The 576,716-nt window shown below is 45.9% G+C and overlaps 8 protein-coding genes, 2 long non-coding RNA genes and 2 pseudogenes across 32 annotated transcripts in view; 5 read left to right on the forward strand and 7 right to left on the reverse strand.

Annotated features, from left to right (window-relative positions):
• RASA4B (RAS p21 protein activator 4B) overlaps positions 1–23,152 on the forward strand; it is a 24,469-nt gene extending 1,317 nt beyond the window's left edge. The window contains exons 2-21 of one of the 2 annotated variants that reach the window (XM_016146520.2): positions 3,659–3,715; positions 5,271–5,384; positions 5,869–5,930; positions 7,117–7,246; positions 9,026–9,107; positions 9,699–9,830; positions 10,076–10,167; positions 11,481–11,598; positions 11,854–12,004; positions 12,277–12,341; positions 12,709–12,821; positions 13,065–13,257; positions 13,501–13,638; positions 14,225–14,369; positions 14,602–14,771; positions 16,504–16,641; positions 17,799–17,934; positions 19,160–19,280; positions 22,274–22,338; positions 22,500–23,152. In XM_016146520.2, the coding sequence (XP_016002006.1) occupies positions 3,659–3,715; positions 5,271–5,384; positions 5,869–5,930; positions 7,117–7,246; positions 9,026–9,107; positions 9,699–9,830; positions 10,076–10,167; positions 11,481–11,598; positions 11,854–12,004; positions 12,277–12,341; positions 12,709–12,821; positions 13,065–13,257; positions 13,501–13,638; positions 14,225–14,369; positions 14,602–14,771; positions 16,504–16,641; positions 17,799–17,934; positions 19,160–19,280; positions 22,274–22,338; positions 22,500–22,621 (2,344 nt within the window). In that variant the 3' untranslated portion in view covers positions 22,622–23,152. Of the gene's footprint in view, positions 1–224; positions 3,716–5,270; positions 5,385–5,868; positions 5,931–7,116; positions 7,247–9,025; positions 9,108–9,698; positions 9,831–10,075; positions 10,168–11,480; positions 11,599–11,853; positions 12,005–12,276; positions 12,342–12,708; positions 12,822–13,064; positions 13,258–13,500; positions 13,639–14,224; positions 14,370–14,601; positions 14,772–16,503; positions 16,642–17,798; positions 17,935–19,159; positions 19,281–22,273; positions 22,339–22,499 lie in introns of those variants that run through there. The other variant, XM_016146519.2, reaches the window with a different exon arrangement.
• A 3,456-nt stretch (positions 23,153–26,608) lies between these two features.
• Positions 26,609–30,527, forward strand: POLR2J (RNA polymerase II subunit J). 2 transcript variants are annotated; one of them, XM_016146533.2, is made up of 4 exons: positions 26,609–26,736; positions 27,892–27,981; positions 29,320–29,494; positions 30,294–30,527. In XM_016146533.2, the coding sequence occupies exons 1-4, from the start codon at positions 26,684–26,686 to the stop codon at positions 30,327–30,329; spliced, it is 354 nt and encodes a 117-aa protein (XP_016002019.1). In that variant the 5' UTR covers positions 26,609–26,683; the 3' UTR covers positions 30,330–30,527. The 2 variants fall into 2 exon arrangements, with proteins under 2 accessions (XP_016002019.1, XP_036081239.1); XM_036225346.1 differs by lacking the exon at positions 27,892–27,981 and having other exon boundaries at positions 26,625–26,736.
• Positions 30,528–30,815: 288 nt separating this feature from the next.
• Positions 30,816–37,739, reverse strand: LRWD1 (leucine rich repeats and WD repeat domain containing 1). Its single transcript, XM_016146522.2, has 15 exons — positions 37,515–37,739; positions 36,804–37,038; positions 36,597–36,713; positions 36,006–36,146; positions 35,638–35,742; positions 35,258–35,380; positions 35,065–35,179; positions 34,732–34,841; positions 34,337–34,544; positions 33,724–33,796; positions 33,486–33,626; positions 31,715–31,806; positions 31,373–31,528; positions 31,181–31,293; positions 30,816–31,087 (listed from the first exon to the last, which is right to left on the reverse strand). Exons 1-15 carry the CDS (start codon positions 37,592–37,594, stop codon positions 30,947–30,949), a joined length of 1,950 nt encoding a protein of 649 aa, XP_016002008.2. The 5' UTR covers positions 37,595–37,739; the 3' UTR covers positions 30,816–30,946.
• Positions 37,740–37,807: 68 nt separating this feature from the next.
• On the forward strand, positions 37,808–44,266 carry ALKBH4 (alkB homolog 4, lysine demethylase). Of its 2 annotated transcripts, XM_016146525.2 has the most exons (4): positions 37,850–37,960; positions 39,927–40,108; positions 40,285–40,482; positions 43,369–44,266. In XM_016146525.2, the coding sequence occupies exons 2-4, from the start codon at positions 40,055–40,057 to the stop codon at positions 43,954–43,956; spliced, it is 840 nt and encodes a 279-aa protein (XP_016002011.1). In that variant the 5' UTR covers positions 37,850–37,960; positions 39,927–40,054; the 3' UTR covers positions 43,957–44,266. The 2 variants fall into 2 exon arrangements, with proteins under 2 accessions (XP_016002010.1, XP_016002011.1); XM_016146524.2 differs by lacking the exon at positions 39,927–40,108 and having other exon boundaries at positions 37,808–37,960.
• Positions 44,267–45,642: 1,376 nt separating this feature from the next.
• Positions 45,643–63,721, reverse strand: ORAI2 (ORAI calcium release-activated calcium modulator 2). Of its 4 annotated transcripts, XM_016146530.2 has the most exons (4): positions 56,407–56,560; positions 55,716–55,881; positions 52,930–53,167; positions 45,643–49,007 (listed from the first exon to the last, which is right to left on the reverse strand). In XM_016146530.2, exons 3-4 carry the CDS (start codon positions 53,152–53,154, stop codon positions 48,468–48,470), a joined length of 765 nt encoding a protein of 254 aa, XP_016002016.1. In that variant the 5' UTR covers positions 53,155–53,167; positions 55,716–55,881; positions 56,407–56,560; the 3' UTR covers positions 45,643–48,467. The 4 variants fall into 4 exon arrangements, with proteins under 4 accessions (XP_016002016.1, XP_036081238.1, XP_016002014.1 ...); XM_036225345.1 differs by lacking the exons at positions 55,716–55,881; positions 56,407–56,560 and adding an exon at positions 56,926–63,721; XM_016146528.2 differs by lacking the exon at positions 55,716–55,881.
• Positions 63,722–63,848: 127 nt separating this feature from the next.
• On the reverse strand, positions 63,849–84,840 carry PRKRIP1 (PRKR interacting protein 1). Its single transcript, XM_016146531.2, has 6 exons — positions 84,696–84,840; positions 83,888–83,966; positions 83,013–83,113; positions 78,470–78,555; positions 76,735–76,802; positions 63,849–65,128 (listed from the first exon to the last, which is right to left on the reverse strand). Exons 1-6 carry the CDS (start codon positions 84,819–84,821, stop codon positions 65,025–65,027), a joined length of 564 nt encoding a protein of 187 aa, XP_016002017.1. The 5' UTR covers positions 84,822–84,840; the 3' UTR covers positions 63,849–65,024.
• LOC118607422 lies at positions 72,817–72,935 on the forward strand (annotated as a pseudogene).
• A 6,593-nt stretch (positions 84,841–91,433) lies between the features above and the next one.
• LOC118607037 lies at positions 91,434–91,552 on the reverse strand (annotated as a pseudogene).
• Positions 91,553–108,434: 16,882 nt separating this feature from the next.
• Positions 108,435–132,416, reverse strand: SH2B2 (SH2B adaptor protein 2). 6 transcript variants are annotated; one of them, XM_016146512.2, is made up of 10 exons: positions 130,373–130,491; positions 121,242–121,394; positions 119,501–120,228; positions 116,352–116,453; positions 114,507–114,598; positions 113,146–113,237; positions 112,882–113,043; positions 112,176–112,384; positions 109,466–109,637; positions 108,435–108,949 (listed from the first exon to the last, which is right to left on the reverse strand). In XM_016146512.2, exons 2-10 carry the CDS (start codon positions 121,252–121,254, stop codon positions 108,606–108,608), a joined length of 1,914 nt encoding a protein of 637 aa, XP_016001998.2. In that variant the 5' UTR covers positions 121,255–121,394; positions 130,373–130,491; the 3' UTR covers positions 108,435–108,605. The 6 variants fall into 6 exon arrangements, with proteins under 6 accessions (XP_016001998.2, XP_016001996.2, XP_016002000.2 ...); XM_016146510.2 differs by having other exon boundaries at positions 124,090–130,476; XM_016146514.2 differs by lacking the exons at positions 121,242–121,394; positions 130,373–130,491 and adding an exon at positions 132,273–132,416.
• Positions 132,417–133,334: 918 nt separating this feature from the next.
• Positions 133,335–475,846, reverse strand: CUX1 (cut like homeobox 1). 9 transcript variants are annotated; one of them, XM_036226211.1, is made up of 24 exons: positions 475,659–475,845; positions 403,464–403,574; positions 315,951–315,998; positions 286,960–287,038; positions 269,480–269,617; positions 265,332–265,455; positions 263,087–263,163; positions 261,257–261,323; positions 232,907–232,955; positions 225,044–225,148; positions 218,822–219,004; positions 210,238–210,296; positions 206,971–207,019; positions 206,093–206,189; positions 204,411–205,082; positions 203,201–203,266; positions 201,810–201,911; positions 198,705–199,531; positions 196,620–196,785; positions 196,060–196,116; positions 175,825–176,127; positions 171,856–172,044; positions 165,747–166,011; positions 151,323–160,900 (listed from the first exon to the last, which is right to left on the reverse strand). In XM_036226211.1, the coding sequence occupies exons 1-24, from the start codon at positions 475,719–475,721 to the stop codon at positions 160,210–160,212; spliced, it is 4,587 nt and encodes a 1,528-aa protein (XP_036082104.1). In that variant the 5' UTR covers positions 475,722–475,845; the 3' UTR covers positions 151,323–160,209. The 9 variants fall into 9 exon arrangements, with proteins under 9 accessions (XP_036082107.1, XP_036082106.1, XP_036082105.1 ...); XM_036226209.1 differs by having other exon boundaries at positions 206,024–206,189; positions 218,822–219,010; XM_036226210.1 differs by having other exon boundaries at positions 218,822–219,010; positions 475,659–475,844.
• On the reverse strand, positions 280,723–286,953 carry LOC118606862. The gene is made up of 2 exons (XR_004952668.1): positions 282,014–286,953; positions 280,723–281,077 (listed from the first exon to the last, which is right to left on the reverse strand). It is a non-coding gene; the product is annotated as an uncharacterized LOC118606862 (long non-coding RNA).
• Positions 475,847–522,965: 47,119 nt separating the features above from the next.
• LOC118606802 lies at positions 522,966–562,198 on the forward strand. 4 transcript variants are annotated; one of them, XR_004952634.1, is made up of 5 exons: positions 522,966–523,114; positions 544,090–544,225; positions 555,570–555,751; positions 556,542–556,659; positions 557,586–557,750. It is a non-coding gene; the product is annotated as an uncharacterized LOC118606802 (long non-coding RNA). The 4 variants fall into 4 exon arrangements; XR_004952632.1 differs by lacking the exon at positions 557,586–557,750 and adding an exon at positions 561,907–562,198 and having other exon boundaries at positions 522,967–523,114; XR_004952633.1 differs by having other exon boundaries at positions 522,967–523,114; positions 557,607–557,750.
• Positions 562,199–576,716: the final 14,518 nt, after the last annotated feature.

Here is a 576,716-nt window from a genome sequence, read left to right on the forward strand (position 1 = left end):
TAGATGGAGTGGGGTGCGGTGCAGGAGGAGGGGGGCGGTGACAGCATCTCTCTCACAGGGACAGTGGCCCTTCTGAGTTTCCCAGCAAGCTTAGTGCCAGGAGCAGTTCCAGTTAAGGCCCCTTGGGCCTCATGAGCCCAGGCTCAGCAGTTGCCATGGCAATGGTGGAGGGAGGGGTGGGGACCCTCTTAAGGTATGTTAGTGCGGCTGGTGGGGGGGAGGAGGGGGCGGGCAGAAGATGGTGCAGGAGCTAGGTTTGTGGTTTCTAGAATGGGAAGGCAGATAGGTCCTGAGAAGGGTCTCAGCCTCCAGGCCTAGCCTCTTAGCACCCCCACACTGGCATCGTAACTAGGTCAGCTTGGCCTCCTTTGGCTGGTGGCAGCTGGGAGGGGCAGCCCCTCCGTCTGTCTCCTCCCTCCCTGTCCCCGCAGCGCTTGCCCTAGTGCCTGGCTCGAGGCTGCCATCAGCCCAGGGAGGTAAAGCTGTAGGCTGTGCCTACCTGGGAGCCAAGGCTCCTGGTTTCCAGTCCAGCCCTGTCTCTGTACAGCTGAGGGACTGTGGGCAAGGTGCCATCAAGTCCTGTGGATTCTGCCTTCCAATCTCTTTCTTTCCCCTGCCCCCTGCCTGCCCCACTCACCTCCCCTCACCTCCTTTCCTCTGCCTTTCCCATAGTGGCTCCTGTACGCTGTTCTAACCTGTCAACTATCTTTTAAATCCAGATGTGATACATTTGGGATACTGACCTTTCCAGCCCTGCTTCTTCTTGTATTTTGGGGGCTCCTGCTTTCAACTACTCCCCTATAGAGTTCTCCAGAAAACTCTTATTCATCCTTCAGGACCCCTCTCAAACACCTCCTCTTAGGGCTTTTCCTGGTGTCCTCGTGCACTTGCGAGGGCACCCCCTTGTTCTATACCCTTCAGCACTTTGGGTCAGCTGGAGTTAGAACAGAGCCCGTGGTAGCAATTGTTCCTTCTAGTGCAATTGGGCTGCTTATGCCTCATGACCGTGGGGGTAGGAACCATGACTCATTTGTCCTGATATTCCAGGTGCCCTGAGGTACACCTGGTTCATAGTAGGGGAGAATAAGAGGTGTTGAGGACCTTCCCATTTAATCTTCTTATTAGTCCTATAAAGTAGATATGCTTAGTTTGCAGGTGGGGAAATAGGCTCAGGATGTGGAAGTCATCTGCCAAGGCCACACAGGTAGGGAGAGAAGCCAGGATTCAAACCCACTCTGCTGCTAACAGGCCAGGAATTCTAGCAGGATCGAAGTTGCATACTTGCTGTGGGACTCAGTGGAGAGAGCCTCAAAATTGCCACATAAAGCATTTGGCTTCAGGATGGCAAGGGTTTGGAGATCACAGGAAGCCCTCACTAAGTGCCAGAGGCAGAGGTGGTGGTAAGCCTGCTTCACTGTTCCTCATCAACCTCCAGCCTGTCTCCTGAGTGGCATCCCTTCCAGCCGGGGCTTGCACACCTCTGAAAACAGGGAGCTCACCACCTCCCATAGTGGCCCACCTGCTTCCCTGCCACTTCTACTCATAGGGTTTTAGTTTTCTTAAGGGCACAGAGCACAGCCATGGTCCCTGTCACTGACAGCTCTCAGAGCCTGCTGGTTTTTATCATGCTCCCTCTCACTGTCTCCCATCCTTGGGTGCTTGGGTCAGCCAGACAGGAGCTGAGTCTCATGGTGACCAGTGACCCACTGGCTCCTATGCCCACTGGCCCTGGGGACGGGCCCGGGGCTATTTCAGGGTTTGCCCTGATCCTTCCCCTTCTACAACCTGGAAACTGCCAAGGCCCTAAATATAGAGGCCTTGCAAGTAGCCAGGCTGGGCCAGTGCTGGCAAGTGGCTTGAGGAAGGAGAAGTGAGTGAGGGGACCAGCCCAGGGGCCTCATTAGGGCAGAGGGCATAGGGCAGGGCACAGGTTTCAATAGCTGGCCAGAGACCATGATTGGGCCCAGGTCCTTAAATCTGGCTTTAGCCCACTTTTGACATAGTCCCCTTCACATCCCTCGATCTAGCCATCTAGCACATTGCTACTCCTGCACATAAGTTTAGTTCCTGCCTCCGGGCCTTTGTCTATGTTTGTGATCCTGCCTGCAGCAGAAGCCCCAGACGTCACTGTTCATTCATGATTTGTCCATTGAGTGAGAGCTGTGCAGTGGGCAGTGCTGGATTCACAGGGATACACAAGAGGTTCCCTGCCCCAAGGAAGCCCCAGGGGTCTTCAGGGCAGGAGGCAGAAGCAGAACAGAGCAGAGGTCCCTGTGGTGGGGGAATGGCTCACAGAGGTCTCAGCCCTTTGTTCCTACAAGTTCCTCGTTTAAATACACATGCATGTCCTGGGCTTTGCTGCCCAGCCCAGCACCTGGGGTGCACAAAGACCTATTACTTGAAGCCTGAGGTCCCCTGGCCTTAGGGAGGTGGGATGCAAGCTGTGGCATTCCCAATGGGCTCTCTGGAAGAGGGGGATCTTCAGTGATGGGAGAATGTTGCAGGCAGAAGAGCAGGGCGGCTCAGGCAGGCTAACATTGACTTAATAATACTTGGCATAGACTGGCCCTCATCTGTATCAAAGACCCAGGGCAGCTGTCTCGGGAGCTTTACAGAGGGGAAGCTGAGTCTTGGCAGCCATTTTTGACTAAAGGAGAGCCTTTAAAGACGTTTGTCTGAGTGGCTTCCTCTTCCAGAAGAGCTGCTTTTAAGAAAGGAAGCTGGGCTTGTAATTCCCCAATCTCTACCACGCAAATACACTTCCTTTCTATGGACGCTGAGCTTGATGGGAACTTGTGGAGACAGTCCTCACCCCCCTTCTTGCCCAGTACCAGCCCTGGGCCTGGCTGGGGCTGCCCTCAACCCCAGTCTCCCACCAATCCAAGACAGGTGGGACTGGGCAGTGCTGGGTTTGCCTTTCCCTTCCTTCATTCCTAGATAGCCGGAAGCTTGAGGGCAGACTTTTGCATTTGTTCATTTGTTCGTCCATTCCTTCAGCACTCAGGAGACCTTGTCCTGTGCCAATCCGTCCTAGGTCCTAAGAACACAGAAGTGGTCTCCACCCTCAGGTTGTTTGTAGTCAGGTCAGAGAGGCAGCTGACAGGATATCACTAGCTGTACTGGGATGGTGGGAAACATACTGGGAAGGGGGCAGGTGGTGCGGTCATAGGGGAGACTTTATTCTTTGCCTCTGGGACATGGAAGGCTCTTAGAGGAGAGGCTGAGGCCAGGAGTAGTGGGAGGGCAGTCCAGGCAGGAGGAACAGCAGGAGCAAAGGCTCAGAGGAGAGAGCAAAAGGCTGTCTGGGTGTCAAGAGTATGGGTATTGGGAGCTGGCCTGGGGCTGTTGTAATTGTTTTTGTCCTCCCTGAAGCCAGGAAGGGGTGGGCGGGAGTTTTTATGCAGCTTCCTGCCTTTCCCTCACCTCCTCTATCCCAGACAGAAAGTGAGGGCACACGTTTTGGCCTGGGGAGCCTTTAGGCCCCAGCCCAGGACTGGATGCCTCAGCTTTGTCTTTTTCCTGGGGTCACTGGACGCCTCAACTTTGGCTGTCTTTTTCCTGGGGTCACTGAGGACCCTGGAAGAGGGCCAGAGCTGCCTGGGAGGCCCCGCCCTTGGTCCCCACCTGTCAGCCCTCCCCTCGCCTGTTTGTCTTGCAGCACTGGCAGCAGTGATCCCTACTGCATTGTGAAGGTGGACAATGAACCCATTATCAGGTACCACTCCACCCCCAGGACAGAGGGCGGGTGAGGTGGGCTCCCTCCCTGAGCATACTATGCCCCCCCCATACACACAAACACCTCAGAGAGGTGTGAAATTTGTATGGAGATGGGCGTCTAATCCCCTGGGCCCCTACCTGGCTCTGACACACTTGGTAGGAAGCGAGAAAGAGAGACCTGTAACTCATTCTGCTAATTGACATTATCGTCATCTAGGGATTATCTGCTGTGGGACTAGCACTTGGCCAAGAGCCTCTCATTGGGCCGCTCATCAACTCTTCAGTCTTTACAGCCCCAAGAGGGACAAATGATGATAAGTGCTGTCTCCACCAGGCCCTATACTAAATGAGTCCAGCGCATTTAATACTTGCAGTGAGCTATGTTATTAAATCCTACTTATGGATGAAGAAACAGGCTCTGAGAGACTAAGTAACTTGCCCAAAGTCACATACTTAGTAAGTGGCAAAGCCAGACTGGAACCCAAGTCTGGCTCATCCTGGAGCCTGAGCTCCTTCTCCCCTCCCTCGTCCTTGCCCCGACTTGGGCCTCTTTTTCCTGAGAGTTTCACAGTGGTTATTCCCCAGAAAAACTGTCCCTCTCCAGTCTAGGGATCCCCAGCTTGCACCCAGAAGGCCTACTTCCCTTGACCCTCTCTGTCTCCATGAGCTCCACAATTCTGGGCAGGATCTTTGCTGTCCTATCCCCTCCTTCACCTAAGCCTCTGCCCCAGAGTTCATGGCCAGAGTTGCTCCCCTGTTCGTATCGGTGGGCTGAGTGCTCACTGCTGGGCAGTAGCCAGTGCTGCCCAACTCATAGTTTTTCCAACCTGTAAGCAGGATCCTAGCCCTTTTTTAGATTCTCTAAACTTCTGACACCAAGGGGAAAGGGGGCCATGATGGCTGTGATTGTCTCAATGACCCCAGAGTTCCTCAGCAATCCCAGAGTTCAAGTGACATATCCAAGAAGTGATTGGGGTGAAGGTGATTCTCTGAGCTTTCATTTGGGTCCTTGGAGGGACTTCAACTTTCCTCTATCCACATCCCTGCCGAGTCCCTTGACTTGAAGGCTCTGATCTGCGGGGGTTTGGCCAGAGCTGGGCAAGGGCCTGCCCAGACAAGACATCTCAAGGTCAAGCCCTGGACCCTGGCTCCCAGGCCCCCAAGAAGGACTGTCTGATTCCAGAGTCAGCTTGGCCATAACCCTGCTTCTACCCTCAGTGAGTCCTTTTAGCCTCAGGAGCTAGGGAGTCCTGCTCTGTGACTTGAGCTGCTGCCAACTGTGGTCTCAATTTCCTCAAATGCAAGATGGCCTGGTAGATGCAGTCCTGTGCCCCATCCAGGGCAGAGAGGAAAATCAGTAGGGAGTGACTAGTGGTGCATGGGGTTGGAGCGGGCAGTGTCTGGGACAAGGAAAATCATCAAATGGCAGAGCAGTTGTTCTTGTGAGGGGAGGAGGATGTGGGGAAAGGCGAGCTGAAGTCACATAACCCCATTTTGTCCCAGCCTGGAGCCTGTGGGTGGCCTGGGCAGGTGCTGAGGGTCTTCTCCTGTAGGACAGCCACTGTGTGGAAGACCCTGTGCCCCTTCTGGGGCGAGGAGTATCAGGTGCACCTGCCACCCACCTTCCACATGGTGGCCTTCTACGTCATGGATGAGGATGCACTCAGGTGGGTGGCCCAAACTCTTGAATGGGGGCCTAGACCCTGCCATCTGCCCCTCTCTGGCCCATTTCATTGCTGAGGCTGCTGGTCACTCTGTATCCTCTATAGCCTAGAGGGAGGGGGATCTCAGGAGGGTCTGGAAGGGTACAAGGTGTGAGTGAGTGCGTGTCCACGTGTGTGGATTCATCATGCTTGTACCACAACCTACGTGTGTATGTGTGGGAATGCAGGCACAGGTACTCTATGTGAGCATGGGATGTGAGCTTGGAAATGAGCATGTGGAGAACGTGAGCTTGGCATGAATGTGGGCACATGAATCAGTCTGTGTAGAAACATCATGTGCAGAAGGGTCATGGGTCTTGCTCTAAGAGATCCCTGTGACTTGCACGTCAACTTCCCTGCTCCCCACAGGGACCCTAAACTGGGGGGGAGGGTGTTGCTGGGCTCCCTGCAGAGCCCTGCCAGCTCTGGTTCCCTCTCTACCCTCCAGCCGGGATGATGTCATCGGGAAGGTCTGCCTTACCAGGGACACTCTGGTCACTCACCCTAAGGGTAAGATATCTGGGAGGGAGCCCACAGCCCACTCCTGCTTCCCTTGCCCTGGCCTCCCTTTTCTCCCCGCTCACTGGTCTGCCCAATCCCTAGCCTTCCCTCTGCTCAAAGGCCCTTTCTCTAGGCTCCTTCAAGACCCATGCTCAGGGAAAGCCATTTCTACCCTCCTCAGAAGGGCCTGTGCCCATCTCCTGCACACCCTCCTCCGTGCCCTGGGCCTTGTGCCCCTAGGTTGGGACCTCATCGCCCCAGAGCAAAGGGGCTGGCTGCTAGTGGTGGGATCTGAGGCCTCTGCAGGCATGGAAAGGGGCCTCCTTATGCCCTATTGCTGAGATGTAAGGACCCCTCCTCCCAATTTGACTGGCTCCTCCATACCCCTTGGGATCCCCTTAGCCTGGGCCCCAGTACCACTCTATGCTAAGTTCAAGGGGTTGACCTGGAGCTGGTCTAGACTGGAGGGCCCCTTGGTTGGTTCCTGGGATGCTGACATTTCTTTGAAGGGGGAGCCCTGCCCCATCCTTACCACGTGAACTGAGGCATACACTGCCTTCTCTGCTATGGGTCCCCATCTGCCCATGAGTTTTGAGACTGGGAACTCTTAGATGCTTCAGGCTCTGCCGGCCCCAGCCCCTCTGACTCTCATGGGGCCTCCCTGGCACGCACCTGCTCCTGTCTGTGAGGCTGGGGCAGGCATGCAGGGGTGGGGAGGACTTTGCTGATTCATGGGGCCTTTTGGCCCCTGCCAGACCAGAGGCCTCTCCTGCCTGAGGCCCTAGCCAGCCCCTTAGAGTCCGATGGCTTCATCGATGCTATTCTCTTATCACTTCTCTATCAAAGCTTAGGCTCTCCTTCTAGTAGCCTTAGGTGAGAGTCATTCTCCCCATTTTAAGATGGGGAAACCGAGGAGAGAGGACATGATGAGCTAGGTTCAGGGCCACCAAATGCAGCATGACATAATAATGAGGACACAGGAGTCACCAGACTTTAATTCTAATCTAGGCTCTTCAAACTGCTGTTTCTCAGCTCAGTTTGCCTATCTGTCACTAGGACCAACAGCCCCCGCCCCATAGGAGCTTGAAAGAATTATAAGGGGATTAAGGAGGGGCCACGTGGTACCTGGCAGGGCTGAGGGTGAAGGGTGTGGGAAGGAAAGAGCCAGGCCTCTAGCTCAACCACAGTCTCACAGGTTTCAGTGGGTGGGCCCACCTGACGGAGGTCGACCCTGATGAGGAGGTACAGGGAGAGATCCACCTTCGGCTGGAGGTGGTGCCAGGGACCCGGGCCTGCCGGCTGCGCTGCTCCGTGCTGGAGGCCAGGTGAGATGTGGGGGTCTGGGGAGCAGGGCAGTGGGTTTCACAAAACTAGAGAAACCCACTGTGGATGCTTGGCCTCCTCTCCCCGCTTTCACTCCTTGGCCGTGTGCCTCCTTCCATCAAAGCCTACTCTTGGGCAGATCGGCGAGTTTTCCCTGACTTGAACATATTTCTTGGATGACCCCTCTCAGGAGGGTATGACCCTTCGAGGAAGGGGTGATGTTCTAATGGCAGCACATCAGGCATCACAGAGCAATGGGGGTGGTGGGTGAGGCGGGACCCTGAACTCTGATCATACAGCCCCAATGCAAAGATGGCTTCTCCTGGGTTTAACATCAATATGAACTTGGCCTGATATGAGGTGGTGGCGGGGAGGGGTCCGTGGTGTGCTGGAGGTGAAAGGAGTTCCTGAGAATCTCCAATGGGAAGGTTGGGGTTCTCCTCATGAGGGACAGTGACTTGGATGAGAAGGTGGGCCTGAGTCACCTGTGATAGGATATTTTTAGCAGCAGGCTCCACTCCTGTCTGTGCCTGAGTGTGAGTCACACACACTCCATGAGAAGCTCCTTTCTTTCTGGCTCCAACCCACCTCCACAGGGTCCCTGCCTGCTATTGGGGCAGAAAGGTGGCTCCCAGCCTCTGCCTCCTGTCCATGGAGGAACACTAGCCAGCCAGCACCCATTGTGGAGTGGGAGTGGTTGGCCTTTCTGGAAGGAAGATCACTCTCCTGAAAATGAGGACGGTGGCACCCTTGGCTTTTTGTCCTGGGGCTGGAATGTGGAAGAGTCACAGTCACGCCCCTCATGCTCAGTCATTCTCTCTCACACCATTCATCCCCCTGCTCACCCACTTCCTTCTTCCTCAGCCTCGCTGACACCAGGTGCTCTGTGGCATGAGTGCACACATGCCCACACACACTGCTGAGAGTGTTGGGGGCACAGTGGCTGGGCACGTCCCTGGTTGGGGGAATGGTCTGTCCAAATATCTCTAGAGGGTGGGTGATCTCATACCCCCTTGCCCTCAGCTCAGACCCCTGCTGGAATTCCGAGGCAACCCAAGAAGCTGCCTCGCTGTAGAGGCAGAAAACATTTTTTCATCTTTCTGGGCAGATCCTCAAGGCCCAGCTCTGGAATTCTATTAGATGGTTCTGAGGAAGAAAGAAAAGCAGGCATGAGAGACTTAAAATTTTAAATATGAAAGGGAGCCGAAAGTAGCAGAACTGAAAGGAGAGGGCAGGCTTCCTTGTTCTTCCACAAAGCCTCTAAGCTGGGGTGCTGTGACCAGATTTGGGCTTCGTAAGGGACCATCTATGGGGAGAGGACAATTGATTGATACAGCTCACCAAGACCCCCCCTCTAGTAGGGAGGTATGGCTTGTCAGGCCTTTGAGAAGCTCATTACCTCAGTTATGGGGATTATTTTCTCTGTTTTACTGACAAAAGCAAGGCTCAGAGACGGCCCCTGCTGAAGGCTGCCCTGGGAACCAGTGGAAGGCCCATGACCCAGGCTGCTCTACAGCTGCATTTGCCTCCGCCTCTGCCGGAGCAGGTGTGGCAGCTAGTCTGCTGTGGCCTAGTTGGAAGGAGCTGTGGCCTCCACCTTGGGAGATCCTGAGCCTGGTGTAGGGGCCACATGGGGGTCCATGTGGTGATCGCTGTGGGAATTAGGGTCCAGAAAAGGGAGGGATGCTGTTCACAGTCACCCAGCTCACCAGGGGCAGGATGAGCTCAGGCCTTCCAACCTGGCGTGGTTACCCCACGGTGGATGTTTTACTCCACCCCAGGGACCTAGCCCCCAAGGACCGGAATGGCGCGTCTGACCCCTTTGTTCGTGTGCGCTACAATGGCCGGACGCAGGAGACCTCGGTAAGGGAGCCAGTGGTCTGGGGAGTGGGCAGCTTGGCTCAGGGGCCCATCCGGGCCCCTCACTGCCTCACCGCAGTCTCACCATCACCTGGGAGGTCAGGCTGGGAATGCCATCTTACAGTAAATGCTGAGAAAAGCGGGGTGACCTCCGAAGGTGCATAGCAGGTCCCAGCCCTTTTGGTGCCAACCTCTTTGGCCTCAGCCAAGTTTCACTCCTGGCCAGGCTGGGCCCAGACAGCTGACAAAGCCCAACAGCTGTTCCCCTGCTTTCCTCACTTCACTGGGCTCAGTCCTGTGGGGGAGGCCGTAGAGACCTGGGTTCTTAGTGCAATCTGGTATCTTTTTGCTGTGTTGCCTTGAACCAGTGCCTTACTTACCCTGGGCTTCAATTTCCCCACTTGAGAAATGGGTAGAGGCTTGGACAGGAAGATTGTACCTCTGCTATTGCAGGGCCTCTGCTTGGATCCAGGAGAGGGGGCTGCTTCAGAGTCCCTGCAGGGAACTGAAGGGAGCTGTCTGACTGAGGTGGCTCTGCCCTTGGCTGGGTCTGGAGAGTCTGTGGAATCAGCACCCTCTCCCCTTTCTGGGCAGATCGTGAAGAAATCATGCTACCCACGCTGGAACGAGACATTTGAGTTTGAGCTGGAGGAGGGGGCCACAGAGGCACTGTGCGTGGAAGCCTGGGACTGGGACCTTGTCAGCCGCAATGACTTCCTGGGCAAAGTGAGCACCCTGCCCCTTCAGGTTGCACCTATCACCTTCAGCACCTGGCCTCCCTTCCAGCCATCCCATTCTTCCAGCTCCCCAAAAAGGGGCACTCAGGAGACCTGGGACTCCCCAGAACTAGCAACTATCTCCCATCCCCCAGCCGCCGCTGGGGTCTGGGACCCTTTGAAGGTACGGTAGTGGGCAAGGAAGAGACCCGAGTGGCCCCAGCATAGTCCCCCTTGTCTCTGCCCTGCCTCCAGGTGGTGTTCAATGTCCAGAGACTGTGGGTAGCCCAGCAGGAGGAGGGCTGGTTCCGACTGCAGCCTGACCAGTCCAAGAGTCAACAGAAGGAGTGAGCGCTTGGGACTTGGTGGTTGGGCTGGCGGGCTCTGGGCCCAGGGCAGGCTGAGAGTTGGCTCCAGCAGGCAGGTGGACTGGTCAGGGGTGGGTGATGCAGCCCTAGGTTTCTTGTAGTCCTTGCCCACCAGGCCAGGATCCTTCTCTATCCAGGCTGGATCCTGCCTCCTCTTCCTTCCCATAGTCCTGAACTCAGCTCTGTCCTCTGAGCTCCAAGGCCAGACAGGTCTTCTGCTTTTTGTCTGCTGGAAGTTTCTGGAACAAGCCTTTAGACCCATTCCCTTTAAGAGTTTCTCTGCAGACCTCAGACTAAAGTTCATGTCCTTAGAGCTCTGAGTCAGTGTCCCTGAACCGTAGCTATGACTTGCCCCAAAATTCTCCAGGAATAGAGTTGCCAGATAAAATATACAAGATCTAGTTAAAACTGAACTTCAGATAAACAATGAAACACTTTTTAGTATAATTATGTCTGTGAAATATTTGAGACAAACTTACACTAAAAAAAATCAAATTTGACTGGGTGTCTTATATTTTTATTTTGCTAAACCTGGCAGCCCTATCTAGGAAGCCCTCTGGCCTCCTTGCCCATCCCTCATCCCAGAAATGGAGGCTCAGCAATGCCACCCACCTCAGATGGTTCAGCTGTCTTCCTGCAGAAGGCCCCAGACCCCTGTCCCCATTCTTAACAGGGAGGATGGCTGTATCCAGCAACAAGGCATTTTCATCTTGATGGTTTCTATGGCATGTGAGGCTATGTACTGAGCAGCATCACTCAGTGAACTGTGCTGTTGTGTGGGCAGCAGGGCCTTAGAGACTGTTAAGGCCTGGTTAGTGCTCTCACCAGGAGGAGTCAGAGCAGGGGTGCTTAGATCTAATGTGGCAGGATGCTTAACCTGCTTGAGCCTTAATTTCCCGTGGTAGGTTATTATGAGGTTTAGGGATTTGCTTCCAGTGTAAAGTGTATACATGAAGGAGCTATTCTCTGAGAATTTACAAACTTGAGGCTGGAGAGCTCAACATGTCCACATGGGTCAAACTCAGAGTCCACAGGAATTTAGAGGTGGCAGGTAGCCACGCCTTGAAGACAGATGGAGTTTCCACGAGTATGGGGGCAAGAAGGGCTTTCCAAACAGACAACAGTTTGGGCAAAGAATGGAAGGTGGGGCACTTTAGGGAACCAAGGTGGAGGACTTCAGTGGCGAGACTGTGAGGCTGGCCTCAAGCAGGGAAGGTGGAGGCAGTGGGGAGGGGGCATGGCCCAGGGTGGCCTGGGTCCCTGGTGGAGAGGTCATAGGCTGCCCGTTCCAGGGGCAACCTGGGCTCCTTGCAGCTGGAGGTGCGGCTGCGGGACGAGATGGTGCTGCCCTCTGGCTGCTACCAGGCCCTGGTGCAGCTGCTGTGCCGTGAGGTGAAGCTGGGCACTCAGGTGAGGGGTCCCCTGGGGGAAGGTGGGAAGGTCCAAGGACAGTAGTAGGCTTGTCCTCTCTTTCCATCCAAACCCACTTTGAAGAGCAAAAAACAGTTTTCAGGATGGTAAGAAACTAGCTAGTGCCCAGGGACCCTCACCATCCCTTGGGAAAGTGTGCCCACCCTCCCCATGCTCCTCTGAGGTCCTCAGAGGGAAGGGTTTGGGTTCCCTTATGTGTCCTGGAGCTCTGCTTCTCCTCGCTGCCTCCTGCAGGGCCCAGGACAGCTGATCCCACTCATCGAGGAGATGACCAGCACCGAGTGCCGCCAGGAAGTGGCCACCAACCTGCTCAAGCTCTTCCTGGGGCAGGGACTGGCCAAAGACTTTTTGGACCTGCTCTTCCAGCTGGAGCTTGGTCGCACCAGTGAGGCCTGGGAGAGAGTGGCTTGTCTGAGGGTGTGGTGGAGAGGGGATCAGGAGGTCCTCCTGCAAGAGGCAGATAGGTCCAATTAGGAGGAGGAGGGTCAGGTTAGAAGGCAAGGTAAAAAGCAAAAGGCAGAGGCGGGGCAGTGGGTTGGGAGGTGGCAGCGAGGCTCTTTACTGAGGGGCCAGCTTAGAACCCCAGGGTCCCCTGTCTTCCACCCCAGAGCCTTGGTCTTCTCTCAGCTCCCTACCCACTGGAACCTCTGATTGTAGGTGAGGCCAACACCCTGTTCCGGAGCAACTCTCTGGCTTCGAAGTCCATGGAGTCTTTTCTGAAGGTGAGGTTTCAGGGCATATTTTATAGATGAGGAGACAGGTTCAGAGAGGCCAAGACACAGTTGGAACTTAAATCCAAACCTTCTGTCTCCGTGTCCAGGGCCCTTTAAAGCTAAGAATTTCTTCCCTTTGTTGGTTCGTCTGTCCCTCCATCCTTCCATCCATCCACCCACCCATCCACTCCCTCCCTTCCTCCCTTCCACGTAGCAGCAGTTTGTTGAGCTGCATTGCTTGCGTGCCTGGCCCAGTCCTGAGTAGATACAGCAGGCAGGTGGTGCCCAGGGTGTCTGGGTGGCCAGCCAGCTGCCGGGAGGTGGCAGGCAGCTGGAGGTGGGAGACGGGACCAATGCGGCTCGCGGTGGCCCCCAGGTGGCTGGGATGCGGTATCTGCACGGCGTCCTGGGCCCCATCATCGACAGGATATTTGAGGAGAAAAAGTATGTGGAGCTGGACCCCAGCAAAGTGGAGGTCAAGGATGTAGGGTGAGACCGGGATGATCCCTGGAGACACAGTGGGGTGGGAGGTAGAAGGTGGGTGGGGGGTGGTGTAGCCATGTCTTTATACGTTTATGGCTCTGCCTGGATCTCCTTTCGTCAACCTGCCCATCTGTGTCCTTATCTTGGCTGATGCCTTTCTGTGCCTGTATTCCGGGAGCCCCTGTCCAAGTCTTTTGTGCGGGCGCTGATTTACGTCCCTCTCTGGGGGCCCGCCCCCCGCCTACGCAGGTGCTCCGGGCTGCACCGCCCACAGACCGAAGCGGAGGTGCTGGAGCAGAGCGCACAGACGCTGCGCGCCCATCTGGGGGAGCTGCTGAGCGCTCTGTGTCGCTCGGTTCGCGCATGCCCAGCCGTGGTCCGCGCCACCTTCCGCCAACTCTTCCAGCGCGTGCGCGAGCGCTTCCCCAGCGCAGAGCACGAGGTGCACCTTTTGCAGGCGGGATTGGGCGAGGGAAGAAAGCAGTGGGGAGAGGGGAGCTGTGGGGCTCCAGGGCACCAGTAAGAGGGGCGACAGTAATGGTGGTGGCGGTGGCGGTGTTGGTGGCCCAGGGCGGGAAGAGGGGCAGGGTCATGGGGAGAGACAGGGATGGCGCCAAAGGAGAGGGGGCTGCCAGGAGCTCAGGCCTGCGGGAGTCCAGCCTGCTGTTCTCCTGTACCCTTCCAGAACGTGCCATTCATCGCTGTCACCAGTTTCCTATGTCTGCGCTTCTTCTCGCCTGCTATCATGGCGCCCAAGCTTTTCCACCTGCGGGAGCGGCACGCGGACGCCCGCACCAGCCGCACTCTGCTCCTGCTGGCCAAGGTAGGGCGGCAGACACTAGCGGGGATGCCTGGCTGGTGCTTAACAGAGGTTCTTGCCTGGACTGCAGTGTTCCCAACTGGCTCCAGGAAGGCATCGTGACTAGGCCACTGATAATCTCATGTGGCATTGCACTTCAGTTACAGAGCTTTATTACCTGTCACCGAATCTTTTGGAGAAGGCAACAGGTCTGGGAGGGGAAGGAGGTTGCCCAAAGCTGCACAGCCTGTTGGTGGTGAATCCCGGGCCTTTCAACCCCAGATCTACTCATTCTCAGGCTGTGCCAATCTGACTGGCACTGGACTGGGGCCACCGTACCCTGAGGGGCAGAGTCCGACATCAGGCCTGCAGACGAAGGTCAATAGGTTGGGTCCAGGTCGTGTCAACTGTCAGGTTCCAGAATGCCTCAAACTCTGTGATCTGTTCACCCCAATCCCTGGTGGAGATGACTAGGCCTGTGAGCAGGCCTGTGTGGCCCCTGCCACCGTTTCTGCAGTGGGAGTAGCACAGACTGGGGGTGGGGGGGAGCGGGTTTCAGTGGCTGGGCCACTGACCCTGCAGAACCTGCTCTTCCCGCTGTCATCTCCAGGCAGTCCAGAATGTGGGCAACATGGACACGCCGGCATCCAGGGCCAAGGAAGCTTGGATGGAGCCGCTGCAGCCCTCCGTGTACCAGGGCGTGACCCAGATGAAGGACTTCATCACTAAGCTAGTGGACATTGAGGAGAAGGAGGGTGAGCACTCCCATTTGTGTTTGCCCCACCCCCTGTCCTATAGCCCCATCTACCTTTGTGTCTCTTTGGCAACACCCAGTCTCCTTTCTAATCACATTTGCCCCACTGCCCCGCCCACTCTTGTCTGTGACTTTGGAAGCCTCGCCCACAGCTTGCTGTCAATGTTTGCTTCCCCCCAGACCCCACCCTCGCCCCCGCGCTCACGTTTGGCTCTACCTCCCTGGCTTGGCAGAGCTGGACCTGCAGAGGGCGCTGAGTTTGCAGGCACCGCCAGTGAAGGAGGGGCCACTCTTCATCCACAGGACCAAGGGCAAGAGCCCCCTGTTGTCCTCCTCTTTTAAGAAACTTTACTTTTCTCTCACCACCGAGGCCCTCAGCTTCGCCAAGACACCCAGTTCCAAGGTGGGCAAGGAGGGGGGTGGGACAGTGGAGTTCTGAGGGGGTTTTAATACCCTGGAGGCATCTGTCCTTTACGCAGCCCATTCCAGGGTCCACTGGGGTCAGAGAAGAAATCCAGGCAGGACTAACCTTCTGGTGTTAGCCACAGAGTCACTTAAGACCCATGAGGAAGAGGCTCCTCTGAGAAGGGGGACATGGGGCAGGCAACAGCTGCAGTGTCCAGTCCTGGCTTCTTGGTTAGGTGCATGAGAAGGGTAGGGGGCTGAGGGGTGCTTCTGGGAGAATGGAGTAGAGAGGGGCTGAGAGGAAACCTGGGTTCTAGCCCTGTGTACCTAGGGGAGGTATCTCATTTTTTCTGAGCCTTAGTGTCTTGGCCTGTAAATTTGCGATAATCTTCCTTACTGAACCAGGTTGAAGATTAGATGAGATGATCTCTTTCTGGATCCAGAGCCAGGGACCAGCACAGAGTAGGACCTAGACCAATTATTAAAGACCTTGTCCCCTGGGCTGGTGGCCTCCTGTGAGTGCTTTTCTCCCAAGAAGGGCTTCGCACTTTCTGGATGGACTCATCGACCCCTAGCTCGGCCAACCTGATCCCCAGTCAGCCAGGCTTCAGGGATGGTCTGCCAAGGGTGCCTAACCTAGCTCTGAGGAGCTGGGTGTTACTAAGGGGGTGAAGGCGCTCCCTGGGGTGACCCCTAAACTCAGGCCTCCCACTTCCCAACTTCTTTTGCTCTGGATAGCTGCTGACTCTTGGGTCCCTTTTTCTGCAGCCTCAGCAAAGTGCGGCTACCTGGCAGGGCTCTTCCTCATCCTTCTGTGGGCCCCTTTCTGTCCCTGGGCACTGAGCTTGTCCTTCTTTGGGCACATCCTGTGGACCTCCCAGTGCAGCACCACCCCTCCACCCTGCCACTGCCTCCTTTCTGCCTCCTCCTTAGCGAGCACACCCCAGTATGGGCAGCACAATCTCTGGGCTATCCCTTTTGTCCTTTGGGAGTCTCCACCCTGAGACGGGTCAGACATATATCCCCTGGGCTCCTTCCAGGTTTCCCCACTCCCCCAAGGGATGGCACTGCCAACTCTTTGCCTGTCTCTGAGGCCAGCAGGGGTAGTGGGCTTATATGCCAGGCTGGGGAATGTGGGTGTTATTCCAAGGGCCATGGATACTGGTCATTTGGATGATGAGGGGCACTGGTGAGTTCTGATGGGAGAATATTCATGAATCAAGGAGAACAGGGGCTGGGGGCAAGTAGATTGAGCAGATTGGGGGGCCTTCAGGGATATGAATCTGTTAAATCCAGAGCTTCTCTCTGTCTCATTTGTACCTCATTGGAGTCGATGATAGTGGGAGTGGGGGGCAGTCATGAGGTGGGATGTGACTTTTAGAGCCTGGGAAAATAAAGATGAGTTGGGAAATTAATAACCGCAAAAGCACAGGGCCTGGCCCATGGTGGACATTGCCTTCCAGCCCAGTGGAATACTAAGTGACCAGAGACTTTTCCAAAACTCAGACCTCCCTGGGCTGCTGGGAGCACCCAAGAGGCTAGGTGCTTGGTCACTGTCTTTCTTCATTCTGCCTTGGCTAGGTCACTCACAGAGCAGGTTCCTGGAGGGATAGGCACTGAGTTCCCCACAGCAACCCCTGGTGCTGTAGAATGGGAGACTGAGGCCCAGAGATAGGAAGCAGAGTGTCCTCAATTGTGACCCTAAGCCTCCCTTCCTGTGCCCACCCCAGAAAAGTGCCCTCATCAAGTTAGCCAATATCCGGGCAGCAGAAAAGGTGGAGGAGAAGAGCTTCGGCAGCTCCCACGTCATGCAGGTCATCTACACGGACGACGCAGGCAGGCCCCAGACCGCCTACCTGCAGTGCAAGGTGTGGCTATGCACAGGGGACACACTCTTTGGAAGGGGGGTGCTGTGGGAGTCCCCTGGGTGGGCTAGAATGAGGAATGAGTGAGTCTCTCACCCCTTTGTCACCCACATCAGGCACAGCAGGGTGTGTGAGATCTGATGTGAGTGCTGTGTGTGTGTGTGTGTGTGTGTGTGTACACACACATCTCTGTCTGGGCTTGCCTAGACGTCGCCGTGCAGGTCTGTGTGTGGTCTGGTGCATAGACGGTGTATCCTTGTGATTTGGAGCTTCACATGGAACACATTTTTGGGAAATTATTCTTAAGTATGTGAGTTGCTGTCTGTATGTTTCTGTGTGTCAACAAATAACAGTCACGTTTACACATGTGTGTATGCTCTCACATCCCCTTCTCATCTGTTTATGTGCTAACTCATTCATTCATTCACTTCAGAAATACTTATTGAGCACCTGCTGGGTTCCAGGCACTGTTCCAGGTTGTGAGGGTACAGCAGCAGACAAACCAGGGTCTCTTCCCTGATGGACCTTATATCCCAGGAGAGAAGATGAATAATAAATACTTACAATGCCAAATAGTGAATAGTGCCTTGGAGGGAACCAAGGGAGACTGAGATAGGGAGGGGCGCTGCTTTATAAATGGTGGTCAGCGAGGGCCTCTGATAAGTGGCATTTGAGCGGGGACAAGGCGAGGGATAGAGCAGCTAGGGGCAGAACACATGGAGGAAGAACACAAGTAGGAAGGCTGGAGGGGGCTCGGCTTGTCCCTGGAGGTGTCTGTCCTGGACAGGTGGTAGGAGGGCACAGGCCCATCCCATGGGGCCCTGCCCTTTAGGGACTCCCTGTTGGGTCAGACTCCAGAGTCACAGGGAAAAAGTGGTGACAGCAGGACAATCGAATATAGTTGGCAGGTTACGAACTACCCGAGGACATGGCCAAGAGAGTCTTTAGCAGCTGAAATCCAGCGCACACTCTGCTTACCACGCCAGGTGCCCAGGCATGGGCTGCATCCATCAGTAGAAAAGGCAGTCTTTCCTCATTCACTGAAAGCTGCTGAGTGGGCTAGCGGAGACTGTGTCGTCCTGAGTGGCATAGGAGTTCCAGGGAGGGACGGCTTCCTGGAGGGGGTAACCTCTGATCAGCTCTACCTCCGGCCCCTGCAGTGTGTGAATGAGCTGAACCAGTGGCTGTCTGCACTGCGGAAGGTGAGCATCAACAACACTGGCCTGCTGGGCTCCTACCATCCTGGCGTCTTCCGTGGGGACAAGTGGAGCTGCTGCCACCAGAAGGACAAGACAGGTGGGGATGGAGGCTCGGGCCCTGCTGTGTTGCATCTGTTCTCAGTAGGCAGCCTTGTGCTGGAGCTGGTAGCAGGGGACCCTGGGCCTTGAGCATTAAAGGGATGACGCAGGAGCTTCTACTCGAATTTTTAGTGATGACCGAAATGGTGTGTATCTGTACCCTAGCCATGAGCACAAGGGGCTGTTGAATACTTGAAATGTGGGTAGTGCAAAAATAAGTCAGACAGGAAAAGTTGAGAATCATATGATTTCACTCATGTGGGATATAAAACTGAAAGCAACAAACAAGACAAACAAAACCTTATAGACACAGACGTATAGTGGTTACCAGAGGGAAAAGGTGGGGGAGGAAAGGGGGTCAAATATATGGCGATGGAAGGAGATTTGACTCGGGGTGGTGAAAATACAATGCAATATACTGACGATGTGTTTTAGAACTGTGCGCTTGAAAACTATGTAATTTTATTTTATTTTAAAAAAGGAATGGGCTAATGGAGCCAAGGAACTGAGTTTAAACATTTTAAAATTTTATTTAATTTTAATTAAATTTAAATAGTATCATTTAAATGTGGCTAGAGCCATCAGAACCTCACCCACTTGCTCTAGCCCAGTCCTGGATTTGAGGTCGAGCAAGTGGGTAGGGACTGGCAGCTCTTTACAAGGCTGTCCCTGGCTGGTAGGCCTTGCTTGCCTCCTCTGGCTATACCCTTCACAGTGATAGCCCTTGTCGTTGGTGAAGTGGGGCTCCCCAGGGCACTATGAGGCAGAGTCCAGTAGCCCTATTTTATGGAGGAAGAAACCAAGGCTTAGTGAGGGTGTATGCCTCTGCCAAGGTCATAAAGCCAGTAAGTGGCAGGGCCAGCTCATTCCAAGGCACAAACCCCTTATTGGTCCTCTCACCATGATCTTACGTTCCAGGCTGCTCCCTGCTTCCTTCTTGGCAGGCACTTCCAGAAAGTGGTCCAGCTCCCTAAGCTTTATCCTGTGATCCTGTGTAACTCCCACGCTCTGCAGTCATGTACCCTATGGCTCAGGAGTGAACCTGAGAGAGGAACCTTTGGGCCAGACTTTCCAGGCTGTGCTACCAGCCTAGTCTCACATTGGGGACCCCTGAGTCCATCCCTTTTCCTCTCTAGGCCTTGGTTTTCCTATCTATACTACCAGAAGGTTGGACGCGAGGGCTCATTGTGCCTCTCAGAATTCTGCCTTCTCTCTGTCCCCAGATCTGGGCTGTGATAAGACCCGGTCACGGGTGACCCTGCAGGAGTGGAATGACCCTCTTGACCATGACCTGGAGGCCCAGCTCATCTACCGGCACCTGCTGGGCATGGAGGCTGCACTTCGGTGAGGAGGCCTGTGCAGGGGCATTGAGTCTTACATGGGAGGGCTCATGCAGCTGGGGAAATGTGCCAGGTGGGGTCCAGAGCTGGGATTAGGGCCCAGGACTGCTCCTTGGTGGCTGGTCTCCTCTCTTCTAATCAGGCCTAGCCCAGTGCCTTTTGGCCTTTAGCAGCTACACCTGGGGAGGGGCACCTGGATCTCTGCAACATGAGGCCAGCTAATGTTAGGATGAAGGGCCCAAAGGCTGTGGAAGCTCAGGGGCATGGCCATGGCTGCTTCCTGCCCCAGGCTGACTCAGCCTCCCCATCTGTCAAACCTTCTCATAGTGCCCTCAGAGCATAGGGATTGTCCTCAGCCAAGTCCCTGAGTTCTTCAGCTAGCTTGCTTAATTCAGCGGTTCTTAGCCCTGGCACCAGCATAAGAAAAACAGGATGATTTTCAGAAACAACTTTAAAATACAGGATGCCCAAGCCCTACCCCATTGACTCAGAATCTCTGAGGGTGGGGCCCAGCATGGAGATATTTTAAAATGACCCAATGCTTCCTAAGAGCACTGCCTCCCTGGGCAGTTTTCTCTCCTGCACCCCTACACCTGGGCCTGGAGGGGTGATGGCTCACCTCCTTGTTCCTCAACTCTCCAGGGTTAAATTTCTTTAAAACCCTGCAAAGCTCATGCTGTCAGATTAGAACCACCCACTTCCCTCTGAGCTGTGGTCACCAGTTACTTCCTCCAGGTCACTTTGCAGCCACCTCCCTTCTGACAGTGTGGCCTTGTTACCAGCTTCCTCTCCATCCCTACCCCAGGACCCTTGCTTGGTGACTTCATCCTCCACCTAGAGGATGCAGCCACCATCCTGTCAACTTTGAGTCCTACACCTCCAGAGACTTACTCTTCTCCCCATCTGGGCCCTCACTCTTGTAGCCACACCTTAGAACCTCTTATCCCTCCATCTTATCATTTCTAGGCTTCACTTGAATTTCACTTAATGTATAAGCTCATTCAATATTCATAGCCACTGAACCAAGTAGGTGTTCTTACTACCCCCATTAAGCCAGGAAGCAGTGGAGCCAAGATTTAAACCCAAGTCGCCTTGGAGTTGGGTGAATCCCACCATAGGACCAGTGCCCATGGTTCTAACCACCATACCCTGCCTTAAGATCCTCTCCACCTCCGTGACCACTTAGCCACCCCTCCTCTCATTCCAACTCACTTCGTCTGGTGTCCAGTGCCAGTAGACCTTCCATCTACCAGGGCTCTGATGCACTGATCCAACTATCTATTGTATTAGTTTTGTGTCGCTGCTTTAACAAATTACCACACATTTGGTGGCTTAAAACAACATATTTATTCTCTTACAGTTCTAGAGGTCAGAAGTCAGAAATCAGTCTCAGTGGGCTAAAAGCCAAAAGGGCCCATGGCCCCTTCCTGCATCATCAAAGCGCATCTCTGTCTCTCCTTCTGTCATCACATTGCTGCCTTCCTCCTTTGACCTTCCAGCCTCCCTCTTATAAAGACCCTGTGATTACAAGGCCCACTTTCCTCACTCTCCCTCACTTCTATCAGCCCCACATCCAGTCCCTCAGCTTTACTTTCAGAATGAGGCCAGTTCTGACTCCTCACGTCTACGCTGTGAACTGTCCCTGTCTGAGCTACTCACATCTTCCATTTGGGGATGACACAGGAGCCTCTTAACTGGCTGTCCTGCCTCTACACCTGCCTTCCTAGGATCAGCTGTATACATGGTACCCAGAGTGATCTTCTCAAACATAAAACAGATCACATCACTTCTCTGCTTAATACCCCTAAGAGCTTCCCACACATTTGAAATCCAAAGTGGCTACACTGCCCAAATTCCCCGGCTGATCTGTTTCTCAGCCTCATTTCCTCCCACTGGGCCGTCTCCATGCTGAGCTTGCTGAAGCTGTCCTTGCTTCTTGCTGTCTCTGGGCCTGTCCACCCCAGGGCCTTCACACTTGCCATGTCCTTTACCTGAAGCTTCTTCCCCAGGTGTTCACATGGCTTGTTCCGTCACCTGATTCATGCCTTTGCTCAAAAACCACCTTGTCTGAGAGGCCTTCCCTGATCACTGTTACTCTGGAACATAGTGGAACGCATCAATATGTACTATCTATTCATTTCTTGCCTCTCAACTACACTGAGCTCCCTGAGGGCAGGCCTGTGGTATTTGCTGCTCTAATCCTGGTACTAAGAAAAGTGCCTAGCACATTCTAGCCCCTCAACAAAGTTTGAATAAGCACATGAGCGTAAGGGAGTGATGTTTGAGCTGGTGTATGAGGTTTGACAGGATCTCCCAGAGTGCGAAACAGGGAAAGGAATTTTGGGAGAGGAAGCAACAAGGAGAAAAGGTCAAGGTGACAGCACTGAGAGAAGCAGGCCAGCAGGCCAGGCAACCCCACAGGGGCCAGTAAGGCGTCTGAGGAAGAGGAGCTTGTTAGACCCTAGCAGAGGGACACATCTCCTTATCAGAGAGGCAGCTAAAAGGGCCGGGCCAGAAGAATTCCTAAATAAGGAGCTTCAAGTATGGATGGGGTCCATGTGGCTGCTCACCCTCTCTCCATGTAGGCACACAGAGGATTGGACCTGAGAGGACCCAGGGACCTTTGGTGATCCCCAGTTAGGAACTGTGCTTAAAATGTCATTGTCTCCTATTCCCATAGGAAGGAAACACATTTCAACACCAGTTAATTTTAGGCCCTAATTCACTCTTTTTCCAAGGCCCCTCCAAAACAGGAATAACATAGTTTGAGTTTGGTTTCCAAAGTGCCTTCCGTAACCCACAGTTGGGAGGATAAGAAGGAGGGAGGAGCGCAGGAGATGACCAGGGATCAAGACCTGGGCCCATGTTTGTTCCCCATAGATTGAAATAGTGAGCCCCCAGCCCCCAGGAGTGCCCTCCAGCTTAGGAGGCCCACACTGGGTCAGCCAGCCTTCCCAGCAAGGGCACCAGGAGCCCTCATTTTGTCCTTGCCTACAGGGAGAAGCACCGAGAACTGAGTGCAGGCACAGAGACAGCCTCTGTGCTCACAGGCTGTGGCGAAGGTAGGTCCCTCCCATCTGGATTCTGGGGGTGGCTTGAGTCCCCTTCAGGGATGCTGTGGGTAGGGCTTCTCAGGCGTACTCCCAGGGACCCTTTGGCCTTCGGGACAGGCATGGCAGGCGAGGCCCTGCCTGCTCTGCCTTCACCCTGTGTCTGCCTCCAGCCTCTGAGGACCGACTGGCCCAGCTGCTGCAGGTGCTGCAGGACCTCCAGGAGGCCCATAACTGCAGCCCCGTCAGCTCCCTGCCCTTGGAGCCGAACTACCTCCTGGAGCTGCAGACGTGAGGTCTGCCCCAATTCCCTCAGCAAGCCCCCTGCCAGGTGCTTGGAGATCCCTGGTGCACTCTAAGCCTTCCACCTCAGTCCCTCTCATTAAGGGTCTCTCCTGAGCTGGGTGAGTTGGGGGGCTAGGGACCAGAGGGTCCAGAAGTCCATAACTGACAAGGCTTTGGCCTGTCATTACCTGTGCAAAGTCTCTAGGGGACTCTGGGGGCTCCTGCTCCTCTAGGAGACCTGGTCGCTCCCTGCAGCCCCTGCAGCCATCACCGCCACTAGCCCAGACTCTGAGGACCCTCATCTCCTGCCCAGGGCAGACCTAGCTGGAAACTATCCCTAGAATGGTCTACATCAGGTGGACTGACACTACTTTGGACCCAGAGATGGGTGGGAACATAGGGCCTAGGAGACCAGGGCCTGACCTCAGTACCCACTATGCTCTTGGCCACCACCCCACCGGCTCCCCTCACAGCCACTGGCTGTGTCCCTGGGAGAGTGTCACGGTGCTCTATTGCTCACAATAAACCTGCTATAACTGTGGCTCTAGACCCTCATGATGGTGGTCAGGGAGGGAGTGGACCTGGGGACCCCAGTGACTGTTGGTTGGGGTGGCCATGGATAGGGCTGCCAACATAGCCTATGTGCATCCCATCCCTTCTTTGCTTCCCCCCATTCCCAGAGGGGTTCTTTCTCCCAACTTTTGTCCCTACCACACCCTCTGGGTCCCACTCCTCCATCCCCCACAGGCTAGAGAACCTGATCTGGCTCACCAGCTTTCTCTCTGCAGCAGCTCTCGAACAGTCCCTACCTCCAAGTGGCTTGAAGACTATACAGCACGGGTGGGTTCAGAACCTTGAATCACATGGCCTGGCGCTGGCAGTGTCCCTTATGCCAACCCCCTTGGCCGAAGCGAGGCTTCCTCTGGTCATCACCTCCCACCCTCATCCCAGTCCATCTCTGGGTACATAGTAACCTTCAACATAATTAACAAGACAGGGGAGGGGCAGGAGCTTCCAGCATGTTCTTTAAGTGTCATCCAACCAAGCTCAGAGCCTTGTCTGAATCCTAGGCCTAGGACAATCCCCAAGGGCCCAGGTCACAAGCAGGACACTTGAGCCAGCTGATCAGCCAGGTCCTGGGGCAGGGCTACCTGGGCAGGCTGCATAGTGGGTTCTTTGAGGGATGGTAGAGAAAGCACAGGCGGGGGTGAAGGAACAAGGGGCTGTCCCCTTCCCTCTACCCTATGGCTTTTGGGACCATGTTGACCTTTTTCTCTTGGCCACACTTGGCAATGGCCTCCAACAAGCAGCACACCTGCCCATCCCCTTGGTTGGTAATCATCTCATGGTGATGCTACCATCCTATAAGCCTCTTTGCGGGGCTAGGCGCCCCACCTCCCTTCCTGACTCAGAGTTGAGTCCAGGCGTGGCTGAGCCCCCTCCACTCCTCCCCCATCACCAACACAACACCTGGTTGTCTGGCTCATTCCTTAGAACCTCACACATTGTCAGATCTTCTCGGGTTTCAAGGACATCATGGTCAGGAATGATGCCCCGGGGTCTCCTGAGTCCTAGTGCAGAATGAAGGGGAAAAAGGTGTGCACTTATTGAGACTGCAACAAGTAGAATTCCAGATTTTAACTGCACACACAACCATCCACTGGCGACACCCACCACCTCCACCCACTAGTAGATCCTGGTGTGGATGTGGCTACTGCAGCCAGAGGGGAGTTGGAATGAATAAATAAATGCTCCACCGCTCATGTACCCCCCTCCCCAAATTCTGTCAGGCTCTGAGTAGAACTGCCTACAGCCTCAGATGGCCACATTCTTTTTGGAAGCCACCTGGGGAAAGAAAGGACAGAAGAGACTTCTGCCTTCCCATGGCACAGGACGGTGCCGGAGGTCACACTTTACCAACGCCCCCCACTCCCCACCCTGGGATTGCCTGTTATTCACCCAGAACCTAGGGAATATCTCCCAGAAATCTTGAGTGTCTGACTGGACCCTCAGAGGCCTGCAGCCCAAAACCCTGGGAAGCATTGAGTGGGTCCAGATCACATGGTACGTGCATCTTTTATCCTCTGTGCCTGTCTTGTAGAAAATCCAGGCAAATTCCCAACTTCCTTTTGGAAATTTCTATCAAAATATAATTTTCAGATATGTAAAAAAAATGGCATACAAATATAGAATAAACATGAATTAAAGATTTATTACACATCCAGGAAGAAATGAGTGGCAAAACTGGTTTGTAGAGCATTTTAAGAAAATAGGTATTTGTAAGCATTCTGAGAAAAGAATGCTAGAATAAGATTGTGATGTTAGATACAAAACTGGGAAACAGTTTTCTTCTCTATGACAGAAACATACAAGTTCATAAGTAACTTCAATATCTAGGTTCTGACTGAATAATAAATATCCAAGTCAAACAGAGGTTCACTCTCCAGATTAAGGATTGGCAAACTTTTTCTGTAAAGGTCCAGGCATGCAAGTTTTGGTCACAGTTAATCTCTCAGGGCACAAAAATAGCCACAATTAGTAAACAAATGGGTTTGGTTTATTCCAATATAACTACAAAACAGATGGCAGGCTTGATTTGGTCCACCAGCCCTTTTAGTTTGACAGTCTCTGCCCTAGATAATTAAATAAGCTTTGGTCAGGCCTGTTCAACAGCACACCAGTATGACACTGAGAACATGGCATACTCCCCTTCACCTGTTGCCAAGGTCACATATTTCTTCACGCCCATGTCCCAGGAGCCCCTTTAACAGTTGTTCCAGGTAGCCTATTTTATCCGAAGATGGGAATGGTCACTTGGCCTCTTCTTGGGGTACACTAAAATCAAGGTTCTGAATACTTTTTGGGGCTGACAACTTCTGGAACGCAGAATATTGTGTTGGTCTGTAAATCAAAGGGTGAGTGTGACTGTGGTCTCCAAGAGAGGACAGATTTCCACAGTGGCAAGGAAAGTGAAGCCCGGGCTGGGTAAAAATTTTCTCCCGCCCTTTCCCTATCCCAGCTAAGGGTGGCCAGCCTTAGCTTCTCTAGGCCCCTGCAATCCTGGCAATGGTGGTATCCTTGGCCCAAAGTTTTCCAGAATGACCCAGGAGGGTGGGGCATCATTATTCCTCACTAGTTGAAGAGGCTCCCACCGCTTGGCTTAGAGTGTCAAGGTTGGTGTGTGTCTCCAGTGAAACAATTCCTCACCTCCAGGCGCAAGTAGGAAGTGGCCCTTCCCAGGAAATGGTAGTGGAAGCTGCAGATCTCCTTGGGGGCTCATCTGCTGCCCAGACCTAGAGAAACAGCTGGGAAGCTGTTGGGGCTCCAGTAGCTAATCTGAGCCCCCAGTCCTTGCTGCTTTATATAGCTCAGGTAGGGCCTTTATACTATGCTGTAGTCTGCAGAATATCAACCAAAACAGGGAGTGATACACTTATCCTTCCCAGCTCTTCTCACACCTGTATACACCTGCCTCCTTCCCCAATTGCCCCCCCCCCCCCCAACAAGCTCAGTAGGCCATAGACCCACTTGGCAAAACAGTGACAACATGAGTCTTGTATGTAGCAATCCACCCAGGCAGCCTTGGCAGGGCGTTATCTATACATGGCCGTCTGACTCAAGGGGTGGACGTCCAGGATCCCATGAGGCTTCTTCCGGCCCCGCCAGTCACACCTATCCGTACCAGAGCTCCATTCTCCAGGGGCCCGTCGTGTACACCAACGGCACATTTCCAAAGAGGGATCAAGGGGCATGGGGAACGGATAGCGGCAGAACTCAGGGTTGCCTCTTGGCTTGGACGAGGATATCTCTCAGTATGCACAGAGTAGCTCTCACCTCTCTGAGCATAGGCCAAAGCGCACCCACAGGTGAACCCACGAAGGGACCTTCCAGCACGCGCAGAGCTATCAGCCTCCTGCTCCTACTGCGGGTTCTCTCGTCTGCATGAGATCCTCCTGTCCGGTAGGGGGCAATGAACCGGTCCTCGCGGGTTTGGCACCTCTGGCTAACCCGGAAGCAGTTCGGAAGCTGTAGTAGCTGCAGCTGCGACTTTGCAGGCGGCTGAGGCGCCAAGATGAATGCTCCTCCCGCTTTCGAGTCGTTTTTGCTGTTCGAAGGCGAGAAGAAGTAAGTGGAGCTAGCCGAAGTGGCGGAGGGTCGGGCCGAGTGTCGCGGGTCGTCAGCCCCTGCAGCTTTTGGGGCTCTGCCCTCCTCTACCGGGAAGACCGAATTAGTTTTTGCTTGAGCATCCGCTCGCAAAACCCTTCGCGCCTGTGTCTGCCAAACTTAATCTAGTCTGGCCAAGCGGTGGTGACTGTCCCCTTTGCAGATGAGGAAACTGAGGCTCAGAGAGGTTAAGTAATTCCCCAGGCATAAAGCAAGTCGTGGGTCTGTACTGGAATCCAGAATGTCTGGCTCCAAAGTCCTTTTCTTCTGGGATCTAGCAGCCTCCTCGCTCATCTCCTGGCCTGCCACCTGTGTCCCTCTTGCTGAAGCCAGAGCGATGACTATTAGACTCATATTTGCCTGGGTAAAACCTTCAGTGACTCCTCATTGCATGCAGGGTGAAGCAAAATGTAGTCTAGTGGTCAGACAGCCTGTTGGGCTTGGCTCCTACACCCCCCACTTAAAGGCTGTATATTTGGGCAGGTAAATCTGCCTGAGGCCCATTTTTCTCATCTGGAAAATGGGCATCTTACTAAAGGGGAGATTAAATAAGTTATGTAAAATGATTAGTCCAGGGCTCAGCACCTAGAAGACCCTCTTAAACATTGGCATTTCTTTGTCATAACAGCTTTATATGCAAGGCTCTATAGTCTAGCCCTTGTCAGCCACTTCAGCCTCCCTTGAGAGCAGTGGTTTTCATCTGGGGACCATTTTGCCTTCTGGGGACTTGCAAGGTCTGCAAACTTTTCATTGTTATAAAGGGGGTGCTACTGGCATCTAGTGGATAGAAGCAAGGAATGCTGCTAGTATCCTACAATGTAGATAGTTCCCTTCCAAAAATTATTCAGCCTAGAATGTCAATGGTGGCAAGGTTGAGAAACTGCTTTAGGAAAAAGGAGCCATCCAGAGTAAGTCAGTCTCCCATAGAATCAGGGCGTATTTGGGGTCTGGGACTAGACACACTGCTGCTGATTCAGAGAGGTCTTTATGGGATGAAGAGACTGAAAAAGGCTTCCGGGAGGGGATGGGACTTGAGCCTCCCTTGAAGGGCAACGTTTAGACTTGGGGGAGGAAGGGATCCCCTATCCCCCATCTCTTGTCTCTGCCTCTTCCTAGGATCACTATTAACAAGGACACAAAGGTACCCAATGCTTGTTTGTTCACCATCAACAAAGAAGATCATACGCTAGGAAACATTATTAAATCGTAAGTTCCAAGTCAAAGGCTCCCAGGGGCTATGTTTAATGGGGCTCTTTGAGGTAAAGCACAAGTTCCAGATTTTAAGTTTCTCTGAGCTACAAGAAGTCCTGGTTGCTTGCTTGAGCAGTTTACACATTCCAGTGCCTTTTCTTCAAAATGACACTGACCCGTATCTGTTCACATAGCCACATTTCTGTACTGGCTTATTTATCACATTAAGTGAATGTGCAGGAAGCCACAGAAAAGTAGGCCTACTTGTTTTTATGCTAAGGAGCATGAAGAGTTAGCTCCCACCCACTCCACCCCTATTTGTAACAACGACCTCATTGACTCCTGGCATTCTAAGATGTATGTGCCAGAGATTGTAACAGTAGAATAAAGAGAAGGTGAGAGAGGGCCTCAGTGGTTATCTGGTATCCCTTGTGGGTAGTCGATATTGGTTGGAGGGTGTTTGTTTATACTGTTGAAGTCCTGGTTAGTAGTGTGACTGATGCTCTGGCCCAGGGACTTATTTCACTGCTGAGAAGTGCTCTGAGTGAAGCCTTTCCCAAGTTTGTGTTTCAGACTGTGAGCAGAAGCCTGTCTGGTCTCTTGGTGAAAGAAGGGGATGGGATTGCCCACCTTTTGTCTGGATGATTCCCTCCCTGTGCCAAGCCTGTAGTACATTCAGGCTTTTTGGGGCCCTGCTGCCCCACTGCTGTGTGAGCCCATTGTCCCCACCTATGCAAGGGATCTCCCTCTTGGTGCTCACACTTGACAGAGCTGCTCTGGAGAAAACCCTTGTGTGCCCAGTGAACAATGCAGGCTTCGTTTCACCACAGCCTCATAGAACAGGACCAAATGGGTGTGGACAGCAGCCCTCAGCCCATGCCCAAAGGACTTCCATTTCTTTTTGGTAACTGCCGAGAGCCTAGGGCCTTCTGCCCCTGCAGCATTTGCTGTGCCAGTTGCTCTTTTGGGGCTGGGAATGGGGCTTTTGTGTTCTGGTTTACCAAACATTGGCTGAATTTTCACTACCTAGGGAGGTCTCTTTGGGGGTCACTTCAGGGTCCCTCACATCCCCTGACGGAAGAGGTTACTGGAAACCGTGTTTACCACCTCATGGATGCAGGGGTGTGTATGGGAGGAGTCCCCATATGGTATATCTTCTCCAAACTGTTTTACTTGATTTTTCTGGAGGGGGGAACAAATAAAAATCAAGAGCAGGGAACCATCTGGCATCAGCCCCTAGCTGCATGTGCTTACAGGCCTCAACACAATGGGAAGATCCCTTGGCTAAAAGGCTTGGTAAGCATCAAGGCATGAGTTTTAGCCTCCCTCACACTGCTTATTCCTGTATCTCAGACAGCTGTTGAAGGATCCACAGGTGCTGTTTGCTGGCTACAAAGTTCCTCACCCTCTGGAGCACAAGATCATCATCCGTGTGCAGACCACACCAGACTACAGTCCCCAGGAGGCCTTCACCAATGCCATCACAGACCTCATCAGTGAGCTCTCCCTGCTGGAAGAGCGATTCCGGGTGAGGAGCTGGACATACAGGGGAAGAGGGATGGTCTGGACACCAGCTTGTTTGCTCAGAGCTGCGGTGTTCTCATGCCCATACCTAAGACAACCCCTGGTTGTTTCCTCTGATTTACTTGGGGTACAGGGGCAGAGGTGATGACAGGCAGGAACGTCTTCCTTCCAGGAAGCATGGGTAAGGGGTTATGGAATTGAGGCCTGGGGCCTGATGTCTGCATCCATGGGTGGGAACCTTACCTACTGCTCCAGTATCTCTCTGTGCACTCTTGTGGTCCCCATGGAAGCAGGGGGCCTACTGCCCCCTTGGTGCTGCTCCTCCAAGTTTCTTCTCTGATGCTGGCTGCTTTGTGGTTTGGAAGGCCTGGCTGCTTCTAGGGCATTTGTCTAGGGCAGCTCATCCTGAGGTGGGGTCACACCTGTCCAGATAGGGGGCCTCAAAGTCTCGATAATTTAGAGTGGGAAAGATTTACAGCCTTTCAGATTTCAACATTTGTCATATACTCACCAGAAAGCACCTCTGCTCCACCTGACTCCTGCTCCAGGCAGCAGGATGTGTGCCGCAGAGAAATGATGAAGTGGGTGGGGCTGGCTCAGAGGGTCCCTTAGGTTGCTGGCTGCCCAGTTCCTTAGAGAGCCGTTCAGGGCCTGGTTCGCTGTTTCTGTTTAGTTCATGGCTATGCTTTAGAGCATGGCAGCAATTTCCTGGCAAACCTTGGTCAGGGATATTGGGGCTGAGTTTCCAACAGTCTCACCTGTCCATTCCAGCTAAGTGTGCTTCCATTCTTCCTCTCTCTCAGGTGGCCATCAAGGACAAACAAGAAGGAATTGAATAGTGGGCTGGAAGGAGTCTTGTTTAGCCAGCTCCTACCCTGCACTGGACCCTTCTCCAAGTACCAGATGGAGGAGAGCAGCTTCTCCCAGCTAAAGGCCTCCTTGGAAATATCCCAGGGAGCTCCTCTCCCCTGACATCTGGTCCTGTATATATAGATTCTTTCATCTTCCTAATAAAGTATGGAAGGAAAAGACCTGGATATGAGCTGAAGCAGAGATAACTTCACAGCAAATGGATTGTCAGGCTCAGTGGAGGTAGATGATCTGTCTTGGGGCCACATTTCAGAGTGGAATGTCCCAGAGACCCAGATTTCTGTCTGAGAGGATGGCAGGAACAAACTCTTCTGGGGAGGCAGGCTTGAGCAGAGAAAAACTGAAAACCCATGAGTCTTCCATGAGTCTCTGCTTTGGAAGTCTCAGCTGCCAGGTCAGCTTGTCTTATTCACAGTTGAAACACCAGATGGGGCCCACAAACAGCTCTCCCAGGCTTCTCATAAATAGTAGAGACTTTAATAAAAATATTTACTGATAGAAAGATCCCCATCATTAGCCCCAAAGTTGAATAAGTTAAGTCGAGTCCCTGGTACTTTGCAATAGAGGCAGAAGCTCCTGCTGGAGGCTAGTGTCTCTTCCAGATTGCTACAATGTTGGAATCTGTCAGAGCAGTGAGGTAGGTAAAGGTGGGGTTGGTTACCACCGTGTTCACCATAGTCTTGGTCACTGTCTGGCTGAGGGCTCGAGGCTGGGGCCATTTAAGGATCTGGTGGGAAGAGAGAGGAGGGCTGGGCTCCTTCCTGGGTTCCTCACACTGCACCAGTCCCCAGCAGCGGAGAGAGGAATGAGCTGTGCCTACCTGCGTGGGGGCCTGCGGGGCTGCTGGCAGTGGAGGCTGCTGCATCAAGATGTGCCTGACATCGTAGATCCACACGTTGCCCTCCTCGTCCCCACAGAGCACAATCCCCTTATCTGCCAGGACACAGACTGGAATCAGGTGGGGCAGAGCTTTAGGAGGTGGAGAGTAGGATAGGGTGTGAGGTGGGCTCACCAGGACAGGTGCTGAGTGAGAAGTAGGCCAACTCGGTGGGTGACCACTGGAGCCGAGCCAGGACCACCACTGCCACCGTGGACTGGCTGCCTCGGCCTACCCATGTCTGGCTCCAGCTCCACAGGCAGATGGTACCGAGGCTATTCCCCTTGGAGGCTATGGGGAAAAAGAGAGAACTGTGCCTGCGGGGAACCCTGTTAAGGCATTTCTTGTTCCACAATGGGGACCCCTCAGAAGCTCTCAGACCTAAACCACAGCCCAGGGAGAAGCAACCCATGAAAGCCTTACCAGGGCCCATCTGGGTCCCAGGAGGCCAGAGTGTCCAGAGCTGGGCTCACTCACCCACGACATCCTCATTCACAAACGCCAGCCCATCCACTCTCCGGCCGGATACCTCAGAGCCTTCGGAGAAGACAAACTCCACCTCACACACCCTGTGGAGCCACAGAAGATGCTGGTTGGCCATTCCTTGCATATACAAAGAGCTTCTCATTCATTTAATGGGGACCATTCACTGGGGACCTATTGTGGGCCCTGCCCTATGTAGAGATCAGAAGCTGCAACCAAAAACATCTGTTCTGGGCCCTGGAGGGGTTTGAGCTAGGCCCTAGAAGAGGAAGCCAGCACCTGTGTACTAATTCACAGGTGGTGGGAACTCAGAAGCATGAGGGGTTGGTTATTCCAGAATGGGGGATGGTGTACCCAGGAAGCAGAGCCTCTAGGACTACAAGGAGCAGGAAGTGACCAGCCATCTAAGCGGGGCAAATGTTCTGGCTGAATACTGGGGGCCTGAGAAGGGAGAGACTAGAGAGGGTTCTACTGTGACCCTGAAGACAATGGGGAGTGACTGCTGAATGTTTACAAGTTGAGGGTGTGTGTAGGGTCACACGGAGCTTGGAAAGGCTGCCCATCAGCTGCCCAGAGTCCTGGAGAGGCTGCTTAGAGCAAGAAAGCCAGTCAAGTACCAACTGCAAGGAGAAGCAAACGCATCTGAGATGTCAGGAAGATGCCACACAACTTGGGGAGATGTGAGTGGGAGGGCCGGGGAGGAGGCAGGCCCAGGGCTTGACTCCCAGATGTGGCACAGGGCCACCAACACCACTTGGCTGGACAACTACCACAGTCTGCTGAGGCTTCTGCTACTTCCCTCCACATAACAGCTGCTTCACTCCTGCCACCCACCTTAAAAATCTTCCCAGGCTACTCATTGCACTTAAGAGTAAAATTCAAAATCTTAACTGTGGGCAACAAAGACAGCCTACCTTGGCCCAAGCAACCTCATCCTGTACCATTTCCCTGTTTTCCAAGCCATGATCAGACCTCCCTAGACAGCTCTCCCCATCTCCGGCCCTTTGAACATGCTGTTCCTGTGTGTGTAGCCCTTCCCTGCCTCTGCCTGCCTAAATCCCTTATAGGAGAGCACGAGCCTATCCATCTGTCACTGGTCACCTCCCCGGAGTCCTCTTGACCTTCCTGTTCCCCTCTCAAAGTACCTTATTCTCTTTCCTTTGTAGCTGACATCACGCTTCGTGGGGTTTTAAACAGGTCACCTTTGTTTAATGCCTATCTCTCTCACTAGGCTTGTGGGCCCCAAGAGGGCAGGAACTCCATGCTGAGCACTGTCTCAGGCCTTCCAGGTAGCATGGATGAGCCACAAGCCTCAACCTGGCCTTCCAGGGTCTCATCCCTGCCCAGACATCATCCTCCTTGCCCTCTATTAGCACTGGTATGCAAGTCACTGTCCCAACTTTACAGATGAAGAAATTATGCTATGATAGGAAGTGCTGGTGAGTGGCAAGAGCTGGGTGGTAGTGAAGCCCCAGGTTGAAGGTGAGGTGATCAGAGCCCATAGGGGGGAAATGACCCAGTCCAAGTTCCACATACAAATACCAGCAAAAGAACAGGTCAAATGGGCCTTTTCTTGAGAGACTAACAGAAGGTGGGCACAGGCCAGCTCTGTGAGGAAGCCCCTGAAAATACCCTTTGTGGCTGTTGAGAGCAGTGTGTGTGGTCTGGGCACCACCCCCTGTGGGTGTGCCTGAGGCCAGACATCTAGACTGACAGCTGCCTAGCTTCAAGGCTTGGCTTTCAAGGCATACCCATCTGGCCTTACCTCCTTTTCTGAGGCTGGTCCAGCCGCACATCCCAGCAGCAGCAGCCACCCTCACAGCCAGCCAGCAGATAGGCATCTGGGCAAGAGGCAACTGGGCAGACACGCAGCGGGGTAGAGGTGGTATCGAGTGTGAGGAGCTGGCTGCCATATGAGAGGGAGAACATGAGGCTATGGGCCCAGGTGTCTGCCCACCCTGGTAGTCAGCCCTACCTACCCCAGCCCGGCCCCAAAGCATCACCTGGCCTGGAATTCATAATCATGGTTAGGCACTCCAATGTCCCAGAGGATGATCCGCTTGTCATAGGAGGCCGCTGAGGAAGGAACGGGAAGGGGAGAAGTGGCTCTGAGGAGGCCCTGCTCCCTCCTGCAATCTGCAACCCAGGCTGAGACCATGGTCTCAAGGCCAGGCCCTCTAAAGCAGGGAGGAAGGGCTATTGGTGGGAGACTTCAGGGTTTATAATCTTCAGGGCTTACAGTCTTACTCTAACCTTATAATCTTACTCTACCTAATGTGCCACACCAGGTAGTCATCTTTTGCAGGCCTCTGCTCCATATCGCCCCTGTTATGCTCACTACACCTGGAGGGCCATGGGTATCCACCCAGGTCACAGAGTGGCCCAAGTTGTCAAAAGCCCCAAGGCCACAGAGCAGGTTAGGGGAAAAGCCATGATCTGAAGCTTGGTCAGTTGTCTACAAAGCCACATTGCTTCTACCATGGCCAGAGCTAACATCGGCTGCTTAGAGTGAGGTGGCCAGCTATAAGACCCCCACTACCATCCCAGGGAGGGAGCACTGAGGCACTGGGCTGCAGGAAAGGGGAGAGCCCTGGGAGTGTGGGGAGAGAGTCTTACTGAAAAGGTGGGTCTCGTGGGTGGGACTAAAGCAGAGGGTGGCAATGGCCCTCTTGTGGGCACGGATGACCCCACAGCAGAAGCCAGCACGCACGTGTAGTAGCCGGACCTGGCCTCGCAGGCCTGCAGCTGCCAGCACACTCCAGCGCTTCTTGTGGCCTGCCTGTGTGACCACTGTCAGGGATGTCCAGGCCACTGAGAAGAATTCCTGGGGGGAGGGGGGGAGCAGTCACCGAGGGGCAGAACTATATTTGTGCATATGCATGCATGATCAAGCCTGGGAAACTGAGGCCCAGCATCAAAGAAAAAGGTTACCTGGTGAGTAGGTGGCACTCCTGCCCCCATTAGCCAAGGCTCTGCCCACTGCCCTGCATGAGCAGGGCCCTGGCACTCACCTCGCCAGGTGTCTTGTACTTGTGCAGTACGATGCCAGTCTGGCAGTCTATCACACACACGGCCTCCCCACCACATGTGGCCACAGTCTGAGACGTGGCCCCTGCATGCCCTGTTTTGAGAGATTGGCCTAGTAAAAACATTTTCTGTAAAGTTTCCCACTGCAGTTCTCCTCCTCCCGGCCTTGATGACATTTTAAAGCTCTCTGTCCCTCCCAAATTCTGCATCCATCCACACAGCCCCCAACCAGTGGCATCCCCGACCCCACCAGAAAGTTTGTTCTGCTGGTTCCTTGTGACTTCTGCCCTAGTCCTGCTGGCCCACCAAGGATATACCCTCCTCCCAGGCTGGCTCGAAGGCGCAGGCCCAGAGCTGGGTCTCCAAGTCCTGAGGGCTGTTGTTCTTGCTGTGGCACTGCAGGAAGTGCAGAGGCTCCAGCTTCAGGGCAGGCTGTGGGGGAAAAAAGGGGTCACAGCTGCCCTAACCCTTACTCCCAGCCGCACGCTCCCTGCCACCTTGCTGGCTTACCTGGCCGCCATCAGAGGCCACAGGACTGCCCTCCACATGGGCCAACGGGGAGGTGCATACCCGCTTCTTGGGAGAGAGGTTGAGTGGGACGTCATCTGGCCGTTTCAAGGCCACTGGGCTGGCCTGTGAGGGGGAGTGGGGAGAACAGGCTGAGGGCCTGGTGACCACGGGCCCATCTACCTAAGGCCTCTTTCTTTCCCATCACAGGCTGGACTAAACCCTCCCATGGGTATAGGAGGCAAGGACTAACCCTGGGTCAGAGGGAACTAGCTTGGGCATCAGAGGCTGTCTCCTCAGCTCATTTCCAGGAACTGCTGCTGCCCTGCAACCTCCCTAAGCAGGCCCTTGGAGTCTAGGAAGCTGCACAGAACCACACTCACCCTGGACTCCTGGGTAACTGTGGCTTTTGGGAGCCTCTCCAGGATGTTTGCTTCATGCACCTGGGTCCCACCAGAGGCCACCAGCTCCTCAGAGATCATCTGCACCTGGGTGGGGCCAGGTCATCAGGAAGCTGGGCACAGTCTTGGGGATCCCCAGCCCCTTCTCAGACACCCAATCAGAGGGAACTTGTGCTTTCCAAGTTGGGAAAGGGCCTTTCTAGCCAACAGGACTGCCTTTCCACCTCCCTTCCCTGTCCCCCCCTCCGCCCACAGCCCTTCATGGCCAGAGATCTCCAGGGCAGCTTGGGCCATGGGAGTCGGCAAGGACCTGGAAGAACAGACTCCCAGCACAATGGGTGAGGACATACCCGCCACTGGGTGAACTCGCTGAGGGACTCGGGGCCGTAGCGGACATCCCTGACAGCAGACCTCACAAAGTCTGACTGAGCCTTCTCAGCCTTCTCCTCAGGGCTCAGCGAGGCCATGAACTTCTCCCAGTGAGCTGTCACCTGGCACGAGAGGGACCAAATCCAAGCCCAGCCCACACCAGCTCTTCTGGACCCTCTATGCTCCTCCCAATCTCATGGCCATAGGTGTCTCAACCTCCCTGAACCACAGCCTTCCTAGCTGTAGGTTGCAAAAATCTAAGCAACACAGACGAGCAACAATCCCAGAGGGATGAAGCTGGTCCAGAGTAAAGTTACTACGAAAGTGTCTCGGCCTGCCCTTCTGGGCCCTGCCTGCACACGTGGAGGGCAGGTGCCCCAAAGGACAAGAGGCCAAACACCACAACCAGGCTCAGAGCAACATGTCAGGCTAGAGGCCAAGGACCACTCGGTGTCAGGACAGAGACCCCCTGTAACCTCCCCTCAGTGTCCTTAAAATGTCCAAGTCTGTCATTTTCTCTTCAAGGTCCCTGACTGCTCCCAAGCCCCAGAGACACCTTCCAGCCCCCTTACCCTGCTGGTCAGCTCTCGGTTCAGGTTCTCAACCTGAGAGGAAGTGGAGGAAGCATCCTTGCCATTGACCTTACGCAGCTTGGGCAGGAGAAAGGAGACTTTCAAGTTGTCATTGACCTGGGGGACAAGGGAAGAACAAAGGCTGCTGACCTTGAGCGTAACAGAATGCTAGCCCTGGGCATGGGGCCACTGGGTGCCCCCACTTACTGTCAGGAAGGGGTTGCCCTCCAGGCTGAGCTCCTCAAGCTGTGGGAACTGACAGAAAGTAGTGACATCCCCCAGCTGGTTATTGGCGCAGCGGAGAATGCGCAGGTGGGACAGGCCCAGGTTGGCAGGCAGCGACTCCAGTTGGTTGTTGGAGAGGTCCAGCTCCTGCAGCTGCTTCAGGCGGCTCAGGAGCTTGGGGTCCAAGTGCTCTGAGTGCAGCTTCAGCCCTGACAGACTGGAGTGGGGTGAGGGCAGACAAGGAGGGCTCAGGGAACCGGAAGACCTTCCTCACACTAGTATGGCAGCCCAGGGTTCCTCCAAAGGCTTTTCCACCTGGCAATTCTTCTGCATGCACAGCCTCCTCAGCACCCTCCTTTTTAAAAATCTTAACTACTTTAGAACTCGGGGTAGCTAGCCCCTTCCACGATGCTTTTTAGGATCCTCTGGGGGGGGGGGCTCCTCTGTGCTCCCCAGGCCCTCTGTAATTATCAACAGGTTGCTCAACTTTATTTCTGCACGACTGTCCCTAGCAGCCCTGGTCTGCTTCAGGGATAAGGCCACTCAGGGCCCAACGGCCCACCTCCTAAAGAGGAGACGGCGCTTGGCTCGAGTGATTAGAGATTCTGCCCCAACGACAGGGAGATAACGGGGCTGGGCAAGAATCCTCGCCTCTCTTCCCAGCTGCCGGTCGCCCCCCGGCCCGCCTCTTACTCCAGGCTCCGGATCTTCCCCAGCCGGTCGCTCTTGGGTCGCCCCCGCTGAATGAGTAGCCGAGCCGAGAGAGGGCCCATGGCGAGAAAGTGAAGCCTGCGCGGACTGTACTGGCGACACCAGAGTCCCGCTGAGCCCGAGACTCCCGCAGTCCTGTGCTGGTGCCCGCGGCCGGCAGAGCCCAGGAGGTGGCGCCGCGCTAGCCCCTCGGTGGCGACGACCGGAAGGAAGCGGCCTGGCGGACCTCGTGCCCAGCGTGTGGACTGCAACTCCCAAAGAGCCCCGCGGCCCTGCGCCTGCGCACTGGCTTCCAGGACGCAGCAATGGCGGCTGCGGTGGTGGCGGCCCCCGAGGTCCTTCGAGAGTGCGGCTGTAAGGGCGTTCGGACCTGTCTGATCTGCGAGCGGCAGCGCGGAGGTGACCCACCCTGGCAGCATCCCCCACAGGTAAGGGTTGGGAGAGGGGGCGCGCCCACAACTCCATTCTTCATATAGGGAAGCTAAAGCCCAGATAGGCCATGAATAGGGGCCCTTGCGGTGGCGACGTTGCGGGATGAGGAGATGCGGGCTTTGAGGAGTGAGTTCGGAATGGGGAAGGGGCCGAGACGTGGCTACAGCCCTACCACAGCTCACCTCTGGGACCTGGGGGGAGTCCGACAGCAAACCTCCACGTAGGCCTCCCGAGTCTGGGCCTGGGAGCTTTACTGGCCTGTGGGGAGACGAAGTGGAAAGAGTAGAGGGTGCCGAAGACCAGGGCAAAGGTGCCCAGAAGGCCTAGGACGGAAATGAACGAGGAGGAAATTAATTCCAATTAACGAAAAAAGGACTCAGCCTTTGAACTGGGTCTGGACGTCTTTTCGTTGGTTGCAAGGTCGTTACATCTAGGGAAACTCCTTAGGTAAACCCGCGGGGTAGAGGCTTGTGCTTGGAAGGTAGGTGATACTTCTTCAGGTGAGGGAATTGAGGTCGGGAATTGACTACAGAGAACCTTGTGTGTGGGGCCACTGTGTAGGCTGAGCTTGTCCTGAGTGCCATAGACAGCTCCTGAAGGGTTTTAAAAGAAGTTACGTGTGATTTTTAGAATGATCCTGGGAGCTGGTAGCAAGGCATGAAGGCTGGGAAGCCAGTGAAGAAACTGTTGCAGTGTCTCTGGTAAAGTGCAAAGATCCTGTGGAAAACAGTATGATGGTTCCTTAGAAAATAAGAAGTAGAATTACCACATGATCTAGCAGTTCTGGGGACATACACAAAAAGTTTGCAAGCTGGGTCTTGAGATATGTGCACACCCGTGTTCATAGCAGCATTATTTACAAAAGCTAAAAGGTAGAAGCAACCCAGGTGTCTATTATAAGCAAAAATTGATAATCAGTACATATATACAGCAGAATATTATTTAGCCTTAAAGAGAAAGGAAATTTTGACACATGTTACAACCTGGATGACCTTTGAGGACATTATGCTAAGTGAAATAAGCCAGTCACAAAAGGACAAATGATGTATGATTGCACTTACATGAGATACCTAGAACAGTCAAAGTCATAGAGATAGAAAGTAGAACAGTGTTTGCCAGAGACCGAGGAAAGGAAAAGGGGGAGTTTTAATTTTGCAGGGTGAAAAAGTTCTGGAGATTGATTGCACAACAGGGTGAATATATATAACACACTGAACTGTATACTTAAAAGATTATTAAGATGATAAATTTTATGTTATTTAATTTACCATAATTAAAAAGATTTTTTTAAAGTGCCAAAGGTCTGAACTGTGGGGGTGGCACCTTCCCAGCCTGATGGCTGAGGGAGAAGCAAAATGTCTAGGATGACTCCCCATTTTTAATATGTCCCATGTGAGGTGTGAGAGACAAGAGGACACGGTGGTTCAAAGATGGGGTGGAAGCATGCCTATGGAACATAAAGAGAGAGGAAGCAGAATTAATTGGTCAGGAAGAACCTCAGACTGCCAAGTGGCCCTGACAAAGTCATGGACAACCCAGCTGGAAGCTCCAGGGCAAAACTACCCGTTAGTGGAGTCCCATGTTGTGCAGAAATGGCCGGGCCTATGCTGGGTCAGTGGCTGAGAGCGGTCCAAGATGAGGATGGGGTCCTTTAAAAACTAAGGCAGATCCAGAGGCACTGCAGCAGGAAGTCGTTAGCCCGGCACTCCTTGTGGATGACTTGCAAATTCTGCTCTTTTATGAAAGGAAATTCAGGCAGCACCTCTGGCTGCTACAAAAGAGGGAAGGGTGCAGAGACATCCCCACCTGGGCTGAAGAGGGTGTCTCCCTTTTGGCCTCCTAGCATGTGCTGCTCACCCTCTGGACAGCTCTGGGGCCTCAGCTCTAGGGGTAGCATATTTCTTAAACTCCTGGTCTAAGCTGGATGCTTTTATACCTGTCCTCTCTTTTAATCCTCACAAGGCTGGGGAGGACAGAAGATACCCTGCAGCGATACAGGAACAGTGTGGACTCCCAGGCTATTCCCCAGTTGTGCAGCCTCAAGCTGGTTCTGGCTAACTTTGCTGAGCCTTGGTCACCTCATCTATGAAATGGAAAATGAAAAATGGTTATGCGGATGCTCTTCCTTTTTACAGATGAGGAAGGTGAGAGAACCTTTCTCAGGAGGCAGCCCCAGGCAGGCATTCGACCTCCTTCTAGACTCCAGCTGTCTTCCAAAGTGGCTTCAGGGGAGAACAAAGCATTGGGCAGGGGCTGCTCCCAAGAAGGCTTCTGGAGGGCAGGCTCCAAGGGCTCCAGGACCGCCATCTTTCTTTTTCAGAAAACACACCGTTTTATTTACTACTCGGACACTGGCTGGGCCGTTGGGGCTGAAGAGTCTGACTTTGAAGGCTGGGCCTTCCCTTTCCCTGGTGTGACACTGTTAGAGGACTTCGTGACCCGAGAGGAAGAAACTGAGATGGTGCAGCTGATGGACCGTGAGCCCTGGAAGCTCTCACAGTCTGGACGGAGGAAGCAGGTAGGCTGGCCCAGAACTAAGGATGGAGGTCAGCCTATCAGAGAGGACAGCCACTCTGCAAAGCCCCTTCACTCACCTCCCACTCAGCACCCGCCTTGGCAGCCATACCAGGGGCATGCCCAGCCTGCTTGGCCTGCTCACCTTCCCAACAGGATGCTGATGATCTAGGGCCCTTAAGGCAGATGGCACTTCAGCTCTTTCTGCCCTCGCTCCAGCTGGGCTAGTGCTAGTGACTGTCAGGAAAGGTTTCTTGAAGGCTACCAGATGCCTTCTGTGCCGAAGTTTCATGTATCCTCAGGCCTCCAAGTCCTAGACCTCCCCTTTGTCAGGGATCATAGCCCCCTCTCCCTGAATCCTGGTCCTCTCTGTCAGTTCACTCCATCTATTCCTCATCCCTAGCAATCCTTGCCCCTACCAGGACCCATGAGCCATCTATTTGGCCACCTTTTTATTTTTGCTCCCCCTCTCATCGTCTTTCCTTACCTGTACAATGGCCAGTTATTACAGTTACTTCCTTAGGTGCCCCCTTGCTTATTCTCCTTCATGTCATACTCTTTCTGCTTTACCACAGCCCTGGTCAGTTACAGCTCCCCTCCCTTGGACTCACGCACAGCCTGCTGGCGGATTTCCCTGGCTCTGGGCCCTTCCTGCTCCAACGGTCATACTGACCTTGTCTGCTTTACTGCCTTCTAACCTCTTTTCCCCTCCTCATTCTCCACTCATGATCTTGCCTCTCTGAGAAAACAGGCGCATCTGCACACCTGCCTGCCCTAGGTAGGTACTGTTCCCTTCTTGCCTGTTTCCAGGGTTTCTCTCCATGTCCCCTCTGGCTGTTTGCTGGATACATCCATTTTACTCAGGAGACCTTGTTCAGCACTTCCCTCTCTCCCAAAAGTGAATTTTGTCTCGATTGGATCTTTTCCACCAGCCTACTGGTAAACTCTCTCTCTTTCTCGTCTCTGCAGCAGAATTCCTTAAAAGAGTTGTTGATTCTCACCGTCTTCAATTCCTCTCCTCCTGTTCCCCCTTAACCTACTCAAAAACCACTTCCATCACTGACTTCCATGTCCTAAACCCAATGGTGGGTTCTCAGGCTCAGTCTTTGGGCCTCTTCTCTTCCTGCTCCAGACACCCATTTGCCAGTTCTGCACACTGTCTCTGTGTTTGGGACTCCCATATTTGTATCTCCAGCCCAGACCTCTATTTCTCAGACCCTAAACTGAGCTTTGGCTCTTTGCCCACACCAGCGCCCCCTGCAGTGTCCATGTGTTAGTAAATTCCATCTTCCACCTGTGCAGGCTGCAAACCTTGGATCTCTCTAGATTTCTCTGTCTCTTGTTGGTAATTACTGTCAGCTCTTTCTTCTTTCAAAACCTGTCCTGAATCTGAGAACATACCTTTCCAGCCCTCACCCCTCTTCAGTTTTTAGTAGGCAAGTGACTCTAGTGACGCCTCACCAGATCATGTCACTGTTCTATTAGATCCTGTCACTGCTGTTACAGACTCTCCAGGCCTCCCATCTCAACATAAACACGGAGTCCTTACAATGCCCTGGAAGGCCTTGTACTTGCTACCAGCCAAACCCTTGTTTCCACTGCTGTTCTCCGGTATCCCCCACAGCAGTCACACCAGCTTCCTCACTGTTCCTTAAAGGCTCCAGCTTCTCATCCTTTGGCACTCCCATCTCAGGCTTTCTGCCTGCCACTGCCTAGGGTTGGCCTGCAGGAGCCAGCTTTCCCAAGCACTCCGAGATATGCAGAACCTGGAAGGAGAAAAACAGTTCCACCTGATGGCGCTCCCTTCCACTAAGGGCAGGGGGGACCAGTGAAGGCAAAGGTTGGCAGAGAAACACCCCCCTCTTTCATTCCTCAGACCACAAATCTGAGGCATATTCTCGAAGGCACCTCCCTAAAATTTTGTTGTTGTTGTTTGGTTTATAGATAGAAGTTGCATACCATAAAATTCTCCCATTTAAAATGTACAATTCAGTGATTTGATTTTTAGTATATTTACATTGTAGTGTCTAATTCTGGAATATTTTCATTACCTCAAAGGAAACCCGTACTCATTAGCAGTCACTCTATTCCCCCATCCCCTGGCAACCATTAATCTCCTTTCTCTGTGGATTAGCCTATTCTGGACATTTCGTGTAAATGGGATTATATGATAATATGATCTTTTGTGTCTGGTGTCTTTCACTTAGCATAATGTTTCAGGGTTCATCACTTTGCAGCATGTGTCAGTGCTTCATTGCTTTTTATGACAGTTACATTCCATCGTATGGATATGCCACCATTTGTTTTATCCATTTATCTGTTGGTGACTGCTTGGGTTGTTAACACTTTTTGGCCATTGTGAATAATGTTGCCATGAATATTCATGTGTAGCTTTCTGTATAGACACGTGTTGTCATTTCTCTTGGGTATGCATTAGGAGTGGAACTGCTGGGTTATCTGGTAACTGTTCTTCCTTGTTCTGAACCCCAGTGGTGCCCATCTCGATAATGCTGCCTCTGATTGGCCTTCCTTCCCTCTCTGCTCATTCTTCCAAGATCCCGACTTCTTGGCATCATGTTGTGGATACTCTACCTGCACATGAGCCTTTTGTCTCTAGTTCTGCTTTCTGGGGCACCTGGGCTAATACAGCCCCTGAAACTTTGTATGCACCCTTTTCACTTTATTTCTTTTTCAGCATTTACTGTGATCTGATATGTGCTGTTCATTTATACCTCTGTGGTGTTGGCCTCTTATGCTGGAATGTCAGACCCATGATATCAGAAATTTTCGCTTTTCTCAGTCACTGTGATTGAATTCTTCAGACCTACTCTGTGGTACCATCTCTATAAACTCAGACACTTCTCCACTTCCTTTTTGTCCTCATCTTCAGGATTATGGCCCTAAAGTCAACTTTCGGAAACAGAAGCTCAAGACTACTGGCTTCCAAGGCCTCCCCAGCTACAGCCGGGAAGTGGTGCGGAGAATGGGCCTTTACCCCATCCTGGAGGACTTCCGGCCCGTGGAGCAGTGTAACCTGGACTACTGCCCAGAACGGGGCTCAGCCATCGACCCCCACCTAGACGACACCTGGCTGTGGGGGGAACGGCTGGTGAGCCTCAACCTTCTGTCCCCCACCGTGCTGTCCATGTCCCGGGAGGCACCTGGCAGCCTACTGCTCTGCCTGGCCCCATCTGGCTTCCCAGAGGCCTTGGTAGAAGGTGTGATGGCTCCTAGCAGGTCTGTCCTGTGCCAGGAGGTGGAGGTGGCCATTCCTTTACCCCGTCGCTCTCTACTGGTGCTCAGTGGAGCTGCGCGGCACCAGTGGAAGCATGCTATCCACCGAAGACATATTGAGGCTCGCCGTGTGTGCGCCACCTTCAGGGAGCTGTCGGCTGAATTCTGTCCTGGTGGGAAGCAGCAAGAACTGGGGCAGGAGCTCCTGCAAATCTCTCTCTCCTTTCAGGGAAGACCCATGTGAGCCGCCTCCCTGGAGACAGGAGCTGGCACTGGGCCTAGCCAGAGGCACTAGCTCCATAGTTGACCCTTTGCCAGGAGTGAAGCAGGGAGCCCAGTACAGGGTCTTGCTTCTCAACTCATTAGTTTTTCAGAGAAGACTGCTGACACACTGATGCCATGGAACTGGTTTTGATGGGGATGTGCCTCCAGTCAGTCCCCTTTGACCTGCATCGTGGCTACTTGTTTGGGTTATTTAATTTGTCACAATTTGAGGGCAGTGGCATTTGAGTGTAAAAAAATATTGGCACCACTTACAACCATTTTCTCCTTTATCTATCTCTCTCAGTGAGGTTTCTCTGTCCCCGTATTTTAGGTGGCTGTGCCTGCACACAGCATGCTTAAGCACCAGACATTCGTTGTACAGTTTCATTTGTGCTAATGCTTGGTGGTCTCAGACTAGGAGAAGGCAGGAGCCTGTGAGAACACATTAATACGGAAGCATCTTCTTCCAGAATAAGTTGGGGAGTCTGCTGACATTCCTCAGCCTGTCCTGTTTTGGAACGATGTCGAGGAAACTTGGGGGTTGGTTGGTTGTTTGCAAGGTAGGGTGGTGAGGCCCAGGCTGGTCCTGACAATGGGGGCAGGAAGGGGCTGAGCTCAGTCCAGGGAGCACCCTTTGGGTTATTTCTGCCGAGACTTGCGCAGAACTTACCTGTAGTGTCCCCAGCACCCTGTGGGGACAGCGGAGACTGGGGAGGATTTAGTACGTTCTAAATGGGCCTGCCTCAGGGTCTCTGCTCAGTCCTGTCCCACCTTGCCCTGCCAGGCCCCACCCAGGGCTCTGAACCCTAACCCTCTACCTTTTAGAAGCTCCAAATCAGGACAGCCTTCTCGGCAGGTCAGCTGGTCAGCAAGTGGGCCCAGCTACAGCAGGCTTGCTAGGCTCACTGGGAAAATAGGTCAGAGCCAGTTTGCTGGAATGGAGCTCTGCACTGAGCCCAGGCCTTTCGGGTCCCCAAGACCTGGGGAGTCCTCCCTCTGGGCTGCAGTGGCAGTCTAGCCCCCTATATTGGCAGAACTTTTCCATATAGTAGTGCCAGCAGCTTTGCAACCTAATTCCTAAGAGACTGGGTTGAAGTGCCAGAAAATTAACAAAGGACAAATATTCTTTCCTAGAAGGGGCCCTCTACTTCAGTAGGGAACTAGGCAACTGTTACAAAACGGAATATATGGGAGCTGCTTCACGAGTTTCACCAGACAGGGAGGGATCTGCATTCCTGCCGCCTACCCAGATTCCTGGCTTCAGCCCGGAACCACAAGTTCCTGGGATTGAAGGAAGTCCATTGGGACCAAGGTGCAGGGACTCTCCTGGAGGATGTACAGGCCTTCAAGCCACCCCTGTCCAGATGGCTCTGTTGGAATGCAGCTCCCTGTGGGCCTGCCCCTTGCTGTTTCTGGGAAAGGAAGCAACAGACAGAGATGCGCCATTCTCTCAGGGCACCACTTGGCAGGAGCCCCGTGTTGTGCCTGGCTCTGAGTGCCCTGTCTGTCCATTCCAGAGAAATCCACCTGCCTTACCTGGGAAACCTGCTAAGGCACTGGCTGGTGACCAGCAATTAGAAGGCAGGAGAGGAGCTTTAGGGTCCAGGATGCAGCAGACACCAGGGAAGGACCAGGGGCTACCCGCAGCATTCCAGAGCAGAAAGAGTGACTCATAGCTTGTTTATTCAGTTTAATCCAGGGCAACTATTTAAAAATCCATTCACAGGATAGGGGTTTTGCACACTATACATGATCTACACAGTGTCATGCATAATGAATGAATTAGCACAAGGCAGGCAAAGACCGCAGATGAGCCTCCGATACACACAGGCTTATGTGGTTTTATCCTCCACAGACCTTCCTAGAAGACACTAAAATAACCTTCTACCCTGGCAGTTTCTAAAATAGAAACACTTTTGAGTTTTGAAACTTCTAGTCAGGTACTAAATGGAGACTGTGTTCCACTTTGGAATGGCCCTCAATATCTGTGGGTGTTAGTTTTATGAGCACCAGGAAGGCTCTGCTCGGAGGGAAATAGGGCAAGCCCATGCTGGCCCCAGGGCAGCCCATGGCGCTTCAGCACAGAGGCCACTGTACTGGAATGCTCCACAATCAGGTTAAACCTCCAGGATCCAAATTTCTAGCCTATAATTTTCCAGCCCCTCCCCCAAACTGCCCTGCTGAGTTGTTCCTGCAGCTTATCTAGCAGCTTATCTTCCATATAGCAAGTTCCGGGGTTACACCGAGCTTGTCGTCCTCTCCACCTATCAACCCCAAGACACATGGTCCTCTATGTTCCCACGGAAACTGCCTCATGCCTCTAGAAAGGTCAGAACTGGAAAAGTGCGCTGGATGAGAGAACAAAGAATTACAAGAATGTTATTTTCCCAGTCTGTTTAAACATGGTATGTGGCATCTTTACTACCCCTGTGGCACTGTCATTGGGCACCTAGTGTCTGACTTTTGATGTGGCCACGCCAAAAGCGCTGCCCAACAGATCAGGCATAACAGCTGGCCCCTATTGGCAATGGGGTGTACTTTCCAGTCTGGGAAGCGTGGCACTCCCTGGGGCGGGCACACTTAGGGCCGGGGCACCAGATGGCCCAGGAAAGTGGTTGGCAAGAGTGAACCCAGCATGGCCACTCTCAAAAGACTCAGGCCAGAGATAGGGCTTGCTGCCTGCTCCCAGCATTGGGGAAGAGTGAGCTTATCTTGTCACTGTCAAGACACAAAATGACTGTCTTGCAGTGACGCTGACATTCTTTTGCAAAGCAAACAGTAAACCAGATAAGCCTTTTCGACAAGGCTCTGGGAAAGAGGAAACATGCACTAGAGAGCAAGCAAGTCGTGACAAATTTCTGCAGAAGATGCAAGGGACATGCCCTTTGGAAGACGCCAGGACTCCTCTGGCCTGCTGGGGCACCATGGCCAGGCTTCCCATAAGTGTCACCACTGACAATGGTGATTCTCAGTACAGTTCCCAGAATGCCCCTCAGCATTTCAGAGTTACATGTTAAGGTTTATGTTCTCACCAGTAGGTCACATTTCCAGAAACTTAAGCTGGGCCAGCCAGGATTTCTTGACACAAGTAACCTAGGCCCCATGGAGATATTAGGCTGTTGATAGAAAAGCATCAGAGCATGAAGTCCAATGATGATTTGTGAAAACAAATGAAAAGGCCTCCTCCAGGTGGCTGCTGGCCAACATGGTCAATGTAGTTTTTAAAAGCAGCTCAGGGCGCAGCATGCTCACAGGAAAGCTGAGCTGCAGCCTGTATGTGAACAGCCCAAGAACACAGGCTACCAAATGCCCTTAGTGAAAACACCAGAATCCAGCCTGCACATGGCAGTAAACGTGTGAGCTGGGCCCCGGTGTGTGGCTGAGACCTGGAGGGCCCAGGAAGGAGCACTATGTAGGGTTGTGACTTCCTGCAGTTCCATATCACAAGCAGGGCCCACATTTGGCCAGGAGTGGCCTCTGGTGCCACCACCCACAGACCAGACCAGGTCAGCCCTGTCTAGAAAGTAAGTCCCCCAGGCTGTCCCTCCTGCTGCCGGGCACTGTGGGCAACAGGGAGATGGGTAGGCTCTGCTGCCTGAGCGAGTACTCCTGGCTTTCTGTGGCCACAACCCAGATGAGCAGCTGACTCAGCCTCAGGGGGCATTCCATGGCCAAGAGATGGAAGCCTCTGGACTGTGGGCCCTTTTCAACCTGGTGGTCTTGCTGGGTCAATGTGGCCAGGGTTCCAGCCTGGCTGGGAAGAAAGCATTTGGGTCCAGTGTGCCTGGGAGCACCCCTCAGTTAATAGCGTCCTCAAGTGGGCATCTCACACAGGATGCCCACAGACACGCCTCCCTGACCCTGCCAGGCCTCCACCCTTAGAAGCCTCCCCTCAGCCCTACACGTGTGCCGCCTCCTGGAGCACGCACCACACCTGCTGGGCTGACGTGCCCCAGACTCCTGCCTTCCCTACAAGCCAGGCCACCTAACTCCCTTCAGAACAGGGGAGGGAAGCACCAGGCCCAGCTATAATCCTGTGCCCCATCTAATGGCCACAGTCCCCCCCTAATCACAGAAAGTTGGCAGTATCAGACATGCCACCCAGCTACCATGCAGCCCACTGCAGGTGTCACAGGGCAAATATCTAAACTCACAACTCTACCCTGACTCTCAGGGCCTTCACCAGGCTTCCTGCATCCCAGGCCACTAATTTCACATCTTTGAGATGACCACAGGGTGGGAGCCCTGCCTCCTGTCTGAGGAAGTCCCCAGGGCCAAGGACTCAGCCTTTCTTTGCCCTAAGCTCTTGGCAACAGAGTCTCTTGTTTAAAGATTCCCATATTCTGAGGGAAAATCATTCAGGTTTTACAGCATTAAGACGAGTAAAACTTTGGTCTTGAACTGTCTGGCAGTGTCTAGGCAGCCTTGTGAGTAATTTTCATTTTTGAAATTGCCCCAAACACAGGCTCCCCCAGCCTGCGGGGAAGTGATTCACACGACCTGTAGGCTGCGCTCGTGCCCGTCCAGCTGCACCTTGAGCTTGTGCAGCTCCTCGATCTCACGGTTGTGCCGCTCAGTTTTGTGGCGCACCAGCGAGCGGTAGAAGTGGATGGTGAAGACCACAAAGATGAGGCCCACAGGTACCATAATGATGGTGGACACGAGAGCAGCCTGCCAGCCCGTGTGGCCACTGGGGCCAGGTGCAGGGCCGGGCTGGTGGCGTGCGTCCACAGGCAGGAACTTGATCCAGCAGAGCAGCACGACCTCGGCCAGGAAGAGCAGGATGCCAAGAACAGTGGAGAAGCCCCAGGCCAGCTCGATGTAGGGGTGCATGCGCTCGTGCGGTGACTCGCTAATGGAGTTGAGGTTGTGGATGTTGCTCACAGCCTCCACATTGGGCAAGATGCACGTGCTGATGAGCAGGGCGAAGAGGTGCACGGCCACCAGCACCGTCGTGCAGGCACTGAAGGCGATAAGCAGCGGCCGTGGGTACTGGTACTGCGTCTCCAGCTGCACCTCCACCATGGCCACCTGCAAGGCAGAGAAGGCACTGCTGGGCCCGGCACCCATGTTCCAGGCCCTTGAAGAGCACAGGGCACCCTCCATGCTGTTCAACTATTTTGAACTTTCCCTTTTTTCTGATTAGTTAGAAAAGATCTCACTGAGAAAAAGTCTAAAAGTATAGAAGAAACTAAAGAAGCACAGGGTGGGGTCACCCTCTGGGTGCCTTCCCAGACACGGAATGTAGGCTGTATCTGGGGTGCTGAGCCCATGCCAGGGCAGAGTCCACATTTCCCTGTGAACGTGAACATGAGGCTTTGCTGTTGATATAAGAGCCAGGCTACAGTGGCTTAGCTGCAAAACAACTGTTGTTTTCAAAAAATAAAAACTGAACTTTCAAAAGGTAAAAAAGCAAAAACAGAGGCTCCTGATAGAGTCTAGACTCAGAGCTGCACACGTGGATAGCATCACACAGACCGCTGGGTGCATATCTCAGCTGAGACCAAAAGGCAGAGGGAGAAGTCGGCATCTTGGAAGGCCAGGAATGGAAATGGACATGAGAAGCACAGCGAGGAGGGGCAGCTGTGGGAAGAGGGCTGGGCCAGGAACAATGAGCTGAATCATCAACCACAGTCACAGGATGCCAACAGGTGGATAAATCAAGAAACAGCAATCTCTGAATGTTACTTAGAAATGCAGAAACTGAGAGGGCTGCAAGTGGGGGCCTCCGGGGTGTGTGTTATAAGCCTTTTAGCAGTAAAATTGATCCTTGAACAGCACTGGGTGTTAGGGGCACTGACACCCTGAGTAGTTGAAAATCCATGTGTAAGTGGACCCATACAGTTCAAACCTATGTTGTTCAAGGATCAATTGTACTTAATTTTTAAACTATGTGCATGTAATGACTGATAAGTGAAAGGGGGGCGGGGCGGAGACCCACAGAGAGAACCAGAAGCCCCAACTATCTCTATCGCAGTGAATACCTATAGCCGTTTAAGTGGGACCTGCTCACCCCAGGCCCTAAGGGGCTTTCAAACGACAGACTAAGCAACACGCCCCTGCCCCTGCCCTGCCCAGCTTCCCCAAGGTGAGACCTAGTCCATTCAGAATAGCTCCCTCCATAGTCCATTCAGAATAGCTCCCTCCACAGCCCAGCACCATGCCACCCCACCATCCCAGCACTGTGGACCTCCCCAGTGGAGGGTTTAATCCAGGCCCAGCAAGGACTCTGGTGCTCACCAAGGGCCTTATCCCAGGCACCCAAAGGTAAGAAACCAGACAAGTCAAGGAAGCAGGCAGAGAGGCAGAAAGAGAGAAGCCAGAAGAAGGCTTTCCCATCCACTGATGGCTCCTAGATCTGAGCCATCCCTGCTTTTAAATATTAACAAGAAAGTTTCCACAACTTCTAACAACTATCACCTCTTAGAGTGAGAACCTCATCCTCTCAGTAGAGACAGAACATTTGGTAAGTTAAAAAAAAAGCGCGGTCCTAGTGGACACTTGCTGAACAGAAGCTCAGCAGTGATTACTGCTCCAAAATGACAGTAGCCATATTACAGGAGTTGAGGGGTGGTTTTTTCTCCGTGCCTGTGGCCTGGGTATGTTGTAGGCTCTTGTTACCACAAAGGATATGGCCCAACAAAAAGATGCTGTAAACTGCAGAGGCCACCGAGCTAAGAAACAAAGATGATTAAAAAGCCTACAAGGAAGCAGTCTGTTTTACCTCAAGAGGAGAAAATGCCAAAAGGCCATCTTTTATTGTTTATGCAAAGATTTTAAGAGGGAGTCTCAGATCACTGGTTTCTGTGTTAGGAGAAGGATAAAAATGAAGAGATAAGTTTAAGGTTAGGTATAACTGCTTGTTGTTGGACAAAGGAACAGTATTGTAATTCTGGGAATACATAATATAAAGAGGGGACTCTACCTAGCAAACTGCCTGTTTTCATTTTTCCTTGTCTCTGCCCTTATTGAGCTATGGTTTCCATGGCCAAAATGCTATCTGACATCTGTATTGGTCATTTCTTTCTCCCAAGTTGCACCACAGTCTGAATAGTTATCTGATTCACTGGTGGTAATTAATCTGATCAAGTGGACACACTGCTGTGTTCCCCATCCTGGACTTGGCTCCATGGTGTTTCCTCGCTTCCCAGTTTTCAGTTATGGTGGAATCTCTGGTACATGTTAGGCTGGGGCAGACTCCCGGGGAGGGACCTTCCAGAAGAGAAGGCAAGGGCACTGAAATGTATCCCCAGCTGCTTCAGGAAGCACTTGTTGGTACACAAGAAACACTCCATAAATGCTGAAGAAATGAATTACTCCTGGGAAGTGTGACTGCCTTTACCAAGCTAAGGGCAGATAGCGCTCTGGGGCCCACAACCAGGGATCCCATCTCGGGAAGGCCACCATCCTCATTCTAAGACCACTTCATACCCATGAAGGCTGCCCATAAGTCCTGAACTACTCCTTTAGAATTCACTCTTTGTTTTATAACTTTATTCACAGGGCTTGTTTTCACATTTTAAATGAGTGGTTTTGAAGCCTTTAACTTGGGTGAGCATTTGTTGGCTGGAAAAACAGGGTAGTTGCCCTAAGTTGGGAAATCCAAGTGTTTGGAAGGCCACAGTCTAAAATGACATCTACAGACAGGAAGCCATTTCTGAGACTCGGGCCCCACACAGAAAGGAAACTCACTGCATTACATCATGCAATACTTTTCAGAGTTTTCCAAGTTAAAAAAATAGTAAGTACAGACCAGCAAAGTGTAATGCAATACTATACTTCTTCTGTGATATAGAAATCAAGCTCAAATTTTAATAGCAATGGTTGAACTTCTCATACATATTCCTTAAAATTAAGCTTTGGGGAAATATTCTGTCTTTTTAAGGTGAAAGAAACCACAAGAATAAAATCACTATGAGCCAAAGTTATATACCATATAATTGTAAACTTTTATAATTATGTTTTAAAAACAAAAACTTTGCTTTAAAAAAAATAAGACTTTGCTTTAAACTACAGACCGAAACTCAAATTTATTGCCTCTCAGTTTGGTGACCTCTGCCCTGCCCTGTATGAAGTCATGCCCTGACTCTGCTGGGTGTCATTTTTCCAATGGTGGCTCTATAGATGACTGAGCAGACCCTGTCAGAGGAGTGGGCACAGTAGCTCGCTCTGACAGCTTTTTATTTTCTGCACTACCAATCTGACAACTGAAGCTCTGAATTGTGGAAAAACAACAATTATTTTTACATTAAAAAAAAAAAAACAAAAATACTTGCTTCCAGCCCAATAGAACCTCTGGGAATACAACAGGGAGAGGGGGTGGCCACAGTGCCTAGAGCTCTGACTACTGACATCTGTGCCCTCTGGGATAATTCCCTGAAGGGATGTGGGTTGGGGATTTTGGAGTTAAGAGGCAACACGTCCCTTCTCAGCGGGTTGGTTTTTCCCAGGACTGACTCTTGTTTGGGAGGATGAATCAGAAGAAAAGCCGCAGCTGGGCAGCCGGGAGCGAGGCCAGAGGCTCTGCTTCGTCACCCCAGAGGCCACATTTGGGGGCATCTACACCCCGGGCACTATAATGAGTAAACCCCAATCAGTCTCACAGTTTCTGCTCAAGTCCCTGAGATTTCCAAGATGGGCAGATGCAAGTACTTTTCTCCAGGAAACCCTGTACCCTGAAGCTATTTTAATTACTACCCTAACCTCCTTGCCAGGCAAATTCTTTATGTGAACATGAGACTGGGGCTTTCTGTGGGCTCTGAGGCTTGGAGACTCCTCTGGATCCCCTAGCAAACCCTCTGGTTGACAGAGTCTCCTTGAAGGAGATGGAATGTGGACAGACTTCCTAATGGTTCATCCTGGCTGCCTGTGGGGCCCTGAGGCAGTGCTCTGCTTCCAGAAGCATCTAGAGCCCATATTGTAGGCTGTGTTCCCACCAAGTGTTTGCACTCACCATGGCAAAGCCTGAGAGGAGGGCGGAGGTGCGGCTGGAGGCCTTCAGCTTGGCCCTGCTCAGGTAGAGCTTCCTCCAGGAGAGGGCCTGCACGGAGTGATGGTTGGAGGTGACCAGTTCCAGGTAGCTGCGGCGGACCCAGTCCCGGTAATCCATACCCTTGTGGCCAGGATCAGAGCAGGCAGGAGTGGCGGGGTCCATAGGCACGTTGAGCTCAGCACTCATGATGGGAGCCAGGCTGGGGGTGGGAGAGAAACACACTCAGGCATCCCAGAGGGTTCCTGGGCCTGCAAAAGCCAGAATCCAAGCTCAGTTAACCTCTTCTGGGGCCTGTTGTATACACCCTACACTAGAGCCATGGAGGCCAGGGGACTGTGGGTCTCTGTTTCTGATGCAGTCCCCACAAGGGAACATGGGGACCATCTGCAGGAGAGGAGGGTCAGGAGTGCATTTCCAGGAACCGCCAGTGTCCAACGTTGTTCCTCTGCAAAGCTGGAGTCCGGCTTCCCATCCTGAGCTCAGAAGGGCTCCAGTTGAGTATGGCTCTTGGTGAACAGAATTCAAGGTTGGCCAAGAACATGTAAGCAATCCTCCAATTTGTACCTACCTTCAGAGAGTGGGAGCTGTAACATTTAGAAAGATCCTAGAACCTTAAGTTACCAAGCCTTAATGTGACTCGACTATGTGATCCTGAGCCTGACACCTGGCTTTGCTGACCTCACTCATTCTCACATGGGGATATCCCCACCCTACAGGGATCTTAAACAAGATGACTGACCTGTATGTAAACTTAGAACTGCTTTTTCAATGTCCAGGTGTCAACCATGAAATACTTATATCCAAACAGCCTCTAGTTTCTCAAATCCAACTTAACTCTTAATCAGCACAGTTTACCCTAAAAAATACTCGGCTTATATACATAAAGTAAAGCCACATCCAGGCCGCAATGAAAGCCTTTAGCAAAATGAAAAACTAAATCCACTAACATGAGCATGTTTCATGGAGAAATGGAGACTGGAAACCCTTGGAGTCATCCCAGGTAGGCATCTAGTGTGACAATAACACGAAATGAAGATCTTGTTGAGATTTGTGAACCTAAACCCAAATCTCCACTAATCCAATAGGGATTGGCAGTCTCGTGTGGCCCAAGGGGCCAACCCATGTGGCAACACGCCCGAATCAGCTCTAATGAACCTGCAGGGCAGGCTTTAAGGGCACAGGCACCTCACAGATCAGTTGGCATCAGATATTAACTTGTGTGTTCAGGCTGGAATAGGTCCCATGAAAAGCCTACTTAAGGCTATTACAAACAGATCAGGGTTTCTGGATACCAGGGAGCAAAGCTGGGGGTGGGTAGGCGGGGTCAGGGGTGTTTACCAAGGTCAGCAACAGAGGAAGTACCCCAAACCTGATCCATCAATGCTATCCTCTAAAAGGATTCTATGGGAAGGTCCTGGAATTGGGAAGAGCTCTCTGTTTTGTGGTACATTCCTCTTTGTTCACTGCCAGGCTGTGGAGGTACAGCTTTTACTGGCCAACAGGACACTAGGGAACAGTTTTGTGCTCTTCTGTTTCTGCCAGGGATGCCGATTACTAGATCATTATAGGAATACCAACTTGGAAGCCTTGGTCACTGCCCTCTTGCCCATGTCTGCAGCCAGAAGCATCGCTTTCAAGCACTACAATCACTGGAAGGTCCCCTCCCTGGGGGAGAATTCAGGGGAATGTTGTTCACTAGCCAATCCATTGGCTAGCTCCAAATAACTTAGAGTGGCATCATTTGGAAATGCACTCTTTTTCTTTCACATGTAACAGAAGTGGGCCTATAGGTGAGATGAAAACAGTGTACTGCATATGGAGGAATGAAAAAGCATAACCTTTTCTCCCTCAGAGTATCCATTCTCCATCCTAAGGTAAGACTACATCTGGTACTTAGGCATCAAAGATGAAAGAAGTGAGGATCCTGTGAGTTCCCATGCAAGTGATATAAGGGAGTGATTCTCATCCAATGAGCTAATGCTGTTTTAGTGGAGGGGGTGTGAGGGCCAAGGGAGCAGAGGAGAAACTGGCTGCCTCATCTTTGGGCAGGCAGAAGGTACCTGCTAGGGAGCAAGGACAAGGAATAAGAAGGACAAGGTAGTGAAGGCAATACTGGCAAAGAGGGACCCTCCCTCAAAGACAAGATGCTGCCCACCTGGGAGGGTTCTGAGAGGCAGGGAGACATGGCAGGAAGGCTGGCTACAGAGGGAGTCACGGAAATGGTGGTGTGGTGAGGGTTGGGGAGAGAAGGCAGGATGCAGGGAGTAATGGAACCCTGGCCGACCAGGCAGTATGACTGTGCTGGACTTTCTCTTATGGTGCCCTGCCATGGGGCATGGAAGGAGCTGGTGAGGGGAACAACCAGGGGTCAGCCTGGTCTATGTGCCCACTGACATGACTGGCTAACTGGAAGGGTCAGGAGAGCTTAGTAGCCTCCAAAAGGACAAAGGCATGTATGGGGTGAAGAAGAAGGAAGCACTGGGGCCACCAATGAGCAAGGGCTGGGCTCAAGTTCGAGAATGGCCATGGAGAGCTTCAGCGGCTCTGAGGTCTGAACTTGTCCTTCGGAGGATGGCCAGGGCAGTCACAGCAGCCTTGCAAACATCCTCAGAGTGGCGGGGGTGGGAAGGAAGGGCTGTCTGTCAGGTTGGAGCCTGGGTCCTGAAGATAGAAAGCCATTTCCTGCAGAGGGAGCAGCCCAGACCTAATTCGAGTCCATCCTAACCCTGCCAGCGCCAGCGTCCTACCTTGTGCTAAGTCTCCTTCCCTGCTTGGGGAGGGGCAAAGTCTGGTCCTCACACTCAGCTGTGACAGGGGGTTGGGTGCAACAAGATGGAGTCCGATATTTCTGTCAGGTGGCAGAGGCTCCAAAGATGCTCCCCTGGGCAAATCTTGTGGGGTTTTCCTTTGTTTCTATATAAGGGGCAGTCAGAGAAAGGAGATCTGGTACATTAACGGGAACTCTCTTTTGGCAGGCGTGTTTGAAACTCGTCCAGAGAATGGGTTTGGGGTTTGTCTATCTTAACTTCCTTTAAGCATCTGGGGCGCAAGTAATGGCGAATGCTACGAAGAAATGTCTGTTTCTGATTCTCTCTGTTACACCCGCACGGGGCGGGGCCTCAGGAACCCCCATAGGGGTCTCCCAGAGGCGTCCATCTGCATCTCCATCCTTTCTCCTGGAAAGCCCCAGCGGCCGCAGGACCCAGACTCAGCCCCGCGCCTCGACCTCCCAGTCCTCTTGGCACCGCACCCCGCCCGGGGATCCTGTGGGGTTGGGGTCACCTGGCTTCCCCTCAAGCCCGCAGCCATCTCATCTTGAGCCTGCCTTGGAGAAAGCCTGTTTCTTCCCCTGTCGAGTCTCCTGGTGCAACTCCGGTCTCGCAGACGGGGCGGGACCCACCTACCCCCCACCAGACCTCCCCAGCGACGCGCACTCACCGAGCTGCTCTGCCAGCCCAACCCGGCCCGGCTCGGCTCCAGCTCAAGCGCGCTGCCGGAGGCGCTGGCGTGGCCGTGTGGACCTGTGGCCCTGTGGCCCTGTGGCCGGGCTGGGGCGCCAAGCGCGGCCCCTCCTTCCGCGAGTCCCGCCAGGTCCCCCTCAGCCCCGCCTCCGCCAGTTACTCCGCCCCCGCCCGCCAGTCCGCCGCAGCCGCTGCCAAGGCAACCGCCGCAGTCACGTGACCTGCTTGCGGGGGCGCTGCAGGCCACGTGACCAGCGAGCCTGGAGGGGCGGGGTGCCCCGGTGTGTGGACTCACATGGCGTTCCGGTGCAAAAACCCTCGAAGGGTGCACATCTCTGTCCCCAGGCGCCCCGCGGATAGCAGTAGACAGAGGGATTGGCGCGGCGGCGGCCACCAGGGGAGCTGGAAGCCCGGGCATCCCTCGCTCTCCCATCCCCACGACGGCTGCTTGGTCACCCTGGGCCCCAGCGACAGGACGATGAGGCTGTGCTCTCACCCTGGGTCTGTCCAGCAAGTCCAGGGCAGGATAGGCTCTATTGGACCCGCGCGGGGTTCTTAGGGTGAGCCCCGAAGGAAGCCCGGAATCGGTCATTGGTTGTGTGGAGGAGAAAAAGCCAAAAGGGCGCACCCTGAAAGAAAAGGGAAAAGGGATTCTTTTATCAGACTGCAGGATGGGCGGGAGTGAGGTGGGTAGCGTGAGACAAAGAGGTAGAGGGGCAGGCTGTTTGGGAACGGCCAGTTGGCTACGCCCGAGTTTGCCTGGTTGAACAGTGGCACTACGCAGAGCGCAAGCCAAATCTGTCAGCTGGTCACCCATAAACATACCCTACACTCTCAGACCCCGCGAGACCCTCGAGGACCTAACCCAGAAGCTACAACCTCGGGATCCTAACCCTGGTGGACGCGCGCTGAGCTGTTCTGGTGTTCTCAGACCGCAGGGTGCCTGGGGTGAAGGTGTTTCTGCGGTGACCTGGCCCCTTTCATTCGCTGCTGCAAGGAATCTCTCACGAGTAATGGTGAACTCCCCGGTTTTATTACAGGAAGGTACTTTTCAGGAAGTGCACATGGATGATTCACACAAGGCGAGATGGGTTCATATCAACCCTCCGTGCCAGACCGCCAGTCCTTCCTGTATGCCCTACATAGGATATTTTCATCTGTCAAACAGCAATGAACGGTGACACATTTATCCAAAAATGATACTTTTTGATCAAGGAGGACACAAAACAGGCTAAGCTTGTTCCCCCTTTGGTTACTGCCCTAATAAAGGTTATAGGAAAATCCTGGGGTCTGATTACTGTCCCACCCTCATGACTACACAAAAGGGGTCGTTTGAATTTCAGGGGGCAAAATCCTTTAAAAATAATCATACTGTGGCTTTCAAACCTCAAGCTCTTCCTAAAATGACCTGGAAAACAGGAAGAAAAACACTGTAAACTACAGTAGTTGCGTCATACATAAGAATTCTTTCAGCAACGGTGTCATTTGCTTGTTGAGCTCTGAGCCTTGAAGCCTGAGTGCACATCCTTTACAAAGTTTCCAATTCCAGTCAGCGATGCCCCCACCCCAAGCATTTATCAAGCAGGCCTGGACAGAAGCAAAATATGTCATAATTACCAGTGCTTGTCAGAGCTAGTTTCCTATGAAACACAGAAAATGGCTTTTCTTACCGCTAGAAGATTGAGGAAGGTGACGGCACCATTTTGAAAGGAGAGAGATTGAATAATCACAGTACTAATGGTTGGAGGGCCCCCTCAGGTGCCCAGGTAGTTGAGTGGGTGTTACACAGAGGGGAAGGAGGTTCAGGTAAAGGTCTACAAGTACTAGCCACCCAGCAGATGCCCAGGCTAGTTTAGGCAGTTATTTCCCTAGTTGGTTGGCCTTGGCAAGTTGCTTCTGCTCCCAAGGCCTCAGCTACCTCACATTTGAAAAAGATCAATTCTTTGAGGCATATCCCAGTGGTGAACCACCTGCTAGTCTTCCTCATTAATGCATGCCCCTCATTTAAGGAAGACCGTGGCCTCTGCTTTCCTTTCCATCACAGGTCTTATCATCTGGAATAGCCACATAGCTGACAGGACAATGTATCCAGTCCCCTGACACACCAGTTGTCCCCTTAGCCATTCAATCCTATGGCCTAGCCCTTGTCATCACTTTCTGTGGAATCTTAAATTCAAGTATCTCCCTTTCTGATGCTTTCTCACTCAGTTCTCAACCTTCCTCATTCAATTCACCACCTCTCTTCCTTGACCCTGCTGAGACCCACCTTTCCTCCTCAGTCTCCTTTCTTCTCCAGCCTGACTCCTTCCAACCTCTCCTGCTACCATCTTTCCCCACTTCATAAAATAGCTGTCATCACTTCCTTAATTTCCTCCTCAGTCCTCTGCAGTCCACAAACATTGTATTATTACATCCAGAAGATATTTCAGCCATTGCCTCATCTGTTATTGGGTACCTCTCCTTCCATCTAGAAATGATTTTTGCTTTGATGACTCCACCTCTTTTTTCCACCTGTGCAGGTTCCTCCTCTACTGTCTGTCTCCTAGATGTTTCTCAGGGTTCTGTCTGGGTCCTCTGCTCTTCATTTCTTCCTAACTGGCCTCATTTTGTTTCAGAAGCCTAATGACTCCTAGCCCAGATCTCCTCCCAGCCTGGCAGGGCATATCCCAAACTTCACCATGCCCACAGCTGAATTCATCATCTTTCCCTCACATACTTGCTCCACTTCCTGAATCACCCACTTCAGAGGCTGTTCTATCATCCACCTGGCTGGTGACACTATAGGTCTGCTGTCATTCCTGACTCCACCTTCCCCCATCAAGTCCTGTGAATTCTCCTAAATGTCTCTGGAATCATCCCCATTTCTCCCTTTCCCCACTGGCCTCTATGCTAATTCAGGCCATCATTGCCTCCAATCTGCATTACTGCAAGAACTTCCCACTTGTCCCCTTCCTATCTATTTTTCACACTGCAAAGTAAAAATTCCCCTCAAGTCTCCACATTCCACCCCTAGCCCTTCAGTTTCCCTGGAATCAACTCCAGTTCCCTTAACATGATTTAGAGACCATGGCAGGGCATCTGCTCTCTCTTCAGCTTGCTTTTTTAGTAGTTCTGCGTGACCAAACTACTCATGAGCTCAGCTCAGCCCTCCCTCATGTCAGAGGCCTGGATCACATGCCCACACAGCACCCTGTTCTACACTGCATTGGCCCGTCTGTCTGTGATCAGAAGGCAAGGGCTATATTGCTTACCATCATCCCCACTGCCTAACAAAGTGCCCTTAGGAATCCTTTGGATTTAGTTGGTGTTCAATAAACATTTGCTGTATTCTATGGAATAAGAAAACTGAGTACTGCCTCATAGGACTTGCCCCAGGTTAATTTCTAAGGGTATTCTCTTTGAGACAAGTTAATATATGGCAATTGCAGCCCACTTCAGTCCAGTATGCCTAATAGTAAACATTTAACTTAACTTCCAAAGGGGAAGAGAAAACATGCCTTTTTCCAATGATGATTCCAAAGGAAACATTTCCACACAGCTCTTTCCATGTAGCCTGGAAACCAGATTTATATTCCTGTTTCCAAAAGTCAACAACATCACTTCTCTAACTCGATTTTTTAATTTTCCAAAAGATAAATGTTAGAAACAGAGAAGTGAATTTAAAATAGTAATGACACTTAATATGCTCCAAACCGTGTTTCTCAAGGTATGGGGCAGGGAGATCCACAGTGGAATCTATTCAACTACTTGGGGCCTGAACTATGGTGAACCAGTCTCTGGGGATGTGTGCTGGTGGTCTGGGGTTTCTAGGCAGCTTCTCGACTGGCAATGCTGCACTGTGGGGATCACTTTAGCAGTCTCTGACAAATATATATAACCACATACATCTACTCTTACGTTCTTCCTGTCATAGAAGCAGTTTTTTTTCAGGCATGAACAACTTACCCATTCGCTTTCAATCACTGGGATTTGCATTGTCACCTAACTGACATTTATTGAGCATTTATTCCATCCCAAGCACTGTGCTGGCACTAGGGGTACAGCAAAGAACAATTTGGGGGTGAGGAGGGTGCTGGTGTGGCAGGGTGTAGATAAGTAAACAAATGATGGGTACTGTTAGAAAATGAAACAGAACAGTGGTGGTGGATGGGTAGAAAGCTGAGGACCAACAGAACAAAACAGGCAGATCAAGTGCAGAGTTCCTGAGGCAGGAACAGCTTCGAGATGGGGCTTTTGGGAGCAAGAGTGAGCAGAGCAGGGCACAAGAGGAGGCAGGTCTGGATAACTGGGCCTTGCAGCTCCTACTTAAAGTGTAAGGGAAACCATCAGGGTCTTAAAACAGAGGGGTGACAGGATCTAATTTCTGCTTTTAAAAGATCACTCAGGCTGCTGTGTGACACAGTTTTTGGGGGAGGGGATGTGCTTAAATAGAAAGAGGTCACAACATCCATCCCAGCTAGAGATGCTGGTGGTGTGGACTGGGGTGAACGAGGCAGAGATGAGAGTGAACAGGCCCAGGACATGCTGATGAATAGGTGTGGGGAGAAAGTGTGAAAAACAAGAACCAAGGATGACCCTGACTCCTAGGTTAGGGGCTCAAGCAACTGTCTGAATGGTGGTGCAATTTACCAAGGTGGAAAGATGAAAGGATGTGCTTAGGGGGCAAAAAACTTGTTATTCTTACATTAAGTTCTAGGTGCCATGAGACATTCAAGGAGAGGTATCAGGTAGGCAAGGTGGACATGGGTCTGAGGCTCCAAAGGGAAGTGGAAGCCACAAACCCAGAAGGCATTGGTGATGACAGTATGTAAAGCCATGGGCTAGATGAGATCCTGGGGCCTGAGTGTCGACAGATGACACTAAGATAGCGTCCCGAGCCACCCCAACATGCAGTATGAGCAGAGAAGCAGGCAAGGGAAAGACACAAAGACGGGAGGCAGTACTGTCAGGAAGGCTGAGTGGTTTGGAAAATTGTATAGAAGGGCACCAAGGGGCTGGAGTTGGCAAGCCTAGAAGGATTTCAGTGGAGTGATGGGGATGAAAACTTGGACAGGGATGAGGGCAAAGAGGTGGAAGTGAACACAGAGAGCTCTTGGGGCATGTGGCTGAGAAGGGAGTGAAATGGGTGATAGAGAACCTGGAGACAAGGGCTTCTGTTTTGTTGTTTCACCATGGGAGACCCCATAGGTGCTTGCTGATGGCGGGGCTGGCAGGTCCAGAAGAATGGGGAGAAGTGCTCTACATTGTACCAGGAGGGACAGCAGGGCACACTGGCTCTGATGTTCATGTCCATGCCCTGGGCTGGTGGATGAAGCAGGGAGGGGGCATGAGGGGTTGGCCTGAAGCTTCTGCTTTCTCCATGCTCTAGGACACAGTAACCTGCTGGGTGGGGGCTAGAGATGGGGATCTAAGGAGAGTGGACATTTAGAAGTACCTTTTAGAAAGTGGGACAGTGAAGGGAAAACCTAAGGCTAGGTGGGGAGTGCTGGGTTCCTGTGTGATATCTGTGGGCCTATATTTAAAATGGGACTGATCAGTCTAGCTGCTTGATTCTCCAGGTGCAAGCATCAGGGAACACAGCCACAAAGTACAATTTCCTGCTTTAGGAAACACATCTCTAAGGTTAGGCTTGCTCATGCATATTCACTCACTCTCCATATACATACAACTGATTCTCATTCACAGTAGACATGTTCTAGAGTCACCAAGAACACTTTAAGTAGCAAATGCTGAACCATAACTGATCAAGCAAATTTAAGGTTGAGTTCCTGTGAGACTGGTCAGAAAATCAGTTGATCAATACATAACTTTGTGTCATGTATTTTTGTTTAAAGACACCTTTGTTAATAAATATATATTACTGATTCATTAATGTTGAATCACAGCCAAGAGCGCTACAACTCATGCCTGAACGAAGCTTATCTAAGGCTCAGTGCAGCATTCTTGAACTTAGGAACACTAGACAGCACTTCAGCACTACACTTGGGGGCCATTTTAAACAGAGAAATAACCAAAAAGCAAAAATTGCAAAAAAAAAAAACAAAAAACAAAACAAAAACCCCAAACGCCCTGCCATTAAATAGATAAGTTTGAACTGAAACAAGAAGGTAGAGCGTTACCATGTTTGACCTCAGCTTGGCATGTGTGCATTAGGCAACTCAAATTTTTGCCACCCTGCACATATCTGCAAAAGTACGAGTATTAACTTTGGTGTTACAAATAAATGTTAGTTAATCCACAAACATAGAACTCATGAAAAATGAGGATCAATTATATTTAAAACTATGACATATTATGATATACTATTACACACACACACAAATGTACCAGGGAGCTTATTAAAGGAGGGGCCTACATTCTACAGCCCGGAACCAAAACAGCAGCCCTGGGGAACTCCTCCCTACCAGATTTGGGCTACACACAGCTTCTTCCTCAGAGCAGCACAGCAGGGGCTCTGATGATGGATTCTGGAGTCATACTACTTGCATTCAAAGGCCACGTCTACCACTTATTGCTAGGTGGCTTGGACAAGTTTCCAGACCTATGTGTTTATAAATCTCGTTTGGTAAATCTATATGGGACACCTAGTTAAAGAGCAAAGAGTATTCTAATACAAATAACTAGGCCTGGCATAGGGCTGTCACTTAGTGCTCAATAAATGTCTGATGAATAAGTGAACAAACTCCTAACTTGCCTGGTAAATCAGAATTCTTATACATGAATTTTCCTGAGACAACCAAGTTATATATACCTTTTCAATTTAGATTTCTTCCCGCCCATGAGCTAATCGATAAGGTCATTACTTAATGATTCTCTCCTTGCCATGGCTTTTTTGAGGGGAGGGGGTCCTCTCAGTTATCACCTGCTCCCTTCTCACTGATGACATCTAATTGTTCCCTTTTCTCAAACAATATCCTGAAGAAGACTGAGTTATTCAACCGAGGTATTGATAACCCCTTACAAACTGTCAGAAACTGCTACAGGACGTTTCCTACCTAAATGTCATCTTCTAAAATGTAGTAAAGGTGTAAAACATAAACATGCCGCCTGGTATCCTATTTGTTCAGTCTTCGCCCACACACACCTGCCTCACTAAGCTCTTGGTCAGGTGCATCAGGCAGAGGCAGGAAGTGACTCGCCCAAAGTTTCCTGTTTCATCAGAGGCAGAATCAAGGCTTGAACCCAAGTTGTTGGGCTTGGAGCTCTGGCATCCTCCAGTTTTCAGTGCAAGACAATACCATGAGATTCAAGATGCAGACTCAAAGCAAGAGCTGTGACACATATTGGGGGGTGGGGGAAGGGCAGGCGGAGATAAGGAAACCAACCTTTGACCTCTGTCAAAGACAGAGAAACAAAAACCAAAACACAAACTGATCAACCAGTCCCTGACCAAAAAGAAACACAGGTTTCAAAACGTACTGCCAGGGTGTATGCTCATTTATTAGGGCTGACTTTCCATTTCAGCTTCCTGGGAAAGAAAAATTCCTGTGATGTGAACTGTGGAAAGAACAGATGTTACCACAGATGTTGCCTGGCTTGGGGCAGAGCCAGGGAAATCAATACTAGAAAAGTGAAAGAACAGTAAAATATTTCTTGGTTTTCCTTCACTCAAAATCAATTTCCTTAATTCTACCAAACTCCTTAAAAAGCACAAAATAGCCTTAGAAACTTGGAATTGGAGATAAATAATCCAAAAAGTGAGCAAAAGCTCTAATTAGAAACCATCTCTTTCCCTCCTGTTGTCTAGAGGGCAACCTTCTATTTTCTGTTTAGATTCCTTTCGACCCCATGGTGAAAACCCAGCTTTTGGGGAATGGGTACCCCTCCCTCCCCTCCCTCCCTGTTCAGTTAGGATTTCCCATGCCCACTCAGCCCAGCCTAGATTCTCTACCTGCTTCTTTTTCTAGTCTCCAATTATTTTCCCCAAAGCTCTTCCACACATCGAATTCCCTTTGTATGGGCCATCCCCCACTAGTTACGTCCTACATCTCCCTTTGCACATGCCCAAGGCTTCCTAAAACACACCTGTGTACTGGAAGCTGCTGGGCAGGTGCATGTGTTCTGAGGTGCGGTCTGCACTACCAGCTCAAGGAAATGAAGGTCAGGAGCCCTGTGATGCGAGGCAGCCCCAGAACCAAAGCCACTTCCCTCAATGAGTCTGGGAACAGACCCGTGTAACAGGCCCCATCCTGACCGCCTCATTTCACAGCCTTCCCTCTAGCTTTAACATTGTACAAGTCCGAACAAAAGCTAAAGTTTTTCTGTTTTTTACTAAATATTCCTTTCATAGAAACTAGCCCCAAACTCATCACCAATCCAACTGTGTGAGAATAGGCATCAAGACTAGAAGTTTATACATTTCCCCCATTTTAGTAGGAATATTAATGAACTCTGCTTGGCAGTGCCCTCCAGTGTCCGGGAGATGGTCCTGTCTCACAGGCTCCAAGTCCTGACGACAGGCAGGACTCTGAGCAGTTAGGATGGCTTCCCACTTGCTTCTATCCAGTGAGGCCTTGAGAAAGAAAGTGAATTGAAACAGCACCCTTTCCCCTCGGGTTATGTTGAGGATTTTCTGAGGCCTTGGGGCCAACCCTGTCATCGTCCCATGATGAAGCTGGGCTCCTCCTCCTCCTCCTCCTCCTCTGTTCCGGACGTCTCCTCAGAGCTACTGGATGGCTGCTCCTGGGACTGACTGGATCCTGTAAGCACACACCATTCAGATTAGAGACAAACGAGTTCACTCAGAGAATCAACGGGTGCTTTAGAAAAGGTGGAGCACTGAGGAAACGTTAGAAACTGGTTGTTCCTGGATGGACAGTGAGGAGCCAGAGGAGGTCCTCACATACATTGGTTCCCAATGACACTCCTCGGTATAAAGGATATGTCACAGAAGTGATCTACCATTGATAGTGGGTGGATCTCATCCTTATGAAAAGGTCCAGCAGCAGGCACGAGACCCTGACACCCCATAAATCAAGCCACTGTTTTCATACGGTCTTCACCACCACCCTGGCAGGGCAACGTCCCCGGGCAGCTTTTTAACATTTGACACTGACAACAATGCTGCTGATGTACTGAGCTCTCACACCACAGTCTGCAAAAGGATTTTTAAAAACTGTGTAGCAGAGAGCTCTGCCTACAACAAATATGCCAACTTCCTAGCTCTTCCCACAGACCTAGAAACCTTCTCCCGTCACTCCACGTGCAGCTCTGAATTCCAGTGTTTTCCCTGGCATGACTGCCAGTACCCACAGTGCCTCTGAGCTGGCCAAAAGCAGAACACAAAGACAACTTGTTCCTAACTCCTCCTCCTCCCTCTTCTTGGGAGCAGGGCAGTGGGTGAGAGCTAGAACAAGGTAGAGCCAGAGCCCACAGAGGCAGCACCAGTCCTCCAGCTCACAGTCCACCCCAGGAGGCCACTTGCAGGCTAAGTGGGCTCACTTGGGCCCTTCAAAAGGCCTCCTCCCCACAGATGTGCAGGAACTCCAGCAGCCCCAGAGCCCACAGGCACCCAGAGCGTTGCTCCTGCTATCATCGCAAGGTCAGACAAATAGCTTCGAGGCAGGAGGCCTTGGGGTGCTCAAGGCACAATATAGAGTAAAATTACCTTCACACGCTAGAATGGGACGCTAAAGAACACGATGCCAATGGGTTGAAATCACCTCTAAGACTTAAGTTAATAAATTTAGGATAGTCTTCCTTCTTCTCAACCTCATGCTAAAAAGAATGAGTTTCAAAAGTACGAATGGTGAGCATATTTTAATAGCTAATATTTGTTATACCTAGTATGTGCCAGGCACTGTGCTAAGTCTTTACTGTACTGTTTAACTCTAACATAGTCTATAAGTACTACTACCGCATATCCATTTTGCAGATGAGGAATAAAGCTCAGAGAGGATAAGTAATTTGCTGGTAAGATTAGGACTGAGGATTCAAACCTGGACTATTGGACACTCTATGCCTCTGCATTAAGTCTGACACATACAAAATAAATCTACAATATCTTGTAGTAAGGAAGTGCTAAAAACAAACTAATAAACTAATATTAAAAACCCAAATAAGCAACCCCCCAAACAACGCAACACGCACACACCCCCCACAATGATAGGAGCATGTAAAAGGGACACAAGAGCTAATGAAAGCATTCTCAATGACCAAGCTGGAACAATTTGAGCAACAAAATAAAGTAGGACTGGATTAAACCTAAAGTATAGATATCTGTGAGTCCATACTCATATAAAAAAATAAATAGGGGAGAAGAAATAAATTTCTTGTGCAGAAGAATTTAAAACAATTTACATAGTTACTCCACCCTCATGGAGGGCCTGCATAACCCCCTACTCCTTAAATGTGGCTGCACACAGTGAGTTCTTTCCAAAGAGTACAAGTGTGAGCTGGGGCAGAGTGGGCAGGGGCACGAGAGAGTAAATTTATAGTACAGAATCCTGATAAGCACTGTCTTAGGAAAGCGATCAAGGTCAACATCTATAGTGACAAGTCATCTTGAAGTATACAGCCTTGATGTGATAAGAATGGTATTTTATTTCTGTAATCTTCCTCTCAAAAATAAATAGTTCCAGCCTACTCATGAGAAAAACATCTGATAAATCTCAGTTGCTGGACATTCTATAGAACATCTTACCCTCAAAACTCTCAAGATCATCAAAAACAAGCAAAGTCTGAAAACTGTCACAGATAACAAGAGCCTAAGGGGAAATGATGATTAAACGTAATGTGATATCCTGTATGGGATTCTGGAACAAGAAAAAAGCATTAGGTAAAAACTAAAGAAATGTGAATAAAGTATGGAGTTTAGCTAATACATGTATCAATATTGGCTTATTATTGTGACAAATGAACCATATTAACTTTAGACGTTAATAGGGGAAAGTGGGTATATGGGAATTCTTTACTCTATACCATCTTTGCAATTTTTCTGTAAATCTAAAATCATTCCAAAAGTTTTTATTAAAAAAAAAAAGACACTGTCCTACCCTCATAGAACTGAGATTATGGCTGAAGAGATAAGCATGTTATGAGATTTAGCAGATTCTGTAACCAAACCCTCTGGGTACAAGGTGGATGAAAAAGCTGGATCAGCTAGGTTGGGGTGGGGAGGGAGGTTAGGAAAGGCTTTACAAAGAGAAAATATTCGAAGAGGAAGGTACAGGATGAGCAAATGTTCTCTATCAGATGAAGGTTCAGGTAGCATGAAAAAGAAAAGAGCAGAGAGGCCTGGACATGCCCAGCAAGATGAAAGGGCAGAGGACTTATGACAGGGAGTGGCTAGACCAAACTGGTGGAAAGAAGAGATCAGAAAGGGCCAGACAGGGAGCACCAGGAATGCAGGGGCTGCTGACTAGGTTTTAAGCAGATGATTCTCCTTAAGCCCACAGCCAATGGTGAACAAATCCTGACCTATTACTCATTCCATTTAGCTCTATGGGTGCTGTCACTGCTTGGTGCCTAAGGTCCCTCAACTGTAAAATGGGGATAACACAACTGCCTTTCACAGGGCTGCTGTGATTATGTTACTTAATATCTGTAAAACATGTAGAACTGAGGGAACGTACATAATAAATGTTCAATAAATGGTAGCTATTGTTATTATAAAAATGGAAGAACAAATGACAATCCAGCCTATGTTTTAAAATGAGCTTTGGAGGCTACACATGAGTGGTGGGAATGCAAAGGGATTGAAAGCTGCTACTGCGGTCCTGCCATTTCTGGATCTATATTTTTCTAAGGTTTTTACTAAAGCTTTAGTTTTTACTAAAACCTTAACTTCCTCTGAAGTCATATTCTTATCCATGTGGAGGAATAATTTTTAGAAGCCAGTTCTGGCAAGAATATGGTAAAAGTATACATCATTTATATTTTATTGATGGCAGTAAAAGTTGGTACTACTTCTTTGGAAAGAAACTGGCAATAGATTTCAAGAACCATGAAATTTTTTTATACTCTGTGATCTAATCATTCCCACTACTGTAAATTTATCTTAAGTAAACACTCAGAAAGAAGGGAGACAGGTGCATAATATTCACTAAAGTGAATATTAAGGAGACAAAAACTGGAACCAATCTAATATATAATGAAAAGGAAAGGGTTAAGTATATCACAGCACATCAACTGCTAAATATTATTAGTCACTGGAAAAATTATAAAGGACTGGAAATGTTTATAATGTTAAATAAACAAAATGGAAAACTTCATACAGTAAGATTATAACTACATACAAATGACATGTGCATACAGAGAAAGACTAAAGGAAAATGGCTAGAAAGGTGATCTATTTGAATGATATTTGAGTTTTCCCCATCGCTCTTATATACTACTGTTTCCCCATCGCTCTTATATACTATGTAACATTTTAAAATCCAAGAATCTGAGATTTCATTCACAGATTATAGGAATACTAGGTAAAATGCCATTGAGTGAAGTTGAAAATGATATTAACTTTTATAACCAGATGAATGACCAAACTAGGAAATCCCTTCTTGTACTATGGAATTGCAAGGGCATGGGAAAATATTTGTCATACAGTATTATGTGATAAAATTAGGATAACTATAAATGTGGCATTTATATAAATAGATTTATATAAGGTATATTTAAAACTTGAAATGTCATTAAAATGTTAGTGATTATTTTTAGCAAAGATTATAAATTTATTTTTGACTTAATTTTCTGTATATTCCAAAAATTTCTAAAATAATCATTATTTTCTTTATTCTCAAGATACGAAGGATATGGATAGTTTTCTAACAACATATACAAGAATTTTGGCATTGAAACAAACAGTTCACTCCAAAACATACTGAGTGCCTTCTGAACACCAGATAATCAGTTGAGATTAAGTTTTAATTGGGGGCAATTTTGTCTCCCTTCTCCACTAGGGAACATTTGGCGATGTCTGAAGACATTTTTGCATGTCAGTGACTGAGGGGAGGACAGGCGCTGCTGGTATCCAGTGGGTAGAGGGCAGGATGCTGGTAAACATCCAACAATAAACAGGACATAGCCCCTCACAGGAAAGAATTACTTGGCCCAAAATTCAATAGTGCTGAGGTTGAGAAACTGCTCTCAATGTACCTCGTGACAAATCGTCTTAAGGTCACCCTGTCTTTCTTTGGTAGGCAAGCCTATGTTAGGATAAGTAACACTGGTGTCAGAATACATCATTTTGGGAGTTCAAGGCTTCATAATAATTCAATCTGACTTAATACCATTCCATGGTGTCATTCAGACACAAGTCCCACATTGCATGGCTTCTTCACTGAATATTGGACAAGCATAGGCAGCAAGCTGGGATATTTCCTCTCCGACAAATAGAACGGAACTCCTAGCTGGCTGCTCCTTAGCGCTTTTCATTTTTTTTACTATTTTATTTTTTTATTAGTTTCAAGTAAACAGTACATTGGTTAGACATTTATATAGTTTATATCCTTAGTGCTTTTTAGAAGGGCCAAAAAGTTTGGGTGATATCTCCAGGTCCATCAAGAACCCAGCAGTGCACAGAAGCCACCTTGTGGCACAAAGGAATATCACATTAAATTTTCATTTGTTTCAAGTAAACAGCTAGAAAATCTATTTTCTTTCACAAAATGAAAAATAAGAAAGGAAACTGAGAAGGTGAGGTAAAAGACACAAACCATTTTTATGACAATTATCCCTATATCATTCTTTACCTTGCTCATTTGGTAAGGAGGATATACAACCATGTATAATTATTAATCATTTTTTAATACACACAAGTACTAACTTCATAAGTAAGTGTAAGAGCAGGGCCCATGTACTAAACAATCATTTTCAAATTCGTTTGACTGAGGCCCATAGCCCAGCAGCCCACACAGAAACTATGAGAAAATTTCACAAAATGTTTATTCAGAGTCTGATGCACTGTTATCTTCTAGTCTATTTTACTCGTGTTTGAAAAAACAATGACTGCAACCTCTAAAATGATTTCATGATCCAATGAGTATAAGATCACAACCCTTAGTTTGAAAAAAAGCACTGCACTACTATGGTGTGACTCTATGATGTGACATGACCACAGACATATATCTTTTCGATAGAATTGAAGCTCAGAACAAGGGGAAACCCACTGAGAGGGCACATGGCTGTTTTAAACAAGTTGAAGAATCTGGATGAAATCTACTTGCAAATACTAAAACTTGTTGCATCATCTCAATATTCTTTATAGCCTTAGGCAAATTAACAGGAGGTGATTGAAAACTGAATGATCATACACACCTAATGTCTAAAAGTGGTTAAAAGAGGAAGATTTAAGAAATATCAGTTCTGTGATGCTGTCACTTGTCTCTTTCAATTCTAGAACCAATTACTAAAAAGTTATATATGGTTGCAAAGACCCAATACAAGTTCATTAAGTACAAACTCAGAGCAAACTAACCCCAGATTCTTATTCTGAAAGGATTCCTAGATTTACTGGTGAGGGTCCCTCCCTGAGCCCTGCAAATATGGTATATCCTAATTATAGCTAGGGATTTAGCAGAGTTATCAAATTATAGAATTTTAGATCCAGAAAGAGCTTATCATTTTACAAGCTAAAAAAAAAAAATCTGCTCAAACACAAGAAGCCAGATGCTTGATGTTAGGGTGAGCCAGAATGAGAGCTAAGCCTAGAACTTATACCTACTGTACTTACTCTATGACCTCAAATTACCTCTTAGTTTTATAGGACACCTCTGTGGGCAAGATCAAATGAGAGTGAGTCTGGCTGACTCTTAACTGGAGAATAACTCCACTCAAAGAGTTTTAGTGAACGGGTGAAGAGGTCTGTGTCAGCCTAGATGGAGCTCTCTAGTAGATGATTAAGGGATCTGGCTCTGGCCCGGTATGGCTCAACATTTTTACCTATGACAAAGGACATATGTTTATCAAACCTGTCCATGACAACATCAGAAAGACAGGGTAATATGCTGAATTACAGAATTCAAAAAGATTTTGGAAATCTGAATCAACAGAGCCACTAATACCAAGTTAAAAATGCAAAAAGAGTTAAATGCAAGGTTGTGTTTGGAATTCAGAAGAGCGAATAGAGCTGGGGTCCCCAACCCCTGGGCTGTGGACCGGTACCATTCTGTGGCCTGTTAGGAACTGGGCCACACAGCAGGAGGTGAGTGGCGGGTGAGTGAGTGAAGCTTCATCTGTATTTGCAGCCGCTCCCCAGCACTAGCATCACCACCTCAGCTCCACCTCAGATCAGGCTGCTGAATGCAGCTGAAAAAGAGCATTCAAGGAAAGATAGAGGAAGCACATTTAACCTTGTCTCCCTCCTGAACACAACTATAGAACCTGGATAGAATGCAGGATTCTGAAAAGTAAGCAGATTGGGGGAAAAGATCAGAATTCGAAGTGCCACAGGAACAGGATTGAGTTTCCTGGTTTTTTTCCCTCCACTATCCCCAATGGATTCAGGGTGATCGAATATCCAGAAGGAGAGACTGGGCACAGATGGGCAAAGCAGAGCTCCAAGAGAAACCCTTTGGTCCTGAAAGGGGACTCCTAATGCTCACAGTGAGGGAAGTTCTTGTGTTTCTTCTCTTTTCTCCATTTTCTCAAACCCTAGCTCTCAGGCAATCCCACTTGGGTTATGGTAACAATAGTGACTACAGTAGCAAAAGGAGTCTGCAGGCACAAAATCTTTCTCTCTGATCAAAAGAGCTACAGTTTTAAGATGGGTGCACAAGCCCTTGTTGCTCTGTCTCTGGCCTCCCACTGCTCGGCCCTGGATGCAGATGCAGTCGCATCAGTATGTGGCAGAGTGAGTGAGTAAAGTCCCAGCTTTCTGGCTGGAGGTCTGAAAAGGGAAGACCAGAAACTATAGGGGAGATCAAGGAATGGGAAGCAATTAGAAGAGACACCACAGAGTTGTTTATAAACTCCTGGGCTCACCCTGACAGTACATGCATGGATCTGGCCCTAATCATCATACCAAACACTCTGAGGACCAAACTCATAGAACTACACCCTGACTGGCCACTGGTTGTCACAGGCAAGACACTTCTGGAAAGCATAGCAAAAGCTTTGAAAACTGAACTGACATCGGAGCCATAACTCACAGAAGGCTGGTTAGAACCTGTGTTCTGAACACAGCCAGGTTGACTACCTGCTAAAACAAATATCAACAAGACTGGAGCCTCATGATATAATATTCAAAATGTCTATGAAGAATCAGGAAAATCTCAACTTGCATGGGGAAAGACAATCAAAAAACACCAATGCTGAGATGACCCAGATGTTGGAATTATCAAATACTTTAAAGCAGCTATTTAAAAATTTTCCAGGGAGTAAGAGTGAACACTCTTGAAACAAGTGGATAGAAAACTGAGGCAAAGAAACAAAGTATAAAGAATCAAATGGAGTCTATGGCCATGCCACCCTGAACATGCCCAATCTCATTTGATCTTGGAAGCTAAGCAGGGTTAGGCCTGCTTAGTACTTGGATGGGAGACCACCTCGGAATACCAGGTGCCGTAGGCATAAGAAAAATAAATAAATAAAAATAAAGAATCAAATGGAAATTTTAGAACTTTCCTGAAAAACACAATAATTGAGATAAAAAAATTCACTGGATAAGATCAATAGCAGAATGGAGATGACATAGGAAAGACAGTTTGAAGTAGATCAAAAGAAATCAGCCAATACAAACAAGATACAAAAAACAAAACAAAACAAAACCAAAAAGCAACAAAAACCGTCTCAAATTTGACAAAAGACATATGCCTACAGATTTTAGTAGCTCAGTGAACTCCAAACAGGATAACCCAAGGAAATCATGTGCAGACATATTATAATCAAATTGCTGACATCTAAAGAGAAATCTTGAAAGCAGCCAGAGAAAAACAATGATAGAACAATTTGAACGACTATAGATTTTTCATCAGAAACCATGGGGGCCGGAGGAAGTGAACAGAATTTCTAAAGTGTTTACAGGAAAAAAATAAAATGCCAACTCAGAATTCTGTATCTAGTGAGAATATCCTTCAGGAAAAAAGGTGAAATAAAGATAGCTTCATATGAAGAAAAGCTAAGAAAATTCATAGCCAGCAGACCTGTTCTAACTGAATGACTAAAGGAAGTTCTTCAGACATAAGAAAAATGATACCAGAGGGAAGCCTGGAATATTAGGAACAATGGAAGAGCAACAGAAACAGTAACTATTCCAGACTATTCTCCTCTTGAGAGTTTTAAAACATATTTGATGATTTGAAACAAAAATAACAGCATTATATGATAGGGTTTTCAATGTATGTAGATGCAATACAGAAGGCAACTACAATAGGAATGGTAAAGGAAGCTATGTGGTGACAAGTTTCTATATTTCAAGTGAAATGATGATTCTAACTAGACTATGAAAGTATGTGTGTACCTAGTAATCTCTAGAGAAGCGATTAAAAAGCTACAAAAAAGGGATATATAGTTGACCTTTAAACAACATGGGTTTGAACTGCACAGGTCCACTTATATATGGATTTTTTTTTCCAGTAAGTATACCTGGGTTTCCACATCTGCGGATTCAATTAACTGTGAATCAGAAACAGTACTTCTGATACATGGTTGGGAATCCACACATGTGGAGGGCTAACTTAAGTTATATATTCTCAGATTTTTGACTGCAGAAGCGGTGCCAGTGCTCCTAACCTCCATGTTGTTGAAGGGTCAACTGTACTTAAAAACAAAATGGATAAATTAAAATGGAATAAAAATGTTCAAATAATCCAAAAGAAGATAGGAAAGGGGAAACAGAAACAAACAAACAAACAAAAAACAGAACAAAACTCCAAATAAAATGGTAGTCCTAAACTCCAAACATGTCAGTAAAAACAAAGAGATTCTCAGAATGGATAAAAAACATGACCTAAATATTTGATGCCAACAGAAAACATACTTCAAATATAGGTAGACTGAAAGGGCTAGAAGCACTTTCAGAATAGGAGAGTAAAGACCTCTAAAAATCTGCTCCTGAATGAAAAGCATCAAGAACACTGACAATAATAATCAAAATCAACTTTTCCAGAATTCTGGAAATGTTCCCTGGATTGTTCAAGAAAAATGGCTGAATCTTGGTAAGAACAGCAAGCTTTGTGGTGTTTTAACTTACTTTATTCCCTACCCTCTCTCTCTAGATCTAAGCTAGCCTCCAAAACCAACAACCTCATAATCACATAGCTGTGAAAACTAGCAGCCTAGCAGCCACTAGAGGAGCTCCTCAGAAGTTTCATACACAGAGCTGTGTCTTTATTTGACCTGTCTGGCAGCTTAGAAAGTTCCACTCACAGGGCTTGTCTTTATTCAACTGGACTCAGTACAAAGTCTTTTCCCCAGGGTGCTTCTCAGAACCAAACAGTGGCAACTGTTTAACATCACAGAAGCCATTCATGAAATTGACCAAAAGCTTAAGAGGAAAAGGTGGGAATCTAGAAGCAGAGCTGTGCACATGTCTAAGGCAGACCAGTGATGGCCCTAAATCTCACCTATGGCTGACCTTGAGGTTCTGTGCAAAGAAGAAATGAAGGCTAAAGCAAAATTGTAAACTGCCTGCCAGAATGTTGAAACCGTGCTCTAAGGCACATAGAGAAACTAACTCCTTTGGCAAAGACTGGAAGACTTACTGGCATTTAAGGATATCTCTATTCATCAAGTGGACACTAAGCTAACCAAGCAGAGACTTTGGTGGTCACACAATAAATACAGGCTTTACAGAATTAGTTCAGAAGAGTCACTAAACACATAAATAGTAACGATGACAGCAAGCAACAGAGTCTGGGGAAGGAGAGGGAAGGAGATCTATTTCCCAATACAATGGTATATTGGGTCTAAGTTACAGTATCTTCTTCAGCAAAACATAAGACTAACTCCAAGCCTCCAGCCATTGGACCAAGTAGTTCCATGTTCTTCTATGTGAACGTGCTTATGGAGGGTAGAGCAGGGAAAGTAATGAGGCAGTTTATTTGAGGGATAAGATCCTAGCAATCACATTTGGCACTGTAATTTCTTCTAGGAAATGATGGGAAATAATAAAAAATCATACCATATATAGAGTCTTGCACAGCACATTTACAACTCATAAGGAAATCGGTCCTCAGTATGTCAGTCAAAGTCAGATTTTCTCTTAAAACCAAACATTACAACTGTCCAACCAGGAATCATGCCTAGTCAATCAGGGAACAGCCACGGATTTAGTAATGTAATGGAGAGTTGCCAATTTTTGGTCTCTTAGTACCCTTGGTCCTTCCTATCTGGGGCCCGTCTCCCTGATTCTCAGACCGAGGGCTTCCAGGGTAGTGGCTAGTACCTTTGGCCTTGTGATAGGTTCAGAGGCGGTCAACACTGGGGGATGCTGACACATTACTCACCCCTTATTCTTCCTTGTTAACGCAATCCCAACTCTGTCTAGGTGGCAATGTGCCAAGCTCCCAGGGATGAATCACAATAGGTTAAAGATAGTCATGACAATTTTGTTTTCTATTCATCTAGCATGACAGCAAAGGATGGCAGTGTCCTAGTATTGACCAGTGGAACATAAGGTAACATCTGCGAATTTCTGGGGGATGTTTGACTCTTCAGTTACAAAAAGACCAGACAAGTACCACTTCTTTCCCCTCTTCTTCCTGCTTTAACATAGGTATGATACCAGGAGCTGCAGAAACCATATCATGCCCACAGGATAAAAGCCATGAGAACTGTACGTAAAAAGGCCTTACAGAACTGACACTACTGAACTGCTTAACATAACAGGCTGCCACCTATCACCAGATTTTTTGTTATGTGAGAAGATTAAACTCCTCTTTGTTTAAGTACTGCTAGCTGAGTTTTCTGTTTCTTATAGCCAAAAGCATTTTTAACTGGCTTGCCAAGTGACTCAACCAAACACTTTTGCTAGGGACATTCTCCCAGTCTTTCCTACTGGATAAGAATGAGGAAGGGTACAGCCCCAAGAACCTTACAACCACAGGGAGGGCATAAGCCTGCCTGAGGACAGGGAGCTAGGGAACAGAAGAAGACAATGAAGTCAACAACAACATTAAGCTCCTTTACTGGCCATGCCCGAAGGAAGGTCTGCCCTGAACTTAAGGTGAGCCAGTATCTTTCTTTCTTGCTTGCCCCAGTTTGGCTTTCTGACATCTGCAAGTAAATGAGTCCTAACTAATAGAAAGAAGCCCTCATTTCTTCACTGGCTGGCCAACCATCTCCAAACTCTAAATCTCATTCTTGACAGGTCAGCTTCTGTGATCGGCACTGAAAAAGATCACAACCAAGAAAAGTGGGTACCACTTACCTTCTTTTTGTTTCTTCTGTTCAAGTTTCATCTTCTTTGCCAATAATTTCTTCTCTTTTAACTTCTGGCTACAAATGTAATATATTAACTTTTTAGCTACCTTATTGTATATTTTAGAAAATAAATATCTATGTGTAAGATCTTTAAAGACTTTATAATTACAAACACTACAATAATAAAATGAGATTCTTACAATTCTGCTACTGCAACATCATTATCAAGCTGCTTTATGAATCAAAATAAAATCCTGAAGTGATTAAAGCAACCTAAGAAATACTGGAGATGCTTTTTCATTCCAAGATATTTAGGGACTATTTTTAGAATTCTGCTCAGCTCTCTAAAAGCTGGGAGTATAAATGAGAAAAGGATTCTATGGAAAGTAACCTCATAGAGTGGTCTGATCACAAATTCTTAACTGGGAGTTTATCATGGTGGGTAGTCACACCCAGGCATATAACTTCTTCAGTTAAAGGTTTACTTTTGCTTTAGACAAGCCCTGTCTATTGTTTCTGTGCATCTAGGTTAACATACCTTTGAAGTGCCTCTTTTCAGAAGTAACCATCCTCAAGAGAGCACATAATTTTAACTATCCTATAATCCAGCTGCCTTGCTTTCTCCCACCTTCATGTAATCAAGGTTCTTTACTTCCCTCCTTAATTTCAAATCCAGAAAAAAAGAAGCTGCAAATTGCCATTCTGGGGGAGTATTTAGAATCTTGCTTCCTGGCAATTGCCATCAGTTTGGCTCAAATAAATTCTTATATAAAAATTCTCTACAGGTCTGGCTGTTTTTTTACACCAAAAGAGCATCTATTAAAACACACACACACACACACACACGCAGCCTGTATACTTGTGTATTCATTTAGGTAAGTCGCAGACCCTAATTTAAGGAAGAAGCTAAACAAAAAATTTGCTTGCAGTACCTAGTTAAACTGAGGCAGGATAGTTAGCCTAGGGAAGTTATTCCTCCCCTCCAGGATGTGGTTCTGGAATTTTTCCTCAGTACTGTACTCAATCCTCTCCCTGTGGCTCTGGAACGTCTCCCTTGTCCCTTACTCAGCGCTCTCGTTTTGATTTCAGGCATGAGACTCTAGCATGAGAAACAAGCCAAGGCCAGGAGACTGATGGCCTTGGGTATCTTTTCTCCTCCAGGTGGTATGAGAGACAAACCAATTAAATAAGACAGATGGATAGTCTTGGGACAACCCCACCCCTAAGAAAACAGAAGCCTGTAATTCCAGGGCAGACTTCCTCTCTGAGCTTCCTGCATTTTACTTGTGTGTACTTTTGCCTTAAGAAAACTTGTGCTTTCCAGTTTGCTGTTTGTCATGTCCTTGAATTCTTTCTCACAGCATAAAACAAGAACCTAATCACCAGAGCTCCAGAGTTAGGGTCCCTCTTTGGACTCCCACCCTGTCAAGCTGTCTGGCGTCAAAAGCAGATCTTAAAATACAGATGTGAAGAAGACACAGAAATCCATGCAATCACCACAAAGTGCTGACTTCCAAGCTCTAGAGAATTTGTATTGAGCAATGGGAAAGGAACAATAAATGACTTGATCTCTCCCCAGGTATTGGAAGTAAAACTAGGTACTGGATTGCTCCACAGTGGGTTGTAACACCCAAGACCTCAACAGGTTATACAGGTGAACTTATGACTACAGGGACTCATTTACCAACCATCTACTTTCCCATTTCCTGCCCTTAAGTTATGGGATGCCACAAAGCCCTTACCGCTTTTTTCGACGCTTTGCAGTCTGCTCCTCTGCAGCAATTTTATTCCTTTCCAGTCTTTTCTGAAACTCTACATCCAATTTTTGCTGCAAAAAACCACACATCATTTAGACACACTCTGGGCTGGGTATGACAGCTCTAGAATTCACACCAGTTGGGAGTGCTACAGGCACATCTGCATCACACCTGTGATTGCCCCACAGGTGGGGCAGGAATCAGTATATGGCTCTCTGAAGGCAAAGTAAGTCTTCCAGTTCATTAAGATACCAAAAAAAATGTTAAGAGAAAGTATGAGAGGGAGCACACTGTATTCCTGGAGGGCAGGGGCAGCAGTATCAGCTGTTTAGCCAGGGCCTTAGTATGATATTGTGACTTAATAATAAAAAAAATTTGATCTTCACCTACTGTTCCTGGCACATAGCTTCTAAAACTCATAAATTTCCTATATCAGAGCCACTGGGATACCCTTTATTGTATTTTGTTCCTAGAGCTTGAGATAAAAGTGCAGTAGGTGTCTTTTGTTATCCTTAACAAGCCCCTTTTAACCATAAGAGCTTATGTTAATGGTAGCTTTTAGAAAGCTCTAAGGGAGAACTGATTGCCAGGGGACTTTCAGCCCCACCTCCTGACTTCCAGGGAGGAGAGGGGCTGGTGGTTGATTCAATCACCAAAGAGCAATGATTTAATCAATCATGCCCACATAACGAAGCCTCCAAAATTCTGAAACGATGGAGTTTGGAAAGCCACTAGGTTGGTGAACATGTGAAGGTGCAGGGAGAGGGCATGGAAGCTCCTCACCCGTTCTTCCATCTTGTTGTGAGAGACCCCTGCAGTCCTAGCAGGATGCCTGGTGCTTGAAGCAACAAGGTCATCGGAAGTGGGTGGGGACTTGCACACAAGGACACATTGCAGGGAGGGCGCACATGTCTTACCTATTCTGAGACTTCTTGCTCTAGGGACAAGGGTAAGAAAAGAGAGGAAATAGCTGATAACACGGTGGTGGCCTTGAGGCTGAGTTTGGGAGTTGGCTGTGGTTTGTAATTACTAACCTTATAGTAACTAATAATAATAGCTTTGTGAGAGAGAGAATAAAAGCCATGGAGACGGAGGTGGGGATGCCAGCATTGCCATTCATCCCCTCTCCCTTATCCATGTTAGTTAATGCATTTCCAGACTCCTACTCTTCTTCCTGACCGTCTCTGCAACACATCTGGCTGTTCTGAGTTATATCCTTTTGTAACATACTGGAAACCTAGTAAATAAGATGTTTTCCTGAGTTCTGTGAGCTTCTCTAAGCAAATTAAAACTCAAGGAAGAGGTCGTGGGAAACCTCTAATTTACAGCCAGTTGGTCAGAAGCACAGATGACAATTTGGACTCATGACTGGCCTTTTAATGGAGGAAGGAGGCAGTCTTGTGGGACTAAGCCCTTAATCAGCAGGACCTGAGGCTAATTCCAGATAGTAGCAGAATTAAGTTAAACTGTAGGACACTTAGCTGGTGTCATAAAATTTCTTGGTGTGGGAAAATCCCCACATATTTGGTGATCAGACATGTCAGAAGTGTAGTAGAGTATTGAGAGGAGACAGGAGTGTTCTTGGTTTACAGTGACAGGAACTCATCAGATAGAATGGCTTCTGACTGGAACTGTGGAATTTTCAAGTCCAAACTTAATATAGTTTATCATGACTGATTCTAAAGCGGCTTAACACATACTGCCATTGCCTGCTGCTACACACATACATGCGTGTGCACGCGCGCAAGCGTATACAGGTATATGCGAGTGTACACATCCATACCTACCCACCCATCTCTTGTATTCTTCCTAGCAGCTCCCAGTTTCTAAACCTGTTTCATCTTTGAAATGGGCAAAATAACAATTCCTCTCTCCCAGAGTCTTTAGGAAGAATAACGAAATTGATAACCTACAGGGAAGCATTTATAAACTACAAAGACATCTACTGATAAAAAGAGTCATCTCTATTTCTTTTCATCAGAGCCATAAAGGTCAATGGGGAAAAAAACGAGCCAAGCAGAGAAGAGGTGGCAACACCTTTGCTGGTCTGTACTGCCATGTTTGTGTGGATCTGCTTCGAGTGATGAAGGAACTCCCTGAGAGAAGAAATTATGAAATAAAACAGAAGGGTCTCCTTCCAAAAAGAAAATCAGCTTTAATTAGAGGACAACTGAAAGCAAATGACTTAAAAAACTAAAAGCACTGGGTTTGATCAGAAGTTGAGCTATAAATGTCTTTTTCTGTGCTACTGAAGCAGCTGCATTTATCAAGTGAACTAAACAGAGCCCTCACTGGCTGCTGCAAGGATGCAAGTCAGGTTTGCTGTCAGGTCACTGTGAAAGGTGAGGATTCTCTTGTCTCTCTTTTCTTTTAACCTCAGAGCCTGTCTTTCACAATATGAAATAACAACTTTTGTGTCTGCATGGTTTCAAGGCTCATAAAAAATTTCCTGTATTTTTCTCCAGGTCTTTAATCAATACATAAAAACTTCATACTAACTGATGGTATTTGAGACAACAGCCTGCTCTACTTCTTTCCTCCCCTCCAAAGTAATTTGAAAATAGTGTTTCCAATAGTTTCTATATACAGAGTTTGTTTATTCCTGATAATGGCAACCTCATCACAGTGACTTGGTATAGCTGTGTGACAAACCATCTAAACCTTCCCACTAGAATTAAGAATGTTCCAACCAGGGGATGGCAGTAGCTGGAGAACCACCAACATCTGGGGGCAAAGAAAGGCTGCAGGACAAGCAAAACCAGATGAAAACCACCACAACGATGATTCCAAAATTATAAAGCTATTTGGTGTATATACCCACCACTTAGATACTACAATTGACATTTTGTTACTTGCTTTATCACGTATCTACCTGCCTATTTTTCTATCCATCAATCTATCTTATTTTTTGATGCATTTCAAAGTAAGCTGCAGTCAAGACATTTTACTTCTAAAGATTTAAGCATACATATCATTAACTAAATTTTAACATTTGTTTAGTTTTTTTTTTTTCATTTAAGGTAATATTTGCATTCAACAATATGCCCAAATCTTGAGTGTACAATTTGATCATTCCAGGAAGTTCCCTTATACCACTTCCCAGTCAACCCCTTATCCAACTCTCAAAGGCAACCACTGTTCTGATTGTTCTTCCGCACAGACTGGTTTTTTCCCCACGTAGTTTCCATATAAATGGAATTATACAATATGGGCTCTTTTTGCAAGACTTCTTTCACTCAGCATAATGTTTTTAAGAATCATTCATGTTGCATGTACCAGTAGTCTGTTTCTTTTTATTGCTAAGTATTATTCTATATTTATGAATGTTGTTTAATTTTTAAAAGTATTTTATTTCCTTTACGTAGGAAGAATTCCACAGAGTTTGATTTTTTAGAATCAAATTATTGGAAAATCAATAAATTCTTTCATGAAAAGCAGACAAATATCATTTTAAAGTATCTGACTCTCAAAAATTACAAATGTAGTCCATGAAACAATAGGAAATATGGTCAGACTGAGGAAAATACCTTTCCAGTGGACACTGCAAGATTAAGAACAAAGGCACTCTCTCATACACAGGGTTAGGAGAAATCAGATTTGGAAAAGCCCAAAGAACTAGCCAAATAATAATCGATTTTTATTAATAGTAAGGTGAGCAAATATAGGAGCACTATACAAAAGTCAGTATTTTTTTTCTGCTTCTCATTAATAGCAAAAAATAAAAAGGACCACCTAGCACCACTGTAATCAAAAGTTAAAATATCTTAGAACAAATGTGGTGAGATACATGCAAAATCTCCACAAATCATCATTGAAAGGTATGAAAAGATTCAAACAAATTAAAAAAAGAAAGTTTCTAAGAAGGATTGACTAAATACTAAAATGTCCATTCTTATTTGAGTTACAGGTTTGACTCAATTCTGGTAAAAAAATCCAACAAGATTTTGGTGTGGATTAAATAAATCAAAAATTTAATTTAAAAAATAAAACAAGTGATATGTCCAAAAGGGTATTTTTAAATAGGAGAGAGATTTCTGGCTCTTCCAGTCAAGTAACAGTTCTTACAGTATAATTTCTAAAGCAATTCTCAATTCTTAAAAAATATTGGCTAATAACAACGCCAGCCTTCAAGCTAGAAAACTCAAAGACACAGACACATGAAAACAATTAAACAAAACAAACACAAAGATAACTAGAATTATAGGCATTTGGCCAAAAAAGAATGAATAGAGAAATAATAAGTGGTGTGAGAAATCCATTTCATGGCAAATGGCCTGGAGGGGACAGGAGACTGCTGTGCCCTTCTACAGACATGAAGTCTCCCTACCCTCATTCATCTCCTAGTATAATTATCTTGCTGTGCTGAGTCTGACCTAGGAGTAACCTGGACTCTACTTGATATGTTTCCAGTGCTAACTTTAAAAGCAACAACGAGGTATATCTACTCTTCTTAACATGCTTTTTTCTAAAAGTTGTAAATGCACACTGCCTGAACCCAAGGGCTCAGCCAGCCTCCTTGCTCACTGACCTTCTCAGCCATGGCATCCATGTAGTCCTGTCGTTGGTACTCTCTGCGGCGCAGATGCCTGTATACATGGAACTCTCCACTTCCAGCCCCTGCGCTTGAACCTATAGCCAGGACAGTTCAGAATTCTTGATGAACTCCAGTTGTTAACACAGGCTATCCTTAATCAAAAATGACCAAAGAAAGAAACTGAGGTAATGGAAGGGACCATACCTTTCCTATTACCCACTATACCCCAGAATCTAGCATAGTGCCTAGCACAATGTAGGCACTATTAAATATTTGTTGCATGAATGTTGGATGTGAAGTCACTAAAAATTCTACTCAGTGACTGGAACCTAGAAGAAAGCCTATGACCCTTCCCTCTTAAAAGATGATTTCATATCTGATATGCTAAATTTCTACTGAGCTGAAAAGATGCCCATGATATGTTAAGTGGAAAAAGTTGATTACCAAATAGTATATGTAGAACGATCATATTTTTGTAAAAACATTTTTGCTTGTGCATGACTTGTTTTGACTATAAAGAGGTTTGGAGGCTATATCACAATGTTACAAGTGAAATGATGAAATTATAGGTGGTCCAAACATTTTTATACCTGTATTATTTATTTTTCTTTATAATTAATATATGTTAATTTACAACCCAAAATAATAAAACTATTTCCATTTAGAAAAAAATGTGAGGCATTATTAAAAACACAGAAGAAAATTCTCTAAAGCCAAACCACAAGCTCTTCGTTGTGAGAGAATATTGGACAAGTGAACAATTTTTTTCCTACTGGAGATCTAATTAATATATACTAACTGCAGGGTCTTTATATCTACGCTTCAAAAATTATAGTTACATACACACACACTTTCCCAAAAGACATTACCCATTACATCTCGGACAAATTCTGGGGGAGGTCGAGGTGCCCATTCATTCATTTTTTCTGGAATTGGAACTGCTTTGTCCTGAAATGTTTAAACAGGAAAGCATTTGTAAGTGTAAATCTGGTGACAAAATCCTTTATCTTATAAAGAAAGAACTTTAACTAGACTAGTGAAGTAAAGCTGCTTTGCTCCTTAGAGTCAAAGCTGATTTTATCTTCTTTCCTCTGTCTTAGCTTTACTTCATCCTGTATACTTTGGGGTCTACCACAGCTTACGGCTTTGCCAAGGCTACACCTAACTTTCAAGAGAAGAACTCAGAAACCTAAGTCGTCATCACGGCTGGAAACTCCAACTTTAACGCTACTACACGAGGAGAATCACTCCCTTTCTTGTCAAAGTATGAGACCCTCATATTCAATAGTTTTTATCACCAAGGGGACCGAGGCCTGGACGGGGGAGTGACTTGCCCCAGTGCTTCTCTAACAATAGTGCAGTTTAGAAGAAAATCACCCGTGTGCTAATCCGCGGGTCCTATCTTTCCAGTCTAACGCTTCTGTTCACAAAAAGTTAGACTGGAAAAACTCTTAGAGAACGGAAGCCGCTCCACAGCGCGCTCATCCTGGCTAGGCTCTAAGTGAAGAGCAAAAGGAAGCTGACTCCAGGACAGCCTACTTCTTCCTAAGGACTGGCGCTGGGGTTCGGGTACTGAGTTCCTGAGTTTGCAGGAAGAGGAGGTGGGCCCGCGGGCTCGCAGAGGCACCAGAACAGAAGGGAATAAGGAGGGACGGTCGAGCCCGCGCCTTGTCTCACCGGGTTCTTCATGAGCCGCTCCAGCTTGAGCTTCTGCTCCTCTGCTGCATTCTTGGGAATGACGAGCGCCTGTGGCTCTTTCTTGGGCCTTGGCGGTCGCACGGAGGAGGCAGCTGAGCTCGCCATGACAGCTCTCTGCTTCCTCGGCGCGCACGTATGACGACAGAGCTATGCGCCCGCGACGCAAGCGCAGTCTCCTGGCTGGGCGGGGCTGGGACGGAGTAGCAGCTGGTAGTAGGCTGTTGAACATTAAGGAGGTCGAGGCCGGATCGGTTATTTTGATCAGAGCTGTTGATTCCATTTCCTGTTTCTGGGCAAATCCCGGTCCACGGCCCTGGGTGAGGGGTGCCACTGCATCGCCGAGGGTCCAGCCCTGGCCGACCTCCAGTCAAGTGCGCTTCGTGGCTCCACCTGCAGCCCTGCTTAAGGCTCTCAGCCTCCCTTCCCCGCCTCTGGGCCTTTGTCTTGACAGTTACTTGGGTCTGGTCAATTCTCCTTCCCATTTCTGACAATACATTTAAGACAGCTCAAATAGTCGTGAGCTCCCTGAGGGCTGGGGCCATATCTCTTTTGTTCACCTCGAATTACTCTGCACCTGGCACCCAGCAAATATACCTTAGCTTAGTCAGCTGAGTGAATGAGCCTTTCTTACGGGAAAGAGAAAAGCTGCTTGTCACATCTTGGAGCTGGTCTGGTGCTCAGCTAGGCCTCGATGTTCTCCTGTTGGACATAAACAATTTCCCAGAACACCAACATCACATGAGGTCATTCTGTGACTGTGATGAAGCTAAATATAAGACTACACTGTAATCATGTTTTAACTCATGAGAACAAGAATATCTTTGGAATCAGAAAAAGACTAAACATGTTCCCTGTTCTGGCTAATATGAGTAACTGCTGCTTATTAACAGCATTGGCCTCGATTCATTTCTCCTACTTTAAATATTTAAGACAGCCAATCATAGAATTGTCTCTGCTTCCTGACAGCATCTAATCCAGAGTAGAAGCCCACATACTTACACTCTCTCCCAAATCACTTAACCCAAGCCTAAATCCTATAATATGTCCTCTTTAACACTATCTTGCTGAAGTTAAGTACAGTTTTCCGCCTAGAAAGAGATAATAAATCCAAATTGTTCAGGTGCTGGTATGCTCTTGGTAGACTTCATAATTATTTCTTGTTTATCATTTGTGCCCTCCAGGAGTAGGAGTTCTGTCTTGTTCACTGCTGCATTTCCAGTGTGGGGGGCAAGGCCTGGCTCACAGCAAGGCACTCAAACTTTCGCTGGATGACCGTGGGATCTTGAAATCAGCTACCTCAGAAACTACTGCTGCTGCTGCCTTTTTAGCCTATTCTGCCCAGGACAGCTCTCCCACTGAGTGTCGAGAGGTTGGACAGGTGACCCCTGTGACAGGGTGCTGTGTTAGCACTCTCGGGCCATTCTTGCCACCTGATAGCAGGTGGTTTTCCAGGGGCCAAGAGTGATGAATTAGAGAAAGTCCTTGCGTGGCCCAGGTCTGTGACGGGAACCTAGGAAGGGCTTGGCCTGGGTGTGGTCAGGGACACTAGACCCTACATCACACACTCCAACCACCCAGGCACTTTAATTTTCCCCAAACATGCCACAAGTAAAAGACTTTACCTGGAGAGTTGTTTCCTCCCTGGAGAACTCCCACATACCCTTCTTAGCTTGGCTTATGTGCTACCAGCTCCATGAAACCTTCTCTGACTGCCGCCAGCCCTCTCTTCCAGACAGACAGTTGCTTCCTTCTTGGTGCTCCCTGTGCTCTGGGTCCCAATGGCTGGTGTGTGGTAGTTACCACAGCATGTCCTCACCATTCTGTCTACCCACAAATCTGGGAGGAGGACTGAGCCAGAATACCGCTTCTAATCCTGGCCTAGAGTAGAGCGGTACTTCCAGAATGCTTGTGGAACAGAGGAATGCAGGAGAGAAGGAGGAAGGGAGGGAGTCAACAACTGCCTGAAAAAATAATGAATGAATGAATGAATGTGTAAATGAGGACCAAGAGATGGATGAATGAATGGATAAGGAAGTTAAATGAGTGAAGATATGAGAAAAAAATGAACAGCCAATAAATAAATAGATACACCATGAGTGAGTGAGTGATTGAGTGAAAGAATGAATGAATGAATAAACACAAGACAGTGGGTTAGCAGAGAATTACAGAGCCAAGAGGACAACCATCTCCCTGGCACTTCCAGCTCAGGGTCTGGCACAGAGCTGGGTGTGAAGGAGTTGGTAATAACAACCTCAGTCTAAGCTTAGTAGTCCAAATGTGTTTATCATCCTGATTTACAGAAAAGGAACTGAAGCCCAGAGGGGTAAGTGACTGGCTCAGGGTTACACGGACTCAAACCCAGCAGTCTGGCCCTGGTTCTGTGAGGCTCTGAGTGATCACATGATGCACAGATGGCTGGACCAAGGCCCTCAGCAGACAGACCCTGGTAGGGGCTACCCCTGTGGCACCCTTCTAGGGCTGAGGCCAGATTTGAGATCCTGCTCCCCAGAAGTAAAGGGCATTTTCCCGGACTTGCAGCTCAAGTGAACTCATACCAGGAGTGTCACCATATCTGTCAGCAGAGGGCAGCAAAACTCCACCCAGACCCATCTTCAAGTCCCATGCCCTTGAGGCCCAGAGCTTGGCACCTAGGGAATATCTCCTCTGAAAGATACCAGTGCTTTGGAGTCTAGCAGGCCTGTTGCCAATGTCAGATTCCACCTGGAGTGTGGACTGGGGAAGAATTTAAGCTTTTGAAGGCTATTTCATTACACTTAAGGTGAGGACAAGCAAACCTACTCTTGACACAGGCCTGTGGATAAAATGATGTGACTAGTATACAGTGCCGGCCCGGCACCTGACATTCATTCTGTTACTTGACATTCTGGGAAAGACAAAATGATAGGGACAGAACATAGATCAGCAGTGCCAAAGGCCAAGGGCAAAGTGACCACTTGTCTCCATTTGGCCCCAAGACCGAGGGGTTTCCTAGGACATAAAACTTTCAGAGCTAAAACCAGGAGAGTCTCAGGCAAAGTGGGACAGTTGGTCATCCAAGAGGAGTTGGTACTCCTACCTCAATCCTTTGAGTTGTGATTGGTACTTAAGAAGTTAAAACAGCAAAAATGTTTACAACTAGTCCATAATTCGAGTTTCTCACTGAATTAGGGAGTCCGTGGTCTTTCCACAGTGGTCCTGCTATTGATGACAGGAGAACCAATGAAAGTAGAAACAAAGATGGAATATACTCACCTTGGAAAAGGTTTGTTAGTCTCCTATAAATACATATGTACCATACAACCGAGCAATCTCAGCCCTGGGTATTTACCCCAGAGAAATGAAAATATGTGTCTACTGAAAGACCCATATGAACACATAGAGCAGCTTGATTCATAATTGCCCAAACTGGAAGCAACCCAAGTGTCCACCTAATTGTGATATATCCATACAGTGATACACTACTCAGCAATAAAAAGGAAGGAACTATCGATACTTGCAACCGCATGGATGATTCTCAAAAGCATCGTGCTTAGTGAATGAAGCCAGATTCGAAAGGCTACAAACTGAATGATTCTGTTTCTTGACATTCTGGGAAAGACAAAATGATAGGGACAGAGAACAGATCAGCAGTTGCCAAGGGCCAAGGGAACTTTTTCGGGCGACAGACATCTATGTCTGGATTGTAGTGGTAGTTAACATGAACATACACTTTAGTCGAACTCGTTGAACTATATGCTTAAATAGGGTGAATTTAATTGTATACAAATTGGACCTCAATACACTTGACATAATAAACAAAGGTCCCCTTGCCATTGCAGGGAAGCCAACTCCCCATTGCTTGGTGACTTTGGGGAGCACTGCTAGTCTTTAGCCCATTGTGCCTGCCTGAGGTACCTCAAACCCTGTAAATCTGCACTGCCCTGCCCTGTCCAGCAATGGGCCAAGGGGCGGGGGGCAGTGTTAGGCTTTCTGAAGTTCAGAGGCCAATGCAGATGAAGCCCTCACACTTCTGCCTCTGGGCCCCACATACCCACAGGACAGGGTGTTGGCTGCTCTGGCAAGGCTGATCAGCACTCGCGTGCCAGAGCTCTAAACCATACCTCATGGAGCAATGGTAGAAGGTACTTAGAGCTGCAACTGGCATGACCCCCATCTTGAACTTGGACTCCCGTGGTTGGGGGACTCTGTGTCTGCTGGTTGAAAGATGCAGTAGGAGAGATGCATTACTCTGTCCAGGCTGGCCTATGATCTCTCATCCTCCAACATTGTCCACCCCACCGGTACCTGGCATACCTTCCCAGGATGACCTCCCATGAATATGTGGACCACCCACAAATCCTCTGCTGAATTCCACATGCATGAGCAGGTCACACTCAAAATGCACCCAATCAATGATAATCAGAGTCACTAATCTTGATGGGTACTTTTGATATGCCAGGCTTCTATGCATGATCTCATTTAAGTCTTGCAAGAACCTTATGAGATAGATACTCTTTTAAACTTTTATATCATGAAATAAAACATATATACAGAAAATATACATAAATAAACACTATATAACACCATTTTGGCCAAGAATCAAGAAATGGAACATGGCCAGCCCCCACAGCCCACTCCTGACCCTCCAAATCACTACTCTGTGCCTTTCCTTCAGAGGTGACCACTCTCTTGGCTCGAATGGTCATTTCTTCCTTGATTTTCTTTCGTCTAGCCATGCATCTCTAAAGCTCGTTTAGTTTATTCTGTTTTTGAAACTCTACATACTTGGACTGAATCAGAATGCATTTTAAATAGCTTCCTTCTACTTTGTGACTCATCTGTTTAATCTTTTACTAGTATCTGTTGTCATAAAGAAGATCTTCATTTGAATGTAGTCAAATTTATCACCATTTCCTTTGTTTAGGGCTTTTTGTGTCCTATTTTTAAATTTTTTGTCTTACTCCAAGGTTATAAAGAAACTCTCCCATATTATCTTTTAGATGCTCTATTGTCTTGCCTTTCACATTTAGATGTACACTTCACCTCCAATTGTTTTGGGGCTTTGGTGTAAAGTAGGGCCTAATTTTATTTTTTTCCATATTGATATCTAATTTCCCCAGAACCGTTTATTGAAAAAATTGCCTTTCCTCACTGTTTTTGTGCTGCATTTCAAGTCTTCTCAATCCAACTTTTATTCTGGGCATTTCTAACAGCATCTTGCTTCAGGTGCACTGCATATCTTTTGCTTTTTACCCTGGGGTCCCGTGGTACTGACACATATCCAGAGCTGCACATACAAAAGAGTGAACATTACGTGTGGAGTGCTTAACCAATGGGAACAGGAATTGGTGGATAAGTGCTCCTCTCTCCCACTTCTTGGGTAGAAAATTCTGAAACATATTCTACATGGCATCTCAGAAGGTCTCAGTTGGCTCAAGCCCTGGAATGCCTGTAGCAGTGACCAGCTCTATAATTCCTTCTCTTATTGGCTTTTTTCCCCTCTGTTTCAATTTTCCTAGTCCCCGACTTTCTGTCTCCTTGAAATGACTTCTCCAAATAAACTACTCATGTTTCTGGAGAGAACCCAGGCTAAGATAGTTGCTACTGGAAGTGACCCAAGAAAGTAGACCCTGAGGATGCAATTATGGGATTAGATCATGCACTGATCAGGCTGCAATAAGGATCCCTCTACTGGGAGTAAGTGGGATGGTGATAACCCTTGGTATACAATAGCAACATGATTACTAATACCTATGATTGACTGAGTTGAGAATCATGTAGAAGGTGATGCCTTGGCCTACGTACATTGATGACACATGAAAGGCATGGGGGTATGGGAAGTGTAAGAATTGTGCAGTTGGCTGCTTTAACTGCTTTAGAAAGGAGAAAATGCAGGCTCGGTTTAGCCAACCATCAGCTCAAAGCAGGCTATGAAAGTTAAATGGCATTCAAGGTAGTAATTACCACAGAGGAGGCATGCAATACCAGACAGACAAGATGGCTTGTCTAATGGAGGTTATCCAGCCTCTGTCCTAAGCCACTGCTGTGATTGCGTAGATGGTCCATGAACAGAGTAGCCATATGCAGGGCTGAGGCACAATCTTTGTCTTTTAATTGGAGATTAAATTTACTTAATATAAATTTATAGATTTTAAAAAAATAATTATTTTACAATGTATGTACTTTTAATTTACACTTGTAGTTTTTTTTTTTTAATTTAACCTCTTTTCTTGCCTACTTTTTGATTGTTTAGGTATTTTTACTTAATTTTTCCTCCTCGGTTAGTCTGAAATTTATATACACTTTATTGTTCTTTAAGTGATTGTCCTAGAGATTGTAATATATAACAGACTTAGCAAAGTCTAAACTTAAATTGTAGTAGTTTTACCCTCTCTAGGACAATACAATGACCTTAGAACACCTTAAATTTTTGTGAATTTTGCAAACAATTTCATATATGTTAGAGGGTGAATTATGGTTTATGATATACCTCTATATATTATATTCTCCATATATTGTACCTTCACTTTTATATTTTCTGTACTTTTGTTTCTCTATGTTTCATTCTGTACATTGTCTTCTGATGTTTTTTAGTTGATCAATACTCTCTTCATATATACATATAATTTGTTATGAAACCCATCCATGGAATTCTTAATTTAAGTTATTGTCTTTTTTAGTTCTAAGTTTTCTATTGATTCTTTTTCAGATTTTCTATGTCCTTTTTTTTTTTTTTAATGTCTACTCCACCTGGTATTCCTAGGTGGTCTCCCATCCAAGTACTAACCAGGCCCGATTCTGCTTAGCTTTCAAGATGAGATGAGATTGGGCACGTTCAGGAGTGCATGGCCATAGACTGCTATGTCCTTCTTATGAAGTCCAGTTCTCTGCTGAAGCTCTTGATTTCATCTTACAATGCATATTAAAAAAATATTTTTTGTGCCGATAATTCTAATATCTGAAGTCCATAAGAATCTATTTCTATTATATGTTGTTTCTTCTGGATATCCTCCATGATATCTTGTCTCCTAGTATGCCTGGTTATTTTTAAATGGATATTTAAGCTTATGTTAACTACCTCCAGACAGGATTTAAATTTGCTTCTGTCAGGATACATATTGCTAGTGCTTGAGAGTTCTAGTAGTTCATGATTATTATAATTCAATTTCAGAAATTAAGATCATTGGAAGCTAGACTTCAGTCTGTGTGAGAGCATTTATTTTTGGTTTACTCTGACTCTTAGGATGCAGCCTTTTGTGGTTTTCACTTCAAAGCACAGAGACTTTAATAGCAACTCTGGCAGTTCCTGATTCAAATAATTGTTCCCTAGCCCAACAGGGAGCTGTCAAAAATCTCCTCAGATTCTCAGACATTCATCCTTCTCTTCCAAATTGGCAGACAACTCTAGGAAAATGTGGCCTGAAATGCTAGGCTCACTCTGGATTTCTGATGTCTTCCAGACCTTTGCCTCATAATTCTTCACTATTTCTTTAATACTCCAATGCTTCGAGCAGATTTTAAATATATACATTTTGGTCAGCTGCTTCACTGGGTAGGTTGGTTGGAGGTAATGTATCATTACCAGGGATAAAATCTTAGTAGTAGATACTATTTTTTTTATCCCCATTTTTCAGGTAAAGAAACCAGGCCAAAAGAAGTTAAGCAACTTGCCCAAGGACAAGTTGGGGCTGGGGTCAGATAGAGTCTGACCCTAAAGCCCATGTTTTTAGTTATTATGCTATAATGCCACTAGGCAGCCCAACTCCTTGGTTAAACTTCTTGATGCATTGGGTTCTGCTTCTTCCCTGCAGCTTGCCTCACCTCTTCCTTCTCTATTACTCAGGGCCCCCATAGAACCCAGCCATGCCTCTCTGGCTAGTCCATTGGCCTCATTTCATTCATGCAGGCCTCCACCCTGGGGCAGGGCAGAACTGTGCACGGAAAAGACGTTCGGTTACAATTAGAGTATGATGAGTTGAGGGCAGGCTTAGATATTGCCTCCCCTTACTGGGGCTCTGCATAGCAGCTGAGTTTGCATGAGCTTTCTTTATTTGGAAGTCTTCCACCCTTTGCTGACTCATATGCAGCTTGGGTCAACTCACACTCTGTAATTGCTTCTATGTCTCTTGAAGCTGCTGCAGAGTGGAGGGGGCCATGTGTGGGACCTGATAATTCTCCTTGTTGAATTTCTTTGTTGGGACACCTCTGTTGCACTGGCTGGCCCAGACAAGCTTGGACCAGGAATGTGACTCACTCCTCTTTGGCTCCCTGGCAGCCCCAGTGTGATTATCAGGGCCTACATCGTTGTCTTTAAGGGCCTTCCATCCAAATTCATAAGGAAAAGAAGCCATCAGTCATGAGGTTTCTTATTCTTCTTCATCTTTCCCATCCAATAGTTGACATTTCACCCCCCACTTCCACACTGTCTCACAGCTATAAAGACCATAAACTTTGAAATACAGCAACTTTGGTTTAAATCTTGGATCTGCCAGGTTGACAGGTTATTTGACCCTAAGTGAGTGATCAATCATTTTAGGCCTTATTTCTGTATCTCCAAAATGTGGATAATCATACTTATCTCATGGAATGGTTGTAAGGGCCAATTAAGATCAAATGTGTGAATAAGACACAAGCTAGAGTTCATCAAATGAAGACTGGTATGTCACCGTCACCCTTGCATGGCCAATCCTGCTACCTGGACTCTGCATCCTATTTCCCAAGACCCTCTAGAACAGGCTCTGCCAGTGATTTTTCTGGTATTCTCAATCTCTTCTTTAACATATAACAACGCTCCATCTTCCTAGACTCTACATCCTTCTCTAGATACTCTCTTTCCTTTCACCATCAAATTTCTGCTTTAAAAAGTTTTAAACTATAGATATAAAAATAATCTTGAAAGACCACAAAGTAATTTCCATGTTCCCATCACTGAGTTTCAACAAGTATCAACTTTTTTTTTTTGTTCTGCCCTCCCACCCCTGCCCCTCTGAAGTACTGTGAAGCAAATTTCAGATATTATATTGTTTCATCTGTAAACACTTGTGGATGCATTCCTAACAAATAAGAACCTTAAGAATACATAATACTACCTAACACAATTAACAGTTCCTTAGTGTCAATCAACTAATACCCAATGTTTTAATTTTCCCAATTGTCTCAAAAAATTATTTTACAGATGGATTATTACATTTTAGTGTTAAAGTCTTATCTATATGAGTTCTCCTTCTTTCTTTTTTATGACAATTATTTATTAAAGAAATAGAATATTTTTTTCCTATAGAATTTCTCAGTTCTGGATTTGGCCAAATGCAATTTTTAATATCTTTGATGAATTCATCTTTCCCCTTATTATTATTAACTTTTTTGTAAACTCATAGTTGATCTAGATACTTGATTAAATTCAGGTTCAATTTGTGTGTGTGTGTGTGTGTGTGTGTGTGTGTGATAAGAGGTGCTGTCTTCTTTCCATTATCTCACCTGAGCATTCCCATTGTGACTGGTTGTCCTGCTTTTAGGCATGTTAGAATTGAAGGGTTAGAAGTTGGCAGTTGAATCCATCAATTATAAAGCTCCAAAGACTTTACCTAATGGTTTTTGTAGCCTGTACTGGTTGTTCCTGGATCCATTAGTTCATTGAATGTTACAAAATGTTGAATTTCTAATTTTATTATTCCTTATACATTTATTGGCTGGTATTTTTCTCTAAAATTGCCCATTTGGTTATCTTGTATAGAAGATGTTATTGATGCCATAATCCATAACTTTTGGCAAACTTTTGCATTCACCATATACACTGGGAGTTGCTCACAAGTGCCCATGTCTTTCTGATTGCCTGGATGTAGCAACTCGGTTGCTGAGAATCTCATTTATGTTATAGCTTTAGATCTTAAAAGATATGGGTGTAATGGCAATTATATGAATTGTAGGGTTGGCCAACTTAGAAAACTTGAAGAAAGAGAATAACAAGCTCAGAGTAGTCCATGAACTCCAACACCATAAGAATGCCTGCATTGCAACACCTAAAAAAACTCTCATCTTCAGTAGCCAAAGAAAAGTCTATGCTGAAAATCAAATCCAGTAGAAGCGAAAGAAGTCACCAAAGTAATATTTGAAGAGATAATGGCTGTAAAATTTCTAAAATTTATGAAATACATGAATCTACATATTGGAAAAGCTCAGTAAACCCTAAACAGAATACATACAAAGAAAACCATACCTAAGCATACCAGAGTCAAACTTCTGAAAACCAAACAAATAAAGAGGAAAATCTAAAACAGCTAGAAGGGGAAAAGTACATATTAAATTCAGGGGAACAATGCAATAATGGTTTACTTCTTTAAAGTAATTATAGAAATCAGAAAACATGAAACGACATGTTTAAAGAGATAAAAGGAGAAAACTCTGCTAATCTAGCCCAGTGAAAATCTTCAAAAATTAAGGCCAAAATTATTAGACTAAGAAAAGCTGAGAGACCTTGTCTCCAGCAGACCTGCACTATGAGATCCCCAGGCCAAAGAAAAATAATCGCAAATACTCGCTTGGACCTTCAGGAAGAAAGGAAGAAACCTGAAATGGGTAAATAAATGGAAAAATTAAAAAGAAGTGGAAAGCAGCATGGTTGTTTCTCAGAAAAACTAAACATAGAATTATTGCATGATTCAGTAATTCAACTTCTGGGTGTAAACCTAAAATAATAGAAAGCAGGGACTTGGACAGATATTTGAACACCAATGTTCATAGCAGTAATTATTCATGAGTCAAAAGGTGAAAACGACTCAAATGTTCATCAACAGATAAGTGGATAAACAAATGTGTTATATACATATAGTGAAATATTATTCAGCTTTAAACAGGAAGGTTTACAACAAAATGGATAAATCTTAAAGACACTATGCTAAATGAAATAAAGCAGAAATGAAAGACAAATATGGCACAATTCCACTTACGTAAGGTATCGAGTGCAGTCAAATACATAGAGACAGACAGCAGACTGGTGGTTGCCAGGAGCTGAGGGAATTGGGGGTATGTGTGAATAGGGAGTAGAGAATTAATGTTAAATGGGTATAGAATTCCAGTTTGGGAAGATGAAAAAGTTCTGGAAGTTGATGGTGGTGATGGTTGCACAACAATGTCAACGTACTTAATGCCACTAAACTATACACTTAAAATGGTTAACATGGTAAATCTTATATTTTGTATATTTTGCCACAATAGAAATATTAAAATGACTGTTAGTTATTTAAGGAGATAATGATAACAGTGTATACTGAGGTTTCTAATGTGTTGAAATAAACCATATGATGACACAAAGGGTCAGGGGGAAAAGGTGTAAATGAAATTATTCTAAAGTTCTTATATCTTTCCTGAAGTGGTAAAATACTAATTCAAAGTAGATTGTAAGGCGTATTATCATCTCCAGATTAACCAAAAGAAAAAATATAAAAAAATTATAATCAGAATGCCACGGAGGAAAGAAGTAGGATGATAAAAATAATACTTGATTCATTCGAAAGATTAAAGGAAAGGAAGAACAAAAAACAAATGGAACGAATGGGAAACAGATAGCAAAGTGATAGACAATCACATTAAATTTAGTGTCCTAAACACTCCAATCTCGAAGAGACAGAAATTGTCTGATTGGATTTAAAAATACAATAGAAATATAGTCAACAATGTTATAATAATTATGTATGGTGTCAGATGGGTACTAGACTTATTGGGGTGATCACTTTGTAAGGTATATAAATATCTAATCACTATATTGTACACCTGAAACTAATATAATATTGTCTTTCAACTGTAACTGAAAAACAAAAAAAAAAATTACTAAGCAAAGTAATACAATAAAAGTCATAAAAAAGAATGAAAATTGAGAACAGAAACCAGCAACAAACTAATTATATGCTTTTTAAAGTGACACACTTTAGGTATAAAGACAGAGATTGAAAATATAAAGATATAAAAATATACACCCTACGAATACCAAGTCTAAGAAAGCTAGAGTGGCTATATTAATAACGTAGTTATTAATACGGGCCTGTTCTACCCAGTGCTCTAGAGTGTCCCCAGAAGGATTAAACTCCAGTTACCCATGACAACAATCTGGTCTCTAATGCACTCCTTATTGGCTTTTCTCCCTCCTCTGTCTCACTTTTCCCATCTATTCACTTGTGCTTCCTGGGATTACCTCCCAAATAAACTACCTGTCACTCAAGCTCTTATTAAAAGATCTGCTTTTGGAACCCAAACTAAGACTCTCTGAAAGAGAGTTTGAACGCAGAAGGCAACACAAATGCATTATTCTTTCCCTTTATTTACCCACTTTCGAATAATGAGTTGGTACTCCAAAGGTGACCAGTGAATTCTTTTTCTTTAGTGTCCTTATTAATTAACGAACTTGAATACATTTTATATTTTTAAATAAACTTGATTTATCAGAATTGTTTCAGTTTTACAAAAAATTGCAAAGATAGTAGACTTGCCATCCACCATGCATGCAATTTCCCCTATTATTTATGTCTTACATTAGCGTGGTATATTGTTCTAATGAATCAACCAATATTGAGATATCTTTATTAACTAAAATCCATACTTTATTCGGCTTTCCTTAGTTTTTACCTAATGTCCTTTTTCTGTTCCAGGAGCCTATCCAGGGTGCCACACTACATTTCACTGTCATGTCTCCTTAGGCTCCTCTTGGCTGTGACAGTTTCTCAGACTTTCCTTGTTTTTGATGACCTTGACAGTTTTGAGTCCTGGTCAGATACTTTGTAGAATGTCCCCTATTGTAATTTGTGTCTGGTGTTTCTCTCCTGATTAGACCGGAGTGATATTTGAAGTGTTATAATTTATTGCAGCCGTTTTTCAGGTTGTGGCAGTTTTGGTTGGTAGAAGCCTCTGTATGCTGGCTCCTGTGTCCTTTAGAAAAGACCCTACTAGTCTTTAATTCCATCTTTGCTTTATGACATAAGATTTTTCTAGGCTAATCTTCTATGTTATCTCCCACAAACTTGGAATCAGCCATTTCTCCCCAAGTCCCTAGTTCTTTTTAGCGGGAAATAGTATTTAGAGATCATAGACAGCAGAATGCTCTTGTTATTTAGTTGTTGTTATAGGTTTTGAAACTTTTCAGGGGGCAGAACTAGGAAACGAGTATTTTAGAAAGTGAAAAATTATGGGCACTTACTGATATTTCCCATTTAAATTTAAAATCATAAAATTTTAATGTAACTATGTAACCTTTTAATTTAATATTTGTATCTCTTTTCCCTTATCTTGGTTCCTAGTAATGTTAACACAATTACTTATTTGTTCTCTACACTATATGTAAAATAAATTCCAGGTAGTTATATCAATATTATTATTAAACAAAATGATTACTGAGTGCTGCTCAAGATTTCCTTGTAGTTCCTTTATCTTTAGAATATAGTCTCCTAGGAATGTGCTAGCAAATTACTGTGCTTAATTGTGTCACTGACTTGACATACAGTTAGGGTGTTTGTTTCATTTTTTGGTCCACTTTTAGGAATTGCTTTGTGGTATTTTCCTTTTTTATGGTTTGTCAGGGAAATGGAAAACAGACTCAAACTAGGAGCCCGAGGTGCTTGCTGAAGGAGCCTTGTTACTCTCAGTTCATAAAGGAAGCACTCTTAAATCAATGTTGATCAAACTTCCGCTGTGCCCTAACTCAAGCCACCTCTAGAGACAAGCTTCCTCTGACGTTGGCAATGAGTGTGATTGATGGAGTTCCAGAGAATCTAGCCTCGGATGAAACAATTCTGAATCAAAATTACTGTGCACAACAGAACAGAACAAAACAAAACTTCTGTGCTTTGTCTGAGAAAACACACTTTTGAAACATTCAACATCATTTTTGTATCTCAAGAAGGTACTCTAGTAGATCTGATAGCAAAGAGCTGAATGATAAAAACTTACCCGGTGGGCAATCTTTGTCCTGCCTCGGAATGAAAACTTATTTTTTTAATTTTTTTATTTTTTAGGCAAGGCAACCCTTAGTTGACCCCACAAATTGCAAGGACCTTGTCAACTTACAATCCTTTATTTTTTATTTTTTACTCTTATAGCACCTGGTCTTCCTAGGTGGTCTTGGGAAGAAAGCAGGCAGGTGCCATTTTCCTTCTGTTTGCCCCTGAAGGGTCCTCTTGTCGCTGTAAGTCATTAAATGCAGTTTCAATTCAGACAGAGTTGAGACTCAACCTCAAACTCACTGAGGGGTATCAAACGAGGCTGACAGATTTGGCTGGTAAAGCAAAACAAGACCTTTTTAGATTCAGACAGTTTATCATTTACATAGAGAGAAAAAGCAAGGTCAGCAGCGGAATCAGCTCCCAGTGTCCCTTGCTCAACATGATGACATCAAAACAAAAGATGACAATGCAATAGGAGGGGTGGGGCAGCCTTCTGCTGAGAAGGCAATTTCATGCTACAGCCCAGCAGTTCGATTGCCTGCAGCTGCACACTAAGACAGGTGAGGCAGAAAACCTTACACCATATTAAAACCCAGGAAGAGATGAGAAATGCCTCAGGACAGCTTTCGTGGAAGACAGGAACGCAGCTCCTCACAATCTTCCTATGTGCTCATGTCCTGGGAGCGCCACAGGGCATTTTGCCAAGGTTTAGGTCAGCTGTGGTTAAGCCTTGCCTACATGGCCCATGTAGAGACGTGCATGGTTGCCAGGGCACTATGACGGAGCTATCTCCTTCCAAGTGTTAAGACTTTTCTTCCGACCCCAGCACAGGCTGGTGGCAGGAGAGAACCTTCAGTCCAGGAAGGAGTCTGTGGATGGGTTCTGCCCCATCTCCTTGCTTATATCCTTCCCCACCTATCAGCTACTCTTTTGACCCCAAAAAGATAGGAGGTAAGAGACATAAGGCAAGGAGATGGTTCTTACATGGCTGGATGCCTTGGCATTTCGTGAGCTTGGTTAAAGTCTAGAGTGACTCCTTCTCCTGTATGCGCTTTCTTGATTCTTTCAGAGTATTCAGTACTGGGTCTCTCTGAGGCACTTCCTGTGATGTGATCCACAGGAAGTACTCATGTCTGTCTTCTCTCTGAGATTCCAGAAGAGCAGCCTCCTCAATCCTGAAGCCACAGACTGCTTTAGCTATTTCAGACATGAGAAGAACAGTCTACTCTTCCTCAACTTCAGGAAGCATGTGGAGAGCACCACTGTCAACCCTGCCTCCTCCAGAGGAGCTCAGCACAATTCTAGCTCCCATTCCCTGTCTCTTCTCTCTCAACTCTTCCATGTACTTGAAATAGGGAAGCAGACGCAGGAAACACAAAATCAGCCCACGACCGTTTCCTTTGTAAATGCTGCAGTTGATGATCCGTCTCTGGCATTTCCTATCTATCACAATTTTGAGTCTCGGAGGAAATTTTTAACATCACGGCACTCACATCCTAAGATATTTATCCCTTTCGAGTATCATAGACTCACAGTCTTTTACAAACTCAACTTATTCCATTGACCATAATTTTATTTTTGTTTTTGATGTGCAGTTGCCACTCTTTGGCCAGCAGCTATCCCTTTAAACTGGCTCTTCGTTCTTTGTGGTGATGTATTTCCAGTTAGCCTTGAAAGCATTCTTACTTTCTGACAGCAGGATGTTTTAGGTCCAGTTTGAGGTTTTCTGCTTCAAACAAGGAATCAGCTACTGTTTCCAAGGAGCCTTGCCCTGTGTATTCAAACACTGTATTAGAGACCAAAATTTTGGCCATAAAAACGTGGATTTCTATGGTTTCGCATTAGTACTGGGGGCATTGCAGGATGACAGAACAAAGAAATCACTCTATGTTGAAAAACAAAGAAGGTAATGGCTGTGTGGCTATTTTAAACTTAGTTATAATTTACTAAGCCCTTTCCTCTGTTGATTATGATGTGTACTGATATACTTTTCTTCATGTTTCTTGCATTTAGGATTTGTTGAGTTTCTTGAATCTGTAGGTTTATAGTTGGCATCAAATTTGGAAAATTTTCGGCCATTATTTTTTCAAATTGTTAGTTCTCTTTTCTCTCTTCTCTCCCCTCCTTTGAGGACTCCGATTATACGGGTATTTAGCTGCTTGAAGTTATCCCCCACTCACTGACGTTCTGTTCATTTTCGAAACAGCTTACTTCATTTAATTTATTTTTTATTTTGGATGTGCATGCTGTAAAATTTGCCATTTTAACTTCATTTTGCAGTTCTTAAAGGAAGATTTATTTGACAAGCTTTACTTAGTACAACGCACCTAACAGGAAATCACAATACAATAGAAGATTTAAATCAAGGCCTCAGAATTTCATATCAACACCAAGGTCAAAATTCTAAAGTATTGATATTGTATCTCAAAATTTCCTAATTCACTTAAAAAAGCCTAATACATGCCTTAGAAGTTATTAAATGAAACTAGAATTAACAAACATGTCGAATGTTTTACTTTTAATTGTAAACAGCTCCTACATTGAGTTTTACAAAAAAAAAGCATATCTTTTAACAGTGTTCAATGTCGTGTGATATAGGAGCAACATTTAACAAAATTCAACTGCTTTAACCTATACACGCTTACTGCTTAAGTACATTCCGCAAGAGAACCGACTTGAGAAAAGCTAAAAATTGTTTATAGTTATAGTTTACTCAACTTAGTTATTACATCCTAGATGAAGGCTTATGTTCAAAAACACTGAATCTTAAGTCTTTAAAACAATCCCGATTTCCACTTAGAGTGAGAATAAACCATAAGCTGGTATTGCAAAACTGTTAAACTTAAGTTTTGTTTTCTTCTTTAGAGAAAAGTTGACCCAGAGTCAGTGATGGGGTCAATTACATCCCCCGCTCACACTGGATGAGCTGTCATCCTTTCCATTCCGTTCACTCCCATAGCTGGCTGGCTTCCACTTACTGTCACAGCTGCTGCTCTTGGTTCCTTGGCTGCCTGTGCAATGTTTGATTGATAATCACTGGAGTTTTCCTGTAACACTTGATCATTTCCTGTAACTCATGCTGCTCTGGCCATCACCATGTTTGAACCATTTTTAAATGTACAATTCAGTGGCATTAACTGTTGTGCAACTATCACTATTATTCATTTCTAAAACCTTTTCATCACCTCAAGCAGAAACTCTGTAACCATTAAGCAATAACTCCATTCCCTCTTCTCTTGGTAACCTCTGATCTACTTTCTGTCTCTATGTATTTGCCTGTTTTAGATATTTCATATAAATGGAATCACATCATATTTGTCCGTTTGTGTCTGGTCTGTTCATTTTTTAAAATGAAATTTATTGGGGTAACATCGGTTAAGAAAATTACATAGGTTTCAAGTATACAATTCAATAATACATCATCTATATATTGCATTGTGTGTTCATCACCCAAAGTCAGATTTCCTTCAGTCACCATATCTTTTACCCCCTTTACCAAAGTCTGTTCATTTTTATTCAGTCTTTTTTCTCTATGTTTCACTCTGGATAGTGTCATTGCTATGCCTCCGAGTTCACTAATCTTTTCTTCCGCAGTGCCCAATCTACCATTAATACAATATCAGGTATTTTTTTTCTCAGTCATTGTAGTTTTCTCCTCTAGAAGCTTGATTTGGGTACTTTGCTACATCTTCCACATTTCTACTTAACAAGTCCAATCCTTTCTCTTTCTTCTTGAATATATAGAGTATAGTTATGACAATTGTTTTAATGTCTTGTCTACCAATTCTATCATTAGTATCATTTCTGGGTCAGATTTGGTTGATTCATTTTTCTCCTCATTATAGGTTATATTTTCCTTTTCCTTCACATGCTTGATAATTTTTAATTGGATGTCAGACTTTATGACTTTTACCTTGTTCGATACTGGATATTTTTTTATTCTTCTAAATATCCTTGAAATTTTGTCCTGGGAAACAGTTAAGTTACTTGGAGAAGTTCGTTTCTTTTGGGTCTTTCTTGCTTTTAAACTTTGAACCAGAGCTGTTTCATCTAATTCCCCTCACTACTGGGGCTGGAGCCTTCATACTGTAACTGATATTCTCTGAATTTGAGATTTCCCACTCTGGCTACTGGACACGTGTCCTATTGTTGGCCTATATGGGTACTGGGCAACGTTCTCACTAATCCTTTTGGGTGGTTTTCTTTTTGGTGTTTGGTGGTTTCTTTGCATGCACGTGCTGCATGTGCGTTTAATATTCTCAACTAAATACTCAGGGAGAGTCCTCTGAAGGTCTCCATGGTTCTCTCACTGTGCAGCTCTTTTCTTTCTGGTACTTGTCCTGTGAACTCCAGTTATTTTGACTTCCTAGACTTCTGGTTCTGTCTATGCAGCTTGGAGAGACTGCAGGGCTCTTCCTGGTTCCCCATCCCTGCAACAGAGCCTGGACATTTTCTCCACACAGTAAGCTGGGACAATCGCAAGTCTTGCCTCATGTGTTTCCCGCTTTTCAGACATCACTATTCTCCATTGCCCGATGTCCAATGTTTTAAGTGCCATTGTTTCAGGATGGAGGGTATATTTGGTCCATGTTACCCCATCTTGACTGAAGCAGAAGTCTAGAAGTCCTTTTATCTACCATTTACTTCATTTTAAACTTTAGAAGACCTAATGTGATCTAATATTTGGGCTGAAAACACAGACACACACACAGACACACACACACACACACACACAGAGAGAGAGAGAGAGAGAGAGAGGGTGTGCGTGTGTATGTTATGGATTTTATTTTTAGCCTAAATACCCTGGAATAAGATTTACAGCATATGAACCTATATATTTCTTATTTGAAAAGAAAAAGAAATTATAGTCATCCCCTAAGGGGACACCAGAAAATTGAAAAGTATAAGGTACCTAATTAGGTGCCCAAATGAGTAAAGTAATAAAAGAGAGACTAGTGATTAAGAACAAGGTATACATTATTTGAGGTACATTTAAATCATTCTTAAATAGATATATGAAACTTCTGGATAAAAAATATGCCTCTCTTCAACATTATTGCATAATGCTAAAAGCTTTTCAAAGTGGCTAGACCAATCTATATCTCTTCCACTTCATTAAAGGTTCTCATTGATCTAATTTTGGCCACAAAGGGTATTGAAAAACTTTAATTTGTGCCAATCTGTTGTGTGTAAATGGTAATTTGTTTGGGGTGTGTATATGTGTGTATGTGTGTATGCGTGTGTGTTTAAATAACAAAAGTTGCCATTTTAGCCATTTTTATTTGTACAATTCAGAGGCATTAATTACATTCACAATGTTGTATAACCACCACCATATCTATTTCCAAAACTTTTTCATCACCCCATGTAGAAATTCTGCACCAATTAAGCAATAACTACCCAATCCTTCTCCCAAGAGCCCCTAGTAACCTCTAATCCACTTTCTGTCTCTGTGAATTTCATGATGTTCTTTAAAGCTCCTGAGCATCAAACTTTAATCTCAATTGAGTTAAAATTATAATGCATAAATCTCTATGGACATAAAACCTCCCCCCCCCTCCTTGTAATCGGTTCTCTCCATCCAGGCCAAAATGGGGGTAATATGGTTGCTAAGAGTTTTCCAGAATCACACACACCTCTACACACTTCTAAGACCTGGGTCCTGGTCCAATTTGTTTTGCAAGATTGGGATTTTTGATTATGTTAAAGTAAGTAGATTGGGAGGTTAATTTATGCCGCAAGCTGACTGTCAGATCAGGGACCAGCTGAAGGCTTTTGGATGGTGGGTGTCTGATTCCTCATCACATCATTGTCTCCCTGGCATTTCTGAATATTCTATTTCAAATACATGTAATTTGCCTTCACTCCTTAGAGCAGGGTTGTTAACCTGAGGTCCTGAGATAGTTCATGAATAAACCATTCACTAAGTCAGTGAACTTGAAAGGAAATAAAATTCTATCTTTGTTTTAATTAACCTCTAACTGAAAATTGTATTTCTTTCATTGAAGGAGAAATCACAGCAGTATTGGCAGCACCTGTCACTCGGCCATGAGTAGAAATCAGGGATATTTTCAGATCACATCTTGGTTGTTGCAAAAACTTTGAAATGTCATTGGCACTCATCATTTTTTGAAATTACGGTAATTAGAGCCATGCTAGAGCTTGCTACTTAAAGTGTTAATCAAGAAGCACATATATTATCACACCGCAAGTTAAAATATAGTTCAAATTACTTTTTTAAATTATATTTAACATTTGACTGAATTTCAGTATAGTTGGTTTCCTTTGCAAGTCTACGTGTTTTACTTCATGAGTTTTAAAACATTATTCTGAGTGAGGGTTTCCTAGGCTTCGCCAGACTGCCAAGGGGTCTGAGACGTGAAAGAGATTAAGAATCCCTAACCTTTTGTGGGGGCACTGCAAAAACTCTCCACCTGGAGGATGGCAGTTTTGGCAAGAGGCCTCTTTTCCCCTTTTTAAAAGATTTTGGGAGAATGATTGAGAGTCATTACTCAAAATTTATATTTGTGCACCGCTTTACAGTCTCTTAATACTAAGCATATAAGAATCCCCCTAGATCCCAGAAATTTTACCTCTATCTCCAAAGGGCTTAAACTTGGCTGGGTTAGGAGCACCTGCCAGAAGAAACTCTTTATTTGAATCATTGCTGGTACACCAATTCTATCTCTAAAGGAATGTTCACCTTAGGGGCCATAAAGTACCTGGCTCTGCATTTCAATGGGACAAACACAGGTATGGACCCCCTCCCCTCCCCCAGCACAGGACCTCCATCCCCATGACAATGACCTCTTTAGAGCGAATTCAGCTTCATGTCTGGGAGAAAGACACAGCATTTTTTCATTTCTTGGTCTGGCTGGTGGGCTAAAAAGAAGGGAAAACCCATTCCGTGTGGTCAGTTGTGGTGCCCTCCCAGGGGGATCCTGCACCCTTGGTTTATCCTGGAGGCCTCTGAGACCAGGTAACCCTTGGTCAAGCTCATGAGCTGGGATCTTGCCTCACTGTGGACCTGCCTCTAGGTAGAGGGCCCCACTCAAACAGAGTGTATAAATAGCAGTGGCTACTTCCCCATAGCTCTGAGCTCTTCATCTTGGAGACTTTGGGTAGCCAAAATTACCCTTCTGTGGCTCAGGTATGGGACACCTAACTGCATCTCTTACCTGAGGAAAGAGCTGGGGGATCTGACAGCAAAGGGGTGGATGGTGTAGAAGTCACTTGCTGGAGATAGCAAGCTGTCTCTTTCTTCTATCCTAGGTGTGGGATTGGATTTCATGTTCTTCACAGGCCTTTCTGTGGAGTTATCTAAGTGGATCCAGTGGGGGTCGACCTGTCCTTCAAGCCTCAAGTCTTTTCCTCCATCTTTTCCCACTTCCCTTTCCCATCAGTCTACTGATAATCTTTTCTCCATTACTGTTCTCCTCCCCTTCTTCTGCCCTGGCCCAGCTCATCGGCCTCCTCCAGACCTACACAGCAGCCTCCCTGGCCCCCAGGCCTCATTTTGCCCCCTTCCAATCCATCCTCCCACACACTCCCTATTGCCTGGCTCCAGGGTGATCTGTCCAAAACACAACACTGACCATCTCTCTCAGTTTCCATTTCGAACTGGTTCTGGCTCCCTAATGCCCTTCAGTTATGGCCTGATACTCAAGGCCCTTTCAGCCCTTTTGGTCTCACGTCCCACTCACCGCCCCTTGAACCTGCAGTCAGTCCCCCACCCCACCCCAATGCCCTCCATCAGCTTCTGTACGGCCTCAGTGCATGGACCAGCCCTCTGTGACTGCCTGTCACACTGTGATGGACCTGATTTGCTGCCCACCCAGCTACCCACGGGTGTGGTCTGGCACGGAGCAGGCACTGAAATGCTTGCTGAGGAGCAAAGGACCCCCTCTGAAAATGTTGTTGCTATCTATGCAACAGCTGTGGTTCCCCACAAAGTCCCGCTGAGTCTGGCTTTCTGGAAGTACCACTTTGAGTGACAGGCCTGAGGGTCTTGCTGTGGGGGCCACACTGTGGAGGGAGCCCCCTTTTTACTTGACCTGCTGCTGGGTCTTAGTGCCACATCCCTTGGGAGAGCCTGGGGTGGTGGCTGTTGTCTCCTCTTCATTCTCCTCTGGATTCATTTTAACCTGGGAACACCTCAGGAGCAGTGCCTGACTGGCACCCTTAGGGTGGGCGCAGACCCTCTCCCACGTTCTTATACTCTGGGCCTTCAGTTTAGCAAAGTAACAGCTGTCAGTGCCTCACCTACTTCCATGCTCAGATTCCTGCTTTGGGCACTCGGCAGGTGAAGTGACCTCTGAGGTGGCTGACTGTCAGAAGGGAAGGACGTAACAGCCTGAAGGACAATACATTCTATGCTCAAATCCTAATGCCACCCCTGAGGCCACCCAAATGCTTCCAAGGGGCAAATCCACTGAGGAGCAAAGATAAAGCCTCAGGCTTGGGGGTGATGTCTGCAGCTCAGCCATCTTGCTGGAAGGGAAGGATCTGTTCAGAGATCCAACCGAGAGGCAGAGACAAACAGAGCTCTCACCAGCCCCAGGCCTCTGTCCAGCCAGAGCATCACCCCAGATACCGCTACCCCCCACCTGCTCCTGAGTGGGATGGGGTTTGCACTTGGCCTGGCATAGACTCCAAACTACCAGGGCACAGGGACAAGAGTGCAGAGGGGCTCCAGCCACAAAGATGGAGACGTTAAAAGCTGAGGTGCAGGCTGTTGTCTGGGGGCAGTGGCCTTGTACCCACCACTTCTCTGTTGTGGCAGCAGGAATGGCTGCTCAGCCACTTCCCAGTCATTTTGTGCGTCAGGACTGGGTTGCTAGGGCAGCAAAGTCTTGGGAGCCCACTGAGGGCATTAATACTCTCATAAGGGAGAAGGAAGTGGGCATCATGGGGGTGTCCAGTTGTGGTCCCAGGAGGATCAGCTATCACAGGGTCTGAAATGCATGTCATGGACACAAGCCCTGCAAGGTTACTCCTGGGCAGGGTAACCATGGGCCTGTGGCCCCCTGTGGAGGCAGAGTTTGGGATGGGGGAGAGGGAGGTGTACTTTGGCTCAGCAAGAACAAGATCCTCCCCAGAGGGAGCACTACCTGAGGGCTGGGGTGCTGAGACTTGCAGCAGGTTGTGTCTCCAAGGTGCTAGAGCTGAGCCTCCACCTGCAGGGAGGCATGGGGTAGGGGTGGCAGGGAGGCCCCACTAAATCACTTTCAAGTTTGAGTCTAGGTCAAATCAGCCTTTCTCAAGTCCAATCCCCTAACGGGCTAATGTGCAGGAATCCTGCCCACCACCCACGGATCTGTCCAAGAACGACCTTACTCTCTCTCAGCCAGGGTCCATCTCCTCATCCCGGCATTCAAGGTCCCGGTTTTGGCGGCTCTCCTCCTATTCTTCACAGTGTACCAACATCCAGGTACACCTTCCTCCCTTCTCCTCTTTCCCCTACCCTCTGCCACCCTGTCTTGCCCCCAAACCTCTACGCAGGTCGCTCCTCCCCCAACCCCTCTCTCACAACTCCACTAATGCCCCCTGCCCACCGTCTAGTTCCTGGGTAGTCTCCCTGAGTCCTGCTCTTGGGCTACTATATCTTTGTGCCTCATTCAAGTACTGCTAGTTGTCACCTTGCAAATAGGGAGTTGGGCCCCCTAAGACAGAGCAGGGTGGGGGCTGGGCAGGAGCCAAACCATGGTGGGCTCGAACAGGGGGTCCATGAACAGGGGTCCGTGTATGGCGCAGTTCCATAGGGAGCAGTATGCACCTCCAGGGCAGGAGAAAGGACGACAGGAGAGCCAGGTGCAGTCCCTAAAACAGGCTCTTTAATAACATTTATGTCTTCACTGAAGAGCTTCGCTTTTCCCACCCAGCGCCGGGCTAGGGCCGGCAGGGTCCGCTGGACCAAGGGACACGTGGGCAGTCGCACAGCAGGTCCTGGTGGCTCCAGGGCCTTGGCACCACCTGCGCCGGGCTAGTAGAAGGAGTACTGGTTCTCGACTGCACGCGTGCGGCCACGCGACCCCTCTCCAGGTGCGGCCTCAGGGCTCTCGTCTGCGACGCTGGCCGCCTCCAGCAGCCGCTCCGCACTGTTGCTGCGGCTGCGCGCGCTCAGCAGGCTCTCCGCGACCGCGCGCGGGGCGGTGGGCAGGGACGCGGCGGAGGACGACGAGGTGGATGAAGACGAGGCGCCGCCGGCTTCCGAGGGCGAGGCGGGAGGGCAAGCGGCGGTGGTGAGGCTGGAGAAGTAGTGCTGGCCCACCGGCTCGCTCCAGCAGGCGGGAGGCGGGGATACGGCGCTAGGCGAGGGCCCAGGATCTGCAACGCGACCCGGCAGGCGCATCAGTGCTGAGCCCAGGGCCACCTCATTCCCACTTTCCCCAGCCTAAGCTTGTCAGACAGGGCCCAGAGACCCGGGGGAATGGGGAGGAGGCCTGGGATCTCATAGGGAGGCAGAATCTGAATTCAGCCTTCCCTGTTCCAGTCCACCTCCCGGGATAACGAATGTCACGGATATAGGCGGTAGTGCGCACACAAATGGTGCCCAACCTGCTGTGCTGGACACCCTCACTCACAGCTCTGTGCTAAGCTCCACTTGTATCTAGGGAACTCTCAGGTGCTGCCCCTTCCCCTCTGCCAGGAATTACCCAGGACCCTGTGGGCCTGCCACTCTCCCTGGGATCCTGATGGCCCCAATTGCTTACAGTTGCCCAAGACCTGGCATCCCACCAGAGCTAGCTAAGCTGGGTGGCCGCTTGAGAGTGACTCGCTTCCCCCACTGCCCACCTGTCTGTCTTCTTGAGCCATCACACCTGACCAGGTGGGGCGTCTTACCAGGTGGGGGGCCCTGGGACCGCACGTAGCTGCGGAGGGTGATGTCTGCAGAGCCCCCTGACTCCAGCGGGATGGGGTGGGTGTGGAAGTGGCGCAGCATATCAAGTACGGACTGGAACCACAGGTGCTGTACGTGGCACTGCCCGTGGCCATTCAGGGACAAGCGAAGGTGCTGTGGGCACAGATCCGCATGGTCAGTGTTGGGGTCCTGGACTGGCGAGTGCCTTTGTGGGTCACTTGGTGGGACCAAGTCTCATAGAGGCCACGTGGGGTTGTGCCAGACTGGGCTCCACCATGAGTCTTATTTGGGGGAGGGTCACTCCTGTGGTGGGAGTGGGGAATGGTGGGGTCAACAGTCAGGCTGGGACTGAAGGGAGTAGGCATCAGCCCCTATGCCAGGAGCACCCACATCATGCCCCGCACACCCCCATCGCTAGTCTCCAAAAGCCATAGAAGGTAGAGACTACAGCTGTCATATTATAGATGGGAAACTGAGGCACAGGGAAGGAGTGACTCACCCACAGTCACAAGGCACAGAACTAGAAAGAGAACTCGTTATTTGTGTGATTCTCTTACCCCAGTAGGTTAGGGGTCTACCTGCTATCCTGGCAGAGCCACCACGCAGCGGGGTGGGGACCACCCTGGGCTGGTTGGGAGTGACCGTATACGCTCTCAGTTGCTGCAGTGGGGAGGCCCTGGAGCACTGGGAACAGGCAGGTGCCTCCCTGGGTCTCCAGGGCCCACGTGGGACAGACACCTCAGGGAGAGGAGCCACAAGTCTGTGGTGTCTGGTAGTGAGCCACAGGTCTTTGGCGTCGGTCCTATTTGGTTCAACATGTATCCCACAGGGGGAAGAGCGGCTGTCCCTGGGGTGTGTGGCAAGAGGAGAAGTGAGAGGAAGGTTTTAGGGTATGCACGTAGCCTCAAGCGCAGGAGGGGGTGCTGGCTTAGCCACCTACATAAAGGACAGAAGCCCTGGGGTGCGGTGGCGGGGGTGTTTCCATGAACGAGTTCTGCCACTCAGCAGAGCCAGAAGTTGCCAGAACAGTGTGAGAAACCTAGAGAGCATTAATGGCACCCGGGGCAGGGCCTCAGCCCCTGAGCAACTAGAGAGAGAGGTTCCACCACAGGCGCAAACCTGGGGAGGACCTTTGGGGGCAGAGGCTCAGGCCAGAGCCTGAAACAAGCCAGGTACACCTCTGTCTTAAGGAAAACCTTTCAGACATTTATCATCCGAAAGTAAAGAGCTACCCTGGAGCGCAGAGGTCCTCCTTCCCAGGAAGAGTACAAGCAGGAGGCTGGGGGTCCTGCTGTACCCCACCACTAACTTATCCTGCCCTGAGCAGTCACCCTGCTCTGACAGGGCAGCAGCTGGCATGAGTTCAAGGCTGGGTCTTTCCCCAGGAAGGAGAGGAGTCTCCTATCCTACTTACCCCGCACCTGCTTTCCACCCTCACCCCAATGCTTCCTTCCCACCTTGGGCTGGGCACTGTTTCTAGCCTCTGGCTGGGAGGTGAGTCAGCTTTGGGCCCTTCGGGGATGCAGCCTGGGGTGGTGCTGGCCAAGAAGTAAACTCGGGGCTGCCAGGGATGGCGTTAAATGCCTGGTTATCAGAGGAATTGGTAAGGGCGGCTGCTTTCCAAGGAGATGTCCCTGGGGACATGCTGCCTCCTCTACGTAGTGACAACACTGCCAAGGAGAGAAGTCTAGCAAGCTAGGGGAGGACTTGCCCCAGGCCAACTGATTACCAGTGCAGGTCTGGAGTAGGAGTCCTGGGGTGCCCCCTCCTCTAGCAGGGACGGAGGGGAACCATGTCCTGGGAGGAGCTGGGGCTGGGTCTGTTTCCTTATCAGAAACTCATGATTAGGGGTGGTTTGAGGTTCCTGCCCACTCTGGTCACACTGTAACCGCCCCCTGCCCCCTACATCATTTCACTTTCTGTCATATTTTCCTTTGCACATGAGGTCATTATTAGCACACAACACCCTTCCTCGAGATCTCACTGTCTGGGTGCACCACCATGCCTTTGCTGTGCCCTGTCTGGATCACCCTTCCCACTTTACCTTAAGAATTCTTCCTCCACTGCATGTCTCAGGTAGAGGTCCCCTACTCTGGCCGGTAGGGTCAGCAACCTCCTCCGGCCCTCTAGGCCCTGCAAAGCTCTCCTGTCTGGTCCTCTAGGGCCTACCTATATATGGTTCCCTTCCAGGTTCCTTGACCTGAGTACAGGCCTGGCCTAGAGCTGGGGCCCAGGACGGGCTGGTGAATTGACCTGAGGAGGTTAGAAGTAGGGCTCTCTGGAGTGGGTGGGGCAGGAGGGCCTTGTTTGACTCCAGCCCTGCACTGAAGTGGCTCTGGGTAGAGACCCTCAGAAGCTCTAGTGTTATGTGATTCCTAATGCGCAGGGTCAAAGTTAAGTCCTCAGAAGAGCCTGGCCTCCTGAGTGCTCAGCCACCAGAAGGTGACTTTCCCATTTAGATAATGGAGAAGCCGCATCTGGGGCAGACTGCTGTTCCTCAGAGAGGCGTGGGAGGGACCCAGGTGGTTCAAAGAGCATGGCCAGGGGTAGGCCTGCTGCATGGGAAGTCACACCACACCCACATCTCTGGAACCTGCTCCTGGGATGTTGGTGTGACCTCATGGCCAGGGCCATCTTAGCCTCCTGCCCCAGGGCTGGCCGCTCTGCCCCACAGCCTCCCTGTGCACTTACCTTGGCCTTGCCCTGGAAGTTGAAGGTCAGTACGTACTCTCCAGGCCGAGTCTCACTCTGGCGGATCACAAAGAGGCCATGGTTCCGGGGCCCGCCCGCCAGCACCAGCTGAGCTGCCTTGACTCGTGACAGTGTCCCATGGAACCAGGGGTAGTCCGAGAGCTCCAGCTCTGGTACTGCCTCAGGCTCAGGCTCTGCTCCCTCCTCCCCTGGAGAGGATGACAATGTGAGGGGCATGCGGGGTGGGGTGGTGCAAATACGTAAGAGAAGAGATGAACACCTTGTTGGGTTTCTACATGTAAAATGCTATTTGGATAATTTTAAAACAAGGCCAGGAACTGACCCCAGCCACTAGTTAAGCATATGAGCTCAACTGAAGTTCAGAGAGCAGTACTATCCTAGGTTCATTCTCTAGGTTAGCAACAAACCCGGGAACAAATCAAGCCTCCTTGTTCCTAATCCCTGGTTCTGACCCTTCACAACCCTTCTGTGAGCATTTTCTATTGAAACCAGAGCCCATGGGAAGGGTCATGTTCCTGGACTGGCCTACAAAAGCCAGAAATCTGAGCTGCTATGCAGAGGACCCTGTGGGATGAAATGTCATGGCTTCTGAGGCTCAGGAAGGGTCTTGGAAGGAGCCATGGGTGGCCATGGCCTAGGCTAGGGGTAAAGGAGAGGCTAGGAGAGCAGGCTGCCTCCACTGTACCTGTGTTATTGCTGTCACTGCCACTGCCACCCGAAGATTCCAGGGTGTCTAGGAAGGTCTCCAGTGGGACATGGACCAAGGACTCATTGATAGCATCTCTAGCCCGGCTGTGTGGGGCTGTCACCACAGCTGCTGTTGTCTCTGGGGGCCGGGGCAGGTCCACTGATGGAGAAGTGACAAGTAAGACACATGTCTGGCATTCTTGGAGCGACCACCCCTCCAACCCTGCCATCTGCTACTCCAGCCAGCTCTGCCCCCACCTACCCTCCGTGAGGAGCTCACAGCTACACGAGGCCACTCGGCTGGCCAGACAGCCTCCCTGAGCACAGGAGAGCTCAGTGTCTTCCTCGCTGTCCCTATAAGACAAAAAAGCATAACCGTGTTCTGCCATAGGACCTGGACCATGGGCTGCTCAGAGAACCAGTCAGTGGCTTACGTAGGGTCCTCCTGCCTCCATGTCCCTCTGTCACACCCTCATCCTTCTCTGTGGCTATCATGTGAGTGACTGGCCATATAAGAGAGATCTCAAGGTGGGTATAGTCCTCTTTGAGGACACATGACCTCTGATCACAAACCTATAACGGGCTGACCTCCTCCTGGGATCTCATGGTGGGTGGGGCCTGGGCAGCCCTCTTTGCTGCCCTGGGCTTTTGTCTGCCCATCTGTGACACAAGGTGGCTGGGACCTTGCCAGTTCTAAAATATTGCAAAGTTCACCCTCACAGGGTCTGGGGAAATATTCTGCAGAGCAGATGGTTGGGAGGGTGACAGGGGAGGGATTATAACCAGTTTGGGGATCTGGGTCCTGGGAGGCACTCAGGACTTTAATTGTGCTTCCTTAAACGAAGCTGTTAATTAGAAAGCAGCAGCCCCTCCCCTCTAGCGCTTGCCTCACCCTGGTAGCCAGAAGAGCTGTTGCCAAATGCTCCGCTGCTGGCCTGCCTGCCCCTCCTACTCTTGGCGTTGGGATCTCTCCTGGATGGTGCTGCCAACCTCCCTGCTGCTCTTCCCATACCATGACCCTAGCTACCCTCTGCTTATTACTAGCTGTGGCCCTCCACTGCCCCCAACCTACCAGCTTCCTGGGCTTTCATCGAAGTCCCCTCTTCACCAGCTCTAATTCTAGCTACCCTAAGGCCTTGACATTCCCTGCAAGTCCCAGGCTCACGCACACCTCCACATCTTTTTTGGGGCTGTTCTCTCTGCCCTCCTCCACTCCCAGCCCCCTCTGCCTGGCTTAGGCTCACTCTTTCTTTAAGTTTCAGAGATGGTGAGCACCTCTACCAGCATACTATGCCTTCTCTGAGTCCCAGGCTGGGTTAGGGGCCTCCCTTCTATCTCCTCAGCCCTGTGGACTCACTCCATCACTGCTTTTCTCCTAGCGGCATTAGGCTCACCAAGGGTGAGGACAAGACTTGATCCAACTTCCTTCCAGTTCCCCAGGCCCTGGTCCTGCAGAGCAAGCTTTGAAGAGCCTGCTGGGAGTAGGGGTAGGGGTGGGAGTATGAATGAATGGCTGGCACCAACCTGAATAGGACTGCCATGAGAAAAGCCCATTTCTGGAGCTCAGCACTGGAAAGCTACCCCAACCCTGTCCACCCGTCCTAGGGCCACTTGGGCGCTTACCCCGGGTCCACACAGCCTTGGATGTCAGCCACCCATGAGTGCTTCTGCAGTGAGTCAATGGTCTCCAGGATGTACTCTGCTCCATTCTCCACCTGGGGAAGGAGTGGCCCAGAGTCCAGATAGCAGTCAGTACCCCAAACTCCTCCACCCTCAGCAGGGGTCTCTAGACCCCGGGATAAATGGCTCATCCCACTTCTCCTCCCATGAGGGCTCATTGGTGTGAGCAGCAGGGAAGACAGTGGGGTCACTGTCAAGCACCATCCCAAACTCAGGCCAGGGTCCTTGGGTGGAGCTATACCCCACACTCTCAGCAACCCCTCCTTCCTGGGCCCATCACTAGGATGACTGGGCATGAAGTCTAGCCCTGCTGACCTTGGATCCTCAGTCCCTGGAGATGCAGCCTCAGAGGAGGTCATGCTGGTCAGGGAAGGGTGGGCTGGCACCCTGGAGATGGGGTGACAGGTCCTCCAACCCTCAAGTCAGTCAAGGGGCCAGCCGACCCAGCACACTGAGGGGCTCAATTGCTTTAGCACCTGGAACTCTACCTCGGAGGCCATTCCCCTGATATAAGCAGCCTCCATAGGGGATGCCCCTGCTGTGGGCCAGGCCCAGAATGTGCGCACACATTATCTGATGAACTCTTCCCAACAGCCCTGGGAGGGAGGTGATATGCTTTCCCTATTGTACAGATGAGAGGACCGAGGTTCAGAGAGGTCAGGTAACTTGCTCAAAGTGCCACTAGCACTCAGGGACAGCACTGGGACCTGAACTCAGGTCTCTGTGATGCCAAAACTGTGTGCTCTCAGCTTCCTGCCCCTGTTACAATGTAGTTGTTGGACCCCCAGCATCTCAGAGCTTGGAGGGTCCTTGGGGACCACCTTCAAACCCTCTCTGAACAAATGGGGAAACTGAGGCCCAGAGTGGGGCTGGTCCCTTGGCCTCAGGGCTCCTGAGCATAATCAGCAGCACTGTTGCCACCCAGCTGTTGGGAGCGAGGCTCTGGACCTATCTCACCCCGCAGAAGAGAATGCCAGGCTGGGAGGGGCTATGTCCTCAGCCCCCAGCCTGGGGTGACTCAGGGTATGAGGTTGGCAAACATTTGCTAAATGAATAAGGGTGTTCGTGACTGAACAAATAGGGGCAAGTAAAAGCATAAACCCAATCAGGAGGCTAGAGAGGAGGATGGGGCTCCATGCAGCTTTGGGTGGGTGGAGCTAGGCCTCCTAGGGGACTTGGCCTCACAAACACCCTCTAATTCTCTGAGGAGGGACAGGGCACAGCCCTGGCAGCCTGGAGCTGTGTCCTTAGCAACCTGAGCAGGCTGCCCCAGTGAAGTGGGGCCTGGGAAAGGGATAAACTGTCCCCAGACACACTGGGGTTCCTTCCTGCCCACCCTCAGTGCCTTTGTGCCCTCCCTGGGACTGGGTGGGTCCCCACACTCCAGTGCTCTTCCACAGGAGTATTTGCATAACTGCTGTAGGCTGCCTACGAGTTTACCCGCCCGCCCGCCCGAGGGGTAGGTATGTGCTGGCTCCAGTGGGGGTTGGGAGGAGGAAGTGAAACTCAGAGGAGCTTCACCTAGGCCCAGGAGGAAATGGGAACTGGGGCCCCAGATGCTGGGTGACACCCGGGGCACTTGGCTCTAGACCCCAGGCCTGGATTCAAGTCCTAGCCAGGTGCTTGACATTTATGTAGGGTCCTAGGATTCCCAACCAGGGCTCCCTCCCCTTGATCTGCTGCTGGCCCTTTACCCTTAGTCCCCCTACAGTGGCCTCAAGCTGTGCTACCCATGAGAGAGGTGGCCTGGGCAGCCAGAGGATCTGTAGGGCCAGGTGTGGGGCTAACCTTGAGCACAAACGTGTTGTCCTTCTCCGGCATCTCCAGGGGCATGGTGGTGCGGACCTCAATGATGGCTGAGAGAGGGATGCTGACCTTGGGCCTGGAAGCCTGGGAGGCCAGAGGAAGGGACAGTGAGAGTCACCACAGAGCCTCCTGAAACCTTCTCCGCCTTCTCCCCTTCCCAGAGAGCACAGTAGCCCTCAGCTTAGGATGCCTTGGCAGCCCTGGCAGAGGTGTTCCCATCCCCATCTCACAGATGGGTAAGTTGAGGGGGTCTCTGGGAAACAAAGGGACCTCCCATGTACTCACACAGCAAGTCAGGGACAGAGCTGGGACTGACACCTGAGTCTCCCACCTCCGAGCCCTGCAGGGTGAACTCGACTTGGATTGCCCTTCTGCCCAGCACACTCATCAGATTTGTGGTTTTTACATTTTGACCTTGACCCATAGTAAGAAATACATTGGACATTGTGACCTAGTACACACATAGGTAAAAATATCTCTGAAACAATGTTTCACCAGGCAATATTTACCCTGACTGTGTGTGATGGACTGTGATATTTTCTATTTTATACTAGTTCATTATAAAAAAAAATGCTGGTCTCCTCCTTCAGACTAGCCTTTTCAGAGCATGGCTTTGGAGCCCCTGACTCAGGGCTTCTGGAGCTGGGCAAGGCTGTTCCAGGTGGAGGAAAAAGGACCAGTGTGGGTTTGAACCAAGGCAGGAATCCTAGGGAGGGCCACTCTGTGGCTGGCCCTCCCCACTCTGCCCCAAAGCTCCTGGCCATGACCTGAAGGCTCCTGGGGCTGGCTTGGAACTGAGATTCCTGGCAGGGCTTGGGCTCTGGGACAGGGACTTTCTCAGGAGGAAAGGGAAGGGCCACAAGTTGAGTGGGCAGGCGGATGGGAATTCCTGGCAGTGCTGGCTGCCATCCAGTGGGTGCAGGGCTGGGCTTGGAGCCTTGATGGAGAGACTTGGCTGACCATGGCAGGCCATCTCACCAGCCACGGTCCTACAGTGCAGGCATGGAGCAGAGGTCTGCGGTGAAGGTGCAGACTGGTGACTTGGGTTGGGCTCCCACCTCTGCCGAGTGTTTCAGGACTGTCTGTCTTGGCTTAGCTGCCTTTCACCCTGCTCCAGCCACACCTTACTGTTCCCACTTCCTGGATAGAGCCTTCGCTACCTCAGCTTGTGCCTCCAGAAATGCCTGTCCTGGGTCCCTGCTGCTTGGTGAACACTTATGCAGTCTGAGCTTCCCCTGGCTGGGGTACCCAGAGAACTCAATGCTCACCCACTGAGGTTTATCATCCAGTCCTGCAAATACCAATTTCCTGGTGGCTCCCCCAATGGCAGGGGGCAAGCCTCATTGCTCCCTGGGTCCCCAGGGCTTTCCTGGCACAGGTCTCTGAGGGGACTGGAGGCTGGAGACCTGACTCATGGGGCAGTATGAGAGGGAAGTCCGAGGATCCCAGAAAATAGTTCCTGAGCTTGCAGATCTCAAGCTCCTGTCTGTTCCAGGGGTGCAGCTAGGTCTCAGGACTAAGAGGCAGTGGGGCGTATCAGCAGGGCCTTATGCAGTCTGAGATACAGTACGTTTAGGACTTGAGCCCTTACTGTGGTCTGATCCACCTTCCTACAGGCTCACTGCTGAATTCCCAACTATTTGGATGAATGAAGAAGGGTTGGAGGCCAGATCAGAAGGTAGGAACCCACTTGCCTTCCTCAGAGGTTGGGGAAGTAACCCCTCAGAAATCCTGCTCTCTGCCAGCAGTGAATGGTGGGCTCGAGGGACAACAGAATAACCAAGAAGCCACCAGCTGCTACATCTCCTCCCCCAAGGGCAGCCGCACGCCTCTATTTACAGCCGGGCAGCTGTGACTGCCACTCAGGGCTTGGAGCCCTAGAAGCCCTGGGCCTCTGCCCCTGCCCTTTGGGTGACCCTGGGCAAACCCCACCTCATTTTCCACCCCTCACTGGGCTTTAGTCTTCCTGACTAACAAGGGGTAGAGTTGGGCTTAGTGGCCTAATGATTTCTCTCTGAGAACTAATGGTAGGAGCCTGGGAAGTTTGGGACTTGGGGAGAAAGCGCTTCAGATAGTGTGTCCCTGGGAAATCCACACCCTGCCCCTCCAATGGAACCCAGAGTTCTGACAGACTGGGAGATGGGGACAGAGGTAAAAGACTCAGGTTGAATAAAGGCACTGAGGACAGGGTGGGCCTAGAGGTGGGTGGGGACCCTGGGTGGCTCTTGGGGGTGCTGTGGGCTGCTGCACCAGCACAACCTCCCACTTTTCCGAATCTCCCAGTACACAAGGAGCTCCCACCTCCGTGCTCCTTTCTTTCCTGGGACTACCAGCATGGCGGGTATAATTAGCCCGGCTCTGTCACCCACAAGCTGTGTGACTTTGGGCAGGACACACCCCCTCTGAGTATTCCTTTGTTTTCTCTTCTGTGACGGAGATCATGAAGCTCACCTTGCTAGGGTCCTGGGAGATGAGGCCGCCCATTAGGCTTAGGGCTGGATGCATGGTGGGCTCTCAGAGAAGGGGCGCTATTGTTAGTTATTACCACTTTCCAAACAAGGTCAGTTTGCCACCAGGGAGGAGACCCAAAGCTGCCCCAGGCTTCTGATGGTGAGCCCAAGGAGGGGAGAGGAGATGGTGCACTCAAGTGAGCAGCATGGTTGGTGACAGCTATGAGCTTATCTTTTGAAACCCAGGCCAGAAAGGGGTCACCTGGGCAGGGGCTGAGCTGTAGCCTGACAGCCAAGCTAGGGATTCAGATTCCCACAGACTTAGAGTGTGTCACTGTCACTTCCTGCCCTCATCCTCACAGGCTCCTCTCTGGATGGCTCCAGTCACCAGGGGCCCCAGGTGAGGAAGAGAGGAGGCAGGTAATCAGGCATGCCGCAGGAGAAAGAACAGTACCCCAGAACCTGTCCCCACCCAGAGAGCCCTTTCTAACACCTCACAGGTGGAGAGAGGGGGCCTGAGGGGCGACTTGTCAGACAGGCAAAGCAGGACCACATCCCAGGTTCCTGACACTCAACACTCCGTCCTGCCAACTGGACCAGGCAGTGTGGACCCCAAGGTCAGTTCTTGGCAACCTGTGCCCACACCCCTGTACTGTCCCCCAGGTGGGAGTTGTTGCTCACCTTGGGTGGCACGAAGAACTCTAGGCGGAAGCGCTCACCCGCCACGGCTCTGCGCAGGAGCAGGCGGCACTTTTGCCACTGAGCGGCGCCACCTGGGCCCGCGGCAGCATCATCGGCCACCATGAAGCGCAGTGCGCCCTCACGCTGGATGTCCACTAGCTCCACCTTGGCCGCCAGTGTCCGCGACAGCCGGAGACGTCGTGTCCATTTGTCGCGCGGCTCGGCTGGGGACTCGGCTGCTCGTGGGGTGGCATCAGGCTCAGGAGAGGCACGTCGATGCCACATGTCGCGCACACCGTCCACCACGCACAGGCTCATGTTGCGCAATGAGAAGCCCTTGCGGACCCGGGCCTTAGCACCCGCGTGCACTGACACGTCCTCGGAGCTCCGCGAGTGGCCACACGCTGCCGCAGCCTTGAGTGCCACTGGCTCGGGCTCCATGGTGTCAGGGTGCTCCGTGGCCCCCGCCATCAGCATGCGGTGCACCTCCTCACTGAAGATGTTCAGGAAGTTGGCAACGAAGTGGCGGGAGAATGAGGCCCCGGCTTCCGGTGTGTCATGGGCTGGGTTGTCCCGCAGGAAGCGGCAGAATTTGTGCGCGAAGTCCACCGCAGCCGCCTGCGCATGCAGCTCGCAGAACTGCCGCCAGTCCGGGACCCGGGCAGCAGCAGCGGAGGGGCCGGGGGCGGCACCATTCATGGTTCCCTTCCCATTGCAGCCTCCTGTGGCTGCAGGCGAAAGGAGATCCAGGTGACTTTGTGACCTCTGACAGTAGCACCACTTGTCCTGTATCCGATCCCATTCCCCCAGGGCTCCCCGGGGCTGTGTATGCCTCTGTGCTGCGGGGAGGGTCGGGTCCTACAACATGCAGCTGTTCTGAGCAGCGCCAACGTGTGAAGAGAAGGACCACCAGGGAGGCAAGAGGCAGTGTCTGCAGAAGGGGAGCCCTCCATTCGCTTTCTCTTTAAACAGCAGTCTCAGGGAGCCCCAAGTTCATTCCTGGGGCTGCCAAAGGACGCTGGGATGACTGGTGTCCTGAAGTGGGGTCTCTATGAACCTCCAGTTACCTCACTCCCCTAAGTAGCCTCTCCTGAGGGTCCTCCTTCTTCCTCTGGACAGGAAGAAGTCACAGTGCAATCCTCTGGGTTCTACTTTTGCAATATGCCAAGCACCCAAGCCTTTCTCCATTCCTTGGCATCCAGGTTGCTGTCCAGAGATCCACATAACCTCCTCTCTTATAGGTAGTACTTTATCAGGCTCTTCACTGGTGAGCCCCGCCCCCCCCTGCCCCCAGGAACCTAGTCATCATTTCTAAAACATAGACAGATTAGGTCCCTCCTCTGTTCAAAATCTTGCAATGGAATCCATTCCATTCAGTAAAAGCCAGTCTTATCCCTGACTCCGAAGGCCTCATATGATCTGCTTCTATTTACTCCTCTAAGCTTACCTCCTGCCCTCCTCTCCTTGCCCATTCTGCTCTGGCCGCACCTGTCTCCTTGTCATTGCAGAAGCATGCCAGTCATAGTCCCACCTCAGGACCTTTCCACTTGCAATTTCTCTTGCACTTGCCTGGAATATTCTTTCCTCCACACTCCCTCACCTCCTTCTGGTTTCTGCTCAAATACTCTTACCTGAGAGCCTTCCCTGACCGCCACTCTACCTGGGAATAAAAATGCTCCTGCTTCACCCAGTGCCGGCGTCTACTTCCCTTTGCCCGCTTACTTTACTCCATAGTGCTTACCTGCATTTGACATAACGTTTATTCACGTGCTTGGTTGTGTTGCCCCCACTCCTCCCCCTTACTCTTCCTCTGAGAATGCAAGCTTCACAAGGCAGGTATTTTAACAGTCTTATAAATGGCTGTGTCCCCAGTTCTGGGCACATGGCAGGCACCCTGTAAACACCGAATGAATGAATGCGTGAATATGTATGGCATACTGGGCACGCACGTCACAGCTGTCACTGCCTAAGCCCTTATATGGGGCTAAAGGACACACGGCTTCTTAGTGACAGGCCTGGGATTCTCACTCTGACTCCAGGACTTGGGGGTCACCTCCTAGTGTGGTTCATGCATGCCTAACTTTTCATACTGGCACTGAAGGTGCTGCCTCCTCACACTTCTTTCCAGCATAGCGGCCTGCACGCTGTTGTGTTTCCACTTCCTGGAAGCTTGTTCTCTCCAGAGCACCCATCCGAATCTGACCTTGAAGAGGTCCCAATCCAGGAATGCCAGCTGTCTCCTCGCCCCAGCTTCCTCCTCCTTATTCCCAGCCCCCATCACTCTGGACTGCCAAACTACCTGGTGTATGTCCAGTTATTTGGGAGCCTTGCCCCCTTGTCCCCCAATGTGGTCATCACCCCTGGGGCACAGGCCAAGCCCACTGTATTTATGCACACTCCAAGGCTAGGGTGAAATTACCGACGGTGACGTGATTCTGCTCTGCCTTGGGGAGCCTGTGTGAGGGGGCCAGCCCAGTGTTAGGGGAACAGAGGTGGAGGGTCATGCCCTCAGCTGCCCTCCCAGAATTCCACATTTCCTGGCATAGCCCTTGCAACTCCTAGGAGCACCATCTCATTGCTCCTCTGGGATCCAAACTCTGTAATTAAACATAAGGCAAAAATAGCTGTTCCACTTCTGTGAGATCATCTGTGGGGCCTCTGGGCCACAGGGCACTGTGGGAATTCCCTCTCACCTTGGGGCAACCTCAGCCATTGATTTGCAGTCAATAACCAGAGGACAACCTTAGGGAGAAAATGAGCTACTTGATGGGAGCACTTAGCACAGGGGAAAGTTTTCTAAACCAGCAGGTCTCCTTAGACTGCTGGTATTGGGAGAGAGCAGCAGGCAGCTGGGGCGGGGTGGGGGTGGGGTGGTTCCTAGAGAAGGAGGGGCCTGCAGTGGGTTTCCTGACATGAAGTGGAAAAAGAGTGCCTTTCCTGCATGTCTGAGCAATACCTTGGGGGCAGACTTATCAGGACATGGGAGAGGGGGTGGGGAGAATAGTGGCTGAGGTACTTACAAGCTTGGCTTATGCTTGGCCTTTGCTCTGCTCTACTCTTTCTTCTTTCTTCATCTGGCTAACTCCTACTAATTCTTCAATAATTAATTCAGTGGCCACATCCTCCAGAAAGCCTTCCCTAACCTCCTCCTGCTTCCACTGTCAGGTGGCATGACTGTCTCCTCTGAGCTCCCACAGTCCCTTCCTATACATCCCACTAGCAAGGTGTAATCACAGGGCACTTCAGGTATCTGTTTCCATGTGTCTCTCCGATCTGGCATAGGTACTCCTCAGGGGGAAAAGGCAAGCCTGAGTCATTTGTCGGGAATGGAAGTGGAGGCAGAAATGTACCTGCCACCACCACTAAGGCCTCCGGGGAAGGTGGAGAGTGGAGGCCCTGTGGAGGGGAACATTTTTTGGGGTGGGAATGGGGAAAAAGCCCTACGGCTAAGCCCCCGAGGGCCTGTCCTCGTGCTCCAAGCCTATCCATTTACCCAGCAGGGTAGTGCCCCCTACAGCGCCCACTTTCCCCCTTGTACCACTGAGACCACCAGGAGGGTCAGACTCAGTGACATGGCAGTTTAGGAAGGGCTAGCACTAGAGCCAGGACCAAATGCGGACACCTATTTGACACAATTTTGTTCCCGCATGGGGCACGTGGGGACAGGAAGTCAGTCCCAGTGCCCCATCCTTAGGCATTCCCTGTCCTTCCCTGCTCATCTTGCTAGCTAACAATATTCCTGGCACAGAGAAGGAGCAGAGTGGAGGGACAGGGTCCTAGGGAGAGGCTCTCACATGTGGGCCCCAGCTTGCTCTCAATGGTGGTAGGGGAGGCACTCAGAGAGGAATCTTCAAGGGTCTGGTGACTGTGGCCATGTCCTAGGCAAGGACTAGACTGGGAGGCACTGGGAGGCCGATCCTCCCTTGACCTCCCCTACCCACCCTTGCTGGCTGACCAGGAGCCTAAGGGCCTGATGCCCAGCACAGCAGCACTCAGTGTCCCCTGGGTCCAGCTGGGGCTACACAGAAGTGGAGGGGGATGAGTAGCCAGAGGTCAAAGTCACAAGCAACAGGATCAACAAGGAGCCCCAAACTTAATTACAGATGGGGAGACTGAGGCCCAGACATGGCTCTCTGCAAAGGTGAGGCTGCAGGTCACATGGAAGAGGGCTTGGCCCCAGCCAGGGTAAGGATGTACTGTGGGCTAGGGACTTTGGCTGACCGGGGCTCAAGGTCTGACCCCACCGCTCTCTTGGGTGATGTTGACCATAACTCCAATCTCTGAGCCTCAGTTTCCTCACTTTAAAAATTGGGACAAGGTTCCCCTCCATCCCCCGGAAGGACAACACAGGAGGCAGTCTCTGCAATGTTATAATCCATGTGTAACCATGGGCAGTCTGGGGCTCCCCTAACTTCTGGGTGGAGCCAGAAGGCATTTCCAGCCCTCTCTAGGGACCAGCCAGTGTAACAACCCATCAATCAGACAGAGCCCTCTGCCATTCCGCAGGTGACCAGACCCAGACATGGGAAAAGCAAGGCCTCATGGGGAGGGGAACCCAGGGGTACCAGAAGCTGAGTAGACAAACTCACCTGGCCCCCCACTGTTGGGGGTGACCTGGCAGGTTTAGGTATCGAATCCAGCCGGCCTGGGCTGTCCCTCCTTCAGTGAATTCTCACCTGTGTTTGCCTGTGTCACTCTCCTATAGGAACTGCTTTCCTTACTCTGCCGACTATTCAAATTCTACTTGGCCTTTAAGACTGTAAAAGACTCTTTCTCCAGGAAGGCTTCCTACCTCACAGGCCCTTCCTCTCTGAGTTTCCATGGTCCCTGCGGTCTTTTTGCTTCCTAGGGCGGGAGCACAGTGCCTCCTTCCTATGGCCCACGGAAACCAGAAGAGACCTGTGGGTAAGGGTGGGACAGTGTGGGATAGGGCATGGGGAGATCGGGGCTCTGTCTCGGGCCAGGCCTTGGGTCTTCCCAGGCCCTGGTGTCCCATCAGTAAAATGGGGTGCTGTAACAGTGATCTCTAGGGGTCCCTGACTGTGATGGCAATGGACACTGAAGACTGGGACCGCTGTCTTTCTACTGGGACCAGGAGCAGACAGGGGGCCACTTCTCACTTTTATAGGCTTCTCTGAGGATTGGGCCTGGAGACAATGGGAGCCCACCGGGTCTGGGGAACAGGTGCTGGCTCCCCAGGGGCCATGGGTGGAAGAATCACCCTCCCTCAATAATCACCCAGGGGCTTTTTGAGACTCAGCTAGGCTATCTGGCTTCTCCTGGAAAAATGTTTTTTGTTCCCATTTTGCCAGAACAGCAATGGGATGGGATGGGCTTCAGGAAAGTGGGGGCAGGGGAAGCCTAATCCAGTCCCTCCCTGCTTGTCACTTTTCCAAGCTGAGGCCTCTCCTAATCCCTGGGCCAGGAACACAGACAGGAGACCCTCCCCCATCCCTACCAGGTTAGAGGCCTGGGAGAGGGGGTGGCTGGCCTTCCGGTGGTAAAAATAGCTCTGACAATTGGAAAAGAAAAAAAAAAAAAAGGTCAGTCATCAGCCCCGCAGCACCACGCAGTTCCGGATCTCGGATCTCACGGTCAGGTCATTCCTTAAAATATTAATGAGGCAGCCTAGCTGCCCCTGCTAATGGGTGCACGACCAATCAATACACCATGCAGAGGGCGGTGGCGAGGGGTGGGTGGGTAACTGCCTGGCCCATATCCACAGGGAACCCTGCATCAGTGTTTTCTGGGAGCCCAGATGTAGCCAGCCTTCCCACCACAGAAAACAGACCCTCAGGGAAAGGAAGGAAATCTAGTGATGCAAATCAGCTCCCCAGCAGCAACCTGAAAGGCTGCCTCACGGGGTTACCCCTGGGCAAGACTGGGGCAGCATCTTCCACTACCAAGAGCTGCCCCCGCCCCCCACCTCCCTTCTCCTGCATCTCGCTCAGTTCCCTGCTCAGAAAGGCAGCAACACAACCAAGTGCAGGAAGGGGTGGTGAGGGTCAGAAGTAAGGGTGCATTGTCCTGAGATAGGGTGTCCCTACCCATGAACTATTCACGATGGGGGAACTGAGGCCTCTTCTTAGGGCTCCCAATACAGGAAGAGAAAAACAAGGCCTCACATAGGTCTTCTCTGCCCCTCGGGAAGCTGGCCCTAACTATGCCCACTGATATCCTGTCCTCTGGGCTTCTCAGGACCACTGACCTAGCCTGGACCATTAAGCCCCACACTTTACAAGGAAGGCTCTTTTCATCCTCCATCCTGCTGTTCTTCCAGCTGCACTCTTGGTCTCTGCGGGACTGTCCCCTCCAGCCCCCTCTCTGTAACCCTTCCCCTGCAGAACACAGACAACCTTTGGGCAGGCCATTCCCTCAGCCAGGAGTGCCTTCTGCCTGCTGGCTGCTTGAATCCCTCTTCCCTGCAGATGGAGGCACAGAGAACACAGGGCACATTCTATTTCATTTGTGGATACCTGAGGATTGATTCTCAAGCCTACTCCCCACCTTACCCTACCCAAGCCTCAGAAGTGTCTCCACAGGGCAGACTCTGAACCGAGGCCTCCTATAAGAGTGAGGTGTGGCTGGAATTCCCCAACTCTTCCTACCTAGAATATCTGTGCTTACCCCATGACCCTACTAGAAGGCAGAAGTGGCATGATTCTGGTCTTAACACCTTTGAACTTGCTGGAACTTTGCTGAAGAGTGGTTGTGGGAGGACGTCACTCTGACTAGTGACAGGGACAGGTGCAGATTAAGAGCTCTTGGGACTCTGCTCCTGTATGGGTGAGTGGGGAGGGGACATTCAGGTAGTTCTGGCTTTTCTGAGCATCAGTTTCCATAGCTGTAAAGTGGGATTATCCTGTTCTCTCACACAGATTGCTTCATGGTCCAAGGCCTTTGCCAAGAAGCACTACTGGGAGGTAGCTGTTAAAAGCTGGGAGAGGAGCTCTGTGCTCAGTGTACCCTCCTTACGCCTTTCACACCACCCCGACCTCTGTCACTGTGGGAGGGTGGAAGCCCTTCTGTTGAGCCCCTTAGCTTTCGCTGACTCTCCAAATCTGGACAGGCCCTGCTGGCTCTGGGATGTGCAAGCCTCCAGTTTGTCTCCCTACCTCCACATCTGGTCATTTGACACATGGAGACAGTGGAGAGGTTAAAAGCCTGAAATGTGGCTCCAGACCACCCGGGTTTGACTTCCAACTCCCCTGCTTCATAGCTGTGTCATTGTAGATAAGTGTTTCAGCCTCTTAGGGCCTCAGTTTCCTCATCTATTAAAATGGAGGGTAATACCAGCACTGACTGTTATCAGAGGGCTATCATGAGGATTAAAGAAGTTATTTGTTTAAAAAATAAAGTTTCTTTGCTTTTAGTTCTTAAATGTCATTCTCTCTTTTCCTCCCACTGCTCTGGGCAGATGTCCACAGAGGCCAGCTCCTGCTTCCCATTGTCTTCTCAACCCCTGACAAATGAAGTTTCCACAGTGTGACCAAGGTTATCTTTCTAGAACCCACATCTAATTGGGCTACAACCCTATTTAAAACCCCTTTTCCTCACATCTTCCCTGCCAGGAAGGGAGGATTCTCTCATCATACAGATGAGGGAATGGAGTTCTGGCAAGGGAGGCAACTGGCCCATTAGTCTGGATTCGTGCTGGGCTCCCACTATATGTCAGGAGCAATGCTGGCAGGTCCAGGGTCACAGATCGATGAGAGGAGAATATGGAGCCAAGTTCAGATCTACCCCTTTCTGTAGCAGACACTAATCCTAATAGGCCCTGGAGAGCTCTCCCTCCTAGGGCACAGTGGTGTTACCTGGGCCCTGACTCAGAAATGGAGATGCCCGCCCTCAGAGGAGGGGGTGGGGTGCTCTAACAGGCTAGAGAGCAGGGGAATCCAGAGCTGGGCCCTACAGGAAGAAGATGTCAGATAAATAGGGAGTGGGGCCCAGGACAATAAGCTACATCAGGGCCTGGGGGCTTAGGAGGAAAGCCCATCTTCCTTCAGGAGCACCTGGTGCTGGACAGTTCCTGGGTTGGCTCTGTAGGTAGAGAGAAGGCTGTCTGTGGCTCTAGCAGTACCTTCCCAGCCCTCCTGGGATTGTAGAGCAGAGGCACCCCCTTTCCAGCCTTGGCCTGAGCCTCACAGTCTCTCTTTCTCTTCTAGTGTCATGGATTTCACCTTGGCCCTGATTCATACCCATCCCGGACCTCCCTGGCCTAGTCTCCGAAACCTGCAGGATGCCCCCCTCAACTCCCACTACTCAGCCTACTAGTCTGCCTTCTGACTTTTTCATGACACATCTACCATGCTTCCCCTCAGTCCTGCGTATCCCAGAACTCTAGGTACCACAGATGCTTATAAAGGTTTCCTGAGCCTTTCTCCAAGCAATTGAACTCTCTGCCCGGTTGATCTACAGTCACCTCCAACTCACCCACATCTGTATTCTAATACATTTTCTTCCTCCAGCCCCTGCTTGTCCTCAGCTCAGAGTCTCAGCACTCAGCTTGCCATTGCCTCACCTGCTCCCACTCCTCTGCTCCAATAGTTGGCAGGCCTGGAGCCCACGGAGGCCTTGGTGAGGCCCCTTTATCCTGTCCCTGCCTCCACTTGCCCCCCTACCCCTCCACAACACCACACTGCTGTGGCCTGTCTTCTCCACCAGACTGTGAGCCTCCAGCCAGGTGTTATACCCACCATAAGATCCAGGTGGGTCCTATTATACACAGAGAGTCGGAAGTACTGGAGAATGGGGTTCAAACTCTGCTTCACTCAGAGGAGCCAAAAAAATGCTGTACTCCTACACACGGATGCCCTGCCTCGCTCTGCTTAAACAGGTATGGCTGCATCCTCCTCTAGATGTGAGGAGTCACACCTGCTCTCCTCTGGGACAGAGCACAGAGATAAAAACAGACCCAACCAGGTGAGGGGGGAAGAGAAACCTCCCCAGACTCCAAAGCTGCCCCAACCCCTCCAGTTCCACATGGACAGTAAGGAGCAGAAAGCGTGGCAGTCTCCAAGAGTGGACCAAAACCCCATGAAGATAGCGGCCAGGAGCATAGGGTGAGCAATTTCCTGCAACCCAGGATGGGTAGACAGCGTAAGAGGTGAGAAGCAGGCTCTTGTCAGAAAGAAGTTGTTTGGAGGCCTGGCTTGTTGGTTGAGTGATTTTGGTCAAGTTATTTCACCTCCCCGAATCTCCTTCCTTCTCTGTAAAATGGGCATAATAATAGTACCAAACCCACAAGACTGTTGTGCAGATTACATGAGAAACAGCACATATGCCCTTAGTGGGTACAAGTCAGCTTGAAACCAAATGCTCAGCTCTGGGGGTACCAGGTTCCACCTGGATAGGGGTCTTACCTCCAACACCTCCTAGGAAAGTCAGCCTGCCCTTAGGTGTGAGTGCAGGGGCTCTCCCTAGGAGACCCACGAAATAGGGAGGGGGGTTTAGAAACTTTAGACAAATTTTTCACAATAAGAAAAAAAGTACATGCATTAACCCTCAATTAATTAGAATTGTTCAACTAAACTGCATCACCATCTCTTGCCTGCCATCATTCACACTCTCTAGAGTGGGAGAAGAGCAGAAGGAAGCAGCTAATGGCAAACTCTGCCTCTGAGACCCCCACAAACGCTCGGATCTACACCAGCTTAACGGCACTGCCAGACCTCTCCCAAAGTTCCTAGAAGGTTTTAGGTTGCTCCTCAACCACTGGCCTCTTGGATGGACCAGGATGGCTGGGAGGGAAGAGATTTGTTCAAAGTGGGGGATGGTGTGTGTGTGGAGGTTCAGATCACACCTCCAACCGAGGCAGCCAAAGCCTCTTGGGGATAACCACTCCCTTGTTCCTCTTGCCCTCCCAGAGGTGCTTGCTCACCCTATGCTCAGTGATCTGTGTTGGGGATGGCAACTCTTGCTGGTCACCTAGCTAGGAGGTAGGCAGCACCACCTCCATTTTACAGAATAGATAATGGAAGCTCAAAGGGCAGAGGTAGAGTTCAACTCAGGTTTGACTCCTCTCCCCTGCACCATCTCAGTGTCAACAAATTTTCTGACTTATCCAAGTTCACGGTCACTCCTAAGGCTGTCTTGTCCGCCCTGCAAGGTTCCCGGAGGGGCCTGTCGGTGCAGACGTCTCTCACTGAAGACCTCACTTCGTGGGCTGCTGGGGGCCTGGACGGATTCCTCTCTACTTGGTCTTGGCCCGCTGGGCTGGCACGGTTCGGGGGGACCCCGCTCTGCCTGCAGGTTCATCAATGGACAGGCCGAAGGGCCTGAATGGAGAGCACGAACCCGCCCCTTCTTAAAGGCGCCGGCCTCTCCTCGGGCGCCCACAGCAGTCCTCCCCACTATCCGGGACTGCAGGAGAGCTACCAGGGTGGGCGAGTCGAGAATGGTGACTATGAGAAAGAAGGCCTGGGAGGAATGGAGGGCGTGTCGGCCGGGAGAATGTGATCTGGATAGAGTCCCTTCGGTGGCCAGCACCCTCATTTCAGGTTGGCCCTCCTCCGCCCCCACAGCCTAGAGAAGAGACCCAGGCGACCCTCGGCCCCAGCCAGAGACCCCTCCTCCAGAGGGCCCGCTGCGTTCGTCCCACCGCAGGCCCTGGGCCCTAGGAGGCGTTTCGGCCCCTCTCGCCACTCCCGCTCCGCCGGGGATGAGGGTCGGGGAGCCGAACCCCGCCTGGGGCGCATCTCCTCCTTTGCGCTCCCTCCCACCGCGCACACAAAGACAACACGCGCGGACAGGAGCGCGTGCGGCCGCGCTTCTCGGGGCAGTGGTGCTCACACACACGCAAGCCCTCAGGGACGGATGGGGTCCAGAGTGATGGACAAGGGGACGAGGAAACTGAAGACAAGCAGGCCGTACCTACAGGCGCGCAGCTGAAGCCGGGCGGACCGGGGCGCCGGCGGAGCGCTGCCCGGACCGCGGCCGGGCTCCCGGGGCCCGGAGGCTCATGGCCCGCGGCGGGTTTGGGCTCCCTCCGGGCGGGAGACGGCGTTGGCGACGACTCCTCCCTTCCTCGTCCACAACTCGAAGGCTCGGGCGCTCCTCGCCGGCTCGGCGCGGCCCCGGCTCGGCTCTCCAGGCACCCGAGCCCTGCGCACTCCGAGCCTAGCTCCGCGCCGCGCGCGCGCGGTCAGCTCCCCCTTGCGCCCCAGACCCGCGCGGCGCGCGCCTCCGTGGCCCCGCCCCTGGCGCGAGCCCCGCCTCCCGCCCTCCTTGTGTCGCGCTGGCTCTGTCCCCGGCGCGCCCCTCGCGCTCCGAGAAGCAGGAGCAGCACCCGCGGCTGGTGCCCTCTTCCTCCGGGAGGCGGCAGTGGCGGGGCAGCGGAGCCTTGGTGCCCAGAGGGGTTAGGAACAGGCTTGCAGGCGCCTAGTTGCGAGAGTCCGCGACTGCTTAGTCTCACTGAGCCGGCCCCAAGCCTTGCCCGCTGAATTCCCCTAGCACGAAAACCTTCCCTGAAGCCTGGGGTGGAGGCCAGGTGGGTGGCCTGCATGGTGACGCATATAGCGCTTGGACACTCTTTGGTGACAGTCGCACGACGGAAGCCACCACTGTCCCGGACCCTCCACCGCAGGGACAGTGGAGGCCCAGATGTCGCAACTGGGGAAGTCGACGGGTGTTTCTCATAAATCCCGAGGGTGAGCACCACGCCCCCTCCCTCCAGCACTCCTGGTTCCGGAAATTGCCCCGGGACTTCATGGTGGGGAAGACCTGAGCAGTCCCCACTTCCTCACCTTCACTATTATGCAGAGACTGAGTCTCCCTGCTCAGGCGTTCAGAGGTCATAAAAGGCTGATGGGGGTGTACAAACCTGGTTTCCTCGCCCCTGCTTGGCTCTACAGCCCCAGAACCAGGGCATGTGTTAGAGCAAAGATCAGAAAACAAAGACTCCCACTGTCCTTTGCGGGCACTTATAGACTGACTCCTGGGGAGCTGGGAGCCTTCATGAGACTTCCCAGAAATGGTGGAGGGGCTCTAGCAGGCCTGGAAGAGGTCTGAGAGGTGAGGGAAGGCTTCAATCAATATGAGCAGAAGTGTGGAAGCGTGGAAGTGGTTTTTCAGATATCACACCTATTGCTTGCTCCTGGGGGTTGATTGGGGTGCCGGAGCTTCTCCCCTCCTCTCCTTTCTTGCCTCCAGCCCCAGGTCCTCAGTCCCCCAGATGGTTAGATCAGCTTCTCTGCTTTCACTAAAACCTCTGCAGCCCTACCTCTGACCTTTATGAGAGGCCTTTAACCTTTCCCAAGGCCATTTCACATCTGTAATTTCCTAGGAAGCAGGACAGGGAAGGAAAGACTTTTTTTTTAATCCAAGTCTTGTGGATGGAAAGCTTGGGGCCTAGGGAGAAACCGTGGGTTGGTGAAGGTGGAGAATGGCATGGAACCTTGCCCGCAACTCCTGCACACCAGCCCTGGGCTTCCCTCCACAGGGGCACTGAAGCAAGGCAGGTCTTATCTGAAGCCCTGGAACCTAGTTCCTTCCCTTCCACACACACACCGACTGCTCTCTTGGCAGGACCCAGCCAGCATACACTTAGTGAAAGCTTAGGATGGATGAGCCATCGATTAGAGATGAACACAGGCCTGCATGCCTGGCTGGGAACCAGGAGACCTATGAATGAAGCTGGGAGGGGTGTGGGAGTGTGGCGGGTGGGAAAGTGACTGCCTGTAGATTGGGGGAGAGAGTGGCTCCATACTGGGAGGCATGGCTGTGGATCCCACCCTCCTGGGAGATGGGAGAACCTGGCCCCCAGTAGACTAACCTGGTTCCGAGTAGTGGGCTGAGAGTCACTGATGGGGTGTCACCGGCCAGGGAGAGTCCTGGGGTATGGAACCCAGGACAGGTCAATAGCTCTGATCCCCAGGGAGGAGGAAGCGAGGAGAAGCCAGCTGCCTAGTAACTGTGACCCACAAGGAGGAACTGGTAGGAGATGTGGAAGTGGCTGGGGAGGGGAAGAGGTGGGCGGAGGGGAGGGTCTGATTGGTCAAGAGCACCTTTGTCATGGGGACAAGAATGAGGGTCAGGGAGGATAGATCTATCTGGGATTCCTGAGGGCAGGAGGCTCTGGGGCCTTGGAGGAAGTGGTGATTGGATAGAGGACGAAGGGTGCTGTGGTAGGACCCAAAGGGAGGCCCTTGGAAGTATCAGCTCTAGAATGTTTGGGACTGAGACAAGGATAGTACAGGGGACTCTGCCCAGGTGGGCTGCTGGGTGGGAAGTGGATATGGAGCCAGCGCTGCAGGCCACCTGGCCAGTGGGGAATGCCAGCCACCACAGACTAAGAGGAAGCCCCTTGTCTGCGTGGGTAGGGACCCACATGAGTGGGGCTGGGCTGGGGGACCGGGTGGCCCAGAACATATGGCTCCGAAATGTCCCCAAAGCTGGTATTCAGGGCGCTTAGTGGGCAAGGGCTCTGAAGTGTCAGGGACCCAAGGGAAAGGGCCACAGAGAAGCTCAAGAGCATGGCTCCAGGGCACATATAAGGAAGCAGGGATTCCTCAGGAGCTGATGTCACACATCCAACACACGTCACACATTCAACCACAGTCTGATGAGTAGTTTTTAAAATAAACAATGGAGTTCTCTTTTTGATTGGGTTGTTTGTGCAAGAGAATGAAGACACTGTGGATTTGGGTTTCAGCCAAACTCTGGACTCACTCATGGAATTCTTAGGGACAGAAAAGGGGGGAGAGATAGCCCATATTCTGAGAGCTGTGCCCCATATCAGCAGAGGAGCTGAAAGGTCCAGCCTCAGCTCCCAGGGTATTGCTGCAGGCACCCACTAGCCTCCCAAACCCTCAGAGTCACAGAGCGTGGGTACCAGTGTGGCTGCAACCATGTGTTTATTCAAAATATGCAAAGCTGAACATGCAAGTGCAAATCTAACTTAGAAAGATCTGCCAGTGGCCCCAAGGAGGCCATGCTAGGAAGTTCTGCTTGGCCAAGAAGCACCTGGGCCTCAGACCAGTCGTTGGGTCTGAAGAACCTAGGGCATGGGGGAGCTACTGGAGACTTCTTCTTGCTTAGAAGCCAGAATATCTTGCTAAAGAAGAAAGCAAAAATCATGGTGGGTCTGGGGGCAGGAAAGGGGGAACAGAAACTATTCTGCCCTCCTGGGCTCCTTGGCGTTGGGTGAGATATGACGAAAGCAGGCCGGAAAGCTGGACTCAAAGACTACTGGCCTGCAAAGAAGGGCCCTCTACCTCTTGGGACAGAGGTGTATCCTAGGGGAGCCCTAGGGGTTCCCATAGTTTAGCATAGAGAGGCCCAGGGGATCCCAACTGGATTGGCCATGGCCAGAACCAGTGGGAACTCACTGTCACAGCGTCTCTGCCACCAGGGCTAGTGATCAGGCTGTGGGCAAGGCTTGGGCTGGGTCACCAGTCTGAGATGAGAGTAAGGGGCCTCTTTAGCTCAGCCTGGCTGAGCCTTTGGGACCTTTTGGATCTAGAAGGCCTGATGTGGCTAAGACATTCATTTAAGGGGGCCCAAGGGGACCTGGGGCCTCTCGTGCTGTTGGGAGGAGGGCAAGGGCAGTTTTTGTGGGGGAGTCTCTAGAGAAGCCTAAGTTATTAGAAACTGCTAACTATGCAGGGGTGGGGAAGGCAGCCATCACTGTCACGTGGGGGAGGCCCCTGGATGTCACTGCCACAAGTCACCAGCTGCCACACCGTTGTCATTCTCGTGGAACTTGTGCAGGTGATCGGCAAACCTGTGGGGCACAGAAAACTTTGCTGTTGCTGAGTGTAAAAAAGATAGATATGTGTGTGTGTGAGGGGGGGCATGGAGATCTTCAGGAGGCATGTACCACGTAATGGGGAGGCCTGGGGGCAGTGGGCTTGGTGTGGGGGGCACAAGATGGACCAGAGTGGGGGATGATGGTGAAGGGCTGGGAGCAGCAGGGAACAGGAGTTGCACAGTGGTGCTGGGGGGACTCAGTGTGGGGCTGTAGTGGGGCTTGCGTGGGCATCCTCACTTCTTGGCGCAGAAGGTGGCACAGTCCCTCTCCATGCTCTCACTCCATGCCAGCTTGTAGAGCACCTGGCCAGGAAGAGACACAATGAGCTGCCTATCCTGCCTCATGGCCACTGCTGTGGTCCACCTATAGCCCCGGGTCCTGGCCTCCCAGCACATGAGGGTTCTCACGGCCCAGGCACCATGGGCCTTAGAGATGCTCCTGTGCCCGCCTGTTTCATACATGGTCAGATAGGCCTCGACATAGAGGTGCCATCCCTAACATACCACTGGACATAGCACTGTCATGGCCAGGACCCACTGTGCCCTGGGGTCAGAGTTGGAGCCCAGGCTAGCCATGTAGGGGCCATCTTGACTGAGGCCTTGCTGAGGGTGGGGCTCCTGAGGCTGGAGCCCTCTCTAGGTATGCCCTACACTCTCCTCTCCTCCAGCTCTGGGCACGCATGCATCACCAGGCTTCTGCATATGCTCTGCTCAATAACTGGGATGCCTCTCTGTGCCTGAGGAGATTCAGTTCAAGATGTCCCCACCTGGCTGTACCTTAGTAGAGTTAGTCAGACCCTCTTTCCTGTCTGCTCTGGCTCCCACAATGGCCCTTCCCTTCACCAAGCCCCTCCAGGATGGGGCCCTCGATGGAGTCAGTGAGGCCTCTTCCATGGAGCGGCAGGGCTGCTGCCCCCTCCTGAGGGCCACATGGGTGGGCTAGTCATCCCCAGGGTGGGCTGAGGCCCTTGAAGGGGAGAGGAGTGGCAAGAGCAGACAATGGGGCTTGGGAATGGCCTGGATGCCAGGTCACAGAACCAGGGTCCCTTCTACCTCTGGGGAGCATGTTGAATGTATTCCTGGCCACCTGCCTGAACACTCACCAGGAAGACCAAGCAATGCAGGAACAGTGTGTAGAAGAATCCAATGGTGCGTGCCATCTTGTTGGAGAGAACCAGCCGCCCCTGGGGAGCAAGCAAGGTGAGGAGTGGGGATAGGGCTCCTGTGGAGGGGACCCCTGGGCAGCAAGGGGAGGGAAGGGCAGGCAGCCTGCTCCCATCCACTGTATAGGCCAGGAAGTTGGACCACAGGAATCCCAAGGAATGGCACTCCCTGTAGCACTATTCCAGAACCTAACATGGATGGAGCTACCAAAGGGGCTGTCCTAGAGGGGTGGGACCCTGTTCCAGGTCACACAGCCACTCCTGGTAGGGCCTGTAAGGGGTTAGCGGGGTCCCTGGGGCTCCTCCAGACTGGGCCGTAAGGCAGGTGATGAGGTCGCCCTTCGGGGCTGCTGTCTCTGGAGGCCCAAAGACAAAGCTCAGGCCTGTCTGAGGTGGGTACCGAGGAGGGGACTCACCATGCTAAGTGTAGCCTTGTCCCATGGGCTCAGGCTCAGGTACTTCCGCTGCCGCTCCTGAAGTAGAAGGGGTGATGAGAAGGGGTCCCCAAAGGGCCCCGCAGGCCCAACTCGCTGTAGAAAGGGACCCTGCCCCACTGTTCCTACAGAACACCAGGGGGCTTCCAGGGGCCTCCCTGGTGCCTAGTGCTACTCAGTGTGACATCTCAGGCTCCTCTCAGGGATCGCTGTCTTATGTCCTCTGCGGTGGGCCATCCTGCCTATGGGAAAGCCTTTATGGGCAGAAGGGCTTCTGAAGCCTAAGAAGTGGGGGAGGGGAGTTACAAGGATTTGGGCGGGGCAACTACTACAGGCCATCTGACACTGGGATCACTCTGCCTGTCTGCCTGGCCTCCCAGAGTGTGCACTGGAGGTTATACCATTCACTGTCACACACCCTCACATAACCATCAGGCAGGTGTTTCTGGTGCTCTGGGCCTGCCTGAGGTGGACCTGGGCCTCCATGGCACGGAAATGGGCATGCAGGCTGCCCTGGTCATCTGGTACATGTGAGGCTGGGCCTGAGTGAACAGACCAGGGCTGGTGGAGAGGGGAGGAGGCGAAGGCTGAGGCCACGTTCTCCGAATTCCCTGCCCTGCCCGGAGGCCGGGCTCACACACCCGCTTGCTGAAGGAGGAGAAGGGGTCCAGGCGCTCTTCATACTGAGACGAATATCGCAGCTCTGTGTCATCGCTGCCACCACCCTGTGTAGGGAGAGGAGGAGAGACCCAGTTGTGGGGGCCCAACAGGAAGGCCAGGGCTGAGGGATAGCAGGTTGACAGGATCACAAAGGAGGCTCAGCTTCCTCATTAGCACAACAGAGGCAGGGAAGCAGCCCCCAGTGACAGCATGACGATAGCTGATGCCACATGTCCAGGGGCATTGCCCAGGATCAGCGTCTCCCACAGGGTTAGGACCATGGTGCCTCAGGGCAGGTAGGGGGAACTAAGGCCCAGACAGGGCTGGAATGTATGAGATGGACAGGGTTGGGCTCCAAGCAAGAAGGTCAGTTTGGAGGGGGTTCCCTTGGAGTGTGTGGGGTGGCTGTGGATTGCAGGTACACAGGGGAAAGGAGACCATCCAAGCCAGGCACTCAGTGTTACTGGTTTGCAGAGTCTGGGCGCCCTCTGGTGGCCTGAGAACAGTTCCAATGGGTGGAATGTGGGGCTAGTGTCCTAGGGAGGCCCCTGCCAGAAGCATCACCACTCCCCATCCTCCTACTGGCCACTCTGTCTCCCAAAAATCAAAGAAGGGTTTCCTTGCACAAGGTGGTCCCCTGTGAGGCTTGGGGGCTGAGAAAAGCCAGAGGCAGCCCTCCTGGGCCTAGAACAAAGTGAGCAGTTTTCTGCTCTGTTCCCTTGATTGGTTTTGGGATGCTGGACCAAAATTTGGTGTGGTTTTTTAAAAAAATGTTAAGTTTAAAACAAATGGATTCCCCAGGGCCTTCCTTGCATGCCTAACACCCCTGGGGTGAAATTCCCAGGTCCTGGGGTCAGCTAGTGGATCTTCCCATTTCACTGGGGTATCACTCAGGCCTGGGCCTGTGACCCCTGCCTCTTAGTGCAGCTCTCCTGGCTTGTTCTTATGAGCAAGGGCCCATTAGGGCCCCACTGTATGGGGCTCTCCCCAGCTTAGGCAGGAGAGGGGGCCATAGGACTTTTGGGGGCTCCCAGGCCCAGCGCTACCCAATAGGTCACTAGCCCCATCCCTTCTGCCCCTGAGCGCCTGGGCCTGAAACTGGGGAGGGCACTCACCCGGCCAGGGTAGCTCTGTAGGAACTTGATCTTCTCGAAGAGCTTGATGTTGTCAGCACGCAGGCTGTCCAGCTCACTCTGCAAGGCTTGGATGGTGTGCTGGGTCATGCGGTTCTCCTGTGCGTAGGCAGGTGGGTGGGAGGGAAGACAGGGCCAGGGGTAAAAGAGGTTGGGGAAATGGCCTCCAAACTGACACAGGTACTGCTGTGTCTACCGGGAGCCCCTTCTTGCCCCGAGGTCATCTCCTTGACCTGCTAGACCCTGCTCACAGTTGCCCTGACCCTCCTGTGACCCCACCTCAGGCAGAAATCACAGTTCCGGGGTCAGGTTTCTTCATGTTTTGTTTATGGTATTATCAGCCTTTAAAAAATCATTACTGAGATATGATTCATGTAATATAAATGTCGCCGGTTTTAAGTGTATAATTCAGTGTTTTTTTAGTATCTTTATAATGTTTTACAGCTATCCCCACTATCTAATTCCAGAACATCTCATCACCCCCATAAGAAACCCCCAACCCGCCAGCAGTACTCTTCAACTCCCCTTCCCCTGGCAACCACTCGTCTACTCTCTGTCTCTATGGATTTGCCTATTCCAGACAGACATTTCATGGGAATGGACTCACACACCATGAGATTTTAATGTTTGCCAATCGAGGGGCAAGGTGAAATGGGATCTCATTTTTTAAATTATCCAGATACTTAAATAGCTGTTAAAAATTCAATGAGGACTAAAAAGGACATAGTAATATGATGATTCCTCCAAAAATTAAACAGGATTGCCAAATGATCCAGCAATTCCATTTCAGGGATATGCCCTAAAGAATTGAGAGCAGGGTCTCAAAGAGATATTAATGCACCCATGTTCATAGCAATATCATTCACAGTAGCCAAAATTCAGGTGGGAACAACCTAAGTGTCCATCGACAGATGAATGGATAAACAGAATGTGGCCTATCCACAATGGAATATGATTTGGCCACAAAAAGAAGGAAATTCTGACACATGCCACAATATGGATGAACCTTGAAGACATTAAGCTAAGTGAGATGAGTCAGTCACAAAGACAAATACTGTACGATTCCACTTATATGAGGTACCTGGAGTAGTCAAATGCAGGGACAGGAAGTAGAATGGTGGGTGCCGGGGGCAGGGGGAGAGGGGGATGGGGAGCAATTGTCTAACGGGTGCAGAGTTTGTGTGGATGATGAAAAGAGTTCTGGAGATGCGTGGCGGTCGGCGATGGTTGCACCACAATGTGAATGTGCCGAATGCCGCTGAATTGTACACTCAAAAATGGTTAAGACAGTACATTTTGTTATGTGTGCTTTACCACAAAATTTAAAAAGTACATGGTAAAAAGTGTAGGTTTTTAAAGCAAAAGGTAGAATGCTTAATGCTTACTTTTTCTTTTAATCTATCGTGAAAGCCTTCTTTTAAAAGCTGCATAGCATTCCACAGTGTGGCTGTCCCCGGTCCCTGATGGGCATGTGTGTGTTCCCAGTCCCCTGCCAGTGCAGGCAGCTGTGAGGGGAGCATCCCTGGCTGTCTCTCATCTGAAGCCTCTTGAACCCAGATCACAGAGGGTCCCATTGGATCTGGCCCACCTTTGTCACCAGATCAGCACTGGGCCCAGCGAACATTTGCCTTCCCTGGTCTGAGCCTGGAAACCCTACAGGGGGAACTGTGAGTTCGCAGAGGAAGGGTCTAGAAATTCTGTCATTAGCAGTGACTCTTTGAGAAAGATGAAAACCTTCCTGGCTCCTGCTCCCCCTGGAAGAGTGATCAGGGGGGACCTGGGCTGGCTCTGCAGGATGGGGTGGGGGGTCTGCAGAGTCCCCAAGGCCAAGATGGTGCCACCTCTAGGTGCTTCCTGTCACTGGGCCTTCCACACTCTGGATCTAGTGTCTACTCCCTCTGTGGGGATGCCCTGGAAGCTTTAAAAGAAACAGTGCGCTCCTGCTTCTTTGGCTCTGTCCCTGACTCTCTCTCTTGTCTCCTGGTCCCCCCTCTTCCAGGACCACAGCCATCCTGCTAGTGCTGTGGTCACCATCCACATGTCACCAACACCCACATTGTTATAGCTCACATTAAAGGCCCAGATGCAACTGGACTGGTCACCTTTGCAGACCGCCCCTTCCTCATGGGGCAGGAAGGCCTCCAGTTGGGCGTACGGCAGCCACTTGGCCCTCTTGGACCTCTCAGAGTCCCCCTAGACATCTCTAGACTGTTAATCTTTATCTAGTGCAAAGACCTTCCTCTCTCTGACTCCGCTTCTCCAAGTCCCCCACCTGATTTAGATGTTTCTTCCTGGATAATGGTGACCACTCCCCAGTCATCTTCCTGGGCCAGACTTCTGTCCTGAATTGGCTACCCTAGGGATGCTTCCTACCCTCCTTCCTGGCAATGCCGCTCCCCGTTTTAATCCTCTGCTGGTGCCTCAGCCTGGCTCAAGGGCACTCCCCTGGCAGCGCTGTGTCTTCTTGCTGCAGCCCTGGAATGACCTGTACTCCCTTCTGTTTTGTTGGCTCCCTGTATCTGCTCACATTGTCTCCTCTACTGAGTCTTCTTTCTAAGGCCAGTGTGGCAGAGCCTCCTCCAGGAAGCCCTCCCTGACTGCATAGAACAAATTTAATCCCACTGCATTTTATGGTCTGTGATACATCTTTTCTCCCCGAGCCTATGTGTCCCACAGGTCCTCAGGTCCAAGGAGTGTAGGTGAGGGAAGCACATGACTCACAGCCTCCAGCTCCTGGTTCCGGGCCCGGAAACGCTCCCTCTGGCTGGAGATGATGGATAGCAGCGAGTCTACCTGGCCCTCGGGGAGGGTGCCACTGGCTGGTGCAGAGGGTCCTAGGAGGTAGGGAAGAGTGGCTGGGGGTGGCAGGAGTCAGAACCTAGCAGTGGGTCCTCAGGTTCAGTGGCCCCAGCTCTGAAGGAGCTCTGGCTAAGTGCCATGGGGTAGAAGGCACAGGGTGTCTGAGTACAAGGTGCTGAGAGGTTGGGGAAGGGGAACGGTGGCCCCAGGGAACAGGGAGGGGTGTGACATGAAAATAGGGGCCCTGAGAGGGGAGGCCCTGCTCAAATTGCCTGAGGGCCGGGCCCCAAAGCCCCCCTTCCTATTACTCTATATTTGGATCAGGGACCCCTGCATCTGTCGGACTGGGCCCCCCATTCCAGGGTAAGAAAGGGGACATTGAGGGCTCTGAGAAGCCATGAGTACCCCCTTCCCCAGATTCCAGCTTCAACCCAAGGAGGCCACCTCCCCTCCATTGCCGGGAGCTCTCTGGCTGCATTTCTACACCAGGGCCTCCCTTGGGAGCTGACCACCACCCATCAGCCCTCTACAAGCTGCTATCAGGGCCAAGGGCATCAGGGCCCCAAGGTGGGTGTAGCGGGCTAAGGCCTAGAAGGGCAAGTGGGGGCTCGCCCTCTTTAACATTGCTGCCACATTACTGCCGGGGGAGGACCGGGCTCTGACCTTCTTTGAGGGGGCATGGTCTTTAGGGATCAGGGCTCCAGCTGAACAACCTTGTCACCCTTCCTGGCTCCCGATAGGCCCATCACTGCCCCAGCGGGTCAGGTTGACCCTTCCTCACCATAGAACAGGGCTGTCGCCTCCTTGATGGGCTCTGGGATCTTCTCCATGCCATATTCAGCTGCGCCCTGTAGGAAGGAGTTGGGGAGGCACCTCCACATACACTACTGAACACACTTTCAAGGTGTCCAGGGGCAAGGAGCAACTGGGGTGGTCTAGTGGCAGTGGCAGGCACAGTGGTGGCCTCAGAGACAACACCTCGTATGGGCCACCAAAGGGAAGGCAGGGTCCTGAGTTCACCCTCAAGGCCGGAGCATAGCAGTGGGGGGTCTTACCCAGCCATTCAGCCCCGATGGCCGGCAGAGGTTGGGTGACTACAGCCCTACTGGTCAGCCTGCTGTGTGCCCTGGGCCAGCCCAGCTTCTCTCCCTAAGACCCATTTTATTATCTATAAAATGAGTAGGTGATGTGATGATTTCCAAGGGCCCTCTGGGCTCCAGCCTCCCATGACCTTGGGACCTCAGGTTCTCTTGCGATGAGAAGAGTGGGTAATCCTGGCCATGCTTCTGCCCAGAGCTCCCAGGGCAGAGGTCTGGGTCAACAGTCAGACACGGGGCACTTTGTGCCAGCTCGAGGAAGCCTGCCTCTCTGCCCTGTGGCCTGGCATCCTGAAATGGGCCTTCATGGTGAAGTTAGCAGGCAAAACCTAGAGAAAGAGCCTAGAGTAGTTGGCGAGGGAGAATAGGGTAGGGAGTGGGCTTACCTCGGCGTCAGGCCGCTGGATGGACTGGATGGTGCTGAGGTCCTGCTCCAGGCGGGCAATCAGCTCCCTCTGCTCAGCCACTGTGGCCACGGCCTCGGTGACATGGACCTGTAGCTCTGCACAGCGCCCTGTAGCCAAAGGAAGACGTGGTCATCAGAGAGAGCCTGGTGGGACCCGTGGGACCTTTGTCCCTCTCTGCCTCCTCAACTACCAGTCAGTAAGCAGGACCTCCGGAGAGCCACAGTAGAGTTCTGGCAGCTCCCTCCCTCCCTTCCATTGCCTACAGGACCACCATTAGAGCAGCCAGCAGGGTCACGGGCACCCTTGGCCCCAAGAACTCTCCATGCTCATGAAATTCCCTGGGTAAAGGAAGGAGCCCAGGTAAAGGATTTAGGAGAAACAGGTCCACTCTGGCTCTGTCATAACAAATTGGGTGAGTCTAGCCAGCCCCTTCCCTCTCCAGGCCTCACTTTGCCTCTGTCGAGCAGGGCAAGGAGGTTGAATGTAATGAGCCCCAAGTTTCTTCCAGGCCCTGGGTCAATGACTAGAGGAGGCCTTGGGGGCAGCAGTGGTGTAGACAGGTACAGGAGGTGCAGTGCGGGGTGGAAAGGATGCCTTCAGACCCAGTGGGGGGTGGAGGAGTGAGGGGTCCCAGCTCTGGGGCTGACACCAGTGGCGTCTCACTCAACAGGCTCCAGTGCGGTGGTGGGGATGGGGCGCGATGGGGACGGGAATCTCCTGACCCACAGCCCTATTCCTCTCTCCCGTGTCCAAATGCCAGGTATCTAAAATAATTCTGTGTGGAGCTATGCCTGCCCTTTTGGAGAGGGGGAGATGTTGGGGAGTTCACTGGCTGGGAGGACAGCAGTGTCCTGGGGGCTGGGCAGACCCAAGTTCGAGGCCTGGCCCTACTTCTGGTTGCCTGTGTGACTCTGGGCAGCTGAATTGCCTTGTCTAGACCTCATTTGTAAAATGGTGACAACAAACCTTGCTCAAGGATGTGGAGAGGAAGGCCCAAGGCACAGGATGCCGTCCTTTGCGAAGGACTACACAGCCACCAGGGGGCACTGTGGCCTCATAAATGCCTAAGGGTCCCAGGCTACAAGCAGCGCCAGAACAGCCTCTGTGCCTTCCTAGAGGACTTACCCAACACCATGCATCCTGCCGACCAGCTGGCCAACCCAGCCCTGGCTGGGCTCAGCCCCCGGGCCGGGTTGGGGCACCTGGCTTCACCCCGCACCTGCTCCCTCTCCTGGGTGCTCGCTCATTGCATGCCAAACTCTTTACACACCTCACAACAGTCAGATAAGCCAGAACAGATGATCCACATTTTACAGATGAACCGAGACTTCCCAGCTTGAGACAGACCCCAGGGTGTCCATCCTGGCTATGTCCAAGCCCTTCCTCACACCAGGGGAAGGCACCACGGGTTCAGGCCCTGCATGAACTTCTTCCTTTAGACATCACTAAGCCCCTCTTTGCAGCTGGCAGGTAGGTGGTGTTGGTGGAAGTGAGGGGTCTGAGGTGGGGCTAGAGGAATAGGCTGTCCCTGAGGGCAGGGCCAGGTCATGGAGAGAGGCCTGTGGGTGGCAGGGTTGGGGTCCAGCCTTCAGTCTGTAGGCCCTGGGTGGCCTACAAGAGTTTTAAGCAGAACCTATGTGGTAGAGGCTCAGAGAGATCCCAAATGCCATGACCCACTAGCCTGGGGACTGAGTCCTTGGTCCTAGGCATGCGGGATGGACTGAAGAACAGGGTCATCTTGTTGCACAACACACAGGAGGAGAGGTTAACAGAAGCCATGGTAAGATGTGGAAGACGGACCTTGGGAAGGGATAGGTTTAGTTCCAAGCACTGGGTATCCATAGGGACAGCCACAAACAGGAGTATGTATCTAAAAATGATCCTGTGGGGGTAGGTAGACGGATCCCAGATGAGTGGGGGGTGTGGAGCCAAGAAAATGCTCTGGGGAGTAGCAGCCCACCTTTAGGGATGAGGTTCCTGGGGACAGAATGGACAGAGTAGAGGTGGGGAAACCTACGGAGAGGTGGAGAGTGGAGTGATCCCTCGTCCCTGGAGGTGTGCACACAGCATGGTGGGAAGGGACCCACGCATGGCATGGGGGTTGGATAAAATGCCAGCAAGATGATTCTTTGACTGGTTATTTTATCTGTCACTAGTCTGTGGCCACCATAGCATGGTCTCAACCAGGTCCCTGTGGTAGGAGTGACTAGCAGCTCCTGGAGCTATCTGTGGGCATAAAGGAGATGAGGGGTGCCCGTGTTGGGTTTCCTGTGCATTTGTGTCTGTGCCTGATGCTAAGGGGGTGGGTGCACATGTCCCTGCTTGTGCACACATATGACACTGCGAATATCTTGAGGGCCCTGATAGCAAACCTTCCATCATAGGCTACCCCAGCCAGCTGGTGCGAGGCCACTTTGTTAAGCTGGCCTGGAAAGCCTGCCCCTGTTGCTGCTGCAAATACTCCCAGACTTTAGCTGCTGAGGTGATATATGGGGGTATAAGGCTGAGTCTTGGAGGCTATTCCTGAAGAGGTGGCTTTGGGTGAAACTGAGGGCTGGCTGGTGTGAACTCAATGGAAGATGGCTGCTTGTGAGGCAGAGGGAAGCGGCTGGGCAAGGCCAGGCAGTGGAGGCGATGGGATAAGACTAAAGGAAGGCCCTGGGCAGGGCTGGGGAACCTGGGGCTGCAGCAGCCAGGTTTGGATATTCCTGTCATTCCACACTGGGGGGATGAGAAGGCCAGGAGTCTGCTGGTGTGGGCACCCCCGAAGGAGAGACATGCCTCCTCCGTGCCTGAAACTGGCCCCCACACAGGGAAGGGGCGAGTGGCAGCATGGTTTGGCTTTGGTGAGTATAGAGTGCTAGAGGAACAGCTAAGAGGATGTGTGTGGGGAGTTGGACCCATGGACTTGAGGCTGGAGACGCAGGCTGGGGAAAGCTCGGGGCCCAGGTGGCTGAGCCTGCAGCAGAAGACGTGGAAGCCCAGGGAGTACTGTGGTGAGAATGGCCAGAACTTCTTGGGATGATAACATTTTCGGGGATGGCCTGTAAAAGGCCTAGAGGAGAGGAGGCAGGAAGCAGGATGGAAATCAAGAGGAAGTACGTTAAGGCATGAGTTGAATAGGGACCTATAGCGAGTAAAGAAGGGTCTCAAGAAAGGCTGACTGAGGTGGGGGCTGGAGTGAATCTGCTAATCAGAGTTTGGTCAAGGTAGTGGTGGAGTGGGAAGAAGGAGGGACCTGGGGACCACTCTGGACAGATGCCAGATGAGGGAGCACAGTGGGCAGAACATGTGCGTGGGGGCGTGCTTAAGAAAGAGGGTCTTCAGGAGTATGGAGCATGCAGAATAAAGTATCTGCAGCTGGGGGAGAAGGCTGGGGAGAAGGAGCAGTTGGGTCTAGGAGAGGGAGGGGTGACAGACAATGAGTGCCAGGGGTGTGGAGAGAGAACTTCTTGACTTTTAAAGATGGCAGAGGCCCCTGTGAGATGGGCCCAAGACAGCCTCCTACACTTGTGAAAATTCATGGGACCTCGTTCTTCTGGGAGAATCTGGGAAGGTTTCCTAGAGGGTGCATTTCACAAAGCGGAGAAAGAAATCAAAGCAAAGTCAAGGTCAAGACTTAAGGAGGCAGGATTATAACTTATGGTCAAGGCTCGATTTCTGACTGCAGACTGATTAAATGCAGAAACTTATCACAATTGAAGTTGGGTGGCAAGGCCTGGGTGTTGTGTCTAAGGCCTTCTTGAGGGCGGGAAACCTGGCATTATTCAGTCAGCCACCTACAAGCCACGTTGGTGCTCTGGAGCTGCTCGGAGTACATTGCCTCTCTGCTTGGAGGGCTTTGAGGGAAGCTAAGCACTTGTACATCCACCCCCGCCCTGCCTCTGCACCTGTCTGACCCCACACGTGGCCAGAGATGCGTGCCGATCGCTCCCGGTGCCGGCAGGTGCCAGCCCCTCACTCCTGTGCGAGGGGTCCCCTAGCGAGTGTCCTCCCTCTCCTTCAGCACCAGCTCTTTCCATAAGCACAAACATGTTATTGCCCCATCTGACTCTCTCTCCTGGCTCCACCGCCTCCTCCAGCATAACTGTGTGAGAAGCTGTCTGTTCCAAGTGTTCACTTCCCTAAACCTTCCCCATCAGACTCAGATGCCCACTACATGACTGTTTTGGCCAAGGTTTTGATAACCTCGCCCATCACTATGTCCTCGACCCTCATCTTACTGACCCAACAGCACCTGGTTTCCAGGTCACTGCACCCTCCCAGGCCTCCTGTGCTGCTGGCTGCTCCTTCTGTTTCCTTTGCAGGTCCTCCTCCTCCTCACTAAGCCATGAACACTGCTGCACCCGGGGTGCCGACCCCACATACTTCTCGGTTTCCTCTCATTCACTCTGGCTACCTTGAGCACCATTAATAAGCTGATGACTCTCTAAAAGATATATCTCCATTTGGATATCTCCTTTGCCTGGGCTCATTCTCTACTCGGATATATGACTGGTACCTCAAACTTAACAGGTCCAAATTAAAGCCCGATCCCCCCAAATCTGCTTCACTGCAGCAGGACACTGCAGCAGCCCCAGGAGGTGGCGTTCTCAGGGCCATGGGGAGCAGAGGCCAGGCATCTACCTGGCTTGCAGGTAGCTGACTGAATAACGCAGGGTTTCCCGCCCTCGAGAAAGCCTTAGACACAAATCCCTGGAGGTAGCCACGCTCTTCCAGCTCACTCCTTATATCTAATATGTCACAAGTCCTATATTTGGTTCAAAACATATCCAGAACCCAATCACCTTTCACCACTAGCCACCATGAGGTCCGAGTTAAGACCTCTCATTTCGATTATGGCAATAGTCTCCTCACTGGTCTCCCTTTTTCCACCCTCTCCCCTACATTCGAGTCATGAAGCCGCAGCCGAGAGCCTTTTAAACAGTAAGATCGGACCACTCTCCAGTGGCCTCCGCGACCTTTGGACTAGCAGCCAAAGCCCTGCAGCGGCCCACAGGCCCCACCAGCTCTGTCTTGTGACCTGGTTGTCTCCTAATCTGCCCTGTGGCTACTCTGCTCCAGCCACACTGGCTCCTGCACACAAACACCACTGGCCATTTGTGTCTGCTCTTCCCTCTGCCTGGAATGTTCTTCCCTCGGGCACCTGCATGGTTTATTCCATACCCCTATCAAGGCTCTGTTTACATGTTACCATCTTGGCCATGCCTACCCTGACCACCAGATTTAACACTTTAATCCCTCTACTTGCTCCTCTAGTCCCCCTTACCTTATTTTTCTCCCATAACATTTACCACCATCTAGGTTACTATGTAATTCACTCGTTTATTATGGCTTCCATCTGTCTTCCCCGACTAGAAGGTAAGCTCCATGTCTGTCTCCCGCGATGGCCCCAGTGCCCAGAGCAGTGGCGCATGGTCAGCCCTTGGAGCACAGTGGCTGACTGGCTGAGTGGATTCCACCCAGCAGGGAAGCACAACTGGCTGTGCACAGGCAGCAGGGACCTGGCGAGCCAGCCACTGTCTGCTCCCCTCCACCTTGTACCTGCTGGGCCTCACCTGGACCCCTCCAGGAAGCCCCGACACTGAAAAGGCACATCTGCCAGCGCTAAGCCCAAGGGTGACCGTGCACCTTGCCAGTGAGTGTATGGAGTGGAGGGATGGGGACACTTTCTCCCCAGTTGGGACCCTCGCGCCCCAAGCATGGCTCTAGATGCTCTTGGCTACACCCGAGTCCTTCTAGATGTTAGATGGCAAGAACAAGCCTTATCTAGAGCTGTCGCCGGCTTCGTTCTCATCAACGGCGTGGTCGTCCTGCCCGGCGTGCCCTTCCCCAGCACCGTGGCTTGCTGCTCCTCGGACACTGTCACCTCTGTGCACGTGCCGCCCCTCAGGTTGGGGTGCCGTCACGCCTGCCAGCCGCCAATGTCTCTTCCCATTTCAAGGCCGCTCTCTGGGAAAACCCGCCCTTTCCCAAGCTGCTGCTCAGATGTCCCCTCAGCACCAATTACGGGACCAGCTCAGGCTGTGGTTCTGCACCTGGTCTGTCTCCCCGCTGGGCTGTGAGCCACTTGAGGCCATCGGACACCTAGCCTGGAGCCCATTCCTGGCACAGAGAAGTTCTCAGTGACTATCTGCTGAATAAATCTTGAAGGAGCTTTAAGAGGGCGGCGGCCTTAGCTGGGTTGAGTGGCACTGCCAACCAAGCCTGTGCCTGCCCCTCATTCTAGACCTTGACACTGTGGGCATTTGGGGCCAGGTCATTCTTTGTTGGGGGTTGGGGGACTGTCTTGTGCATTGTAGGATATTTACACATCTCTGTTCTCCGCCCTCTAGATGCCAATAGCACCTTCCTGCCACTTGTGACAGCTCAAAGTGTCTTCAGACATTGCCAAATGTCCTGGGGGAAAAGTCACCCCCAGCTGAGAAACATGGCTCCAGAGAATCTAGTCTCCTCAAATGTGACAGGATGCTGGGCTTGGCTGTAATGGGATGGGGATCAGCCTTGACAGATGCTTAAATCACATGAGTCTCTAAGAGGAAACCACCTCTGTGAAAGGCGCAGCCCTCTCTCACGAGGAGCAGGGAGGGTCCTTCCTTCTTGTCTGTGGCTGAGTCCAGGGGTGAGAGCCTCACCCGCCTAAGGAGCCCGAGATATGAATTTTCAACAGAGGGCTGCAGAGGACTCTGCTGCCTGAGTTTCGTGCCAATTGGTACATCACAGGCATCACTGGTGGCAGCGTTAGGAGGGCAGCTGCCAGTGCTCTGGCTAACCTGCAGTGCCTGGTCCCAAGTGGAGAACCTTCCTGCTTTGGCACAGGTAGGTGGAAACAACCTTGATTGGAGGGAGCTGCTCTGGCAACCAAATTCGATGAAATATCACCCTCGTCGGCAGCCGCAATGAACATTACTGAGTGCCTGCCGTAGGCTTCGGAGCCGTGCCGAGCAGTTTACAGATGTCCTCACTTAGTTCTCCCAGCAGCCTTGAGCTGGGCATTATTATTATATCCCCTTTCCGGAGATGGAAATGGAAGTTCGATGAAGTTAAATTCATTCTTTTAGAAAAGATTTCTTGAGCATCAACTAAGACTTGTCCATGGTCACCAGCTGGGTCACCAGCGCAATACTCCTTGACCAAGAGGATGGGCCCTGATGCCTCCCTGAAAAGTGAGTGGGGTCCTCAAACTCACTCCCTGGAGCTTCACCACCCCCACCCCGCCCCTGAGTTTCGTGCCTGTCCACAAACCATTTTGTTTGAGAAAAAGGCCCTTTTTACTGACATTCTGAGAGTCTAAGTTTCCTGGAAGAGGCAGGAACTTCTGAATGCTTGCCCAAGACTGGGCATGGGCTGTGTCTCACTCTTCCATTAATGGTTCACCCCACACTGAGTGAGCCAGACTCCGATCAAGGGCCCGATGACCAGGGGCCCCCTACCAACACCACAATCCAGATTCTTAGCTCGGCTTCCTACACACCCTGCCACCTTGCAGGAACCTATGCTGTGTGAAGCAGAGACCAGCAAGCTGCATGCCTCCTAGAGCCAGCATGTGAGGGCCGTGGAAGCAACAGTAGGCCCCAAGGCAGCCAGCCACTTGGCGGCCCTTTTAAACACAGCAGACAGGATCATGGCAGACGACTCATGCACTCTAATAATTATATCATCAAGTTGTCTAACCCCATACATCTGTAATTGTGTTTCCTCAGGGCATCAAATAAGGCACATCATTGCATTCAGACCAACTTAACTATAGGGCAGAAAGAAAGGCCACACACAGGGAGGCTGAGCACTCTGCCTAGAGTGGGGGCATCGCCCAGCTGCAGTCACAACAAGAAATTTTGTTCCCTTTTCTGTCTCTGGAACTGGCAGTTTACAAAAACAGAGTCAGGCCTGCAAAACCATTGACAACTGCTGTTTTGCTTAATTAAATCTCAATTTAAAAGCACTTTGGGGAGACTTTCTGGGTAAAAGAACTTTGTGCTGAGTGTTTTTTTTTTTTTTTAACATTTCATATTTTAATTTAGCTAGAGGATAGCGGTTCTTTTTTATTTATTTTTTTAAATTTAATATTATTTATGCCTACAGCACCTGGTCTTCCTAGGTGGTCTCCCATCCAAGTATTAACCAGACCCGGCCCTGCTTAGCTTCACGAGATCAGACATCAGGATTGTTCAGAGTAGAGTGGCTGTAGACCATGGACCATGACTCCACTGGGCTGCGAACCCAGGACCTTCTGCATGTAAAGCAGACGAGCTAACTGCTATACTATGGAACCATGTCCAGATAGCGGATCTTTAAAAAGTGGGGGCATACCTAAAATCACAAATAGAAAAGTAGCAGCACGTTAGCCGAGTGGTTTTATACTAATTTCTCCCATCTTGGGAGCAGGAGACATTTGTGGCAGCTTTAGACACACCCACGTCCCTGAGTGACCGGATGAGACTCTGACCTGCCAGGAGAATGTCCCGTGCTCTGGGGTCTCCCACTGGAGGAAGGATTGGGTCCAGTTTAACTCACACTTCTGTATGGGAGCTTCACATTTTAAAAACTACAAATTAACACACAATGAACTAATATCCCCCAACCAATCACACATCAGTGAGGATGGCAATTCTTCTCCAACCATGTAGATCTCAAGATGAGAAACGTCCTGTCACCAGCATGTGGACCACCTAGAAGCCAACTCTCAGGGCTCTCCCACCTCCAGCACCAAATGCTGGCTGGAGAGACCCCTTCTTAGGAACCTGACCATTCCAGAACCCACGAGACACCGTTCCCTCCTTCCTGAGTGGGAACTCACTTGCCTGAGTTAACAGGTACCCTTGGATGGTCCATCTGTACATCAGAAGTCAGGGACTAAGTGAGAGACCCCTACAGAGAGCAGGCCGAGGCCAAGTTGGAGGTACTTGGCCATGGCCCTGGGTACCAAAGCCCCATTTGTTGTGCTGCTACCATCAGCCCAGTACCATACCCAGCACCGCTGGCCACAATTCCTGGTCCTCACAAGCCTGGGAGACAGGTGATGGTGTCCCCATTTCGCAAGCGAGGAAGCAGATGCGAGGAGGGTCAGTGCTTTAAGAGTGCCTGAACGGCAAGGGGGACAACAGCAAGCAGGGACGCAGGGCCCTAAGGAACACATACCTTGTGCCTAGACAGAAAACTGGACCGTGGGGTCTGCTGCTGCCCAGATCCCCACACATCCTAACCCTGGCCCAGGTTTCTGGTGACACCTGCCTGCAAGCCTCACGCCACTGGAAACACAAGAGGGTGGAGAGAAGGCGACCTCAAAATGGCAATCGTTGAGGTGCCTTTGGACCCAGAATGAAAGTGTTTGCTGCTTCTCCTCAGGCCAGAGCACTTTAAATAAAAACGACCCACACATTCTTGTGTTTGTATAAAAGATATTTACTTCAATTATCACACCTAGGGTGCTAGTGAATAATAATAATACATGGTGTGAGTTTCATACAGTGATATTGCTTCTCCATATCATATAGGGACCGTTGTACAGTGCTGAGAACAAACATCGTATGGCTAACCAAAGACAGAAGGGACAGCGCCGAGGGGCTGACGGGTGCCTCCCCCACCCTGGCGCCAGCCAGATCAACTTTTGACTCTTAATGTCGAAAACAAATAGCAAGAAATAAAATGTTACCAGAGATGGGTCACAGGCTTCTCAAAACTATTTGTACAAAAAAAAAAAAAAAGGATGCTTCTTTTTTTTTGGTCAATTGGGTCTCTGTGAGGATTTAAAAAAAAAGTCTGTGATTGTGAGTATTAACAAACGAGCTCTAAAAACATCTAAGACTTAGTGCGTTACAGAAAATATAAAATACTGCTAAAATGTAAGACACCACGATACATTGGGGGGAGCTGAGCTTATGAAGAATTCTCTGGAAGAATTTGCCACTCCGTGAGCACGCCTGGCTTGTGCTGTTAGTAGTCTGGACAGGAGCGTGGCTACCCGCTCGCAGGCAAGTAGTTATTGCACAATCGCAAAGAGCTAGGTCTTACTCAGTGGAAAGGGATGTGGGAGAACCACCTTTTCTTTTATTCCCACTTTTATTTTACAACAAGCTATTCTCAAATGCTTTAAGAATTTTGAATGAATCCTCACGTCTCCAAAATGCACAGCATTTTCTGAGGGGTCTCAGATGGTGGGACACGAGATGCCCGTTTTCTCAAGCAAAGAGGCAGAAAACGGCTCGAGAGAGAGAAATGCATAGACTAATTAGAGAGAAATGAAAACTTTGGGGGTGGAGGCAGTTATTTCATTGGAGGGCTTTCTTTCAAAGAGATGAGAACAAAATTGGGACCCCCCCCCAGTAATTTCAGAGAGGGGAAAAGTCATGGAATGGAAAGTGAGTCATGGGTAGGTGGGCCCTTTGGGAACGGAAGCAGCTCTCTGGTTCCCCCCGGGGTGCACAGCGCCCCTACCCCTAGCCTGGGGGAAGCTTCCTGCTCCTGTGCCCGGGAGGGAGGGTGAGCCCACAGGCCCGAGGCTTCACTCTCACACCTGATCGCAAGCAACTGGGTGTCTTGTTGGCTGTGCTTCTAGCAGCAGAAAGCTCTGCCCACAGCTAACCTCCCTCCACACTTAACCACATTAAGGGGAAAGGGGTTTCCTCATGGCCTTCCTGGTGTGGGTCCTCAAGCCACAGATGGACTAAGGAACACTGTTGTTTTGCAAGATGGTTTTGACAAAATTTGTATGCAAGAAAAACAACAACAACAAAAGCCAATTAAAAATATGTCAACCCATGTGGGCCTTGCAAGAAACCACTCTTTCACTCGGAAGTCATTGTCTTGGCCAGGCCACTGCACTCTCTCCGACCAGGGCTCGCTGAAACGTCATGAACCCAGAAGTCTTACCAGAGGCTCTAGGAGGCTTTGGGGAACTGAACTTTGCTTTTCTAAGTCTCCTCTGAAGCTCCTCACATGAGTGTTCTTCAACTCGGCATTTCCTCACACTGGTAGATTTTTGTTCAATAACTCTCTCATTTAAAAAGTTAGATATGTAGAGACCACCAGTTTTTGAGTGGCTACTCTGGAGACAGACATCTAATTCTGCTGAAGAAGGCCCCTCTGCCGCCCCAGTCACATCCCCAGACCCTTCGGTTCCTTTTTTGGGGGGTGGGGAGGGCAGGAGGCAGAAGACAGTAACCACTGGAGTGATAGCAAAAAGCATTTATAATAACAGCAATAACAAGACAAAACAATAATACACTCCTGATAAGAACTTAAATGATTAACCTAATAATAAATAGAAGAAGATAGAAATAATTTTTTTTTTTTTCCTCAAGGAAACACCCTTTTATAATTATCCTCACGCACGCTGGCAGGTCAGTAGCAGTCAATCCATTTCAACAAGAAAAGGTTAAGTGCTGGAAGGGATGGCTATGGTCTCACACTCTGGAGGTTCTCAGCTGCTGAGTCATAAACACACCCACCCTGCCACCCAGCTGGCAGCTCCAGCTGGTGCCCTGTAGGCCTAGCTCGGTGGTCAGCAAGAGGCAGGCTAGGGGGTGGGTGGGGGACTGGGGAAGCCTGTTTTCCCTTCAGTTCATGAACAAATGGAACTACAGTGAACATACTCATCCACAACCTGAATCGTCCTGGTCTAAAGCTTACTTTGAGTTCATTTGGTGTGCAATACATTATCTCTTAAAAATGAAGAAAAATGATTTCTATTGCACAGAGCTTTTACACATAGGCATCTACTTAAGTGCTTTCTGTTTAAAGCAAACTACCAAAAAAAAAAAAAAAAAGACAAAAGGAAAAAGAAAAAAGGAACTATAAAACAAAAACAGCCCCGTGCCACTTCAATGCGTCTTGCTGACGGGAGTCTAGTTTCACCAACGGAAGTCCCAATGCTTCCGTACACACTGTGCTTCTGATTATTTTCCATAGGTTGTAGCCGTGACATTGGGATATAAGGCACCTTTCCTTTCTGATTACAGAAAGCTTGATATATAGCAAATACTATATTTTGTGGTAGAAATTAAAGCCTAAACACTACAGAAATTACAGTAATACAGACTACTCAACAGTATTGGGTAAACTAAAATGATCCATGAAAAGCAAGTCAAAGGTATTTTAAAAGTTTAATAACAGGGGTTGGGGAAGTGCACATTTACGCATAGCCTAATGTCTTTCTCTCACTAGCCTTTTTTTAGGATTCTTCACCTACAACGCCCAACTTTAAAAGTTAGCATTTTGGAGAAGACTAGGCGCTTTGGAAATGTCTTGTTAAAGCTAAATGTCACTTCATCCAAAAATGAAAATGGAAATGATGCCACTGTCAGTGTGGACACTGTATCTTTGGAGGAGAGGAGGTGATGGAAGGGTTATAGCCAGGCCTGCGGGCACTTCCTGCAAGTGGGACAGATGCAGGGGGAATCACATTTTCCTCTTCTTCTCTGACCAAGGGTGACACTCATGGACTGCTAGGGCAGGAAGACTCTGGGGAGGGGCTCGCTTTTGCTCAGCTCACTGCTCTTCATGGCCCTGCCTCTGCCATCTTGATTCACGCCGAGGGCTCTGGGCTCAGCTTTCAGCACACCTCTAAGGGGTTCACAGGCTGGATCTTTTTGGAACTGGTTTCCCTTTCTTTTCCAAGTACATTTCGTCTACCAAAAGGCAGAAACTGATGGGAATTGAAATGACATTGCCAAATTGGACCATTCTCTTAGCAAGTATGCTGGTCAGTCTGCCATTAAGTGCACTGGAAAATGGAACTGTGTAACTTGGTGTTCCAGGCCACCGCTTTGCCACTCAGGGCAGCAGCTCTCCCTTAAGGGTCATGAAGGCTCCCCTAATGCCATCAAGGTCCAGCTGAAACTGCAGAAGCACGAGGGTGATTTCTAAACGAGCTTTTCCTGGCACACACCCAAGCACATGGAGACGGCACAGATCTGAGGCTTCCACTTGCAAATTCTTTCCATCAGGAGAATGCTTCAGCTACCAGGGTGGGTGGACCCACATACAACCAGCAGCCCTGGGAGCTGGTTTTCTGCAGCACTGGGTGAAAATTGGCATATTCTTTTGGGAAGAACAGGCATGTGACTGAAGAATGGGTGAGTGGGCTGGAGAATGCTATATCCTCTCCTGTCCTTGAGATACTTCCAAAGGAGTGTCACAGTGGAGCTTAAGTCATAACCTCCCAGTGCCAGAGACAATAAAGACAGTTCTCCAGTGCCAGGTAGCAACCCTGGGGGAGTGTCCTAACATGGCCATTTAGGGGCAACCTGGGGCAAAGGAAATGGCTGTGATGGATCTTAACAGCTGAGCAGGAACGGGCAGAAAGCAAAGGCAGGCCAGAGATGAGGCCCTCTGAGGCCTGAGACCGCCCCTGCCTGTCAAGCAAACAGCTGCCGAGATTCAAGAACAGGTGGAATTCAAGAGAAAAATTCATATGTCTCTCAGAACACAGCTGCCTGTCCATGTTGTGCTCACCAGAAGAGAAGATGCCTGACTACCAGGCCAAGATATACTCATGGATGCCGCCACCCTTCTAGCTTTTCCTCTCACCTGAGCCCACTTGCTGCATGGTTCTGGGGATGGGGGGTGAGGAGTGATGTCAAATGGGAGCATGGGTTAGTGAGGTAGACGGGGACAAATGAGTGTGACAAGGGAGGCCATCCAGGGAGGGAGCCAAACCTCTAGCCTGAAGGGACACGGCTAACAGCCCACCACACATGCCAGAACCTCGCCTTGCTATATCTCCCCCACACAGCTGGCTTACTGGCCTCTGAAAGTAGGGGCTTGGGATGGCTACGGGCACTCTTCTTTTTATAGGCCTGTTGAAAGGCGCCTGTCATAGTGTATTTAAGGCAAAGGCTACTGTCCCCCCTTCTCAAGTAAGTCACTATCACTGTTTTACTTTGTGCTAATCCCAGAAGGACATGCGTATATTCAACCCTCCCCCCCGCCCCCTGCTATTTTCAGTGAGGTTTGTTTTTCTAAAATCAGAGGAATGAAAAACATTGCATAGAATGTCAAGAGTTCACTGATCACCCCCATATGAAAGGACATGAGTTCAGGAGGAACAGAAATCCAGTCCAGTGTTAGCGGAGAAGGCACCCTCCTGTGGCCTGAGCTATCTGGTGACTCTTGCTCCAGTCTCTAACGGCATGACTGCTGCATGATCTAAGGGGGGGTCAGCTGACACCAGAGCTCTCCCTTAGATTAAAGTACAACCTGCCTGCCGCTTGGTTTGCTCATGAGCTGCATTCCTGATATGCCCTGGTCAAAGAGGCAGATGAGGTACTTTCCTTCCTCCTTGAGCTGGCCAACTGGACCAGGGGTAGGTGTGGGTGGGGAGGGTCTCTCACGGCCAGAGAGCACAAAAGAACACTTAAGCCAAAGCTCTGTAGCACTCTGGGTTTGGACCACTAACCAGCAGACCTGAACATCCACGATGGACAGGATGGTTTTTAAATGGGGAGAAAACAAAGACACCAACAGAAAGGAGATTGGGCGGGGATGCATTTGTGCTTTGGAAGTAAAGGGAGGCCATGAGCAGTTATCTTTTTGCCTCAGTCCATCTCGGGTATTCTCCCAGACACAGTGGCAAGGGTTTGACAGTAGTCACACGAGTGAAGATCCTGACAATTTCTGGAGACTTCTCCCAAGCCTGCATCCCAAGGGCTGTCTGCTGACCATAAGCCACCTCATGCTGTGAAGTTCCTTGGACAGGTAGGCTTTGAGAATAATTGAGTTGAGATAATAATGGCTGTGGTAATCCTTTCAAAGAAGAGCAGTCTGGCAGACAGAAATCACAGACATCCTGACTGTACTGGCTGTTCAAGGGAGGTTTCCTAGGAGCTGGGACGTGGAGGCGAGTGGGCATGGGTCTAGGCCAGAACCTACCCACCTTCCACCATAGACACCACAGGAGAGCATGGGCAGGAACCAAGGGTCAAGAGGCTGACCATGAACACTGATTTTATGCTGAGCCTCCACTTAGCCAGCTAAGTAATGGCAAAAACCTTAAGTTATGAACACTGCCTCCAATTAACAAGAAGCCATTTAAAATGGTATAATGGAGCTTGTAATTAAGTGTTAGTGTTTTACGCAGAACTGTTTTCCCCAGGGGAGAGGTACAAATCAGCTTTTTAAACTGATGGAGCGGAAAGGAAGAGGTTGGCTGCCGGTGGGAACTACTGCTTGGAACGCCAGCCAGCTGAACGTATACCCCACAGAGAGGATGCTGTTCAAGGCACTTGAATATTGCTTATCAAGATGAAAGATCAACCCTTGGACTCAAATTGAGGGGCACAATAAGGAGGGGGACACTTCCTCCTGCTAACAGGTTTCTGTTATTTAGTGGCAGCTCTTAGAAGTATTACACACAGTGTAGCTTAACACAAAAGAGCATAGGGTTGGGATTGCAATAAAAAAATAAATAGAGAAAAAATACAAACATAGAACTGCAAGCAAAATTTAACCAACTGATTGTATCGAGCACCCAGATGTTAAGTCTGGCAAAAGAGACAGAATGGAAATCAACAATAACCTAGTTAAAACAATAACAACAACAAAAATGACTGAATTGCTTGGAAGAGCCAAAGTGGCTAATTTAGACTGTTACTATTTGGCCACTAGGATGGACAATTTTATACTTTTTCGATTTCCTTGGATTTAACACCTTTGTAAATAACAGTCATGCCTTTAAAACTAAAACGCTACCCTAACATTTCCTGTTAACTCCGTGCTTTTCAATCTGATGAAAATCAGATATTTAGTGATTCGTCACACATGACAACAAAATTCCCTCAAGGTTTTTGTGGAGAGGACACCACGGTACTGTCAGGGCTCTGCTACTCACTGTCCTAAGGGTCACTGATGCAAACTTGCTCTTATTAATGCACCTGTTAATCCATTTCCCCTTACGCTCCTCCGTTTTCAATTCTCTTCTCGCTGAACCAGAGTTCAAGTTCAGAGATGATGCAACCATCAGTAGACAAACGGCCTGCCTCCCAGCCTCCTAGAGCCTTCTGAAAACTTCTTATTCATGAAAAGGCATTGTCTTTAGTGTAGTGACTCTTAAATTTGTGAAAACTTGAACTAAGTGCTGCAGTTGCAGGTTAAAAGACTGTAAATGAAATATATAATTTCTAAAACGTCATGCAAGAAATGTGGTTTCACATCTTACAGTCAAAGTCCTACAAGTTAATTAATACAAGCACACTGAGGTGTAATAGCGGGAGCATACCTCTAAAATTATAACTCCCTCCCACCCCCCAAATCAAAAAAGATAATATTAATTAAACTTAAGAAATAATGAATGCACCATTAAAATGTCATCCAAAGATGTTGACCTAAGACAAAGGTTTCAATGATACACAATACGGTCAAAAAGTTTTCAATCAGTAATATACAGTATGACAACTACATCTTGTAAATTATACCCAATACTGCCGGCAGTCTATCCCTCTAAAGAATATTTGCCCCTTTCATCCCTTCCTAACAATCAGATAATAAAATACAGCACCTATAAATAAGCAAAAAAAAATATATATATATACCGAAATCATCTATTGTTAGTTTAAAGATATGGCAATAAAGGAGTCTAAATTAGCAAACTTGTAGAAGCCATAACTGATAAAACAGCTTATTGAAAAAAGGTGGCAGTAATGCACTCTATGTGTGCACAGGTACTTAAGAAAATACACAGACGTATAAAATTGCACACACGCACACACGCACACTCTCATCCGCCTCTATTCTCACGCATATACACATAGACAACAGGAGGAATCAGAGACAAGTTAGACTTTTGATTTGCACTTAGACTGCCCTAAAAGACTAAGTAAAAGACTGCATAAAAGAACATTCCAAGAGGCAAAATGAATGAAGGGCCAATGGTCTTGTCTGGAAGTGAAGAGCATCAAAGTTTTGGTGTGAGTTGGGCCATCTCTACAGGGGTGGGAGCAGAGCCCAGACTGCCATGGTCTCTCTTCTGCAGGGAAGGAAGCTTCCCACGACGTCAACAGTCATCAGTGCTTGTGGTGGGAAGAAAGGGAAAGAGAGAGTGCTCTCGAGCCCTGCCCAGGCCCAGGGAGCGGCGTCCCCTGGTGGGGCTCAGTCCATCAGGCGCCCGGGGGAGAGTGGTGTGAGGTGTGGTGCCTTCTGTGCCAAGGAAAGACTGCTGTCTAAGAGGGTGGGCCCTGTTTGGCCCCAGAATTGTCTGCTGCAACCTAGCGGCCTACTCTTTCCTTTCTTTAAATGCTTGCACATGTGCGGACGCACTAACACAGACATAGACACCATAAATTAAACAAAATGAACGGGTACATGCTACAGTTCTAACTTGTCTCCTAAACCTCCGAGATATGAGGTCTGATCAGCGTGCTCTGCGGTTAGAGGTTAAAAAGCAGATTATAAAATACCTAGATTCGGATCTTTTCTTTTTGTCCTGATTTGGCCTAGAATGGAGTGTATTAAACAGACCCTGGTCAGCAAAAGCCCAGAGTCAGTTAAAGCTATGGATCAATGTGCACTACATGTCAGGATTCTATTCACGTACAAGAAAACACTACGCCAGCTACCACAAAATCAGATATTTTCCTGATGTGACTTCTCTTTTTGTTAAAAAATATGTGGAGTAAATGTGTTTTATTTTAATTCAAAGTTTCAAACGAGAAGATTCTTTTCTTGAAAATATTTAGGAATCCAAACTAGTGTGTTTAGAGTCGGTTTGACTGTGCAATCTCTTAGTGGCAACTGAACAGCTACAAAAACTTTCTTTTTTAATTTTTCTGAAAAATCCCCCCCCCCCCCTTTCCTGGTTTAAGAAGATAATAGTGTATTATCGCTCTGAAGCCATTAGATGGCAGATAAAAAGCCCCCTTTTAATATGTGGGTTTGATTTTTTTTTTTTTTTTTAAAGCCCACACCAAAGAGGAGGGCACAAGGCAAAGCTGTAAGAGTTATTCCAGAACCTGTGGAAATCACTTAGGGCAATAAAAAAAACACTTCAGGGTACAAAAAAGCTCGACTACACATTTCCGTTTTCTTCCTTGAAAACACGACATAGATTGGGCTTAATGCTCCTTTGTTTTCTATATGCACCTTGGCCTATGGCGATTTTGCCCTGTGGCCCGCAGGGCGGTTAAGTGCGCAACACGGTCCAGGCCGCAGAGTCGGCGCCCGCCCCTGTGCCCAGCCGGCCTGGCTCGGCCAGACTCGACTCTACTCGGACTCTACTCGGCGCGGCCCGGCCCGGCCCGGCCCAGCGCGGCCTGGCGGGACGGGCGGGCGGGGCCTCTCAGAACTCCCATTCGATGGGCTCCTCCCGGCTGGCAGCCTTCTCCAAGCGGTGGATTATGCTGTTCAAGTTCGCGGCCTTCTTCTTCCTCAAGGGGTTGTCTCGCGAGTCCCTGGCGCCCACCGCCTCGGGGAGGCCGAAGAGGCTCTGCAGCGAGCTGAGCCTGCGGGCTGCCGCCGGCGCGCTGGTGCTTGGCAAAGCGGAACTCCTGTCGGCGCCGTCCCCGGCCCTGCAGGGCCCCTCCCCCGGCGGGGCGGCTGAGGTAGCGGCGTCCTCCCCGGCCGCGGGCGTGGCGGCGGGGTTTGGCACGGGCCCCTGGACGTCCGCGGGACCCTCGGGCGGCGGCGGCGCTGGCGCCCGGGATCGACCCTCCTCGTCGGCGACGTCCGGGGCCGCAGTCCCCAAGGGCGGCTCGACCTTCTCCACTGGCAGCGGCGCCTCTTCCCGCTCCTCTGGGGCCGCGGCCGCCTCGGCCGGCCCTCCCTGAGACTTGGCGGCGGCCGCGGGGCCGCCAGACTCTTCGGCGTCCGCGGCGCTCGGGCCCTCTGCAGCCTCCACGCCGTCGCAGCTGTCGCCCTCCGAGCTGGGTGCTGGCCGGCTGCTTCGGGCTGATGGGGAGTCGCTGGCCCCGGCCTGGCCCTGGCTCCCGGCCTGAATCTCCTCAATGAACAGTTCTCTGCGGATCCGAGACCTATGAGACACAAGCGGGGAAGACGCCATGAGGTGGCCGCTGCATACAGGTAGGCACAGACCCCTTGCCTTCAAGCTCGGGCTTCTCGCCGTCCCGTTCCACTCCTTTCTCTCCTCCGCACTGAATCGTACACTCTCACCCCAGCCTGAAACCCCGCAGAGGCCTCTACTACCCACAGTGCAGAGACACGGCCCCTCGGTGGGGCCTCACTCCTGGGTCACTGCCCTGGACTCCTCGCTGAGCCAGGAGCCTGAGCAAAGGCCCCACTATCTCGCAAATTCTGTGCTTTTACATAAGCTGTTCCTTGGTTGAAATGCCAGTCCCTATTCTCCACCAGGATGGGACACCAATGTTACTTATTTAAAGGTACCATTTCCTCCATCTCCAACTAGGCTACGAATGGCCAGGTCCATTTACTCTTTGCATACCCCTGGCCTACCATGGTGCTTTCTGGTGTACAGTAATAAATGCTGACTGAATTAATAAATGGAAATGCAGGATGAATGATAACCAGTTACCTCATCAGGACTTCCATGAGAGAGAACCAATTATTAGTGCCCAAAGTGAAATCTTCCACGTCCAGCTCTAAGTTAGATCAGGGGCTCTGGTGGAATTCCATCAAATGATGTTTCAACTAATTTCCTCCTGTGAAAGGAGAAGCCCAGGAAAGGGCTTCAAGCAAGGAGGAGACCAAATATGTGTTCTAACATATCTAGCATGTTTTAATCAAGCTGAGTGTAGCTGACAGTCAGTGGAAAATGTGTCCTAGTAATTTTTGGGGTCTGAAAGAAACAGCTAGGATCCTAGCCTTCCCTGTTTTGGAGCCTTGGTGATGTCATGAAAGGGCTCGTGTTAAGTCTTTTTGTGCCAAAGTTTCTCTTCCCACCATGTTGACAGTACTAGGCTCAATCAGAAGTCTCTCCAGGTGTTTATTCCAAAGAGTTGAAAAAGCCAACTGTTAATGGTAAAGCATCTTCAGGTAAATTAGCACCAAGCCCAGTGTCCTGCAGAGGCTGGGTCTGTAGAGAGCTGTTGGGTTAGGCATGCATGAAAATATTTTCTGCAGTACATATAACTCAATAAAGGAACATTTTTTGAGACCCCACTATATGCCAGGTCCTATATTGGATGTGGTGAATTTTGGAGTCAGGGAGAATCTGGCTGTAGTTTAGCCTAGTATATCAGAATTCTAGTGATGGTTATCTGCTACATAGTTATTTGCTCCCTGCATAGGGTGAGCTCTGACTCTTGTCCTGAAGATGATTTCTGAGCCTGAATTACAGGGTGAGGTCCTGAAGTCCCCTAGAAGTTCCTAGGCATAAGAGAAAACTTTCCTCTCCTTCCTACTGTGGGAGCCTGTGAAATGGCAGCAGGTTCCCGAGCATCATGCTGGGAGGGCAAGTCTGCTCTTCCCTGGCTTTCAGGCCCCTTGGCAGCCCAAAATGACAGTTGGGGTGAACACTCAAGCCCATCCCACCCTGATTAGGGAGGTGGGAAGCTAGACAGGTAGCTAAGGGTTTGGTTCTAGCCAGGCAACAGGCCCACCAAGTACTAACTCTGAACCTCAGAGGAAGACGGGCCCAGAACAAAGCACAGGCATTTTAGAACCAGGCACACCTGGGTTTGACATCTAGCTTTGTCACTACGTGAGCAACTTGGATAATTTCCTTAACCTTTTCGAGCTTCAGTTCTTATCTGAAAAATGTAGAGAACAGTATCTTCTTTGCAGAGATGTGAAGATTAAAGAAAATGTTAATGTATACCATACATGGAAAGTAGACCAAAAAAGGGAACTCTCCTTATCATGTCACTGCCTTTTGAATACAGAATCTCTGTTACAAGAGCTAAGGCTGGGGGACGGGAGGGACAACTTCATGCCTGGAGCATGAGATTCAGGCTGCCACCCTCACCTGCTCAGTTAAGATGCATAACCTTTCTCTGTAAAATGGGGTTGTCAGCACTGGGCTAAACTATGATCAGAGGATCTAATGAGATAACACATCTATAACACTCTTGGTTCAGTGCCTGGCAGATATTATGTGCCCGATAGATATGAAATATCATTTTTCTTAGCCTAGATTTATCTCTATGTCTATGAGGAATATTATTTCTGGTCTAGAAAGACCAGGTCCCAGGAGATCTGGTTTTCAGAAAAGTCAGGCAAGGTTCACAAGCTGCCATGGCTTTTAGGGCCCAAAGGTTTCTACTGGGTGGACCTGTTCTTCCAGAAAGAGACCTGGCGTCCTGTGGTATGTTGTTCTGGCATTCCTGGCTTCATTCCTAGGTAAATGATCACTCTAAAATACTTCTAATTTCCTTAGGGTAAAAGGAAAAGGGCAAGTAAGGTTTTATTTTTTTGATGGGGGCAAAAGTTGACTCAAGCATTGTTTCCTGAGAGTTCCAATGGGGCAGGAGCAAATAAAATCAATGTCTTCTATTTAATTCCTGCAGAAAGAATGTAAGAAACTGCCTTCTCACTTAGGAATCAAACTTTCAGTAATGTGTGCTGAGTACTATTGTGCCTGTCCTTGTATGAAGCTCTGTGGGGTACACCACAGTAATTCGGCCTATACTAAAAATTTAATGGGAGCGCTAAAGCCAGGAGGACAGCACTTGCCCCGTTTGAATCTCCCCTCTGCACTTTACCTCCTGGGTGACTTTAGGCAAATGATTTCGGTTCTTTGGGCCTTATACCAATTCTGAATGACCTGGTGCTGCTCACTTCTCATCCAACCTATTTTGTGGTTTATAAAATTCTTCTCTAGTTCAGTTCTTCTTCTAAGATCCTGCACATCTCATACCTCCCAGGATATTTTTCCAGATCTCCGCAGCTAAAACTCATTCCTGCCGTTGGCTTTCCCATTTGACTTAGCCCAGCCTGCTTTGTTGTGGAGTTATTTTGGAAAAAAAGCCTTTATGGAGCATCTACTCTAGATCTGGACCTGAACTCATTTACTAAGTTTCGAGGCCTTATTGCTGTTTGTCCTCTCTCTCCCTTCTTTATTTTTGTCAAGGGCGTATAGTTAAATTTGCTTATGTTAAATGCACAAATGAGTCATTTTCACAATGACCAAGCTGACCGTCATGTGATGGGTATTACCATAGTTGTCAGGAGGCCAACAAGATGAGTGACAGCAGCTGAGAAACCTGGAGAAAGCATGCTCTGGCCAGGAGGCTGTGATTGACACTCAACAGAGGACTGAAGGGGAATCTGGGAAAAAAGGTGGCCCCAGCATGGCCTGGGGAAATGGTTTTGGAGATATTTTGTATAATTAGTAGCACCTTTACCCAGCTATTCAGTCATGTACAGCTTTATGTACTCCAGTCTGCAGTTGTAACACTTGTATTAAAATGGACCTAACTTTTAGGTAGAAGACTTGAAAGTGCACCTTTGTGAGAGTGAGAGTGAAAATGGGGTGACATAACACCTGGCAAGAAGACTCTCTGGCGAACCTCTACTCACATTTCCAAACTTGTTTGCTACCCTTGAAGTTTCCTTCCATGTAGTGGGAACTCCATTATTGTATGGGCTGGCCTTGATTTACCTGTTTTTATCTGACTGGTAAATTTAGGATGAATAAACCAGTTGTGCTTAGCTCATATACTTTCTTTGGCCCCAGGAGCCAGCCTGGGGCCAGTGCTGCCATGATGGATAAATTTGCCCAGTTCCCGGGGTCAGGTAGCTGATCTATTCGGCTCTCACACTATGCCACATCTGCTATCTTAACCTTTATTGGCAATAAATATTGGTTCCCCTTTAATATTTAAAAATTTTCCAATTTGTTCAGAACCCAGGAGGTTTATTGGGGCCCTTCAGAAACTCTAGCAAAGTCTATCAAAGAGGCAAGACCCCATTAAGAGACACAACCCTAGCCTGTGACTGTCTGTGATCTTCTGCTGTCTGCTACTTGTTTCAGGGCCATACCCGCACTAGCTACAGAAGTGTACTTGTCACCCTGGTATAATCAGAAGCACCTACCCTAGTTTTATTGAGCCCTATAGGAAAAAATGTTCTGATGAGAACTTGCAATTGAGATGGCCTCTTAGAAGGAATGAAAACAAGTAGGAATTCTATCATGCCACTGGGAATTCCTGGTTTCCAGCAGTAGGGAATCTTGGTTACATCTATGATCAACAATTCATTATCTTTCAGTGAATTTCCATTATCTAATCTGAATGTGTCACCCTAGTTTACTTTGTTCAGAAAGGAGGGCACTCAGTCCTTCCCTGCTCAGGTACTTCTGCCCCCATCTCCTCTGAGTTTTATATTTTTCATTTGAAGAATGCAAATAATACTACATCCCTTACATAGTTGTAAGAATCAGGTAATATAGTGTTGGTTAAAACACAGCTCACTGCCTGAAGATCTAATAGATGCTCAATAAATTAATTCATGTACTTTCTCAAAAGAAAGGGTTTTATAATACTGAATTTACTGAATTACAAAATGAATCAAACTAATTAGGAAAATAATACTGTAAAAGGTCCTGAGAAAGCATTCAAAAACCACTTAGAAATGTTCACTACTATGGAACCATGAATGTCTACACTCTCCCTTATCAAATGATATAACTGAGAGGAAAATTTTTTTCTGGTTATAGATGCGGACTGTCTCTATGTGATCTCACATCTTTAGAGTTAAAAGCGCCAATAAAGCAACATAAAAAACCACCTAACTGACCAAACCATTGAGTACTGACCAAGTTCTCAGCCCCCAGTACGGCAGGGCCAAGTCCCAAAACATCATTCCTGGCCACTCTCTTGCAGTACAAATCAACCTCTTCCCAAGGGCTGAAAGTTTGTTCTCTTGGAGCCAGGATTTACTGGGTTGAGAGCAGGATCATACCTGTAATTGTGGAACCAGTTGATGACAGTGCTGGTTTTCAAGTTGAGCTGGGTGGCAAGTTCTTCGATGGTTTTTGGTGACGGGTATGGCTTTTGCTGATATGCTCGTTTCAGAGCTTCTTTCTCTTCAGGAGCCAGCACCACTCGGGGTTTCTTCAGCTGGTGCTGGGGCTGGGGGCTGGCGCCTTGGCTGTAGTCAATGCCAACGGATGGGGGCTCACAGGGCTGGCTGTCGCTGACAGAGCTGTGCCGCCGTTTCATGTAGGCTGAAGAAGGGAGAGAAGTCAGACTGAATGCAGGCCCAGCTGTGAGATCCACCCAAGCTCCCAACCCCCGCCACAGTACACAGTATACCACTGGCTAGAGACTACTTTTGTGTAGGTTATGGCATCAGGTGTTCTGCCCTGCTCTTCCAAAGCATCTCAAAACACTTGGTCTAGAACCATTCTGAAACCCAACACACACTCATCGAGGACCTGCTCTGTTACAATGTGAGGTCCCTGTCTCTCCCCACATGTCAATTTAGTGGGTGACACAGAGAATATACAGATAGATGACCCCAGTAGGGGGGCACTGAGGGAAATTACAGCTCAGGCTGGGGAGGGGTCAGGGAAGGCTTCCCAGGAGAGATGATGTTTATACTGAATCTTAAAGGACAGGAGGGATTAATCAGAAAAAACAGGTGATGAGATAGATGGTATGAGGTTGCTCCAGAAAGTGGGAACAACATGAGCAAAGACACAGAGTCATACAACAGCACGGTTAACGCACGCTGTGTGTGTGCGCACATGGAGGGGGGGTGGAGTAGGAGGAGCTGTTGGACATATGGCTGCAGAGACAGGTAGAGCAAGGGTAAGCCAAAAGTTTGGACTTTACCTTGAAGGTAATGGGAAGAAATGAAAAGATTTTCATCAAGGGAATGATTTGATCAGCAATATGTTTCTGAAAGGCTGTTCTGGCTACAGTTTGGTGGGAGAAGGACTAGAAGAATGATAAAGATCTGAGCTAAGGCAGTGGTGGTGGGGTTGGAGAAAAGCAGATGGATTGTGGGGACGTTAAGGGGAAAACTGACAGGATTTGGTGACTGATTCAGTGTGGGACTAGAGAGAGGGGAGCTGAGGATTGCTTCTGGTCTCAGGCATGGAAGATGGGAGCGGGGGCGGTGTTTTTGGGTTGGGCACCATGGAGGGAGCAGATTAAAGGGAGAAGATGATGGTTTGTCTCAGAAATGTGGAGTTTGAGGAGTCTCTGGGTTACCCACATCTAGATGTTCCGTAGGCAGTTGGGGAGATAACCCAGAAGAATGACCTGAGCTAGAAAGGAATTTGGAATCACTAGAACAGAAACTGTAGTTGAAGTCAGTGGCATTGATGAGACAGAGAAGGGCTGAAGATGGAAGCCTGGAAGACGGCAACACATAGAGGACACTCCCAGGAGGAAGGAAACAGAGAGACAGGAGGAAAACCAGGAGATGATAGCACAGTAGAGGGATGAGTGAAGAGTAATGGTCAACGGTGTCAATGCTGCAGTAAGGAAAGTGTGACAAGGACTCAGAATATCTTTTGGGTTTAGTGATTAGGAGATAAGTGGAGAACTTGGTGAACACATACAGTGGAGCTGTGGGAGCAGGAGCCAGACTGTGTAGGTCTGACAGTAAATGGGAGGTGAGGAAGTAAAGGTAGTGAGTAGTGAGCATAAATTACTATTTTAAGAAGCCTCACTATAAAAGAGAAATGAGAGACAGGATGGCTTCTAGAAAGGAAATTCGGGGTTGAGGGTAGGTCTTTAAAGATGAGAGTGAGCTGACAATGTTTCCTAGAAGAGCAAGATGACAAAGAGCTGGTGATACAGGCGAGAGAGATGATGATCACTGGAGGCGCGTGAGGATGGGTGGAGATAGGGACACGTTTCTAGGGACTGAGAATGGGAAAACTGATGGCTTTTGTTTTCGGTACGAAGTAGAAGGCAGGAGGAAAAGTGATCTGAAGTGATGGCAAAGGCGTCTTGAGAGTGGTGCAGTTGTGGGAAACTATGGTGGGGGATGGAGGAGAGAGATGGCTGGGGTGAGGAGAGAAGCATGAAGGACCCTACTGGAGCTGCAGATACAAATCTAAGGTGGCTCCAACCCACGGAAGTCTGGGATATTCTCCAGCAGGTCTCAGATGCCAAGGAGGATGGGTGGAAAAAACTGACAGGCTGGGATTTTCAGAGGGAGAAGGAGTGGAAAGATATGAGAGGTAGAGTGTCATGGCCAGAGAGTAATGAAGTGATGGCTCATGGAGTCTGGGATGTCTAGGGAACAAGACAAAGGCAGCAGAGGGCAAAGTGAGTGAATTAAGGCTTTGAGAGGTAGAGTAGTGCATAATAACAAGATGTGGGAACAGCCAAGAATTGGGGAGGTCAAAGAACTTGAGGCCCAGGTGCCGGCTGGGTCAGATGGGTCATAAAATCTCCCCGGATGGGGCAGGATGTGGGCATGGAGGGAAACAGTGATACAGGGGCCAGTCTTGAAAAAATGCAGAGTGAGCAGGAGGTTGGCAGATGACGGAGATGAGAAGGGGACGTAAAGTAAAGCCTGCTGGCAAGAGCTTTGAGGAGTCATGGGCCGAACCCAGGAGTGGAGAAGTGGCTGGAACAGGGCTCAGAGGCTGGGGACACACGTGGCCTGTCCTGAAAGGGATAGCAGGAGACAGCAGAACAGCACAGAAGCTGGAGATGAAGGGAGTGCATGTGCTGTTAATGTGTTTTTACTGTAGAATGAGGGGAAGGAGGGGTGGCGGGGCGTGGGCAGGCTGTGATACGGCTTAGGGACTCAGCCTGTGATTGTCAGTGGGAATATGCTGACTGGACTGCGAAGCACATAGGACGTGATTCCTTGATTTTAAGTTCTCTCTGTTCTATCCGTGCTGTCTGTGCTTCATCTTGTCCTTATGTGTCACTGATTACCACCTATGCTTCAAGTTGAAAACCATTCAGACTTTTTGAGCAAATGAATCATTCATAGTGATCTTTCTAGGGGACTAGTTTGGAATATGGTCTGAAAATTCTTTAAAACTTTTTCAAACTGATGGAAGATGAGAAATATTATTTAATTTAAACGGCATGTAGTAGTAAGAGTAGCAGCAGCAGTTATCATTTATCATTAATCCTTGCCGTTAAGCAATGGGAGAGACCATTATCGTTCTTTGTACAGATGAAAAAACTGAAGCTTAGAGAGGCTGAATGATTTGCCTGAGGTCACCCAGGGAGGAAGTGACAGAACTGAGGTCTGATCTAAATGTGCTCTGCACGGCACTGCCTGCCCTGTCCAATGGTGGCCAGTCTTCCGGCCCCGGCTGGCCACAGCATGGGAGCATGGCCTGAAGCTGTGTCTGTGGGAGCCACAAAAAGCCAGGGAGACACACTTCATCAGCCACTGACATTAGGGTCTCGGATGTCACAGGAGAAGACTATGGGGATGTGCTGAGTGGACTGAAGAAGTAAACAGGAGTAAAGGAGCCTGTCAGTACACCTGCAGCCTCCAGGGAGAGGAGCCCAGATGCGCCAGAAGCAGCCGAATATATGCGTGTGTCCAGGTGCTTGTGACTGTGTGGACAGGCTGGTTCAAGGGCCATCTCATGAAGGAAACAAAAAGCAGAAGGCAGACTAGGGTAGAGAAAGTGTACAGGAAAGAGAAAAAGAAAGGCAGGCAGGAAGGAGAACAATTAAAGATTTGATCAAAAGGGAGAAGCAGCAAAAGCTTTATGGAAGAGAAGGAAGCATAATGTACATGTGAATCCTACAGTCGGATTAGCTGGTGCAGAATTTTTAATCTAGGCTACACTGGTAGTACAACCTCATCGATTTTAAAGGAAAATAATTATTTTAATAATTATCATTTACTAAGCACTTATACGTGCTGGTTATTATACTAGGTACACTTTTTTTAATCCTCACAACCTGAAAAAGTTAGATTATCCTCATTTTACAGATGTAGAAACAGGCTAGGGAGTTACTTAACTTGCCATTTTATAATTAGAACTAGGAAATAACCGAGAAGGGCAATCTTCTCTCCCTAAAATTAATGTGATAGAATTAAGAGGCCTGACAGAAATGAACTTGATCTGTCCAGCCAGCCCCTCCTATTGGGTAGATGGCCAGTAGTCTACGGAGATCACAGGAAGTACTGTGTTCCAGGTCACACGCTGCTGTGTCTGATGGGTCTAGTACCCGGTCTCCCGCCGAGGCTGGTGAAGGCTCCTCTAGTGAGCATCCCTACTAGGGAGAGGCAACACTGGAACCACTGTTGCTTAGAGTCTTTGGGATCTGAGGAGGGGCCTAGGCCCCACTAAAACAGTAACTCTTTTGTAACACAAGATGGCGCCCAGCCTATGCAGAAGGAGGAGTGAAGGTATAGGGAGCCCTGGATAATCTATTTCCAGAGGCTGAGGTCTTTTCCCACTGGCCCAGGAGAAGAAACATGCCAGGCGTGGTAGGGCCAGGGCTTGCTTCTCTCCTGATGTTTGTAGCAACAGGAGGCTGCTTGGGTGACCTTTGGAAGGGCTGGCCTGGATGTTCAAAGCTGCCACCAGGAGAGAGCTCCCTGGCATGCGGCAAGTGCAAGAATGGAGGGCATTGCCTTGACAAAATGCAGAAAACTTTATAATTGCTTGGGTGAGCACTGATAACTGTTGAAACTCAGTGATGGATATATTGGGTTCATGATACCATTATTTCTATTTTTATGTTTGCAATTTCCCATAAAAAGTTAAAAACTTTGGGGGGTGATGTGGCACCAGTCCTCTGGAGCGTGCAGCACTGCCTGTGTCAGAGCCTTGCTCTGTCTACACACCTGTGGGCAGGCAGGAGCCCACTGGAGGGCCTTGGATGGGGTAGAAGGCCGCTGCCTGAGCGCATGGTCCCACTGTGGAAGGTGCTCAGCTCAAGGCACAGAACACATATCTGAGACCACCAGCCTGGAATCTGACAGCCTTGAGTTTGGATTCCTGCTCCCTATTTACGCCAGCTCTTGAAATCAGGCAAGTTTCATAATGCCTGAGTCTCATATTTCCTGGGTAATGACATCTGTACTGGATGGAGCTAAGTGGATCAAGTGACGTCTCAGCTCAGTGCCTGGCAAATAGGAGGCACATAGGGACTGGAAGTGTCTATTATGATAAAAGAGCCAGGTCCATGAGCTCTTGGGGGAAGAGGCTTCAGAGACTCTCTCCTTGGAGCTCTAGGCCTTTCTCTGTTTGGGTAAGAACAGTGATACTTGGCTGGCAGTGAACAGCGGCCTCTCCTGGGTGGGTGTCATGCCTACTCCTCAGTTGGGCTCCTCTGCAAAAGTGGATTTAAGGAAGGTCACAGCTTTTATACCCACATCCAAGATTTACCCTAGAGTGAGCTCAGAGCACTGCAGGTGATCCAAAGAAACCCTTTAGGATTTCTCCTGTGTTATAGCCTCCGGAGGACACGGAGCATGCTGAGCAACATTTGAGAGGGTTGTTCTAGAAGCGCAGAAGAGAGCTGCACTTAGCCCTCTCCATAGCCTCTACAGCCCCCTGAGACTATGAAGTCACAGAAAGAGAGCTGGTCTGGCAGAAAGTTGCTTTGCCATTTTCGAGGCTGGTGGCCTTAATGAAGGCATCTAGCTCCTCCAAATCTAAGTCTCCTTACCTACAAATGCATTTAGTAATGGTCTCTGAGAAAATAATATGTGGACACTCCTGGCATGTGGTACATGTACAATAAATGCTCACCCACTCACCCACTCACCCAACAAGACAAAAGAAAACAAACACAAGCCACCACCAAGTGCTGTGCTGTTCATTTCTTGATGGCTTTATTCTCCTGAAAGAAGAAAAAGGGTACACTGACAGCTAGGGCAACAATGAGGAATTGTCAAAGTGCTCCCCAGTGCTAAAATGTCCTTGGGTTCAGGCCACTAGGTAGAAGACACAAATCTTCCCAGTCCTCTTAGGCACTCATTGGCAGATGAGTGTCAAAAAATCCTTTGCCCTGCCTTAAACAGCCCCTAGGTCACACATGAATGTCCTTCATCAGCTCTGCATGAAGGCTTTAGAAGACAGCGCATTTATAAATGAGAAGGCAACTACTGGGGTGGTTACCTTTCTTTTCCATCCGTTTCATGTCCATCAGCTTCTCCACGTTATTGGGGTCATTCAGCCACAGCTGCATTCGGACAAAGGGCTCCCGTCCTTTCAGACTGAGCTTGTGCCAGGGCTTTGGGCGAGCAAGGAGGTCGGAGACAGAGCCTTGGGTGAGCCCTAAGATGGTCTCACCAAATAAGCGTTGACCTAGAGAGAAAACAGAACCAAGAGAGATGTCATCACTGAGACCCAGGGATCTGGAAGGAGAAATATGTGTCAAGGTTAAATCAGACATAGGCTTTAACCCATTTCTTGTTTGCCCCAAGAAGACTCACAGGCGGCACTTGCAGCTACAGCGTTTACCCTGAGATAACTCGTGGGTTGGAATCCTCACCGTACCCCCAAAGTTTGCCACGAAATATCTGGCTTTTATTATTATTTTTGCATTGTTTTAGTATGTATCAATAGTCTTTAGAAACAAATGCCATCATTCTAGTTATTCATTCTGTTTTTAGTAGTGGTATTTCCATTTATAAAATATAGTTAATTCTTGACTGCTGAAAATGTCAAATCCTAGAAAACATAGCATTCCTATGTGTGATGTTAAACTAATGCTGGCAGCGAGCCGCACTTTTCTTTTTCTAAATGGGAAAAGAGTTAAAGGCCTAGAGTCAGGTCAGCTGGGTTCTGGCTTGGAACAAGTGCTTTGTAGAAGCATTTCTTCGACCAGACTCCTGAAGAATTCCATTGGTGACGCAGTCAGTTTTACTCTTGCGTTCTACTTATGCATAATGTTTCTCTCGAAAAGCCTTTAGGCTTTGGATGAACTGAGGCATGGATAATAATCCCTGCCACATTTATCAGAGGTGGTTAATCCCAAACCCAAGCTCAGGAGGTTAAGTAGCACACAGGGAGACCTCTCTTATACAACCTCAAACCACAGGAGTGTCTGCACCAGCTCCTTTCACGGTTCACAAGGTTATCAGGTCTTGCTGAGAAAAGAGGCCACTTGACCCAAGGTCACAGCAGGAAAGAGAAGGAGAAAGAGCTCCTCAGCTCTGTTTTTCTGAAAAGCAAGCCATTTCTAATTCTAAAGTCTGCTCCCACAGTCTAAGCTGCCTCTGCTGACTGAAGCTCAAAGTGCCTTTTCTTGATGCCTTTTCCCCGAGGCCATGGTGGGCAGCCAGTTCCCCAGGCTCATCAGAGGGCATTTCACTCTGGAGAGCACAGCGACATGTTCGTCAGAGGCTTCAAACGAAAATTTCTGTTCTCTGAGAGCCATTCAGCTGCAGGTTAAGAGGGGGCACCACTTTTAAAGGTACAAATGAGAATCAGGCACAACCTGAACGACCTGATGGGAGAACTTAAATGAACAGGACTTATTAGGCAGAAATGGAGATTGAGATTAGAGAGGCCAGTGTTTGGTACCATGAAGTACATGGAACGTGATCGGGGCAGAGGAGACTGTGGATGACTGGCTTATTCCCTCCATGCCTCACGTCCTCCGTCTGTGAGAGGGAAACACCATCACCTGTGCTTACAGGGTAGTTGTGAGAAAATGGTGGAGTGCTGCCTTGTAAAAAGTGGAACTCCAAGTAAAGTTTATAGCATGTAGTGCTTTGGATTTGAGAAGTAAAAAAGGTTTTTTTTGGTGTTACTCATTTTAACTTACAGATTCATTTACTGATTTTGTAAACTTGTTTCTCTGCTTTACAAACTCTTAGTTTAGCCTACAAACATCCTAAGTTTTTGTTGTGGTTGTTTAAATTTTACCTAATTTTAATCTGGCAAATAAATCTCATTTCATTCCAGGGAGCTTGCTGTGTTCAGGAAAATGATATATATGAATAGCTAGTTACTATTTGCTTGACCCATCTAGTTGTATGGGGGGAAAATCAAGTTGAGCATTCTTGGAAAATTATTTGTATTACTCTAGAGGTTTCACAGCAGTGGCTCGCAATCGTTTTTGGGTCACAGACCCATTTGAGAACCTAAAGAAAGTTACAGACCCTGATGAAATGCGCACACACACATTCTGCATATGATTTCAAGAGATTGACACACAGACATCCCAAGATCCCAGGCCAAGGGATAAGAGGATGCCTGAGTCTCAATTAAGGGTCATCTCTGATGCCTAATTCAGCTGTAATTTAGCCCCCTCTGTGTTCATTAATCCCTTAAGAGACCTCAGTGGGGCAAGCAGCTCCTTTCCCGGAGAACAATCATGAACATTGCTTTTCATCTCCGAGTCCAGGGTGATGCTGTTGTGGAGCTTTCTCCCCGAAGTTCCTGCTCAAAGAAGTGTAAGTCACCTGTCTGGCATGAAAGTTTCAGCCCTCAGAGCACTGATTTATACTTCACAACATTTGAAAATAGAGTTCCACAGGCCAGTGGGGTTCTGCTATGGTTGCACATAAACATGATCAGCTACAACTCTGAGACCGACGGGGACATGGATGGGAAGGCCAGCGTGAGATTTTAATGTTTACGACCTCACAACTGTGATCTTGCAACTTAGTGTTTGAAAATGAGTTTTCTTCAGCTGATTTTCAACATTTACACAAAATGACACTTCCTATAAGGGAGTGGACAGCAGTAATATATCAGGTTCTGCTTCCTTGGACTTGTGACAAGACTATAAGGTAGGGGTTGTCTCAAGTCTAAGAATTAGCCATTTTTAAGAGCCAACCACTAAATTATTGTTACAAATTAACTTGAAAAACAGACACACAAGGCCTCTCCTGAAGGTACTGGGCAAATTCCAGTAACTCTTTGGGGTCGTCTTAACATGCACCAAAGAGAATGGTGTTCCTTTAGTTGACTTTTACACCTGAGAAATAAGAAAGACCTAAGTGTTTGGGGAATGGCTGTCTCCATTCTCTGGATGTCTAAACCAGGAGAATCCTGTGTAGTCAATACTATACAGTGGGAGCACAGTGGTTTGAAATGACTAAGTACCCTAATATTCTTACAGTTATAGACCAGTGGTGCCATAGGGGCCCTCAGAGAGAGCCACATCTGGAAGAGCACCTGAAAGGCTGTGGCACTTTTGAGTTGAATGGCCTGGGTGTAAAACCCAGTGTGAGTGGTGGTAAACTCAGTTTTGTAGGGGCTGCCTCCTCCCAAGGGAGGGTCTGGGGAATGGAGCCAGCTTCACAGGTAATAGGGATGATAATAATGGACTATTAGCTGCCAGGCAAGGTGCTAGCAATTGCTGCTACTCACAACCCCTAGGCAGGCCAATTGTTATTCCAGTTTTACTGAGGAGGCTCAGAGAGTAGCTTGCTCAGTATCACAGACATAATATGTAGAAGACTTAGGATTTGAACCCAGTCTGTCAGACTCTCCCCCTATGCCAGTGGTTCCCACTTTTTTGGCACCAGGGACCGGTGCTCTTATGAGAATCTAATGCCTGATGATCCGAGGTGGAGCTGAGGCAGTGATGCTAGTGCCGGGGGTGGGGTGGGGTGGGGTGGGGTGGGGGTGGGGGTGGGCAGCAGCTGCAAATACAGATGAAACTTTGCTTGCTGCCGCTCACCTGCTGTGAGGTCCAGTTCCTAACAGGCCACGACCAGTACCAATCCTCAGCCTAGAGTTTGGGGACCCCTACCCTATGCCATCCTGGGCTGGCGGGGTGCTCCTGATCCTACCCAGCTCTGTGACCCAAAAGGATTTGGAGCTCTACTGGGCATGCCCCAATCAGCGGGATTGGAGTGGGTGGTCTGAGTAGGCTCTAGGTATGAGAATGCGTATGTTTTAAGAAGTCCTGGCGTGGGCATAGTGCAGAAGCCAGCTGGGACTGACCTGTTGAACTCTAGTGCCCTTATGAGCCGCTTAGGGGAATGTTTTTGTGTTTTTAAAGATAGACTGTAAACATTTAAACTCTTTGGCTGGCTCCGCCTGAGGGTCTTCCACCCCTCCTTCCTGAGAACTTCAACAGGAAATGACCTGCTACCTCTGGACTTAGCAACTGGGGTGGGAACTCACCGAGGTTGTTGTCGGTAAGCACCTCCTTGACCCTCTTGGTTATGCCGTAGGTGTCCAGCTCTGGAGACATGGCTACCAGCTCTTGAATGCTGAGGGCTGAATGTCCGGAGAGAGGCAGTGGGGTGGTGGGCTGGGAGTCTGAAGCAGGCGGATCACTGGGTTCTGGTGGTTTGCCATCCTTACTTGTTTCAATGGGGGGACAGGGCTGCTGGACCAGTTCAGTCAAACTCTTCACTGATTCGCTAGAGCTCATTGGTGATTCAGGTGCAGGGCTGCAGCTGGCAGAGGTCTTTGGCGTGCTTTCTGTAATTAAAGCAAATGGAAAACCGAGGCTGAAAATAGCTGTCTTTCCTTACCTAGGATAGTAAATAAATGCCTTGTACAAGAAGGATACAGTATGGATTTAAGTGAACTGTTTTATTGTTTTATAGTTTTTTGACAGAGTAACCTCTAATTTTTGGTATAAAAAATAGCAACAGAAGAAAAACTAGGGGTCTAAATAAAAGGTTTCCTTAGACTCAACATAAGGGCACTTTGTTAAAAAAAAATGTCATATTAATCATGTGCTATTACTGTCATGATTTCTAATTCTATAATTCAGAAGTACTTTGCCTAGATTATGATTTGCATACTTACTTTGTCCATAATTTCGTTTTGTCCATTGTTTTAATAAGGGCTGCCCATGATGTGTGGTCATGATAGTGATGACCCTTGATAAAGAGAACTAAGGGTCACTGCTGGCCCCCAGTGGCCCAGGGGCTGAGTCTCGGGACCTTGGGCTGGTTCTCACTGTGATTCCAGAGAGCTCCACAGCACCCAGACTGGAGGGAACCAACAGAAGAGGCATGCCTGCCCCGCTCTCTGCCAAGTCCTAGGAGGTGCTTCTGAAGGAAAGCTGTTTTTCTGTGCCCGATGTCACCGACACCAGAGACATGAGGTCAATGTGGGTAGTCAGGTCTCCACACTCTCCTTTCTTAAGAAGGGCCTCTGTACTGTTTTTGCAGGTGCCTGGTGGGGCCACCCTATGCTGTTGGTGGGTGCTCCCTTCTGGCCTCTGTAAAACCCAACATCCGTTCTAGTTTAGGGATGTCTGGAATAAAGGCTCTGGTCATTTCCTAATCTGCAAATATAAAGAAACACTGTGTCCGGGAGGAAATGTAAAGTGACTTAGTATTGCAGTCCTACCTACAAAGTAAAATCTACCTTTGGCTCGGAGTCCTGGTGCACTCTCTCCCTCTGTCACTACTGAGCACGGCACAGGGTAAGACTCCACAGTGCCATGTGTGAGGGGCCAAGCCCGGCATTGTTACATGGGCTCTATGGCCCAAGAGAGATGACAGCTCATGCAGCCAGGCTACTCAGTGTATATCAGCATACACGGATGGCCTCAAAAATATTTGGTACCTGGCTAAATGAAACGTAACACTGAGTAATAAACGAATTATAATTTACCAGATAACCAGAATAGCCTTTGCTGGACATATTATATCCAGAATAAGAAACTATTCTGAACCAAGAGGATGGGAAATGTATTCCAAATACAAGAGATATTTTGTATAAATACCTAGAAAGACAAAATCCCAAATAGAACAAATACAATGCAACTGATAAACCTGTTTATTGTCCTAGACTGGTAGAGTTCCACCAGCGCATAAACCTGTGTCCTCAACCTGGAAAATCAGGTTAAACAACAACAATGGTTTGTGAAAGATGTAAGAGAGACAGATGTAACAGCAGAAATGGTCCATATAAATCTTTAAGGCAATATGAATCCTACAAATCGGATTTCTTCTCTCTGCTCACCTTCAGGTCATCAGACAACTGGATATAAAACCCAGCAAATGTTATTTTTGTATCTGAAGCAGCAAAGGAATTGTACTGTAAATTTGCCCTGATTCACCCATGCGAGGGACCAATTTGGCAGATCATCCATCTTGCTCACTGTATACTGTCAAGGATGGCATGAATTCCTCACATGATAAACAGATTTCTCCTCAGGTTTGTGTCCTTTAACCCACAGCAAGGTCAAAATCATGGCTGCCTGGCTAAATGCACAGTGCTGCTGCCTGAGTGTTCTTTCTGTTTTGTTCTGGGTGCTGGCTGAGGCGGAGCTCCCCAAATAACTGGAGTGGCGGTGCATTTCCTTCTTCCACAAATTCGCAGTAAGCTGTCTGCATACATTTTTGCCATGAAAAACTCCTGAGAGAACAGAGGCACTCACCACACATGACCAGTGCTCCCAACCATAGCTACAGACAAATGTGAACCCCCAAGATCAAAACCCTGTGTGGACCTCGAGTTGTGCCGGGCCAGCCTGTATTTTCACCTCCACTCTCTGAGTCTGTGTCTAAAATATGACAACTCGAAGCTGAGTGTGCTTCCTGGGGTACAATTACTCATTGACAGACACATGTACACACAGATGTCACCATAGTCTCAGGTAATAGAAAGCAGAATCAGGGCCACGTTTTTGGATCAGCACAGATTCAACAGCAAGTGGACCAGGAATCCACATACCCAGAACATCATGTTGGAAAGAGTCATTCTTTAGAAAGCTATTTCCAGTAAGCACCACAGCTCTAGCAGCGGGATTGGCATCACAAAATCAAAGCTATTAAGAAGCTCCCACAGCCCCTAGCAAGGCGGCCGGGCCCCTTGGGGCAGAGAGGACAGGTGCTTGCCAGTCTGACTCACCACCGTCATAGAATAAGAAAGGCAAGTCAACAGAAAAGAACAAATATTACTGTCCCTGTCCCTCCCCACCCCCCAAACTATCAAATGGAACCCTTTGATAAAAAGAATACTTTTTGAAAGAACAGGCTTTGTTCCGTTCCATGCACTTAAAAAGAATTAAGGAAAAAAAGAGGAGTCTTGGGCTTGGCATTAAGGCACTGAACTTGGGCGTGGGAGCTACCTCTACTAGCCCATTACGTTAACTTGAATGTGATTCTTCATTTCTTGAAACATCCTGGTTTCCTTGTCTGAAAAATGCAGACAGGGCTGAGTGAGGAATGAACCTGCCACATGATTAGTGCTAAGAAACACAATCTGAATTTGATGTTAGAAAAAAGAGCAGTTATTAACTTGTGTTAAAATGTTATTTTTTTATATAAGGGTCCCCTACATTCATTGTAAATCTCCTCATGATTTATTCCTATTTCTTCTACAGTTCCTGGTACAAGACTGAGACGCTGGTGATAAACTCAAATGCTATATCTTGTATGATATCATTTATCAGCGGTCCTCAACATTTTTGGCACCAGGGGCCGGTGCTCCTATGAGAAGCTAATGCCTGATGATCTGAGGTGGAGCTGAGGCGGGGATGCTAGCGCTAGGGAGTGGCTGCAAATACAGATGAAGCTTCGCTCGCTTGCCCGCTGCTCACCTCCTGCTGTGCGGCCCAGTTCCCAACAGGCCACGGACTGGTACCTGTCCGAGGCCCGAGGGTTGGGGACCCGATTTAGATTATATTCTGGAAAAGGTAAATCTATTAGGGACAGAAAACAGATCAGTGGTTGCTAGGAGTGAGGGGCAGGAGTTGATTACAAAGGGGCATGAAGGAATTCTGAAGGCAGGATGGAACTATCTATATCTGGATTACCAAAATTCATATAAATTATACCTCAATATACACTTACTTAGGAAAAAAGTGTTGGTGGAAAGAATGAATAAAGATGTGCTATTCCATTCATTCTTTCACTCATTCCCTAAGTATGTTGAGTCAGGACTTTGGGAACATGGCAGTGAATAGGCAGAGGTGGCCCTGCCCTGTTGGAGCTCGTGCCTACAGGGACAATGGTCATTAAACAGAAGTAGCTTAAGGGCCTAAATGTCCTGATGGGAGACAGATGGGGGGCATGCGAGCTGGGGGGGGGGGGCGGCATTGATGTGGCCTAGGGATACCTTCCAGTAGAGTGACATTTCAGGTAGACTACAGGCATGGACAGGAATAAGTCAAGAGAAGTAGGAGTGGCAAAGGAAGGAAGGCAGATTGTTCCAGACATCTGGTGGGCTTGAGGCATGAATGAAATTTAGTGCAGCGACATGAGGCAAAGAGAGGCCCCCTGGGGCTGAGTGCAAGACCTCTGAATTGGCCTCCTGCACTGGGGAGCCAGGGAAAAGCCCTTCAATCTGGCATCACTTCTCTTTTGGGGATGCAACGCAGGCACTAGAATGTGTACTGAGACCTTATCTGAAAGAGCAAAAACTGGAAATAGTGTCCATTGTCAGGGGACCAGTCTCTGGATTGTGGCATGTTCATATACTATGTGCTACAAACAGTAGTGAGGATGGCAGGACTGGAGCCACATGTACCAGCATCCATACAAAATGGTGAGCCCACAGAGCAGGGTATGGAAAGAAGCAGAGTGTAACATCTGTATGCAGGTGGGAAGCTTGTATATATATACTTTATGTTGTAGTGGCGACCTGACTACGTGTAAAATCATGCATAGGAATGACAGTAAATTTAGGATGGACAGCAGTTGACTTCTAGGAGGGATAAGCTTTTGGAGAGGGCTTCAGCTCTATCTTTAATATTTTATTTCTTTTAAAAATTATGACCAAAAGTTAAGGTTAAAGTTGACAGGCACATGGGCATTCATTACATTATTACAGAGTTTTATGTTTAAAATATTATAGACCTGACATCAAAAAGTAAGAAAGAAAATAAGCTCACTGTTGCTTCAGTGGAGAGAATGAATTTGCCAGTATCAAGGCTGGGGTCAGGAGGTCCTGAGGAGGCTGTAACGCCATGTGGGGAGAGTAGACGGTGGCCTAGAAGAGGACAGGGAGCTGGTGGGGAGAAGTATATAGGTTTGAGAGAGGTTACAAGGTAGCTTCAACAGGACTTGGGGGCTGAGCAGATGTGGCGAGAGGACTGAGGAAGAGGGAAGAAATGGGTGGTTCCCAAATTGTGGCCTGGGCGAATGGGTACATGAGGTGCCATTCTGGGAGAGGGTGCATCTGAGGAGCATCTGAGGAGGAAGACATATTAAGAAATCCTACTTTATCATCATTTGTAATAGCAGCTACTACATAAGCTAACATTTCTTATGCATTCACTGTGTTGCAAGCACTGTGCTAAGGCTTCATGGGAATGCACTTATTCAATTCTCACGACGACCTAATAATGTGAAGTAGGCACATACATTACTCTCTGCTGACAGAGATAAGATATAATGCCCAGAGTTATACAGCCAAGAACTAGTCAGATGTTACATATTCTATGTAACCCACCTGTATAATTAAGTGGTGCCTGTACCTGCCTAGCCATTAATAGAGTGATTGGACATGATTTCTCTACACTCCACATATCAATGTGAATAAACCTCAAAAACACGACAGTGAGCCACAAAAAGCCAACGTACTACTGGGATGAGGGAAGGGAACCAAAACACATTTAGTAGTATGTATGGATATGGCAGTGTGGTAAGGGCATTTACCCACTGTTTCATTCAATTCTCGTAACAGTTCTGCAGCAGAAATATAAACCCTGCCCTCCAAGTGGGGAAACTGAGGCTCAGAGGCAACGGGACTTGGTCCAGGTCACAGGCATGGAATAAAGATCTAAACAAGATGAGGAGCAGAAAGCCTACACATTTCTATCTTTCATCTGCAAGTTACTGCAGTATCAAGATAGCTTGCCTACCTTCTCCCCTTCATTCATTCACACTCATTCAAACATTTAAAATACCTACTCTGTGTCATGCTCTCTGCTAGGCAGCGAGGATAAGAGAAATTAGACACAAACCTTGCTTTCAGGGAGTCTGCAGCCTGCAGGACCGGGATAACTGAAAATGGGTAATTTGCATTATTTGAAAAGCTCAGGTACACAGTCCATCTATCCAATTTTGACAGCAATAGGAAGGTGTTACATTTAAAAATTGATCCATGTGGATTCATTTTTTTTTTTTTGCAAGGTTTCAAATCTTACATAAGAGTTGCTTGGTTAGTAAGATACAGAAAAAAGAGACAGTGACTCAAGGTCCTCTGAAATACACAAGCCATTCAGTAACTATAAAAGGATTATGAAAAATATTATATTCCAAAAACAGCAGGCAAACAACAGCTGCCTTAAGTTTTCAATAGAAGCCAACTGAAAATACACACCCACCATAATTTTCAGAGACAAATGTCTCTGCAGTTTATCCAATCTACTGTTTAAATTTCCATACCCAGCCCTCTATCTGCAGTAATAATAACCCAAATTCCATTTAGTGTTCATTTGAGCAGTCAGGATAAAGTCATTTCTTATTATCTCCCCACTGTGTAAAAAATAGCTTGAAGGTAGGAAGTCAGCAAGCATTTTCACCAAAAAGTAATTATTGTAAGTGACATTTTTACTGCTGGCATGCCATAAGGCGAACTGTGCATTCGGAAGGACAAGTTGCTGAAACAAAATGACAGGGTACTCTGTGACATTCTGACAAGAACCCAAACATTGTTTAACTGGCGGCTGGTCTGATGCACCACTTTTCATTATGTCCATAGTTTAGGCTTTGAGCCTGTGCCAAGCCAGGAAACTCCAAGTGCCTATAAAGACAGACAAGTATGGAAAGAAGGGAGAGAGGAGGGAAAAGGCTGGGGGGTAGGGAGAGGGTTAACACACATGGCTGAGGAGCAGCACGGTCCCAGCCTGGCACATGTAAATGCGAATGAGGAAGGAAGTCAAGGACAAGAGGAAAGCAAGTGCAGGGCAGAGGTGGAGAGATGATGGAGCCAGAAGGGACAGGAGACTTGGCAGCTGCAAGTGACATGGTGGTGCCAGGATGCGCAGAAGGTTTTGGAATGCCCAGTGCTGGGTATCCTCGATCTGAAAGGAGCCCTAGTGACCTTGAAGGACCCTGCCCAGCTTGAGGGCCTTTCCAGCTGACAGTGCTGATAGCTTCAAAAGCCACAACAGTATACCCACCAGGCTGGAATGCTTCCCAGCTGAGTTCAGATGCAGAGATCGTGAAAGGCACTAAACCTGTGCTGAAACATGGACACCTGATCGCATATTCCCATGGTTCTTCTCCAAAGACCCACTATGTGAAGGTTTATGGCCAAAGTCTCTTTAGAAATGATGAAGTTTTCTGCTTCAAAGGTAACCAGCCATCTAAATTTAGTCACAAACTGGCCAGGCCTATGCCACCCAGGATTGTGAGACCCTCTCACTGACGAGTTCCGACATCTCCAAACAGCATAGCTTTCCTTGGTGGCGGCAGCAGCACTGATGGGCTCCCCAAGGCCTGAACCCCGTCTCTGAGGCTAACAGCAGATACTCATTGCCTCTTGAGGACTATCACCCTATGATTAGTCACGTATCTCCGTTAGACACAGTCAATATAAAAACAGGGAGGTCTCTGCTTTTGAACATGAGTGGTATTTCTGACTGATAAGTAGGAACTTGAAACAAAATACATGGATATTTTAATAAATGTCACAGAGACACGTAGGAGCTTTCCACATGCCCTCTTACCACGCTACCAGATATTTCCCACGGAGAATGAAACAGAAGTAATCTAACAGTACACTAAGGTATAGCAGAAGCACCCATGCAGGCCACTCTACAGAACAGCCTTCTCTCCCAGGGCCTGTACCTGATGTCCTCAGGATGTAAAGGTGGGGCCTCACTCTTCTAGGTCCCATTCCCACAGGCTCCAGGTGCGTTGTGTCTTGCCTCAATGAAAGGGCCATTCCCAAACAGGTGGTGGCATTAAGCAGGCGGGTGCCGCCCTCCTTGCCCCGGACTTAACAATACTCTTGGCCCTTAGCCAGCCTCAGCATTGCCTTAAATCACCGAAAATCGCAGTGAACCTAGCAAATCACTCTTTTTTCAATAGCAGAAAGGAGTAACCTGAGAAAGGTTGGGGTGAGCCTAGTGGGAAGACCTCGGGAGGAGCCAGAGGGGCTGGGTGAGACCTGCTATCTTAGCAAAGGTAGATGCCACCTGTGTTGGCTCTAGTTTCTTCTATAAAATGGAAGAGCAACTGTGACAACATGGATGGACCTGAAAAGTATTAAGCTAAGTGAAATAAGTCAGACAGAGAAGGACAAATACTATATGATCTCATTTATATGTGGAATCTAAAGAACAAAACAAATGAACAAAACAGATTCACAGATGCAGAGAACAAGCCGATTTTTTGCCAGATGGGAGAGGCGTTGAGGGCAGGTAGGGTGAAAAAGGTGAAGGAATTAAAAAGTACAAATTGGTAGTTATGAAAGTCATGGGGCTGTAAAGTACAGCACAGGGAATATAGTCAATAATATAATAACTATGTACAGTGCCAGGTGGGTACTAGGTGAGTTAGGGGGATCACTTTGTAAATTATATAAATGTCTAACCACTATGTTGTACACCTGAAACTAATATAACATTGAATGACAACTGTAAATGAAAAATTTTTAAAAAGGGTAAAAAGGTAAAGGTGAATAAGAGGTTCAAATTTCCAGCTATAAAACAAATAATGGGGACGTAATGTACGGCGCAGGGAATATAATTGATAATACTGTCATAGCATTGCATGTGTCAGATGGTTGCTGGACTTAATGGTGATCACTTCTTTAGGTATATATTGAATAACTATGATGTACACCTGAAACTAATATGATATGTTAGCTATATTTTGATAAAAATCTTTAAAAAAAGGGATAAAAAGAAAAAATGGAAGAGCAATGATATCTCTCCCACACACACCCTGGCCCCCAGCCAGGGCTGAAGTAAGGAGTTAGGGCACAGTGAGGAAACAGGCAGACATCATAAAGCAAGTCACTGTCTCAGATACCCTATGACAAGGAACAGGACAGGGATGAACAGGGGGAAGTCGGTGCTCATAGAACCATGACACTAAAGGGTGAGGCTGGGGGTGGGCATGGAGGTATGTCAAGGTCTGAGGTGGAGGGAAAGAAGAGATGGGGGGCTGATCACACACTGAGAAGGTAGGACTTCAGCCCTAGGGAAGGGGTCGAGGCAGGGGAGTGCCCCAGCTTGATCCACAATCTGGAAAGATAGTTCCGGCTGCAGTACTGTAGATAAAGGGATGACCAGAGAACTGGGCCAGAGTGCGGGTGTGGAAATAGACAAAAGAAAAATCTGTGAGGTGTTTAAGAAATAGAAACTGTGCATTTGGGAAGGGGGTGGTGTAAGAGGGAGAGAACTAAAGTGGGCTGCCAGGCTTCAGGCTTAGGTGACCGTGGGGATAGGGAAGCTTTCACTGAGACAAGAAACACCAGAGGGAGAGCCGTTCTGGGGAGAAAGGCTGAGCTCAATTTTGGGTGTGTTGCATCAGAAGTGGTGACAAATACATGAGTCTGGCGGGAGGTCTGGTGAGGGAGGTCAGTATACCAAGGGAGGACTCAGGACCGTCTGATCTCGGCTGGTCACCTTGGCCTGGCACACAGCACGGTGCAGGAGATGCTTGCTGCTGTGACTGCTGCTTCAAAGTCAATCAGAGGTCATGGATGCTTGGCTCCTCCCATCGGTACCCGACCCGGCGCTTCCCTCATTCTTGGGATTATTTTTCACTTTCTTGTTTTCTCCCCAAACTGGGAAAGTATATTGGAGAAAAATGATCTTAACAAATCTGTGTTGAGATGCACCTAGGGGAAGCTGCCAAGGTGATGGCCCTATGGACCCACCTTGGGTCTGAGAAGAGAGAGCTCATCCATGGGGTGAGGTGTAAATCTGCTTCCCCTCAGGCTTTGTTATTTTTCTTGTGTACTTTTATAGGCTCTTAAGGAAATATGCATGTCAAAAGCAGAGTTTGGGAATATTCAAAATCAAACTACAATTCAGCTTTTGCAGTGAACTTACAGTCTGGCAAGGTTGCAGACGTGACACAGAGTGACAGTTAGCTCTGCTTCAGGAACACAGTGCTCACTTCGTTCCCAGCTTTCTTACAGATCCATACTGATTTAGAAATAACGCTTTCAAATTACCTTCAATAACCTTATTACCGAACCAGCTGTGTGTATGAACACTTATCAGTGTGTCCCTGTGCATTAAGAGAAAATGTATGTCATACAAACAGTCTAAATATATATTACTGAGATGGGAAAAAACAAACCCTTTAGTTAAATTGCTTTGCTGTAATCAAAGGTTAATCACGGCTTGAGTGTGTGCGCACGCGTGAGCCCGTGCACATGTGTCCTCTTTTTCTCCAGGGTTCCTTTCTGACTTTAGGCAAACCTGTCCACCTCTGGCAGGCAGCTCACACCGCCATTCTGATAGTGGAATTAATTTTCCTAGATTTCTAAGAACTGGAGGAGCTAAGGGGTGGTTTTAAATAGGTTTTTTTTCCCTGAGCCTCTCCTAGGCCTGCAGCTCAGCAGCTCTCAGAAACCTGGCAGGCTGCAGGCTTCGAAGTGTCCATCTGTGCAGAGGCTCTAGCGTCTGCCCCGAGAGCAGTCTGTCCCCTCTCAATAACCTGGCATGCGGGTGATGATGCCTATGCTGTGATGGAATGTTCCTTGGAGAATCCATGGCTGACTGCAGCCATTGAGCACACTGCCCATGGTGGGCTGCTTCCTCACTTCCCAACAATGGGCAGGTGAGTGAACTGATCTGGCCGTACATGGGCCTGGGCTGTGCGAAGCAGTACCAAGTGATGTTTTGTCATCTGTGATGGTATTAGAAAAGCTATTAAGGTACATTATTTTACACATCCTCCCAATCTCTCCATACTGCTTTACTTAATTTGTGATGAAATTGTTGAGAAAGGGTATTTAATGTAGGACAGTCAGTAAAAGTAATTTATCATCTTCCCGCTTCAATGCTCACGTTATCAGCGAACTCATTTTATGCATTCATCATGCAATCAGCCTATTATTTGCATATTAATCAGGCAGTGGACCATGAAAGAACTGCATCCCAGCCAAATGCTGCACTATCTCAGGAGAAACACTCAGTAATTATCATACATCAGTGTTATGATGTGGTAATTGATTATAACATCTTTCTGCTGCCCCTGGGGAGCCCCGCTGCTAACCCAGCTCCAGGCACTCTGGACAGATTGTTCTTTTCCTCCAAAAATCAGAGGAACCACTGCTGTTCTGTTTTTTTTTTTTTTTTTTTTTCCTGTGGAATACTGATTCTCTCTTCTAATTTCATGAGGTACTTAAACCACATGAAACAAAACTGACCATAACTCAGGAATGAGAGGGTCTAGCTGGGAGGAAGGACATCCCTCTGGACCGAGTGTCCTCTCTCATCAGCCTTCTGGCATCGAAGATGCTGCTCCAGGTTCCGAGTTTCCTTATCAGACGAATGCTGCAACTTCAGTCTCTCCTCATTGCAAAGCTGGTGCAAAGGCAGTTTGGCTGCTTTATTTAGGTGCCAAATGACAGACTAATTTTGGCCCTCTTATAAAGGACAAACCTAACATCTGCCAATTCAGACTCTGGCTATATTTAGGAAGCCAGTTCCAAAGAACAAAACAAAATCAAGATGAGGCCAGTGAGGGAGGCTCCTGGCTGCTCTGATCAATTCAAAGCCCCCTCCTCTCTTCTCATGGGGAACCTGAGCATGGCCCAAGGACCAGTCTGCATGGGGTTGAAGCTCGGGCCCATTGGCAGGGAGAGAGCATGAAGCTAAAGGGCAGGGCTATCCTTTAGCAGAGAAAGGACCTTAGGCCACCGTATGTATTTTCCTTGGATTTAGATTGGAAGGGATTTCAAAGCAGCATGGACCTGCATCACAGGCCACATGGGTTATACACTCTCTGTTGCAAAACTTGATAGATTTGGGTCTGACTCTGCCACTGATCTGTACTGGGTTCTCTCCCCTTCTCCTGCCTGGCTTCCCAGAACACCAGGATACATCCCAGGGTAAATGAAGTATCTGATTTTTAATTCACTGTTGGTTTTGTCTTAGATCTGATTTTTGATATTTGTTCATTTATAATTTGAACCAAATTTTGTACCTTGTTTTGAAATATGGTCTTGACTTCTCTCTGGGCATAGTTCCAAAGACTAACCCTTCATCCACGGAGGGGGACCAAATCCTCAGGGCTGAGTGAAGACTTGCCTGGATCTGGGTGCCCTGTGATACCTCTGAGAACCATGTGGGCTTCTTCCAACTCCTTCTTGACTGGGGACAAATTGCCTCTCATCACTGAGCCTTGGTTTTCTCAATCAGTAAGATAGGGGAGATCATTTGCACTCACTGCTAAAGGATTAAAGATGTGCACTGTGTGGGGCACACAAATGATGCAAATACACCAGTTTCCTCATTTTATTCCGATCACTTTTATTCAAATTACTTTAGGATTTTTAGGCATTTAAGCTCTTCATCCTTCCCTAGAACCAAACCTTGAAAACTGAAGTCCTCATTTGCTCCTCTGACCTATTTTTGCCTCTTGTACTGAATGCTCAATGTACTGTAAATTCTGTTTTCCAAGGAAAGCTAAAATGGAAAGAAAGGAGACATGTCCAGAGGCTTGTGGCTAGGGCCTGTAGGGGCATTCTCTAAAAGGGGAGTTAGGGCCTGCCAGCACGGAGGGTCCAGGTAAAATGACTGAGAGAACTTAATTGTGATGGTGCTGCCACTCGCCTGTGCCGAGAGTCGCTCCCACATCCAGAGAAGATAGCCTGGTTCTGTACCAGTTTGCCCCAAATGGCCTGAGTGATGACCTATAGTCTTACTCTTGGCAGCTCAAGATTTTGGGTCAACTTTAAGGAACGATAGATGGAGGGGCAACTTCCAAAGAGGGATGGCACTGAGGAGAAGCCGAGACTCAGGAAGCTGCATGCAGGTCTCTCCTCAGTGGGCCCTGGGTGCAATGTCTGCACCTGAAACCCCACCGAAGGAGTGAGTGTCTGGACGTCTTCTCTGTTTTAAAGCCAGAAATTTTGTGTGTACAGATATATTATTTTACAGCTATCTGTGTACACACAAACGACATGTAATGAGAGTGGTTGCAGTGGCAGCTGCTGTTCTGGAGGCTTTTTAAAAATATACAAACTCATTTAAACTTCCCAACAGTCTTTGGACATAGATACTTTATTTTTCCTACTTTCTTGAAGAAGCCGAGACCCAGAGAGGTCAAATCACTTGCCCAAGGCCACACAGTTACTCAGTGGCAAAGGCAGGACAAGGCCACGGCCGTCTGCTCTGAGCGTGCCATGTTCTACGGCTGCTCATGTTTGTTGTTACTGCAAGATAGTTTCTTATGATTTGCTGATAAAAAAATCAATCTAAATATCTCTCACTAGTCATTGATTAAATAAAATACAGTGTATCCAGACATAGGAATTCCCTGTAGCTTTAAAAAGAGGAAGAAACTCTTTATGTATTGGCTTAGGAAAGTCTCCATGATATAGCGCTAACATGAGAAAAGCAAGGCACAGTGCCTTGAGTCCTGATGTCCCCTCCTGCGTGGAACCAGTGCCTAGCTGCACAGGCTATGTGCAGGAAACTGGGACAAGGCTGCTCTGGGGTGGGCAACTGGGGCTGGGAGATGAGAGAGGCAGGGTAACTTATTTTTAAAAAGGTCACGTGTAAGCCCTTCTATAGTTTGCATTTTGTAGCCATGGTGCACTTATATGAAAAATCTCCACAAATAACAGGAAAAAAGTCAAATAAATCTTTTACTCTGTGTTACTCTAACACTTTCCTCTTTTTTTGGAGAGGCACACTGACAAATCCCACTGTTGGAACAAAGACCTTTGAGGGCTAATTTATGTCCAAAGCAGCCTTTACCAGGGATCGGTGTTACTTTGAGATGAAACATTGAGTGGCTGTCTCACTCAGTGGCTGACCCAAGATGCCTGTGTGAAGTCTGCATGTGCTCTAGGGGAGGACAGGCTGGGTAGGCTCGCCTTGTCCCACCCCCGCATCACAGGCATTAAAGGGCCTCCACACTCCCTTGGCCCTCCTGTGCTAATGTTGCATGGTGGCTGTTTCAGAATCATGTGGCCAGTTTCCGCCATGAATCCTGCAAATGCTGGGGATGCCTGGGGGAGCGGATGAAGCAGCGTCTGCATACAGGAACTATAAGGAGGTGATTCTGATCAGATACCTTTCAAAGAAACTTTTGAGAAGTGCACCCTCATCTCCTACAGCTTGCAGGTTGAGTGGCGGTTGCCCAACACACTGCCTTGCACACCTCTGAGGCCACACTTGGTCGTGCTGGGCCTCAGCCTGCCTCTCATCACTCCTGACGTGAGAGATGCAGCACAACCAAACCCCTTTTTACCTTGGCTCAGCTGAGATTAGGCTGAGATTGAATAAAACACATTGATTAGAAATAAATACAAAGAGTATTCTACATAAAGACCATCTTGGCAGGTATCGGAGAGACAGACGCCTTACTGGTAGCAGAGCAAGATACCACACTGCACCCAAGGTGAGAAAGGACCCTCCTAGACCCTGGGGGGATGTTCCCTAACCTCTGCTTCGGCTGAGGGCCCCGGCCTCCCCGGGTGGCTCCAAGGCGCACTCTCCTCCTGACTCGCAAACTCCTTGTGCCCCCCTCAGTCTGAGTAAGGTCCTTCTTCATGTGGGGAGGAAGAGCGTTTCCTATATGGACTTTAGGTCATTACAGCCCGCTAATACACATCCTGCCCCGTGGGACATCTGTGCTTCTCTAGGAGGGGTTTCTAAGCTTCACAAAGCCCCACCCGACAGCCCTAGACAACTTCTTGAACTGTCCAGCTTGCCTACGGCATATTCAGCAGCTGCTGGGTCCATCTCAGTGTGGGAGGTGGTGCCCATGCTCTATGCACTGGAGGCCATGCTACTGCTCGCTGAGTCGAGACCCTCACCAGTTCCCTCTCTGATCAGGCAAAGGAAGCTTTTTTCCTGATTATAAATCTGGCTCCTCGTGGCTGTTGAGTTCCTAGGTGAGGATTTTTGCCACTGAACTCTGAACGCCCCTTTCAGTCTCTAGCCTCTTTCTTTCCTGTCATCTCTTCAGAATGGGACTGGTGAGGACTACTGTTGGCTGTACCACCAATCAATGATGGATACCCATCTCCTCTCAAGAAGGAGCTTCCCAAAGCATGGAAAGAGTGCTCTGGAGTGAGATGCAGCAGGCTGAGCATCCTGGGCCCAATGCTGCCATGGGGGCAGGTCATAGAGGTTACCTTGAAAGAGTAAGGACCTTTCCCTCTGTCTTGCTGTGTATACTTTTCTTATTATACAAGCTATAAGGAAGCAATAGCAACAGTATTCTACATAAAGAAAAGATAAAATTCATTGACAATCCACTTTCCTACTGTCACTTTAGAAGAAAAATAACAGGCCTCTGAAATAGGGGCTTTTAAGATTTTTACTTTTTTTAGAAGTTCCAAATAATATGCCATGTTCTGCCCCATCAATGAACATCTGTATCTGCAGAGCTCTCTACCTAGAATGTTCTTCTCCTTGATTCTTTTACCTTTCCTGGCCCAGTTCCTTCCTCGGGGCTCCCTCAGCACCTAGGGCCTACCTGCAGACCTGTGGCCACATATACCAGATGACAGAAAATGGGAAGGTAGGTTGTGTCTGAACACAGAAACCTTTCTGACCTTAGATAGAGAATTCCCTTAGATAGAAAAAAAAAAAAGCCCTAATATAACCAAGAAAGAAAAAAATAAAAGTGCACTTAGTTTTCCTGGCTATTGTATTCAGCGTGTGCAGAAGGCTGAACCCCTGGCCAAATGATGAGCCTGGGCCACCTGCTTAGGGAGGACACTTTCTAGTTCACATGTGGCTTTCCAGAATTCTCTTCTGGTCTTGTTCTGTTGTTTAAGGCTAGGTATAAATCAGTTATATGCAAATCTCTTTTGCTATTTAAAAGAAACAAGGGTTAGAATAATTCTCTCTGGAGAGAACCAACAGTTAGTTACTTTCACTGATTTATTTTCATGAAGAAAAAACATCAAATCAAATCGAATCTAGTCTACAACACTGAATGAGGTTTTGCCTGCTTTAGACAGTGACATGGCATTTTCTGGAGGTGCTACTAGCCCTTCCCTATCCCATTAATGTCCACGGAGATGCCCCCTCCCTGACTTAGTCATTAAAATTGAGGAACTGATTGCTTAATCAAGGATGCTGCATCAGAATTCAATTAGTGAATTCAAAGCACTAAAATCATGGACATATTTTGCTGGTCATCTCACAGGCACAAAGCAAGAGTCATGATGCTTATTAAAAGGAACACTGGCCTGCCCCTAACTGGAGTTGTGGCCATAATGTCAGGGAGGGGGCACCCATGGGACCACCCACGTTAGAGAAGGACTGCAGCAGCTGTCTTCTCAAGAGGCAACTGATACTCTGCTGTTTGAGAACAGAAGCATGGAGCCATGGAATTCTCCACGGGCAGAGAAGACTTGGAACCCATGGATCCTGACACTCTGGGAAAAAGCCGAATATTCTATGATTAATTGGAAAATGGGCCATCCTTCTGCTTGTACAGCTTGCGATAATTCATCTGAAGCTGGTATGGATGCTTGTTAGCTATAGTAACGCAATGCTCCCATATCAAAAAGTAATAAAGCCAAGTATACTGGGCAACTTTTCTCTATCAGATTTCTGTATGTAATGACTAATGTGGCAACCAGGAAAATCTGTTCTTTTCTCCCCCTACCCCTACTCTTCCTTTAGAGTTGTCTCTTGTCTCCTTCCTTCCCTAGGGGCAAAAAGATTAATCACACCAAGGAACTGTGAATATGAAATGAGCTTTAAGGAATGAAAGAGAAAAAAAATTCCATGTTTTACTAGATCATATCTAACTATGTATCTACACACACACCCCTTTATTATAGCTCAAAATTTTCTTCTCTTTAAAAAAACTAATGGGGCCACCCCCAGGGAACACAAGTCTGGCTTGGCCCCGCCCTTCTCTAAGTGCTTCCTTCTCTTCCCCAGGGCGTTGCTATTGCTAAGCAGTGCTCAGGCAGCTGATGGATGATACCTGGGATGGAAGACAAACAAAAGGGAGACTGAGAGAACCAATCCCCAAAGGACTAGCTGCAACTCTATATTCAAATAGGTTTGCCATATTAGATTAAAGACAACCCTGATTATAACTACCCCTCCCCTCCCCAAGACATTGGACATTGGGAACTTGAAAAGCCAGCACAAAAATGTTTGTAGAAAACTAGACTACTGAGGAAAGATATGAACAGGTAACTGATTTAAAGTTCTATCCTTCAAAAACTTTTTTAAAAAAGTTACTCCTATGATTGGCATAAAATCCTCTGGATTCCTTACTCTTCAAGGTCCCAAGGCTTCCAAGAAAAAGCGCAGGTCCCTAGCTGAAAATGGCATCAACTTCCCTTAATGCCCTAAGGCCATCACCTCAACACTCAGATCATCAAAGGAGCATTCAGAAATGGTTATATCCACCAAGAGGAAAAAATGATGATGCAATCAAAACTTTAGTTTCTCCTTATCGTAAAACTGATCAGCAGGTTTGACATACAAATCATTAAGGAAAATGGAGACGCCGAGAGGCAACAGAGCTGGGCAGAAAGAGGCAGACAAGAATTATTTAGTGAGGAAAATAGATTCCTGTGTCAGCAGTTTGCTGTTTAGATGAGTGAGGCCACTCCACTCCAGGGGCACCTTATCGCCATGGTAACGAAGCACAGAGCCATGCATTAGGTTCCTATGATCTTGGCTGCGAAACTGTAGCTCTCAGTGAATGGCTGTGGACAGAAGGCAAGTATTTCAAAGTCATTCCACACCTGGGAGGCTAAACTGACCAAAAAGCCAATTTGGTGGCCTGGATTCTCAGACACTGAGTATTTCTTTCTGATCAATATTCAGGAATAAACCAACCCAAGGCTGGAATTACCTTCCTGTAGCTGAACTGCCTAAGGGCAGAGGCCTCATGGAGCCACCACCAAGGACAGAGCATCTTTCTGGGTCTGAGTCTGAGGGCCTGTTGGAAGGATTCCATGGTGAGGACAGGGACTCAGAATCCTGGGGAAATGCTGGGACCAGAGGCTTTACTGTCCTGCTTTTGGGGGAGCAATGCTGAATGCTTTCTCAGAGACATTGATTTTTTTAAGCTGTCAAAGAAGATTGTAGAGTCTCCCATAGTCATTCGTCCCAATGATTTACCAACATTCATCATTATAAAATAATTAGATTTTTTGAATCTAAATTCCACATACAAAAAAGAAGAGTTATTTTAATTTTCTGAAACATTACTGAAAGGATAACACTGGTAGTAAAGAAATTTCAAACTAGGTAAACTACCAGCTACAATCTTGCCACTGTACAGTATCTTTCTTTCCATTTTGAAGCACTTTCTCGTCTTTCTTGATCCAGAGAAACATTTTTGCTTTGCTACCCTGATGATACTTAAAAGTTTATATTTTCTTAGCATACAAGAAATATTTTTCTCTATTTCTCCACTCACCATATTATTGTTTCTACTGATGGCTTCCCTACTGCTGCCCAACAACAGCTGTGTTAGGTGAGTGACCTGCAATCCATCTCCTCTCCTGCTGAGATGACACTGGGAGAGGCCTGTTTGCTGCTGCTTCACAGAAACCGCTGAAAAGTTCTACAGAGCTCACTTCTATCCAGATGTCCACTGCTGCCTCCTTCCTCCCTCCTCCAATCTGCAGATTCCTCAAGAGTTTTACATTATTTTATTAAGTAATTTGATATGTTACAAATATCATTTACATTCCTCTTAGGAGCCCTGTGTGCTTTTTTGAGGTTGGAAATATGACTGTTGTACGAATGTTCCAGCTCGGTAGCAATTACTTGTTATATAATAAAAAGCAAAAAGCCATTCGTCAAAGATTTGTTCGGACACAGAGGTTTTGGCATCGATCATAACCGACCTGGAACTGCAGGAGATTTCCTGTTTTATTTAGAAACAATGGATTTTGATCTAAGACATGTTAAGTTACATTCTGCCAAGTTCAGTCCTGACTCAGATGGGGCAGCAAATGCTCTTGGACAGTTTAAGAGGAGGCCAACTTTCCATCAGAGTAAGAGACAAGCCTGATTTTCCATGCAAACGTCCGTGAAACTCTAGCACAAACAACTATGTCCATTATTTTCCTGATGAACTCTGAATGCGAGCCAGTGCTGCTTAAGTTCTCTGATACTTGCTAATTAAATTGACCGACCCAGAACGAAGCGAGAAAGAAGTCTACCTGACCCTTCTTTAGATGGACAACCACTGCATTCAGATATGTAGTCAAGAAATCAACAGCTTGGGCAAGATAAAGCTTTCTGACCCCCATTTTAGTCAAAATCAGAGTGGAACACCTAAAACAGAAAAAAAAAAAAACCTAACCGGAAACTTCACTGCAACCAAGCAAGGCGCTCTCTGGCTGCATCTGTGCACGGATTTGGCATCTCGCAGCGGTAGCGGCCGCTGCCGCCCAGCTGTTCTCTCACTACACATGTTTTCCCTCGTAAAACTTCCAGCAGGCTGGCGGGCTTCACGCTCCTCACTTAGCTTTGTTTGTGTTTTCAATGAATCAATGGGATATGGAGACTAATCAAGATGTTTAGAAAAATAAAGAAAGAAAAAAAAGAGGAACAGCTCATGATGCTGGCTGTTTCTAAAAGCTGGGTGAAAAAAGCTCTGCCCAAGTAGGAACCCATGAAGGACATGAAAGGGGAGATCCAGGAGCACAGGCACATGGGCCAGCTCAGCTGGCTGCCCCCAGGGGTCCCCAAAGTACAAATGTCACCTCAAGGACCTCGTGGCTCTTAGATGGTGTCTTGGCCCGCACTCCAGGCCTCTATCGCCTGCTCCGAGGCTGGAACTCCAGCTTCAGCCCCACTCTGCTGAGTGTCACTGGCTCTACATCTAGTCACACCTGAACTGCGACCCTGCCTCCCTCCATTTCCCTCTTTCTTGGAGGCAGCCCACGGTCTTCCACATGGACTTGACTACCCCCAATGAGGAACCCACTGGGAAAGTGATGGGTGCTCATTCCTTGTCCCCTATTGGAATGAAAGCTCCCTGAGCAGAAAATCTGTCCCTGACTCATACCCGGGCCCCAGCTCTGAACATAGGGCTTTACAGATTGATGAAAGCTGACAGACTAATGAAAGAATGCAGTGAGGAGCAAAGAAATGCTGGAGGAACTCTGCACTCAGCTGTCGGCATTCTTGCTCCTCATCAGAAACTACAACCATGAGGAAAGCAGTTTGCCAACAAGATACCATGTTTTCAGCTCCCCAATCTGGAACAAAGGATTCGTTGAGTCTCCCTGCTCAAAAGCAGAGGACAGGAAAACACAAAGGGCAGGGAAATGCTTCATACAAAACAGAAATCAGCTAGTTACCTGAGCTCACACAGCCCTGCTGCAGGGGGTCCTGTAGTGACGTCACAGAATGGAGGACTAAATGAGAAAAAGGGATACAATTAAATGAGGAAAAAAGCCCAGGGGTTTAAAGCTTCTTAATATACTAAACACAGCAGAGGGAGACAGCATAAGGCCCCAGAGGCCAAAGGGAGGGCCCCCATTCCTTATGGGGGTCCACAGTAGGCAGGCAAAGTGCTGCTGGCAGAATTAAGACCCCACTAGGGAACAGGCAGAAGCCTGTGATATCTTTCACCTCTGTGCCTCTGGCTGATTTTCCTTCTTGATTCTCTGATTTAGCTACTTGACTTTTACCTATATTTATGTATAAACAGCATTTTCTTAATTGGTAATTCATTTTCTGCTGCTTATAAAATTAGCTAGGCACAATCTTCTCGCGCCTAAAAACTAAAGTCAGCCCCATGGCAACAGGTGGTGGAGGAAGGTGGGGCAGTTCTCTGGCTCCAAGTGCCATGTGGCTGGCCACCTCCCCGCAGAGATACCCCTTCTCCCTCCCTGCAGCAGCTCGGGGCTGCCCTCACCTGGCCCCTGCTGCTGTCCTTGGACTGGCAGGACGCCCTGGCCCAGCTCGCCATTTAGCCAGAGCTGCATCCGGATGAAGGGTTCACGGCCTTTCTGGGTCAGCTTGCTCCATGGCTTTGGCCGGGACAGCATGTCACTGACACTGCCCTGGGACAGGCCCAGCACCTGGAGTGGCAGACAAAGACACTGGCATCAGCGCCCAGGGTTGAGTGTGAAGCTGCAAAATGCTTTAGTGATGTGCACACAGCGTAGGAGGTATGACAGGTACAGAGGACATATACAGAGTACTTCTGGGGCTGAGCAGAAAACCAGCACCTGGTGGATGGTGACAGCCTGGAGTGAGGGAATAAGCTTTTCAAGGTGACCAGAAGGCTGATGACCTGGCACGGGGAGCCACAGTTATAGTCACGGCTTTTAGCTTCTAGGGAGAGGTCGGCTGGGAAAGGGAGGGGTGAGGTTTCAATCTTGCCAAGGTTATAGGGTCGTTGTCCTGACAACCTAAGAAGAAACATTGAAACCATCTTCCTCTTTGTCTGATGGCACTAGGAAAGGTTGGGGTGCTGGGGCCAAGGACCCCTTTAGAGGCAGAAGTAGCGGATGCCAGCGGGATGTGAGAAGCCAGTCTCCCTTGCTAGAGCTGGGCCAAACTGGCATTTAGAAAGGTTCATTCTCTCTGATCACATTCTGCTGAATGGTGAGGGCCCAGAGGTGAGCTGGTGGCAATGAGGAGCCAGTCTGGGAGTAGAACTCACTGCACACGATCGACAAGTTGCATGTACATACCCAAGTTTTCTTATACTCACATATGGCCATACATATGTATGGGCAAAAACACCCCCCACAGGACACAGATGCAGCCCAGAGATATTTAGGGGCTGCATCCGATCACTCTTTTGAAAAGTTCTCAAGTTCCAGAATAAACTGCACTCACGGGCCAAACAAGTTCAACGCTATTAAGTCTCTGCTAAATTTAAGGCATGAGCACAAATGTCTATTTAAATGTTCTCAAACGATATTTTTACAACACTGAACTAGAAATTTCAAGGGACTTTAAATTCTCATCCTCATTTCTATTCCCCCCATCACCTTTTGCAAAATCAGGACAAAGAGATCACAATTAGATATTGCAAGGATTCATAGCATGGTATACCGCAAACATTGAACTGAAAGGACAGTGCGGGGTAGGAGGTGAGTTGGGGGAGGTCCCTTGTGGGGCCCCTTGGAGGCCACTGCTGACCCAGCCATGTGATGCTCAGGGAGGCTGCCTTTTAGGGGAGTGGAGTGTTTCTCATTGTGCTCAGCATTCATTACTTAATCTAAAATGATCCTGGGGTATTATGTTTCTCTTATACTTTATAGGCCTGGTAAATCCCCATTATCCAGAATCACGTTACCAGGAAGTGCCAAGAACAGTAAAGGTTTGGGAAGTCATCGCAAACCATTGTACTTTTGTGTCAAGGAAGGACAGTGTGGAGACAAAGGCGTTCAGGGCCCTGTGCAGCCCTGCGCGTGCCACCTCTAGCTGTGCACTCCTGGGCAAGTCGCTTTACCTCTCTGGCTAGGCAACATCCAAGTGCCTTCTGAGTTACGAGAAAGGTACAGTTATGCTTTACACAGCTTTTTCTATCGAGTGCCTTTGAGTCTTCTGCACATTGGCCATCTCTCTATGTGAACAGATGAGATCTTTTTGGGCCAAAACAGCCTGCAGAGGTGGCTCTGGGCTATACCTGACGGCAGAGGCAGGACCTGAATTCAGTTACCTCCCAGCCTGGAACAATAGTTAACTTCCTTAAGCCTCAGTTTCCTTAGCTGTCAAATAGCAATTTTGCCCTCCCCCTCACGGTGTGACTGAGTGGTCTAAAAAAGCACAGTGGGTGAGAGGGCCTAGCCCAAAACTTGGTTCTCAGTGAGGATGTGGCAAATGAAATATTCACCAGCCAGGCTTTTGGGAACTTTGGGAGTAGACGACCCATTATGCTCTTTGGTTGATTCAATGGGTGATGGCCACGTCTTCCAGATAAATGATTAGTCCTAGGCGATGAAAAGAGATGGGAAAATCCAAGCCCCCAAGTTGAATGCCTTACCTTCTCTCCGAAGATCCTTTGACAAATGCCGTTCTTGGCTAGCTTTTCTTTCACTTGCCGGGTGAGCTCGATGGTGTCCACTTCCTGGTACATGTAGATCTCATACTGCTCCGGGGTCAGTGGAGGGACGGAGGGCTTGGTGGGCTTGGACAGGGGCACGATTGGGGAGGGCAGAGGGCTGTTCTGTGGTGTCTCGCTGCGGCTGGCTCCAGTCAGGCTCAGCTCTGAGCTCTGGGAGTATGGTGACTCGGCACTGGGCCACTCTTTCCAGTACTCAGATGAGGAGGGTCCCTGGAGCTGGCTGCGCTCGGCTCGTGTCTGGCTGCTACCACCTTTTTCTTTCCCAGTGCTGGCTTCTTCGACCTTGGTTTCCTCGGAAGGAGCACTACTCTTTCTCTCTGGCTGCACGGTGCTCCACCAGTGGTCCTTCCACCCACCACTGCGACCCAGCTCATTCTTTACATGTCGCAGGACACCCTGTGCAGAGTCAGCTGCTCCCTGGAGGTCCAGCCCAGGTGCATCCTGGGACTCCTTCTTGAGGGCTGGGGGGTTGGGCAGAGTGGAGGTGCTGGAATCGGCGGCAGAGGTGGGCTTCTTCAAGGAGATGGCTAGAGGAGAGTAGCTGGAAACTGAGGACATAGGCGGTGTGGATATTAACTTGGGGGTCAGGATAGCAATGTCAGTCTGCGACAGTGGCGTTTGTTTTAAGGCAGGGTCAAGGGTGGCCTGTTGGGCCTCCATTTCTCGGCGAGCTTGTTGCAGGATGGAGCGGATGGCATCGTCGGAGTTCCCACTGCTGGATGCAGAAGAAGGCTGGGCTGGCTCTGCTGCATGGAGCAAACACAGAGGTGAGATGGTGGCTGAACCGCCCCCCCCGCCTCCTTTGCTAGGGAACATGCATGCTCCTTTCACTACGCTTCATTCTAACTTGAGCCACCACATAATGCAGCTTACTTGGGAGAACTGCACAGCTCTATTTGTCCAGCATTTCCCCATCAGTGAAACGCTTGTGCATCTTGTCTGAGCAGTGATAAAAGGACTAACACTACTGCTTTATGACCCACTGACCTCTATTACACACCAACAGAAAGGATTTATTATTACGGAGCATGATAAGAGGGGAGAAGTATGCAAAAGTTCAGTGACATACCATCCTAAAATTCCTTTACCTGATGATTTTAAAATTATATTCTTATATGCTATATTCCAAAAATTCTAGTGGTTTTGTCATACTTTAAAAACATAATTTCTGTTAACAGTGGTGATGAGTGACCAGCATCTCCCAGTGTAAGTGATCGTGTTTGGGTTAGCCCAGATTCCCTTCTGGGTAGGTGACTATGGTGTGGCCAGCAACACTGAGCCCCACAATGAGGGGTGATGGGTAAGAACCCAGGGCTGTGAGCCTGGGGCAGTCACAAGGTATTGCTGGGTCTTGGGATTTTCATCTGTAAACTTGGTATGAGTAATGGACTAGAACAAGGATTCTTAGCTAGGGCTGTGCACCAGAATCACCCACTGGGCTTGTTAAGATGCACGTGTCCCGGCCCTGGAGCAGCTGATTGAGAAGGAAGTACAGGACTGGACCGGTCTCTACAGTTTTAACCAGCTCCCGTGTAACTGTGGAATAAGGCTCTGGTTGAGAGGCACTGGGCTGAATGCTCCCTCAGGCTCCTCCAGCTCTGTAATGTACTTTCATATCTGGGGGAGGAAATCACACAAACTGGCTCTTCTCCTTTAAATGAGGCCAAAAAAATGCCTCAAACAGCAGTGACAACCTTTAATGTCACTTAAGAACTTTATTCTACTGGTTAACAAAAGGGCCTCCTTTCTCCAGCTCACATGACTCTGACGACATTTATAGGGTGCAGGTGGCACCACTGTAACTCTGCAGAAGGAGAAACTGTGCTCGGGAGGGAACGAGTGGTCACTGGAATGACAACGTGAGGGGGCCCTTTCCACTCTCAATGCGGGGGTACCCCTCTTCCAGGGGTGCCCTACCAAATGTTCTGCTTATTCAGCCACCCAGAGGGGGGACCGGCTTAAACCTCAGCTCTGGCCTTGAAAGCAAGAACCACACCAAATGGAACGTTCTGTCTGCTGTTAGGCTTGAGACCCCACAACAACACTGCGTACCAGCCTGGGATCTTCGGAAGGAGGCAGACGGCAACAGAGGGGGAAATGCTGGGACAGGAGTTGAGAGATCAGGGTTCCCATCCAGAATCTACCAATCATGGGTTTGGGCAAATTATTCTATTCTAACTTTGCGTATATTAGTCAAGAAAAACAGGATAACAAAATCTGTCTTCCATGGTTACTGTGAGGACCTAGTTTAAGGTAGGGAAAAATGCCCTGCCCAGGCCTGTTTCCCAGAAGGGAGCATGGAGCTCACCAACAGAACAAACCATGTGGGATCCCGTACAGTGGCCTGGGGAGAGGTCTCAGTGACCCAAGTGGTGGTCCGTCTTCAGCTGCCACAGCTGCCTGAAGCCAGGCCTGGCAGGAGCCCTGTGACCAGGTCCACAGAAGGACTCTGCAGAGCAGGGCTTCATGGGTACAGGGCAGGTATGTGGAGAACCCCAGGAAGAGAACTCAGGTACTCAGTTTCCTCTCCAGCAGAGGGTCTGAGCTCAACCAGAGAAATGCTGGAATGTGAGAGTGTCCTCCTCCTCTTAGACAAGGCAGCTCTCAGGGACTCCAGGGCCAATTCCTGAAGTAGATGAACTGCAGAGGTGGACATCCATCCGTTAAACCCCTCTGCCCTTCCCTAGCAACATTCATTCCATAAAGCGGTTATGAACTTATTAACGAAAGCCTATATTGCATTTAAAGAAGGAAATTCCATACAAACTACTGGCTAATGTAAGTCAAAGAGATTCTAGGCCATGAGTACATCTTGAATCAGTGCTAGAGAATGACATTATAAAAAGAATGGTAACTATTAGCAAAATATATATCACACAGACCCTCTGTACTTGCCTAGATGCTCAAAAACACACATTCTATTGTTATTATTTTTTTTAAAGTTAATTACTGCTGATAAGAGCAATCATGACAATTCTCCTAATTAAATTTGGAAGACAGTGGTCAAAGAAGTGGAATTCATACCAGTTTTCTGCACTTGCAGCTCCCTTTTGGCTTGTTCTAGGATGGACTTGATTGCTTCATCGGACCCAGTCTCTGAGGCTCGGATCCGGGTGGTGATGTTACCTGTAGGAAGAAGCCACGCCAATGACATCAAACCCACACCTGGAACAAAACCAGTGCTGCACGAAGATGTCATTCTGATAAATAGCTTCCGGGAGTTGAGGCTGGTGATGGTAAGGAGACAGGAATGGCCTCCCATTTACCTGTACCTGCTGTGCGTGCAACTTCACAGCAGGTACCATGACCCCATGCAGGAAGGACTTCCTGCTGAATTTACCCATTTGGCCATTGGGACAAGCTCTCACATTTGCCCAAGCTGGACGCCCATAGGCTGGGACCAGGGAGAGCAAATCATTTAATTCAGTATAAAAAAAGATGAAGGGTTAAAAGGCAATGCTTTTCGTGAGTCATTTAAAAGCAACTCCAACAACTACTTTGGCATGGGGCTGTGTTCAAGGTTCTGTATGTGTAGATGAGACCGGTATCACAAAAGGAAAAATGGGAAAGGAGAATAGAGGGATGAGGCTGATTACCTATAACAATCATTTGGAAGAAACTGAAGGCTTGACTTACAAATTTTAGATCTATTATCACATATTGTCTTGGAAAATTTATGAACGAGGAGAGGAGCCTGCAGAAATCTCTAAAGGACAAGAATTCAGTCTTTCAGTTGTATGGTGATGCTCGCAGAGTAGCCACATGCCCAGATGCACTGAAGCTACCATGGCCCAGGGGCTGGCCCCAGTTCTTTCTGGAACCTGTCCACGTTTTAATTTTTTATTACCTCACTAAATAGGAACCGCCACACCAAGCTGTTTAAAAACCAGCATAGCACTGGGACCAAGCCCCATTAAAGGCGCATCTCCGAGGAGTGCAGTGGAAGTCGGCTCACCAGAGGCCAGAGGAAAACTGATTATGTTTGGAATTTGTCCACTCCATAGCACTTTTAACACATCTCCGAGTTAAAAGAAAGTACAAGGAAGCAGCAGTATCTCATTTGATTTAGTCACCTGATTTTTCTCAGAGCAACAATTGTTATTCTCTCACCTGCTTCTGAGAAAATGAGAAAGGCGGAATTTGAATCTGTAGGGGTTTGGGATTCTTACTTGGGATTAATTCTTAGTGGTGGCGCCCGCTTCTCACCTCTTCTGCACTCGGTAGAGTGCAGGCAGCTCAGGAGGAAGGGGCCATGCGTACTTGAACCCGTGCTTTGTTTTATACTTACTAGCTCTGTTTTTCCATCAGGTTCCAGGCCAGAATCACACTGCACAGTTTTAACCCAAATACACAGCTAATGACATGCTGCTTCCTAGGTTACTAACTGCAAAGAAAAACACCTGCCTGCGACATACCTTCAGACCCATTTCTTCGTTTCGGTACTTCCTGAAATAGTCTGTTCAGGCTCTGGCCTGGATTCTCTGTTGAAAAACAAGTGTGGTAAGAACAAAACAATCAGGGGGATGGCGGTGTTGACGATATGGGCTGCGTGACATGAAATCTGAGCCGCCTGTCACTATGGAGAGGGCTCAAGGCTTCCTGTGCAACTTGGGAGCTACTAGAAACTTCTGAGAGGCCCTTCCCTGGCTGACTGGCCACAGAGGCCATGTCGCTGCTGCAAAAGGAGATCAGATAGACCTAAGGAGTGGCCTGCGGCACGAACGCCACCAGGGGCAAACGGAGGGAGCACTGCCGCCAAGCACATCGCCCACCAGTCCCCAAGACAAAGCTCACGTTAATCATCCAAAGACAGGCAATTTCAGTTAATATAGCCATAAAAAGCTCAATGTGCTTTGTCCAAATTGACACTGTTTGAAATGTCTCCCTTCTCCGTTTGTTTTGAACCTATATTTCAGGGTGTTTTAAATGTGTCTGATACGATTACCTCTCTCCATCACTGTTGATTTAGCAGAAAGATCCCCTGTTACGAGGGAAGGGATTCTTTCAATTAAGGATATGACTGACTTTTTATCTTTTTATGGGAGGTAGGAAGGGTGTTTTAATAAAACTTTCATGTATTTTACTCAAGGCAGGCGTGTTTTGCTCACAATGCTAAACAAATCACTAACAGAAAGTAAGCCCTGGGAGAGAGCTGACCACAAGGTACACCCCCTCCTGTGCGGTGTGAAGAGGAGAGGACACGTGGTTGCTACACCCATGGAATCGGACCTGTGTGAGGAACAACCCTGGCTCTGCTGCTGCTGCTGCTCTAGGGCTGGGTGGTACCCAGGGCTCCTCCCCACGTGAGGCGTGCACCCAAGGCCAATCTGACCACTGGATCCTAAATAGGTCGGGGCGTTGTATGTGATGCAATTCCCTCCGATTCAATACATAGTATTGAAATACTGAGTTTCTATGTGTGAGGTGCTGAGCAGGTTTCAGAGGCCAGACCTCCCATATCTAACAGCTTTAGCTCATGCCAGTTGACCCTTGAAGTCTGGAAATGGTAGAACTGAAGAGAATTTTACCTGATGTTGATGCACAGATGCTTCATCACACACACAGACATGCACACACAACTCTGACGGGCTCACATGTTGGCGCCAACCCATGAAAGTCTCTCACCTCTTTGTCTGCCTTGGATACTGCGAAGAGCCAAGATGTTCTGCTCGTCCGAGAGGAACTGCTTCATCTTGTGAAAAGGCTCCTTGCCGCGAACTGTTAGTTTATTCCATGGCTTGGGCCGGGCCAGAATCTCGCTCACAGACCCTTGAGACAGTCCCAAGACATAATGTCCGAAAATGCGCTGTCCAATATTGTGCTTGATCAACTGCTCTTTCACCTGCCGGGCGATTTCTGCAGTGTCTATCTCCTCGCCCTCGGAGACGCTCCCAGCACTTTCTGACTGGCTGGGAGATGGGGCCATGCCATTTACATCTGGGCTTTGTTGTAATGGACTTTGGGAAGATATGGAGTTTGTGCTGTATGGACCTGTTGAAAAAATCATGCTTGTGCTTCCTGCTTCCTGCATGGCCTTGGAGTAGAAGGACTGCATTAGCTGTCGTTGGAGGAGAGAGTTTAGTGCAAATTTTCCCGTAGAAGCCAGGGGTAGGCTGGGGCTTGCCAGGGATGAGCTGAAAAAGTCTTGAGTTAACCCCGCTGGTGAGAACTGGTGTGTACCATTAGTATTGGAAGCCTGCTCCCCCGTGTTGCGGGGCAACTGAGAAGGAGGGGGGGCCGGCAAAGGTCCAGGACGCCGACTCTCAGGCTGGTCTTTCCCTTTTCTCCTGGCTGACCCTACAAGGAAGGGCAAACATAATGCATTATGGGGGATTCAAAAGGGAAAAAAAACCAAGACTAAAATGCAAAGTTTGCCCCACAAAGGGAAAAAAAGTGCAGATTTTACAAGGGCCAATGAGGTGTGTTGGTTTGTTTTTCAATTGAATTTTTAAATCAGCCAAACGAGGCCCCCCGGAAACAAGCAACATGCATTTCATGTTTGCACCTTTCTTGTACGTTGCAGCCTGGAGAGTCCCCTTGACATAGATTCAAATTCCTAAAGTGACAAGGAGCCGGTACCACACACAGTAAAGAGTTGACAGGTCGCAGGCCTCTGACTGGGCCTCTAGCATTCGAGCTATTACCAGGAGGGCCCCACCTGAGGAGCAGCAAACACTGACATTTTGGGACCAACGGATTCTCTCACACCACTTGCTCTGAGGTGAATGCACTGTACCAAGTCCACTCGATCGAAGGCACGCACATTTTAAGAATGAAATATCATCGGAGCCTGAGACACTTTTAAACGGTTTACCAGCTGCCAAAACCAGAAGCAGTCAGTGACGCCACCACTTTGGGATGAGCAAAGAAAGGCTAAGGATGGGGGATGCGTTCCCAAGGACAACCTGACAAAGGAAGAGAAGCTCCACTGAGCCTGGAGGGGCAGGGCTAAGCCTGTCAGCAGCCCCCAGAGACACCACGAGAGAGAGGCCGCACAACTAGGAAAAGATCAGAAAGCCAACATCCTCTGAGTGTCCCTCCTGTGATCTCCTGCAACACTGGCTCTAAACTGACCTCTGCAGACGCTCTGCAGCCACACGTCTCACCTTGACCACCTTTAAGCAGGCGGGAGAGGGAGGGAGGGGAGCGGTGAGGAGGATGAAGAGGAGACCAAACACTCATTAGTCAAGGTTCTCATCAACCAGTGATGCTCCCGTCATGCATTGGCCCAGACTCACGGTTCATAATCTTCTTCCTTGACCCCTGGAAGGGACTGAGCACGGCACACGAGACTCCTGTCAACCTACCGCTCAGGTCGCTGTTGGAGATGCGCAGTGCGGCGTTCTCGGACTGCAGCGAGCGGTTCTTTTCCAGCAGCAGCACCTCTAGGGGCTTGGATGCGTCCTAGACGGGGAAGAGTGGGGCTCACTGTGGGCTGGCGACCCTCCCACCCCTTCGGGCCACCAGACCCCACAACCCCTGCCCTCTTCGTTTTCTACCCAACTGACTCTGACACGTTACAGAAATACACCTTCTCCTGAAGATGGCTTGACATATGTGTGGAAAACACACAAATTCTTTTCCAAAAGAATTCATTTCAGTTGAAGTAATTTTTCTTCTCCTAGACAATTAACTATTCTCTATTTTATCCCCAAATTCAAGTAGTCTAAACCTATGCCTCATCTGGCAATAACACTGGCTGCAGAGCCACACACCTGTTAGAATATCATTGGTAAAGGTGCCAACCACAAAGAGTCAGCTGTCTTCTGGGTACCAGGCACAGGATCCCATCTGATAACTTAAATTTTAATTGGCCACCAGGTTACCACTGTCACCTTGCCAAACCTGTACCTTCTTCAAGTGAGACAGTGAATAAAAGTTCCTAAGCCAGTCCTTTTCAGGCTGATCTTTAATACAATGTGAAACTTTTTATCCAAGCCCTTAGTACCAAGTTAAATCACAACTTCACTTGAATTGAGTTATTAGTTTGGAAAACACTAACTCTTCTTTTTAAATAAAGATAACTTGCTTTAATTTGATTAAACATTCTTGAGGATTTACTAGTCAGCTATAAGTGAGAAGTCTCTCAGAAATATCGAGATGGTGAAGCTCGCCTGGGGATGAACAGCAACTGTGGCCATGCTGATGCTCACACACACACTGAAAGCAAAGTGAGACCCTGTACCTGTGTCCCAGCTCCCTCGGACGGTGCAAACTCCATGGATTTCAGAATGCTGCGAAGAGCAAGACAGAGTGGTTATTTCCTACTCATACCTCTGGTAACAGCCACACTAATGAGCATCAACATCACAATTTCCTGCTCTCCAGGAACGGAGGAACTGACAACTTTAACAACTTCCCTGGCAGCATTATAATCTGATAGAGTCTCTAGAATAAGTATGCAACTAGCAGTTGGCCAGCAAAAGTTTCTTGCCCAGCATGTAAATCATTCCATATGGAATCACACCAGGTCTGTTCAGAGTATAATTTTAAAGTTGAACACAGACATAACATTGTTGCAAGTAGAATGTATTTGTAAAGCTTAGCGGAATGAAAGAGTTGGAACAAGGAAGCCAAAGAGAGAAACCTCAGACCTCCCCTTGGGCCGCCACCAAACACGTTCACTGTGGGCACCTGGGGACAGGGGAAATCGGCAAAAAGCAAGGTCCAGCAACTGGATGGCTCGAGAGCTGGCACAGACCTTCTCTGCAGCCCCAGGCTTGAGGAGAAACACCATTGCAAAGGTGTGGGAGAGCAGGTTTATTTTTCCTTTGTTCTCCTTATCACCGAAATCACATTAATTTCTGGCCTGTTTCAACAAGTCCGAGAGCTGATTGAGTGTGGGTGCTCAGGACTGCTGTTTCCAGCATTCCTTTAGCATGGACACTGCTTTCTTTCTGAGTCTATGGGAGGAAAGGGCAAGTGAGTCCACGTGGGTACTCTCCTCACACACGAGGACAGGTGAGAATGAGAGTGGGCTGCCCGTCCCAGGCATGGCCACCTGCGTTCTCCCAGCATTCTTGAAGCAGTGACTTTAGCTTCTGCCCTCTTTAACCTCCACTGCAGTGTCACCAAAAGAATATGGAATGTAAAAATGCCCAGGGCCCCAGGAAACCACTCTCTGCCAGGGCCACCTTGAGGTTCAGTAAGCAAGCCAGCTGGCTGCTCTTAGTTTCTCTAAGGTTGTACCTTTGCAGTGGTCCTTTTCATGCAAACTAACAAAACCAAAAGAAAAGGAGCTAATGGTGTAAACCATATAATTTTATTTCATAGTGAGCTATCAGAAACACTAAAAAACTCGGTCCCATTACATCCGATGAAGTCTGGAACTTGTTGTTTGTTGGTGGCCATCCTGTTGTTCACAACTATATTCTTGTCTGAGAGCTTCTTGAGGATCATGTAAGAGAAGACTAAATGAGTCTCTAAGTTTATACTAAAAACACCAATGTCTTTTCATTATTCAGCAGATATCTACCAATGACCTATTATGCACCCGACCCGAGAGAATCAGAGCCACTCTTCTCCTCACCCTCAAGAACACTATGGGCTCTTTTGCCAGAAGATAAAATCCAGATAACACAGGAAAGAGAAAGCCTGTGGGGGCCCTGGGCAAGAGAGACTCATTGGGCTGGAGACAGGGTCTCTGCTGAGTTAAGAGTTTGAGAAGGGTCTTGAAGGAGGATACTTAACAGACCACTGGGGGTGTGGGGACTCTAGGGGCACAAATGGGATGAGAATGTGGGAAGGTTGCTCTGGGAGGAGAGGAGGGCCAGCTGGGCAGGCGGACAGAGGGCCGGGTACAGACCAGGGATATACTGCCGGCTGGAGTCAAGAAGCCTTGGTTCCTAGGAATGGAGGTGAGCTTGGAGGGTGGGAGTGGGACTGCCCTCGGCGTGGGGAGGGTGGGGGGCCTGGGCGAAGGCCTTCTTATTCAACGCTAGAAGACGGCATACATTTTCTTTCCCTTGAGTGCGGGAAGAAGAGGAAAAGGAAGGGAACACGGGGAGGTACAGAAGATCAACCAGGTAAAAAAATATAGATCCTTAAGTTGGAAATGGGGTGGGGGATAGTACAGCGCATGAAGAGCCTAGAGAGAGGTAAAGAGGTCATCTAAGCCATTACTGGCAGAGGCCGTCTGTGACCAGAGGGAATGAGACTACAGAGAACTAAAGGGAGCACCTGGAGGCACCTCACCAGGGAGGCTGGAGGTCACGACTGAGGGAAGGCCACTGCAGGACATGGTGACGAGAAGGTCAAAGATCCCTTCTGATGGGCTTTTCTAGCAAACCCGAGGGAACGGAATTAAGAAAACAAAGAACAGCATGGTGAGTGGGTGTAGGCTTATTTTAAAAGGAGAAATTTAAAATGTCAGCAAGAGAGAAAGGAGCTGATGGAATGAATAGCAGGAAAGAATAGGAAAGAAGGGAGCCAGGCTCCAGGTGGAGGGGTCAGCCTGAGAGACAGGAGAAGCCAGGACCAGAGGAGTGATTTCAAGGCAAAGGGGGAAGATGCAGGTGTCTGTCTCCTCTGTAGGGCAAAACACCAGGGTGTCTGCTGAGGGGTTAGGGCTCTGCTGGGGACAGAAGAGGGCGCTGAGTGCACAGAAGGATCCCTGGGGCAGTGCAGAGCCCATAAGTAGCTGTGGAGAGAACACAGCCTACTGAGACTGGGTGTACACACCAGAGAGACTTTCTTGCAGGATTTGATAACCTGCACTGGAGGCAGGGGAAGCTCAGGGGAGACTGCGAGAACAGGCAGGAGGACAAGGGGAACCGTGTGCACTTGGGGGGCTGCCCATGAGCAACAGGTTGGGTGAGAGGGTCATGAGCTTGAGAGCACTGGAAATGGGGACTAGTAGGGACCAGGGTCTAGAAACTGCAGGAGGGCTAAGGGCAGGCTCTGGGGAAGGAGTATGAGGTGGAAGGGACAGGCTGGGCAGTGGGGCCTGAAGAAGGAACATCTAAGCTTGCAAATGTAAGTATTAGCACTGAAGGCACAACAGGCTTTCGGGTGTTGCCTCTCGGATGGGGAACTCGAGGTTGGGAGAGGAAAAGTTCTGCAGTCTAGGCAGCCAGGGAGATGTGTGGCCATGTGTACTCTTTCAACCGGCAAATGTTTTCCTGCTCTGCTTCTGTACGGGGAACTTAAAACAAGCTCATATTTTGTAATATCTGTAATGGCAACATCTCCCCTGATTCTGGGCATACTGGCATACTTTAAATGCACAGTTTTATAAAGAGTCCAAAGAATTCAGGCACAGGCCTCGGTGCAGACAGCCACAGCAGTGGGCAGCTCAGAACATAGCCCAGTTGCGAAGTGTCTGCCAAAGTTGAGAGCAAGGACCTGTGGCTTACCACTCACTGGCATGGCTTTTTTTTTTTTTTTTTTTTAAAGCAGAGGTCTCCAGTGAGCACTAGATTATGAAAGGCTGAGAAGGCATCTCCACACTTACTTTAGTTCTTTCTTCACCTCTTCATAGTCGGCCTGTCCTTTGAGTTTTTCTTCCAGTTGCTGAAAACAGAGAGGATCTTATTAGTTGCCATGTCGAAACAGGTAGGTGGACTCTGCTATAGGCTGAATGTTTGTGTCCATCCCCCAAATGCGTATGTTGAGATTCCAGCCCCCACTGTGACAGTATTTGAAAGTGAGGCCTTCTGGGAGGTGATCAGGTCATGAGGATGGAGCCCTCATGAATAGGATTAGTGCCCTCATAAAAGAGACCCCTCACCTCTTCTGCCTTGTGAGGACACAGTGAGAAGACAGTTAGGAAGGGAGTGGTCACCAAATATGCTAGTGCTTTGATCTTAAAATTCCCAGCCTCCAGAACTGTGACAAATACATGTTTGTTGTTTATAAGTCCCCCAGTCTATGATATTCTGTTAAGGCAGGCCAAACGCACTATACAGATTTCACTGACTACATGCTCTGTAGAACATCCAGCCGTCCCTGAGAGGGAACACAAACACATACAAATGAAAGTTGACAATGTGCAGTGTTGTCTTTTGCCCTTCACTCTCTGGTCTGGTGTGAGTGTGTGTTAGTGGACACAGGTGCTTGTGCACAGGTGTGCATATGCATATACACTCATACAATATAAGGTTGTAACATAAACTTGATGAAAGTCGAAGAAAAAAGCTTTACAAAAGCGGAAAACAACAAGGAAAAGACCATTTTGTATGAAATACCATGAAATGACAAACATAATGAAGAGAAGCTCTCCTAGCATTTTAAAAAGTAGCACGTGGCTTTTCACAAAACGTTTGGCTAGCTGATGGAGACAGTCTGTTGTCAACACCTTTAGTGGGACCCTGCTAACAAGAGATACAAGCCCCTTTGTTCTTGAGGCTGTCATCTGATGGGTATGAGGAAAAAGCATGTGTACTTCCAGATTCCCCGAGATGTGGGGATTTTAGGAGTAGAGGCCCATTTAGCTGGGTGGTCATGGGTTCTCTGACAGTTGTCTGAGTCCTGCAGGGAAGGTCTGCAGCTGATTCCCTGGCTCTAGATGGCCTTTTAGAGGAAAGGTGAGGGGCTCTGGCCTGGGGTTCATGGGAGTGATAGCACCTTTCATAGGTAGGATGATGCTCTGATGTGCTCCATTCGAGTCTGTGTGCTCACTGGGCATTCAGGAGCCTGTTTCTGCACAGAGCTCCATGTGGCTTTCTTGACAGGAAGATCCCTGGCATAGGTAGACAGCAGAGGCGCTTCCTTTATGTGAAGGTGTTTGGACTAAAATGTCTTTGACCTCCCCCAAAGGGAGCTCTGTGAGGGAAAGAGGCAGCATAACATAAAACATAAAGGCCCAGCTGGGGGTGGGGGGTGGAGAAGTCCTGATGATTTGGCCTATTTCCAAGCTTGGGGTGAACAAAATCCAGTGCTTTAATCAAAGCACCTTCCCATCTACAGGGCTTCCAGTTGCTTTTCAGGTTCTGCTTGACCAGCCACAGTTAGAAGCCAACTGAGAACATTCTAGAACTGAGGAAGGAGATGCCCATCTGGCCATCAGCCTGGACATTCACCTGAATCCTGCCCTGCTTGTTGTTTCAAGAATCCATGTGTTTCGTAAAAAAAAATTCATTTAGCCCATCTTTTCCTATTGCATTTGCTGGTGTTTCTTTTTCTTTTCTTTTTTCTTTTTTTGTGTTTTCCATTGCATAAAAGTGCACTGCCCTAGTTCCTTTTTAAGACTTCTTGCCAACATTATGTATCATAATGGTTCCTCAGCCATAATCAAACAGGGGTAGCATGCACTTATTTTCCGATAAAAGAGTCTCAGAAGGTGCTCATGAAGAAGTGATTATTTCATTCTTCTCCCTATAGTGGAATAGCAGGAAGTGCTAATGTGCCAGTCCTCCCAAACAAAAGATTATCCAGTGCTGCTGGGATACAAAAACACCCTTCAGACAGAGGAATTCACTGACGCTGGACAGTGAACACAGTCAAAACTTGATCATGTTTAGCGATCAAGAGAAAGACAGGAAGAAAAGCAGCAAGAGGGGTAATACGGAGCACTTCAGAACCTCGCATGGCATTAAAACTGTAGTCAATTCTGTCCCTTCTAAGCAGAGTGACTTTGGACATGTCAGTAAACTCATCACTTTGGACATGTTAATAAACTTGTCATTTGTGAAATGGGATAGCAGCAATTTTCTTCATGGGTTGAGCTTAGGGGCACAAGGCAAGGATCTGGTGCAGATGTTGGTAACGTGAGGCCTTCAATGCGGGGCCTTCATTACTGCCAAGTCCCAGTCCATTTCCTTGAGAGCATAGCTGTGGGTCTTCTTTGTAGACCTAAGATCGGGCCCTATCAGAAGGCTATAGGACTGGAATCTGTGTAATCTAGTTGGATACGAGTATGTACTGATAACTAAACAGCTTCCATTAAATTTCTGCCAACTATGGATGGGCAGCTTAATTAAAACCCAAGACCATAGCTGTAAACCTCTGATGACATCTTTGTCTTGGGCAGACAACTGGACAGAAGACTGGTGGGGCTACCTGACAAAGCTTGTCCTGACCTGCAAGCACCTTTAGTCCATCCTCACCGAGGTCTCCACAGAGTGCCATGACTCAGAGCCATGCTCATGGTGGGGACTGAACATTGGCCTCTAGTACTAAGAATGCCCATCATGGAAAGAAGACTAAGTGTCCTCGGCTTGGTTCTTTGACCAGAAACTCCTTGCTGGGTACCTGGAAATTCTACTTTCGAAGACTCAATCTGGAAAAAGCAACAGGTGTTCCAGTCTGTTGTTCTCTCTTGGAAAAAGACTCTTCTCCGATTTCTCTAATACTCATGGGATGGGCCAGATGCTATGCTTGGTTCTGTGTCCCATACCCAGAACCCAATTACTTGAGTATTGCAACACTCTACAAAGGTATCTATCCATCTGCCCAAAGAAAAAGAATCACCAAGTCCTACAATTTGACCTTGGCAAAGCGAGGCCTGCCCCAGGGGGTAGCCTGTTGGGCTGAGTGCTCCTCATGTGGAAAGTGGGGAGGATTTTCAAAGGCGATGGTGAAGAAATGTAGGGCGAGCAAGTGCAGGCTGCCGAGTGGCCCTCAAACATGGCTGCTTCATGATATAGGTCACATACCTTTAGTAATATAGAGCGTATGTGCAGTTAATAGAACTTAGATATGCGTCAAATGTTTCTTGAATTGCTAGAAGAATCTACATGTAGTTCTTAAAATCCTGTCTAAGGCAAATAATAAGGGAATTTAATTTAAAATTCCCAAAGTATTTTGGTGTGCAGCAAATTAGGCACTGCATTTACAAAAGACAACTTCGTCCTGTTGTAACACAGGGCTTGCCGTGCTCTAGGGCTACCAACTTAAGGGACGTCTAGCAAGAGAGGCTAATGGAAAGATCCTTGGAAAAGCTTCATCATCCAGGTTGTACAGGGAAGGGGTCAAGGCATAACACCTCTTTGCAACAAAACAGACTGTGGGTGAGAAGGCAACTGTGTTGCAGTTTACAGACAGCTTTTTTCCTCTAAGATGATCAGAGCCAAGCTCTTAGCCCTGCTGTCTGAAGACTGACAGCCCAGGGATCGGTGTATGACCCCTGGTCCTCACCTGGAGCCCGGGGCTGAGGGGCCAGCAGTCAGAGCTAAGCAAGTGTGACTGGGTTCCCCAGTCCTGGGCAGGGGTCTGAGGCACAGCCCCTAGAGTTGACACTGCTTTACTGCGGTTCAGGACTAGGCAGTGTGCACCTCCTTTTCGCATGAACGGAATTGTCTCTGGTCTCCACAGTTCCTCAGTGAGAGGTAGCATGTATGTAAATACAGGATCTATTGCTGCTGGGCAAGAGGGAGAAGCCCAGGGATGGCCAAGGGGTACTGTGTACACACTACAGCAATGCTGAGAACGTCAGACAAAAAGAAGAGACCCTCAAGGCTAGACAGGAGGTTTGTGGAGAGAGTGACAGTTATGGTAGAGGACTTGCTGCAGGCTGGAGAAGTGTGGCTCTGGACAGAAAAGAAGGAGCCCTATATGGCAACCCTGTCAGAGGTCACCTCCAGCTTCCATGAGCTATGATCCTGGTGTGACCCAGGCACAAGTGGATGGGAGCCAACCATGAAATGGCGTCATCACAGACCAGGAGGGTCCGGACCCAACACAGACTACCTGGACACTGCAAGTAATGGCCAGCTAAGGGTGCCACAAGCTAGGGACATGCTACAAGTGAAATATCTGGATTTACTCATCAAGTGACTGGGAGAACGTGTGTCTTTCCGAGAGGATTCATCACAGATTCCCACAAATAATTAGCTCATTAAAGCATTTCCAGTAACATCCACTGGTTTACAGGGATTTTATAGGAATCCACTTGTGACTGACCTCTACCTCCCACCTCGATCACAACATAGGCCTTGAGGCCTGAAGCACAGGTTTTTGTCAAGACTGCCTCCACTGTTCTCCCCTCACATGGGGCCACCTTCATTCTTCCTCCTCCCTATGGATGGCTCACTCTGTCCTCTCCTCAAACCTGTTCACGGTGCCTTTAAGACCTATCAGGACAAAGCTCTCAGAGGCTTGGCCTTGGGCTCTCTGTTACCAGGATGTTGATGTTAGAACTTGCTCGTGACACCCGGGGTAAATCTCTCTTCGTGGCAGGTAGGTGAGTGTGGTGGAGGGACTTGCACGGGCTTCCCCTCTATAGCCATGGGCTAGACAGCACAGGGCCTGGCCTCTCCTAACCTCAGTGACTTCCTGCACAATGTAGCAGTCATCATCATTCCTGTTCACCCTGTGAATGTTAAGGGCTTTATACACTGAAATGTTGATAAAGATGCTTGTTAAAATATTATCAAGGGCAGTCTCTGTGCAGAGGAAACACACTGCCTGGTGGGGGAACTTATGTAATCAAAGAAGCAGCGTCCAGAATTAAAGGTACTGAATGGCTCTAGAGAAGCAGCTATCAGTCTTTTTTTTTTTCTTTCCTGTCCCAGCCTCCTGAGGGACACGGCATGTTCCACAGTGGCTCAGGAGAACCCATGAGCACCTTAGGAGGTGGGGTGAAAGTGCAGAGGGGTGGGAGACAGTGTGGTTTAGAGATAGTCCAGCAGGTGATTCTAATACACCTCCCCACAAATATAATTTCTTCCGATGGGAGACTGGAACTATTTTAGCTAGCCTTTCCCATAAATACCATTTAAAATGGAAGCTTTTGGTAGCATTATTTTCTGTACTATAGTGAGCATAATAATGCAGGTGACTGCCTAATTATACTGCCTCTGTTTTAAAGTGTTTCAACAAAAGACCACAAAATAGATCAAAAATAGCAGCCTTGTAATGGCAGTTGGGTTATTTCATTAATTACAAATACAGATTTATCCTTTATAAGTGGCGCTGTGCTTGAGCACTTGTCAGATTAGGTAGGAAGAAATATCTTCTACTTCTGAGTCTGTTTACATGTCTATTGAAAGGTTAGAGGATGCAATGCCTTATGTGGAGAGTGATGTGTTTATGGTGAGCCTGGCTTGACATGGTGGAACACAAGGAAAGACTGGTAAACACCCAACTGTCGATTTATCCTCAAAACATTACAAATCAGTTTTCTAAGTGAAGGGAAGAAATATCAACTGCAGAGATGGAGACTTTCAAAGTGCCAGAGAAGGCAGACCAGTTAGTCCCCAAATCTACTCCACTATAGGGTGCACCACCAGAACGTACTGGTGGAAGAAACTCCCATAAGCTCGACTCAATAATCTCCTCAAGATTCTGCCCATTATGCCTTCTGCCCTTGTAAGATCAACCCTCCACACCCCATCGTGACTGTCATTAACCACACTGGCATTTGTCTCAAAGACCATTGTCAATGCTCATGGCAAAGCTACTCACAATTCCAAGATGCTGAAACAGCTGGAAGCTGCAGCATCTGTAAACCGATCCTAATTCGATCGAGCCCCACACAGTGTATCCCAGAGTCCTCAAAGCTGGATAACATGACCCAAGAAAGAAAAAACTGGGGGCAGGGGTGGAGGTCAAGGGGGCAAGGAGAGAGAAGGAAAGGAGAGTCCCCAGGTGATTCAGGTGCTATTCCCTGTTCCTTCTGAGTGGCCACCACTTCTGGGTGAGAGATCCCCGTAGCAAAAGCATCAGGCTGTCAATTTGACAGTTCTCATTCATAAAATATTTTCCTAATAATTGTATCGCTGCTTAGTTTAGATTTGAGACTATAAATTATACACATTAGGGAGAAAAAAAAAGCCCTGGGAAGGTATCTCATTCAATTAACCTTATTCCTTTGGGGAAAGCTAATGCCTTTTGTGTGAAGGTTTGGTATCAGGAAGATCTTCACTCCTGGCAACAAGGGGTTAAGATAATTAAAATCAGAGAAGTCTTGTTACTAGAGAATATGTTTTGATTATTAGATCAGATGAAGATAAGGGAGCAATAATTTTGGAAGAAGTATTGCCGAATTGTTTCATTAACTGCACAGTATTAAAGAATTCCCCCAAGATACAGATAAAGAACATTAATTTATGAAAACTGTGTTTCATTTTTTGTGAAGGCAAACATTAAAACCTTAACTGGTTTAGAAGAAATTGCTCTATAATAAAAAATGTTAGGTCTATGGCCTCCCTCTCATGTAGTCGAATGCAGAATGTATTTGAGTCAAACCCTTTAACTGTAACAAAGGCGAGAAAGGCAAATTATCTAATAATAATGCCATTGCTAGGGTCAGAAATGGCTATAACATGAGAAAATTAGATTTAATCTAGAAATAAAAAATGAGTACTGGTACTCACTGGGCGGGCTGATGATAGAAAAAGACACACTGGAGAAATAAATGCCAAGGTTGATGAGAAATGTGATTAGGTCTCAACTGTCTTCCCCAAGTGGCAGGACAATCTCCCCCCAAGGGCTCAGGCACCCAGCAGTTTCTCCGGCAGTGGATGAAACCCATCCCAAAGAGCAAAGAAGAAACTAATGAGTGCTGTGGGTGCCAAGAGGACAGACTTGCTGGGAACTTAGTACTGGGTCAAAAACATGGTCGAGTTGAGAAGAAAAAAATCTCAAAAAAAACCCCCCAAAACCCCAAAACAACAACAACAAGAACACCAAATGGGCCTAATTTCATTCTAAAATTACTCTTTATTACTCTACATAAGAAGTTATCCTAACATTTTTTTATAACTAATTTGATCTACCTTATTTAGTATACAATGACCATATTTGGTCGTTGTATGAGTTGGTCACTCATTCATTCACACACTCCACAAATGGATGCTGAGCCATGCAGGAGGTGGCCCAAGCGGGCACTGCTCAGGCTGGGGAGAGATGGCAGAGTGGGGGAAGGTCTGGCTTGGGAGCTGGGGCCCCCTGCCCTCACTGGTCCTGTCCCTTCATTTTCAAGACACTCCAAGGAGGCCTTTCTGGCTCTGACATGTTATGAATCTAGGATCCCAGGACTATCTTTAAATTATACTAGTAACTTCAACAGATTGGAAATACCTTAAATAAAGTATCATTAAAAAAAAAATACAATGAAAAAGGTTCTGGGTCCTGAATTTGGGCTACAAAATTATGAGACACTGGGACTCCATCTGGGAGGAAAGAGACTGACTGTGTGAATGCCTAGTGTGTTGAAGTAACATGACACTTTGGGCTGCTATGGTCCATTGCAGGCTTGAGGGACAAAAAAATGGCCCTGCAGCTTGAGAGCACGACCCGCAGGGATTGGAGAAAATGTGCCCTCAGCGCGCCTCTTGCTTTCATTTCATTTGGGCGCAAGGAGAGCCCGAATTTCAGTGTGCTGGGTCGTCCCGCTGGCAGCCTCCTCCAAGAGCCAGGGAAGGCCAGGGGAGCAGGAGTGATAGTATGTGTCTACAGATGGCCTGAGGCCTTGACAGCCACTCCAACCCCACTCGAGAGGCACACGGTATCTCCAAATTCACACTGTTGGCTCAGTTCTCAGGTGGTACAGCAGCGCCATGGGTGGGCGGGCCCTGAAGATGGGGGTTTCCACCAAGTGCTGCATGTAAGGGATAGAAGTGCCATTCAGGCAGGAGCTGGCAGAAGGTTCAAAGTCCATTTCCCTGCTTGGGCTCCAGGGTTGTTTCTAGCTACCTCGCAGAGGTCCAAGGTTGCCATAGTTGCTGACAATTCCAGACGTGACGCCCTCCAAAGAACTCTGATGGAGCTTATATATCTACACTCATGAGTGAGGTGCCCATAGGAACCTCATGTCTTGCCATACTGTTCTCACTGGAGGGAAAATCTTTTGTTGATGGTCGGAGCTCAGACTAAGAAATACCTAATCAGTTGCTTTTGTTTTTAAAGGAGAACAAATTTTAACCATTACTTTGCAGACCACAAAAATGAGACTACCTAGTCTGAGACAGGGCCTCCCGCCATGGTCACTAAAACCAGTGGGAGGCATCCCAGTTGCCAGAGGCAAAAGTGTCAGGGTGTTGGTGGGGAGCCAGAACCGCTGTGCCAGCCGACCCTGGGCTCCCTGCAGGGCCACTTGTGGAGGAAGGCAAAGGGTACGTGTGTGTGTGCATCCCGCACCCCGCCAGCGCCCTTACTTTGAGTGTGCTGTTCTTGGCACTCAGCTGCTGCTCAAGCTGGGAGATCTGGCTGGCTGAGTTCTCCCGCAGCTTGGTGAGGCTGGCCTGGAGTCTCTGCACGTCCTCCACCAGCTGGGCGATCTCTCGCTCTTTGGCAGCCAACTCAACTTCCAGGCTGGAGCGGGTCAGCACCTCTATGGCCTGCTCCTGGGAAGGAGAAAGGAAATGACAAAACTGCACCGGCTTCGGGCAGGTGCTTGGGGTTAGCTGCGTTGGCACCTGTGGCAAAAACAGGCAGATGGGAGGATGTGGCTCGTGAGCTCATGGTAAGGCATTACTTCCTGCTTCTGCTTGGATCGGACCTGTGACTGCCGTCTCCACACCCCCGTTCTGTCTGCACAGTGAGCTGCCACCAGAATTTGTCCGTTCAACAAACATTTAAGAGTACTCACCATGTACCAGGCATGCAACAATGTACAAAAGGGCAGAATTCCTCTCTTCACATTTCCATTTAGCAGGATGAGTGAGACCCATTAAATGTGCTTATTTGTAGCATAAAGCGTTTTGGGTGGTGTTAAGTGCCACAAAAGAGCTGAAGCAGGGAGGGAGTATGGGGTCGGACTTGGGATTTTAAATAAGATACTAGGAAAAGCCTCATGACACGGTAATATTTGAGCGAAGATCTGCAGGAGGAGACAGGAAGGGCCCTGCTGGTGGCTGGGGGATGAGTGCTCCAGCCAGGGGAATACCAAATGGGAAGGCTCTGAATGTTTGAAAGCATTCGGATCTTCTCCCACAAAACGGATTCACTGTGCTCTGGATTCATTACTAAGCTCTCCAGATGCTGAGATATTGGCCGACAAATTGATTTCTCAGAGTCAGCATTTTCAAGAGTTAAAAGATATGGAAGATGCACATTTGGGGTTCCCTCCTAAAAAATTCTTTTGATGATTCATGTTCTAAAAAACTAACACCCCTCCCCTCAATTTGCTCATTGAGGAAAATTTGCGAAAGAGGGAAAAGGTTTAAAAAATAAAAAGTCAAATCTATAATTCCACTTTCTAAGTACCAAAGCAGCAATAATGGTTCCTGAATGATTCTGGCAGCATTTCTGCAGGGCAGATGCGCTTCTAAGTGTGTCTGACAGGGATGGGGACTATAGGACTACATGAGTCTCTGTGACAGCAGAGACCTGGGGCAGCTCGCATGGCAGGATTGAATGCCACTATCCTCTTGTTGTCTGTTCATGTCTTGATCTTGCCTATATTGGGGTGGAAAACGGTGGCAGGGGCAGCCCCAGTGGGCAGAGGCAGCCATGCCATTTCATGAACGATGTGCTTGTCTTGAGGTTTTCACATCTTGGGATAGCCAGTCACTCAGGGAAATAATTTTTCAAGTTTTCCTCCTAGGAAATTAAGGCCTTTACCACTTAAAAATAAAGTTTTGTGTGCAAAGAAGTGATTCCTTTCTGTTTCTTTGATTTGTATAATATCATAAAATAAGATTTGCATTCCTCTTGACTTCTGGCAGATCCACACACGGCCCTGGGGCTCCAGTGAGTGCTTTCCCGCCAGTTTATTTAAAAGGCACATACTGTTCAGACCAGTTCAGGTCAGAGTGTGCTCCACAGACTGGTGCCAATTCACAAACCGTTCGTTGCCAGTACACAGTGAGACAAATACAGAAATCGAGAGTGTTTAGAAATGTTTATAGTAGTTTGACATTGCTGTGACATTTTTATTGTCTTTTATAAAACTAGGGTCTGTGACAGATTGGAAATTTAAAAATCTAAATGAAACTGCCCTTCTCCACAGAGAGCTTGGGAAGTACCACACTATATAACACTGGGCCGGACCAAGATCAGGGGGCCTAAGACAAGTCCTCCAGCAACGCCAGGAAGTTAGCGCCTAAGAAGACAGTGAGAGAAGCATGTGGAGGTGAGCCCCGAGGAGGGAGAGAAGGGCGCAGAGGAAAAGGGCTAGCAGATCTTGTCAGAAGAAAGAGGGGACTCATTTCAGGGTGGGGATACCATAGATGGGTATAGAGGATGGAAAGGGCAGGAAGCAGGGCATGAGGAGGGACTGATGCTGAGAAGTAAGCTCAACAAGGAGCGGGCATGTTGGTGCCTGATGGTGAATGCTCAGAAGGATGACCAGGGGTCCCTGGACTTGTGGAGGCGGGCAGATGACACGATGGCATGGATATCCAGGCAGGTCGGTCTCACGGTGGGTAAAGACTGAGTCATGTTATCTAATTTAACTTATTTATCAATTTTCTAACCTGAAGGGATACCGGCCATAAAAACTGTTTCAAGTGCTCTTAGGGTAAGAGTCTATAGATAAAACAAGCTGAAAAATGATCTGGGATTTTCAATAGGCAAGTACAAGCCACTATATCAGGGACGAGTGGTTCAAATAATATATATAAAAACAGCAGCTCTTAGGGCTGACCCTGAACCCAGGATGGGGACTGGGGGTAGGCAGTGCCAAAGTGCTGTCTGCTCAACACCTGGGGCCCAGTGTAGCCTAACCACAAGCTGACCTTGCGCCACAGATTCCTCATTTATAAAGTGGCAAAAATCATTCATGTTTGCATAAGCTAAATGAGATGAGGTAATACACTCTTCTTAGTCTGAGGGTATAAGCTAGAATGGAAGATGTACGACAGGGTGAACAGGTACTGAGAGGAGGGGTAGCCTTTATAGCGGCAGGGAGGTCAGTGTCAAGCAGCTCGGATGCTATTGAGGTCACTACTGAGAGGTGAAGCATCCATGGATTCAAAGAGGGCCAGGACCACGGGGAGGCTCCCTCGTGTTGTGCAGGCCTCAACTCAGCTGCATCTGATTTACTTGGGGCTTTAGAAAGTATATGGGTCCTGAGCCCTGCCCTGGGGACTGTGGTTTAGCCGGTGTGGAGAAGGGCCCAGGACTCCCTGGTGATTCCAAGGGGGTTCCAGGTCAGGACCCTGGCTTAGACTAGCCTCTGAAAGGACTAGCTTTCTCAGGTTTGACAAGTCCCTGTGGGCATTGGAATGAGGTCCTGAGAGTCTGTCTCACAACTTCAGGCTTCCAGGGTCTATAAGGGTATCCTATATTCTTCATGAGGTCAGGGTCTCAGGGATGGGGGCTCTTATGACTCAGGAGCCAGGACAGAACACGTGGGAATACTTTCTAAGGTCTAAAAACATTGTAAAAAAAAAAAAAAAAAAAAAGGCTTAAGATGATGATAGTGGCGGGAGTGTTTTTCCAAAGGGAGAAATGAACATAAAAACAAGTTACTGAGGTAGTAGCTCATTAAACTTTGTCCCTTTGAACCCATTCGCCCCGCCTCTCTTCCAACCTGCTTGCACGAAATATCACAAGTTGTGTAACTCTTGTGAGTCCTCCTACTGAGTCTAGAACATCGAGGCTAAAATAAGGTAGATAATGATCTTTTAGCCTGTAGCCATTTTCATATTTAACATGAATGAGATGCAGAAGTGCTACTCAATATAAGTAAAAATTCATTGTGAAATGATGGTGTACCTAGGCCCCCAGCCCATGAGACAGATAATTTGAGTCAAGGCTAATCTTACTTTTACTTACTCCAGCAGGGGAAAGATGAGGGAATGGAAGGAGCTTCACTTCTCTCTCTCATTGTGACCTCTATTTCTGACAACACTAAGTGGCCAAAGTAGGCAAAATCTATTCAGTTTATGCATCCAATAGATTCACCTGTGAGATAGGTGTATTTTCTAATATTACGGTGTGTTTAGGTTCAAGGATATAGCCTGGTATGATAGAGGCCTGAACTAATAATATTTGTAAATACCTGACAAAGGACCCTTATATGTCCTGTCCCATTTAATGCACATGAAGTTGTGATAGCTGGATATGGGGAAAGGAGTGGATTTTGGAGGACACATTTAGGATTAAATGCTATCTTGACCATTTTCTAGCTGTGTGACTTTGGGCGAATTACCTAACTCCTCTGAGTCTCAGTTCCCTTCCGTGTAAAATAAGGATAATCAAACCTGCCTCTAATGACCATGGTGTCATGAAACAGAAATGAAGTAACCACGGAAAGCCCCAGCAGGGCCCCTAACGCAGAGCAGACACTCTCTGAGTGGAGGCTCACCTTCCAAAACTGGCAATTCCAGCAAGACACCCAAAAAGGTCGGTTTTGGCCTTTGCTGGGTCTATGGACTCTACTGTTTCTCTGCCGAGTTCCGTCAGCCAAGCCCAACAGACATTTTCCCGCTGGCCTAGTTTCCTGTGCTTACTCCCTGGCTGGCTGGCGTTGACCGACTGTGTGGGAATGCACACTTGAGGGAGCCCTGGCAGGGCCACTCCCAGGAGACTGAACCCATGCCATGTAAACAGTGCACTTAGCTGATGATGAGGAGTTTAATCACCCCTAGCATCCACAACTTATTTACCTACAAAAACATTCATTTCTTTCTGAAATGTTTTGGTTGCTACAGTCCAGGATGCTGCCAGAAATCCTTTCAATCAAAGCATTTAGGCTCAGGAGCCCTGCGTAGGCACATTAGGATGAATGGCTTTCTCTAGAGGACCAGGAATGACCACAGAGGCTGGAAGAAGCCATACTGACTTCGTCCTTGGGGGCTTCCTGCCACTATGGTGCTGGGTCCAGGCCAGGTAAACTTGATGAGGGCACGGTGACAGAGCCACAGGACATTTTAGGTAAAATTGAAACCAAAGTCCATGAAGTACAAAGGGCGTGATGGTTCCTTAAATGGAAAACTTTCCTCTGTATCTCGAGACACTTAAATCATGTTTAACGTTACTTTGAAGAAAGAAAACAAAAATCCATTCTCAAATGCCCCCCCCTCCCCCCCGCAAACACTAAAACTCTGCTTCAGAGTCATTCCTGAGCAATAGTTTACAAGCCCTGGTCTGAGGCGGCAGAGCGCCGTCACTGAAACCTGGCTTGGCCTCTGGGGCCAGGCGCTCTGGGGCAAGAGGTTCACATTCACGAAGCTCCCATTTCTTCATCTACAGATAAAAAATAACAGTGCCTCACTTCATAGGTTAGGTGGAACAGCTCTGTTAAACTGACACATGTCAAACTCACAATGCATTTATTACAACACCAAGTTTCCCTGACTCGAGTGTGCTGAGAAGGGCCTGGCTTGTTCCTCCTTGCTCTCCCAGTGTCTGCTGTGGGTCCTGGCACACAGCAAGGGCTCTATAATTCTCTGTTAAGTAAAAGGACACGTCCAATTATAGTCTTCTCAGAACAGGCTGTCAGAGCTGAAGGGACCTCTGGATCACTTACTCCACACATTAGACTGAGGTCTAGTAAGTTTAACTACCTGAGGTGTGTAAGTGAACTGGTGACAAAGCTTAGCTTCAAAACTGGGGCTCCTGGATAAGAAATAATGATGCCAACCACAAAAAGGAACTGCTAAGGTCTCCTGAGGACTTATTATTTGTCAGGTTTTACTCATCATTTCTGAACCCTTGTAAAAACCCATTTTACGGATGATGAAACTGAGACTTAGGAAAGGCTAAGCCACTTGCCCAAAGTCACATAGCTGAAAATTGCAGAGCTGGGGTCTGAGCCCAGGGGTATGTCTTAACTACATGCTGTTCCACATCACTGCACAGGAAAGAGTCCAGAAACCAATAGTTCACAGCTGCCTTGATCAAGCTGGGGAAGTTCCAGCTAAGAGCAATTTTTATTAATCTGAGAAAAAACTCAAGAGGCAAAAAGACTGGGATGTGTGCCTCGCTCCTCCTGAATGCCCACACTTCAGGTGAGATTCCAGCGATTACACAGACTCAGAGCAGGTTGTTGTGTTAATACCACTTTGGCCCTCCCACCTCATCACCAACTCTTTCTCACTCTGGAAGGAAACATTCAGGGGAGACTAAATCTCCAATTTTCTTGCATAATTCTGGCACAGCTCCAGTTTCAGATCTCTACCTATCCACTAGGTGCCACCACACAAGCCTAGCCCTGAATACACTTGCTTTGGTGATGGGACTTGTCTCTACCACCACACTGGGTGGGCATCATGTTGACCACAGAGCATCGATGCATAATCAGCAAACTCTTCCTTTGACTCTAACAAGTTCCAACCCAAAATTGTTAAAAGTATTGCCTACCAAGTCAGCAGTAACTGCTTACGATGTTATTCCAAAAAGGGATGTTTAAAAGCAAAAGAAGAAAGCAGCTGTAACATAGAGGCACAGATGCCAGGCGGACAGAGTCCACACAGGGATGAGCTACCCACCACATCCGGCGCCTTCTGGATCTGCGAAGCCAGCTGGAGAGAGTGGTTGGCTGACGAGAGCTGCTCCCTTAAGGTCTCTGCCTCTCTCTGAGCCACCTCTGCCCTCTGAAGGAAATGAAAGGGTGAGGAGAGAAAGTACATTCAGTTTAACAACTGACAATTATTACAAGAACATTCATCAATTCATGCCTGACTGACTATAATTGATTTTCCTAAACACTCAACCTAATAAATGCTAGAAAAAAACATAGAATGTGATGGATTTTTATTTTAAACAGTACAAGGAAGAAATAATTGAGCGATTATGACAGTAATTTAACGCTAGGAGCAAGGAATCCCCTGCTGATAGTAATGCTCCGGCCCACTGAATTTCCCAGACTGAATAAATACAAGTGGAAATAGAGTCTTTTGATTCAATTTCTTTCTATTCTCATAGACCAAGAAGATTTTATTGCAGGATTACTCCTGGGAGTAATTCTCACGGGTAAACAGTGAATTAAAGACACTGGCTATTCTCTTCCTAAAAACATGCACAATGTTGTGGTTGTTTTCCTTCGGCAAGTATTTCCATAAATGTACAGGGTGTAAATGCCAATTCTTTTGTGAAGGCCAGGCTTATTTTAACATAGTTAACCCTTCACCCGACAAAGTTTTCTAATGCTGATGCTGGCTTTCCAGCCAGCAGGCCGATCTGGGGCCAGAGACGGGAGAGCAGCCCAGGCCCACTGGGGTGTGGAGAGGAATGAGGGTGACTGCAGGACAGAGGCCCAGAGAGGAATGGGCAGACACTTCCATCGCCTACATGTAATTCCTGGCCAGGGAAACCAATACCACTGGATAGCAAATCAGGATTTCCCACTGGACGGTGAGAATAGGTCATTCCAGTCAGTGCCTGCCACCCGAGAGGGCACTGTGGTGCAGCGGGCAGGAGTTAGGCATTTGGGGACAGACGGACCAGGGGAAGGGGAAGTTATCTAAGCTCACTAAACTTCCGCCTACCCATCTCTAAAATGGAAACACCGCCTCCCTCTCAGGGACCTTGCAAGGATTAACATCTGCAAAAGTGCACTGTACACAGAGCTCATTCAGAAGTGCTGTATTAATGGGCTTGTCCTGATTTTATAACCATAATTGAGACAAAACTCTAAGATGGGTAAGAAACGGTAGCTAATTGACATTGGGCATGCGGACTGAGAAGTATTGTGCTTATTCTACCAGACTTCCATTCTGTTAATAGAAAAGATTAATGAGAAAAGCCTAGCTGAGCAGGGCTATTTCGTGTTTTCTCATTTTGTGGTGTGACGTCATGTGTCTACTAATTGCTAAGAAAGACTGAAAAAGAGGAACAAGAAGTTAGTCTGCCTCAGTACTTGCTGATCAATCCAGTTGCATGAAGAATGAATTTGGTAGCTTTAAGTGATCATGTGATGGCAGTGTGACTCTATCTGTTCCACATACAGACAATTTAGGGTATTTCTAAAAACAGTTACTTCTGCCTAGGTTGGTGCTGGTGGCCACCTGCCCTGCTTCTCTGGGAGCTCTTGGAATTGCACTCAATCAGATTCACAGGCTCCTGGCCAAGCCTGTCTGTACTCGAGCAGCCAACTCCTACCTTCTTTGCTCTAAACCCATCAGGAAAGGCAGCAATGTGACCTGCATGGCGAAGATGGCAGGGGTGATTTCTAATTCATGCCAACTGCAGGAAAGTCTACTCTTGAGTGAAAAAAAATTTCCCCAGTTTATTTTCAGATGTGCCACTCCACGTTTTTCCGATAAATGCCATATTACTAAAGAGTAAGTTTACTCTTTGCTTTCTAGTCAGCCAAACCCTCAGGCATAACATCTCCATGACTCTGCCAGGAATAAGGTACATTTTGACATAGTTCTAGTCTCTTTGACTAGGAAAAATGTTTCTTAGCCTGGTGGAGAAGCTGTTCTGGTAGCAGCCAAGGAGCAGCATCGCCGCCTGCCCCACCTGGCAACACTGACTCTGAAGTGCTCTTGGAACCACCAGGGCCCAGGCAGCCCTAGGCAGTGGGTTCACGACCAGGAGAGGAACATGCTGAGGGCATTTAGCCGCTCAGAGCAGAGTGCCGTCTCATCAAATGCTAATGGCTCACAGAATAAGGGACCTAGCTCATCCTCAGTTTGCCTAATTTCTCTAAAGCTTCTGTACTTTATTCAGTCTCCAAATTCATGTACAGAGTAGCTCTGTGGCCTACCTATGGTGGTCACAGCCTTTTATCACATTTTGGCTTGACTTGGTTACTCTAGTGCAACTTTTTGATTGCTTAGGATTTATATTATTTGTTTAGGATTTATACCTTGAGTATATACAAAGAGTTGAGGTGGAATTATATGTAGATGATGGAAGCATCCAAACACGGGCAAAGCTGAACAATTAAAAATAAAAACAGGCCTGAGTATAGCTGAAAGAGGGAGATTCTTTAGTTGTAAATTTAGCCCCATCTTTAGTAGTGAGGCAGAAAGAAAGGGGTGCTGTTCTGGGTCAGCGCCATGGTGTCACTTGTTTCCAGGGTCTGCCATCTTCCTGATGACCACAGTCTAATCAGATAACATCATGTTTCTAGAACTGAAATCAGTGACTGAAGGTGGAAAGCTTTGGTGCTGTGTTCTGATCTGAAACCCCAGACAGAGAGATGTGGCTGCTATGAGACACTCTATTTTGTTTCCACTGATGGGATCCCACCCACCTCCTCTGTCCCTTCAGAGGCAGAGCCTGGGGACTAAGGCCAGAGCTTCAGAAGGCAGCTGGTGGCAGCCCAAGGTATGATTCAGCCGCCACCAGATTATGAGAATAGCACCCTGCCAAGCCTGAGCTGCTCTCCTGGTAGATTTCTCTTGCTAGCTGCTGCTTACTTTCTGAACTTTTCTAAGAAGTGAGAGTAAATGCTGGAAGCGCAGGGAAATTAAAGAAGCTAGAGCCCTGAGGTGACTCCATCTCAGTGGTTCTGTAGCAGGGAGGTCAGAAAGCTCTACCAAGAAGTTTATTGCCATGTGTCCCAAACTGGCCTTGTGTTGGCAACCAAAGCCCCCATTCAGACCTGCTGCCTGTGTTTCTGGGGACTTGGCACATACTGGTTTAGATTTCTTTCTCAGGTCGGCCAGGATGAAAGCAGGAACTATACCAAGGCCACCCATGTAAACGTTGCCTGTCACAGCCTGAGTCACAATTTCAGAAAAACCGAAGAGCAAATTTTCTTTCCTCCTCCTGCCACAGGGGTGGCCATATGGGCTCTCTCTAGGGCTCATTGGCCTGTTGGACCTGGGCCGAGAGCCCAATTTATTATGTGGAAAAACCAAGGTTCCCAGGAGACCCGAGGAGTGACAAGAGGCACAGACATGGCTTGCTTAGTTGCAGAGTCCGGGTGAAAGCTGCACCTCCTTAGCACCTACAAGGTGCCCACATGGATGGGCTATACCTCCAAAGGGCGTGCTTGCAACAGGTGCTCAAAATATTTGCTGGATGAAAGAGTGTTTGGTGAATGTGGGCTCTCTCAGAGGTGTGAATTATTGCCCTCATTCTATACATGGGGAAACAGGTACTGGAAGACTGGGGATTTGCTCACGGGTGGAAAATGGAGATGTGGGATTCAAATCCTGCCATTCTTCCCTATGAGAACACAGAAATCTTGGTCAAAGAAAATGCCACGCCTTGCTGAGTTCTTTTTACTCTTTGCATCTTTCTCTACACTTAGCTCCTCCTTGGCGAAGTTAAGCTGTGGTTTCCAGCTTAACCTCAACCTGAAGGATCTTCTGTTAGGACAGTTTCCTCCTCAAGAATCAGGCTGTTACAGGAGGACCACTCACTGAAAGGACTTCCTCCTGCCCCTGCTGTGGCTTTGTGCTCTGGCAACTCAAATCAGCACTGCTCTGAAGGAGGGGCAGGTGATGGTGAAGCCAGAGAAGCTGATGGAGTTATGAAGCCCACAGAACGAGTTTCATGTGGTTGTAGAGTGCACAGTTGTGGTTTCTTATTTCCCATGAAGTCTCAAAAGTTCTGAACCTCTACCGTCAATTCAGAAAATGAGTATTAATGCAACTGCCTCGAAGTTTAACAAACAGGTGTAAATGAGACCCGGACCTAATAGACAGTAGGTTGCAGATGACTCTTCCACTTCTCCACAATAGAAACAAATGTTTTAGCAATCAAATAGAGCTTCGCGTCTCGGGAGAACATTTTGATTATAAACCTAGTGAAAAAATAATGTTATATGACAATGAACTAGTAAATTGTTCCTCCTGGGGATTTGCCCTGATGGGAAAGGCAGCTGAACTAGATGCCTGGCTGTGCCTGCACTGGTGTGCGCCTCCCTGTACTATCCTCTGGCATAGCCCACCTCTGCCTCATTTCTACCGGGACGGCCTCATTTCAGGCCATGTCATCTTTGCCTTGATCTACTACAATAGCTTCTTATTGTTCCCCTGGCTTCTGGTCTTTCTACTCCCATCTGTTCTCCAATGCTTAGCCCGAGTGATCCTCCCAGATCTCAAATCTGATATTACTCTCACCTGTGATTCTTCACTATTCTCGGGAGGAGGCCCTCCACACACCTGGATGGATTCCTTCCCATGGGCCTACTCTCCCTCCTTGCACCTCCTGCTTCTGGCTTTACAGAAAGGCCTGGAGAACCCAACCAGAGCTCACCATGCCATCTTCACCACGTCTGCTTAGAGAGTTTTTCTCCCTGTTGAGTCGTCCTTGTCAATCCATTCAGTTATCTAGTTCGATCTCTATTTCTGTTCACTCTGTGTCTGATCCCATCTCATACTCTCAAGTGAGGGTTGGCCTGCATCTGCCTGCACTGCTCTGGTGACAAGGAGATCACTGCCTTCAGTGGCAGCTTTAGGCACCTCTAGAAAGCCAGAACTGAGAGTGAACTTCCCTGTTGCCAGACTCCAAGCTCAGCCATGAAAAAACCCGACCCCTTCCCCTGACCAGAGCTAGGGAGCTACAAGGACAGAACTCACGATGTCCCCACCTTAGATCTTCCCCTTTGTAATCTTTTAACATCACATGTTCCTGAAATTATTCCTCTGGTACTTGGTGTCAAGTCCCACTGTCTTCTTCCCCTGCTCCCCAAAGATTAGGAATGTCCTTAAACCTTCTTTTGTGCATCTTTTATGTTAGGGTCCCTCCCCTGTCTTGGCCATGGAGAAGACTCTGAATGTACTCCAAGTACCCGCTTTCCTTACAGTGTGGTTACCAGGATAGATTCTAATACCCTGGAGATGGACTAATTGTTGCAAATGGTGCAGAATCACCACCTCCTTCATTCTAAAAACTGTTCCTATTAATGCAGCCCGAGACTCCATTCATTTCTTTTGGCAGCCACATTCAGTTAGTCACTCACCCTGAGTTGTTGGTTAGAGCTTTCCTGTGCTCCTCCCCACCCCCACCATTTCTGTAGGGCAAGACTTCATACTTCTATGAAATCTGTGCTTCTTCAGCAACTATAGAATGAATATTTATGTAAGCATCTACTTCTCACCCAGGCATTTACATCTAATCCTCAAAACAATCTTGTAAAGAAATACTAGTTATCATTCCCACCTTCCCTTTTCCCTAAAAGAACTAAAAAAAAATTTTTTTAAATTATGGTAAAATACATTAGTAACACAAAATATAACATCTTAACCATTTTTAAGCATACAGTTCACTAGTGAGTGTTAAGCACATTTACACTGTGTACAATCAATCTCCACAAACATTTCCATCTCCACAAACTGAAACTCTGTCCCCATTAAACAACTCCCCACCCCTTCACCCAGCCCCTGGTAACCAACATCCTCCTCTCTGTCTCTTTGACTTTGACTGTTCTAAGAACCTTATACAGGTGGAACCACACAGTGTTTGTCTTTTTGTGACTGGCTTATTTCCCTTAGCATCATGTCCTTGAAGCTCATTTTTTTCTTTTCTTTTTTCAAAAAGAAATGTAAGTGGTGAAGAGACTTGTCTAAGGCCGCACGGGCAGGGAGCACCAAGTTGGGACCTGAATCAAGTGTTGCTGTGGAGGTGGCACCTTTCTCTTTGGTCCTGCCTGGTGTTTCCTAGGACTGAGAAAAACCCGAGTGACCTTCAGCCCTTTGAGAAGTGCACCGACTCTGCCAAAGTGCCATCAAAAGGGGAGGCAGCACCCCAGTGATTGGCCGGAGAGAGGGTGAATGGGTGAAAATTTGAGAAATGCAAATGGCAGTTGTGTGACAGAGGTTAACTCCTTCTAGTAACTACTTCCGAATTAAGGTCTCTACAAAGTTGAACAGTGCTGAGTAAAAACAAAGGGACTGAGGTAAATTAATTTAGCAAGTATGGCAAGTAAAGGCAAATAAATGCTTAAGCACCTCTGTGAGGCGAAGCAGCAGCAGTGCTTTACAGCAAGGAGCTTTGTGGACAGGTGCACTTGGGAAATGAGACAGTGTGAAAGAAAGGCAAAGGGGCCCCTGTTCTGCAGCCTCCTCCCCAGTGTGCTGGTGAAGAGCATGGGCTCCAGACATGACTCTGCAACTCACTAGCCACAGACCTCAGTGTCCTCATCTGTAAAGTGGGAATCATAACAGCACTGATCTCAGTGGGCTGTGGTGTGGTTTAAGTGACTCCGCTCATGCGAAGTGCTTAGAATAGAGCCAGGCACAAAATAAGTTACTCAAGAATCGGCAGCTTTTCCTATTACCAGGATAACTAATACGTAATGATACTATTTTAAGTGCTTCATTCCATGGATCTCTACTGAGCACCTGCTACGGACCAGGCCCAGGATCCTCAGTGGTGAGTCTGGGTATCCAACACAGAACCCACAAAGTTTTCCTTAAAGAAAAAAGAAATCCACATTTCCCCGAAAGATCATTCTTATGCATAAACTGACTTTCACATTTCAATCAGATTTCGGATGATTTTACTGGCCAAAAAACAGACAAGGATATTCTTTCCTGGGCATTTGCCAGTGCCTGGGTAAGCAATACCAGCTGGGGACAGATGCCCTGTGGCAGGTGCCTCGCAAGGTGAGAAGCAGAGACCACAGACGCAGGAGGGACTTTCATCCTGCAGGAGGCTGTGCTTGCCTGGACCACTGAGGCACACCATTAAACTTTCCTATGCCTGTGGCTACCCAGCGGTAAAACTTAGTCGGGGGAGCCCATAGCCTGTGGCCTTCTGGGGCTGAGAAATATTATAGCTTTGGCTGCTTCTCCTCACAAATAAAATAAATGTGGAGACCTCTTTCCTTCCAAAGCAGCAGAGCCATTTGCTGAAGCAAAATGTTTTATTGTGGGCTGTGGTGAAGAAAGGAGTTCTTCTGCAGGGTGGCAAAATTTTCCAGGCAGCTGAGTATTTAGAGACACCCAATATTGTGTGCCGATTTTGTGCTGGACATTGTGTTGGGTACTTCCCGCAAGTCTTCTGTGCCAGCTAAGTACAAGACAAGAGGGGGCTGTCAGCTAGAAGCCCTTCCATACGAGTCGCTTCAACCCAGTGGAAGGGAGTGATAAAGACTTCTCTACAGTATAAACCATTGGTATAAACTCTATAGCATAATGGCTGCCATGCGAACAGAGGCAGATATTTGAGATGGATTAAGAAAAAGAACATGAAGTAGTCACTTCGTAGTGGACATTTACCAGGGATGTCTGAGATGCTGGGCCCACATAAATTACTTTACCAAAGAAATAATTTGTGAGTTTTTGTGTATTTCTCATGACATCAGGAAAAGTGTCAACATTGATAGTTGTATGTAAAAAAAAAATACAAGAATAATTGGCCTTCTAATTTAGAGAAAAGCATCTTCTAAGACAACAGAAATGGCTATAATATTGCGATTTCATGCCTTAAGCCATTAAACATCCTACCTGGTTTGCTCTTTCAAGGTCCGTCATGATCATTTCAATTTCATCGGCCCTAGGAGGTGAGAGGGAGACAGCACATTAGTCAGCAGCAAGGCAGGCTCAGGGGGACGCCCACGGTTCTGAACTCAGAAGAACCCAAAGGCACAGAGGCCCTACTGTCCAGTGTCAGGGGAGAGAGAGGCCACACAGACTTGTGAGGGGGCAGTGCTGTCCATCAGAAGGTGGCCTTGCATGGGAGTTGGGGAGGGCCAGCTTGCCCTTGAGGGGCTCCCAATCTAGTCAGGAAGAGAGAGCCATAAAAAGATAAAATATAGTGTCAAGAGAAATGAATAAAGCAGAGTATTCTCGAAAAACAAAGGCCGGAGAGATGAATTCTCCTTGAGGGAGGGAATCTGAGAAGTCTTCAGAGGAGGTGACATGTGAACTGGGTTGAGTAGAAGTTTGCTGGGAATGAGAGAACCATGAGAAGGTGGAGGGGAGGATGGGAATGCAGAGTGGGGGACTCTCTAGTCTGTCTACAAACCACCTGAGTTTACTATCATCACCTGGCCTGCTCACACACAGGGAGTTTCCAGGTGCTTTCTGTCCCTCTCTTATTTTGTTTTGAAAGCACTTCCTTGAGTAATTTGAAGGTGACCACATGGCTCCAACATATACCATTGTGAGAGAGAATACTGAGAATCCTATTAAGAAGAGTATGGTTAATTTCAAAAGTCTATGAAAGGTTAGAACTGAACACCTGGACAAGGCACTGCCCCAACTTCCACAGACAGGTCCTGATGATGGCCCCTGTCAGGAGGCCCAAGGCCCAGACTGTCCGGAGCTGAGAAAGGTTTAGCATGCTTTGGAAAATGAAATGGACTGTTACAGGCACAGATCCACAGTGGGGCTCAGGGCCCACTCCTGCTAGGGTAGGGTATCCTGATTCCACTCTCTGCGTGGACCTGAGATCTCTCTGCTGCCTATAGGACTTGGTCCCACCCCTTCATGCTGTATACCTGGCCCCTTCAACAGGGAGGCTCCTGCCACCTCCCGCCTTGGCCCCACCATCCATCCCCATGGCCCGGAGTTCTGACAACTCCTACCACTTGTGGGCCTCTAAAGAGCCTCGACCTTTTGTTGTCTGCCTAGATCACCCTTCATTCTTGGGAACCTCATCTCCTACTTCCTTCCCCCACCCTCCGCCCTTCCCAAATCCTCCCAGTGGCTCAGCCTCAGGGAATAGCACAGGCCAGCCACTCCTCTTCCCCCTTCTTGTCTGTGTGTCTTCTTTGCCTTCATTCCTGTTGCTTGCACAGGACCTGGCATCGAGCTGGAGCCCAGAGTTCTGAATGAAGCCTGTCCTGCCAGGGGTCAGTCTGTTCTCTGGGACAGCCTGGGGCACCTAGACAGGCCCAACTGGAGAGTTCTTCTGTCCCTGAAACCGGCTTCCCTGGTGTAAACCATCCACCCTTAATACTAAGAGTTGGGCAAACTATATTCAGGCCCTGGCTGGTTGGTTTTTGCCATTTGCTGTTCCTCAGGCTTTTTAGCCTTTGACTGCACACTGAGATTTGAGGCAATCTCATCAACTCCCAGCAGCCAGAATGGGGTAACAGATGCCTTCTGATCAGGTTCAAGGCTCATTGTATCTGTTTGAAATAGTATCCTGCTTTCAGATTGGTCTGAGAAAAGTCTGAAACAAATCATAAATTGGCCTAGTTAAAGGAAGCTATTTTTAGGATAACTTCATGAAGAAGGCAGTGTCTCTTGGAGACAAACACCCCAACTGGGCCTCTACGGTGAAATGCTAGGTGTGAGGGGGTGGACCAGGGGAGGCTTAAATTACAGCATCTCACCGCATCATCTGAAATGGAAACCTCCAAGATCTCATAGAAAAACCTGCCGCATCAAAGAAAGACAGTCTAATGACGACAAAGGGTAAAAAATCATTAAAGGTGTTAAGGGTCTGAAACATGACAGAAAAGGATACCTGACAGTCAGTACAGAAAGCTGCTACTTTGACAACCTGATGAAGTGCAAACTTCATTGGATAGAAGATGAAACAGAAAGTGAACAAACTTTTCTTAAAGCAAATCACAGCTTTTAAAGTTTCGAATTTTAATCAGTTACTCATGTATCTACAAAATCTAGATAGACATGGCAAACTTCCCCAGATACTTGCATCATTCACTCATTTACTTGCTTGTTCCATGAATGTTTTTTGACACCTACAAGTTTTCTGGCCCTGGGCAGGGGCTCTGGGACAGGCACATGTAGATTTGGGTCCTGCATATCTTGCCATTGCTGCATATTTACAAGAGAAGGACGGAAATGTTTAGCTGCTGAATATCCGAAACAAGATTTATAGGCAACATCTCACTTCTCTCTTGGACAGATCATGAGAGTTGGCTGCAGAACCTGGCAGCTGGATGGGGAATGGCCTGGCTGAGTGAGCAGAGATCCTGAGCACCTGCCTTGGTGAGGGTTTCCTTATCTCTCCTGTTGGGTCCTTGACAAGCCCTTTTATCTTTCTATAATTCTGGTTAATTTATCCTCATTGATCAAATATTTCTTCTGCTCTGTTTAGGACGACTATCATCTGGATATTGTTGGCACATCTTCCGTCCTTCATTCAGCCTTTCTTTATCCTTTCTTGCTGCCTTCTGACGGTTCTTTAATACCCAACTGTGGTTGTACTCATCCCGTAATTTATCTTTTCTCTTTTGTTCTTTAATTTAGTTATTGTTCTTTATACCTATTTCTATGTCATTTGTTTTTAAATTATTCCTTGTTTTTGCTTTATGTTGCTATCTTCCCTTGTTTCCTCCAGTATATGTCTCATGCTTGTTTTGTACCCAAGGCTCATCTGTTTTACATCAGATCACATACATTGTTGGGTCTGGGGGTCTGTCTTTCAGAGAGAATTTTTCTTCTGGGGCCTAACTGTTTTTGGAGGGACTAGCTACTCTCTTTGGAAGTGTTTATGGGGAGAGAACAGAGGCAGGACCTGCTCTGTCTCTCAGGATGAACTGAAGAAGAAAGACACAGCAGGTGTTCAATGGATTTTGTTAAGTGAAGGAAGGAAAGAGAGGGAAGGGGATGACCCCATGACCCAGAGGAGTCAGTGATAATTCCACCACCAGGAAGGATCCTCTGGCCAGAGCTTCACCTTTAATTCTCTGGGAGTCCCCACAGTCCTGGGGGTCTGGAGATAAGGGGTAGAGGTGTGGCTGCCTGGGAGCCACCAGCCCACTCTTGCCTGTTTTGATTCACTTCTCAATCCTTGCCTGGTCTTGCAATTGGCCAAGAAGCCAGTACTGGGTCAGATACAAGCCAAGGCTAGAGAAGAGAGGGGTTCCCAGAGGCTGGATCAGCAAGGCTGGGACCCGCCAGTGGCTGGGAAGTGGCGTCTACCTCTTACCAGATTTTGGGAACCTGCATGGGCTTGAGAGCCTCCTCAGACAGTGAATGGTTTTGGACGCTCATTAGTATGCCTAATATTCAGAAAACAATGCATCATTTCCAAAAGATTTCAAGTCACTTATAAAAAATTAGTCACAATTAAACAGGAAGGTGCCTTCTCGGCACTCTGAGGCAATCCCTGGAAACAAATTTCAAGTTTTTCCATCTTGTAGTTGGTTTAACTTTGGTTACTAAGCAACTGCTAAACTGACCAAAATACTGAATGTGATAACAACTACTGCACTTACCTTTCATTACGAAAGCAATTCTCATATTTCCAAAGCTTTCAAATGATAGTGACAACACTGAGCTCTGCTGTTAAAGGGCAGAGCTATTCAACACCAGGTGTCCTGATGACAGCAGGACCCAGAGGGGCTGCAGTTCTCATTCACAGAACGGACCAGACAACACAGAAAGAGAATAAGGGACGCAGTGGACAGGGCAAAATTCAGATTATTATTTTAAAAGTCTGTTGGTTCGTGATTCACTTTTTCAAGGGGCATGTTTTCTAAAAGGTCAAAGATACAACTAGCAAGGTATTTAAATGTGATCGGGGCTTCTGAAGATGTGACATGCAGCTACTCGCACTTGCAGACCGGGACCAGGATGGCGGGGTCTTGACTGTCTGTGCTGGTCTCATCTTGGAACATGTTTGCTCCTCTCCAAACTGCTGCCCAGCCCTCCCAACAAAATTATGCCTTGCAGACAAACTTCCCTCACTAAGGAATACGAAAATACCCAGAGGTTAATACTACAATCATAAATGTTATCTGAAAAGTACAGTAATGAATTAAATGGCATGTGCTTTCATATCTGAGTGTCAACAATATTCCGAAGGTTTTTCATTCTTTTCATTTTGAAGGCTCAACTATCACATCAGGATCTAGAGTTTGACATTAGTCTAAAATCATTTATTTTCCAAAGTCTGTAATAGCTGCATATATTGTTTGCTCAGCAAAACTATTCATTATAAAAATTTAGTTCTCTCACCTTTTTATGAGCTAACAAAACAGCTTTCACTGATCTATTAACCTGCACTGCATTATGCTCTGCTTCAACTTCAAATAGTGGATAATTTCAGCGTGGCCTAGAATATGTAGTTCATTCAATCAGTTCCCTACAGATCATTTCAGGGTATTCTCTGCACTAGCACACAATTATTTTGAGGAACTTAAAAGAACACAGTTAAGGTCAATGGAAAGGAAATTATATCCTCACTAGAAACTCTGCATTTACTTTTTCACTAGCCTCCTGAGTGCTAAGGGATGGCACCAGGTGAAGGTTGGTGCATATTTCAATACCCAAACACTCATACTGCCATCACGAGCTGTTAAAACAAACTATGTCTAGAAGCAGTTAAAGAAGCATCTGTGGCGGCCTTCAACGATCAGTGTGTCTTCTTGGACCCAAGTCAAAAGCCAATAGTCTCTATACTAGATTGTAAAGCTCCTGAGCATTAAAAGAAGAAATATCTGAAAATTAATCCTCCATGCTTTAAAAATTAAAAAAAAAAAAAAAAAAGCTCTAGTATGTTTAATAAAGTGAAACTCCTCCTCTACCCGGATGTTGTGTTTGACAGCCTCAGCTGTCAGGAACACATTTCGCGTCTCTGACAACTTGCATACCAGGCCAGTAGACGAGACACAGAATCGGGGGTCACTGGACCGGTATCAGAAAGAGCACGTAGGAAAAGGAGATGGCCAGAGGGCCAGGCGCTGAGGAAGATTTCTTGGCTATGGGTCTGGAATCTCCTTCATGGGAGTAGAGGATCCTCAGGAAAGGTACGTCCCTCTGCCCCCAAACAGGCACACAGAGGAACTGGGCACAGTGCAGAAGCCTGACTTCATTGCGAAGAAAGGCTGGTCTGCAGTCCCAAAATTTCACCCAGAGGAGGTGGCACTGTGCCCTCTTCTTGAACAGGCACTAGGCCTGTCCCAATGGGTGTGGGTTGGGGTGGGGTGGGGTGGGGGGCAGTGTCTGTTCAATAAGGCCTACTGAGCACCTACTGCATGCCACAGTTGACAGGGAAACATGTCCCAGGTGGAGGTGGCAGCATACAGCGGCACTCACTGGCCTCATAGCAGCACACAGGTCGTACCCTGCAGGTCCTGGGAGCTCGGAAACAGCATCAAATGTACAAAGGTGGCAGGGACCCTGTTACTGCCTTCTCAGTGGTGGGTGGAGGGAGGTGAAGAGACTCAAGGAATTTCGGTACAGTGACAGACCAGAGCGAGTGACAAAGGGATTTGCAAACATGAGGGAAAGTGTCATCTCCATGAGGACATGGGTCTGCATTCTGGAGGATAAAGATGAGTTTGCAGGGCAGAGGGAAGAACGACCTTCCAGACAGAGAAAGAAATCACGCTGCGGTGGGTGCCTTGTTCAGTTCTGTGACCACTTTGCGGTTGCTCTCTCGGGCTTTCACGGTACCCTATTCCCTCATTTGCACATAGTGACAGGCTAGTCTCTTCCTGCCCCTTTTATGCCTATTTCTTTCTCTTAGATGACGGCACTGATTGTGCTTCCAGAACTACGTCTCACAGCAAGGGTGACAGAGGGATCCCTACCGGTGTTGATGTATCCAAAGTTTCACCATTAAGCATGTTCCTGATTTTGGACTTTAAATATATATGTTTTTATTTTGTTAATGAAATAGCCAACTGTTCCTATTTTATTAAGAGTTTTAAATAAAAGATGGATATTGATTTCATTAAGTACCTTTTAAACATTTATGAAGCTAATTAAATGGTTTTTCTCCTATGATCCACTAAAATGGTAAATTATACTGACAGTTATTTGCCCCTCCATTTGGTTGTGGTATATTATACATTTAATGTGTTTCTGAATTCTATTTACTAATATTTTATTTAGTACTTTTTCATAAATATTTATATGAAATCAGCCCCATCTTATTTTTGTCAGGTAAAGTAATACAAAACACTATTGAAGCATTTCCTTCTCTGTTGACAGTAAACTATAAGTAAACTATAACAGAGTTGATATTACTTTTTGAAAACCTAAACTTGTATCCCACCTGTACAGTCTAAATGCTGTCGCCTGGCAGGTAAGCCTTGTGCTGTCTATACTCGAGGGGAGCTCCCTTAGGCCACCCCGCCCCCACGGCCTGCATTTCTCAACACTTCCTCTCTCACAAGGTCTATGGCCTCTTCTGCCTTGTCTAGTCCTTTCCCCCCACTGCACTCCCATGGGGTTAGTGTTCAAATCCAGTCTGCCTTAGATGGCTAGGTAGATTCTAAGAGCATCTTCTGGCTCTATCCCTCCCAGTTAGACCCAAAGTATCTTCTGGGTCAGGATCCTCTCATATCCACCATGGGCCCAGATCCTGCAGGAAGCAGAGGGTCAACAGCTGATTACAGAACAACCTCCCATAAACACTCTGGCTCCTCTTCTAGCCTTTCTTCCCACATGTCAAATTATCTAGTCTTCCAGACAAAGAAGCCTAAGTACGAAACTGCTTCCTCATCAGAGCCATTGTGCTGGGGTTTATTCTGTTTCTTGCAGATGTGTTTATTTTACAGTTCATTAGTAACATGCATCCCGTGTGAGTTTCCTTCTACAGCTCAATCAGCATGCTCACAGTTTCTTTAGTCCTACTCTGTTCCCTGAAACCACCATGCTTGTCCCCCACAGCTGCTGTCATCATCCAGGTCTCAGTTCCAGTGGCCATTCTCTGGAAGGTCTCCTGGCAGTCTCATTCCTTAGTGTCCACTCATTTTATTTTTTATCACATTTATTGCTCCTGTCTCAAAGTATCTTGTTCATATATTAATTACCTGTGTATTCACTGCTATGATCCCAGAGAACTCAGCAGACATTCACTAAATACTGGTTGAGGAAATATGCAAATTAACATTTATGTACCTGAGGTCTACTCTGCTCTAGACAGAGTATTCATTGGCTGGTATTTTAAAGAGTAGAAAGTGTAGGGGTATTTTGCCAAATTTAAATATGACTTTTAAGGAAAGAGTCTCTGTTTTTGCAGAGAGAAAATAATTTACTTTTCTTACTATTTTTCATAGACTTTGAGAAAGACGGCAACAGTTTCCTTGGGGAAAATTATATAAAGACCCAGAGCTAGGATTCCTCTTGTCCAGTGACTAAGACCTCTGGGAGGGCAGGGCCAGTTGGCCTGGCTCACCTTGTATCCTTGTGCCCAACAGAGAGCGATGAACAAACTGGAGAGAAGAAAGCATCTTTTGGGGCAAGGTTTTCTTGACAATCCTCATCTATATGACCAGCCCTATCTTTCATTTTCCATCTGGGTTAAGCCACCTCTGCTTTGGCAGGAGTAGAGGACAGAGGTGAAGCTGTCTGGCATCCTTCCAACAAACGTTTCACTCCAGGGTGGACCCACCCTTCCCCAATCGAATCAAGGGCCTGGGCAGAGGGACAGTGGGAGAGCTTGATCCCTAGGGATAACCTTCTGGAAACTGTGGTTTTTATTCCTGTTGAAAATAAAACTGTGTCGAGAGACAGTTCAGTGGACAGAATGTCACCTCGGCCTGCTCAGAAATTAACCACAATTTGTTCATTTTTATGATAGAATAGTAACAATTAAAATTAATTTTAGTAAGCCTCATTTTTTTCAATCTCAAATGGGAAGAAAATTTCTCTTCTTGTCTCACTATTTAGCTGACTTGTTTACATGAAATAATTTATATAAAATCCTCCTTTAGTTCAGCATGAGTCCAGCTGACAACCAAGTGGTTAAAGCCCACATGGGGTTAACTTTCTACCTGTGCCAAGCCAACAGGGCAGCTCCAGCAGGCTGGCCACTCACCAGAGTATGACCCCCAGTCTGATCAGAAACAGCCTGTGACTATCACTCAGGCTTCAATCTTCTCTGGGCAGGGATGTGGGACAGCTGTGGCTGGAGCATTAGGTTATAAGACTGCATAATTCATTCTGCTTCTGCTACTAAGACCATCCAAAGCCTCTTGAGCTAAGCATTGGGATTAATCTTCAGATGCTTCTTGCCATTTCTCTAGAGATCTAACACTGTTACTCTATAAACAATGGGGAGCAGGTTGGATGTTAAAATCCCATTCTTTCCTTAAATCAAATGCCATAGGGTCACAAGTAAGATGGAGTGACTGGAGGTGAAATCAGGGAAACTGTGGTCTAGAGAACTATAAGAGTGTGGCTGGCAGAGCAAATGGGACCTGAATTCTACCCTACTGCCTTTTAGTCATTTGACCTTGAGCAGACCTCGGAGCTCAATGGCCATCTTCACAGGAGGAATAATACAGCTTTTTTTCAAAGAAATTGGTATGAGGATAAAATAAAAACACTGATAGAGTAGAAAAGGACTTCATAAACCACAAAGACCCATACATATATTCATTATTATTGCCACACATGAAAATCAAGATCTTTCTCTTCTGGTTGAAGCTAATTTTCACAATACCTGAGACCATTAGAAGACAATTACAACCACTTATGGAGTGGCTTTTGCCAAAAATTTCCAGCCCGAATCTGATCAAGCCTCTAGATCCAACTACAAAATTACAGGAATTGCAGAGGACAGAGGAACACACTCAACTATGTCTGGGAATGCTGTTGACAAAATTCAAACTGTGGGAAACTCTTCAGAACAAATGAACCAGTTTTTCACACACGAAAATTGCAAGGAAAAGTAGAAGAGATGGATAGGAATCTATAAAATGAATGAGACTTAAAGCCATACCAACCAATTGCAATGTGTGGATCTGACTTGGATTGTGATTTGAACCAAACTATAAAATAAAACCATTTATAATGTTTAGGGACAGGTAGAAATTTAAGTATTAAAAAATTATTTTTTGATGTGATAATAGTATTGTAGCATATTAAAAAAGAAAAGTCCTTATTGTGAGGATCTACATGCTAAAACATTTAGAGGTAAAATGAAAGGATTCTAGAAGTAGCTTCAAGATAAAATAAGTTTGGGGGTGGAGACAAGTGAGATAGGACTGGCCACGAATGGAATGGTAAGACTGCACAAGAGGCACCTACGGGTTCTGTCTTCTGTTGTGTGCTAGAAATTTAACATAATAAAAAGTAAGCAAAAAAAGTAAAAAAGACAAAGACGATCACAGTAGTTTTATACTCCTCCATCACCACTTGTCAACTATCAAGTCTACCTATGTTGACTGCTGTACTCTGTTTGCATAGAAATGAGGTGCCTGGGAGGAGGCTGCAGTGAGGCCCCTGGTAAGGAACACCAATGAGAAAGGGGTGTCCCTTGTTGCAAGTTTCGCTCTGCATGCGATTCACTACTTGGCAAACTTTAGTCAAGACCGTTAACCTCTTAGAATGTCAATTTTATTCACTCATCAAAGGGGAGAAAAAGAGCATCTATTAAAAGCACCTCTGTAAGAAGAATGTGATTAAAAAGTCGCATATGAATATTTTTCTTTGATATAGAAAAAGATTGTTGAGAACAGAGTATAGGAAGAAAATGGATTCTGAAGGGGACACCTAAGTCCCATCCTTCATCCCACCAGGAAGAGGGCTCTCAGGAGCTGCCTCCACGTGGGCAGTGGAGGAAACTGAGGCCCACCCACCTACCTTTCACCAAGTGCCTCTGTCCCCTGGGAGCTTGCAGACTGTTCTAGCAATCTTGGGCCAAGAACAACGCCAGCATGACTGTGAATCTAGATTATTATTTCTTTAGTTTTAGATTTTAAAAAATGTTTTAAAAGGCTTGCTGTTATGCCATCTACAAATATGTATTTTTAAAGGCTCCTTCATGGAATCAGGGTCAAATCTGTCAGCGCATCCTTCCAGAAGCTGGAGCACTGCTTGCCCAGTTTGGGTGTTCGCTCTCTTGGAATGGCCTTTCAGATTTTGTTTCCCTTCCTCTGTTTGCTTTATCCTGTAAACACCCTGCCTACAGCCAGAGGTGCTGACCAGACAACGGACTGCTCAACAGTATTGATCTGATTCCTGGCATCACACCTGTTTGTCTCCTGCAGAGCAGAGGATGTGCCGCAGGCAGGAACCACAGACTTACAGGAGAAACTGCTCAGGTATCATAGGTGGGAAAATGAGGCCCAAGGTGGAAGAGTGACAAAGGAGCTCAAGGCGACACTGAACTGCTAGTCTAGGATAGGAATCCTGCTTTTCCCTTCCAAATGTAAGGGATTTTAATTAGCCCCTTTCTCCCTTAAGTACTACTTGGTAGGAGCTGTTAAGAAAAGGTTTGGTGGCAGAGAAGTTAAAACTGAGAATAAAAAAAGATCTCTGACTGAATACTATTTATTACTCTCAGCTCCCTCCCCCTCTTTACCTTCAAGCCAAGGCCAAGGACGACTTCCTGGGCCCCACGCCGAAGGGCTATCTGACTACATAGCCCCTCTTAAACCTAAAGCTCCTTCCAAACCTTCCTTTCTACCTGGTCTTTCTCCAGCAAATTAAATGCTCAGCTCACCTGTGGCTTCAGAGGCCACAACCCCCACCACCAACTGTCCTGCATTTAAGTCAGCTGGTGCTTTTCTTCACCCTGCAGGACTGGGAAGTGAAACTGGAGAACAAGGCACTGAAGGCAGTAGCACATTCAGAGGAAAAACAGCATCCTTCCTCTTCCTCTCACTGGCACCGAAAGTCTGCATTTCGGCAGCATAAGTGCCTTTTTTAGGGCAACTTGAAAATGAATAATTCAGAGGTTCCTATTCTACTTGTGAAGTATTAGACAAACAATTCAGATGGGGCCAGACTTGCTGGCCCCATGAAGACCGTCCCTTCCCTTCATTCTGACATCATCCGACTTGGCCATGAATCTTTAAGAACACCCTCCATCCTGTCTAATCACTAAAATACCACAAAGGAAGTTCACAATACTCAGACATAGGGAAAAAAAAAAAAAAGGTTAATTGCAACATAAAGTTTTTCCTCGTAGCCAAGCAAACAGTACAACAGGGCGTCACAGTAATACTGCACTCTTTGAAAATCCTATATATGGAATGTCTTAGTCGTATCAGGTTATTAAATAGGTGAACTTTTAATTCAAATTCAAGCCTTAAAAGTACCTTCTCCATGGAGCTCTAACCTTGAAATCCCCAGTTCCACCTCTAAAAGCTTTAGTAATTTTGTCTTGTCTTAAAAGCCACCTTGAATACTTTTTGGAGGTAGTGTGATGAAAAGTTTAAGGTAAACAAACCACCTTACTGGTTTTACTATAGAATTCAATTCGGAAGAATTCAATTCACATATCGAACAAGCCAAACCCTCTTTCACATGTTCATGGTTGGAAAATGTCAGCTGATAAAATCTTGAGGCCTCTCTATCAGGAAGACACATATAACAGATAACTGCCTTATAGCTCGGCTGTGTTTATGATTATCAATATGTAATGTCATTGTAATTCTGGACAGGAAATTGAATTCAGTCACTTTTCAAGTGACAGGGGAGGGCGCCTCCCAGGCTGAACCCTTAGAGAAGAACTTCAGATACCCAGGTGATAAATTTCTGAGTTTAGTAAAAGTTAAATAACGTGACAAGACTGTCTTTGTATATGTGTGTCACCCCAGGGATTTACATGGCATACCTCAAGTATGTGAAAAATATTTACAAAACGCTAGGGAATAAAGGACTCATCACTAGTTGCTAATTCTGCTAAACAGTGAAGGCAGCAGAAAATTGTTGGAATATCCAAATAACTTTAAAGAACTCACCAGTGGGAATTTGTAGGTTCAGAGTATCCTGTGAAGGACCGAGTCTCAGTACAGTGGGAAGTGGCAAGGTTAATGATGTAGGGAAGTATAACTCGCTGCTATGCTTCACATATAATGTAATAATAGTACGGTATGGTGATAGAATTTAAAATAAATATATGGTTTCTTTTAAAAGTGTCAGAGGGCTCAATGGCTCTGTATCTGACAGTGAATTTTGGTAATAAGAGGAGACAGAGCAGGGCTGGACTGGAGAATCAGGACAGTCAGAGTCAATTAAATTTTTCAGTCTATTTTCTTTAAATAGATCAGAAATTTTATGATACCGATACTGTGAATTAGAAAAAAGAAGTATCAACAATGAAGAAAAATGTAAGTTAAGAGAAGAGTTATGTTGGTAAATGTTACAAGGCCAAATTCAACCATAAAAATAAAATGCATATTTGAAGAAAACCCCAAATCTAACAAAATATAGTAGAAATACACTTCAAAGGCAAAGATTGATTAGATTTTTTAAAAGGCTAAGGTAAGGTTTTAAGCCACACTAGACAATATCATATATAGCAAAATAACATTGTGGAGAAATAAGTCATACAAAAAGGCACAGCAGAATAAAGCACAACAAGCTTGAACTTGTCTAAAATCCTAAGGGAAGAAAAATCTATAAAATATGTAATATAAAAATGGAAAGAAATGCAATATACAGAAGTGTAATCCTCCCAGAAAACATGCTACACTGCTTGGAAATAAGACAGTTAAGGGGTTCCAATCACGTAGAATCTGAAATCCAGGCTGTAGCTGAATTTAAATGGGGGGAGTGACTATAATGCTTAACAAGAACAGGACATTTAGAATCATTATTATTCTTCACAGAGAAATAAGAGATGCTCCTTTAAAACACAGGAATGAAAGAAGAGGATCAGACGTTCTGCTCATCACAAAAGGGCCAAATTCACTACTTGTAGGAAATATGGTCTCATGTTCACCAAATCCAAGAGATTCAAGTGGGCAAATGAGCAGAGATGACCCATGAATTCAGCAAAGCCACATGTTTTTGAAAGAGATAAGAAGCAAATAATTGGGCAGTTAAAATCCAGAACACAAGTAGAATTACTATTCAGTTCCCACTGTACCCATGTTCATAGGCCATGAGAAAACAAACAGAATAAGCGGATAGAAAAATGCCCAGTTATTGCTCACAAATATCAAGTTAAACATCTATGGGGCTCCATCCAGCATGGCAGAGAACAGCAGAAATCACTTCAGCCCAAGCCTCACCTTCTGGATTTGGTACAGAAGGTTCTGAAGTAAATTTGTTCCTCAGGCCTGACTAGGGCTGGCCCAGGGTATAATTTCTGAAATTCAGGGTGGGGATGGGGAGACAGACCCCAGCACCGATGCTGTCATTGTAACTGGTTCATCTCTCTGCAAATCAACATGCTAAGGAGCTTTTGCCCTAATGATCTCTTTCTGAAAAATATTTTAAGGCACCATTTTCCTAAACAATTCGTTATGAAAAACTGAAATAGCCAAAATGCCCATAAATCAAGAACGGTTCCATAAACTCTACTTCAACAAGAGAAGAAAAATAAGATTTTTGCCATCAAAATGATAATTTAGCAGATAAACAGGTGCTGTAAAAACCATATGAAATCAAGGAAGCCAAAAGAAGGAAGTATAATACACAAGGTGCACTGTCCTGAGCACGTCCATTGGGAATGGCAATGTGCGTACAGCTATGTGACACAGGTACACACAGCTGTGCAATCTGAAATATGTATACATGTGCTCTTGATAACAGAACTGATTAGGTAGTAACAAAACACATCTCAAATTTTATTTTTGACTATAAAGATGGCTAATTATTTAATAGCAGACAACAAAGACAGATTTAGCGGAAGCCCACTTGCGTTCTTGGTAGCTGCTAGCTTTTAAACAGGAGCCCGACTAGAGGGTATAGGCGATATTAATGATGATGATGGCGACTAACACTGCCTGAAGAGTGGCACAGGCACCACTGGCCACTTTATGCCTATGAACTCCTCGGAACCCATGTGGAGGTAGACACCGTTACAGAACATAAACCCGGGCCAGCAGAGGTTAACAGACTTGCACAAAGATGTGCTGTTCAATAGAAAGTAGAAGCAGGCAAGTCCCCAGATGTGGCCCCTGCACACTCTACCTTTTCACCTCGGGGCTTAGAGGTATGTTTAACTAAAAAGTAAACATAGAGGTACGAATTTCTTTAAAGATACACACATTCACAAAGATGGCTCAAAACTACTTTTTTTTGTTTTAACTAGAGAGAAATTAAATATATATATAGAATACAGTGACTCTACAGAGGCTCTGCAGAAACTGCCTGCAAAGAGGAAGGTCTTGATGGCTACCAAGGTTACATCAGATTCATCAATGTATTTAACCTGATGTTCAGAATTCAGAAAAAGTTACAGTGAAAGAGTACGTACCCCGTTCCCATCCCCAGATCTCCTTCCAGTTTTTTTTTTTTTAAGTTTACAACTAGACATAGCATACTTAAACACAGGATTCTGAACCTTGTTTTTTTTCCACTTAATTACATATGTTGAAGATCTTTCCATACCAAGAGTAGTAAATGAAGGCAGACTAACTTAGCAACCAAAGGTAAGATAAATTCTAGGAGACCAGAAGCAGAAGACTTTGTGGTCTTCACCCAGCCCTGCCCTGACCAGCCCGCATACAGCTGTGGACACTTGGATGCTGGGACTCTCAAGGGCCACTGATGAATTCTGCCAGGCTTGAACAAGCAACCTGTCTGCATGTCCTGAGAATTATGAATCAGAAAACCCTTCATTTGGTACTTTTATACCTGGCAGCCATCACCCACATCCTGAGTGCTTACCTTCTACCGGTACCCTCACTTGTTGGTTCTTACAATATGTCAATGTTCCAAGAACCTTGCTCTTTAGACCTTTCAGTAAGTGGCTGTGTGAGAGTCCTAAAGCCAATGACATCAGATGATGCAGGGAGATGTCCACACACTGTGGCACATTGTAACTTAGGACACTTTAAAGTGATCGGTTCTCCCAGTTCCACCCCAACTCCAGAAGTGGTGGAATTGGGTAAAATGCCCCTCAGAGGATTGGTTAAAAATGAGATCCCTGGGCCGTACCCCTGAGTGTCTGATTCTGTTGGCCTGGGTGGGACCCAGGACTCTGCAGCCCTCCACACACACGTGGGCTCTGGTGAGCACATTTTGGGAAACTGATCCAGTTATTCTCTTTGAACGCTGATTCTTGGTTTAAGGAAAGAGTTGTCCCAAATTAAGAGAAAAGGACAGCTCTGCCATGACTCTCCTGGAGTCCTTTATCTCTGACTCATGGATTACTCAAACATTGAGCAAGGTCTTGCTGTGTGCTGGGTGTGGTCATAGACCCTCAGGACACACAGATGAGCCCTTGAGGGGCTCTCAGTCTGGAGTGGCAGGTGGGATAATCAGATATCCAATCCCATACATGCAGTGGCCCCACAGGGCACAGGCCCAGCGGAGCACTGGGACCAAGATAAAGGGCTCCTTTCCTCCTAGAAGACATCTGGAGCTACCACCTAACCTATATTTCTGATCTAAATGAATTAGGGGAGTTCTACATTTCAGCATAAGCCATCTCATATAGGAGCCAGTCCAAGGGTCTCTCTCATTTAAAATAATCTATGAGTAAATGTCCATATTATAAAACAAATGGAGTAATCACATATAGGTTTGATTTAATAACCAAACAGAACAGAGGCCCTGCTATAGGCTTTTACATTTAATTTTCAACCAAGTGGCTTTCTCTGTGCACCTACCTAAGCCAGCAACTCTTTCCCTCACTCTCCCTTCTTCTAACTTGTTTTAGTTTTCTTGGTAGCATTTAATGCTACTTGAACTCTTATTGTATGGCAACCTGCTTGTTTCTTAGAGACTGCCTCCGGGGGGCAGGGACTTTGTTTTCATTCATTCAAGAAACATTCAAGGATACAGTGGTGAATGAGATGAGACTCACAGAACTTAGTTTCTAGTGAGTAGAGAAAGACAAGAAAGTCAAGAAACAGGGTGCATCATAAGGAAAAAATAAAGTGGGAAAAGAGGACAGAGACGGCTGGGAGGAGGTGGCCAACTGCACACGGGCTGTGGGTCACTGTATGGATTCTGCCTTTGAATCCCAGAGAAGTGGTGCCATTTCAAGGTTCTGTGAGGAGTGACACGACCAGCTTATAAAGAGAGGGGCTCACTTTGCTGCTGTTTTGCAGTTTTGATGGAAAAGATCAAAAATTTGTTTTGTCTTGGTGAAGCCTGAGATGTTTTAAGGGCAGCTGATGGTGACGGGGAGAGGCCTAGGCTGGAAACACAACTCTGGAGTCATCAGCAGAGATAAAATTAAAAATTTTGGTGGTGTGTGAACCTCCTAGAGACTGAGATAAGCAAATGCAAAGACTGAGCCCCTTGGCACTGAGGTACCACTACCAGTGCCTGCAACACACAGTAGGCACTTGGCACTTACTGAATGGATATTTGAATTAACCCCTGACATAGGTGGCATGGCCTCCATCTTTATGTAAGCAGGAGAACCGTCTCTAGGCTTAGGATGAGAGTGCACTTACACTTTCTGTTCATTATCAAAATCAGCCACTGATTTTCTGATGCTGGTTCTTTTACTGTGGCTTAAAATCATGCCTGATGGTATGCTAAAAACGTATGCTGCTCAAAATAATGGGCTTTTTCTGGCTGAAATCTGAATTCCCACATTGCTTCACACAGGTTGAGATTTATATTTTATTTTATTTTTCATTATTATTATTATTATTATTATTATTATTATTTTGTGATTTATATTTTAGAAAGATACTTGGAAGATAGATTCATCCAGGGAAAACCTGGCAGGAGGGAGATCTCTTTGGAAGATACTGAAGTTGTGAGACTAAGAGATAAAAAGAGCCAAATTATGGTAGTGACAATGGAGACAAAGCAGTGAGAAATTCAGAATGTCTCAAGGAGGTGGAATTAATATGGATTTGACAGGAGGCGTAGTGAGAGTCAGGAAGGACCCTCTGTCTTTGGAACAAAGGAGGACCATGTATGCCTGGGGGAGGGAAAAAAATGGAAGGGAAGTTGTCTGTAGGGAAGAAGAAAGTTATAGAGGATGAGTTCACTTGGGTTTGAGATGCCTGTGGTAGAACTGTCCAGTAAGGGGTTGAAAATATAGAGCTTTCTCTATTGGGGTATTACTCTGCATATACAATGCAAATATTTTTGCCAGTTTATCCACCTGTCTGTGTCTGTCTTCCTTCCTTTCCTTGCTTCCTCCCTCCCTCCCTTTCTTCCTGCCATCCATCTTTCCATCCACTCACTCACCCACCCACCCACCAATCATCGGAAAGCTGTGAATTTTGCTGCGATTTCTACCTTGGCATCATGCTTAGAAAAAATTTCCTTCCACATTATATGTGTCTATCTAAAATTTCTCCTAGCATTTTTTATGGTTTTGTTTTTTACATCCAAATATTTAAAACATCTAGACTTTATTTTGCATGGGGCTCAGCTCTGACTCTATACTTTCTATATAGATAGCTAATTACTATGGCACCACTTATTGAAGACTCCACCCTTCTCTGAGTTATTTAAACTCAATCAATTTTTATTTACACCTTTTTCTAAACGCCCCCCCCCCCGCCTTAATTTTAAAAAATACAGAAAGCTACCGGGGCGAGGGGTAAGGGGATGACAATCAACCATATGTCCAGACACAGAATTAGCCACTTAACACACTAGTCTTTTCCCCATTATCAATGACACATTCTGGATTTCTAACTACATGTGGGCTTTCCAGGGAAAATGGAGAGTGTACGGTAATCTTTATATTCTATAAATTCTACAAATCGTACAGCTTATTTTAGTAGAAGTATCACAAATGCATCAAAGCAAATAGTTAAACAAAAAAGATAAATGAAAAGGTAAAAACATGCTATCCAATAAAATTTCAAGACTATGCTCTGTTTTTATGCTCTAGGCCATTTTGATAACATTCTAAACAGTGTGCAATTTAGTTTCTTTTCTCCCAACTCCTTTAGTTTTACCTTTAGGGAAATTACAGGGTACATGTGCAGTCATTTGGGGGTTAATTGTCACTGATGTTGAATGCCCCAAGTCTTTGCTCTGTTCATCAGAGCATTAAATCTGAAAGCTCAGGAGAGCAATGCAGCCAGGCTGCAAGAGTGATGCCATAAAGTTCTGCATTAAAAATTCATATTGCAGGCTTGCCTCAGAACTTGGCTCTGGCTGGAAGGAAAGCTGGCGGGGAAATATGAGACACCCCACTGTCTTTCTGGCAATTGGAGACATTCCTCAACAAACAGCACCTCAGGAAGAGAATGAAAGGGCAAACAATCTGTGAACGAAATCAATGAATTCAATTAGCTCGTTCTCTCTAGCTTTCCTATAGCAAACTTTTCATTCTTAAGGCTGGTTCAAAAAAGTTTGTCTGTCTTCCTCAATATCCTAGAACAAGAACCCTAGCCATCCTTGCTGTACCCAGATGTTTGGCACCTAACTTAATTTGTTTTAGACCAGTCCAGAGAGCCCCAAACTAGATAGTCAGATCTCTCCTTAACTCTACAAGTTGCCCCGATGTGTGGCTGGAGGGGACCACATACTGAACAACTCGTCTCAATTTAGGAGACGGGTCCTGCACAACGTGACATTTCAGAAGACAGTTACTCTGTGGTTATTAACCTCCAGAGGTGATTTTTGGGGACACATTTATTAAGGCATTAATGGCCGTACAACGGTTTGCACTCCAAACTTTTCGCCTGCAGTATTAGCAGCACTCAAATAGTAACTAGTTAGGATTTGTATATTCAGAGTCCCTTAGGAAGATGATGTGACACAGTGTATTTTACACTTTAATACCTGCACTATGCTAATATGAAGAGTCTGTCTTGCAATGCAGACAGACTGGTTTTCACAAATTCATCATGGAGAACAATGGGATTCTTTAGGGTTGGAACAGACCTTACAAGGGGGAAGTGAACCAATATTTTTGTAAATGGGCCAGGTAGGATGCTAGGTGCCTTGCAGACAACAGCAGCAATGGAGGCCCCGTTGATTGACGGCATGTGTGCCGATCCTGTGCCAGGCAGGTTATGTGGCATTATTTCATCTGACTTATGAGGAAACTAAGGCCTGAGTAAGGAAACTGCCCTGCCCAAGGTGACTCCACTCATGATGAAGTCAGGAATCAATCACTGCAGTGCCCCTGAGACCTGGGCTCTATCCCCATGCTCACACTGCTTGCCCGCCCCCCTCCTCCACCACCCATCCTGGACAGTGCCTTTTCTGAAGGCCATTTCACAAACAAGTTTTCCCATCCTGCCTGTCGCCCAGTCCAATCCTCTTGTTTTACTAACAAGGACACTGCTGCTGCCAAGGGAGGAAACTCTGCAAGGCTACAACTGCTGACAGTGCTGGAGACTCTAGGCCTAGCACCTTCCACTGTCCGCTGCCCAAGGGAAGCTGTAACATCTATGTCACAAAACAGTATTCTAGTAACAGGGCCCTGTGCCAGTGCTGCTAGGGGCCCTCAGATAATTCTGGGGATCCAAATTCATTTGATGATGTCACAAGGGAAGCTACCTTAAGACGCCACAGCCACTGGCATAATATAAATGCACAAAAAGAGCAAGTGTGAAGCTTCCTAGTTTAAACCTATAAGGCAAAGACAACAGTGTAATAAATCAGGCTCTCAAACAAAAAAGAAGTCCATGCGTAACCCTTTTATGGTACACCTGTTGGATGGAACATTGCATAGCATGCATTCTGAAGAACAGTTCACGACATGAAAGAAATATTTATAATATGTCAAGTAAAAAAAGAAAAAAGAAAAAAGAAACCTAGTAATGAAAACTGCTTATCAGTCTGATGCCATTTATGAAAAGTAAAAGGAAAAATATTATAGTCGATAATACTGTAATAACTATGTATGGTGTCAGATGGGTACTAGACTTTTTGGGGTGCTCACTTTGTAAGTTATATAAATGTCTAATAACTATGTTGTACAGCTTAAACGAATTAATGTTGTATGCCAACTGTAACTGAAAAATAAAAAAATTTAAATACACACAAAATAAATAAAGCACTACATAGAAAAAACACTGGAAAGAAATATGCCAAAATGTTAACAACGGTTATCTCCGTGTTATGAGATAAGTGATGCTCTATTTTAAAAAGTATTTGAAAATTTTCTGAATTTTGTAAAATAAACATGCATGACATTTTTAATTAAAAATAATAAATGTCATATAAAAGCAATCGGTCTTCACTGATATAGGGCTATTCCAATGGGAAGGACAGTCTCACTTCTGCCAGCTTTCTTGCCTCCTCCCTCTTTCCAAAGGGCCTCTGATCTGACTGGTCAGTGTGCATCAAATCAACTTCTCCTCTGCTACTCTGGAAGCAAAGGAGAAGATGACCTGTGAAGTCAGAGACCTTAGCAGCAGCCAGGGACTCCCTGTAGTGAGTCAGAAATGTATAGCTTTTGAAAGAATTTCACTGGGAGCAAAAGGTAGCATGAATGTTTCAGGCTGGGCCTCCAATCACAATTCTTCGTTCCTGAAAAACACTTTAAAGGTTCAGATGGCTCCTGCTTTCTTCTTAGAAGACAACAGCTTCCTTAGTTTGTCCTTCTAGAGGGCAAATGACCTCACTGGCCATTCAACTCTGCTGTACCCCAGATCTACCGATCTTCACAGTAAAAGCTCAAAGATTTATTAAGTCAATGAAACTTGATGATGTATCAGTAACTGTGCTAATGTCCGCAAGCCCTCCTCTGAGGGAGTTCAGTCAGCGTTTGTTAACACTAGGCAGTTGGCAGAGAAACACACCCACTATCTTACTCAATCCTCCAGTCTGGGAAGCAGGAAGACACACATTATAACGCCCATTTTACAGATCATTAGACACACTATGATCTTCTACAATTTGACATTTTCTCCAAATAGTCCCTTAACCCATTTCCTTTAGCCTCCAACTGTGAGTCCCCCAAGATCTACTTCGAGAATCTCTAAACAAAGAAAATTTTTATAAAACCATTCCAAACCCAACTGACGGCCTAGGAATAATGCCTTTCTCTACCTCTCTAAGGATGCTATATGAATATGTCTGCTATCTCTATATTCATAAACATGTTTATATATACCCACGCTTACAGGACAGCTATATGTATGTGTTTTTTGTGCACAGAGCCTATGTGTCTGTGCGCACATCACGTCTGTAACTACTCTCTTTACTCTCTAGTTCTAGCACTTGACATAATGCCTGCTGTTTCAATGCAGGCCTAGAGGAGTAATGGTCAGGATCCTCATTGATGTAATTTCTGGAGCTGGGGGGAGTCCACAGAACAAGTGAAAAATCGTAGGTGCTCAGAGGCATTTCTACCTAGATTTGAAAATATGAAGCTACCTCTTCTTTCTGTGTGGCCCCTCTAGACTGGAGAAAACTCCAGATCAGGGTAGCACTGCTTAAAGAAGGCAAAACAGCTGCTGTTGGTACAAAAGTCAAGGCAGGAAAGCTCTTTGGGGCTCACCTAGGCATCGGATTTGAGATGTGAAGCACAGCACTACTACAAGGAAAAACCCCAGGAATTTTACAAAACTCACACATTCTTTTGGAGATAAGGTATAGAAAAAAGTCATCAGTATTCCCTCCAAGTCTGCTTCAGTTCTTTCTAAAGTTTAAGGGACAGTAGGTTCTTTATTCAAGTCCATGCCTCATGCCTTGGAAACCATAAAAGTAGCTGCTTCACTATTTTCAGGGAAATTAATCTAACCAGAATAATTACAACGACCAGTACTGGAAATTGATGACTAATCAAAAAGACAGAAAATAGAAAATTTTACATTCTTAAAGGTACAGCAGAGACACTCCACTTCAGGACACTGAAGCTGTCTTTTCAAATTCAATCGGGAGAAGTAAAATTGGTCTATAAGATTACCAAAATAGTGTGTGAGTCTCAGGCTTCATCACCTGGGCTCTACCTGGCCCAGTTTCCTGAGTCTTTCATGTGGAACTGTAAAAAGATAAATAAAAAAAGAGAAATCAGTCTGCTAGGGTAAGTACAATGGGGCTAGTGGGTGAAGGACATAGGCTTGAAACCCTTCAGGAAAATCTATCACCTGGTCAGCCCTCCCACAGGTCACCAGGGTCGTGTGCAAACAGTAACAGATGTCTAGTCTAAAGGACTCCATGCGGGGCTTGACTATGTGTCCCCAGGCTGTTTTCTTGTCTTTTCAGAGAGCACAATAAAAGCTTCCTCAATGACCATTGGAAAGAGTAATAAACAAGATACCATGCAAGAAACCACCCTGAAACAGCCCAGAGTGAGTTGTATGCACTGAAGGAATCTACCCCGCTGCCATTCTCTAACATATCGGCAGCATTTTCCACCCCGGAGTCCTGAGCTGTCAGTTTTGCCACCTTTTCAAACTATATCTTAGGTCCTCTGTGCCCCACTGCCAGATACAGAATTCCCTATCTCCACAATGTGGGGTATAGGTTCCCCTAAACAATTTTAGCAAAGCTATAAGTCAGGCTCACTTGGAAGAGTTTTCTGCTTTCTCAGAGCATATTGCATTTTGTGATAAAACACTGAGTGAAGTTCCTCATAAATGTCTCTTTTGTAATATAATGTATAAGTACATATGTATATAATGTAGCTCTTTTTAAAAAGCATATAGGCAAGGAATACAACATTAGTAACCTTAAGAAATTTGAATTTTACTGGCAGGAAAGTTTGGGAGGTGCAAATTCTCCTAAGACTAACATTAGCTATAAAAAAATGTAGTATATTTCAGTGCAATTCAATATTTTCTTTCATCAGGGGCTCAGAGCCTCAGTCCACAAGTTAAGAGGAATGTATGTTACAACTGGAGCTCCTTTTGCAATCAGGATTCTGGGGGACAGAGCAAAGAGGTGGCCGTGGACTTGTGCAAAAATGGGAATTCCTGCACTTTTGCCCAGAACACGAGTACCTTGGCTGGGAGAGCCGCGTTCCTCCTGCAGTGAGCAGCAGCCACCTAAATCCAAGCATCAGTGAACAGCTGAGAAAGACAGCCGCAGAGACTAGGGCCGGGTCTCTCTCTGGGGCTGCTGCTGCGTGCTGAAAGCAGCCCATCCACCTCCAAGGTCATCGTGGGAAACCGTTTAAATATTCAAATCAACACCACTCTGCTTTGCTCGATTCTCCAAGTTAAAGTCAATTAGGGTGCTAAGTCTCCATTTGCTAAGAGAAGTGAGAAGATCTGTATACAGAGTGACAGTCTGAGAAGGAGGTACTTTTTTAACTAAAAAAAAAAAAGCAGAGACATAATTCATTTATTTAACCCAGAAACAGTTATAATCTGAAACCCTGCAATTCTCTTACACAACAACTGTTTTGGCAAACCCTGCTATGTTCCAACAAATATTAAACTGTGCTTGCCATTTGTCTAAGGAATCTTGCATTAATAAACATGAAGAAGAACACTTTTACCTCCCACTCTCAATGACAGGACCAAACAAAGACCAGCTGTATTCATCAATGGGTCCTTGTTCTGCACATAAAGGCTAATTACATTTTGCTTCAAGCCTACACATGGAAAACTTTACTGCTGCCGGCCCCGTCACAGTCAGCCCGTGCTGTCCCAGCTGACGCAGGGCGATGACTACACACAATAACCCAGGGTCTTGAAATGGGCTCGGTGCCTTAGACCTGAAGGCTTCTCCCAAAAGGAGGGTGAGGATGGTTATCTTCCAGTGACAGAGAGGCAGAGAAAACACATGCCCTGTTCTTTAAATCTCATGGGGAGATGATGCTATTAAGGCCAGTCTTCTCCAAGGCTTACTAATTTCAGAAAAGCACCCTGAGCCCTACTGCGAGATTGTCGGGAATAGTGTCTACTGTTGACAGTGCTGTCACTGTGGTAGGTGCTGTACACGCACACCTTCTCATTACCCTTCACAACAACCCTTGCCTTCACTATTATGCCCATTGTACAGGTGAGAAAGTGAGACATAGAGGTCAGCGAGCTTATCCTAGGTGACACAGGGGGAGTGTCACCCAGATCAGTCTTCTCCGAAGCCCATGTTCCCCTACACCTCCCCAACTCCCTTCCTATGTTTTTTTTTTTGTCAACAAATATTTAAGAATCCTGCCTTTCAAAGACAAAGTAAATTGTTTTGACATGTTTTAAGGCCATTTGTGTAAAGATTTGCTCCTGAGAGGCTTATATTCATATATATTAATGAAAAGATGCTTAGTCTAATAAAATACATGCAGGTTGGGGCTGAAGCAGATGGTAGGGTGACAAACCCTTCCCCGAGTGTAAAAGGGGAAAGGAATGCGGAGGGGGAAGACTCATATGGAATCTCCAAGACCGAAGCAACTGCCTCCAAAGTTAAAAGAAAGTAGCAATTATTATCTCAGTCCATTCTCTACATTTTTTGTGGATTACTTACTCTGGGAACCATTTACAGTAAGTGTTTGGCCTCAGGCTTCCTTTTGTTAGCAGCCCGTCATTTCTCATTTGGAAAATGCCCGATCTCTGTCTGAGCCTAAGTGTAGCCCCTTGACACCTACTGTACCCACTTTGGCCCTACAGAGGAGCCATTCGAGACTTCTGGCTGATCCTCTCGAAGAGGAGCCTTGCAGGCCTTGTGTTTCCACAAACTGCACTCCTTTGGCCTCCAGGAGCCCCTCACCTGAACTCATCTTCCAACTCAAATCCTATGTCACTCCTTTCGGGAAGGCTTCTTTGGCAATTCTTTCCTTTAGTTCCAGCTGGGTAGAGTCCTAAACTGGAGACCTGCCATGCCCACCTCCAGCACCCACCTCCCTTCCACCTGTCTCCCTGGGGGCTGCCCCTCTGGCTTCTGAGTTTGCCATGAGAAGTCCCAGTAGGGAAAGGGAGGGTAAGGCCAAAGGTTATGGGTGCTGCCCTGGATCTCTTAACCCTGCCAAAGGCTTCAGCCCCTCTCAAGGTGGCCCCTTTAAACCTGGGTGTGGTGGAGCCTGCCCAATGCTTGCTAGGCATGCCAAATTCTCTGTGGTTTCCCACCTCCTGGCCCATGCCACGACAAACAGTCCCAATGTTAAACTCTATGATTATAGTTGGAGTGCACTGTCTTTTGCAGAGACCCTGATTGGCATAGGCACCTGTGCTAACTAATGTCCCCTCTTTCACACTGGATTGCAAGAGCTTTTCTCTCCCCTGGGCCTTTTATCCCAAGATTTCCAGAGCCCAGCACAGGTCTAGGCACAAAGGTGGGAGTGTCTGCTGGATTAATGAGTGGACCTGTTATCTTTGAGTCATGCCCATCATGTAATTTTTATGCTTGTTCTCGCCATGTGCACACATACACATCACACTCTGCCTCTACCTATCACTGGAGAAGACAAGAGAATTTCCTGCTATAATGACAGGAGGGGACACACCCCAGGAGCATTCATGCCCCTGTCAGCAGGTTGTGACAATAGCCAGTCCGGAGGCAAAGCATTTTTATGACAGAGCAATCAACTTCCATATTTTTTTATTCTATTTTCTGTTTCTGATTGATAAGTGCATTATCCTCCAGCATCAGCATGGCCTATAGCAAGGTCAGAAGAGTGTGGGGACAGGGACTACGATGTCCCTTTCTCTCTGGTTCTGTCTCCTAGTCACTTCTCCAGATGCCATGTTCTATACCTAGAGCAGATGAAAACTTGCGAGGGGAGGAAAATTTAAGTCCTTACGAGATGGCTATTCTCTGTTGCTTCCTCAACACCTAAAACCAACCAGCCAGATGGACAAAAACTTTGTGACTTTTAGAAGCCCAATAAGAAAATAAAAAATGATAGAAATAAACCAGGGACAGTATTTAGCAACCATGTGACAAGTGGCATTCTTTGCTCTCAATTTTGAATAGTTTCAGTAGATACTTTATGTCAAGAGGCACCTTCTTTTCCCCAAGTAGGTGCATGTCCATGTCCATGGCTGACAGCACCTCCCCAGTGCACATGGGGAGAAGAATGGCAGGAGACATTGGCTTCTGGAACTTGAACTTTTGTAATGTTCTCAAAGTAGTGGCTTTCAAAATGGTTTTTGACTGAGATCCACAGGAAGAACTGTATTTTATTGTGACCCGTAACTATATGCTTATGTTTTTGGATTTACACACACAATCTAAAAAGTATTACTAAACAAAACTTACTTTACTATGTACTATGAGCCACGACTTTTTCTATTCTATTATTTTGTATTATATTCTGTTTTATTACCCAACTAGCTGGTTGCCATTCACTAAATTGATTTCACGATTGTGACTCACAGTTTGAAAAACACTGGCTTAGAGGGGCTTAGAGTCTGGTTGCAGCAGAATTCTTTTGTAAGTGCATAATAAAGCAAACTTTGGTTATACTATGTAACATGTAGCTATGCCTTCTAGAAAGAGGTATGGTTTAATAAATATAAAATAATGAAAGCTGGTGAAATAATCCAATATATCACTACCAAAGTCACTGTGAAATTTGTCAACAAGTAAAATGATGTGGCTAAGAATGAATAAATCAAGGAATTAGCATATTGTCTACAGATCAACTATTTTAGAAAAGAAATGCTACAAACTAAGTATAGAGCTATGTGTCACATTAAAATATTATAATTAAATAAAATCTAATTTACTGAGAAAAACAACCTACTTAGTAGAATAAAGGCCAGGCAGAAATAACAGAAAAACAAGATGACAGGCTGGCAGAAAAGGGAACCCAGACTTAGACACTGAGGAGCATCAAAGTGACAGCAGTTGGTGTAGCTTCTGCCCAGGTTATGTCTTGGGGGTGGGGAGCAGGAACTGTTAGTTCAGGGGAGAGGGGGAGACACATCTGCCAACCCCTCAACAGTGAGGCCCTGGGCTGGAGGAGTTAATACCAGAGCCACCAGTTCTCAAAGTGAAACTTTACTAGTTACCACACCTTAGAATCAGTTCATTCTATACTACCTAAAGTCACAGTTCAGCTCACAGAGAGGAGGGCAAAATGATCTGGCAATTTCCACCGGGATTAGACATGCTGGCAAGTCAGTCAGAGTTGCCGAGACCGACCATGATATTTTAGTCTTTGTGCAGAAGTTCTGAGCTTACAATCAAAACTGATTCTGACCACCAGGCCTGGGTAGCTGGGCTCTCAAGGTCTCAAGCTACTAAACAACGTAGAACAAAGGTCAGGAGCTCAACCCCCCATGTGCCCTGAGAGCAGCTGGCTCAGTAGCACCCCACAGGCTAAGGATGAATATGATGAGATAGAGCAACGCTGAGTGCCAGTGCCCCACCCAGAACAGGAACCTGAAAGGAGGGTGATGCTATTTAGAGGCACCCCCATCCCCCAACACACACCACGCATACTCACTAAGGCCCACTGAGGCCCTGTGTGAAAATAGAACTTTCTTGCTAGTGTGAGGCAGCTTGAGAGACACAACTGGGGGCATTCAGGTTTCTGCAGGAGACAGGAGGAAGCTCCCAGGTGGTTCAAACTCTACCCTGGCATTGCCTGTCTGGACTTCAGTAGAGAGGGCCATAGCTAGGAACAATCTCTGGCTTCTTCACCTTTCTTGGCTCATGCCACATTACTTCTTTTCTGCTGTCCTGCATGGAGGAGTGGGCTGGCAAAAAGAGATCCTGTGGTGGAGCACTGATTTCCTTTTCACAAGAGCCTTGTGTAATGTGCCTGCCCAAATATGTACACTCTCTATGTGTATGTGTCTGCATAGGGAAACCCAGTGTCATAAGGTGTGACTTGAATAAATACACCTGTGTGGGAATGAAGGACTTGGGCACAGGTAAAAGGTGATATGATCTGTACAGACCAAGTTCCACAAGACACTCCCTTTATCACATCTTCTATAAGCTCTTTTCCAAAGTTTCTTAGAAAAAAGCACAATGTTGACCAGCTTCACAAAAATTAAGGACAATAATTTCAGGTGGAAGGATCATTCTGAGAGCACCAAGAGCATAGAACAATACTTGGGTGTTAAACTGACAACACAAGCAACTCATGGGAATGATTCAGTATTCCTCACAGCAGCTCCAAGGCCAAGCACCTTCTAAACCCCATACAGCTTTGCCAGAGCAAAGCAGGAGACATCTTTTATGGATTAGCAAAATCAGGTGAGACCCAAATAAACGCATGCAGATGGAGAAAACCAGGTGGAGACTTACTTGGCAGTAATTTCTTCATCATATTTGGTTTTCAGGTCAAATAATTCTGTTCGAGTTTTTTCCAGGGCTGAAAGGCAGAGGATATAAAACCATAATATACAAATTGTTTAAATTAAATTTAAAAAGGAACAGTATACAAGTAATACATTCTCATTTCAAGAGTCAAAGGTTACAAAGCAGATAGAACGCAACAGAAAATCCCCTTTTACTTCCATTTCATCTCATCCCATGCACCACTTCGGAGGTAACCACTGTTGTTAACAGAGTGTAGATTTCCTTCTTTTAAATATATTTTATTATTTAAAAAATAATTCCACACATAATTGCACATGTATATGTTTTCATCTCCCATAAATAGGATGATACAAATATTCTCTGAGACTCGCCTTCTTCCTTAGCAGGATAGCATGACGATCTCTCCATGTCAGGACACGAGCAATATCAGTAATAATTAGCTCTGGTGTAGAGCCTGCCTTCTACATGCCAGGCACTTTGGGGTGCCTAGAAGTGGAGGGGCTGGGATAAGGAGCTTAGACATTCCAACTTCAGATCAATGCCGCCCAGCTGGACTCCCAAGGGGCAAATCACATTCCTATTATACTACTTTGTGTGACTATTTTCCTATACTCTCACCAACACCAGATATTATCAATTTAAAAAGAGTCTGACAATCTTATAGGCAAAATGATCTTTCACTGATTTAATTAACATCTCCCTGTTAAAAATTGTTAACATTTTTTTCACATGTGTATCAGCCATGTTCCTTTATTCTATGAAATGCCTGTTCACATCCTTAGCCCACTGTTCTACTGGACTATCTATATGTAGTGATTTGTAGGAGCTCTTTATCTATTATGAATATTATTCACTTTTCTGTTAAAGTTGTTGTGATTACTTATTTTTTAATTTTATTCACCTCTATATAACAACATATATAAAATGGTGCACAGACACTAAGCATTTCTGAAACTTGGTCATTCCTTGGGGATGGGCACAAATTACAGAGTTTGAGGAGGGGGGCAGAATTCAAAGGTGGAAAATCTTTTATCTCTAAGGATAGATTTGATTTGGAGATACCCAAAAATCACCTGAGACTAAGTCTGGTGAAATAAGGTAGGTAATAATGTGAACATAAATTTTAGTGAACTAAGGATATAAAGGGATGACCTATCTTAGAGTAATTATCTATAAACCTGGCAACATGCCACCCTCAAAAGAAACAATGGTTACTGGGATAAATAAGTAACTGTTTTTAAAGTTTCGTTCGTGTTTTAACTCGAACAATGTCTTCTAATTCCCCCACCACCGCATTTAAATTAAACATATAGTGCTGTGTCCCTTCCAGAACCAAAAGAAAAAAAAAAGGAAAGAATGATTAAAAATTTCGCATAGCCTTTTTTGTTATCTTTTATATTTTAAAGGTCTGTTGTTACTGTTCTCTTTAACTTCACTTAGGGTAGAAGTAAGCCCCCCCCCCGCCCCACCCAATATTGTTTCAAATGAAATGTTAGGCCTTGACAGTTGGTGATTTAGATGTATTTGTTGGAAAAAGATCAGAAAGAAAAGATGGCTTGTGGAAGGGATGAAAATGTAATTCAGATCCTCCCACCTCAACATTAACAGCTCAATGTGGGTGATTAATGGAAGTCAAGGTAGAGAAACTGGGACTCTCTGAGGCATTCTGGAATGTGGGCTCCCTTCCTTCCTCCAGGCTCACCATGGGCAGGGGAATAGGTATCATAGAGGGCCTGGGGAGACCTGGAGATCAACCAGACTGTCCCTATTTCAGTCTTCCCCGAATCAACGTGGCTAGGATGAAGAATATCACACCTGTTTGCAGAGTCTGAACTTTATGTTCCGCTTCCTCCAGCTTTGAGGTGGTGGACATTTGTGTCTCTTGCAGCTTTCTGGGGTGGGGCGGGGGGAGAAAGAGGGAGAATAAAACCAAATTGGTCATCTTGTTTAGCAATGTAAAAATCTCATGTACTCTGGATCAACTGTCTTCACTGTAACACACACAGCCGGTGACAGGCGCACGATCAGCATCACTCATAACACTCGAGTACCGTGGAGCCCACTTACTGATCTTGTACACCCCAATTTTGTACCTACACGTTATATAAAGTGAACTGTGTGTCCTGTGGGACTTGATGTGTGGTAACTGATGTAGAAGGTTATCTTAAATGTAGAAGGTTATCTTAAACTCGTTCTTGAAATGCCGGATATAAAAAAAATCGTCATCATACACTCATTGTTTTGTGAGGTTAGCTCAAGAAGAACGATACATTTACATTTTGCTGACACAATGAAGGAATTTGTTGAAATAAAGGATGTACTAAATAGATGTGACAGCTGTTCCATTTCTGTTATGATGGAATGCGAATGTAACTGCAATACCTAATGGGGGAAATTCTGAACGTTTTAAAATACATTCCACATATTTATATTTCCCATGATCTCCGAATGAATTCCCTGGTCAATAAATAGCATTCCTTCCTCCTAATCTGCAGAAAATTCTCTAAAAATAAGTTTATTATTTTTACATCACATGAATATAACATATGCTTTCACAATAATGAACCTGGGAATATAGAAAAGAAGAAATAACAGTTTTAAAAAAAATCACCCAAATTTTTATCACCTGTAGTAAAGGATTGCTCACATTTTCACATATTTCAATTATAAAACTAATATATGTTCTGAGTTTAAAAAAAGAGCATGGAAGGTAAAATACTCTTTCCCTTCCTTGGCTCTATGTCTTCCTCAGATAGACTTCTTCCATAGCCTTCTAAAATTTTTCTACATTACAGAAATATAAAGTAATATGCAATATACTATAATATACACTATATGTAATATGCTGTAGTATAATATAAACTCATGTAACATGCTTTAGAATAATATATATTCATGTGTTTTACTATAATATAAACTCATGTAACGTACTCTAGTTTAATATACACGTATATGTAACATATTACAGTATAAACGCATATGTAACATGTACTCGTATATAATATACTGTACTGTAATATGCACTGCTTGCCCTTTCTTTTAGGACAAAAGGGATAATAGCACACACAGTATTCTAAAGCTTGCTTTTTAACTCATCTCCAAACTTTGAAAATGTTCTCCTCCAGCATATATAGTTCATCTTCATTCTTATTATTCTGTTTTCCTATGCCAACGCTGGATAGAATTAAACTTAATTTTACTACTGAGTAAAGCTGAGAATTTCTGTTTGAATAATCTCATTGTTTATTGCCTTTGCCTATTTTTTTGTAGTGCTGATGTTTTCTTATTAATTTGTAAGAGCTCTTTTATATAAAGAAAAGCAACCCTTTTCTTATGTGGTGCTAATACTTCTCAGTCTCTTGACGCTGGCTTTTAAAAATTAGTTTTAAGTTTCAGGTAATTATATTTACATAACTTTATATGCTTAGAGATTTACCCACTCCAAAATTAAAAATAAAATATTTGCCCAAGTTTTCTTCTACCACACACATGATTTAATCATTAATATTTGACTCCCAGACCCATTTCAATTTTTTTGTGTGTGTAAAAATGAGGTATAAAGATCTAGCTTTGCCTTCTACCCTCAGTGGTCAGTCTGTTATTTACATCTTTTAGTATAATAAATCTTTTTACCTAATTTGAAAAGTCGACTTAAGAATATTAAATTTCCATATGGTTCATTAACGTATTTTACCGATCCTTGCTCCCTGATATATGAAGCACCATGAGGTAATTTTTGAAAAGATGTACAATTGTCACGTGCCAGCCACATCTGTTTCATGCTTAACCTCTGGATGTGCATGGCCCGGACAGACACACTGTGGTCCACTGACCAACACCATCCGCCAGTGGGGAAAGACTGACATTTCATTTAAGGTAATCTCAAACATTGTAGAATAAAGGATGCGTTTACTTTTCAAACAAAATTTTGCCTAGACCCCTGAGGATTTTGTTTTAAAACCTGGGTGTAATTCACAGTTCCATTTTAAAAACTGTCTTGTCATGTGAAGTTTAGAGATAAAACATTATGTCAGTACATGTAAACTCAACACATGCTCACCTCTCCTTTTCTGCAAAATCATTTTGTAACTTCTGTTCCTTTTCGAGAGCTATAGTTTCAGCTTGGTTCTTCAGAGTCTGTTCATATTCTCGGATTTTCTCTTTAAGTGCTTTTATTGTAACCTCTACAGAAAGAAAAAAAAAAAAAACTACAGTAAGAGAAGCACAGTTTCATGTAGCGAGATATATATATATATATATATATATATATATATATATATGCATTTGTAACGGAATAGAATCGGTGTGTTTTAAACTTTAGCTCTTCAACTCTGACACAAAATCAATGGTTACGAGTCCCTTCGGAGACCTTTTACTCCCTAAATGTTAAATTGAACTTTAAACGTTTAGGTTGAGGAGGATCAATGGATTCTGCTGGGAAGAAGAACTATGGTTTCTCTAATATAACTTTCAAAAGGGTGGTGGGGAATCAATGGTAAAATATAATATTGTCTTACTGATGAGTCTTAAATTAGTCCTCTACTGAGAGAAATTAATAAAGTTTTAGTGTGGTGTTAAGTACTTTCTTACAAAGAAAACAGTTCATAATTGTATGCACATTTTGGAAGATGCCAACTTAGCCAGCCAGGTATGTCTACGGGCTTCTCTGGCCGTGGGCACAGTTTTGCTATTTCACAGTGATGAAACATGGAGTGTGCTAAATACATACAGCATGCATCTCCCTGGTTGGAAGGGACCCTGTAGCTTGGGTGCCGAGAGCACCTTCCACTCAGGCTAGTCTGGCAGACTAAGGCTGTAAGTGTAGAGCAGAGGCACAGGGTCTGGGGGAGCTGCACCTGAGGGAGGTTGAGGGCCAAGGGTGTGGGCAGCGGTGCTGTGCAATCGAAGAGCCCTGTGGCGCCCAGGCTTAAGACACAGGGCTCCCGGGGGGGGGGGGGGGGCAGGCCATCCCTGGAAAGCCCAGGTCACATCACCAGTGATGGCATGTTTACAGTTGTCATTTCAGTATCCCAAAACGGGAAAATTGAATCAGATGTAATGAATGGGGCAGGGTCCTAACTCAGACCTGTGGGGGGTTCTAGAGCAGGACCATTCCACATGCTCTCTCCCACAGGCACCCCCACGCCATTCACTCTCCAAGGACAGTGAAGCTCTTGGGGGACTGCATTTGCTGTGCACAGATTTATCTCTTAGAAGGCAAAGCTGAGGTTCTTTGTGAGCCCGGCACCTGGCACAGGTGGGTGCTCAGGAAAAGGGTGAGGCACAAATGAATGAAGGAGCTAAGACTGGACTGACCAGGGTGAGGCCCAGACAGGGCTTGTGACAGTGGGCTCTAGGCTCATGTGACTGTCCAAGTAAGATCTTGAACTGGGGGCCCCTCTTTCTTCAGGTTGTAACTCATGTCCACCTTTACTCTCTGAGCTGCTGAGAAATGCTAGGCAAGTCGGCAGCACATCAACTGGGCATTTAGTACCCACATGGCTTAGTGAATAAAAGCCAAAGGCTCTTTGGTTAAGAGAAGAAATTGGCCCTTTTTATTAACTGGAACCCAGAAGGTTCTCCTTAGAAGAAGAGAAAGGGAATTAAAATGAGTGACGTTATCAAGGCGTTTGTAAAAAGAGTGGGGAACTTTCTGCCTTTTGGACTGGTTGTTTTGGGCCTGAAAGAAATACCCTGTGAGCATAACGGTTAGTGATACACATTTCTGTCAAGTCACACTGACAGGGCCAAAGTTGGGCATAAGCTGAACATTTCCAAAATGGACACCACAGACATTTCCAAAGACAAGTAGGTCATCTCTGAAAACGTTTGCACATTCTAAGTCAATGGCCTCTGCGATAGTGTAAACATAAAGCATTTCTGCCTCTAACAAGTGGATGGAAACATCTATACAGCCCCTGGACCCCAGTGCTCATTCCACAGGGTTTCTCAGTATGACACATTATTATGCTCCTTCCAGGGGAGTTTAGGGGACTATCTGGGGGCTCCCACTCTGTCTGATGAGGTCTCTTTGCCACCCTGACCCAACCCTGGGCATGTTGCTCACTGATTGGCTGAGCCTAGGCCAGGGGCTAACGTGTCCTGTAGCCTCTGACTCTGGACTTCCTCCTGTGGCCAGGCCTGGGTTCAGGACATTTTCTTGGGTGTGTGCCAGCAGGATCCCCTACATGTGAGCAGGTGAGGTAGAAAAATGGTGCCGCAGAAAGGGAGTTGAAGCGCTCTGCTCTAATTAGCTGTGCCTGGGGCCCCAATTTATTCATCTTTAAATGGGGGGGGGGAGGTGAGAGAATTACAGCACATAATAAAGAGATACTTTTCCTACTCTTTTTATTCATATAAAACATGGCTATGGTCATTAAAAGAAGTGATGTGCACCTCAACCCTTCCGAATTGAAATCATTTTTATACTAGGAAGAAAAGAAACAATTGACATTTTTCTGGAGGTTGGGAAAACCTGTTAAGATATCAGTAAATAAATTAAGAAAAGGAGAAATTTCTGGGAAAAATAACAGTACTCAGTAAGAGCAGCTGATCTTTACTGAATGTCAGGAACACCACCTGCACCTCATTTTACCCTACACCAATGCTATGCAGTTAGTATCAGAATCCCCCTACCCAAGAAAATGAGGCTTATAATAAGGTAAAATCATTTGCTCAAGGTCTCAGAGCTAAGTAGCAGAAACTCAAACCAGGTCTGTCTACCCCTGGAAGCCTCATTCTTGAGTCTTGGACTACATAATACACTGTTTCATTTATAAATGCCCATCAGACAAAGTATTTGAGGAGGAGAAAGTCTCACGCTCCATTATGGTTCCTCACTGGGTGACTGGCCGGAGGCAATGACAGGGCACGGGGTGGGGAAGGAGGTCAGCGCCTGCACCGTCCTCCAACAAAACCAAATCGAAAAACGACAGCACCAAGAGTAAGGTGCCAGAGGTAGCTAGGAAGGAAAAAACGCAGCTCGTTCCTTTTGGGTAGTGCTGCATTGGAACCAGGAAGGGCATTTTTACAGGTTACTTTTCACCTGAGTACTTGGGTGGTTCTGGCAATAGACAACTCCTGCTGGGGGGAGGGGAATGCAGCACTCTCTTTCATGGGGATCCCAGCCGAGTGAGTCCAATACCTCACTTTCAAGCAGGACAAAGCTATCCCTCCAAGTCCCAATGACTCACCATTCCCTGTGGCACCAGATGGGGGTAGGGGTCTCAGCTGTCCCCTCCTTCCAGTCCCCTGAGGAAGGGGGCCCTCAGGACTCCTGCCCTCATTGCCCAGGACTGTACCTTCCAGCTTCTCAGTCTCTTCCCGGATTCTTTCCGTGAACCATCCCTCCTCTCAAGCCTGTCTTCAATGGTCTCAAAGCCCAAGGACGCTTTTAAAAATCTTCATCAGCTAATTCTTTATCCAGTCCTTGGAGCATATTAAGTAGAAGGCCACTCGAAAGAGGTCACCCAAGCAGTTGGCCTCTCTTTCTTAGCTCCTTCCTCACCCAAACCCCAAATAAAAACAAACAGGCCGCATCTCTAATTGGAGTTGCTTTAAAAACCTGCAGCTGCTATCACACAGGGCTGTGATTTTTCTTCATGACAAGGAAGCCACAAGGTTCCTGGATTTTAGGTGCAGAAGCGATTTCTTTGTTCTCCCCTGACAGGAAAAGCCAGGCAACCTTTGCCCTCTCTGTCTTGTTGACGGCTGGGCAACCACACCAAGAGGTGGTTTTCTTTCATTAAATTCATAATGAATAGGTGATGCTGACAAGGAAACAGCAGTGCTTAAGCATGCAGATTTGCAGGATGCGTCTAAAGCCTTAATGTATTGGCAATTATTAAATGACTTACTGTATGTGACCCTTTGATCATAAGCTGGCTCTCTGACAGGTGTCGCCCGCAGGCAACGCATCAGTCTTTTAAAAGGCAGATCCTATCATATGATGGTACAGAAAGAATTTTAAAAGAATCTTGATCAGTCCCGTTGGAGGGCAATAAAATCATATGTAGTTATTGTGCAGAGGAAAAGTTTTACTTCTAAATAGCTAAGCATTATTATTATCTCTCTTTAACGATTCAGATTCTTACCCCACCCTGACTTTATGATGTATATTACAATTAGAGCTAGTTCCAACAGCATAAAGAAGGCAATTAAAAGAAAAGAAAAGAAAAAAGCCAAGCAAAAAATACATCTTCCACCAACCTTGATTTTTCACTTCAGCAAATTCCTTGTTGTATTCTTCAAGAGTTTCCCTAAGTTTCTGGTTCTCCGTTTCAATGTCGTGCAGGCGCTGCACTTTGAGCTGGAGCTGCTGCCCAAGATCCAGAGCTGGCACAGGATCTGCACGAGAGGAAAGCACACATCACTCCACCGTGAACACATACGAGACACCTACATGACCACACGAGGGCTTGGAGCAGGTCTCCCTGGGCGTCTGGGAAGTTGGCCTCCAGCAGACTCCCCTAGAACTGCCACCACTTGCCAAAAGTTGGGGCACCAGTGGCCTTGCCACCTCCCTGAGAGTCCCTGGGAGCCCCATGTCTGGGATAGGGGCACTTCTCTGCTGCCTACAAAGAATGTTACTTACCTACCCTAAGGCCTCAATGTGTGAAAATGGAGTGGCAATGGCCATAACAGGCTTATTGGGATGTGCCCACTGCTCTGACATGATGTGACAGAGAGCTGATAGGAAGAAACATGCATGTGGCGGCAGCATGGGGAGGAGCCCCGGGAAAATCACCCATGCATCCAGAGCCACACTTACAGGATTGACAGTGCAAAGAAAGGCACCATAAACCTCAACTTTACAATAATTCTTTATTTGGAAATAACAGATAATACCTGACACTCTGAGAGCCTCTCATTGTCAGAAAAAAGTTTACAGACATTTTTTCATTTGAGCTCAGGACTGTTGAATCCTGGGACAGGGATGTGAGACATGTCCTGCACTTCTTTCTCAGAAGTGAACACTAAAGCTAAGGGAAGCAGTGACTTGCCCAAGGTTTCCTGGCTGGTTAGTGGGTGAGAGAACTCGAACCCAAGTCTGTTAACTCCAAATGACCATTCTTCCAACAAGGGAGGACCCCTGAGGGAGTGGAGAAAATAAACACAGCCTTTATAAGAGGCCACCCTCATTTTCCATTACGATCCTCCTTTACTAACGAAGGATGCTCACAAGAGTCAGCTTAGCAGCTGGTGAGCTGAAAACTGAAGACTGCTAGGTTTCTGCCTGGGGGTGGGGAAAGTTATGCCCGTCCCCAGAGATACAGCTGGAGAGACAATCTGCTGTGACCTGTGCTAGGCCATTGGGCCATGAAGCCAGGTGACCACCACACTCAGATGACAACAGGAGATGGCATCAGGGCCAGCTGTGTGAGGTCTTGTGGGCAATTCAAGGTACTACCTGCCATCATTTAATTACAAAAAATTGGATTTTAATCTATAATTAGAGATTGCAGACATAAAATTTATGGTCTTGACTCTTGGCCTTCACAGTAATTCAGCACAGAATAGAGAGACATTAAACATTCTTCTGGTGTCAATTCAATCTCTAATTTTTTCTTCTGCTGCCTAAAAGGCTCTTATAATCCACCTGCTGGGCACCAGTGGAGCACTTCCTCCAGAACTCCCAGGCTCCGTCAGAGTAGAATACCCAAGTCTGCTGGGCTTAGAAAAGATTACTGAAGGTATTTCTGGTATGGACGCCAGTATCACTTGTGAGATGGCTGCAAGGATTTAGTCTCCGGTTAAGGAATGCTAAACACCAAGCACAGTGGATCAACAAGAGTATATATTCAAGAGCTCACTTAATTTTCAAATACCAGAGTCATTAATTTTTCAGACCACCCTTGGTTCTTGGAAACAAGGGCTAGATCCACCATGCCTCAGCTGACGTATCCACCAGGAGCCAGGAACTCCTTGAAATGCCAACGTCTCTGCAGAGTTTACAAAAGGCGGGCACTGGGATATGTCCAGCACAACAGCAGGCCTGTGTGTGGGGTTTAACACCAACGCTGCCCATCGTGTGAAACCCCTGGCTGCTGGGCATTTATTCTGTGTGTATATACAGTTTATGACTATATTGCTTTCTCATTTGTGGCTTTTTATTATTATTTTAATCAGCATTAAAATATTTATATTAAATTAGATTTCGAAAGCTATTTTGGGGAGATGTTTTTTTTGTAAGTGGGAGTAGTAGACTGAATTCCTCAGAACATTTGGTACCTTTCCAGGGTACTTTCCCATCCCCCATCCCTCCCCCCATGACCTCATGCTGGGCAAATGAGCTAAAGGAAATATACAGTATGCCCCGTAGCCTCCCTTCATAAAGAACCACAATTTAAACTTGCTATAGAGGTCAGAAAAGGATTGAGGAGGAGAAGAACCACTGCACTTGTATAAAATTCTATTAGCATTCAGTGATGCAGGCTTTCCAGTACAACTGCCAGTACAAATTATATTTTTAAAGAGCTAAGCTAGTATAATGCTCTCCATCCCTAAAATTTCTGTCAACAACTTTTCCAGTCCATTCTTTTTAAAAGGCCAGGATCCACTGTGTCTGTTTTGAATAAAAAATATCTTCCCTCATTCAATTCGGCAAGGAATTCAGTGACATATAAAAATAACGTGCACATTATCAAGTGAATGGTAACTAGACCTTTAAACAAATTTTCAAAGCATTATATTGTAAATGAAAATTCTGGCAATCTCATAATTATTCATTATGGCATGTATATTTAATTTAACACTATTAAAGGTTAATGCCTAAGTAGCAAAACTGGTCACAGAATAAAGAATGAACTGAATGTTCAAACATCTCTATGCATTAAACTTCAAACTTTACTACAGTACAGTTGAATGACTAAACGCCTACAGCATTTGAATATTGTTTTGGATTATGTAAAAGGCATTGCTAAAGTACCTCTTAGGCTTAATTTTTATTACTTGCATTAAAGGAACAGCTAATTACCACATGACAATATAATGATTCTAGCATGTTTGGGCTAGAGACCAAAACAATGAACTTCAGCACACCAAACACCAACCTGCATGTTAATCTAGGAGAAATCATAGCTTTTTGTCTTATTAATGATTTTCAATGCCATTTAAACCCCACACAAGTATTGTTAGGCCTTATTCTGAATGTCACAAGCCTCCAATCTCAGCAGCTCAATTAGGGAATTGTCTTGGGAAGGCAAGAGAACACACCCATACGTGAAACAGGAACACACAAAACCCTCGACCCGTCTTCCCTGCTTCCTCCAATTCAATATACTTTATTGCCAGTCCCATCCATGTAATGTGACAAACTTGCCATGTGTTTTACAATCATCTAATAGTTAATTCCTAAAACATTCTTTGAAGCATTATATAGCTCATTATGCAACACAGTACTCAAAGAACATAATTGTAACAAACAATAACAACACAGTCACCTTCTCCTAAGTACATGTAACATTATCTCATTAATTCCAGACATTACAGTCAGAGGTCGGGGGAAGGGGGCTCTGCAATATGTCTAGAGCTGGCAACTCACCCAAGGGACTGGGGAGGAGACAAGTCAGTCAGGCAAATAGGTATGCAAAATTCTAATGAAGATTTTGCTTCCTGAACCAAGAGCCAACTAAATTACCCTGTCTCTTCAAGTTCCAATTTAACGAGTATTTCCTAAGCATCTGCTCTGGGTAAGGCCCGAGTGAGGCAGTGGGTGGGTGGGTATTCAGCCAAGTTAGCTGAGACGAGTCTCACAATAGAGATAAACCTGTGGAGACTGTGGGGCAGTCAGTCCATGTGGAAGAGGCAGCGTGTAGGGGAAAAAGGAGTAGGGAAGAGCCAGGCACGGTTCAGTCTACTGCTGGCACCCATTTACACATTCTATGACACTAGGAACCTTCTAGGTGCTGGGAGGACATGATGGTGAACAAGACAATTCCTTGTCCTCGAAAACTTGATATTCCGAAGTGAGGGAGACAGACAATAGCAAAACCAAAGAGAACACTTTCAAGTACTTCTAAGCACGAAAAAGAAGAAATGGCATAGAGAATGGGGAATGGGTCCTGGAGAGACGGACAGAGAGGGTCTCTTAGAGGAGGTGACACTAGGATTGGGATCTGAATGGTGAAGAAGAAAGACTGTGAAGGCCCTTGGCAGAGGGAATAGCAGTGCAAAGGTCCCTGGGTGGGTGTGAATGTGGCATATTCAATGCACAGAGAGAAAGTGCTGGTGCTGTAATGAAGGAAAGCGAGCATGGCAAAAGACAAGTCAGAGAGGGCGGCCTGCACTCAAGGATTTAAATGCAATTAAAGAGAGAAATGGAAGATATAAAGAACAATGAAACTGAATTCTACAGTTGAAAATGCAATGTCTCAGGTGCTCTATTAGTGTGGTAGGTAGCACATCAGTCTCATAAAAATATAGTATTTGAAGTAAAACAGAGCTCTGAGTTTGGAATGAGTTTTACTCTTGATGGGAAAAACCATCGGAGAATAAGACTCTTGCAAGATGAGCCACTGGGACATGAGAAAAAAACTGCAGTACTTTGAATCACAAAAATGTTTGTTGGTTTTCTAGTTGCAATAGTTGCAAAGTATTTAGTAGTTTTAAGCTTAAAGATGAGTTAAACAATTTTCTTTTAAAAAGCTAAGTGTTCCAAATTAGCTCTTCTGTTCTGTGAAGGCAGATGGCTATCAGTAATATGTTGCCTGGCAGACATTTAAAAAATAAACATAATGTATGTCTTTGAAGTCAACATGGTGTTTTAATACTTAGTGGGAAAAAGACTACTTCTTGAAAGAAACTTATCTATAGTGACAGCATTCTAAAAGTGTATATTTCAAAATGGTCCCATCATTATATAAATTGATGAGCAAAGACAACATCCTCTACAAAAGTGTCTCAATGCCTCTAATCATATGAGAGAGAGTACAGCATAATGGTTTAGAGTGTCGGCCAGATTGCATGTATTCAAATCACAGCCCTGCCATTTGACTGGTTGTGTAACCTTGGACACGTTACTTAATACTTAATTACTAAAATAATATGTGCCTCCACTTAGAAAACTGTCAGGAATGGAGTTAAACTCAATAAACGTTACCTATTATTAACCAATTCAAATCTGAAAAAGTATTTGCCAAAAGGACTTTTAAACCATTTATTAATATTAAAAATATAATATCTTCTGACTAGTTAGCAAGAAAAATCGAGTATCAGGGAAAATGAAAACTTAGTAGCTGAACTTTAACAGATACTTTCTTATTAACTGGTATACAGGTTTCAAAAGTATAAATCATATTTTTGTAAAGATAGCCAATAATACACTGCTTTGGTTTGGATATATGTATCTTCGTGAGTTATCTTTCCCAACCATTTACAATAGTTATTAAAACCAAGGACCAAATTAACAGAGCTTGGAGACTTCTGCTCCTGGTCACAACAAATTAACTGGTATTGGACTTGCCCTCTGGCCATAAACTAGAACACTAGGCGAATTATATGAAATAATTATTTACAGATATTAGACAACTATCAGAACAGAATGGTGATCCCTGAGAAAAAGGAAATAACTGAGGTGAGTCCTACAATCATTCTGACTTTCTAGACTGCAGCACAGGGAAGAGGGAACCCAAGCAAGCAACCTGAGAGTCTTCTTGAGTTGAGAACACAGTGATCAGAAGATTGAGAGGCTGAGGTACCTGGAATTTGTAGGGTAGCGCACTGGAAAGAAGGAAGCTATGCAGTGAAAGAGCTAGAGAAATCTGCAAAGGAGTAATAGAGCTGGTTGCTAAACGATTAGGTATATCCATATGAATGGGGTGAAACTCCCCAAGGCTGCTGCGAGAACCACAGTGAAGGCCTAATTAAACAACTCCAGAGTTCACAGAGGTCTGGGAGACTTCTGAGTTGCAACCAGCCAGAGTAGAGACACTTGTTGGACAGCTGGGACATTTCAGCAGGGACACTAGAAGGGCTACACCAGAATAGAGGGCTAAATTAATCCTAAAGTACAGGATACTTCAAACCCACCTCCCAAAACTTAAAAACAAGCCTCAGAGTGATCGAGCTGATCTGCAAGTAATTTAATTGCCCGCCAAACAAACTTTGAAACTCTTAAGACAACAAAATCCATTTGACAATTATAATTTCCACCATCCAATCAAAAATTACTAGACATGCAAAGAAACAGAATTATCAGGGGGAAAAAATAGGTTCATGAAAACAGAACCAGAAATGACAAGAGATAATGGGAGTAGTTGACAAAGATGAAAGCTATTTTAAGCATACTCAAGGATTTAAAGAAAAACATAAATATGATAAGAAGAGATAAAGAAGAATCAAATGGAATTCTAGAGCTTAAAATACAGTATTTGAAATACCAAAAAAAAAAAAAAAATCCCTAGATTGGCTTAACAACAGATTAGACACTGCAAAAGAAAAATCAGTGAATTCAAAGATAACAGTCATAAAAACTGTCTGAATAGAAACCCAGAGAAGAAACTGAAAAAAAGTTACTAAAATCTCAGCAACCTATGAAACAATATCAAGCAATTTAACATACACATGCCAGAAAGGGGTCAGGAGTATATTTGGAGCAACAGTGGTGAAATTTTCCCAAATTTGGTAAAAGCTATTAACCTAAAAATCCGAGGAAGTCAACTAAATTCAAGTAAGATAAACACAAAGAACATCATTAAGCAAAATCAAATTGTTGAAAAGAATAAAAAGAAAATCTTAAAAACTAGAGAAAAGGAGGCTCATTATATATAGGAGAAGAAAGATGAGATTGACTGGAGACCTTGTCAGAAATAAACTCAGTCCTGAGAGAGAAAAAACCGAAACGAAAACTGCCAACATACAATTTTATACCCAATAAAAAATAACCTTCAAATAAGAGGGTGGGGTAGAGATTTTTTTGTTTGTTTCAGATGAACAAAGGCCGGCAGAGTTTAATGTCAGTGTACCTACACTATAAGACATTTTGAAGGAAATACTATAGACTAAAAGAAAACCATGCCAGATGGAAACCTAGATCTACACAAAGGAATAAACAATGCCAAATGGCAAATACATGGGTAAATATAAAATACTACTTTTCTTATTTTTAATTTCATTAAAAGATAATTGACTATTAAAAGGAAAAATAGTACAATGTATTTGTAGGGTTAAAACATATGTATAACTAAAATGAATAACAATACACAAAAAACAGGAGGGAGAAAATGAAATGTACTGTACATTCTTATGTATGTATTATTTGATAAATTATTTGATACTTAATGTAAACCTTAAAATAACCACTAAGAAAATAAAACAAAGAGTTATATAGCTCATAAGAGAAGTGGGGAGATGAAATAAGATCATAAAAAAATAACCAAAATAAAGCAGAAAAAATACAACAAAAAATAGGTAAGACAAATAGAAAACACTAAGATGGTAGACATAAACCCATCTATATTCATAATTACTTTAAACATAAAAGATCTAACATTCTGCTTAAAAGGCGTATTATCAGGCTGATTTAAAAAACAAGACATAGCTGTTTACAAAATATGTAGCAAATATAACAACAAAGATATGTTAATACTAAAAGGATAGAAAAAGATATAACATGAAAACGCTAATCAAAAGAAAGCTGGAGTGCCTATAACAAAATGAGACAAAAAACCACTTTAGTACAAGGAATATTACCAGGGATAAAGAAGAAGATCATTTTATAAACCTAAAGAATCAAACTATTAAGAAGATATGACGTTCCTAACGGTACACATCCTCCAAAATAAAACTTCAAAAACCATGAATTAAAAACTAACAGAACTGAAAGAAAAAAATCCACAATAATAAAGTTTTCAAAATTCTGTTCTCTATAACAGTACAATTAGACTGACAAGCTAAACCTAAAACTTATATAGAAACTGAACTAGTCAAAACAATTAAAAAAAAAAAAAAAGACTAAAGATAACTTATATTACCTGATTTCAAGACGGATTATAAAGTCAAAGTAATCAAGACAGCATGATATTAACATAAGGGGACATACAGATCAATGAAATAAAATTGAGTCTAGAAAAAAAACCTCACACATATACCATTCATTCACCTTTCAATGAAATTTGACCCTTACCTTATACCATACATCAAAATTAACTCAAAATGCATCGGAGGCCTAAAGGTAAAAGAAAGCACTATATGACTTCACTGAGAAAACACAGGAGAAAAAATTTATGACCTTGGGCTAGGCAATGATTTCTTGGAACATAAAGAGCAAGAACCACAAAAAAGGAAAAAAACACAATTAACTAGACTTTATCGAAATAAATAAAAAAACTCGTCTTCAAATGACTACAAACTAGGAGAAAATATTTATAAGACAATCCATTAAAAAAATGGGCCAAAGATTTAAACACTTTATAAGTGAAGATCTGTGAATGATCAAAAAGCACAATAAAATATTCAACATTATTACTCATCAGGAAAATGCAAACTAAAATCACAATGAAATATGCTATACAACACTCACTAGATTGTCTACGATTGAAAAGACTGACAAGATCAAATGATGGAGAGAACACAGAGCAACTGAAACTCTCATATTTACTTGTAGGGGGATAAAATGACACTACTTTGAAAATAGTTTGGCAGTTTCTTATCCAGCTAAACGCATGCACTCATCCCATGCTCCAGCAATTCTAGTCCTAGGTATTTACCTGAGAGAAATCAAATCCATATGACAATTGTCCATCAATGCTCATAGCAAGTTTGTTCATAAGAGTCACACACGAAACAGTCCAAACGTCGATCAGCAGGTATATGGGCAAGCCGCCTGTTATATACTCACCCAATGGAACACCATTCCACAACAGAAAGGAAAGGACCACAACACCCGCAACGACACAGACGAACCCCCAACACACCATGCCGAGGGAAGGACGCCAGACACGTAAGAGCACAGACCCGATGACTCTATTTATGTAAATGATGAACCTAATCTATAGTGACAGAAAGCAAATCGGTGGTTTCTGGGGTTTGGGATCATAAAAAAAGTTTTGAGGTGATAGATACTGTTCTATATCTTGATTGTGAGGGTGGCCTTACTACGAAATTGTACACTTAAAATGGGTGCATTTTATTGTATATATATTACGCCTCAATGAAGTTGATTTTAAAATACAATACTTTGAATTTTTGTATGGCTAATAAAACATAAATTTTTAGACCTTTTTACTCTTCATCACACCCTTAATTCTATTTTTAGCATATAATTTGCAATGTATTTAATACACTACTATAATTACACCTGTATATCAGATAGAAATAATACATTGGTGGTAAAAATTCAAAATCTTTTACTATTGGGGTATATAAACAAAAGCAGTTTGCAGACCTCTAATTTAGACCCATTGGGCAGGAGGACGTTGGGTGAAGGTGGTGAGCCCAGTGAAGTGAGAGGTAATGGTGGCTAGGACGAGGGTGGTGGTGGCTGATGTGATGAGTGGTCAAATTCGGGAGATATTCCGGAGGCTGGATAAACAGGACTTACTGATAGATTGGCAATAAAGTGTGAGAGAAAGAGAGAAATTAGGGCAGACCCCTGCATTCCTGGCCCGAGCCACTGCATGAGTGGTGATGCCATTTACCTTCCTGGGAAGGCTGGAGGGAAAATTAACTGTTCTCTTGTGGTCATGTGGAGTTTGGAGTCTAAGAGATATCAGCAGTCACCTAGAGGGAGAATGTGAATGGAGAAAAGAAAAAGGCTAAGAGAAGAGTGCTGCAGAAGAAGAGAGGGAGCCACGTAAGTCTGAGAAGGAGGAATATAACTGGGTGGGAGACGTGCTCGGCAGGCAGAATCGGTTCTCAGAAGGCTTTTGCTGTGATGGGGAGTAGGGAGTTGGCCGGTGGCTGAAAGATATCATTCTCCTCTAACCAGATGTATTTTATCAGTGAAATATGAGGACTGTGAAGATCAGAGTAGAAAAAAGGTTTGCAATAGTACACAGATGAGGCTACAGCGGGCATGAAGTTGGGGCCGGTTCATGCTATGTAGACTCTACATAAACTAACTTACTGTGGTCCTCCAGGGACTTGGGAACGTTTGATTTTGGCTCACTATCGCACCCTGATCGAGCCCCACCATCCTGGTGCGGGGAGGTTCCAAAGAAGGAAGAGGACACTGCTGCACTTCATGGAGAGCAACAGAGGCTGAAAAGCAGGGCTTCTGATCAGGCGGGGCGACTACGTGGGGCTGCGCCGTGCTGGGAGGGCGCGGGAGGGCGGCGGGTCGGGGAGAAGGCCAGGCCAGTGCAGAGCTGCTTTTCCGTATACTATGAGGACTGAGATCAACCTCAAGAAATCTGAACCCGTGTTTGCGCAGAGCTCTGTGGGCAATAGGGCCACCCCCCAGCCCCACATCAGCCAGAGGGTGACTGTGCCCCTTGTGAGTGCCATCCCTGTGATGACATCACAGTGTGGCAGACACTACTTTTCGCCAGGGCACTCTAGGCTAATGTAATCATACGATTACATAATTAACCCAGCTGTCTCATTAAGAAAATCAACTGGAATTCAGGGCATAATTAGTCATACAGCAATTAGCATGCTGATGAGCAACTGATGAAAAGCTGTCTAGCTATCCAGTGCGCCCGGACCACCCCAGTTTCAGCAAAGGGGCACAGAAGCGGCACACCTCTCCGTGCAAGTGAACCAAGGATTCCCCGAGTCCTGGCCAGTGAGTTCTTGCACTCCGGCTCAGTGTCAGAGGAGAGGGAGAGCCCTGAAGATGATGCAGCAGGTGAAAGTGGGGCAAGTGACCGAGATGCCTGTCTTGTCACATTTACCTTTCTTTAAATTGTTCCTAGCTACTTCTTCAGCCTGCAGACATACGGTGAGCAAAACAGAGAGGCTGATCAGCCCCCAGATTTGTTTTAACCTGATCAAGGAGGGTGGGAGAAGCTGCCCCTTGTCTATGGGAAGAGCATAATGTCCCTGAGGCTACTGGGAGCAGCTCAGTACCGCAGCCCGGGGAGGAGACAAGCGGGCATCTGCAACCCACAGGCTTCTTTCTGAGGCTGCAGCCCTGGTTCCTCTTCAGTCCTGATATGGTGCTGGTGGTTGATACTTGGAGGAAAATGTTTCATGAAGGCAGACTGAAAGTGTGTAAAGAGGATCCTACCATTTGGGTACCTGAGGTTAGAGTCCTCTCCGAAGGGCCTGGGCATGGGATCCTCTGCCAACACCAGGAGACCTAGAATACACGGACTGGAATACCCTTAGAGGATTCAGCCGGAGCAGACACATTTCTACAGCGTTCAAAAATGCCACCAAAGTGGCCTATCGATTAAACCTTGTTATAAGAAGCAAGAGGGTGTTTCTAACGAAATCATAAGATTTTGTTCTTGCTATGGAATCCTTGAGTGGGGACACACAGGGAAGAAGAAAGAATGAAAGAAACAGTATTTTCTAATTGTAACCAATAGTGGGCCCTCACTTGAAACCAAGTGTGGGGAACACAAAGGCATGGATTACTGTTTTATTCTTATGAAGGAGCATTAAAAAGCAGTTCTCAAAAATTATGACATTCCAATTTATTTCTGGATCTTCAGACGCTAGGGTGATGGGGATATATATTCACCAGGAGAGGCTTTCCTAAATCCAAATTGAAACCTCACCCCAAGAGCACCTCGGAGCAGGGGAATTTGGGAGTGGGTTCTGAAAATGGAGTGTCCTATAAATGGACTCTCTTCAGCCAGTTCTCTTTCAGGACTTCTGAAAAAACTAACATCTTCTACATACAGTCACAGGCCAGTTACCCTACAGACAGAAAGTGAGAGAAGTCAGTCATGAAACATTGAGTTCAAGCAGTGTTGCACGAGTCAATGAATTTTTTATATCACTAGTAATGTGCTTCCTAAGATTTAAATCTTAAAATAAACCCTTCCAGGCACTGCCTTTGTGTTTGATGGGTTTGTGTTTGACGTAAACCACATCTTAGCAAGGGAAGAAAGATGATTCTCTTTATGTGAGGAGGGGGCCACGGATAGAGGCAAAGGGGCAAGGAGAACTGCACAGAGGTTGTTCTTTCAATGAACTCTGCTGCTAAAGCACAGCTCCACGATACCGATGCACGGGTGCCATCAACTTTTTTGTCTCTCTTTCTCCTTTTTAGGAACTTTAAAAAATAACCATTACCGAGATGTTTCTGGGACCTGAGGTTACAGAGTTCTCTCTGAGGGGCCTGGGCATGGGATCCTCTGCCAACACAAGGAGAAAAGTCACAGTTGTCTTTTATAGAAATTATTAAATGTGGACAAATATTGAAATGACCACTGCTAAAGTTCTTATCTGTAAACCACTGATAAAGGCTACTCAGAAACTAAGATCACATGTCGAGTACTTTACTGGATTTATGCCTTTTCTCCCTGATTGTGGAGATAAATACATGCTCATTGTAAAAAATCTGAAAAGCATCAAGAAGAGCAAGTCACCCACGCAAGGTTAATTCCTGGCAGATTATGCATGCCATTATAATTTTGCTCAGAACACAGTAAAATTCCAGCTCTGCAAGAGCCTATAAGAGGAGGTCATTCCAGGATATTTCCAGCTACCCAAGAGAGTTACATTTTAAGAGCAGAGGTATTTATTTCTCGTTTCATTACAATAAGGAATAGAGGCTGCCTATTTAACCTGTTTAATTATGAAATATTTTCTCAAAGGTACTGTGCAGTCTCCTACCCAAATAGGACCCACCTGAGGGAGGACAAGGGTCAAGTCTCAACTGCATTTGTATCTTAGGTGTGCGGTCCAGGGCCTGGAACACAACAGACTACTGGGAAGTGCCACCTGGCTGAGGGAATATGAGAATATGACTACTTAGACAGCATGCCTCGAACCTTTCTTTGCACGCCCAGCATCACTGTTGTTGACGGATAGTCACTAAATTCTGCTCTCGCCCACAAATAGAGATTCCAATGCAGAGGGATGCTGGCCTTCTGATTAGGGAGCCTGTTGCAGAGAAATTCCCAATTTGGGGGGCCTCGCCCAGGTGTCCTTACCAAGTCATGTTGTCACTGGATGCTGCTGCTGCTTTCCTCATGTGGCTAATTGTTAGCAAACTAATAAATATAAATCTCAATCAGAGGTGTATGAAAATAAAAAAATTAAATATTTGCAAGTTTAAGCTATCCCTGCTGATCATGTACATTATGATGTAAAAATCTGTCCGTGATAAAATTGACAGATGAGGCCATCTAGATTAATGACATAAAACTGTAACTTATTTATGAATCTAAAATTACTCTCCTACTGCCATGATGTTGACAATAAAGACAAAGAACATTTTCAATTAGAACAACAGAGATGGTGATAGAATTAGGAACAGGAAGCCAATTCCACAAACTTTTTGTTGGTCTTCCTTTTAATTTTGTAAGCCAGTTGGAACCATGTAGACAAGTACTGTTACCCAGAAATGAACTGTCCTAGCTGCCTTTTGGCCACCCATTCCACCTCCCACATACAGGTGAAATCCGTCTGTTTCTCTCCAACTTAGTCCTCCAAATGAAACCAAACAATCTCATCTTTCCCTCCCCATATCACCTTGGTCCCTCTTCCAAATCTGTTGTCCAAACTGCAGTCAAGATGATTTTTTATTACACATACCGGATCATGTTATTGCCCTACTTAAAACTCATTAACAGTTTGTTAGATATAGTCCAGAATCCTTCACACAACCTACTAGGCTCCTTCCTGTCTGCCTTTGTAGCTAGATGACCACACTGATGTATGCCCTTTACTCAGCCCTAACTATCAACAGTGGCCCCTTGACGACTGACAGTATCTTAGTTTGGATGATACAGTACCTGGCCACCCTCCTTGCTCACCAAGCTCACTGCCCCAGGGCAGCTGCCTTTCAGCCTGCTTAATCCTACCCACTCTACACTCTCATGCCCAATGGGCTCTGCTTCCAAAGTACTTACCACACCTAAAATTCAATAATTACTTTTGTAATTACTTTTTAATGCCCACATTCACACCAGACTCTAAAGTCCATGAGAACAGGAAGCTACTGGCTGCTTTGCTCACTGCTCTGTCCCTGCAGCGCAGCGTGATTCCTGAGACAGCAAGGGGGTGGCATCTGAGGTGCTGACCCAGAAATCCCAGGGAGTGAGGGTCCCTGTGGTGTGGAAGGACAGTGTGCTTTGGCTAAAGGAGCAGAATATTTACTATAAAAAGCATCTTTAAAAACTCTAAAATTGACCCGGGAATGATGAGTGTTCTGGTGGCAAATGAGAAAGAATGTAAACATGGAGTCTTACCTATTTTAACTGAAAGAAGACTCAGGATGATTATGTATTTAAATGTTTATTCAATGTCTTTACTATGAAGTAGGTTTTGAGAAGAGAATAATATTACTTGGGATTTTGGATGTGGAGCTGCGATGACGCCAATCTCTCTTTTCCCCTGAACAGACAAGTCACAGCACTGGGGGAGAAGAGGGCAGGAGGGGAACGGGTTGGGGTGGAGGGAGGGCCCTGCTTGGTGCTGGGTGTGTAAAGCGTGGGATGCCAGCAGGACAGCTGTACCGGCCACAAAGCCCAAGGCCTCTCTCTGAAGCACACGTGCTGGTCCGATGAACCCCGAATACTACATGTCACGTAAACGTCTGTGCAGGCAGGTAAATCTTTATATACAGAGCGACACCAAACAACATGGGAGTTCAGAGAGCTATTAAACGGCTCCAACTCAATGAAAGATACGTTCCGCTCCCTTGCTATTGAGGTTGTTAGAATGCTCCACTGTGCCCTCCCTCAATGAACAGTGTCAACCTTAGGAGTACAGTTCAGTGTGAACAATTAAAGCCCAAGGCCAAAAAACCTAAGAACGCATTTGAAAAAATCATTTGATCCATTAATTAATTAAACAAACATTTCTGGAGTTTCTGCTACATGGCAGGCACTGGGGTAGACACTAGGGAAGTAATTACAGACAAGACTGCCTTGTTCCAGTCATTCTGCTCAATCAGAAAGAAAAAAGCTGAGTTCCAAATAATCACAACACAGGGAAACACAGGGTTCTGGGAGCAGGGCGTGTGTGTGAGAAGGGCACACCTGAGCAGGACCTGGTGGTCAGCAAGCAGTGTCACAACAAATTAAGCCGGAGGAGCAAGATGAGATGAACTGAGAAGGGCCCTGGTCTACTGGAAGCGTGGAGGAAGGCTGAGAGGGAGGCAAGCCTGTAAAGCATGAAGCCTCGCGTCACTACACTGTAGACGTGAGAGGGGTGGCCTGAACTGCAGAGTGGAAAGTAGAAGTTGGGATGGGGAGAAGTGGATGGAACAGAAAACATATAGCCAGGACTCAGCGACTCAGTGCTCTGGTGTGAGCAGCTGGGTAGAAGGTGATGCTGTTTTCTAAGAGAGGGAACCCAGAAAGAAGACAAGAGGGTTTCCTCTGGACACACTGGGTGGTTTTAGGGTGCCCATCAGCCATCCCAGGGGGAATGTCCAGGAGGCTGCTGAATATGCAAGCTGACACTCAGGAATGAGAACTGAGTGGAGATAAAGTTTTCAGAGCTACTAATGTGACCCTTTGTGAATTATGCTGTGAAAGCATTCAACATTTCATACCTGTGGTATGCCATGTTGTGCTCCAGGTGCTGCACACAGAGCAATACAGCCAAGTTGTCTTCATAGACCTTTCGTTCCAGTAGGACCAGCAGATAAGAAACAGGAAACCCCACAAATAAATCAAATTTCTGGAAGGGGAAGTGAGTAGGGACTAGTACAGTCAGGTATCTGTGTCAGTCTCCGAGGCAAATGGGACTCTGGCTCTGCCTCTTCCTCAGGTGGCTGGTTGGCTCTTCCTGGACTCCTGGAACTGGGCCACATGGCATGTAGTTGTAATACCTGTCCCATTATTCCCAAGAGCTTCCTCCAGTTTTCTGAGATAGCATGAGCTGCTGTTTCTTACAACTACAAGACTTAATGTACCTCACCTGTTTCTGGGTTGGGTGGGATTGAAGCCTGAAGCGCACAGACAGTTAAGGCATCTTGACTCCCCACCAACTGAGTGACTGTCAATAAATGCAATGCTATTGACCAGGCCATTCCTGTAAGCCTCAGCCACAGGATTACTTCATCTGAGCAGAAAGCAGACTTCATAACAAAGGTAGAGTACTCCAACCTCCATTCCTCCTTCTCAAAGAACTTGTTAGATCTGTCAGACCACAGTATTTGTAAGAGAGAAATGCCTGGAATGTGGGTAAAAGAGAGTCAGATGGACTCTGATTGACTTTTATTATTATGGAAAAATCAAAAATTATTTGCTCCCACCATCTTAAACTGAAGTTGCAAACTTTAATTCTCCAGCCAAAAATGATCATTACAAAGACTATAACCAACATGAGAAAAATGTAGATGATATGTTAAGTGAAAAAAATAGATTGTAAATATGTACCCATATTATGATCAAAATTCTATAAAAATTTGTGGCTGCCCAGATGAGACATTTCACTAAGGGAAAATCTAAGTACAAACTGGACTTTTAAAAAGGACAGTGTAGATTATTTAGAAAACGGCAGTTAAGGGCTCTCTGAGTCTTTGTCAAAGCCAAAATAAGCCTGCCCCCTTTCAACTAAGTCATCAACACAAAACCTGCATTTGCAAAGATCATGCCAGTGGGACCAAGAAAGAGTGTACCCTGGGCCTCAAATGATTCATTTGCAGTGAAGAAGCCTTCTTATGAGCCTTAGTCAGTCTTCAGGGGACCCCTGCTTGGTTAGAAACTCTTGCAGAACATCAAGAGGCTAGAATTTGAAACCAGGTTTTAGATAAGCTCCTATGAAAGCAAAAGTTTTAGAAAAAAGAAAACCATTCTCCATCACTAGGCTGTTCACCTTACACCGTTCCATTTCACAGATGAGAAAACCGACGCCCAGAAAGAAAAAGGAATGTGACAAAGACCTCACAACAAGTCCCTGGAAAATAATCTGGATCTCCCTACTCCCTGTCCAAAGTGTTTTCTACCACCCCTTGCTTTGGGTGACCTCTATTAACCCCAGCTCCCAGAGGAGACAGTAAAATCTGCAGTGGATATGAATTAGAATGCAAGTTCAGAAATAAAAGAGACCTGCTTCTGCTCTGCTTTGTTAAAGTAGTTCTAGTAATGTCAGTAATTCATAATTCACATACTTGGTTGCAGCTAACTGGGCTACCACCTGCTCTTGGCTATAATCCTTAACTAAGTGAAAGACCTGGCCAGAGGTCACTGATTCCCTGCCTGATCTGGGAGTGAAGTGAGGCATTCTAGGTGCCCCGTTAGGGCTTTTCCTGAATGTGGAATCAGTCGGTCCAGACCCATGAACATCCACGACATCTGCACAAAACACACACTGGTTCTAATTCTCCTCTGTGAAACTTGCAGTGTTTTATGCCAAAGCTAAAGGTAGCCTCACAGATCTGAGTTTCTGCATTTACAAAGACATCAGCTGGAGGTTGCGATTACTTTAACAAATGTGCATCTAATTTCCATACCTACCCAAAGTCTGGGTTTTAGAGAATTCACATTCCCAGAACGCCTCAGTTTCATGGGGAAGTTGCCATGGTTGGCGTAATTCTCACAGAAAAGCTAAGAGTAAGCTTGAAACCCATCGACTCTCTAGCCACAAGCCCACTGTGGGTTATCAGTACTTGGGCTTACCTGGAACATCAATCAATCTTTTGTAGACATTCAAGAAGGCTGCCTCAGCTTCTTTGCTTCTTTTACTCAGTGCATCAATCTGAAAGAGGGGGAAAAAAAGACAAAGAGCTCAAAATTTGTCAAGAGGTAATTTAAAAATCATTACGCATCTAGTGAGTTCCCACAGCAAATGGAAGTCTGATTTCTCTATGTAAATGCTAGACAACTGGGCCTTCAACCTCTTAGAGGAAATGTCTACAAACACACGAAAGGGAGATAATCCACATGGGCCTAGCTTGTGAAGGTGCAGTGCTTTGAGATAAAGACATTTGCAACACTCAGCCTCACTGGGCTTTCCACAAAGAAAATGGTCCAACACCCTTCCTAGAATCTTTCCTATTTCTGTTAAGTATTTACTAAGAGCTGACCATGTCCCAGACACTGCAGGAGGAGGGACAGACAGGGACAGCTACTAGCCCCAGGAGCTCAAGGGCCAGTAGGGCCAACAGGTATGTAAACAAGTAAGAAATCCCAGCTGGGAAAGTACTAGGCAAGTAGAGCCACGGGGATGCGAAGAAAGGGACATGAAGCAGAAAAATAGGTGATGTCTGAGTGGAGGCCTTCAGAGCTGTTCACCATGAGATACCACACGGAAGGGGAAGAGCACATTCAAATACCCAGACCCCAAAACAAAACATACCCAGAGCTCAGTTCTTAAATCTGGGATTCATACACCTTTAAGAATTTTATGAAAGCCAAGGACCATCCTTCTAGAAATACATACCCATGGTTTTGCATTCTGTTTTAGGTCACTCACATGTCCGCTAGTGTTCTGTCCATGGAATCCAGAATAAGAACCCACTGATGGGGCTGTAACACACCAGGGAATACAGGGGTCTGCTGGGGTGGAAACACAGATACTTGGGGAGGAGTGGTGGGCTATGAGACTGGACGGGTGAGGAGTCAGATCACGAAGGGCTGTCAGTGCATGGGGACGAGGGTGACCTTCATCATTTGGGCATAAGTCAGAGTGGAAGGACAGGATGGGGCAGGAAGGAGGTAGCCATTCAGCGGCTGTTGCCTTCACCCAGGTGGGAAACGTTCAGGGCAGTGAAGGTAGGGATTGAGGAGAGGATGCCAAGCAGAGAGATAGGGTCCAAGTAAGTTGATGTGAGGTCCAGAGGCGCTGGGAAGGTCAAGGATGGCACCCAGGTTTCTAGCTTAGGCAACGAGTGAGTTTCTGGGATGGTGGCCAGGACCAGTTTGCTTGGTGAACTAACCCAACAGAGCTAGTTTCCTGCTGATGTAGTCTTACTCATCAAAAAAAAAAAAAAAAAAAAAAAAGGTGACATGTGGAAATCTTGAGTGAGCTGGACACACATTGAAAGAGCCTGACTGTTAGATGGACTCAGTACATATTTTGCTCACATAACACTTGCTGAGACAACAGATCACTTTTTACACCTGAAGCATGCAAGATGCTACATGCATGAAGTTCATACTGGCTCAGGAAAAGGACACTAAATTATATATTCCTTCTGTCCCCTCACAGAATTATACTCTCCGTCTTCAATGTTATTAAAGAGGCAAGAGGATGTGTTTTAATTACAGGGCCTCTCACCTGAGATGAGCAACAATTCGTTGAAGACAGAGAGGTCACCTGATTAGGGATGGGAAGACCCTGAGGGGCAGGACATGCAGCTGGCAGGGGCCAGGTCTTAGGAAGTCCAGTGCCAAGAACACTAGTGATGCAAGCGTTTCGCTTCTACTTCGAACAATTGTGTTCCAAAATTGCTATTTGAAGTCAACTGTTTGGAACTCTGGACACATATTCCACGCCCCCCCCCGCCCCCATAAAATAAGGTTGTGATTTAGGTGTTGGAGTTTTCAGAATAATCCATAACAGCTCCTTAAATATGATAAGAGAGTCTCTCTTTATTTCTAAAACAAAATGTTTTTTTCCCTCTGATTATTAGTAATTCATGCTCATTGAATTAGAATATCAAAAAAGGGAATTAAAATCATAATGCTGCCGTTCACTAGTCAGTCATCCTTCGTCTCATTTGTGGTTCCCTTCAAATTTTTTTCTAACTTAAAAAACATAGTTGAATGAAATGTAGGCATATAGGGGAACTAGAGGGACAGAAGGTAGATTAGTGGTTGTCTAGGGCTGGGGAGAGAAAGGATGTAGGTTTCTTTCTGGGGTGGTGATATGTTCTACAATTGATTATGATGATGGGTGCATATGTGAATACAGTAAAAGTCAATGAACTGCAGACTTTAAATGGGTGGATTATATGGTATGTGAATTATATCTCAATAAAGCTGTTAAAAATGTATTATGTGTATTTGAAATCAAGCCATATGTAAAATTTCATATTATGCTTTCATAAATCTTTTACAATATCTGTTACAAATTCTGGAAAATGTCTTAATATTATTTCAAATGGACCTAACCAGCACATATATACATGTTTTGAGTAATAACAGATTTGGAGTTGCCTCTCCAGATGGCGGGAACACTGTCTGCACACGGGTCTTTCTCTCACCCAACAGCGTGTGCCCACAGGGAGCAGAGAGTCTGCCCAGAAAGCAAGACAGATGCCTTAGCTGCTCTCTGTACCTCACAGAGGCCCTCACTTCCTAGGTATTTTGACTAAGCGTACAAAGGATGATTGCCTCTGTGGTGGGGAAAGGATGGGATCTAGAAGGATCCTGAGATATCATCTTCAATCTCCTATCTGTGTTGTTGATGGGGACATGAAGGTAAGGGTTGGTAATCTACAAAGCACGTCTGGGGACTATTATGGTTGAATTGTGTCCCCTCCAAAGATGCTGAAATCCTTACCCCCAATGTCTATTTCCTTACAGGAAATAGGAAATAGGAAAAGGAAACGGGGCCTTTGCAGGTGGTCAAGTTAAAATAAGGTCATCAGGGTGGGCCCTCATGCAATATGACTGTGTCCTTAGAAAAAGTGGAAATTTAGACACAAAGACAGTCACCCATGGAGGGAGAACTCTATATGAACATGAAGGCAGAGATTGGGGTGATGCGTCTACAAATGAAGGACCATCAAAGGTCACTGGAAAACCACCAGAAACCAGGGGAGGGGCCCAGAACATAGTCTCCCTCACCTCCCTCAGAAGGAACCAACTAGGCTGACATCTTGATCTTGGCCTTCTGGTCTCCAGAACTGTGAGACATAAATGTCTTGTTATTTAAGTCATTCACTTTATGGTACTTTGTGACAGCAGCCCTAGCAAACTAATACAGGGACCACGATTCTGAGCCCTCCTCCTGTTCCCTTTTCTACAAATATAAGAAAATGAAAACCCATTAAAATTAAAGTCCTGAGAAAACAAAGTCAAGCCAAAGAGTTTAATTAATTCATTAAGCAACGGGACTGTGAGGTTTCTTAAGAGAGGTGATGACCACTCCGTGCGGGGCTGAATTTCTGCTTGATGAGGTTCCCCTATCCCCCTTATAAGATTTTCAAACCTGGAAGAATTTGTTGATTCTGGGAATTTTGATACTTTCTATGCTTGTTCACTCTTTTGGCTCCTCCCTATGCCCAGTGCCCTTGTCCAGGACCAGGCCTTGGAGTTTTGAGTTTTGGTTTATTCTCTGCTAGCTCCCTCTTCTTCGTGGTGTCCCTCGCTGTTGCCTGGGACGTCCTATTTCTGCATGTTCGTTTACATGAATGCCTTTCGCTGACATCTCTGCCTGCTGAAGACCTGTCTGCACCCAGTGTGAGCCCCACTTCTCCCAGAATGTATATGCTGGGTCCCTCCGGCAGGCAGGGATCTGAGTCTGGAGGGAAGTAGGTGGACTCAAGTCAGGGCTGGCCGGCCTTACCTGTACAAGTGTGTAAGAGCACCCAACTCTCATAGCTGGATGGTTAGGTGAGCTTGTGTGAACGAGTGCTCATTGCTTGGATGGGGAAGGGCTCCATGACCGTGACTTTGTCATTGCAAGAGCTTTCCTCCAAGTGTCCACCACTTCAGCCCGGGAAGTGGGACCCAGTCTGTCCCCTTTATCATTTCTGAGTTAGCACCTGCCTCAGGTGCTCAGGCCTGTGTGCTGCCTGCCTCTGCGATGGAGAGCCGGGGCTTGGCATCGTAGCCCTCCACACAAAGGGAAGAGGTTTATGAATGAGAGGAAGTTTGGGGTGAGGTCTTAAGGCACAGATTTAAGAAGAAACTGAAGTTAAACGTTTGGGTATTTAATGTGCAAAGAAACCCTGAGGTTGAGATTCTGCCTCTCATCCTCATTCCCTTAAAATCATTTTGAGGAAGGACAAGGACAGGTGGCAGGATTGGGGCCCATCTGGAGAAACTGACTGCTCAGGCCCTGGGCCTGGGTGAAACCTGTTCTGCTCCAGGAATCAGCCTCCCCTCCTGCCACGCCTCACACTCCAGACACACCCAGTTACTCCCTGTTCCCTGAACACATGAGCAATTTCCCTGCAGCCTGGAAGGCGCCTCCTAGGAATGTTCTCTGATCCTTGAGGCTCAGCTGATCCTTCTCTCTGCTGCTGCCACTCCCATCACCATATGGGATTGTTCCAGAACTGCAGATAAGATTCCCTTAGGAGATCCTAAATTCCTTGAAAGCCCAAACTATGCTTCCTCTCAACAGCCTTTCTTCCCGAGGACTAGAACATACTAGGTGTTCGATACATTTTAATTGTGTGAATGAAAATTTATCTAAATTGGTCAACTGTTTAATTCATAGAAGTGAGCAAATGGTTAAGGTATCCAGTTTTAAATCTTTATGAAAATGCTTCATAAGTAAAGAGTTCTTTGTTCAGTAAGCAATCGTTTCATGTGCTGATGGGATGACAGTCACTTGGCTGGAGCCAGAGTTCTGGAAGCATCTTTTCCAACCGCACACACCCAGGAGCTCTCCCTGCAGTAAGCTATGCGCCCTCAGTCTAGCAGGATGCCGAGGGGCTTCTACGGCAAGTTTCCTGGATCCAATAATTACCTTCTGGCAATACCACTTTATAATGCTGAGTGAGTTTGGTTTTTCTGTAATATCAACTAAATTTAAAAATAAAGGTCTCCAGAAAGGGTCTAAATCTCAATCAATATTTGCTTATGGTAGTATGAAAACTCAGAGGCCATGTTTAGAGACCAAGTTCATGGAAATCAACCACAAGACCCCTGAGGTTTAGAAGGGGTGAGAAAGTGCCCAACCATTTGGGTGCCAACACAGTTGCACTGTGGAGTCGTGTGTTATGCCGAATGATTGCTCCCAATCTCGGTCCATCCTCCCTGCAGGAGGCACTGCACATCTCAACCCACTGCCATGTGACTTGTGGTGTAACAGCACCTTCCACGTGGATGCTTTCCTGCCCCACTGATGTCAGGCTTGACTGTGTGAACTGCTTTGGCCAATGGATTGCAAGTGCCACGTCTGAGCTTAAGATTTAAGAGCGATTGCACAGTTCAGCTATTGCACGTTCTCTCTGCTGTGAGAACAGCATGACCTGACAGGAGCTACTTCTTCCATTCGGATGTGAAACGAAGACAACACATGGTGCCAGACCCATCACAGTCAACCACAGCCAGTGTGTAATATGAATGAGAAATAATCTCTTATTGCCATAGATTGGGGTTGCTCGTTACTGCAGCATGATCTAGTAAGGCAGTCTATTTCAAGTCTTAAGATGGTCACATCTTTAAGAAGATTGCACAAAGTAAAAATAAAGAATAAACAACTGATGTCATGAGAGCCAACGGGTTTTGATCTGTTTTACAGCTTAAGTGTTTATTTTTGCCAGGGGCAAGGCAGGGGGAAGATGGCATGACAGAGTAGAAGGGGCACAAGACTGGAAATCAGAAGGCCGGATTTAAGATATGGCTCCATCATGCATTTTGTAATACTGAGCCAGCTACGTACCCTCTGCCTCTTTTTTATGTTCTATGTCTAGGAAAAGGGAATGACGAGAACGCCTGCCTTGTAAGAACCCTGGGACAATTGCATGAGACAGAAGATGTGACAACATCTTCTATGTTGTCTAGCTATTCATGAGCTAGTTTTCAGTGCTAGTGATAATTATTGACCCACGATGTATTTAAAAGGAGAAACATCATGCAAATATGTCTAAGTTAAGTATCCAAATTTCAGAGGGTCAGAGAATTCACACACTCAAAAAGCATTAGTTACTGTACAAAAGAAATCACCATTTTTGAAAGAATTAGCCTGTTAAGATTGTCTCTTAAACAATATTTTTAGTGGGTTGAGACAACTTTTTAGGGTATGAGTATATCTTAAAATGACATTCCCTGCAGAAAATCTGTCACTTATCTATAACTCAGAACATGAATGGGTTTGAGGCTTTGGGAGTTGTTATTTGAATTTTCAATAGGACTTTCTAGTTTTCTGCACAGGAAGGAAATGTGGGGTGAACAAGTATAAGCCTGAATATTAACTGGAAGATGCTCTGCTTAGATCTGAAAAAAAGGATAAAATACTATAATATTTATAAATGTGTAAATCCTCCTTCTGTTCCAGCCTTGGCCTCCAATCAATTAAGAGTCCTGCTCATTTGGCATCAGACATTGATTTCAGAATTATAATCTCTTTCCCTCCTTTGATGCTTCAGCCTTAATTGAAGCTCCCCATGATTTCCAGTTTAGACACTGCAGACCAATACCCAGCACCCTGGATCTCCCTAACTATAGCCTCTCCTTACCAAGGAATGTGATGTGTCCTTCGCAGTGGCCCTGGGTCATCATTCTAGAGACCCAAGAAAACGTTTGGCCATTGTGCCCTAACAGCTTCTCCTTAATTCTAGATTACAATCCATATACTCAGGCTGGGTTTCCAGATCTCTACCCAATATGGCCCTTGCTTACGCTGCCAAATGACCATGCTTCTCTACGCCAAGCCTTGAAACCCCTCAACAATCCATGCCCCTCATGCCTCCAGGGCTCTCCACCCTATGTCTTTTGCCCAGAACACCCTTCACATCAGGCATGGAGAACCCAGATCTCCCTTCATGAGTTGGCCTAGGTGACACCTTCTTTGTGGTGTCCTTTGGGCTTCCCCAGGCACTGCTGGTCATTTGGTCCTTGTGCCACCCAAGCTCTCTGAAAATCCCTCTCTGACCACTTCCCACACCGTGTGATAATGATTCGTGTTTGTGAGCTTCCTCTCTACCACACTGTGGTCTGTCCCAGGCCTGCGCAGTGGTACCTGCCTCTCTCTACACCCAGCACTCAGGTCTTAACTAACACAGGAGGCTGCGTTGGAAGTGTCTGTGAATGAATGAGTGTGGATTCCAGGCAGAGAAGGTTGCACAGGCCACAGGATTCCTTGAAACTCACTGTTGAGTTCTGCAGCATTGATTACTTTGGAAGATCACAGTTATAGGAAATATAATTCAAAGCTTTAAGAAAGCTTTTACCACCCACCAGGGTTTAGCCTAGTCTAAAAAGTGGGAAGTTATAACAGCTAAGCTCTGATCTAGTTTAGGGAAGAGCAGGACAAGAGAACCCTGGCAAGGCACTGTCAGCAAGGGCAAGAGAAGGGAGTGGCCTTAGGGTTGGAGATAAACTAGCTAGTTGATATCATCATCTCTAAAGTGGAGAAAATAAGACCCCTTCACAGGTTTTTGGTAAGTACAGTCGTCCCCCCCTTATCTTTGGGGGATATGTTCCAAGACCCCCCCAGTGGAGGCTTAAAACCATGATGTATACTGTTTTTTCCTATACATATATACCTACGATAGAGTTTAATTTATAAATTAGGTGCAGTAAGAGATTAACAACAGTAAGTCATAATAAAGTAGAACAACTATAACAGTATATTGTAATAAAAATTATGTGAATGTGTTATTATTACGTAAAATAAGGGTTACTTGAACACAAGCACTGAGATACCACCATAGTTGATCTAATAACCAAGGCAGCTACTAAGTGACTAATGGGCAGGGAGTGAATACAGACTGGAGACACTGGACGAAGAGATGATCCACATCCTGAAAGGATGGAATGGGATGGCGTGAGATTTCATCACGCTACTCAGAATGGCGCAAAATTTACAACCTATAAATTGTCCACTTCTGGATTTTTCCATTTAATATTTTTGTACTGTGGTCAGCCTCAGGTAACTGAAATCATAGAAAGTGGAACTGTGGATAAGGAGAGACTGTTGTATTAAAAAAGAATGTGTGCAAAATGCCTACAACTGGGCCTAATACTTGGTGGGCACAGAATAATCTTACTGATGCTATTATTACAATGAATGCTCTGCTTGTACATGGGTGACTCCAAAACCTCCCTGAGGGTGGCCTCAGTCTGTGTACCCCACATTTCAGCTCACAGCAAAAGGGATGCTATCCATTTGCACACTGGGGTACACCAAGCGGGCCACTGCAGGCACCCCAGTGCTGCCTATCTGGTCCACCCATTCAAGCCACACACAGGGTGAGGCATGGATACAGACAATGGCATAGACTTTTACAAAGGCCCAGGGATCACCAAAAAATTAAGAAACAAAGACTGGTCTTGATGCTTGCCTAGTGCTGTATATTTTAAAATGGAAAGGGCTCATCTTTCCAGGGTGTCACCCAGGCTCTGCCAGGCACAGGCATAGGCAGGACAGTGCCACATAGAGCCAAGAGCCTGGACACAGCATCAGTAGAGCAGGGTTGAATCCCAGCTCCAGCAAAAACGTAGGTCCAGTACCTCAGCTACTGAATTAACCTCTTTGTGCCTCAATTTTATTGTCTGCAGAGTGGGGAGAATAAATCTTGGTTACTGTAAATGGTGAAGAAGCTGCCATACTGGCAGTGCCACTTATCAGATGCAAAAACAAATCAAGTCACTCAGAACCAGGCCCTTAAGCAACCCCCACCCCAACCAAAGATATGACGCCAAACCAGCACAGTGCACTGGGGCTGATCACGCGGCCCAAGGCGAATAAAGTGTGTGCTTTGAAGGAACACAGCCCTGGTGCATGCTGGCTGAATGACCCGGCGTGGGTTACTTCAACTCTTTAGGCCTTGGTCTATTCATCGGTTTGGTGAATAACTTCCTCCTTGCTGAGGTGATGTTAAAATGAAATGTGAGAACTTCCCACACCTAGTATCGGGGTATGGTCTAGAATGTACAGAAATTGACTAAACATCAGTAACCTTCCATAAGAAATCCAAATCCAGCATTTTCTTTCCACTACATTATAGGTTGCTCCCCTTTGCTATCAAACCAAGCAGAAAGCCAAAATGCTTCAAGTCTCCAGGGATGAAGACACTTAAATAACATTTAAGACACCACGGTGGCAACGGCGCACTCAGAAATAATCCACTAGCCTATACCCTGGGAATTTACAAGCTAATGATTTAGAAATAAACACAGCTCATTAACAGAATTTTCAAATCGATGTGCTCTGCTGGACTATAGGCCAATAAGGATTAGCAAGAGCTGCAGGGATACAAGAGAAAAATCTTGTTTCACTTTACATCTGGCTACAGAATTCTTTCAAGAGCAAAATATAATTTGAAGAGCCACGTGGAATACCTAAAGTCAACAGAGAATGACCAAGGTCCTGTTCAAAACACATACATATGCAGCCACAGCTCCGGAGTTCTAATTTTAACTGAACACAGCCATGTAAAAAGAACAGATGTATTTTCTGAAGGAAGATCACAGTAGCAGAGCCTAGTAATTCTCCTCTAAGTGTATGTTTACTTAACGTTTGGTAAGTACTAGTCCTGCCATTGCTGTGAGAATTCTGTGGGGAGACCAGAGAGGACCTGGTGTGGAGGGAGCCCCTCTTCTAGCTCCTTGGTCACCTCTGGAGCGATGTGGAAAGAAGAGACATTGGAAATGGGAATGGGAGCCTACTGCCACCACTAGCTTTGTTTCTCAAGGTCATATGCATGATTTGTGACACCCAGATGGAATTCAGTGAGGAAGAAGCATGTCTACGACACCTTCCATTGCAGAAGTTTGAACAGGACTTACTGGAAATCCCTACAATGCACAACACAGGGTGGACAGACCCCATGGGCAGTTTTGATTATAAAGACTATGCAGTATAAACCTGGATAATGACACAAAATTGTGTTTTACATATACTGACAGAAGTATTCCTTAACTACCTACCCTTTACTCCCAAAGTTTCTAAGAAAAGAAAACGAGAAGTCCAGAAGAAGACGGTGCCATGAAGAATGAGTGGGGAAATAAGGATGTGAGGTCACAGAGAAAAGCTCTGTGGCAGAAGACAGTATGATAATAATAGTAAATACAATAAAACAGCAACAAGCATTTCTACCTTCCTTTATAGCTTATAAAGCCCTTTCCTGTACATCTGACATTCTGGCTGTCAATACGTATCTGTAGGGCTGTTGTGAGGAAGAAGGACTGGCTTTCTTCTCTCTGCCTAGAGTGGAAAACCAGAACCAATGAGTAGAAACTATAGGAAGGCAGGTCACAGCCTAACATCAGGAAAACCTCTGCAAACAGTAAGTAGAGCGCTTCAAAGGTGGAATGTGCTGGCTGCCTGTCTTGCTTACTAGTTTGTTTATTCCATGCTCGGTCAATAAAATCATTTGAGTAGTTAAAATGTGCCTGGTGATGTGCTACCCTATCCTCTGGGGCTGGAGCCTCCTACTTCTACTTCCAGAGGATTCAGGAGGGGCAGTGCCATCTGCCCACCTCTCCACAGGTAAACCACAGCAGGACTGTGGGGAACAGGTAATAGGTGTGCATAGCAGAAACCTTTAAAGGTATAAAAACATATACAGCATTCAGCAAAGTTGCATAATATAAGATCAATACATGAGTATCAATTGTCTTTCTATATACTTAGCCATAAACCATTTGAAAGTGAACTTAAGAAATGTTCATAGATAGCAAGACTTAATATTTGTAAGATGGCCAAAGTCCCAAATTGATCTACAGATCTGATGCAATCCCTATCAAAATCCCGGCTGGCTTCTTTGCAGAAAGTGACAAGCTGATCCTAAGATTCAAATGGAAATGCAAGGCATCTGAAATAACCAAAACAATCTTGAAAAAGAAAAACAAAATTGGAGGACTCACACTTACCAATGCCAAAACTTAGTACAAAATGTGTCACTGGCATAAGGACAGACATATAGATCAATGGAATAGAGAGTTCAGAAAAAAACTCTCACGTTATGATCAACTGATCTTTAACAACAGTAAAAACACAATTCGATGAGGGGGAGAACAGTCTTGTAACACACGATGCTGGAACAACTGGTTATCCACAGGCAGAAGAACGTGACTGGACACCTACATCACACTATATATAAAAATTAACTCAAAATGGACCAAAGACCAAAATGTAAGAGCTAGAACTACAAAACTCTTAAAGGGAACACAGGTCTAAATCTTTGAGACCTTAGACATGACACTGAAAGCACAAATAACAAAAAAAACCAACAGACAATCTGATTTAATCAAATTAAAAACTTTTGTGCTTCAAAGGTCACTATTCAGAAAATGAAAAGACTATCCACAGAATGGAAGAAAATTTTTGCAAATCATATATCTGATAAGAGATTAATATCCAGAACACAAAAAAGTCTCTAGCAACTGAACAATAAAAAGACAAATAACAATTAAAAAATGGAAAAGGATCTGAATACGCATTTCTCCAAAGAAGATATACAAATGGCCAATAAGCACATGAAAAGATACTCAATGTCAACAGCCACTTGAGAAATGTAAATCAAAACCATAACGAGATACTACTTCACACCCATTAGTGTTAAGTGTTAGAGAGGACGTAGAGAAATTGGAACTCTGTACACTGCTGATTAAAATGCAAAATGATGCAGTCACTTTGGAAAAGACTTTGGCAGTTCCTTAAAATGTTTAACATAGAGTTTCTATATTACTCAGCAATTCTACTCCTAGGTACATACCCAAGAAAAATGAAAATATACATATATGCATAAAACTGTATATACATGTTCACGGCAGCATTTTTCATAATAGTCAAAAGGTAGCAAAAACTCGAATGGTCATCAACTGATAATGGATAAATAAAATGTGGCATATATATACAATGGATTATTTTTCAGCCATAAAACGTAATGAAGTACTGATACATGCTACAATATCAATAAATCTTGAAAACAATATGCTAAGTGAAAGATATCTGTCACAAAAGGCCACATAATGTATGAATTCATTTATATGAAATGTTGAGAATGGTCAAATCTATAAAGATGGAAAGTAAGTAAATCAGTGTTTGCCAGGGGCTGGGGGTAGGGTGAATAAAGAGTGACTCCTAATGGGTTTGAGTTTCTTTTTGAGGTGATGAAAATGTTCTGGAATTAGATAGTGGTGATAGCTATGCAACTTTGTAAATACACTAAAAACCATTTAATTGTAAAAAGAAAATAAAAATACTTCACCAAAAGTATAAGTATACAGTGAAAAGTAGATCTCTTTCCCATCCACATCCACCTGTCACCCAGCTGCTCGCCCTATAGGCAAAGATTCTCTTGTGTATCTTTCCGGAAATATTTTATGCATTTATAAGCATCTGTATATAAACACGGTCTTCCTTTTTTTAAAAAAAACAAAACAAAACATAAATAGTAGAATATTATAGATACTGTTCTAAATCTTGTGCTTTGCAGACTAAGATGAGTTTTCAAGATGAAAGATCAGCTTTCTTTGTGGTGGGAGAGGCAGGGCTTCAAGGAGGAAGGGGAGCCTAAGCAAAGACGTGTTGAGACACAGAGGCCTGTTCAGAGAATTGCAGGATCTGCTGTGCCTGGAGCAGAGGAGCTGAGCTGGGAAGCAGGAGGCTGAAGAGCAGACAGAGGCCAGACAGTGGAGGGAGGGTAAGCCAGGGGGCAACAGCTTTATGTTGAAGGCACTGGGAGTCCCTGAGAATCAGTCAGGAGTGACCTCAAGTGATCACTCTGGACAGCAAGGCAACTCCACAGGAGGATGAGTGTCCATGAGGGAGTGGTAACAACAAGACCGTCCGGGAAAGAGATGGAAGAAGCTATGTGTTGGGAAGGAGAGATCCAATCCAAGTGAGATGAGGGAAGCAGAATCCACAGGGTTTGATAGCAGACATGGGTCCTCCCAGAGTTCTGGCGAGAGTGACTGAGGGCTGATTACCTCCCTCGAGATGGAGAATGCAGAGGCTGAGTGCGTTTGGGGTTGGGTGGAGATTTTAAGTTTGCAAGAGGCCCAAGGGGAGAGCTCCACTGGAGAGGGGGGCTGATATCCTGATACAGGAAGACAGGCCCATGCCTGAGACAGAGGTCTGGAACTTTGACCCCACGTAGCCCAGACGAGGTTACTTGGGGAACAAGACGGAGAGGTATGCAGTGAGAACCTCCTGAGGGAAGCACTGGCGTTTAAGAGGTCGAATTAGAACTACCATTTATGCAGCACTACTTTATAGCATGATTTTTTAAAATTTTTAATATTTTAAGATAATTATGGATTCATTTACAGTTGTACGATCTTTAAATATATACATATAATGTCTCTAGTCTGCAGGGGAGATTTTTCATTACGAGGCTGAGATAGAGAAGCTAAAATGACTCAGTCAAGGTCACACTGGTAAATGATGATGTCAGGATTCAAATCTGGATCTGTCTGGTTTCAAAAAACCTGTGATTTGTCTGTCTGGTTTTCTCTGCTACTCTAAGCTGCCCCTCCAGGAGGGAACACTGGAGAGAAGCCAGGAGAGAGAGTGAAGGAGGAAGGAGCAGGGCATGTGCCCCTCGCCTCAGAGTCTGCTTCCATACCCTAGAGGTGCAGGGCCCAACATGGTGCTAGGAAGTGCTCCCAGCAGGCCTGGGCCACGCGTGCCCACTGCTCTGAGGGCAGCATCACTGGTCTGCTGCTTTTCAAGAGAACACACACTTGGAGTTTACCTGGGAGGATGCCAGGCCCTGTGTCTCTGGGTCAGATGTGCTCTCCCAAGTCCCCAAACACCAATGGTCTCAGACCTGAGGATGAATGGGGCTTGGGTGGGGGGTGGGAGGTGGGGTGGTCTGAATCAGGAGCTGGCAGTGCTCCCTGAGGAGCACAGCTGCTCTGTCCCAGGCAGGTCCCTAGGCTCCTTCCCAACAGCCCTAGAAACCTGTCTCTTTCCTTTTCATGCTCCCACTATAAGCTGGTAGGTTACTCTCTCGTTGTTACATTGGAGAGGAAAGTGTAATTTCACAGGTCTACCTACCCTCTTCTCCTACTTCTGAAGCAATTTCAAGACATTTCTCAAGCTTTCAGGCTTTAGAGTCAGATGTTGGGAGTTTAAATCTCAGCTCTAAGGCTGATGAACTGTGTGACTTCAAGCTAGTTACTTGATTTCTCTGAGCCCATTTCATCCTACAAAAGCAGTCATAAAAGCTCTCAGGGCTGAGCTGCTGAGCAGATTAAACAATGTAACATATGTGAAGCTTCTGGCACACAGCTGGAGCTGAAAAGAAGTTCTCCTGCATTTCTCTAAAGGGCTGCACTCAGAGTCAGCCATGTTTTAGAAGAGCCTTCTCTCCAGCTAAGTCTCCACTTCCTACTGGAGGACTTCGCTAGCGCTGCCCAACTTATCTGCAGTTCTACCACTCTGGGTCCTCAGGTAGCCTGGGAGAGGGGGCAAGGGACAAGGTCAAGGCCAAGGAGCAGCCCTAAGCAGTGGCAGAACGAGAGTGCAAGTCCTGTTCCAGTCCCCAATGAGGAGGGAAACTGGGAGGCCCGTGGGCCGCCAAGCCAGGTTGCCTCTTCCTGGCTGGCAACTTAGAAGGCTCTGGAAGTTGTACTTAGAGGGGCACTGATGAAATGAACACAGCTTGAATTTTTTTTTTAATTAATAGTGGCCATGTTCCCTTCCACAGAGGCGAATGGAATATGTATTCAGCAGAGTCTAAATACCTGGGTTCTAACCCATGAGCCTACTCAGTCCACTTCTGATCGCGAGGGTTGTTTTGAGGCTTGTCTGTGCAGGTGGCTAAAGCACATGTGATTGAAAGCTACTGGGAGTGGGCTCCTTCCGTCTGGGAACACTTGCTGGAAGTGGTGAGTATATAGTGATAAGAAGGTGGTGTTTGGCTGGACAAAACGAGGCTCAGGGGATCCAAGAGCCTGGAGTTGGGTGGCCACAGACCTCACCTCCAGGTACCCACCTTACTCTTCAAACTCATGACTACTCTCCTGCCCAGTCACTGTGGTTGGTGATAATATCCCCAGCACGGGGCGGTGGGGGAGGCTGCGTGAGATCATAGAAGTGGTGATTTGTAGACATAAAATGCTGTGCAAATACTTATTAGCAAAGAGAGCAGGGGTGCAGCCTGAAATGGACTGTGGGAGAGGTGGAAGGTGGAATATCCACATGCAAGCAACGAAATTTCTCTGGGTTCTCAGCCTTTGTCAGTGTCCCTGTGCTCCCTCCCCAGAGTCATGCACATACGTTCACGATCCTCCTTTGACCATCTGGTCCTTGGTGTCAGTTTCACTTAAGGAATTACTGCATTAAATTGATGGAACATTAGTAAAACCTAATTAAGATCCAGATTGAGTTTTTCCATGGGAAGAGAGAGCTGCAGAAAATAAAATACTCTAGTAATTTAAATTCCACAGTATTCAAATAAATACTATATGACTGAACATTACAAGTTGAATAATTTTAGTTCAGAAAAAAAAAAAAACATTAGTGTCAGTCTATTCTTACAGACAAATACTACTGCTAATCATCATTCAAATCTATTCCCCCAAACCTTCGCACTTATATAAGGAAACAGAGGTAATGAGAGGTCAACTGCTTTGATAAAGGTCAATGTCACTGACTTGAGGCAAATCAGGCCTCAGATAAAGGCCTCTAAGTCTAGATCTAGTGCTCTTACCTTCATATCACAACTGACTCACAATTCCTTGAATGGGGCTGGGAATGTAAAAAGACAGAACACAGCCTTTTTTTTATCAACAGAGAATACACTAGGGGTGTTCATTTTCCATCCATCCATCTACCCACCCACCCTTTACTAAGAGCCTTCTGTGTGCCACATTAAGATACAGATCTTCCTCTATCGTTAAGCTCCATGAAAGCAGTGTCTGCATTAATTACTCACCACATGCCAGGGTCTAGTTAAGGTCTAGCTTGTCACATAGTAGATGTTCAGTAAACAGTGAATGAAAGAATGAATGAGTAAATCCTGTCCTCCAGAAACTATGGTCTGGGAAGGCAGACTGACCTGAAGAGCAGAAGATAACTCAGTGTGACCAGGGTCATGGCCTAGCCGTGAACAGAGCAGCGAAGCAACCAAGGAGTGTGTGGTGGCCCTTGCAGAGGTGACCCCCATTCATCTGGCCACAAGATCACTCTGGTGGCTCCATTAGCTTGGGTTCCCTGATAAAGAACCTTTTTCTAAGTCGTCAAGGAGAAGTGCAATGAGCGAGTCCTGGGGCTCCCTCTCGGCATTCCCACGAGCCCCTTTGTCATGTGTAACCTCAAATTCCTTACCTCTGACCTTCTGGTCTTTAGAGCTTCCAGTCAACTTGGGCAACGTATCACTTTACGAACTTATTCTAGAGCTCTTTGAGCTCTTGTCTCCATTTTGACTCAGTTCGTTTCAATTCAACAAACATTTCCTAGGGACCCACTGCACCAGGCTCTAGGACACCAGAACCCTCCGTGCCCTTCTTTAGGAGCACGGTGGGTCTGCTCTTGAACCCTTAGGAAGCCCGTGCTCAGGGGTACCTGACACGGGTCCTCCAGCAGAGAAGCAAATGAAAGCTAAGGAAGGCCTACCACACGTGGGCACACGCTGTAAACATCCAAGAACTCTAGCAATGGTTACCAAGAGGATGTTAAAAATCATTATCTGCTGAAAATATTAGATTTGCTCTGGATTGTTCATTACATACAATAGCTTAATAGGACTTTTATTGAATAGCTGCAGAGCTCTAGGCCGAAATCAATTTGCCATACACTCGGAATTTTGATGTATGCTGTTGACTTCCACAACACGGAGCAATTTGTAATAGCTTTGGCTCGCTGTTGTTTTCAAAGCTCCTGCTACATCACAAGCATTTATTTCTGACCACAAAATTACATTTATTCAACAGAAAGCAGCTCCGGGTCTTTAAGAGGTTAACTTCTGGAGTGCTTGGCTGCTCTCCAGCCCGTCGGAGGAGCGGCGCTGGCGCGGTGGCACCGGCAGTGGCGGCAGCGCCGGGCGGGCGGCCGTGATTAATAGACTGCTGAGTGCGCCCCTTTCCACATGCACGCGGCTCGCTCCCCTGCTTCCATAGATCATGGGCTTAGCCTCAACATATCTGACTGAAATTGAATTTGGCTTCTCTCTCAACCGTTCATTTCCTATGTTATGCAAGGTTATATCCTTTTCTGCATGAGCAGAACCAAACCAGCTGCAGCTTTGGAGAAGAAAATGTGTTTTCAATTAGGAAGCTGGCCTGAATATTGAACCACAGCCCTACTGCTCCCATAATTGAGCCATCATGGAGTGAGGATACAGGAAGATACTGTATCACCAGGCCTTCAGAGTTTACTGTAAGATAATTAAGACACACTGTCACCACCACGACCACTACAGCTACCACCACTATCACCTCACTATCACATGCATGAAAAGGCCCAAGAAGCTGAAGATAGCCAGGTCGAGTGAGAAGGAAGGAAATCCCTCCCAGGAAAGGGGTCAGGACAGTAGGCTGTGTTGGGGTCTTCCTGAAGCCTCCCCAGTCTTCCAGCCAGAGCTTTTCAGTGTCCTCAGGGTGCCTTTCAGGGACACTGAGTCCTACATTGCAAATGACTTTGATGCCCTCGGGTGGAAACCCAGTCTTATTTTTCTCGTGAGTCGCTAGGAACCTAGTGCAGAGCTTGACATACAGTACTCAATGAGTACTTATTAATGGGGGAGCAGGTGAGAGGGAGAAAGAAATTCATCTGAGAATACCTTAGTAAACACCTTGGGAGGGCGAAAATGATACAAAGCCTAAGAGATGATGCAGTCCCTCAAAAGGAAATAGTTAAAAACAGGCTGAAATGGTCAGGAAAAGGAATGAAGGAGGTAGGCTTTCAGTTAGGTCTTAACAAATGGAAATGATTTTTACAGGTGAGGAAGAACAAAAAGTTATAATAATGGAGGCCGTGACTTTAGGAAAAGGTCAGAGGCAGGAGATCACAAGGCATGTTCAGGGCACAGTACACAGACCAGCCTGGTAGAAGCAAAAGCCAAGAAGTGAGGCCTGGAAATACTTTTTGAACTAAACCACAGAGCTCCTCACATACCATCTAAAGTACTAGAATAGGCACAGAGTCACAGAACTTGACCTAGAGGAACTGCCCTTGGAGGGAACCTAGCCCAGTGGTTCCACAACCAGCTAGGAATGAGAATCACGATGACTGTAAAATTAGATTCTTAGGTCCACCCCCAGGCCTGATGAAATCAGAACCTCGGGGGTGGGGGGTTGTAGAGGGAGATCAGGGAGCTGAATTTATGAAAACATAGGTGATTCTCATGCTCCCAGTTGGTCCATCCGAGAACCACCTTTAGAAACCACAGATCTGGTCCAATCTTCTCTAATACCATTCTGCCCATGACATTTAATGCAGTAGTTGCTAAGTACAATCATGATGGGGAAATAAATATGTATACATGCATGTGCACCTGCACACGCATACAGTTCCTACCTTCTAGATTTCAGAAGCGTAAGGCTGAGTAAACTGTGTTCCAATAACTAAAATATAAAGGCAGAATGCCTTCAGGCTCAAAATCAAAATAGATACAAATGAAGTCCTACCAGAGATAAAAAGGGGAAGAGTTTGTTTCTGGTGGGTATTTTGGGATGGCCTAAAGGGTCTGGCATTTGGGTTGAGACTTGAAGAAGAGTGGGTAAGAGCTGACCACATACATTCCTGATAGGTAGGTGGTCCTCTGGCCTTAGTTTGAACACCCCTAGTAACGGGAAACTCACTGCCTTAGATGGCAGCTCATTTTACTTTTGAACAACTCTAATTGCTGGAAAAGTCCTCTTCTGTCTGATGACAGTCAAACAAAGTATTAGTCCAGTGGCTCACACTGGACTTCAGTTATGGGGCTCCCTGCTGACTATCTTAATCATGCACTCATTTTACAGATGAGCAAAGTCAAGCAGAAACAGGTCCAGGAGCTGCCCAAGGTCACAGGAGAATGAGTGGCAGTGCCTGGGCAGGCTCCCAGGTCCCCTAACTCCCTGTGAAATGTTCTTTGAAGTAAAGCACTCAGACACCCTGGCTTTATTTAGACATGGCCTTTAGATTCGAACACTTAAATATGTTACAGTGCAGCAGATATGGGCCACAGGACATCCTTGAGACTCTTAGTCACTTTCAACTAATTCATGGAATATTTACTCAACTTAATCCATTTCATCTGTTATTTGATTAAAGTCTGTCAAATGGCCCTGCAAGTATGCAGGGAGCCTTTGCTTCCCACTGCACTCAGACCTCTCCTTTGAACTAGAGCCTTTCAAAGTAGCTTACCACCATGGCCCACCAGAACCCCACCTGCCCAGCCCCTAGTGGCCTTCTTGCTGGCTTCTGGTCATTCTGAGCACTATCCTTCCTCAGAGCCTTGACACTTGCCCTGCTCTGTCTTTCATTCTCCCCAGCTCTGTGCTTGGCTGGTTCTTCTAATCACTCAGGTCTTACCTCTAAAGTCACCTCCTGGGAGAGGCCTCTCATGACAACTGTCTCTGAGGAAGCTGCCCTGCTCCTGCTCTTCTCTACTTTCCCATCTATTTCCCTCATAGCACTTGTCACCATCTGAAATTATTCCGTGTGTTTATTATCTCTTTCCCTAGAACATAGGCTTCGAGATACCAGGGGCCTTGCTGACTGTATCCACACCTACATCCTTAGCTCCTATTTGGCCCAGTGCTGCCTGGTTGGCTCTCAATTTTACTGAATGAAAAAAAAAAAACAAATGAATATCAGGCAGGAAAACCCAGCATCAGCGGCAATATGGGGCTTCACATAGATTGACTGCGGCTCTGAATATTGTTGGCAGGTTACGTCTACAGTGCAACTTCAGTACAAAGAGAAGCAGCAAATAATTTCTGGTCCCTCAAGTGAGCCACATTGGCAAGTGGTACTGGGATGGGGTCACAGTTGGCAGGTAACCTGCGCTCCCACTCCTCCAAGGGGCGCAGATCAGGTCATCGCAAAGGGTGTGCACAGTTACGGATATTTGTGTACATGCAGGACAAGGCATAGAGTGCCAGATCGGACATGAGAGGGGTTAGTTAGAAGAGGAGGGGAGCCTGAAGTTGTGTTTGCCACACGCTTTACACAAAATGAGCATTCATAGTCCTTATTCAAGACTGGTAAGGTTGACCGAGATGATGGAAGGGTGGAAGGCGTCCCCCCTGCTCCCCTGAAGCAATATCAGAGTGCACTAACATTGGAAAACATGGCTGGAGAGCCAGACAGCCCCAGTGCTGCCACTGTCACCTGTGTGACTTTGGGTAGTTAACTTACCGTCTCTGGGTTTCGTTTCCTTATCTATAAAATAGACTGTTGCTTCCCCCACCCATCCAATGGATGCCTACTGTATACTTGTTAGGGCCGGGTACTAGGTAAACAGAGGAGGCCAACACAAACATAGTAAATCTATAGAGAGATTTAACAAACTCACAAACACAATGAGAAAAGTACCCTGTACAAAAGGACAAGGTGCTATATGAGAAAAAGTAAGAGGGCCTCGGTTTGGACTGATGGTCAAAACCTCTTTGAGGGCATGACATCTGAGGTAAGGCCTAAAGGATGAGCAGGAGAGGGCCAGGCAGGGAGATGGGGGAACAGAGTGGGACAGAGGGAGGTGGGCTATGGCCAGAACAGGCACCCCGAAGGCCGAGGTAGGGTTCTGTGTCCACCTCAACGGCACTGGGGAGCCTCTGGAAGTTTTTGAGCAAGGAAGTGACATACATGATCCCGGCTGATGCATGGAAGAAAGGAAGGGCTGGGGCGGGCAAGGGCTGGAACACAGACCAGTTAGGGAACCACTGCAATGGCCTCAGTGACACATAGTGGCTTTGGACAAGTGTGCAGATGGTAGGGATGGAAACCATCAGGCAGATCTGAGTACACTTCAGAAGAAGGATGGAGGAAATGGGGGCCTACAGGAGAGAGGAAGGCGAGCAAGATTTCCGGCTGAGGGAGCTAGGTGGATTGGAGAGCTATCCCTAAGAAGGGAAAGGAGGGAGGAGGAGGACATTTCAGCAAATGTGAAAATTGCAGAAGAGGAGGTGGTTGTGGGTTACGAGTCATTTTCTGTGGAATACCTAAAAGGTGATATCAGAAAGGCAGCCTCAGATGAGCAAGGCACTCAACAAAGACTGAGTTAGAGAAATCTGAGTTTTTAGCATATAAATACTAAGAGATGATAGAGCAAAGAATGCTGTGATTCAGAGGTCTCAAGGAAAAGAAGGAACAGCCCAAGGAAACTAAAAATCAATAGCCTGAGTGAATGGAGAACTCAGAGGGCAAAATATCATATAGACTGTCAAGAGAAGAGAATCAGTCAGGAGAAGGGTGGTCAGGTGTGCTTAATGTCACTGAGGTGCAAGCACAGAGGACTGAAAGGATCCAGCTAGGAGTGGGGGAGACACTAGACTGGGGTGGGTTGAAGAATAATGGATACACACACAGGATGGAGATGGCCCTTTGGAGAAGCTTGGCCAAGAGGGCTGGGGGACAAAGGACGGTTGGCACATCTCTTTTCCTCTCTGTCTCAAGATGGAACATACTAGCACTTATAGGAATGCTAATGAGAACCCAGTAAACAGCAGAGACTGAAGATACAGGAGAGCAGATAAATGCATGACTATGGTTCCTGAGAAAGCAGAAGGCGGGCTCCAGCACCCATGTGGAGGAACTGGTATTTGAGGGAAGGGGCACTTCCTCTCACAGTGAAAGCCAATGGAGAAGACAGATATAGCTTTTGAGATCTGGTGACAGGAAGGTAGAAGCAGCAGCCACTTTCCAGTTTGGGAAGAGTTGGCACATGCTTCAAAAGTATCTAGCACAGCACTTGGACTTGCTAAGTGTCCCATAAATGCCATTTTGAACATTATTACAACTATGTTATCCACCTCGGTCTTCCCAAGTACGTGGCCTCACCAGAAGTATCCATTTGCCTGGAGATTAAAATCTATCACAGATGCGAAGAGAAGAGAAAAGGTAATACTCAGCTTTTGATATGCAAAAACAGGCTTATGCAACCATTGCCTTGTAAACAGGATTATTTCTTTTTGAAAGAAATAGTTCATACTTACAAAATAACAAAACAAACACCTGTGACTAGGAACATTACCAGGACATTAGAAACCTTTGTATCTATGAGAATCTCTATTCTGAATTTCCTGTTTTACCTTTCCTTATGGTTCTATTACATAATAAAAATCTGTATGTATCCCTACACAATATCAGCTCCATATTGCATATTTTTGCATTTCATTCTATTGTATGACTGTACTATTTATTTTTTCTACCGCTGATGGAAAATGGGTTGTTTCCACTTGTTTATTGTTTTCAAATATTCCTGAACTTGTTTGCTGGGCCCATGTTTAAGTTAATTTAGACTATTTACTTAGGAGTGGAACTGCTCTGTCAGGTATATGTGTTTCTTTAGCTTTAGTATCTGCTGCTAGACTGGTTTTCAAAAAGGTTATACCAATTTATACTCTTACCTTGACTTTTGAATCAACCTGGAGGACATGAATAAGTTACATTTAAATTATCTTAATTTGTTTCCCTAATTATACGGTTGAGCATCTTTTCATATATTTATTGACCATTCAAGATTTTCTCTTCTAAGAATGCCATTCATGGCTTTGCCCCTGTTCGTATTGGGATGCTTGTCTTTTGCTTATTAAGAGGTAAAAGTTTTTTTAAAAAAATATTTCTGAATATTTGAATATTAACCCTTTGTTCACTGTGTGTTGCAACTGTCTCCTCCTGGTTTGTGACTTGTGGCCAAGGTTACCCAACATATGATCTGCTCATAGTATGGACCTAGGGGGCATCATTCGCATCAAAGGTATTGAATTTTCATTATGAAAAAGATTCAGACTGGCTGGAATCTTTATTAAGACAGGTTCCCAAAAGATAATGTAAAATTACCTTGAGGAAGGTAGAGCTTTTTACTAGTTCATACAAAGGTAAACCTGGTCTAGCAGTACCCCACCACCCCCCGCCCGGCTTATCTTTTCATTTTCTTTCCATGGGAGGAAGGGAGGGGAAATTTATACTTTTAAATTTTAATGTTGTTGAATCTAACCAATTTCTTCCTTTATGGTTTCTTGTTTATAAAATCCTACCTAACCCAAAGCCATTGTATTCTATATTTTCTTCTAAAAGGCTTAAAGTACTGCCTTAAGTCTTTACACCTATAATGTGTGTTTGCATGTGGTTCAAGGTAAAGATCTAATTTCATTTAATTCCATAAGGATAACAAATTGTCAGAGGACCATTTATTGCAAAGTTTGCCTTTTTCTCACTGATCTGTAATGCTATCTTTGTAATGTATGTGGCTTGTACATATGCATGGGCCAGTTTTTATTTCATTATTATGTTCCATTGGTGCATTTATCTATCCCTGTGCCAATTACTGAAACTTTGATAATCTGGCAGGGCAAATCCTCCACCTTGCTCTTATTTAATATTATCTTCACATCATCAACTTCATAAATTCTGGAATCAGCTTTTCAAGTTTCATGAAAAATTCTGTTGGAATTTTGACTGGAACTATAATGACTCACTCTATGATCAATTTAGGGAAAACTGGTATCTTTAATAATAGTGGGAATTTCTGTCCCTGAATACCTTCTCTCTCCTCTCCATTTAAACCTTTAATTTCCTTCAATATAAATATTATTCTTTTCTCCAGAAAGAGTTTGTAATGCATTGTCATATTTATATCTAGGTATCCTTTGCTTTCTGTTGTTATCTCCAGTGGTATCCATTCTCAGTTTGCTGTTGATGCAGAGGTATGTAATTACTTTTGTATTTTGACTTTGTGTCTAACAACCTTGTTGGATAAATTGAGGCTCACTTGGAAAACAGCAGTTTTATTTCTTCTATTATAATATGCTTTGTTTCTTTTTCTTGTCTTCCATGCTAGCTAAGACTTCTAGTACAATGTTAAGTAAAAGTAGCATTAGTAGGCATTCTTGTCTTGTTCCTGATTTTAAAGGGAATGTTTTCAACATCACTGAGTATGACTGATGATGGTTTTTGATAAATACCTTTACCCATGTTAAATAAGTCCCCTTCTTTTCCTAGTTTGCTGGTATTTTTTTCTTTTTTATCATGAATGGATTCTCAATTTTATCAAATTCTTTTGATGTTAATTTGCATTAATAAATTTTAAAAATATTAAACCAAACACCATTCTTGAGATACATAGAGCTTGATGGATTCAATTCACTAAAACTTTTAAAAGGACTTCTGCATATCTATTCATAAATTAGACTGACTTCAATATTCCTTTCTAATAACTGTTCTTGCCTGGTTTTGGCATCAAGGTTACACTAAACTCATAAAATGAGTTACTCTCTCTTTTTTATTTTCTGAAGGGGTTTTCAAAAGATTAGATCTATTTTGTGAATGATTAACAGAACTTTCTCATAAAAATGTCTAGACCTTGTGGAAATATTTTTACAATAGTTATAGGGCTATCCAGGTTTTCTATTTCTTTTCTAATCAGCTTTGGTATATTACAGTATTCCAGAAATTTGTTCTTGTTGTCTAGGTTTTAAAATTTATTGGCATAAAATTGATTATAATATTCTTCTGTTACCTTTTTAATTTCTACCACAGTTGCAAATTTATCCCTGTTTTCATTCCTGTTTTTTGTCTGTTTGTTTGTTTTTCTTCATTAGGAAGACAGTTTGTCTACTGTATTAGTCTTTTTAAAGAACCAACTTTGAGGTTGCTTGTCTCTTGGGTCTTCTTCTTTTTCATTATTTATTCATATATATATATAAAATTATTATTCATGTTGATTATTTCCTTCTTCCTATTTTCTTTGAGCTTATTTTGTTGTACTTTTATAACTTTTTAAGCTTGATGCTATGCTCATGAATTTTTAGTCTTATTTCCTCTATAATATAAGAACCTATATTCTTTCTGAAGAGGACTTTCCTCCCTGAGGATACCTGGTTTAAACAACCAGTTCCCCTAGAAAGCAGCCAACTCCTTTCCTCCTCAACCTTCTATACTATGACCCTTCTCAGGATGAGAAGCAAGGAGAGAGGGAGACAATTTGTAAGACTCAGCATTTTCCTAGAGTGTATCATGTCACTGAAGGGACTGTCTAAATTACTGGACTAAAATATACCTCAAATTGGTTTGACCATTTAGGTTATTCCCCTTACCAGCTGGCTAGGCTTTTGAAACACACAAACTTAGACAAAGCAATAAATAAATCTAATTTCAGTGTGAGTTAAATTTGATGACTTCGCTATAATAATAATAATGAATAACTGTTATGATTATAGTATTCCAAACTTTTCAATCAAGGACAACAAATAGTTATTTACTAGTTTTTTCTAAAGGTATTTCCTGAGCATATTTTCTGGGGTCCTTTTTGCCTTATTAACAGCAACATAACTTCAAGAAAGAACAAACAAAATGCTTTAAAAACTGCCTCCAGAGGAACCTCACTGTCCAACCATTTATTCAATAACTACTTTTGAAAGCCCAAATACTTTCTAGTTCCAAGTGCTGTGTCAAGTACTGAGAATACAAATAGCCAACAAGACAGGACACAGAGGTTGCCTTCGCACATTTACAGACTCGCTGGGAACAGAGGCAAAGTCAAAGATAGCTCTCAGGTACAATGACAGGTGTCACAAGTAGTGTGGGCTGCAATGAGAGCACACGGTACAGGGGACCCAGCCTATCACTGGGGCTCAGGTAAGACCTTTCTTGAGGAAGAAACATCAAGCAGAAGTAAGACAGGTGAAGTAGAAGGAGTGTTTCAGGAAGAGGTCAACCCACATGAAGGCTTGGAGGCCAGCGAGGACACTTTACACACAAGGGCCTGACAGAATTCAGAATGGCTGTGTGTCCAGTTATAGGTGGTAAGTGGGTGGTGAGAGAAGTCTAGAAAGGTAAGCAGTTACCAAATCACGTGGGTCTCAGAAACCACAGGAAGGAAGGTGTCTGGATTTACCCCGAGAACCACAAGAAACACTCAGGGGCATAAGCAGTATCCTGGCCAAGTTACTATTTCCCATGACACTGTAACACACTACAAGTATATGCTCTTACAGCAATGCTAAAGTCTTTGAATTTCTTGCCGTCGGAAAACTTTATTTTGTTTTCTTTTTTTTTCTTTGGGGGAATCTCAAATAGGGAAGTAATCTATACGAATTTTGAAGCAAAGAACATGTTTTCACTACACCACACATTTTTCTAAGGGGAACTCAAGCACCTTGGGATGAACTCAAAAAATATATCTGATAAAATCACATTCAGCAAACACTAATAAAGGGTACAAGAATAAGCCTCTGATTAGAGAAGGCAGCTTTTTAGAAAAATAACCGGAATGGATCCTGCCCCAGCTCAGCACCAAGACATGCTGCTTTCTGCCTTACTCAGCAGAAAACCAGCCCTGCGTGTGTGGTCCCCATGCATGGTTACCCTCTGCTATGGAAGTTCATTCTTCAGAAACAAGTAGGAAAGTAGGATTTAGTCCCTTCCACTTAAGTCAGTTTACTAGTGGGTACAAATTATTTAAAATAAATATAGTAATTAGCAAGGCTTGGTAAGTATTAATTAATAGAGGTATAAAAATATTTACTTTTCAAATAGCCTTTTAAAAAACAGGCAAATAAGCCTAAATGTTTTGCAGGTATTTCAAATTTAATATATCCAGAACCAAACCCATTACCTTATCCAGTATAAGATATTATATAACTTAGATTCTCAAAAACACACACACACACACACACACACACTCTCTCTCTCTCTCTCTCTCTCTCTCTCTCTCTCTCTCTCTCAATTAATAAAAAAACAATACAAAGGTGGGGGTGGGCAGAGAGAGCATTCTATATTAAAAGAGAAATATATCCCCCAAATGCAATGTATGAACCTGACTGGACCCCAGTTGGGGGCAAGGCAGTTATAAAAAACAATTCAGGGATAACTTTGGAAATTTGATCTTGGTCCTAATATTAGATATCAGAATTAGTGTCAATTTTCCCAGGTGTGACACTTGGGGTTATTGTGGGAATGTCGGGGAATGTTTTTAATTTTAGGAGAAACACACATATATTTAAAGGTACAGTGCTCTGCTATTTGCAACTTACTTTTTAATGTTTAACAAGAGGAGGGTGGGTAGCAAATGTGGCAAAAGGTTAACAAGTAGTGGGTCTGGGTAAAGGTTGCACAGGTGTTTCTTTCTACTTTTACGTAAACTTGAAATTTTTCAAAAAAAGAAAGAAAGAAAGAAAGAAAGAAAGAAAGAAAGAAAGAAAGAAAGAAAGAAAGAAAGAGAGAGAGAAAAGAAAGAGAGAGAGAGAGAGAAAGGAAGGAAGGAAGGAAGGAAGGAAGGAAGGAAGGAAGGAAGGAAGGAAGGAAGAAAAACAAGCAAACAACCAAAAAAGCATACTGAGCTATTTCAGCTAGAGAAACACTAAGGCAAGTAGGCCTCACGAAAACTGCTGAACAGGTAAAAGCAAGAGATCAGATCAAATGTGGGTAGGTGTAAGGTGACAGTTTTACTCATAGATGAGGGTTTGGAGATGTACTTCTGAGGAAAGGACAGGTCATATCCTTCCCAGACCTGGGCTATTGATATCCTCTGTGCCTCATGGAGCTGGGTCCAGGGGGGCTTCCTGAGGCAGGAAATTACAACCAGAGAGAAGAGCACTGCTATGCCGCTCTGAAGTCTTCAGCCATCACCAGCAGTTACTGCTGCTTCACCTCTATGCACTGTTTCTTCACTGTCCTGGAATCTCCTCTCTCACCTCCCACTGCAGTCTTCCTGACCTTATTTGTTCCTTCACCCTCTGCTGTCACCTGCAGGCTGAAGAATCTGCCAAATGGTAGCTCTGACCTCTTGCTACCCTGGAGCTCTGGGCCCAGGATTCCAGCCTCCTTAGCATTACGTCCCAGGAGGCACCCCACTCTGCCCACTGCCTCACGTCACTTCTGAATTTGCCATTTCACTTCTCCCCATCCTGCCCCTTTCCCCTGTTCTGTGAATTGAGTAGTGGTAACAACATACAATTCCTATGATCCTGCCAATATGGGTTCTTCAGAGGGCTTTAAAGAAGACTTGCTCCCTCTCCTCAGTGTTATTACTACTTCCATCATTCTAACAGGAGATGCTAAGAGCCAAGAGTGAATAGCTCACATCAATAACAAAATTTTTGGCTCTCTAAAATCCATCGAGTGTCTACACAAAGGGCTGAGGAGGAACTGGAGTGTCACTCACCACAACAGTCTGTCCACTTTGTGGATGTTATTCTATTAACAGGCAAACAGGGTGCACGTTTCAGGTGACTGGCAGCCAGCCCACCATGTTGCCCAGCCTTTCTCTCTGGAAGCATCTACTAAAAACTTTTCCTTATATTGAGTCCAAACATACTCCTCGAGGTTTCTGCCTGTTGCTCTTTTTTCAAGCCTTGATCAAGTGAAATTCCTCTTCCCCCAACAGCTGCACGTGAAAGCACCAGGTTGCCCCCCCACTCCATTCCTTCCATACCAGAGGCCTCATGGCAGCGGCAGCCCCAGACAAGCTCAGGGAACCAGTGAGCTTCAGGAAGTTCACGGGCTCTTTAAGGCTGCAGTCTGAACAAGCTCAGTCCACCCAGTGGAAACATCACATTGGAAAACACAAAATCTGTACGACATTGGGTCGGTGCAGCTGGGAAGGCTCCATCTGGGTAAGCACTTATTTTCTGTCAACAGCATTTATTTATTTAATAAGAATAAAAAGAAAGCACGATGAGCTATGAAGGGTGGTTCAAGATACAAAATAAGCAGAGACGCTTACCTCCCCTTGGAAGCTCTTCAGCAGTGGCGCTACCTGCTTGCGCAAATCCTGGAGCGAAAGGGACGGATCAGGAAGCAGCCATTTGAGAAGGAAAGAGAAAGGAAACATTCGTTAGGGCCTCCTAGAAACAGCTTTGAATTCAGTGGTGACTATCATTATATAAAGCAATCCTGGTCCGTCTTCATACGTCATGTCAACTAGCGCCTACAGTTTCAATGAACTTAGTGAAGAATACCACTGGATCTATTACTACTAAATTGTGGTTATATACACCTGATTTTCAATGTGCTATGAACTAAAGGTTTTACTGACGTCAGTCTGAAATAATTTACTTAAAATAAAATAGACTATTATAATGTAGGTGTGACTTATTTGTATCTGAAATGGATTTGGGACACTCCTGCATTTTAGCTGTTACTTTTGAGCACTATTCATGGGAGATATACCTGTTTTGAATCCATGTTTAATACAGTCACTGGAAATTTTATCCCAAGCCAGCAGTACCTGTTAATTCCTTGGAGAAATCAATATTTTTGGTCCTCCTTTGGATCATTTTCTATATTTTTACACCAAATTCAATTACAAAAAACAATCAAACTCTTTACCAGTTCCTTCTTAAATAAATAAAACTATCTGTGGTAGGCACAATAATGCCCCCCTACTACCTACCCCCCACCCCAGACATCCACATCCTGATTCCTGGAACTTGTGACTCTATTAGTTTACATGGTAAAAGGGACTTTGCAGATGTGATTAAGTTAGGGATCTTGAGTTGGGAAGATTATCCTGGATTATTCAAGCAGCCCTGGTCCTTGTAAGAGGAAGGCAGGCATGTGAGGGTCCAGAGGATGCAAGATGGAAGCAGGGGTGAGAAGGATGTAGGGGTGGAAGCCAAGGCGTGCAGGCAGTCCTGAGAAGCTGGAAATAGCCAAGAAATGATTCTCCCCTGGAGCTTCTAAAAGGAACAAGCTCTGCCAACACCTTATTGCAGCCCAGTAAAACCCATTTTGGACTCTGACCTCTAGCACTGTCAGATGATAAATTTCTGTTGTTTTAAGACACCAAGTTCATGCTGGTTTCTTATAGCAGCAATAGGTAACAAACACCATCTTATTTAGCCCACGGTACTTTTCAGAAAGATAGAGGCTATAACACACACTGAAAGGGAGAATAAGGGAAAAGAGGATGAAGAGAGTGAAGAATCATGAAAGACAGATTGCTGTCTGATCCCAGGCAGGGTCAGTGGTAAAGTGTACATTTTAATTACAAGGAATAAGCCATGCTTCTTTGTCAGAAACTTGGCAACCACAGTTAATGGGGCAGGCTTCTAAACATGAGTGAGTTCAATGTGTGCTGGGTGGAGATGCAACATGGTTTGGACTCTGCAGAGGGGAGGGTGAAGGCAGAAAGAGCCCTTGGGACTATGTGGTGGACAGGCTGGTCCCCGTTCCTCCCCCTGGAAAGGACAAACAGGCAGGATGACCACAAAGAATTACTTTGGTCAAACTGCAAACACAAGATGATAACATGGAGTTTGTTATCTGTTTTCCAAAAAGGCTGACTTTGACAAAGGTGATTCATTAACAAGGTGTGGGTGTATTTTCCCGTGTTCTCACTAACCACTGGGTATTAGGGTGAATATCCAACTGGGTAAAGAAGAGCTAACACACCCCATGAAGTCGGCACCAATATAGCATCCCTGGCATGCAAGCCCGGCTTGCACCGATGTACGGTGAATCTTCCTCTCAAAAGGACACAAACCTGTATTAATCTAATTTTTAAAAATAAGATTTGAACAGTTCAAGGAAGATAACCTCAATGCAATGCTTGCCTCCCAACTGTCCAGGCCTGGGCTTTGGGGTCAGCCAGTCACTCTTTGGAAGCTGTGGTTGAGCACACCCCACCCCCGCCACGCCATACCCACCACAGGTAGTCTAGGAGCCCTGAGGGTGGGCTGTGGACCTGCCTTGCTGCATCTGACAGCTGGTAGAACCTGATGGGGGCCCTAAGGCTTCCTTCCAACACACCTGGACTGGATATCACAGAACTGGAAGCGGACAGGCCTCAATGTCATGGGCTATGCTTCCTATTTCTTCATACTCTGAGTCTATAAAGGTGGCTGTGATCATAGTCAGGAGTGCTTCCTCTTCCCTCCTGAGTAGGGGCTGCTTGAGGGCAGGAAATGGGTGTTAGCCCCTCCACCCCCATCTCCAGCATCCAAGATAGGACTGGGCGATATTTTGCTGAGGAAACCTGGGCACAAGAGGCCTCAAAACTTCAGAACATTGGACCAGGAAGGTGGTCACATCTCACGCCAGGTCTCATGTTCCTTTTCCTGGAGGGGCCAATCCCATCCCACAATGGCCCACTCTCCACAAGGTGTACTGGGGATGGCTGCAGGTGTGGACCTTGGCTTGGGGCACACGGTGTCCCCTGTGTCCCGTGAAGTAGTTAGCATAAAGACTGACTCAAGCCATCAATAGGGAGTTGCTGAAAGAGAAAATGTGATCTTGGGCTGCATTTATAGGAGCATTAATCTCTGTCTCCTCTGTGCCTAGAATGGGAAACTCAAAAGATATGGAATGGGTACACTAGTGAGTAAATGAAAGAATAAACAATCTCTCGGCATGTCAGTAACTAGTCAAGTGAGAGTGCCCACCTGGATATGAGCCCTTAAGGCTGGCTCCATATTCCAAGCCAGAGCTATCTAGCAAATGTGAAGTGCCAACTTAAAGTTTTCTCTAGCTATGTTAAAAAAGCAAAAAGAAACAGATAAAATTAATTTTAATTTCTTGTAACAAAATATCCAAAATGTTATCAATTCCTATGTAATCAATAAAAAGTTTTTCATGAGATAATTTATATTCTTTCTTGTATTAAGTCTTTGAAATCAGGTGTGTATTTTATACTTCAGCACTTCTCACTCTGGCCTAGCTACATGTCAACTAAGCCTGCTGACCCCGCCGTGCTCGGTGATGGCCACCATATCTGGCATCTGGGGGCTAAGAGATGCCTTTATGAGCCAGGGCCCTCCTGGGAGCCCCGCTCTTAGATGGTCAGAGGGAGAAGTGAAAGGACAAGAATCAAGAGAAGTAGGAAGCAAGCCGAGAGAGCAGAAGAAGGTTAAGAGGAGGTAGTTTCAAGAGGGAAAAGGGGCTTATATCAAATGCTGCCACAGACATGAGGCTGGAGAAAGCTACTAGACTTAGCAGCCAGGTGGCACTGAGTGTACCTTGAGAGGAGCTGGGGATGATGAGCTCTGAGGATGAGACGGCAGTGAGTCTAAGGTGAGGAAAGGCAGGGAGGGCTGGGGTATTGCTCATGGCAGAGGGTCTCAGGAAGTTAACAATGCAGCAGGCCCGCCTTATCCATAGGGAATATATTCCAGGATCCCCAGTGGAAGCTTGAAAATGCCATAGTACAGAACTCATGTTATGTTTTTTCCTATATGTACACACCTTTTCACTTAAAAGGAAGCACTTATGGCTTCTCTTTGGTATATATGAATTGTCAGTATCACTACCTTGTACTTTGGGGCTATTATTAAGTAAACTAAAGGTTATCTGAACATAGGCACTGCAATACTGAGACCAGCGATCTGATAACCAGGGCGGTTACTCCGTAACTAACAGGCAGGGGTGCACAACACACAGGTAGGATAAAGTGGGAAAGTGCAAGATTTCACCATGCTACTCAGGAAAGCACATAATTTAAAACTTATTAATTGTTTATTTTTGGAATTTTCCATTTAATATTTTTGGACTGAGGCTGACCGCAGATAACTGAAACCTCAGAGAGCAAAACCACAGGTTAGGTTGCGGGGGGCGGGTCGGAGTGGGGAGCTACTGCAGTTTTCACTAAGTGTCTGCCATATGCTGAGTGCTGCAGCAGGGACTTCAGATATACTAGACTCATTTATTTTTCACAACAGCCAACGTAAAAAACTGATACCTACACTTTACAGATAAGGGTACCTACGGCTCAGAAAGGGAAGGATATTTATCAAAGGTCACACAGCTGGAAGAGTTAGGATGTAAACTTAGATTTCCAAGGCCTGTGCCACAGCGAGATTTTGTAAAGGAATCTATCACCTTGGCTAGGTGTTGGTGCAGGGATAACATATAGGGGCGACCTGGACAGCAACATAGTGGAGGGGGGTAGGGGACACACACATATCACTCAAAAGGCTTACAATGGGCCCAAACTCAGAGGGGAAATGGCGAAGTTGGATGAGGTCACAGACTGTGAAAGGTGTCAGGGCCAAGGCATTCAAGACCACTGTGGAGAAGAGGAGAACGAGCATGAGTGGGGTGTTTGGGTGCAGGACTAAGAGCCAGGCCTCTTATTCTACTAGACTCATCCCTGATCTACCCAAACCTTGACAAATGGCACAGGGCCAGCCTTCCAAAAACGCCAGCTTTAGATGTATAGGAGATGACGAAAATACTTCTATGTATGATTACAGCACTCCAGGAAGACAGAAAAGCCACACCCCTCATAACAATCATAAATAAACTCACTTCTGCTTTCCCCACTATAACCAACCCACTGTATTTTAAAAATCATTTATTTAGGCATATTCACATCTCATGACTAAGCTGCTAAAATAATCTTATAGATATTAAAACTGACTCTGAATGAGTACTCACACATATATACATGTACTCGAAAACAGTTGAAGAGGAAAAAAACCACTATTCACACCCCTTTACACACATACAAACTGATATGTAAGAACTTCCAAGTTACCAGCTAAAAAATTACCTATTTCATTCTATTTTTGGCAGTTTGAAAAATTTCTTGTCCAATTCTGCTACCTGCAAATATTACCTGGTTTAGGACTAAACTAAGACGACAGAACAAAGGATGCTCACTTCTAACCCCTGCGCCACTCCTTCGACAGTAAGTGAGGGCACAACCTGATTCACTGTCCTTTTAGTGCCCTTTGCTGTCTGGATAGCACCACAAGCAGCAGACGCTGCCTCCCCATTACTGTGTATCTCCCAACAGTTTTCTCTGCAATCAATCGCAAACTGAAGAAAGTAAGGTTTAACCAATCCAAATCATGTGGGCACGAATCATAATTACGGAATTAACACAAAGTTAAAAAAATTAATAACTCAAGGTTATACATTCAATTCAGTGACACTGTTTTCGGCCCTCTTTTAAATTTCCTTCCATCCCGTACCATTTATTAAACAAAAGCAACAAACATATTAATACATAAAAAGTGATGTCCTTGAGATTATTAATATTGGAGGTCTATTGCAAAGCCAGGATAGTGCATTTCAACCTCCTCCCCTCCTTGAATACATTGCAAATTATAAGCAATGTTTATAGAAAGATGCTTCTATGTGAAAAGGATTTTCATTATCTTCCAAACCACTGATTCACAACTCACTTTTTAGATCAGAAAACTGAACAGCAAATGCTACTGAGGAATTTTCTACGTAAAGATAATTACAGGAGAAAACCATTCAGATTTAAAAGCAAAACAGTAAACTACAAAATTGCCACACAGTGTTGTGTTGCACCTGTGAGATGCAGGGAGGAGACATTCTAAAATACACAATCCCTGGACTGACACTGTGGGGATCTTTGGCTTTCGGCCCATTTTAGGTGCTAGGGTGGGCTCTGGAAGGCTCTGTCCCCACCTGGGGCCTGGAACTCCCAACACCCCATGACATCTCTCCACCACCACACTTGCACGGAATGCCAGGGCCAGGCGTACAGAATCTTGTACCATGGATTCAGAGCTGGTAGCCACTGAGGTCTACCTCTGTGTCCAGGAAAAGTGACGCTCAAGATGTGGCTATTTAGGACAAGCAGATGCAGAATAGGCAAAGCATTACACATAAACAAAAAAAGGCCATGAATTACAAATGTATCTTCAATGTCATAAAATGATCTCTATTTTTGAAATATTTTGTAATCCAGATTTTTCACGATGTTTTACTGAATTTACAATGCCCTTTCACTTTTGCTCCACAGTAGCTCACGTGCGCTTCTGCAGAACGACTGCCTGTAGTTAAGACTTGCAGCTGTCTGGCTGCGGCTCTCAGAGGCGCCTCACCCTCTGTGGCAGCAGCCCTGCAGCGGGGCCCTGTCTTCTTTGGGACAACATGGTCTTCCCAAGAGCACAAGGGGCAGGGATGGGGCAGTGGAGGGGCCGGACTAGGCCACCTCTGAAAGGCTCAACTCCCACGGCTGCCACCACCCCTGCCCCTGGCGTGTGTGCGGTAGTAACTCTTTGGGACCAGGCCCTATGGCTTCGGCAGCAGTGGCTTTACTCCCTCGGCTTGTTTCAGAACTGCCTCGGCTCTTCCCTCTCCCCTGGTCTTAGTTCTTCATTTTCTTTATTCTGTCTGAGTGGCGAAAGGCTGGGGATTGGATTTAACCCTTGATAGGGACCAGGCAAAAACAAAAGACTGGCTTAAAATGAAAACCCTAGGAAATGTTTATGCATGAGGAAGTTACTTTACATACACATCCAGGGCTAAAAAAATTCTCCATATGGGCTTACTAACCCCTGGTTTTCCCTTGTTATTCGGGCCTCAAAACAAGAAAATTCTAACTTTGAAAATGTTTTAGGTATATAGTCAAAGAAAACAATTATGTAAAAGAGCATATTTCATTAAATTTGACATCGTTAAATACAACATGTTATCATCTTATGTTACACTAGAAAAAAATGCTGCTTATGAAGCTGTGATGTCATTGATTTTAACACTCTGATACTGAAGATGGTAAAATGTATAAAACTGTGTTTTATAATCGATTAAATATGAAATACCACAAAATGAACTTAAGTGAAAACAATATGCCCCAAGTTGTTTTTAAACTATAGCCACCTATATTTTGGTAATTGCAGCCATGATTTTTTAAAAGGGTCTTGTCTTTTAGATATGTACTAAAACATTTATGGATGAAATATGACTTTTGCTTCAAAATAATTTAATGTGGAGGGGTAATGGGTAAGAATAAGGACAAAACGAGTGTGTTGATAGGTTGATGATTGTTCCAGATGGATGATAAGACACAGGGGTTCACTGTATTTCTCACCCTATCTTGTGTGTGTTTGAAATATAAAATGTTCTGAAAACACTGTATTTCATTCTGAGACACACAAACCCTACAAATGACCAAATAGAACAGGCCAAGAAAGAATTATGAGATTGGGGTGAGAAGCTACTTCTCTTAAATTACAACCTACCAACTAGTTAATGGTCACCTTCATCAAGTTAACCTGAAAACCTAAGGGTCATCTGGTCCAATCTCCTGCCCAAGGCAGGGGACCTCACTGCGGTGGCCTGGCCACACAGCTTGCCCTCCCAAGGCCTGACACAGAGGGACAGTCATGGTGTCGGAAGATGCCTAATCTTAAATCAGGAGTTTTCAAATACTGTGCTACCAGCACTACCACCAAATGCTAATATTTGGAGAAAAGCTACCCTGAGACTCAGGCGCAAATAATGTTATTACCAGTAACTATTCATTGGTAAATAATCCAGTTTTAAAGGAAATGAGAGTAGATTAAAGAGGATTCCACTTTCACTTTATATATTTACCTATTTTATTTACCTTGCTTTATTTATGATGCGTTTTCTTGAGTGGGAGATTAAAAAAGCAGTGACCTAGGTCCACCCATGGGAACATGAATGGCTGAACCCTCCTCTCCCGGACCCAGGACTGTCCACTGACGATGCCTGGTGAGCAGAGCTCAGCTACCCCTTTGGCATTTGAGAACCCCATTCTTCTCCCTCCATGTACCTTCCTCTCCACCCATGCCTTCTCTCTGGACCAAACATCACTCCACCCATTCCTGTGTCTTCCAGGCAAAGCCCTCCTGCCTGGGGTCCTTGCTCCTTGGGCTGCTCCAGGTCTCATATCCTTCTTCCGTTCTAGATATGAGATGTCTCTTAGTTGTTCTAAGTCCCCATCAGTGTCTACTGCCATCTACCCCCAAGATTTGTACTGTGTAAAGAGCCACCGGAAAACCCTCAGTTGTGTTGGAACAAAGTTCTAGAGAATGGGATTCTACTAAAGGCCACTGAAAATATACGTTAGCTCTACCCAGCTATCTGAGCTGCCCCCCAAAAAAGATTCTAAAGGTCTTTAAAAATACAAAATAACAAAGGCTCAGATTCTAGATTATACAAATGCTAGGTGTGGGTAATCTGAATGCAATACTTTCTTCTAAAAGAAATTTCTATACAGAATATTTTCTTAAAGGAAAATGCAAACAAGTTTAAGAAACAAAGTCCACCACTTATAAATATATTAAAACATAATATATATAACATTAAAGTACTGCAGTTTAACAAAACGACAACTTTTCTAAAAAGTGATAGCAAACAGTGTTTTTTCAACCAAGATATTTGATCAAACTCACAGGAGAAAATGACCTCCTTTCTACAACTTAAAGCCAAAATACTGAAGATAAATTGTACAGAAGCACCTAGCTACTGTTATTCTGATGCCTTCAGGATTCTAAAATATCCTGATGATGGTTGAATCATCCTTATTAATAAAGAAAAACCTACACAGTGCACCATATCTATGGCTAGTCTTGTTTGACGATATGTAATACAACAATTTACTTTCTTATTGATAAGCCATCTCTTCTAAAAATAAGCCTATGCCTATTTGTCAAGTGGATTTTTATAAGGTTCTGATGGCACCAATATGATAATCACAATTACCTGTAAAAGAAAGATTGTTCTTGGTTCTTATTTCCCTAGACATCATTTAAGATAGCTAGAATTGTCCCTTATCGTGTACGCAAGAGCACAGACCAGGTATGAAGTTTTTAAAAATAAGACATGGCATACTATATGACGCACAGATTGTAGAGCTCAACTTAAAATGCAATTCAGTGAAAACTGAGGTTTCTCTTTGTTTCAGGGTACTGAAACCTTCGCTTCCCATCTCATCGTCTGAAGATGAACCATGCAGCCATCAATGAAGCACCACACTTTTGGTTACTTTTATAGACGAACACATACTCCTTCTAGTCTTTGTGATAGAAAAGGGTAATTTCAAATGGCATTTAAACTGAAGTGTTAAATAAAAAATATCTTTCTATACAACAGCAGACAGTATGTCCTGGCGATTTCTCAAAAGATTTTAGTTCACAGATTTGAGAAAATTCCATTAGCTTTAATTATTTATCAGCAGTCAATTTAGATTACTGTTCTTGACCTATTTTTACAGTGCATGGGCCACCCAGCAATGAAATAAATGAATAGTCCTCTTCTACAATGGTTGATTTTCTGAAATAATAGAAATCTAGTTTAAGAAAGGAATGAAAGCCCAAACATATAATTACCACAATATATAACCTGCCATGCTGCCTTTGTAGCTGGATAAAATGCACATCTTTGTGAGTTTTTTGGTTATTAAATAAGATTATCTTGAAAGGGATAAACTCACTCATGCTATAATTTCTTCCCATTTAAATTTCTTTGCTCCATTTAAAACATGTTCTGCATCTTGGCAGAAAGTCTCTAATACTGATGGATGTGCCTTTAGCACTGTATCTAATAAAACTGCGTGATGGGAAGGCCTGGCTTTGTGGAGCTGGAGTTGGCGGCAGGGGGAGCGGTGGCGGGGGGACGGCAGGAGCAAAGGGGAGCATGTGCAGGGCTAGAGCAGAGGATCCTGGTGGTGAGCGGAGAGGGCCAGCCTCAGGGCACCCGAAGGCAGAGGGGAGAACTGCTGGGTTCTCACAAGAGTGAGTGGTATATTCTTTAGAAAGACTTATTTGATGATGAAAAGTGGCAGTTTTATCAGATTGGTAATGCCTGAAATTGAACCTAAGGTGATGAAGGCTGAAGATGATGCCCAGGACAGGGGCGCCCGTTTCAAGGAAGTCCTGGTAGCACATGGCAGCCGCTTAGTGGTATAGGGGTGACCAAATGCCACTAAGCCAGTGGTCCTCAGAGTAAGGTCTGGTGATTCCTGGTTTCCTCAGACTTATCCAGGGGTCCACCAGGTCAAAACTGGATTCATCTATCTTTTCCATTCTCATTCTCTGATAGACATATAGTGGAGTTTTCCAGATGCGATGTGACATGTGATGACGTCATTACTCTGATGTAACAGCACGTGTGCTTGTATAGTCTTTCACCTGTTTTAATCTCTAACACAGCCACTATTGACAGACACACACAGACACACAAGCCAGTTCTGGAGTCTTTAATTTTAAGAGACCAAAATGTTGGAGAAATGGCAGCTCTTAAGGTGTCTGGTCTTGGAGCACAGAATCGCATCTGATTGTTGTCAGGACACCATAGCTGTCCTCCCCCAGCACCTCATGGTGTCCATGGGCCTGAGGGCTTGGAAGCATGGGCTCTCACAGCCTGTGCTGGCATTGCCCCTGCCCAGTGGCACAGGGACTTACAGCAGAACACTTGGTAGCCAGGATTTCAGTGGTGGGGCAGGGGAGGAGGCAACCCCAGGTACTTCTAATTTTCTAAATATATCTCCTATGCCTTTAGGTGTGATTTCAAAATATTCTTCCAGGTCACCTTCTTAATAAATGCCCATGTTTAAACCTTTAGTTTTATTTCAGAACTTTGAAAATATTGCTGTGATTTGTTTCTGTATGTCCATGTCAACAGGTTTTTAGTTTATCAAAGAGAGGGATAACAGCATACACATAATTTGAGCATTTACTATGTACAGTGAATGAGCCAGCTGCAGTCCCTGCCCTCATGGGGCTTACATCCTAGTACAAATGATGAATCAGTGCTGGACTCCTAGTAGAAAACTGAGGTACTGTACACACCCCAACTCCATTCCTGGGACCATGGATGGTGCTTGGTCCAGAGAAGACACTCAGTGAATACTTGAGGACTGAATGAGTGAACAGAGATGCTCTCCCAGACTCATCGGCAAATTGACCCTTTTTGTGAACTGCTGCACAGGCAATTCCTGTGCCAGATGGGGTACTTGCCCCAGAGGTGCCTTTTGACCCTGGAACTCTCTGAAAAGAACCTAGGAGCATATTCCTATTTTACCACAAACCCATTATGCATTTCACTCCAGATCTTAGGCCCTCCTAACATTTAGACAAATGGGCTATTTCGAATTAGAGCGCAGATAAATCCTCCAATTTAATGTTTCTACTTCTAGGAAGTTATCCACAAGGACAATAGAGATGTAGGCAGAGATTTATGCATAAAAATGTTTAGCATGTGTTATAGAAAAGAAAAAAATTAGAAATAATGTAGATGCCAATAGTAGGAGAGTACTTATTAAATAAATTTTAGTAAAGCAATACAATGGCATATTAGTCAGTAAAATTATTTTTCAAAGGATAGCTCACATCACAGAATAATGCACATGACTGGCATTTATTCAACAAATATTGGTTGGGTAGTTATTAGAGGCCCTCAGACACCATTACAGGTGCTCCTCTTAGTGGGGTGAGAGACAGTCAAATCTCCACCCCCAGGAGAACCCTCCATGTGGTTAGAGTCACATGTGGAAGAGAACGCAAATGGCGCTGGGAGAGCTTTCACAAGGCAAACCTGGCGCACGAGAGCAGGGAGGGCTCCTCTGAGGAAGAGGCACCTGACCTAAGATCTGAAAGACGAATAGGGATTTAATGGTGAGGAAGAGGGAAAAAGAAGCCACAAATTGCAAAATGAGTTTTACGGTATGACCCCCCCTATTGTAAAAAGGAATAAACATAGATATATGTATGTGTCTGAACAGGAATGGTAAGGACAACATCAGTGTTAAATGGTAGATGAACGGAATTATGACTTACTTGCCATTTGTCTTTAATTGTATACTTTTAACATCAAAAATATTCTTTTGAAAACTGAGGATGGGAATCAAGTGATCATTTAAAAAAGTAAGATGACTTTTTAAGGTTTACAGAGCAACTCGGTCACCCCCCTTAGCTATCCAGTGGCAGAATCTCCAGATGTGGTGACGTCCATGTGGCCAACTGATCAGCCAGGAGTTAATTCAGTCTGCACAGCCCACAAAGAAAATAAATATGGTACAAGCTAATGAATAGCTAAACTATACATATTTCTCAAAGAAAAAATTATTTTATAAGCTTAAGTGTTAGCAGAAAACCTATTGGTCCATCATTTGTTTTATATTTTTTCATTTGTATGAAACACCACAGTTGAACAAAAAAAGATTAGAAAGATATAAAGCAACATGTCAACATTTATGTCTAGATCTTCTTTATGCTATATCCAAATTTCTATAAAAACATTCATATTTCATATAATCAGAGGACAAAGTCACAGATCTTAGACAATATTGGGGAGATTTAAAATATCATCTCAAACCAACATTATAGGGGCAGGAACAGCCCGCACAGAGATCCCAGACATAAGCTGTTAGACTCAGCAAGCAGGCATATCACAAAACAAGGACAGATTTTGCCAAGGAGATAGAGAAGATTTGAATCAGATCTCATACATGTTCCCTCCTAGTCCTGGTCTCAGTTTTCTTTGTTTCCCCACCCAAAGGCTTTACTTCAAGTTTATTTATCATTTGTGTGCAACTAACTTACTTAAAATTAAGCAGTGTGGAAAAGATATACCTTCATCTTAGCTTAACAATCAGCACATATTGTTTATTAACATATACTCACTTCACAGAGCTGCGTAATTAATAATAAATGATGGGAAAATCTACTTGTAGATGCAGGACACGCTATAAATGCTTTCCCAGACACTCACTCAAATGCACAAATGGAAACAGAGGCAGGGTCCTTCACTGGCAGGGCCCTATCTTTAGTAGCAATACATGTGCCTGGTGACCCCTGAGCAACCAGAAAGCACCATACATGTGGGATCAAACAGAGACCTCACAATTTTTACATGCATTTTCCCTTTTGGAAAATACTACAGAACTACGGGAAAATAAAAATGTAGACCATAATTTCTTAATTTCTAAATGGAATTATTTATATCATACGGCTGGAAACCAAGTCTAAAAAACATGTGTGACTTGGGTAACTAGGGAATTTAAACCTTTGGAATCAGATTTTATGTTTAAAGATAATCAGAGGCTTCCTAGTAGATTATTTAAACCTAGCAATGTAGGAGAAATAAAAGCTCCCAGGGCAAAGAAAGGATTCTTAGGTGCTTCCTGGCCTTTGTCCTCTGCTCTCGTCCCTTTCAGTATCCCAGATGGCAGATTAATTAGTATGCTGCTGGGAAGGGGACCCAACCCCAACTAACCAAAGGAAGTCCATTTGAGGGCACCAGGAACCATCTCCTTAATTTTATCCAGTCTTATTCTTGGGGTCCCAGGACTCAGAGATCCTAGAGGTCAGGGATGAGGTTTATGATACCCCACAAGGGCAGTAAGAAAAGATGAGTTACTCACCATGCTGATTATGCTGTGGCCTCAAAGTCCAAAAGATACTTCATTCACTGACTTTTTACTCTTGTTAGTCTGTATAACTCGAGGGGTATATCTGCAAAGAATTCTTAATATTGCTGCGTATACCCAATTTGCAGTTCTAGGCATGTATGCCATTTCAAAATTAGTGTGTTCCATGGGAAATCCTGGGTGTGGAAGGGTGGCTTTGTGGCATGAGTGAAGGGAGTACTGAGTGCCCCTTTGGGATGCCATAAATGAAGCTTCTAAAAGTACTTGTAAGAGCTACCCACTAGGAAGTCCACAGAGGTCAGCCTCTTACGGGGCCTGTTGCCTACGGAGTGCCAGGGCCCTGGATGGTAAGAATCAGACACAGGTTGGAAACCACTGGACTCAGGGAAACATAGGGCTAGGTGTTGAAAATGGAGACACGAAGTACATCTAACTCCATAAAGAGAGAAGAGTGTGTATATGAACAACTCAGTTGGAAAATTACAGATCCCTTGAATTCTGGAGTGAGAGGGAGTGTAACTAGTCACAGAAAATATACTGGATATGTGAACCTGGGTCTGCATAAAATTGCTAACACTAAGAGAGAATTAGTATGTGCTTTGGTAAACAAATGACTTTAAAATAATTTTGGAATTCCTCTAGCAATCTTTCTCAGAAATGTAACCAAATACTAACTTTTTGCACAGTCCCGAATTTTCTTTTGAATACATAGTATGGCTTCTTTGTAGTGAAACAATTCAGGAAAGAGATAGAGTTTAACGAATTCTATATCTCTTGGCTGGAGCTGCTGGCCCTGCTAGATGAATCATAGAGAAGTCCATAAATGTTGAGGCATTTGCACAGAGTTTTCTTTTCTTACCATATATGGCAAATATAGATCTATTTATCTCCAATCATCTCAGCTTGAGCATTAGTGTTTTTCTTACCTTATTGCCTTCCTTAAAAATTTTTCTTAATCTATGACTCAGCCATATAAGACAGTACACCCAATGATAGTGCTGATATTCATAACCCCAGGCTGGAGATTTTTTTTTTTTTTTTTTTTGGTATGAGGACAGAATGTTTTACATCAGTAAATATTTGAGGTAGGACAAAGTATTTATGTTCTTGCTGTATTTTAGCTGAGCAATACAGGGCATATAAAGATTTCCACAAGCATTTAACCTGGATAAGTTCACTTGCCCAAGGAATCATGTTTCTTATCACACAAATGGGAATAAGCTAAAACATGGGGTTGGTGCTGATTTTTATATATATATATATATATATATTCTTTAAAGAGATAAATACCAAAAATATTTTCAGGCTTCTAAAAGCTGACTGCGGGAAAATTCCACGACTAGCTAAAACAGTTTAAGAATGCTCACTACATTTATTCATTCATCCGTCCATCCATCCATCCATCCAACCACTTAATAGCAAGTATACTGAGAGTCAAGCTTATAAAGATGCGAAGATGAGTGGCCCAAGGCCTGTCCCACCCCCAGGACACAGAGTGGGAGCAGGACAAAGAAAAGGGGGGACAGAATGCTCCAGGTTTCAGAGAGAGATGGCTTTGGTTGGGGCCTGGGTGATAGGTATACTAGAGCTTTGAGTGAAAAAATGGAAGTGGGCATGGAGAGGAAATAGGGCACAGGTGCAGGAATGCTGTAGAAAGGGAACGGTGAAGTTACTGCAGCTGCCTAGAGGAAGAGCATGGGCCAGGTGGTCCTCCCAGGCAGAAGGGTCTGGGAGGTCTGGCTGCTGGGCGCTGCCAGGAGCTGGCCTCTTCATGATCCTAGGACATACCTTCAGGGAGTCCAGCCAGAGAAGCTACAGGGTAAAGTACACTTATCAGTCTATCTTCTTTTACTTTTATGTTCCCCTTGTGGGAAGTGCAAAGTCTGTAGATATAACCTTTAAAAGATGCTGAAAGTCCACAAAAGGTAAGTGAAGAAAACTGGCTATAGAGTCCCGGGTTCAAACATCCAGCTGTCCAACCTGAGGCTGAAAGGATTCACTGACAGATGTACACAGCAGCTTTGAGACTCTATGTAAACAAAAGGGTGTCTGCTAGGAAATGTTCATGTATTTGGAGGACCACTGGATGGTCCATTTATAAAAGTAAATAATGTGATATCAACAACATGACCACCTATGCTCAAAACTTCATTTGATGAAACAATTTTGGAATATCCTTTGGAAGAGCCCTTTCTATAGTCCAAAATTATCTATAATAAAATGTGTATTTTAAACTCAAGAATCTAGACAAAATAATAAAAACTCTTTCCTCGAATGAGGGAGCATTCAGTCTCCTGCCCTGGCTGGGTAGCAATTCCACACAGTGGCTCTTACACAGAAGGAGTTAACAAGACAGCAGAAGAGGCCATCTTCCCCACACCATTGCTCCCCTAGGAAAGCAGCAAATCTTTCCAGAAGGGCATTCATGACTTGGTCATCTTGGGGAAAGAGTTTAGGGTAATGAGTGGCTTTTGCCAGGCAGAAGATTACAAAAACAGAGTATGCCCTTCTCCAAATGTTCTCTGCACGTCAAGTCCTGGGCTTGGTAGCACTTTAAATATCACCTTCTTATGATTTTTTTCTCTGTAACACGAGGTTCTTATCTGATTCCCACTACTTGGTAGGAATACGATGAGAATAGATGGCAGCATGAATACACTATAAAACGACACATTCAGAGAGAGCTTCTTCTAAACAAAATATCCTTTTGAGGGGTTGTAGAAATAAAGTTCAATAAATCAAAATATAATACGTGCGTTGGACTGGGCAGTGTAAATGGAAAGCCTCTAACTGGCATTATCTGGAACAGTCAGCAAGTCACTGGTGTACAAACACAGAGCCTCTCAACTCTACTAGTACTTCACCTGAGCCTCTTTGGGACACTCTTTATCATGCAGATGTGCATGCATATAGACACACACAGACAAGAATCGACTTCATTTCTACTGTCTCCTTCCCCTTCTTCCAGACTACCAGCTCCTCCGGGTGTGGCCTTATAAATAACTGATATTCAATACATATATTACCTAAATATAGATTTGACTCAAGTAATGCTATGCACAGTTCAGTCACTCTGCAAATCTGTTCTTATGTAAGCACACCTGCAAAGTCGTCCTTTCAGAAAATTTAAAGTGACCTAGGTTGAAATTCCAGCTCTGCCATTTAACAGCTGTATGAATTAGGCTGCTTATTAAACTTTCACCTTTCTGAACCTCAGTTTTCTCCCCTGTTAGGAATGATGTTACTAGCTTTATAAGAACAATGTCTGGCATACAGTAGGTATCCAATAAATATTTTTGAATGAACGCAGTAGGTCCTCAATGTATCTGTTACTGTGACAATGACAATGATGATCTCATGACATTATCCTCGTCTACATGTGCAGTACTCAGAGCCTTTAAACCTCTGTCTTTTACTTATGTGGTCTGCGAAGTGCTCCTTTGTTATAGGTAGGCACTCAGGTATCTAACCTGATTGATGATAAGGATATTATTTCTTCCTGGGCACTTAGTCAGGGGCTTGGCATTTACCGGGTGTTTGCTCCATGCTGACTTCTGGCCAACCAGCATGCTCTCAATAACCCTTGCTCTCTAAGGTCTTCCCCTCAGGCTGCCAAACAGAGCTCATGACGTCTTGACAGAGGGCTTTTCCCAAAGAGAAGTTTCCAAATATGATCTCTGCCTGCTAGTTGGTAGCCAGGGAAAGTCCATTAATTTCACTGGCTTTCTCCATTGTTACTCTAAACTTGGTACTTTGCTCTCTTCTCCCAGATGACGTGGGCATGACTTCCTATGCCCATCCTGCAAGCATGTGGCATTTTTGTATCAGGGAATCTGGCACTGACAGCAAGGAAGGCTGCTCACCACATTTTTTGCTGTTGTTTTTTTAAAGAAGTCTACTGTTCTGAGAGGTCAGATCAGAGTGACTTTTCATCTCTGAGCTCCCCACGTATGCTGAACCCACTCTCTTGATATGTTTTAACATGTACCAAAGAGAGATTAAGCTAAGTGAGGCATGCCATTCATGAAGGCTCACTGAAATCATGCCTGCTAATCTTTTAAATGGCAAGGACATTATGCAATACAAAAGGAATCTTAGTAATGCTAAAAGCTTTTACCCAACTAAGAAAGTCTGAATTTAACAGAAATACACACTAGAGATAAAGAAGTTCAGGAAGGTTAGCCAAACTGTCCCCCACGCCCAGCACGGAGAAGTAGAAAGATCCTATGCTAAGAGAGAAGGGTTGGAGGATGGAAGGCAAAAGGCAAAGGGCAGAGGCTGGGGTTCAAGATCTGGCCTAGGCCCTAACAGTTAAATTGTTTCGCTTGTGGAAAGAGGCTTGCTCTCTGGTCTGAACTGAGCCATTTCCTTGGCCTTCTCAGAACTAAACTGCTCTGTTGCCCCCTGACAGCTTTCCCACAGTAGGTACATTAGGGTGATGGGTGACACCTGAGAGAAATTCTAAGGGCCTCATTTCATGTGGCTAGCATCATGGCAGGTACCATACTGGGCTACCTCATGTAGGTATCAGTACAGTTCAGGTGTGTGGAATTATCCTCGCGGTGTACACAGGAAATCTGGGGCTGGAAGCAGCAGTGCTTCACCTGAGGCTATCAGGCCATAATGCAAACTCAGGGGCCGGTTGGTGTCAATAATACTATGTCATGCTGTTTCCCAAGCTATATTTCAACTGAACCTACCACAGGTGGTGGGCCAAGTCTTTGTATGCGACAGACTGGTTACTCACTTGGACCTGTTGGAGCAGGTGTGGCCAAGGAGTCCCTGTGCCTTCTTTCTTTCCCTTGCTCCCTGGAACCCTGACCTCACCTCTGGCAAGCTTGAACTGTGATGAGTGATCAAGAACTCAATTTATTTTTGATATGCTACACATGAACCTGTGCCTGCCAAAATTAAAAAAAAAAAAGATCTTATAAAGGGCCAGCCTGTGCAAAGTCATGATTTCACATTAACTGGACTTTAGTCTCTCTTCTTGAAAACATTTTTTGTTCACCTTAAGTGTGCAATTTGATATCATTACATCCCTACATGTGTCTTACTTATCCTACCTAAGTTAAGGGGCCTTGTCACCACATATGCGTGTTCACAGCAGAACAGGACAGTGAGATTCAACCTTCGGGTGCTCCTGCAAATAGGGACTGAGAGTCACTCCAACTGCGGGAAGCAGCAGGGAGCAGAGGTGAGCGCGGGGCCTGCTCATTTACCTCAAAGCTCACACAGGAGAAGAAAGATGTGTGCAAGTAACACAGGGTAAGACAAAAGAAAGTCATAAGTAAAATATGATGGATGCTCAAGAGAGAGAAGGCCTTTCTTGCTGGATCAAGAAAGGCTTGAGGCAGGCACATGTGAGGTGGGGTAGGGGTGGGAGGCTGTTTTCTATAAAGAGGCAACAGCATAAGCAAAGGAAAGAAAGAAGTGAGCCAAAGGTATAGTCGAGGAAAACCAACACGGGGTGAGGAGTGTGGGAGACAAAACCAGCCAAGCCAGGCCCCTGAGGGCCATCTGGGCCACTCGCATGGCCAAAGAGATGAGAAGAGCCACCGCCCGTGGCAAAGGAACACAGGATCAGATCGGGGCTTGCTTTAGGAAGGTTCACCTGAGAGTAGTTTACAGGATGAGCTGGAGGGAGAAAACATAAAGATGAGGACACTGATTAGGAAATTAATTCTCGGCAAAGGTGGTAAAACCAGAACTAGGGCAGTGGCAACTGAGAAGTAAAAGGAACACGATGTTCTCTAGAACCAAGACAAACAGGATCTGGCAAGAAAAGTGATATGAAGAGGAAAGAGACAGTGGAGATGAAGTCAGTGTAAAGGGTCAAGCTGGTGTGATGGGGAAGGTGGCCCTACAGCCAGGTGTGAGGAGTACAGGATAAGAACAGGCCTGGAATGGCAAAGGTCACAAGAAACCTGCTTCTGGAAGTACTGGGAACTTGCAGGACTCTCCAAAAGGACATCATGATCTGCAGAAATGAGGCCCTGGGGGCTGGGACTACGGGTTGGAAGCAAGGGGGTCCTGTGGACTGAGCCTTTGGGGGTCATCTACATTTTAGGAGAGGGAAAGAAGATACAGGACAAAAAAGTTACAGGTACTAAAAGGGCCAACAAGATAAGACCTATGAAAAAAACCAAAGGCCTTGGTGAGTGGTATAACCTGAGAGAGCAGAGGGACTAAAAGTCAGAGGTTAAGAGCAACCTGACATAAAAAGTTCAGACTGAGGGAGCACCTAGGTCTATGCCCCTGCAAAGGGCAGAGTCAGAGAGAGAGCGTGACACCAAGGCAGCTGGTGGAGAGCCACTGCGCTGAGGATGGCGACAATCATGAAATTAAAAATAAAAATAAAAAAAATTTCCACATGGAAACTCCGGAAAAGTGAAGGCTTTCCACTGCAGTGTACTCTACACTGGTAGGGCAAGGGGCTGCTTCTTGTTGCTCCTGTGACCCCAACACGTGTGGTTTCTTGCTGAGGTAGTTGCAGTGACGTTTAATCTGATATATCTAGCAGTTTTATTCCAATTCTGCCATAGGCATCTTGTTCTAGATTAAATCAGTTCTGAAGCTGAAGAGCCAAACTCATTCACTGAAAATCTTATTTTCCCTGAACAAAAAAAAATTCCACTCTACCTGGGTTCTCACAGGTACTGACTGGAATTCCGGGGTTCTCCTTTAAGGGAAGAGTACAGTGTGTTTAGCGGTCGAGAGATTCTAGTAAGGCTTCCCTGTTAAAACCGTAACTAGACGACTGGCCTGGTCATTCAAAAACAAGTTAGCAACTGGAGCCTCTGAAGTGGGCCCAAAGAATGGAGTTTGACCTACATGCCAGTTAACCCCTGCCAATCTTCATTTTTATTCCCAGGTTAAAAGGAAGAAGATTCTGGAAAAAAATATAAGTGACTTTCTTTCTGAAAGGATGCAGCTCCACCTGGAAACCTTGTACCTACTGCTTCCCAAGGTGTCCAGCTAATAATCACAAACTTTAACTCCTGTGGCCTTATCTTTCCAAGCTAATCTTCCATCATCCCTAAAAACTGACCATCTGGCCAAACTTACCCACACAACCACTGTTTTTCTCTTTGGGACCCACTGAGCTGCTCTTTCTTCAGTGAAGGGGCCTAACAGAGGCCGTACCACCTGCACCTCCAGGAGCAGGTTCCAGAAAGAAACATGATCTTTCCAGAAGGCAAAATGATCTATGTGCTTCCCATAGGCTGTGCTATTGACTGTCTCTTCAAGAGTCCCCAGCCTCAGTCAGAGGTGGGCTGGGAGTCCACAGTAGATGAATTAGAAAGGACAAACTCAGAATTGACAAGGCCAAGCTTTGGGAACCACATGGCAGGAAAATTGGCCTCAAGAGGAAAGAGGCCGGCAGTCCAGATTCGAGCCTTAAATGACACAAAGGTGGCTCCACAGGTCAGGGAAGCACTGAGCTTTGGTCAGTCCTTGCTTTTCCAAACCTCAGCGATGGGCAGCACTGAACTTAGAAAAGAAAAACCTGGGAAGGCTGGCACAGGAACAGTTCTAGAAAGAACTCTTCTTTCTAGAAGGCACATGCAAACCGTATAGGACTCCGGACCTAGGGCCCTGAGGCCCGGCACTGGGCCAAGCAGCCAGGCTCATGAGGAAAGAACAATGACATTAGTAAGAAGCACTGAAAAGAGATTTTTTGATGCATCCCTGGGAGTTTTCTATGGGACCTTCCTAACTCTACCAAAGGCCTAGTTCTCAAGTTCCCAGTGTTTTCCAGGCTGAGGCCTTCTGCAGAAGGCAAAGGAGAGGTATGAGGGGGACACAAACTGCAGAATTCCACCTACAACAAGCAGCAGACCATCTACCCCAGGGTCACAAGCTACAGCTGGCCTGCCCAATCCAGTGGCTGCCAGTGTTTTTACAACTTGTGAGCTAGTAATGGTTTTTACACTGTTAAATGTTTACATAAAATGGGTTTATACATATCTCCCTAATAACTGATTTTGCCCCAGGCCTAAAATACTGTATTTGGCCCTTTAGAAGTAAGTTTGGGGCCCCCTAATCTATTTCCTTATTCTTCTCCTTACCACTCCCCTATCACAAGTATGTGTACCTGTGAGAAGGAGAGGTGCTGCTTCACATCTGGGAATTTAGTCCAAGTGGAAGGAGCCAGGAGATCAGAGGCCATGTCAGCCTCATCACTGCCCACCTGTGTACCCTGGCAGGTATCACCTGCCAGCCTCGGTTTTCTCACCTGGTAAATAACTCTAGCTAAAATGTTGCCGTGAACATTAAATGAGGTGCAGGATATTAATTACTTTTTAAAAGCTCAGAAAACTTTGGGGATAAAAGTTTATTGTCATTTGTGGTTATTTATGAATTGATTTATCACCAAAATTTATTTTTTCTTAGAAACATTGAAGCCTAACATTTTCTCCTAGTCCACAGGAATATAGAATGTGTGGGGGGACTTGCTCAGCTGCAAACAGATGACCCGAGCAGTCTAACCCATGTTCCTATGATCCATTTTCATCAACAGGTCAGGTTAACCTTCCTGTTCGTACCTTGCTAAACCCATCTGCCCAGGGGAGAAGCCACCTTGACAGCTAGAGGCAACTTACCCAGTCTATACTCTGCCTTTTGGAAAATCCTTTTGGCTCTTCATCCAGATATATGTTAAGGGCGACAAAGAATTAAGTTGTACTTTTTAGGAAACCCAGACTACCTCGATTATAACACAAAGCATGGAGTAATTCAGAGAAAAGGGTGGTATTTCACATCCAAGGTCATTCTAAAACTGGGGTCCCAACTTAACCTAAGTGACACCATGGTGACCTTATTACCTCTTGAATCCCTCACATTTAATGGCCTATGAGATGGGAAAGTAGGTCACTCAAAATGAGGAATCTGAGGCTTAAAAAGCCTGGATGACTTGATGCTGGCATGGAACCCAGGCCTCTGACCCTGGGGAGAGCCCAGCTCTGTCCATAGCACAGAGCTCCTTCCCCTCAACCCCAAGCACCTTTCAATAAGGCAGTCAAGTTGTTGTTATTTGCAGATACAAGGTGGGTGGTCTGCCCCTCTCAAACTTTAGTGCATTCAGTAAAGGCAGTTCATTCGTAAGCAGGCACTTCCAAGTGGGGGCTAGGGCTCGTGACTGCGGGCAAACCTGTGATCCCTCTCTCTAGGGGGAAGGAGTGACTTCTGCTCAGCACACACTGAGTGCCTGCTGTGTGCCTTGTGCCTGCATGTCCAGAAAAATCATCCTGGCTTCTTAAGCTGGAGAGCAAACATGAAATAATGGCAATATAGCAAGAAAGAAGGCAAAAGGAGCATGTCCAAGACAGCCTTAGAATATGCCTAGGCTGCTCTAGTTCATCACCTGCATGAAGCCCACCCAACACCCCAGGGAGAACTGAGTGCTGGTCCTGTGTTCCCAGCACTCAAGACCCAAGACACCCTGTTTACAGGTCTGAGACCCTCCTTGAGAGTCCCGCGTAGGCTGGGCCGTATCTTACTGATATTCCCATTTCTAGCATAGGGCCTGGCAAACAAGATGCTTTTACTCTAAATGTTTATTAAAGAAATTAAAGGTGGGGAAAGCATTGCCACTCCCTACCCTTCCTCCAACTCATAGTCAAATAACCAAGAGCTATTTCATGAAAAGACAACCCAAAAATCCAACATGATGTTGTTCAAGAGGAACAGGTCATTTGGGGGCATCTAAGAGAAACACTCATGGCAGGCCCGTCCGGCCTGAGTCTGGTGGGTGGGTGGCTCTATCATTCTTAAGAGACCCTGAGCTATCTCGTGAACTCCCCAAATGAGTGAAGCCTGCAGGACATCGGTCAAAAGTAAATAATGTTTAAAAAGAACTTCCCCTAAATACTGATGAACACTTTGCCACCCCATCAGCCTTACAGGGAACTGCACACACCCAACCAGATAAACAGTTTGCTAAAGTGGAGACAAATGTTTGAAGGAAAAAATCAGGTGCCTTTAAGGCAAGGCTGCTCACTTTGCTACGGCCTCTATGTGCCCACAACCTGTTATTTCTGGAGCCCTCTAATGCAGGATGAGAATGACTGACTACACAGAACATTTTCAAATTTCAGTGTATATGAAATATATGTTGCTTTCCAGGTTTGAAACTGTTTAGTCTTTAGAACTAATGTTATATCCCCCATAAGGCGGATGAGAAAGAAGCTGGGTTAAACTGGCAGATTTGGAAAAACATTTGGAAGTGGTTTCATTGACAAGTTGCCTGTGAGAGATGCTGCAGAGTCCGATTTCTATTTTAGTGCTAACATCGGGGAACAAGCTTAAGACACATGTGTCTCAAGTCAGGGCAGCTGCTTTTCCAAACAGCTCAAAATAGAGTCTCTAACACACACACACACACACACACACACACACACACACACACACACACACTCACGACACTAACAAAACCAACAGGCCCTGGGTTGGGATAAAGGGTTTAATTTTCTTACCAAACCTAAATACTTCAAAACCTACATATTTTTAAATAAGACCCAATTCAATATATTTGTCAGTAATCTTAAACCAGGCAGCCAGACCACTCACAGAGCAGTACAGACCCCTCGGGAGCATTTAGTCTCGGCAGTGGCCCTACTGCTGCAGATGAGCAACATCATACTCTGTCAGGGGGTCTTCTCAGGCGGTCTGTCACTGGCCTCGGTGGAACAGAAACCACACTCAAACCCTCTAATTGTGGGGTGTTCTCTGGGAGTGGTGGCAATCCTACTGTCTAGATGTAGCTAACATAAATCAAAGAAAAGTCAGCTCTTTAGTTGCTATGTTTGCTAGAGCAGTGGTCTCCAACCTTTTTGGCACCACGGACCGGTGCTCTTATGATAATCTAATGCCTGGATGATCTGAGGTGGAGTTGAGGTAGTGATACTAGCGCTGGAGAGTGGCTGCAAATACAGATGAAGCTTCGCTTGCTCGCCTGCTGCTCACCTTCTGCTGTGCGGCCCGGTTCCTAACAGGCCATGGACCAGTAGCAGTCAATGAATAGGTGCAGCTGTGATGAGGCCAGGAGGAGATAAAAATTGAGAGGAGGTAAGAGCTGCTTCTCATGGAAGCACATCAAGGTAATAGATGGAGACCCTAGGAACTGGTCCACTTCCCATATCCCAACCACCAGATCACCCGCCCTGAGCTGGCACAGGGACAGCAGATGCTCTAAGACGCACGATTTGGTGGCATGGCAGTGGCCAAAGTGTCTTCCCTGCCTGTCTGCAAAACTGGGAGGAAGCTGGCTGGCTCTTGGGCGTGCCAGGCTCTTGAGGAGGGAAATGCTGCAGGAGGCACCCCCGCAGAGGTGTGGCCCAAAGGCCCAGAGGAAACACACTTCAAAGCTCTGCCATAAACCTGAGAGATTTATACCCTTGACATAACAACTCTCCTTAAGAAAAGGAGGAAGAAAGAGCTGGACGTTGACATTTAGACAAGGAAGCAGCTCTCTGCCCACATGCACCGCACAGCCTATTGGGAAGTAAGCCCTCTGACCCACCAGGGTCTGTTTGCTCAGGGATGAGATTCTGAGGCCACTTTCTTTGTTCCAAAGGGCCAATTTTTTTTCAACAGTGATGGGTTCATCTTAAGGAAGACTGATGTCAGAAAAGCGAACCCCATCCCTTTCTGTCCTTCCTGAAACTCTACAGGCCTAAGCGGGTTGTGAAAAAATGGCTTTTCCCATGTTTGGTGGTGCTGGTGGTAGGTTAGGATGACAGATGCCTTTCAGGCAGTTCTGGGTTTACCTTCTTCACTCCCAGAGGCAGGAAATGACCACCTCACCTCTATAACCCAGGCACTGTAGACACCCAGGAAACATGCAGTAAAACAGAAGGTGGTCTTTGCTGAGACTCACGATGGTATAGTTAGCTCCTGGCTGTGCTAGGTCCTGGGGTGGGAGTGGGAGGGTACATGGTCCCAAGTTGGAGTCTTATTTTAAGTGCCAGGTTTAAGATACTGCAGCTGAAGTCAAGTGACTGACACTGAGCAGCGTGTGCTCCTGTGGCCCAGGAATTCCTGAGATTGGAGGACAGAAGCCAGGCCAGTGAGAACTGCTCAGTAGGTACTGCGTGAGGTTGGAGTAGGAGCCTGGAGTCCTTAGGACTGGACACTGACCCATAGTGAACCCTCCCTGAGATCCTCATCCTGGGAAGGGAGGAGCCTGAGGGCTGTCAGGAAGCTTTGCCCCAGAGCATGGGCTCTGAGCTGTGCCTGGCCAGCCTCCTCCACTTCTCGGACTAGGTGGCAGTCTATAAAATGGAAAGGAAATAAGACAAGTGCCCAGGGCAGGCTGAAGTGCACACAGTGTGCTGAGGAGGGGTCCCGGGGGGCAGGCCCATTTTGGTGAACATGCCAGACAAGTTTCTACAAGAGGCTGACGGGAACCCTGAAAGGGGAACACAGTTTTATGGGTGGACACAAGGTAAGGACAGGGCCATAGAAGAGGAGAAAGAGAAGACAGTAAGGGGGCCATACGAAAGAAGGAAAAAAGGATGCCAGGAAAGGAGGGTGAAAATCATAATTAAAGCCCTGTATCTGGAGAATGTCGTTTCACTTTCTGGAAATCACATAGCTCCTGCATTCACCTTGCTTGGTACTGCCCCCTCCAGATCTGCTCAAGGCCCCTCCAGGCTTGGTCACGGCAGGCTGGGCAGAGACAAACCAGAAAAAAAATGACTTACTGCAATATGCCTGAGCAGCTGGGCCTGGCTGCCCAGAGGCATGGGCTGCTATCCACTCCAAAGGCCTGGAAGGGGGATTCTGCGAGCATTAGCCAGGCTCGAGAGCATGGGACCCAATTCTGAGCAGCCTTCCCTCCTGCTCCCTTGCCTACTGCTGACCTAGAACAGAGGACAGTGACTCAGGAAGTGTCTACAGTCACCTTCCAGCCATCCTCACATGTACAGCCTCCCTGGGAGCTCTCCTCCATCAGAAGGTCAGACATCTCCACCAAATGTAAAATAGGCAGATGGCCCTGCAGCTCTTGGATAAATATGAACAAGCACTGCCAAGCTTACTACAAACTACCCACCAATCTGCTAAGTCCCCATAAACACAAATTGCTCTGTGTTCACTAGGGTATCATCTTGCTTATGGGAATAGGGCCAGACCAATGTGCTTTTTAAACATCAACAAGAGTTTTGTGCAAGTAAATCTAATCTCTGATGACTACTATGTAAAGACATTTTATAATAGTAGGATCATTTTTTACACTTGTTTTTATATTCTGTGATGAAAATCACTTGCCAAGTAAACTGTTGCCTTAAGTTCTGACAATATTTATCATAAATGACCTCTACTTCAGAGATATTTGATTAAGGTCATTTAATCAAAAGGTGTAAGACCATAATTAAGACAAGCAGGTTCAGATGATATCTTATAAGAAGGAATCCAGACTCATTAATTTTAAAAAGAATGACAGAAAGAACAGGAAGAACCTGATCAGGTAAGCAATATGCTCTGTCACTGTTCATGGTTTCTGTAGTCTATATAAAGACAGTTTTCTGGAGTCCATGTGGCAGGAATAAGTAAGCCAGGGTGGTTTTAAGGGGCTTTCTCAGAACAATGTGAGGAGGTGTCTCAAGCAATCCAGGGAAATGGCGGGAGCTGAGGAAGGTGTGCCTGGGGCCCCCAATCCCCAACAGTTTCCAATAATGGCCCATGGGCAGGAACAAAAGCCACCTGCCTTTCTGTTTCCCTTCTGGACAAATGAGACAACTCTTGAGTTCTTAAATGCCCTCAGAAAACTAAACCTTTTGTAACATTCTTGGAAGGTGGGTAAAAAACAGGCTCCTGAAGGCAGCAACAAAGAAAGCTGAAGCATTTAGTGAAGATCCAAATGCAAGTATCTGGGAAGGGAAGGCCAATTAAAGGTGTACAAGGCTGGCCAAGATGTCCCAGAGAGACTGTTGCCAAGAAAATACTAGCAGAGATAAAGGAGAGAAAAGAATGGTGACTCTTAAGGTATGATGGAGAGAAAAATGAATGAACCTAAGGTCCTTAGGAGACTGAATCAGCAAGTGTTGGTAATGTGTGTTGCTAAGGGAGGTAAGAGAAAAAAGGGGGATCGTTAGGTGTTCACTCCCAGGCTTCAGGCTGAAGCAGCCCAGTGGATAATGTGGCTGCCACAGGGGAAAGCCCACGCAGCTGGAGATCACTGGATTGGCTTTGGATGTGCAATGTTGGATGCACAGGGGCAGCTGGGTAAATGGAGCCAGAGCTGGCTGGATTCGGAGCTAACAGGACAGAGAATAGATGGAGCTCTGAGAATGACCTAGCCTGTGACACAGAAAATGAGGGTATAAGGGGTCAGTGCAGTGACCCAGGAGCACTATGGTAATGGAGAGGAGGAAGCCAGGAGGCCAGGGAGGGTTTGATGAGGTGGGGGGAGATAGAGGGGAGAGGCAAGGGTGGTCCTAGAAGCCAAGGGAGGAAGTACATTTTCAGATGAAGAGGTGGTTAAGATAAAGCTGCGAGCACGCCCTTTGCACTTGAAGGCACAGAGGCTGAGGCCAGATGGAAGGGACTGGGGAAAGAGTGAGCAGTGAGGAAAGGATGACAGTCAGAAAGACAAGCCTCATCCGAACTTCTCAGAGAGGTCCAGGCACCTATGTAAGCCACACAGCTAGGAAGTGGAGGAGCCACCCCTTCTAATCTGCCATGGGTATGCAGAAAGGATGGATACATTAATTATTCAAAATACGATGACATGGTCTCGCTGAGCGGCAATTTGCTTCTTTCTTGCATCAGTAGTTCTCTGACATACTATGAAATGAAAAAGTAAGTGCTCGCCTGGGAATCACACCCAGAGGATCCAAAATACTCCGAAGACCCCCATGAGAGCTGCTGCAGCCCTTAGACTCTACCTCCTGACAGCACGTGGCTGATTCTGGCCCATGACCCTATCTTAGCATTCCTTGATATCTGCACTGGATCAGCCAAAAGTATTCTCCAGATCAAAACAGCTATCTTACAATTGCTCACCACACAGAGAAGTCAGAGAACATGGAAAAAGTAAGGACTTGGGGCTAAGCCATTCTTCTCAGAAGGGAAAAGTTAAAGCCTAGGGCAGACGAAACCCTAAGCTGAGTACGGTCAACATGTCCAGCCTGGGCCCTCCTCAGAGGGCCTATAGGTCCCTAAGGTATGAAACCAGAAGAATTTTATATCTATATATCTATCTATCTGTCTATCCACCCATCTACCCATCCATCAGTATCCTCTATTGAAAAAGAACTAGATTATATTCTCATAGTGTATAATTGCCATAAACAAAACCCCTCAAATACCAAGAAAAGATCAGAGTTCTGGCAGCATCCCACCTCAGATTTAACCCCTGTTAACCGTCTGATGCATCATCTTCCAGACACAGACACAGTCACGACTGTCAGACTTCTGTTTACTTGTATCTCTCTAGACAAGCTGAAATAAGACCTAAATCAGTGTCACCCAATGGCCATTCAAGAAACAACTATTTTATTTTACAAACATATACTGAGCCCCCTTGCTGGGATTGCTGCCTGGCTCTCAGGAACCCATCAGCCATGGGCAGTGTCTGAGGTAGGGCGACAGTCTGGATCCCACTTACTAGACGGTCACCCCCTTTCTGTGGGCCTGAGTTTCCCAAATCAAAACACACAGTGGTTGGAGTGATTTTCAAACTTTTTTGTATTTTCACTTGTAGAAGACTATTTTCAAACAAAACTTTACATGGATGTGAAATACTATAGGACAAATGAAAAAGAGTCACTCTGGTTGGTTAGGCAGGTGGAGGGGTTAGGCCAGGCCCCTCCCTACCCCTTGAGTTCAAGGAACTTGTTAGTATGAAACCTCTGGACTAGAGGAGCTGGCTCCCAGGTCCCTTTCTACCCTGACCCCTGTGACTGTGGCCATGCTTACCTGGGACACGAAGAACAACTGTGATCTCAGCAGTAACTTCAGCCACTTGGCCCAAGTACCTGGCCTTTCCTAGACACAACATTTTAGCTGGCATCCGGAGCACTTCAACTATTCTGCTTATGGTGGCAGTGGGAACCCATGTTTGTTTCAAACACTGCTTGCGTTTCGACAGCCTTTTTCTTTTGTACTGTGTATTTAATGAAGTGAAACTAGAAGTTCTGGATCTCACCGGGGGAAGTGCTTCCTTTCTGAACCAGTGATTGGGGGGGAGGGGGTGGGAGGGCTGCCTCAGTAGTACTTGGATGGCCTGACAAGCCACCTGTATCTTCATGAACTAGTTCACAGCAATAGGAGGTTTAAAAAGAGTCAACCAGGCTCAGTAATGATGAAAAAATACATACTGAAAGGAAAAGGGAATTTCAAACTTCTCCTGTGGCTTTTATCCTTTGATTACAACTGGCCACCCTTTCCCTAGCACACTCCACCGGGAACATGGGCAACATTATCTAGTGCAAAGTCTAAGATCTGGAGAATAATGACAGAAGAAATACAGCCAAGTGGTCCTCCCCAACCCTGCACAGGGAAATCCTGGTTCTTACTTGTGCTTAGCAGCTACTTTACTTATCTGGTCTTCTCTCAAGTTCATTTTCTCCCATTACCTCACTGATTCTTATTTGCATGCATGTGCTATTCTAACACAAACCCTTTTACTCAAAACATTTATCTCCTCTAGATTATCTAGAACACTTACATAAGGGAAGAACAAAAGCCATGGGGCCAAACAGGCTTTTTCTCTAACTCGCTATATGGCCTTGGGCCCAATGAAGCCTTGGGGTTCCTCATCTGTCAAAGGGGGATACATGCTTTGGACAAACTATGGGGCAGATTAACAGGAATGCATGCATAATGGAACTGAAATAATTGCTATTTGTACCTGTTCCTCCTGGCAGGGCTGAGGCTGTAGGAATCTGTGATGTGGATGGCTATCTTCCACCTCTCAGCCTCTCCCCGATCACATCTTATCTCCACTGTGGCGAGGCTGTCATTTCATTTCAAGTTACTCCCCAGAGCATAAAAACTCACAAAGTATAGCCACAGAAACTGTGTGCAGAGAGACATTAACAAGTGTTCTCTGTGGAGCTGGGGGCCACTCTACCCATGTGGCTGCCTTCCTGCTACCCACATACCTTGAATCTGTGTAGTGGGGATGACAGAGGATGGGGCCTCATTCCAAATGTCTGGGAAACGAGGAGATCCTAAGGATGGTGGTGATAGAAAGGGTTGGCCAGGCCATGTTCCAGATTGGGAGGCTTTGGAAGGCTGCAAGGTGGGCCACAAAAGAAACTGGAAGTCTGAGCAGGGCTGTGGACTTCGAAATGAAAGAAAACCAACAGTAGAGAGACATGAGAGCTTGGGGAGAGAGCAGAGGCAGGAGGTGAAGAGAAGGAAAAGTTGGTGCTGACTCATCTGAGAGGACAGGGGCTGATGAAGCCATGCCGTGGTGTGGGCACCACAAATAGAGCTTCGAGCTTTCACAGCCGGGGAGAGGTGACACTTTCTTCGTAGCTCACAGAGAACTTGAGGGTTCAGCCTGGATTTCTCACTTCCCGCTCCAGCCCCCAAAATGGGATGAGACAAACTGTGAGGAGTGAGCGGGGATACTCAGATACCAGGCTGACTCACCAGGAACAGCTTCTGCCCCCAAGACCTTTACCTTTTCTGACCTTGGATTTTCTTGTCAATAGTTTAAATTTAGACTTATTTCTAGTGTAAAATGTACTGTATATTTGTTTTTAATCATGTAAGGAATAATATAGAGCCAGACCAATTCTGTTAATTTGCCCTTTCTTGCCAGACCAGCATTCCCAAGCCCCTGAGGTGGCCTCTGATTATCCTCTGTGCCAGGACACTGCAGTGACCAAGAGAGTCGATGTCCCTGTTCTTGGTTCTTGTGAGGGAGACCCAGGGTTGCCATTGTGATGCAGAGAAACAAAGATAAAGGCCCTTAACATTCAGCTCATGAAACAATTTCTTTTTAATAATAATAATAAAAATTTCAAAAGCTTTGAACATGACTCTGTAACAGACTTCAAAAAAAGCAGTGGTCCTAGATCCATCATTTTTTCCACTTGAAGATATGAAAATCTATTACTAACTATTGTCAGTAAGTGACTGGGCTCACCAAGTATCTGAAGAGCAGGCTACATGCACATCTCTCCTTACCTTTTTAGATCTCAGGATTAGAATAAAAGAAGCACCTCTCTCTCGACCAACAACAATGGCTTATAGAAGTCTGTTTGTGCACACATCCATTCTACATTACCATGTCTGCTGGGTGCTGTATTAAAATGAGGTAAAGTTAACCTGAAAGTAAAAAGAGGACTGAAATGCCCCAGCATTCCTCAGGGACATCTGGCCCAGAAGGAAGCAGGCTGAGCTGAGTTGTAAGCAATGTGGGGGCAGTGGAAGAGAGAAGATGGACTGGGGTACCGGAAGAGCCCAGAGGAACCAACTTGGGATTCTGGCAAGGCTAGAGTCAGGCTACGGCCAAGTCACCTTGGGTCCCAGGAAAGGTCAGACTTGTCCCTTAGGCTGTAGGGAGAAGCTAAAGAATCTGAGGCAGGGAGTCCTGAGAAGATCAGCTTAGTGTTGGAGAAAGAGCATTCTAGATCAATAACCTCATGTTACCGATGGGTAGGTAAGAGGTCTGGAAAGGCATCGGCTCTAGAGTAGGAGGGGCCAGAGTTGGGCCCTGGTCTTTTTACATCGACCCAGTACTTCTTGTCTCCAAATAACTAGCAGTTCACATGAATTTGGAGAATAATGACCATTTGCTCAGTTCGGTGCTAGAGCCAGATCTAAAGCAGGAGGTATGCTTCAGGCGATGGGGCCCATAGGGTTGGCCTCCATAGCTCATCCCTAGGATCCTTTATAGAGGCAGGAGAGGAAGAATGAGAGTCAGGAGTCTGGTAACAGACACCAGTTTGATCCAAGTTCTATCACACACCAGCACAGTGATGGGGTCTCGGGAAGGGCCCTGCCTCTCGTCCTCCTCAGGGACTGAGTAAAAGGAAAAAATGCAGCACATAATAGGAAGCAGTTTCCAACCTTTTTTCACCAGAGACTGGTGCTCCTGTGAGAATCTAATGCCTGATGATCTGAGGTGGAGCTAAGACAGTGATGCTAGTGCTGGGAAACGGCTGCAAATACAGATTAGGTTTCGCCTGCTCGCCCTCTGCTCACTTTCTGCTATGCAGCCTGGTTTCTAACAGGTCACTGATGGGTACTGGTCTACAGCCCCGGGTTTGGGGACCCTTGCATAATAGGTGTTCTGGTCATGCTGCTGGCTTGCTCTTAGTTGAGTCAGGAGATGAACAGGATTTTTATTCATCAACTTAGAGCTCAAACACTTTGATACTATTTTCTTTCCTTGTGAAAAAGAGCTAGCTTTGCATCTAAGTAATAAATGCCTTGAAAACAAGCTCCTGGATAGCAACCTAAACAAGGAAAAACATTAAATTCAACATTCTTCTTGGAGAAGACAGAAGCACTGATCTCAACTGATGAAATTTTACAAAAATATTAAGATTTAACCCCAAATGCATCATTACTAATTCCAATTACCAAGTGTTGTTATCACTTGTGCAAAATTAAACAAAAAACTAAGTACCATTTTCAAACTGTAAGTGTTCTTGAATTGTCTACCAGGGGCTCTGGTTCACATTTTTTAACAGTCTAACAAGCTCCAAGATTCCGTTAGAGATGCATTAGCCTCAGCAACCATCAGGCCCAAGACAGGCCAGGTTCTCCTACCAGGAGGGTGCTTCAGAGGCCAACACAACAGACACTTTGAAGTGTTACTGTTTCAGGTGCCTCTCACTCTACAGAAGCCATGTTCTTTTAAAAGGTTCTGGAAAGTACATTTCTCCAGCCTTAATGCGTAGCTGTTTAAAGAACCCCTGTGGGAACTTGCCCTGAAGAACAAGGAAGCTTTTGTAACTCTAATAATCTAGCCACATCAATCTGCTTTGTAATTTTTATTTCTTGTGCCTGGTACCATCACACCATTTATTGGGTGGGCACCATACTCTGTCCCCTGCACTGTGCTAATAAGAGCTGTTTTATAGGATCATCTCATTCAATCCCCATAACAGGGAGGTGACTTCTGCTGTAGTTCACAGTTTACAGATGAGAAAACCAGGATCTCAGGAAGCCTCCCTAAGGCTGCCTGGCTGGCCAGCAGCTATCAGACCAGAGACCTAGGCCACCTGGCTCCAGACCCCAAGCACTCAATCTCTCTACTGCAGGATGCCCACAAAACTCAACAATTCATCTCCACTGCATTCCTCTGCCAGTTCTAGAAGGACTATGAACTCTGTAATGCACACTGTGTCTGTCATATATATCAATGCTGTGGGCACTGCCTCAGAGCTGATGTTGTGACCTTAGATGAGTTGTTTGCAAAAACAGACTGTTCCTCTTGGTCCCAGGCCCCAGTCCTGGTCCTGAACTGCAGGTACTGGCTATATCTGGGGCAGAGCACTTCCCGATGTTCTGATTTAAACCTCAGTTTGAACCCTGGGGGGCCTGGCTGTATCTCCCCCAGCACGGGAAGCCCCTTCAAGAGACGCTGCACCTTTCCTGGCCTGCCAGCAGCAGGGCAGCTCGAAACTGAAGGTGAAAGTATCTGAAAGCCAGGACTATAGACTGTATACACATAGCAATTTGTTACTGTGAAAAACCATCTGTTTCTCGGTATTACAATTCTCAGAGGGCAAATTATAGCTAGCGTTCAACATAAAACATCAATTTAAACCATCAACTATTCATAATTTCAATTCTTTATTGGAAACCAAGGACATAAATGTCAGAGAATAAAGCAATATTTCTTTTATTAACTGTTCCATTCATCTGGCTATTAAATAAAACCAGGGCCCCAATAAATGGCAGGAGTTCTTGCCTCACAGCCACACCAAATAGCTCTGTAATTCTCAGACATTTTAAAACAACGAAAACTGCATTATTTGAAAAGTTAGGAACTTTAATATATAATAAAATTAAGATTAATATGATCTTAATACCTTGCGAAACTGTTTGCAGTGCCCTCAGATTCAAATATATTTCTTCTTGTACGTTTTATTTTTAACAGTGCTCATTTTGTACTGAGAACACACTGGTTTTATGAGCAGCTTTTGCAGATGCCAACCACCTCCAGCATTTTTCACTGACATCTAGTTTTCCCAGGCTGAAGCCACCTCCTGCCGCTGGGTCTATGCCAGGAAGGGTGGCATTTTGAAAGTGCAGCTCAGGGAGTGTGTGGCCTTCAAAACCCAGCCCCATGGGTCACTCACAAAACAATTTAAGTAAAAACACGCTGACACAGTGCAAGGCAGATTCTCGTGGTAAACTTTTTTTTTTTTTAAGAGAACCATCTTAGCATTCAAAAATGAAAGCCACAAAAGATGGAAGAGAATATTATTGAGTGCTTTGCATATTAAGACCTGTAGTGAGATTGTTATATGCATCATTTTACAGCAATCCTGCAGGGTGGGTACACTTTATAGATTAGAAAACAGGTTTAGAAAGATGAGTCACCCTCTCATCCTTTCCCTAGGAGGTACACCTATGTGCTAACTAACAAGGAAACAAAGATAAAGAAGACACAGGGCCCATCTCCAAAACTTATAGACTAGCCACAATCACATACATAAATGTTGAGTATACTTAGCAGCGCCAGGCCAGGACATCAGGGGCACAGAAGAAAGGACTTAACTCCTCACTCACCCTACAGAGGGAGAAATAACTGGTGATGGGGTTTTAGGGAGGGCTCCTGGGGGAGGAGACTGCACCTGGGCTGAGTTCTATGCAGATATTTGTTTTTCCCCCCATCTTAAGGTTTAACTTTTAAGATGCAGGTTGCCACCCTAATAAGAACACATAACAACACTAAAGAAAGATTTTATATTCAAAATACCCATAATCTATCCCACATCTCTAGCAGAGCTCACAGTCCTCGACATCCTGCCATCACAGTGGCCCCACCTCTGTATCACTCTAACATTAACATCTCCATGTGTCTTAATAGTATTTATGATTTTAGTTTTTAGTGGCTGTGTAATATGCCTTCCGGTTCCAGTGGGCTGTCAATATTATTGGCTGAATGAATCGACTAATTGATAAGTGCTTTACTTAGATAAAACACACTGCCATCCACTAAGACATAGGCCTCTGTGGGTACCCTGTTACCACCCAGGGACGGGATTAACACCATTAATCAAGAGGCCATGGGACTTTTCCTTCCTTGTCCTAAAACTAATTTAAGTCCTGCTTCCCTCCTACACTGCATCTTTGGTGGCCGTGGTGCTGGTACTGGGTGGCAATAGAGAAGAAGGAGAAGGCCGACAGCTACTGGGCATGATCTGCACCCATGAGCGCAGAGTAGGCCAAGGGCGCATAGCAACCATGGCGCAGGCTCCCAGCCTCCCCGACCCTCCTCCAGCCCACAGCGCCTCGGTGAGAAAAAGGAGGTGGCCAGAGCCAGCTCAGCCTCTGCCACTCACTATGGACGCTGTCTGCACTCACAGCTATGGGAGAGAGCTCTTCTAAGAATAAATTACTTTTTATTGGTGTCTTATTGGCCATAGTTGAACCATACCTTTTAGCCTGAAACACTAAAAGAGAAAATCAGCAATCAATAAATAGGCAAGAAGATGCCTGCAAAGATATACTTGCACAACCTCACAGGTTTGGTTTTCTTTCTTTCCTTTGCTACTTTCTTATTTCAGGTCATCCTGGTGAATACAGAAAACAACAGCTGACTTCCCCGCCCCCCCCCCCCCCCCCCCGTGTATATGACCAAGTGAAACCTCCCTTGTTTCATTAGAGTCAAGACTTAAAACTTCAGAGTCCCTGATATTTGCATTTTCAATTTAAATACCATTTGGAACTCTTTAGATGTAATTTTAATAAACACATATCTGTAAAAGAAAGTAATTGAGAGCCCCTCCTAAGAATGGCTCACTATCCTCATTCAGCTACCAACTGGTGGCTCATGAGGCCCAGGCCAGACTACCTTTCAATGCTCTGAACTGAGAGTCATCAATTATTAAAGGAATATGTCAGTGCCTACTATACACCAACCTCTATGGTGGATATGGAAATGAAACAAGTACAGTATTCATGGAACTGACATCCTGATTGGGAAAGGTAGGTGACAAACAGATAATGTGTCATAACACAGTAAGTGTTGTGGAGAAAACACAGCAAAGTAAAGGGGATGGGTGTGGGGAGAACAGTGCTGGATCAGGATTCATGAAAAGAAGGGGAGGGGGGCGTTCATATCACAGACGATTCCTGCTCAGCTACTGTAGCAAGTGAGGAGTATTTGTAGTGCTCCCTAAGACAAGCCTGATGTTCACACATTAATTTTCCATTTATTTTCAAAATTCCAAAAGATATAGAATGTAACTTGGTGGGTAAATTTTAAAAAATAAAAAAGGCCTTTTAGATTTAAGTATCTAGGAAATTAAATGCAAAGGCTTGATTCAGACCGAAGAGAAAGGCGCATGCACTTATTTTGGGATGAGAGTCACGTTGGGAAGAGAGTCATGGCTTCTGGGGCCTTGAGGATCACACGGTTTACTCTGAGGACTGGCTGACTGGGGAACATACACAGTAAAGAGCTAACTAAGAGCAGGAAGAGGCTGTCAACAACACAGCAACTGTCCCTTGGGCCAGAAGAATTGAAAAATGAAAGTCTCAGGGACTGCTTGGGAGACAATCTATAAGTGCTTTGTACTGTCATTTTTTGCTCAGCTGCCAGGTAGAGAACTGGTCAGATCTACTAATATAAAAGTTCTTACTTTGTAAAATCTTGTTCTTGAGAGACAGCATCACTACCCTGGGCAGTCCTCCCTTTATCACAGTATTTGTCACAACCTCCTTGGCTGGGGAGTGACCCCGCTGGTCCCTGTTTCCTTCACTTAGGACTGAACAGAAGCCCCTCTCTGTTAAACAGCTCTCAGTGAGCCCCTGCTCACTGCACTCCGGCACCTACCCCTGGGCCTGGCATCCGCAAGTCCTCACAACACAGGTCCTGAATGAACAGGTGAATGAAGACAGAAGAAACCCGAGCCCAGGGAGGGGAGCTATCTGTCCCAAGCCACAGGCTTATTAAGGGACACTGGGGATCAATCTTGAGGTCTCTTACTTGGGGCTGTTTCTGAATTACGATAATATGGGTAAGACTCTAGAAATGGTCCTTTTCACTCAATGCTTGATTTCTAATAGTATACTAATAATTAATTACATGGTTTATCTAATCGTAATTCATTAACTTGGGCTTTTGCCAAAAATTCTAACTCATAAGCATTATAAAATTCAAATCTGGCTCCACCTGTGTGTGTGATGACTTGCTCCAGGGTGAGGGGCCCAGGGGCCTCCTCATCGAAGCCCCTCTTCTGCCCTGGGGGCCTGCTCCATAAAGAACCTGCTCTTCCAACCCAGAACCCATTGCCCAGCCTCACAGGCTGGAGCACGTCAGTGTCTCGTCACCTCCTGGAACATTTTCTGAGTAGTAAAAATGTTCCTATGAGAGCTTACATCTGTACAGCATGTCCGGGAGTTAAGTTCCTTGCCGATTAAATGAGCACTCCCGGCTTTATGGGAAAAGGTGGGCAGCCCCACTGTAACTTGTGATCGCTAGTTATTATTCCACCCACAGGAATATCTGGCCAGCCAGTCAACAGATATTTACTGAGTACCTATTATGTCCCAGGCTCTGTGCCAGGGGCTAGAGGTACAGCCATGAAATGCCCCAAAAGGATCCCTGCTTTCCTGGCACTCACATTCTAGGAAGGGCAGACAGGTAGAAAAGGAGAAAAAATACACCAGACAATGTGTCACCAGTACAGGATAAATGACCTTAGATTGGGCTGGGGATTGCTGGGTATGCCAGGGAGAAGGAACCACGGGGCATGGACTAAGGCACATTCAAGGTGCACCTACTGGGCTGGAGAGACCGTGGAGCCCCACAGCCTGGGTTAGGCAGGAAGGCATTGAAGGTTTGAGCTGGGCAGCTGTCTGATCTGAACTACATTTGTTAAGGGGAAGCGAAAGGAGAAAAGAAATAGAATATTCAAATTCTAATTTCAGCAACAACTAAATGGAATAAAACCTAACTTAAATAATTCTCTGTAATGGGAGTTACAGTTACTTTTGTTTCCCCTGAACTGTGATATTACAGAACAATTGTACAGAGGCACATGGAATTTTTATACCTCCAGTATATTAAGACACAGTAGACCAACTGATGCAAACTTAGAGTTTTCAATACATGTGATTATGCTACCATCCTAAATGCCAGAATACTGCCACATTCACACTAGTCACCAGATCTTTAATGGTTGCTCAGAAAAGCAAAGGGAAAGAAGAAAGGCCAAAGGTAGAAACACTCAATTCCAAAGAGCTGGAAAGCTCTCAGACTACCACTTCTGCCAGTTCTCACTTTTAGGGGAAATTCATTTTGAACTCCTGTTTCTGGTCTGTTTTTAAATAAAAATTTTAAATAAAAATGCATGTTTTCACCTCTCAAAGACAAACTTGTATTCTCTTTTATTCAGACTATTTAAAAGAATATTACACTGGGAAAATTAGCTATCCACTTGGGAAACGGTAGTGAGATCCATATACCTCATACCATATACACAAAACTGCTATCAGATTAAAAAACCAAGTGATAAACCAGAATGCCTCAATTACTATGAGGATATATTTTTTAAAAACGTATATATTTACAAGACAAACAATAGACTTGGGGAAAATATCTGCAATATATGAGAGAAAGAATTAATATCGCATACTCTAAGAATACATAAGACAAAGCAAGAAACGTGAGAAAAATGGGCAAATGATGTCAAAAGACAATTTACACAGAGAGACTATGGCTAATAAACATGCAAAAGGACAGTGAACTTCATTATTGATTGAAGAAATGTGAACTAAAGCAACATATTTTCCTACGAGTGGAAAATTTAACAACTGACTTATCGAGTACTGATGAGGCTGTAAGAAAAAGGACAGTCTCATTGCCCTTCCTGTCACCTGGTGAGGAATGACAACTGAGACCACTGTTTCCAATGCCACACTGGCAGAATCAGCAAAGGAAAATATATGCATAACCTTTGGCCCAGCAAATTCACACCTAAGAATCCATCCTACAGTAAAACCTGCGCCGATGGTTAAAGACTTGTAGACAGAGGTGTCTGCTGCAGCATTCACTCATTCCACAGACATTTATTCACCACTACTGCATGTAAAATCCTCTTCTTGATGCTTATTACATCATTGAACAAAATAGGCAGAGATTCCTGTCTTTACATTCTAATGGGAAAAAACAATAATCAAAATAAATAATTACATGCTATGTAATTTAAAGTGGGGACCTCTGAAATATGGGAGAGGGAAGACTTTAAAATTTTTTGTTATACGTGTCTGAAGTGGTTTAATTTTATGAGCATATGGTAGTTCCCCCTTATCTAAGGTTTCAGTTATCTGAAGTCAACTGTGGTCTGACTGGTCCGAAAATATTAAGTGGAAAATTCCAGGAATAAACAAGTCATAAGTTTTAAATTGTGCACTGTTGAGTAGCATGATGAAATCTAGTGTGGTCCCACTCCATCCCACTGGGGATGCAAATCATCCCTTTGTCTTGCATACCCATGCCATACATATAACATAAAATATTTTGAAAGAGACCATATTGATATAACTTTAATTATAGTATATTGTTATAAGTATTCTATTTTATTATTGTTGTTAACCTCTTACCGTGTCTTATTTATAAATTAAACTTTATCGCAGGTATGTACATAAAGAAAACAACACAGTGTATATAGGGTTCGGTACTATCCAAGGTTTCAGACATCCACTGGGGGCTTTGAAACATCCCCTGCAGATAAGGAGGAACTACTATACTAATTTTATAATAAAACATTTTTTTTAAAAAAAATAAGAGTCTTCTCATGCCAAGGCCAATATGCTAATCAACTCAGGGAGGGTCTCTGTCCTATGGATGGGAGACAGCAGCTGACTATCTTGATCCTCTATGGTTACCATTGCTGAAGAAAAAAAAAAAGACCAGGAAAGTTAAGTACCACTTGCAAACCTCCTCTGTCCACCCACAAAACACTGAGATGTCTTCTCTCTTGCCCTTTCAACTCATTTATCACACGTGTAATGCACGAATACATACTTATTATAAAATTTAAGAAAATAAAGACTAGGGAATAAAAAAGTAAGAGCCCCCCTTCCTTGCCTTCCTGGGCTGTCACCACAGCCAGCCGCTTCTCTCTATGACATAAAAGGCAGTTTTTACAGTGAATGATCCTCTCCCAAGCTGAAAAGGCCAACCTGTAATATATCTCCATCTATATTTAGATTATAGAATTAGATCCCAATTTAGCTGACTTTCATCTCAGAGCGTGTGATGTTTCCCAGGACTGCCCAGATTTCCTACTAGTTAGAATTTCCTGTAAGCTAGGATTAAAAGTTCTCGTTTTCTAGTTTCTACCTTAATCATTATACAACACTTGAAATTTTGTAAGAAGTTTTGAAAATATTAATATGGCATTTCATTTCCTAATGATCTATAAAAGACAGGGAGAGAATGAAACCTAACTACGTGGACTTGAGGAGATCGGGTTCTGTGGCCTTGGCTTTGGTCCAGGCACTCAACCATTTTGGGTTTGATTACCAATCTTTAAAATGAGGATTTGGGGCAAGGTGAAAGGTATGCAAAAAGCCTGTTCCTTAAAAACTAATTAGTAAATATTGTTTTCCTTTCCCTTTCTTTAAAACTTTTTTCCATTCAGGAGGCCCTGAAAGGGGCCTCTGACAGTGCTGGTAATGTCCTTGATCTGAGCGTCGGTGATATGAATGAGTTCAGCTGGGAAAACTGGTTGAGAGTAAACTTAATGAAGTGTGCGTCTTTCTGTGCAGGGGTCCCCAAACCCCTGATACAGGTCTGTGGCCTGTTAGGAAGCAGGCTACACAGTAGAAGGTGCGCGGTAGACAAGTGAACAAAGCTTCACTTGTATCTGCTGCTGCCCCCCAGCGCTAGCATCACCACCTCAGCTCCACCTCAGATCATTAGGTATTAGATTCTCATCTGGTCCCTGGTGCCAAAGGTTGGGGACCACTGTTTTTGTAGGTATATCAAACTTTATTCAAATGGTCAAAGCAAAAAAGTAGAACTTACTCCCTCCTGTCTCCGGTTCTCCCATCACTGGCTTGACAGGGAGGGATCCTGATGAGTCTCTTGTGGAAAACATGTGCCTTCTAGGAGCTGCAGTAAGAGCATGAGGTGACTTCTGCTGAGGCCATAGAGTCATGAGTAGTAGGCTCAAGTCATCCAGGGGCCATGGATGGTGAGCAGAGAAGGGCTGGGAGGTTAGTTCAGGCTACAAGGAAACCACAGGCATCTAGCCTGTGCTGAGGAACAGGCCTGGCTTTGCTGAAACCCAAAGGCTCTCTGCTGGATATGAGCACCTGGACAAGGACAAATGAAGCAATCTGATTCTTCTCTCCTGAAATGTACCAGAATGCGTAAGCGGTGATTTCAGCTGGCTGAAAAGCAATCCTCTAAAACCCAAGTATCATTTTTAGAATCAAAGGAAGGTGGCAGCTGGCTGAACTGGTCAGTAATAAGATCTGGAGCTTTTCACTTTAAGGTCCCTGATTAGAACCCTGGCTGGGTCAGTGGTGATAGGAAGTCATGACTCCATGAAGGCATCAGGTCGTTATCATTGTATGTGGAGAAGAGACGGTCTGTTGGTCACCGATACCTCTACAGACAGCACCTAGGACGGGTCCTGGGTCACTGAGGCTTTCTTCTCCGAGACCTGTCCCTCTCCCCACCCAGCAAATCAGCATATGACCTATCCACTGGCCACAGCACTCCGATGTAAATGAAACATCAAATCTGCACTGGGCCAGGGTCCTTCCCCAAAGTTTTGGAAATGAAACTAAGAGTTGTGAGGAGTGAGTAATCTCTCTCCCTCTCCAATGCTGAACCCAAGCACATGAACATACAGGACATGCTGAGAGCATGTTCCACCACATGAACGCAGCAGAACAAGCAGCTGGCAGAACAAGTCAAGAGAGAGTCAGGAAGAGCAGATGAACTCTGGGCCCTCTTCTAGGCTGTTTGCAGCACCGACTATGTGCTGCCCCCCAGCAGATTTCCTTAACCCAGCCAGCATCAGAGGCTGTTACTTGTAGCCAAGATAATTCCTACAGACCTCCTTGTTACAAAATAGTATGTACTCCAGGAGGGAACCAAGCAGATTCAAGATGGGGGTGTTCTCTGCTTCTAATGATCAGTATTTTACATGCCACATTTAACCTGCATCTGAAATAAAAATGTGCCACCTACACCTCATAAATGCAGACAGAAGTTCCTCTACCCTTAGGAGAAAGCATACAATCATGATACGCCTGCAATTTTCATTTCTTCTTTTAGATACGGGCAATGCTACCTCTATTAACCTAGAAGATACATGCCAATGGCACTATGTTGCTAGAAACTTGCAAGCAATAAAAGAAAACACAAAAATCTTCTTTATGAGGATCCTGGGGAGAAATTTTACCAACACCAAAGGATTTGTGCTCTTCTTAAACAAATGCTTTTTCAGTTTGAGAGAGAGAGGCGAGAGAGAGAGAGAGAGAGAGAGAGAGAGAGAGAGAGAGAGAGAGAGAGACTGACTGACTCACCTGGTTGCCCACCTTTGCACTGGGTGCTGGGAAGCTCACAATCGAGTCTGTCTGTCTTATTACTGAAACATACAGGATCTGGGGACTATAACTTTGCATAGTCACCCAACTCTGGATCTAATCACTGTTTCTTCCTCCTTTTATTTCTTCTTCCTTCCTACTAGCTCCTAGCCTCATTGCCTTACTTCTTACACCTTTGCAAGCTATCTGAAATCTTTTTGGAAGTAGACAGAACACAACCACACAACAGGGCAGGGATGGCAGAGTGGCAAAAGCACGGTTTTATATTCAGATGAGCCTGGACTCAGTATTAGTTCTACCACTTACTGGCAGCCAGGGACCTATCTGAGCCTCGGTCTTAGTTGCTAAATAGGGAAAGTATCTTTTCAGGGTGTTGTGAGGATTTAAGTGGCTGATGTGTGTGAATGTGCTTAGCTTGGTACGAAGTAGGTACTTAAGAAAAATCCTTTCCCTTTCTTTCCACTGTACTACTTCCCTTGTCTCAAAACTGGCAGAGATCCCACCCGAAGTCCCCAGATAGCCCCAGGCACTTCTGTACCCAAAGGGTATGTACTGACCAGAAATGTGAAGGTCTGAGATGTTTAGCAGAGGCCTGGGGAGACCGTGCCCACTCCTGGAGATTAGGCTCTGCAATCCTGGGAGTGTGGCCCACTGCTGATACTCCCGTATCCCACCTGGGCAGGGTCTGGCCTGCCTACACGAAGCCTGTGTTTGAGATAGTATTTCCATCAATGGTGGCACAGGGAGGGCTGCCTCCCCCATTTTCCCCCACAACCAACGAGGTACAAGCAGCTTTGTTTCTAAAGTATCTACAGTGGAAGTATTAGAAGTCAAGTCTAACTACTTCTCTATGAAGGGTCTGTACTATGTGTTCTACTCCTGGCCGCCTGGCTTCCCACTCCTCAACAGGATTTTAGGCCACTTTCTGCGACTGTCAGTCAATGTTTGCTAGGAAAGTAAAGACTAATTTGAATTTTAACAAGCACAGCAATTAGAAAGGCCAATCTGCCACAAGAGCACCATGTAACACATTTGAAACCCAAATACAAATATTTCAGATTATGCCCTGTGTAGGAATATCTATTTTAATTTATGACATGTAAACTGAAAGTTCTATTCCATATTTATTTATCCTGGTTTTCAAGAGTATAACATACCACAACTAACTCCAGTGAGAAGACAGAGATAAACTAAGACAGGAAAAGGGAGGAGGCCCTGGTCTATGCTGAGGAATCCTGACACCGAGAGAGGGGAGGTCAAGGGCAGAGACAGTGACTTTATTACCACAGGCCAAAGGCCTCGTTTTTCAAGATAAATGCTAATTTCAATGGATACATTTAAGTAGGCTTCAGGAGCACACACTGCACACATTTTTCAACTAAAGATAGAAACCATGCTTAAAAAGCTAATTTGGTATTTTTAGAAGTTTGGGTTTCTTTGATCTGGCCAAAAGAGGCTTAAAATTCAGCTTCAAACTATTTTAGTCTCTGCTTTACAACTCTGAAATAACTGGTACATCTTAAGTTCCTTTCAACCACTAACAGTGTATGATTCTATAAACTCACATATTGGAAATGCTGAAAATTCAGGACTAACTTGACATCAGAGTTTTCTTCATTGTGAAGATTCAAGTTTTATTTAAAAAGGAGGTGAAATTTGAAAAAGTATAATTTGGTCACTTTTGTGGGGAAAGGAGTTCAACTTTCCTAATCCAAACGTAAACTTTCTCTCTTTAAGGCTCAGAGAAGTCTGGATGCCTCTTGGTTTAACTACATCTAGGCAGCCTAACATCCTTAAGGTGATGACAGCTTCAGCTGCTGGGTGCTCACTGTAACACCCAGGTACTGTCTCCATGAATTCTCAGTACTAGCCCATTAGGTGACCTGCCCCTTCCTCTCCTCTGCCTCCTATTTGGGCAAAAGAAACATCGTAAAAAGGCCTGAAGGAGTCTAGACTCTAGAGGCTTTTCCTGTGCCCTCACCACCCACGTGCCTGGGACTCTGAGCCCCTTTACAAGCAAAAGCAAGACTGGACAGGATTGACTAGGAGATCGACTTGGGCCATAGTCTTGGTCTTGATTCTCATATTTAAATATCCATTTGATACGAGAATCCCCTACTGTTTAATTTTTGTGTGAAGATAGAGGGAGGAAAAATGAATAAACCCTAAGGCATTACAATTACTTCAAGTAACAGAGACTCTTCAAATTGCATTAGCCCAAGGGTTTGGTGGGTGCCCTAGGCCTACTACCTCATTTTACATTTTACAAACGAGAAAACAGGTCTAGAGAGAGGAAATGACTTGTCTAGGATAAATTTTGATTATTTGTTTCTGGGGACCCTTTACATATCTTTTTGCAAGTGTGGTACACATTTTGCCCCTTCATATAGTGTGGATCATTTCAAGGATGTGGTTTAATTAAACAATTCAGCTAACAGAATGTGTGTTTGTGGTTTTACCAATGACAGATACATGCCCCAGCTAACCAAGTGGAGTTTATTTCTTTAATGCAGTTACAGGCCATTATTTGCAAAAGAATTTGTGTTCAATAAACATTACACCAACAATAAGCTTTTAAAAGCTTCTAAAACCTGCAGTTTTGAATCTTTCCCACTGGAGATGAAATCCAAATTGTCAGCTACTATCAGGTCTAGTGTGGTGTTTCAGAAGCTGTTAAGACTTTATTAGTCTCTGAAAAAGACACACTTAGCTAAATCGCAAGTGTGTTAAATGGGAAAAGATTCCAACAGTCTCTTTCTAAAGGTAGCTGGGACCCAAATCAGGGGACTGGGTGTTGGTGCTAGGATGGATTTATCAAGTTCTCCTCTGATAGGTGGGGATGTCCTGGCAGGAGGCCAGCACAAAGTAGATGCTCAAGAAATGGTTCATGTTCTTGTCCTTCTACAAAGAAGGCCTACTGCTCACCCACTGAGCCCACCTTTGGGCATCACCCTGGCAGATCTGCTCAGCCCAGAGGATCACGCTGATGGCGTGCTGCGTGACCTGTTCAGAGGGGAGCCCTGTTGGATTATGGATCAAAACAAGTAGAAGCAATGACTGGTAGGTAATGAGCCCTCAAGGAGCATAACTAGGGCAGCCACAAAGCTCTATCTGTGCCCTCTCTTTTCAACCCTGTCTCAGAGGAGACTTTAGAACACAGGAGCCAGGGCATATGGTGGCACCGAGAGGCCCCAGAGGAATGGCATGGGCAAGACTGGGGAGCTGCCAGCCAAATGCTGTCTGTTATGATCTGTGTGATGTCAGGCAAGTCCTTCACTGCTCCTCACTTCCACTATCCCCATCTGCACTGCAGCCAGGGTAGCCTTTCTGGAGCACAAATCGGATCATGCTGTCACTATGCAGGAGAGACACCAAGGGCCTGACACCAAGGGCCCCTGTCACTTAGCACAGTCTCCAGTCACTGCAGATACTCATGACAAGTGGTACACAAAAAAGGAGGTCTACAGACAGAAGATCATGACAACAACTATTAGAATACTCTTAGGGAAAAAGCATCCATAAACCCAAGCACAGGTAGTCTTCCCCCTTCATTACTTCTCTCTCTCACTCTAGTTTCTTCCAAAGATGCACACTCTGCCTGGCAGCATGTGCCACCTGGGCAAAGGCCCTAGCACACAGCGGGTGCAAAGCTGGGTAGGTCTTATTCATCTGCACAATCATCCCACAAAAAACCTTCCCTTCCCTCGACAAGCTTACACATGTACTCACCCCTGCTTGTCTCCTCTCTTTCTCTCTCTTTCCCTGACCTTGCTCCATAAATAAAGTTGTTCTAATGTAATATACATGCAATGTAATATATATATTACTTCATGTAGTCCCCATGCCTAGTAATTCAGCAATACAGGACCACTCACCATCCCCTGAAGACTATTTCCCTTTCCTAGAATGCTCCCACTTTAAACATTGCTAGCCAATGACACAAAGGGAACACGGGCACGATAGCTCCAAACCACAGAAGGTAAGCTTACTCTCTAAGAATAAAACTATAAAAAAAAAGAGAGAGAGAGAGAGAGAGAGAGAGAGAGAGAGAGAGAGAGAGAGAGAGAGAGAGAGAGAGATTAACTACTAAAGAGACTTGCCCAAGGCCATAATCTAAGAATGGGTAGCTAAAAATTTTCAGAGACTCCTGAAAACTCTAGCCTCTGGGGCATGATGAGAACTGAGTTGACCACAGTGGGCTCTGGGAACAGGTGCCAGCAGATAGAAGGCACAGTCGGTCTCCAGCCCTGGCCAGGGTGTTGGGCTGGTGGGGGAGGCAATCTGGCCTCCAATGGTCCCAGCTCCAGGACCCCAGCCTGCTGGCCTAGGTTGATTTCCTTCAGAGGTCCACCTGTGAGAAGAGAAATCCAACCTGGAGGAGGCGAGGGAAGGACAGGCTACTGACAGCAGCACGGAGTCAACGCACCATGAGTGAAGCTCTTGTCTACGCCTGGATGGCCTGAATTCACTCCTGAGGGACCTGCCAGCTCCAAGTCAGGGGGAGAAAATGTACTTCCTGGTCAGTGTCTTTGGATAATGTTGTCCCTGATACTCCCCTATCTGGAGTATTGCCCACAGGGGCGGCTGACCTGGGAGGGTATAATTCAACTATCTTTTCAGATCTTCCAGTTGAAATTAACTTATTTTGGGATTTCTATACTATTCTGTAACTTATTACAATGGCATATATTTGTACTAAGCTCTATTTTTAAAAAACCATACATCTGTTTTCAGGCCTCGACCCTGCCCAGCACTCTGTGTGCCTAAAAGCAGTGACTAATTCTGGACCCAGAGCACCTAGTGGCTGGCACAATCAACCATCAGTGTCCACAAGAGACAGACTGCACATGGAGGTGCTTCCTGGGCTCCTGGCTTTTTCTTAAATCTCAATGGCAAGTAGTGTGTCTTCCCTGCACATTCTCATAACTTCCTCTGGTTACTCGGGAGCTATGTAGACGTTAATCAAGCCATTCAGTAACCAACACTTGCCTGCCTTACTCCATGCTACTTTATCTGCATTGACTGATTAAAAGTACACAACAACATCCTATCACCCACATTTTTCAATTGAGGACACTGAGGCACAATGACTTGCCCAAGTCACGGCACAGTGAAAGTGCTGGAGCCAGGGCAAACTCAGGCAAGCTGATTCCTTGTGCCAGGATGGAGTGGCACCAAATGCCCTAGAGTACCCTCACGCATGCCCAGAACACACCAATAAAAACAAGTGCTGCACACGCTTCCTCACGGACAGGTCCTCCTTCACAGCCTCAGAATGACAGTTTTGAAAAGGATGATTCCAATTTTGTGAATACATTAAAAGCTAGGAGAATTACCTTGTATCTTCACTGTTTAAGGAATACAGAGGCATTCCTAGAGATTTGAGGCTATTGACACATCAAAACTCTAAGACCACTTCCGATATTACTAAATACCTAATATTTATTCTGTCCCAACAGATCTGTTTTAGATAGGTTACAACTAGGATGCGTTAAAGTTATATTCTTCGTGGATTCCATTTAAAATTGATAGCTCATCAGGGCCCACTGCATAATCACTGTGGACAAACACTGATGACCCATTTTCATGAACTTGGAACACAAGCTGATTATTTCAGGCTACTGTAGAGGTTTGGTGGAAATCACAGCTCTGCTCCTTGGAATATTTTTCAGTGAGATCCACGAAGGTGAGACAGGAAAGCAACCCTAACTACATGCTGCTATTTGAGAAAAGTCCAATCCCTCAGGCACATATCTGCCATTTCTGAGGATGTGCAGTGGCCAAAGCATGGGAATTACTTTTCTATTTGTCTAGAAATAGGTTTATTATTGTCAGGTACTCTCTAAGTTAGGCTTGATACAGAACAAAAGATGGTGAGGCCTTTGCTGAAATCTGGTATCACCATTAAACCTCTCTCTCTCTCTCTCTCTCTCTCTCACACACACACACACACACACACACACACAAGTAGGGGAGAAAAAGGCCCCCTATTCTCCTGCAATTTGAGATTTGGTGGTGATCAGACAAGAAGCCTGCTTCACAAGCACCTCTACTTCATTTCTAGGCTTGTAGGAAAGAGATCTCCTCTGCTCTGGTCCAAATAAAACTGTCCTCCATGTGAGGTCTGGAACGAGAAACCAGGCGGCCTGCTGCAGCCCATTCCAACTCTGACACCAGTGACATCCCACTGACTGGACACAGTTTGAAGACACTGAGGTTGGCCTGCTGGATTCTGAATCTGTGCAAAGCCATCAAAACCACCAGAACCAGTTTTTGCAGTGTCCCATGGAGCCATGGTTTCTAGGATTCAGGTGGGCAAATGAATATGATGGCATAAGGGAATGGGAAATGCTGGATAAAATAGAGCCAGCTTTCTCTCTTTTTGATTGCTTAGGACCTGGATGTGTTTTGCACCATTCTATGTCGAGCCAATACCAGCAATGATAATAGCCAACACATAAGATACTCTGTGTGCCAGCCATTATAAAGAGTACTTTATTTGTATTAAATCATCTAATTCTCATAACAACCTGATGAAGCAGGATCTTCACAGTGGAGACGGCTGAGATGCAGAGGGGCTAAGTGGCTTGCCCAAGGTCACACAATAAGTGGTGGGGCCAGAACCCACATCTACGTGGTCTGGTGCCCCACCTGCACCCTTTAACCACAACTATTCATGTCTCTTGGGTATCTAGGGAGTATGTGCTGAGCGGACGGATGAAACATCAAGTAAAGGATTAACACTATTGTGGATTGGAAACTTGGAGAAGCCTGGTGTTTCCTAAAGTCACTAGTCACTAAGCCTTTTTTCTTAGGAATTTCCTTTGCAACTTGTGTTCTTTGCAATAGGCTTCAGGAAATGATCAGTCAAGCCAATCTGCTGTTTAGTGTAATGAAGAGTGCAGGCCTTAATCACCAAACCTAGATCCAAATTCCTATTCTATCATTTTGTGGTATATCTTTGAGCTTCAGGTTGTCTGTATATGAAACAGAGACAAAAATAGCCAACCCGTACCACAGGAGTGCTGAGGCGAAGGGCCTGTTAATACTGAACTGTGTTAATTGGTATTAAATAACTGGTAGCCTTACTATGATTATTATGCCATTTCAAATGGGGACACTGGCAGGTTAGTGACCTACTGAGACTAGACTCAGGTCTGCTGCTCCATCCTGACCCTTTGCTTCTCCTTTCTTCCATGTAATGCCCCCCTGCCTCTGTTTTCCACCCCAATTACAGCGACAATAACCTCTGAAGAGGGAGAAGAGGTGAGGAGAAGGAACGAAGGCCGATCCCAGGATCCAGGGATGAAACACCAGGCCCAACACGGGGGCAAGATTTGTGTCTGTCTTATTCACCACTACCACACCAGCACCCAGCACGGGATATGTACTGAATAGATGAATAAGTGAATAGATGAATGAGCAATTAACCAACATGACCTCCCCACACACACACTTAGCAGCAAAATATCAGTTAAAAGGAAGATTGGCTATCCAAATATAGGGAGAACAGCATGTTTTCTGGCACTAAAATTGGTGGCAGAGTGAAGGCTATATGAAGAATTTTCCTGCAAGGTAAGAGAAAGGGATGGCTCTGGAAAAGGTGACAGGTGGCACAGAGCAGGCAGAACCAGAAGACGTAGGTGTCAGTAGCGAAGGCAGAAGCAAGAATCCTAGAAGGGGGTGAACAGGGAGACCCCAAATACAGAAAAAAGGCACAAATTATACCTTGGCAGTAAGTGCTTTGAGCCAAATTAAAAATCTTGAGATTGGTAAATATGGTATTCTCATAATGAAAGACAGGAGTCAAGAATTATGAAAGCATTAGAGAAATCTACTTCTCCCAGAAAAGAACATTCAGTACACTTCTACCATCCTCTTATGCATGATAGGGACACACATAAATATATCCATTTATATATGCCTGCAAACTGGATTCCATGGCACTCATGGGCAAAATAGAAAATAAGTGACAATTTATTACCTCTGGTCTCTACAGGCTGCTGAAAACATTCACTAAATAGAAATGTTAGGTTAGTATACAATAGATTTAGTGAAAATCAAGATCAAATTTCATCAACAAAAAACTTTAAATAGGAGATCCCAAAAGGGCAGAGTAATTCAAGACTCTGCTTAGGAACATTTTGGTTTCATTTCTACAGTTTCTGTGTAGTCATATTCACATTTTTACTGCCAGATGAAAAGTAGTATTTAAATCAAGATGAATATAGGAGAATATTTTAAAAATATATGAAATTAACATATTTGTCCTTTCAGTTTTTCAGACATCTAATTCCTGACTATATTGGGGCGGCGGGGTGGGGGGGGGGGGTGGTGGAGCTGCTGTTGTTATTGTTAATTAATTTATATAGAAGTAATACATGTCATAGTAATGTAAGCTTAAAGCATACAAAAGTACAATAAAAAAACAAAAATTACTCCAAGTCCCGCCTCCTAAGGTACAGGCATACCTCAGAGATATTGCAGGTTTGGTTCCAGACCACTGCAACAAAGCAAGTCATAATATTTTTCTGATGGTCTTAACTTCAATTTGTAAAAAAAAATGCCACATCTGTGAAGTGCAGTAGAAAGAAATACAATAAAAAGAGGTTTGCCTGTCCTCACTATTTTGACATAGTTCCTTCCAGTTCCTTCCAGTGTTACTTTTATAATTGTAATAATGCTCTATATATATTTCCTAAGCTGCTTGTTTTGTTTAAGCCTGCCCAGACACTATAAACTCTCTCTCTGTAAACATAATTTTTAATAGTTGTAGAATGCTTCAAAGAATGGCTGCTCCTGTTGCTTTTTAAAATAGGCTGCTTTAATACTAATCAATATTGTGACTGAATGAACAAACAACTGAACAAACACAGATAATAGTATGCACTGCAAATCTCCACGTGGGGCTATAGTGTGCAATGCTTCCCAAATGGTTGGGCAAATTATGTTTTAACATAAGAATGATAATAACGATAATAACTAATATTTATTGCTAGCTTAGAGTTTACAAAGCATTTTCATGTGCATTAAGCTCATTCAATCCTCACGGCACAGCAATCTTCTACAGAAGTTCTTATGTCTATTTTACAGACAGAAAAAAACAAGAATTAGAGGTTGAATAGACTAGATTTTCCTATGACACACTGCCAGAAGTGACACAGAGATGGGACCTGTCTCCAGGTCAATGGCTCCCGTATCTATGCCACTCTTCGGAGGGCCAGCCTATCTACTGAGCAGCTCCACTTGGCACTATTTGGAGAGTGCTCACTAGCATCTCAATATTGCCATAGACCTATATAGCTATGTCTAGTATCCCACTAGTATTTTGAACTCTCTGAGCACCCAATCTCATTCTTCACAGTACCCCCAAACTAACCCCTCTCGGGTTCTCACTAACAGCACCACCCATAGCCTCCCTAGACAGAAAGTCATTGCTCCCACTCCTGCTCCCTGTCCCCTCACCCCTACATCTAGCCATTCCCAAGGGTCAGTTCCCACTGTGAGCAAAAGCCTTGGTTGAACTCATTTGCTATATCACAGGGCAGTGACTCGCAAAGAAGAGACCTTTAATGGGCATCGGGAGATAAGGAGTCCTCTGACTCCTTACACTTTATTACAACGACATGCTGCCTTACAATGGAAATAAAGCTGTGGCAAAGGCACAGAAAAAAACCTTCCATCTCACTGAATTCTCTTTACAAGATCAGGCTCTTAAAAATAACAAATAAAAAAGTGCATATTAAGGGATCATTGAGAATTTTATCTGAAGCCACAACTTCTATAGCTTTCGTTGGTTAAGAACAAGAATCTTACAATTAATCATCCAATTAATTTTCAATTCTCCTTTACAAAATGAATGTCATTAGTGAAACATGGAATGAGGCAAGACAAACACAATGAACCTTGCTATAAGCTAAAAAGAACTTTAGGGTAAAACACAGTTAGGGTAAAACACAGTTAGTAGCTGTGGTCAAGGGCGGAAGAAGCATCTAGCTGATGCAGTCTTAAACAACCAGGCAGCCATAAAACATTCTCTACAATTCATTTTAAGGGACCATGTTATTATAAAGCAACTGTGCCAATTTAAGGCGTCTTGATGGCATTCAAGTCTTATTAAAACAGAAAACCTATTCTCTTAAAAAGAACAATGGTATTCTGAAAAGCATTGCAAAATTAATCTAGTTATTGCCCTATAAAGAGTCAAACATATAACTATGTTTTAAAGGGTCCACAGGTTGTACCATGTTCAAACAGAGAACACGCACACGATGAAATCCTCAACAGAACATTTCCCTATTAATTAGGCAATGAAAACAGCAGCCTCCCCAAATCAAGCAGGAACAAACAGGAAAGAAAAGAATATACTTCTTGTGAGAGGGGGAAATACACGCACACAAGGAAATTAAAGGCAATGCACTCCACCCTCAATATAATCAGTTTCAACAGAAATAATTAGAGATCTTACTTGGGCTTCCATGGTTTCTTCACACTGCTCTAAAAAGCAGAAAGAACCTCCTGATGGCCCCAGGGAGGCAGAACTCCCCAGCCTCTGTGCCCTCTGGTCTTGCAAAGTAATGAATGCCTAGAAAAGCAAGGTGCTTGGGAGAACAGAATAAGATTCTTCACAGAATGGGGTGAAATGAAGTATCTAACAGCCCTATGCAGTGAGTTAAAGAAAGAAAGGGGGGAGGGGCAAAGTATTGGAAACTCAAAAATGGAGATACCCCTGTCTAGCCATGCTCCCTCCCCTATTACACACACACACAGAGAGGGAAGAGATGGAGAGAGAGAGAGAGAGAGAGAGAGAGAGCGCGCGCGCGCGAGCACGTGTGAACACGCACTCAGGTGAGGGGAGCGCTAAAGAGAGTCTGTTTTTCCTTAAGATAAAGTTGGTATCTGCTGAAAAAGAACCCTCTCTTGGAAAGAGGTCCAACTGAACACCTCAGTGCCACCCCAGACATCCTTTTGGTCACCCCTCCCACTTAATCAATAGTTCAATAGATCTTTCTATCTCCTAAATGCTCTCAAATATTGCTGTGGCCTCAGAAGGGCCCTCAGCTGGCTCTCCTGCAAGCTCCCGCCCCTCAGTTCTGACCCAGTTCACATGACACCCCCATTCCCAGGATTTAGCACACAGGTCCTTACTTACATAGCACCTACCAGACTTCAGCGCCCATTCCCACCTCCAGGTTGGATGCTCCTAGAGGAGTTAGACTATTTTTACCCATTGTAACACTCCTCACATTTCACAAGGAGTCTGGCACACGGCTGGGACTTTATTAATCACAACGACAATAGTAGGAGTAATAATAGCAGATGTTCCAGACACATGTCCCAGCCAGGGGCTCACGTCCCTTGTCTCATTTAATCACTCAAACAACTTTACAAGACAGGTGCTGAAACTCCCCCTGTTTTACAGATGAGGACACTGAGATTTAGAAAGGCTGAATTACTGGCCCCGGAAGCACAGCATCCAAAGCACAGCTTACAAATAGAAGGCTGGGATTCCTGTCTGTTGGACTTCGCCTCTGTTTCCCACTTTAAAGTCCCTGATGAATAGATTAACAAATACCAGAGCCTTTCAAAAAGACTCTTTTCTCTTTTGCAAGTTGAACATTTTCTTATTGTTTTCAAATTAAAGAGAAATAGTTTTTACTATAGAAAATTTAGAAAATTTTATGAGAAAGCTAAGAAATTTTTTTTTAATTGAATAATCTTACACCATCCAGAAATAATCCCTGTTAAGACCTAGAATTATTTTTTTCCAGTCTTTTTTACTTATGTGCACCAGTCTTTGTGTATACATAGTAGTATTTGCATGTATTATGCTACATGTGCATATATTTATGTTTCTATTTTTGTATAGTTTTCTTTCATAAAACTAGGCTGATACAGGCAACCATCAGAAAGGAAGCTACGCTTGCCACTATATACCACCAACACCAACTATGGACAACCATCTTAAAGGGAGAAGGTATTTGCAAACAAGGCCTCCAATAACGGGTTGATAGCCAAAAAAAAATACAAAGAACTCATACAACTAAACAATAAAAATACAAACAATCCAATTTAAAAATGGGCAGAGGACCTGAACAGACACTTCTCCCAAGACAATCAAATGGCCAAAAGACATATGAAAAGATGCTCTACTTCACTAGCTATTAGGGAAATGTAAATCGAAACCACAATGAGATACCACCTCACACCTGTTAGAATGGCCATCATCAATAGGACAATAACAAGTGTTGGAGAGGTCCTAAGGAAGAGGGAACCCTTGCGCAGTTAGTGGGAATATAAATTAGTGCAACCACTATGGAAAATAGTATGGAAGTTCCTCAAAAAATTAAGAATAGAATTACCATATGACTCAGCAATCCCTCTTCTGGGTATTTAGCCAAAAAATTTGAAACCATTTATCCGTAAAAATACATGCTCCCTGATGTTCACAGCAGTATTATTTACGATGGCCAGAACGTGGAACAACCGAAGTGTCCTTCAATGGATGACTGGATAAAAAAAGTTGTGGTACATATACACAATGGAATATTACTCAGCCATAAGAAAAGACTCAATACTGCCATTTACGAAACATGGATGGATCTTGAGATTATCATGCTAATAAGCAAAATAAGCCTGACAGAAAAAATTGAGAATCATATCATTTCACTTAAATGTAGGACAGAAAATTGAAAGCAACAAACAAATAAGACAAACAGAGACTCACAGACATGGACAACAGTGTAGTGGTTACCAGAGGAAAGGGGAAGGCAGGTAGATTACAGTAAAGGAGGTCAAATATATAGTGACAAAAGGAAATTTAATTTTGGGTGGTGAACACACAATGCAATATACATATGGCCTATTATTAAATTGTACACTTGAAACCTATATAATTTTATTAATCAATGTCACCCCAATAAATTTAATAAATAAATTTTTGCTCTTTCCACAAAAAAAAAACCTAAGCTGATACAGCATCTCTAATTCTTACTTTAGTTTATATCACGATCATTTTCCATGTTATTAAATATTCTTGTAAAACGCTATCAGTTACATAATAGTTTCAACAACTAAATGTAACATAATTTAACTATTCTCCTATATTGGACATTAGGTTGTTCTCATTTTTTAAAGTATAAATAACACGATAACAAACATAAAGCTTTAACCACATTTTAAAATTTCTTCCAGAGGGTGGATCTGTTGGGTCAATGGAGTATAATAAACATTTTTAAATTAGCTGTTTTCAGAAAGGTCTGAAGTAACATTCCTATCAGATCATTTATTACACACAGTTTTTTAAGGGATGATCCATTTGATTTTCTAAAACTGATTTACTTTACTATTGAGTCATGAACTATCTATTCTTTCATGAGTCAGATTACAATTTTGCGTATCTGGTGTCATATGCTGATAAGTTAGCTGGTGATTAATATAACCAGTATCTGCAAAAGGCCATTCCCAATACAGAAATGGAAATGACCTAAGCCTGGCACCACTGAGAGCACAGTGTTATGGAGGCACTGCCATTCTCATGTCAGATGTGGCTGTGTGCATTTCATCCTTTCTGTACCATGTGGACAGATGGGAGTGTTGATTCTCTATCCTCCAAAGCTATTCTCTTTTCCTTTCAACTTTAGAAACAGGGCTTGGCAAGGATTAGACTGCTTTAGGGGAGAAGATGTAAGTTGTGTCCTCATGTGGGCAGCTGCAAATCCCCAGGTCCAAACCTTGGGCCCGCACTCTCTGCTAAGTTCCCTCATTAGATTTTCCCTTACTGGAAATGGCTCCTCAGCTTATTCCCCAGGCCAAGCCAGCTCTTAGCCCTGTGGCGAGAGGGACTTGGCAACTGGGCCAGCAGAAAGGTCGCAGTCTTGGACTTCTGAACTGGCGCAGGAAGGGCCAAACCTAGGTCAAACCAGTCTGCGGAGGCTGGTGGCTTGAGGGTTAAGCATGTGCCGTGGGAGCAGACTGACCTGGGCAGAACTCTGGCTCTGCCCCAGCTCTGTCAGTCACCAGCTGAGTGGCTTAGGTAAGTCCCTCAGTTTTTTCATCTATAAAATAGGCATGATATTATGCCTACCTCCCAGGTATTTGCAAAAATTAAATAAGAGAACAGCTGTGAATTGTTCAGCACAATGAAGGCGGGCAGTAAGAGCTTGCTAATATAATTACTGAGAAGTAAGAGGTTCCTTTTCCCTCATAGCTTCACAGCAGTGGCACAACTTGGAGAAGTGGACTCACCAGGGAGAAGGCACAAAGCAGAACCCAAGTCGTCTCCTCCCTTCCTGGAACCTGCATTTAAATAGCTTCTTAGTTAAAATATTTATTTGTGCTACATTTCTTACTTGGTGAGACTCCGGGCATCGGCACTAGGGAAATCAGAGTGCTACAGAGCTGGTGACTGCTCGGCAGTTACTGTGGCAGATGGACCCAAGTGTGAGTCCTGGCTTCACCTGCTGACAATTGTGTGACCGGAAGCAAGTGATTCTGGAAGTCCCTCTAGGCTGCAGTGTTCTCTCTCTACAATGAAGGTAGTCTATGGCACCTGCCTTGTAGTATATTGGGCACTTTAATTAGATAACACATAAAGGTACCTAAGATGCTAAGCATTATGTCTGGCAAATGATAAGGCTGACTAAAATAAAATAATTACAGTGGCTAACATGTACTGAGCCCTTATTTAGCGTTACATTTTGAAAAGATGTTGACTAAGTTTTCCAGAACCAAGAGCATAAGACATTTAGAACACGATGAACATGAAGAGAATAAAAGGTCAATGTAAAATGCCAAGCTCTAATTCCAATATTACAGTGATAGGTGAACTAATGCCTTTTTTTGGATTTCTCAGGAAAAGACTCTTAAAAGGCAACGCAGTGCATCCACTTCAATCGTCAATGTCATGAGACAAAACAGACATCAACAGATTCAATGTGTGTTTTGGCACCAGCATGAGCCCTGGGCCTAGAGTCCAGCTGATCCAGGTCTTATCTATATTTGGTACATGATGTCAACCTAGAACATCTTATTCTTTCACATTTAATAAACCAGCTTAAGACCTCATTACTCACCACCCTGGTGAACTCATTTTGAAACTCCAAAGGCGGAGAGGGTACACCTCACATTTCTTACTAAAAGAGAAGTTACTTAATGCTCCACTGGCAAAACATGAACCACCACAAATATCTTTAAAAAGAGCGAGGGCCAATTCCCACATCGACTTGTTTTATGATTTCACAGACGAGAAGGCCGAAAACAAACACACGAGAAAGTTTTTTTTCTTCTAATAAGCACCTTTCTACAAGAAACTACCAATTATGAAAACCAGAAATGCATTTAAATGCTTCTTATTGCACCAAGTGGAATGTCAGCCACTTTTATTTATTACTTATTTGAAAGAGAGGGAGAACAGAGAGAACAAAATTTCCTTTTCCTTCTCTAACGAGATGAGTCACAATTTCCAAACATCAATCAATCAGTGAGTCAGAGAGGGGAGAAGAGGAAATGACTGGGGAGCCTCCCACCTCCAGAACCACAGAAAGCCAGGAACCCTAGGTGCTGACTCGACTTCCCCGTCTCCTCACACACAAAGACCAGGCATCTTGACCAAAAATTGGGCATTTTCCTAAAAGTGCAGTGTTCTATCACTCATTCACTGAGCTACTCAACAAACATTTTGGGGTGCCCCCTGTGTCCTGCGAATACAGAGGTGAGTAAAATGGCCCCATTTGAGGTGCCCATATCCAAGTGGGAAAGGCAGACAAAAAAGCCAATAACTACAGTACCACATGCACAAGAAGTGCCTTGTTTAGGGACACACTGGCAGCTACTTTAGTGCAGAGGAGGAAAACCTAACAGGTGTCGGGGACAGGGGGTAGCCGGGAGCCTCAAACATACTTCCACAATAGTTAATGTCTGAGCCGAGTCAAATGTCCCGTAGAAGTTAGGGAAGAGGCGTATGGCAGCAGAAAGGAGCCATTCCATAGAGGAATACATCTACACAAAGACATGGGTTGGGAAAAGGATGGCACATTCTGGAACCTACAGGTAATTCAGCCTGAGTACAGTATGTGCTAAATGAGGGAGGGAAATTGGTCAGAGGCCAGATCTCAAAGGGCCCTTTCTTGAGGTCGGCATTCCCTGAAGTGTGTTCTGTGGTTCTATAGCAGGGGTCCTCAAACCTTAGCCGGTAGGTAGGGCTGGTTAAGACACAGATACTGGGTCACCCCTAGTGCTTCTGATTCAGTAGGTCTAGAGTGGATCCAAGAATTTGCACTTCCAACAAATTCTCAGGTGATGTGATGCTGCTGGTCTGGGACCATACTCGGAGAACCACTGTTCCATACAATAGGAGCCAGCACAGTAAATCTGGACATTGGCCTGTTTTATTTTGCTAAATAAAAATTTGGGGAACATGCGTACCATTTATGTTGTCTATGGCTACTTTATAGCAGAGATGAGTAGTTGCAGAAGAGAGGGAGGGTATGGTCCACAAAGCCTAGAGTATTTTACCATTCGGCCCTTTACAGTGAAAGTTTGCTAACCCCTCCCTGCTATAGGATATCTACAGGTGATTAGAAAAAAATAATAATAATTTCTTTTCCATAGGACTTTTCAGAGCCTTTAATAACTAGTGTTATTATTCTGAGGCCGGTGTTCCCAGGAGCACAACATTTGTCTATAGGATGCCACTAAAGGATTTTAACTGATGAATTCATCGACAGAATTGCATTTTAGGAAAATCACTCTGGGGGCAAACAGGCTAGAAAGGAATAGAGCTGGAAGTAAGGAGACTGGTTAGATGGTTGCTATGGTAACTACACAGGACCTGACAAGAATATGCACTAGGGTATCAGTCAGCACACTTTTTCTGGAAAGGGCCAGATAGTAAATATTTTTGGCTTTGCAGGCCATATGGTCTCTGTTGCAAGTACTCAGCTCTGCCCTGGAAGCAGAAAAGCAGGCACAGATAACAGGTAGACATATGAGCATGGCTGTGCTCTAATAAAACTTTATTTACAGAGTTTCAGTATGGGATAATGGATGGTGGTGAGGGATGCACAATTATGTGAATGTTCTTAATGCCACCAAACTATACACTCAAAAGTGGTTAACATGGTAAATTTTATGTTAGGTTTATTTTACACACACACACCCCGAAATTTGAGTTTCATATAAATTTTATGTATCATAAAATCTTATTTCGTTTTAACTATTAAAAATGTAAACACCATATTTAGCTGCTGGGGCATGCGAACACTGGTGGTGGGCAGAATTTGGCCCTCCAGCTATATGTGGTTGCCGACCCCTACACTGGGGCAATAGGCATAAAGAGGAATGAGCAGATGCAAGAAACAATCAGGAGCTCAAATCAGGAACTGATCACTGACTGGCTGAGGGAGAAGGAGGAATCTGGGCTTCAGTCTCTGGGCTGCCACTCCCTATCTTCCCATCAGGGTTTGAGAATCGTAGAAGGAATTACAGGATGGCAGGCAGGCAGGCAGACAAGTAAACAAACAGGGTTGAGATCTCCAGCCAGTATGTGAAGAGAAAGATCTGGGGCTCCGGAGGAAAGCCTGTACTGAAACCTCAGGTCCTGACAGACACACTCAGGAGACACCAGCACCCAGGGAGGCCCACGTTTGGGGCTGCCAGCCACTTAGTCACCTGCCTCTGGAGACTCCTGCCTTCTCCTTTTAGAAGCCTCTAACTCAGTGACTGTGCTCTGCAGACCACATTGCCCAGTAGAAAAAAGAAAGTAATCTGCCTTATTCAAAGTAAATTATTATTATAAAATCCAATCAGGGATTAGGGAGTTAAATAATGATCAATGCCTCTCAAATAATCTATAGGAAAGGACACTCCACGGATTTTTAAATTTCCAATCTATTGTGAACTGGTATTTTTATAAAATACAATAAAAATGCCACTTGAATGTCACTGTAATGTCAAGATGCTATAAACAGTTCTAAATGCCTACTCTGAACTTCTGAGCATCTCAGGCCAGTAACAACCTGTTTATTGGTCCTCTGGCTGCACTCAGACACACTTTGGGTGGCACACTGGCCTAGATCATGCCTCCTGAAGTTTCTCTACTGAAAACAGAGCAAAATGTACAACCCAATCAGGCCAGCAAGTCTGATTCCCCAGGGACAAGCCTCTCTGGAAAACTGGGGACCTTCCTATACACCAGGAGGATAACTGTCCTCTGCCACAATGGCAGGGTAGAGGTCAGCAATGGCTAAAGAAGAGACAATCTGCACTCCCCCACACCTCCCACCTCCATCTGGGCCAAAGATCAGACCCCAGTGGTTGAGTGGGTACAGTGCAGTGGGGACAAGTGGGCCCAGCAATGCAATCAGAGCTCCAGCCCTGTGGGATCTCAGGGAAACAGAGGGGCGGGGTGGAGACACTCTGCTATTACAATAGAGATCACACCACTCTAACACTGAAAATCTACAAAACAGGAAACATTCAAAAGCAACCCCTTATTTTAAATGCTCACCTTTATTGTAAAATCCCAAAGCATTTTGTTCCCCTATGAGAAGCTGATTCCCAAAATGTATCTAGGGCACAGAGGGAATGCACTGCTCACTCCAACAGAGCAGACGTGAGTTTTCCATTTAAGAGATGTAATTGCAAATCATTTTAGAAAATGCTCAACAACTAATTGTCATTATAATACCAAGTTTACATAGCCAAAATAATGGACAAATATCACCATGTAATAGAATAGTACAAAAATGGTAATTTTACTATGGAAAGTTGGAACTTGCCATTTCAAATTAGCAGAAGCTGTGAAGTGGGCATTACTGACAATGTGAATATAGTAATTGGGGCTGATTTCTTGGCGCCTGGCCGAATCTGGCTGCCTGGCGTCCTGTGAGTTAATTATAGCTCTGTTAACAGAGCGGGAACACTGAGGGAAAAGACGCAGAGATAAAAAAACTCAGCTCAGGTCTCTCTGCACTTGAGGCAAAATATGAATGTTTTGGCTAGAGATCTGCTGCAAAAGACATTATTCTCAATAAATTTCTTAAGCAGTGGCCCTAAGAAAATACAGACATATTATCATTAGAGGTCAACAATCTGCAGAAGCCAAGCACTTTAGAGGTACCCTTGCTAACCCAAAATTTGTCTTCATACTTTCCACAACAGAGGAGTAACTCATCTTAATCTACATCCAAAAACATTTAACTTAGTACTTGAAAAGTTTTTGCTTAAAAAATCCAGAAATCAAAATATGTGATTCTCCCCAAATTAGCTCTATCCACAGACTGAGACAATTATTTCACTATAGGCTTTTCTTTAAAAAATAAATCTTTCTTTTCTTTTAAAGATTTTATTGTGTGCTTTCAAATATAAGAATGAATTCTTTCCACCCTCAGGTCCAAGTCACTGTCCACCCGATACATCAGCATGTCCTATACCAAGCAGCTACTTTCTCTATGAAACAGAAAGATTTGTGCACAGCACTAACTTATAGATTTATAGGGAAATATTCAAGCTTGGGGTCATTCCTGGGATAGTGAGATTATTCTGGAGTGAAGTTAGTCAAGTTTTAAATCTGTCACCCAAGCATTTAAAATAAAGGCTGGTCACTGTTTTCTTGTTCTTCAGACCTACTTCCATCTTCCTCCCCTACCAGAACCAACCTTTTAGCTGAAAATGTAGACAATACATCCAAATGCTTTCTTGGTTCCCTTTGCATTTTCTGTTCACCATCAAGCCTGCAAAGGGCCCTGAGCAAACTCAGTTTTCCTCATGTGTAAAGTTAAGACGTCAGGGCCTACCTCAGATGACTATGGGGGAACACATGCAATAGGTCTAGCACAGTCCTTGGCTTTAGTGTTTAATAAATGAATGATTCCTCCTTCTCCTGCCTCTCTGCACTGAAGTCTGGCCTTACTCCTCACTCCCCAATGACTCTCAAAACTCTCAATCCAACACATTTGCTGCTGCAACACTGGCACCACTACAAGCACTCTTAAAACCTTCCTCTTCCTAAGCAACCCAGTCCTCAGAGCACTTCCATCTTCATGGTGGGTCCCTGGTTCTTGTGCTGCAGTACAGTCTACACTTCATGCTGGAGAACACCAGTACCTCCCCAATCCCCAACCATTGGCTTCATCTGGGCCTTCCATGCCATCCCCTTCCAAACCCATGACTCCTGTTTGCCTTCCTCCAAGCCCCATCCCATGGCTACAGACTCACAGAGAAACATCTAGAACTCATTCTTTAAATAAGCAAATGCCTCCTCTTGACTCCCGAAACAAGCCCTTTGCCTCTGGTGTTCCCACTGTCTCAGCCTTGGGTGACAGAGCCAATTCTCTTCCTGTACTCAAACCTATAGAAGGAGGGAAGAAAAGAATGCAACAACGCTGACACAACCTCCATAGTTGGAACTATGCTGCTGTGCACAGGCAGCTCTGGACCACAGATGCAGGGTGCTTGGACACGCTGACCTCCCTGAGCCTGGCCCCAGCCAGCACTTCCACCTCCTCACTCCAGTCAAAAGCCCCTGTGGATTCCACCCCTACTTCTGCCACCACCTAGCTGCTTCCCCTCACCAAGCGCAACAGCCCAGGCCTGAATCGGGCTCTTAGGATGCCCCCCGGGGACTTACTCCCACGCATGGCCCCATGAGGCAGTACCACTTCCTGTACCCCAGCCCTGAGCACAGTACCTGGCAACCTGGCACAGAGAAGACATTCAAAAGAGGCAAGGTTTCCATGAGTCCTTGTGCAATTTTAAACAGCAATAAATTATTTTCTAGATGTAATTTATAAAATGCAACAGAGAGAGAATTTACTCAAAATTTAAATATTAACAACTGTTTTATTTTATTTTCCTGGCAAAGAACTCTAAATTCTACTGAATGCTTTTAAGCCATGTTCTGCTTTGTATCTAAATGATAGTGGATATGTCTAAAGCAAACGTATTCTGAAGTTAAACTCATAGAACCAGGGCCCAGCCTGGGTTGGAGTAGATTGTGGTCCAAGGCCTTGAGTGGCTCTGTCCTGTGTGCTCAGGAGATCCCACGCTGACCCCACTCCAGGCACACACCTGGCACTTGCCCCACAGGCTCGTTAGTCTCTGGACAACTGTGAACTGAATAAGAAGTCCCAAAGTGGGCTCATGGGATGAACCCAGGAGTGACAGCACTTTGGAGAAGTGCAATGCTCCCATATTTTCTCTCTCTCATGGCATTTGGTCTTAACTCTGGGTATCTATCAGAAGCAACAAGGCCGACCTTAACCCATGTGCTCTGCCCCAGGCCAAATCGTAGCACCCTGCTTCAGAAAAGAAGCCCTCTTATCTCACACCTGGCAGACAGGAGTGGGGGCACAGCCTGCACTGAAGTGGCAATGTGGGGACTCTGGCTCTCTTAAGGTGCAACCTGGATATGGCCACGTACTCTCTGGGTAGGCCAAGGTGTCTGCTGGAAGCCAATGGGACCCCCGAGAAGAGCACAAATAAAGAGGCACAGGGTTTATTAAAAACAAAACGGAATTGCCAACACATACAGTGTGGCAAATGATAATGTCAAAGCAGAGGAGATGTAGAAACACTGCCCTCTTAGCAGGAGCTCAGTGGAACGATCCAGGCCCCTCTACAGGACTCAATGTGATAACTCACTGAGCTGCAACTATAAACAGATCCCCATTCCCTCATCTGTAGAGTGAGAGGGGTGGACTAGGTCACTGGTCTCACTGGGAGTTCACTGGCTGCCAGTGGAAAACAGAAGTGAGCCTGGGCAGAACAGATTGTTCCTCAGAGACAGGTGCTCACTATCACTCTCCTTAGCTCCACGGGGCCATGCCCCCAGAGCACTCAACTCCCTGGGGCCTTTGGTGAGTAAGCCAGGACCATAATACCCAGTGTTTCCCCACCTTGTTCCCCACCTCCCAGCAGGTGGTTTAGGTAAATAATACCACTGAGACTGCCGGGGCACATCACTTATGGTTAATGCCATCAATATCCTCCTCAAGAACAGCTGGAGTTTTGTTTCCGTTGTGTCGGAGCTGATGAAAAGCTGGAGCTGCAGACCCACTCTTTTCTGTAGGACTCTCTGACATGGCCACCCCCACTGCCCATAGTCCTCTTTTCTGGAAAGAGCCACTAGGAGGGGCTGAGTAGTGCCTCTCCATGGGGACAGGAGTCCCTTCCATGCCTCTGACAAGTCAATTACCTGCTCTCAAGGCCTGGGTCACTCACACATGGGAATAGCTGAGCACAGTAAGAAGAGAAAAAACAAGTTTTCTTTCTTGAGTCATGGCACTAATGGAGGGTTTGGCAAGAACCTGTGCATGGCTCAAGACACCATGTTGTTTGACTAGACATGGTTTACTTAAAATAATAAGCAACCTGAACTTCCAATGAGAAGGAATTGGCTAAATGCATCGGGAAGAGCCAAGCACTGGCATACTATACAGCCATGAAAAATATAGGCAAGAACAGTATAGACTGACTGAACAGATGTCTCTGATACACAAGCTCACAAAAGACCATCTATGTGGTTAGGATCCCAAAGTCCCTGGCACATAGCAGACTCTTTTCAATACTGTTGAGCAATGCTGAGCCTGTATGTGCATTTCAGCATACAGAAATATCAGAAATACTATATGAAAAATGTTACCAGTGGTTATCTCAGGATAGCAGAATTTGAGGTGACTGTTTCTTCATTAATTAAATGTTTTACAACTGGCCCATGTTATTCTAAGAATGAGGGGGGGGACTTTTTTTTTCCATTTTGAAAAAGCAAAAGCGTGCTCTAAAGACGATGCTGTATACAGACAAATATACATCGCTTTAGGACAGCACAAGAATATCTAAGTGCAACAAAGATATAATCAACCGAGAGTCGCAATTAGGTCTGTCTCTGCAAATTCGAGAGCATCAACCATATTTTCATAAGTTACTTTTTCACTTAATTAACGATATTTATTGAATGCCTATGTGGCAGGCATTGTACTATGAATATGGCAATGACCAATATTACATTCTGAACTTTCAAAAGCCAAAAGGTGCCCACAAAAAATTCATACTATTAAGGGATACTGCTCCCACTCTTTCTTCAGGCCCTGCTACTCCTTTCCTTCCCAATATCTCTGAGCCTGGCTCTTCACTCTATCCTGCCTACACATAAAATGGAAAAGAGCCCACTTGAGAGAAAACACTAAAACTGGGCCAAAAGAGTCCCAAAGACAGGTTGAGTTCAGCCACACATGTGTAGCAAAGTTCTACCTGTTTGCTCAGAGTTAGATGAGTTGTTCATTTTTTTTTTCTGCAACTCAGTATGTAAGCATTTACCGGGCTGGGAAGAAAAGTAATGTTCACCAGACACCTGTGTGCAGGTGCTGAGCTACAATGAGCAGGGGTGTGGCCTTGATTACTTAATCACAGCCATTCAAAGAAGAACAGATTGCCATCCCAGTTGAACTGAGGTTCAGAGAAGTTAAGTGATTTACTACCAGCCAGTGGAGGCAAGATTTAAACCCAAGTCTGTGTTGCTCCAAGTCACATAGAACGCACATCACATGCTGGCTCTCAGAGAGCCAGGAGTGCATTGTCGTTGGTGCAAAGGAGAAACAATAGCAGGGAAAAGAAAAGCCAGGCAGCCAGGATCTTTAGGGAAAGATGCTGCTCACTTTCTGCCCTCAGACAGGTTGGTAGAGTATTTGGGAGACAGAATGTCTCTCTCTTTCAGCCAGTTATTTGGGTTAGAGTAGACACTGCCTTAAGTGAAAATCTTTGAAATAATACTGAATACAAGTTGAGACTGAAAGACACACCTGCAGAAACTGGGCCTTTTGGAATGAGAATTTTAAAAACTTTTGTTCCGTTTCACTTATTCTGTGAAAGCAAATCTATGACCCAATGTGTCTGCATTACAGACATGTAGTTTCCCTGCTGGGAATTTTCCTGTCCCAGCCGGGGATACTCCACCCTGTTAGCTTTGGGAGTAGTCTTTTTCTCCCTTAGTCATACTTTTTTGGAAGTCCTCCAGCCCTCGAGCTAAACCTGCAATACCCTAAAAAGGTAGGTGAGCGTGCTTCTAGGATTTAAGCATCTTTCTCCACCTACTGGAACAGAAGTTGGGTACGTTTCTACCCAAACTAATGTAAAAACAGACCTGGGAAACAATGTGTGCTGGCATGTCTGATAAAACTGCACTTACAGCCAAGCAAAAAGACTGAAAAACAGGAGGAGAGGAGGAAGAAAGGGGGATGGGGAACCTAGTCTGTGATTTAACAAGTTGTTCTTAGCATTTTCTCGTCTTTTAAGGTTTGCAATTAACTCTGGAATTTAGCAACACAAAATGCCCCTCAGAACCAACGTGTCCAAAGGCTTAAGTGGAGTAATTAAAAACTCAGAATTCTTCAAAGAATGTATCTGTTGACTAGTTAATATAATAAAGCCTTCATTATCGAGCTGTGATCCCAGCATGAAATGAAGCAGACCAAGCACAGGAATGCCAAGACATTAAAACTATTAGACAAGAGGGGAGACAAGTCTCCTCTCACCGCTGGGTTATCAAACCACAACTGCTGAACTGCAATCTCAGCAAGAAAGAAGATCCAGTAGCTTGGTGAAATTAATTTCAAAAAACAGATTCCACTAAGATATTTTTTTTTTAAGAGTCTACTTACAGTACAAAACAAAGACGCTAGATATTTCTTCTATTTTCATCTTAAATGTTCTCCAGAAATAGCGAGAAAAGCCATATAGTCAACAGGATCCTCATCACCAAGCAGGATCCCACGACCAAGCAGGATCCTCAAAGGAGGGATCCCCAGTGCAGTGATGAAGGCCACCCTTATGCAAGTTCTGGGGAAAGTGCAGAGTGGGACTAGCAATCACCGACTTTCCTTTCAAACTGAACTCCTGTGGCAAAAAGAAAGCAGGAGAAATACGCTAGCAGGGTTCCCCGGGCTCCCCTCCTCCAGAGGGAGTTGGCCACTAGCCTGTTGGGGGCTGAGGCTCCGCCAGGCCCCGAGTTGACAGGAACAAGCTGCCCTGCTGGCTGCTTCCATGGAAACGAGGTCAGATTGGCAACAAGCCCCAGCTTTAAAAGAGCCACCTGCCTCAAGAAAGCCCAGCACGCTGCCCTTTTCCTTCGGACTTATCAAATTTACAGCATGAAGATGAGACATGCAGAGCTGATGACTATGGGGAAAGCAGACCCTTCCCATGTGTCCTGTGTGATTCTGTACAAGTCGGTGTCCCTCTCTGGGCCTAAGTTTTCTTCTGAAGAATGTGATGTGGCAGGCTACTGATTGCTAAGTCTATCGACCCCCACCCCAGCTGTGACAGCATCCATCTCTTTCAGTGCACATCTGCATTATAGCATTTTATCAATCGACCAATCGACAGCTACAAACAAGGATTAAGGAGGATCCTAAGTATTACTCCTATCTTCCTAGAGCTTACAACGTGAGGGAGAGAAAGCACATTCACAAGAGAGTTAAAAGACAGAGGTATTAAATAACAATATAAGGAAATACTAGAAGAGCATCTATAATTCAGAGAACAAAGGGAGTGAGCCACCTCGTTCACTATAGTACTGCTCCTCTGAGTCACTAAGAGACTGCAACCTTCCATTTGGCCACACCTGTGTGCTCAGCGCAGGCGCTGCCTCCTGGCCTCCCCATCACCTCCAGCACCAGTGGGGCTGGTATCTATCTTCACAGAGTGTGTCTCTGGGTGAGCTTGTTCCCAACCACTCTCAAATCCTTTCTTCCTTTGGGACACAGGACCAGAAATCAGTTAGCTTTACCAAAACCCATCCTTCTTCAGGAAGACCACTCACATTCAGAAAGAGGGTAATTAGGCAATGCAAACAGAGGAGAAATGGCAGAGGTTTGCACATGCTCATTCTTGGTAGAGACAGAAAGGGCACTTGCTCAGTCTCCCTATTAAACCAATCAGAGTATAGAGTAGTATTAGGTATGAGACTGTGTGCAGCTTTAAAGTCCCAGGGGCCTAAATATTCAGGATACAGAGATAAATACAGCCCGACCAGTTTTACAAATCTCTCTCCACTGTGGTACATCCAAACAAGGGAACTCTACTTGGCACTAAAAAGGGAGGAATTACTGATACATCCAACAGCATGGTGAAATTCAAATGCAGTATCCTAAAGGAAAGAAGCCAGACTCAAAAGCTGTATAATCCATTTATATGATATTCTGAAAAATGCAAAACTATAGGAACAGAAAACAGATCAGTAGATGCCATGGGCTGGTGTGGGGGAAATGCCCCTAAGGGTGAGGAAAACTGCCCTTTTAAAACTTGTCCTTCTTGGGAGTGACTCAACAGTGTAGTGGTTAGCACGTCTGCTTTACAGGCAGAAGGTCCTAGGTTTGTGCCCCAGGTGTACGCCACAAGCATGTGGGAAGAGACACCCTGCTTTCAGAGATCCAGTTCTTAAAGGGAGTTGGCAACATCAGTTGGTCAGGGGTGAAGGGGGGGGGGGAGTGGAATTAAAGGGGGGTGACAAAAAACACTTGTCCTTCTCTAGCTAACCCCGTCTCTTTCCTGTCCTTGTCAGTTAGGTATTTTCAGAGTTCATGTCTCTCTCTTCTTCCCCAATTCCACAACCAGAATTCCACACTTGTATCCCTGGGAACTTGTTCCTATCTTTTAGTATGTCATGTCTCCTCCACTTGAATGTAAGCACTGAGAAGGACAGGGTCTGTGCTATTCTGTTCACTGCTGCGTGCTCAGGGCTAGAATAATGCCCTGGCCTAGAGAAGGCCCACAATAGGTGTTTGTTGATTGACTATGACATAACCACTGCTTGCTTATTCTCACCTAGTTCACGCTAGCAGGGTCGCAGCTGTTCTGGCTCCACCTTTGTCCCAGAACATCCCCGCTCCACACCACAGCGCGCAACACTAACTATGCAAGGTGTAAACCAGGCTGGGTCACCTGCAGGCATGCACACCCTGTGATCACTTGGCAGGGCCTTAAGCAGACTGAAGTCCAAGTTCCTGAGCCTTGTTCTTGACTTCTTCAGCAGTGGCCTGAGCCTTACCACCCCACTCCCAGTGGATTGTTCACTTCTGGTGACAGCCCCTCCATGGCCCCAGGCCAGGTCAGAGCTCCTATGTCTCCCCCACAGTCCCTTCTCTTTGCTCCAGGTGTTTACTGGACACTGTCCTCTCCACTTTGTCACTTACTATTTATCAAAAACACTATTTCCTTGCCAATCTCCAGCTGGGCAGCTCTGGGTAGCCCAATGCCTCTCAGAGCACCTAGCCCCAAGATGACTGCAACACAGGACTGTGATAGGCTCACGGAGGTGGCCTGAGTCATTCATGCACAGCTTCTCAAGTCTAAACTGTCCCACAGCTGTCATTCACTAGGTGAACAATCCCCACCTCCCCCTTGCCCAGGGTGATGCTGTTTTCGCCTCTGCTCCTAGAGGATACGGCAAACCCAACTGTACTTTGGCCAGAAGTAACTTAAAACAAACCCGAAAGTTGACTTTGGAAGGGAGTTAATAATAAAAGTTGGAAGACGTCTTTGGGACGATAAACACCTCCTTTTTCTTTGCTTCCAGCTTCTGGCACAGCACCTCCCCTCATGGTAACGCTTTCTGGGACACAACCACAAAGCTCATAACTATGGGGCCACCAACTCCAGGGAGGATGGAGCGGGGGAAGAAAACTTCACAAAAAGCCAAAAACTGTGGTTCTTGTCTTCTGAAAGCTGCGATACCACTTCTGTAATCTACTTCTATCTTTCTTATAAGAGTCAAGAGAGGCTCTGGTCTGGGAGCTGAATTTTTAAAACTCGGACAGATTCCTGAAACTATGGCCCTCACCAGGAAGACGCAATAACCTCCAAGTTTCCAGAAATAAGGATAGAAAGAGAAGAGGCATCTTTTGAACCTAACAGAAATTATTCTGTAAGTACAGAAGGTTTTTAGAGCAATACAACAGAATAAACGTCTCTGATAATGAAATATTATAAAGCAAATAAGGCACTTTAAAAATGTCAAGTTAGCTATGTTTTTAAAATAAAAACAAAAGAAAATTGTCATTTCTTTTAAGCCCTAAATTAAGTACAAGGAAGTCAGAGAGAGACTTTCAAACTTATATAGCACAACTGGACTTTTAGATCATAGTATGGACATGTCAAATTCTGAATTTTTAAATATAACACTATCCTTTGAACAATAACGTGCATTCTACTTGACAGAGAGACTGAGGATGCGACATACTTCTTGATAAATTCATATTAAGGGTCTCTAGGGGAAAAACAATTCCTCTTCTGATTGGCCACAGTGATTTCAATGAGCTGAGATACATGTTTTATATTGAAAACATTATTAATAAGCTGAAGAGAGAGATGATCAAATAAAGTGAACTTCTTCAGAAAACCATAAATGGCTCTTCCAGCTTTCTAACTACCATGAAAATTACTTAAAATAATTTTTACAACAGAAAACAGAAGTAACTTTTTTTCATCATTTGAAGTAAAGCTCTAAAAGTTTTCCTAATTTAGGGCTAAAAGACATGATGATTATTTTTAAATGTCTGGTTAAAAATTAGAAAGTCTCAAAGGTAAGCCACAAATATGTGGACTAACACTGAACATCTCTATTTCTGTTCAAGCATCAAATTGTGTTGTCAGTAAAGGAATATATTCATCTTCACTTTATAACTAAAATAGTCAACTACATTTAGGAAATCAAAAATTACTAAAGCAGAAATTTCTATTTTCTATGCAACATGAAACCTGAAAATCATATAGAAATTAGTATAATTTTAGCATCAGAATCATTTTCTTCTGTTGGTTTTAATATAAAAAGAGAAAAGAGGAAAAGCATAAAGTCTATGAAGAAATCCATGACAATTGATAATGTAAGAATATAGACTTAACGTTGTTTGCTTAAGAAAAAGGTAAAGAGCAAGCTCCAAATTCTTTTTTAAAAAATCCAATTCATTATTTTCTTTTCAAAAAGGAAAATGTCCACTTAAATACAAATACTAACAAAGGCTCTGTTTTTTTTTTTTAAGATCCTCAGAATCCCTGGACTAATGCCTGCCAACTAAAACACCTACTATGAATTTAGTAATGGGTTATGCAAACATAAATTACAAGGCCAGACATTTTAAAAGGAAAAAAAGGTGATTTATTGACGTGCTGGAGACACGGCAGGATAGAAGCACTATTTCAATTTTCCATATATTCCTCAACACTGCAGATGTGCTAATGCAAAAAGAATTTTAAAATAAAAATTACTCTTAACTCTTCTGGCTCTAACATATCGGGTCATTTTCTTAAGAAGAGTTTCCATAGAACTCATTTCCTATAGTTATCATCAATAATAAACCAGATTTAAACATTTAATCATTTCAAGTACAAATGAATATGAAATAAAAAAATAAATAAATAAATATAAATATTTCCCTTATCTTATAGCAGCAAAAAGAGTTAAACCACAAGTTCTATTTTTCACTTTATTAGCCCAACCTGTCCTAATTGTATTTTTCATTTTAATTTCTTCACCTCTATTCACAGATCATTTCATTCGGGGGCGGAAAGAGACCCAGTATTACTGTTAGAACCAATATTTTTTCTTTACTGTGGAAAAGTAATCATTTAAATATATATGAAATACTTTTTATGGGTTGTTTATATATAAACAAAATAAATAAAAATATCCTTGTTGTCAACTTTTAATTAACAGGAACAGAAGCTATCACCATTCTCTGAACATGTCATAGGAACTGCATCGGGCTGATGAAAATCCCTGAACACACATCAACCGAAAAAGAATCTTTCTTTTTCTTCAGTTTGCTGATGGCTGACAGTTTCACAAATGATCATTTTCAAAAGGATGTAGAACAAGCCCATCTCAAAAATGAGCTTGAAAATACTCTCCCAAAAAAGAACATACATTTTAAAATGTGAAGGTACAAAAGAACATCTCTGTTCTGGCACTGTGCATTCCTCCCCAAAGAAGGCTAATTTGTGTACGTGTGTACACACACACACACACACACACACACACACACACACACACACACACTCTATGGGTTCCTGGCACTTTGATTATGTGAACACACCTGACCTCAGGGAAATAGGCTCAGACTAGTCCCATATTTCAGACAAACCAAACAGCCAATAGACAGTAATGGCTTTAAGCTACTGATGACCTGGGCCAAAAATGAAGAACCACTTAATCTTCTGAAGGAAACTGTCAATGTTAGGAGGCCCACAGCCGACCTTTCCCCTGATCTTAATCACAGCCACCTATGATAACAGAGTGGGGTTTATTTTTATGCCTGGCTCCAGACTACAATGATCAATCCTTCAATTTTGACTATTTTGTATCTACACAATGAACCAGACTAAGTTAAGAGTATGTAGTTTTCATAGATCCCTTAAGTTATACATGGAATAAAATTCTTCTAAGAATAAGATCTAAAATAACTCCATCAAAACTCTAAACACTTTATAAAGTCTCTCTATATTAATCTACAAATTCAATGAAATTCCAATAAAATCTCAACAGAATTTTTAAAATAGAACTGAATAAATGGTTCCAAAAGACATATGCAAGAATAGTCTTGATAATTTTGAATAGCAGTGAAGGTGGGACATTTCCGTATCAGAAATCAGGACTTAGTAATTTTATGGAAATAGTTATAATAGTAATATAGTAATAATCATTAAAACAGTGTGGAGTTAGCACAGGAACAAAAAAGCAGATGGAGGCAGACCACGAGCCTAGAAAAGGTGCATAATATCTGACAGAGGTACTGACGGCAACTCACCGGGGAAAAGAGAACTAAATGGTTAATGGTTCTGGGATGTGGGGCTTTCAATGGACAAAGATAAATTGGATTCTCACCACCCACATAAATACACTATGGGCCTAATATGAAAAGTAAAACCAAAAACTATTACAAGAAAACACAAAGACTGTCTTTATGATGTCAGCGTAGGAACAATTTCTAAGATAAGATTAAATTAAAAACATACACTTTACATCGAAAAATGGAAAAAAATCACCTGCATTAAAATTAAAATCTTCCTTGTGACAAGAGACACTGTAAACATAGTGATAGGCCATGGCCTGAGAAGAGATATCAGTGATGTACACTTACAACAAAAGATCCAGATTCAGAATATTAAAATTTCCTACAAGTCAGTAAGAATACAGCAAAACAGTCCAACAGGAAAATGGGCAAAGGATATGAGCAGTTAAAACACAAAAGAGGAAACTGTATAGGCCAGTCTGTACAAAAGGATATTCTCCCACATTAGAAATAAGGAAGTACAAAAATCAGCGAGGATATGGCCAGAGCAGGTGCTGGGAGCTGGCCCCTCGGGGATAGCAGCATGCCATTATCCTAGAGAGTAACTACCAGGCAGCACTGACTCAGTCAGGCTGTGACCAGCGACTGACGGCACTTCTGGGTGTCTACCCCAGGAAACTCCTGAACCCACCCTCCAGGATGAGTATAATAACAGTGTCAACAACAACCAAAAATCCACTTGCCATCTTCACAGAGCAACGGATACATCTCCTGTGGTTCATGCACACGGTGGAATAGTGTGTCGCAGCTTAAAAAAGTAAACTAGATGCACGTAGGCACACACAGTACATTCCCAAAAGGGAAAATAAAGCTAGGTGAAAAGGACAAGGTGTCAAAAGATATATACATATATAGCAAGATATTATCTCCATAATACCACTTGTACAAATGGTAAAATATACATATATCTAAAGCAATAGCTATTATTTATTAATGCGAAAAGCACCTAGAAGTGAAACATCAGTTTTAGGATGGGGTTTACATCTGAGCGATAAGGGAGCGGGGAGGCATAGAAGTAGGATTTTCACTGTAATGTTTCATTTCTATTTGACAAAAGAGGCATCAGAAGCAAATGGGCAAAATTATAACATCTATGTAGTCTTCATGAAGGACACAGAAACATTTGTTTCATTTTCAACGCTTTTCGGTATGCTAGAAATATTTCATATTTAAAAAATTAAACCCAGTTGCAAGGCTTCATGTAAAGAACTACGTCACTGAGGGTAAAATCCCTTGTGCGGCCCGGCCCGTAAGTGGGGCTCAGAGGAGGCAGGGGAGGCTGGACCTCCTGGGTCTTCCCTCCTGAGCCGCCAGTCCCTGGGACAAGAACAGTCTGTTTGACATAAACTTTTTTTAGGGTTTTAAGGGATCCCGTACCTTACAAATGCAATATTCTCATGGCACACGTGGAAGGCACTGTGGGAAGCATCAGGAGTGGAGGTCGCCCCCACCTCCAAAGCTGGAGACCCTGGGAAAAAGCTGAACTGTCACCAACTGTCCAATCTCAGGATACTTGATCACAGACTCTCTTTGTAGCCAGCCCTCCTTTAAAGTGTCTCCAGTGTAGTCGGTAAATGGATGAATGAATGTGGGCTCAAATTGGGGCCCCAACCGGCTCTCTGAACTAAAATGGTGACCTTTCAAAGGTAAAGGAGGGAACCACCAAGATGGGGGTCCTGAGGTTGTAAGCTGCCTCAGGATGTAAGTTACCCCCTTGAGAAGTTATTCAGACTTTGTTCCCTCCCCTAAATGCACTACAAAGTCTATCTGCTGACGAGACAGGTACAGGGGAGGGCGCCTGCATGTAGCAGGACCCTCTGGGGCAGGAACAAGGCTCTACATGCCTGGACAGTGGCTGCCAGAACTTAGCAAATGCTCCCCAATGAGCCCCTCTGGCACAGACCTGTATGTAGCTGGTCGGCCTAGATTCAAAACCTCCAGTCAGTGCTGCTGCTTACTAGCTGTGACATTTTAGGGGACTTCTTCCTCCTCTCTGGGCCTCAGTTTCCCTCTCTTTGAAATACAGATAAATACTGTACCTATTTCATAGAATCCTGTGTGTTAAACCAGCCAATACATTTAAGTGTGTAAAACAGTGCTAGGCACACTGTAAATGCTCAATAAGTGTCAACTTCTGTTATTAGCTATTACTGCTGTGTCCCTGACGTGACCAGAGCCCTCAAAACAGAGTTGTCCTAGTATACCCAATCCCACACACAATGGGGTTGCCATGACTACTCGCTGCACACAAAATGAATTCTGAATAGAAAAACCCTAAGTAGGTGAGGCCTACTAAGAAGAAAGGGCAGCACCTACATCTTGGGCTCCTGAGAACAAACTGGAGTGAGCCTGAGGAAGGGGAGGGTCAAGCTCCAGAGCCCTCGGTTCTCAGCCACACAGCTTTGTGTCATCACCTCCTTTCTTAAATCAAACAACAGAGATGACCTGGCTTGCTCAGATCTCAAATCCAGTCAGTGGCAGAGCCAGAATCAGGATCCAAGTGTCCTGATTCCCCATAAAACACTTTTTTAACTATGTGAACTATACCATAATGTCTTCCTGTTAAAATACTGGGCCACAGACAAAATTATTATATTATGCATGGCAGGTGCATAACGCTCCTTGTAAACTTACTTTTTATGCAACTCATATTTACAAATTAAAACCAAGAGCCAACATTAGTCAATAATCGCTGTTCAATGGTTAGCCCTACCCATCCCAGCCCACAGCCTAGCCAAAGAAAGAAAAACCTAAACCAACAAATCTCTGGGTCAGTGGGACTTGTCATCTGATTGTTGATTTCTTAACTGGCATAATCTCAGAACTGAAGGAGAGATTTTCCTGTGTTTTGGTTTATAATAATCCTCATAAATTAATCAGTAGTCCCAAGCAAATGTCAGATTTTAGCCTAATTGCTCTTCCTTGGGTATACTCACAATATACACCACCCAACACACAGTGTCATTTTAAAGCAACATTAAATATCATTTTTTTAAAAAACTAAAAGAAAAGAAACCACTTATGATTAAGTAAATAAAAATTGACTTCAGAAAGCTAAAAAGAGACAGTTTTGCATAGTGGTTACAGCCTGGTTCATGGGAGCCTGTCTGCCTAGTAGGCAGGTGGCTCACACTCTATAAAGTAACACTAATGACATGCATCTCTTAGGGTGACTGCGAGGGGCAGCAAAATGTTTGTGAGGCACTTATCATAACGCTAGGCTCTCAGTAAGTACTCAATAAATATTAATAAATAACAGTTCACCACAATTTCAACAAAATTTTATGGCTTTCATATTTAGCCATTATACCTTACAAGGATATTTACTGAGAAGAGACTGTGAGCTCCTTTCTACACCCAAGTTATTATTACATCCTACAAAGCATGACCTTCTCCATTCAAAGTGCATTTCAGTTGAGGTTATTGACCAGAAAGACAAGTTATGGGGTACTCTCAGAGAACAGCTTCCAAAGAGAGTCCCAGTGGCAAATGTTTCCACGCTCCAAACAGTAAAGCTAATCCAAAGGAGAGAAAATGACCATCTCAACACATATGGAAGGAGCATGTTTTTATTTTACCAAGTCTATTCCAGTCTGTGGTAGAAACTAGGTGTATAATTTATGGACCTACTGGTCTACTCAATGCTTTAAGAATATTTTTAAAAATTGTAGTGTTCTTTTATAGCTTTAAAATCCACTCATGAATTTTTCCTTTCAAAAGATCAGAAATTAATAACATATGCACAATGTGCCATTTTTTGAGGTTATACTATTTGGCAGTTATTCTGAATATTCTACAACATTTTCTCTGGCTCATAATTATAGCTCCGAAATAATGTCATCACTCCCATTTTCTGGATGAGAAAATAGAGGCTCAGAAAGGTACATACGACTCAGCACGGTCTTGACTAAACACCACACGAATCTATTTACAGTCTTTTCCCTTTGGCAGTTATTAAACTCTCAGATACTTTGTCTGTTGTACTTTAAATAGCCCTTAAAAGCTGCTAGACACACGAAGGAAGCGTCACACAGGCTCAGTCAGGAAGGAAAGGGGACGCCGGCCTTGTCGACATTTCAGTGAATGAGTCTGGACAGACGGTGCTCACAGAAAGCAAGCATGGCCTGGGGATTCTGTAACAGAGGCCATCCTGCTGCCTGTGGGTCAGGGCAGGGCTACATGCACAGTTCTGACCACTTGCTATGTTACAGAACATAGACACTGCGAGATTAACTCTTCATTGATTACCTAAGAATTCACTTTTCAATAAGGTCTCCCTCCAACTCAAATGTTCCTTAACCAAACTTTCCAATGGCCAAATTAAATAGCAACCCTGGTCTTAGAAAGTAAAGGGACTAGATCTGATACCTGAAAGTAATTGGGTGATAAGAGCAAACAAAGATAATCAGGCCTTTAACTGAAAGACATTTTAGGAATCCCAGTGCTAAACAACTTATTAAATTCACCAAGGGGGATGGAGTGTGCAAAGGGACATTTTCCATTCTTTGACTCAAAAAACTTTCCCTAACTTCCTGAAGAAATTCCACACATCCATACTCACTCACTGCCATATCGTCCTGTTTTAGCTCTTATCATCACCTGAAATTATCTAATGTATCCTTTGTTTACTTGGTCACTACCTGCCTGCCCCTCTATGAGAACTGGAACTTTCTCTCTCAGTGTGGGCTGTATCTCTCAGCACCTCAGACTGCCCCTTCAACCTGGAAAGGGCTCAGAACTACTACAAAAGGAAGGAAAGGAGGAAAGAACACAGGAAGAAAAGTGTTTACTTGAGCATCTACTATATGCTCCATGTATCTGAATTCATTTCACCTACCTAAGAGCAGGGACATTCATTATTGGTTCTGCTTATATATACAGGGTCCAAGTCTCAGAATGCTTAGTGACCTTTCTCAAGGTCACTCAGCCCAAACATCTATGTTAATGCTTACTAGATAACTACTCCACTCCAGGACTGGAACTAGATATTTCCCTTCCAGGAATCTCACCGACTCCTCACCATACCCCTTGAAACAGGCAAAATATTTTTTTGCAGATAAAGGAAGTGGGGTTAAGTTTCGGTCCCAATGCTATTTAGGTCACAATGCTAATGCTACTGAGCCATGAAGCTAGGACTTCACTGTCTGTCACTCAATCTTCCCAAACTCGAGCTAATTCCTCTACTCTACAGATACCCCTGGAGTACACTGCAGGGTCTTTCTGGAACACAGTGGCCAACAGCCACTTACTAACTTGGGACTGAATTAGATCTGAGTTACATTCATTACTCTATTACACTTGAGGCAGGTTTTTTCTCCTAGGGAACCAAAAGAAACAAGAAAGGGGGTTGATATGTTGGCTTAAAGAGTTTAGTAACATTTAACTAGTAACAGTTAAAAGTTCACTTTTAATTTTTAAACTTTTTCTAGTTAAAGTCTTATTAGAACTTAACAGTGGGTAATTCTAGAATGATTAAACACCCAAATTGATTATTTGGGCTTTGTAATTTGCTAAATATTGGAGTGGTCTTTTGAAAACTTAAGTTGCTACTACCAAAATGAAAATTTATAAGATACTTTTATGTGAGAATTTTCTTGAGAGTATGAGAGAAAAACTGAATAAAAAACCTGTGTAGAGACTTCCCACACCCCCACAAACAGAGGCATTTGTGCAACCATCACCGCCGACTAATTCCATAACATTTTCATCATGCCCAGAAGAAACTCCATAAGCCTTATTAGTCACCCCCCATTTCCCACCCCAGCCCTTGGCAACCACTAACCTACCTTCTGTCTCTATAGATTTGCCTATTCTAGATACTTCATATAGATAGAATTATATAATAAATATGTGGTCTTTTTGTGGCTGGCTTCTTTCGACTGGCACAATGATTCCAAATTTCGTGCATCTTATAGCATATATTCAGTGCTTCACCCCTTTTTATAGCTGAATAATATTCTATTGTACGGATAAATCACTTTTGTTTATCAATTCATCCACTGATGGACGTTGGGTTGCTTCTGCTTTTTGGTTATTTTGAATGATGCTGCCATCAACAGTCATATACATGTTTTTTTGTGTGGATGTTTTCAATTCTTTTGGATATATCCCTAGGAGCAGAAATGCTAGGTCATAGGGCAACTCTATGCTTAACTTTTTGAGGAATTGCCAAAGACAGCTCTTAAATTTCTTTTTAAAAAATTCTGTATAAAGAATAAAATAAAATTTAAGTGTCGAAGTTTTACTTATTATTTGCCTGCTTGAGAAATAAATCTTGCAGAGTAATATATTTACCACTTTAAGAAATTGTTTAATAAAGAACAGATTCTCAAATGCATGCTGTAACTATGATAGGGCCTTTCATAATGCAGTCATCATCAGCGTCCCTGGCATTTAAGGTACGTGGCTAAATAAAAACATGATGGAGGCACAGCTCCTGCCTGGAGGTCCTCACACTTCACAAGTGGGAGAAAGTAAATTATACCAGAGCTGCGGATTCAGTAGAGGTGCTACAGCTAGATTTCTGGACCCCCAAATATGAGGGTGCTCGTATTCCTAGCTGGTGTCCACCCCGCATCCCTGGTCTTCTAAGCTTGTAGACCTCCCATCACTGCCCTTCGTAGAGGGCCCTCATTCCTAGCGACTTGTGTGATCTGCTCTCCTCTTTAAAAAGTCGCAATTTATCAAATCAGTGCTGTGGGTCTCCAACTAACCCATTCCAGTGTCCAGTGAGATACAAGGAACATTATATGCTGGTGTTTTTAGTCTTTCGTGTACATTGATTTTAGATTCTTATTAGGACAGAAGCAAAAACAAAAGCTGAGTGGTAAACTGGAGAGCCATACAGGCTTCCACAGTCTGTCAATTTGTTTAAAACAAGGGAAGAGCTGAGAGCTCCACACACAAATGGGTCCAGTCATAGCTAAAATATCTGAACGCTATTTCAGAGTTTAGAAGTCATAGGGAGTTACATGTGAACTCCTTTAATCCTCTGATTCTACGATGCAGCCAGAACAATCATCCTGACCTTGGCTACCTCACTTGCCTGGGACCCCAGTAGGGCTCTATAGGACAAAGATGTTCCCCCAGACTTCTAACCGAGCTCCAGCCACACTGCCTCAAGGCAGCCTGTGCAAGACATGTCCATTTGAGTCTCAACTTTATTTTTAAGTGACTCTCTTTTTCCAGGCTGAGTCACTCCCTGCAGTGTCTATATAAAGGCTGTAGAGGCAGTGACTAAATGCATTTGGGCCTGGGCCACAACTATATATTACTCCCCCCCTTCCTCCCCCAGCCTGCTGACTCCTTTTCTCACAGGGAGTGAAAAAGGAGTCAAAAACTTTACAGTGTCTTCCCATCCTTTTGTCCTCCTCACCTAGGCAAAAAGGGAGTAGGTGACTTACGTGTGAAGGAGTCAGTGTTGGAGCACATGATTTCATGTCTTACTCGAAGTCCATCCTGATCAGTATAAAGGTAACTGTGGCTTTCTTAAAGAAGACCCTCCACCACCACCACCACCTGCTAGAGTCCAGAAGGAATCTACAAATCTGTTCGATTCAATGATGGCATAAGATTTCTTTCCAAGTCACATCTCAAGGTGACTCCTGATTTTTTATGTTTCCCAAGAATGTTAAAAACAAAAAACAAACAAAAAAAACCCCAAAACTCTAGACCGAGACAGAAAGGGCAAACTAAGATTCTGGCACTCAGGAAATGAACACCAGTGAACAGGCAGTTATGTCAGCAATAAAAGAACATTCCCTGTCACGGAGTTGGGCATGACAATCCAGGAGGCGGGGCTGTGAGGCTACAACTGGCATCAGACCCAGGGCTACCCTCCTGGGGGGGGGGGGCGGGGGCAGTGAGTAAAGAGGGGGCGTTCAGTCCGGGTACTCAGCCCAGGGAGCTGTGCCCCAAATGGTCAGGGCGGGAGCAAGCTCTGCGGATGGTGACAGAAGAAAGGGGAGGTGGTGACATGGAAAGAAGCCACACACATTTGGGTAGGACAGATGTAGGAAACACAGACCCAGAACGTGAGCATGGTGGGCCAGGTGTCACAAGGATCAACACTCCAGAGCAACACGTGTTTAGGCCAAAAGATATCAGGGGAAAAAATAACCAACGAGAGCTCTAGAATTGCAGCTCAACTTTAAACCTCACAGAAGAGATGCGGCCCCTTCTACAGAAAACACAAATGAACCTCACTAAGTCAGACAGAGATATGCCTAAGACATTCTGGGGCAGGTACTGGACACACTGATGGGACAAAAACAAACTCTAAGGGTGATTTTATGGTAAAAATCACTAACTATATCTGTGAATATAGCCTTTTCTCATCCTCCCATAAAGGATGGTTCTTCCCTTACTGAAAAGAACTTGAACAAAACAAAAAACATCCCTGTGCTCTTTCTGGAATCAAGTCCAACAGTAATAGACCTTTCTTCCAATAGTTGAGCATCACATTCAAAGAGCACGGACTGGTGTGCTGGGACTGTTCGTTCCCCTGCAAAAATCCTGTGACCTCACCTTAGGGCCTGCAGTGCACTAAGCCACATCTCATTTGCTCCAGACACTCGGAACTCTCAGGAAGGCAGCCCAGCCTGGCAATCAAGAACGCCGACTCAGGGCCTGGACTGCCTGGGTTCGAGTCCCAGCTTGGCTGAGCAGCAGCTGTGAGAACCTCAAGTTAACCTCTTGAGGTTAACTTGGTCCGAGGAGCAAATTGAAAACTTACCCGAATAGAAAAGCAATTCCTAGGCAGAGTCATGAAACCCTAGTAGTGTCCCTTCATGGTCCCTGATGAGGAATAACTCAGTTTCCAGGAGTGAGGAGTTGGCCCAGTGCCCCTGGGGGCAAAAGGGTGGTGGTCCTGGGTGGCGCCTACATGCTTCCACGTCCCTGGTGATCCAATCTGTAGTTGGCTTTATCAATACAGATACCATTTGGGGCCTCAATAGTAATCCTGGCCTGCCCATGTCTCAGGTCTCTGATCAAAGCAACGGAAAAGCAGAAGACAAGGGTTCTGGCTGCACACAGTCCTAACACCACCAGGACAAGGCTACTGCCAGCTGCCCTCTCCCTTGCATACAATGACACCTGCCTGGCTTTGCCCGTCACCAGCCTTGCGTAGGAATAAAGTGTCACCCAATACACAGGTGCCCGCGCCTGCTGGCAGCCTGTAAGACCCTCACCACATTGGGGGTGGCCAGTTCCTCCACCCGTCTCCCACTCTTCAGTCCCTAGTCCAGAGCACAGTGGCCTTTGTCCAGAGGTCAGGGCCTTGGTGGTCATCTCTCCTCACCTCCATCCCTCCTACCCTGGGCACAACTAGGAGGAGGGTGAAGAAGACAACTCATAGGATGCTCCGGGAAGGCCTGCTGAGACTGCCGATATGGGCCCTGGAGCTGTGCTCTAAGCGAGGGGTCCCAATGAGTTTCAGAGTCCAAAAGAAACTATATGCAAATGAGTGCATTTCTCAGGGGACAGGGCCCTTCAACAGCCACCATTATTTCAAAGGAAGACTCAAAAAGCAGCCTTGTGTAACTATAGCAAGAGCTACTGAGGCATGCGTGGCTTGGAACCTTACCACCATGGATATGCGAGTGTTTCTGGAGCAAAGTGTGCATTCAGAAGATTCCAGTTATACCATCCTAGTGCTTAACACGCCATATCAGGATATTCTAGTTGCATGGTAGAAAGATAAGAAATTTTTTAAGAATAGGGATAGGATTTTACCCCCAGAGCCATGAAAGGTATTTGAAAGATATCTGTAAAATGATAAACTATTATTACAAACCAACTTTTTGAACACTAGGCTGAAACTACCTGTATTTTTTCTCAAGTTCCCTGTGCTAGCTTTGAGGAGCAGAAATCAGCTATATCTAATGCATTCCATAGTACACATTCCAAGTTAATACAGTGACAAACACATCCTGGACTTTAGGTGTCGGGCCTTTGCAGAGCCCTCCACACACACATCGATACAGATACCATTTGGGGCATCAAAGGTAATCCTGGCCTTTCATGTCACACACAGCAATCCTGTGAGCTGGGCCCTGTCATTACACTTTTTATAGATTATGAAACTGAGACTTTAGGACATTAAGCAATTTGCCCAATGGCAATAGCCAGTAAGTCACCAAAAATAATCATATGGAAAGCGATACAACCTAGAAATATCTCCACAGTCTTTTATGTTCAACTATCGATTATTAAGTAAACAGGGAATGAATGTTATTAAATTAAAATTTAAAAATGTTTTTCTTTGAAAGGGACTCTTAATCGAAAAAAATACATAAAACTATTTGTAGAATCACTGCAGTCTCCTTCAAATTAACTATAATTTTGAGGTTAAAAAAATATAAGCAATAATATTAACTATGAATGTATTATTAATCTACTGACGTAAAACTGAAACTTAAAAAAATCCATTCCAAACAAAAGATATTCAAGGCTCTGGCCGCCCCAACACTGGCCGCTATGTGCTCCTGTGACTTATCCCATGTGAAATGACCCAGCGGGTAGGATTCCACTACCCTTCCCAAAGTCCTCCCATCAGGGCCCACCCATCCCTCTGCACTTGAGGTTTCCCAGTGCCCTTGGGCAGGGTCAGTCTAGGAATATATAAACTCTCTACTGAGAGAAAACCTTACTTTCCTCTGCTCTCACCCTGGTGCCTAAGCCTGCATATTAGACTTACTAGATATTCCATAGACACTGGGAGGACATGTTCTTCCTTCCCAGAACAAAGAAAGACACCAGCGTTTTCACTGAGAATTAACACACTTGGTGCGGTGCCAGCAAAAATATCACTGGCCCTGGCTCTGCCTCATTGGCCCCCCTGGAACAAGGGCTTGGTCCTTACTCAGCCAACCATGTGAGGCATGAGGCTCCTAGTCTGTGTCCACTTGAAGAGATGCCTTTCCCGCCAGCAAGGCAAATTTTTTTTTGCCCCTGAGAACAAAGTTCTAAGCAACCGTCATCTGTCCAATTTCTAACTGGTTCTCTCTACAGAAAGTGGTAACCCTCTCATGTTTACTAATCTGTCCAGTGATGCAGTCAGGAGAAGTGACTGACATCGGAGAGAAGCTGGGCTCCTCTGGTATGAAAGGCCAAAGTAGCAATCCAATATCAGAGCCCCCACATGTGCCACCAGACTGCTCCCATGTACCTCCTCCCTCCACACCCCAGAGGACCCTGGCTGCAGCTACCCATCCCCAGCTCCACTCTGGTCTTAAGTGGCTTCAAATTTTCCAACAGAAGATTCCGGTCAGTGGTGTAACTGAACCTGCCTGTCTTCTTTGCTGGGTCTCACCTCAGGGTTGCCACAGAGACCCCGCATGAATTTCCAAGACGGGCCTGGGATAAGGAAATGCAAGGGGAGGGGCAGGAGGCTGCCTGCAGCTCCACCCTTCCACGCCTCCTGGAGATTCGTGCTACAGCAAGACTCTTTCTACTGAGTGGAGCAGCCCATGTGGCAGAGGACGGGATCAAGCAAGATGGGTCCCGTTTTCCACAGAAGACAATGTCTAAAAATGTGTCCTGAAAAGAAATGTCTCCAATGGCATTTACAAATCAGGCCGCTTTCTCCCAAGGCCTCTTCTATTTATTGGGATAAAAGGCAGTTTAAGGCTGGGATTTTCAGATAATTGGCATGGGATTCAACACAAGCAATGTGAGCTGGCCCCCAGTTCCTGCAGAATGAGTCCTGTTTAGAAATCAGTGGAGAGATTGGGCCCAATTCAATCCAATTGATATTTAACAGCCAAGTGCTGGCCCCTAGGAGGCCAGAGGGAACACCCCCCTCCTCGGGGGTAACACGCCTTTAGCAGCTGACAAGACAATGGGACTCCAGAGGAACACCCAAGAATCTAGCTTTCTGCTTTTTCCTCTTCACAGTACTTGTTATATGACAGATTTCGTCGACTTATCGTTGTCTGTTGCCATAGAAGGCTGACCTTAACCTTCTCTTTTTAGATTTTCTATGGGCACCCCTGAACATATGGTCACCAAGGGAGAGACAGTGACAACACAAGATGAGGATGACAGCTAGTGACTAAAAAAGTGCTGAGAGTGGCTTGAGAGACAGACATGACAGGGGTCAGTTGGGAGAAATGAAGTCAAGGGTGAGATATTGGGAAACTCCATTGCTAGACCCTCCAGAAAGGTCTGCTCTGAAGCAGCCTGAGATGGGGAAAGCAACAGAGGAAGTCCTGTCCTTGATTCCTTCTTTTGCTCCTGATTTTACTTAGGATACGGTGGAACATGAAGACTAGAGATCCCTCCTCCCTCCTCCCAAAGCTACAGGGAGGGCGGCAACCCCAAGCTCAAATTACTCTGATCTGCATTTTTGGTCCCATAAAACAGGGCAGATCCATGCTTAAGGGCGGGTGGGTTGGAGAGGGTAAGTAGTGAGTCTCAAATATAAAACCTTAATGTAGGTCTGCCCCTAGAGCCCCCTTTCTTTCCACAGGGCTATCACGTTCTCTCCCAACAGATTTATTCTGAAAATAGGGGTTAATTATTTGTTTCCCAAAATGATTCACCATAGCACTCCTTTAAATAGTAGGCTCCTTTGGAACACTTAAAATGAATCCACTTTTAAAAAGTCAATTCACACAGCATTTTTCAAAAATTCTGTATATTGTAAATGAGGTATGCTATAAAAGTTAGAGGCATCCCTCCCAAAAAACACCTTTTCTTCCCACTCTGTTCCTTTGTCCTCCATGGAAGAATCTGGAGGCCTAGGGGCTGGGGCCAAAGCTACAGTTCACTCAGTCCTGTGTGGAGAGTACAGGAGGCTGGGAGAATGCACAGCATGAGAACCACCATGGGCCAAACTGGCAGAAACTCCCTGGAAAGCAAGTTCTACATCTGCGCAACTGTCTGTAAAATTCTTTTTACTGCTTACAAAGCCTTTGATAGGAGTGAGGGAACAAGAGACAGACCTAGAAAGCAGACCAGGAAAACACTGCCCTAGCCACTCCAAACACTGTCCTCCAAATACGTACTTACAAGAAAAAAATAAGAGTGCAAGAGAACATTTCCAGTGCCCTTTACAGCATATTTCTGGTAACAGACATTTAAAAGGTCTTACCAGACTAACTGCCTGATTTTCAAGAAATACCAGCACAGTGTATCCTCAGATGCATAAAGCCCTCAGACAACCCTGCGTGCCTCACACCTGGGAAGGGAGCCTCCTGAGGTCCTTCTGCCCACTATGTACTCATACTCAGTGAACCTTCCTGGGCTCAGGGTGGCATGGGCACAGAGCACAGGGGCCAGAGGCCAAGACGGGTTCAAGGATCTGACCTGGCCACATACCTGGCCATATGCTCTCACATGCAGCTTGCTCAGTGTCCGCATCTGGAATTAGAGCGTGCTTTAACTTGCTCAGACAACCTATCAATGCTCGCATTCCCCAGCCTGCATGGGGGCACGCAGTCTGCTGGCATGGGGGTAAGGACAATAGAAAAAAAACAGCAGCTTTGTCTGTCCAATAGAAATAAAAAGCTTGTAACACGTCTTCTGAATATGTACCAGTATAGTGAGACCCCTTCAGAGAGACCAGCATGGAATGTCACCTCACCTCTGGAGTGTTCTTCTTGAATTCTCGGCTCTGCTCGATGAGCCGCTTTCTAGACTGCTCACTTTCATCTTGCCGGTTTGCCAATACTGTTGCGGTGGCATCGAGTTCCCTCTGTCAAGGGAGAAAAAAAGGGAAGATAAATTTGAAATTGCATTTTATATAGAGGAGATCATATTTGCATTTGACCAGAACACTGGGGAGAGCCCCGGCGCCCCAAGAACTACCAACTCATCAAGGACTATTGACTCATCAGCAGAGGCTGCACTGGAAGGCAGGGGCGGCGGGGCGCTGTGAACAGGGAAACGGGGCACAACCACATGGTCCCCATCCAGCCCCATGCACTGGTTTGAGGAAACCAAACTCGCTCAGCTTTGATGTACCAATGTCACCTCACAAATGACTTTCTATAATAGAACATGCAGATACGTGTTTCTTTACTAAAACCAGAGTCAGGCCAATGCCCAAATGGCATCCCTTCCTGGAGTCACCCGATTCTGTTCTTAACCAGTGTTTCTTCTTGTTATGTGCTCTGTCCTTCTCCTTCACTCTGCACTTCTCATTGGGGCACACTGTTTGGCTGTCCTTCCATGGTGCAGGCTTGGAATGTTTTGTAATGATACTTTATCATTTGCTTTCATTCAACAAATATTTATTGTGGGGCTTACTATAAGCTAGATATCATGTTCAGGACCATTAAAATTGTTGTTAAGAAGAACCTTTAAGGGGCATATTTCAAGAATAATGATTTCCAATATCTTGTAAACTTTGGAAATGAGACATCTGGATAACAGCAGTTATCCTCAAACTATATTACTTGCAATGGAATTCTGAGAACCACCAGGGGTGGGTACCCTGTAAAAAGACCTGTCAGGGTTCTCTGGGCTTCGCTATATAGACCAAACAAATGCTCAAAGCATCAGAGGGCCTGTGTCCTGGTCTCAGAAATTCGGGGAGGAGCTGCCAAGAGGACCTTTTTCAAACAAGCCTAGAGCATATGGGCCCAGAGCACAAGGACATGTTCTGGTAGCCACCAAAAGGTCCGTTTTCTTTCTTTTTTTTTTTTTAATCTTTTTTTCCCCCCTCTCTTTAATCCCCGCCCTCCCCTCCACCCCCTACTTCTACCCCTGACCTACAGATGTTGCCATCTCCCTTTAAGAACTGGATCTATGAAGGCGGGCATCTCATCCCACATGCTTGCGGCTCACACCCGGGGCCTGGCGCACCCGGGGTATGGTCTGTGGCTCCACCTGGGGCACAAAACCAGGATTTTCTGTGTGTAAAGCAGACATGCTAACCACGACACTATGGAGCCACCTCAAAAGGTTCATTTTCTTGCTGAGTGGCTTTAGTTGCTTAAGATACACACTAGCACCTTCTGCTTAGGATTAAAGTGGCCATCCCAAAAGGCTTCTCAATGGTCTGGACTAGTCCCCCTGAGGCACAGCAGAGCAAGGACCCAATCAAAGGCTGAAAGGCGAGGGATATCAAAATGACAACCCATCTGCAGACATCCAGGAAGCAAGTGAGAGCTTCTCCGCCCACCCTCCACCCACCTCATAAAGTTCCACCTGCTTTCCTTTTTGGTGGAAATACCAAAGTAGTCTTTAAGCCCTGCTGGTGAACACTTCATTCGTATCACTTTAGGGTGGGCCACTGCCAGACGAGATGACAGAGTGCTGGAACAAACATCCAGTGTGCTGTCGACTTGGAAATCACAGACAGTTTTAAAAAGGGTGGGGAGAGAAACTACAGGAGGGGAGGAGGGGAGATACCACCACACCACACTCTCCCCTTTAGTGTTTCTGGCATTACAGCAAATCTTGGGCAAACAAGTCCAAAAGAATAACGTGGGCTAGAATTCAAGAACAGATGTCAAAGCTACTGCAGAAAAGAGGGAAACACTGCACATTTTGATAGACCACATTTGAAACACATCCCAGTCAAGTGAAGGCAGGAAAAAAGAGCAACCGAAACCAATGTGGTAAAGTGGGGATGGAGATAGAGGAGAGAGCAATCGCAGATAAGCAGAAGGCTTTTCAAAAATATAAACAATCTGGTAAGGAGGAGGACTTAGACATCTATATTTAAGCAGCAGCAGCAGAAGTTATAAAAGGAGACTTCAAGAAGGGGGAAAGGAGCCAATATTGAAATATGACAAAAAAAAAAGTAAAGTTGATGTTTCATTCCAATTACACATGGATGCAGAAAACTTAGAGAAAAACAAAGAGCTCTGATTGCTTTCAGCGAGGACCTTACTTCGGGGGGTGGAGGGGGGGAATCAGCAGGTGTCACCAGGTGCTGGATGTCGGGGGCACTCTAGAGGGGAAGAATTTGGGAATGGGGGGTGCGGGGAGCTGCAGGTAACATTAAAGAGCACATGGTCTGTGGGACCCTCTGATCTGAGGTTCCCCACAAGCAAATTCCCACCCCCAAGCAAATTTATCAGAAAACCCAACTGACGAAGGCTGTGCCTGGGACAGGTCGCTTGATGGAAGGCTAACCCGTCTTTATCGCAGGGCTTTTCCGGGCCAGCATGCCTAAAGGAACCGGCTGCTGGCAGTCAGGGACCCTCAGGGGCCTGCCACACTCCCTTTCTCATGCACACAGACATGTGCAGGTCCACATGAGAAACCAATGGAGGTCTCCAAATTTAATACTGTAATGCCACCCGCAACCTCGGAAACAGATTGACACGGCAAGGAAGAGACTGAGTGTTCACAGATCTGGAGGGGTAGCTGCCACCACCGTAGGTTTGGTTGGTCAGATTTAAGCCTCACAATCTTTGACTGAGTCCCTTGAAAACCCACCACCGAATCCTTCTAAAGGACACCAAGGCTTTCTCAGGTTGTGGGGACAACGCAAAGGGAGGAGACAGCTATTAAACATAAGCCAAAAACGCTTTTATTATCTACCCAGGCTGCCTACGCTCAAAGTGTCAAATATAATGACACGTTAACAAGGGAATTTAATGTGTTTAGGGGAGGTGACGGTTGGGGGCCTAAAATACAGAATCCTCAGCCCCTGAGTCACTGGTCACATGTAAACAAGAGTGTGGAGAGTCTCCACATCTGAAAGGTATTAAAAACTCTCAAAAGAGAAAAAATAAAATAAAAACCCACGAAATCAACCTACATGTCCAGCAACATATATAGGCACTCAAGGATTATTCTGCAATAGTTTAAAAAAAAAAAAAATACAGTCCTACAGGCACTACATGAGATGGAATGATCTTCAAGATGTATTTAATCAAAAATGGCAAAGTGCAAAAACAGTGCTAGCACTGTTTAAGAAAGTCTCTATACACACACTTGTATAAGCTTTGACTATCTCTAAAAGACACAGCAGACACCTTAACTGTGCTCGGCTCTGAGGAGGCACCAGGGAGGAGACTTGCTCTTCAGTATACATCTTTTGGCTATTTTGCCATGCGCACATATTACTTAATTAGAAAAACTGCAATATGTGCAAAATTTTAAAATCCTAATGTGAAAACATACATACATATATAATTATAGAAATATATTTTACATAATGCACCCTACATGTGAGTGTTCATGGCCTGTGTATCCACCTGCCCAGGGCAGAGGCCTGGAAAAGATCTATTGACTTACTCTGGTGATACAAAAAAATGAGGCAAGAGCATTCTTTGTCAAAACAACAGCTGTTTCTTGCTCAACACGCTACATGCTAGCCAGTCTCAGGGCTTATGAACGAGGAAGAGGTAGCCAGTCACAGAAAGCACCACTTGGCCAAGCCAGATTTTCCTGGGGAAGGGCATAGGAGGGTGTCCCCTCCAAACTATTTAGAACTCTACTCATGCTGGAAATACTCAACAGCCCTAGATCCGAGGTGATGGGAAGTTGGCAGGGTTGACAGCAAATCCACAGGCTCTGAACCCAGAGGTACTTTCAACCAGGCTGGAAGAGAAGGAGTAAACACTGGGAAAGCATCCGGCAAGGATGACACATGGATGCAGAAAGTGTGAGGTTTTCTTTCAAAGTGACCACGGGATGACTGATGTCAGGAGGTGATGAGATTCGGGGAAAGAATCTGGCTGTGGAATCAAGGGCTCTGCACACACAGGAACACTTCTTCACTCTATGAAACATGGGTACTGCCAAAGAGCTATGGATGACTGCAATCCTGTTGTAACTTCTGGGATGCTTTTTCTCCACTTCTGACAGATCCGCAAAGGGCAAAGCTCCTATAATTTTACACTTCTATCTGCCTGAACCCCAGCCTCTCAGCCAAGTATTAAAGATTAAACACAAAAACTAAACAGCAATCCTATAGTTGCCTATTTAAAAGAAATTGTGGGGAAAATCTTTCCCAAATAAAACCAGTTTTTTAATAATGTCAATGATCAGTTTGGAATTGCTTACCTTTAAAGTATGTATGTCAATTGTTTGATTCTTTGTTTGTTTTAACCTGAGGGGTGAGGGGGATACCTGCAGTGCCACTTCTGTGAGACTCTCTTCCTAGGCCCCAGGCCAGGCCTGTGGAGGTCCCCTGTTCTCCAGCACTCATGGGCTGATTACACGCCTACTGCATCAGTAATACACATAGAGTATTATCTTTTTATTGTTGCTAGCTTTAATCCAAAGAGTTTTTCATCTGGTATTTTCTTTAGGGCCTATCTCTTAAACTAATCAAACAGCAAATCCTATGTGAGAATTTAAAATGACTTTATATAAAAAGAAAGAATACTTGCTGTACTCGGTATTCCTCGGGGACATTTACTGTTTCATCTCCACAACAGAATCATTTGGACAACTGAAAGTTACTCTGGCTAAAAAGGGGTGAAGGGCCCAAGCCCAACTATGAGCCTTTCTGTTTCCCCCTCTGCACCCTCCCTGCTAAAACATCTCAAGACCATCAGGCAGTGGCCTCAGAGAACCCTGGCTTGGTATCCAGGCTCCATCTCTGCTGTAACTGGTGTGGTTTTGGTCAAAGTTCTCTCTCTAGTGATAAATAAGATAATGCATGTCAAGTGCTCCATCAAGGTGAATTTTTCTATACTATCAGAGCCAAGCACTTGACCTCAGGCCTCAATTCATTATGTCACCAATATCCCCAGCTAGGTCAGGGACTCCAGGGATGCACATATGAATCGAAAGTGGACCCTGAATTGACCTCTAGGTGCCTACAGTACAGGTGAGGAAACCAGGTAGGCATGGAAGAGCGACGAGACAGAAGGGACCAGGCCAGCGGAATGAAGACAGAAGCAGAAGGTAGAAAAGGAAGCGCATACTACCAGCAAGAAAAGGCCTCAAGTTTTTGTGAAAGATGCCCATCTTGGCCGGGGCCTGTGGACAGGACAGGCTCAGTCCTCATCACCTTCCTCTTCATCTGGGCACAACCTGTGTATCTGAGTATCTGGCATAACCTGCAGGTGGGTGCTCTCAGGATGTGAGTGGGAGGGTGTGAGGCGCACATGACAGAAAAGTGTCATCAGTAAGCAAAGGCTAGCCTGGCTTGGGAATAGAGTGATGACAGGACCTGCTAAGAGGCAGGCTGAGGTCAATGTGGAAATAACTGTTCAATTAGAAATGTAAAAGCCATTCCTCAGACATGTCCCAAAATAGTGACCAGGACATCCACTACTGAGTGCACAGAACTACATGCACATATAATGTGCTTACACACAATGTCTCTCTGGACGGTTTCACAAGTAAAAGACGCTACTGCCATTCCTTATCCTGGGGAGAACACTGAACAGGCGGGGGCACTGGGGGCCAGGGTAGTCCTTTCATTGTCGACCCTTGTGTACTTTTTGATTTTTGAGCACATAAATGTAATGCCTAATCCTAAGAAGCACTTATGCTTTAAAATCTTATTTTTCTCCTATAATGAGACGACGTAGACTTTGAATGACTGATAAAGACCTATGAATACCTTGTTCCCAGAAAGGTACTCCTATATGCTACTACAGGAAGTACATTTTGTTCTATTAATGGATGTGTGGGCTGACAATGGTCTCTATTTAAAGGAGAACCTTGCAAAATCCCCAAAGTAAATGATAATATTTTCACTTACTTTATAAATGTAAGTAGAGAACCAAGTCTAAACTCATATTTTCCAAGTTTTTTTTCCAGAAACTTAATCCTTATTCACCAGTTTCCCACTCACAGACTCTGACTCACCACCAGGTAATAAAAAAATCTGAACTATGACTACAGTATTTTGTCATGTGATGTCAGCCATGTGAGCCAGCAGCGAGCATTTCCAATCAGGAAGCCATAGTTTCCACAGAATTAGACGAATCTCCAACAGGGACCCTACTGGGTGAGTGGCAAAGATAGAACAGATGGAACAGAAGGAGAGGCCCACCCCGCCCCACCCCAAAACATGAGCTCCTACCTCCCCTGCATGCAGCCCAGGAAAATCTCAACAGAAGGCAAGGCGGGAAAAGAGAATTGAATGGAGAAAAACAGCACTGACTAAAGGCAGAAAGGCAGGAGGTATCGGAGTACATAGAGGGAGCTGTAAGGAGTTCAGTTTGATGTAAGATTAAGGCATCCTTTATTCCCTCAGAAGTATTAATTACCACACAACTACAAGAAAGTGGACATGCCATGTCACAGCCTAACTCTGAGCTTGTCATTCTTGCACAAAAGCCTTCAGTGGCTTCCCAGAGAGCTTGGGATGAGACCACCAGGCCCCTGCACTGGCATGCTGGTCCTACTCTAGCGTTCCCAGAGGGCTGGGTCTACTCCTTTCCCTCCAACCCTCAGCACTGGCTGTTCCGTTTGGAAGCCTTTCCTTTCTTCTGTGCAGCTGTTGGATCTCCACTCGAATACTACTTCCCCTACCTCCTTCCATACTGCCCAGAAGAGACGGTAAGGTTCAAGACCTGCCTCCTGAACTGTGCCTCTGGTAGCGATCGCAATTCCTCATGTCTGCGAGCATTCATGGTAGGCCATAAGCTCTGGCAAGGTCTACGTTTACTCACTATGGGATTCTTAGCCCTTCACACAGTGCTGGGGCACATCACAGAATTTGATAAATGAAACAATAAGCTAAAAAAAAAAAAGAAAAGAAAAAGAAAAAAAGAAAGGCAAAATAAACTACATGCTATAACAGAAGTCCAGAAAAAAAGTGCTAAAGTGCTCAAAAAAGGAGAGATTACTTCTCCTTGGGAGAAAATTAGAGTTTCATGAAAATAACAGCACCTGTGGGCCCAGAGGGACGGGCTGAGGGCTGAGGGACACCAGTATAAGGAGAGAGGAGACAAATTTAAGAGCTCTGCAGACCAGCAAAGCTTCTAGTAAAAAAGGAGATGGCTGCAAGAAAAAGGCCGGCCTAAGCACTGAGGCCTTGAATGGCAGAGAACAGTCTGCAACAGTTTAGGAGGCTGTAGGGGCTGAAGATGGAGAAAAGGAAAGCCTGATGAGACGGCTCTTGAAGGTGAAAATGGATGAAGAGGAGGGTACAGGAACTAGAGGAGAACAACACCCTCACTCACCTTCAAAGAATCCTAGGCCAAGTCCTAGAATGGTACCATTTTTATAAGAATTAGGATTACATGTTTAAGAGGGGCTCCACCCTGCTGAAGCAGCCTGGGCAGCCTCTCTGGGCAGCCTGGGAAGTAACTTTCATCACAGCTCCACAGTTAAGAATAGGGGAAACAGGGACAGGAAAAGTCCACTCCAACAGCACTTTTAGGAAAATAGGGAGCAGCGAAGCAGACACCAAGTTCGCTACTGAGGCTCTTTGGGCCACATCAGTTTCAGCTCTGTGGCCCCAGTGTGAGATCCCGGTAGGGGGTACTCAGGGAAGGAGTGCTGTTCCCAGGGTAGGGAAAAAGGGGTTCCTAGGGTGCCTGGCACAGAGCCCAACACAGGGTAGGTGCTCAGTAAACACTTGACACTTGCTGAACTGGGTGGAGAAGTGAGCTCTCTGATTTAATCACTCCTTGCTGTTCTCTGACTCAGGAAACAAAAACATAGGCCTGTGAGTATAGTTCAAGTTCCTAGTTATCCCAGGCTTAAACAGAAACACTGTTTCAACCCTTGCTGAAATCAGTACTGCATAGCCAGCCATCTTCTCCCATCTTGGAAATTACAGTCAAATGACAAGAACACAACCTCCTAGCCAGATCTCACAGAGCACAGCAGCTGTACTTACAGCATGAAGGTGGGTCCTGTTACCCAGTACCCCAGAGAACGGAGAGAATGTTCGGGACCAGGAAGGGGGCAGGGCGCCAACAGTGTGGTGTAAAGCGAGACCAGGGTGCACACGGGCTCTCGCCACCTGTCAGCTGTGTGACCAGCCCAGCTACCTAACCTACAATGGAGGCACTAATACATGTCTCATGGAGCTGTCGTGAGGATTAAATAAAATAAAATTCTGGTACTATGAGCGATAATGTTAGTTTTACTTTTCCTCTCACTATTCAACCTGACCCTACCTTGAATAAAGATCTCTTTCTCATGCTCCTTTAACTCTTAAAACAGAATGTTACACGTCTAGTGTGTATACTTGCTACCTGTGGCCTGATGGGGACAGGTTTCTCAGTGTATATTTTTTAATATAATTTTGATTTTGGATCAAATGAAGGCATTATCTATTCAGAAAATAAAATTGAATAAAAATAAATAAATTTTCCTCACAAAAGCTATGAGTACAAACTTTCATACAAGACTTTGTGAATTCTTCGGGATTGAGATATTTCAACAGAGAACCAAGATTTTGCTTTTGTTGTTTTTCACCCCGTCAAAAACCCCACTATGCAAAGATAAAAATGCCAGATGTATCCAACAAGCATTGCACTACATACAGTACTTGCCAGACTCTCATTTAAACAAGGAGACGTGAGAGACGCGTCTTAGTGATGCATAATGGAGTATCAGAGGATAGAGACCTGTGTCACAGAGCAAGCACAAGAAGCCCAGGGCCGTTGCAGGGGAAGGAAAGGATGTCTTTTAAGCCTAATGAAAAGGAATCTGCTTTACAATTAATTGAACCATATGATGCTGCTGTTATCTGACCAATTTTGAGCTACAAAAATGTCTGTCACCGTAAGTAGCATTCTTTCCTGCTTTCTTTGGCCATATTGCAAAACAAAACTAAATTCTGCCTGCCAGCCACAGGCTTTCAGACACACATGGCTCCAAATGGCGGGAGTGCCTCACCCTTCTGATCTTGTACTTCTCCCAGAAGCCCAAACAACATTTCCTCCTATTACCATGCCATACAGGTCGGTCCCTGCTATTTTGGCTATCTCATTTACCTGAGCTTTCTATCACTTTCTTCTGTCTTGTTCTTGGGTTGAAGTGGGGGCTCCTTGGCTAGGTCCCTTGTCTTCTGCTTCCACTGTGTTCCCCCAGGCCATAGCCTCCACCTACCCCTGAAAGCACACAATGGGAACCAGCGAGGGGCAGTTGAGGTCTCCCTGTCCCATGCGCCTCAGGATGAACTACGGAAAGAAGCAGCCAAAGAAGTTTTGCTAGTCCCATGTCATAGGTGAGGAAACCAAGGCTGGGCATGTAAGTAATTTACTTGTCAATTAATGCCCAGGGAATAGGTCCCTCAACTCCATGGCTTTTATCATTCTTCTTAGTATATATTGTGAGACGAGTTTTAAAACCAAACAGGAACTTGTTAAATTTTTCAAATGTCCATGAAAGCTGATGTGGGGTAGGGAAGGGGGTGTCTGTGGCTAAAACATTCATTTCCATGCCTAGCTCAATGGAACTGCCCCATTGCTCTGGCTACAGGACATAAGACGGATGCCAGAGAGAACAGAAACACCTAAACCCCACGGCTGCATTCAGAATGGAAAAAGAGCGAAACTTGAAAGATCTATATAGTGGGCTGGTCTGTCAACCAATTAATTGGAACCAGGGACCAATTAAATGAATGAGGGGGATAAAAGGAAACTGCATTATCCAAAACAGTAGCTAGCTACTAGCCACATGTAGCTATGTAAATTTAAATTTAAAATTCCGTTTCTCCATTGCAGTAGCCACACATGTCATGAGCTAGTGACAACTATATCTGATGGAGCAGATATAGATAGACCATTCCAATAACGTAGAAAGTTCTACTGGACAGTGCTGGTCTAGAATGACTCTCTAGGTTCTGAGGGTGACATTACTGTTACAAAGCAGACACTGTTGCCCTATTTTACAAACTGAGGAAACTGATGATTAGCTGACCAGCTCTGCCCAAATCACACCACAAAGGGGTAGAGCCAAGATTCCAGTCCAGATCTGGATAACTAGTGCCACAAGAGCCAAGGCTCTTTGCAGTAAACCACTACAATGCCTCTTTCCAGTGCTCGAGCTTAATGCAACTGACTTTCCCTGGGAAACAGGAGGCTAAAAATGAGGCAGGGGCAGGAAAAATGTGTTTTAATGACAAAAATAATTATGCCACTGCCAAAGGAATAACTCTGATCTCATCTTACACTGGTAAATGTTTTCTTCCTCAAGTATTTGTTTCAAAAATAAGCCTTTAATTTGAATACTTTTGGAGCCAAAATTTCTGTCTGTTGAAAATATTTATTTCTATTGTTTGGCAGGAATCAATTTGTTAGGGCACCAGCCACTCTGGCAAAGGTTCCCTTTCACTTCTCTGGGAAAAAGCTTGGCGGCAAAATTACCCACCACCCTGCAGCTCTCTCTCTGTTTGGGCTATCCCAGCCACAAACATCTGCCCCTGCAGACATGGCTGTGAATCCAGCCAACCACCAGTGCCCGTGTTGGGACAGAGACACTCTGGGGCTTACTAGGAATATAAATTGGGCTTAGTGGGCAATCAGGTAAATGTGATTTTCAGGATCAAAGTGGATTTTACTTAGTTATTTTGCAAATGGTAGAAGACTTCTGACCCAATATTAGGTGAACTTTCACATAGCCCTGTCATTAGTGAAGTCTAGAAAGCAAGCTGCAGGAGAACTGCGAAAAGACCCTGCTCCACCCTGGCTCCAAGAATTTAGAAAAAGTCACCAAGACACCCTGAGCCTGGATTTTCTCATCCATAAAAAATACCACCGACCTGGCTCACAGGGTTGTTGGAAAAGGGCATGACATAAAGAATAAGAAAAATTCTTATAACTTATAAAGAAAAGTTCCATAAAAATGATAGTTCTTATCTTCTGCCAGGATAAGGTATCCTCCGACTTCCTCACTTAGCTCCCTTTTTGTATACTCTGAAGGTGGGGGCGCTTAAGAGACAGATCATGAAAGTTAAAAGCTATCACAGTTATAGGTGAAGTGCTAATAACTTCATTTTGAAACTGTCAGGTTTGTTTTTTTTTTTTTAAATCACAGCTGTGGCTTGCACTAGAACTCTACCTGTAGCTACATTCCCTTCTCACATTTTAATTAGCAAATAAAAACTCCAAAAAGCTCTCAAAATGTTTTTGCCTGGAATTTATAAAAGTCAAAAGATGCCAAGTAGCTGCTGGGGCAAACCAAACCAGTGACAGCCATCCATCAACAATGCAGAGCAGGGTCATCTGAACTGCTTATGTTAGGCCAAGAGATGCCACCTCTAAACCAGCTCTAATTTTATTTTTGCAGTTAATTTTCAAGATTTTTGGTGCTGTGTTCAGCAAGCATGGTTTACAACATCCTGCCATTGGCTGAGAGCTGGTGCCAGCCAGATGGCCTGGCAGAAGGACACTCGTATGGCAAGGAATGGGAATGTCGCATGTGATTCCTTCACTCTCCTGGCACCAATGCTGCTGGCCACTATCAGGAAACCTGGGTGCTGGGTACCAACAGGTGACACTACATGAGGGCTCCTGGTGCCAAGAGCAGAAATGTGATTTTAAAGGGACCATTTGAATCCTCAAGAGTTTCACCTCCAGCTATGCTGGATTTGAGGGACACCCGGAGAGGGAAAAGGGTTGCTCCAGGAATTGCCCTAGAAGTGCGGCTACAGTCTGCCCTCTGGGCACTGGAATGGCGACTCCAGTTGCCAGCTGCACTCCATCCTGTCCAGGGAGCACTCTAAAAAACGGTGGGAGGAATGCTTTAACTCAGGCTTTATAAAGCCAGCTAAAGAGCCATTGCTAACTAAACTCACACAAAGAATAAGGACACACAACTGACAAGCACAATTACAACAAAGTACCACTAACTATAAAATGGGGTTCTGATGTTCGTTTGCATCCAGCATCCTCAGCCAGTACAGCTCCCCACACCCTCCAAGCTTTGGCCCCTATTCATCCCAGAGCTGAGACAAAAGAGGATTTCCTAATTTAATTTCCTTTTGTGTATTTGCCCATCTCCTTCCTCCCCGCCAGGGGTAGGGGCAGTTACCTCAGGTTGCTGGTGCCAGGTCTGCTCTGAAAAAAAGCAAGACAATGGACTCTCTAGCACCAAAGTTACTCATTATTTGTTGGGTCATTAAGGCAGAGTTAGATCTAGGAACAGACTGGGAACGCCTAATCAGCGCCCTGAATGTGCACTTGACTATGTGTTGAATCAATGTGTTGCTAACTCTCTAGGCTACTGATGATCACTGCAGCTCTTTAAAAAGATCCTGACAGTGACAGGGAGAATGAGAGGAAGGAGAGGCTAAGAGAAGACCATGCAATTCAGTATTTCAACAAAAAAGCCACAGGAGGAGGGACAGGGCCACCAAGAGCAAGAGAGGTCCAACCTTAACACCTGATGAGAGGGTAGCCACCCAGTAAAATCTGCAGTAAGATCAAGAAAAAAGGAAATAAACAAGAATTGTTTCTGAAAGAATCCTAAATTCACTTCAGTGAATAAAAACAGGAAGCAGCCACAAGAAGAGAAAATAGGATATACTAAAATGGAATTATGAGCCTGGCACTGAAAAGCGGTGAAGACTTTCTCCATCCCAGCTCTTGCCAGCTTTTGCTTACAATCCCCCACACCGCCCCCCACCCCGCTTTAAATGTTCGCGGGGGTCCCAGAGCCAATCAGCATTGGACCTGTCAAATCTGACTGCTGGAATAAAAATGGAAAGGCCAAGTGGCAGCCGTAACATGGAATTTCCTTGTTTTTATTAGTTTAAGGCTCTTAAAGAGTAACTTTTACATTGGGGAAAACTTTTCAAATATGTTCTACTTGAAACTTAGATCCAGTTACCTCTCACATGTTTTCAATCATTCTGCTTGCCAATTTTACTAGTTATCAAAAGACATTTGTGGTTGAAAGCAGGGGAATGGGCTTTCCCCTCCCAAAACATCTGCCCTTCCCGTGGTGACCTCACCCTGCTGGATCCCTAACCTAGCCTGCTGCCAGAACAGCCCGATGGGGCAGATCAGGGCACGCTGCTGCTACTGGATCTTACAGCGGATGGAGGGAGGTCAGCTTATTTCATAGCACTGGCACTACAGTGATACCTGGGTATGGATTTTTTAAAACAAAAACTACTGATAAAAATCTACCTTTTTGCATTACTATTGCCACCTAAATGGATCCGGAAACACAAGTTTCTCTTGAAATGCACACACATTAAAATAAATTTGGTTGTTCAATTTTCAGTTCTTACAAGTTAAATCTATTGAGATTTGAGAGTGATAACGAGCTGGTCATGCTACATTCTGGGTGTTATTCAAGACAAAAGCTGGGCATGAAAAGAGTAAACTGTCTACAAGGGCTCACGTGTGATCTTTAAATCAGCAAAAACAAGGGAGCCTAACTCACTCTTCACTGTTGGAAATGTAATAAACTAAGTGAAGAATCTCCAGATTCTTAGTAAAGAGCTCCTTGTTCTTTTCTTGCTGGGTTAACCCAACACTCCCAGAAGTGGCTAAGCCTTCAAGGGTGTCAAAACCACAGATGTCTAATATCAAACAATGCAGAGGACAGACATGGGCAGAAGGAGTTTGAAAGCTCAGTGAAAACAAAATTACACACACACAGGTGTCCTAAAGAGTTTACCCGATATAAATTCAGAGGAGGGCCTACCCAATAAGACTGGAGGCGCTGGGTGTGCTGGCTGAAAGGAGGATGCCCTCCTGTGTACTGTACTTCATACATAGTAGCAGGTGCATGACTTACTGCACATCAAATCGGCTCAGAGGGCCCAGGAGGCAGGGTGCGTCATACTCTTCATGTGGACTAGTTGCTGGCCTTAGGTCTAACGGACAATACTGACTACTTATAAGAGATTGCTTGGGGTATGTAATAGCTAGTGGTCTATACATTTCTAGCATGAATATGCACTTCCCCTATGAATACAAAAAGGCAGACAAATCCTCTAAAATAAAAAACTTCATATTCAGTTTAAGGACAGGCTCCAAATTTCTGGCATAAACATTTATTTTTAATCGAGCTATTTTTTTTTGAAACCTGTTAATTCTATGACTGAGAATCCATCAAGTTTCAGACTCGAATTAATTTTAGCAACTGCTTTATACCAAAAAAGTATTAGTAGATGTAGCTGTGTAACTGGCCTCACTTCACACACTGTCACTGACAGTCTGCATTTCTTCCAGATAGTATAGTTCACGCTGACAAAGGAGCGTTCTCAAGTTGGTGAGCTCATGATGCCTTCCTGAGGAGCACACAGAGGTGTTGGAAGCAATTCTAGCAATCTGGTCTTTGGCCTTTTTTTAGAGAGAGCTAGTTGACTGTGGCATTACTTCATCCCTACTCGGGGAGACGACTGTAACCACATACATGTTTACCTTTCAACAAATGCACACTGATTACACACTGTCTCTGGGCAGGATTGTTCCCACAAGGCTGGGTGTTTGTCTTTACACCTGCTCCCTCACTGATCCCACTTCTTCAATTCACCTGTCACAAACGAAGCTGCCCTCCCTGAAAAGCTGCCTGCGTGGGTTAAGGCAAGCTAAAAGTCAGGAGGCTGTAGATTCTATCTGCTACTATGAGGCACGTGTATGTTGCTTCATTTTACTGGTGATACAAGAAAATGTGGTCCCTGGGTCATCAGTAATCTGTCCCCTTACATACTACCACCACTTTCACCATTATCATAGTTAGACAACAGTCATCACCTTTTAACTGATTCTGCCTGAAAGCTCAGTTGTTATGACATCTTTTAGAGGACAAGCTTTGACTAGCAGGTTACTACAGGAAACCACTTGAATTCCATCTTGAGGGATCAGAATTTCAGGGGCTCTCTCAGTCCTCTTGCCCCTTGGAGGCTGAGCCAAACCCTTCGTTGGGGCAGCCACTCCGCAAAGCTTAGTAACACACCCCTACCCATGGACAAATATTCTCCACTGTGAGAACAGCCTCATCACAGCAATCTCTTACTTTACTGCCGATATTACCCAAACCCGGCAGCCCAACCAAAGTCTCCACATCCAGTGCCTTCTCCCTGCCACTCCAGTCCTCGGCCAGCAACCAGTACCCCGGGCGGGCTCACCCCAAATACCAGTTTCCAATGTCCCTGTAGTTGGAATTCCCACTGCTATAATGGGATAGCTTTGCTTAGCTCTACCTTTCCCTGCAGATCTCCAGGAAAAGCATTCCCATGTAATTTCTGAAATCTTCAATGTCCAAGGAACCTAGAAAGCTGACCAAGGCTCAACCTGGGTTGGGCTCTTGGGGCATAAGGCTCATCAAGGCCACCAACCCTGCGCTCTGGTGACCAGCCAGACAGCACCTAGATGGCACAGCCCAACGAAGCACACTCTAGGGCTACAAAAACTGTGTTTTACTTCACAATCAGGCTGGGACTTTGTCTTCAGGGCTATCAATTCAAGAGACATCTTTCGGGAGCCCCCAAAATGTTTAAATGGTTCCCTTTCCTAGCAGCATTATCCCGACTAGATGATTTCTCTACAAGAGTTTGAGACCGGCATTAAAGCACGTCAGTGCTTATGAATCTGAGGGCCTGCGAAAGTCCAAAAACTGCTCTGTACTTGATACTGCATTGCCAAAGCACTTCCATTCTTTAAAACCTGGACCATAATTCATGCCATTCTACAGATTTGAATGAAATTCTGGTCACACCTTGAATAACTTTTGGAGCAAGTATAATACTTCTAGACTTGTTGGCTACTTGAAATAAAAAAACATAAAAAATGTGTGTGTGTATATATATATATATATATATATATATATATATATATATATATATAAAAGTCACAGTCCCCACATAAGACATTTTCCTACCTGACAACATAACCATGGTAATGAGACGCCATACTTATGTAACCTCCTACATGCACAAAGCAGAGACATGGGCCCCAACATCGCATGAACTTTGGAGCAAAGACTTTGCTACTTATTTACATCTCCAAAGCATTTCAGATTCTAACTTGAATATATATTTCACATAGTACCAAAACTTTTAAATATCCACAAGAAGATTCCATTTTTATAGGCAATAAACATTAAATCTAAAGGACTGGAACATAAAAAGTGTTTTAATACCATATAAATCACCTTTCCCTAGACAGACTAAATCTCCGAAGGTTTTAAGGACTGCAATATAAATTTTTATGGCAAATTATCTACATAGAAATTATCTGCATGAGATGCACTTCCACTTCTCATTTACATATTGCTGACAATCTTTTCCATCACAACAGCCAATCCAATTTGGGAAATCACACGTACAGGAGAAATACCAGGGCTCAAGCGGAGGCGGAGATCTCTCCTTCCTTCTTTCTGCCCAGAATCTTCGTTTAATACAACTAGGTCTGTCCATTTTTCTACAGAAGAGTCTTTGGCTAACCCAGAGCCCAGCTGAGATATGACTGCTCAAACAATGAAAGACATTCACACGCTATGCCCAAAACATGCTTCCTACCAAGCTCCTCTTGGACCAGAAGCCAGTGGCTTGATTCCACAGCCCTAGAACTGGTGTTTTAAGAACTTTCCATTTATGAGGCAAGTATTTCACACGTGGTTTTGTCTCTGAGATTAAAATTTTCAAAAGAATCACAAAGTGGAAATTAGGACTATTCTGTCAGAGAGGAAAATACGATACTGTTATTAACAAACATTTTATTATATTAGTGAGTAGTAAAGCTTACAACCTGCCTCCAAAATACAAGGAGATTGATTTCTATTCTCTCTTAGAGTTATTTCCTAATAACAGAACAAGAAAAAGTAGAAAACATGCCTGCTTTCAGGCCTGCTATTAATCTTAGCTAGCCACCTCCAAAAAGGAAAAAAAGGGTTTCTGCAATATTCTCCCTACTGGTTTTATTCATATAATAAATATTACAGTTAATTTTTTTTGTCTTTCACCTAGGATAGTTTTAGATCTTTTAATAGTCTAAAAAATTTAAATACAGCTCTCCTTCAATTTCTTCCAGGGCCTGATTAAACGAAAATAGATCTAGCATCACAAAATTTTGCACAAAAAAAAAAAAAAAATGAAAATAAAAGAAGTATTTTGGCAAAGGGCACCAACTTTAACTGACTCTATTTGGATATACAAGCTTTAACAACAGACTGATAGGAAGGGAAAGCACGTTTTAACAACATTTTTCAATTAAACAGTCACATTCTCATGAAATAAAAATCCACATAGATTTTTAGGTTGCATCTAACATAGTAATGACAAGCCCATTTCCTCTGGCTCATTACAAAATTTTCTTGTTGAAGTAGCAATTTCTGCCCTCGATGTCTAAATGAGGGTAATTAGAGGCCCACAATGAGTTTTGAAAAACGGAACAACCAGAAGACACTGAAACATGGTGCCAGAAACACTCTGTTTTGCAAATGAAGGAGGTAACATTTTCTCTCCAGATTAGAAGACACTTGATGCCAACTAACAGCAGCTTGTGTAATCTTATTTAAAATGTGCTAAAGCATTATACCACTTCACCACATGGGAGGAAAAGGAGCAATACTAGACCTAAAATTAAAAGAATCTGACCATCAAATTGCTTCTAGAAACAGTTTTCTTAAGAAGTCCAACTGTCCTCAACTTGCCACCAGCCAGCTGAGAGCAAGGAGAGGTACAGAACCGGGGCAAACTCTTGATTTAAACTAAAAAATTATGCTCCGAGATTTGACTCATTCAACAAGCATTTCGTGAGTCTCTGCCTCTGACAGGTCAGTTTGTGGGGACAAAAAACTAAAACGGGCACTGCCAGTCCACAGTCCACAGTCCACAGTCCACAGTCCATGTGAAAGAAAACAGAGCAACCCAGATAATTAACAGCAATAACAACAAAGCTTTAAAAGTAATTCAACATTTGACACTACACAATGAAGACCAAAAAAAAAAAAAAACTGAGCAGTCATTCTCCACACAGAAATTCAACACCCAAACCAATTGGTTTCAAAACGAAATTTCTTTGAATTTATGGGGAGAAATAAAATAAAGGATTCCCCCCCCAGATTAATATTTGAACCCAACAAATTTGGAATTCAAATGCCACCAGCTCCGTGAATCCTTCTCTATTCTCCCACTCTAGTCCCTCGCCTGTATTCTCTGGAGCACATGTCAAATTCTGTGTAGTTTCAATTATTAGTGGGCCTTCTTGACCCTACTAACCATGGCTCCTAGAAAAAGAGGCTGTCTTACCTATCTTTGGATTCCCCACATCACCTAAAGCAGATTATAAGTACACCTGATCAGTAAATGAGTCTGAACATTTGCCCTCTACATTTTCAGAGATCCAGTCCCGGACTGGAGCTAACTGCAAACCACCAGCTACACTGGATTGCAATTCTAAATGAAATGGTTTAAAAAAAAAAAAAAAAAAGTGTTTTTGGTGTCTATATCTAATAGTTACCTGTCTCTGAGAACAGAATTACAGGATCTATAGTAATCCTGAAAGATACCTCTATAAGAAAGTGTTCAAATACAATACAAAAACATATTTAAAAAAAGAAAAAGAAAAAAAGTTCTGCTAAATGATCTAACACTAAGAATTAAGAAATCTTACTTAAGTGACAAAAGAAGAGTCAAAAATAAGAAGCAAGCAACAGCTTAAACAATGTCAAACCACACTTCAGAAATAAAATAGATCTCATGTTATTGTGTAAAGTGAGAAGGGGTAAATGGGTAATAACCACAGCCATGAAAAGGTTCAAAGTTAACCTCTCTAATTCTCTAAGTGTAATGATTAAATGATAGTTTGAATAAATACAATTCAGAAAGTAGGAAGGTAGATTTGTGTTCTACCAGTGAGGAAAAATACACAATGTAAAACCAAGCTGCTAATTTTCTGACCAAGCTTTATTTGTTTTATAAAAGAGACCCACTATTTTGCCCCACGCTGACCCACGAAAGCAGCAGTCGAAAAACATAAGATGCGTGTTGCACTCTGGTTCCAAGAATAAATCTAGTCCAGGGCTCTGCTGGGCACTCTGCTCAGGAGACAGTAGGGTCAGCTGTCCAGCCAGTTCTTACCTGAGGCAGAAGGGAGAAGGGGTGGGGGAGAGGAAGACGTGTGGAGGGGAGGAGCCCTCCTAGTCAGCACCTGGGATTTTGGTACTTCTATTACCGACACCCTACCTTTCTCCAACCAGTACCCTCTCACCTTGTTGTGCCAGGGTGGGGTTCCTGCTCTGAGCCAACAGGCTCCCCACTGCCCCTACTCTCTGGATCTCTGAACACTGTCAGGGCTCTCTGCTATCCCACCCAAGCCCCATGCCCATACTATTACTTGTTGATCTGTGATCCTACGTTTTTCCTAGCACTCTCTCTTCCCAGTCGGTTCATGTCACTGGCTTACCCTTTCCCCAAATCCTTGGGGTCACCCCATCACACACTAGCAAGAATGGTTCCACTTTCAGAGCATCTGGGTCTCTGCTACAAAGGCCTTGGAACCCTGGCTAAGCTAAGCAGGGGTGGAAAACCTTGGATTTCCAGAAAACCGAAAATCTCCAATCATGTGGACTAAAGGAGAGTTTTAGTACCCTGCATGCAACCAGCGAAAATATTGTATTTGCAACTGCAGAGTCCCTTCTAAAAAATTATGTCCTGAACAATGAGCATACACTGGATGCTTTAAAGAAGAAAAAACTGATTTATTCTTTTCAAGCCTATTTTATAAATCTTTTAAAGCTTAAAGTACATAAAAAACTAAAGGAGAAAAAAAACAACAAAACAAAACTAATATGCACCTGGAGGCAAAGTTGTAGTACAGGAGGAAAAGGCACTGGACCTAAAAGGGGACAGTTCTTCCACAAACCACCCTCTAGTGGATAATGTTCTCTCCCTGAGCATTAATTTTCTAATCTGCAAAATAAGAGTGATATTGACTTGGTAGGGTTTTGTGAGGACTTATTAAATTCAGCAGACTTTAATGACTATCTCTTATGTGCCAGATCCTGGGGAGAAAGGAAAGAATGGGCCTGATTCATTCATTCACTCGTTCATTCATTCATTCATGCATACATGCATGCATGCGATTTAGGATTTGGAATTATCACAGTGAACAAGATATTCAAGCTGACGGTACTGGGAGAAAGACAATGAGCCATGGTATTAAATAAGTTTATTTACAAGTGTGAACATGAAGATGTACATAAGACTAAAACAAATGTGAATTTATTACCCAATGGAATTAAATGAGATAAAGCACAGTGCCGGGCATAAAAAAAAAAAACTTAAAAATGTTTGTTGAACTTATTGACTCTCAATGATCTTTAACCTGGAAGTCCCTAAATTCGATTTCACACTCCGGAGTTCGCAGCGTCGGATGTGGTCTCCTGGAGAAGCACACGAAGACCTCCGTGACTGCTGAGCTGCACATAAACCAAGATACCTAAGAATTATAAGCTTCTAGATGAAATAAAGGCCATTTTCATCTCTAGATACAGTTAGTTGTAGGATTTGGTTTTTCAGTCCCTGGGTACTAAGAGCAAGAAGTTCCATTGAATAAATCCCAGTGGAGGCCACCGTTTTACCGGGTTGTGCCACACAGTAGGTGTGGATTCTGCCCTGCCCACTGACTCCTCCGGAGGGCCCCATTAGGGCCAGGCGGCATCCACAGCCTTGGGTTCATGCAGGTGGTCCCAACGCGGATGCTGGTGTCCCAGGAGGCTCTCACGCGCTTTGTGAATTTACAATTCAGAAAGAAAGGGGGTCGTGGAGTAAGTGGCTGAAGGAGGGGCAAGATTCTGCTCACGCCAGGAAGACGGGGAGGAAACAACACCAGCACTCTTCTGGTCAGAATACCTCCTAGAACTCATACTGCCAGCAGAGCCCCTGCCAAAGCTTCCCTTCCAGTGTCCACCAGCCCAGAGGTGACTCCCAACAGCATTCATCAGTGACCTCATTCATAAGAATACCTATTCTTGGGCACAACTGCTTTCCTTGACCTGTGGCTGAGTCCTGGGGGTTCCTTTTGTCACTGTGGAGTAGCAAGAAACCCAGGCAAGCCAGAAAACATATGAACTCTCAAGCTGCCTCCAAATTGCAACAGGGCAAAATGTGACCCAGAGCCAGTGTGAGGAAAGAGGGGCAGGAGTGGCCATACGGGGCCTCCACCAAAGGCCAGGGCCCGCCTGACCACCATGGTGCAGTGGCACAATAGGGGACGAATGCCACTTTCAGCCTGGCTGGTGCAGAGACTTACAAGAACAGGGCATTCCAAACATATGCTGTACATTCGGGTCCTCAGAGTGGACTGTAAGCTCTCAGTGGTGCCATAAATATGGTGTGTGGCTGAGTCGACAGAAATATCAGCACAAAAAGCCAGCACCCCTTTCATGGGAAGGCCCTGCAGACCCCTCAGGGCTGGGGCTGACTGATATTTAGAAAGGTAACTACACACAGCTGGCTCACAACAGCATGGACACTCGGGTTACCAGGAGATGGGAGAGGTCTGGGAAACACTTCACTTGCCACTCCCAGAGTGTATTCCCATGGGGTCACAGGAACTCTGGGGCAAGACCTGCTGCCTGCTCACAGGGGCCAGTGTGCTTCTGGCCCCTTATCTCACTTCTCTGTGAATGAAGCTTGTAGGAACTGACTGAGTTAGAAGATGTGAAGAGCTCAGAACAGTCCCTGGCACAGAATAAATGTTTCATAAGTGGAAGCTATTGTTATTATTCCTTGAAGCCAAGAGCCTCATCAGAAAAAGCCAGGTGAAGTATCCTTGGAAATCATGGATATTTCTTGACTGATTTATGAGATGCAAAGAGGAATACTCAACAGCATTGAGCTGGGCCTTTGGAGACAACAGGCCTCTGAGGTATGGGGTTCCCTTGGCAGTTTGCTTTTCTCCCTGCCCTGGCCCTGGCCTGCAGGAGGAACCTGCATCAATTGCATCAATCCAAGGCTTTCTAGAACTTCCTAAAACTGTCACTATTGACAAGTCACACACATCTCCACCTAAACGCTGCGGGGGGGGGGGGGGGGGTGGACACGGGGAGAGCACACATCTCATCCCCACTCCTGGTTGGAAATCCTCTGGGAGACAGGAGGGGGCATCCAGCCCAAAGCAGAGCACCCCAGTATCTAAAGCTCTCAACACTCCTCAGTGAACAGGTTTCTCTCAGCCTCCAGCCAAAGGAAACAGACCTCAAAATGCTGGCCACAAGAAAGGCTCATGTGTAAAAATAATTCAGTTCAACAAGTATTTCCGCTACATGCAAATCACAGAAATAGGGGCTGCAGAGGGCACACAAAGAGAGGGGGGAGGAAGAGCGTGCTTCAAAGAGCCTGAAAACCAGTGAGGAAATGAGGAGCGTAGCGCTCCAGAGAAGACCATGCTGGCTGCTACAACATCATCAAAATCAGGCAGAAGTGGAGCCCAGGATTCCAGAAGGCACGGGGTAGAGTGCGGGGCCGGGGGTGTAACAGCTTCAAATCGCTGAAGATTCCATTAGAACAAATCCCCTGTTTATCCAACATTTGTGGTGTCGCTGTGTAAATATCCATTAAAGTGCCAAATCAAGTTATTAAGCACTTCTATGCCCAAGTCAATGTACTATCATGCACAGGATTTTGCAAAATGGGGGAGAAAAGGACATTAAAGAGAATTAACTGTAATCCATGAAATTAACAATCACATGTATTTTTGTCTCAAAGCCTCACCTATTACTATTCCCTGTTGGAGAAGCCTGTGTTTCTAGGCACTCTGCATTTCCAGTCCTAGGGCAGAGAAGACTTAAACAACTGACTGTTGGAATGGCACTGGGCCTTTGGGATGAGGCCCCCACTGGCACACTGCCTTCCTGCCCCATCTACAAACTAGTACTGTAGCAATTACCAGAGAGAAAAGCTCTAAGGAATCATGGGAAAGAAGAAAGCAGCTCTGGAATCAGGTATTTCTGGGAATCTATTAAGAGGACTCTACAGATAAGAGGAGAGATTGCGAGGCCCATGGCCAGGGGCTCCACTCCCTGGTATTTCTCAATAGCATCTGGCGCACCCTGGGGGCCCTATTGCATTAGCTAATAAAAGTACAACAATAAATAGAAATAGCCTTCTGACCTAAGCCAACTTTGTTTCCATGTACAAACTATAAAAATCTCACATAAGCCAATAATTTCTGTTATGCTAACTTCATCTCAATATGATTTTCAATAGCTCTATTGTAAACAGAGATTACTGAAATGATTCTGATTTAAAAGGATGGCAATATTCCACATTCAGACTGTGTGACAGATTCGCCACATTGAATAACATGAATTTTTTTAAAAAATCAGGGTGATGGGCACCACTCCTACATATGAAAATTAAACAAAATATGAAGATTAAATGAACCACCATCCCCCTCACAGCCTAAAACTAAGTCAACAAGGCTGAAGTTTGAAATGGGTCCTTTATCTGGATCCTCTAGTCTCTCTTTACAGTGACTCGGGTGATGTGCCACTACAAAGAGGTGCTGTTACTTAGAATATGCAGAACTAGAGGAGGCTTAGAAGTCTGCATAGGCTTTATCTATGATTTTCAAATACCAGGACAACCTGAGGGTGGGGGAGACAAAGGCCAGCCTGTCTGCTGCTGGTGTGGGAGTCCAGACCTCCGGTGACTCTGGAGGTCACCAGGTCATCAAGATGGGAAGATTCCCATCAGGAGCCCAGTTCAAAGCAGGGACTCACAGCAATTTCTTTGTTGGTTCCTAACTGCTGTCACAATGTGTGTGGGGCACTGCAAAAGGCCCTAAATTTCATAGTCAGAAGGTAACGAGAGAGGTCACCACACACAGGTTCTGAATGGGAGACCAAAAAGGGCACCCTGGCTTTATTTCCATGCACAATTTCCTTTATAATATTTTTTCTACAACAAGTACAAAAAGTCACACTGCCAGTATTTGATAATCACAAATTTTCACTTTATTTTAATTTCAGGAAAGTAGGTCTCTGAAGAGAGATACTTTTGCTAACTAGGCTAAACCAAAAGCTGTGGAAGGGTGGCTCTGTAGTGCTCCTGTCAGACGGTCATCATACTTCCAGAAGGGAATGCTCAGTGACCCGTCACTGTCATTTCACCAAGTTAGTGGAGGGACTGACTTACCATGTTATGCTTTTTTATTCACTAGCCTTATCAGCCTCTGTCTACTAGGATTGTTCCTTTTTCAGCAATTTACTGTGCTCTTCACATGGGCCATTTGAACGCTCTCATCTAATTCCCAAACCCTTAGAAGTAATAACAATATACTAACATTGACTACCCCACTATGTGCCAACCATTGTGCTAAGTAGCGTTACAATGAGTAGTCCCTCATTTAGACCTCACCGTGGCCCTAAGAGATCCTTTCTCAGACAAGGACACACTGTCTCAGCAACGTTGAGAACCATGTCCTTGGCTCCATAGTCAGAGTCCAGCTCTGCAAGGTTTCAGAGCCAACCTTTCTCTCCATTCCCAGCTGGCCTGCCTCTCTGAAGGACAAGGACAGGGCTGTCACAGAAGATGCGGCTCTGGACTTAACACTCTCTACCACAGTGTTTTCCTGCAGAGGTCTGCCCAGCCTGGGTGAGGACAGGTGCCAAGTCCATCTCCCTCCCCGTTGTAGGGTGCCTCCCCACCTCTAGCACAGAGCCTGATGCCAAGGAACCAATGCATACAAGTGCAAAAGCTTATAATGGATGGTCGAGGCCAACGAGGGCCTTATTATCTCTGCAGTCCCTCTTTCACAAGGGCACTGCCCAAAGAACAGGTGCTCAGCCCTCATTTTTTGGAACTGAGTTTCAATGTTAGATTCAGACTATGATTTGGTTCTAGTATGACAAAATGACTCAGCTGTCCTATAGAAGTACAGGATGGGGCCGATAGCACCATTCTTCCCCTCCTTCCTCAAAAGTCACCCCCTTCAAGGAGGTTTCTGGATGCCCACCCATCAGAGAGCTGTTGGTTCCCTTTTCCTTGCAGGCAGAATAACCAATCACATGATTCAGTGGCCCAACAGGTTCTGTCAAATTGCTGAAAAGGCAGAAGAAATTCTTGACAAATCGATGGCGTCAGAAAATCAATTCCCAAATGCCATGTAATTCACTGACAAGCCCACAGGGGCATTAGTACTGAATGGGAACGGATTTCTTTTCTTAAAAAAGGACCAAGATAAGAGCAAGAAACATATTTACATTTTGTCTGCAGACCGAGGCTCTCCAGCGAGTGAGCAGGAGTAATGAGAACAACGCATCACAAACAACCTGAGCCTGCCAGCGATGAAAATTAATGGGAAGGTAAAGAGCTTCTTTTGATGCTGGAAGGGCTCCAGTAAAAACTGGTCTGTACATGGGAACACGGTGTCAGACTAACAGAGAATCAGCTTGTCTGACTTGTGGTTTTCTTGACAACATTCATCTTCTCTTGGCCTGATACAGGGCAATTAGTGCTTGTCAGCTGAATCATGTGTTATTAAGATCATTCAGGCATTTTTTAATTACGGTTAGCGAGACAGACAGTAATGAGATCTCCAGCAACTTTAACTTCCCACTTCCTTTTCAGATAAATCTTAAGCTGCCTTTTTTTCCCTAGTGATGTTTCAAAAGAATTGTTTATTTCTGCAGGTAGATACATGTAACACAGCCCCAGCTTCCCCAACCTCCACATAAAACATCAACTGGTAGGGGACTCCCCCCAAATCAATCAGACAAAAACGTCTTTCTTAAATACCTGCCTCCTTTGGTTGGACACGGGACAGGCAATTTTCTGCTCAACAAAATGCTCTTAACAAAAAATTCCATTCTAGAGGCCTCTTCGGATCTGCAGAGCTCCCAACCTCAGGCCCTTGCCCAGCCACTTCTCTCCTGCTCCTAAAGGGTCATGGTCTGTGCTCAATTTGACATGACTTCCTGGTCCTCGTTTCAAAACCCACTCTTCTATTAGCTCTTTGAATCATGTGACACAAAAAACTCAGGAAGCATAAAAGTGATTTAATTTGCTTTTATAGTCTATATTTCATTATATTTGCTTTTACATTAACAATTCTCAAAAAGGTTAAAGTACAGTGTCTGGCTCAACTTGAATCTGGGTTCATAATTTTTGTCTTTTTAAATGCTCCCCTTACATCGATATTTCATTAAGGGGATAATTTCCTTTCCTGGGAGATTTCAAATTTTTATGGTCCCAGCCCTTTCTCTTTATACAGCCAGGAGCCAATGTGATTTCTGAGCTATTCTTGGTACACCATCTGTTTCTTTACGAGGCTAGCGAGAGGGGTCTGGGGGAGGTGTGATAAGGACGAATGGCCCTCCAAAGGCCATTCTTGCAGGGGGGTGCACACCCTCCTCTAAACTCACTGTGCAGTCATCCCAGCGTGGCTGTTTCTAAGGAATAAAGACTTCTGAACGTTCCACAACAAGCTTCAACCAATAATCAACATAAAGGAATGGAACTTTGTAAAGGCAAGTTCTTCAAACCTTATGACCCATTCTGAGGAGTATTTTTATGACAGCCATTTTTAAAAATCTTTTTCCTAAGTTTGTTCAAAATGTTTTTTTCAGCGGAGCACATTATATAATGCACTTTGGATGTTCTTGTGCTTTGAGTCTTGTATGACTTTATTTTCTAAAGCAAGTCTTTTCTTATAGGTTTTTATATAATTCTGGACGAGGTATGCACTGCAGTTCAGAAACCCACCCTCTTCTCTCCCCAGCAAAGTCACCTTTCCCTTCCAGTCCCAGTTGACTCCTGACTGATCCTACTTGCACACGTGCTTACACATGCACACACATACACACTCCAATGCAGAAGCAATCAGGCTGGCACTTAGTGACCTTGAGTGACCACACCTCACCCAGCTGGATGCCTTCCATGGAGCCTCAATGCTGCCTCTGGCCAGGAGCTGATCCTAAAGGTGAACAAACGCCTACATCTAGAACTCCACTGGGGACCCTGCAAGCAGCTCATAACCATCCAGTGAGCCCACTTTTATCTCCTAGTAAGGCGAAGCCATGAAAGAAATGGACTCCTGCCAGGTCTCAGAAGAAAGCATACCACTCACCCCTCAGGAGGCCAGGTAAGCCCACTATGTGAGGGGGTCACACTGCATGGGGAGATCACTGGCTGACTGGGCCTCCAGAACAAGAGGCAGCAACCCCAAGAAGAATGCTGAAGACCATTAAGAGCCATGGCAAGACCAGCCTCATCTCGGATAAGAATAGCCTTATCCAGGCAAGACCAACCTCATCCAAAAAGGCTAGCAGTCCCTGAGAAAGAAACTTTGAAACACCAATGGTTAGAATGTATTTGTATAGAAAAATAAAGCAAAAGGTTATATTATTTTAGAGGGCTAGCAACTAGAAATAAAATAGGAAGAAAAAACAGAAGGATTCACTCTAATTCTGAAGTGTTTAGAGGAGGCCACTCTGCACAGGGTAAATGACTTATAAGTATTTCTATGTTGAAGCCATCAGAAAGGAACATGGGGAGGGAGTTAAGGTTACCCAAAGCTACCAGGTGGTGCCCTGCATTCCCACCAGTCCACCCCCACAGGCAGACCCAGAAATTCCTCTTGGTCTCAGCTCAACAGCACAAGTCAGCCCCACCTGTCCTCACAGCAGTTTCAGAAAGCCCTGAAATGCAACAATTCCATATACTTAAGCATGCAGGTCTGTATTACTACAGAAAATTACAAAGACAGATAGAGCCAAGATCCCTAGGATCACAATGCAAACAAGCTTTATACCCTAACAGCATTTACTTTGAATAAAATAGTTTCTTCTATTTAAAAAACTTGTAAGCCGCCAGTTCATCTTTTTTTTTTATTAATAGAATTTTTAGAAGTTACATTGTATTCAAAAGTAGCAATTTGTTTTTATGGTCTGGAAACTGCAGTTTCGAACAGAACTGCATGAAGGTGGGCTTGATCAGTCCACCCAAATCCCGGTTAGAGCTGCATCACAGACTCTCCGGGCAGTGCCAGGCTGGCTGCAGCTACTGGATCACCACCGGGATACAAGCTACAGCTCAGTCAACCTGGAGGCCCAGACTTTTCTTCATTGGCCCTGCCTACATTTTGTCAGTCTTAGCAGGTATTTAAGCAGCAATCATTTTGGTTCCTTAAGCTTTTTGTTGTTGAAATGTTGACTTCAAACACCACTTAGTGAAGCTGTAGCCTGTTGTTTGATCCTACAGTACTTGTTGTGAGGGCAGTCCCTAAAAGAATTCACTGCTTTTTTGGTAGCACGCAGTGAGGGCCCCTACCTGTTTAATAAAAGGAAGTGGGGTTGGAGGGAAGGGAGGAAAGGAGGTAGCTCGTGAATGTGGGGGTGGTGTCCCACAATAACCAATTTTATTCTCTCGACTCCTCACTTTAAGGGGCATTTATATATTCACCTATAAGAGAGAGTGGTTGGTTTTACTTTTTTTTTTTTTTTTTTGCATTCTTTATTTGCATACTTTTCAACGTCTAGAGTGCTCATGAAAGAATTAGAACTAAATGTGGACTCTGAGGTAGGGATGTGAAGAACAAGGTTCTCTCCACTGATGGTGGGGAGTCAAAGTAGATAAGCGAATTGGCTATACCTATCACATTCACAAACACACACATCTATGGACCCCAAAACTCTCCTTGCAGAAATATACCCTGCAGATACCCATGTCAGTGTTAAATGGTGTATGTACAGTGTTTAATGGTATATATACAAAGTTCTTTAAGGCAGCACTGTTATATAAGAGCAAAGACTGGAAGCAACCCCAATATCTATCAATGGGGAACTGGGTACATCAAATATGGCCTTCCACATTAAGGAATATTATGTACCTTTAAGGGGAGGAGAGAGGGAGAGAAAGACTGGAGGGAGAGGATTTTAAGATTCCATGTATTGATTGGGAAAATCTAAGAAACATTGTCTTTTTTTTTTTTTTTTTTTTAAAGCAAGGTACCGAAGAGAATGCATAGCATTCTAGGTTATGCGTGCATAAGGGGGAAATAACATATATTTGTATTTGTTTCTGTGTAAAATACAAAGGAACTCTAGAAGGATACAAAGAAATTAGCAGTAGTGAGGGGCAGGCAGATAGACTTCTCTTTATGCCCTTTTGAGGGGGGCATGAGATTATGTTACTTGTTCAAAAATAAGTAATATAAGGGATCTGGCACAACTGCTACTATAAATTGGTCCACCTGTTCCAGAAAGTTTGGGTAACATGTACCCAAAGTCTTAAAAATACACATACACCATTCATGTAGCACTTTTACTTTTAGAAAGTTAACCCAAGGACATAATCAGACATTAAAAGTAATCATAAAAAACATGCATAGATGTACAAGGATATTCATTCCCATGTAGGCTCAAGGAGTAAAAAATTAAAAAGATCAATTTAATGAAATACGGAAAATCATTCAGTGGAATACTATGTAACATGTACATTTATTTTTTTAAACTAACAGTGAAAGATATTCTTAATAGCATAGTAAACTCTAGGTCAGGAAAGATTGTTAAAAAAACAGTACCTAAGTGTTATTCTACTCACTTAGTTTTATGTTTACATAAGCCTAGGGGGTGGGGGATCCGGAAGGACATATTCCAAAATATTAATAGTAATAGGATTAGTGGTGATTTTTCTTTCTTTCACTATACTTTTTGTAGTTTAATTTTTACTAGCATTTCTTACTTTTTAAAATCAGAGATAAAGTAATTGCCATTTTGGGAAGGGAAAAGCCAAATCGATAGCTATTTTTCCTCTAGTAGGCAAAATGTAAGGCCTACACAATAGAGAATGAAAGAACCCTCTTGGGCCAGATAAAGAGCACTCCGCTAAAGCACAGAGATGGGTGCACCTGAGTGTCACAGGGAGGGTCTCTACCCCTTGCAGGTCCTGACCAGCCTCGAGACCAGGTGTTTTTCCCATACAAAGCAGAAGTGGTAAACAGAAACAAGAACCAAAATAGCAAACAGAACACCACGGGTTCAAATGGAGAGCTAGAGGATAAGGGTTTTCATCCTCCCTTCTATGTTTGGCACAAACAGTTCTTTGGCTTATTATAGGGCAGTGTGACAAAAATACATTCTAACATCAATTAAACATCATATCTAACAGTCAAGTGTTTTCGTTTAATAAAGAACTCTGCTTATAATAAGAAAAATCATTGTCTAATTCAAAGCAGCTGAAATCTAAGCCCTCATCCTTATTTTTTATGAGTGATTAACAATTTTTTTTAAATCAGTTTATCAAAGGTATAGCACACAGTTTATTGTACCTGAAAGATGAACTTTGTAATTAAAGAGGTCTGGGTTTGGATGCTAGCTCTGCCATGTAATAGGAAGTGGTTCTGGACAAGCTCATCTTCCCAAACCCTCCTTGTTCTTGCCTCTAAAGCAAGATGTCTATTAGGCTCCAAGACACCGGGACACAGCAGCAAAGACAACAATGGGTTCCCATTGGCCTTATTTCCCCTTTGTAACCTTTCCTTGCATTCAACCAGAATTGTTAGAAATTAAAGTTGTCTACCCATGACACGTGGTGGGACCCAGGTTAAGTAGCAGAATAAAAATCTCTCTAGACACTATAAAAGGTGACATTTGTTCTTAGAGCTCAGAGTGGGCGCCCCTGCCAGTGTCAAGAGCATGCGTACTAATGTCCTGGAACTCTATTCAATGATCCCAAATTATTTCATTTAGGTAAAATTTTTTTTCAGTGGTCTTAACCATATGACATCTACCACAACTCAATCTGTCGATTTTGCTTCAAATACATTGAACCTTTGTCTTCTACAACCACAAAATTGCATTCTCTTTCATACAACCAGGCTGGACGCATGGCCCAGTGAGAATGCATGAATGAACTTAAGAGACTGATGAGTCAGTGCTAAGCCTGTTGCTGACCAGCTTGGAGATTTGGGCCAATGACTGGATGTCTCTGTGAGAACCCAGGATAACACCACCTTGTAGAACTATTCTCAGGATCAAAAGAGATCACAATCCTAGCCTGGCAACACGTCATAAATACTTCTTTCCTCCATATGTCTTGTTTCTCTCAGCTCTCAGTCGAATTAATGTGCTACTAGCTAGTACTCAGGGAAGCTCAGACTCATCATGTTTCAGCTGCTTTTTAAGTAAAATGGAGATAATACTACCTGCCTCCTATTCACCTTTAAGGATGTTGTCAGGATTAATTGAATGGGGCACATTAAGCTCTTATTTCCTCAGAGAGAGACACCAAGTAAGTACAGGATATTATTCTATCAACGGCCTGCTTTAATATCATCCCCCACAACTGGCACGAAAGGAATGTACCATTTCACTCCCATCCTGACTGCAACAATACTAATTCAATTAAGCCAGAATCTCATTCTGGAAGCATCTCGTTTCAGAGACAATAAGAAACCATTCCAGACTCATGGCCTGTATAACATTAAATATAATTTATAGTTTACCTTTGCTAAGGCGTTCTGAATATTCTAAGGACTACATGAGGAAATGGGGGCCTTATGGGTCTCATCACTTCAGCAGTTCACCTGTCCTCATTTTTCTGCAGAAAATCTATTGTTATTGAACAGATATAGGCAAGGACCTATTTTTCTATGAAAAGGCATAATCCAAAGAAAATACACTTTAAAATTGTTTTCTTAAAAATGTAGAGAGATCTGGAAAGTTTTGTCTACCTTCCAATATTTAAAATAAGAGAACAAAAAGTTCTCCAACAAGTAAAATTAAAGCCACTATTAATCTTAGTATTCTATAAATGAGCAAGAGAGATTTAAGATCCCACATAAAATACCCAATCTTGAAAAACTTAGACTATAAGTACAGTAGATTATTAAAGCTTGTTCATATATGTATACACTTAGTAGATATTGTTTCATTTTATTTTTTTAACATATTTTTATTTTCAACTACAGGTGCCATATTAGTTTTAGGTTTACAACATGGTGATTAGACATTTATATAATTTACAAAGGGATCACCCTGACATATCTAGTACCCATGTGACACCACACATAGCTATGATAAGATATCGCTTAATTTTATGATACACTTCAATCATACATAAAAACATAAAATCCTATGTACCTACCACCCAAATTCATCAAATTTTAACATCTTGCCATACTTGCTATTTTTAAAGAAACAAAGTATTATAGTTGGAACTCCCATTATACCCTCTTTGGTCCCATTTTTCCTTTTCTCCCTCCTCCCAAAATAATCACTTTCCCAAACTTTGCAGTTACCTTCTCCAAAAAACTCTTTCTATATTTACTACCTCTTTATGATGCCATTAACAACATAAGATACAGTTTTGCATAGTGAATCCATATGAATAGAATTACACTATACACACCCTTCAGCTGGACTTTTTCTCTCTATGTTATGTCTGTGAGGTCCATCCACACACAGACCATGTGACCTGCCTTCTCCTAGAACTCTCCTGGATGGCCACCTTCCCCCATGGACCTTCACATTCTTTCCAGTTGTTTACTCCTGTGGAGCACCGCAGTGAACGTTCCTGTGCACTTTTCCCTGTACAGAGGCCCAAGAACGTCTCTAAGATCAGGCTGATTTCATCTAGAAGGGAACCTGCGTCATCCTGTAGGCACCTTCAACAATCGCTCACTGAAGTGGTCGTTCTGGCTTGCACGTCCACCAACAGGCCACATAGTTCACATTGCAAACCCTCGATATATTCAGACTTAAAATCCTGCCACTTTGATGGCTATGGAAAAAAAAAAAAAAAGGCTTTTACTTTTGAAAGCCACCATATAACTAATAATAACTCCTCTTAACTCTCACTATTGGACCAAATTAAGTTGAGTTGAGGCCTATATTCTACTGGTGAGCCCAGCATTCCCTAACAGTGCCAGCAAGTCAGAATGCAGGAAGATTAATTCCACAATCTCCCCAAACTTGGACACGATGATCAGATATTATAACCAACCAAAACAGGGGGCTCAGAGAGCACCTACAAAAATGACATGATGCAGGTTTCTCAGAAGAAAATGTCAAGGAGAGAACATTAGCTTAAGCTCTGCTCTCGGTGACACCCACACACCTGGGTATCTCAGTCCTTCCAAAGCACAGACACGTGAGTCCAGCTAGGTAAATACTTATAAAATGGTTATGTGCATGGTCCCAGGCAAGGGTTTTATTATATTATGATTTACACACTTCATAAGCATCTACCCCAAAATTACTCATTACCAACTTTAAAAAGCAAACCTTTATACTATCCTCACAGCTTTATCTGAACTTTAAAAAGGGGGAAATGAAAACACCACAGAGTTAGAAAAATCTTGTTAAACCAGCTCTGCCACTTAAGGTTAAGGTATTTACCGTCCTACAGTCTCACCAAGATTGCTGTGATGTTTCCCTTTAAGTCATATTCTCTACGTTTCTTCGAAAAATGATCTGACGAGATTCCCTAGATTCTCTCATCCAATAGGTTTAAAATGAGAGTTTTATGAGAAAAGCAGTGAAGAAATCATTTTGAGTAAATCAGCACACTTTCCATTCACTGGAACACCCCACTTTGGGCCCGGAGGTGAGTGGACCACAAGATCCCGTCTATAAAACTAAACATGAGGACTGGGCAGCTAGCTGCTCTATGCCTGCATGACTTCATAATGTACTCTGCGAGGATGAGGACACAGGGATCAAACGACAACAGGTACTCAAAAGGGCCGCAGGGCAATGGAGGGCAAGGGACGTGACTTTCAGTCAGTCGGCATGACCATACAGGGATGGGCTCAGAGAGGGTGTTAGAGGAGGTGGGCCCTTACCAGGCAAGACAAGGACCCAGCTTCCCAGGTGGTGGTGGTCCTGGGGGTGGAGTGTGGAGCTAGCAGGTGCACGTGAAGGGGATGGACAGTACTGCAAGCCATGAAGCAGCGTCTCTAAAAAGGAGTGGGAAATGAGGTTGCGAGGGAGAAAGACTTAGAGGAAATTTTAGCAAGACTGTTTAGATCTGCAGAGGCAGTAGGGGGAAATGACTAGAAACCTTAACAAGATACAGACTTCTGGTCATGCCATTACCCTATAAACCTTTATTTTATTCTAGCTTGCTCCCTTATTCACCTTCTTCACAGTGAGGACATTAAGGTCCCCTGAGCCAGAATCCAAGGCTTTTCATGTGCACAGTAACCACCACCACCTCCTGGAAGAATCCTGACCTTGGTTGACCTTGTGCCATGTGGCTTCCCTCCCACCCCTGCCCATTCCCTTCCTGCCTCCTTTGCTGATCTCTCACCCTCTACTGAGCCCTAACTGCAGCACTCCCTCAGCAGCATTCAGCCCTGGGCCCCTTTCTGAGTTAAATTCTATCCCTCGGGGAACTTATTTGCTTACATGGTATCAATGAAGGAACACTGCCAGGCATTAGGGAAGACCTGTGGCCAGTTCTGACTTCCCCCCAATCTCATACATTCAATCAATGTGTTTATTAAGCACCTACTAAGTGTCAGGCACTGTCCAGGGCACTGGAAATTCAGCAAAGACAGGACAGACCCACTCTGTCCCTTGAACATTTCTATTTATTCAGGATGTCTAAAGGGCAGTGCATCCTCCTACACACTGTTGCCCCTCCTGCCACCTGGATTTTTGACCAAGAACTCTTTTCACCTTTCAGTCATGCCCAAGTGCACACCTGGGCTCACCCTGGTCTCCTTTCTCTCCTGCCCCAAAACTACAGTTATCAAGTCCTGGGCAGAGTTCCTCTTATTCCTTCTTGCTCTTGACACTTGATACAGGCCTGCATAACCCAGAGTACAGACTCCAGGCCCTCTATGCACTCTCTGAAGACAGAGATGTATCATGTTCTTGCAGAAAAGTCTCCAGTGCCACCTCCCAGGGGATCAGACCTGAAATCTCTGTACCTGGCACTTCAGGCCCTTTACTCTCCTACTTTTACTAATGTTTCTGGCCCTCTCTCCCTGACTCCCTTCCAGATCTAGCCATGATCTAGATCCTTAAGTGCATAGTGACTTTCCTCCTGTGGATTCTTAAAGCATTTCCTGGCTGTCCCCTATGAGTTCTGCCCTGTTCATGTTATTTCCTGCACAGTTAATTTACACCAAGTTCTACATGGCTAACTTTTCCCATAAATGTCCCACTGCCCAGTTAAATGAAGGGTTCTCTCAAGAAAAGGACAGGGTTGCAGTCATGGATCACAGCGCTGTGTATTCAGTAAGCACTCAGTCTTGGGAGCACCAACAGCTTACACATCCACAGTGCAAGATGAACCAAAGAGGGGGATGGTCTGCCTATAACTGGGAGAGTCATCCGGACTGGAGGGGAATGTGAGACGGCAGAGGGGCTGGCCAGAGGAAAGGCCAGGCCATAACAAGGCCAAAGCTCAGTGGGGCAAGCGGAAGAAGAGAAGCCAGTTATGCATGGGCATGAGCCAGCTCTGCAAAGGGGAATGCAAACAGATGAGACTGGTCTCAGTGGGACTGAAGGGAAGTTGGGCCACCAGCAGAACTGGACTTTTGACACCTAGATAACAAGGCAAAAGTTAAAGCTGCAAAGTGAGTGATCCTACAAAGAAGTTGGCTTAAAAAGAATAGAGCAAATTATCTGAAGTCTGAGCTTTTGGAAACATCCAGAGATGAAGGAACAGAAGGAAAAGTTAGCATGTTAAGCATTGGTCAGCTGACACACTATGGCTCCCATGATATGTACCCCTATACTAGGTGCCAAGGGGCACTGCACACAGTATGCTGCTATGAATTTCATCAGTGCCTTACCCACCTGTAGTCACCCCCCTGCTTCCCTTTCTCCCCAGAGACAGAGCCTTAGGTCTGCCACAGTGTTGCCACTTGGCTGTGACTTCACCCTGGTTGCTGCCAGGATTCCAGGATCAGCAAGGTTTCCATGTGGTTCTGGCTGTGGGACTCACCACTTGGTGGCCAGACTTGACAGTCTGCCATTAAAATTGAGCATCCAAAGAGTCCCCTGAACAACCAGGATGCTGGTGCCTGAGGTGGCTCCATCACACATGTTCTCAAAAGTACCTCTGTGTAAGGAACCACCATTATTTCATCCATAGTTGTTGAATCTTCTTCCCTTTGTAAAATTAAGCATATAGAAGAAAACGGAAGTAAAATGCTTACAGAAGTAAAATGTTTACAGAAGAAAAATGCTTACAGAGCATACTAATTATCACCATGGCAAATCAAATACACTAAATTTCAAATATAACTTTCATGAAACTTTGAACCTTGGCAATTTCCCCCAAATGCCCCACTGGCGCCTTCTCTATAAGCTTTAATATCAATCAAACACTTAGAGGAAAAAGTAGAATTATCTTTAACTGAATGGTTATGCCTTGTCTCATTTAGAGTGTCAGGGTTGAAATTTTCATGATTTTACTTGTTACCAACAATTTAATGAGTTGTTCACTGTATCGACCATGAATAATCAGCAAACAACTATGCCTGCTCATTTATCTACTCTAATTTGAGTCCTTAAAATAAATGTCTACAATAAAGGGTCTGATAGGATTCTATTATCTGGGGACTATTAAACAAACATCTGAAGTATCTCTTCCTATGGTAGACTTCAAGGTCATCTGCTTTGCCAAGGTCTCTCAAAAATAAGTTTTGCTTTCCCTTGAAACCATTAAAATATAAGTCCCGTGAGGTCAGGGCTGTCATAATTCCCAGTACTTAGCAGTGTGCATGGCCCTTACTAAATGAAGAATAAAGATTAGCTTAATAAAAGAATGATTAAACTTTCCATTATGTACATCATAAATAGTGCTTAACGCACCTCTGCATTTGCAAGATATATGTGCATACTTCCTACATTCATAAACATATATGTTTACAGACTACATACATATAATTGTTTAATATATGAATGCCGGCTGCCCCCAGGACATGCGCATAACACATGCTACATGGCTGCTTGCAGTTGGACTGTCAGACACACCCACTCGCTTCCCATCCTGCCCAAGTGCATTAGATAGCCAGCATTATATATCACCAACCATTACAAGGAGGGGAAGGTTTCACTAACATCAGACTTTAACAACATCCTCTGCCAAGGGACTCTTCTGTCATCTGAAAATAATACACTAAATACAGGATTACTAATAAACATTTAACAGCCTGAAAAACACAATAACTCTACAAACTGAAATGCTTAAAGGAACAGAGATGCAACTTCAGCTGAAAGAAATATTTAACTTAGCTAATCTGCATGAACATCAGTGCTTCTACAGCATCCAGAAATATGTTCTCAAAAGGTCATGTGCATAAGCATCCACTGTGAAGAATAAAAACAGTTGTTCTGGGTTTCTTGACAAATAAGAATAACCACTCTGTAATAAGAGCAACTGCTGGTGGGCATGTGCAGCCAAACAAACAGGGCTTTGTGCACCTGGACCTCCCCATGAAGGACCACAGGGGAGCCTGGAAATCAGGGGAAGGTCAAGGCAGCCAGGGCAAGGAGGAGATTTGGACCTCAGGTCCCAGAACTTGGCCCCAGCTCCTCTTCTATCTCACACAGTTGAGGCCATGAACAAAGGCTCAACTTCTCTGGGTATCAGTTTCTGCATACTGAAAGGACTGGTCTAATTTTGATAATTCTATAAAACATTTCAAACAAATGATAGACATTGTGAATAATGTATGGGAAATAGATTCCCCCCCCCTTTTTTTTTTTTAGAAATAATTAATGTGGCTCACTAAATATATTCCTCATCTTGAACAACTGAGAAAATATAAACTTTAAATAAGTTATTAAAAATAAAGGCCATTATTAGAAAAAGGTAAATCAAAACTACGATGAAATACTATGTCACATCCATTAGAATGGGTTCTACCAAAAAAAAAAAAAAAAAAAAAACCATATACTGGCAAGGATATGAAGGAATCAGAACCCTATACATTGTTGGTGAGAATGTTAACAGTATGACAGTTCCTCAAAATATTGAAAATAGAACTACAATATTATCCAGAAATTTTACTTCTGGGTATATCCTCAAAAGAATTGAAAGCAGGATCTCAAAGAGTTACTTGTATAGCCATGTTCACAGCAGCATTACTCATAATAGCTAAAACATGAAAGCGCCACAAGTGTCCACATGGATGAACGCATAAACAAAATGTTTACTAATCATATAATGGAATATTATTCAGCCTTAAAAAAAGAAATTCTGACATGATACAACACGGCTGAACCTTTAAAGACATTATGCTGAGTGAAACAAGCCAGTCTCTCTCCCTCTCTCTCTCTCTCTCTCTCTCTCTCTCTCTCTCTCTCTCTCTCTCTCTCTCACACACACACACACACACACACACACACACACACACAAAATACTATATGATTCCACTTACATGAGGTCTTAAAGTAGTCAGCCATTCATAAAGACAGAAAGTAGAATGGTGGTTGCCAGAGACTGCGAAGAGGGGTAATGGGGAATTCAAAGTTTTCGTTTTGGACGATAAAGAGTGCTGTGGATGGATGGTGCTAATGGTTGCACAAAAATATGAATGTACTTAATACCACTAAATTTTACTCTTAAAAATAGTTAAGATAGTAAATTTTATGTGTATTTTACAATCTTAAAAATCAGGGGGAAAAAAAAAAACGCCATCACACCCATATTACATGCCTCCTGACCTCCTGATAGAAATACATACCACTACTTAGGAAGAAATCTAGCCAAAAAAAAAGACTCAAATCTGATCTTCGGATTCAGAAATAGATAAGGGGGAGAGAGACAGAGAGGGAACTGGTCAACTAAGAGACTTAAAAACTAAAAGACGCATGAACCAATCACAATGTGATGATCTTACTTGGATTCTGATTCAAGTATTTTTTTTTATTATGACGCTTTTAGGAAAATGGAAATTTGAGTACCAACTATAGTTGATATTTGTGAATTTTTTGTCAATTGGGGGAAATATGATAAATGATATTGTAGTTGTGCTGAAAAGGTCCTTATTGTTTAGAGATACTGAAATATTTATGGATGAAAATAACATGCTGCCTGGGACTTGTTCAAAATTAAGTTGGAGTGGGGAATGGGAAAGTACAGCTAAAACAAGGTTAGCTATAAGCAAATAATTATTGAAGCTGGGCAAAAGGTTCAAAAGGAGTCATACTCTTTTGTTTAGGTATATATTTGAATTTAGAGCCATATTTTCTAGATACACTGAACAATAAAATGTCTTTATCCTTTCTGAGAGTTAACCATGAGGTTTGATGTTTCCAAAAACATACTAAGCAATTATAAATGGTAAGGAAATCAACACAACAACTGTCTCTATACCAACCCTGGTAATGAAACAATTCAAGGGCATACCTGGGTTGCAAATTATACCAGGATGTCCCCCAGAGCAAATTAGGTCAACATAAATACTCAAAAAAAAAAAAAAAAAAAAACCCCACCCCCCATCCTATTAGGGGCAACTCAAAGGGAAAAGGGCCAAGTCCTGAGCCTGTCCAATAGAAAGCCTTCTCTGTGCACCTTCTGACCTGCATTAGACAGCTGGCACTGAGAGGGCCACATTTCACAGGCAGATGTTCTCTGTCAAGTTAAAAGGCCTCTGCCGGCCGGAAGGACACACAAATAATTCCACAACAGCCTGATGTAACTTGTAAAGTGAACTAAACAGAATACAAATGTCATCTACTATACAATAATGCTCATTATATAAACTTACCTGAATGTAAGCTCCTTGAGGACAAGAATTATCTTGACCTCTCCTGGCCAAACTCAGAACCAAGAAGAGTGGCACATGGCTAGATGCTCAATCTGTATTTCTTAAGTCACTAGCTAAATGAATAGATACCATGAATCCATTTATTTAGAGAAAAATATCCAAAGGAAATTAATCACAACCTTAAAAATGATTATAACTCTGGTATGGGGTTATGCATGACTGACACATGACTACCCGCCATCCCCTACCATCTTGGACATGGAGAAACCCCATTCATGCCAAGGCCTAGTAGTACTGTTACTGCCAAATCAGGACTGGTTATTACCTCTTCTCCATACTGCCCCTCCCCCCACAACTGAGCCACACCCCCCAACCCCACTCACCCACCCCTGTCCTACACCTAGCCCAGCCCTGATGTAGTTAAGGTGCTGAGCCTGTGCCTTCTCCCCACCAGATGCGAGCTCCTGGAGGTCCAGCCAGCACTGAAGGGGCTTTGTAGCACCTGCATCTGGTGCAGTTCTAGGCAATTTGTTAAATTCAAATGACTGAAACATTTCAGTTCCAAAACACTGGGGCAAAAATGGGTGGCCACCTGTTACTGACCCTTAACAGCTAACTACTAAATGCGGTACCAGATCTTCCTTCCACTTAGAGAATCAGCTATCATGCAGAGTTTCAGATGATCAGCAAGAGCAACAAAGGAGAATCTGTGGCACATAAAACAATCTGCTGGGATATAAACAACGATCAGGAGCACACGTTCAACTACCAGGTGGGTGTAGCTGAGGTAAAACATTCAAACTCTCACACACGGCAGGAATGAGGCAGATGTGGCCTTTGGGAACTCAACACAGTCAACACAAAGTGCATGCCCACCTCCTCCTCCAATGGGCTGAGTAACAGACCGCTTCTAAAGCGAGTCAGCTCCAGACACATTCGTAGACTCAAGATTTCAGAGTCAGAAGAACCAATGTGACTCTCGGTTTTAAAGATGAAGAAACTGGGGCTCAGGAAGATCAGTAACTAGCTGGGGAGGTGAAGGTGGAAGGCGAGCTAGACCCGAGCAGAGTTCTGCCTCAAGTTACCTCTCTCCTGAGACACCCACGGACTGTCTCAACGCTGTGCCACACAGTAAAAACTCCTCCTTTATGTTGTTCATTTATTTTTTTAGTGTGAAAATGATATTATGTTGTTGTTGTTGTTGTTTTTTAAAGAGACAGTATCTTATACAGATATATATTAAAACTTCTATGGGTAAAATAATGTGATGTCCTTTTCAAAATTCCAAAAGCAGGTCGGGGGACAGAGATGAAACTAGACTGGTCCATGAGCTGATAACTGGTCAAGCTGGTGATGGTACGGGGGGGGGGGGGGGGGGGGGCGTTGTTATATTCCTCTATTTTTGCGTATGCTTGAAATTTTCCATGAGGAAAAATTTTTTTCCCAAGTATTCTTCAAAATACCAAGCAGTGGCAATGCAATTCCTCAAAGGAGAATCTCTGTTACCACCTAGGTCTTACCCACTCCCACCCCTCCCCCCAAAAAAGAAACAAAAAAGATGAGGGCAGGAGGAAACAGGGAAAGACAAAGAGAAAGTGGGAGGAAAGGAGTGGAAGGGAGGGAAGGAAGGGAAAAAAAAAAAAAACACCCTTCCACTACTGCCTTTAAGACACTGTTCATAAAGCTTAAGGCAGAAAAAAAGAGTAGTGCGGCTCACTAAGAAGGGGATTATTGAACAAGTTATCAACTCAGCAGAGAAAACAAGCCATGTCAGTATTAGATCATTAAATCAGCATTCTGGCAAAAAACAGTATTTCCAAACATTCTGATGACAGCTGGATCAAACTCGCCAATACTTGACAGTAATAAATATAGTTATTTGGGAAGAAAAATAGGGAGTGACCTTACAGTTCCACTGAAATATGCCAAATAAGGAAAGCTCGAAGCTGTAGGAAATGGAAAAGAACAGCTAATATTTGGCAAGCTTCCTTTACGATCAACAAATTAAAATGTTAAGGAAGCAATTTGTTGAGAAAAGATATTTTTAAAAGGAGCTGAATCATGCAGGTTCAGCCCCGGATATGGTCAATTGGTAATTTTAAATCATTTTTTAAAAGTTAATGTTTTCAGCCCTCAGAAATTGCATTTAAGACATGATTGAGTTAATCATAAACCCGCCTTTCTCCCAGCTCAGGTGGAGGGAAGAACACTAAATTTCACTGCTCTGCCCTTAACCCCTGGTTCGGCAACTGCAAACTCAGCTTCCACTAGAGTCACTTTCATGACAAGAAGATAAACAAAAATACAGCCTCAAGTCTAGCTTTACGTTTCCAAAAGACACTCCAGATGCCAATCCAATTTCAATCATTAGCCATCTGACCTACTTTGATTCAAGAAAGCCTGATGTTAGTTACTGGGTTTCTTCAACAAAGTATTGGTGCACTGGTTTTCACAATATGTGAGTAAACAGGAAGAATTTCTTGTGCTTGGAAAGCTATTCCCCTCCTAAAGGCCAAAGTGTACCTTCATTAAGGTGCCACAGTTCACATGGGGGGAGAGGGAACAGTTTTTATAAATAGGGGCTCATGTGATAAGTCACTGAAGAAGAAAAGTCTGGGAGAGGGGCAAGAGGAGCCAGAAGAGGGTGTGTTTTATACAGGGTGGGAAGGGGACATCTAAGCTGAGACCTGAAGGAGGTAAAATGAACCAATGCAAACCAAAGGTAGCCTCAACTGTGAAACCCTCTACGCCACACCAAAAACAGAAACTGAAACGCTAATGGCAAAAATCTGTCCATTTGCTTGGTTACAAGCTGCTTTAATTTTGTCATAACCTTGAAGAATTGAGATACTGCATTTTTTTTTTAACAAGCTCCCTGGTAATGAGCCCTATTTCTTGGTAACAACTGAAATGCAGTGTCTGGTTTTCAAAATATTCTTTGTTCTGGCATTAGAACTATACTGAGCAGAGTGCCTGGATTAAGTGCTCTCGGCATTCAGTTAAAATGCCTGACTAGGGTCGTTGATGCATGTGATCCATATCTGGACTGAGTGACTGTCCAGACAGCGCCTAGGAAATGGATGGCACTAAGCGAGGCAATTAGGCTCCTACAAGAACTCCCACCACCAAGTGCCCACCTGTCCACAGCCTACAGGGAACAGGCTGGAGAAGATGTGGAGACAAATTCAGCTAACTACCATCCATACAATTCATTACAAATTGGTCAGAATTAACCAGGGTTCATTCTATTGGCTGGCCAAAGGCAAGGCCTCATGCCCGGCCAGAATGGAGATGAGAACCCCTCATTTGATGGTGAAGTTCATTACACAGCACTTGCCTCAGGCACAAGAAAATCACCTTCAGGGTCAGACTAGGGCCCCATAAAGACAGAGGTCAGTTCGGCACATCCTGTAAGAATTTGTTTCATGTTTAGTTTTAATCAGCTTTCACATGGCTAGCTGAACATACAGTCTCTGTGCAAAGCTGGCTATTGCAGAGGGGCTAGGGGGCTACTTCATACAGAACACCCAGGCCACCATGCTCAACGTCAAGCAGACAGGCAAAGGGAGAGCTCTGGACGTGGCAATACATCTATCTACCCAATGCTGGGGTACAGATGTCCACGGAAGAGCGAGGGCCTTCAAACAGGCTCATGCAACCTCACTGTTAGGACAATTCATCCCCTGGCCTTGGTATCCTTACTATTAAGTAAACTGGATGAAGATGATCTCCAAAAGTCACCGAAAAAAATCCTGGGGTGAGTGGGGGAGGAGGGAGGGTTGGACAGGGGGACACCTCCTTGCAATTATTCAAAGCCACGGGGGTTGGTGGGGGAGGCTAAGTCATTCTGAGCTAAGTCAAGGTAAGGGGACCACAGCCTTGTTAGAGCAGAAGTGGGGGCAGTACAAGCTCTGTCTACCCACTTCCTGCTCATTTATGGGGAGACAGTCCCTCAGAGTTTAAAAGAGCCCAACATGTTAATCCTCAACTGGTTGAACCCTATCCTCTCACTTCACCTGAGTCCAACCTCAATCTGCTTTATTTAATTCAAAACATCTGATTTCAGAGGCACTTATCCTCATTTTTCATTCTAGTCCACATCATTCTAAAAGCTGACTCCGAAGAGCGGTAAAAGGCCTTTCTGTGTTGAAAACATCTTTTATGTATTGAAAATGGATGAAAGCCATACATTTTGACTCTTAAAAAAAACCATTTCTTTTTATTTCTACAGGTATTTAAAAAATATGACATCTATTGAATGCTACACCTATTATATACGAGGCACTGTGGGAGGTGCTGGAGTTTCAGTCAAGCACAGTCCCTGCACTGATAAGCTGACTGCCTGGAAGAGGGACAAAACCAGGACCCAGATGACTAGGTACAGTGAGGGCAGAAATATAGGGCAGGCCCAACGTGCCCTGTGGGGTTCAGAGGAGGACAGATTTCCATCTGCTGGAGAGGATCTGAAGGGCTTCATTCAAACAGAAACAGGAACTTGAGCTGGGTAGGACTTCAAGGGGCTGAGGGCGGGAGCCCCAGGAAGAAGGCATAGTGTGAGCCTGCTAGAGGATGAGGACAATGACAACGGCTCAAAGACCCAAGGGCCTGGTACAGCTGGCACATGTGTGGGTGTCCAGGAGGTAGGTGCAAGCAGCAGAGCGAGAGGACCCAAGCGGATCAGAGGATAAGGCCCAAAGAGGGATCCCAGAATTAATTTGGCTTCAAGAAAGCAGTTTCAGTTAACGATGAAGAGGAAACCAGGGAGAAGAGGAAACTTTGTAGATGCCTCATGGGGGTCAGGAGGAGGCTTTTCCTCAAGTGCACAAGCAACAGTGGCACAGCAGCATGACCCGCTGCCCCAATGTCATCAAAATTAGAGAAACAGTTGAACTTCATCTAACTGGGACAGCTTTTGAAGTCACTAACCACAAGAAGGAAGCATTCCCTTTGGGCCTGCAGGAAGGAGATTGCATCGCTGTGTCTGTCCTGGCGGGCAGAGGCACAGACCTCTGGGGTTTCCATCTAGAGGGAACAAAACCCGTCTGCTCGTGCCATCTCTCTGTGAAGCTCACTTCGTTTTCCACATCCACCCAACTTCGTGACAGGCCCATTTTTAGAGCCTTCAATTACAGAATGGAAAACACTAGCTCAGAGAAACAATTAAGGTTAGGGAGGAGAATGGATGAAGACACAATACTAATGAAATAAACAAATTACAACTGTAAAATAACATTCTAGTCAGACTGTATCCATGAGCACTAAAGCATGTCTTCTTTGCACACTTCCAGGTGACACAAGCGGTTTCTTAACACAGAGGAAGAACAGAGAAAATACCAGACTGAATGCTGTGACTTAAATGATAAAACACCGATGACTCTCCCACTGTACCACCTTTAAATTCAGGTAAAATTCTACCTTTCCCAAGCCTCGTTTGCTTCATCTGGCCATGAGAAATGGTCAGGCACTATGGAGAAAAGAGATCACACATCAAGCGTGGTCCCTTGGCCCAGGGTTGCCCCTGCCTGGCAGGCATGACCACCAGGCTGGAATAATAGGATTCAGAAGCCCCAAAGAGGACACAGTAGACAACGAAAGCTGTGGGGTTTCAGAAGAGACAAGGCTCCCGGAGCTAGGCAGGCATAGAGAGGAAGGCAGGGCCTTAGCTGGGGGTTCCAAAGGATTGGGTCCACTCTCTGCACCAAAAAAAGCCCCAAAACAAACAAACAAACAAACAAACAAACAAAACAAAGAGTGAGTTCTGAGGGAGAAAATAAGACCTCACAGTATAAGAGAAGATTACAAGCATGAGGGGAGGAGATGAAATAACAAAGGAGGTATGTAACCATCACAGCCATCATCGAAATCCACGCTGAGTCCATTTTTAGTCCTTCTGAGTGTGTGTGTGTAAAAATGAGTGGGAGAACCATTATTAAGAATGAGGTGCCACATAAATGTGAGATGGGGGTGTCATTTCTTAGTCCAATAAAGAGGTTACAGTTAATAACAGCTCTCATTTACAGAGCAGCTACCTACAAGTACCTCACACCTATTTCCACATTTTGTTTTTATAACAACCCAGTTAGGAAGGTCTTGCCTTTTGCAGATGAGTGGAGATATCCCATCTCTAAATGATGGAGGCAGGATTTGAACCCAAGTCTCAAGTTCCAAAGCCCATGCTACTTCCTTCCTTCACCAATGAGATCGATGTTCTTGGTGTTTGTTTCATGAAGTTGCTCTGAAGACAATCCCTAACATATGTTAATCATGTGTCACTCTGGCAGCTTGGTTGGAAGGAGCTCCCAAAAGATGGCCCTGAAAGCAAAACTGATGTGTTTATTTCCTATAAAACTGGTGTCATCACATATAGTCTTACCCCATACATAAATTTAGTCATTTTGAAAACATGTGACTTCCAATTTAATATGGCAAATTGACCCCTGAGTTATTGCCAGAACAATAAGACCTAAACTCACAGAACAAAGAGAAAAGGAGAGGAGAGAGCAAAGGAGAAGCCTATCGAATCTCAGAAGCTGGAAAGCTGCTTAGCAGCCTCCACAGACCAGAGAAAGCTCACAGCCCGGCCTCAAGACCGGAAGTCCACATGCAGCAAACTAATTCATTCATGCCACAGAACTTAGGCTCAGGAAGGGCGATCAGTTGGAACTTCGGAAGGGAGGGTTCAAGGTGATCAAAAAGCCAGCAAAATAAACAGTCATACCCCTCCCCCACTCATGCAACCTAGAGTCCCTGCCCCGCATCCTCCACCTACCCCCCCATAGGCAGAGCATGGGTTTCTCTAGGCCACATGCAGGGGGATTGAGTGACCATCCCCAGCCCTTTCCCCAGCCAGGCTCCTAGAAGACAGGTGGTCAGACATATGGTCCCCAGCTACTCTACTCAGCGGGGAAATCAAGGACTTCTCACTGGAGAAACTGTCAGCCCAAGAGAAAAGAGCCACAGATATTGACACTTGGGGGACTCCCCTCAACAATACATCTTGGCTGATCACTTACAGTGAAAGTCACCAGTTGACTACCCCCAAAACCAACCCCTCAACCAAACCTTCCATATAAGATTGCTGGTGCCTTGCTCTCATACGTGGACAGACGAAGAAATGTCACCATTTAAGGAAAACCTCTGAATGGGACTAAAGCAAAGAGAGAAAAAAAGAACAAAGACAAATCAACAGGAGGATGGATAAACAAAACTGGCCTAGTCACACTATTGGGCATCGACATCAGAGAAAATAGAGACCACATTTACTATATCAAGATCAATCTCCATAACATAACTTGAGTCAAAAAAGCAAGTTCTGGAAGTTTATATGCAGGATAACACCATTTTACAGAGAGCAAAACCAAGCAAGAGTAAATAATATAGTATTTAAGCATATATACATCTGTGATAAAATGATTGTTTTAAGGCTATGACACAATAAATACAAAACTTAGGGACAGGGGTTACCTGTCTGGATAGGAAGGCAAGAAAATAGGGGGAGGGGAAGGGAAGAGATAGACAGATGCAAATTATTGGTAATTTCTGGTTCTTGGGTTGGGAGAGGTTGAGAGTTCATGGATATTAATTACATTATTATGCTTTATAACCAAAATGTCACATCCAACTGTTTACATGTATTAAATATGTTTTCTTAAAGATTTTAAAAAGTAAAAACAAAGGGAAGTCAATGTAGAGAACAGAAGAAAACTTTAAAAGAAATTGGCAAATGTAGCCAGTGAAATCAAAGAAGACACTGCATCCATAATACAATGGAACATTAAGAATAGAACATCCAGAGAACAAGAAAGAACACTCAAAAGTTAAAAATACAACAGATAAAAGTTTAGAAAGAATGGAAGGTTAAAAAATTCTCCCAGAAAATACATTAAAAAAAAAGACAAAGACGTAAAAAATGAAAGGTGAAATCAGCAGATGAGTCCATGAGGCTCAATATCGAAATAACACGTTTAAGAGGGCAGAAAACAGGCAAGAAAGCAAGTCCCACATCAAGGCACATTTTCATGATAAGATGATCACTCTAGAAGGTGTGAAAGAGAAACAGCACAGGACAGGAAGCCAGGAGCCCTGGATGCCTTGTCTTTCTGATTCCAAGGGCGCTGCTTTCCAACTGGGAATTCTACACTCAGCAATAAGCAGAGGAGGCCAAAGACTGTCAGATCCACAGGTAATGACATCCTTTATCAGGAAGTTACTGGAGAAGATTCCCCTAAAACAAGAGGTTCACCCAGAAGAACAAAACCACAGAAAGGAGATGGAGGACCCAAAGCAGGAGAGAAGAAAAGGGAGGCCCCAAATAAGGGGGAAGGGAATCAGGAAGGCAGCTGGGCCCTGAGCCTCGCAGCAGCCAGTCTCAGGGAGAACCAGGGACCCAGAGGGGTGTTGCCAAGAAAAGAAAACCTACCTACCTGATAGGTTCCCATGTTTAAAGAGATATACATTGGTAGAAGGGAGTTTAGGGATAAATTATTGTGCGCAGAATACTATATTAACATAATCATAGCCATCCAAACACTGAATACATAAAAATGGATTGAGCCAAAAAGAAAAATATGACTATGCTGAGAAGGAGAAAGAGAGGGAGGCCTACCTCCCCATTCAAGTCCCATAGTTCCACATCAGTAAGTAATGCCCAACGCTGGAAATCCAAGGACAAGGCACTTGATTCTGCTACTTAGACAAACAGAGGATACTCTGGGGTACAGAAGCTGCTGAGCTGAGGGTAAAGGAAGGGCTGGTTCTTCTGTAACACTAAGCCTTATAAACTGTTGATTAAAAAATGAAAATAAAATGTTTGGAAAAAACATTCAAAAACAATGACTACCTTTGGACAATTTTGGTTTTAAAATGAAATATACTTAAGATGTAAACTTCCTCTTTTTTGGGGGGGGGGGGGCTTGAACAATTCCAAACTGTGATACCCATGAAGACCACATGGAGAAGTATCTATTCTGCCTTATAACTGTTTTTACTCCCAAGCCTCTCTCACCTCTGACCATTTTCCAGTGGCTAAACCTGGGAGTTTTGCTCCACCTGGGTTCAAAATGTCAGGTGGAGGAGCCTCCGGATGTCGGGCCTCCCCAGAGGCTGTCTGCAACTGCTCAGACTAACAACAAAGCCCAGGAAGCCCACCATACCCGGGCCCACTAGGGACTCAGGAGCAGGGGTGCTGCGAGGAACCATCAAGCTCCTTACCAGATGTTAATTTATTTTTTTCTTGTTATCCAAGATGTTTTAGCAATGAACTTTGCTTCTGAAAGGCTTGCTGATGCATATTTCTCTCCATCATATATCCAAAAGTCAGATCGAAATATGTTTGGTATAAATGTCCTATGTTTGCAATTCAGGCAATAGTTCCACTTCATTCAAAATTGTGTGATATAGGAGGGAACGCTAACATTAGCCACTCTGCCCCTGTCCCATACCCTCAACTCCCCTTCGGAAAAAGACAGCACTGACGACATGAGAGCCCAAATCTGCCAAGGGAGAAATACCTATTTGGAAACAGTCTTCAAGATCTTGGCCAAGGAAACAAAACTCAGACATGTAAATCGCATGGCACAATCGCCATATCCTGCTCATGGCTGTCAGCTCTCCAGACAGGCAGAACGATTGATGCCTTGCAAGTATCCTGCTGGTCTACACGCATTTTTGTCTTTTATTTGCCGTGAATTTAAAAAGCTACTAGAAATTGTTCTTATCTTTAGAGTTGAGCACATTCCATAAGCACAGAGGCTCACTCTGCACAAAAGTGGTAAATAAATTCTGAACTAAATTTGGCTCCCATGAAGGCTGAGAAAATAGGAGGAGAAAATTCAAACAATTACGAATCCCAATCAACATTAAGAATCAAGTTACTTCATATAAAAAAGCCTTCTGCCATCTCGACCTGGAAGGACTTCCACTTTTGAAATTCCTCCTCTCAGAAGCTTGTCACCAAATATTAAAAGTCAAAGGTGCCAAGTATTGCATGACTCATATTTTTCATTTATCCACTGAACATTTGATGTGGAAGTTACTCATACCTAGGAACAGACTTTTGCCTTAAAAATACATATTTCAAACTAAGGTGGGTTTAACGGGTAAGTAGTTATTTTTAATCATATAAGGAGATAAAAAATCTGAGGAAAAGTATAAAAGAAATATAAAAAGTAAACAACATATCAATACGTGCCCAGTGACCCAGACAGCGTAGGGACAAGCACTGACACTATGACATACAACATCTCAGTCTGGATTGCTATTGCTATTATTCTTTTAATATAAGGCAGCCTCTATTGGTGAGCTGCCAACACCATAATACTTTACTTGACTTTTTCATTCTGAGGCCAAAAAACATTTGGGGCAGTATATCAGGCACTGTCCTAAGCTGAGTCTTAGCAAAGCCCCTATAAAGAAAGTAGCTTTATTATCACTGTTACAGAGGAAGCAGGTTAAGTGCCCAAAGTCACACAGCTAACAAATGGAAGAGCCATGATTCCAAGTCAGATGGGTCATCTGCTGCCCAGCCCAGAGTGCCCTCAGCCAGTCAGAAGGCAGCTGACAGGTTCTGGGCATATCCAAAGACAGGCTATCTAGAAAACCCCGAGTTCTCACACACCGAGAGCTGCCATTGCCAAGTGACAGTGTATTTGTAGATCTAGCACAATGATTGGAAGACAGACTCCCAAAAGTTTATTTTCCAAACAAGTGTTTGTCTTCAGTCTTGGCCCTAACATGTGCTCAGACATTGGTGAAAATACTACTTTCCCCATGGGATGGCTATAGTAGGTTTATAATCAGAACATGATTCAGTCATTTCGTAGTGGCTCAGGCTCATCAGAATCAAGGTCAATGCTAAAATCTACAGTGAATCCCTACATTCTTCAATAATCTATATGTACAAAAACCCCCAATCTGCAACTCTTGTGTCTTTCTGGTCTCCTGCTCTCAAGTTGATAGTACTGCCTCTAGAACGTCCCTTGTTTTCTTCAAATTTGCTGTTTTAATGTGTTAGGACCTTGAAAAACAGACAACTGATAATATTAGAACTGTGTGTAAAAAGGAACTAGGTTTAAAATAGGCTAGGGAGAGGGCATGGCGTCTTTGCTGCATAACCACGCAGACTGTGTGCCATTCCCTCCCTACTAGCTCAGCCCACAGATTATAACCTATGTTCTAGAAAGCTCGACTTGGAATATAAGGGAGGAGTCACTCTACTAATATATGAATTAAATAAAACTAACCATCCCTTTTAAAAGGATCTAAGCCAGTGCTTGTCAAATTTTAACTGTGCATGTGATTAACCTGGGGATCTTATAAAAATGCAGATTCCGACTCAGGCAGTCTGGGGTGAAACCTAAGAGTCTGCATTTCTAACAAGCTCCTAGGTTATGATATCCTTGCTGCTGGTTCATGGACCTCTTTGAGTTGCAACGGTCTAGATTAAAACACCATTGTCCACTAGAAATATAATATATATCACGTACGTCATTTTAAATGTTCTGGCAGCCAACCCCAGGCCTATCTAGCTAGCCTCTTCTATACCCTCCCCACCTCTATCTCCATACCACAGGCTATAGCCAGTGGGTCTTAGCCAGGAGGTAGCCAGAACTTCAGCTGCACACTGATGTACCTCGGATGTACACAAACTGTGTAATGAAACCCTAAGTACCATCTCCCAGCTTCAACAATTATCCATTCATGGCCAGCCTATACCATATCCCACTCTCATCATGAGAAGTTTTAAAAATTATCAATGCCCACCCCAGACAAATAGAATCAGAATTTGAGGGCAACTCCCTCCCTGCCCCAAGGATTCCTAAAATACAATAAGGGTTATACAATTGAGCAATAACATCAGAAATAGGCAGCCCTAGGCAAACAGATGTGACTGAAGCAAGGCACCAAGAGGTTCTCTGAGGGGCCTACTGAACCCCCACCCCCCTCCCCAAGCCCTCTACCTAAGACATGCCCCTCTCTACCAAACACCTGGGCTGGTAAGCTGTGCCCTTAACTCTTCCCCCAAGGCTAAGTGATCAGATAACACCTTGAGACCTAGGTGACCACAGGTCACAGGCAAAAACAGCCAGAAAGAGAGCAAACACTAGAAAACAGAAACCAACTAGCCCAGCAACCTGTACAGAGAAAGAGTTAATGGATTCGACTGAACAATAAATTTAAATAAGCACAGTAAAAACCTGTAGTGAGAAGAGAGCCTGGTGGAAACAGGAAATGGGACAGAGATATTGACAAAATTTAGAAACTGATAGGAAAAATAAACACATGCTAAGTCTTAATAATTATAGAAATAATCAAGATTCTGAATTCCAAAAGAACAGATTGCAGAATTTTAAAATCCATCAGAGAAATATTCGACCCAATAAAACTTCACAAGTTACTCCCAAAAAAGAAATGGTAAAAAGAACACAAAATAAAATTGCAGAAGTCCTAATATAATCACAATCACCATAAATGTATACCAGTTAAATTCACTAATCAAACGGACTCTCAGTTTGGGTTTACAAAAACAAGATCCTGCATCGTGTACCTAAAATAGAACCCTGAAAGTAAAAGGACATAGAAAGAGAAATAATGGAAGAGAAAAAGCATTAGGCAAATAGAAGTCAAAACAAACAAACAAAAAAGAATAATAATTTTAACATCAAAACAATTAGAATTTAAGGTAGGAAAACATCATAAATGATGAAGTCTATATATACACCATAAAAAGGAACAATAAATCAGAAATATATAAAGATGATGATCATATACATAGAGCCTTAATATAAAATAATGTAATGATTTGTAAATTCCAGGAAGAATATTAGCAAAGACATAGAAAAATTACATAACATGAATAAGCTCAAAATAATATATAGCGAAAAATGTATGCCCAAGTAACACATTCTTTTTAGCACATTCTTTTTGAGGACATTTACGAAAATCCACCATGTGCAACGCACGAAAAATTCTCATATATTCCAAAGAATTGGCAGCATGTTAAATATGTTCTCTGACCATATGTAATAAAAATAGACATCAATAACAAAAGAAAAGTTATTAAAGAAAAATGTCAAAATCTAAAAAATATATACTATTAAGTAACCCTTGGGTTAAGGAGGAAATTATAAGTGAAATTATAAAATAAATACAAAATTACAAAATGAATAAAAATGAAAGCACTCCATGTAAAAATTTGTGGAGCACAACTAAAATAATACTTAGAAGAAATATTATGGCTCTGGATACATTTATCAGAAAGTGAGAAAGAAATCAAATTAAAAAGCTGAGCATTAAAAGAAAAGGTTAGGAAAAGAGAGTGACCTTAAAGATTACAGAGTGGAATAAAGGTGGGAATAAAGGTGGGAATTCAGCCACATAAACCACCCCTTATCCACCCTTCCCCCCGCCAAAAAAAAAAAAAAACACACACACACACACACAAAGGCGAAGAAATTAAAAGAACTAAAAGCTGGTTTTTTTAAGTTAATAAGACAAACAAAACTCTATGTGAGAGTGAAAATAAAAAAGGTTTAAACAAATTCAGTCACTGAGAATGTAGAAAGGAAAAGAGAAACAGCTAGAGCTAAAACATATTTACAAAAATAAAAATATTATGAACAATCATATGTTTTAAAATCTCAATGAAACAAGTACATTTGTAGAAAATTATAAGATGCTAAAATTGGTCTAAGAATAGAAAACTTGGATTGACCAAACAATAACAAGGAAAATGAAATGGTAAACATCTCCCCAGCTACTCTGTCTCAGGCTCGATAGCTTCACAGGTAAGCCCTATTAGATTTAAGATACGGAGAATCCTCAACTTATACAAATAATTTCAAATCAATTTTAACCCATTTTATGAGACTACTAGAACCTCAATTAACTGGATAATGATAAGAAAATTATAGGCCAATTTCATTTAATAACACAGATGTAAAAACTGTATATCGAATCCAACAATATTTTTAAAATACAAGACTATGAAGAGTTTAGCCCAGAATGCAAAGATAATTCAACATCAGAGCATATAACAATGTAATTTACCACATTCACGGATTAGGAATAAAAACTGCATGAACATGAATACATTTTAAGTAAAAGTATTTGCCAAGAGTTAACATCTGTTCATGATAAAAATTCTCAGAAAATCAGGGAAAATAGAGTTAAGGTAGTTCCTTAACCCAATTATTTAAAGCTTCTCCTAAAAATCTCCTTTCGACACATTCCCTGTAAGACAAGGAAAGAAAAGGCAGATCATCACCACCACTGTGCTACGGGGTCCTTGAGGTTGTGGCCAACAAAACAAATCAGTACAGCATAAGAAGTGGAAGGAAAAGGACAAAAAAAGTGTCACTTTTTTGTATATGATACTGTCTCCTGAGAAATACAATAGAATCAAGTTAACCAGTAAAAGTAGTAAGAGATTTAGCAAGCCTGCCAGTTTCAAAATCAGTAAACAAAAACCCATTGTTTTCCTCTGTACTACAATAATCAATTAGAAAAAAAAAATTAACAATAAGACACTATTCACAATTCGAAACTGTAAAGAATTAGGAATTAATCTAATAAAAAATGCATAAAACCTTTACGGAGAGAAACGAGACCTAAATAAATGGAGAAATATCCTTGTTCAAGGATGAGACAGCTTAAACGTATTAATTCTCCCCTGAATCAATCTGTGTATTTAATACAAATCCAGTAAAAACTCCAGCAGAAATTATGGAGAAATTGACAGAAATGTGCATGAAAGGATAATGGACCTTGAGTAGCTAAGATATTTTGAAAAAAGGAAAAGAAGATAAATTCCACCAATCAGAAATACAGACACAGTATAAAGTCACAAAAATTAAAATGGTGTAGTTCTCCTGCAAGAAAAAACAAACAGGGCAGGAGAACAAAAGGATGACTTCGGATACATATCCACATATATATGGGGACTTGGGAGTACAGTAGAGGAAACGTCTCAATTCAGCAGGTAGAAGGTAAGACTGTTCCGCAGGCAGCGCTGGAAAATCTGACGCCCTCACACTCTACCCAAAAATCACCTCCAACCTAAAGATTTAAATGTGGAAGACAAATCTAAATGGCTATCAAAGTATAAATATCTTTGTGACCTTGAGTGGATAAGATTTTCTCAAACCAGACTGAAATGACACAAAACACGAGTGTAAAAACTGAAAGATCTCACTTGACCAAAATTAGGTTTTTCTATTTATTAAAGGTCACAACAGACAATTGACAAACAGTGAGGGACTGGGAGAAGATATCTGCAACATTGAAAACCAACAAAGGATTAGCATGTAAAATACACAGCTAACTCTAGCAAATCAATAAAAAGATGGTAGACCGTTAAAAAAAAAAAAAAAGACAAACTATATGACCAGACACTTTACAGAAGGGGAACTCTGAAAACCTACCAAGTATAAAATGAGGTTTATAACAAGTATAAACCTTACCAGTGATCAGAGAAAAATCACTTTTGTTGAAGCAGCACTTTCAAAACCACGAGAATGGCAAAAAGTCTCTAGGAAGTGCTGATGAGTGTGTGGGAGAGTAAAGTGATATGGCCACTCTGGGAAGCAATCTGGCAGTCCTTAGTGAATTAAGAACAGCTTTCAACCTGGGACTCAACGATCCACTCCTGGACATCGGTCAAGAGATGTAAAGATGGCCAAGGCACTGGGGTGTTAGGTAGCCATCCCAGAAATATAGACGTGTGTGTTAGGGTGGTGCTATGGACTGCACTGTGCCCCTCAAATTCATATGTTCAAGCCCCAGCCCTCACTATGATGGTGTTTGGAGACGGGGCCTTTGGGAGGTACTTAGGTTGAGATGAGGTTATGGGGGTGGGAACCCCATGATGAGATTAGTGATCTTATAAAAAGAGACACCAGAGAGCTTCCTACACTTCTCTCAATACCTTCCATCATGTTGAGAATACAGCAAGAAGATGGCTGTCTAAAACCTAGGAAAAAGGTCCTCACCAGGAATCAAGTCTGCAGGTAGCTTGTTCTCGGACTTCCTAGCCTCCAGAACTGTGAGTAATAAATGTTATTGAACCCACCCAGTCTATGGTATTTGTTATAGCAGCCTGAGTTAAGACAAGTGGATTCTTAAGATGGATTCTGATGCAGCAATCATAAATGGTGAACGAAATTTATAGGGAGTTAACATGGAGAGATCTCAAAAACAGTGATGAGTGAAAAGGAAGGAGAGAAAGATTTATTACACAATGCCATACTTATAAATTAAAACTTATACATACAAAACAGGTCACATAGTTTATAGAAATACACATATTAAGGCATAGTAAACACATTAGAATGAGGCAAGGAGGGGACTAGAAATGGGGATGAGCATAAAGGATAAAAAATTTTATAAGATGAATTATGATGTGCTGTGCAGAGGAGTGATTAATGCAACTCAGGTAGGGTAAGCCGTGGGTGCATACACATACACACAACACACACACATAGCCTGAAGGCAAGCAGAAAATTGAGATTTGTTTTTTCCTGACCAGAGTGTAGAAATGAGTTGTTAAACTCTTACAATTTGACTTAAATATTTCAATCTTTAACATAATAAACCTGGCAAGATGTTCCTAAACTTTGAAAATTATAGTAAACTGAGTTGAGAACAGCCTCTCATTTCTATTCCACTGAGGATGTAAGATGGCATACCTATAATTGACAGCCCTACATAGATACACATACAAAACTGAGTAAGATCTGGTATTTTGCTGTAACTTATGGAACCTGTCAATTTCATTCACAATTTACACCAGCTTCTAATTATACTTAACTGAATATTAACCATTCTAATTGCTTAATGCTTTATTGGCTAAATCTAAAGTATTAAGGGACATCTGGCTTGGCAAATGTAATTCTGCTTGCTATTAGAAAAGAGAGCTTAGCGCACACATGTTCTCATCACACTCTCAAGTCTACATTCACCCAGGACTGATGCACTTCAAAAACATTACCTGTAATCCACACCAAGTCAAAGCAATCAAGAGAAACTTTCTATGATGTGGATTTTAACTATAATATTCTTGTTTCACGTCAAAGAAAGCTGGAGGCAGGGCAACTGCAGAATTGAGGGCCCAGGTTCCTTATGTCTTTTGCTCTGCATCCTCTGCCATTGCACTTTGTCTTGAGCCCACACTACAGGGCTAAGACAGTGGTAGTAGGCCTGGACGGCCTCTTCCTGCACAGCAGTGTTCACAGGCAGAAAACTGCAGTTTGTCCCAGCTGGTCAACTTTTATCAGAGAAGCAGCACTTTCTCATCTGCAACTCTACCCAGACACTCTGTCTCTCCAGCCAAAGTAAAATGCCCACCACACCTGGCCAGAGGACAGTAACTACCAAGTTTAGTTTAAACAAACGTCAAGTTTTATCCCCAGCAGGCGAGACACTGCTTGCTAATGAGCAATGAAAGAAAGCAGGGAAGGGAGACATCCGGGTGGGCAAACAACAGGGTCTGCTCTCATTCAAACTACTCCTCCGGCCTTTCCACAAATCCATTTGTACATTACAGTGGGAGGGTGGGCAGAGGGGAGAGGCTACCCCACCACCTGAGAAACTGTAGGGAGAGAGGAAGAACAGAAGAGAATAAAATGGAGAAACTATGTAGTGTTAACATGAGCATGCTGGAGAACAAACAGGAGTTATACATAAGAGGTCAGAAAGTAACAGACTCAAAAAATTAAACATAGTTACTATATATGACCCAGCAATTCCACTCCCAAGTATATACCTAGGAAAACTGAAAACATACCTTCAACAAAAACATGTACAAAGATGTTCACAGCAGCATTATTCATAGTAGCTCCAAAACAGAAATAACCCAAATGCCCAAAAAATTATTAAAGGATAAACAAAATGCTGTTTAACCACGCCATGGATGTTATTCAGCCCTAAGAAGGAACAAAGTACTGACACACACTACGACATGGACAAACGTAGGAAACATTATGCTGAGTGAAAGCAGCAAGACACAAAAGACCACATATTACATGATTCCATTTTTATGAGCAATATCCAGAATAGGTGAATCTATAAAGACAGAAAGTAGATTCATGGTTATATAGCGGCGGGATGAGGGGTGGGGGTTTGGGAGTACAAGTATGGGGTTTCTTGTTGGGCTGCTGGAATGTTCTAGAGAAAGACTGTAGTGATGATTGTACAGCCTTGTGAATGTACTAACAAACGATGAATTGTATACTTTAAAAAGGTTAAAGTAGTGAATTTCATATGAATTTTATCTTAAAAATAAAAAGTAACAGGTGGAAGTATCGGGCAGTACATAAAAGGAGCTGCTCTTTGTACCAAGACAAGGAGCATGTTCAACAACAAAAAAACTTCAGAGCATGCTCCGCAAGATTGTGCCCCCACCAAAAACACTTAAAACTAGCTATATACTCAAATGTTTTCAAATTTTACTCCCCTTTAAAAATAGAAAAATTTTAAGACAGGCCTCCTCATGGCCCTAACCCAAACACCTGCCTGAGCTTGTGCTTCAGAAGCTAAGACACTCCTTTGCCAGTGCAGTTTGCTCTACATATGCAACAGGAAAACACCGTGGAAAATTCACAAAGCATTAAGAAAACCTCTCTGGTTTGGGATGTAAAGATAAACTTTTGTAAAGATGCCCCAGGCCTCTCAAATAAATAGCACATATCTCACAGACATAGGACAATGGCCACTGAATGCCACATGTGGCCACTACCATTTGAAGTCCATTCCAAGAAACTTCCCTGGAACAGCTGGATGGCAGTGTGTCCGTCTTCCTCATTCAAGGAAGGGCAAGCGGGCAGGTGTGCAGGAACAGGACAGCAAGCTCTGACCAAGGTACCCTCAGTGAACACAGCATCCCCATCTGAGAAGGGCTGCATGTCCCAGCTTTAGGGGCAATGGTCAATTAGGGTAGAGATCTCCTAGCAAGACCCCCTCCTTCTAACACAAAATAAAACCAACCACTACTTACAAAGAGGAATCCTAGAAACATAGAGCTCCATCGTGGGGTCTGAGGCTCCGTTTACTAGTCCCAGAAACCCTGCACCCTGACCTCCTAGAATGAAATATCACACAGCAGTATTTTTAAAGCTGGCTTCCACCTTCCTCTTTCACCCTAAGGTGGCTCTTGTACCTTTTCCTTTCTCCAAAAAGTCTTTCCCATTCCTGAAGCCTTCACTTTCACTTGAAGATTACCTGCCTCCCATATTCCAAAGAATTGTACACTAGTGCCTTCAGCTTCCCTCCAGCCACTCCAAACTCACTTTCCCAGCAGGAGTCCTTCTCTCCAACCTGCAATCCAAGTTTGAGCCTTTGCACCCTAAATCAACCCTTCCCCACATGCACACTATCACCCTCCCTTTCTCCCTTCCTGCACTTCTCACTTGTCTCACACCTTGGCAAGTCTAGGGAGCTGCTCCTTGTGAGGCGGGACAAGGCACCTGGGCAGCCCAAAAGGCAGCCAGTCACACACTGGGGTGCAGTTAGATGCTGCACAGAAAGTGGAGGTCAGGTCCTGATAGCCAGCAATATGACCCTCCCCCCAGCAGGTACCTGACTTGACACCAGGTATCGCAATATAATTAGTTGTAATTAACTACATAATTTTGAAGTGTTCAAGTTTAATTCCATTAAAATTACATCATGAAACTGAAGAATTACAAAGGATTACCAACAAAAAGCAAATACAGATGAAGAAAGAAACTCCCAGCTGTTTCTACACATATCTGAGTCACTCACCCAGTGCTCAAGTACAGGGCAGTCACCCCACCTGCTTTTAATAAATCTGTAGGGCCCAGCCAGGCAGCCGTGTGCACAGGCCACCCCCGGAAGGCCCATCACCAGGCACGAGGTGATGCTGGCCAGCTGGATATACTGTGTCAGCTGGACCCTGAAGACCATTCATTCATGCACTGCTCCCTGCTCCTTCCACAGCAGTTCTTCCCAGCCTTAGTCTCCTCTGCTGACACCTCCCCCACAGGTGGCTTGTCTAACTGCCACTCTCCCAGCCCCATCTCTGCCATGGCCACTTCGATCTCAGTGGCCCTCCGGGAAACACCAGTGCCAGGGCACCTGCCCCACCCTCACCCCCAAGCACTCAGTCTGGCATCTTCTCTGCTGGCTCACTCCCTCTCCATCTCTTACTGGACTATGACTGCCACACCCTTCCAGCTCCATTCTTTATCACTACTCCCTCCACACTCTGGTCCGCCTTTCAAATGAGGATTCTAGAAGGATCTTCCTAAACACAAATCTGAGTGCTGAGTTGTTCCTCTTCATTATAAAAGGCAGTATTTCTCAGGACCTACAGAACCAGAAATGACTCCATGGGACTTTGCAGAGGACCTGCTCAGTCTGTTCCCAGGCCCTGGCACTGGTACTCTGTAACTAATTTATTCTTATGCTTATTTTGTCTCCCCTGATAAAATGTAAGTTCCCTGAAGGCAGGGATTTCCTGCTGCTTGGACCATTATAATGTTGTGCTAGAACAGTACCCGGCCCATAGGAGATAACATAAATCGATGGAGCAAGATGGCCAAGGCCCATCTTTCTAGTCCCCTGCCCTGCTCTCAACATATGTTAGACACCCCAACCCTTATAATCTGTTGCCTGTGTCTCCTGCAGTTCTCTAACCAGTAGGACTGGGGACCCCTGAGGCTTGAATAGGATGAGCCAGTGAAATGGTCAGACACCATGGAGACATGCTCGATGAATGAATGAACTGCCACAACAATCTATTAAAAAAAGAGTCGTTCCAAAAACAAACAAAACTATAAACAACATTATCCAAATGGGCATTATTTCTAAGATCAGCATACCTTTTTGGATATTTCCTTTTTTTAAAATTTATAACTGTATTACAAAACAAGCTGCATAATCACAAATAAGCAGGCATGCGAAAATATTATCTGAATCCAGAGTAGCCTAAAAGCTCAATTTCTCCATGAGAATTCCTTGAGGAACATAAGCTAAGAACTAAGGAGTGTCACCTGACCAGACTTCTCTCTGGGCAGATACCCACCAGTAGACAGACGCCTTTATAAAGCAAGTCTCCTACTGAACTCACCCAACACTGCCTTCACGTATAACAGAACAAAAAAAAAACCCTGTGTAGCCAGTGCTTCCAGGTCATGAGCATAGGTCTGAATCCAGTATCACTACACTGCCTAAATCAACTGTTTTCCCAGGGGCTAAGAGAGTGGGAATTTTGTCTTGGCCATTAAAGGGCTAAATACAAACATTAGTATATAACAGCAAATTGCTCCCCAGCACCAGCATCAGGCCCAGCGTCTCAGAAAAAAAGGCCTGGTTGAGACTCATGCTCTCAGTCTGGTGCTCGCAGGAGAACTGCCCGCTGGACAGTGCACAATCGTTCCTCGGCCAACTCGTGCCCTCCCTCCCTCCAGCCCAGATCCCACAATGAGGCCTCTCTCCTGCCAACCATTTCCCCAAAACTCTTCCAGCAAATTTGCTGAATGCATGGATGGGGCATGGAGGGACAGCAGGTAACATAATCAAAAGTGCTGCTTTCAGTCTGCTGTCATAACTGCACCTCAGCTATCAGATAAAGTTTGCTAACAGGAATGCTCATGGTCCAGGGGAGGATAATCCATCAGATAATCCTGTTCTGTGGAGCTCTATCTATGAGCTGAGTCTGAAGTCTTGGGGCAGGGGAAGCTCTAGAACATGTCTGATCCAGCCAAGGTCTCAACCAGGTGTCTATCCACCAGTCAACCCAAATATCTTCACATCCACCTTACAGGCTTTATTTTAATCTCTAGCTACTCATATTGACTCATCCATCACCAAGCTCATCTTGGGTGGCCCATGGACAGAGGATCTCTTTTGAATTCCCCCATAGCCTCAGCACGAGGATCCAACCACATTAACTGAGAGCTGGTCTTGGGAACAGGAGGGTTGGCAGGAAAAGCACGGACTGGAGCACAGCAGATCAGGTATCTACCTTCTACTCACCAGCTTCTCACCTACCAGCCATTCTGTACCTCTTCCATGGGGCTGTTGTGTGCATGACAGGAAAGAAATCAAGAGCCTAAATCAACACTGCCTATGGTCAGGAAATGACAGCTGTTAGTGTATATGTTTAAAAAAAAAAAACCCTTTTCAAAACACCTGTCTTGTCATCAGTGGAAATAAAACCAGCTACAATATGTGGAGTCCAATCTCGCCAGCAATGCTTTCCTTCTCTTCTCCTTTTACTGAAACATCATGCAGTCCTAGCTCTACGACCGGGAAAGTCAGACATGAGGGTGGGGTTCCCTAGTTAAGATTAGTTCTCTCCAGCCTTCCCCACCTCAAACAATACACCAAACTCTCAAGCATCAACCAAAACACAAATAAATCCTCCACAGGCTTCACATCCCAGGTTTCAAATCTTCTAGACTTCAACACCAACCTCTCTACTGAGCTGCACCCCTCTGTTTTCCCAGGGCTCAGATTCTGAATGCCTACCAGTCCCCCAAATCCCACATGTCCCATAAGGAACACACTCTCTCCCCGACCTGGGGTTGCTCTTCTTTCTCCTCCCTGTCTCTGGATGCCAGGCTCCACCGCCACCCATGCTGGACCCAGGGTCTGTGGCTCCTCTCAGCCCCCCTCTCAGTGAAGTCCCAGCAGCCCTCACTTCCTCAAATCCATGCAAATGTTCATGCAGCCAGACAGTGACGTCACCCCTACAAAAATATCCTAGGTACTTTCTTTGTAAATGAAGAAGCAGAGAAAGCATGCAGGCTATGAAGGCCACTGCTCTGAAACTGGGCTGGCCCAGAGCCTCTGCCCAGACCCATGCCAGACCCACAGGCAGCTTCTGGAGGCTGAGCACACACAGGACATTTCTCCAGTGCTGACACCCAGACCTTCGTGTTTCTTTCTACTCACTTTCTCTTGCATGAGTGGGTTACGATCATTACAATATGCGTTTTCCCCAATCATATGGGGAAGTTTCCTCCTATGTCAGCTGTGAACAGCGTCAAAGGCTAAATTAAATCTCTGTCAAAGGATCGTTCTACCCAATTCTAGTTTTTAAAATGTGAATTTTTTTGTTTTATGTGCCACAAATATAATTATGTATATTTTACCCAATGCAAAGGAATTAATAAATGTGAATCAAAAAGAAATTCACGTTCAATCAGTGTGTACCTATCAGTAGCTTGCAAAACACAGCCATTTTAATATAACCTACGCACCTCTCACAATCCTAAAAATAATTCTGTTTGCATTCTCAAGTTAACTATCTGAATAAGTCCTAAATCAGAACACATGTGACTGTCCCCTTAAAAGAGGCCCAGTTTTCATGCAGCAGGACTTACTGGGTGCCGCAGGCAGGGTGAAACAGCAGGTGCATAACATAAGGTGGAGAACAGGAGCATGAATGATAAGGATGGCCGGAAGCTATGGTGGGTGCAAGTGGTCAGAACCAGTGAGAGGGAAGCCAGAGAGCAGAGAAGAGGCCTCAGAAACCACCAGCCACCCCCACACTGTTCTGCTGGAAGGCCCTTTCCCCATTCTCTCCCAGGCAATCAGACCTCGGCTCAAGCTTTTTCCTCTCAACCAGGACACTTTTCCAGCCCACTCTACCAACTTCCACCACCCCACCCCCGCACCCCCCATCTTAACAACCTTCCTCTGCAGCCCTCCAACCTCTCATACACACAGCTCCAAGCACACGAATCTGTCACAGCCGAATCCTGACTGCCCTGTCCACCTCGGCCCATAAAAGGCTGCCATCTACCCTGCATCGCAGTGCCTTGCGCACAGGTGCTCTCCTGCAGCACTGATTTTAAAACGAAGTAAAGAGTGAAAAAAGGCTTAGATGTACAAAGAAAGGATGTAAAGAGTGAAAAAAGGCTTAGATGTGCAAAGAAAGGATGACGAATCTGGGATCCTTCTAAACGGGGCAAGGTTTAGGTAAGGTAGAGACAACCATCAGAAACTCTTGTCTTCTGGCCTGAAAAATGTGGTCTCCATTCTGTGCCAAAGTGAACCTCTTTGGTGTTTAAGGAGAGGAATGACGTGATGAAATCGATGATTTGCAAAGATTAATCTGGCAGCCACATCTATAATGGATTGTGACCTGTTTCAAACAGACAACTCTGAAACAAGAAAAAGCTGTATATCCAGCTCTTGAATGTTAGAAAGGTTTGGGTCTCACATACAAGCAGCTGCCTAAACTAACTGCATACACGCACACAAATTTATTAAAGTATCAGTGTGTTTTTAAATGACAGCATAATTATGTGCCAACACAGAGCAATGTAAAACAACAGCAAACCATTTCGTACTCCCATGGCAATGACATTCAACCATAACTAGAACTATCCTTCCTTTCCCAATCCCACATCAATGCTGACAAAGTGGGGTGTCAGGGCTGAGTAGTAGGTAGGGGAGAAGACAGATGACAGCATTCCCTCTAGGATGACCAGCTCCAGGTGGCAACACCCTGATTATATAACACTGCTCTCTAAGGTACTTGCTGGGCCCTGGCCACCTCACTGATCCTCTGCATTTGCCTGTAACTGTGAGGCCCGTAGAGGACCAAGTCACCTAGGCACCCTACAGTTGCCTAGGCTTCTGTCTGGTTCCTAGGTTCCATTCATGCCTATGGAACAAAAGCATGATTCCAAACCTGACCTTGTTTCCTACTTCGCTGAATGATGCGATAGCATGCAGTATTAAGTAAGCGAGTCAAGATACAATTCCAATAAATTAATGTTTCTACACTGGTTGACACGAATGCTCCTATACTCAATTTTCTGTTTCAAAATTGTATGTCTTATAACATTTCTGTGTGAACAGAAAAGGAAGATGAAATTTGACTTGAAGGTTTACTTATAATTTTAATTGTAATTTCTATTACGTTGGTGACTCAAAATCTTTCCCCTTTAAAAAGTTTATGTTCTATGGGCAGTTGCTATCTACATGCTTGGCGAGAGCAGAACAGAACAATGTGAAACAAATAATAAGTTCTAGGTCAATGACTATGGTGAAAAACAGAAAATAAAGGACATCTTTCACCATTATCTGCCACACCTTTCAGAATGAAGCAAAAATGGTGATAGGAGCAACAGAATTGTTCCTATTTTCAGGGTAAAAAAAAGGAGTCTTTTCTAAACCTAATCAAAAATTAAATATACGATTCCCTCCCGTAAGAATTTTGTTTAATTTACATTCCTTCCAAGAATCTCAAAATAATGATGCTCCAGGAATACTTTTTTAAAAACTCATTGTCACAACAAAGGAGGGGACTGACTGGCAGGGCAGGAGCTCAGAAGAGGGGAAAGAAATGGTAGGCAGTGGTGACAGCAGGCATTTGGGGCTAGCAGTGCCCAGGCTGAGTGTGGCTCCACAGAGACCTCTCCTTTACCTGTGATCCACCGGCCTTGCTTATGTTTGTGGCTTCAGGATCCTTAAGAACAAGGATTTACCTTTGGTGTCATTTACTAGTTTTAATCAAATTATTTTGATCTAAATAGCAATTTCTCCCCTAGAAACTGGAGTGGCAATAAACCAAAGACCCTTGCAAGCCCAAATGAGTTCACATTCTTTTTAAACACATAAAACTATGTTAGAAAATAAAATATTAACAATTAGAAGGAAAAAGGCAATGTAAGAAAAACTTACTTTTAGGGGGCAATTGGGAAGCTTTTGAGTTGGTTGATTGGTTTTTTGTTTTGGGTTTTTTTACAGTTGGGTAGACAGGATCTGAATATCCTACATTTAGCAAAAAGCTGTCAACAAGCAAATAAAATTTTAATGACAATAAGAATGACATTCTATTTCTCACAATTTCACAATATTCACTTAAAGCTAATTTGTCAATTTGTTTTTCCCTTAACCAAACTTGAAACATCTCAAAGCCATATATCTTTTTAAGAAATGTTAACTGCCTTTACTTATTGAATAAACAAAAATAGAAAAATGTCTTTAACAGGCCCCATGCTGGTATATTCTAGCTAATGCTAAGAAAGAACAAATTTCAGAGTAAGCTCTGCTAATTTCCTCTGACATTAACTTTATAATTCAGAGTCAAAAGCATCCAGGATTTCAACTGTCAGCTAACTGAGTCAGCCAGGTCAAGGGCCAGACCCGTTAGGCCTGTCCTGGCCTCTTGTGTTTCATATAGGTGTGGGCCACTTTGTTGAAGAATCTAGTAAATTTCATGTAAACCTCCTACCTGGCTATTTTTCCAATTGCTCCACTGTGTTAGGTAAATTCTTGGAACAAACACTCCCAACCTTGTTCCTTTCCAGTCATCTTTCTGATGGTGTTTCTGAGGGGGTGCAAGGGTGAAGGGTGGGGTTTTCTGAATAGGAATTCATACCAGTCACTTTTAGGGAACTTCCTAGGCTGCCTGTGGTACAAGGGATCTAGTAAACAAAAATTCTGCTCTGGGCCTCCTGCACTAAGGTAAGCCTTCAGATTCAAATGAAGAAACTGACATTTATTTTGTGTACTAACAACATCTTATCGTTATTTTATGACAGCAAGAATTAGAACTATTTTTATTGGAGAGTTTACTTTTCAAAGGAAAGGTTCTTAATGGGTTTTGCAACAAATTAAATGTCTTTCAGAGTTGTTCTCCCTCATTATGTTTTTAAATGTGTCATATTATGTGAATAGGGTAATACGATACACTTTTTAAAATCTTTAAGTCACAGTCCAGGTACTTCAAAGTTGCTTCAGGCATGGCACAAATGAGAGAGCAACACCACCAGTTCTCCCTCAACCCCAGGTAACTTCCTGCAGGGACACCTCTTGCCCAGGCAAAGATCACTCTCCTCTACCAACTTTCTCAGAAGACAGTTGAAAAGCAGGGCTGATTACAGTTCAGCAAATCCAGAAATGTGACAGGGCCAAGAGCTCTTCAATAAAATCAACACCTAAACACCAACCAAAAACTTGGTTCTTCAACATACAGCAAAACCAAAGCTATTAGCTGGTTTTGAAAACTAGAATAGGAAAAATGACAGACAATTCAGAGTGCCATACCATTAATTTTTATTGAATTATTCCCCTAACCATTTCTTTTGGGGGGCTCTATTTAAGCTGATATCTCTAAATGTAGAATTTTTAGGGAAAGTAGTTTCTCTCTGAAATCTAAATCATTATCAGGTTATAATAAGTGTGCCCAAACGCTAACAACAATGTTTATTAAATCAGAAATCACAAATGAATTTACCTCTTTGCTATAAGTTACATAATGTAGATATTAAATTGCTTGTCTAATTATGCCATTAAAGTCCTTTTTTTGTTCCACGATCTACACTTGCACAATTCTCTCAGGTGTCCAAGGCATACAGAGGATCCAGTTCTTAAAATGCCCAGCATGACTGGAACATCCGGGTAAATGAAAGTGGGGCAAAATGAGAGATCGCGGGGCTCCTCTTCAAACAGCTTCAACAAAACAAATGGCCATAAGTAAAAAGTATCTGTGCTTTGCTATAATAAGATTCAAATACAGGATTCCAAGAATTCCACCTGTTTCCAATTAGATACCAGAATTGCTTGAGTGTTTAAACTACATTCACTTGCTACTTATACAAAACAATTCTTCCGGGTTTTTTGAACATTGTAAGTATGTTAAAATAAGATTAAGAGTCAAGTTTAAACAATCAGAGGCAGGGGAATTTCTGTTGAAACCAAAACTATCTCTGCAGCCACAATGCAGAGCTTCAGACAAAACAACAGGACAAGATACACGAATTTCTATCTTTGACAATTACCTGTAAAAATCAGATCTTTCATAGGGAAAGCAACTATATATTTTTTTAAGTTATGTTAAACAGGTTTTAAAATAATCTCTAAAATTATGTTTCATTCTGTATGTTAGAATAACTTCTATAGTAACTTATGCTAGAATAATTTCTACAGTAACTTTTAGGTAACATTTGTGTTACAGTCCATCAGATATACCTGTCTTTTAAACATATGAAATTTATATGAAGCCAAATGCGTGAACTACATAATGGAAGCACAAGTAGGATTTTGGCCTAACTATGTAGGATTTTTCACACGATGAATTTTCTTTTTTTAAAAAAAGGACAAGTTTTTTCCTCTAACAAATTTGTCCTTCCTTTATTTCACTGCAGATGTTCCTTGGGCTTTAAGAATGAGCTGAAACAAACATGGCTTTTTCTACTACAAGCCTGTTTTCTCTCCTAAATTGAAATGTGAGCATAGCCTCAGAAGCAGTTTTGACTGTTGACTTTACAGGTAGGAATGGGGTGGGTGGGTGCAGGGGAGGTGGTCATGGAGCACAAACTATTGTTTTTGCAGAGTTCCCACATAAACTCTGATGGGTTTGTTTTAGTGTATACAACAAGGGAGAGGACTTTTTCAACAGCCATTAAAGGTCTTGGGCTCAATCAGCTCACCAGACAGCATTTTTAAGTTTAGTTCAGTGGATGAGAAAAGAATAATTCCTGAGGGGATTGGCAGTCTGTCCCCTTTCCTTTTCCAACTTTCTCACGTAGCTAACTACTGGCAGGAGATAGATAAAATAGGAAAAGCAGGTGAAAGGGGTCTCTATGGCCCTGAAAGTAACAGGAGTTGTTGTATAACTTTATCCCTTCATTGACTTGCACCAAAAAAACCAAGAAACAAAATTTTAATCAAATAATGACCCTCCCATACCTAATCTCAAAGACACCGATGTTAAAAAAAACAAAACAAAACAAAAACAAAGACAGCGGAAACATCCTTGATTTGTTTGCTCATTATTCCATAAAGGGTACTAGATGGGATATATATTTCAATCAAAACAATATCCTTCTTATGGAAATAGTCCTGGATGATGGTTAACATACACACACTTTCTTAACAGGAGAAAAATAAACAGAAAATAGACTTTCAGCAAAACTGAAATTGCTTTTTTATTTTGAAAAAGAGGAAAACATTTAAAGTTTATTTTTGCAGAGGTTCCTTAAAGGGGAACACTAGTCACATGTAGGAATAATGACACAAAGGAAAGCCAGTCACTGGCAGGCCCCCATCCTGAAAAGCTCTACAGAGTTACATGAGCTTGTTTTAGAAAGTGTCCTCTTTTCAAATGTGTATTTAAAAGGCAAATTTATACAATGGTGTTTTTCTTATTAAAAAAAAAAAAACATGGTTTTTACAAGTGTGGGATAGGATAAAAACTTGTCCAACTAGTCTTAGCAATGCCAGAGCACTGAAACTTCCATACCACAAGCCTTTGGGACTAAAAAGGAAACGAAATAGAGCTCAATCTTGAGAAACTCTCTTCCTGGGCACTCACTCCAGAGTCCCAAGGCAGTTTCAAGACAGAACAAGCGGAGGGACAGAGCACAGCCCTGCTCACTGGTTCTGGGAGAGTCGCACAACGGCCTTATCTTACAGAGACCTGCTGAAGTCTCTTGACTGGATCTGGGTCTAGCTGAGACCAGCCTCTTTACCCTCAGGTATCAATGCCACAACCCACACTGGGCTCTGCAGGCAAACTGATCTCAACAGAAGGGGTCCTGGAAAGATGAGAAGAGTCTAAAACTAATTAATTATTTCTTCTCAAACTGCTGTCTCATTGGGTCACTTACTGTCTGTGGGAATAGAGATGACGCTAAACTAGATATCAACTTAATAGGCCTCCTCAGGGCCCAGAGAAAAAGTGTTCAGCCTTATACTTGAACTTTGGCATTTCATAGTCAACTGAAGTTTTTCAAACATACAATGAAGTGGCAATAAGAAATCATTTAAGACCAAATCATACCTATCATCAAAAGCCAATGGTGAGTGCTCAGGAATGAGAATGGTGTTTTAAATTCAATATCGGCATCAAATTGTTCATTCACATAAACTGACAGGGAAACTTTCAATCGAATTCTACAGTTACACAGTTAAATATCCTTATGATATCCTGAAGAAGGAGCTAATCTCTTTGGGGGAAGGGACAGGGCACTGTCAAAGAGTTCATTAGATCTAACGACTCTAGAAACCAAATGCATTTCCCAGGCAGTTTTTCCGGGATGCTTAAAAAAGAAACCTCATTTATGTTAAACCAAGATGTCCCATTTAGGAAGACAAGAAAAAAAGAAAATTAAGTTTTGTCTCTTAAAACTCCACAACGGGTTTTACAGTAAGCACAAGAATTAAATTATGGTAAAAGGGAGCTATTTTTACTAAAACAGGGTAGACCAATTTATCAAAAATGCCATTCGGCTGTGTTCATTACATTCAGGAATCTAATTTACACAATAGACACTTTGGAGTAATCTATTTTAGTCAATAAATACTCAAACTCCTTTAAGTTTTAATCTTATCGTAAATACATAGTTCACATAGTCTTCCTAGTTAAGCTAGAAATTTGAAGTAATTTCATAACGACTATGAATCTGCGTGATCGTTCTTATGTAGGCAAGGACAGAAAACAAGCATATACAATTAAAGTTGTCAGACTTCATTTATATGTTTTAATCCAATCCGCTTCATTTCAAATAAGCCTGCATCTGGATTTCATTTGCTTTCCTCCTAAAAGTATTGTGGAACACTATCACCAATCCTCCCGGTTAGGAAAGTTCCGCCAAGTTTATCTTCCTTCACGCACGCCTTAAGAGTTAGGAGCAGTAGCCGGCCCCCAGGGACACTGAGGGACCCCCGGAGCGCCAGGCCGCCCTGGACTCTTCTAAGCCGCAGACAGCCCCCAGCGCTCACGGAGCTTCTGGCCCACTTGCCGCTCACCTTCAACTTGGCTCCGGCTACGCACAACATCCACCTGGCAGAGTCCCGAGGCTGTCCAGGCACCGCAAGCACGGAGCTGACAGGTTCCGGGCTTACCCAGAGGGCGCGCCGCTCCTCTGGGTGGGAGGTGACAGGCAAGAACGCGCCTCCTGGGCACGGTGACCGCCCGGGCGCCTGATGGGGAGCCCCGGCACGATTCCCCCGCGACGCCCGGGGCTCGGCGGGCAGACTACCGCCCCGCAAGCCACAGTCCGGCGGGGCCCCCGAGGTTTTGCTTTTGAGAACCTGACCCGAGAAGGCATTTCGGAGCGGACCCGTAGCGCGCTCCATTGCCCCCGCGGACCCTGATACGAAGGCACGGCCTCCGTGGAAAGGGCCCGAGGAGGGCTGACGGGTCGCTGGGGGCCGCGGAAGCCCCTGAGTGCGCGGCAAGGGCTGACTGGGGGCCGCGGGAGCCCCTGAGCGCAGGGCGAGGGCCGCCGGGACAGGCGGCAAGGAGGAGGCGCCCCGCTCCTGGTCCGACAGCGCGCCGGGACGCAGCGCCGGGCCTGCGCTCCGAGAAAGTTGCAGACCCCCGCCTGCACCCTCACCGGCGTCTGCCGGACGCTCCAGGGCGCCCTGACCCCTGGGCTCCACGCGCAAGGCGCCCTCGCCGCCCCTCGCAAGTTTCCCCGAAGCGACCCTACCCGTGTCCCTGGCCGCGGAGGGGCCGGTCCGCGCCACTCGTGCAGACACACAAAAGAGCGGGTCTGCGGGTGGCCCCCGAGCGTCCGCACGGACGTAAACAAACCCTGGGGTGCGCGCCGGAGCCCAACGCTGGGTGTGCTAGGGGCGGCGCGGCCCGACCCGCTGACAGCCGAGGACCGCGGCCGGGGCCCGGGCCGGCCGGGGAGCGCGGACGCTCTCCCGCCCGGCCGGCCACCAGCCCGCCTGGCCGGAGCCGGGCCGCGCCGCCGCCGCCGGTGGCCGCTCTGACCCTCCCCCGAGCCCGCGGCACCACAGCGCCACCAGCCCCAGCTCCGCCGCGCCGGCGGCAGTGGCGACGGCGGCTCCTCCTGGAGAGGCAGGCGCTTCACCCCCCACAGCAACTCCCCACAAACTTTCCCCGGGAATACGGCGGGCCGGGGGCGCGGGGCGTGCGGCCGGGCGCTGCCGCCGGGCCGTAGCCCCCTCCCGACGCGGCGCCGCCGCCGCCTGCCGCCTGCTCCCCGCTCGCGCGCGCACCCCGCAAGCCGCCAGGGCCGCCCCCTCCCCGGTCCGGCGGCGGCGGCGGTGGCGGCGGCGCAGGGCCGGGGGGGCGCCCGGGGTGGGGGCCGACCCCGGGGGCAGCAGTGGCGGCGGCGGCTCCCGGCGCCATCTTGGGCTGATCGATGAATTGAACAAAGAGGATCAATTTCTGATCAAGCGAGTTATCAATGGGGGCCAGAGAGCGAGAAGGACTTGGCCCCGACTCGGCCCCGCTTTCCCCGGTACCCCCCTCCTCCCCGCCGCCGCGGCCCCCCGGCGACCGGGCAGCCCGGGGCCCCGGGGGAGGCCGCGACTGCCCGCAGCCCCCACCCCCGGGCGAGAGGCCGAGCGCGGAGAAGCCTGACCTGCAGCTGCTGTAAATCAAAGCGCTTCCAATATTGAAACATCGATCCCACATTGGCCGCCATCTTGAGACATATTGAGACGGAGTGAGAGGCTGATAGAGAGGGGGCTGGAGTTCAGGAGCCGCCAGGAGGCAGCAGGCGGGCGGCGCCAAAACCCGGCCTGGAGCCGGCCGTCGCCGCCGCCACCGAGGACGCGGACTCCTCCTCACGGCGCCGCCGCAGCCATGGCGAGCCCGAGCCGGAGCCGGAGTCGAAGCCCGAGGGCGCGGCGGCCGCCGCCGGGCCTGGCGCACACGGCCCCTGCCCCTGCCCCCTCCCCCCGCGCCCGGCCCGCGACCCCCGCCCCTCCCGGGCCCCCAGCCCCAGCGGGCGCGGCCGACGGCCCGGCCCCGAGGGGGCGCTGGTGGGCGGCGGGAGGGGAGCCCAGGGCCCCCACAGGAGGCCTAGGGCCCCGCTCACCTGGGGCGTGTGTCAGAGCCCCGGGGGTCGCGGTCGCTGGCTGAGCGCCTCCCCTTCAGGGCCCTCGGTTAGAGGCTGCTGTTGCGTTAGGGCAGGCGCGGAAACAGTGCAGCTTTGGTTCGCACGCCGAGCCACCGCGACCACCTGCCCGAGCCCCGACTCCGCACGCAGCCGAGGCCCACGGCAGCGGGCGTATGCTGGGCGTGTTGGCCGTACAGCCACCCCCTCCCTGCACCCCAGCCGGACTCAGAGACCAAGTTCTCCAGGGACAACGTTTCATGTTGGGACTGCAGTTAGGGGAAGCCAACCCTAACCCTCATATCGCCGCACACGTTAATGCCCCGCAAAGTGGCTGCGCGGTCCCCCCACGGCACTGCAACCCCGGTGGCCGGGGTCCGAGTGGCTCCTACTCTCCTGAGCTGCGCCAGCTGAGGCCACAAGAAAAGTCTTGGAGCACAGCTCCGTAACCCCCCGCACCGCTTCAGCTGAACAGCCCTAGAAACTTCCCGTATTTCAGACACTTAGATTTTCACTCCTTTGGGTGCGGAAACTTGGAAAGCGTTGGTGAATTTATAACAGAAAGATGGTCCCTAGTTTACATAAGTGCTAAAATGTAAACCAAAAAGTCAATTCTCTTTTGATTTTTTTTCTTTGCAGAAACCTGGCAAAAGCACACGTTTTATGATCGTCATCTTTAATTGATTATATACACGTGTGAGTTTTAGCGTTTCCAGTAGGAATACTGCACTTTTACTCTCCTGCACTTCATTTAAAGTGTAATTAGTTAAAACAAATCCCCAAATAACTTAATCTTGAAAGTTATATGTAAATAAAATCTGCATGAAATACAAAATAAAACGTGAAATATAACTGTTCTTCAACTGAATTTGAGGGTTTGGCATTGATCATAGGAATGAATTCAGCATATGTGAATGAAGTGACTGGAAATGAAAGTCCCCAGGACTTAGAGAACACACGGGACCCCAGGTCTCACATCGCTAACCAGGAGACTCGGTTGAGTCAGCTCGCGGTTCCTGAGGTCTGGAGGGGTGTTCTTTCTGTGTTCATATCGCAGCCTTGACCAGCAGAAGGGGCAGGGAACAGTCGGGTGGGAGCGCGCTGGTGCCGGGGGCGGGGGGGGGGGGCGCGTCGGGAGCCTCTGCCACAGATGCCGCGACGCCGCAACAGACAGGGCGCTCTTGACCTCGGGACGCGGGGGGCAGCCTGGGTGTGAGGCACCTGAGACGCGCGCAATCGGCGGGAGACCGCACTGCAGCTCCAACAGCGCTGTCCGGTAGAGGGCAGCGGCTCCCTGACACTCCAGTCGTCGGGTCCTGGGGCACGTGCCCACTGGCGCGCTGCGAGCCAGGCCCCCTGCGGGAAACTGCATTGCCGCCTCTGACGATTTCTGTCCCGACGAAATGCCACATCTAACGATTTCTCCCTTATGCCACACTTGTTAGTATTTCTGCCCTCCCCTCCTATGTAAGCGGTGGCAGGCAGAGGAGACCTCGGGATTGCCCTAAATATGGCTAGACAAATAAAATGTGCAGGGACTTAAAAAAAAAAAAAATTCCTCCTGTGGGGAAGGCTCAAGGAAGGATCAGGGAAATGGTTTGGATTTGGTGCAGATGTTCTCAATCTAATTATCGTGTCAGTCCCCTGGGTTTGAACAAAAAAAAAGTGAAATATATATGACCTGTGTAATACTCCAGAAGTACATCTGGTTGAAATTCAGGGTTCCGAATCCATTGCAATATTGTAGAAATAAATTTGATGAGCATTAAATACCCTTGTTACATTTCTGGTTATATTTTCATCGTTTACATGCTAACTTGACTTAGTAGAAAAACACTACATTTAATGGCCCGGAGGGTAAGTTTCATTTAAATAAAATCTAGATTTTTTGTCTACCAAAGTTTTGAGTTATACAGACTTCTAGCTCCCTACAGGGGGGAAACGTTTAGAATAACTTTGCCAGCACCACAAAATGTTACCACTTTAAAATGGCATTAAGATAAACCATCAATGAAAAATTATCTTAGCCAGTGAAATAATCAACAGGGACCTAAAAAACTTTTTAAAGTACATTTTATGTCTCTTGAATATAGAGAGAATAAGAACAAATTGTATCTATTTCTAAAGGCTCTTTTTCTTTTTTTTATCCAGATTGACTTTCAGTCTCACCACTGTAGATGGTTTGGAGGACCCACTGTCATCCAAATATAGTGGATCTACGAAGCTGTGCGCTATATAAAATATTCAGAAAATGGAAAGGTTTCAGGATCTACGTCTCCATTTGACACTTACAAAGACAACAGAGTAATGGCTATAACTGCCCAGAACAAAGCATGAGAAAGAAGTAGATTAGCAAGGTGACTGACCCAGTACCAAGAGCCCCGTGACTCAAAATTGTTACTTAGAAAGAAGTGCAAAAAGAAACAATCCAAAGACATTCTTTTTACTTTTTGATGTTCAGGCTCTCCCTTTAGGTAAAGGAAACTCCCAGTTCCCAAGTGATCAAATAGAGGGGAGGAGGAAACTAACTTACATGAAGTTTGTTTCTGACATCTTTAAATGAAATACAGCTTAGCACCAAATAAGGCAACTACATAATATATGAGCCTAGAATTTCTAAATTTCTTTTCTCACCCATTTTATTTTGTAAGAAAAATTCAGTGGCCATATTGGGGATGTGATAATAGTAATGTGGTAATACTATGACTTGCCAAAAATCGTAAGGCACTTTAGAACTTCACACTTCCCTACCCTCCTGGCATTGGTTGATGCTCCTGTCTCCCAATATGTCTATATAGTCAATTAAATCTATTAAAGTGAAAATTGAAAAATTCTCTAAAATACCATATAGGTTGACTATTACTAAATTGGTCTTACTTTGGTAGCCCTAGAAAGAACACTCCATTACGTTGGTTTCTAAAGATTCTAATTCAGTAATTATTCTGATTAACTTAACCTAATTCCTTGAAAGAACTAACCATCAAAAATTTCTTCCGAACTGAAAAATTTCTAACAAAGGCATTATTTAAAAAAAAAAAAAAAAAAAAAAAGCCATCCTCTTTGTCACAAAGAGTCTTTATGTTCTGAGATCTTATTTATAATGGACTCATAAAATTAGGTTTCACCTAGAAACTTTATCTCCAGAAAAAAATGAAGAATAATCTAGACTTTTTTAACCCCACTCCAAGAATAATGAAAAAGATTAGAAATCTGAATCCTATGTGATATGCTTTAAAAGAAAACTCAAGAGATTCATTCTAAAACTTTAATTCACTTTCTGAATATTTTTGCATTCAAATTAGACTGGTTTTGAATGGTTTTCAACTAGAAATATTTCAAGTCTCTCAGCTCAAGAAAACAAAACTACTTTTAATTGTTTTGTTTTTAAATAATACTTTATGTTAATTATTTCTAAGTATACCATTCACTGTACTATGTAAATACCCACCGAATAAAAGTACACATTTTGCTTCATGTAATTACATGCATAGTACATAATTCATCTCTATACGCCAAATGTATGTGTAGTTATATAATTGTACCAAGAACCTGCCAAACTTGTAAGAACAAACTATAATGATTTCTGAACAGTAGACTCTCCTATTCAGCACCCTCCCAGCCTCTCTCTGCTGACAGCATCTCTCAGTCTCTAAGACCCTATATGGAATCTTCAAAGACTTAATTTCTGGCCCACAATTTAACTCTGCCTTCCACTTCTGGATGGCATATGTTGATGCCACCAGCTTTCTCTAGATATCTTTCTACACCTCTAATGATTATGTTTTGCTCTCCTCCACTTGTCTTAAACAAAAAAGCTTGCACTCTGTCTTTCACATGGTGGCTTACACTCGGAAAATACATCTAGCTTAACAGACTCAAATGTTCACTGTTTGGGGACTTCCAAGCCTGTAAGAGGGACCTGGGGCTTCTCATCACCCCACAAGTTCCCAAACCTTACCTCACCAGCCACAAACACCCCTGCCCCAGTCTCTTTTAACCAAACTTATATTATAATATCAATTTCTTGAAATCTAGAGCTTATTAGAATATCACATCTCATTTCCCCCTTCTATCTTCTTCCTCATAAGATGCCCTCATAAAAGTCATATTACATATTTACCGTACACTATTGAAATAAATTCCATTCTGTATGACTCTCAAGGAAGTCATTGCTGAATCACTAGAAATTAATAGTGTACATCATCAGTAGCTTGAAAGGGCTCGAAATATGTAAAGTACTGCATAAATAGTATTATTATCATGCTTACTGTAAAGTTCAAGTTCTGTGCTACCCTTATATCAATTCCTTTTCTCTGCTCCTGGGAGATATGAGCCATATGTATTCTATTTATATTAACCTTTCATTATTAATATTGCTCTTACAATATCAGTTTGCCATCCAATATTTTAAACACAAACTTTTCCCCTGGTTCCAGGACACATAGGGCAGAGACATGTTGTTTTTTTAAAAAAATTGTATTCACAACATGAAGCAAAATATTGTTTTGTTTCTCCACAAGATCTTTTCTGACACATCTCTGCAGTTGTACAGTTGAAGTTGAATAAAGATTTGTTTTCAAGAAATGTAATGAGATTTTCTTTTGTCATAAGCATTGTCAGATTTGGATATTATTTTTTCCTGGGTAAGTATGGTTTGTAAGATTTTGAAACCTTGTTGCAATGGAAAATAGGAAATTTGCTATTTCTAGCAGTGAGTAGAAGACTTTTTTTACTCCCTCGAGCTTCATTCACATTAAACATTTGATTTCATGTTGGTTTTCAAGAATCTGTATTATAATATCTTTAGAAGTTTAAGTAGCTAGCAGAATCTCATCAGACGTCAAAATTTTGCTCGTGTGTGAGCTAGAAGGCAAAAAACAGGAAAGTGGGCCCCTAGTCTAGCAACTATCTCTTCTTATATATTTCTGGTAACAAAACAAGCAAACCAAAAAAAACCAAAAAACAAAAAAACCAAACCAAAACAAAAAACACAAAATGGAATGACCTAAATGTCCAACAATATAAAAATTATTAAATAAATAATGAAATAGTGTATAGCCATTAAAAAATATGTTTAGTAAAATATGTAGTGTTGTAGGGAAATGTTTATTATGTAAGAGGAAAATAGGACATGGTATGAGCTCTACTACAAAGGATAGCATATTCTATATACATAAAGAATGCTGAAAGAAAACATTAAAATGTTAACAGTAGGTATCCCGGGATGATGAATGTATGGGTAAGTTTTATCTTCTTTAACAGTTTTATATTTTCTATCATTTCTACATGAGCATATGCTACCTTTATAATGCAGGAAAATAGCAGATATCACTTAAAATAAGGATATGAATAAGCCTATGTCATTTCTCTAAATAGTAATTTAACTCTAACCTAGAAGGAGTAGCCTGATCTAGTAATTATAATAAACAATTGAAAACAGAGAGGGAAAATCCTGTCCTAATTTTGTGACTGAGTCACTATTTGACTTTGCCTCTGGTTTCCTGGCTGTAAAATGGGAATAATTAATACTTTCTTGTAAAATACTTTGAGCTCTCCAACGAAGATCCCATAAAATGCAAAGTGTTGTTCTATTAATGCTAATTGAAGTGAATATAAAATACAAAGGCCTTTGAGAGAAATTGAAGTCATTATGGTCGAGTGGAGGAAAGTGCAAGGGCTACAGTGCCAAATGCCAAACTGTGGCTATGCGGAATCCTTGTGTTCTTTAAAAAGGTTTATCAGGGATAGAGAAGGATGTCACCAGTAACGTTGGAATGTCCCCTGTCCAATCAACAGATACTACCTGTTGAGCAGAGTGCTGTCAGACACTACATAGAAATACAGAAGTAGTGAACAAGGTCCCTGCCCTTAGAAGCTTACAGTTTTGTTGGGAATAGGGCAATAACATGTGAAAAAAAATAAAGATTCAACTTAAGAACAAGACAAACAATATCTAGGAAAGGAACTGATGAAATGCTAATGCATGCTATAGTATTAGAGTTGGTTTAAGCAATGAACTGAGATTTTCTCTCAGTTTAGATGAGAAAAGATTTCAGAAATGATGGACTCTTGGAGAGGGCAGATGTAAGGGATGGAAAGAAAGATGGAGGATATTTAGTGTAAGGAAAAGCATGCACAATGCAGCACAGACTAAACCCATATAAGAAGGGACACAGAGAGTGGGCTGTTCAGCTAGAAGCCCAGGAGGTAGAGAGTAGGCTGGCATCTCAAAGAGCAGCTAGATGGGAAGATGCTGCTGGCATCATGAAGGGGAAGGTGGGAAGACTGCCATTCTGTACTATGTGCCACAGCGCTGCAAGTGATGTGCAGTTCCTGCAGATGACACATTTCCATGTCAGGACCCTTTCCATGTCAGTACCCATTTCCAACTCACTGTGTCAGAAAGGACTGTGGCCTTATCCGTCCAGTCAGTGTTTAACAGCATACAACCACAGGGTCAGATGTAGGTTCCGATTCTGGTGAAGAATGGTTTGACCTTGAGCATGTTAGCTAACCTTGTAGAGTGTCAGTTTCCACAACAAAAATGTATACCTTTTCTTCTCTGCATTTCTGCTGATATTTTCATACTATTTTACAGACAAGAAGACTGAGATTCAGAACACCACAAGTTGTTTGATGGAGAGATTGGCTTTCTCAACCAGGCTGCCCAACACCTGCTCAATTTTCTGACCACCTTTTAATGGCACGATCTCAGCAGCTCCCTCCCAAAGGCCTTTCCGAAGCAATTGATGCTTTTATTTACTTATTCCTCCAACAGATATTTATTGAAGGCCTACTATGTGCCAGGTTTGGAGCCTGAAGGAGTTTTCTGCTCCTTCTCCATTGGAGGGCTGAGCACCATGGGATGAAATCCCAGAGTGAAAGAAGATCACCTCACACAACCTTCTCATCTTGTGCCATGTCATTGCTGGTTATTAAATGCCTTTCGCTTCCCTGACATACATTTTTCATGCCACAGAGCATAGTAATCCTTCAAACTTCTTTGTTTTGGCAATGTAAGCACATATAACCAGAATGAAATCTTTGGTAGGTCCGACCTTGGCAAGAGCTATTCTTGTATTCATTTATTTACCCCAGACTCATTTCAGAAATCAGGGCTGAGACCAGAACCACATGCAGAAAAGCAAAGTGTCCTGCTTTCCCAAATGTGATATGAAATAAAGCTAACTCCAATTGGTAGCCGCTTCCAGAGCCTGTATCAGGTCAGGGTGTCTGTGTGTGGGGGGGGGGGCAGTACGAAGGGGAGGGGTAGAGCACACGCGCGGCACGCACACACACACTAGGGGGCATGTGGTAAGGCAAGGAGGGGTTGTATATAAAGCCAAATGAAATGCAGTAGCTCCTGCCCTGAGGAGAGTTTAAAATCTAGCTGAGAAGGCTTTGGAAACATAATTGATTGTATCCTATATATTATTCAATGTACACAAGAAAATAACATCTGATGATCCTGAGAACCCCAACCACACTCAAGTCCATTGCTGTAGCTGGTGGATTCTGCTCTTAGACATCAGGGTTCGAGGGCCCAACCTCATCTGACTCAGCCAAGGACCTCCCTTAGACTTATTCCTTTGCTAACTTCTGAAGTCAGGTCTCCCATAAATAAAACATATTATGGAAACTCTTGGAAGGGAATTGAAAGAGAGTCATGCGGGACATCCTATTATCTACTAATGTCCGGAGGGTGGATAGGCCAGATTGATAGTCACAAGCCTGGAAGAGTCACCTTTGTCTGTAAAATCACCTAATAACAACAATTATGATCCACAGAGCACCTGCTATTTGTCTTGTGCTTTACACGGCTTTATCTGTACCCCTCGCAGCAAGTTTGCAAGACAAGAAGCATTATTCCCCTTATACATATAGGAAGACTGAGGCTCAAAGAGGTAGAGACTTCTCCAATGGGACTTACTCACTGGTCAACCAAAATCTGGGCTTTCTCACTGCCCTAGACCTACATGCAGCCGCTGCATCACACCTGGGCCCCAACCTAATCAGGACTTATTTGGGACTTCAGGAAAGTAGCCTCTCTTTCACCCCTTCAGGAAGTCCTGGGTATTGCCCACTCAGGAGGGATCCCTCTAGCTTACCTTGCAGCAGCCTGCTGGCCAGCAGTCCTTCCCGGTAGAGGTTTTGTCTCCAGACATTTCTCTGCGACAGTGGAGGCTCCAGACCCTCTGGTTCAGGGCATCTATAATAAAGATTGATAACCTGACCTTGGTCTTGAATAAGACATCTATTGCAAATGAGAGATAATGGAGAGAGTCCAAAGTCCCCCTTAAGTACAGGCAGACGGGATGTTTGGCGATCTAAGCAGTTGGAGAAGGATGTGTTTTCCTAGTCATCATTGGGAATCTCCTTTCTAATTAATTGCCCAGGGTTCTTACTTCTTCACTTAGGGGAGTCTGGTTTAATGGAGAAGTATCTGATTAACAATCCCATTCTGGCTACAAGTCTGCCTGAGAGGGTGGGGTCACAGATACGTGATTAGTCTAAGGCGTGCAGTTTAGTAAAGCAATTGCAAGCTATTCCCAGTTCGGTATCTTGCCCTCTCTCATTCCTAAATTTAATACTGACTTGTGAGTGGGAGGTGGGATCAGTTTACACAAGCTCCATTTATCCGATAGCATTTTATTACCGACTGAGTCGGACCAGGTGGTGGGGTTTGGTTTTGTTTCCTTTTGGAACTGTTCTGTGTTTTACTGTTGAGCCAGTTACTTCCCACCCCCAGCTTTGGATGCTGTGTTTTCTGTCAAAAACGGGCTCCATTAGGAAAGAAAAAGAAATGACCCCTTGGCCCCCGGCCTGTCCTCTGTAGCCTGATCTATTTAAGACACATTCTCTTCAAACAAACCCTGCCCCAGTTTCTGGAGGGCCTTCTTCCCCTCCTGCCCTCCGCCTTATGCATTTGACACCAGCTCAAGAATCTTGTAGCTTCTCGCCTTTCCATTCCCCAGGGAATTTGTTATTCAGCACTTCAAAGCGGAGACTTGTTTGCACCTCTTGTTTCAAACAATAGACCAAATTTCCTGTCTCTGCTTCTCTTAAAAACTGCCTCCCTCACACTTCTTGGAACAATTGCAGTAACCACTCTACAAATGAGGAAAGGAGCTAAATCTTTACCCACTCTTCCTTTCAGAAGAGACAGAGCCATGGGTCACAGGCATGGACATCAGATGCTACAGACCTGTGTGCAAATCCTAGGCTCTGCAGCTATAAAGCTGGGCGGCTTTAAGCTGGTTACTTAACCTATCTGAGGCTCTACATCTGCACTTGTAATATCTGAACCATAACTAATCTATCACATAAGGCTGGGATGAAAATGAGATGACATGATGTCACAAACTTCTGCCTAATGATGGAGGTTACGAGCACATTCTCTGAATCTAGGCTGCCTGAATTCATATCCTAGCTCCAACAGGTTCTTTCTCTGTATCCTTGGGCTTAAATTGCTTAAATTCTGTGCCTGCACTTCCTCATTTGTGAAATAGAGTAATTATCATACCTCTTATCATATCATAACTCTTTAAGATTAAAGAGTTAATACATGGAAAGCATTAGACTTGGGCTCGAACATCACTCAGTGAAGATTTTCTTCTTCCTCCTTATTCCTCACTCCAGAAAAAACCTTTGGCCCCTCTCTCCCTTTAACCTCTCTGTTTTACACTCTTCTGTCTCAAACTTTTTTCGTAGCTATCACTGTTTAGTTCAGCAGCCCAGACCCCTATCATAGAATGTTTATAGCCCATTGGGAGCATAATACTTGCTCATACTTTCTCATTCCAGGAGTCTAGTTTTCGCTTAACTTTAGGACAATGAAAATGCTTAAGGAATAAATCTATAGCCCTGCAGTTTTAGGGTAGGGAAACTGATAGGGGCCATTATTTACAAAATGGACTCGTGGAACTTTTAATCACACTTTTCAAAGTTTTTTTTTTTTTTTTTTTTTTTTTACACTATTGAGTTTTGCTGAGATTTTTTAAATTTCTTTTCCTTTATCTGGGAAAGAGCCTCTCTCCCTCTAATTCAGATAATTACCCTGAAACTTGTGACTCAGGTCCTCTGATTATTGATTAAGTAACTCAGGTCCTCTGGTTATTGACTCAGTTCCTCTGGTTATTGATTAAGGGTCACTGAAGCTTAGCATTTTTCTGGTCCATTGTAAGCAGAAATTGCTTTAGGCCAGGCAGGGCTAATATAGTCACAGGGAGGAGGGGACCCTTAACCTAGGGCTTTCTTTCTTTAAGTAATATATGAACCAAGTCTGTCTTCCCTTACTAAGCTTATTCTTTTCATGTAATAAGAAAATCAATAGTAAGGAAATTAATAGATATATGATTTAAATAACAAGTTTACAACTTCCTTTTTTTCTTGTCTAGGGACAGGGGCAGTATTTTGGCAGGAGACACCCCCTGAAGGACAACCCAAAACCCAATCCTGACTAAGGCAGAGAGGGAAAGAGCTCCAATAGGCAGGGACCACGACCCCTCTCAACAGGAAGCAGATACAGAAGAGACTTCCTGTCCCTCAACGTCTATACTAATAAAAAGGGGTTCATAGCTCTTAGAAAAAAGTTAGGCAGGAAAGATAGATAGGAGGTTTGGGGTCCACTGACAAAATGCTAAAGTCATTCCGTTCTAAAAAAGGCCCACCACAGTCCACCCCAAATTAACTAAACCAAAAGGCATTTGTGGATTAAAAAGTTACTTCCACGAAGAAACAGGTAGGCAAAGAATTAGGTACTAGTGTAAGCCGGTCACTCGCACCTGCGTAATGAAGACCATAATAACCTCTAACGCACCCGAGCCTCATTATGCCATCATTATAATATAATGCATATACCTGGAAGTTCATTTATATCATTATAACAGACTGAATTCTGGGAACAAACATACGCAGAAAGTAAACAGTGAGACACTGAGTCCCATCCATCCTAGTTATCCATTAAGAAAGCCCATTCCTCTAAGAAAAGTAACCACTCACAGCAAGTAGGGATAAAAACCCCACAGGCTTTGTTACTGGGCCCTTGAGCCACCCTTCTCTCATTTGGGCCGCTGCCACATCTAGGAAGTGTGCTCTCCCTTCTAATAAAGCTATTCTTTTGCAGCTGTACTTCGATGTCTTGCTCAATTCTTTGTTCAAGACATCAAGAGCCTGGACAACATGTTGAGAGGGAAATTGAGCCCCACTCTCTGGTAACAAAACTATTCTGTATGATGCTGTAATAGTAGTTGTATGACATTATGCATTTCTCCAAACCCATAGAATAAACAACACAAAGTGAACTCTAATGAAACTACGGTTTCACTTTGGTTAATAATAATACATCAGTATGGGTCATTAATTGTAACAAATGTACCTTAATGCAAGATGTTAATAATAGGGGAAACTGTGTGTGGGGAGGGATGTATATGGGAATTCTTTGTACTATCTCCTCAATTTTTTTCCGTACATCTTAAACTCTAAAAAATAAGACATATTAATTTTAAAAAAGTAAAGCAGGTGCTCTTGCATGCCTCTGCCTCCTCCTGACACACTCACAAATAATGACCAACAGCCAGGAACTACCAGCATCCCTTCATAGATGATTTGTGATTAACAGTGGTTATCTTGTCCTCAGATCATATGCTAATGGCTCACAATGATCCGGCTTTGTCCCTGGAGGTTTTGAACCAGACAGAAGTCACTCTTAGGCCTGGCCAGGGGCCTCTGAATCAAGTCCTTTCAATGACTCATGAGTTCTGGAGTAAATAGTGTTGGAAGCAGAGGCTCTTCCCTTTCTTCCTCCTCCCTGTTCATAGAGAGGGAAGGACTAGCTGTCATTTTCCAACCCCTATACTCAATACACACACAGACAACCTTTGGAGTCCTGGATTCTGCATTAACCATGGTAATGAACTTGTCTTTCCCAGGCTCTAGGACTCTACTCTTGAGCCACTATCCTCATCATCCTTACTTGCTAGGCATGGTGTGGTGGTCAAGTGAATGAATCTCTGACACTTTTTTCTGAGTCCAAATGCTCTGTAGTCCAAACTCAATGAAACAAGCCATGGATCCCTTGGAATAAAAACAGCCCCCCCACCCAAGGCAACTGAGGTCTGATGGTCTAGTGTCCCGAAGCCAAGATTACAATAACCATGGAGTAAAAAGCAACCACAAAGGACAGCATAAACTTCAAAAATATATTTTAAACACAAATGAAAACTTACCCAGCATGTCCTATATGGTTGCCAAGTTCCCAAACTCTTACCCTGTGAGATTGAATTTCCATGGCATGTCACTGATTAATAAAACCATCAACTTAGATACACTCACACAGTCTGTAATGAAAAGGGGCTGGTCCTACTGCTGTTATCAGGCACTAACGTTGCTAATGATCCAGGAGAAGCCAAATAAGAAAGCAATGAAATTTGATGTGAATGGCAATGTTGGAAATTATGGTAGGTAATTATTACAAGTTGCCTTAGCAGTGTGATTTAGTGGAGAAATCACAAAATAGTGAAGCAGAACACATGGGGTCTGATCAGGCCCTGCTGCTTATTGGCCTCTCTTTGCTCACCTATAAAATGGAGGAATAATACTTACTTGCCTCACGGACTTGCTGCAAAGAGTATTTAAGATAAAACATATCCAGTGTCTGGGAAGGTACCTAGCACATGTACCAGCACAGGCTGGTTTCCTTCCTTAAAACATGGTTGTAGATCTTTATGAATGAAGTTCCTTTAGAAGTTTGCCTGAGCCCAAGAAGGTGTAGTAGGTGAAAAATAAACATAAAATGATGCATTCGTGGTATCTTCTCTATTTAGCTTGTGTGGCAAATAACTTACAGCACTAAAAGTAAGTTAACAGCAGGTCTTTAAGTGACAGAAGAAAACATTTTCTAAAATGAGGGATAGTCTTCATAATGAGGGACTGCTGAGTGGAGGAAAAATTTAGAATTTAGACACGCGTCTTTTACATAGTTATTAATCTGGTTGGATAGGATTTTTAATAATTAAATAGTATTACTTCAATATAAGTGATCCTTTATTGAGCTTAAATGGAATGTACATTTAGAAAGTTAACTTGAAACATTGCCTACTTTGTTATTCTATTTTTCATAATTGCATATGTTTGGAAATTATGTTTTCCTTTCTGCATTGCATTATCTGCCTACATACTTAGCCTTTGCTTTATTTATAGGAATGTCATTTCTTGTGTTTTGAGGAAATTGATATGAAAACTCTAAATGACAAATACCAAAGCTAGATTCAAAAGTTTCTGACTAATTGCTAATGAAATATCCATAATAGATGAGGAAAAAAGCATAAATTGCAATGAAATGTAACTTCATCTCATAAATGTCTTGTTTGTTTGACAGCTTTGGAAATTTTCTTTGTCATTTTGAAAATCAATACAAAATACAGCTAAACACCAGACTTGGCTGTTCAGCCCGAGACAAAATAAGAGATTGAAAGCTCCTCTATCACCAGCTGTCGATTGCTGAAGATCATATTGCTGAATGCAAGAATTTTTTTTCTCCATCCAAACATTACTGAGCCGCTACAAACTCTCACTAAGGGCCAGATGCACACACATTATGGTTGTGAATTTACAGCACAAAGGGATGGGACAGCTGGTGGTTATCAGTTTAGTGATCAGTATAGACAGGATGAGGAGGAACCCTACCATCATAACCCTGCCCTTCCATTTCTACCCCTTTGAGGCTAACTAGTGCACTCTAACTATCTAAACAGCACCAAATAACCAGCTATCCTAACTTTCCTTTTTCTTCTGGATTAAGACTCTTCCTTCATCAACACCTCCACCTTCTCAGCAGCATTCACCTAGGAGGAATGATTTCACCCTGGCACATTAGCTTCTGAACCCTTTAGCCTATTTCCCTGAGAAGTCTTTCCTCCACCCCTTGCACAGTTCATGGTTGTTCTCATTTACCTCCCTCTACCTCGACAGCCACTCTTTGTCATTTAATCTTCTGCCCTGGGCTCCAGGGAGACCACTTTGCTGGGCCCCCTTTCACTCTGTCTTTCCATTTGGTTAGGCTAATGGAGTCCCTGCTTTGTAGAGGATTGTAGAGTGAGAGGAAAGAGAGGCTGAGGCTTTGCTTCCCCATTCTCTCCCTCTCTGGAGTCTGGGCAGTAGCTGCATCCTCCCACAATATGGCTTCCACCAGGCCATTCTCTCACTAGGCCATCCTTCTCTCCACTGTGGCTCCAGCTGTCATACCCTCCGCTGCCCCTTCTGATCTAAAGGCAGTACCATCTTTCCACTGCTGCTAATCTCAGTTTTGCTAATACATCATATCTAGTCCATTCTTAACTTCTTTTAAATCATCTGTGTTTGATTCTCGTTTCCTGCTAGGCCCTAACTGATGCCACAGGAATGTGTATGTATATGTATATGTATATGTATATGTATATGTATATGTATATGTATATGTATATGTATACACACATACACGCATATGCGTGTATACATATATGTGTGTATATGTATATATGTATGTATGTATGTATGTATGTATACAAGTGAATGGAAATGAATAAAGAAAACATGTATGCAACTCTGTTAAGTGGAATTCAGTTAGGATTTGGTTCATTTTTGTCCTGTTGTCAGTATGCATAACATTGAGTTTTTAAAGCATCCATTGGGTTACCTTCTCTGCTAACCTTCAAGATCAGTGAGGCAGGGACCAGATCTGTCTTATTCCATCTCGCCAGTTTGTCTCTAGGGCCTGGCTCTGTCAATAATGATGTGTTGAATGAATGAAGGCATCAATGGCTAATCTCATTTAAAGAACCATCTCTTGCTGGGGCTGAGGCAATGGTCCTTTGCTGTTCTGATCTGAGAGCATTTATAGCTTGGAGGATTAAGGGAGAAGTCAGCAAAGCAACGTGCTTGAAGAGTGGGACAGTTTGACCCTGTCTCCTGCAGCACAGAGAGGAAAAAAGGGCAGTAAGAATTACACACTCTCTTGCAAATGGCTCACAAGGAATCCTGGGAAGTCTTATAGGAACCTCCCTGCTTTCCAAGGAGGCTTGCATTTTCTGAGCCTGGGTGGCAATTGAGAAAGATATTTCTGCAAAGTAAGGCCCAGGGTCAGAGTGCATGGTCATCCGCCATCAATGGAGAACTGTGACAGGGAGAAGGAAGCCCAGCAGCCAACTGGGTGATCTTCAGATTCTCCACTTGAAGAACGGGGTAATAACAGTTAGCTTAGAAGAATTAATCTGAAGATGAGGCATGTGCGAGTGCTTGGTTCACAAGGGGAAACTGGTCATATCAAACCTAACAGTCCTTCTTGGAGGAGAAAAAACAGTAGCAACTCAGCAACTATGAGATTTCATGCACTTAAAATCTTGGACATCGAGATCACTTGGGTACCCTCATCACGGAAAGGACAGGGGCAAGAAAGTGAAAACAGCACAGGCTTTAGACTAAAAAGGACACGGTGTAAACTATGTCCCACCACTGTCTTGCTGGGTGACGGTGCCCTAGTGGCTAACACTAGTGGAATTCTCCTCATCTATAAAGTGGTGATAATTCCACAGACCCTCAGCACTGATGACTTTATGTTTGTGAGTTCCAGGATTTGGGACCAACCCTGAGGTCTGAGATCTGTGCTAATTTGCAGTTTTACTAGATGCCAGCAGGCAAGTGCACAGGAGCTGGTCACTTTGCCAAAGAGTTATCTAGCATATGGTCCGGCATCTTGTTGGGCTCCACTCACACTGTGTACCCATTTTGAGTATGCATAGTATATTTCGTGACTTTGTGATTTGGAGGTGGGACAACTTAAAATGTGTGGTAGGGGGAAAAAAGTAGGTAATACATGTAAAGTGCCTGGTATGGTGTCTGGCATAGTAAAAGCTCAAATTCTCGGAGCTAGGACTTATCATCGTTATTCCATTTTGATGTCATTTGTCTGCTCATGGTGTGCTGGGCCTGTCTAAAGCCCTCTGGCCAAACTCTTAGAGGAGGCCAGCAGGTCTAGGTAAAGGTGGCACTCCCCAGAGGGCATGGTAAGTGTGGACTTCTCTTCCTGGCTGGGCATGGCTGCACCAGGTCTTAGGTGGGGCTGGAAAAAAAGGGATTAGAAGGTGATGCAGAAATAAGATCTGCATGGGCCTCGTTCTTGCTTTTGGCTCTAGGTCATGGACAAGCGGGTTGTGATGGAAGAGGACATCAAGAGACTGTATACTGGCTTTGCATTCAGAAAAAGAGGAAGATGGGGACTGACGGTCCTGGCCCCTCTGCTTTTCACATCCTTCATTCCCTCAATCTCAGCTTCTGTATTCTCAAGTACACAGGACATAGTGAGGGACTAAATCATCTGCTTGATACTCAATAGGGCCATCTGGGTGAGCATGCAAAAGTGCTCTCATCTGGCTTCTCTCTTGCTTATCTAACCGGTTCTCTTCCATTTTCCCCAGAGTTAAACCTCTCGGCTGCCACCTCCATCTCAGCCTCTGTCCTGCCTTCCCCATCTTGTAGTCAATGCTCCAGCCATACCAGACTCTCCCTGCTTCCCCACCACACACACCAGTATGGCCAGTGTCCTGTAATGGCCAGAGTCTACTCTGATTAGTCAGGCTAGTTACTAGAATTTTCTAATACCAGACACCAGATTTGTCACTGACTTCTTTCTTTGCCCAGAGTTTAACCACCATTCCCCACCACTTACCCCCACAAAGGGTCAGCAAATCTTCCCTCTCCCTTCACAAGGCAGTTCAGCAAGCCACTCTCTGGGGCAGGTAAGAGATCCTGACACTCAAAGTCAAGGTCATCCTTTGGCCTCCTGATTCTCAGAATCCAACTTAGAATCGAAAGTTACCTGCAATCTGTTTGACCATAGTTCAGTTATTTTTTGGTTTCTCCCACTGGAATGAGCTGTTCGAAGACAGGAACCTTGTCTTGTTTCTCTTTGCATTCCCTTCACCTGTAGGTCTGACGCATAGTAGGTAATTAATAAAGTTTGGTGAAGGAAGAAGGTTCACTTCTCAGTTCAGAGTCAAAGGTCGAGGGTCATGCGTTCTAAGTCCTTCTCATTGTGCCCTTCATTTTCAGGGTCCCTCTTTGTATTTAACAATGGGAGAGTGATACCAGCCACCACCCACTGCGTTCACTGGTGACCAGCCCCAGCCCTGGCTCTCCATAATTTTCTGAGTGCTTTCTAAACATCTGGCGCCAGCGTGAAAGGAGCCGGGTGAGGCCTGGAGCCAGCATTAGGCCATCAGCAAGCTCTGAACCTGATAAAATCCTGACAGTCTCAGAAGCCAAGCTGGACTGGGGTGTGAGATCATCAGATGCCTGAGATACTTGAATCAACTTGTTCACAGCTTTCCCCAGTCATGTTTTTCATAATTCATGATTCACATGAGATTTTTACAACAAAAACACTCAGATTAAATTTTTATATGAGATGTTTTTCACTCCTTATACAAGCGTTATCAACCATTTTGATCACACACACACACAAAACTGCCCACTTCCATAATTATTTAAGGATTTTTTTTACTTAATGTTTTTCTACTTAATTCGATTTGGAGATAGGAAATCTGGGTATTAAAAGATAGTATTAAATTGTGGCTTCTCAGGTGACTCAGGCAATTTGATGATCCAATTTGCTTTCATTTGTGAGACGAAACATGATGTATTATTTAAAAAAAAAAAAAAAGCTACTGTAAAACCCTAAAGTCAGTTTTCCCTATGTTCTGGTAAAAGAATATTAAAAGAAATAGACCTTCTCTTTTTAGTTTACATAGATGTTTTTCAGTGGTTTATGCAATAACCAGTAAAGGACATATCATAACTTTGCCAAGAATTCCATTTCTTTGGACAAAGAATGACTTCACCAGTTTTCCAATAGTGGCAAGATGGCTCATTGCTGTCATTATTATTGCCATTTAAAAACTCTCTATTGGTTTTGTTTGTGTACTGTCAGAATTGCTGCTACTCAAGGGTGAGCCTTTTACCAAAATGCCTTCAAACGGCAGAAGGAGAGAAAATAAAAGACTTAAAAACAAGAAGGAATGAATTCTTATGTTATGTGGCTTCTATCTCAATTTAAAAATTAAAAAAACAATAACAATGGAGAAACTGAAGAGAATTCAAGGATTATGTTCCAGAAATGCCCTGTAATGCAACTCTTTTAAAGAATATCCCTATTAATTACTAAACTATCTCTGATATAATCATGAGAGAGATGTGCTCTCTGTTCTCCAGGGATGCCTGACAAACTGAGGAACATGTTCTGGCAGTATCAAGCGGGGTACCATGGTGGAAGTAATGGGGTGAGGTACATCAGGGAAGATCTGTCTGAAGAGGCAACAGCTACACAGAGAGTAGAAGGACGAAGAAGAAGCAGTCATGCAAAGAAGTAGGAGAGGAACATTTCAGGGATAAGGAACTCTGAAACTTGAAAAGAAAATAATAAAAACATTATTGTAATGGGAAAAAAAGAGGAATATCCTTATTATGATCCTTTAGAAACAAGTTTGCTTTCTTTTGTTTTATTTGTGCTGTGAGGCCAAGGAGAGGCTCCTCGCTCTACCCAGGTAGAGAGTGGCTCAGCCAGGTTTTAGAAAGAGCGATGTGATAAATGATGGGATCCTCCCCTTAGGACAAACACCTTCCATCCTCTTTCTGTTGGGAGCACTGGTGGCTGACAGTGCTCTGCTGAATCCTATCCTAAGGACTACCCTTCTCAAAGACAGCCACCTTGTTAAAGGTCTTTCCCCTCCCTGGGGTTGGCCCCCACCCCAAAGCTAGTCAGTGTAGAGGGTATAGAGGCCCAGCCCCCTTGCCTCAAGGTGGGTCGACTCTGATGGGTCATCCAAATTCCAGAGAACCCCATATGATTGGCTGAGGCTTTTTTGTGACTACATGACAATTCATTGCTTCTCTCTGTTCAAATCTACTTCCCTTAAAAATATTGATGTAGAAATATTGATCCATTTGCAATAGACTTCCAGCACACAAATCTTTGCTTCAGAGTCTGCTTCCTTGGGAACCTGAGCTAAAACAAGCAGGGAGGTGGGAGAGGATGTGACTGGGAACTGGCTGCTGGGGGAACCAATGTGCTTGTCAAGGGTAAAGCTCTAGGAACACAACTAATGACTCTTGGGTCAAGGACAACCCTTATGCTTCTTCTTTTCTTCCCCCCCCCCAGTTTTATTGAAATATAATATAATATAATATTTATACTGTGCAATTCAATGAGTTTTTTTCTCAGTTATAGTTGACATACAATAATATATTATTTTCAGTTGTACAGCATAGTGATTAGAGCTCAAATGATCACCCCACTAAATCTAGTACTCCTCTTTCCCCTAACATATTTATTACAACATTGTCGTCTATCTTCCTTAAGCTATATTTTATATCTCCATGACTATTTTGTAACTATCCATTTGTATTTCTTAATCCCTTCCTCCTTTTTCACCACCCCCCCGACCCATCTCCTGTTGAGTAGCCCTCAAAATATTCTCTGTGTCTATGAATTTGTTTCCATTTTTGTTGTTATTGCTGTTTATTTTATGCTTTAGATTCTGCATGTGTGTGAAATTACTTGATATATGTCTTTATCTGACTTACTTCATTTAGTGCAGTACCCTCCAGGTCCATCAAGGAAATATCTTTTTCCATCCCCTTCCTTCTAGTCTGTGTGTGTCTTTTAATCTGAAGTGAATCTCTTGTAGGTGGTATATGTAGGAGTCTTGTTTTCTTATCCATTCAGCCACCCTATCCTTTGGTTGGAGCACTTAATTCTTTTCCATTTGAGGTAGTCATTGATAGATATGTAGTTATTACCATTTTTTATTCATGATTTTGATATACATTTTTTCTTCTTACAGAAGTCCCTACAATATTTTTCATAATAATGGTTTGGTGTTGATGAATTCTTTTAGCTTATTTTTGTACAGGAAGCTCTTTATCTGTCCCTCAACTATAAATGATAGCTTTACTAGGTAAAGTATTCTTGGTGGTAGATCCTGGGTTTTTATCACTTTGAATATTTTGTGCTAAGCCCTTCTGTCCTGAAAAGTTTCTTTTGAGAAATCAACTGCCAGTTTTATGGGTGCTCCCTTGTAGGTAACTAACTGCTTTTCTCTCGCTGCTTAAGATTCTCTCCTTGTATTTAACCTTTAGTATTTTAATTATTGATAGATCGTGGTGTGGGCCTCTTTCTTAGGATTCTCTGAGCTTCCTGGGGTTGTATGTCTATTTCCTTCGCTAGGTTAGAGAATTTTCCATCACTATTTCTTCAAATGGCTTTTCCACTTCTTGTTCTCACTCTCCTCCTTCAGGTCCCCCTATTACAAGGATGTTTTTACACTTAATTTTGTCACAAAGACTCCTTAAATTATTATATTCTTGGCTTCTTTTTCTTGCCATTCTGATTGGGTGACCTTGGCTTCCCCATCCTCTATATCAGTGATTTGATCGTCTTCTTCATCCACTCTGTTAATTCCCTCTAATATACTCTTCATCTCAGATAATGTGTTCTTCATTTCTGTCTGGTTCCCTTTTATAATTTCCATTTCCATTTTTATGTTTCTTATCTCTTTGTTAAAGTTCTCATTGAGTTCACTTACTCTTGCGCTAAGTTCATTGAACATCTTTATAACCAGTGTTTTGTGTTTTGAACTCTACATCTGTTAGATTACTTGACTTCATTATTTCTGGATCTCTGTTCTGTTCTCTCATATGGTTTCTGCTTCTTTATCTTGCCATTTTGGCTGCCTTTCTGTGTTTGTTTTCATGTACTAAGCAAAGCTCCTAAGTCTCCCAGTCTTGTTAGTGTGGCTTTGTGCAGTAGGTGTCCAGAGGCACAGTCCTGAGAGGGGTTCAGCAGAGGCCAATTTTAGCCCCAGCCTGTGTCCTTTCAGGGCCACCTGTTAAGATTCTGCAAGCAATCCACAGATGTTATGCTTACAGTTGCCTCAAGAAACCACACCAGAAACTGAGGTCATCTGTCACCAGTGTGGGTCTTAGAGCTTGCTCTTGCACAGGACTTGCCAAGGACACAACTGAATGTGGCTTGGGTAGGGCCATGAGCTGGGGAAGGCAGAGCTTCAGGGAAGCCTCCGGGCAGAGAGACCTCTGTTATCCAGTTTAATGGCATCTCAGCTATGGTGGTGCTGTGGTTCGCTTACTGGGAGTGGGGAGGGCTCCACAGAGGAACAATGAATACTGCCAGCACTTCTGCCCAGGAGAGATTCTCACCTCTGGCCTTGCTCTGACAACTCGGTGTCTCCCTATAAGTCCCTGGTTCTCCCCATGCAGCTGACCCAGCTCTAGTTCTCAGAGCAAGCAAGTCCATCACCGTAAAGTCTGGTTGCAGACATGGCTCCTTTAAGAGTCATCTGAAGCTACTGTCTACCACCGCTGCAGCCCTTGTCCCACTCAGCTGCTTGGGACTTGGCATTCTTGCATCTTCATCCCCTCCTACCTTCTGCCATTGCAGAGTGATTTCTTATTTCTCTCCCTAGTTGTAGGACTTCTGTTCATCTAGACCCCAGGTGACTCTGCTTGCTGTTTGCTCTGTGTTTTTGGCACAATTTTGATGTGGTTGTAAGAGCGGATGAACAAAGCCTCTATCATCTACACCATTTTAACTTTTCTGTGTTGTTTCCTTTTTAAACAGCTTTATTGAGATACAATTCACATATATAAAACCTACCCATTTAGATTGTACCATACAATGGTTTTGAGTTACACAACCATCACCTCAATCAGTTTTAGAACATTTTCATCACCTCCAAAAGAAAACTCATACCAATCACCAGTCACTCCCTATTCCTTCCCAGCTGTAGACCCCTGCCCCAGCCCTTGGTGACCAGTAACTTTCTGTCTCTATGGACTTATCTATTCTGGGCATTTCATATAAATGGACTCATACACTATGTTGTCATTTGTATCTGGCTTCTTTCACTTAGCATAATGTTTTCAAGGTTCATCCATATTGTAACGTGTATGAGTACTTCATTCCTTTTTACGCTGAATAATATTCCATTGTATGATACACATTTTGTTTACCTATTCATTAGGTTCATTAGGTGATGGATATTTGGGTTGTTCTCACTATTCGGCTATTTATTATAAATAATACTCCTATAAACATTATGGCTAAGTTTTTGTGGGACCATTTGTGTGTGTGTGTGTGTGTGTGTGTGTGTGTGTGTGTGTGTGTTTTCGTCTTGGGTACATACCTAGGAGTGTAATTACTGGGTCATAGGTTAACTCTATTTTTAACCTTTTGAGGAACTGCAGACTGTTTTCCAAACATTTGACGTTTTCACTTGCAGTGTTAACCCTCGTGCTTCTTGAATAGGCTTGTACTGCAGATGTCTTTCTGGGATGTACATTCTTCACCCACTCTACATCCTCACCTCTGACCCATTTCCAATGATCTTTATCTTTATTATCCTTAAGCCTCACCTGAAATCTCACCTCCTCTAGGAAGTCCTCCCTGATAATTACAGTCCACAGGAATCTTCCTCCTTCTTTCCATGTAATAGTTACTTTGTCTTCATGGTACAATATGACAAGAGGCCTTTTGCTCAACCCACTTCTGTGCTCCTGCACCAGACCTAGTACCTGGTAAGTGGAGGAAACCCTTGGAAAATGCTTACTTGACCCAATGTGATGGAGTTCAATGTTGATGGAGAATGGGCAGAAGTGGGCTGGGCTTGAAGAGTGGAGGGAGCCTTAGGCAAGGAAGGACAGCTGGGCAGAAGTGAGGTCTTATTCACAAAGTCCCTTGGCCCAACTAGCCAGTTACCTGTGGACACAATAACATTCTTGTTACTTGCTCTCTTTTGATCACCTTGATTATGGAAAGAAACTTTGTCTGCTTTCCTTGAAACCGACTTACCACATCGGCCCCAGACAAGGTGAAAACCTTTTGGGGCAGAACTTTCCAAAGCGACTGGACTCAAAGAGCTCCCAGATGGCCTCAGCAAGGAGGGTCAGAAGCAACTAATGTTCCTGTTAATTACCAAACAGAAAGCCACTTGTCTAAGAGGATACACGTAGGAGGCACTAGGAGGAACGCCCTACAGAGGGAGGCTCTTTAACTCCCTGTTTCTATCTTTCCTTGCCCAATTTGCCAGCCACCAAGCCCTACCCTCAGAATTAACTCAAGAGTCACCTGATCACAGAGTCGCAGAAATGTAGGAACGTGGGGCTCTAGAAGATGTCGAAGATCAGCTCATCCTAAGTGCGGTCCTGAGACCAGAAGCATAGGTATCACCTGGGAGCAGAGTCTCAGCCCCCTCCTTGGAACTGCCTGAGTTAAAATCTGCAGTTTAACAAGTTTCTAGGTGATTCGTGTGCACATTGAAGGATAAGTGCTTCCCTGCAGCACCCTGATCAACTGCCACCAGGCCTCTGCCCTCATGCTTCCAGAGGAGCCTAGTTCCTCTCTTAGGGCACTACCAGAAAACTCCCCTTCCAAGGAACTGAAACTGGATTCACTAAGGCTTCCACCCATGGGTCCTAGCTCCATACTGTGGAGCTATTCACAATAGGCTTGATAGTTCTCTCATATGACACAAATAAAACAGAGAGAGACCCTCCTGCCATTATGGGGATGAGATGGTACGATTGCTTCTAAAGAGTGCAGCATGCTTTGCAGAAACCTAGAGTAAATACAATGTCTGGAGGCTGCTTGGGAGCCCCCAGGAGTAGAGGAAATGGGGTGGGAGACAGGTATAGAACTGCATGTACCATTTAGACTCAGTTGACATGCTACACAAGAATCCTTTGCTGGCAAGTTAGGCCTCATGCAGGTATTTAGAAGAAAACTGTAAACACTTGGCCTCCCCACCAAAGGCTGCTGGAAGTTAGTTCACAAATACATAATTATTATGCAAGTGTTCTGTGAAAGAGAGAAACATCATTATACCCATTTTACAGATCAGTAAAAAGAAACACAAAGAGACTGATGCCCCGCTCAGAGGCAACAGAACTTTATTTGGAAGCAGGGAGCCTGACCTGCAAGCCTCTCGCTCCGGGCAGTAGGGAGAGGTAGCAATGCCGTTTATCATCAGTTAGCCAAGACTGATTCTGAAATTGAGCAGTTGCCCAAAGAATGTAGTTTAGATCAACTCCAAAATGCACACAAGATGGAAATAGAGACGGCGCGGGAGCATACACCACACTTTGCCCACAAGAGATGCAACACATTTTCATAGTTGAAATTTACATAGTTCTTTATTCATGAAATTATGAACAGCTGCTATTTTGCTGCATTCCCAAGAAGAGTTGAAAAGGCAGCAAAGAAGAGAACAGACACGTTAGGCAAACTCCATCTGCCCCTCATGTCTAACACTTTCTTCCCTGTACATAGCAGACAATGGGGTTACCAGATGTCATTGCCTGCTTGAGAAGGACCCAGAAATGTTGTGTGACCATGAGCCAGCCAGCGCAGACGATTGCCTTTTCTTCTGTGAAAATTATAAATGTGCCTGCTCCTGTCCACTTCTTAAAGACTGTTCTAAGACACAGGCTCTTCCCAAAGGAATGCTGATGGTCGTGGATCCTCAGGGGAACTTCAGAAATGTCACTAATTCCATCAGTGTTCATACATCCTGGCTTCCTCCTGACTTTTGAAGAGGGCTCTACAGTGTGTTAAGTCTCCTGCAAGCCCATCACCACGCTTAGGCTTTCTAGGGGCTCTGGAAGTTCAGTTATCCTCTCTTCTAACAGAGCAAGTTGCTGAGGCCAGAGACCTGACATGTTGGCATGAAGTTGCCCAGCCGGTGGTGGTCAGGTACTTGATGTGGCCTTTCCTTCATCATGTTATGTCCATGGAGTGGGACAATGTGGACTAAATGTTCTGAGTAGGTCCTTCAGCCCTCCTAGCCACTGTGAAGCACAGCTTTTCCAACATAAGTGTCCCGGGAAGCACTCCTGCACCCCAGGTCCAGTCTCTGGCTCATGCAGTTATCTTGACAAATATCCATTGGACACCTACATGTCTGCTTCCAAGAAGGCCACCAAAAATTCCCCTTGTAAATTAGGGAGAGGATGCTTCCTGGTTTCCTAATGTGTCCTCCCATCACAGGGGACATTCAGTGCCAGAAACACAACCACCACACTTACCCTTTCCCACCCCACAATTATCTTTCCCTTTTCATGCATTCGTCTCTGGATCTTTTTTCCACAGGTCACAGCGTGGCTTCCCATGGCTACTCGGGACAGAACACTCAGCAAGAAGAAGCTGGGACAGATCCAGGTGAAAAGGCTCCTGGACAACCTGGGGACCTGTGGGCGCTTTCTCAAGTTGTAGGCGTGAGAAAGCCCAGCAGCCATTTTGCACACTGGTTAACAGGAAGATATGTTTTTCTTCTTTTTCAGAGAGAGCAGCCTGCTTCTCCATACCTGAAATTAAAGCAGGGAGGAGCACATTCTAAAAGACATTATGAGGGAGATCAATTACACCTCTTTCCTTGCCAGTGCAAGCACTGGGCCACCATCTCTGAACATTAAAATACCAGGAGGGCGACAGGAAGATATTATCTTATCTCCTTACAGCTGGCTTGTGCCCTAGGCTTTTCTCTCTCAATCTCTCCCTTTCTCTTTCTCTGGCTTGCTGTCTTTCAGAAACAGGAAAGAAAAAGTGAGGTGGGAAGCCCTATGTCCCTTTTGCTTGGCCAGAAACCCCATCAGTCTGGGGTAAACCCCAAATTCAGGATGCTGGCTGAGAGTGAGGGGTGGTAATCTTTGACATTACCTTTGGGGCTTTGATCTTTATCAAAACAAGGAAGAAAAACTAGTATTTTTTCTCAAAGTCAGATTTGAATGGCTAAAGAGATGGAGTACCAGGAAATCAGGTTGACAATGAGAGGGCGTTAGCTAGCACCCAGCTAGCACTCACTATGCAAGAAAGGAGGTGGGATGGGATCCACCCTCTGGAGATGGGATTTCAATGTGAGAGTCAAGATTTCCTGACTGAGGATCATCTGGGGAGAGGGGAGCCCATGGGCCAGGAGTCACACACGATATTTGCTGTTCTGAGTGCTATCTCCTGACAGCCCATCAACCATGTGGCTGAGAGGGTCACTTCAGTTTTCTGATTCTTAGTTTCCTCATATGTAAGAGAGAGATGACCATCAGGATACCTCCCTCATAGGGTGGTTACACATTTCAACTGTGATCGTGTATGTGAAACTTTGTGAATTACAAGTCTGGGTGCGGCTAGGAGTGTTCTCTTGGGTAGGAGGGCAATGATTAATTTCCTCTTTTCCCTGTAAGGCTGGACCTCCATGTCCCTCGACAGGCACTGGGAATTATGCCAATAGTCTCCAGTCTATCTCACCAATTGACAAAGAGGACTCCAGCATGGAGCGAATCATCAGGGTGAACCTGGAAAGCTGTCATCATGAAGAATCAGTGGAGGCTTCCAGTTCCAGACTGGCTTGGTTACCCCATGCTGCCTGCCTTAGGTTGTGATCTTGTCACCTGAGAGAGAGAGAGAGAGAGACAGACAGACAGACAGACAGACAGACAGACAGAGACAGAGACAGACAGACAGACAGACAGACAGACAGATTTACTCAGCCGTGGACAAGAAAACCAAAAGATCCATTGAAACTCGCATCAAAGAGGCCCTTCTTGGTGACTAGTATGATTATAAAATGATGTTGCTCCAACTTGTTACTAGGAACCTGGCTTTTCACTCATGCATGCCCCCTCCCCCAATGCCATCCATTAGGAGAGACCCCAGTCAGATGGCAGAAGGTCAGCCTGAGGTGTCAAGGTCCCAGTACTTCCATGTTTGAGGTTAGCATGTGTGCAAAGCCCTCAGCACACATGCTCCACAGCCACATGACAATACTTTCTGCATCCCCTTTTGGGATAGTCTCTTACTTAGAGGGAAGTTGAAAGCCCACCTGGTCTCTTCTCAAAGACAAAAGTAACAAAATAAATCAAAGCAAATTTTAAGAATTGTCTCATCACAGTCACAACTTACCTTGGGCCAGTAGCTATGTACAAGGGTGGCTTATTCTTCCAAAGCAATTCAGATGGACCAACACATCCCCAACCACAGCATCTCTGCCCATATGCTGATCTGAGGAATCAGGTCAGAGTTCCATTTCCAAGCCTGGTGCCTCCAGTTGCAAGGTTGAGACTGAAGCTGGTATGGGGAGATGGTCAAGGACCATCTGCCCATCAGAATGTTGGGTTCTGTAAGGACTTGGCATTTTGACCTGGATCTGCCACACCTGGAAAGAGAGTCTGGCATGAGGAATTGGGCCTGGTAGGTGGGACCGTATGGGACCCTAGAACCCTGAACATGTCTTTAAGCAACAAGAGGAACTCTCCTGACTGGCCTTTCAGATGGGGTAATCAGGGAATCTGCAGTGGCCTAGAAGAGCTGCAAGGTACTGTTAGTTCCAGGTAGAAGCGGATGAAAAGCCCTGCTCGCGGCCCCCATCAGAATCAGATACATGGGCACTGGAAGACTCATCTCTCTCCTGCCCAAACCTGAGGTGGGAGAAAAGAACTGGGAGAACTTCCATCTCCTGACCATCTTCTCCCCTTGGACCCATCTACTTCCTGAGGTGGGAGTAGAGGAAAATGAGAAGAGGAAGAAGAATGGCCAGGAGAGGAGGGAGCCTATGCCAGAGGCTTGCTGCATGTGCACCTCGTCTTGCCTCTTGGTGGGCTGACCTCCTGCTTCTCTGCCAAAGCCCCCAGCTCTTGCCAGAGACCAATCCTCAGGCTTCCCTGCAGTTCTGCCAACAGCCCAGCCTTTGCGACAGCCTTTTTCTCGTTCTGCTCTTTTCTGAAGCTTCCATTCAAACGTTTTTAGCACAGATGCCTCATACATCAGTCCAATGCTAAAAAGATGCAGTAAGTGAAAATTTTGCCATATGTTAATACACATGTTTTAGTTTCCATAAATGCTCAGCGTGGTTTTTATGGTACTCAGAATGGTGGTGTTTATACTGTTTTGAGGGTCTTTGAATTCAAATGTGCAAATGATTTTTTATAAGATGTGATTCAAGGACGAGCCACAGTTGGGGTCGCCTGCCATCCAGATGGAGGAGGCTCTCAGTTACTCTGAGCCTGCCACTTGTGACTTCAGGCATAGTTCTGCTGTCCCCAGCTCCTCACTGTGGGCAAATGATCTTGGGGGCTGGTTCCAGGAGCTGACCAGGACCCAACTATTTTAGGATCAGGGTTGAGACTCACCCAGGCCCTCGCACACCAAGTGCAACCAGACTTCCTGGTGAGATCTGGAGGAGGGGATCTGAAAGGGCCACAGGACTAGTGGAGTATAAGAGGAAGTAAGGGGACGCTAAGGAGTCAGCTTGGCCAAGTGGAGATTTGCACGAGAAAGATGAGGTGGTAAGGGGGTATGAGATGAGCTCAGCCAGAGGGTCCAGCCTCCCCTCCTGCTACACCCTTGCTTGCCCAATGAGTCCTGCAGGAATTCTCCCTGATACCTAAACACACCATACTGTTCATCCACCCTTTCATGTCTTTATGGGGGTTATTACCTAGAGCTCTTCAAAATCTTCTTTCCCCATTTGCCCACCTGGAAAATCCCTACTGATCTCTCAAATTCCAGTTTTCGCCTTCCCTGATAGGTCTCACCCACTTCTCCCTGTCCTGCCCCTGAATCCTGTCCAGGTTCTCCGGTATCACATTTATCTCAGCATGGGCACTCCTTTGGCCATGGACCTGCCCCTCTGTGTCCTCTGAGATCCTTAAGGGCAGGCCTGTGTCCTTTACATGCCTATCCCCCAGAGCCTGGCCCAGAGCTGCAAAGAGGCCTGTGGAAGGAAGGAAGGAAGGAAGGAAGGAAGGAAGGAAGGAAGGAAGGAAGGAAGGAAGGAAGGGGTAGAAGGTTGGCTCTAGCACCGGGTGGGGAGCTGAGGGTGCAGCCTAGGGAAGCAGTCTTTGTCCTGTTCCCACACCCAGTTTACCACCTCCCTCCTGCCTAGGGGTGCCATGAAGAACTGAACTAGGCTCAGGACGTATTGCTTTCTGCCGTAAGCTGAGGGGCTGGAAGGGCCCACGGCTCACCTCAGCTGGGTGGTCTAGGGGAAGTGGATGTTGCCAGACTACGCCAGGCTCTGGGAATCACCCAAGTGGACTGAGGACATCTCTGAGAACACCAGTGCTCAACTAGTCTGGGGAGCCAGAGGTGTCCTTGAAGGTGTCCTCTAAGGTCTGAGGGGAAGGATAGGGCTCTGAGCCACCCCGCTGGAGTGTCCTAGGGTCACCTGCTCTCTAGATGCCAGGCCCTCTCCCTGGAGCTTCCTGCAGCAGACATTTCTGCTCTCCGTCTCCCCCTGAGAATTTGTCCTCACATGTCCAGATTTGTTCATGCCAACGCCTCAAGCTTTGTGTGTTCTATAGGGAGAGCTGGTACATTCTGGGGGCGCCCAGGGGTGTGTACATGAACATGGGAGGGGGTGTCTCTGTTGTTTTAACTGAGCGTCTTTGATATTTGGAAATAACTTCCCCCCCCTGGCAGCCAGTTTTTTCCCAAGGGACTGAGGGGCGAGGGTACGTAATCTTGGAGCCTTGGTCTCCTTCAGGGGGATTCATATATATGTTGCCTGTAATTATAGGTTGATAATGATATAATTTATAGTATGTATATCATCATTTGTGAGTGACTGGACAAGCTGGCAGGCAAGGAGGGTGCAACCATGTCATAAGCTTGTAAAAAGGTAATTATATTTCTTTCTGATCTAGCTTTCGCCTACTCTGTCAGGTTGGGGTATTGCGAAATGAGTGATGATGGGTGAGCGCAGGAATCGTTGGAGGTTTAGTTCAATCAACACAGGGGAGCTTAACATCCAAGGCCAAGCGGCCTTCTTCTCTTTTCTGGTCTGCAAATCAAGTCTGACTTGGAGTCAGGGAAATTGTGGGACAGGACCCACAAGGTCACTGATTTAACACAAAGAGAAGGTCCCCCCTGACAAACGAGAAACCTAATCAGATGCCCCAGAGTCAGACTGGTTGGTGGGGTGCAGCCTCTGGATAAATTCGGAATAGCCCCTGATCTCCCAAGACCTCCCAGAACTAGTGCTTTCAAGAGGAGACTTAGAAGTCAGTCATTCTCAATGTCTCTCAGCCCCTGGGGAAATTCTAAAGCTGGAGACGCTTGTCATGTCTTCCAAGCCTGATGGAATCTCTGGGAGTTTAGATTTGAATGGAGTTTGGTTGGAGTTTGGAGTGATGGTTGGGGGAGATTGGGTTTTATCTGCACCCCATCGCCAGTTCTCAGTAATAAGCAAAGCTGCGGAGAACTTTGGCCCGAGATATAATAGTGTAATGTAATTACAGTAATGATACTTTGTAGTTCTATAGTGCCTTTCATCTGTGGATCTCCACGTCCTTTATAAACATTAATTAATTCCCATAACTCAGCGATGAGGTAGGTAAGTATCATCATCCCCATTTCATGGATGAGAAAGCCAAGATGCAAAGAGGGTAAGCGATTAGCTTAAGGTCACCCAGAGAGCCCACTGGTTCAGTTGGCAAGAGGCGGTGGAGTCCTTTCTCCCCTATTGGGTTCCCTCCATGGAGAGAGGATTGCAAATGCCCTGGGTCTTCCCTCTGCAGGCCCTCCAGTGGTCGTGTGCATTGCCTTCTGCCAGAGGTCAGATGGATGTCCCCTGCGTGCCCACACCCTGGGCCTAAGGACTAGGGAGGTATTTGAGGCAAGGCAATTTGTATCCATAAGGGCTCTTAGCAGCTTGATCACTAGAGGAGGTCCCCTGCAATGAGATCCCTCTTACATGGGACAAGCAAAACTCTGCCTCGACTGCTTCTCATTGCTACCTAGTCTGTAATGCCTCCTTATTGCCACCAGCCTAGGCCAGGAGGCACATAGAACTAAGCTCACATTTATATATTACTGGGTGCCAACATCTGAGTTACCTGCTGGGAGGGCCTGATATAATAGCAAAATATCTGGGCTAAAAATTAAAGAAAAATAAATCAAGTCTGGTCCACTCTCTGTTCTTTGATAGCCGTGCGACCTTGGGCCACTTTTCTTCTCTGGGCCCTGATTTTCTCACCTATCATTGAAGGGAGACATAGATCTCTCCCAGGGTTACATTTTATACTTTCTCCTCTGCTGCTGGGTGACAGGGCAGTCTCTTAATATAGGCTCCTTTCCTCCCATACCTATGCCCACAGTCCATCCCACAAACTTTCTGAATCAAGGAACATGATGTCACTTTACTAACAAACTTTTAGTCACTTCTCTATGCCTGTTCAGGGCTTTGCAAGATCAGTCTCAACTTTCCTATTCAACCTGGGACTCCCATCATGAACCCTTGGCTCAGCCAGACCTACTTGTTCTCCAGATAGATCATATCCAACTTCATGAATTTGGCCATACCATTCTCCTCTCTGCCTATTTTCCGTTCTTTCAAGGCCAACTACCTGCTCACCACTGTTTTGGATGCTGGATTAAAATCTTGTCATTCTTCAAAGCTAAGCTCATACCTTGCATGATCTAGGAGATGGCTGCCTAAAGAGCAAATATGAATTGAGACTGCATTACTAGAGGCCAGTATCCATAAAGAGGGAGCTGACAGTCCTGTTCTCAGATACTTGAGTGTTTTTAGAAAAAGAACAGACCGATGAGGGAGATCTGTCCTGTGTAGAATGGTTAGGGGGCTCAAAATCATTTTACTGGGAGAAAACTCAGTAGGACAAGAGACCCTCCCTCCTCTGATGAAAGCTTGTTCTATGAGGCCACAAAAGGCCCATAAGCATAGCTTCCGGGAAGAATTTCTGTTTGTAAAAGGAAGAACAGTCTTTCCCATCAGAGCAGTTGGGAAATGTGATGGTGTAATGAGTTGTCTGCCACTGCTTACTCCAGAGAGGCTGAGAACAGGCTTGTCATGAAGGCATGGCAGGAGCTCCTCTTTCCAGCATCAGGACCCAGGGAAATAGGCTGCTCAGGATGGCAGCCTGGCCCCCGCTTCAGTTGCCCGGTTAGCCACTTGGCCCCCTCTGCTCCTAACAATTGGAATCACCTACAGAACCAAGAGAACAGCACAGGGTGTGGTGTAAGCTCATAGCCTCAGTACCAAGTGCTCCCTACATCCCGCCTGCTCCTGGTAGGTGTTCTAAAAACAGGGGCCAAAGAGGGTCGCCTGACCCGTTGGACCACATTCCAGGAGAACAGACTCCGGAGCAGAGCCCTCCCTGTCTGGGTTCTCAGGTCCTTCTGAGCACTACTCGCTAGGCACTTCACATTTACTGCCTCAGCGGTAGTTCGGTGTTGACATTCTTTTCACTATGCCAGACCCTAGACCTGGCATAGATAAGGACAGATGACAAACTCAGAATTAGGGGACTCAGGTTTGAGTTTTCATTTTGCTCTTTACTAGCTGTATGTCCTCAGGGAAGTTAACCTATCTGAGCTTTAGATTCTGAGAGTAATTATGTCTGCCACATTACCTGGGGCGCGGGGGGGGGGGGAGGAGAGTCCATATCAGATGAGTAATTAGATGAGTAATTAGAAGGACCCAGGGGACAGTGGTAGTGCTGGTGGTCAGGGCACATGGAGAAGGGAAAGACCAGCCATCAGGGGCAAGATGAAGATGTGGTCCCATCTCCCTCATGCAATTCCCTGGGAACAGTGAGGTGAGCGAGGCCAAAACTGCAAAGCACGGAGGAGGTGGAGGAGGTGGAGGGCGGAAATGGGGAGGTGTTCACAGATATCTGGACCCAGTGAGAAGGGAATTCCTTACCACTTTCAGACTCTGACAGCATGGGTTAAATTCATTCACTCGTTGAACAAATATTTAGTAAGCACCTCTTAAATGTTAAGTAATGCTCAGGCACTGGGGATACAGCAATTAACAAAACAAAGTTCCTAACACTCTGGCTTTCATATTCAGGTCAGGGAAGACAGAAACTAAACAAAATAAAACTGTTAATACAGAACTCAATACCAGGGAGGGTTCAGAGCTGTGAAGAATGACAGAACAGGATGAGGGGGGCTGTTCTACAAAGGGAGATGAGGAAGAGCCTCTTGGATGAGCTGACTTGTGAGCAAAGACCTGTGTGTCCTGAGAAAATAGGCCCTGGGTATGTTGAGAGTCTCTCAAACACAGAGGAACAGCAGGTACAAGGGCCCTGAGGCAGGCTTTTGGTTTGGAGATGGCCAGCACTGCCTTCACTGATACTACTCATGAAGTGCTTCCTGTGAGCAAGGCTCTGGCTATGCCCAGGTTGGGGTACATATGCAGACTGAAGTCATGGAAAGGGAAAGCCTGGGTGCTGGGCTGGCTGTGCCACCAGCTTGCTGTGTGATGAAGATAGCTCCTTTACCTCTCTGGGCTCTATTTCTCTCTCTGCATATTGAAGGTCAGACTTTAATGTGTGCACAAATCATCTGGGTATCTCATTGATGTGAGCACTCTGGTTCAGTGGGCCCAGGGCGGTACCTGAGATCCTGCATTTCTAAAGAGCTCCTCAGTGCTAAAGAAAAAAATTATTCAGTGACACTTGTTAAAGATGGTAAGGAAGACTTTCTTCGGGCGTGGGGGGTGGTGGTAACTAAGTTGGCATAGAGACTACTGCAATGGGGTCTTGCAGTAGGAGAGAGAGATTGGGCTCAACTCCTAATACGACATGGAAAAATGGGAATTTATAGCTAAGGAGTAGGGTTGGGTTAGTGGTCAGAAAATTACTAAGAGGTAAATCAGGGGTTCTGGCTAAACTGACTCAATATAATTCTTACTGAAGGCCAGCCGTTGTGATCAAGCATCACCTTGAGATGGCAAAGGATGAGGAATTTGATCAGTTATGGAGGGGAATCAGATATGTAGGATCTGAGTTTCTGGTTAAACTGACTTAGCAGGATTTTTGCTAATATTGGGTATGCAGAAACAAACATGGAAGCCCAAAAGTCAGGGCCAGGGGAGCTGAGTATACTTTGATCAAAGAGAGAATCCTCGTCACTGAGAGACACTGATGCTATAGGTCCAGGGACTACTCTTTTAGTACAAGGCCAGAGACAGGTGTTAGAAACAGAGCTGGAAAGAGTTCCGTGTCTTTCCCTCCACACTGGCTCCTGCCATTATCCTATATTCCCCACAGCATTGATCAGCACTGCCATCATTCTCCTCCTCTCAAAAACTTTTTTAACAAACCAAACTTTATTGAGATATAATTTATATACAATAAAACATACCCTTTAAGTGCATTTTGACAATCACATACACTCAGGTAACCATCACCTGTGTCAAGTTCTAGAACTTTCCCCATATCGGGTTCTAGAACTTTTCAAGATCTCGAAAATTTCCCTCTTGCCTTTTTGCTGTTAAACACCACCACCCAACTCTACCTGCCACCCCTGCCAATCTTTTCAAGAACTTTGCTCCTACATTTTTCTGCTATTTCGTCCATCCCATGTCCCTTACCGCTGGGTCTTTTGCAATGATACACAAACACACACTGTGGCACCACCTCCCTTGACTCCATGCACTTTCCTGTCAGAGCAAGGTAGGCTGAAGTTGCTTGTTGACTTGGGATGCCTTTGAAGGTAAGGATTGAGTCTTATTTCCTCACCATTCACGGTCAAGAAGCGCTTATTGAAGGAGAGAAGGTTGCTGCGTGAAGTTCCAACTTTTGTGTTGATTGTGCATTGGTAAATGAATAAATGATTGTCTATTTTGAGTGTGAACATCCAGTTGTTTCCATAGATACCTGATCACAATGAGTAATTAAACAAAAAAGGTTTTCTATTTTATTATCTCTCTGATATAAAAAAAAAAATCCAACCTTTTATTCTGTTCACATTTTTCTTCTTTTTGGAGACATTAAACGTCTTTAATGACTTTAAGAAAGAGTACAGAAATACAAATCAAGTTTCTTTTTTGTAATGTGGTCTTTAATTGTGTTTATTCTCAAAGATCCAACTAGGTTAAAGTCTCCTACTATCATTATTTCTGAAATTTTGTTCATTCACTCATCAAACTGGCCCTGGGGCATTGGGGGAAGGTTATATAAGACACGGAAGGCAAATAAGTGAGCGGGCTCAATGTGATATATATTGGGATAGATAGAGGTCAGCCCAGGATATGGGGGGAACACAGAATGTGGAGTGGATATCCCAAAGGAGTCAAAGAGGACTCTACAGCTGAACTTCGTGTTTTGTTTTGAAGGATGAATAGGAGTTCATAAAGTGAGAGGAGTGGAAGAGCATGCAGGTAGAAGGAGCATGCAGTGTGAGCAAAGGCATAACAATAACAGCAAATATTTGTTAAATGCTCAGTAAGTGGCAGGCATGCTTCTCAGGGCTGTATCTGTGTTAAATATTTTAGCCCTTGTTATAACTCCATGAGGTAGGATTTTTTATCCTCATTTTACAGATATGGCAATTGAGGCAGACTGAATTTAACCAATTTGCTCAAATTTGTGTGCTCCAAAACTTGCAACCGGTGTTACCAGGATCTGGCCCCAAGTGGTCTGGCTCCAGGGCTGAGTTCCTGACCACTGCCGGACACTACACGGGTGATGCCAGAACCTGCCATGTTGGGGGAGCTTGTGAGTAGGGGGTGGGGCATAAATAAGATTATTCAGAGACAAGGAAGGTCTTTTAGAATTCTGAAAGGTCCTGAATGCCAGGCTGATGAGTTTGAACACCTCCAGGTAGACAAAGGGAGTCACTTATGGATTTAGATGAGGGAGAAATTAGATCAATTTGCGTCATGGATGATTGCCCAGGCAGCAGCATGGCATATGGTTTGGATGGGCAGAGGCTAGAGGCAGTGGGTTTAGGAGGAGGTGATGAGGAGATTATGAGGTTTGTCCAGGCAGTGCTGATGGGGATGGAGAGCAGGGGCTGGCTGGGATCACAGTAAATGGATCAGTAAGTGAGTAAGTTCTCTAAGTGTCCCGCTGCCAGATGAATCTAGACACTTATGTTTGGTTTCCTCCTTCCCTGTGGATTGACTTTGGTTGAGGTCAGGCTGGGCTGAGGAAGGACACTCTCTCTGGATAGAGCCCAAGGTCACAATCAAGCAGGCTTTTCTATTCCAGGGCAGTCCCCAGCCCTAAAATGGGCATCACTGACCTCGAATGGCAGTCCCTGTGGCTTCCCAGGGAATCCCGCCCCTCTTTTCAAAACAGAATGCACTGTGCAGAGGTTCTCACACTTTGGTTGGTATACTCTGCAATCGGGCAGTTTTTAAAGTACAGACACCTAGGTCCCAAGCCCAGAGATCCGGCCGCAATGTCTGAGCTGGGGCCAGGCCTGGGTTTTCTACATGGCCTTCAATGCCTTACATTAGCCAGGTCAGGAGGGGGGTGGTTCTCTCTGGATGAAGGATGGCATTAGCTGACACCAGCATCTTTTTGTGCCAGCAGAGGAGCTTGTCTCTCCCCAACAGTGGGCAGAAGGTCTTGAGAAAGACCCCTGTCATCTCTATCTGGGGGAGATTTGAAAGCCAAAATCAGATTGGGTGGAGGCACTGAGAACTTGTCTTGAAACTGAATTTGCATGCTCTTTTTACTTAGGCTGTAGGTTTTGCGGGGGTCTTGGTAAGATGATGAGTGGCCACAAGTCACCTCACATTCCTGCCATTGCCGGTCATTTCTTCTGTGAAATCTTGGCTTATTTTTCTTTCCTCATTGCAGCCAAAGAAGAAATGACCCACTTGTTTTCTGTAGTTATTATATTGTATCATTATGATACAGTAAGAAACATATAGTACTTGGTTTCTAGCCCTTGTACATGAGGCAGGGCTTCTAAAACTTTGGAGTTTCCTGAATGGGAGATAGGTAAGGCCCTTCCAACCACACCTGTTTATGCTAATGAGGTGACTCTAAGGCCCCTAGAGAGCTTCAGGATGGCTGGTTGCCAGGGGAACCAACAGTGTGATTAGGGGGACTTTCAGCCTCATCCCCTTGCCGGAGAGGGGAGAGGGGATGGAGGTTAAGTTCATCAGCAACAGCCAATGATTTAATCAATTATGCTTTTGCGATAGAACCTTCATAAAAACCCCTAATGGATAGGGTTCAGAAAGCTTCTGGGTTGGTGAACATACCCAGGTACATTTGGAGAGGGCAGAGGAGCTCTGTGCACTACTCCTCACCCATACACTCCACACCTTGTCCTATGTGACTTTTCTTTGGCTGCTCATTTGTACCCCTTATAATATCCTTACGATAAACTAGTAATAGGAAGTAAAGTGTTTCCCTGAGTTCCGTGAGCCATTCTAACAAATTATCGAACCTAAGGAGGCAGTCATGGGAGCCCTTGCTTTTGTAGCTCAGTCATACAGAAGTGTAGGTACCTTGGGTACCCAGTACCTATAATCAGCATCTAAACTGGGGGCAGTCTTGGGGGAGTAATCCCTTAACCTGTGGAGTCTGCCCTAACTTCAGGTAATTAGCATCAGAATTGAACTGAATTATAGGATACTCAATTGGTTTCCAGAAAGTCAAAGAACAGGTTGGTGCAGAGAATACACACGCGCGTGCACACACACACACATTTAGTGTCAGGGTTGTAGGTTAAAACAGTTTAGAATCATCACCAACTATCCTGTACTCTGAGCTATGAGCTTCCCAGAACATGAGATGGATGGTTTGTCTGCGTGCCCAGGGCCCAGCTGTGGGCCTGGCATGGAAGTGCTTCGTGAAAGCCCAAGTAGTAAGCAAATGAACAGAGACCCCCTAACATCTCTAAGAGAGAGAAGAAAAAGCTGCTTCGACTGTCAGAAATGTGACAGAGAAGAGTCAAAAATACATGGAATTAGCTACATACACGTGAAACACAATTCGTACTTCTCTTGATGCTGTAGCAGCATAAAAAAATAGCAATCTTCCCATCAAAATAGAAAACGAAAGCTAACACCACCACATGCACGGCAGCAGAATTCATCAATTTCGTCCTCTCTCTCGACAAATACTCTGCTCGCTCACTCGAGTAAAGCCCATGTTCATGTTGACAAGTGCATAGCTTTGTGTTGCCGAGAAGACAAATGTCTTACTCTCCTTCAATTATTGGATATATTGGTCATGGTCAGCTATGGTTTCTTTCTCGGTAAGTGTGATTATTGGAAAAAGATGTGAAAATCAAAATGTGTGTTCATGTTTCTAAGAGTTCAGCTTGGGCAATCTAAAAATCATGCTTACAGCTGAAATGTAGCTCCAATGAGTACTTTGAATACGAGGCAGTCTGACTCTGAGGGTATCCTTGGGAACACCAAATATATATATTTGTTTCTTATTCTTAAATGATGGAGTCAAAATGGTGGGATTTGGTGCTTCAGGTATTTCCTTATCACCAATAATTAATGTCTATACAAATTATGCCAATATAGATATAGAAAATTATAGAGTTTCGAGTTAAGATACCATACATAGTTTGAAATTCATGATGGATAAGCTAAACTTTACTTTTAACTTTGTCAGTATAAAGCAAATCTGGAACTTTTTAGAATTCCTGGTGTTGGGACTTTCAGGGGTAAGAAATGGGTAATGTTCTTTTCACTACTCATGCCAATGTTTTGCCAACAAAATACACTCGCAGAGGAGAATCATTCTCATGGCACAAGGACTTTCTGTTTTGGAAAAAAGAAAAATTTCTGTAAAAATTCTGAAAACACAGAAGACATAAAATGCATCTGAAATCATTGAAATTGTGCCAGGGGGAGAGAATATTGATTTCCTGGTGAAACTGTCACAATCAAATTATTACCTGCTCACTCATAACAGCTTGTGGAAACTAGAACATACCTGAAATTCAGAGTTAAACATATTTTATTTCTGGGAAAACAGTGTTTATCGTTAAGAAGTCATGACAAGTATATTTCATCTATGAATAAAGGCAATTTGGAGGGAGTTGCTGGAAGAGATAAAGCAAGGCATTCTAACTTATAAATGCATTGATGCCTATAGAGGTTAGCAAATTCAAAATGAGATCACCAGAAAAATTTTACAGGGCACTCCAGATGAAATCAGTGTTTCCTGATTCAATACCGTGTGACCAGGCCACTGTGTGGGCAGTGAAAGAACCACAGTAAGTTTCAGTAAGAAAAATCCCAATCACTCACTATCTCAATTACAGAGACAAATAGCTTTTGCTAGTATCGAAATCGAATAGATGATTAAGACTAACTTCAACATGGTCATAAAAACTTATCTGCAACAAATCAGAGTGGGGTTCATAACATAGGTGGTCAAATCCACAACTGAAAACTTGACAAACGTGGGGAACATTTGGACATGCAGCAGTAAGGCATAAAGAGGAAGAACCAAAGCTGTTTGTATACTGTCTTGTCCACTAGTTGAACTTTGTGATGCTGAGGCCTTTACAGAAAAATGAAAACACTGTGAAGTGCTTTCACGGCGTTGAGTTCTTTGTTCTGTGCCATCCATTCATCTGTGAAAAGATTGGTGATTACCGAAAACACATGTAACAGGAGTAGCGAAGGATGCCGGGGAAGTTTGCTGAAGTCATATTGGGCCGTACATCACCAGGCTTTGTCTGCTGTGACTGAGTGGCTTCCAGCGATTATTGAAACTTCGGAAGCAGCATTTAATGATTATCAGACACACAGGTGGCCCATGAATTGAGAATTCCTGTACACGTGCTAAATGTTACAGGAGTTTTTTCCTGATGAGCTTCAAAGTGAAACCATAGACATGTTTTCATTGCCTTCAAAAGTAAAAGCAATCTATACTGTTTATCATCTCAGAGAAATGATGACTATTTCAAAACTTTTGGGTAAAGAGCAAAGGAAACTTGCCAAAAATTAATCTCCAGGGTTCAAAGTAAAAACAAAACAAAACAAAAAACCTTCCCTTCAGAGAAGAAAAATTCTGGCATGGGGCAGGGCATATGTGTGTATGGGGAGATCATAGAAATTCAGATAATGAATTTTTCTCTACTTTGTCAGAACAGCATCTGACAATATTCAACCCATAAAGTTTTGGTTACTGTATTACTGAATTTAAATGCATGCTTTTTGGCAAATGATTACAGTAAAACAAATTATATTTTAAATGACTGCTTAAATGCAGTTAACTAGACATATGGGATACATTTGCAGACCTGATGTAAGAAAGACCCTAGAGCTTGAGTCTTACTAGAGCTGCATAGAGCTTAGCCTATGCTATTGTGCCTAGTCCAGGTGGAGAATCACCCAGTCATGCCTGTGTCTCGCTTCTGCATTTGGCACTGCCTCGGCCAAGCCCTGTGACAGGTGAGGAGGCTCATTTTTGACCCTGTGTTAGATCTGAGAGCTGACACTGAGAACAGCTGGGTAGGGGCTGGTACCAAAACGAGGGAAATGAAGGAGCTCCGTGGTACCTTGGAGAACTTTATGGAACTGTCTGAGAGGTGAGTGGGCTTTACGAATTCTGTCTCATCTCTGCGAAGCTGGCCCTCGGGTGGGCCCAGTTACTGTATTTTACCCTTCAAACCTAACTCACATGTTTTCAGACTGGCTGCCCCAGTTTCAGTGGAATGAGGTATGGTTGAAGGAATGACATAATAGAAATCATTGTGTTATTTTGTGAAAATGTTTATAGGTAACTAACAAATAAGCCTTTTAGAAAATAGTTAACCAGCGACAGCTTCTTGACTTCTCACTTAGGTCCACTGGTAGAGAAAGTATTATGACTCTGCAAGTTTGACAGAGTCATTCTACCCCTGTCAAACACAGATTCTACTGGATGAATGAATAAATTAAAGGGTGAGTCTCCAGGATAGTGAGCTGGAGACCAAAGATCCTGGGCTCAGGAGGAGAGTAAGGGTGGCAGGGCAAGACTGGCCCAGCCTTCTTTCTATAGACTCAACATTTTGGGTCTGACTGCTTTGAAGATGTTTGTATTGAGCTCTAGGTAAGTGGCTGCCATTAGATGGGACAGAGCAGGTTTGGGGTGTTAAAAGAAAGACTCAGCAGGATTTACCACCTCAGGAATACCTACGTTTGCATTTGTGAGGTCTGCTCAAATGCCCTTGGTATGTAACTCGCACTGCCACCACCTCCAGCTGTGTTCTCCCCCAGAATCCATGCGTTGGGCCTGAGGATGCCCTGAAAAGAGCATGATGAGTTGGGAAGGCTGGGCGCTCCCTCTGTCCTGCCGTAGCCTTGCTCCATGACCTCTGGAAGCCTCAGCCCCACCATATGTCATGTGACCTGCTAAAGCCTCTGCTGGATAATGTTAACTCACATCTATTCCTCCTAGCTCCCTAGAGTGGGGCTGCTGGCTGGCCCCCAGAAACCTCCTTCCCTCTGAGAGAGAATGTTTTAGTCAGGGTTGTCCAGAGAAACAGAACCAATAGGATGCATAGAGAGAGAAAAGAGATTTATTATAAAGAATTGGCTCTCGTGATTATGGAGGCTCAGAAGCCCATGACTTGCTGTCTGCAAGCTGGAGGCCCATGATGGACACTGGTGTAGTTTCAGTCCCAGTCCAAACGCCTAAGAACCAGGGGGACCGATGGCATAAGTTCTAGTTCAAGTCTGATGGTCTGAGATCAAGGCAAGTGAGTGTTATAAGTCCCAGTCTGAAGGCTTGAGAAGACCAATGTCCCGGCTCAAATAGTCAGGGAGAGAGCCAGTTCTTTCTTCCTCTACCCTTTTGTTCTGTTTGGGCACTCAAGGGATTGGATGATTCCCACCCCCACATTGGGGAGCGCTAGTTGCTTCACTCAGTCTACTGATTCAAATGCTAATCTCTTCTAGAAACACTTTCAAAGACACACCCAGAAATAATGTTTAGTCAAATACTTGGGCACCTCATATCCCAGTCAGGCTAACACATAAAATTAACTGTCACAGAGATGGTGGACCCAGAGCACTGGAGCTTGTAGGCCTGAAGGCCAGTCCTGGAAAGTTTTGGAGTAGAAATGTGTGGTCTGCTGAGGTCTCAAAGAGAAGAACTAGGGTGGGGGTGAGCCTCCCCTGAAGATCAGCTGACCTCTGACTGTGCATGTTGTCTGCTGGTGGGGATCCTGGACTTACCTGAGCCTCAGTTTCTTTAACTCCAAAATGTGAATAAGTTAATACTTTCCTGGAGGGTGACAGTGAATCTCAAGTGAGATGATAGACAGAAAACCACTTCGTAAAGTACAGCACAAATGGGAGACTAATCCCAACCTGGTTCCTAACTTCCGGCACCCTTCCCTTCCTGAGGCTTTCATTTGTGTCTTGCGTAGGGTTGCCAGAGAAAATATGGACTAAATAATTGGTATAAGTATGTCTCAGACATTGCCTGGGACATACTTACACTAAAAAAATGTGTCGTTTATCTGAAATTCAAATTTAACTGCGTGTCCTATATTTTCATTCGCTAAATCTCACAATTTTATCCTTGCAAGAAGCCCAAGATGAGTGTTGGCCTTATCTCAGCTAACTTTCACCACACCAGTCAGCTGACTGGGAGAGGAGAGGTTTATTTATGTGCATTATCCCTGCCTCTAATGGGGAGAAACCACAGGGCTCCAGGAACTGACCGGCTTATGCAGAGAGTTAAGGCAGGAAGGCTAGGTCCCACTCTGACCCAACCCCACTCTTCCTGAATAGCCTGCTTGCTGCAAGGAGGGTGAGACTGCGGGCTGCTTTTCTCAAAGGTAAGGACAGCCTCTGTCATCTAGATAACCAGTAAAAACAACTTTTCCTGACATGCACGTTGAAGCCTTTAGGGGAAAGTTATCTGCAGTTTATATAAAAAAATATAATAAAATGTTACTTGTAGAACCCAGGAATTGATATGTATGCATTCACTATGACGTCATTTCAACTTTGCTGTGTATTTGAATTTGTTCATAATAAAATGTTGAAAAAATTTAACTAATTAAAATAAATTTTTAAAATTCAATCCTTATAGAAAAATTGGAAAATACAGAAAAATGGACTCTCAAATCTCCATTCTGACAACTCACCAATATTTTTATGTATTTCCTTCCTGCCTTTTTCTATGCACTTGCTGTTATGGTTGTCATGCAAAATTGGGACCATTCACTTTTCGCCCTATAAGTCAAGCTCCTGAATACCCTGGGACAGAAGTTTTGTTGCCCATCCCTATCCCCCTTCCTGGATGGCTTCCTAGCCTGAGCATTTCTCTGGCTTTATCGTTCATTAAAGAATCATCACCTAGCCTTGCAAACATTTTAATGTCCTTTCTGGGCTGGAGAGGGCACTCACTAAGACAGAGCTCATCCCTGCCAAGCAGGGCACTAGGGCCCAGAGAGGGACAGGGCAGCACTCAGGTGACCCACAGGTAGTTAGGACAGTGGCATAGCCAATCTCTATCCACTGGAGAGAGGGGCTTGGTATGGAGGGTAAGGGGAGGTGTCAGATGTCTGGAGGCCTGTGAGGTACAGGGCTTAGAGGACATCCTCTTGAGTAGGGGGGTCAAGTGGGGTGTGCCTAGAAATAGAGTGATCATCAGCAAAGAGCAGTAGGATGGGCGAGATCATTTAAATTCGGGTTTATAGTTAAATGTGTCATTTAAATTCCATTTCTACCCGCTAGTATCACCATTTCCCAATATTTAGAAGATGTTTCTGTCTTATTTCTCTCTGTTAAGCCCAGAGTTTAAAATTGGACCACTGTCTCCATGCGGGGCACAAACAGGGAGAGAAAAGGATGAAGAGCCTTATAAGCCCAATATTGCTTTTAGTCTGCCTTTTCAGGGAGGTGGTGAAGTCTTGGAGACCAAAGCACCTGGGCTGGAGCCCTGGCTCTGTCAGGTGCCCTTAGGTGACTTTGCGCACATTGGTTCTCTCCTCTCAGCCTCGGTTTCCCTGTCTGTAAAGCAAACAGCTTTTTGTTTCTGTAGGAGGTAAGACAGGGCATATGCAGGTGTGCGGCATGGGGCCAGATCCAAGGAGGCCCTTCATGTCATGAGCGGGGTTGGCCTCCTCCCTTGGCCTCCTTAGGGAGGTCACGTTGACTTGCAGACTTGGCTTCGCTCCATCACACACGGCTCTCTTCCCTGGAGCCCGAGTGGAATGTTTTCTCTTTCCTCCTCCTCCTCTTCCTGTGCACTGTCTGTGGGACTCCTCCAGTGTCCCAGGGCTCCCCAGGGGCAGCCAAGCCTTCTCTTGCCCGGCTCCTGCCCCGTAGCCCACCAGGCTGTTTCCAATTTGAACGCCATGCATCTTGCCCCTTCAGATCATAGCCGCCTCTTTGATGGAACTAATGATGATCTAGGGCTCCAAGGCCCCGGACCTCCCCAAACTGAGATAAATCCTGCCTCTGCGCAGACAAGGGGCCTCCAGCCCGGCATCTGATCCCCTCATTCAAGCTGGAATGGGAGGGGAGGTGTCTCTGAGAGCCCCCTCTTGGAGAGCGGTGTGGGCTGCAGCTGGAACCAAGGAGACAGGAAGAGAGGGATTTCTCCAAGGCTGTGAAGAGAGTCCCACCAGGCACTGGGGGAAGTTGGCAGGCTATGAAAGGGTCAGCTGGGCACGCCTCATCCCAGCAAGACTTGAGGGCACAAGCTGGAGCAGACAGCAATCACTTATACTGGCTGGGTTATTAGGCTCAGTTCCACAAACAGTCCCTGACAGCCTCCTTGCACTGCTGGGAACGCAGGGAGGACTGACACCTATTTCCTGCTCCCAGGGGCTCGGGGGTGTGGGAGAGGGATTGCAACCCCAATAGTGTGTGCCGGGGTGGCAATGGGAAGCTTGGAGGCTGTGGGAGCACAACAGAGAGGACCCGACCCAGCCCGGGGAGCCTGGAAGGCTTCCTGGAGGAGGTAGCCTTGATTTGGTCCTTGTACAGGCCTCACACTGCACAGATTATATGCCCTACCCATAGCAAATTAAAAATAGAAAAGAATACTAAACCCTAAATCACGAATCTTATACACCAAAAGAAAAGAGCTCTTTCTAGATTTTCTGATTAGAAAATTTGGATAAGCTCGACAGTGAAACTTACAATCTTTGTTTTTTTGGTTCCACTAGTGTCATATACAAATGATCAGGTATGTGACCAGCACTGGCTGAGTGGACATTCTGGGTGGGAAAGGTGAATAAATGTGTGTGTGTGTGTGTGTGTGTGTGTGTGTGCGCGTGCCCGCATGCACACCTGCATGTGTCTACGTGTGGCTTTCCACAGAAGGGTCTGAGAAAAAGCAACGCAGGGGTGTTAGGGATGGCAGTGGCTCCTTGTGGCCAGAGTTCTGGGTGCCTGAAGGCTGCTGGTGGTGGAGGTGTACCCAGGCAGAAGGTGCCACTCAGCAGTAACCAGCTCCTGTAACTCTACGGCCTTCTCCGAAACCCAGTGTGACTCCAGGGCAGGGAATTTATCGCCTCTACTGCACTGACCAGGCACGTGTTGGTATAGATCTAAGGGGCCTATGAAGCAGCATTGGTTTTATCAAGTGAAGGATGAAGAGCCATTATCAGCAAACTGGGGCCCTCCCAAGCCCCTCCACCCTGGACATCCTCTCTAATTACGGACTGCTGCCATACCTCCCATCCTATTCCCCAGGTACCCTTGGATGCATTGCCATTGGCTGATCTCTGCTGAGCACATTGTGTCTCTGAACAGGCCATTGAATGAGGGAGTAGTAGGTGCCATGCTTCCACAGGTTGGAGGGCTTGTGTCAGAGTCAGTGGGGCTGGGGGTGGTGTGGAGAGACAAGATGATCTGATTCTTCCCAGAGACATTCCTTTCTGAAGAGGGCGGCTTCCCAGATAGCACCCCTTTCTTCCCAGTACCCCCAATCCTGCCCCCTGCTTTCTTAATCTTTCACTTCCTTCTCCTTCTCCTCCTGCTGCGAACAGCCCAAATCCACCTAAAATGTATTAATTTAAAAAATTAAAATTAATTCAGGTTTAACTAAAGAACTTTGGGCTTTCTAGGGGTGTAACCAAGCTGAGGGTAGATTAATTTTCCCAGCAGATGGCTCTGTACTAACCAACACAGGTGTGTCCTTACCTGGAAAGCAGGCGTTCACCCGACTGCTCCCCAGACTGCCCCTCCTCTTGGAGGGTGAACTCCAAACGGGATTTAGTACTTCTGTCAGCACCACCCCCACCTCAGCCATCTGCTAGGGTGACTTCAGAGACCCCAACAGCCTGGGCCCAGGCCCTACCTACCTCTATCTGTGTGACCCAATTTTCTGAGCTTCATAGCTGCTTATAAAAGGCTCTGAGGAGCCTTCATCCAGGCTGGTGGTGACTCTTTGCAAAGGCCAGAGGAAGGAATGAAGGTGTAGGGGTGGGAGAGACCTCTGCCATGGGCCTTGCTGTAAGCCAAGTCCTGCCACTTTGAGCAGCTTCTGTCCAGAATCCCACCCTGGAAGCCCCTCTCAACTTCCCAGATAACAGGTGTGTGGCCCCAGTGTCCTCCTGACTGGGAGCCCTGAGGTCAGGGCTTGTTTTGAGGCCATCACTTTGCTCCGGGCAGTAAATACAGTAGGTGCCCAATAAATGTCTGCTGTGTGGAACTCTATGCCCAGAATACCCTCCCTGTTCAGTCATGCATCAGACAGCCATGGTCCCTGCAGAGGGGGTTTGGGGTGGTGTTCTGGTGGGTTGTGTGTGGTCTTACAGAGGCCTCACGGGTTGGTGGTGGTGGGTGGGGGAAGGAGTTGGGAGTCGTCCTGCCAGGCTAGGCTAGGCCAGACGTGGACCTCATCCTTAGCTTTACAGAAGGCGTCTGGGCTGTGGCTTCTCACCCTGGGGCGGCAGCCATGCACCCAGAGAAGGAGGCGTCTGCAGTCTGTGCCCATCACCTGAGCTGCACCGGGTGGGGTGGATAACTATTATTGGGAGAGGTTAAAAAAAAAAAAAATCATTATCAAATAACTACAGCTTGAAAAAGTTGGCGGGCGGGACGGAAAACGCGGCCTGGATCATGCTGTGGCCGCCGCCGCCGCTGCTGCCGCTCCAGGCGCACCGCGCCGCGGTAGCCAAAAGTGGAAGGAAGCACATCTGTAACGCATTTATGTGATGTTCACCTTTGAGACCACGCGGCTGGATGGAGGCAGTGAGTTCACGCGAAAGGAAAAACTCTTTAAGAGGCTTTCCTTAGGGGACCTGCCTGGCGCAGGCGGCCGCGAGCCCGGGCGGCGGGGAAGGGCGCCCCCTGCCTGGCGCGGGCAGAGCCGGGACTATCACCGCGGTGGGTGTGGGAGTGGGTCGCATGGGATAGGATGGGGAAGGGGGTAGGTGCCACCTCGCTGAGCCTCAGTTTCTCAGTCTGTATAAGAGGTGACTGGATTTTAAGGGCACTTCCATTGGGAACATACTACGAGTCCCTTCTGGTGTGATTCTGTGTCCCTGATGGAGGGACAGGGACCAGCTCTTGGGTGGGAAAACTGCAGGAGGAAACCTTTTTATGTCCCGTTATTGCCAGCTCTGTCATTGCCTTCCGAGCCCTTTCTCTGCATTCCATAGCCAATGACAGCTTCTGGATAAGGGTTTGTCTCCTGAGCGAGGCCATATCTGCCTTCCTGGACAATCAGTGCTCGGTCCATGCAGGATTGCACGAGGCCCTGCTTCTATAGGAAGAGATGACCCTGCCCCTCCAACCTTCTCATTTCTAGTTGTTCCCACCTCTTAGGTCTTCAGCATGTCCCTCTCTCCCACCTTCCGTCTGGGGATTTCTTTGCCAGAGTGGTCAGCATGTGGTCGGCCCTCCTCATTCCCTTTCCTCAGTCACTTTGAAGTTGGCCCAAGTTCCCTCACTAGAACATCCCAGGGGCTGGTTTTGCCTCCAGAGCAAAAGCAGATTGCAGGCTGACTCAGGCTTCCAAAAGGCCTCTGAGCTCTTCAAAGTTTGAGTTTAAAAAAAGCTTTTAAAAAGGTAGGCTGTGGGGACTGGAGAGATGCAGGAGTGAAGTCCAGGGGCTCCTCCCTGGGGACTCCCCCCGCCCCCCCCCCCACGACACACACACACTACCCGACTTGCCCAGACAGAAAACACTGGAAAGATACTATTAGGGGGAGCCAGAAACACAGACAGTCCTTTTGTGCAGATTATGGTCAAGTAGTCACTTAAAAATGGTTAAGATGGCGAATTTCATGCTGTGTGTAATTTGCCATAAAAAGTTTTTGCAAAACAAACAAGCCGATCAAGGATTTGAACTCGGATCATTTGGCCCTAGAGCCTGTGCTCTTATCTCTGCACTTTATTGTATACCTAGAAGGTGCTCAATAAATATTTATAGATGGAATAAATGGAAATAATGAATGAGCGACTTCAGAGGCTTTTACATATGCTAGTTTTCCTTCCACTGCCTGGTGCCTCGGTGTCCTCATCTTACCCATGGCCCTGGGCACATGAGGTCCCCATGTGTGTCTTCATAGTGGTGGTTTATGAAAACCCATCTTTGCATTTTCAGCTGTCTCTCTCTTTCCCTTGTTTCTCAGCCCTCCCTCAAGCACCTCCTGGGTAGCCCTGCCCTGCCTAGTTGTGGGGGCAGGCAGGCAGCTGAGGCAATAGGGACAGCCACCTGAGGCTCTCACACCTTCTCCTTCCTCCTCAGGTGTTGCTTTTACATGTACACCTCATCTTCTCCATGACCATGATGCAAGGCAGCATCTGAGAGATTAATTGCTGCCTTTTTCCCTAGATCTCAGGTTCCAGTCTGGTGAGTTAGTAAGACTGTTGGAATTCCATCTAGGCCATTCCCCTAAGTTTTGATTGCACCTCAACTAAAGTTGGGGATCCAAAGGTCTAGCTCTCTGAGCACCACCTGGCTGTGGGAATCATGTTTCTGGGTAACCAAATGAGACCATCTCTTTTCCATCTCCAGTCAGAGTTTAACCAACCTAGCCCTAGGCCATACTCATCCCTGGTTACTTTTGGAGAGTTTCTCCCAATTAAACCCAAGTCAGCTCTACCCAAGTTGGACTCTGAACAGCCCAACAATAATGGTGAGTGGTCTTGGGAGCTGGCTGGTCTATAGGCAATTGGTGATTAAGACTCTAGGCCCTGGCTGTCCTAGGGTGAGATACAGAGTAATGTTTGGTCAGGAGGTGGTCCCTCAGGTAGATGGGTATCTGGGGGCAGGAGCAGATGAGGGGAAGAATGAGCAGACTGGCAGCACTGAATAAAGTTGAGAGGATAGGGCTCTGGTGTTTGGAGGGGTGAGGATGGCCAGGTGTGAACGGGGCCCCAAACTGCCAAAGATCCCAGGCCAGTTGTCAAGGGCAAGGTGGGACCCAGAGTGATGTGAACCCAGGGTTGGGTTTTATCATAGAGCCCCCAGAAAGATGCAGGACACTTGGAACTAGGCCACAGGTTCAGAGGGAGCTCACACCGCAGGCATCAGGAGGTCTTTACCTGAGGGGGAGGATGAGGCAGGGCCAGTTTCTACAGCTGATTCACTTTGCATTACTTATGAATAACCCAGAGTTCCTAATTCAGGGACCAAAGCAAGCCTCTTAGCCCAGCAGACCCAGCCATCCTTCAGTTATCCATTTGGTGGGTTATTTATAGCTCTATGCCTATTTACTGCAGTCAGAGGGAGCTCAGAACAAGCCAGCTCACTTCCACTTGTGTAAATCAGCCCTCTCTGGAAGATGGAGCCTGACACTGGCAGGACAGCTGGACATGACTTTGGCATTGACCGTGTAGGGCCTGCTTGTTGCATCTGGTCTACACCCTGTGGTCATGCGGATGACTGAGGGCCCACCTGGGCTTGCTTTCCTCTCTTTCACTTTTCCCAAGAGGTTGGTTCTGACACCAACTGTCACAAAATGGTAAACAGCCCAGCACAAACCCCCTTAAGAAGCTTAAGATAAGAGATACTTCTGCGGGGAAGGAAGAAAAAACCTAACAGGAAGCCGAGTGGGTAAACCGTTACTGGCACTGATGTGAGGGTTGTGTCTCTCTTTCCCAGGCAAGAGAGACTGTGCCTTTAGCTCCTAGGCTGGAGTGGTGGGGAGTCTCAGAGGGGAGATCTCTGTGCAACTGGGGGAGGGGTCTGGGGAGCAGAGTCACCAAGTCATGCAATTTCCTCCCATAATCCTCTGGGTCCTGCTGAGGTCCCTCTACTCTATGTGGCTACATCTGAGGGGCCTCCTGAGGGGCAGGCAGTCAGAAGGCAAAGTGATCAGAAACAGAGACCTTAAGGTCAGAGAGGCCCACCGGGAAATTGCCCAGTGCCCTTGGGAAGTTATTTGGCCCTCCTGAGTCTCCTGATCTTTCTGAATGTACCTCCTAAACTCTGCAGTGGGGATAAGAGTGCCCACATCATGGGGCTGTTGAGAGCATTTATCGAGATAATGCAGGTGAAGAGGTTAGCACAGCGCCTGCCATACTGTGAGCTCCCAATAAAGAACACCTGCTGTCCTTTTCAGTGGTGGCTGAGTAAGAGTGGGGGCCGCAGACAGGCTTGGTTGGTACATTTTGCAGACCTGGAATCTGGTGAGAAAAGATTTTCTTAACCATCCAGAGCTGGGACAAGTCAACCAGAGAAGAAGCCTCTCAACCCTAGCCTGACAACATCTTATTAGAGAGGAAGGCGGGGATGGAGGTATCTTAATCATAACTTGAGAAGTATAAATCAAGCACTTTTAATTCAACTCACCAACATTCATTAAGCAAGGAGTGTGTGCAGAACGAGAGGTAAAAAAGATGGCAAAACTGCTGAGGATGTATCCTCAATTGCTCATTGTCTAATGGGGAACTGGAAACGGGGGACTCTAATACAGGGTACGCTGGAGGCATGGAGAACAGAGGAGGACCATATAGTCAGGTAGGAAAGTGAAAGAAAGGCAGGGAAAGGATTCTAGGCCTTTGGAGATGACTAGGAGGAAGCAGGGAGGAGAGGGTGTTTCAGGCACAGGAGGACAGTATGAGGGGCTCAGAGGGGCGGGGTAGGAGGGAGAGTGGAAGAGGGTTCTCAGAGCCAGAGCCACCAAGTTGCCCTCCTCGGAGGTGGAGGGAGTGAAGTGCAGGCTAGACCTGGACAGCTGTGCAAAGAGACTGGGGAAAGGGCTTCCAGGCCCACCTCTGTGCCCCTCCCCCTCCTCCCCCTCTCTGGAGTCAGCCCCACGCTGCCTTTCAGCCAGTGCCTCTTTTCCCCCTGAAACTGCAAAAGCGTGCACCATCACGTTAGAAAAAGTCCTCAGTGGGCTCTAGATTTCTCTCGACCTGTGAGGAGGGGGATGTGGAAGGATGGGTCAGGGTACTCCGGGTAGCCAGAGAGTCTGAATTGCTGATTCCAAGGACAGCAGGCATCCCTCAGACTCTAGTGATGGCACCTAGTCTTCTGTACCGCCATTAAATTCCTTCGGTGATTCATTTATCTTCTCACTCACTTGCACTCACGCCTGAGCACCCGTGTACCCTGCCGCCCCCCGCCCCCAACACCTTTGCCTGGATGTCTCCAGTGTGTGCCCAACTCCTTAAGTCCTACATTCAACTCTTACTCCTTCTCCTTTTTCTCCTTTCAGGAAATATTGCCAGCTCCACACCCTTGCTCAGGCCAGAAACCTGAGAATCCTTGACTCATTCCTCTCCCTTGCCTTCCACTCCCAATTTGACATCACATTGTGTAGGTTGCAGCTCCGAGTTATACTCTTGGTCCAACTACTCCTCACCATCTCCGTGGCCACCATCTCTGCCTCAGCTGCCATTGTCCCTTGTGTGGGACACCTGTAGTGGCCACAGCACCTGTCCACCTTTGATCCATTTGCCATACAGTGGGCAGAGAAGTTTTTAAAACTATCAATCAGATCATGTTTTTTCCTGCCAAGAACTTTTTAACAGCTTTCTATTAGACTTAAGGTGAAATCTGAATTCCTTGCCATAACCAATGATGTATCTACTGTGGTGTTTTATATCCTACTCCAGCAGACTGTGAACTCCCTGAGGGCAAAGACAAGGCCATTTCACTCCTTACTTCAAAATGCATGATGCATAATAGACACTCAGTAAATATTTGTGGATCTAACTCTTTACTGATGTGCTCACTCACACACTCATTCACCTCACAGCTATTCACCCAGCCCCTCCTTGGCGCCAGGTCTCACACTGGTTTGAGGAAACCAAAGTGAATCAGAGGGCCGTCCTGGCCTACTGGCATTTCCAGGCTGTAGAGGGGGGTGACACAGAGTACCCAGCCCAAGTTACAATTCTCTGAGCACAAGAATCACCCTTGCTTACCAGGCTGAGGCCGTCTGCCTTTTGTGAGGCAGACCAGTACTGGTTTAGGGTTAGAAATCCAGGTTTGCTCCCTGGGGCTCCCGTAGGGCATAGGGGAGAATCCCAACCCTCTGCCGTTGCCCTGGGCTGGACACATTGCAGAGTACTTCTTCACACATTTTCCCTTAGGACCCTCATATAACTTACCTCAAGGGGTGCTGTCACTGCACCGATTATACGGGTGAAGAAGCCAAGGTTCAGAGAAGGCAAGGGACTTGTCTGAGGTCACACAGATAATATTAACTGCAGGAACCAGCATCTATTGAAAGTTTACTGTATACCATGCCCAGATCTAATCATTCTACATGTATTTTCACACTGAAAGCTCACATATTACCCTCTGATGTAGGTAGTGTTATTTTTAGGTGCTTAGCTAGGAGGCTATTTTTATACAAGTTTGGACACAGCTTCTCAGGGAGTCTTTTCTGATAATATTTTGTTGGTGTGTCTGTTTTCCAGTGTATATTTCTAGAAAGCAGTGGTAATGTCTGCTGGCCTTCTCTGAGGTCTGCTCTGTGAGAGGAGATGAGCAGGTGCCATGGAGAGAAAATGAAAGCTGTGTTCTAGAGAGGTTCAGAAATTTAGGGAAACCAGTAACTACTTCTTCCCCTCCAAACTTCAGAACCCAATTGACAGAGAGACTTGCAGGAGCTAGAGCCTTTCTGCAGGCAGCTGATTGGAATGGAACATGCTGAGAAGGGACTAGACAGGCATGGTCACTCCCTTCTCCCAAATCCACCAATCCAGTGAGTCCATCTTTTCCCTGGAAGGAAAGGAAGTGGGCAGGAACAGGAAGTGAAGAGGGGGCTCTTTACTCGCAATGAAACTTCAGGGGTGGGGAACAAGCGTTTCCCCAATATACAGAGTGGCCAGCACTTAATAAATAGTAGCTATTATTATCCTATTTCCTACCCCAGCAGACTGTGAACTCCCTATTATTATCCTATTTCACAGACTCCCTCGACCCCCGCATATATTACTTTATTACATAATATATAATAATATTATTGCTAGCTATATTATTCCACCCATAATATTATTTCTAAAACCTCTTCCAGTTCTAATGTGCTTGGCTATGAGATGCTTATCTGAATGAGGTTTCTTACCTCTCTCTGACTGCGTTTATGCTGAGCTACGTGCTAGAAAATGCCATTTTGATCTCAGTGAAATTTCTTAAGACATATTTGAAATCCATTTCCCTTTCTCTCACTTCAATTGCAGAAGGAATTAAGTCTCAACTAAGTTTCTCTTTGGTGGCCTGGCCATCACAGGGCTGGCTTTGAGATAGGCACAGGCTTCACTTAGCACTGATATGATTGGAGAAAGTTCTCAAGGCCTCAGTTTCTTGGCCAGAAAATGGGGTTCACAGTACTTACTCTTTCATTTTACCATCTGCTATGGTCTGAATGTTTGTGCCCCACTCCCCCTCAATTCATATATTGCATCCTCACCCCCAGTGTAATGATATTTGGAGGTAGAGCCATTGGGGCCTTTGCCCACCCTCATGAATGGTATTGGGGCCCTTATAAGAAAGTTCCCAGAGAGCTTCCTCGCCCCTCGCACCATGTGAGGACATATTGAGAAAAGGGCTGTGTATGAACCAGGAAGCAGCTACTCGCCAAACACCGAATCTGCCAGTGCCTCTATCTTGGGCTTTCCAGCCTCCAGAACTGTGATAAATGAATTTCTGTTGTTTATAAGCCAGTCTACGGTATTTTGTTATAGCAGTCAGAATGGACTAAGATCTGATATGAGGTGCACACTAAGTAATATCCACGGGTAGTGGACATATTAGTCTGTCTGTCCTGCACCCTTTCCTTGCTTCTTCTAATAGAACTGGTTCTTCTGCCCATGTGATTGGTCCAAGGGGTGGTCACATGATACTGACTGGAGCCATTATGAATCTTTCCTAGGATTTTAAAATCTACAGTGGAGAGAGCAAAACCCCTCTTGTGTCCTGTAGAAGTGAGTCTGAAGCTACCAATGGCCACATCCCCTGACTCTCGGAGCTAGGAGTCTGCAGTGGAAGTGAACCAGGCTGGCCCACTGAGAGAAGCAGAGACAAGAGACAGAGCCTGAAGCATGCAGGCCCCTTCCCCCCGTAGACCAGCGCCACCCAGCCTGACCTTCATTTAGGCTACTGGAGTCAATAGATTCCCCATTTTTGCTTAAGCTTATTCCAGTTAGGTTTCTGTCACATGCATCCAAAGAGTCTTAATTACTCTCCCCTTGGGAAGTTCTACTGGAATATAAGCACCATGAGAACAGGAACTTTGTGTTGTCCCCTGCTGTTACTTCAGCATTCCTAATAGCTCTGAGTGTATGGTAGGTGCCCAATAAATATTTGTCGAATGGATCGTTTCCATTTTTAGAGTGCCCCTATCAGACTAGAAGCCTAGGTCCTGAATGATACCACCTGCTTTGTTTCATCTCCTGCCTTTCCTCCTTTCTTCAATTTCTTCTTTCCTTCTACAGCCTGGCCCTCAGCTAGCATTCTAGCATGCAAAAATTAGGCCAGACCCAAGGTTTGTCTTCCCAGAGCTTGGATTCTGGGTGGGCCAGTAAAATGGAATTCATGTGCCCACACAAGAAGTCAAATTGTAAATGTACCCTTGAGGCACAGACCCAACATGCTGGGGCTCAGAGAGGGAGGGAACTCAAAGTAAGCTTTTGGACAAGTCTCTTCTACTCCATGGGCTGAGATCCCTGCCTCGTCGAGTTAGAGGGGCTTACAGTAAGAAGGGACCAGTGGGGCTCTGTTAGCTGAGAATACAAGTCGGGGAAGCTCAGGAGGCTTTGTGTGTGTATGGGAGGGAGGTATACCCTCTTAGGGACCCTCAAACTGATCTGTCCAGAAGCCCTGACACACCCATTGTGATGGGGGGCCCAAGCCCTGGCTGTGAGGGAGTCCTCTCCTGGGGCTGCCCAGATTCTAGGTTTACCTGGGAGAGCAAGACCTCCAACTCAGAAAACTTAAGAGGCTGGAGATAAAGAAGAGAGGCCAGTGGCCAGCGCAGTCCCTCCTTGCCCCTTGGCAGCTCTGTGTGGATAGGGCTTCAGCTCTGTTCTGGTCATTATAGCCCTGGCCACCCTCTTTGATTTATTAGCTGTGGGATTGTCAAATAGTGAAATAAAGGTTCCCAGCGTGCCCTGGGGATTGCAGGAATTCATTTCTCACTTGACTTTTTTTTTTTTTTTTAACACCTACTAATATCCTTCACATTGGGCCCAAAGTTCTGGCAGCTCCGTTCTTACAAAACTTTCGGGGATGGGTCCTGGAATTCCTCCTGCAGTAGCCAGCTACAGGCATGCAGGTAGCTGAGTGAGATGTGGCGTGGGATTTGGGACCTGGTGCCAGGAGCCAGAGTGGGGAGAGGGGCTAGATAGGGAGGTCAGCTCAGTTTCCCTGAAAACAGTCCTGGGCTAGAAGGCAGAGAGCCCGGCTTCCTTCTACTACCTTTCTCTGAGACTCAGTTCAATCACCTGTAAAATGGGCATAATGAATCATGAAGTGAATGCTAATGCCTGGGACAGTGGTGGGCCCCTAACAAGGGCTAGATATGAGCAGCTGAATCTGTCTCAAATTCCCCTGTAGAAACTGGAACCTAGAGGCTGTTTTCCTGGCCAAATTTTCTCTGCCCACTTGGCCAGAGTTTCCTTCCCTAGTGTTTCTGTTGAAATGTTATAATTCACAGAGATTTCCAATGCCTGACTAGTCATTAAGCAGGACTTGTTTGATCTTTTCTGAGAATAGGACCCCAATCCTGCCTTTTGTCCTTGCTGTCATTTATTCATTCTCTGTCATTGCAGGGGAGGGAGCAGAGCAAAGGAAAGCCCTGGTGGGGGCAGCTGGGCAAACTGCACAGACCCCCATTGGAGTCTGACCAGCTACTCCCCGTGGACTATAACTCTGTCCCAGTTTACTCTTCCAAAAACAATGCAGAGAACTTGGCCTTGATATGAGGGTGAGATATGTGTAAGTTGAAGGTTTGGGGGTGAGGGAAAGGCTGGGCAGAGGGACTAACCAGGAAGAATGTTCAGAGGCCCTTTTTGTCTCCCATTTCATTAGCAGTGTCTCCTACGCCCCCCAGCCCAGCAGCCTAGCCTCTACAGGGGCTCAAAGGAAGGATCTAGAATGCCCATCCTTATCACAGAGGAAGCCAACAGATCCTATGTGGATGGGACAGATTAAGTTGCTCACATCTAGCCCTTGTTAGGGGCCCACCACTGTCCCAGGCCTTCCCAAGTCCCTACCAGAACGCCTGTCACATGAAGACTGCTTGAATTCCTGCAGTGTGTCCAACTGACAGTCCCCACTTCCCTCCCTGACGGGAAATGACTGACCTGACCAGCCATGTGGGATGACACCAGTCATGCCTGTGCCTGCCTCACCTATTATCAGATAACCCCTAAGCGGTGAACATGAGGTTTTATCCTTCCTCTTCCTGCACCTGACCAAGAGGCAAATGACCTGTGAATATGGTCCTGTAGAGCAGTGACATGCCAGGCAGGGCAAGTGTGTGAGTGGTCCTACCTGAGTGCAGGTGGGAAGGGAGTGCATCATTATAGGGAATTTAATAACAATAGTAAAACTGATTCAGACTCGGCCTACTCATTATGATCACTGCATGCTGGCAATTCTAAACCATGTCGATTGTAAGACTTCTTCACACTGGGGCAGTGGGCATCCACCCTCCACCTCTTGCTGTGACATGGGGGTGCAGGCTCCTGGACAGCTGCAGATGACCCTTCAGCTTGTACTCAGTGCTGGCCCTACTTTCAGATTGATTTCTATCTCAACTGCACAAAGTCAAGATGGAAATGAACTTGGAGGGGGTCAAGGGGCACAAAGAGGTCAAAGTGGCAGCTCAGAAGGCAAGGCCTTTCTCTACGTATAACCCTCCAGGCACTTCCCCCTCTGATGGGAGAGAGCGGCACAGGGACCAAACCCTGCAAGAGTTTGGATTTTATTATAATCACAGTGAGAAGCTCTTGGAGGGTTCTAGGTAGAAGAGTCCATGATTTGACTTATGTTTGGGAAGAATGGGATGATTCAGGATGCTGGATACAGGGACGGGCTCCAGTGAGACTTGAGAACAATGTTCTTTCCTTCTAACTACAAGACGTTTTCAGTGTTTGCTGTGTGCCATGCTCTGGGCCAGTCCAGGGGTGGTATCAGCATGAGTGAAGCACACAGGCCCCTGCCCTCAGAGCGTGCACAGCATGGACGGGGAAGCGACATTAATTCAATGATCTCACCAACAGTGACACACTGACGTGTGCTGGAAAGAGACATGTAAGAGTCCCGGGGCATCAGGGAAGTCTTCCTTGAAGGATGGGTTTTAGCAGAGATCTCAAAACAGAGTGAGCTAATTAACTAGGTACAAGAAAAGCAGGGTGGGGAGGTTGTCCAGAGGCTTGGAGGTGAGAGGTGACAGGGGAACTTGGAGAACCTTAAATAAGGCCACTGTTGTCAGGAGCGAGGGGACCATGGTGACAATGAGCTGGTGAGGTCTTGGTAGGGCAGGGCTTCCAGGAAGCAGTCACACCAGGCCAGGTTTAGGAGTTCTGTCTTTAGCCTGGGAAGGTATTGAAGGGCTTTCAATCAAAGAAAGGGGTCCTGATCGGAGTTGTGTTTTTAGTCTCTTATTTTTTGTTTTAAGATATAATTGACATATAACATTATATTAATTTCAGGTGTATAGCATAAGGATTCAATATTTGTATACATTGCAAAATGATCACCACTAAGTCTAGTTAACATCCACTACCACAGTTACAAAATTTTTTTCCTTGTGTTGAAAACTTTTAAGATCTACTCTCTTAGCATCTTTCAAATATACACTACAGTATTGTTAACTATAGTCACTACATTGTACATTACATCCCCAGGATTTATTTATTTTATAGCTGAGAATTTATATTTTTTTAACCCCCATCTCTCACTCTGACCACCCCCATGGAGTCGTGATTTACGACATGATATAAATGACTACAAGAAAGCCTAAGCCAGAGGACACAGCATGGGCCAGGCCAGGCCTGGATAACCCACAAGGAGTCACTGACTAGGGTAAGTAGGAAGCCAGACTGCTAGGCTCCAAGCAGCACAGCCGTGACGGCTGTGGGAAAGGTATGCTCTGGGGTGGCATGTGGTCTGTACAGCAGGGTCCATGCCCACAGTTCCTATTGGGCACCAGGGTACAGCCCAGCCCTCTGGCACGAAGGCGCCAAGAAATGTGACTTGTTCCTTTTACATGCAAGGTGACCACAGCCTTTGGTCTTGATAAGTAGATTATGTTGATTCATGACCTTGGACTTCAAGTCATAAAACCACAGTCTGGCTCAGGATATTTCACTGGGGAGTAAAAGAGATAACTGGTCAAAATGTAGCTACGAATCTCCCTGGTCTTAATCACGGTGCTGGGTTTGCCTGGCCTGAGAGAATGCCGGTTTTTTCTGCTTGACTTGTTGGGTGCAAGCACCTTAGCATTCAGAGAACCCCCTGGAGGCAGGAACTTAGGCTGGGTGGGGTTATGGAAGGATTGTTACTGATGTGTGTGTATGTTTTAAATAACTGCTTTATTGAGACATAATGCACATACCACACAACCCACCGGTTTAAGATGTACAATTTAATGGTCTTCAGTATATTCACAGAGTTGTGCAATCATCACCACAATTTTAGAACATTTTCATCAGCCCTAAAGAGAAACCCCATACCCATTAGCAGTCGCTCCCCTGCCTCAGCCCCCGGCAACCACTAATTCACTTTCTGACTCTATAAATTTGCTTATTCTGGACATTTCATAAATGAAATTATACAATATGTGGTCCTTTGAGACTGACTTCATGTACTAAGCATAATGTTTTCAAAAGTTCATACACATTGTAGCATGTGTCAGTATGTCATTTCTTGTTGTAGAATAATATTCCATTGTATGGATAGATTGCATCCCATTTATCCATTTATCACTCGATGGGCATTGGATTGTTTCCACTTTTTGGCATGAATAATGCTGCTATGAACATGTGCGTATATGCTTTTGTGTGAACATATGCTTTAATTTTTCTTGGGATATATGTCTAGGAGTGGAATTGCTGGGTCATATGGTAACTCTATGTTTAACCTTTTGAGAAAAGGCTGTTTTCCAAAGCAGCTGAACCATTTTACATTCCCCCAGGAGCATATGAGGGTTCCAATTTCTCTATATCTTCACCAACGCCCTTATTGTCTGTTCTTTTTATGATAGTCATCCAGTCAGGTATGAAGTAACATCTCACTATGGTTTTGATTTTCATTTTCCTGGTGCCAAATGATGTTGAACATCTTTTCATGTGCTTATTGGTAATTTATAAAATTTTTTTGGAGAAATGTCTCTTTAGAACCTTTGTTCATTTTTAAATTGGGTTATTTGTCTTATTATTGAGTTGTAAGGGTGCTTTATATATTTTAGGTGCGGGTCCCTTATCAGGTATATGATTTGCAATATATTTGCAATATATTGTTTTGCTCCCTGGAGATCATCTTCTATTGGGTGGATATACTGCTTTTTTTTCCCCCCCTTACAGTAGAATTTCGATTAATAAATTTAGAAGGAATTGATGGACTTGAAAATCACCATTTGGCAAATTCCATAGTAATAATCATCTTAGGTAAGAATCATTAACGGATGTTAAAATTGGTGGGCAAAAAGTATACGAGAAACAGAATATCTACAGTCTTAAAGAATTCCCCCCACAGAATACTTACAAAGGGAAAAGTAGCAACTTTACACTGGAGAAACTTGGCAGGCAATGTCTCCATCCAAAGTCAAAATTAATATCAACGATATTGGGAAAAACTGAAATCATGTGCCTTCTGGTATGGTGCCCTGAGAAAGCTACAACTGCACTTTTCTTACCCAAAACGTGTACCCTGAATATACTGGTGAGGAGACATCAGACAAAGCTAAGTGGAGAGGCGTTTCAGAAAACACCTGCCCAGTACTGTTTGGAAATGTCAGGGTCACGAAAGACAAAGATGGAACTGTTCTAGGTTAAAGAAACCTAAACACTCATGACAACCAAAAACAAGGTGATCTTAGATTGAATCCTGGACCAGAAAAAGGACATTAGTGGGACCACTTGGGAAATTCAAGTAAGGTTTATAGGTTAGGTAAGAGTACTTCCTGGCTTTAGTCATTGAACTGTGTAAGATGCAACTTTTTGAGAAGTCTGAAATTATTTCAAAAAGAAAAGTTAACAACAACAACAACAACAACAAAATCCTGCTTTCAAAGCTCCTTTATTTTCTCGTTGCTTAAGGAAGGAGACCCAATTCCTTAGCCAGATCATCACCAAACTTGATGATCTTGCTCCAGCCCACCTGGAGCAGGTCTGTAGCTCTGGAGCAGACAAGGTGAGGCTGCCTGTTGCCCTGAGGGCAGTGGGGGTCCTGGAAGGGTTTCAGCTGGGAAGGGCCATAGTCAAGTCAATTGCATCTTGGTGGGTGGATTTGATTGGACATAGAGAAGCCAGTTGAGAAATAACTTGCAGTATTCTGCGAGAGAGAGAACAAAGACAGAGGAAGGGACAGAGTCTGGAAATGTTTGGGAGGTGACATCAGTAGGACTTGATAATGGAATATGGTAGAAGAAAGGGGAAGCAAGAGTGACTTTAAAGTCACTGTCACTGGGTGACTGAAGCCGAGAGAGTAAATCATCCATTTGGGTGGTTGCCCAATGTGCAGGGTATTTCATATTTGTTCCTTTGGATGTATTCTCCATGCTTCTTCACCAGCTCTGTGCCTGGAAGGCTGACCTATGTGGGTTGCATGATCTGGGCTCTTGCTGTCTTCTAGTTATGTTCAACCCATGAGAGACCAGCAGGAGATTAGAGGATGGGCAGAGAGAGGTTGCAGGATCTCTCCAGTGCCTACTCTTCCAAGTTTGGCAGTGGCTGCATTCATCTTTCTAAGGCAGCCATTTGTTAAGTAGCCCTCTCCTATGCTACTGCTCTTGCTGGCCTCCCCATGTCTTTTCATGCCTAAAGAGGAGGGTGTAACGGCTAATCTGTAGGTGCCTCACCATCCCTTGTATGATTCTCTTACCTCTCCCCTTCGTAATTATATTCTCCTTATTAAATTTCTTCAGTTATCCCTTTGAGTGCAAGATGTGTTTCTTACCAGGTCCCTAACTAATACACCAGTTAACAAAAATGCCTTCTCTGGATTATGTCATCATTGTTGTTATTCATCTAACACTTTAAATGGTTAGTCTTTGAGGGAAGAGTGATTGTTGCTATCTGGCTTTACTCTGCCATCTTAAATGGAGTTCCTCTGTCTCTATAAGAGAGTGGTCCCTAGTGGCCCTGTCTGTGCTATGTGATTTTTGCCCCTGGTCTCAGTCGATTAGGGTGGGCACTTGACCAGGCCAACAGGGCTCATCCCTCGGATATTTCAGCATGAAGAGGTGTGGTTCTTAGTTGTGCTAATGAGCCTTAGACCTGCAGCTACAGAAAATGCCCCAAGTCCTTCCACTACCTAGACTAGTTCGAGTTAGTTTTCCGTCACCGAGAGCCTAAAGCATATGATGAATGCATTTGTTCACCACAGTGGTGGTGCCATTCACTGAGGTCCTGGCACAAATGGAGCTCCATACTGTATGTGTCTGTCTCTGTGGGGTTATATTTTGGAGTCTAAAGTCTCTCTGGCTGGGCACTGAGATTTAGAAGTTATCTGATGTAGTAGGGCAGGGGTCCCCAAACCTTGGGCGAAAGACTGCTAGGAACCGGGCCACACAGTAGGAGACGAGCAGTAGGCGAGCTAGCAAACTGGTCCCTGATGCCAAAAAGGTTGGTAACCGATGTAGTAGAGAATTGAAGCTATTGAGGTAGGTGAGTTCTGAAAAGGGACGAAACTTATTACCGAGAGCCAATCTTTCAGGGCATTTGCTGCATTTGTTGCAGAAGATGCCAACAGCAGTTCTCAGCCTTCGCTGCATGTTAGAATGATCATTTTAGTTTAATAAAATACTGATGCCCGAGCCCAACCTCAGACCAGTTAAATTGATCTCCTTAAAGGCGGGGCCCGGGTATCAGTATTTTATCAAACTTCCCAGATGATTCTAATGCGTAGCCAATTGTGTAGAGCTGCGCCTGCCGATCTTAAGGGTGTGTGTGGATCTGGTTTGGGGTTGGCACTGCAGGGGTTGGGTGGGCACAGAGCAGGTGCAGAAGGAACATCCTATGCACTCGAGGATCCAGTGCAGGTGAGGAGGCTGCCAAGCTTGAAACAGTAATTAGAGAACAATGCAAGGAAGGCAGCCCTTAATTAACTGTTATACTATGCGCTGCCCACTCTCACTGCTTTGGAAGTTCCAGGAACAGGGAGGCTGAGGGGACCAGAGAACCCAGTGACTAACAATCCCACACGGTATGCTGTGCCTAGAGCTTACCGTGTGTTTCTGGTCCATCTCCTCCCTCAATCCTGTAGGGTCATAGGTGGACTATAGGGTCCATACTTCAATTCCACTGAGCTCATGATTCTTAAAACATCTTCCTAACTGTAGCATGCTGGGCAGATGTGAGCTCATGAACCTTATCAAAGCAGAGGTCTTGTGATGAGATTTTTGGTGGCTCACAAGTGCTTGATCGAAAGGCCTTTCATAAGAGTGGCCCAAGGACCCGCAGCCCCCAATCTTGTTCACTTGCAGTTTGAAGTGATTGTGTCCACTGCCAAGTGTAAGTAAGGTACAAATGCAGCCAATTCTGCCTCTTGTGTCTGCTGCAGTGTCTGGGACTCTTCAGGTGCCCAGGGACTCTATGCTGCTGCCAAAGCTCCCACCCCTATTTATCTTCCTTCCTTTCTTCCTCCCTAGCCGAGACTGATTGAACTTGGCCTCTAAAGAGCAATTACCTTCCAGGAGTTCCCAGTCCAATGGATGAGGCAGATGCAAGAATGATGATTATAGCCCAGCCTGAGTGGTGTATCTTAGAGAGGTATTGATGGCTGATTCTGTTCCAGCTGCCTCCTTCCCTCATGAAACTCCTTTAAGGCTATTGTTCCATCACCTGTTCGGTGAAGCCCTTTCTGGCTCCTCCTGGTAGAGTGAGCTGCCCCTCATGCATCCTCACTGAGTCTGTGTTGTGCTTGCCCCTTCCCAGCGTCTCCCCTCCTGCACTGCCATGGTAGTCTCCTCAGGGCTTGTTCTCTACTGCCAGACTCTGTGAGGTCTAGGTCACTGCCCCACTGAGTTCTGGGTCCCTGGAATGCAAGTCAGTCCAGCACCAGTGTGGTGGGATAAAAATCTGTTGTTTTCAGAACTGGCACCAAATTCCCCTTAGAAGTGAATCATCCTTGTTTAGAAACATTGATTAGATTTTCTAGGGGAGAAAACAGAACCACGGGGGCTGGATGGTGCTATTTTGCCAGTAGGCAGGATTTGATGGAGCAGGAGGATGAAGAAGGAAGATGACAGGGCAGGACCAGCAGCGAGATGGTAAGGGAGAAGGATTTTAATAGGTTCCTATCATTGCAAAGCAGATCCCTCTGCCTCTCCAACTTCCAGTAAACCTCTACCCATGCAAATGCCTAGTGGGAGTGGGTTTGGGATGGAAACTAAAGAAAAGGACTTGCACATCTATGTGGCTGTGGTAGAGGACTAAGGTGTCTTGAGCAAGAAGCTGAGACTGTCCCCAAACTGAAATTCAGTGGAAGTAGGGCTCCCGTCACAGGAAATTGAGACCTGACCAGTCTTTGCCCCACCTCAAGACTCCACAGACATCTTGAGAAAGGAGTTCACTGTCTTCCATCATCCACAGACTGGGGTGGACTGTGAGTCATTCTAGTGCAGCCTTGCAGGGTCAGCATGACCCTGCTGACCCCAGCTTGCAACACCAGGGCATCAGTCTCTGGTGGCCACCACTGGAGGAACAAAGACCTCTCTCACTTAGGTTCTTGCGCTACCTATTGCCCCAGGCAGCAGGGCGAGTGGGGTGGGGTGGCCTGATGCCTCCTGAGGAGTTCTTGGGAACCTCCCCCGCCTGTCCACATCAGGGAAAGAAGAGCGATTCCAAAGGGATGTTGCTTGACTTCTACTCACAGCTGCCCAGGAAACCACTCTTGCTGCTTCTTTTCCTTGACATCTGCTCTACAAGTATCCCAAGCAAACAAATGGAGAGGCTTAGATCTCGAGCATACAAATCAGTGTTGGATAAGGGGGCCTTGAAGCCAGCTGGTAGCTCCAGGTTTATTTCCTTGGATTTGCTAAGAAACCTGTGGTAGCTTGAGTGGCTGGCATTGACCCACTGGCACTGACCAGCCCTACATGTTCCCTTTGTAAAGACGGAAGTTGAGCAGGTTATCACTGGCCTGTGAGCTTCAGATAGGGACGGGTGCACCCACCAAGCCCCAGGCCACCCTGACTCTCTTTTGGCTCTCACTGAGCCCAGAGACCTCTCACTTCTCCCATGAGTGAGCATATTTCTTCCCTCCCTCCGTATCTCCCTCCTTCCCTCCCCACCTTCCTCAACAGACATTTCTTGAGCATCTCCTGTGTGCCAGGACTGCACTTGGCATGGACTGCTCAGAGTGGACATGACATAATCCCTGCACTCAGGGCGTCTTCATCTAGTAGGGACACAGATAGACATAGCGATGGACAGTTACATATATTATGGAAGGGCATTGGCAGATGTGTCTGGGAGCTCTCGGACCACCGAGGGGGCACGTAGCCCAAAATGAGTGGGACTGGAAGCTTCCTGAAAGAGATAATGAGGAGCTGAGTCTTAGAGCAGGGGTCCCCAAACCCCAGGCCACGGACAAGTACTGGTCCCTGGCCTGTTAGCAATAGCGCTGCACAGCAGGAGGTGGGCGGCGGGTGAATGAGTGAAGCTTTATCTGTATTTGCAGCTGCTCCCCAGCGCTAGCATCATCGCCTCAGCTCCACCATCATTAGGCATTAGATTTTCATAGGAGCATCAGCCCGTGGTGCCAAAAAGGTTGGGGATCACTCTCTTAGAGAATAGTGAGAAGGAGTTAGCAGAGTTGAGAGGGTCGATAGGCAGAGGCGAGAGCAGGGTTGAAGGCACAGATGGGACAGCCATGCCCTGTAGCAGTAGAGCAGCCTTGGGACTTCTGGCAAGCCCCCTCAGACCCTTGTCCTGTTTGCACTTTGGTGGGCTGGCATCTACAGGCCAGGCAGGACTCAGCCTGGCACACCACTATTCCACTCTGCCTCCAGTCTGCTGCCCTGCCAGAGGCCCAGACTGATGTTTTGCTCGTGCACAAACACCTCTCTTAGCTGGGCTAGCTGAGGCTTCCTGGGGCACTTTTAACTTTGTGAGGTACATAAGTCAGAGTTTGGAATTTCGGTCACAGAAGCCAACTCTGGCTGGGTTAGGCAGACAAGAAATTTATTCAGGGATACGCCATAGCACAGAATCTCTGGGAATGGCAGAGTACCAGAAGCAGGAGTAGGATTTCGTAGGCAGCCTCCAAGCACTCCACACCAGCCACAGCTCTCTGTCTTCAGAAACTGGACACGAGAGCCTGCTCCTGACAGCCAGAATGAATTCCACGTGGCATCTGCTTCCTGGGTCACCCCTTCCCACCCTGAGATTTGCAGAGCCTAGGTCACATGCCTAAACTCTAGCTATAAGGGAGATGGAAGGGAGGCTGGCTTTGTTAGGGAAGATGGAAACTCATAATGTAGGGAATTCTTCAGAAGTAGGACGAGTATTCAGAGGCATTGGACAGGCAAAAGAAAAATGTACAGGGGCTCTACAATGCAAAGGGTGAGGGGGAGCCCACTTTATAGCATGATCTGAGCATGATGGGCACCCCAATGGCCTGCCATAGCCACTCTACTTCCTCTTCTTTCATTTGTCCTTTTGCTCATTCATTCATTCAACCAATCATCAGTGACAGTTCTTGTGTTTTGGGGGGCCTTGTCCTGGGTATTAGGGTCCCTGATATTGGTCATATCTTTCACTGTAAACCTCTCCCACCACCCCAGGGGCTCACTGTCTGGTGGGAAGAATAAGAGATAGGCCTGCAATTCTGACGCCAGGCAGAGCGAATTGCTTCAGCCATGATACGGGGAAGTGGTTACTTTTATTGTAGGGTAACTTTGTGGAGGATAGAGCTTGAACTGGGCATTGAAGTGCAGGTGGGATTTAGATACAGATGGATGGATGGATGGATGGATGGATGGATGGATGGGTGGGTGCAGGAACATGAAACCTCAAGCAAAGGCCTGGAGAGGAGTGCACTGAAAGTGTACGGGGAATGTTCTGGCAGTTTAATACAGTCCTGGTGGACAGGAAGTGGTGCGTGCTTGCAGCATGTCAGCAGTTCTCAGTAAGGAAGAATTGAGTCTATTTGGACAAAGCAAAGAGTATGTGAAATGGTGAATGGAGAATTAAAGAGGGGGAGGCAGGCAGGAATGATCTTGTGTTGGGCCTCAAATTCAGGCTGGGGACTTGGTTGATCATCTAGGCAGCAGGAATTATTGTAGGACCTGGGCAGACCAGGGGTGAGATTAAATCTGGGTTCGGGGAGGTCGCTCTGATGAATCCAGGGTTGGATGGCAGGGGGTGGGCACAGAGGCAGAGCCAGTCCCACACCCACCCCAGGCCTCTATCACCCACTGCTGGGCACGGAATGGGCATTTCGACACTTGCTTGTAAACTGATGTAGAGGAAGAAGGGGGCCAGGTGCTGACACTGTGCTAGATGTTTGATGTCCCTCTATTTCCTTATCCATCTAGAAGGGTGAATCAGTATGAGGCAGGGGGAAAGCTCTATGTAAACTGTAAAGGGCTGTACTCAAGTGTGAGGGGTCTGAATCCAGGTCCTGGGCCCATGGAATGTGGCTGGGCCTCAGTGCCTCCCATGTCACAGGGCTCCCTCCCATGTGTGGTGTGGTAACACCTGAGAAAAGCAGGGGCGAACTGAGAATGAGACTATATTTTACGAACTATTGCCATCAGACAATCATGGCATTTTCCATGGGAGCAAGGAAGGCCTGATTCAGGTTGGCCATTCCCATTAATAGACTGAAAAAAATCACTGTTGGGGGGCTTGCCCCAGGTAGAAGGCCACTAAACCAAGGGGCCACATTTTTCTCTTCTGGGAGACACTCCAAGAAGGGCCCTGGGTGCTGACTTGGTCATAGTGACCTCCCTAGGTTCACACAGGGAAGGCCTGCCTGCCCCTCAAATGAGCATAGAGCTTTGCCTTTATGTTTGCCCCTGCCTGGGGGTCACCCTGGTTCGCAAGTCCTCTCCTTCCAGGGATTAGCCCAAGACAATGGAGAGGGGCATCCAGGGCAGCCCAGCTTTGGTGCCAGGGTGGCTTCTAGGCACCTTCGTGAAGTGGACACCTGTCTGGCCAAGGAGCAAGGCCACTTGATGCTGTGTGTCCCTCCACCGAAGGTCTGAAAGTTTCCTTTGTGGTTTTCCACAGGCTCAGTGGGCAAGGCGGGGTGAGAGGAGCCTGGGGTGAAAGGCCCTGAGAGAGGGAGTGTCTCTCAAAGGCTTAGAGTCAGTGGCTTTATTCTAGAACAGGCGACCCAGGGCCAACAATACTGCTCTAGCCACAGGGCTGTGAGTTCATCCAGCTTCTTGTCTGAGAACTTTTAAGCTCTTTTTAAATCACTCCCTGATCACCTTCCCCAAGGTGGGGGGCAGACAGTGGCCTGCTCCTGCCCCTGATGAGTGTTCCCTTCTTGGGGCAGGGGAATTAGGGCCAGCGAAGGTGTCCTGCGGTCTCTGTAGGGGGTACTCCACCTCTGTCAGCCTTTTTCTTTTTCTTTGTTGTCATGACAGCTGTTGACCTGCCTTGGAAGTCCAGGTAATGTGCATGCACTAGAAATCACAAATTCCATGGAGGAAGGGAGCATGGCCATGCAGGAAGAAGGCCACTAAACCAAGAGAATGGGAGAGGCGTTCTACGTGGAGTGTGGTAAGCATTCAGTAGAGCCCTTTGCTGCCACCCCACATGCCTACTGCTTGGGGAGGCAGGTGCACTGGGTGTAGGGGACTCACCTTTTGTTTTTTTCTTGGAAGATGTCATGACTTGCTTTCTCTTAATCCTGCTGAGCTTTGGGATTCTCATCTGGAAAATGGCAGCTCCCCTCTGGAGAAGTGCCCATGTTGTAGAACTTTGTTATTGCTGCTCACATTTGAGTCACTGTTTCCTGAGCCTGGAATGGAATATTTACCATGGCTTTTTATAGAAATGGCCATAACCATGAACTCCCCCATTAGATATGTATATCTCCCTCCATCCCAGGGCACATGCTGAGAAACAGGCATGAGATCTGGAGGGAAACCCCTGGGTCTCACTAGCTTTGGGACTTTGGAAATGCCATATCACCTCTGCAGTTCTCAATTTCTCATCTGTATAATGGGGATAATATTACTCACCTGACAGGGAAAGAAGGGCCTGACTGATGAGCCAAGGGCTGGTCGGGTGCACGGAGGCAGTAGTGTACTGAGTCACCAACTTTCAAGGACCCCGTTCTTCTGCCCCCCGGCAACACTTGCCTGTCCTGTGCAGAATGCTGGCTCTCACATTGGTCCTTTTCTTAGAGCCTTGGTCAAAAGAGATGGCACTGTGCCCTAGTCCTCTGTCCTGGCTGTCCACCCAGGGGAGCCCTGAGGCACTTCCCCAAGGAGGTGGAAATGGGTTCCGTGACTCCTTTTAGCTCCCCAAGAGAGCAACAGCCATTCTGCCTGTGAGTTGGAGGAGTTGAGATAGAAAACGTGGAACCAAAATAGATTTTTTCCATAAACAAAGCTGCTTTTCGTTGGGGGAATGTAAACAGGCAGATGTATTAGGAGACGATGCCATCCGGCAGAGCAGTGGGAGAAGCGACAATGGAAGGTCCAGGGCCTGGACTCTTGGCGGCATCTCGGCTGCCCTTCAAGCAAAAGGCCCGGCAGTAAGGCTGCTCCTGTGCTCAGGGTAATCAGTGTAGCTGGACACCCACCTTGGCTTCCCACAGCACCATGGCCACACTGCAGCCCCCATTCTGACAGGGCTGGGGGCCTCTCCTTATGTTATGTACAGCCCTCCTTGGGCTGAGAGTGTTTTCTAGGGTGGGGGGCATAGGGACATCTGGCCTCAGGGCCCATGCATGCAGCCTGGCATTGAGCAGGCAGGAGGAAACGTGGCCATTCCTATCCCCCATCATCCCAACCTTTGTGCTCCCCATCCTGTTGTTCTATGAATCAGCCTCAAATCCATTGAAGGTGCCTTATATTAGGAGGTCAAGTGTAGGATTGGTTTTTCTATTGCAGGGCAGGGAGAGCAAGACTGGGAGAGAAAAAGAGAGTGAGAGAATGTGTTTGAGCTGGTCTGTCCCAGTGGGTGGGCAGAGGCTTATGGTATATTGAGTCATTGCTCAGGCTCAGAGGTGTTGAGCCCCCACAGGACCCCTTGGCTTGGCCCTGGCAACTCTCTGAGGGCTTCTGGGAAATGCACTCATTTCTGGGTTGGCAGCTGTGGCTTTACTGAGACTGCGGACCTGTTTTTGGTAAGGGGTTGGTGGTCCAGTCTCATAGCTGCTGAGCTGTCCCCAGGGTGATCTATCAAGGAAGAAAAGATCTTTCAAGAGCCAGATGGAACCTTGACCGTCACACTGAAAAAAAAAAATCACACAGCACCCCTGTCGTACCTGCCATGAGCTTTTATGACAGAGATGTCATTATATCCTATTTACAGATGAGAAAACAAGGCCCAGAGCAGTGAGGGGGCCTAGCTCCAAGAGGCAGAGCTAAAATCCCACCCCAGCAGCCAGCCTGTGCTCAGAGGTATCTCTCCACCATGCCATGATCTTGGCCAGGGATACTGAGGCCACTGCTTCCTTTCGAAGGGGAGGAAATAGAAGCCCAGGGATGGTTAAAAGCTTCCCCAAGACAATTAAGCAAAAATCTGGGGTGGAGCTGAAACTGCCACCAAATCATGTCTTCCAGCCTCAAGGCCAGGGTCCCGTCCACTTCACAGCTGCTTTGTTGTATACCCATGAATGAGGGCAAGGGTGGTGTCAGGCATTGGAAGGGAGGCAGACGCCTGAGAGGAAGCCAGGCTCAGGTGCTAAGGAGGGCAGAACTGCCTGCCCAAGAAACAAAGGAGGAATAGCTGGGCCCTCACCTGTAAAATGAAATGATGAGGGTATCTGTCACATAGGACAGGTATGAGCGTCAGCTGAGACCTGGCACCAGTCAGAGGAAACCATTCCTCTACCCAGCCTTTGTATGTCTGAAGGTAGTGACACTCTCCTTGTAAAAACAGCACTTAGAAAAGAGCCTCTGGCAGAGGGGATGTGACAACCTTGCTGACAGGTCCCCACCCCAAGTACAGGCAATGCATGCCTAGTTGAAGTCAAGATGGATACTTCCGGCGGAGGAGCTGAGTGGAGACAGAGGCTGGGGGTCTAGAGGGAGGGGTCTTGGCTGCAGCCATGGCAGGGGGTCTGAGGGGAGCATGCAGTGAGAGCTCAGGTAGGAGGTGGGGCCTGAGTGGGGGTCGAGCGGGAGGCTGACCAGTGGAGGGACAGGCTCAGCTGACGGGCTGGAGAGGGCTGTCCTGGTGACCGTACAGGGGACTTTGAATAAAGCCCAGGAGAGGCCGAGGAAGTGAAATTGGACAAAGAGGAGACAGGCCAGGAGGCAGGCTTAGGGGAGAGGAGTTTGCAGGAAAGGTGTTTGCATCCTGGAGCAGGAGCCAAGAATCATGTAGAGTTGTTTTCTTGGATGATGTGTCCCCTTAGGAGAATGTCTGACTGGCTCTGAAAGGTCTGATCAAAGCAGAGGATCAATATCCCTACTGGTGGAGGGGCAAGTACCAGCTGAGATCCACAGGGGCCGATTTCCACAAAGATCCAGAGTCCCACGTGAGCCCTCCCCACGTCCTCGGCCCATTTCCGAAAAGAGCCCCTCGTGGTCCTAGTCCTCCCAGCATGGAATCCAGTCCTAGGAGTCTGCTCCCACATGTCCTCAGGCCCACCCCCTTCTCTCCTTCTCTTCTACTCCTCATTCTGGCCACTGTCTCCATCTAGCTATTGTCCAGCCTCCTTTTGGTGCTCCGCATTTCCTACCTTGCTCTACCCTCCTCAGAACTCTCCACCTGCTTCTTGCTCCCGAATAGAGCCTAAGAAGGGTCTCACAGCATTGTCGTGCACTTGAAACTCCCATTGTCAAAGACCATCTGTGATTCTTCAAAGAAACCCACGCTCCTGGTCCTTTCCTGCCTCAGGACCCGGCCTTGGTTCGGTCTGTGTGTTACCCACATGGCCTGTATCATGTTCCAGACCCTGTATCTTTCTCCACACTCTTCCCTCTCCCTGGGTGTCCTCTTCTGGCACCTCCCGCCCCTCATCTCCAGGGATGGGAATCCTCAGCTCCCTTTCCAGCCATTTGCTCTGGCCAGAGGTACCCAGCCAGAACTGTCTCTCCCAGAATACTCTGGAGATGTGTGTTGGGAGTAGAGTGGGAATGGCATGGAGGGTCAAGATGAAGGTTGGGGCTGGTTCTCAGCCTGAATGTGCTCTTCGTGAGCTTCACTTGCCTTTGGGGGTCTCTGATCACTCATCCCTCCAGCTTTGCCAGCTCAGGGCAGTGACCCCGTTGCCCCACGAGAGCTGGTGGCTAGAGCCCAGCATTGCCCTCAACTGCAGCTGTACCCATGTGGTTGGCTGCTGCCTCCTCTGGCCTCACCCCCCTGTTGCAGCTGATGCTACCCTACCCTGCACCCTCCACTTAGCCTCCTGGTCAGGGTTCAAGTGAAATCTTGGATCAGGGCTGAGCTGAATCAAGGATTCCAAGACCAAGCCCTGACTCTGATCTGCTATAGAGAGGCTGGCGGGTTCCTGGAGCTTCCTTCAGCACAAGGAAAAGCTGCCATGGTGGGTGGGTATGGGCAGCTGTGGGAGTTAAGCTGTGCCTCTGAGGACCCACAGGCTTGCCTACCCCTACGGAAGTGAGAACATGGTCAGGGCCGTGATTCACAGTTGCTGCTTTCATGAGGTCATCTGTGGCCTCCTCCCTGCGCAGGGCTGGGCTGGGTGGGGGCTGGCCCAGTGGGATAGGATAGCTGGTCCTCCCCTCTTCCTCTGCCTGGCAGGCAGACAGGAGGTGGGAAGGCAGGAAGGTAGGAAGGTGGGCTATCTATCTCTGCCACCATCTAATTACCTGGAGAGGTAATTGCTCTGGGTTCTCTCTGACACCTCAAGATTTCTCTCAGGGGCCTTCTATGGCAGAGCCGAAATAACCCGGAGGAGGCTGCAGGCCCCAAGACAGCACCTATTGCTAAACTCCAACAACCCCGTCAGCCCCGCCGCGGCGTGCCCGAGCTTTGAGACAGCGTGAGTTTATGACAGGTCCCATTATGTCTCTTGCACAAGCACTGAGTGTTGAAATACCCAACGGATGATGACAGTGTTGAAATAACCTGTCGTCTCAGCACTTTCCCCATCATTAGCCAGATGTTCCAGCCCTCAGAAGCATTTGCAGCCTTTTGCAGAGAGGGAGGGGGCCTGGATTGAGGCAGCCAAAGCCTGGATGAGAGGATGGGGTCTGTATGGAGTCCCCAGGAGAACAAAGTGGGGGATAGGTCAGCCTTAGAGGAATGTGGGAACGGAGGGGAGGTCGGGCCTCCTGGGGGAGGAGGAGAGGCTAGCATCCATCGTCCCTTCATCCCAGAGTCCCATGATCACTGCTGGAGAACCCTGTGTGTGCTTTGCCTAGTGGGATGGTTTGGGAGGGAATGTCCTCCCGGGCCCACAGGGAGCTGGGCAGGTGGGCCCAGAGAGGTGAAGTGATGTCCCGAGACCCTCTTGAATTGGGCCTGTGACTATGAGGCCGGTGCCCCCATCATGCTGTCTCTTACCCCCCATCATGCTGTCTCTTACCCCGTATTCCCCGCAATGGCCTTCAGAAGATCACACTTTGACCATTGACCAAAACGGTAATGCTGGGGCAAGCAGGCTGGGGCTAGGCCCTTCAGATGCCTACAGGAGAAGTTTCTGGAATCAGTTATCTGGCCTGGGTTTGCATCCTAGTTTCATTCTTTCCTGTTGGGCAACGCTTTACCTCCCCGTGCCTCAGTTTCCTCATCTTTAAAAGGAAACTAACAGATCCTCCTGTGTTTGTTTTACGCTTAACCTCCACACTGCACACCTGTACAAAGGGACTTTTCTAGTACTTATTATCATGTAACATAAGCTCTCTTGATAAGCACAAGGCCCTGTCACTGGCAGCATCCAAAGCCAAGTGAGGGACAACCACCAGCTGTGGAGGAGACTCTAGCATTTGCGGGGGGTAGACAAGAGACTGAGCTCCTACATCTGTTGTTGATTTCTGGAATTGAGTGGAGGAGATTTTAGCTAGTAACTGAGCCCCAAGGGACTACAGTTGCCAAGCGAGTACACCTGGGTGGGGAGACAAAGTTTTTATCTTTAGTGCCTTCCCTTTCTCCTGTTTCTGGAACTGAATGTATGTCCCCACGCTCTCTCTCTCTTCCTTTCAGGAAAGGACAAGCTATCAGTCATTCACACCTTAGTGAAAATGACTTTTCTAGGAACATAGCCTCTCTGAGCCAGGGTGTCAAGGAATCTAGGAAGCAGGCCGGAGCCACATCTCTGGGCTGACAGTGTTGCCATCTTCATTCTCTGTGGACCCGACCTGGCTTGGGCTGCCAGTCTTGCCTTATTTGTCAGAAGCACCAGCATTCTGCCAACACCTCCCCCGATCCTCCTGGCTCAGAGTAAGAGGTGGGCTCCAATCAGAGGCCCAGTCTGGGCCAGCAAGGCAGTCTGTCCTGGCTTCCATGTACTGTGTAACATTGAGCGAATGCCTTCTGTTCTCTGAGTTTCAGTTTCCTCATCAGTATTAGGGACTCAAGAAAGCCTGTGATTTATAGGGTTAATGTGGGATGTGGTACATAGGTGCTTTGGAGGGGATCTTGTGGCAATGACCGCGCTGGGCTGGGGGACAGTGGGGCTCTAACAGTAGGTGCTGGCTGAATCTGGAAGGAACGTTTGGCTCAACCGCTCAGCAAAGGGGCTGGAGAGGAAAGCTGGGCAGCCAGGGGGCTACCTACCCCAAAGTTAGGCTCCACATAGATGCTTGTTTTAAAGGGTTGGCATCTCGCCTCCTCCGTTGCCACCTCTCTGGTCCAGGTCACTGTCATCTCTCTCCTGAAGAGAGCTATGAATCTCCTGAAGGGTCCCCTACTGATCGGTCTCCAGGAGCAGCAGAGTAATCTTTTGATTTTCCAGAGATCTTTTAAAATCCTAAATCAGATCAAAAAACATCCCCCCACCAAATCCTTTTTAAACCCTTACTGAAGTCTTTCCATTGCACCTAAAATGAAATCCAGACTGCTCACTACAGCCCCTCTCCCACGCCCCCTTCCTCCCTATGGTCGCAAGGCTGCCTCAGGACCCTGGCACTTGCTGTTCTCTTTGTATCATGTGCCCCACGCCCACCCCAATCTCTTTTCCTGGCTCCATCCTTCCAGTTTAAATGTCAGCTTAAATGTCACATCCTCGGGGTTCCCTCCTGAACCGCTCCATGTAATGGAGCTCCTACCACTCTATCATATCCACTTGTTTCCTTTAAAATTCCTGTCACACCTGTTAATAATCTCACATATTTATCATCTCCCCCACTAGAATATAAGGATCTTGACTTTCTTGCCCACCACTGCATCCTTGCTGTGCCTTGCACCTAGTAAGTACTCGGCAATATTTGTTGAATGCATAAAGATGTCGGTTGATGAACTAATTCATTTATGTGGGGGAATGATGATTTATTGATTTACTATTGGCCAAGTGTCTTACAGAGAGTGCACCCTTTACCTGGGGCTGCCATTGTCATCGCCTGGGGACTTTCAAAGACTCCTCGCACCTGAGTCCCTCACCTAGAGATGTTGGTCTAACTAGTCTGAGGAGGGGTGTGGGTATCGGTTAAAAATCTCTAGCTAATTAAAATGTGTCTCCAAGGTTAAGAACCACTAATATAATCCTCAAAAAAAATTATAACAAAAAAAGCACCTTTTTTATTTTAAGCTAATTGAAGATTTACTAAAATGTTGCAAAAATAGTTGTGGAGTTCCTATATATCCCTCTTCCAGCTTCTCGTAAAGTCAGCATCTTCTATAACCACAGTACAATTATCAAAAGCAAGAAACCAACGTTGGTACAACGCTATTAAGTAAACAGCAGATCTTGCTCGAATTTCACTTGATTTTCCACTACTGTCCTCTTTCAGTCCCAGGATCCCATACCGCCTTCCATTGTCATTTTTCCTTACTCATCTCTGAGTGCTAACCGTTCCTTTGTCTTTCTTCATCTTTCATAACCTTGACACTTTTGAAGAATGCTGGTCAATTGGAATTTGCCCAGTGTTTTCTCAGGATTAGAGTGAGGTTATGCACTTTGGGTGAGAATGCTACAAAAACAGTGTTATGTCCTTCTTGGTGCATTATGGTGATACGTCTCACATTGCCTTAGCTGTGATCACTCGGCTACAATGTGTTGGCCAGATTTCTCCCTGTTAAGTTACTGTCCTTCTTCCCTTATTAGTTAATAAATATCTGGAAAGTGATACTTTGAGACCAGACACATGCTATTTCTCTTCAAACGTTTGTTCATTAATTTTAATGGCCGTTGGTGTACATCATTTACAACAACTATTACCGGGGTATTTGTCTAATGATGACTTTTCCATTTCCTTCATCCTTCCTACAGTATTAATTGGCATTCTAGTGTATGGAAGAGTTGTCCTTTCTCCCCTATTTATTTATTCATTCAATTATTTATCTATATCGGTGTTGTAAAGTGCCGCTTTTAATCCCTATTAAATCTTGCAACCTTGGGAACTAGGCATCACTACTGCAATTTAGCAATGAGAAACTGTGGTCAGGAATATGTAAATCATTCGCCTAAGTTCTCACAGCTGGTTAGTGGCTGAGGAGGGATTCGAAGTTACTCCAGATTCAGATTTTGTCCATCATTTTCCTGGATCACTGCTGCAGCCTCTGAACTGTCTCTGCCTTCACCCTTGGCCTTGTAATTCACATTTCCCTCAGCCTCATTAGCAGAGCATCAGAACACTTTAAATCTTTCCAGGGACCCCTCCTTTCCACTAAATGGAGCTCAAACTCTTTAGCCTGGGTCAAAAGTCCCCTTCAGATCTTACCTCAGGCATTTCCTCAGGCCTCATCTCGCCCTGTCCTCCCTTCCGAGCTCCAGCCATCCCCAAACCTCCTCCAGCTATGTCTTGCCTCTGGACCTTTGCACATGTTGTTCTGCCTTACACGGCTCTCCCTTCCTGGCTCACTACAACTCTTCCTTCAGGGCACAGACTCAGGCATGCATCACCCTAGGCATGCTTCCCACTTGCCTTGATGGTGGTCCTTGCCACTTGCCTTATCTCGCCTGTTACTGCTCTGGACCTCCTCTCTGTCAGGATGCCCACCACTGCATCCTTGCTGTGCCTTGCACATAGTAAGGAGGGTGAGCCCCTCTAGGGCAGAGATTGGGTCTCTGGATCCCCAGTACCTGGCACATCAAGTGTTTGGTTGATATTTATGGAATGAATGAAAACTGGACTCCAAAAGCCCATGCTTTTTCTGCTGCCCTGTGCACCTACTATGTGCATAGCAGTGTGTTAAGGTCCGAAGAAAATGACAGGAAGTTGGAGGGAGAAGAAATATGCCCATAAAACTGAAAGCACTAACTGTGCGAAGGCCTTCAAGGACAGTATTGATGGAATATCTACTAGGTTGCAAGTGTTTCACAGTGTCAGCTTAGTTATCCTCTCAGCATTATCATATAGAAAAAGAAATGGGGACTCAGAGACGTAAAATGGCTAATCAGAGCCAAGATCTGAACTCAACAGGCAGGATGTCAGAATGCATTCACTAGCCACTACCCCATACGGCCTCCTTATACCTAACTAGAGGCCCAGACACACAGTCCAGACTCAGGGCCCAAATACTATGAGGCCCAAATCTGGGGGCTTTTTGTGGTTTTTTCTGTATGTCATTAATTGCCCTCCAGACCTTAGCCCTTTGGGTGTTTCTGTTATGGTTAAAAGAGCAATAAAAAACAGCATAATTGGAAGACAAAGGCGACTGCCTGGCCAGCCCGCCCTAAGGAGCGGAGTGACGGTAACTTGGGTGTGATCCTACCTATGACTCATGCAGAAAAATTACAGCCTTCTGTGCACAGGTGTGTACAAGCCGCTGGGTGGGGTGCAAGCAAACATGGCATTTAAAACCCAGGCCTGTGTTGGGGACTCACTGTCTGACAGTCCCTCCTCTTGGTGCATAGTCCTTTACAGTTTGCACAGTACTCCAGAGTCTCACACTGGTGAGGGGCCAGATGCTCCACGTCAGGGGACCAACAGGCCAGTGCTGAGAGGGAGGATATGAGGTGGTGTACCCTGGACAGGTTGTGGCCTAGCAGAGGGAGTCCTAAGAGATATCCCGCCATTCCAATGGATCTGGGAAGGCTTCCTGGAGGAGGCAGGATATGGAGACCCATCTAGGACTCCCTTCTGCCCCGCCTAGCTTTTGTTTGCAGCTGGAAGGAAGTCTTCATCTTGAAAGGGTGGGAGAAGAGGGACACCCACTAGGTCCCCACAGAGTGCCAGAGCTGCTCTTCTGGCCACCTATCATCGTATCGGCTGAGAGCCCTGGGCCTAACCAGCCCAGTCCCTGGACCCTGAGATTACTTGAGCCCACTGAAGTAGCCTCTCTCCCCAAATCAGAGAATCCTGCAGCCTGCAGAGAAGTCAGCAGCTGGGTGCTAAGCTGTTTCTCGGGAGCTTGGACATTGAACGGGGGCGGTGGGGGGGCAGTATGGAAGCTTGGGCCCTGAGGAGGTCTCATCTTGATCCAGAGCTGCCTCCAGGACTCTAACCACAGTCCCCTTGCCCTACAGGTGTCCATGGGGCTGTGAGCTTTCCTGGGTTGCCATATGTCTGCCCTGCTGAGAACCTGTCAGTGAGTGACTCCGGTGCTATAGCCCTTTCTCCCAAACTGAGTGTGCAAAGGGGCACAGACGAGATGCTATGAGTCTAGGACTTTGTATTTAGGGATAAGCAAATCACCAGACACATACCTGATAACATGTTTACTTACATGGCAAGTCGTTTATTTTAATATCAAAGTTTTATATGAAGTACATTTATGTGGTTCAAAATCCAAATTGCTATCCAAAGCCATTCATCAGAAGTCCCATTTCCACTCATGTCCCAGCCACCCCATCCCCTGATCCTTATAGAAACTCTTAATTAGTTTCTCGTGTATCCGTCCAGTATTTCTTTATGTACCTGCATAAAGTGACATGTATTTACATATATATGTGCTGTTCTACTCTTTATGTTCTGACCTATTAATATATACAGGAGATTTTTGGATATTGGAACATAGAGAGCTGCTTCCTTCTTCTCCCTCTGCCTCTCTCCCCCTCTCCTCTTCTTCTCCCTCCTCCTTCTCCTCCAACGGCTGTATAGTATTCCATTATGTGGCTATACCAACGCTTATTTCACTAGTCCTTTTGGATAGACACATGAGTTGTTGCCAAATGTTTGCTATTTATTACAGATAGCTGCGACGAATAAGCTTATACATACCGCATTTCTCAAGTGTTCAAGGCGTATCTGTCGAGTAAATTCCCAGAAGTGGGATTGTCGGGGGAAAGGGTAAATGCGTCTATAACTGTGATAAGAAATGACTAAATCATCTTTCATCGGATTGTGCTTTTTTTTCATTCCCACCAGCAACATGTGAGTGTGCTTGTTTCCCAACACAACAGCCTTACCATCAGGCTGTGTTGTCATACTTTTGGATTTTTGCCTATCTGATAGCTAAGAAATGGTAGGTACTCTGGTGTAGTTTTAAGTCATATATCTCTTAAAATGAATGAGGTAGAGTACCTTTTTCTATGTTTAAGAGTCACTTAGCTTTCTTTTCCTCTGAACGCTCTGTTCAAATCTTTTGCCTTCTTTTCTGTTGTGTCGTTAAGTCTTTTTCTTTTTGTTTTCTAGGAACTCTTCACATATTAGGGAGATTAGCCCTTTAGCTCTAACGTCAGTTGCTCCCTGTTTTCTCCCTGTTTGTCTTTTGACCTTGTTTATGGTGTTCTTCATCATGTAGAAGTTCCTTATTATTGTTATTAATTTAATTCATTATCTTTACTTTTCTGGCGTTTGGATTTCAAGTCATGGTTGGAAGACTTTCCCATGCTACAGTTATAAAGAGACTCACTTATGCTTTCCTGATTCTCTTACAGTTTTAATTTCTACAGCTAAATTTTGGATCCATATGGAGTTTGTCCTGATGTCCCAGTCTCCAGTTTTATTGGTCTCCAGCTTGTTTCCCAGTTGTGCCAACATCATTTATTAAAATGTTCATCTTTACCTCCTTCATGTAAGAGGCCACCTCTATCAACATTAAGTTCCAGTATATTTTGGGGTACGTTTCTGGGCTTTCCTTCTGTCCCAATGACCTGTCTCATGAGTGCGATAATTCAAAAATGTATTTTCAAGCTAAAACTCTAAGGTTCCAAACAATTCTGAGCTTGATCCCCCACCAGTCCATCTGTCCTTCACATAACTGACCCACCTCAAGATGTGAGTCACTGTATCATCAGAACTGCAGCCCAAGTGTCCCTAATGGTTATTAACTGAGTTGTCCCCTCTTCCGGGAAGTATTCCTGCCATCTTCTTGCCCCTGGGCAGAGTTAGTAACTTGCTCAGCAAGCACCCTGAGCTCACTCCTCTTTCGAAACTCCTATTAGAGTTATTGGGCTGCATTGTAATTGCCTGTTTACTTGTCTGGGGCTTGATTCCTCCTGGTCGTGAATCGGTCAAGATGCTTCTTGCTCATTTATAGGGCAATAATCTGACTGCAGCCTGGAGTGCCACGTGCAAAGTGTTTGATTCTTGTAAAGTGTCAATCAATCCAGGACATTTTCTAGTTCCCTTTAGGGGCTGGGTGCTAGATTTCTCTCCTTCTTCCCATGGCTCCCATTCCTCAGCCACGCTGCACCACCCCCCGCCCCCCGGCTCCTCGCAGACCCTCAGATGGGTATCCTCACCCTTGGGGAGAGGGCTTTGCAAAGTGGCTGAGGGCCTGGATCTCCACTTGCCTTAGAGAGCCGAAGGGCCACTGTAATTTCTTCCCAGATGGCTTGCTTTGGCCTACCAGGCCTCCTCCAGCTGTCCATGGGCCGAGCTGACACATCCCCACCTCCCATCTTCAGGCCCTGTCACCCTCATGAGGACTGCTGTGTTGGGTGCTACTGAGACCGAGAGGATGCACCTGAGGGGATCTCACCTCGTTGGAGAACCTTCCTTTATCTTTCAGAGATGGAAGCTGAGGTGAGTTGGGGAGGGGCAGGAAGGGACTAGAACCAGGACCTCCAGCTTTGCAGGCTAGGCAGGCTATGGAGAGGCTTTGGCAGTGCCCCCCACCCCCGGGACCTCCAAGGATAACCTTGATTTCTCAGTCAGTGCCCTCGGGCCTGGGGCCTGGGAGAGCATGACCAGAGGGTGTGGAATGGTCAGGGCTCAACCTATAGCAGGGCTAGAGATCCTCTGGAGCTGGTTCTGAGCAGGTGATATGAAACAGGGGAGACGAGGCGGCGGGAACTATATATGGGTACCTGGTGCAGGGGATAGAGCCCTGCTCTTCCAGCCTTCTCTACTACCTCCACACGTAGTCCTGATGTCCTCATCTGATAAACGGGGAAAGTAGCCCTGGCCTACACTTCTTATCTCAAAGGATTATGTATTGAGTAGATAGTAGACATGAGGATATTTTTGGAAACTTCGGGGGCTGTGCCCCAAGGACATCCTCCCTCCCCACACCCAGCTCTCTCTTCTTTCTGTTTCCCGGAACCCTCTCTTTCTATCTGGCAACCTAGTCCTTCCCGGAGGGTGAAGAGTCAGGGTCCCCTCCCTTCTGATGCTGCAGGTGTTGGCTAAAAGCCAGGGAAGCCCTCCTGCGCCCACTATGGGGGAGTCTGCCTGGGGTCCCCAAGCACTAAGACAGTGAGTGTTTCCAGTCCTGAGTCCATCCCCTCTCTGGCTACAGCGATGAATATCACCCTAACTAGTTACCCGAAAGGAAAACACACCTTACCACACAGGCAGCATCTCAGTGTCTCAGAGTTTAGTGCTGCAGGGGGAAAGGCTATTTCTCCATTGAATGTGACTTTGACTCTGATCCTTGCAAAAGAGTTTATTTCCCCACCTAGGTGAGAATGCAAGTGTATGTCTTACTTCTCAGCCTTACTGTTCCATAGGTTGTCTTATTTGCTCATCAGGTTCCTGAGCCAGAGAAGAGGAGGCAGATGGCCCACCCCAGGTCCTGAGTCTGTAACAGTGGCAGTGAAATGCAGCAATCAATGGCCCAGGCTATGGAGCGCTTGGGAGCTGGGTTTGCCTGTGGTTCTGAGGCTTTAATAAACTTTGTGACCTTAGGTAAATTACTCAACCTCTCTGAGGCCTAACTCAGCTGCCACTGCTTTTGCCAGGTTGTTGCAAAGATGAAACGAGATAGTGGGTGTAGAGTGCTTGGCTCCGGTCAGCCACACAGTAATTGCTCAAGAAACGGAGCTCTACTGTCTCCAGAACTGAAAGCCCAGTCTCTGCTCTCTGGGTCCCCACTCCTCTACATTCAGAGTTCTCTTTCTGGTTCCAGGACATAGCCGTCCCCTCTCCCTGTCCCCCACCCCCACCCCATTAGGACCAGATCATAAAATCTCCAGGGGTGGGAGGCTGGTGACATCTTTAGTGGCGACATTTGGGTGAAAAATTCATGACCATCAGTTACTCGAGGAAGAGGGGGGGAAATGAGCCATTTTCACAGCTCAGGAGCATGGCTCTCCCTGGCTGCGAGTCCACAAATCTATTTTATGTGACGAGATCTATAGTCTAATAGAAGGAGCTTATCACAGACTTAAGAAAAAGTGCACAATAACGCACCAGTCTTTCCCTACCTCTCAGCCCACAAGGAGCCCTCTGGAAAATGAGGGAATTAGCGCCTCTGGAAGCCACGGAGAGTTCACGGGCCAGCAAAGTCCCATAGGGTGGCAGCCTGGGGTGGCCCAGGGTGAGAACTGGGTGGCCCCATCACCCCACCTTGTCCTGCATCTCTGGAGGCCATTCCCTATCCCTCATCACCGCAGTAGAGGGGGACCCAGGAAACGTGCTACTTTTTTCTGTCATAGAGTCCCTACCAGGCCTGAAACTCCTGCAGTGCTGAGACCCAGTCTGTCTGTCTGTCTGTCTGTCGGCACGGAGGAGAGATGGAAGTTTCCCTTCTCCCACTGCCTCTCATGCTGGGGAGGGAGAGCCAAGCTGAAATAAGAGGATGGGGCAAGGTGGAGTATCTCAAGTGTTTTCCAAGTGCTTTGGTTCCAGGCCCCAGTTGGCCTGGACAGTTCTGAAGAGGAAGGGGCTTCACGCATGCTGGAGTGGCAGCCATTCTTCAGGAAGCCTTGCAGTAGTGCTCTAGGATGTTGAGGCTCTGTCTGCAGGTAGGCTCGGGGCTACCTGAGCAAGTGAGAGAGGTGCATGCAATGAGCAGGGCTAGTCATTCTGAGGCTCAACCCAAAAGCCTACATCTGCTCCAGGGTGCAGCCCCAGGACAGACCCTGGCCCTGGAGGTACACAGTGACTCTTCCCTTCTCGGCCTGCGGTATTGCCCTCACTGGCCCCATCAGCCAACCTCTGAGGCTCAACGCCCCTGGACACAGGTTAGCCATGATGGTGATCCCATTCATCAGGTTAGTCGTGTGCCGCACAAATGAATGAGTGAAAAAATGGATGGCTCGGGCAGGAAGATCCTAGCTTGGTCCCAAGCCATGTCCCCCTGGGATGTCAGAACACATGGAGAGCAGGAGGACAGGTCTGTTACTGGGTTTGTTTGTGTGAGAAGCCTGGAGCTTCCTGGGAATAAAGTCACTCAGGCCTTGAGATACACACCTTTGGGGTGATAGCTCAGAGCTGGTAGGGAGAGGGGTGTCATTTAAAATTTGTTGGTTAGTCATATTTACCTTATCCAGGAAACATATAGAAATGCAGATAGACAATAGGATAAAATGAACACAAAGGCAAAATAAGAGCGTCCCCTGGGGGAAGGAAGTGAGAGGCAGAAGGCTACAGAGCTGGTTGGAATCTCAGGTCCATAAAATTCTGCGGCCTCCATTTCCTCATCTCTAAAATGGGGTAACATAGAATCTTGGGCCGTTGTGAGGATTCAATGAGATGAAACCTGTAAAGCAGTCAATACAGTGATTGAAACAAAGCACTCAATATGTAACCAATAATCAATCAATCAATAATCAATAACATGATTATTACATGCCCCACAGGCCAGTTGCTGGTCCTGACAATTGGAATCCTAATGTCCTAATAGACCAAGCAGAGAGGGAAACGATTGGTTAGTACGTCCACAAGTCCGTGGGGACCCAAATAGCTGCCGGGGAGAGTAACATTCATTCCGGGGACTGAGGCCTGGGAAAACGGCTTTCTTCGAATCCTGATAGGCGCACACCAAGACAGCATTGCAGACAACATTCCTATCAAGAGGGTATTGGCAGCCCTCTGCCCAGTGCAGTCCAAGAGAAGGCATTCTGTGAGGACCCAACCCCATGGACCTGGTCCATGGTCCCTCGGGCTTGTAACATCTGGAATCCTGGAGCAGTGAGGGCCCGCCTTGTTTGTGGGTGAGTGGCCTGGGCCTGTTGCTCAGCCATGCTCAGGAACCCAGGGATCAGTGCCCAAGGCCCAGGGGAAGACTGTGGTGAAGAGCCGCACAGACTCTGAGACCTGCTTCCCGAGGGCTTTGGGACCCTGGAACACAAAGAATGAGATCCTTAGCTGCCTTTCTTTGTCCTTCAAGGCAGGCCTAGACCAGAGCAGCCCTTGGCTCACCCACCGCCAACTTGGCTTGAGCCCTATAGAGTGCAACCTTGACTGCGAAAACTGCTTCCTCATGAAGGCTGGCTACTACCCTCCCCAGGCCATCTGCCCTTGCTGCCTGCAGGCCATTCTCTAGCATTACCTGGCCTAGCCCTTTGTCTTGCCGCCTTACTCTAAGCTACACCAAATTCTAGCTCCCACACTCCTCCCAAGGTTTCTCTAACTCTTGCTCGCCCCTAGGCCTTTGCACCTGCCGTTCTCTTTGGCAAAACCCACTTCACCTGTACCCTTTGCTTCTGGCTAATTCTCCAACTATCAGTTCAGAGGCTACTTCCTCTAGGAACACTTCCCTAAGCCCCAGATTGAGTGAGGCTCCTCCACTGTGCCCCCAAACTCCTCTCCTGCCCTCACAGGTGCACGCACGGCTCCAGGCTGTAATTGCCTATATCCTTTCCAGTATCCATTTCACATTCCATGAGGGCAGAGCTTTGTCTCACAAGGGTCTCATTGTCTCCCTGGTGTCTAGCACAGGGCCTGATACATAGATATTGTTGAATGAATGAGGCAGGGGCCATGGTGTTTTCTGTGGGGCTCAGTATCCCAGTCATTGGTTTGGCAGAGGCTATAACCAGAAACGTCATCGCCACAGCGACCCAGAGCAGTAGGGGGAGAGGGCTGCCATCAGGTGGAAAACAAGAGGATTCTTCTGTCCGGAGGTTTTCAGGGGGCAGTGTCCATGGAGTGAATAAGGACGAAACAGATGAGGGTGGCGCCCAGTAAGTAATGCTTTGGGCTGTTACCATAACCTCCAATTTTTGTTCCTTGTCTCTTTTTAATATCCCTAGGTTGGAGTGACCTCTAAACGTGGGTTCTCAGATGAAGGGAAGATCAGACCTCAGTAAAAACCAAAGACATTAGAGCTGGAAGATCCAGGGAAGGTCCAAGAAAAAGGGCCAGCTGGCAGGACATGCCTTAGTGAGGGTTACTCTGTTCTCATGCGTTTTACATCCCGGGGTTCTGCCTATGACTTCACTTGTAAAGCGAGTTCAACTGCTGAGACATAATGAAAAGGCACTGATCAAGTCCAGAGCAGGCAGTTACTGGCTTCCTTCCCCAGGCCTTCCTACTAGCCACTTGCTTGGGGTGTGAGCAGCACCAGTCAACATTCATCGGAGCAGCCACTAGATGAAGTTACACTTGAGTAAGAAGTCAATCTACAGCGCCTGTAATAATAAGGGATACGTTTGGTCCAATGATGTCACATCCCCAGGGCCTCTACGGTCAGATCCCACAAAGCGGGCAGTAGGGCCAATGTGACATAGACAGTGTCTGAGTGTGTAGGCACAATAAGGCTTGGCCACAGCTGTCATTTAATAAATGCTGCTAAATGAAAGAGAGGAAAGCTGGTTGGCTGAATGGATGGCTGGATATTCTTAAAAGGAAGTTTTATTAATGCTCGGTGTAGGCAGCAATTTTAACTTCTGGGTAGTCCTAAGGAGGGAGTCAACCTCTAGGAACAAAGGCAGATCGTAATCAGGGTATCAGCCACGGTGTGCCTAAAAGCTTGCATTAAAATAAAAGTGTTTGAGAGAGATCGCTTTTCTTAAGTAGGTTAAGCATCTCTGTTGCGATCCTGCTATAAGCTTAGCAAAGCCTTTTTTTTCTTTTTCTTTCTTTTTTTTTTCCTTTTTGCTTTAGAGTGTTCAAAGGCCAGCTTTAGCCGAGCCCATGTCCAAATTAGGCCAACTCCATGCTGGTGCTGCTGGAATTCCTGACAGCTCTGCCTGCCGACCTCACTGATTGATCAGCTCTGCAATCGCCTGGGATGGCGTTGACGGATTCTCCGTGGCTTGGGTTTGCTGCTGTGTCCCCCTGCACTGAACCTCAGAAACCATCCCCCCTTGTTATTGATGGTCCCTATGAGGCCCAGAAGTGACTCTGTTAAAATATTATCTTCTCTAGGGACACTTTGGGACTGGACATGCTTGAGGAAGATGTCAAGTAGGGTGGGGGGTGGGGGGGGCGGGATTAGCACTGTGCATGGGAAAGAAGAAATCTAGCAAGTGGAAGAACATGTTGTGACCTTACTCTGTGCGACCTGGTGGGTGGCAAGGGCACCAGACGGGCCAGGCCCGCTGCTGCGAGGTGCCAGCTTGCTTCCGGGGCGGCTAGTCCTGTGCGTGGAGGAGGAATGTGCTGCCCAACTAGCCAGTGTAGGTAAATAATTAACAACTCACTCTAACAAGAAAGACAGAGAGAGACAGAGAGACAAAGAGGGAGAGAAAGAAGGAAAGAAAGCAAGGAAGGAAGGAAGGAGTGAGGGAGGAAGGGAGGGAGGGAGTAGTAGGGTTTGATGCTTTCCATGGCGTAAATTCTCCCGCCCAGGCCAGATGCACACAACCTTTTTCTAGAGCCGTGTGAGCCTCCTTCAGCACAGCGCTCTCCACCCAAGCCTATTATTTGTTGTACTGAAGTTCAAAGAAGGGCCCAGGGCAGGAGCAAAGCAGAAAGAGAACCTAGACTTCCAACCCCAGCCCAGGGTTGGCTCTACGATGCCGTCTTAAAGGAACTTTCCAGAATGCTCCCAGTGCCCAGTGTCTTTTAGCCTGAGACCCTGAGAAGATGGGTGCTAGTGGGCTTCTAGGGTCTCGGGGGCTGCCTGTGCTGGCCTGGCCCTAGGCGTTCAGGGGCATTAGTCCTGGTGACTGAAAGGCAGAGCTTTCTCAGTTACACAAGCCAGGTGATGACAGGTGTGTGGTAAAGTGACTGAGGCTCGGGGCCCAGTGCAGCACTGAGTTTTCCCTTCTTCGGGCTGCATTCTACACCTTCAGTTTGCCCCGCCCCTTGTGAATATGTGTGTTTTAAATTCATCCCTTTTGGTATTCCTTTATCCTACTTTTATTTTTCACTAGTGACAGACCTTGATTTGTGTTGTCTTTGCTCTGGGTGCTGTGTGACCATGCTGGTCTCTGAGCCCCTCTGGGTCCTAGTTTCATCATCTACCCTGTCTTGGTCAGCTCGGGCTGCTGTAACAAAATACTACAGACTGGGCAGCTTAAACCATAGACATTTATTTCTCACATTCTGGAGGCAGATAAGTTCAAGATTAAGGTGCTGGCAGCGTCAGTCCCTGGTGAGATCTGTCCCCCTGGCTTGCAGATAGCTACATTCTTGCTGTGTCCTCCCATGACCTCTTCTTTGTGTGTACAAGAAAGAGCTTTGGTCTGTCTTCCTCTCCTTATAAAGGCACTAATCCCATTACGGGGGCTCCACCCTTATGACCTCATCTAAACCTAATTACCTCTCAGAGGCCCCACCTCCTAATAGCATCACACTGAGAATTAGGACTTCAGTGTATGAATTTGGGGAAGACACAAGCATTCTGTCTATAACATGCCCTAAATGCCCTTCTAAAAGCTTCTTTGTGAACTGGGTTTGGGTGTGGTGAAGACTACCCCATGGAACAGGGTTATGGTGGTGGTGTATTCTCAGCTGGTCCCTGACAACTGGCTGAGTCCACAGTGTCTTTGAGCCAGGGACCCAGCAAGGCTCTGAGGCCAGGGACTCCTGCCATGGAGGGTCCACTGAAGGCTCCACTTAGGGACTAGTAATGGAAGGCTTCCTGCTGGAAATGATGATGCTGGGAAGACATCTCTCCTAGGATGACAAGCCTCTGCAAAGGCTAGGAGGAAGCTATGAGGATATCAGAAGCCTCAGAAGGACAGAGTTGGGAAACTTGAGAGTGGCCCAGTTACCAAGCCTCATGCTTTAGTCTTCGGCAGGGAAGGAGGGGTTCACGGCAGTGAGTATCTGGGGCTCCCTGGGTGACTGCAGGGGAAGAACTGATGTCAGCCAGAGCTGAGCTCCAACCCCAGCTGATGTCAACTCCCTGTGTGACATCGTGTGCTATGAGCCCAGCTTCCTTGCTGGTAAACTATTCACAGAATTGTAAGAAGTATATCAAAGAAGCCCCTTGCACAGTGCCTGGCACAGAGTGGGATCAATATGTGTTGTTAGTGCCCTGTTTCTCACATGAATCCAACTAGCAAGCATTTATTAAACATGTACTGTGTCCCCCTCCCTGTGACAGGCCACACTCAGTAGATGGGGTAGCTGTTCCAGGGCCTATGGCCTGGCAGTGGGGATGCAGTGGACCCGCAGGACAGACTCGGAGGCTTGGAAGTGTCCTAAAGGCCTCCTTTGTCTCCCTGAGTCTGAAGCTGGTGGGGATTGGGCCAGTTTTGCCAAGGAGAACAGAGGTGTCAGAGGTGTGGTGCAGGTGTTCATTCATTAGATGCTTCTGAACTGCTGCCTATACTGCCTAGAGGAAGTTCCAGCACCCTGAAACTAAGAGGGTAAAGGCAGAGGTGAGGTATGATCTAGAAAGTTGTAAAGGGGAAACCGAGGTGCTACCACTTATTGAGCATCGAGTCTGTGTCCTGCCTTGTGTCAGGACTTGTGCATGCTGACTTCATCTAGGCCATGGACTGTATCGATCCATTTCATAGATAAAAGAAATAAGGCTTAGAGAGAGGGAAGGACCCACCCGGACGGCCAGCCCCAACCCAGACTCTCAGGCTCTTCTCCCTCTCCAATTTTCCCTACTTGGCCATACTAGGGCCAAGTCTCCAGGTCTGGGGCTGGGGCTGCTGGCCAGGCCCCAAGACCAAGTGGGCTGCCCAGAGGCAAGGCATCGCCAGGAGTAGGGGTGGTAGAGGGGGCCCCAGGGTGTGTTCCCTGCGCCCTAGGGCGAGCTCCGGGGCCTGGAGGGGAGCTTGGGCCCGTGTCGCTGGCATAGGGACCCGAAGCCATGAGAACCCAGGTGGTTGCTGCCCTTTGAGAGGGCTAGGCGGGACGGCGGGCTTTCTGCCCCTCGCCTCTCAGGTTGGCCCTTTCGTCGGGATCTCCGTTAGCGCGTCGCCACCTAGCGGCGTCTTGTGGAAGCGGCGGAGCGACGTTGCTCCTGCTGGCTGGCCGGGTCCTGCCTGAGTCGACACCTGACAGGTTAAGGGCTGAATGCACAGCAACAGAGTCTGGGGGAGGAGACTGGAGGGAGGTGGGGCAGCACTCTAGGCCTTGGCCTTGACCCCAGTCCCAGGAGTTTGCTCCCTCCTTAGCTCCAGCAACTGGGCAGAAGGAGGAGAAGAGAGAAGGGGAAATTGTGCAGATACCGTGGGGAGGAAGAAAAGGCCCTGGGGGTTCAGCAGGGCTAGGGGAGGTCTAGATACAAACCTGGGGCTCAGGGTGAGGCTGGAAGTAGTCAGGCTATGGATGGGGGCCCAAGGCAGAAGATGCAGTAGATGTAGTGGGAAGGTCAAGGACCCGCCTGGGGCTGCCAGAGGAGGAGGCTGGAGGGGCTCCCCCACTCCTCTCCAACAGAACTCCCCTCCACGGCTCCTTTTCTATCCTGACCCTCCTGCCCTGCGCTGGCTCCTCCTCCCTCCCATACACAAGGAACACACCATGTTTGAGTCCAGAAAAACCTGACACATCTTCACTGAGCCCGATCATGGGGGCCGCACAGTCTGTGTGATACTGGGCGTTGTGGCGGGAGATGTATGTGCTGTCTCCCAAGCCTGGGGGGAGGTTCTTCTGGCTCTGCTCTGAATTTGCCAGTGATCTTTGGAAAGCTACAGTTCCTCACTAGCAAAAGTCCTTGCATGTGGCGCTGGGTAATTCCTGTTGGTGAGGCTGGAGGTGTCTGTGGTTCATGGGCCTAGGGGTAAGTGGGAGCCCATTACTGCTGGAACCTCGGTGGAAGGCAGGGCTGCTTTAGAATGTTAGGGCATTAGTGGTGTGTGTGTGTGTGTGTGTGTGTGTGTGTGTGTGTGTGTGTGTGTGTGAGAGAGAGAGAGAGAGACTGTGTGCCTGTGTGTAAATGTACCTCCGTGCCTGTGTATGAGTGAAGCACTGGGCAGAGCTGCCCCTTTGACAGTATACTTTAGGGCAATCTGCTCTCTATGCTCTGCACCCCTTCTTGTGGGCAGCTGGGTACCCTCTTTTGTCCTCAGAGGGACCTGCAAACTCCTCCGGTGGAGACTCCTTCTTTCTGCCTCCCCACCTCCATGCCTCATCCCCTGCCCACAGTCCCACTCTCAGCAGATGCTCACTTGGACCTTGGTCACCGAGGGAAATTTCTCCTTAAAGCTGGACATTGGGGCCACCCCGCTGTCGGCCTTCAGTCCAAACGTCCTGTATGAGGACATTCAGGTGGAAAATATGAGGACATTCAGCAGACATTTGGTGTGTGCTTTAAAAAGCCAGGTGCATGAGTATTTCTTCTGCAGTGTCTGAGGCCTGGAAAAGCCCAGACCGGAGAATGAGGAGGAAGGGAGACCCAGATGCGCAGTGGGGCCTCAGGAACCCAGGCACTCATGTGCCTGTTTATTTTTTGGCCACACTTGAAGTCTGTTTTCTGGAGAGGAAGGGACATGTCAGCATGTGTTTTATATCTTGAAATGACAATGGTTGTGGAAATTGGAGGATGCTGAGCACAAATTTGACCAGCATTGTTTGTCCTTTTGTCATGCCCTTCCCAGGAGCGAGCAGGCCACAGATGTCCGTGGCAGAGGGGGAGAAGCTCCCACTGGCTGAGGGCTATGGGCTTATTGAGCCCCCGGTGGAGGTATCTCCTTACAGAGGCAGGGGGTGGGGCCGAACCTCAGGGAGGCTACTAAAACTTGCCCAAGGTCCCTCTGTTTGTAAGTGTCAGAGGGAGGCTTTGAGCTGGGCTTTACTGACTCCCAAAGCTGTGTGGATGCCTAAAGGCAGGAGCACAGACCAATATCAAGGGCATGGTGGAGCCTGGGCTTTGGTGGAGCCTGGGCTTACCTCAGGGTAGGCACCGCTGCCCAAAAATCTGGACACTGCTTCCCCAATCCAGGCTGTGATGTCATGGGTGGACTGCAATTCTGTGCTTGGGCGTTAGGCTCCAAGATTAGGCATGAGTTTGGGAGTGGGGTCTTGCCTCTCTGAGCACTGACCCTATGTGTCAGCCAACAGGGATAGATTTTCTTGGAGTATATTCTGGGACGGGCATCTCTGTCCTTCATTCTTGATAGCAATTCCTGGGTTTCCCAAAGAGGCAAGAGGCCCTCCTGGGAAACCAGCAGACATTTCTCCACCCCTCCCCATTCCCAGCAATACCTATTTTGACTTCCTTCCCTACCCCCACCCCAAGTGCTGGGACCGGTCACTAGGGTCCTTGTTATCTTCCTTTAAGAGATTGGCCAGCTCCTCCATATGGCCCCAGGGAGACCCACAGTGTAAGCTCTAACAGAGGGACCCCAGGGGACAATAGGGACAGAGAGGCCACAAAGAGCCCTGAACTCAGGGATAGACTTTCCTCCATTTTCTCATCTGGGAGTGAGGGCATTGGCTCTGGGAAGCTTCTGACCACCTATACCTGTTTGATGGGGCTCGGGTTGTGGGACTCCTGGCCTCTCGCTCTTCCTGGCTGGCCTCTGGGCTCTGGCTGACTTCTCCAACCTCCTTACTCTTTCTTACCTTCCTCTTCTGAAAGATGGGTTTAGCGAAAGGACCAAGTGCTGGGTGCTGTGGATCTCTCTACCCTCTCTGCTCCTGTCCCCCATCAGATCTACTTAGACCCCATCCTTCTCCCTGCTCTTTCCCAAGATATGTTATAGGAAAAAAAATCGAGGCCCAGAGAGGGTGTCTTGCTCAAGGTCACACAGCGTGTGAACGACAAGATTGGGACTACTGGATCTTCTGATTCTAGGGCCTGCCTTGAGGGCTCCTGCCCCCGCTGGGTGCTGCTTTCATTAGCAGTGTGGCATGTGAGGAGCACAGGGGTGGGGGTGGGGTCCCACTCTCACCTTCACACCAAGCAAATGGAGGAGCCCACAGGATGCCGGCTTAGGGATTTCCATCTAAAGGTTACATTAGCACTCTGCCTATCCTCTTCTTTCCCCGTGAGCATTAAGATGCTGGGAAAATAGGAATGGCTTAGTAATGAGTTCGTTTAATTGGATTTCCCCCCGGTATTGGTATTCAGAGGTTATCACTGAATGATTTACAGAGTGACCCACGCCACAGTTTTGCTGTGGCACGTGCTCTTGCACGGCATTATGTGTGTGTGCTCTGCACTTTCATAAGTGCCATAAATGGCTCTTTATCCTGTGGGCACTCTGCTCCCCTGGCCCTCACGCCTCATAGGAGGGAAACCGGGGCTGCAGCAGTGAGTGCGGGAGCGGCGGCCGCCAGCTGGGCCCAGTGAGGAGTTGTGTCTGGGACAGTGTGTTGTAACTGGCAGCCTGGCATATGAGTCACCGGCCAAATTAACTGGTTTCCTTTGGGGAAAAAATGTAATCAGTTATTGCACTCTGTTTTATTTTAGCAAATTAACTCGTCTAGTTTTTTATTTCTATTTTTTTAATTTTGGGGGGGTGGTGGGTACAGATGGGGAAGGAGGTTGGTAGAGGCCTGAGGTGGACGGAGCTGAGGCGGCTGCTGTGAGAAGTCCCGCAGGGCTGCTGAGAACAGATCGTGAGAGAAGATGGATCTGGACTGAAACCGGGGCAGGGGCCGCTGCAGCCTCATGTTCTGCTGGGACCTGGGCGTGGAAACATGCATTTGAAGAAGAACTTCACTGCTCCCAAAGCACGTTTCCTGGACAGTTTTTTCCCATGCTCACCAACTAGAAGGCCATAAGAGCCCTGAAGTGAACGAGTGGATGCGGCTTCCTGGGACCTGAGCAGGCCTCCTGCGGCGTACTGTCCCGTTGCCAGAAGGCAGCAGTCTGGCAGTTCCCACCAGGCCTGCTCGTGGGTGGGATGACCACACCGCGGTCACTGGCGAGGGCGCACGGCAGGGCCCGGCCGCAGCGCCAGGGCTTTCACATTCATGCCGCCTTTCCTTCTCACACCTACCCCAGAGGCAGGCATCGCAAATCTCATTTCAAAGGTAAGGTGTCTCTGCCCTCTGAGAAGTGACGTGGAGATGCCAGACCTGCTCCTGTCGTCTCTAGGCACAGCACGTGCTCCTTTCCCCTCAAATGTTGGGGACACAAACGGTATTTGATCTTAAAGAGCCTGAGAGTACCTGATATTTTGAGGGGACACTGTGGGCTTGTGGGGTCCCAGCTTGCTGAGCGACATCTGTCTCCGATTGGGCCCGGGTGTGCATCTTTCTCCTGCGGGGAGGTCCACCCCTCTCTTGGCATCAGGCTCCATCATTACCTTACCGGCTCAGGTTCTACTTTCTCCAAGCAGCTTTCCAGACTGTTCCCAGCCCGTGTATCCTCCCCTACCCTTCTTCCACCTCCCACTACTCTGTACCAGGATTTGCTGACCTTGGGTATCAGATTTGTGTTCATTGTAGCATAGAAAAATGTTCCAGCATGCATTGGCTGTAGGGTGGGATGGGTCACCCATCCAGAATCATCAGTCTAAGCAGGAGGGCAAAGATGGAATCCACACCCAGCCTGGTCCCTGGCCTAGGGTCTGGTCCATGTGGAAGCAGCTGCAGACAAGACCTGAGGCACTGGGCCTTGAGGACCTGCATACAGGCCTTCCGCCCAGAGCATGGGTGCCAGACAGGAAGAGCTTAGAATGGGAAGGCACCCATTCTACAAACAGGGGTGCCCTGGGAGGGAAGGCCTTCTTTCTGGCAATGAGAAAGGGACTTCTGTATAGGCAGGTGGTCTTGGCCAGGAGGAAGAAAGCAGCATGATGGTCCTGTTGGTAACAGAGAAAACCATGAGGTCATATGAGACACTCCACGGCACTTCTAGTTGCTAGGTGAGGTTTGGAGAGAGAGGTCCTACAGTGGCTGGTGGGGAGGGGATTAGAGAAATAGGATTTATGGGGAAATTCTGGATGTGATCATTATAAGGGTGACCATTTTTTGAGAGTTTATATGCATGATCCTCCCAATAAACTTATAATATGGGTGCAGTTTTTATGTCCATTTTAAAGCTAAACAAACTGAGGCTTAGAGAGCAACTGGTGAGTGGCAGAGCATTTGACAGCAAGGATGCCCTTAGGCCCTGCACTGGCTGCCTGTGGTGGCACATGGCTGTGGTGGTGCATTGTCTCTCCATGGCTTAAGAGATGAGTTGCCACTCTAATGCAGCTGTGAGCCCCAGGCCTGGGCAAGACCCTCAGAATTTGGGGACCCTCTTGATTCCTGGCATAGGCCAGGCAGCCTGCAAAGTGGCTCATAGAGACATGAATTTTCTTTGGTGGGGCACCCACATCCTGAATGCTTGTTGACCACTGGAAGAGAGTAGGGAATTCAGGGCAGCCTCTCTGGCCAGGAAGCTGAGAACGATGTCACCAAGAAAAAGCCCCACGGGATCCTGATCCTTCCTCAGTCAGCCCCCATGTATTGTGCAGCCCCCAAGCAGTTGGGCTGGGCCTTAATGCCAGGAGTTTCTTCTGGGTCTCCTAAGACCTATGCTTTCCACCAGGAGGCCCTTGCTTCTGCGGTGACTCGCCTCTCTTATGGCCTCCACAGGGCTGTCCTAAGTGACCACCTCTTTGCAGCTGGGAGTCCTACTACTTAGATGGAAACAAAAACTAGGGACAGTTTAAATCAATTAAAGTTCATTCTGACTATTCTATAGGCTATCTACATATTTGTATATATGTTTGTGAATGTGTGTATGTGTATACATACATGTATGCATGTGCAGGCATGTATACACGTACACACTACATATGTGTGTGCATGCACACACACCAAATGTTAACTGGAACTACTTCTGGGTCATGGAATTACTGATGACTTCCATTTTTTTCTTTATGCTTTTCTGTATTTTCTAAATTTTCTATAATGAGCACATAATAGAAAAATTAAAAAGCAAGGCCAGCTCCACAACCATCTGAGGCAGTGGTCATGGAAGCCCTTCTTGGGCCTGAACAGTGGCCCCACAGGGCTCTGTGTGTCTTGTTCTGTCTGGGGGAGCGTGGGCGGCTGGGAGCTGTGGATGGGATGTGGAGCTGTGGGGTCGCTGGGGAGAGGCATACTCACAGGAAAGATGCAAGAGCCTTCTGGACCTTCTGAAGCATATCTATTGTTGTCTTCAAGTTATCTTGACTCTTGGTTGATAGCTGCTCCCCAGCTGGGGTGGAAGAGAGTTAAGAGCCATTTATATTTGATCAAGCAAGAAGCCCTCGCCATTGCCAAAGCTCAGGGGTGAAACTCACACTCTCTTCATCACTCCTTGTGGCCACTGTCCCCTTTCCCACTGGCTGGATGCTCAGAGCTGGAGAGTGGTGAGGAGTAGGTAATGTGGTGTTCATAGCCCAGGAGGCCGGCTTGGGTCCCTCACCTCCTCTGGGGTGCTCATGGCACTGCTATTTGGATGACTCGAAGTCCTGGTTTATGGGGTGCTGAACTCCCTCTGTGCCCATCAGATACCTGGCTTTCCAAGGAGGCAGATTAGGGGATGGGAAAGATCAGGGACCTCTTCCAATATGCTGGTCCCAGGCTCCATTCAAGCAGCATTGGGTGTGTCTGGCAAGTCTGGCCCCTCTGCAAAGTATAACAGCAGGGCAGAAACCGAAGTGTTCATGCTTGTCATCAAGTCATTGGTGAGTGGTGTCAGATGGTCAGACCAGTGCAGAAGGGCTTTGGGGACAGAGTCCAGTGGCTCTGTACAGGCCTGGAAATGTTTTTGACATGTGTAGGAGCATTATTGGCACCCTGGGAAGGGGGACTGGCACTTGGCCAGCAGAGATGCCTATGACTCTATAATGTGTCCAATGGCCCTGTTCTGTGAGGAATGATTACTGCATCCCAACAAATTGCAAATGTCCCACTAGACATTCCTGTGGGTGAAAATCCTGTTTTTTTTTTTTTTTTAAAGAAAACCTTAGCCTAGAATCAAACTCTGTTTTACATATTAACACACAGTATTTATTTATTTATTTATTTGCATGGTTTTAACATACACTGAATCTCCCAGGAATGCAGCTATAGTGAAAATTGAGAAAGGGTATTCTTTATTTTGGTACAGGATTTTACCAAGGGTGTCCACTGTTTCATACAGTCCTGTTCCTGATGCAAGGCTGCTCATGGAATTCGAGTGGCCAATACCCCAGCACAACGACAGGTTGCATTTGGAAATGCCACCGTGGTGCTGAGTAGGTGATCTGGTGCACCAATTCCATGACTTCATTTTGTCTTCTAATGTAGACATGCCCAAGCCTTTACATGTTAAAATGTTGTTTGATTATAAATCACTCCTTCGATTTCTCCTTTACATCACAGGTTAAGGTGTTACTATGTTGCTTTATAAAATTACATGTGTGGATAGGTTATATTATAGATAAACTTTATTTCTGGAGAGATAAAACAAAGCATTTGTTATAGGAGGGGGATGCTTGGTCTTATATCGTAAGGACTACTGAGTCCTTCACTTCACGGATGGGAAAACCAGGTCAAGGAAGGCACAGTGACCCACCAGATGTTACACCATGAATGAGCAGAACCAGGATTAGAACTCAGGTCTCCCAATTTCTGGTCCAGGGTTCTTTCTACCCAGTCAATAGCTTTTGGCAATCCTTCTCAGCCTCTTCTCTCATGATAGCTTCATTTTCTTTTATAAAAGTGAATGGAAGACTTTTTTTTAAAACATGCGGACTTTCATTTGTAATTTAATGGAGACTTCCCCAAAAGCCAGTGAGGCCCTGGGCAGTGTGAACCCAGCAGTTTGCTTGTGTCCAGGGCCTTTCCCAGCTGTACCATCCTGTCACTCTGGCCAGATGTCTCCTGGCCCAGGCTGGAGCCAGGGGGTGAGGCCAGATAACCTCCTGTGACCTCATCTAGCCCAGACACAATTTTCTCCCTTTTTAGATAATTTTTTCAATCACCAAGTGAATCTGAGACTGTCTATTCTTTCGACGACTACCTTTCAACTCAAGTTATGGTTTTATAAATAATATATGTGGCAAGTCAGTGCTGGAGAAAGGACGTTCATTCCACCCTGAAATATTTATGGCCCAGAGTGTCTGCTTACTTTTCTTCAGAGTCATTTTTTAGCACAGGGTGTCAGAGAGTGCGACAGCCCAGAGATCTTCGGAGACGGCAGCACGCAGAGTCCTTCTAGCCCCGCTGCTGGGCCTATCCATCCCATAGCCGACAGGGAGATGGCATCTCAGCTCAGGAAGTGCTCCCAAGCCCAGGCCTCCTAAATTATCTCAGAGAAGGCTCTGCACTGGTGACAAGAATCAGCGCCACTGCCTTTGAAACAGACGTTGCTTTCTAGTGTGCAGTTTGAATAATAACAGATACTACATCTGGATTTCTCAAATATGACCTTTGATCCTTGGGCCTTTCCTGGGACGTGTGCTTTATAGCTCTCACTATACAGAGGGGAAACTGAGGCTCAGAAAGATTAAGGAATTTCTTGAGGTCACCCCAAAACCAAGTGGGAAGCTGGATTTTTACCCAGCCTGGCTGGCCCCTCATTTCAATCTTTTCTCCTCTACCAACCTGCCATCCAGCCTAACTCATCATTCAGCTGTAGCTGGGAGACAGTGAATGGATTCCAGATCAGTTTCCATGGCAGTGTCTGCCTGTCTGCAATGTTTGAACCACTGGGGACTCGGATCTGGGAATAAAAATTTGTGCTGAACAGCCGGGCCTGAATCTCACACCTAAGGTGATGGATGCATTCTTGCATGTGCTGAAGTGGGTCCAGACAGGAATCTGAATTGAAGAATGATGGTGCTGGAGTCCATGGTGCATGGAGACCACAGAGTCATCTTCTCTGACTTCCCATGCTACAGGTGGGACATCAGAACCTGACAGGGATTTGCCCAAGAGATGGTTGGAGCCCACTGATCATGATAGTGTCTCTTGGAGTCCAGTCATCTGGTTAACCTCATCTCCTTCCCCAAACCTCTTTTCTTATAGGAAAAAAAACCTGAGACTTGGAAAAGCAAGAGCTTGATCAGAATAACAGGAGTGGATGGGTATAGAGCTGTGTACTTCCTTGCTTTCGCTGTAGATCCTCTAGTGAGTTAAAAAATTTTGAGACTGTATGAGGAAAAAATTTCTAAAGTAGCTGGACCATGCAGTAGACTGTAGTTAATACAATATAGATTTTAATCAGTGTTTGGGATTAAGTAGTGAGGACAGAAATATCTCATACTGTTTCTCCACCCGAAAGGATAATTTCCTGTAGGAAAAAGCACTTATAGTGCTGCTGGTTGGTGACTCTGGGTACCCTGAGGGCCATGCTGGATCTGAGTTATTATTACTGTGGCAGGTGACAGAGGATGACTATGAAATCAATGAATGACAACATTTCTGAAAATGTCCAGCTCAACAGTTGGGCCATCCTGCCCTGGCTGCCTTTGACCTTGTTCCCCCAGCCTTGCCCTTGCCGTAGGAAGCCCCATCGTGGTAGATTGTCTTTATAGATGGCTCCCACAATGAACCACGCTTCTTGGTATTCATGCTCTTGTATAGCCCCCTCCCCATGAATATGGCTGGCTTCGTGTGCACCAGTAGAATATAGTAGACATGACTGCATGACTTATAAGGCCACATCAGAAGAAGCTTTCACGGCTACCACCTGGCTCTCTGGTAAGGCTTGCACTGAGGGAAGCCAGTCACCATGTTGACCAAGTCTGACTTCTCTGAGACTGCTATATTGTAAGGAAGCCCATGCTAGCCACGTGGAAAAGTCTGGAGGGGAGAGAGATCTGGCTGGGCCCTAGCTATTTTAATTATTGCAGTTGAGGCACCAGACATGTGAGTGAAGAAACCATCTTGGACTCCAGCCCAGCTGAGCTTCGAGATAACTCCAGCCTCTGCGGCCACCGAACTGAAGCTACATGATGACCCTGGGCCAGAACCGCCCACCCAGCTGAACCACGAAAGAGATAATAATAAAGAAATTTAAAGCCATTATGTTTTGGGATAGCTTGTTATACAGCAATGGATAACCAGAACACCTTGTATTGCTAATGACACTTGGGCCCGGACCAGGAGTTTAGGGCAACATGGAGTTTTCAACCTTAGCCTTCTCACAAAAAGACACAGGTTAGGCAGGTGGCCTCTCAGAGCCCAGAGAGTCAGTGTTTCCTCTGATATGGCCTCTCCACCCCAACAGAGAAGCCAGTGAGAGCACGTGCAGGGGACATGTGGAATGAGGGCCTCACTGCCCTTCCCTTCTGGATGGCCTTCCCTCACCTCAAGTCACTCTCAGGCCTCACGTCTGGCCTTGGTTTCTGACCAGCTCCCCAAAAATGAGGACAGGAGGGCCCAGAGTGTCCCTGGGGGACCCATAATGGGTGAGAGCAGAGCTGCTTCCAGGCCCAGTGCTATGCAAACAATTAACTGATCAGGATGAGATGAGCCCAGACATCAAGCACGTCTTGACAGTTGGACAGAAATTTGATATTGCCGTAACAGCTAAGCTTTGATACATGAACTTGTCTCTTCGAATACGAGATAGTATGTAGAAAAACTGACTGCTGTCGACTCGTGAGGTATGTCACATTTGACCTGAGAAGCAACCTGGTATGTGCAGAAGGACCATGTATTGTCCTCAATGGATATCTAATTTGCAAAGCAGATTTCGAGCATGTACTGTGCCTTTGTGCATCCCTTCTGGGAAGGCGCAACCCACGGGCATAAATGCCATTGGCGAGTGCAATGTGGACTGGATCTCAGCTCCCATGTTCACTTTCCTGACACCCGAGGTGCGTACATTAGTGCACTACATTGACTGCACAACTGTTTATGGTAGCCATGAGTGGGGGCTTGACCCTGCAGTAAAAACCTGAGTAGCCTAAACCTTTCCTTCTTCTCTGTAACTAGATCTTTCGAGGCTCAGGACTGATTTCTTGTCTCTTTAGGAAAAGAGCTGAAGGATTCTAGGATTTTGCATGTCTTTTTTGTAAAACAAGCTGGTGACATCAGACTCTGGAATCAATGGTGTGGCTTTTGCTTAAATGCACAAACCATGTTAGGAAATTCTCTTAGAACAGGGTTTTTTGAAATATCTGAGGAAGAGTCAGAAAGCTTGATGGACCCAAAGTACTAGCACTTCCAGAGGTCAGGAGCCAGATAGCTTGGGTATGAGGTGATATCTCATTGTGGCTTTGATTTTCATTTTCCTGATGTATTTGCATTTCCCTCCAAACTGTTTTTACTTGAATAATTTATTATAAAAACATATACTCATAGGAATCATTTATTAAACATCTGTTTGTGATAGCCATTATGCATGAGGCTCCTATCACATAAACTCATCTTAATTTCATAATCTCTGTCAGGAAAGTAGACAGAATAATGCCACTGATATCGAGATTATCTTGCATTATCCGGGTGGACCCACTGGAATCCCGGGATCTTTTAAAGCAAAAAGGGAGGTAAGAGTTAGGGAATTAAAGGTTCTATCCTGCTGGCTTTGAAGGTGGAAGGGGGCCATGGGCCAAGGTATGCAGAAAGTGTGTAGAAGGAGGAAAAGGTAAGGAAACGAATTCTCCCCTAGAACCTCCAGGAAGGAACATAGCCTTGCTGACACCTTG

This window comes from Rousettus aegyptiacus, unplaced genomic scaffold (assembly GCF_014176215.1).
Source record: "Rousettus aegyptiacus isolate mRouAeg1 unplaced genomic scaffold, mRouAeg1.p scaffold_m13_p_8, whole genome shotgun sequence".
In the NCBI taxonomy this organism is placed as follows: Eukaryota; Metazoa; Chordata; class Mammalia; order Chiroptera; family Pteropodidae; genus Rousettus; species Rousettus aegyptiacus.

Coding starts and splice junctions, on each gene's coding strand:
- POLR2J (XM_016146533.2), top strand. CDS start 26,684: ATGAATGCTCCTCCCGCTTTCGAGTCGTTTTTGCTGTTCGAAGGCGAG. Junction 26,737..27,891: donor CTGTTCGAAGGCGAGAAGAA/GTAAGTGGAGCT, acceptor GCCTCTTCCTAG/GATCACTATTAACAAGGACA. Junction 27,982..29,319: donor CTAGGAAACATTATTAAATC/GTAAGTTCCAAG, acceptor CCTGTATCTCAG/ACAGCTGTTGAAGGATCCAC.
- LRWD1 (XM_016146522.2), bottom strand. CDS start 37,594: ATGGGCCCTCTCTCGGCTCGGCTACTCATTCAGCGGGGGCGACCCAAG. Junction 36,147..36,596: donor ACCGAGAGCTGACCAGCAGG/GTAAGGGGGCTG, acceptor CTCTCGTGCCAG/GTGACAGCTCACTGGGAGAA. Junction 35,180..35,257: donor TGGCCTCTGATGGCGGCCAG/GTAAGCCAGCAA, acceptor TTTCCCCCACAG/CCTGCCCTGAAGCTGGAGCC.
- ALKBH4 (XM_016146524.2), top strand. CDS start 37,838: ATGGCGGCTGCGGTGGTGGCGGCCCCCGAGGTCCTTCGAGAGTGCGGC. Junction 37,961..40,284: donor CCTGGCAGCATCCCCCACAG/GTAAGGGTTGGG, acceptor TTTCTTTTTCAG/AAAACACACCGTTTTATTTA. Junction 40,483..43,368: donor AGTCTGGACGGAGGAAGCAG/GTAGGCTGGCCC, acceptor CCTCATCTTCAG/GATTATGGCCCTAAAGTCAA.
- ORAI2 (XM_036225345.1), bottom strand. CDS start 53,154: ATGAGTGCTGAGCTCAACGTGCCTATGGACCCCGCCACTCCTGCCTGC. Junction 49,008..52,929: donor TCCTCTCAGGCTTTGCCATG/GTGAGTGCAAAC, acceptor TCTGCCTTGCAG/GTGGCCATGGTGGAGGTGCA.
- PRKRIP1 (XM_016146531.2), bottom strand. CDS start 84,821: ATGGCGAGCTCAGCTGCCTCCTCCGTGCGACCGCCAAGGCCCAAGAAA. Junction 83,967..84,695: donor AGCGGCTCATGAAGAACCCG/GTGAGACAAGGC, acceptor TAAACATTTCAG/GACAAAGCAGTTCCAATTCC. Junction 65,129..76,734: donor ACAGAAGAAACAAAAAGAAG/GTAAGTGGTACC, acceptor GTGTGCTTACAG/GATCCAGTCAGTCCCAGGAG.
- SH2B2 (XM_016146512.2), bottom strand. Junction 114,599..116,351: donor ACAACACGTTTGTGCTCAAG/GTTAGCCCCACA, acceptor CTCCTTCCCCAG/GTGGAGAATGGAGCAGAGTA. Junction 113,238..114,506: donor CAAGGCTGTGTGGACCCGGG/GTAAGCGCCCAA, acceptor TTTGTCTTATAG/GGACAGCGAGGAAGACACTG.
- CUX1 (XM_036226207.1), bottom strand. CDS start 474,396: ATGGAGCGCGCTACGGGTCCGCTCCGAAATGCCTTCTCGGGTCAGGTT. Junction 219,011..225,043: donor TCCAGAAGGCGCCGGATGTG/GTGGGTAGCTCA, acceptor TCTCCTTCCCAG/GAGCAGGCCATAGAGGTGCT. Junction 210,297..218,821: donor CCAAGAACAGCACACTCAAA/GTAAGGGCGCTG, acceptor CTCTGTTTTCAG/CAACTGGAAGAAAAACTCAA.